General features: G+C 38.2%; 1 protein-coding gene and 1 long non-coding RNA gene across 2 annotated transcripts; one reads left to right on the forward strand and one right to left on the reverse strand.

Moving 5' to 3' along the window:
* The first annotated feature begins 132,420 nt into the window (after positions 1 to 132,420).
* DKK2 (dickkopf WNT signaling pathway inhibitor 2) lies at positions 132,421 to 261,546 on the forward strand. The gene is made up of 4 exons (XM_069593566.1): positions 132,421 to 133,579; positions 254,893 to 255,043; positions 256,305 to 256,460; positions 259,158 to 261,546. The coding sequence occupies exons 1-4, from the start codon at positions 133,358 to 133,360 to the stop codon at positions 259,406 to 259,408; spliced, it is 780 nt and encodes a 259-aa protein (XP_069449667.1). The 5' UTR covers positions 132,421 to 133,357; the 3' UTR covers positions 259,409 to 261,546.
* Positions 261,547 to 266,637: 5,091 nt separating this feature from the next.
* On the reverse strand, positions 266,638 to 465,756 carry LOC138442344 (uncharacterized). Its single transcript, XR_011257652.1, has 3 exons — positions 465,671 to 465,756; positions 459,602 to 459,695; positions 266,638 to 266,780 (listed from the first exon to the last, which is right to left on the reverse strand). It is a non-coding gene; the product is annotated as an uncharacterized lncRNA (long non-coding RNA).
* Between the last annotated feature and the right edge of the window lie 110,960 nt (positions 465,757 to 576,716).

Consider the following 576,716-nt stretch of genomic DNA (forward strand, 5'->3'; position numbering starts at 1 on the left):
GAGCTTCCCATCTGCAGCTTTACCTCAGCCCTCCAGATCTCACACACAGTTCTCTCTTGGCCATATCTAAACCAGAAACACACAGTCAAGGGATTCTGGGCAATGTGATTCTAACTGTTTTGTTGACATTAGTACAGACCTCCGTAAAGTTCTGTGCCGTGTGCTCAGTGGTGTCTGACTCTTTGAGACCCGTGGACTGTAGCCCACCAGGCTCCTCTGTCTGTGGGATTCTCTGGCCAAGAATACTGGAGTGGGTTGCCGTTTCCTTATCCAGGGGATCTTCCTGACCCAGGGATAGAACCCAGGTCCCCCTGTGTCTCCTGCACTGGCAGACAGATTCTTTACCACTAGCGCCCCTTGGGAAGTCCCCCATAAAGTTCTTCCATCCTCCAATAATACAAAACACTTCCTATGCTTGCCTGTGTGAATATCTGCATTTCACAGCTGGGGTGGATTTTTGAGACATAAATGGATTTTGGCAAGGAAATAAAAAAAGCCTTCTGTGGAGATATTATTAATACATAGTTACCTAGGAGAGTCTGTTTATTATTTGGATACTTACTGATCTTTGATTATTTCTTTTTTTTTTTCTTTTACAGCAACTGGTATGACACATTTCTGCATAAAGTGCCTCTTCAGGTAACTGATCTCTTTCTGCTTTAATGTAAGTTTAGATGAAAGATATTTTTAAAGAACATTGCCATGGTGAGAGCTATACTGATTGTGTTCTGGCTTAGAATGTTTCCTTCTCCCAGGGAATAAGAAAAGTGAATGGCAAAAATGAAATTTTAAAGTCATGTGGAGAATTGTAATGATGGTGACACTGAAATTCTAGGCACGATTCAATACTTTTTTAGTCTTTAAAACATTTCCAAACTTCTAATGTAAAAAATAATTAGAGAATATATGTCAAATGGATATATGTAACATAAATGTTACCACGGGTGAAAGTCATCCTTTCCAAATGCAATTTAATCATCCTTCCTAATGGCCATTAAAGTTATTTCCCTTTTGTGTGATTTTAAGAGTATTTGAATTATCCTTTATACATCAGATTCTTTATTCTTCAGCCTGAAATCTTTAAAAGATTAAAACTTAGGAAGATTATTTTAATCAGCATATAGCCGATACAGTGCATTTTCTAAGCATCTTTGAACTATGAATAAACCCAATTCAAGAATATCTTTATGGATATTGTGGGTAGGGAACGCTGTTGGTTAAAGTTTGGCAAGGTTAATACAGGGAAGGAAAGTGAGGTTCTTCAGTTAGTTATTTCCTGTCTCTCCATCTTTATATTTAATGATTTAATTAAAACTCAGTCCAAAATAGAAAAAAAATCCATACTAACATAAAATGTCTCTTGGCTTTTGATATGACATAGTGATACGTGGATAATTGCTTAGAAATAGCAAAATAATTTTCAGCTCTTTGAGGTAGGCTCCTCCATAATCAAAACACCCAATTCTTCGCTCACTTGAGTAGATCCCTCCTTAACCAGAAAAGTTTCTGTCATATTCAAAACCAAAATGGAAAGTATGAGAGGATGATCAAATATTCATTTCTATCTGGCAGACACTTAAAATTGACCCTCTTCTAGGCCTTAATCATTTTTTCCATTCCACATGTTAGTCTTTGGCGTCTCAACCCTCTGCTCTCTAAAAGCAAGGCACAGTCCTCCCTTTCCCAGAGTACCAGAATGCTTTGCTACAGAAATAAAAAGCAAGTAAGTACTTTCAAAGGCTTAGATCCTCTTCCCTGCACTTGTCAAAACCTTGAGCTGGGATGCCAGTTTGACTCCAGGCCACAAGAGAAGTTGGGCCAGGTACTGCCCGGGGAAGTAGCTTAGCATGCATTGTCAGGAAGGGCGTGTGTGGCCTGATGCTGACACAGGTGGGCCCCAGATGGCCTCTTTCTCCACCACTGGAGCTGCATCTTAACTCTTCCCACCCAATGTAAAGTCCAGCTGGGGCCTTGGGCTTATTCTGCCTGCCTGTAAAAATGTATTATTTATCTTGAAACTATGTAGGTTCTTTTTAGGTTGAAAATTGTTTTTGGCTACTGGTTGCAGACTTTCTTTTTTTCAGTGTTGCAACTAAATTTTTGCATCCAATTCTAAAAGAATAAGACTATGGCTTTATAAAATGGGGGTTCTCTTTGAAAAGGTGTAAGCTCAACATGGAAATGCCACTGGTTTTGCTCCTTATAGTCTAGTTTAACTCCAGAACTTAGTTGAAGTTCCAGAAGTTAAAATAGGTATGAATTAGCCGCAGAACATGTGGCATCAGACTTCACTTTGATACTAACTGAGTTAGTGAATGATAATGTTTAGAAGTGATTTGAGCAGCCTTGTTGATCATGAAGTATCTATTTGCGTGTTTCTCACAAGGAAAGTAGGAGTTGGAGTGATTCTAACCATCACAAAATAAGTGAAGTTAAAGTGTTAGTGGCTCAGTTGTGTCCAACTCTTTGCGACCCCATGGACTGTAGCCCACCAGATTCTTCTGTCCATGGGATTTTCCAGGCAAGAATACTGGAATGGGTTGCCATATCCTTCTCCAGGGGATCTTCCTGACACAGGGGTCAAACCCAGGTCTCCCACATTACAGGCAAATTCTTTACCATCTGAGCTACCAGGGAAGCCCACCACAAAATAACTAGGGTGATATTTGAAATAGAGTTTAAGATCCAATAGTATAAAATGATACTTGGGTATTAAGCAGATTATATCATCTCCAAAAAAGGGGCCATAATTTAGCAGAATGGGTAGTAACCCAAGGAAGTCAGAGTGAAATAAACTTATCTCGATGGCTAAAATAAAGGTGAAGTTCACTAACCAGTGGTGCAAACAGGATAGTTTCTGAATGCTCACCTGCTGATCTTTGGTCCTTATGGGCCTCTGATACCAGTACTGGCTCACATTTCTCTGTGTGTGTGTAGGTACATGCACTTCTTTTGGGTAGTCCCAAGAAGAAAACCAAAGCAAGGATAGATTTGGCATTAGGTAAATCAGTCCTGAATATTCATTGGAAGGACTGATCCTGAAGCTGAAACTCCAATACTTTGGCCACCTGATGTGAAGAAAGAACAGACTCATTAGAAAAGACCCTGAGGCTGGGAAAGATTGAAGGTGGGAGGAGAAGGGGACGACAGAGGATGAGTTGGTTGGATGGCATCACCAACTCAATGGACATGAGTTTGAGTAAACTCCGGGAGTTGGTGATAGACAGGGAGGCCTAGCATGCTGCAGTCCATGGGGTCACAAAGAGTTGGACTCGACTGAGTGAACTGAACTGAGTGGCTTCGTGGTAAAGGGTCTGCATGCTAATGCAGGAGACATGGGTTTGATTCCTGGGCCATGAAGACCCACTGTTGGCTTTTTGTGTTAAAGTTTGCTATGGACAGAGGAGCCTTGTGGGCCACAGCCCGTGGGGTTGCAAACAGTCAGACATGACTGAGAGACTCACACTTTCACTTTTTGCTATGTGTATGTCAGTGAGGGAGTTGGTAACTGGAAATGGATCTTCCAAGCAGGGGAGGAAAGAAGTGGTCCATAAAGACTTACAGGAGGAAATGATTCTTGAGTTAAATCTTGAAATATTGTGAGGGTTAGATTTGGTTAATATGGAAAGGAAGAATATTTTAGGTTGAGGAAATGGCTTGTAAATGAATAAACACATAAAATGTGTAGAAAGGTGAGTGAGAGTGACCATTTGGGCAACAGCAAATAGGTAGGGAAAGGGTTTGATGTAATGGAATATGAAGCAGACAGAAGTCAGATGATGAACACCCATGAGTGGTGTGCTTCAGCAATTTGAATTTCATCCTGAAACAAATGGGGACCCATTTAAGCAGAAGATAAGTCATAATAGTTTATGTAGGAAATTTATAAAGGAACAATATTCTCCTAAACTACTGCAAAAAATTCTTATAAAAATTTCAGTAAATACTGGAATAGTTAATTTTGGGGGTTTTATATCAAAACAATGTTTTGGTTTCCAATAATAGTAAATACTATCTATATTCTAATTAATTTTCATGTGTGTTAGAAATGTCCTAATAGTTATGAATTAATATTTCTCTTCTAATTAAAAATGTGTTTCAAGCAATGTCTAAATGTAAATGTATTTCTAAATGCAATGGGAGCTTTCACAAACATTTTGACAACCAATAGAAGAAGAAAAGTGCAAAATCATGGAATGCCTGGACAGTACATAACATTAGTCACTATCTGCTTGGCTCACGTATATATTACTTCTTATCTTGTGAAACCACCATTATGTGCAACACCAGCATATGTTTACCATATGCTTTTTTATTGTTGAGTTTGTTTCCTGAATAATACATATAGTCCTTAACACAGAATGTATTTAAAATATGGTAGATGGGTCATCACCATAGCAATTACAAACAAATTCTGCTAAAGAACCACAAAATTTAATGTTAAGAGATATAGAATAAAGATTCTTTCACCAAATGAGAACCCCATTTCCCTTAAATTTTTCTTCCTATCTATTTTGTGATATTTTCGACTGGTTTTGAAGATGGAGATTTCAGCTTAGCATTTTCCCGAAGAATTGTAGGAGACTATAAAAGACTCCAAATAGAAAATGTTTGCTTTGCTACATACTTTTTCTGATCTATTAAAAGCACACAGGCATACCAGGGAAAAGCAGGCCTCTGTGGATCTTTTTTTTTTTTTTTTTTAAACATAAAACCAGTCTTTAAGTGGGGCTGTATCAAAATCACATGGTTCCAGTCATCATGGAAATACTTTTGTAATTGCTTCCTGGAGGAGCTGTAGAGACATTGGTAGACACACACACACACACACACGCGCGTCAAGGTTTTCCGAATTTGGCCTCTTTTGGAACACCAAAGGCCAAATGCATTAACCATGGGTAAAACAAAAATTTCTAAACAGTAAAAGAGTTCTGAAACTTAGCTAGTGGCTTCCTAATTTTAAACTATAGCAAAGTTCAAATTTGTCTAAAATTTAACTCATTTTTAGGTAAACAGTTTTTAAAAAATCTTATAAAAAGACTATCTTTGTGGAAGAAAGGGATGAAATAACAGAGAAAGCAGGCAAAAATAGGAGGGGCTAGAGAGTAAGTAAAGAGAGGAGGTGAGGCTGCTCTCCAGCGAAGGTCCTAAGTTCCAAAGCAGAGTTTCTCTAACCCTGGTTGAAGGATCCAGAAAAGGGAGATTTCAAACCAGAGGTGACTTGTTGGTAGAAGGAAGCCGCCAAAATGTTCTATCCGGCAGAATTTGATATTCTCAATGAAAGAATTGCCCTTTAAACTCTTCCTTGGTCTCTTTTGTCATTTGGTAAACATTTCTCCACCTGTGTCTACACATTAAAACACAAATAGCTGAGCCACACGATGGCATCTTGCCAATATATTTTAAGAATTTCTTTGCACTTATTTTGATTTGTGAACCCACTATTTTATGTTTTAAGGTTTTAAAAATGTTAATATGTTTCAGGTTCCCAATTTCTTTTAAAACTGAGGTTTGTGTCATAATGTCACCAGTGCTTCCTTGTATGTGAATTTAAAATCTTATAAATGGCATATCCTTAACTTAGTATGAGATACAGATTTTGGGAAATTATGGGTTAGTCTCCTCAAGGCAGGTACTTTCCTTTATAGTTTTTCTTCCAGGCCTTTTTCTTGATTTGAAAACTTTATTATATGTAAATATCCAGAGGAGACTATGTCCTAGTAGATGCCTCTATACTCTGCAAAGCTGCATAAAATTGTTTTGTAGTTAAGGGAATACTTTTACTAACTTACAGAAATGAGGTAACGATGATGGTTTGTTCCTTCTGCACATCACTAATCTGACGGCACTTATTCTAATACATGCTTTGGAGACTTTTAACAGTCTTATCTCATTAGGTTTACTGAGGCGAAGAAATCAGTGTCTCCTGCATTGCAGGCAGATTCTTTACCATCTGAGCCACGAGGGAAGCCCCTAGGTGCTTAAGCAATCACTTTGTTAATACAGACCCAAAGAGCCTCTCAGAGAGAGAGCCCACCCAAGCCATCTGGAGCCCACTGAAGTTTCCTTCCCACTCTGGGGGATTTTCCTATGCAGTAAATTAGATTCGAGATCAGTACATCTCTTTCCTTCAGTTCTCTATTTGGCCTTTCCTCACTCTTGCAAATAAATTCTTTGAGATACATGTGAAGACCTTCACAGTTCTTTGGCAGCTGAGACAACTCAGCTCAGTCATGTCCAACTCTTTGTGACTCCCAGTTCTCCAGGCCAAAATACTAGAGTGGGTAGCCTTTCCCTTCTCCAGGGGATCTTCCCAACCCAGGGATTGAACCCAGGTCTCCCGCATTGCAGGCAGATTCTTTACCAGCTGAGCCACAAGGGAAGCCCAAGACTAATGTTAATTCAGTGATTTCCTAGGTTTTATAGCTAGTAAGTGGCACACTTGTACTTAGACCTCTGGTCAAGGAGAATTCTTTCCTGTTGAAATTGCTAGAAGCCCATTTACCTTTCCTTTAGCCTTGAATGTCCATTTTGATGGCCACCAACTTTCAAATCTGCAAGACTAATACAAAGTTAGTCTTTCTTTCTTCTCTGTCCATATCATTTTACATAATGTGACTCAAATATTTCTTTACAGGCTTCCCACTTCTTTTTGCAGCCTATTCATAAAAATGAGTATGTAGGAAAATGATAAGACTTTGGGCATAATTTTGTCTATTTATATTCATGGGGTTGCAAAGAGTCGGATACAACTCAGCTACTGAACTGAACTGAACATAGTGTATCTATTGTGTGATAACTGAATTGCTTGTTTAAAATATGATGCTTATAGGGACCCCTCCTTGGTGTTCCTTTCTCTGAGAAAAATATTCTTGTGATTCACGTATCAGTGATGGCCATGTGACTAGTTTTAAAGCATAAAATCTGAGCAGAATGGACACGGCCCATATTTGAGCAGAGGTTTCAGAGCCACTGCGTGGCACTGACATTGTTCTTTTCCTGTTGAAGTGTATTTTACAAATCAGAGCCACTCTTTCTGCCTGGATATGGGAATAAATACTTGGGGCCACAGATTCCTCATGCCCAACATGCTGCATGTGTGAGAAACCTCTGCTGTAAACCACTGAGGTTTGGAGGTCGGTAATCAGAACATAGTGTAGCAAATTCTGACAGCACGCATGGCATGTCAGTAGGACTTTTGGTTGCACGCACAATGGACGTGACATATTTCCTGTGGGTAATTTTGATACACATATATTTCTAAATTAATTGGGATTTGTTAGACCAGGTATTGTACCAACAGCTAAAGCTATTCTTTTAATTGTTATTTGCTAACTGGAACGAATAAGGGACCATGAGCTGCTATTTTAATAACAATGTTATATGTTGACTATCATAAAAGTTGATAAAGCACTTTCATATATAACACTATCTCATATTCACAACAATTCTGCATAATAGATATCTCCATTTTCTAGAGGGATCATTGCTCAGATTTAGAGACATGTAGCAGATAGTCTCAAAATCCTGCATTAGTAAATGTGGAAAAGGAATTTAAAAAATGTCTCCAATTCAGTGCTTCCCCCTTGCTCACGGTTTCACAGTTGTCATTGTGTGTAACTTTCTTGTATAATTCGTTTTCTCTGTGATATTTTCTACAATTATTTAAGTGTGCAGGTAGAATTTTATAAACTCTATAGTTAAAACCGCTTTATATTGACATAAATGGGAAATTTCTGAGATTAAATTCTTTTTTTCCTGCATGAAAGCAGACTGTAATGGGGTCATAGAACAGGAGTGAATTATATTCCTTAGAAGTTGTCTATAATACAATTATTACACTACCCTGGACACTTAGAAATTTGGAAGTATTAATATTTTGCCTTAGTTATGGGGACTGAAGTCACAATAGTGAAACTGAGCAGGACTGAAACATGTAACCTGGGTGAGTCACTAAAGTTGATGTTTGTTGCTTCATAGGACATGGCAGTGCTGGTCATAAATCATGATATTAAGACTGTTGTTGGTAAATCAGAATGAATACTACTCTGCGATTCTATAGCCAGTTTATTTTTGCTTCTGCTGCTGCTGCTGCTAAGTCGCTTCAGTCGTGTCCGACTCTGTGCGACCCCATAGATGGCAGCCCATCAGGCTCCCCCGTCCCTGGGATTCTCCAGGCAAGAACACTGGAGTGGGTTGCCATTTCCTTCTCCAATGCATTCATGCATGTCAAGTCGCTTCAGTCGTGTCTGACTCTGTGCGACTCCATGGACAGCAGCCCACCAGGCTCCTCTGTCAACAGGATTCTCCAAGCTGTATAGGCCCTTGTATAACAAACTTGAGTGAAAATTTCAGTTTTTTCTCTCTATTTCACTCTTTCTCTCTGTATGCATGACTGTTGATGGGTGGAGATGCTTAAGGTATTAATTCAGCCATAGAGTTGATATAATCTTTACAATCTTTCTTTTCTAAAAATAAGTTGTGTGACCTACAACTCGACATGCATAATAAATGTTCATGCTTTTTGAAACATGCATCTTTCTCCATCCTACATAAAGATCTCTGTATGTGTGCATGTTATGATTCTAAAATTGGCCTTATATTGCTTTAAATTTGCCTTGGCTGTGTTGTTGCTATATGTAGATTTTATATACAAATATTGTATGTAAGACTTGTAAAATTTTGATGATCTCAAGGAAACATGATATTAGTGAAACTGTTCTAAATGTGGTAAAAAGATTTCTTAACCACATTAAAAAGTAACTAAAGGTATTTCACCCATTTATTTGTTATCATAGAACTTCCTCAGGCTCAGTATTCATAACAGGGCAGAATAATCACAATGGCAACATGAGGTACATAATGGAAAACTTCATTTGTTAAACCATGTCATTCAAACCTGTACTTGATCGTATGTCCTATAGTCAGTTCTGTGGACAAAAACTGATTTGTCGGAAAATGACAGGTTGCATAATATTAGCATATATTATTATGTTATATCCACACATCCTGTTATTAAGCATTTCTTTTGAGTGAGTAAATGCTTGCTCTAATAAATACTCGAGTATAAAACTAGCAGTTTATAAGGAAGGCACAAAATAAGAGTTTTGATATGTTGCCCCTGAGGGGATGGGGAATCAGTTGTTTAGGTAAACGCCGCTGTATTTTATGCTGAGATAGCAAAAACCCATCAGCTATGAATCTTCTGAATTATTGCTTCCTTTGTGAACGAGAGCATCAGTGCACTGCAGCTTTTGGCTTTGGAACCATTCATTTTAGTTCTAGGAACGTGTTTCATCTACCAGGAAGTGCTTTTATCTTCCACTAAAGGAAAACATCCCATGAACAGTGATGGCACAGCATGGGCAGTGGAAGGAATGACACATGACAGGCAGATGCTTGAGGCTCGTGCAGGGCAGGGATGGGGAATGTGCCTGAAACTGGGAGGATGGATACAAGCAAAATCAAACTGGGAAATTGATTTTCCATTTGTTAATTCTAAGATTTTTGGTCTTGCAGAGATTAGGAAATCCAAGTCATACCTTTCTTAGTTGTGCTTTCAGATTCCTCCTAACAAATACTTGTGTGATTGTGTGGAACATCGTCTCTTTCAACTTCAAATCATATATGTTGATGTTCCTTGTTCACAGTGTTACAGAGTGCAGTCTCAAGTCAATCTGATTTATTTTGCTGCCTGATTGATTTTAAATATGTAGTTCATATGTCCGGATGTTTAGAGATTTTTATTAAGGCTTCATGATTATTATTGTACGTTAATGTATATTCATGCAGTTAGACAACAATAAAAAATTTTTGGTCTACCTTCCATTTCATGTACTAGGCTGTAAGAAGTATAGAGATATTGATCTCCCTGTAGTGATATTAACAGTGGAAAGATAAGAAGGAGTAAGCATGAAAATCTCGGTGTGCCCGCTGTGAGACTAGTATGGTCCTCCTCCTGACATTGTGTCTCCCATGCTGATTCAGCAAGAGACAAAGGAGTAACAGCAAACTTCACTTAGCTGGCCTCTATGAACAAGTATCATGGGAAACTGAAAGAAATCTATGAGCAAGGCTGTTCATTTTTTCCTGATAAATAATATTACGATAATTCTGAAATGTAAGAAAGATATCTTACAAGGGAAGAGAGTCCTTATTTTCTGAGACCCTCTTCTTTCACTGTCCAAAAAATAAAAATAATGACACATTGAAGTTCTGTGACATCATCCACAATCTGTACTAGAACTAGGGGGAGGCGGAACTGCGTAGTTGTCAAACTTACGAGAGGGAATGGTCCAATAAAGTCTTTTCCTTTTCGCATTTTCCTGATTTGAGCCCTTTCACTCTTTTTCTTGGTGAGTCTGGCTGAAAGTTTATCCATTGTGTTTGTCTTTTAGAAGGGCCAGCTTTTAGTTTCATTGATCTTTTATATTGTTTTCTCTGTCTCCATTTATCTCTGCTCTGCATGATTTCTTGTCTTCTACTAACTTTGGATTTTGTTTGTTCTTCTTTCTTTAGATGCTTAGATATAAGGTTAGGTTGTTTATTGGAGACTTTTCTTGTTTCCTTGCATTGCTATAAACTTCCCTTTTAGAACTACTTTTGCTGTATTGTGCTTTCATTTTCATTGTCTCTAGGGATTTTTTTATTTCCTCTTTGATTTCTTCAGTGAGCCATTGGTTGTTTAGTAGCATAGTATTTCGTCTCCATGTGTTTGTGATCTGTACAGTTTTTTTCTTGTTGTTGATTTCTAATCTCAGTGTTGTGGTTAGAAAAGGTGCTTGATATGATTTAGATTTTCTTGAATTTGCCAAGGCTTGCTCTGTGGCACAGCATGTGATCAGTTCTGGAAAATGTTCCATGTGCACTTCATAAGACTGTGTATTCTGCTGCTTTTGGATGAAATGCTCTATAAATATCAATTAAAACCATCTGGCTTAATGTATCATTTAAGGGTTGTATTTCCTTATTGATTTTCTGTCTGTATGATCTCTACATTGATAAAAGTGGGGTGTGAAAGCCCCCACTATTATTGTGTTACTATCAATTTATCCCTTAAGGCTATTAGTATTTGCCTTAAATGTTGAGGTGCTTCTCTATTGGGTGCATTTATGTTTATAAGTGTTATATTTTCTTCTTGGATTGATCCCCAGATCATTACAGAGTGTCTTTCTTAGTCTCTTATAACTGCTTAAAAATCTATTTTATGTGATATGATTATTGCAATTCAGGTTTTCTTTTTGCATGATTATTGCTGTTCAAATTTCTATTTGCACGGAATATTTTTCCATCTTATTTTCAGTCTATGTATGTCCCTAGATCTGAGATGGGTCTCTTGTAGACAGCATATATAGGGGTTTGTTTTTGTATCCATTCAGCTAGTCTATGTCTTTTGGTTGGAGCATCTAATCTATTTTTGTCTTTTTGTTGCTAAGTCATGTCTAACTCTTTTGTGACCCAATGGACTGTAGCCCACCAGCCTCCTCTGTCCATGGGATTTCCCAAGCAAGAAGGGAATCTTCCTGACCCAGGGATCAAACTCATGTCTCCTGCATTGGCAGGTGGTGCCCTTAATCACCAGGGGTGCCCTTAATCTATTTATATTTAAGTGTTTATGGATATTTACGTTCCTATTGGGCTTCCCATGTGGCTCAGCAGTAAAAGAATCCTCCTGCAATACAGGAGATGTGGGTTTGATCCCTGGGTTAGAAAGATCACCTTGAGGAGGAAATGGCTACCCACTCCAATATCCTTGCCTGGAAAATCCCATGAAGAGAGGAGGCTGGTGGCTACAGTCCATGGGGTGGCAAAGAGTAGGACGTTTTGTGACTGAGCAACTGACCACGCATGCACATGTTCCTATTACAGTTTTCTTAATTGTTTTGGGTTTGTTTTTAGTGGGTCTTTTTCTTCTCTTGTGTTTCCCACCTTGAGAAGTTCCTTTAGCATTTGTTGTAAAGCTGGTTTGGTGATACTGAACTCTGTTAGCTTTTGCTCTTGTTTGTAAAGTTTTTGATCTGTTTGTTGAACCCGAATGAGAATCTTGGTGGATAGAGTATTTTTGTGACACTCCCTTCTGGCCTACACAGTTTCTGCTGTAAAATCAGGTGATAAACTTAAGGGAATTCCCTTGTATGTCACTTTTCCTTTGTTGCTTTTAGTGTGGGTTTTTTTTTTCCCTTCATTTTTTTGTCTTTGATTATTTTTGTCAATTTGATTGCTATGTGTCTCAGTGTTTTCCTCCTTGGGTTTATCCTGTCTGAAATTCTCTTCACTTCCTAGACTTGGGTGACTATTTCCTTTCCCATGTTAAGGAAGTTTTAAGTTATTATCTCTTCAAATATTTTCTTAAGTCCTTTCTTTCTCCTCCTTCTGCGACTGCTATGAAGTGTATGTTGGTGTGTTCAATGTTGTCCAAGAGGTCTCTTACAGTGTTTTCATTTCTTTTCATTCTTTCTTCTGTTTTGGGGCAGTGCTTTCCACCATTCTGTTTTCCAGGACTCTTATCTCTCCTTCTGCCTCAGTTTTTCTGTTACTGATTTCTTCTAATTTATTTTTCATTTCAGTATTGTTCATTTCTGTTCTTAAGTTCTTCTAAAAACACAAATCATGATTTGTCTTAAAAAATTTGTAAATAATTAGCCTCCAATTAAAATAAATAAATTTAAAAAATAATTAAAATTAAAAGAAGAAAAAAATAGATGAATTATCTTCAAGAAAGATAAAATGAGAAACTCTACTATGTGTCTAAAGGGAGTCCTAGAAAGAGAGACTGGAACAAATAGAAGAGACAAAAAAGTCCTGATGTGATGGTTCCAAGTTTTTAAGAATTGCAAAAATATTATGAGTTCTTTGATTGTATAAACAGCCCTCGTTCACTGTTAGTGGGAATGTAAACTGGTGCAGCCACTATGGAAAACAGTATGGAATTTCCTCAAAAAAATAAAAATAAAACTACCATATGACCCAGCAGTTCCATTTCTGGCGATTTATCCAAAGGAAGCTCTTTGCAGCATATTTACAATAGCCAACACATGGAGACAGCCTAAGTGTTCATCAGTGGATGTATGTGAGTGTGTGTGTGCGTGCACACACACGCTTAATTTCTCAGTTGTGTCCAACTCTTTTCGACCCCATGGACTGTAGCCTGCTAGGCTCCTCCATCCATGGGAATTCTCCAGGCAAGAATACTGGAGTGGGTTGCCATGACTTCCTCCAGGGGATCTTCCGAACCCAGGGATTGAACCCAGGTCTCCCGCCTTGCAGGTGGATTCTTTATCATCTAAGCCACCAGGGAAGTGGGTAAAGAAAATTGTGTATATTTGCAGAAGACATAAGACCCATACTGGGTCAGGAAGATTCCCTGGAGGAGGGCAGGACAACCCACTCCAGTATTCTTGCCTGGAGAGTCCCTGGAATGAGGAGCTTGGCAGGCTATAGTTCATGGGATCACAAAGAGTTAGACACGACTGAAGTGACTTAGCACAGCACAGTACACACACAGGAATATTATTCAGCCATGTAAAAGAAAATAATCCTGTAATTTCTGACATCAGGAAGGGAACTTAAGAGCATTATGCTAAGTGAACAAAGTCAGACAAAGGCAAATACTGTATATGATTTCATATGTGAAATCTAAAATGTCCAAACTCATAGATACCAAGAACAAACTGGTGGTTGCCAGAGGTAGGAGATGGGAGATTGGCAAAGTGAGTGAAGGCAGTCAAAAGGTACAAACTTCCAGTTGTAAATAATTTCTGAGGATGTAATTTACAGCATGGTGACTAGTTAACAGTACTCTATCGTATATTTGAAAGTTGCGAAGAGAGTAAATCTTAAAAGTTTTCATCATAATAAAAAGAAAATTGTAACTGCATGCTGATACTTGTTAACTTATTTTGGCAATAATTTGCAATATATGCATATATCAAATCAGTATGTTGTATATCTAAAACTAATGCAAAATATATGTAAATATAAAAAGATTTAAATCAGTTTTAAAAGATTGCACATGTAGAAAAATCACACACACACAAAGAAAACTTCATATCTTTCACCATTTTTTTACCCTTTTAACATCTAATGGTTAGGAAGATGTGTAATAATTTAAAAGTGACTATACATACAGTAACATGACTGAATTGGTATCATATTAAACATAGCTGTACCTAAATACATTTGAAAGGTGATGATGTATAATAATATGATCGATAAAAATATATGTGTAATGTATAACATGTAATATGTTAAACATACTAAAGTACATTTCATAGTCTGTTCGTGGCCGAAGTTGAGTGCTTGAACGTAATCACGGACAATTTGCCACAATTATTCATTCATCCACAATATTTTTAAAACCTGTAATTTGATAGCCTCTCATGGCTCTATTTTGAAGTTTGTTTTTTACAGTCCTAGAAGTGTTCTACTGAGTTTCAGCCATATTGGTCAACATAATTGCAAATTATATTATTTTCCAGCCTTTGCACATTCTAACACATATCCCTGGTCCCCAGTTGCTGCGATTTGCTCTGATGGAGACTCAGGCTGTTTTAAGACCTGGTGCAGCTCTGGAATGTAGGACTGACTTTGGATCTCAGGGCAGCCTACACGCAGTTGGCTAAGGATCAGAGTTTTGGCTGCATGGATAGATCTGTGTCCCCTGAGAGCAATTCTAAGTTCAGGTATCTTAGATGTTGGAGGATATTGCCAAAATAGTTTTTATTTCTTAAAAACATTCAGACCCCCCGACAACCACTTTTTCAATCTAATAAATCCCAAAGGAACCTTAAAAATAAAATATATTTTCAAAACAAAATGTTTTCTCTCAATCATAGGAGAAACAGCAGTTTATCACCGGGTCATTCAATTAGGATATATCCATGAAATATGCATATGTTTCATGTGTTGAGAGGGCACAAGTGGTAGATGTGTTATACTTTTAACCACACCTTTGTTCGCTCTGGGATTAAAGAAAATAGTGAGATTTCCTTAGTCATCTACAAGCTCAGAAAAAAACCTGTGTGATTACAAATCATTGCCCAACCATCAGCTTTTTCTCATCTGTTGGGAATGCAGTTTTCTGAAGAACAAGTTTCAGAAACATATGCTATTCTTTTATGTCTTGGTTTCTTATCTTTGAATCTCCACGTAGTTTTTGGAAATAGTTTTTAGAAGTCCAAGGCATGTCGGCTCTTTTCAGCACATTAATTCAACAATTTCAGTTGATCTCTATATCTGGCACTGTGATGGTTGGTGGGGATTCCCTGATGACCATCAGAGAAACATTAAGTCCTCGGTGCCCTTGATACCAGATTCTTGGCTTCAATGGGAAAATTTACTTCTTTTTAAAAAATATCAGAGGTCTCTCCCCTTTTATTTTTTGAGCCAGAATAGTAGTCACCCCCAACCCCCAATCCTAGCTCTGCCTGATCTTTCTGAAGGACTTTCTATTGCTGTACTTGATATATACAGCTGGTGGCAGAATAGTTCCCAATATCTGCAGCGGCTCAGCGGTAAAGAATTCACCTGCAGTGCCGGAGCCGCAGGTTCGATCTGTGGGTCTGTAAGATCCCCTGGAGAAGGAAAAGGCAACCTACTAAAGTATTCTTGCCTGGAGAATCCCATGGACAGAGGAACCTCGTGAGCTACAGTACATAGGATTTCAAAGAGTCAGACACAACTGAAACAACTTAGCACACATGCATAATACTTCTAAAACATGAATCCTGGAGCATCATTTTTCTGAACAGACTAGTTAATGATTCCTCTAAGCACACACAGCATTACGTACACACTCTGGTTGGTCTGTTTGGTTAAAGTGGTAGATAGGCATTTTTCAGTACAGTTTAGTGGCAAGAACTTGGACACTAGACTGTTTTCTAAATCTTTCCTAGAGCTATGTAAATTTGGACAGGGTCCTCTTTTGTTTTTTGTTTCTTCATTTGTCAAATGAGAATAATATTGCCTGGCTTATGTGGTTGAGTATTTATTCAGAAATGACACAGTGCAGCAATAGTGGATGGTAACTCATAAATAAATATGTACATTTTATCTTATAAGGTGACCTATGGAATCAGTACTGATGAACATAGTATTGGGCACAACTCTGTTTGCTATTAGCCTTCCCGGGTGGCCCTAGTGGTAAAGAACCTGCCTGCCAGTGCAGAAGGAGAAATGTGGGTTTGATCCCCAGGTCGGGAAGATCCCTTGAAGGAGGGCCCGGCAACCTATCCCAGTATTCTTGCCTGAAGAATCTCATAGACAAAGAAGCCTGACAGGGTACAGGCCACGGAGTCGCAGAGAGTCAGACACGACTGACGTAACTTATTTGCCACGGATCTGCTCTTGTTTCTCTACCAAATAACAATTTGTCCAGCAATCTTTCTAAACTGTGGTGTGTTTGTGTGTGTGTATAAAATACATTTGTATATAGCTTTTTAAATGTAAACTAGGAAAAATAAAGTAACCCAGGGTGTTCAGAAGCACAACTTCAGAAGACAGACCTTCAGAGTCTTAAAGGAACTTCCCTGAATATGTAATTTACTACCTGAAAGTGAAAAGGGGGTGGCAATTTAACAAAAGAGGGAGCTTTATCATTGTGTTTGACTTTCATTCAACCTTTTTTCCTTTTACATGAAGTTGGGATTATTTTACTCCTGTTAGTCTCTGATCTGCTCCACTAACAAAATATGGTGCTAGTTCCGTGCTCTGCCATGCAAATAAATACAGAATACCCACAGTATTTAGCATAAACTGTTTTCCTAGTACTTGATATGCAAATCATTATACTTACAGCTATCAAGCTTTAGCTTTCCTTTTTCCTAACATGGAGAATTTAAGAAACCCACTTCAGACCTGAAAGACACCTCAGTTTTTGTATCTCTTACTGGCTTTTATCCAAATGTCATGTAAGGAATTTATTAACGTTACTATAATACTTCAGAGGGCTGTGGAATGTACATTCTAGGCAAATTTCTTTTCGGCTCTGTGGGGGTGGGGGGGCGGGGAGGGAAAGAGCAGAGATGATGGTGGGATAGAATTCTCTCCTCTGCAGGAGGGAGGAAGAGAACTTGCTTTGTGCTACTCTTTCATGCTGAGTCTCCAGCACTGTGCCAGCGGCATCCTAAAATAATATTAAATCATTGGTTCCTACATGGGCTACTCATGTCTTTCTGGCGACTCAGACGGAATTTAATAAGAATTCTAAAAATGCATTGGTGACGGTGAGAAAAGTAGAGACTGGTATATTTTATAAGTATATGTCTTAGACAAGCCAGTACTATTTTGGTAAAATAAAAATGTTTCACACTTCATTGTTAATACTTTCACTTAAAATATACCATCATTTTTGTTCCTGTTGCAGATATTTTGGAATATGTATTTTGCACTACAGATATAATACAAGTTTTACTTAATATTTTTAAATTTCTTAAAGTAATGGAAAAACTGACAGGTTAATCAAAAACATTGAGACTGGTCACTGTTTTTTATGAGAATTTTCTCCAACACTAAGCTCTTAAAAAACATTTCATTTAGCGTAATCACTAAATGCAAAGTTCTTTGCCTAGTCCATTTTCTTTGACATATTTTCAACTTTTTTTAGCATTTTCCTCCTCTTTCTTATTAAACCCTTATTGTTCCTTAGGCATCTGTAACATGTTCCTCTCTAGATGTGTTGATTATCTATTGTCTCTCAATTCAAGATACCCTTTTCTACTCTGTTCTACAGGGCTATGCGGGAGAAGGCAATGGCACCCCACTCCAGTACTCTTGCCTGGGAAATCTCATGGACGCTGGAGCCTGGTAGGCTACAGTCCATGGGGTCGCGAAGAGTCGGACAGACTGAACGACTTCACTTTCACTTTTCACTTTCATGCACTGGAGAAGGAAATGGCAACCCACTCCAGTACTTTTGCCTGGAGAATCCCAGGGACGGGAGCCTGGTGGGCCGCCGTCTGTGGGGTCGCACAGAGTCGGACACAACTGATGCGACTTAGCAGCAGCAGCATAGGGCTATGCGATGGGTGGATGGCATCACTGACTCAACAGACATGGGTTTGAGTAAACTCCGGGAGTTGGTGATGGAAAGGGAGGCCTGGCATGCTGCAGTCCATGGGGTCGCAGAGTCAGACACAACTGAGCGACTGAACTGATAGGGCCGGGTGTGGAACTCTATAAATAACTTTTCCCAGTTTGCTTTATCAGCTGGCTTCTGTTATGCCCTGCCAGTAGGGGGCCCTAGAGAGGCGGATGGGAAAGTGAGGGCCTCCTTTCTGTTTCCCAGTGAGTAGCAGCATTGTTCCAGTACAGTAGACAGCTGGCTGTAGCCTCCAGTTTCTTGTGCCACTATCAATACTTGTTCGCACCAAGAACATATTTCCTTTAAAGGCTGGAGTGTGAGCTGCTCTTGTACTCCCTCACACACTGGGGCACACTCTTCTGGGCACCTGTTGAACTGTGTCCCCTATGCAGAGTTTATGGACCTGCCAGACTGGACTTCTGAGAACGAGCTTCAAGGCGCTTTTTCCAAAGGACCAAACACCAGCTTTACTGAGTCCCTCATCCAAATTCAAGGTTCTGAAATTACCACCTCTTCTCTGTTTTCCCAGTCCAAGGGACAGTAGCTGCTTCCTACAGTTATTAATCTCTGTGCAAACTCAGCAGTCCCTTTTCTGTTTTTCCAACCACCTAACCACTCAAAATCACAGTAATCCAAGTCTGTGCCCCAACCAGTAACGCTGAAGAAGCTGAAGTTGAACAGTTCTATGAAGACCTACAAGACCTTTTAGAACTAACACCCAAAAAAGATGTCCTTTTCATTATAGGGAACTGGAATGCAAAAGTAGGAAGTCTAGAAACACCTGGAGTAACAGGCAAATTTGGCCTTGGAATGCGGAATGAAGCAGGGCAAAGACTAATAGAGTTTTGCCAAGAAAATGCACTGGTCATAGCAAACACCCTCTTCCAACAACACAGGAGAAGACTCTACACATGGACATCACTAGATGGTCAACACTGAAATCAGATTGATTATATTCTCTGCAGCAAAAGATGGAGAAGCTCTATACAGTCAACAAAAACAAGACCAGGAGCTGACTGTGGCTCAGACCGTGAACTCCATATTACCAAATTCAAACTGAAATTGAAGAAAACAGGGAAAACCGCTAGACCATTCAGGTATGACCTCAATCAAATCCCTTATGATTATACAGTGGAAGTGAGAAATAGATTTAAGGGCCTAGATCTGATAGATAGAGTGCCTGATGAACTATGGAATGAGGTTCATGACATTGTACAGGAGACAGGGATCAAGACCATCCCCCTGGAAAAGAAATTCAAAAAAGCCAAATGGCTATCTGGGGAAGCCTTACAAATAGCTCTGAAAAGAAGAGAAGCGAAAAGCCAAGGAGAATAGGAAAGATATAAGCATCTGAATGCAGAGTTTCAAAGAATAGCAAGAAGAGATAAGAAAGCCTTCTTCAATGAACAGTGGAAAGAAATAGAGGAAAACAACAGAATGGGAAAGACTAGAGATCTCTTCAAGAAAATTAGAGATACCAAGGGAACATTTCATGCAAAGATGGGCTCGATAAAGGACAGAAATGGTATGGACCTAACAGAACCAGAAGATATTAAGAAGAGATGGCAAGAATATACAGAAGAACTGTACAAAAAGGATCTTCATGACCTGGATAATCACAATGATGTGATCACTCATCTAGAGCCTGACATCCTGGAATGTGAAGTCAAGTGGGCCTTAGAAAGCATCAATATGAACAAAGCTAGTGGAGGTGATGGAATTCCAGTTGAGCTATTTCAAATCCTTAAAGATGATGCTGTGAAAGTGCTGCACTCCATATGCCAGCAAATTTGGAAAACTCAGCAGTGGCCACAGGACTGGAAAAGGTCCATTTTCATTCCAATCCCAAAGAAAGGCAATGCCAAAGAATGCTCAAACTACCACACAATTGCACTCATCTCACACGCTAGTAAAGTAATGCTCAAAATTCTCGAAGCCAGGCTTCAGCAATACGTGAACTGTGAACTTCCTGATGTTCAAGCTGGTTTTAGAAAAGCCAGAGGAACCAGAGATCAAATTGCCAACATCTGCTGGATCATGGAAAAAGCAATAGTTCCAGAAAAACATCTATTTCTGCTTTCTTGACTATGCCAAAGCCTTTGACTGTGTGGATCACAATAAACTATGGAAAATTGTGAAAGAAATGGGAATACCAGACCACCTAACCTGCCTCTTGAGAAACCTGTACGCAGGTCAGGAAGCAACAGTTCAAACTGGACATGGAACAACAGATTGGTTCCAAATAGGAAAAGGAGTACGTCAAGGCTGTATATTGTCACCCTGCTTATTTAACTTCTATGCAGAGAACATCATGAGAAATGCTGGACTGGAAGAAACACAAGCTGGAATCAAGACTGTGGGGAGAAATATCAATCACCTCAGATATGCAGATGACACCACCCTTATGGCAGAAAGTGAAGAAGAACTAAAAAGCCTCTTGATGAAAGTGAAAGAAGAGAGTGAACAAGTTGGCTTAAAGCTCAACATTCAGAAAATGAAGATCATGGCATCCGGTCCCATCACTCCATGGAAAATCGATGGGGAAACAGTGGAAACAGTGTCAGACTTTATTTTTGGGGGCTCCAAAATCACTGCAGATGGTGACTGCAGCCATGAAATTAAAAGACACTTACTCCTTGGAAGAAAATTTATGAGCAACCTAGATAGCATATTCAAAAGCAGAGATATTACTTTGCTGACTAAGGTCTGTCTAGACAAGGCTATGGTTTTTCCAGTAGTCATTATGGATGTGAGAGTTGGACTGTGAAGAAGGCTGAGCGCTGAAGAATTGATGCTTTTGAACTGTGGTGTTGGAGAAGACTCTTGAGAGTCCCTTGGACTGCAAGGAGATCCAACCAGTCCATTCTAAAGGAGATCAACAGTGCGGAGATTCCTTAAAAAATTGCAAATAGAACTGCCTTATGACCCAGCAATCCCACTGTTGGGCATACACACTGAGGTAACCAGAATTGAAAGAGACACATGTACCCCAATGTTCATTGCAGCACTGTTTATAATAGCCAGGACATGGAAACAACCTAGATGTCCATCAGCAGATGAATGGATAAGAAAACTGTGGTACATATACACAATGGAGTATTACTCAGCCATTAAAAAGAATACTTGAATCAGTTCTAATGAGATGATGAAACTGGAGCCAATTATACAGAGTGAAGTAAGCCAGAAAGAACACCACCAATATAGTATACTAACGCATATATATGGAATTTAGAAAGATGGTAAGGATAACCCTGTATGCGAGATAGCAAAAGAGACAGAGATGTATAGAATGAACTTTTGGACTCTGAGGGGGATGGAGAGGGTGGGATGATTTGGGAGAATGGCATTGAAACATGTATACTATCATGTAAGAAACGAATCACCAGTCTATGTTCCATACAGGATACGGGATGCTTGGGGCTGTTGCACGAGGATGATCCAGAGAGATGATATGGGGTGGGAGGTGGGAGTGGGGTTCAGGATTGGGAACTCATGTACACCCGTGGTGGATTCATGTCAATGTATGGCAAAACCAATACAGTATTGTAAAGTAAAATAAAGTAAAAATAAAAATTAAAAAAAAAAAAAGAAAGGAGATCAACCCAGGGATTTCTTTGGAAGGAATGATAAAAGCTGAAACTCCAGTACTTTGGCCACCTTATGCGAAGAGTTGACTCATTGGAAAAGACTTTGATGCTGGGAGGGATTGGGGGCAGGAGGAGAAGGGGACGACCGAGGATGAGATGGCTGGATGGCATCACTGACTTGATGGACACGACTCTGACTGATCTCTGGGAGTTGGTGATGGACAGGGAGGCCTGGCATGCTGCGTTTCAAGGGGTTGCAAAGAGTCAGACACATCTGAGTGAGTGAACTGAATATCTATTAACTGATTTACTATATAAATTCCATTTTAGAGAAACCTAGTGTGCTTCCTATTTTCCTGACAGGATTCACATACAAAACAATTAGCCTCTCAGTCATGTCCGACTCTTTGTGACCCCATGGACTGTAGCCTGCCAGGCACCTCTATCCATGGGATTCCAGGCCAGAATACTGGAGTGGACCCATTCTCTTCTCCATGGGATCTTCCTGACCCAGGGATCGAACCTGGGTCTTCTACCTTGTAGGAAGTTTCTTTACTGTCTGAGCCACCAGGGAAGCCCCCAAGAGTCACAGTTCTCTCTTTTTTACCCTGCTTCCTTTACTATATCCCTTTTGCCTAGGCCCATTTAGGCCTTCATAAACACTCTATATATAAAAATTTGTATATCAAAGAGTTGATCCATTTCCTTAGCTTCAAATATCACATCTCTACCAGTTCACATCATCAACTGTTCACACTTCACTCAGTATTTTTATTAGAATTTCCTATTATCTCAGTTTGCTGTGACTCAGATCAAACTCTTCTTTTACATACCATTTCCATATTTCACTGCTTCAAACTTGTTTCAAAAAAGGGTACCTCAACCGTCTCAGTCAGGAATACTCATACTTTAGAACTTTAAAATTCTTTCCTCTTGTTAGACTCTCATGTTTTCACTAATAATATCACCTGGATTATTTTCTTATACTATGTTTTGCATTTACCCTTTTCTTACCCAGTTCAGTTCAGTTCAGTCGCTCAGTCGTGTCCAACTCTTTGCGACCCCATGAATCACAGTACGCCAAGCCTCCCTGTCCATCAACATCTCCCAGAGTTCACTCAGACTCACGTCCATCGAGTCAGTGATGCCATCCAGCCATCTCATCCTCGGTCGTCCCCTTCTCCTCCTGCCCCCAATCCCTCCCAGCATCAAAGTCTTTTCCAATGAGTCAACTCTTCACATGAGGTGGCCAAAGTACTGGAGTTTCAGCTTTAGCATCATTCCTTCCAAAGAAATCCCAGGGTTGATTTCCTTCAGAATGGACTGGTTGGATCTCCTTGCAGTCGAAGGGACTCTCAAGAGTGTTCTCCAACACCACAGTTCCAAAGCATCAATTCTTCGGCGCTCAGCCTTTTCACAGTCCAACTCTCACATCCATACATGACCACAGTAAAAACCATAGCCTTGACCAGACAGACCTTAGTCGGCAAAGTAATGTCTCTGCTTTTGAATATGCTATCTAGTTGGTCATAACCTTCTTTCCAAGGAGTAAGCGTCTTTTAATTTCATGGCTGCAGTCACCATCTGCAGTGATTTTGGAGCCCAAAAAAATAAAGTCTGACACGCCAGGCCTCCCTGTCCATCACCAACTCCCAGAGTTCTCGTACCATTACCCCCAGTTAAATCTCTTCTATAGGAAAATTGATTTTCTCAATGACTTCCCACTTCTCTAACCTTATCGCTCTGTAGAATGTACCCTGTTCAGCAAAGCTCTTCTTTGCATCTCCTTCTATGAACATCTCAGACAGAACTAACCTCTCCTTGTGAGGGATTTTGCCTGGAAACTACTTCTATGTATTAACTATCAGGCAGTAGTCATGAGTTGCGTGCAATGTTATAGCAAGAGATGAAGGAAGTGTATGTTTAACACATAATAAGTGTAGTGCATGGTTGGTCCTGTGTAAGCGAACTCAGGATGTATCTATTCAGAGCTTTTATCCAATAATTTTTAAATGTCTTAGATGTTTTTTTTTAATTAGAAGTCACTAAATTAATCAGATATATTGCTTTAATTTTTTGTAGAGGTAGAATTTATTAATCTCAATATTCCTCATTTTATGAGAGTAGGTGCTCTGTCATTCATAGTTCTAAAATTTTCATCTTGTATCAAGATATCTGGAAGAAATAAGAAAATGTAACATATGTCAATATATATAAAATATAGTATATCATTATGTTTCAGTACTTCTTAAAGACACAACATATCTTGGGGACGTTTTGAGAAAAAATTTCCTGCCATATTCCCTTCTTTCCTACATTCTTTCCTCCCTCCTACCCTTCTTTCCTTCCTTTCATCCCCCAAAGTAGGTTGTAGTAACTCTTACTCCTGAAAGCCAGGATTCTAACAGTGTCAGATTTCATGATTAAATCTGATGACAAATCTCATTATTAAATTTGACCCCTCAGATAAATGCCAACTTTTGTAATGTGTAGAAATTCTGAATGCTTCAAAGGAAAAATATCTACAGAGAACAAAGTATTTATACAAAGGATAACAACAAAACAATGTGTAACTGCTTTGTCTATACTTTCTTAAATGGCTTTCTATATAGTCCATCCCTTGGCAGTGTGCTGACAAGTTGAGAGAGTAGTTGTCTTTGCTGCTGCTGCTACTGATGCTAAGTCACTTCAGTCGTGTCCGACTGTGTGCGACCCCATAGACAGCAGCCCACCAGGCTCCCCCATCCCTGGGATTCTCCAGGCAGGAACACTGGAGTGGGTTGCCATTTCCTTCTCCAGTGGAAGACCTCCAAATAACTAAAAAAATTATCTTGAACTATATATATTAGGAAGGAATCTGGGAAGAGCATCTTAGTCTTTTTGCTTTCGAGTACTTTATAACTGCATAATTTTGGTACGGTACCCACAAACAATTCAATCTTCTAGTGTGTTTCAGTACAGTTAGTTAGGAGCAGAGGCAATGAGTCCTCAAGAATGGCAACTCGACACCTCCCACAGTATCTATTTTTGCAATTAATATTTTGAAATTCAAGATGATCTAATCTGTAACTAATAACTGGACCATGAAAATTTAAATTTGTATGATGACATGTTTAATTAGATAATGAGTCCAGTGGTAGTAAAGTCCTCAGTAAACATGTAAATACACACACAAAATCTGCCCTGCTTTTATTCTTAATTGGTCTTCCATGGATACGGAGAGTAAATGATAAATATTTTTCTCATTAGAATCCCTCATATAGTTGAAGTCAGCCAAGAAGTTTTCAGTGAATAGAATGAGCTTATTCCTGGTTTGCCCGAAATGGTCCCCGCATGGGTCAGTTGTCTTGGCAAAGTCTATAATAACTACTCCCTCCTTTTGCTCTGAAAATTTTCCCAGATTTAAAATATGGGAACTGTGTGGTCAATCTGCTCATTCATCTTCCCTCATTTAGACCAAGTAATCCAATATTTAAGCCCCTCTTTTTAAGATTATCTTCATTGTTTTCCTGTAAATCATCTCTCCTTATAAGGAAGCAGGTGGTAATTTCCTCCTCTTAACAGCATGGAGACATTGCAATACTTAAGGTACCTACTTTCAGAAAAGATAGCACCAGACCCAGTTACTGAAAGACCAAAATTAAGGAGTAATCAAGGGAGTGAAAGTATATTTAAGAGTGATAGAAAAGAGGAGGGTAACAGAAGGTGTGCCACTGAAAAGTTTATGATAAGCAGATGAATTCCAGTACTAGAAATCAAATACCACGTATTTCAATTCCCACCAGAGCTTCAGTTAGAAATAGAATCCTTCTTTGCTTCCTGCCCTACGCCGGCGTGTTGTTACAGGGCATGCACTGTTTTAACAGCTGCAGAGTCTTACCTCAGGGGTGACGGAATTGCACTGGTGATGTTGATCCCTGTATGGAGCTAAAGCTAAGAGGAAACTTGATCATTTGCAGAATGATTTAGGAATTGAAGGTGAGTTATGCTCTCTGTATGAGGATAATGAGTTACGAAAGCTGAAAGAATGTGAAGTCTTAGTACCAGTTTTGCTTAGTAAACCTAAGTATAGGGCTTTCTCTTTTCAGACCAAGAATGAACAGCAGAGACAAAAATGTGCAAATGGTACATTTGAAACATTTAAAATATGAACATTCAAATATATATCTGGGCATCTGGAACAATCAAATGGCAAGATGTCATTTGCTTATTTTCTTTTTCTGTAGTTTTCTGTCCTCCTCTTCTAGTTCAGCCTCTATTATTATTTTTGCCTCACAGTTAATAGCTAAGTGAGGAGACATCTGCTCCTTATATCCATGTATTCCTGTAGTCCACTAAAAGTTTTGTCTCGTATCAAGAGATCTGCCCAAACTTGCTCATGCATTGTGAACACCAAGAAGGTCTAATGTAACACAGATGGCTAGAGGCCCCCTCCTAGAATTTCTGATTGAGTAAGTCTAGGGTAGAGCTCCAGAATTTACATTTGTGAGGTATTCCTGGATGACACTCTTGCTGCTGGTCAAAGGACCACGCTTGACAAGCACTGCTGTCATTTAAGGCCTTGCTGAAAGGCTTGGCAAAATCCCACCACCTAGAGGGGAAAGGGTAATGCACATTCACTGTTTGGGAAAAACATGGGCAAGGGAAACACTGGCTCCCTTGGTCTGAGCTGTGAAAGGTTCATCACCATTCTTGTCTCTGTAGTCTCCTCCACTACCCCAGCTTCATTCTTCCGAATCTGGTGCTAGAGGTTACTCTCCAAAGCATTCCAAGAGAGAAGCTGTGTTTACTGAATTTGAATTCATTGATTAAGTGTATTCATGGCTTTGAGAATATTAATAAAGAATAACTTTTTAACACCTGAATTTTAAATGTTTGGTGACATTTTGAGAAATGTAAATACAGCGTTCATTAAATATATATAATGAACCTAGGTGCATGATGGCATGAAAGATGGTGACCTGGTCTCATTTTCATTTATTCACAATATTGCATGGTTAAAGCACAAGGGCAGAGGGCATTGTTTCGTTGGCATGTTACTTGAATTCTGCTGTGTGTCAAACTATTCAGTTTTTTTCTTCTCCTGCCTGCAGACTTTGCCTTTTAGTTAATATTTCTTTTTGTATACTTACCACATTTAATCGGTATTTATTTTTTTCTTTTAGCCAGAGTCTCCTTCAATCTCCTCATATCCTTTACTTCTAATTTCACATATTACTACCTTTACTTTGCTCATTTTTAGTGCTCTAGTAGTTTTTTCTGTTACCACTTCAACTATTTTTTGCTTCCACTCACACCTTTTTCAGTATCTTTTAAAATATAGTGGGATATGTGATTATTTCTCTTTGGCTAGAACCATTTTGTTTTACAAAACATTTTGGAATATCTTTCAGTGATATACACAAAACCCAGAAATACATGCATACAATAAAAAGCCGAGGCCATGAAAAATATAGAAGAAAAAAGCAAACTCAGAAAATTTTTAATTAAGAAATGTATACTATAAAGACCTTAGTAATAACATAACTCTAATTAATACATTTAACTCTGAGCTTCTTGGCAGCTGAAGCAAAAAGAGATGTGATTAGTTTAGAGGAATCATACTATCACTTAAGGAGAAGACATGTTAGTTGTTTGTAAGGTCAGGCTCAAAGGCCCACGTCTTGAGTGGGTCTTTGTATGGAGGATTCTGGTTTATATAGTGGATGACATTTTAATAGCGTTATTGAGTAACTGTAGTAGCCCATTTCATAAAGCATTTTCAGGGCACCCATTAATGTAAGCCAGGGGGATAATGTCAAAGTACAACAAAGAAAGTATCTTGTCAGAGGTTAAGTAAATATCACAGCATGATTCAGGGGTTAAAAATTAGGATGTCTAGAGAGAGGCATACACTTCATTTTTTTTCAAAACAATCTCTAGAAATGAAATTCCTTTCAAATGACTTCTGATAGAAGTCAGCTAGCAAACAATTTGGAAGTATGTTCTCTGGTAATAAATAATTCTTTGTTACTTCTTAAGGACAGACTCAGTATTTTAAAAATTAACCAACTGAACAGGAGGGTTGACAACTTTTTGTGGAAACCAGATCAAAACTTAACACTACTTCTTGAATAGATGACCATCCAATTTCCACTTTGAAGTGGGCCAACGGAATAAACAGGTCTAAGAGTTTAACTTTAAGAAACAGTTTCTGAGTCTTTTTCAGCATATGAACAAATTAATTATTAAGTCTCCAAGTTCTTCACTATATAATGTGACTGAGATGATTTAGATTGAAACATTTTCAAAGCAAAAGTTACCAGCCACCCGCTAAGGCTATAGAAAAAAAAAAATCTCGGCAAATGCACTGATGGAACATCTGGTTATAAGAAACTAATTTCCTTGGTGAATGTGGCAGGGTGAATTAGTTATGAATGTACATGTAACTAAATTAATTATCTTGTTATATGGTGTTGATAGGATCAGTTACATTTTGAAAAATAACTGACCCAAATAATTTTGGTTTTAAAGTAAATGTTTTTAAGCAATCTTTTTTGATAATAGTTGATAAGCTGAACCAATTTCTGCTTAAGAATTCTGATAATCATAGTCATAGCATAAACATATAGAAGGATCATTCTGCTTTCAATATCAGACATATTTGTACTGATCAAACAAATAAAATGTGTAAAAAGAAAATAGGTGGAATCAGAACGTAGAAAGATTTTATGTTCTTTAAAATTACTTGATTAGTCACTAGGCCATTCCTCCCAATCTTTATTCTCCCAAAAGAGCTATGGGAGATCTTCCCAGCAGATCTGTATAGAGCACCAGTACCAGGAAGTCATTTAGCCCATATTGACCGTTAGGTTTTGCCCAGAATAAAAGATTGAGTAAAACTCAATGAAAGTATGCCATTCTGGATGCTGCTGTCACTAAGTCATGTCCAACTCTTTGTAACCCCATCGACAATAGTCTGCCAGGCCCCTCTGTCCATGAGATTTCCCACACAAGAGTACTTGAGTGGGTTGCCATTTCCTTCTCCAGGGATCTTCCATCCCAGGGATTGAACCCGCATCTCCTATATTGGCAGGTGGATTCCTTACCGTTGAGCCACCTGGAAAGCCTGTCATTCAGGATAGACTTAATCAAAAGGACAAGATTGAACCATTTGTAACATTGGGACTTTGTAAAAATAATCTTAACCCAAATCTATTATTTCTTATATAAAATATTGAGTCAAGAAATACCTGTGTGTAGTTTGTAAAGGAAAAAATTGGCATGGAATTTGAGATAGAAATGCATAATTAATGATATCTTATTTCAGAAATGCTGTGGCTTTGCAACTCTTTTGCTAAAGATATATATATATATATATAGATATATATTTCAAGCCTAGGAACCCTGTTGTTCTATTAATGGAGAAAATAATTCTTGGTTTTAAAGAAGTTAAAGACTTCTGAGTGACTGCATAAGAGCTAGAATGTTTCTCCTTTCTTATGTTCCATTCACTATAGTCAGGAGGAGCCTGGCAGTCTATAGTCCATAGGGTTACACAGAGTCAGACACGACTGAAGCGACTTAGCAGGCAGCACACACAAATGTCACTGAAGCTTGGGATACATGTGAAATGTACCAAAATAATTTTTGTACCAAAATAGTTTTTTATAGAAGGAAATCAATTTTAGCACCTTTTTGGGATATGACACAAGAAAAACCCTGCAAATAACTGTGACTAGGACTGAAGCAAGCTAACTTATTTTCAAATCCATAAGTAAGGAAAAGCTGACTGACAGTTTCATGCTTGTACGCTCTATAGAAAAACAATGAAAGATACAAAATCTATTATGTTATTTGACTCCAAAAGTATCCTCTTGTATTCCTTATATGCTATATACATACATTTATTCCTTAGTGTAATAATTTATGCAAAACATGCTTTTTCTTATGAATAATTATAAATATCCCTGTTTCCCCATGAGATTGTTTGAGTAGTTAGGTTCTATTAAGACTAAGTGATACTTACTTGGTAAAAATGAGCTTTTTTTTTTTTTTTCTATTAGAAATCTGCCTCGTTAGAGCCAAAAGACAATATTAACGGTATGTACATAAATTGGACTCTAAAAATGATAAAAAATGCATCTGTGTTTTCTAGATTCTGTTTTTACTAGATCTAGAGTGAGCTACACATGTTCTGGAGACCTCAGTAGATTTGGAAAGTTAGTAGACTTACACACTGAGAATTTCTCTTCCAAGTTACTTCATTGTCTCTTCCTGAGCTTCTCGGTAAATCTTGTATTTGTAGAAAAAAATTTGTGTCATGGTCTTCTGGAAATTTGGAAAGACTCAGAAATCACCCCTTTCTCAGAAGTTGTTTCTTGAGATGTATTTCTTTTTCTATTGTCTCTGAAATGTAAAGTTCCCACACAATCTTACATACCATATCATTCTTCCTTCCTTGAATTGAAACTTTAGCATGTTCTAACAAAACAAAAATTTCATTTGCATGTAGCCCATATATTGGTGTTCCAAATGATATTTCTTCTATAACTTGTTGGCTTCTATGATTAACCATTCTTTACATATCAGAGCATATCATTCACATTGTATCACATTTATCTGAGGAAATTCAAAGGTAAATGGGCCAATCATCCATATATACTACAGCAGCACATTCTATGCTTTTTACAGAAATAAATTGGAATGCTTTGGGTTCAATATGGTTATTTCATTGATCTGATGACAAATAAAGCTCAGCATAAAAGCCAGAAATTCTTAGTAACATAAATCACTGTAGAATTTTGTTGTTATTTAGTTGCTAGGTTGTGTCTGACTCTTTGGCAATCCCCATGGACTGTAGTCTACCAGGATCCTGTGTCCTTGGGATTTCCCAGGCAAGAATACTGGAGTGGATTACCATTTCCTTCTCTGGGAGATCTTCCTGACCCAGGGATCGAACCTGCATCTCCTGCATTGAAAGGTAGATTCTTTACCACTGAACCACCAGGGAAGAAAGATCAATTAATTCTATCAATTATCTCATGTATGTCTTAAAGGTTACATTAGCCCATTTATTTATTTTTTTAACTACATACCACATACAATACTTGCATGCAGATCAGAATTACTTTAGAACAAATTTACATAAGAAAGTAATTTAGGTATCAACTAGTTTTGCAAAAGTTGGACTGTGAAGAAAGCTGAGCACTGAAGAATTGATGCTTTTGAACTGTGGTGTTGGAGAAGACTCTTGAGTGTCCCTTGGACTGCAAGGAGATCCAACCAGTCTATCCTAAAGGAGATCAGTCCTGGGTGTTCATTGGAAGAACTGATGCTGAAGCTGAAACTCCAATACTTTGGCCACCTCATGCAAATAGTTCACTCATTGGAAAAGACTCTGATGCTGGGAGGGATTGAGGGCAGGAGGAGAAGGGGATGACAGAGGATGAGATTGCTGGATGGCATCACTGACTCGATGGACATGAGTTTGGGTAAAGCCCAGGAGTTGGTGATGGACAGGGATGCCTGGCATGCTGCGATTCATGGGGTCACAAAGAGTCGGACATGACTGAGCGACTGAACTGAACTGATTCATCATTGAAAATTCGTTTTAAAGAGGGAGTCAGGATATAGTTACAACCACTCTCAAGACATGAAATCACCTATTCCTCTTTGCTGGAATGAGTAAAATTTAGTCGTCTGGCTATGGAGAGTCATTTAGAGATTTAAAGTTGTTTGATTTGTAGTTTTGTGCTCTTAGAAGCATCTCAGTGCCTCAGAGCAATTATAATAAAAATGGCTAGTGCTGCCTTTCTGAATTCATCAGTAAGAGGCACATATTTAAATCACAGCATCTCTATTAATAACCAACATTATTTGAAACAGATAACCTCAGTATAAGTGCTAAAACTGGGGAAATATTTCACTTACTACAAATGGAGAATTAATTTAGAAAGAATGATGTTAGCCTCAGAAGAATATATAATTTCTTAATAGGTAATATGGAATATTACCCATTAATAAGATTAATTATATACTATTATAGTATGTATAGTATATTTTATACATGATATATTAATATATAATAATAATTATAGTATAATTACTACTAAGAACAAGGCCTCTATATGAATCAGGTTTCAACATAGTTACTGCATTGGATGAAGAAATGCATTATTATTTACTTGTCTTCCCTTCCCTTCTATTTATAAACAAATCCAAGTTAAGACTTATTTTCTTTGTAAACCATCAATACTCACACTTTGTAGTACAGAGATGTAGACCTACTACTGATTTTAAAAATCTCAATGTCAAAGAAACAGTGGCTCTGTAAGTATCTATATCTAATTTATTTCAATTTAATAAATACCCCATTGAGTTTCCAGGCAGAACTCTGGGCACATTAAGTTATACATATGAATAAGCCATGATACCTGACTTTCAGTGAAAGAAACAAATTGTTATGGGAACACAGAGGAAGAAATATGTTTTCTGAGATAAAATATTCAAAAGTTGATTCTCAAAGTTCAAAATGTATGAATTTTATCTTGATATGAATTGGAATTTTCTTTTGTCAGATGAACAAGAGTAAAAACATTTCCAGTAGGAGAAACAAAGAAAAGAAAGAAGTATATCATATTGTGCAAGTGATATTAAGTATCTTAGTATGATTAGAGTGTTGGGAACGTGGTAGCGAGAGTTATTTATTGAATAAATGATGAATGGAGAGTGGCATAAATTGAAGAATGCTACTGAGAGGATCCATTAGTTAATTCAGTGCAGACCATGTGGATCCACTAAAGATTTTAATTAAGATAATGAAGCAGATTGTGTTTTGGAAACCCTGATAGTCTGGAGGCTGGATTAGAGAAGGAAGCTATAGGGGAAATGGAAATTCAAGGAAACAGTTTGTTTCTGCCAACATTATCAAAGTACATAAGAAAATAAGTAGTTTTATATAAATTAGGAACACGGTGGCTGCATTCATTCTGTTAGATTTATATGGTGCCTTAAAAAAAAAAAAAAAAAAAAACAGAAGCCTGGTTTGGAGTGACTTCTCTTTTTCAGATTTTATGCCCATGAGGTAAGGAGAATGGTATTTTCCCCTTATCTCTCTCCTGTCTATGGAATGGCTTATGCTATGTTATTTATCAGAGGCTTTGAAGTCTTTGAAAGAGAATGCCATTAAAACCATAGAGTGTTACTGTCTTTTGAACAGAGACTCACCATATTTGCCTTAATTATGCTATCTTTGAATAAGGACCAATAAGATACCAGCTGTTGGCCCATATTTTATGCATAAGTTTTTCTTCCTGAATGAATTAGATTACCATTTCCTGTGACACAGTCCAGCAGAAAATATTGCCCATCAGCAAAATTTCTTGGATGGCAATAAGAATACCATTTCCTATAATGACACATCTATTGGAAAATTCCTGGCTCCTGATGGTTTTGCTATGAACATGCAAGTTATTCTCTTAAAGTGGAAAATACCTACCTGGAAAAAGTATTTTGGCTTTAGCAAATATTTATATTCCTTTCTATAATGCTTGTTAGTAAACTTTCTTAAATACCTCCATAATTCATAGCTTTCAAATAATATACTATCCTGCTGCTGCTCCTGCTAAGTTGCCTCAATCGTGTCCGACTCTGTGCGACCCCATAGACGGCAGCCCACCAGGCTCCCCAATCCCTGGGATTCTCCAGGCAAGAACACTGGAGTGGGTTGCCATTTCCTTCTCCAATGCAGGAAAGTGAAAAGTGAAAGTGAAATCGCTCAGTTGTGACCCCATGGACTGCAGCCCACCAGGCTTCTCTGTCCATGGGAACTGCTAATGATGAAGATGCATTTGTGGTTCTTCCTAAATATTCTGCTTCTTAAATGAAACAGATTTCAAGGAGATTAGATCTCTTAAAGTAAGTAACACATCTTTGATTTGCATGAAGAAAAGACTAGAGAAAATCTAAGACTTGGGTCTGTTTTAATGTGATAACACTTTGGCTAGAGTTCCTCCTTTCTATTTTTCTGACTCTAATAAAGCATATCTTTCTCTTCAATACCCAAAATTTGAAGAAATCTTACTAGCCATTTTTGCTCTGCAGCAGCCCCCAAACTGTTTGGGTTTTGCTATGTTCCAGACTATTTAAAAGTTAGAGAAATGAAGATATAAAATTTTAGTTTGTCTTGGTATATGTCATTCACATGTGCAGTGTTTCCCCAAACATAACAAATTCAGTTCTATAAATTAGCATGTACAGGTAAAGATTAAGAATTTGACTTCAAACAATTTGCTTTTATATTATAATTAAATATAGCTAAACAAATATTAGCTCTTTAGAACTAAGTTGGCAAAGGAATCTTTTTACATATATTCAATATCTTCCTTGGATATGTTTGTGTATATATATGTGTGTGTATGTGTGTGTGATATTTATGGTAACTTTCTAAGTATGTAATCAATAACCATGATATACACTTTCCCACACTCTAAGCTCAAAATAATCTGAAGTAAGGAGTCAACATATATAGTATTAGTACTCCGTTTTAGCTACTATTTATTCACGTCTTTATTTCGTAAACACTTTTGAGTCCCTACTTCCTCCCAGCCACTATACTGCATTTTAAAACAGTGAAATGTTAAGTTGATAGTGAGAATTAACCCTTGAAAAAATTCATTAAACTGTTCTTCTTGTCTACATCAGTTCAGTTCAGTTCAGTTCAGTCGCTCAGTCGTGTCTTACTCTTTGCGACTTGTCTACATAGTTAGTGGTAAATCAAAACACACAATATTCAAGTTACTTTGTGCTTTGAATTGTAAACCAGTAGAAACTGGGTAGCTATGTAAGCATTTGTTTTGGGGGTAATGATTCAACAGTAGATATTCAATGCGATTTTCATGGCAAGGTGATTATAATATTTTGAGTTTATAAATTTAAAAATTATTTATGCCCAGGAATCTAATATTCTGATTATATTGTCCAACTCTTATTGTGTCCAACTGTTTGTGACCCCATGGACTCTTTGTGACCCCATGGACTGTAGCCTACCAGGCTCCTCCATCTGTGGGATTTTCCAGGCAAGAGTACTAGAGTGGGTTGCCATTTCCTTCTCCAGGGGATCTTCCCAACCCAGGGATTGAACCAAGGTTTCCCGCATTGTGGGCAGATACTTTACTATCTGAGCTACCAGGGAAGTCCTATTATATTGATAGTTATTTATTATAACCAAGTTTCTACTATATTTGCATTATTTTTTATAAAAATCTAAAAACATAGACAAAAGGATGCAGGACAATAAAATGAACCCATTATACCCATAGCTGTTGCAGCATTGTTTCAACATCATTTTTTTCTCCCAAATGCACATGTCTGCGTATGGGCATTGAGGGGGTGATAGTGGTAACAGTTGGGAAATCTGTCTCTGTACATAATATAATATTTCATTTGAGGTTCTTGGGAGGTTCAGAGATTCAGCAGCATGAGATCATTGGTTCAAAACATCTGAAAAAATGTTTTTAAATTTAGGTTACAAATGCAACTGTCCAGTGGGGATTAATCCCCCTGGTAGATAATGACCTTCAACACTTATATCACCACCAACGTTTGAACAGTCAAAGCTAAGCAGGAGGAGGAGTATGATTAGTCCAGGATTAGTGTGATGAAAGGAAACCTGTTCTGCTTGTTTTGTTCATCTGGCTGTTTGTAAATGCACAAGGGAGGTGAAAATAGCTCCGGTCAAGAACAACAAAAGTACATTTATCCACCATTCCACCCTCTCCCAGATTTTCACTGAGACTGTCTTAACTGTGTGTTATTTGTAGATGAAGAGAATGCCCCAGTTCTGTGCTGAGCTTTACTGCTGCTGCTGCTGCTAAGTTGCTTCAGTCGTGTCCGACTCTGTGCGACCCCATAGATGGCAGCCCACCAGGCTCCCCCATCCCTGGGATTCTCCAGGCAAGAACACTGGAGTGGGTTGCCATTTCCCACAGGACAGAGTGGGAGTTGGAGTTGCTTAGCTGCCCAGCTCTCACCTGAGCATCTAGTCACCAAGAACAAGAATGTGAATGACAGCTGGGCATAGTGGAGGATACAGCCCCATTGTAAAAATCACAACTTGCTGATCTCCTATCAGAACCCGGTCTGCTAATCTTTTAGTGTGAGGTCTGAACAAAGAACAAAGTCCTAGAACACTTTAAGCTTACATTAAAAAAAAAAAGGATACAGCATATAAATCTGGATTTTCCACTTTTCTTAAAAAGCTAGAATGTCTGGTATCACTGCACCAACAATGGCCAAAAGGCATCTATCTCTTTGAACTGGCACCTTCTCCTAATATACTGCAGTTCCCACCCAGCCAGGGTTAATTCATCTATGTTACACGCTATGGGAAAAGAACTTGAGTTTGCTAACCCTCCTGTAAAGCCATTAGCAAATGCTGCTCCCTCCATGTAAATGGACTGAACCAAACGAGCTGGCTTCCAAGGACAGAAGCCCTGTTTGTGACTTTGAAATTGGATGTAAGAATTTATATTTTGACCAAAGTATCAAGGTAGAATAGATGTGAATTTCTCACAGATAGCTCAGTTGGTAAAGAATCTGCCTGCAATGCAGGAGACCCAAGTTTGATTCCTGGGTCGGGAAGATCCACTGGAGAAGAGATAGGCTACCCACTCCAGTATTCTTGGGCTTCCCTTTTGGCTCAGCTGGTAAAGAATCTGCCTGCAATGCAGGAGACCTGGGTTCAATCCCTGGGTTGGGAAGATTCCCTGGAGAAGGGAACAGCTACCCACGCTAGTATTCTGGCCTGGAAAATTCCATGGACTGTATAGTCCATGGGGTCACAAAGAGTCAGCCATGACCGAGTGACTTGCACTTTCACTAGAATAATTCACTAGAATATATTTAGATAATATAAAAACACTTGAGGGATTTAAAAAAAGGATGAGACGGGAAGATTAATCTTTACAGAGTGTGTCGCTGATTGTCAGTCCCCATTTACCCCAGAGAGAGAGAGCAGTCAATGTGTGACCTCCTTCACCACAAGCCTAGTGATAGATGGTTTCCCTGGAATCATTCAAAAGCTTGAAATATGTTCCCTAGGGTTAGAAGATATTATTAGAAGATGCCTAATTCATCTAGACCCAATCGACATTTACTTGAGCAAACTCCAGGAGATAGTGAAGGACAGGGAAGCCTGGCATGCTGCAGTCCATAGAGCTGCAAAGAGTCAGACACAACTTGGTGACTGAACAACAGCAATTCATTCAGAGAGAGGGGAACATACTCTCTTTGGATTGCAGCCCACTTTTATTGAGTGTGGAGCAAAAAATATGTTTTCAGTGATGTGGACTACCCATGGAAGAGAGGACCTATTTGGAATCTTCTTAAGAAGAGGAGAGACACGAACAGTAAGAGCTGTGAGGAATGGACAGTCTGAGGAGACATGGAGTGGGTGCAGATGATAAGGGAGAAGAGGGAAGCAAACAAACATCTGACCACTCAGCCTTTGTTGACACCACGGAAAACAGAGCAGGAAAAGAGAGTTATTTACTACTACATGGAGTTTAGAACTATATTGCATAAGGTTTGGCATTTTACTTACCAAGTTTAACCCATGTTTGCAACTGTTATTGGGGCTTCCCTGGTGACTCAGATGGTAAAGAATCTGCCTGCAATGTAGGAGACCCAGGTTCGATCCCTGGGTTGGAAAAAGCCCCTAGGGAATGGAATGGTAATGGAATACCACTCCAAAGCAAGAGAGTTCCAGAAAAACATCTATTTCTGCTTTATTGACTATGCCAAAGCCTTTGACTGTGCAGATCACAATAAACTGTGGAAAATTCTGAAAGAGATGGGAGTACCAGACCACCTGACCTGCCTCTTGAAAAATATGTATGCAGGTCAGGAAGCAACAGTTCGAACTGGACATGGAACAACAGACTGGTTCCAAATAGGAAAAGGAGTACATCAAGGCTGTATATTGTCACCCTGCTTATTTAACTTCTATGCAGAGTACATCATGAGAAACGCTGGGTTGGAAGAAACACAAGCTGGAATCAAGATTGCAGAGAGAAATATCAATAACCTCAGATATACAGATGACACCACCCTTATGGCGGAAAGTGAAGAGGAGCTAAAAAGCCTCTTGATGAAAGTGAAAGAGGAGAGTGAAAAAGTTGTCTTAAAGCTCAACATTCAGAAAACAAAGATCATGGCATCTGGTCCCATCACTTCATGGGAAATAGATGGGGAAACAGTAGAAATAGTGTCAGACTTTATTTGGGGGGGCTCCAAAATCACTGCAGATGGTGACTGCAGCCATGACATTAAAAGACGCTTACTGCTTGGAAGGAAAGTTATGACCAATCTAGATAGTATATTCAAAAGCAGAGACATTACTTTGCCAACTAAGGTCTGTCTAGTCAAGGCTATGGTTTTTCCAGTAGTCATGTATGGATGTGAGAGTTGGACTGTGAAGAAGGCTGAGCGCCGAAGAATTGATGCTTTTGAACTGTGGTGTTGGAGAAGACTCTTGAGAGTCCCTTGGACTGCAAGGAGATCCAACCAGTCCATTCTGAAGGAGATCAGCCCTGGGATTTCTTTGGAAGGAATGATGCTAAAGCTGAAACTCCAGTACTTTGGACACCTCATGCAAAGAGTTGACTCATTGGAAAAGACTCTGATGCTAGGAGGGATTGAGGGCAGGAGAAGAAGGGGACAACAGAGGATGAGATGGCTGGATGGCATCACTGACTCGATGGACGTGAGTCTGAGTGAACTCCGGGAGATGGTGATGGATAGGGAGGCCTGCCGTGCTGCGATTTATGGGGTCGCAAAGAGTCGGACATGACTGAGCAACTGAACTGAACTGATTCTTGCCTAGAGAATTCCATGGACAGAGGAGCCTGGTGGGCTACAATCCATGGAGTCGCAAAGTCGGACAGAACTGAGCGACTAACTCTTTCAGTTTCACTTAGACGGTTATTACCTGAACGTGAAAATCATCATTAAAGGCCTGTGATTCCTTGAGGTTTCTTCAGGGTCAGGAGATTGCCACCACTGAATACATTTTAAAGGATCAATGGGACACAAAAACAAAATTGTGCTTTCCTTACATCAGAAATTGTGCCTGTTCACTGTGCTGGATATAAAATACTAGCACAGCAATGTAAGCAGTCAGGTTCTGTGGGGAGGCTGGCATATTGTCTTCAGGCTCTTAGACCTTGTGGGTTTCATACACAGCTCTAGAAATGTGATGATAGTCAGGTCACCAGTATATTACCTAGTGCATCTTTTCTATTATTTTCTAATCCCATTCAAGCTATGCTAACATCAGTTTTCTTCAGCTGTTTCTTACTTCCCTGTAGTCTTCCTTAAAATCTTAAATTCTATCAACCTGTTATTTTCATCAAAATTTACCTTAGTTTTTGCATTCTCAGCCATGTCGCCTTGTTGCACAGAGGTACCTCCAGAGTAGGTATAAAGTAGAACATCTTTACTTAGTCACTTACAGACTCTGGAAAGCTTTCAATGCCTTCTTCCCATGGTCAGTGATTTCCTGACTGGGGATTTTATGACCTGCTGTAGTGTCTCATTTTTTTTTTTTTCAAAAATGAAAGGAAACAAACGTTTTGATTTTTTTTCCCTAGGAATTTAGAGTTTGAGAAAGACAAAAAAGTGAAAATGGAAAGTGTTCAAATTGATAAGGTTACAGCTGAACCACAGTAATTATGAAGAAGCAAGAGAGAACCAAATTTATTAGCATGTTATAGATAGACAACATGTGAAGTGCATCCTAAGCAATTTCCTATAGGGAAAAACTCCAATAGAAAAATGTAAGAATAATGTAGGTTGTCACCTATGTCAGAAGCAACTGATACTTAATAGTCATAAAATTAACTAATTGGACATATTGGTAGGAAAGAGAACAAAAGTAAATCAATTTATAATTGCCTGGGTACATTATATAGATTTAAAAATATAAAGATTGACATTAAAAAGAGGATGAGAGGAAAGGGACTCTGGAAGAAAGGACCTTTGGGAATCCACGAAACATTATCTCAGCACATGTACTTGAATATTTGTGTGTTTGAGAGTGAGAATGTGAGAATAAAAAATTTAAAATTTTACTGATGTTCTAAGATTTGCTAGTATATTCACTTCTTCAATCCACAAGGAAGTTTTTCAACGATATATTAATTTCTCAAAAGTTACAAAATCATATATTATTTAAGCAGTCAGGATTTATTTATCAAAACCTCCATTAGCAGGTAGGAAGTAAAGCAGCATTGATTTAAAAATATATCCTTAAATAATTATGGGAAAGAGAGAGACTATAAAAAGAAAAATATGCAAGTGTTTGTTCATTAGATTTGTGAGTTCTTTGGGAAAGCTATAACTCTGAGTATAAATAGACTGGCACTCAAAAACAAAATGGTGGATGAATGAGAAACCCAATGCCTAACCTCAGAACTTTTCAAAAACATGCTTATAAATATGATTTCACTCTTTCCTCCAAGGTTGTTTCTTCATGAGATGATTGATTAATTGGTTAATGGACTGTTTAACGTAGATTAGAAGGATCTCAAATTTAGTCTAACACTTGTTTTTGTATGGGAGAGACCTGAGGTTAAGAGAGGTTAAGGTAACAAAACAGAATCAGGCCTAGGACCCAGGTTTTCTAATTTTTTTTGACCCATGTTCTCAACGGAGCATTCATCTGACAAATTCTGTACATTAAAGTTGTAGATTCAAAATGAAGTTTTCAAATTTAAATAGCAAGGACTATTGAGAAATGGTTTAGAAACGTCTTCCATGATGTTGGGAATTAAAGAGAATGTATTTAAATCTGATTCAAGTGCAGGGAGTGATCCTGATCTCAAAGTTTCTCTTTTTGGGTAACAGTGTGTTGTCAAAGTCAGGAAGGTCAAGTGTGTTATCCCGAGGTCTGAAGAATTCTTACAGTTAGGAATGAGGGAAATTTAGGCACCTAGTTCTAAAGAAAATTACTCAAATACAAGCAATGTTATTAAACATTCTCTTTTGAATCATCTCTTCAGAATCCTAAAAATATGGAAAGTTTTAAGTGAAACTGGATTAACCCATAGTTTATAATATGAGGGCTTCCCTGGTGGCTCAGATGGTAAAGATGCTACCTGTAATGCAGGAGACCTGGGTTTGATCCCTGGGTTGGGAAGATGCCCTGGAGAAGGAAACGGCAACCCACTCTGGTATTCCTGCCTTGAGAATCCCATGGACAGTGGAGCCTGGTAGGCTACAGTCACAAAGAGTCGGACACGACTGAGCCATTTACACTGTAATATGAGTCAATGCACTTTCATTCAAAGTATATGCTTTATTCAGAAATGTTTAAAAAGTACCCTCATTTCTCATCATCTCAGTGAATATTATTTGGAAACTTTAGGTATTGGTATCACACAAGACTGATTCTGAAAACTGGGACTCCAGCTTGTTCAATTAAGTAATTCTCCTAATGGCAAAAGAAAGTACAAGGCAAATATTATAGTCTCCTCATAAACAATGACTAACAATTGCAGGATATAAATGGAAAAATTGCCATTGATGATAATGTAGTCGGTTTTAAACACTTGGGAGGGAGTCCAAGTATAGTATCTCCAGCTACCTTCTGCCTTTCAGTATAACCCCGCCACCTATGAATGGGAACATGTATCACTTCCTCCCAAACAATTCCATTCAGTTCAGTCATGAAGAAAACCTCTGTTATGCAGATCCCCCACTTCCTTCCCTCTGATGTCCAGATCTTTCAAGCTCCTAAGTCGCACAGCGTTTCTGTGCATTGTTACCTCCTCCTCAATGAGGCTGTTGGGAAACACTTCAAACAGTCTGTCCCGGAGGGGGACAAAAACTTTCTAAGAGGGAGGGGAGGGAAGGGAAATCAAGTCAGTGCTTGCCAAAGCAATGAAAAGAAAAATGTGGAAGCTAGTGGTGGTGGTGGTGGTGGTGGTTGTGGAGGGGGATGATCTTTACTGAGCCAAATGAAATGACACCTGAGAGAAAGGTTTAATTCATTCAAAAGAGAAAAGTTAGGAGTTAGGTAATCACTTTCCATCTGTGAAAATGAATAATAGGAAAGTGGGATTAAGAAACTAATTTGGGGTATGAAAGGGAGGCCTGAAAGGATGTGGAGATGCTTTGACTTCCCCAAGCTTTTTCACAGCCTCTGAATTTTCATTTTAACCCACTGAGACACTAGGCACTTAGCACTGATTCAGGAGACTGAGTTTGGACTCTTAATGTGGCTACATTCATTCTGATCTAAAATCCTTTGTACACGATTTCTCTCAGTGACATGTTCCTTGAAATAAAAACATAACCACACTAGATATGTATAGCATAAAAGCAGATTGTTTTTAAACAGGGGGCTTTTCAAGGTTTACTGCAAGGCATCAGCTACCCTTTAAGTTAAAATAATGTTTGACAGGTTAGTAATGAGACATAAAAGATTTTTTTAAGAAACTGACAATTTTGTGCAACTAAAGGGGCAAAAACAGAAACATCAAAGCTCAGGAACTGTATACATTGCACAAAGCATTAGGAGTTTCTGTTCTCTTTAACATTTTGACATATGTTGTATAGTGTGGTTAGAGCTATTATGGGAATGCAAAGTTCTTTCCAAGCACTTTTACCACTCACATCGTTCCATGGTCACTTGAAGGGCACTTTGAAGTTTCCCAGGAATAAGGGCAAGGTACTGCTGTGTTTTGTTGGATAGGATATGTATGAACAGAGAATGCTATGTAATGTAATACAGTAATCTTCAATTAAGTAGTATTTGCTTTTGATTTAAAGGCATTTTGATTTTTAATACAAGGATTCCAAGAGAAATTTCCTGTCTTTTGCAGTTACTCCAGCTCTATTAGAACTGAGACCTCTCTTAGGATTGAGGAGACTTGGAAGTTAGCCTTGGCAGGTTGACTGTCCAGTTAAAAGAGTTTGGAGTACCTCCCAACTGGTAGATGTGAAGCTTCGCATAGATTTGGAAGGAATTTTTCATAACTTTAACATTTTTTCTGCTTGACCATTTGTTATTTGATTGGATAGTTTTTATTTAGCTTTAGCAAAATATTAAAAGCATTTCTTGGATGGAAAAAGACAGGTGTGATCATTTCTGAAACTGAATTTGAAAGGCTTTTGTACAGGAATGCTTTTTAGAGCATGTTATAACTTCAGAGACAGAGAGACCCTTCAGTTTTCTCATAACTATTTTCCTGAGCTTGAATTCTGGAGCTATAATTTCCCTTTGAATAGTCAACAGCATGAAAGAAGCATGGACTTTAGAACCAGGTGGCTGTGGATGTATATGTAGCCTCTACCCGTCTCAGCTGAGGAACCTTGAGAAGGTCTTAATTTCTCTGTGCTTTGGCTTTCTTATCTGCGAAGGTGGGATAATGATACCAATTTTTGCAGGTTTATTGTAGGAATTCAAGTGTAATTTTTGTAAAGTTTTAGCATCTAACATCCTAATATCTTATATCTTCTAGTCTGCCTTCAACAGGAGGGGGACTTGTTGCAAAGGCTTCCCTTTAGGAGTCAGAAAGATTATAAGAGGGAAAATTGTGCTTTCTCTTTATACTAATGTTTATTTTTGTAGTTTCAAAACCTATCATCTCAAAAGCTTGAATGCTGGAATCAGAACAGATGAACGAGGGGATTATGTGGACTCATTTCTCCCTGCTCATTCTCATTATTCCTAACCCTCACCCCCACCATAGCTTTAAAAGTGAGCTATTTGGGGATCAGCATGAGCCCATCAAAGGTGAACACAGATTCCTCAAACAAAGCTTGTCCAGTGCTGACCTTAGGATCTTTTTCTGCCATCACCCAATCTAAAAAGCCAGGCTTTCTCTTACCATCATCTCTGATACTCTCTACATGCAACCCACCTCCAAGACTTTCTGTTGCTTTTTAATGTGCATCAGCTCAGTTCCTTTCTGCCCTTTCTCCTTTAACTCCATCTAAATGTTGGTACTCTTCAGCTTTCTTTGGTTTTAATTGGTATCTTTTCTTCTAGTCTTAATCTCTTCCAAATACAAAGCTCATTATGTAAGAACCATTAAATGTTTATTGTAATCATTAAGTGTTTATTGTTTAATTAAAAGATTAAAGTCTGAATTTCTTGGCAGAGTGAGTCAGGCCCTTTAGGATGTAGTTCCAGCCTGTGTATTTGGCCCTGTATCCTACATTGTGTCTCCTTGCTTCCTAAGCTCCATCCACATAGTACAACTTGAGGTTCCCAGCTGCTGCTAAACTCTACACCTTTGTACTGGATTGGCCAAAAAATTCATTCAGATTTTTCTGTACGGTATTATGGAAAAACCTGATGAACTTTCTGGCCAAATCAATACGTACTATTCCCTCTACCTGGATCTCCTGCTTCCCACAGGGAAATTTCCCAATTCAGATATTCCCTTCTCTGAAACACTCCCTGACCTTCAAAGCCAGGGAGAACCAATCCTCCCCTTCTCTATACTCCCTGAATCTTATATAGACTCTAGGATTGCACTCACCATATTGGATTAGACGCAGTGTTTCCAGCCCCTGGACTATGAACAGGTAACCTAGCTTTTCATCTTTATGATCTGTCTGTTACTCTTTAAGATACTAATAATACTCAAGGCTGCTTGAACAACTGAATTGAGGAGACAGGATTACATGGATGTGCAGCACAGGAGAGAGGGTTGTGATGAGACCATCACATTTGCCACATAGGAAGCAAAATAAAAGGACAAGCTTTATGTTATTTATGATAATTTTGGCCCAGAAATTTTATACAATGAAAATTATACCAGTAGTATAGAAAGAATGGGCTTCAAATAGTGAAAGAAAATGTAGTGGCAAATGATGTATTTGTTTTAAAATGCTGGTAACTTGACACTTAAACTTTTAGAGTCATTGTGTCAATTAGAGTATGGTCCAACCTGTTGTAAGAAGAAATAGACTCCAGACTACAGTGGATTAAATAAAACAGAAGACAGGAGGAGAAGAGGATGATAGAGGACGAGATGGTTGGATGGCATCACCAAGTCAATGGACATGAATTTGAGCAAGCTCTGGAAGAGGGTGAAGGACAGGGAAGCCTGGCGTGCTGTAGTCCATGGGGTCACAAAGAGTCAGACACGACTGAATGACTGAATAAATTAAAACAGTAGTGTATTGATGTACTCATGACTTCATGATAAAAGTAGTGTACTGATAATTTCGTGATAAAAGTGTTTGTAAAATATCAGGAGATAGAGAAGGAATTGGAGTTCCCAGGTGGTGCAGTGGTAAAGAGTCTTTCTGCCACTGTAGGAGACACAAGAAATGCAGGTTTGATCCCTGGGTCAAGAAGATCCCCTGGAGGAGGAAATGGAAACCCACTTCAGTATTCTCGCTGGGAAATCCCATGGACAGAGGAGCCTGGTGGGTTGCAATCTGGAGGGGGGCCCAAAGAGTTAGACATGACTGAGCACAAAGGAGCAGTCACTTTGAGAGTGGTATTGAGGAAGTGGTTATTGGATTGAAACTTAAAGGACGCTTAAGACTTTAACAGGTAAAAAAGAGAGAATAGCATAAGAAACACACGCAGAGTCCAGGGGAATACAAAGAAACTGGTAGGTGAAGTGAGAATGTAGTGAGAGACGAGGCTCCTTGGGTGGGTCGCAACCACGCTGTGACAGCCTTAAATGGTAAGCTGGGTAGTGAGGTTTATGGGAAGTCTACATGCAATGTCCCGAGTGGGAAGACACGTAAGGCTTTGATCCAAGTGGTGATATGACCCCGACTGGAAGAGGAGCCTTCAGAAGGCAGTTGGTAGGGAAGAATGCTCCACTACTATATGGTTATATGGCACCCTGGTCTTTCCTGTGGTGCATAGTCTGGAAAAGGAGTTAACCATGGGTAAAGACAGATCAATAACCTCAGATATGCAGATGACACCACCCTTATGGCAGAAAGTGAAGAGGAGCTAAAAAGCCTCTTGATGAAAGTGAAAGTGGAGAGTGAAAAAGTTGGCTTAAAGCTCAACATTCAGAAAACGAAGATCATGGCATCTGGTCCCATCACTTCATGGGAAATAGATGGGGAAACAGTAGAAACAGTGTCAGACTTTATTTTGGGGGGCTCCAAAATCACTGCAGATGGTGATTGCAGCCATGAAATTAAAAGATGCTTACTCCTTGGAAGAAAAGTTATGACCAACCCTCGATACATATTCAAAAGCAGAGACATTACTTTGCCAACTAAGGTCCGTCTAGTCAAGGCTATGGTTTTTCCAGTAGTCATGTATGGATGTGAGAGTTGGACTGTGAAGGCTGAGTGCCAAAGAATTGATGCTTTTGAACTGTGGTGTTGGAGAAGACTCTTGAGAGTCCCTTGGACTGCAAGGAGATCCAACCAGTCCATTCTGAAGGAGATCAGCCCTGGGATTTCTTTGGAAGGAATGATGCTAAAGCTGAAACTCCAGTAGTTTGGGCACCTCATGTGAAGAGTTGACTCATTGGAAAAGACTCTGATGCTGGGAGGAATTGGGGGCAGGAGGAGAAGGGGACGACAGAGGATGAGATGGCTGGATGGCATCATCGACTCGATGGACGTGAGTCTGAGTGAACTCCAGGAGTTGGTGATGGAGAGGGAGGCCTGGTGTGCTGCGATTCATGGGGTCCCAAAAGTCGGACACGACTGAGCGACTGAACTGAACTGAAAGACAGATCTTTCTAAATCATTATAGAGAGGGGTTGTTTTGTTTGAGATAGCATAAAATCTGGAATGACTGCATTAGCATTCTCATCCCTACTCAAACATCAGAATACCTGGGGGAGGAGAAGGTCAGAAGGTAAAATATCTCCTTCTAGGCCTGGTGGGAAGAGCAGGATATAATTATCTTTATAAAAGGAGACACACCAGGAGTTGAATGGCTCACTTAAAATCTAAGCAAACTTAAAAATATATGACCCTAAACTGCATGCCCCCCAGTCTATCCACAAAAAAAGATTTGGCTGTGTACTATTTCCTTGGGGGTGGGGAAAAGAATAGAGTATACATTTCTTCACACATCTAAAGATTCCTTTGAACTCACTCTTCTTATATCCCTACACACTTTTATTTGAAGGCTGCAGTGCCCACAAATCCAGCAGATAATTTACATTTTGATGTAAGCAATTTCAAACAATTTTTCCTCTCTATTTTTGAGCAAAATTTTTGGTCAAAGTGAGTCATAGACTCATTAAAAAAAAAGAGACATTTGGATCACCAGTGATGTTACTACAATGCTGAGCCTGTAACAGTGTTTGGATTTTAGCTGCTTATTTTTTAACATCCAAACTACTATTACATTATACAAGGCTAAAGAAATTTAGTGGAAATCACTCCCAGCTTTTAAGTTCTATCCATTGGAACATTATTTCCCAAAGTAGGGGTGAAGCCCCTTAGTTCATAAGAATGTCTCTAAATGACTGTTGAGACATCACTGTGAATTTTATAAAACCACACCTAAAGGAAGTTTAGAATTTAGACATGAGGAAGAAATGTAAAGACACTGTTGGTGGGATAAACAGGGTATATAAGAAAAAGCACAGTTTCGTTCATTTATAGATGTTTATTAAGTGGTCACATGTGATGAATGGAACTGGATTCTTAGCCGATCTTGAAGAGCCATGAAAGATAAACTAAGAACAGTAAGTGAGAAGTAGAATGTGAAGGGCCTCACGTAGCTAGCACAGGCATTTATCATTTCTCTTGGAGGCAATAATGAATTAGAAGAAAATCATGTTTGAAATATTAATCCTGGAGCATGGTCAGTTGATCAGGAAAGGGAAGAGAACAAAGGCAGGAGAACAGGTCCAGGATAGGGGTGGGGGCTCTTGACATAGTCTAAGCATGAGGGAACAATGGCCCCAGTAGGTGGATGACTGAGGGATGGAAAAGAACAGAAGATTGAGAGATACTAGGCCAAGAAAGAGCAGAGGAGGTCGTTAACTCGAAACGCTATAATGGAGCGGGGAGAAAGGCACTTTAGAGGAGGCATTTTTGCATAAATGCTATTTATTTTAGTATCTGAAATTGAAAGTGTTGGTCGCTCAGTCCTCTCTGACTCTTTGCAACTCTGTGGACCATAGCCTGCCAGGCTCCTCTGTCCATGGAATTCTCCAGGCAAGAATCCTGGGGTGGGTAGCCATTCGCTCCTCCAGGGGATCTTTCGACACAGGGATCAATCCTGTTTCTCCTGCATTGGCAGGCTGATTCTTTACCATTGAGCCACCTGCTGCTGCTGCTGCTGCTAAGTCACTTCAGTCGTGTCCGACTCTGTGCGACCCCATAGACGGCAGCCCACCAGGCTCCCCCGTCCCTGGGATTCTCTAGGCAAGAACACTGGAGTGGGTTGCCATTTCCTTCTCCAATGCGTGAAAGTGAAAGTGAAGTCACTCAGTCATGTCCAGCTCTTCGCAACCCCATGGACTGCAGCCCACCAGGCTCCTCTGCCCATGGGATTTTCCAGTCGAGAGTACTGGAGTGAGTTGCCATTGCCTTCTCTGGCATATACCCTAAGGAAACCAAAACTGAAAAATACACATGTCCTCCAATGTTCACCTGGGAAGCCTCAAATATTGGGTTAGAAATTATTTTTTTAAAACTGCTAGATGATGCATGAATATATTCTATGCTTGAGACTTGACTGCACAAAATATTTAAGAAAGATTTCTATGCCAATTTGTTTAAATAAGGACAAAGTTAATGGCAGTAAGCTAGATATATGGGAAAAGATTTTCCTGTTAGATCAAGAAGTTCATGCGTTTCTGCTGAGCTATCATTATAAATGGCATACCTAAATTTAAGCATTGTTTAGGATTAAAAGTATGAACACCAAGGCTTGGTTTCTCAAACAATAATGACCATAAAGGATATGTCACTATTCTCATTTGACAAACTCGGAGCTCCTGGTCTTGGAAAAAGCAAATGGGAAGAGAGAGAGGAAATTGGTAGGGGCATTCAGGAGCTATACCCTATGATTCGGGGCATAGCCAGGTTAGGAGTAGGGAAGAGTAGGCATAAAAACAAGCCCAGTTTCACTGGTGGCTCAGACAGTAAAGAGTCTGCCTGCAGTTTAGGAGACCTGGGCTCAGTCTCTGAAGTCAGGAAGATCCCCTGGAGTAGGAAATGGCAACCCACTTCAAAATTCTTGCCTGAGAAATTCCATAGACAGAGGAGCCCGGCAGGCTACAGCCCATGGGGTCACAAAGAGTCGGACACGACAGAGTAATTAACACTGAAAGCTTACATGTATACGTGGGGTCTTAAATAGCTGAGTGTGCCCACTGATGGTGGTTCAGCCTTTGTCTGAACCCGGTTCGCAAACTTTCCAACATAGTACCACCTTCACTCCCAAATGAATTACGTTCTCTCGTAGTTCCTCACATTGATTTTTCCTTTATAGTGTTTCTCATAGTTAGTCAGTATACCTTTTGGGATTATGTGATAAATATCTGTCTTATCCATTGAGTTCTAAGCTTAGTAATGCAGTAATTCAAGGGACCAGGGCTGCTTTGCCCACAATAAGTGTTCCCAGCAACAATCAGAGTGCCTGGCACGTACTTTATTCCCAGTCAATATCTATAGAGACGATTAATGTCTTAACACTCTTATTCCTCCAATTATTGTTTAAACTTCTATGTCTAATTGCAAACTAGTTGCAAATAATCGGAAATAAATAGTATATATTGATAATTTTGAAGACTCTCTGTTCAGATGTTGGAAGCAGAATGAAAAATTTAAAGTGGCAAGTACCAAAAATTTAAGGCCTCAATGATAATCGATTTAGCATCCATCTTTGAAAAGAGGTCCAGAAGGAACTGTGAAAATATACATTAATCTATTTAACTTTCATGAAAATGATGAAGTTATGAAGGTGGTCAAATTAGTGAAAATTAACAGTAACATTGGAATCACTGGATATTTAAACTATAGTAGGGAAGGCAATATCTTTTCTGTGAGAGGAAAGTGTAGTTGATCACACCATACATTCCCTTGAAAGAATATATATATATATATCACTGTCAATAAAGGATAAACTGAAAATTTAATGTATTTTCACTTTCAAACACCTTTAACCAAGTTCTTCACCAAAAGATATTGGGAAAAAAATTCTCTCACTGTAAAACTGGGTGAAATGTATTGTCAGAAACAGGAAATTGGCTCATAAATAGGAAATAAAGGATAGTGATAAATGGACATTTTCTTCTTGGAAAAGGTAAACAGTGAGGTTCTCAGAGACCAGTGGTGATACAACTTTTGTTCAACATTTTCATAATCTATAAAAGGAAAAAGGCCTCTGGACTTTTCATATCTTAAAATTATATAACTCTTTTAGGTAAGGAAATGTGAAATGTCAGATCAACAGGCTGCAGACTGTGTGGGCAAAAACTTAAAGGGCTTTTTAAATTTCTTGTTATTATAAAAGAGATCACATAACATGGTAAATAATACAAACAGCACAAAGGGATAAAAAATAGAGTGGAGCTTTCAACGCTGACTACCCTTTAACTCCCTCACCTTGGTTCTATTGCTGGTTCTATTCCATAGAGAGTGCCACCTTATTTGGTTTTTTGACTGTCCTTCCTGAAATATGTGCATATATACACTTATATACCTATGCCTTTATAGAATATATTTACACATAAATGAGAGCTTACTATACATACACTATTCTAAACTTTGGTTATTTTTATTTAAGAATACATATTGATTCATGTTTGGGAACGCATGTACACCTGTGGTGAATTCATGTCAATGTATGGCAAAACCAATACAGTATTGTAAAGTAAAATAAAGTAAAAATTAAAAATTAAAAAAAAAAGAATACATATTGGAAATGTGTTTTCTATTACCAGAAACCATTGCATCCTTTTTAATGACTGCTTATGTGCTATTATGTGGATTTTCTATATCTAATTTACTTAGTCCCCTGATGATAGACATTTAAGTTGTTTCCTGTTTTTGTTATTATTAAAATTGCTATTGTTGGTATTTTTGTTATTACTGTTACTACCACAAGGACATTCTTGAATGCACATTTCTTCACATCTTGGGAAGTATACCTCTAAGATAAATTCCCAGAAATGGGATTGCTGAGTCAAAAATTAGATGCAGTTATTGTTTGCTTCACTCCCTATTGCCTTCCAAAATGTTGTATTGATATGTATTCTTACAAACAGGAAATGAGCATCTGGTTCCTCATACCATAGCGAATAGTGAGTATTATAAAAACTTTTTAGTTCTTACAAAGTATAATCTAAGTACTAAAAATATGTTTTTATTTTAAATTTTCCATTAAATTTTTATTAAAAAAATACAAATTCCTCCCCATTCCCCCACCCCCCACATACTTGAAATAGTCACTCTTTGCAGCATGGCAGAAATGGAGCCAGCTGTAGACTGACGGTTAAGAGGGGAGGGGAGGCAGTGAGAACAGATCATCCTTTAGAGAGCCTTGAGAAGAAGAGAGCGAAGGAGCAGGCAGGAAGTGGGGTCAAGGCTCAAGGCAGAAAAAGCATTTTGTTTGTTAAAGAATTTGAGTTATTTAGAATTGGAGTAATCTTTCTCCCCAGGAAGTGGATTCCTTGTCACTAGAAATGGACAAGCCATGGCTGAGATAACCTCTGGCCAAGACACTGCGAAAATAATTCATGCTCTGGAAAGAAGGCTCTAAAATCACCTTATCTCAGACTCGTCAGATAGGAAAATAACTAACATCTAATTGGATCTTCTCAACAACATATATACTTTGTGAAACTGCAGATTCTTCTTGAATATTATTAATTACTCACTGAAGTCAATGGGGCATTACAGAGTAGAAAGAGATTATGTATAAAATTCCTTCCACTTGAAGGAGTTTTGAAGTTTGATTTGAAGTTTTTATGATGGATACATTAAGAAATATTTTTATTTAATATACAAGTGGAGGAAATAATATGACTGACCAAATCCCTAAGTAATTATTAGTTCTAGAGGCTTAGATTTTGCAGGAGAAATGAGAATAGATAAGATTTAGTTGATCCCAAATCAATATTTCTTCAGAAAATCTTGCAAGACTAAGAAATATTTTGAAGCAAAAAAGTTTCAGCTGATAAAGCATTCATAGCTTACTATACATACTTGATTTTTATATCTTCCTGATCTGTTCACACTCAGTAAGTCCCCCATTTCATCAAATACATTCCATGTATCCAATTTTATTTACAACCTGGCCCATTTCATGTGTCTCTCACATGTACATACTCATTTCTTCATCTGGGATTTATACAAGTTAGTAAAATGCCTGATACAAAGACTAAACAATATTAAAAAACAACAGAAAAACAGACTTCCAAAATAGAGAAGTCGAAGCCTTTTTTTCCTTGCAATTTTCTTAGGATTTCATCAAAAGCTTGGGCTGGTATGTCATAATAATTCAGTTTAGAAGATAACTATCAAGGGTGTATCAAAATGTTTTTACCAATTTGTATTGAATTGTTTGGTCTCAATATGGGCAGTCTTTCAAATGCCTGATTAAATTCGTTGGAAGTTTTGTTTGCTAAAGCATTTCACATCCTGGGAAAAATAAAACCAAATATGTTGTTTTTCTTTGTTCTCCACTGAGCCATGCAAAAGTTAAAAAGAGCTTAAAAAAAATAAAAAAAATTTTTTTGAATAAACCCCCTTCAAATCAAATTGACCTTCTCTAGGCAATTTTTTTCTGCATCTTGGCAGGGACTGAATCTATATCCTTCTCTTTTCCAGGCTCACTCTGTGTGGCCCACTTCCTATGGCTATTCCATTCTCTGAAATGACAGCATTTTCAGACTACAGTAGCTTAAAAAGTATTAATTCCCAGTCACTGGAAATAACCTACATGTCACTCAAGGCAAAGAAATTGTTCTTGCTTTTTGACACTTGAGCTTTATTGCTTCTGAGCTCAGACAACCCCAACATGGGGAGGTGAGAATAACTTTCTCCTGGAACCGTTTTCTTTATGCTGTGCTTCGCCACTTGGCTTTCCCTGGCCCCCCAGCCAGGTTGTCAGCACATTCCCTGCTCAGGGTGGTGTGGGGAAAAAGCCCAAGTACGGAAGGAGAGTTTATTTTCAGTAAATTTAATCAAGCAGTGAGCTTCTATTTTTGCTGTTTATATTTTGGGAAAAAAGACCTCACTTTAGAATAGATAGCACCCTGGAACTAAGTTTTAGAGATTTTCGTTTTGGCTGATGATGAAACAGTTGCAAACCTCTCTGCTTTTTCCCTTTGCAACTTGTTTCCCCTTTTTGACAGAAAGAACTAGTTTTACAGTGCAGTCAAAATAATCCCCAGTTTTCTTTAGTCTATGATATTTGGGAATGGTGGGCTGCTTGAAAGAGAGGAAAACTTCCTGATTAAAAGCAAGGGAGACAAACACCTTTTGCAGACCTCATCCAAAAATGGACTGGGAGCAATGTCTGTAATGCAAACGGCTCTAATGAGGAAAGTCATTCCAGCTTCCTTTTTCCCCCCAGATTTGAAAAAGTCAGATTAACACATCATCTTGAGTATGAGTCAGTTCAGTTCAGTTGCTCAGTCGTGTCCGACTCTTTGCGACCTCATGGACTGCAGCACACCAGGCCTCCCTGTCCATCACCAACTCCTGGAGTTTACTCAAACTCATGTTCATTGAGTTGGTGATGCCATCCAACCATCTCATCCTCTGTCGTCCCCTTCTCCTCCTGCCTTCAATCTTTCCCAGCATCAGGGTCTTTTCAAATGAGTCAGCTATTCGCATCAGGCGGCCAAAGTACTTGAGTTTCAGCTTCAGCATCAATCCTTCCAATGAATATTCAGGACTGATTTCCTTTAGGATAGACTGGTTGGATCTCCTTGCAGTCCAAGGGACTCCCAAGAGTCTTCTCCAACACCATAGTTAAAAAGAATCAGTTCTTCGGCCCTCAACTTTCTTTATAGTCCAACTCTCACATCCATACATGACTACTGGAAAAAGCATAGCCTTGCCTAGATGGACCTTATTTGGCAAAGTTATGTCTCTGCTTTTTAATATGCTGTCTAGGTTGGTCATAACTTTTCTCCCAAGGAGCAAGCATCTTTTAATTTCATGGCTGCAATCACCATTTGCAGTGATTTTGGAGCCCCCCAAAATAAAGTCTGACACTGTTTTGCCATCTATTTGCCATGAAGTGATGGGACCGGATGCCATGATCTTCGTTTTCTGTATGTTGAGCTTTAAGCCAACTTTTTCACTCTCCTCTTTCACTTTCATCAAGAGGCTTTTTAGTTCGTCTTCACTTTCTGCCATAAGGGTGGTGTCATCTGCATGTCTGAGGTTATTGATATTTCTCCCAGCAATCTTGATTCCAGCTTGTGCTTCTTCCAGCTCAGCATTTCTCATGATGTACTCTGCATACAAGTTAAATTAGCAGGGTGACAATATACAGCCTTGACGTACTCCTTTCCCTATTTGGAACCAGTCTGTTGTTCCATGTCCAGTTCTGACTGTTGCTTCCTGACCTGCATACAGGTTTCTCAAGAGGCAGGTCAGGTGGTCTGGTATTCCCATCTCTTTCAGAATTTTCCACAGTTTATTGTGAGTATGAGTATATGAACCCAAAAGGAAGTACATCATTAATTACAATAAACCCAATTCTCTATAGTTTATGAGTGTGCAAATTCAAAACTCATATATATCTATAAGCTGACACAAACACAAATCATCCCCCAAGGGTTCTGATAGAAAGTTGGCCCTATTGAAATTTACCTTGAGTGGATACCCCGCTAAATAGAAGATAACTGACTTTATTTTATATCTTGCTTACCATTGCTGTCTGTACAGTAGATCATCAAAACAGTCAATATTATTGGGTACTAGAATTTGATCATTTGTTATAGCGAGGGTAGTTTATCCATTCTCACTTTTAAACCACCTAAATATCCTATGGGTTAGTTATCCCTACTTACCAGTGGAACAAACTGACTCACAGAGTAAATTAGAGTACAGATATATATATATATTATTATATATCTTAAGTTATGTTGTATATAATGTATATGTCATATAATTACTACTAATAACTTTTTAACTAAAGTTACTCCTCATAAGTATAAAACAGGAACTTTACAGAAAGAGAGGGGCTTCCCTTTCAGTTAGTAAACAATCCACCTGCCTGTAGGAGGTGCAGCTTCGATCCCTGGGTTGGGAAGGTCCCCTGGAGAAGGAAATAGACCCACTCCAGTATTCTTGCCTTGCAAATCCCATGGACAGAGGAGCCTAGCGGGCTGCCGTGGGGCAGCAAGTGTCAGACACGACTTAGTGGCTGTATTGCTAGTACTACAGTAATAGAGACTTAAACTCAAATGTTAGCCTTCCTTGAACAAGTTACTCAGTCTAACGGGACTCAATTTAAAAAGTCAGTTGTCTCAAAGTTATGTTCCCCAGAGGCAGAACCTAAACCAGAGATTTCTGTACATGTGCTTTACAAGGGATGCACTGTTTGGGGGGGAAAAAAACCAGGAAGGGACTGGACCTGGGAAGCAGAAAGAGTGGACATGGGATGTGGTGTCAGGGCAAGTTTAGTCTTGGCCTGATCCACCAGATATTGAAATATCTGTTTTATGGAAGCGTCCAGTGTTCTTGCCTGGAGAATCCCAGGGATGGGGGAGCCCGGTGGGCTGCCGTCTATGGGGTTGCACAGAGTCGGACACGACTGAAGCGACTTAGCATGCCTGACTTAGGGAAGGGACAGAGTTTTATCCCCTCTTACCAGTCTGTCATTGGCTGACCCCAGCAACAGTTTGACATGACCTTCATCCCACTCAGCTTCTGGAAAGTTGGCTCCTATCTGATGATGCCAGTTCTCCTGAGAAGGTTGAAGGTGTCAGGGTGTCAGTTATTAGGCCATATTATTCTCAGCGGCTAGAGCTGAGTGTCATAGCAAGTTAGGCTAAGCAGGGCAGGGCGTTTACGACATCTACTATATCGATTTCTGTTACATGTCTGCCAGATGCCATTGATGGTATCTCTTTTTACCTTAAAAGAACTCAAAATCTAATGGGAGGAAAAATATGTTGATAGGGTTCAAATTAGAAGTATTTTTGTAGTATCACCATCTGTTTTGTACTCCTGGGGTGGGGATGGGAGCATAGAGAAGGAGAAGGGAGAGGAGGAAAGGACTGATGAAGGGCTGCTGCTGCTGCTGCTAAGTCACTTCAGTCGTGTTTGACTCTGTGTGACCCCACAGACAGCAGCCCACCAGGCTTCCCCGCCCCTGGGATTCTCCAGGCAAGAGTACTGGAGTGGGTTGCTGTTTCCTTCTCCAGATGAAGGGCTAAGAAAAACTAAATGCTACCAGAAGGAACTTACACTTGGGCTGCCTCTCGGAGACTCTTAGAAGTTAGCGGGTAAGATTGCAAAGGACATATCCGACAGCAGAAATGGCATAAATAAAGGGAACTTGGCTAACCTTGGCAACTTTGGGGGGCAGCATTAGCTCTCTATATCTAGGATGATTAAACCTTGTAAGGGCATGGTGGGAGAAGAGATTGGAAAGATGAGTAACGGTCTTTTGGTTTATACCTGAGAGTAGAATTTATTACTGACTCAATAGGAGAGTTGAAAAAAAATTGCTACAGTGTGACAGTCTCAGGTCTTTGCTATACTAATGACAGTGATTACTTACATACATTCCTCACCATGTTGCCATGTTGGTTTATATTTTTTCTCCTACCTCTAGTTCTTCTGGGAATATCTGAAATGTGGACTGGGTAGTTTTTCACACTAATATAGTTGATTAAAATACACCATGGAGAATTCTAAGGTTGGTGTCAAAAAGGAGCCCATTGCCTTATTCCACGTGCCAGCAAATACATAGTTTGAGCACAGGGACATAAACTTGCAGAGAAGTTGGTTGTGGGCATTTTCCTCCAGACTTCTCTAAGCCTATGCTCACCCTACACTTACTCTCTAATCTCTGAGGTTCTTCCACATCCCATTCTTTGAGCTCTATAAGTCACATGGCTGTTAAGACTCCTAACTTGCTAATTTACTTTGCTTTTCCTCAAACCAGTGGCTCACACCATTGAACAACTGTAGACTTCTTCAGGGTGGAGATCGACTTACTTATTTGAGCTACAGTCACCATTGTTTTCTCTCCATTTTGATACTTTGTTGCTTTTCCTGTCCTAGGGTTATATTGCTTTTCCATATGGCCTCTCTGTGAAGCAGGCCCTCCGTGTGTTCTGCGGAACTCCCCTGAATTCCAGCCAAGCTGCAGGCTTTAGAAATACACTTTGGAAAGTAGTGCAGAACATGGGCTGGAGTGTACAGTGGTGGGAAATAGAGCTGCAGAGTCTAGTGTTCGATATGGGATATACACACAGAAGAGTTACTGCTTATGATAGCAAAACCTGGAAACAACCCAGATGCTTTTATTTTGCAGAAGGTGGGGGACATGAATAATGATGGCATAGTCACACAATAGAATATTATATAGCTGTCACGTGAATAAGTTACAGTCCCACCCAGTAGTATAGATAAACATAACAATATAGTAAGAGGTATTAAAAACTCAGTTATCCACACATACATCTAGCATAATACCATTTTTATAATTTTAAAAACAATACAACAAAAGTAAACATTTAAAGACTATAACTATAGATAATATCATATCATAAAGGAAAAAATGGGACTGATAGAACAGAATTTGAGATAGGTGGTTACCTTACATGGGAGGAAGCAAAGGAATGGAATGGGGAAGGTAATTAGGTTTATGTCAAGTTTCTGGCTTTTATTTTGAGTGGTGGTTTCATGTGTGCTGACTATATAATGAAACGTAACCCCAAATTGTAAAACCAATTACATAGAAGAGGGTCATTATGGACCAATGACAACCGTGTATCATGATCTAAGAGTTATGATTAAATCTGTGTACCTTAGATCTAAAAGGGAAATCATAAATAACTCTTGTAGTCAGTCAGGAGAGAAAAGGGCATAGCAATACTTATGGCATGAGCTGTTTTGAGAATTAAGTGAGAAAAGCTGTGAGCTTCCTAGGTTCTTAGCTGATTTGGGAATGGGGAGGGGGTGAATGGCAAGACTGAGGACCGTGGTCCCAAAAGTTTGATGTTGGTGGTTAGACAGCATCACTGTATCTCTTTGAGGCCTTATCACCTGGATCAGGTCCTTGTTAAGAGCCAGATAACCTGTCCTCTTTCCACTCTTTCTTTGTCCATAGAGTCCCCTGACCTGTGGAATATCCAGTACATTCTCTTAATTAAGTTAAAATTTTTCCAAATGATAGGAAAACATTGACTTTAAACAGCCTATTGATGTGTTGTGGCCTGTAAACCTACCTAATGCAAGAAACTACTCCAGGGAAATGAGACATAAAAAATGTAAGGAGGAGAAACACAAATATTTTAGTAAAATTTCCTGCCTGTACGTCAAGCACTGGTCAAGTGGTTGTAGGTATTGAGTCAGTATTTTGACCTTCCACTGCCCCCAAGTTACAAACAAGAAGGATGGACTTTTGTTTCCCCGTTTGGCTCAGGAAATCTACCTGAAAACATGAATGGGATTGCAGGTAGGCACTGTGGAGAAATCTATGCCTGAGTTTGCTTTTTCTAACTCTGCTTTTCTTTCTACGGAACAAAAATGATAACCTGTGTGTCCTGGTGCCAGAATAGTGTGACATATAGGGGGTGTTCAGTACAAATTTCCCAACTGACAACTCCAAAGTAGAAGATGTAAAAGTATCATTTTTTTTTCCCCCTGAAAAAAAGGAAACTTTGGATGAAGGCAGAATTCAGTGTGTTCTAAAAGTGGCTCGTGTCTTCCTGTGGTTGTCAGACTTCATCCCATTTCCTATTTGCAAAGACTGGATGTTCTCCAGTCCAGGGGATAGGAAGTGTGCTTCCTTGGAGTGGGACTTTGAGCATCTATCCAGCTTGGAGGCAGCCCACCCAACCGGAAACCCTCCCACCACACAGCACAACATGGGAACTGAGATCTGTTTTTCTTTACTTTCCACAGATTCATGAAAGCAAACAGAACAATGCAGTCTTCTCCCTTAAAAGAGAAGCAGTTTTTAATCTGAGAAAAATCACTCTAAATCACAAACTGGTGATTCGAGAAAATGTTCCTTTGCCTCCTAGCAGTTCCATAGAGGTAACCTATTCATTACAGGCATCTCCTGGGTAATTGGCAGACCCCAGGCAATCTGTCCAGATGGCCCCGTCCCAGTACTGTGTGTTGCAATAACATTTAAAAAAAAATGCTTTGTGTTGGCTGATTTGAAAATGGATCTCTGTTGTGGAGATAAATATAGAAAACTTATCAGGTTACTAATCTGCCATTGAACATAGGCCTCAAAGGAAAGTCATAATCATGCCTTTCATATCTGTCTTCAAAGGCTGTCACAAATATAGCTAATGAAATACTAAAAGCACCTGCCTCCACCTTTATCAGTGTCCCTTCATTTACTTTGCTTTGTCTTTTGAAAATGTCAACTGACTTCATCATAATTAGATAATGGTACTGAACAAAATGATGACTTCTAATCTGCTTTAGCATCACCAAGTAACCATGTTTCTGTTGTTAAATTCAGCTAGAAATTTAGGGCTATTGGAAATCCATGTATTTTATACAGTTGATGATAAATGTTTTTGAATGAATAAACAACTACATGCATTCAGTTATCTCAAGGATCTTAGAGGTGTGTAAACCTGTCTTCCTGGTAATCTAACCTAAGAAGTCTCTAAAATTTCACTCAGGGTTCCATTTCAATTCATTTTTTAAAATCTATTTTTTTTCTTTGTTTAGAGATCAAAGTAAGGGCTTACTATCTGTGGCATAAAATTAGTTAACATCACTTAAAATTATTTTTAAACCACTTTTCAGGCTTACAGCTGACTGTATCCTTGACTTTAACTTTTTCCTTGATCTTGCTTTTTCAAACCTAGATCTCTTCTAAACAAGTCCTCAAGTGCACTTTGTTGCTTAAAATTGTTGAAGGAGATCTCATATCTCTAGTACTTATTAACATTACCAGATCTGAGCATAACAGAAAGAAAAACTCACTGTTCCTATAAACTCCACAGAGTTTAAGGATTATTCATATTTAAAAGTATATTTGATATTAACATTTAAAAACTCATTTCTGGGTTATAAGCAAATAAGGTATTTTGAATAAAACAATTATCTTAAAATATAAGTGTAGGTAGTTTATTGTCAAAAATATTTGGGCAATATAGTTTTGGTATTACATATTCTTGCTAATGACAGTTCCTACAATTGTGATGTGCTTATTTAGTGGAAAGTCTTGGTTCATTTACCCTTTTGCCAATCACAGGATCTCTAATTACTCTTTTTAAAATAAAATTTATTTTGCAGAACAGTTTTAGATTCATAAATAAATCACAAAAATAATATACAGTTTTCCTAAAACCCTCCAGCCAGTATCTCTTCTTATGATGTCTTATGGTATATTTGTTATAATCAATGAACCCAATATAGATATAATTAAAGTCCATTCTTTATTCAGATTCCCTTAGTTTTTACCTCAGATCCTATTTCAGTTCCAGAATTCCATCCAGGATATGATTTTACATTTAATCATGTCTCCTTAGGCTCCTCTTGCTTGGGACAGTTTCTTAAGTTTTGCTTGTTTTGATAACCTTAGCCGTTTTGAGGAATACTGGTCAGTTATTTTGTAAGCTGTCCTTCAACTGGAATTTGTCTGATGCTTTTCTGAGGATTAGAGTGGGATTGTGGGTTTTGAGGCGGGTGGCCACAGAGGAAAGATGCTATTTTAACTACATCATGGGAAGAGTCTATTATCAATTTAGCTTATTACTACTGATTCTGACCTTTGTCATTTGGTTAAGGCAGTGTTTGCCAGATTTATGCACCATAAAGTTAGACTTCTTTCAAACCTCTTCCCTACTTTCCGCTCTGTAATGATGTCATATGAATGGCCCACACTTAAGGAGCTGGGCTCCTACGTAAATTATTTGGAATTCTTTTGCATGGGGAATTTTCTTCCAACCTCATTTATTTCATTATTTGATCACTCATTTATATCATGTACTCACTGATATTTATTTTATACTTCATATTTTAACCTAGCACAACTCTATTTTATTGTTTACATTTTTCCAGCTTTGACCTTTGCAGTCTCTTTTAACTAACTTCACTGCCCTCTGACATACTTCCATCCTTGCAGGATTCATTTTTTAAAAAAAGAAATCATCTTTAGCTCCTTCTTTCTTTTTGGTGTTCTGAGATGTTCCATGCTTATGTTGTATATTTTATGTCCTAGTGCTGAAATCAACCATTTCTCCAAGGAGTCCTGGTTCATTTTATTGGTGTTAGAATAGACAGTCTGGGTGCTATATGTATTTGCTACCTAGATGTTATTGCTTCTAGGCCCTTTCAATCGGCTTAACAAAGAAATACGTGTATATTTTAATATATATATATATACACACAAATCTATAAATATTTCTTTATGTAACTATCTGTACCTATATTAAGTTAAACTTAAGTTCATACTGATGTCTCCAACTCTAATCCATTACCACATGGATCATTTTAGCTTTCTCCCCATATTCACCTCTGAACTCTCACTACAACAGCGAGATACCTGGCTTCCACCAACTACCATCCACTCACCTAATTAATTATTCAGTTCCAGCATACATGGATCATAGTATCTGAATGCTTTACCCATACTTCCGTGGGAAACATCTAGATCAACTAAAATCCAGTGATTATGCATGATTTCTTTTGCCTTAAATCATAGACTCCACTCATTTCTATAGTTACTTGGATCTATCTGTACCTTGATCCCTATCACCCTTCAGTGAGATTGCTTCAACTATTTGTAATACTGTTAGATTGTTATGACATAGTCTACATTCCCTTCTGGGATCTCCTGACCTCCTAAATATATATATATATATATTTTTTTTTTTACTTTATATACATTAAAATTCACTCTTTGCCTTTTTAACATTCAGTGGCCTGCCTGCATGCATGCTCAGTTGTGTCCAACTCTTTGTGACCCCATGACTGTAGCCTACCAGTCTCCTCTGTTCATGAGGTTTTTCAGGCAAGAATGCTGGAGTGTGTTGCCACTTCCTCCTCTAGGGGAATCTTCTGGTCCAGGGATCAAAGCCATGTCTCCTGCAAGTCTCCTAGATTGCAGAGGGTTCTTTACTGCTGAGCCACCAGGGAAGCCCCTGTGTTTTCGCAAATAAATGCAGTGCATCATGTGTTCAGAATTATATTGTCATACAGAATAGTTTCACTGTCCTAAGGTCTACCTGTAACCCACCTAGTCAGTCTTCCTTCTTCACTCAGCTCCCTTGTGAACACTGATCTAGTTACTGTTCCTATGGTTGTTCTTTTCCTAGACTGTCATCTAGTTGAAATCTTACAGAATATAGTATTTTAAAGTTGATTTAAAGCAATGAAAGGACTTAGCATGTGCATTTAAGATTCATTTAAGCATTTCATGTCTTGAGGGTTCATTTCTTTTTATCACCGAGTAACACACCATTGCATGAGTGTATCACAGTTTGTTTATGCATTTACCAATGAAAGACATCTGGCTGCTTCCAAGTTTTGACAATTATAAAGCTGCTATAAACATCTCCATGCAAATTTTTGTGTTGACATAACTTTTCACATCAGTTGGGCAAATACCTAAGGAAATGATTGCTAGATTAAGTGGGAAGACTATATTTAGCTTTGTAAGAAACTGCCAAACTGTCTTCCATAGTGGCTGTACCATTTTGACATTCCCACCAGAAATGAATGAGAGCCTGCATCTTCACCAGAAATTGCTGTGACCAATTACACAATTTTTTTTCCATTCTAGCAGATTATACCATTGTTTTAATTGCATAATGGCAAATGATATTGAGGTTTTATTTGCTATTTGTCCATGTTCTTCGGTGAGGTGTCCAGATAGTTTACTCATTTTTTAACTGGGTTATTTGTTTCTTTGTTGAGTTTGAAGTATTCTTTGTATGGTTTGGATAAAAGTCCTTATGTGTTTTGCAAAGGTTTTCCCCTCAATCTGTGGCTTGTTTTTTCACTTTTTAAATAGTATCTTCACAGAGAGAAGTTTTTAATTTTAATAAAGCCACTTATCAGTTTTTTCTTTCACATATTATACTTTTGGTGTTGTATGTATAAATTCTTCACCAAACTCAAGCTCACCTAGGTATTTTCCTGTGTTTTCTTCTAGAAGGTTCATCGTTTTGCATTTTATGTATAGGTGTATGATCCATTCTGAATTAATTTTCATGAAAAGTGGGTTAAATTTTTTGCATATGGACATCCAAGTTTTCCAGCATCATTTGAGATATAATTGACATTCAGCACTATATAAATTTAAGATACATAGCATAATAATTTACATATATATCGACAATGAAATACTATAATAAGTTTAGAGAGATAATCCTTTGTCCATTGACTTGCCTTTGCTGTTTTATCAAAGATCAGTTGACTGTATTTGTGTGTGTGTGTGGGTGGGGGGGGATCTATTTCTGTGCTCACTGTTTTGTTCTATTAATCTGCATGTCTATTCTCTTGCCAGTACTACACTTCCTTGACTTCTGTAGTTTTTATAGTAAGTCTTGAAGTCAGGTACTGTCAGCTCTCCAATTATCTTGTTCTTCAGTATTGTGCTGAATGTTTTGGATGTTATATCTTTCCATACAGACCCTCCAATCAATTGTCAATGTATGTAAAACAGCTTGCTGGGATTTTGTTTGGGATCATGTTTAATCTATAGATAAGATTGGAAGGAACTGACATCTTAATAATATTGGTTTTTCTAACCCATGATCACAGAATATCTATTTACTTAGAATTTTTGATTAGATTTTTGCAGTTTTCTATACATAGATCCTTTACATATATAGATCCTATATATAGATCATTTACGTACATATAATTGTCAACACATAGGCATATGTGTTTCATTTTTCTTAGTGCTATTATAAATGGTATAAATTAAAAAAACTCAAATTCTTAGGTGCTGGAAGATAAGAAATCAACTGACTTTTAAATCCTAAAACATTGCTATACTTACTCAGTTACAGAAGGAGTTTTTGTTTTTGTGATGTCCATTCTTGAGGGTTTTTAACATAAATAATCACATCATCTGTGTACAAAGATAGTTTTATTTTCCCCTTCCCATCTGATGGTGAATAAAGTACAGCATTCACAAATCTATAAAGTCAAGCAAATGCTCTGTCCACAAATTCAAAATATTAATTGTATACAACTAGGTTTTATGAAGCCTATTAAATCTTGGGTTTCTGGAGTGAAGTTATAACTTTTGGGAGGGGGCAGTGCATGGCGTGTAGCCTGTTGGAGCTTAGTTCCCCAATCAGGGTTTGAACCTGTGCTCCCTGCAATAGAAGCACAAAATCCTATCCACTGAGCACCAGGGTACTCCCAAAGTTATGACTTTATTTAATACCTGTTAGTTGTATGAAAGTAACAGAGCTGCTAGAGCCAGTTAAGATGAAAAAAAATTTGAAATGGTTTATCTCTCTCAGTAGAGTGAGCTTTTAAAATTTCTTGAGTTGTGTTGCTATTTAGAGAGATACAGGGGTCCTTTTGTCAACCTGATAAATAGGTTTAGAAATTTTATCAGTCCTTGGAAACATGTATAGTATCAGGCAGCAACACTTTTTATCAAGAGTGTCATAGTGATGAAATATCTGATAGCTATGAGTATTAAGCATGGAGTATATTGAGACAGATTTCAGTTTGATGAATATTCTTATATCTGTTATATTTTAAAACTTTCCTTAAAACCTAGTGCTAATCATAAGCCTTGGGTAGAAGGGAAGTCTGACTCTTTCCAAAAGATACTGTATTATGTGAAAAAAGGTCTGTTTTGGATCATTTGTGTTGTTAAGTATAACATTTCTTAATCCTATTTTGATAAGCCACAGTGAATAAGCAGTCTTTTATTCCATGCAAAGATAACTATAGATTTTACATACCATCTCTCAGTTCAGTTCAGTTCAGTCGCTCAGTCGTGTCTGACTCTTTGTGACCCCATGAATCGCAGCACGCCAGGCCTCCCTGTCCATCACCATCTCCCGGAGTTCATTCAGATTCACGTCCATCGAGTCCGTGATGCCATCCAGCCATCTCACCCTGGGTCATCCCCTTCTCCTTCTGCCCGCAATCCCTCCCAGCATCAGAGTCTTTTCCAATGAGTCAACTCTTCACATGAGCTGGCCAAAGTACTGGAGTGTCAGCGTTAGCATCATTCCTTCCAAAGAAATCCCAGGGTTGATCTCCTTCAGAATGGACTGGTTGGATCTCCTTGCAGTCCAAGGGACTCTCAAGAGTCTTCTCCAACACCACAGTTCAAAGGCATCAATTCTTCAGCACTCAGCCATCTTCACAGTCTAACACTCACATCCATACATGACCACTGGAAAAACCATAGCCTTGTCTAGACGGACCTTAGTCGGCAAAGTAATGCCTCTGCTTTTGAATATACTGTCTAGGTTGGTCATAACTTTTCTTCCAAGGAGTAAGCGTCTTTTAATTTCATGGCTGCAATCACCATCTGCAGTGATTTTGGAGCCCCCAAAAATAGTCTGACACTGTTTCTACTGTTTCCCCATCTATTTCCCATGAAGTGATGGGACCAGATGCCATGGTCTTCGTTTTCTGAATGTTGAGCTTTAAGCCAACTTTTTCACTCTCTTCTTTCACTTTCATCAAGGGGCTTTTTAGCTCCTCTTCACTTTCTGCCATAAGGGTGGTGTCATCTGCATATCTGAGGTTATTGATATTTCTCCCGGCAATCTTGATTCCAGCTTGTGTTTCTTCCAGTCCAGCATTTCTCATGATGTACTCTGCATATAACTTAAATAAGCAGGGTGACAATATATAGCCTTGACGTACTCCTTTTCCTATTTGGAACCAGTCTGTTGTTCCATGTCCAGTTCTAACTGTTGCTTCCTGACCTGCATACAGATTTCTCAAGAGGCAGGTCAGGTGGTCTGGTATTCCCATGTCTTTCAGAAATTTCCACAATTTATTGTAATCCACACAGTCAAAGGCTTTGGCATAGTCAATAAAGCAGAAATAGATGTTTTTCTGGAACTCTCTTGCTTTTTCCATGATCCAGCGGATGTTGGCAATTTGATCTCTGGTTCCTTTGCCTTTTCTAAAACCAGCTTGAACATCAGGGAGTTCACGGTTCACGTATTGCTGAAGTCTGGCTTGGAGAATTTTGAGCATTACTTTACTAGCATGTGAGATGTGTGCAATTGTGCGGTAGTTTGAGCATTTTTTGGCATTGCCTTTCTTTGGAATTGGAATGAAAACTGACCTTTTCCAGTCCTGTGGCCACTGCTGAGTTTTCCAAACTTGCTGGCATATTGAGTGCAGCACTTTCAAAGCATCATCTTTCAGGATTTGAAATAGCTCAACTGGAATTCCGTCACTTCCACTAGCTTTGTTCGTAGTGATGCTTTCTAAGGCCCACTTGACTTCACATTCCAAGATGTCTGGCTCTAGATTAGTGATCATATATTCATGATTATCTGGGTCATGAAGATCTTTTTTGTACAGTTCTTCCGTGTATTCTTGCCACCTCTTCTTAATATTCTCTGCTTCTGTTAGGTCCATACCATTTCTGTCCTTTATCGAGCCCATCTTTGTATGAAATGTTCCCTTGGTATCTCTAATTTTCTTGAAGAGATCTCTAGTCTTTCCCATTCTGTTGTTTTCCTCTATTTCTTTGCATTGATCACTGAAGAAGGCTTTCTTATCTCTTCTTGCTATTCTTTGGAACTCTGCATTCCTTCTTTTCACAGCTATTTGTAAGGCCTCCCCAGACAGCCATTTTCCTTTTTTGCATTTCTTTTCCATGGGGATGGTCTTGATCCCTGTCTCCTGTACAATGTCACGAATCTCATTCCATAGTTCACCAGGCACTCTATCTATCAGATCTAGACCCTTAAATCTATTTCTCACTTCCACTGTATAATCATAAGGGATTTGATTTAGGTCATATCTGAATGGTCTAGTGGTTTTCCCTACCTTCTTCAATTTAAGTCTGAATTTGCCAATAAGGAGTTCATGATGTGAGCCACAGTCAGCTCCCGGTCTTGTTTTTGTTGACTGTATAGAGCTTCTCCATCTTTGGCTGCAAAGAATATAATAAATCTGATTTTGGTGTTGACCGTCTGGTGATGTCCATGTGTAGAGTCTTCTCTTGTAGATCTCAAGACACAGTGTGTGCTTCATCTGGCTATTCATTTTTATCCTTTATCATAGCCTTTAATAAGCTGGTAAATTTAATTAAAAAAAAAAAACAGTACATGAAAAGTTCTACCTTAAATGAGGCTGTTACTTTTATATTACTCTTCTGACGTGCTTGTCCTGCATTCAGCTTTGTTTCCAGAACTTTAGCTAATCGAGTATTTTCTACAAACACTTATTTCTCACACTAATGGCCAAATTATAAACCTTTCACTTCCTATCTTTTAAGACACTTTTTTAATTCCTATTCTACCCAAGGGAAAAAATTCTATAATTTCCACTCATGACAATACAACCTTGTTTACCTCCTTTGTTACTATGGAATTCAGAATTTTTTCCTTATGTCATATTAGATATTTTCATTTTCTTGGGATGAAACGGTGAGCCAGTGTGATGGGAGAGAGATAAAATTTTGAGAAATAAAATTCAGGACTTTTGACTTTCTGATCACTAACACCTTGTTCAGTGAAATTAACAAACAAAGCTAAATTTTTACTTTGCCTTAGTATGCACAATAAATCTCACTATAATTCTGTGTATTTCATTTGCATGTTATCACCATAATGAAGATTAGGTGATTAGAACATAACGCTTACTACTCCTTTTACTACTAAAGTTCTGAGACTACACTGACCATCCTGTGAGTCCCAAATTTCAACACGATGCTCAGTATTGAATTTATCTTTGCACATACAGGCAACTAAAATTTTTTTCTGTCGGGTGAATAAAAAATCAAAAAAATCAAAGAATGAGATGAACCAACTGGTGTTTTGTCTGACCTCTAACATTAGAGTTAAAATCAACATGGTATTTTGTATCCAAGGCACCCTTACGAGTTTTTACGTGATTGGAAATAAAATTAGCCCTCTGTTTAGAAAAAATCAATCTGAATTTAGATATATGTCACTTGATCTTTGCTCAACCTCTTCCTTCTGTAACAATGTATTTGAGCTGTTTTAAGTATCTGACAAAGGTCCTCTGTCTTCAGGATAGAGCAGAGAATCATTTTTCTTGTTGCCAGATTGGGCATAGGTACTCCACCATATTCTTTTGAATAACCATTCTTAGTATGCCGTAATCCAAAGGAACCATCATGGGTCTTCCTTACAAACAGAATTAGTTTTCTTGTCTTAGTTGTTTTTAAAGGGCATCGTGAAAAATATCAAATGACTTCCAGCTCCTGCACTCAAGGAAAAGCTAGAAACCTCTGGAGGAAAATATGCCTGTGCTTACTTGCAGAAAAGAATTTAGCCTTTTTGTGAATAAAGACCTTAAGGTGAAGAAAAGATGGAAATGAATATGTTATCATGTATCAGTTATCTGGCAACTGTCTAGACAAACAATATGTAATAAATGAAATTGGAGAATACTTTGTGATATTTTGGATTCAAGATCTGGAACCAATTTCGAGCTTTTTCCTATTTAGCTTCATTTGCGCTTGTCAAGGGGCTTCCCTGGAGGCTCAGCAATAAGAACTTGCCTGCCAATACAGGAGATTCAGGTTCGATCCCTGGGTCGGGAAGATCTCCTGGAGGAGGAAATGGCGGCCCACTCCAGTATTATTACCTGGAGAATCCCCCGGACAGAAGAGCCTGGTAGACTACAGTCCATGGGTTGCAACGAGTCGGACACACACGGTAGCTAAACCACCACCACCAGCTCTTGTCAAACAGTTATTTCCCGTTCTTCAGAATGCTTCTTTGAGATATTTAACTGGAGTATTGAAAAGCTTCTTAGTCATTAAATGCCTCTGACAATTTACAGTTATAACATTTCAGAGGAACACAATTAGATGAGTGAATTGGAAACCAAATGAATCTCAAATGACAGATCTGATTCCACATTTATCTACCTTTTGACTCTTCAACATGCTCATGGAAAATGGCCCATGACCATAAGACCAAGACACAGTGATGGCTGACTTGATGTGAGGAGGCTCTTAGAGGAGCTGTTTATTTGCAGAGAGGTCTGGAGACTAATTTGAATCCCCAAACGTGTTTCTCTATGTAGAACATGAACTTGCTACTGAAAAGGAAAGATAAAACCATCTGTAAGAAGAGTATTCAGGAGAGAAGGCTTTATGAGTTTAGATAGCAAGGAGCAAATAGAGAGAATGGTAAGTCCAGCAAAGGCCAGTCCTTAGGAAAAAATAGAATTAATATGCAGAATTGGAACTAAGTCCACAAATAGTGAAAAGTGAAAGTCTCTCAGTTGTGTCCAACTCTTTGGAACCCCATGGACTATACAGTCTGTGGAATTCTCCAGGCCAGAATACTGGAGTGGGTAGCCATTCCCTTTTCCAGGGGATCTTCCCAACCCAGGGATCGAACCCAGGTCCCCCACATTGCAGGTGGATTCTTTACCAGCTGAGCCACCAGGGAAGCCCTACCCACAAATAAGTAGTATGCAAATAGTCCTTTTATACCCAGTCCAGCATGTGATCCTGGGGAAGATGTAGACATTTCATGACATTATTTTAATACCAATCGGGGCAGTTTGTGAAAGAACACAGGGAGTTATGAAGATCTTCATATTCTGGGCATACATCCCTTCTTCTGTGTACAAGGAACTCACACTTGTAACCATCAAGTGGATAAAACTTACTTGTGGAGCAGAGAGAGATTTAGAATCATCATCTCCTGTTCAAGGTACATTATCTTGAATATCTCCTACTAAAACATGACCAGCTGTTTGGAAAGATGTCAAAGAGAGATTGATAAATGAAAGATTAGAAGCCTTGCCTTGTTCTTACCAAGCCTCTAAGAGAGTGAGGACAATTCCTGAGGAGAAGGCATTCTTTAATGATGTCTTAAGATAGTCTATGCTTTGAGACTTGTTATATTTTTTATTTGGGTCTCAGTTATAAGGTGGATCCTTTTCCCAGTCAAAAAGTGTATTTGTTTGTTGTTTCTCCTCATGTGTTTTCATATGTAAGAAAATATACTTCACTGTTAAAGTTTCTTACTTATGATCTCCAATGTCTGCTGCTGCTGCTAAGTCGCTTCACTTGTGTCTGACTCTGTGCAACCCCATAGACGGCAGCCCACCAGGCTCCTCTGTCCTTGGGATTCTCTAGGCAAGAATGCTGGAGTGGGTTGCCATTTCCTTCTCCCCTCCAGTGTCTGGAGAACATCTGTTGTTTCAACTGTTCAGTTCTGTTCTGTTAGAAAACTTTTGCTGTCTCATCCGCTGTGATTCGATTGGGACTACCAATCATATAACACTCCTTGTGATCACACACATAGTATCACACTCCTGGTCACAGGACTGAGTGTGTGATCTGGAACATACTTTTCTGCTCTTTTGTAGAATCTACTGTAATGTTGATTGATTCAAATATAGGCATGTGAGCCAAGATAGGTCAATCAATTCATTTTTCTAGGAGTCTTCATTTTGTGGAGCTCTTAGCTCCACAAAGGTTCTTTTCTGGATGGTAATCAGGGTATGGTATTCATTAGGTTATAATCCAGGTAATGTTAAATACAAAGACCTCAAGTTAGCATTAGCTTGAACACGATAGAAATTGACCAATTTACCATGTAAAAGTCTGATCTGTATGGTAGCTGTCCTCTGCCAAGTCATTAGGGGCCCACACTCTTTAGATATAGTTACCCTGCAGTGCTAAACGTACAAGTTTTGTCTCACAGTCAAAGAGGACTGCTGCAGCTTCTACCCTATGTCTCCATCACAGCTAGTGGGAAGGGAACCACCAAGAGATGGCAAACCTCATGCCTTCAAAGGCGTAACTAGAAGACGTGCAAATCACTACTGCTCAGATCCTATCAGCTGTAACTTTCACGGCCACACCTGTCTTTAAGGCAAGCTGGAAACAGTCACCATTATATGAGTAACCACATGACTAGTCAAAAACTCTATTGTCATAGGAAAAGTGGAGAATGGAAATTTAAGGAAGCATGTCTGTTTTTATCAAATGTAGGCATCTGGGTTTCCTGGAAGCTTCCTTTTCTACTCTACAAAGTCTTCCTGTAGTCGATAAAAGTTAAAGATTTTAAAATGTTTGAATATGGTTGTGCTCCTTCCTGACTTTCTAATTAAGTAGACAAATTTGTGTGTGTGTGTGATTTGCTGAATAAATTTAAGTCAAGCTGTTACAGCTTATGGTCCAAATAGTCTTGACTAATACTATGCTGCAACGGGTAAGGGAAAACTAATTCTAGTCTAAGAATGAACGCAAAGGAGAGAGCGCCCACTGCTTCTTTTATGGCATATTATATGCATAAATGTTTCCTGAAAACCATGGTCATTATATATGGAAAAGTCCTGAGGAGTATTTGGGTCAAGAAAGATTTAAGATGAGCAAAGAATTTAAACTCTCAGAGATGGTCAGGGTTTGATGAAGGCTGAAGATAAACAGTACAGGAATTAATAATAAAAGCATTTCTTATATGATCAGAGTTTCCATGGCATTTTCTGAGTCTTTCATTTTATGAATGTTCAATAAAATTGTGTGACTTCTGAAACAAAAAAAGACATTTCTTAAATACCTACTCTGTGCTTAAGAATTAACTATTTGAATAATTTAATTTAATTTTAACTTCAACTTTATAGTGATGTGTATTACTCCCGTTTTATAAATATTCAGAAAGTTTAAATATTCAGAAACGTCCCCAAGATGATAATTTGTGGCTAAACTAGGATTGCGTCTTAATCTGACTTGCAAGCCAGCCTTAGTCTTTCCTGGCATCGTCGTTACCACCATTGGTTTCATCAGGGTCATCATGATTCACTGTCCTTGTACACTGGCACCCCCATTTACAATCACTGTTACTTTTACACCAGAACCACTAACTATCGCCGCTATCAGCACTACTACATCAGAAGCAGTCTCAGCACTGCTGCCCTGCGCACCACCATCTAAGTAACAACCCCAGAATAATAACTCTTGAGGAAAATATTAGACAAGTGTTTTATTGCATGCAAATAATACCTTTTAACATAAAATGACCAGTATGATTAAGGTAGCAAACCAAACATTCACTCCATATTGTAAGTTAATCATTAATTTTTCTTCTTGTGTTGCAGGATGCATTATATATATTGTCCAATTAAGTAGTATATTGATTTTATTAGGACAAAGACATTGATTTGCTCTTTTATTTTAAATATATAAATTTTAAATGCATTTTTGCTGTCATTCATTTGTTATAGAAAATAGTCTCTTTAGTGTCAGACTCTAAACAACTTGAGACTGCAATGGCGGTGAAGGCAATGAAACAACATACAACGGAGCAAGGATTCGTAACGACGTGTGTTAAGTGTAAGGAGAGGGAAAGTAAAGGAAGAAACTGGAAGACAAGGCAGAGACACCACACAGGTTTGGGATGGGATGGAAAGGCACATTAAAGGAAGTGATGTTTACACTGAGACTTATAGGATGAGGCAGATACAGCAAGAAAAAGAGGGGACCAGAGTGTTCAAGAGCAAACAGCATAGACAAAGGCCCAGACACAAAAACGGTAACTTTTTCTAGAAGTTAATATTCAAAAAAAAAAAATAAAGAAGAAGTTAATATTCATTGTGTGATATGGACATGAGAGGGAAGGGCTACAACTTGTAGGGGAAGTAAGTGCTGAGTCACATAAACCATGCTGAGTAAAGGGGCCTTTATCCTAAGGGCAGTGGGAATGAGTTAAAATACTTCAAGGCAATCAGAGTTGTGCTTTAGAACTTTGCTTTAAACTGCTGCTTGCAGTTTGGAGAAGGAATTGTGGGAGTCAAAACTGAAGTCAGAGATTAGGACCGTTACTAACTTGCAGTAGTCCAAATGAAATGATCATCCTCAAGAGTTATCTTACTTGAGATGGGAATAGTTTGCTTTTCATCTTGGTAAAGGCAGTGAGAGGAAAAGTGGTGCACAAATTTAAGAAATAGTTACGAAGTAGAATCATCATGATTTGCGGTTGATTAAACAGAGACATGAAAGAGAAGGAGGATTTAAAGATTACACCACTGTTTCTGTGTGGGCCATCAGTATCTGGTGATGTAATGCTTTTAAATATGGAGGAAAGAAAGTTTTGGAGAGAAGAGAATGAATTAAAGGTTTTTGGTTATTAAGAAAAAACCTTTTTACTTGGAAATAGTTTCATGCTTAATGAAAAGTTGAAAAAATGATAAAAGATCCTCTTAGACACTTCTCTCTCCCTCTGTACGTACACACACACACACACACACACACACACACGCGTAGGTATATAGTTAGATTTAGCATACCTGAACTATTTAAGAATAAATTGTTCATCTCATAAATTTTTGTCTCTATCTTCATTGCATGTGTTTTAAAGAACAAGGACATTCCTTTACGTAAGAATACTGCAATTTTCCATTTTAGGAACTTTACATTGATACAACATTTTAATGTGCCATCCATATTCTGATTTTGTTAACTGATCAAATTATATCCTTTATAAATTTTTTTTTCCTCTCCAGAACTGGATCCATTCCAGGATCATGTATTGCATTTCATTCTGTGTCTCTTTAATATCCTTTCATCTGAAATAGTTCCTCAGTAGTTTCACTGTCTTCCTTTTTTTTATGATAGAACAGAATAAGTTATAATATAATGAAACATTTTCCATTTGGAATTGTTTGATACTTTATCCTGATTAGATTCAAGTTGTGCTCCTCAGGTCACGACATTACATAAGAGATGTTGTACCCCTCTCAAGGTATTACATTCAGAGGCATATGTTTTCTATCCATCTCTTAACAGATGATTTGATTTAGATCATCTTATCAAGGTATTGCCTATTTTTCTACAGGATAATTACTGTTTCCCCCTTGCATCTTATAAACACTTTATGAAGAGACATTCCAGGACATACAAATAAACATATGCTCTTCATTAAAATCTCTCTCCCCCTCACCTCTCTGATTTATCATCCATTGATGATTCTTTCATGAGCCAATCTTTACTATGCTCGTTACAAAATAATTTTCCAACTCCACCACTCTCTCCACAATTACCAGTTGGCATTGTGCTCTAGAACCTTCTTTTCTCCCCCATGCATGGATTCCTATTTTTTTTTAGTTTTTAATTTGCTACCATCTTTTTTTATTGATGCACAAAATGCCCCATATTGGACCAAATTTCAGTATATGCTTTCAGATATTAGATGTGAATTTTGCTGCAGTGAGGAATTATTTGAATTCAGAACATTTTAACATGGGATTCTTTGTTAACCTGGCTCATGTTGATGAATTCAGTTTTGTGCATGTTGAGTTTTTATTGTCTACAGGACATAAAAGTAGAGATGTCCAAGAGATTGTTGGATACAGAAGTCCGGATGTCAGGAGAGTAATTCACTAGCTTGAACCATTGTCTTGAGAATCCTCAACTATAATGATGGTAATTGAAGCTTTGAAGATAGACAAGATTGCTTAGTATCTCAGTGAGCAGCTGTCTAGATCATAAATCTAAGATAATGGATATTAACAAAAACAATTACAATAACAAGTACTGAGCTTATTTGAAACCTTAAAAGTAGTAGCTATTTATTGCAGACGTTAAAAAGGTCAAACAGGCAATTCCTTAGTGGTCTAGTGGTTAGGATTCCATATTAGCACTGCAGGGGGCATGGGCCTGATTCCTGGTTGGAGGACTAAGATTCTCCAACCAAAAAAAAAAAAAAAAAAAACCAAAAAAAAAAACAAAAACAGAGAAACAAACAACAAAAACCCAAACCACCTACCTCCCATAAAACTAGAAGCATTTAAGAGACTTCTTTTTATAGTAAGTGATGGACATGGTCAAAATTAGAATTCTGTGTTAATAATTCTTTCTTCTGCTTATTCTATATTTCTCACTGAATGTTATCCTTTAAAATATGCCTGGAAGGAGCCTGCCTGTAAATTTGGGTTGCCTCAAACTGAGCTGAAAGTTGCCTCCTAACAAAGGATTCCAAGTTCAAACGTTCAGGATTCAAACAAAACACCGACAGCAGCAGAACTCAGATCTCAGAGCTGAAAGTGAATACTCCCTCCTCTGTGTGCTGAAATGTTACCTTTTATTGCTCCTTGTGGAATGGCAGAACTCAGGTGCTCTATGAGGCAGCATTTAACCGTATCCTAGAAGCACTAGGAATGAGAGGCTATGTGTTGAAAGGAAACTTCCACTAAAGTAGTCACCCCACACACAAAATTAACCATGCTGATTATAAATTTTGTGCCTGTATTTATTTTCTCATGGGGAAAGGGAGCGATGTGAACATATTATGCCATGTGGGATGGAGAAACAAGAAGTTAGGAGAAAGGAAGCTCAGGGTACATGCACAGTAAAATATTTTCCTATATGAAATGAACTGGCCATCAGGGTGAAAAAAGAACCCCCAGAACATGTGTTTTCAGTCATATGACTAAAAACCCACAAAGCTTTGGAGAGAGAGACAGAGTATATTCCTTAAAGGATTTCACAGAATTCTTGGGCTGGCCATCAGTCTTGGATGGGCTGATGGATTGATGTGGCAGAGATAATGTTAGATCAGATGATTCGTGCTTCATTGAGCAGTTTTGCATTCTGCTCAATGCATAGAAACTGTCAATTCTCAGAGAGTGCTACTATTTATACACAGTGTAAATGTGTGAGAAAGCCAATGGTAATTATCTCCATATTAATAAAATTGACCTCATTTTCCCTGTGGTTTAAAAATGTCATTTAACATGACTTTAAGATATGTCATATTATTTCATGCTATAAATTTGATAGTTAAAATGTAATTAATTGAATAAAAAATGACAATAATTTAAAATTTATTGCAAACATTATTTTAAAAAGTCTCTTTTGGAGAGCCCCTTAATTACGTATGTAAAGTATAATATTTAAATTGTTCTTCAATATCTACATAGTTTATAAAATATATATTATTCTTAATTTCATTTATAGAACTGATAATAACATTCCTTTGTGGGCTTTTTCATAATGATTCTTGGAGACCATTTGTTGCTACGCATAATACAATGAATCACTAAAACATCTGTTGCTACTTTTTAAAAAGTTGCTCATATACCTAAATTGCCTGTCAACCATAGCCTGGGCTCCATCTATTGCACAGTGTTTGCCACTGGGAAATGGACTTTTTCCACGAATTAGTTTTTAAAGCTTTCAAACATAAGGGACCCCTTTGTATACATTGAATGTGATTTTGAATATAACATATCCACTAGTACTTTTGCATTCTTTATGAACTATACATTATAAGCAATAAAACTTCATTATCAGACAGGACGGTTTCATCTATTGTAATCAAAATTTGTTTGACTTAGCTAATTTTATACATCTTTCTCAATGTTGATTTTTCTTCATAAAGAATCATGGCTTTTGGAACAAAGAAATCACTTTTTTTTTTTTTTCATTTTCTACTTGCAACTCTCACATGCTGATACTAATTTTACTTTAGTCTTATGAGGCCCATCACATTTTGTAATCATTTGTACTTCTCTGTAGGAAACAACTTATTAAAGAGTTCTAAAAAAAAATTCAATGCTGATTTTATGATTTTCAGTGCTTTTCTCTGAATCTTAGTAATTTGATACACATTTGCCAATTTTATCTTCTGTATCTTTCCTGTCAGCACTTTTAATCTTCTTTTTACCTTCCTTTCTCCCTCCAACCTTGCTTCCTTTTTTTTTTAAGTGTGTATAGGTGACCATAATTTATTGAACACATTCCCCAACAGTAGAATTTAAATTTACCCTAGTTTTTGCTGCAAGAAGTTAACATTGTCTTACATATGTCTTTGCAAACTTTCTTCAAATATATATATATATATATAAAGGTTCCTATAAATAGAATTTTTGGAAAAGGGGCATGGTAGAGAAACTGGAATAGGCTCTCAGTTAGTGGTTGATTTCTAAATTCTCAGATTTTCCTGAAATCTTTCACATTTGAGGTAGTTAAAATGCTATTTGCATTGTTTAAATTATACAAATGATGCATGAATTTATATCTGATGAAAAATTATCTAGAGAAAAAAATTTCAATTTCATTTCCTTTTTAATCTCTGCCAAACCCTTTGGTAAAGGAGGGGCTTGCATCCATACACACAGATACAGATTTTTTTTCCTTTTTATAAAAATAGTGTAGAGTATGTGAAACATACTGTAAATATATTAGATCATCACATCAAATCTTTTTTGTTTTCCTTTTTAAATCAACTTTACTGAGATGTAATTTACATGCAATAAAATGCATCCATTTAAAATGTACAATTTGATGAATTTTAACAAATACTTACACTTATGTAAACACCACCATAATTAAGATATGAAACACTTCCATCAAACTGTAAAGTTCCCTTGTATTCGTATGTAGTTAACCCCTTCCCCAGTCCTGGCCCTGTGCAACCACTGATCTGATTTCTAGATTAATCATTCTAGATTAGTTTTGCCAGATTTAGAAATTCATGTAAATGGAATCATACAGAAAGTGGTCTCCTGTGTTTGGTATCTTTTTTGATACCAGGCATTCATCACTTTTTGAGAGTTATTAATGTTATTACATGTGCCGATAGTTCTTTGTTACTGAGTATACTTATATAGTTTATGTTTATACATTTACCACCACTGGACATTACAGTGCTTCTAGTTTGTGACTATTATGAACAAAGCTTCTCTGTACATTTGTATGCATGTATTTTGAGGGGGGCACATATGATATTAATTTGTTTTGGTAAATGTGCTGGTGTATATAGGAAATGTATGTTTCATTTTATACAGAACTGACAAACAACTGCCCAACATGGTTGTACCATTTTATATTTCCTCCAGCATTTCATATTCTTATTGTTCTTCAAAAGCTGAAGGTGTTAATTTTGGTACAGGTCGGTTTATCAGCATTTTTTCTGAAGGTCTGTGAAATTTTTTTTTTTTTTTTTTTTGCAAAGGAATCTTTATCTAACATAAATGGTGAAGATTTTCTCTTATGGTTTCTTCTATAAGTTCTATAGTTTTAGCTTTAACTTTTAGATTTAAGATCATTTTAAGTTAATTTCAGTATCTGTTGACAGATAAGTATAGCGTTTCACTTTTTCCATGAAAATATCTAATATTTAATCCTTTTTGATATGTACCACATTTTCATTTTTAACTTTTTATAATTGAGGTATAGTTGATTTACAGTGTTACATTAGGTTCAAGTGTACAAAGTAGTGCTTCAGAACTTTTACAGACTATACTCTATGTATAGCTATTATAAAATAGTAGCTATATTTCCTGTGCTATAACAATATATTCTTTTATCTTATTTGTTTTATACATAATAATTTGTACCTCTTAATCCTCTAATCCCATCTTCCCTTCCACCCTTACCTCCCTTGAGGGTAACCACTAGTTTGTCCTCTAAATCTGTGAGTCTGCTTCTTTATTGTTATATTGACTAGCTTGTTTTATTTTTTAGACTCCACATATAAGTGATAGCATATAGTATTTGTCTTTCTCTGATTATTTCACTAAGCATAATACCCTCGAGGTTCATCCTTGTTGTTGAAAATGCAAACTTTCATTCTTTTTTATGGCGAGCGGTATCCTTTGTATATATTTACCGTAGCTCTGTTGATGGACACTTTTGTTGCTTCTATATCTTGGCTATTGTAAATAATGCTGCTGTGAACTTTGGGGTGCATGTGTCTTTTCAAAGTAGTGTCTTCGTTGTCTCCAGATAAATACCCAAGAGTGGAATTATAGGGTCATATGGTAGTTCTATTTTTAGTTTTTTGAGGAACCATCATACTGTTTTGCACAGTGGCTGCACAAATTTACTTTCCCACTAAAAGAGTACTAGGGTTCCCTTTTCTCCACATCCTCACCAATATTTGTTATTTGTGTTCTTTTTGATGATAGCCATTCTGACATGAGTGAGGTGCTATATCACTTTGGTTCTGATTTGCTTGTCTCTGATGATTAGAAATGTTGAGCACCTTTTCATGTGTCTGTTGGCCATCAATATGTCTTCTTTGGAAAAATATCTGTTGAAGTCTTCTGCCCATCTTTTAATTAGGGTTTTTTCATGTTGAGCTGTATGAGCTGTTTAGATATTTTGGATATCAATCCTTTGTTGGTAATGCGAATTGCAAATATTTTCTCCCTCTCAGTAAGTTTTCTTTTCATTTTGTCAATGGTTTCCTTTGCTGTGCAAAAGCTTTTAAGTTTAATTAGGTTCATCTCAAAATATTTGCTTTTGTTTCCTTTGCTTTACAAGACAGTCCAAAAAATATTTCTACTAATTATGTCAAAGATTGTTTTGCCTGTGTTTTCTTTCAGGAGTTTCATGGTTTCTGGTCTTACATTTAGGTCTTTAACCCATTGTGAGTTTATTTTTATAAATGGTATGAGAAAATGTTCTAATCTCATTCTTTGACATGTAGCTATCCAGTTTCCCCAGTACCATTTACTGGGGAGTCTTTCTTTTCTCCATTGTATATTCTTGCCTCCTTTGTTGTTGATTAATTGATCATAGGTGCATGGGTTTATTTCTGAGCTCTCTGTTAAGTTCCAGTTATCTATGTTTGTGTTTTAGTGCCAATACCATACTGTTTTGATTATGTCACTTTGGGCATGGTGCTCGGTCTGGCTAATCAGTTTGAACATCTCTCAGCCTTGTGCATCCGGAGTCTGTGCTCAGATTCTCTGGAGTTTCACTCTTTTCACAAGCAGCTTTATACTCAGCCAAACACTTGAGACCATTAGCCATATTTCGGAATCTCTTTAACTAGATAACTTTCTCCTTTCCAATGCTCTGCATCACAAATTCCAACTACCTCAGCCTCCCCAGATTCTGATCTCTCCCTTTCACTCAAAATACCATCATGTTCTTCCTGCACTAAGATGCAGGAAAGTACCTCCAGGCTCAAAGTCCAGTGTTCATACTGATCACTTCCTCTGTTTCCTTTTCCTCGAGGATCACAGTCCTGTCCATTGTGTGAAAATACTTGTTTCGTGTACTTTGTACAGTTTCTATTTGTTTTACAAGAAGGGCCAGTCTGGTATCAGTTACTCCGTCTTTGCTAGAAGTAGAATGACAGAAACATTTTATTTTGCTAAATGTTGCCAAATCTCCCTTCAAAGAGATTGTACCAGTTATTGTTTCTACCAGCTCTGTATGATAGGGTACTTATTTTTCTATCCATTATCAAAAGTGAGTTTCATTCACTGTTTTACTATTTGTCCATTTGAGAGGTATTTTTATTTATAATTCTTTGAATACGTTAGGTTTAGTCACTTTTACACGTTATCAGCCTTGTGTATTTCTTTTTCTTTGCCTATTTATGGGCCTTAGTCATTTTCCCATTTATGCTTTTCCTTTTTAATTTATTTCTTAGTATCCTTTCTGTCTTCATTCATTTATTCATTCATTCAATCATTCAGCAATGTTTATTGTATACCAGCCACATTCCAGGCCCTGCTCTAAGTGCTGGGAATATGCTTAATTCTGCTTTGATGAAGTTTATATTCTAGTGAGTAATGAGGATAGAGAGAATGAATACAGCATAAACACATTCAATATATCAAGTGTGGAGAAGAATAAAGCATGGTATGGGAAATTCAGTACAATGGAAATATATTTTTGGATTGAGGAATTTCTGTTTTCTATAAAATCTTTAGAAAAAGATTCTTTGATAGGTATATTTAAGTGAAAACTTGAATGAACAAAGTAAGTTATATGGATGTCTGGAGAAAGAAGATTCAAAACATCATGAACAAAGGCCTAATGGTGGTTGTTGCTCAGCATGCTGGCAATATTAGAAGGAGGCCCCTGTGGCAGGAAGGTAAAGAGAGTAGAGGTGTGGGAGCATTTGTGGTCAACTGGGGAGAGTCTCTAGATTAGTTAGAAGTTGGCAGGAAATTTTAAATCCATTGCTAATTCATCTGAGTGAGATGGGAAGCCATGGAGGATAACATACAGATGGACATAACTGATGTTAATTTATAAGGGATTCTTTTAGTAGCTTCATGGAGAAGATCATACAGGGAAGCAAAAGGAAAACAGAGCAGCATCCGTGTGTCTCGACATATAACTGAATATATAGTGTTAATTGTGTTGAGTGGTAGTGTTACCTTGATCATGTACTGTATTCTCAGATGCATTTAGCTCTTTCAAGTCTCCTCTAACTTGTTGTCCATTGTTAATGTTAAGCTCTATCTTGTTACCGGGTAGGGCTATAATGAGATAGATCATTCTGGCCAGTTAATCAAAACAGTCCCAGTTTATACCTGTGGTAAATCAGTTAATACCTGTTAACTACTTTTAATATGACTTTTCCTATCAAGCGGCCTGGTTTGGATGATAAACTACATGGTCACTCTATAAAACTCAGTATTCTTCCTCAGTTTCCCAGGTGTTCTTTCATATTTAGCTTTTGGAATTATGGTTTTGTTTTCTTTCGGAGAAGGCGATGGCATCCCACTCCAGTACTCTTGCCTGGAAAATCCCATGGACGGAAAAGCCTGGTAGGCTACAGTCCATGGGGTCGCGAAGAGTCGGATACGACTGAGCGACCTCACTTTGTTTTCTATAACGTTTCAGTAAAAATTCAAGTTGATATTTTAAGGGGAATAAAACTGTATTTTTAAAATATTTTAAATTAATAGTAAAGTAAATACTAATTTTTGGCAATATTTATCTTCCCCTAACCACAAAAAGATTTACATTTTAAAATAGTGAAGTCCTCAATATCTTTGTGTATATTTTATGACTTGGTTTTTACACAATATTTATATACTTTTATAGGATTTTATAGTATAACATTTACAATACAAAATATTTTACAATATTTTGTACAGTATTTTTATACAATTTTAATGTTTATATCTTGTCATTTAATGCAATGTTTTCTTATGGAATTTTTCAAACATGAAGAAGTAAAGTGTAACAGCCTCATGTAATCATCACCCAGGTTCAACTATCATAAACATTTTTCCTAATTTTCTAGTTATTTTAACTTTTATTTGCTATACTACTGAAAATGTTTTTCTTGCTGTATTTTTTAGAAAAAATATTATTCATATACTATTGTAAGTTGTCACATTTCTATACTATGTTATTGTTTCAAAAATGTTTTACCTTTTAGGACTGTCAAGTATAAAATGTTGTCAACTGCAAGTGATCATTTTGATCTCTTTCTCACTTTATTTACATTGACTTATTTGGTATTCTTATATTAACTAATCTCTTAGCTGGCATAGATTAGAAATAGCATTGTAACAAATATAACATCATTTCTGTTTTAAAGAAATACGCTGTTAGAAACTTTCATGCTTTCCATTTCTAATTTCTGTTTAGTAGTTATTTTTTTTTATGGACTTACGTATTCTTAATACATTAACATTTGAATCCAAGTTTTATATTCTTTATGAGCTAGGCAGTTTTCCACATTTTAGGAGCTCTTTGTAAACACCATTTGCAACGAATGTATAATATTCCTTTGGCCCTGTATCACTCTGCGGCAGGCGATAAGCTTCCAGGCTGTGCTTACATCCCCATGGGAATGACTTGACTCAGTTGCAATGTGTGCAGTGGGCCGTGAAGCAAAATCACACCAAACCACAAACCACTTGAGTAGAGTCTACTCTACTTGCCTAAACTTCTCTAGATCACATTCTATATCATCGCCTACAGTTAAACTGCCCACTAGTCTCCTACTTTTGAGCTATAAGCAGTCTCATTTGTTTTTCCTACTATAAAAACCCTGTGTTGAATATTTGTGACCTGGGACCAATAATGGATTATCTTTCTGTAAATGATCTGTCCGTTTATTAGTATCCATGGTGCTTCCCTGCTTGTCTCCAGGCTGGACACAGTAGACTTTTCTGAAGAACCCTCTGCGGTGAGCACATCCTCTCCCAGTTTGGAAGAGGACAGCCCAGAGCCTGAACTGCCCAAGAACTACAAAGGCTCTATATTCACGATTTTCTTCTAACTATAGCACTGAGATCAGAAGGTGATGTTATGTTAATTATGTTATGATATGACCTTTTATTTTGGGAAATAATGTAATCTATTCCCTGGAATGCCTATTTTTCTCATTCCTGAAATACTCAGTATTAGGGCTAGGGTTTCACAGAGAGGAATTTTTGCTTCATCTTTTATGTGAAGAGAACACTAGAACAATTTTGTACATTAATCTTTGTGCACAAGTCTAATTATTTTCATAGGATGAGTTTTTAGAACTCAAAGTACTAAAGCCAAACATATATTTAATTTTATTATTACATATATTGCAATGTTGGCTTCTAGATATACTTTATCCATTTACATATTTTTATCAACAGTGTTTGAGAATTCCTATTTATTCACTTCCCAGCTTACATGGATATCATCAACCTTTTAAATTCTGTGTCTCTGATGGGCAGCATATGATATCTTATTGTTGTTTAATCACTAAGTCATGTCCGGCTCTTGAGACCTCATAGACAGTAGCCTCTGTCCATGGGATTTCCCAGGGAAGAATACTGGAAAGTAGGTTGCCATTTCCTTCTCTAGGGGATCTTCCCGACACAGGGATTGAATTCATGTCTCATGCATGGGCAGGCAGAGTCTATACCACTGACCCACAGGTATCTTGGTGTCATATCTCTTTGCCTTTTTATACTGCTCATGGGGTTTTCAAAGAAAGCATACTGAAGTGGTTTGCCGTTCCCTTCTCCAGTGAACCATGTTTTGTCGGAACTCTCCACCATGACCCGTCTGTCTTGGGTGGCCCTACGTGCTTGACTCATAGTTTCATTGAGTTAGACAAGGCTGTGGTCCATGTGCTCAGTTTGGTTAGTTTCCTGTGATTGTGATTTTCATTCTATCTGCCCTCTGATGGATAAAGATAAGAGGCTTATGGAAGTTTCCTGATGGGAGAGACTGATGAGGGGGAAACTGGGTCTTGTTCTGTTGGGTGGCGCCATGCTCAGTAAACCTTTCATCCAATTTTCTGTTGGGTGGAGCTGTGTTTTCTCCCTGTCTTTTGACCTGAGGCCAAACTATAGTGGAGATAATGAAGATAATGGCAAACTCTTTCAAAAGGTTCAGTACACATACTGCTGCACTCCTTTTCCGGGACCCTGAAGAAAGCCAAGGCAGACCCACGCCTCTGCCAGAGACTCCTGGACTCTCACAGGCAAGTCTGGGTTAGTCTCTTGTAGGATCACTGCTCCTTTCTTCTGGGTTTGTTTGTGGCCTGCAGGAGTCTGTTTCCCCAGTCCTGTGTAAGTACTGGTGGCTCTCTGGTAGGATTGATGGCTGACTCCTCCAACAGGGCTTAAGCCATTCCCAGGTCTGCTGCATTCAGGGCCCCTGCATCAGGCCACTGCTGTACCATGCCTTCACAGGAGGCACTCACACACAGTTCTGGTTCAGTCTCTGGGGGGGGGGGTCTCTGGGTCCTGGTGCACACAAGGTTTGTTGACCCCTCCAAGCATCTCTGGGTTTGATTCTAAACGTGATTTCGCCCCTTCAACCATCTTGCTGGGGCTTCTCCTTTGCCCTTGGATGTTGTTATCTTTCTTTGGTGGGATCTAACATTCCCCTATCGACAGTTGTTCAGCAGCGAGTTGTAATTTTGGAGTTCTTGCAGGAGAAGATGAGCCCATGTCCTTCTACTCTCCCATCTTGTATGAAAAGGCAAGAAGATATGACACTGAAAGATAAACTCCCCAGGTTGGTAGGTGCCCAGTATGCTACTGGATATCAGTGGAGAAATAACTCCTGAAAGATGAAGAGACAGAACCGAAGCAAACACAACACTCAGTTGTGGATGGGACTGGTGATGGAAGTAAAGTCCGATGCTGTAAAGAGCAATATTGCATAGGAACCTGGAATGTTAGGTCCATGAATCAAGACAAATTGGAAGTGGTCAAACAGGAGATGAACATTGACATTTTAGGAATTAGTGAACTAAAATGGACTGGAATGGGTGAATTTAACTCAGATGACCGTTATATCTACTACTGTGGGCAAGAATCCCACCGAAGAAATGGAGTAGCCCTCATAGTCAACAAAAGAGTCCAAAATGCAGTACTTGAATGCAATCTCAAAAACGACAGAATGATCTTTGTTCATTTCCAAGGCAAACCATTCAGTATCACAGTAGTCCAAGCCTATGCCCCAACCAGTAATGCTGAAGAAGCTGAAGTTGAACAGTTCTATGAGGACCTTCAAGACCTTGAAGAACTAACACCCAAAAATGATGTCCTTTTCATTATAAGGGACTGGAAGGCAAAAGTAGGAAGTGAAGAGATACTTGGAGTAACAGCAAATTTGGCCTTCAAGTACAAAATGAGCTATTTCAAAGATGATGCTGTACAAGTGCTGCACTCAATACGACAGCAAATATGGAAACCTCAGCAGTGGCCACAGGAGTGGAAAAGGTCAGTTTTTATTTCAGTCCCAAAGAATGTTCAAACTACCACTTAGTTGCACTCATCTCACACACTAGCAAAGTAATGATCAAAATTCTCCAAGCCAGGCTCAACAGTACATGAACTACGAACTTCCAGATGTTCAAGCTGGATTTAGAAAAGGCAGAGGACCATCTGCCTGATTGCCAACATCCACTCGATCATCCAAAAGCAAGAGAGTTCCAGAAAAACATCTACTTCTGCTTTATTGACTATCCCAAAGCCTTTGACTGTGTGGATCAAAACGAACTGTGGAAAATTCTTAAAGAGATGGGAATACTAGACCACCTGACTTGCTTCCTGAGAAATCTGTATGCAGGTCAAGAAGCAACAGTTAGAACTGGACATGGAACAGACTAGTTCCAAATTGGAAAAGGTGTATGTCAAGGTTGTATATTGTCACTTTGCTTATTTAAGTTATATGCAGAATACATCATGCAGAATCCTTTGCTGGATGAAACACAAGCTAGAATCAAGATTGCTGGGAGAAATATCAATAACTTCAGATATGCAGATGACACTGCCCTTATGGCAGAAAGCAAAGAACAAAAGAGCCTCTTGATGAAAGTGAAAGAGGAGAGTGAAAAAGCTGGCTTAAAGTCAACATTCAAAAAACTAAGATCATGGCATCTATTCTCATTACTTCATGGCAAATAGATGGGGAAACAATGGAAACAGTGAGTGACTTTATTTTTGGGGGTTCCCAAATCACTGCAGATGGAAACTGCAGCCGTGAAATTAGAAGACACTAGCTCCTTGGAAGAAAAGCTGTGACCAACCTAGACAGCATATTACTAAGGAGAGACATTACTTTGCCTACAGAGGTCTGTCTAGTCAAAGCTATGGTTTTTCCAGTAGTCATGTATGGATGTGAGAGTTGGACTATAAAGAAAGCTGAACACCAAAGAATTAATGTTTTTGAACTGTGGTGTTGGAGAAGACTCTTGGGAGTCCCTTGGACTGCAAGAAGATCCAACTAGCTCATTCTAAAGAAAATCAGTCCTGAATATTCATTGGAAGGCCCAATGTTGAGGCTGAAACTCCAATATTTTGGCCACCTGATACGAAGCACTGACTCTCTAGAAAAGACCCTGATGCTGGGAAAGACTGAAAGTAGGTGGATAAGGGGACGACAGAGGATGAGATGGTCTGATGGCATCATTGACTCAATGGACATGAATCTGAGTAAGCTCTGGGAATTTGGGACGGGAAAGCCTGGTGTGCTGCAGTCCATGGGGTCACAAAGCATCAGACACGACTGAGCGACTGAACTGAATTAACCAGGGATCTCATTACCACTTAAATATCTGTTGTTTTGATCAGACATATTTTATTATTTTGTAACCGTTTTTTTTTTTTTTTTCCCCTGCAGTATTGATTGTTTCCCCCTATTCTCTTTGGGTTGTTTATTTATAAGAGTATGGTTTTGAATGAGGGTTATCCATCATTTTATCTTATTGTATTTTATCTCTCTAGTTTGTCTTGTTTTAATGTTTAGAAATTATAATAATAAATAAGTTGATAAATATTTTCCTGGTAGTAAAAAATTTCTGTAAAGGTTTTTAAAGGTTTTTCATTTGTTCTTCACTAAAGAGGCAGGAGTGGCAGGCTAGTGCCAGATATTTGGAATCCAAATTTTGGCATTGTTTCATAGGTACTTCATGCCCTAAGGGGGTTTCTGTAACCCCAGAGGTCCCCACTAGTGGATCCAGCACTCACCTCTCACCTCTTTCCTCCTCACTCTGTGCTCTGATTCCCTACTCTATGCTAGGTTTTCACTGGCCTTGAGGCTTTTTTTCATTATACAATTTCTTTCCTTGACTTTTCCGCTTAAGATTCTTTAGATCTTCAAGTAAACGTGCTTTCTGATCTGACAATAAAGGGTAGATGTTTGTGGCAAGTACTATAAGTTGGCTGTCTCCAAAACCATCTCCAAACACCTCCACATTTGCCTTCCTTTCGAAGAGGCATTATTAAAGTGAAGAAGCCTTTCCTAAAGATTTGTTAGAAATGGAAATTCTTAGACCCCTCTGGAAATGTCCCTAATCAGCTCTGAGGGTCGGGGGTGGGGCAGTGAGTAATACTTAATTAAGTGCTCCCAGTGATTTTTTTTTAAATTGAGATTCTGATACAAAGAAAACTTTTTTTTTTTTAATTGAGATTCTGATGCAAAGAAAGATTGAAGGAAGGAGAAGGGGATGACAGAGGATGAGATGGTTGGATGGCATCACCAACTCAATGGACATGAGTTTGAGCAAGCATCAGGGGTTGGTGATGGACAGGGAAGCTTGGTGTGCTGCAGTCCATGGGGTTGCAAAGAGTCAGACACAACTGAGCAACTGAACTGACTGATGCAAATTATGGTTCCAGAACCTTAAATACTGTGCAAAGTGGGATACTGGTGCCATCCTCCGTCCCCTGCCCCGTGTAAAGGGCTTCACATCTGCAAAGGTAGATAATAAGGGGAATTTGACCATTATAGCTCAGGCTCCATAAAGAAAAAAAACTACTTTCTCTTAATAGGGCTCACCTATGATTCTTCTACAAATGGGCTAGGTATTTAAATTTCCTCTACAATCTTAAAATTAACATTAATAAACCACCTCACCCCAGCCTCCCTTGATGCTTAAAGTGGCCATGTAAATAAGTTCAGAATAAAGAGAATTAGTAAACTCAGCTACAGAGGAATCTGAGAAATTTTTTTGTAGCTCGGGTGGCCCTTTGCTCTTCTCCCTTCTTGCTGTCTAGAATATTTATGAAATACATCGAGGTGCAGCAACCACTTTGCAGCCAAGAGGTGATACACCTAAGAATGGAAAGCCAGCACACTAAGAATGGCAAGATGCGCAGAAGGAATCTGGGGTACTTGATAAATTCAAGTAGCTGCACTAGTTAGAAGAAATAAACTAATTTGCTTTTTGTTTTTTAATTTGCTACAATGAAATATAAATACCTGCATAATTTTTAATTTTAAAAAGTTTTTAAAGGTGGCACAGTGGTAAAGAATCTGCCTACCAATGCAGGAGACACAAGAGACACAAGTTCGATCCCTGGGTTAGGAAGATCTTCTGGAGTAGGAAATGGCAACTCACTCTCCTATTCTTGCCTGGAAAATTCCATGGATGGAGGAGCCTGGCTGGCTACAGTCCATGGGATTGCAAAGAGCTGTATATGATGGAGCACACAAAATAGAAATGCAAGTCTGTTTACAATCAGATTCTCTAGTAATTTCTCTGAAAAAGCGTTTATCTTCAATAGACTTGGACTTGCTCAATAAGGTACAAAATGCCTTTTAAAAATGTTGGTTATAAAAGCAAAATGAGAACTGTAGCTAGAGAGGTAAGTGGGAGTGGAGGCTGTAGCTTTCAGGAATGAGGGTTGGAGACAAGCTGCTAGCTTGCCAGCCAGGGGCTGAGGTTTTAACAGCTATTCAGGGAATGTGGATAAGGCCTACCTACATACCTGGGGATTCAAACTGAGATGCCAGTGTTAAGTTGGGTAAGGGTGACACAGAAAAACTTCAAACCTGCAAGGGTAAATAACAAGGAAACTTAATCATCATAGCTTAGGCTCTGTAAAGAAAAAGCGTCTCTCTCATAGTTCTCATCTATGTTGTTTTTTGTTGTTCAGTTGCTCAGTCTTGTCCAACCCTTTGAGACCCCATGGATTGCAGCATGCCAGGCTTTCCTGTCCTTCACTATCCTGGAGTTTGCTCAAACTCCTGTCCTTTGACTTGGTGATGCCATCCAAACATCTCATCCTCTCTTGCCCCCTTCTCCTCCTGCCTTCAATCTTTCCCAGCATCAGGGTCTTTTCCAATGAGTCAGCTCTTTGCATCAGGTGACCAAAGTATTAGAGTTTCAGATTCAGCATCAGGCCTTCCAATGAATATTCAGAGTTGATTTCCTTTAGGATTGACTAGTTTGATCTCCTTGCAGTCAAAGGGACTCTCAAGAGTCTTCAGCACTACAGTTCGAAAGCACCAGTTTTTCAGCGCTCAGCCTTCTTTATAGTCCAACTCTCACATCCATACAGGACTACTCGAAAAACCATAGCTTTGATGTTTCTGCTTTTTAATACACACTCTAGGTTTCTCATTTCTCTGCTTTTTAATACACTGCCTAAGTTTCTCATAGCCTTTCTTCCAAGAGCAAGTATCTTTTAGTTTCATGGCTGCAGTCACTGTCCACAGTGATTTTGGAGCCCAAGAAAATAATCTTTCTCATCTATGACTCTTCCACAAATGGGTTAGGTTTTTAATTTCCTGTACAATCTTAACATTAACGTAGAAAAACCTATGTTGTTTATACCTTTAAAGCACCTGGCTAAGCACAACCAACACTTCCTTGGGTGGATACACTTTCAAGTAGGCCAGGTAGTTCCTCCAAAGATGAACTCCCACAGACGATAAGGTCACAATGTATGCGAGACAGCAAAAGAGACACAGATGTATAGAACAGACTTTTGGACTCTGTGGGAGAAGGCGAGGGTGGGATGGTTTGGGAGAATGGCATTGAAACATGTATATTATCATATAAGAAATGAATCACCAGTCCAGGTTCGATGCATGATACAGGATGCTCAGGCCTGGTGCACTGGGATGACCTAGAGGGATGGGATGGGGAGGAAGGTGGGAGGGGGTTTCAAGATGGGGAACACATGTATACCCATGACGGATTCATGTCAATGTACAGTAAAATGAATACAATATTGTAAAGTAATTAGCCTCCAATCAAAATATATCATATTATATTAAAAAATAATATAACACTAAAAAAATAAAAAAGGCATGCTATTCAAAAAATAAAAATAAAATAAATTACAGTGAACACAAGAGCACAAATCGGGACAAGAGAGCAGAAAACACAAAGTAAAGAAATAGACCACTCGGGATTTAAAATTAAATCCTTAGAATTAAAAGATAGAGGATATGAGATAACACACTTACATGATTAAAGATTAAAAGAAAATCTGTGATTTGGATTTACTGGTAGCAATGAAAGAGGTGAGAAATTGTTGATTTCTGGTTGTATTTTGAAAATGGAATTGGCAGGATTTGTTAGTGACAGGATTTGTTAGAAACTATGGTTGCTGCGACGGCGTACAAGCGCAACTGAGAGGAGCTACCTCACGTCCGAGGTCAGGGGCAGAAGCCGGGAGGACCCCATGCCCGAGAGGCGGCGGCCGAGAGGAGTTACCCCAGGCCCGAGGTCAGGGGCGGCGGCCGAGAGGAGCTATCCCGCGTCCGAGGTCAGGGGTGGGGGCTGGAAGGAGGTACCCCCTGCCCCAGGCCAGGGGCGGTGGCCTGGAGGAGCTACCCCACGTCCAAGGAGCGGTGGCTGCACGGGCTCAGGAGGGCTTAGAGGAGCTACTCGACGTTCAAGGTCAGGAGGGGTGGCGGTGAGGAGATACCCCTCGTCCAAGGTAAGGAGCAGTGGCTGCGCTTTGCTGTAGCAGCCATGAAGAGATACCCCACGTTAAGAGACCCAAGTAAGATGGTGGGTGTTGCAATAGGGCATCAGGGGGCAGACACACTGAAACCATAATCACAGAAAACTAGCCAATCTAATCACACGGACCACAGCCTTGTCTAACTCAATGAAACTAAGCCATGCCCCGTGGGGCCACCCAAGGTGGCAGGGTCATGGTGAAGAGGTCTGACAGAATGTGGTCCACTGGGGAAGGGAATGGCAAACCACATCAGTATTTTTGCCTTGAGAACCCCATGAACAGTATGAAAAGGCAAAATGATAGGATACTGAAAGAGGAACTCCCCAGGTCAGTAGGTGCCCAATATGCTACTGGAGATCAGTGGAGAAATAACTCCAGAAAGAATGAAGGGATGGAGCCAAAGCAAAAACAATACCCAGTTGTGGACGTGACTAGTGATAGAAGCAAGGTCTGATGCTGTAAAGAGCAATATTGCATAGGAACCTGGAATGTCAAGTCCATGAATCAAGGCAAATTGGAAGTGGTCAAACAAGAAATGGCAAGGGTGAACGTCGACCTTCTAGGAATCAGCGAACTAAAATGGACTGAAATGGGTGAATTTAACTCAGATGACCATTATATCTACTAATGCGGGCAGGAATCCCTAGAAGAAATGGAGTAGCCATGGTCAACAAAAGAGTCTGAAATGCAGTACTTGGATGCAGTCTCAAAAATGACAGAATGATTTCTGTTCGTTTCCAAGGCAAACCATTCAATATCACAGTTATCCCAGTCTATGCCCCAACCAGTAACACTGAAGAAGCTGAAGCTGAATGGTTCTATGAAGACCTACAAGACCTTTTAAAACTAACACCCAAAGAAGATGTCCTTTTCATTATAGGGGACTGGAATGCAAAAGTAGGAAGTCAAGAAACACCTGGAGTAACCAGCAAATTTGGCCTTGGAATACGGAATGAAGCAGGGCAAAGGCTAATAGAGTTTTGCCAAGAGAATGCACTGGTCGTAGCAAATACCCTCTTCCAACAACACAAGAGAAGACTCTACACATGGACATCACCAGATGGTCAACACCGCAATCAGATTGATTATATTTCTTTGCAGCCAAAGATGGAGAAGCTCTATACAGTCAACAAAAACAACACCAGGAGCTGACTGTGGCTCACATCCTGAGCTCCTTATTGTCAAATTCAGACTTAAATTGAAGAAAGTAGGGAAAACCACTAGACCATTCAGGTATGACCTAAATCAGATCCCTTATAATAATACAGTGGAAGTGAGAAATAGATTTAAGGAACTAGATCTAATAGATAGAGTGCCTGATGAACTATGGAATGAGGTTCATGACATTGTACAGGAGACAGGGATCAAGACCATCCCCATGGAAAAGAAATGCAAAAAAGCAAAATGGCTGTCTGGGGAGGCCTTACAAGTAGCTATGAAAAGAAGAGAAGTGAAAAGCAAAGAAGAAAAGGAAAGATATAAGCATCTGAATGCAGAGTTCCAAAGAATAGCAAGAAGAGATAAGAAAGCCTTCTTCAGTGATCAGTGCAAAGAAATAGAGGAAAACAACAGAATGTGAAAGACTAGAGATCTCTTCAAGAAAATTAGAGATACCAAGGGAACATTTCATACAAAGATGGGCTCGATAAAGGACAGAAATGGTCTGGGCCTAACAGAAGCAGAGGATATTAAGAAGAAGTGGCAAGAATACACAGAAGAACTGTACAAAAAAGATCTTCACGAACAAGAAAATCATGATGGTATGATCACTCGCCTAGAGCCAGACATCCTAGAATGTGAGGTCAAGTGGGCCTTAGAAAGCATCACTACGAACAAAGCTAGTGGAGGTGATGGCATTCCAGTGGAGTTGTTTCAAATCCTGAAAGATGATGCTGTGCAAGTGCTGCACTCAATATGACAGCAAATTTGGAAAACTCAGCAGTGGCCACAGGACTGGAAAAGGTCCGTTTTCATTCCAATCCCAAAGAAAGGCAATGCCAAAAAATGCTCAAACTACCACACAATTGCACTCATCTCACACGCTAGTAAAGTAATGCTCAAATTTCTCCAACCCAGGCTTCAGCAATATGTGAGATGTGAAATTCCTGATGTTCAAGCTGGTTTTAGAAAAGGCAGAGGAACCAGAGATCAAATTGCCAACATCCGCTGGATCATGGAAAAAGCAAGAGAGTTCCAGAAAAACATCTATTTCTGCTTTATTGACTATGCCAAAGCCTTTGACTGTTTGGATCACAATCAGCTGTGAAAAATTCTGAAAGAGATGGGAATACCAGACCACCTGACCTGCCTCGTGAGAAACCTGTATGCAGGTCAGGAAGCAACAGTTAGAACTGGACATGGAACAACAGACTGGTTCCAAATAGGAAAAGGAGTACGTCAAGGCTATATATTGTCACCCAGCTTATTTAAGTTATATGCAGAGTACATCATGAGAAATGCTGAGCTGGAATAAGCACAAGCTGGAATCAAGATTGCTGGGAGAAATCTCAATAACCTCAGATATGCAGATGACACCACCCTTATGGCAGAAAGTGAAGACGAACTAAAAAGCCTCTTGATGAAAGTGAAAGTGGAGAGTGAAAAAGTTGGCTTAAAGCTCAACATTCAGAAAACGAAGATCATGGCATCTGGTCCCATCACTTCATGGGAAATAGATGGGGAAACAGTGGAAACAGTGGCTGACTTTATTTTTCTGAGCTCCAAAATCACTGCAGATGGTGATTGCAGCCTTGAAATTAAAAAAACGCTTACTCCTTGGAAGAAAAGTTATAACCAACCTAGATAGCATATTCAAAAGCAGAGACATTACATTGCCTACAAAGGTCCATCTAGTCAAGGCTATGGTTTTTCCTGTGGTCATGTATGGATGTGAGAGTTGGACTGTGAAGAAGGCTGAGCACCGAAGAACTGATGCTTTTGAACTGTGGTGTTGGAGAAGACTCTGAGAGTCCCTTGGACTGCAAGGAGATCCAACCAGTCCATTCTAAAGGAGATCAGTCCTGGGTGTTCTTTGGAAGGAGTGACGCTGAAGCTGAAGCTCCAGTACTTTGGCCACCTCATGCGAAGAGTTGACTCATTGGAAAAGACTTTGATGCTGGGAGGGATTGGGGGCAGGAGGAGAAGGGGACGACAGAGGATGAGATGGCTGGATGGCATCACCAACTCGATGGACGTGAGTTTGAGTGATCTCTGGGAGATGGTGTTGGACAGGGAGGCCTGGTGTGCTGCGATTCATGGGGTCACAAAGAGTCAGACATGACTGAGTGACTCAACTGAACTGTTAGCGACTTGGGTTTTAGATGTGAGAGAAAGGAGACTAGATTTTGGGTGTAGCTTTTGGTCTGAGTGAATGGAATAACAGATATTAAGACAAAAATATATACTAGAGGTAAAGAGGATAAAATTATTTCTTCATTAAGGTATAAGGAATCTTAAGTTAAATATTCATAAGAACCTTTCAATTTATGAAGAAATTGACCAAATTACAAGGAATTATTGACAAACTCACCATCAGAGTAGGAAAATTTTAACAAACCTCCCGCAATAATGGAGAGATCAAAGACAAAGAAGTCACAATATAATCAATTTCAATAATACATTAAAATTTTCATTTAATAGACATATATTAAATTCCTATGCTCAATAATTAGTGAATACACATTTTGTACACCCATATGGTATTTGAAAAAATTGAACTCAAAGCGTGCAACAGCATCACCAAATATAAAAAGATCAATATCATCAAGCTTATATTTCTCACCACAATTCAGTATACTTTAGGTATTAACAACAAAACATATTAATATTTATGCTCTCCTCCATTTGTTTAGACATTCTCACATATTTTCTAAATGATATGTGGATCAAAAATTAATAAAAATGAGAACAGATTCATGAGTTATCATAACATTTTATTTATACAGATTTGTGAGCTGCAATTAGATTAGTATTTGAGAATTTGTAACATCATAAGCTAATATTGTAAAATGCAAATTTTATTGTCATCACATTTGTTGACCCCATGAGAATTATTACTGGGAATGCTGTATAGGACATGAACTAGTGCTGAGAACTTCCATGTTAATATAGGTAGTAATGCTTTATTTTATACATAGGTGACCCTTGAACATCACAGGGGTTAGGGTCACTGACCCTCATATCGTCAAAATCTGAGCATAAATAACTTTACCATGGGTCCTCCATATCCTGAGCTCTGTATCTGTAAATTCAACCAACCAGATTGTGTAGTACTGGAGTATATATTTAGTGAGAAAAATCTGTATATAAGTGGGCAAGCACAGTTCCAAACCTGTGTTATTCAAGGGTCAGATGGTGGCTCAATGATAAAGAACCTGCCTGCCAATGCAGGAGACATGTTCGATCCCTGGGTTGGGAAGATCCCCTGGAGAAGGAAATGGCAACCCACTCTAGTATTCTTGCCTGGAAAATCCCATATATATAGAGAGAGAATCCTGGTGGACTACAGTCCAAGGTATCGCAAAAGAGTCAGACACAATTTAGCGACCACACAACAACATGGGCCCATTGATGTGTGTTATAAAAAGAACCCTTTTATATATGAGGATCATGCCAATTTCCAAGCTTTCCATCAATATTCACACTGCCACCAGGCTAAGTTTTCTAACCATACTGCTCCCTCTGTCTGAACTACCTTGCTCCCTTGATCCTCCTGGAAAACTTCCACATGTTCTGACCTCCTGTCATAGTGATCTTCCTCTGATTGTGATCTTTGGCTTCTCTCTCCACCCATCATACTCCCTGTCTATAAACTGTCTGTATATTGTACGTATATCCACTATTTTACATTGACAGTTGTACTGTAGTGATTTGTATCTCTCTCTTTCTTCTGTTGGCCTAAACATTTTGAGAGTAAATACTATACCTTATTCAGCATTAGCATAGTGCCTGCCCTGTAGGATGTGCTGAATGAATAGGTTTAGAATCCAGCAAAGGGAGCTCATAAATCCCTCTAAATTATTTCTTCATTCATAAAGTAAAATGGATGATCTCTTAAGTTATCTACTGTGATGTTGTATTAATTGTAAATCTGTATCACCACACCAATAATTTACTTCTTTCAAGCATAATCACAAAAAAGATTTAAGGAAATTTAGGGAAAGACACACACAGTTGGGGGTAGGGGACAGGGAGGGAGGGAGGGAAAGAGAGAGAGCAAGAGAGAAAAATCCATGTATTTGTAGTTTGATATTTAAGTGCAAGTAATATTAACAGAAGTTCAGAAAGGGAGGACCAGAGAGATGTGGGACATTTATATTTAGAAAGTGTGAGAAAGAAGATCAATTCAGGGAAGATTTGGGTAAGAATCTGTGTTGAGAGGAGGGGCAGAGGACTGACAGAGAAGCCAAGGGAAGGAGTGGATCTCACCAAGAGGAGGGACAGCAGTGTCACTGAAGCAGAGCAGTTAAGATGAGAATAGAGAGGAGAGCAAATGCTTGGCTACATGTTAAATAAGAGCTACAATTTGTACTGGGCAGAGTGAAATCGTAGATCTACATGGTTAAATGTATTAGAACTGTTACAGTGACTTAAGATGATTTAAAAGGCAGCATAAGCTTTTGAAGACTTTTAAGAATTTATTTCTAAAGCATTTTCAAAATCTTTATTCAAAGTGAAAAGGTCTTTAAATGTAAAATTTTCATACATTTTTGTCATAATTACTAAGTATCTATATAACTTCATATATTCTCCCTTTGTTTATTCAGGATAAATCTCCATTCTCTTTGGAAAGCATGAATTTAATAAATGTTATATTACTTCAAAAGTATCAAATATACTTTCAGGATATACTCACTAATTTTATATGCTTCACTCCAAACACTAAATTCTGATAGTTGATGGTTTCATTGTATCAGAGTGAAAGTCAGGGTGGGCTTAAGAAAAAAAAAAAAAGTGAAACTTTCAGAATGAACATTTGCTGTTGATTATAAGAATGTGTCAGATATGTGTGTGGGGAAGGGGGAGGGTGTATGGTGGTGGGTAGTTGCATGATCTATTAATAAGAAACAGTTTAGTGCAGGAGATCACTAAAGCATGGCTAATTCTGAAGCCAAAACCCACACATTCTTAACTTTCCCTCCAGCTTTAGAACCACTTTCCACACACTCAGTACAGGAACTGGAACATTATTCTTTGAAAGCAAAGCCAGTGTTTAGAAAATCTGAAATTGAGCTAACAGCACAGCATATAGAAGTCACACAGGATGTTATTTTAAGCTGTAATGCAGAAATGTCAGTTCATTTGATATCTTTATTTGTTACATGTGGGCTTGAAGAAAGCATGTTATATACATTTTTGCTTTACAGATACTCTGTTACAGGGTATATTCAACTGTCAGGAAATTTTGAGATCCATCAAAGAGACAGAATCTTTATGGAACAGCTTTGGAGAAAGGAACATACAGTGATTTATCTCATCCCTTCCGCTAGAAGAATGTATATTTAAAAATATCACTCAGGAGTCGTTCAGGAAGGATGTCCAGCTGGGTGAATCGCATAAATGTAATGGTTATGCAGTCTAAGCAGCTAGCTCGTGTTCTATCAACATGCTCCCTCTCCATTGCACATAAGTCAAAGACTTACATACACAGCTGGATCCAAAGACAGGGTTGTGCAATATCCAGAGGTAACGAACACGATGTTTAATTGGATGCACTTGACTAATGCTTGTGCTATTTTACAGACACTTCAGTCCAAATATCTCACCACCTCCTATATTTACGTTTTCTCTTTTTGCTTCATTACCAGCTTTATGTGATTACTTCAGAATATTAAATCAGATGGTCAGTTGGTGACCTTCTACTACTTGATTAGCTGCTGTAAGAGGGAAAAATGAAATGTAAATTTTAGAATCAAGGACACATGCTTTGATGTCCTAACAGCCTGAAGATTATACATCTCTGTTTTGTATAAAATGTACAAATAGGACAGGGTTGAAATTTTCTGTGTCTCTGTATTATAGATAAGCAGAAAATTATTTTGGATGTAACAGTAAAATAAAGCAATCTTTGTCAATTTTTGTTGAATTGCTTCTAAAGGAAAAATAGGAAAGTTATTTCTCTTTAACAAGGATATAAGAAGAGAAAAACATGGAGTGAGAAAGGACCTTACTTGTATTGGTAGAAAAAAATAGAAATGAATTTCTGTAAGCTAGAGCTGTATCTATATACATTCAGTTCAGTTCAGTTCAGTTCAGTTGCTCAGTTGTGTCCGACTCTTTGCAACCCCATTACATAGATATATAGCTGTAGGGATGGAGAAACTACAGTTTGGTGAAGGCTCTACCAGTGGGTGATAGTGGTTTTGCATCTTGTCAAAGGTCTGTGTGTGAGTTGCCAGAGCACATTGGAGATAATGTACTACAATGTCTGTCTACTGCAGTTTCACTGAAAGAATACACCTATAAGTATAGATAATTAAAAAATATGTGATAGGCTATTTTACATATTGTGTGATTATTTAAAACTTTATTACCTTTCACAAAACATATTTTAAAAATTTTGTTTACTTTTGGCTGTACTAGTTCTTTGTTGCTGCACATGGGCCATCTCTAGTTGCAGCAAGTAGGAGCTACATTTTTTTGCAGTACAAGGGCTTCTCATTGGGGTGGCTTCTCTTATTGTGGACCACAGACTGTTCATGAGCTTCAGCAGTTGTGGCACACGGACTTAGTTGCTACATGGCATGTGGGATCTTCCCAGACCAGGGATCAAACCCATGTCCCCTGCATTGACAGGCAGATTCTGAATCACTGGACCACCAGAGGTAGCCCCAACAAAATATTTTGATAGGACCACATCTCTTTCTTATAAGAGTGAAAACAAGCAGAAACAATATTTAATGTGGAAAGATTTTATAACTATGTATGTTCAAAAAAGTAAAGCAAGCCTGCTTTTAAAATGATTGTATTTGTTTAAAATATGTAAAACTAAAGATACTGAATAAATTTTATTTAAAAATGTGTTTAAAGCTGCTTATGTAGGAGAGGCGGGTATTGTATATGCCCACACGTACATGTTGCAAAAAAGAAAAAAAAAAGAGAGAGTAATTAGGTACCAATCAAGAACAATTTTGCTGAAAACTATTAAATTCCCTACAGGTTTTCATTGTTTTACAATTCTATGTTTTTACTTATATCCAATTATCATTTGTGGTGAGATAGGTGGTGTTTTATAATGATTTAAATAATGATAGGCTGTACAAATCACTGTCAAAAATGTCAAAAAGTATTTTTGACAATGAATACATATTTTATCAAAGAATCTGAATAGCTCTTGTCTTTAAAATGATTGTATTTATTCATTCATATAATCATCCAAAAAATGTGTGTTTTATGATCTTTATCTACTAAGCACTGTTTGGGCATAAAGGTTAGAGTATTCACTAGTTCATATACAATTGACGCTTGAATGCTGACCCGGTACACAGTGGAAAATCCACTTGCAACCTCACAGTTGACCGTCCGTGTCTGTAGTTCCACACCCTCGGATTCAACCGAGGCTCATGTAGTACTATGGTACTTGATGAAAAAAATCTGCACAGAAGTGAACCCTCGAAGTTCAAAGCTGTGTTGTTCAAGAGTCAGATTAATTTCTGTCAGTCATTTTCCTGGGATTCATGTTCTGATAGGGGTGATAGGGCTGTTTTGAAGAGAATGAAAAGGAGTCTTCTAGGGACGTGGTATCCCTCCTTCTGTGGACCAAGTCATTATTATCTTTAAGTACATCTTATCTTTTTTGGTTTTTTATTTTTTTTTGGTTCATTTTACTCTATTTTCTCTACTTCAATCTGTTATGGCTCTCTTGCACTATTCTAATTTCCAAACTAGTTTCCTTGATTTCTTCCAAGCCATTGCTGCACAATATGGGCAGACTGGACTTTTCAAGATATGGTGGTTCACGTTGTTCCTCTGTGTAAATCTTTTCAGTGGTGTCTCTGTTTTTAGAATAAAGTGCTAACTCCGTAGCATAGCCTGCGTGATGTGGCTTCTGCCGGCATGTTCTTCTCACCTCCCATCACGCTTCGCCTCTCACCTTGCGCCTCCATCTACCTTGCTCTTCTCTAGGTCAAGCTAGCAGAACAAGCTCATTCCTGCTCCTCTCATGCGGTCCCCGTTGCTCGGAATGCCTTTCCACCACTCCAGCACTTTTCTTTAACCTGATTTGATGCTATCCATCTTATCCTAACTTCAGTATTACTTTTCAAGGAGAACTTCTCCAACATTCCAAGTTTGTTTATCCTTACTTTCTCTCTAAGTGTCCTGAAGTTTCTCTTCACACCTTAAGGTATCCTGAAGCTTCCCATGATAGTTATCTAAATTGCAGATTTATTGTTTGCTTGTTCAAGTCTTTAATAATGCAGCTGAAACTTTAGCTAAGTCTAAGACTGTGTCTTCTTGCTTATTTTTGCATTTTCTGGCACAAGGTGACTGATAACTTATTTCTGAATAAATAAATGAATGAGTACTGCTGCCTTCACTAGGAATTTGGATGTTAGAAAAAGTCCCTTACCCTCCTCTTCAGGTTATCACAATTCACCATTTACTACATGAGTTTGGACATTAGCCTCAGCTTTAAACTCTGTAGCTAGCAGAGAAACTGACTGAGAAATTTAATTATTTCAAACCAAAATATGACAAAATATTCATTCATTTAATCATCAAAAATATGTGTTTTATGACCTTTATCTACTAAGCACTGTTTAGGCATAGGGGTTAGAGTATTCACTATTTCTCTTATGGTAAAATAATGTGATTATATGATTTTATAATTGAAATGTACCATCAGTTACTTTGGGTACATTATTTATGGCCATCTATAATTTTGTGTTCAATAGTGGAAGGCTGGGCATGTTAGTTAATCTCTCTTTGACTTGATTTTCTCATTTTTAAGTTTGACTATATGCTTGATCATCTACCTAAACTCTTTAAAGACATTCTTGGACTATAGTACAAACTCAATAAATTACAGACGTTCTTTAAGATCTTTTTATTAATATTTAAGCCAGATATAGCAGCTATACCTGAGAGCTGCATATATATAGCAGCTGCATGTAAAAGCTGCACATATATATTGAAAAGTCTGTAAATAAGAGCATCCATTGCCAGCATGCTCGCTATAGCTAACCTAAGAGCAAACTATGCCATATGAAGGGACCCAGAACAGAATTTGGTATATAGCGGGTATGAAATACATGTTTGTTGAGTGAATTAATAATAGCATGATAATAAATAATTAATAATAGTAATACTATTCTAACTATTAATAATAGTATTACTATCATTATTATAATACTACAGATCTTCCATTTCTTGGATATATAGGAAAAATGGAAGTAGTTCCAAAACTAAAGGGTTAATTTAGCAAAGTTAGGGTATTTTAAAATCTTACATCTCCTTTGTTGATTGTTTGGTCATTGAGTCACGACTGATTCTTTGTGACACCACAGACTGCAGCATGTCCTTCACCATTTCCCTGAGTCTGCTCAAACTCGTGTCCATTGAATCATTGATGCCATCCAACCATCTCATCCTCTGTTGTCCCCTTCTCCTCCTGCCTTCAATCTTTCCTACCATCAGGGTCTTTTCCAGTGAGTCGGCTCTTTGCATCAGGGGGCCAAAGCATTGGAGTTTCAGCTTCAGCATCAGGCCTTCCAATGAATATCCAGGGTTGACTTCCTTTAGGATTGACTGGTTTGATCTCTTGCAGTCCAAGGGACTCTCAAGAGTCTTCTCCAACACCACAGTTCAAAAGCATCGATTCTTTGGCACTCAACCTTCATGGTTTAACTCTCATATCTGCACTTGACTACTGGAAAAACCATAGCTTTGACTAGACAGACCTTTGTCAGCAAAATGATGTCATAGCTTTTCTTCCTAGGATCAAGAGGTTTTTAATTCCTTGGCTGCAGTCACTGTCTGCAGTGATTCTAGAACCCAAGAAAATAAAATTTGTCACTGTTTCCAATTCTTCCCCATCTATTTTCCATGAAATGATGGATGCCATGATCTTAGTTTCTGAATGTTGAGTTTTAAGCCATCTTTTTCACTCTTCTCTTTCATGCTTAACAGGCTCTTCAGTTCCTCTTTGCTTTCTGCCATTAGAGTTGTGTCATCTGCATATCTGAGGTTGTTGATATTTCTCACAGCAATCTTGATTCTAGCTTGTGAGTCATCCAGCCCGGCAGAGAACCCCAGGAACAGTACAACTCCATATTGGTTGATAAATTTATTTCTTTATATTATTTTGGATTTTAAGTGTAATATCTGTATTATTAAACATTTAAATTAAAATTGATAAAGAAGTCTTGATATGAAGCAATATGAATTATTTTCATATGGAGTTAATTTTTAAAAATCTCTTTAATGCTTCCTAGTTGTGATGGAATCCCTCTCACAAGGTTTTAATTCCTATGTTACTATTTCTGACCATGGACCTTGTTTCTAATTGTCTTATGTTGGAGATTTAAAAAAGAGTATAGCTATCATCTATGTCAAATGTCCCAGAAATAGTAATAAACATAAATATTTAAGGTTTACTTGAGTTAGTTGGCATTCTAGGTGTATCTCATGAAGAAGCAACTCTGTTTCTGACTTCTCTTGGAGCAGATTCAACTAAGTATTGATTACTATTGCCTTCCTTAATAAAGTTGTTGAACTCATGATACAGCTTCTGCGTCCCTGAATTGATCTTAGAAGTATGAAGCAGATGAAAGGTAAGCCTCTGCTTCTACTATATTCAAGTCATGAAGTGGACTGCTAAGAACATATTTTCTTCTGATGAATTAGTTGGATGGTCATGTTGAATGGAAGCTCTGTGGAGTGTCTGAGCTCTGGTCAAAAACAAGGGAAGCCACAAGTGACATTCTAGACCTGTACGGTTAAGGACAATGCAAGAGGCAACCCGACTTTCCCATTTACCTTTGTGTGGAAGCAAAGAGGATTCATGTAACCAAACATAGCTAAATAGAGGCATTAACATCACACAAGTCAAAAGTGACAATTATTCCTAAGAGGTATAGCAGGAACTGATCCTGGGATAGAGCCTTGAGATAGAAAGGGAAGACTGGGAGTACGTATTACTGGTGCCACTATTCACTGCATGCCCTCCACCTCCAGAAAATAAAACTTTATGGTCTATTTTTAAGTGCTATGAGCTGAATATTTGTATCTCCAAAATTCTTTTGTTGAGAGCATAATTCCCAGTGTGATGGTATTTGAAAGTGGGGGCCTTTGGAAACTAATTAGTGTTCTTATAAAAGAGGAGGTGACATGAAATCTCTATGTCTTCACATGCACACCAAGGTAAGGCTGGATGAGGATAAAACCAAGAAGGATGCTCTTGAACTTGACCAAGCTATCAGTCTGATCTCTGACTTCTAGCCTGCCAAATCTTGAGAAATAAATGTTTGTTGTTTTAACAGCCTACGATAATTTTTTAATAGCAGCCCAAACTGACTAAAACAGTAAGTTTCTAGAACTGATAGCCCAGTTCATGCAAACTGTCAAGATCATTTTGGGGGTAATTGTCTTTCAGATCAAGTAACTTTCTTGAGACCCTTTCTGAAAAATGCCTTGGTTGAAATAATGAAAATGTTAGATTGGAAGCATGTAAACCTAAAGAACGTTGCAGAGGTCTTAAGTGTATACTGAGGTGCAGAGTTAGAGGTGGTGCAAATCAGATTTCTTACTCCTACACAAGCTCTACAGTGGAATTCTAAGTGCCATAGCTACACAGCACAGTCACCAGCTGGAGCTTACCAGACAGGAAATAAAACTGTTACAAAAAAGCAGAGGATTTGGAATCAGACCTGCCAACCTTCTTTACCACTAACAATTTTATGTTGATTTAAGACAATCTGAGTCAAAGGTCAAAGAGCAAATCATGGACATTGGTGGAAACAAGCATATTTTATAAGATAATTTATCACTTTGTAAAATGTTTAACCGGAGGATCGTTGGTAAAGAGGACATAAACATATACAATTAAAAATAGTTAACCTCTTGGTAATGAATTCACTGTCCATTGTGAGATTGTTACTCTTGTGCAAAAATATCCATCTGTCTGTAAAATTAAGAACATAGTAACTCCAGACCAACAAATTTCAAATTCTTTTCCATGAAATTCTGGAGTTTAAGCGATAATTTAAAGAGGTTTGTTGAAATACAATGTGGCCAAGGAAGGCATGCTTTAACACCACCACTTTGGGGACTTGATGCTGACAATGAAAGTACATGGGGGACAGCAAATAAAACTGTCTGTTCTGGTTTGGGGGATTTGGATCTGTGTTAGGGAAACAGTGACTGATTTATGATAGGTATTTGGAGAAGAGATAGTCTGTCAAAATAAACATATCTCCCTTTTTTCTTGAGAGGAAGCAAGCTGTTTTATGGATTTCCTTGGAATTCTTAAAAATAGTAGGGAGAGAAATGTTTCCATTATTAGCAGCACGCTTCAGTTTTGCAGACTGAGCAGGCGAAAAGCATTTGTACTTGTATAGGTAGAGCTGGAAAGTTCCACACCATGTTGGATATTGAGCTCTTTAAGGATGAATCACATCAACAGCTTACATCCCCCACATCCAAGATGTCTGGGCTTCCTCATTCAAAGGGCTTTGGCATGACTTAAGCCACACATGGACTCTGAAATTTAGGAAAGTCAGACACAGTAGCGAGGAGGACACAGCACAGGGTGGCCCCGCTCTTGGTGGATGCAAGTGCTTGCTGTCCTCCTGGGTATAAAAGAGGCAGAATCAATGCTTCAGATGCTTTGGTCACCTTGCTTCAGACTGGTTAATCTACCTGAAAAGTCCTCCGTATTTTCTTTTCTCCCATCCTCAAATTTAGCCTTATAGTTTTGTGAAGCTTCTGAAGACTGGTAATTCTGGAGTTCAAACCCTCGTGTCAATTGGGTATTATTTACTTGCAAGGAAGCGATAAAGACCAGATGGAAAAATGTATATGCAGCCCTCAGTGAAGAGCCTGGCATGCAATAGGTACTCCATCAATGATTTTTGTTGTTCAGTTGCTAAGTCATGTCTGACTCCTTGTAACCTCATCAATGATAGCTTTACTAAAAAATACTAGCACTTGCATCTATATTCTTTGAACCAGTGACATAACAATATTATCCCCAAATGATTTTTCCTTTATTGTATCCTCGGAGGCTACTTTCAGTGCACAGTAGGAGAGCATGCATTAGGTCTTTGATTCTGAAAACGAATTCTGAATATTTAAAGACATATAGGTCATGCCCTGACCATCTCTGGAGTAGGACAGCTATACAAAAACAACCTTCACTCTACTAGAAACAAATGTGCAGGATAAATTTATGGATGGTATTTGGCAGATTAAGATCCTTTTGGAAGATATGGAGGAAAATAATGCTTCATAATTATTGTAAATTCAATTTAAAATTGATTTAAAAGGCTTTCTCTTTGATTATTATGATTGTTTAAGTTCTGGCCCTTCTCCTCTAATTGCCATGATTTCTGGCCCCTTGTACTCCTTTATTTCTTGCCAAAAAATAAAATCAAACCCTGCTGTGATGATCCTTCTTCATTTTTCCAAACAAGCATTGTCTTTTCAGGAATACAGAGAGTGAAGTAGAGGAAAGTGAGCTTCTGGTTGAACTATTTAGCTCAGAATTCCCCTCCTCTGGGAAATTTTCTTCTATACTTTCCTTCCCTCGAATCTCTATAGAAGTAATTAGTCATAATTATTAATTTTTCTCTGCTACCTCTGCAGTTTGCTCAGACTCTTAAGCTTTCACTTCACTGTACTGTAACTTATTTCTTTGCATATCTGCCTCCCTTCTGAGACTGGGGGCCGTTTGAGAGTAGAGACTATACTGTAAACATCTTTGTATCCTGACTTGCTGCTTGACTATACATGTGGCAAGTATTTACTGAACTGAATTATTGAGTTCTTGAGTCGTTAAGTGAACACATAGTGAAAACATTCATTTTCAAAACAATGATGACTATGTGAATAAGTCATGGTTTTGAAAAAGTTCTCTTTGTAACACGTTTATATTTTCTACTTGTCAAAGTTAGGGTTGTTGTTATGCTTTTTATTTCTAAACTCTTGGCAGTGAATTACTGCTGCTTCACATTGCGGTTTTAAACTCTTGGTGAAAATTTTCCTGCCTGTTCTGCTGTTTGTGATGAATGTTTTCCTATTGTGTGTGTGTAAGTTATTTACTTTTCCTGTAATGACAAATTTTGTTCAACTATATAGTGCCTCTCTACCTACATTGTTATATAAATATCTTAGATTTAATTGTCCCTAAGGAACTACCTGAATTTAAAAGATTCATTTTGTCTCTGTTGTTCCTCTGATAAATAAATTCATCAGATATAGGAAGACTGTTCTTTGGAATATTGTTCACAATGTTTTTGTTTAACTACTTCAATTTTTTTGAAAAGATAAAGGTGAGAATATATAAATTAATAACTGAATTCTGTTTCTCTCTCTTCCTTATTTTCAACATTTACTCTTTAAAATTTTACTTTATAAACTTCCAAAAGTAACTGCATCAGAGTATTAATACTGTTTTTCTTATACTCAGGAGAGAGAAAATCAATATATATATATATGTGTGTGTGTAAATATATATATTTACACACATAAATTTATATGATTAATGGTATGACCGTATATTGACAACAGTAAAATAATTTTCTGCATATAGTTTGGGAAAAAGGGAAGAAATTCAATCATTACACAAAACTATTGTCTGCATAATAGCAAACAAGTGAGATAAATGTTATTTTTAGAGTATTTAAAATTATACTTAAAATGACCTCTGCATCCTGTTATATTATGGGACTTAAAGGGACAGTTGTGCTAGTTAGCTTAATGATGAAATTAAGTTACCTGTCCAGGGTCACACACCTAGTTCATAGCAGTGTTTGCCTGACTTGCAGACCAAGCTCTTATTATTTTTAGGCAGGCAAATCAGAAAGAGATATGAGACCATGTATTGTCAATCCATTTCAGGTATTTCATTATTAACCATGACAGTTACATAACAGGCTATGCTTTAGTGCCCAGTTTTTATTAATTTTCATTGCAAGGCCTTCTAGAAATAAGCAGAAAGTTACTGCTTAGCATTTGTTTCTTCTTTCATTAAACATTTATTAAGCACCAGCGGTGTGCTGCATGGGGCTAGGCACTGAGGATACCGAGTGGCAGAAAGTAGCTCTCCCTAAGCAGGTATGGCTGCAGAAGAGCCACCCCTGTGAGCACATATTTTGAATGTTAAAAATCCTTTTTAATATTTGATGAAGAGTGTGTTTGAGCAAGGACAGGTGATATTCCTGGAGTTGTCCAGGTTTAAGGAGATAAAACTTTCAGGGGAACATAACTGGACAAACCTGAAACTGTGAAATAAACCGAGGGTGTGGCACTCTCGTCCTTGCCTGAGACACTGGTTTCCCGGAACTGCTGCTTTACAGGCTCCTCGCATTTGTCTCCAGTCCAGCCTGAGCTCTGCCCACTCAGGCTTGCAGCTCAGTGTCTTTTTTGTTCCTCTGGCCTCTGTCACCGTCCTCTGGTTCACTATTTCCTGTTCATTCCTTAAATCTCAGGTCAGATATCATTTCTGCTTGGAAGCATTTTTTTGGACCCCCCCTTCAAAAGCTGAGCTTATTACTCAGTTATCTGAAATGCCATATCTAGTTGAAGAGGCCACTCTTATAAAATACTCATATATCTACTTAGTTTTCTTGTGATTTTGTACTTTGTTAATTAAATACTAACACTTTTCTAATACAACAAATAACATGTGACTCTCATTAGGACAAATTTGTCTTCTTCCTCAGAAATTAGATTGTAATAATTTAAACCATTCTTGTTTTGTTTCTAATAGTGATTATTTAAATAATCAGTCCTTCCAATGAACACCCAGGACTTATTTCCTTTAGGATTGATGGGTTGTATCTCCTTGCAGTCTAAGGGACTCTCAAGAATCTTCTCCAACACCACAGTTCAAAAGCATCAATTCTTCTGCGCTCAGCTTTCTTTGTAGTCCAACTCTCACATCCATACGTGACCACTGGAAAAACCATAGCCGTGACTAGATGGACCTTTGTTGACAAAGTAATGTCTCTGCTTTTTGATATGCTGTGTATGTTGGTCATAACTTTCCTTCCAAAGAGTAAGCGTCTTTTAATTTCATGGCTGCAGTCACCATCTGCCATGATTTTGGAGACCCACAAAATAAAGTCTGCCACTGTTTCCACTGTTTCTCCATCTATTTGCCATGAAGTGATGGAACCAGATGCCATGATCTTAGTTTTCTGAATTTTGAGCTTTAAGCCAACTTGTTCACTCTCCTCTTTCATCAAGAGGCTCTTTAATTCTTCTTCACTTTCTGCCATAAGGGTGGTGTCATCTGCATATCTGAGGTTATTGATATTTCTCCCAGCAGTTCCTTTAATCAGTCTCTTTCTTAAATTTTTTCTGTATTTAAACATAAGCATAATTTCATGTCCAAAGATTGCTTCATTAGTGAAAAATCATCAAATCACCTTTATAAGCTTGAAATACTAAGCAGTTCAGTTCAGTTCAATTCAGTTGCTCAGTTGTGTCTGACTCTAAGCCTAATTTCATGTCCAGATTGCTTCATTAATGAAAAATCATCAAATCACCTTTATAAGCTTGAAATATCAAGCAGTAGAGAAACCCTAAACAGTTACAGCAAGTATTGTATATTTTCTATTTTATATTATTGATTGTTAATATGTCATTTGCTTCTTTCATCTTGTGAACTAATATCGTTTGCTCAATTGCCTCATCAGTACTCCTTTTAGTAGAGATTATTTCAATATGTCATATTTCAGAAAAAATATCAGATCTCTGAGAGCTTAAATTTTTTACTTTAGTTTCCTCCAAAATTGCTTTGCATATTAGGTCATAAAGATCCCCTAAAACTAAATCAGATGCATTTGATTTTGTATGGTTATAATTTCTTTGCTTTAGATAAATATTATCTATAGCTATATGAATATGTTTTAAATTATTTTATGATGTCTTGAGAAATTAGGTTGGTTGTAACATCAGAAACAATTTTGAATTTTTCAATTGATTTTGTAGGTTAGTCGTTGATTTTTTTTTTTTCATTTCCTTTGTCCCTCCTCAACTTTCCAGTGAAACCAACATCTCTAAACAATTATCAGAGGTAATGTAATGTCTGGGTTGTTTCTACAATCTTTCTTTTGTTCAGAAATATACCACACATTAATGAATGCTATAGAGGTAATACTGTTGATTTTCAACTTTGTAAAACATAATGGACAGAATAATTTTGAACATGTCTAAAGAATCTTCTAACTTATGTATATTTTAATTTACTCTTAATAGAAACCAAAGTGCTCTGTATGGAACACAAACCATGCAATAGTACCCTGAAAGTATGACTTAATGATTCAAATCATTATTATTTATTTTGTAAGGCTATCTCCTATAATTTTAATATGTTCCCCTAGTGAGAATGAATGTAAATATTTTTGTGGTAATCAAGATTATTTATATATTACTCTCTGCAGTAGAAAAATTAATCCCTGCCTCCCTCCTCACATGCTTTCTGAAAAGTACCTGTCCCCATCGGACGCTTCCACTATGGGAAATGGTGAACCCAGGTAGATTCTTTGTACCAGATGACCCTGCCCCCAAAGGGAACCAAACAGATTCTCTTAACCAGGAATTTGGAATTTAGAAAAATCAAACTGAGTGATTCATCCTGCTAAGAAAAACTGAGTCGCAAGATAACAAAGAAATATTACTGGAAGTTGGCTCTCCAAAAAAAAAAAAAAAGCCAAATCCAGTTATAAAGAGAAGACTACAACAAGTCAGCAAAGAAGTGTGGTTTTCAGAAAAAAAAAAAAAAGCAGAATTAAGCAGTAGCACAAAGGTAGGCAAGAACAAGAAGCAGAGAGTCTGATGAAAACCAGAGGGTTCTCAGTTCTCAGGCCTAGGCCAGTGTGATCAAGCTGAATTGTGCTTCTCTGTCTTATTCTCAGGTGCCAACACATTTCTTCTCTCACATGCTTCAAACTTTCTGTGCAGACTTGGGTAAATTTTTGTTTATTGCAACCTAATGATCCTGAAAGTGAAAGGTTAGTTGCTCAGTCATGTCTGACTCTATGCGACCCCATGGACTGTAGCCTGCCAGGCTCCTCTGTCCATGGAATTCTCCAGGCAAGAATACTGGAGTGGGTAGCCATTCCCTTCTCCAGGGTATCTTCCCAACCCAGGGATCAAAACCTGGGTCTTCTGTGTTGCAGGCAGATTCTTTACCATCTGAGCTACCAGGGAAACCCTTAATAATCCTGAGAGGTATTTAAAAATCAAAAAGTATTTATAAATTGAATAATACATAATACTCATTAAAAATCAAAAGAGTTTAAGAGATTCTCCTTGCAATTCCATTTCATATCAAATTGCCAGATCCAAAGTATGTGAATAATAAAATACATTTGAATCTGAAAAAGAACTTTTTAATCTTAAGGTATATTTCCATATTAGAAAATCATAAGCAATTTTGGTATCTATCACATAGGATGATAGTTCTCTAGTAAATTCTCAAACATCTTCTTGGCCCTAGTTAAACCTGAACTCTAGTTTCTGCTAAGCTTAAACTTAATGAAAGTATACTTATTTGCTGAAGTAACAAATGTTGTCTATTTGTTTCTAGACTGGAAAATTTTAACTGTTTATTCCAAATTCAGTGTATTTTTTATGACCTCTTTTGACCTGCGTGGCAAAATCCTCTACCTTGAAATAACTTAGACAAGAAGGAAAGTTTATCGGTTCTCATGACAGGTCCTCTTATATTAGACTTCGGATTTGGCTCAAACCCTAACTAGTAACTTTTCTCTTTCTCTTGACTCGGTTTTCTCCTTGAAGAGCCGCCTTTCTTGAGTAGGTGCTTTCCTATCTTAGGTAGGTAAGTAGGTTTAGTTGCTTAGTCATGTCCAACTCCTGCAACCCTATGGCCTGTAGCCCGCCAGTCTCCTCTGTCCATGGGATTTCCCACTCAAGAATACTAGAGTGGGTTACCATTTCCTTCTCCTGGGGATCGGATCAAACCCAGGTTTCCTGTATCGCAGGCAGACGCTTTACTAACTGAGCCACCAGGGAAGCCCTCCCCTATCTTACCTCTTGCAAATTCAGAAATCTTGGCAGGAGAACTTCTCATTCCACTGTTTCCAGCAAATGCCTGACCCTGCCACTAAGAATCAGCTTCTGCGGCCAAGGATAGAATGCTCTGAGTTTCAAGGTCTGGGTCCTGTGTCCACTCTGAAGTCACATGAACTAAGAGTAGGACAATGGGGAGTGGGTAATTTCACCAAGAAAAACAAAGATGCTTTTATTATGAGAAGGATAGGTGGTGCTGGGAGGCATAAGCAAAGATATCCTCTATATCTACCCACTATATTTTGCATTTTTGTAGTTATTCTGACTGCGTGCCCACCACAGTTATTACAGCTTTGTTCTTATCAGTTGTGGTCTGTTAACCTACACATTCTTATGTACTGTGTGTGTTAGTAGCTCAGTCATGTCTGATTCTTTGCGACCCATGGACTGTAGCCAGCCAGCCGCCTCTGTCCATGGAATTCTCCAGGCAAGAATACTGGAGTGGGTTTCCATTCCCTTCTCCAGGGATTTTCATGACCCAGGGCTCAAACCCAGGCCTCCTGCATTGCAGGCAGATTCTTTACCGTCTGAGCCACCACTGATAGTGCATTATCTTCCACATTAAGTGAAAGTTACTCAGTCGTGTCCAGCTGCAACACCATGGCCTATACAGTTCATGGAATTCTCCAGGGCAGAATCCGGGAGTGGGTAGCTTTTCCTTTTTCCAGAGGATCTTCTACCAATTGAAAAATCACTCATCCAGTGACAGTCTTAGGAGCTGAGACCTTTTATGCAATATGATTCAAAGAGAGCCTGGATATTGCCTCTTTTTCCCAAATATTCCCTCCTACTACCTAACATGGAGATGTACTGTTTTGTATCCTTGGGGTCTCAGAGTTTTCCAGTTTAATTTAAACACAGATATCTCCTTAGAGCTGCAGTTATCTTAAGGCACTCAGAGTTGGTGCTCTAGCTGGGATAGCTTATGGCTAGTGATAAAACAGTTTTCTGAGGGACAGTGTCTAAGAGAGATGGAATAGTAGATGATTTTTGTTGGCACAGCATCAAAGATTTACTTGGTCTAACTTCACAGTTTTCTTATGGTTATTCCATCTCTAAGTCATCTTTTGTATTTCTTCAACTCCAATGGAAAAATGCAGATAAATTATATTGTATAAAAGAGAAGAAAGTTACAGAAAGATTTATTATTCATAGATGCTTTAAAAAGAAAGGGGACTTCAAGTGCCAAACCACAAGGAAGACATGACATGATGGCTATCCATCAGTGCTTGTGGAATAAAACTCTATGTCAAAATAATGTTGTTATCTTTGCAAGGTTTTCTGGTAAGAAAAACTCATTGAATAACAGATGTTGAGATCATGAAAAATATTATTAAATTCAAGTACAAAGCAATAATGTTTTATTGAATTAAACTGCAGAGGATTTAATTAAGTCTTTTAACATTTAGTACCTTTTCCCTGCCAGGCATTAATCTAGGTGTTTGGGCTACAGTGATATGAAAACAGATTGACATCCTTACTCTCATAGAGCTTATATGTTAGTAAAGGACATAGACATCATGTACTGATTATTATCAACAAAACAAATAAGTAAACTATGTAGAATAGAATAATAGAATTTATACATAATAGAATTTATGTGTAATAGAATTTATACATAAATGCATGGAAAAATAAAACATAGAATAAGTTAAAGAAATAAGATAGGATATGTGGCATGGTATGTGTGTGCTCAGTTGCTTAGTCGTGTCAGAGTCTTTGCGACCCCATGAACTGTAGCCCACCAGGCTCCTCTGTCCATGGGATTTCCTAGGGAGGGTAGATTTGACTGGGGAGATGACATCTGGGCAAAGACTTGAACCTCTGAGGGAATGAGCTGTAGGATGTTGGCAGGAAGAAATTGTGGGCAGAGGGATCAGCCAGTGAGAAGTTCCTGGTGAGAATGTGTCTGTAGGACTCAGGACTAGCAATGAGGCTGGAGTGCTGGGATTGAGTGACCGAGGAGAGTGGGAGGGAATGAGAACACAGAAGGTTTTATTATATTGTAACTATTGTTCAGTTGCTCAGTCATGTCCCACTCTTTGCCACCCCAAGAACTGCAACATGCCAGGCTTCCCTATCCTTTACCATCTCTTGGAGTTTGCTCAGACTGATGTCCACTGAATTTATGATGCCATCCAACCTGCTTTAGTACAAATTAGTTGTATCCTCTGAGGTTCCAAACGTTCAGCTATTACATTTTTAATGTATTTTTCTTTGTAATTATGATTAAATCAACGAGTTCTGTATGGACTCCTTTGGTTTGATGTTAGCCTTACCCGTTTTAAGCTTCCTCAATTTGTAATCTCATTTTTTGAATAAATATGAGCTAAAAACCACCATCACCACATATGTTAGAAGAACACTCATAAAAATGTGTGGTTTTGATAGGGCCAAAGGATTGGAAGCTGCCATATGTGACTATTCACAGCAGCAGACTGGATGGTGATGAGAAGGACATAGCCTTGCTGCAAAATCCACCTAAAAGTGGATGACTGCAAACAATCTCCCTCTAGTGTCCAAGAAAGAAAATGTGCAGACCTTGTTCCACTGGAATTTGTTGGAAATGCAGCTTAAGTGAAGTCGAGATAAAGTTTAGTTTAGACATGACCACTGAGGCGCTGGTCAACTATGGGCCAAGTATTTAAGACCAGAATCTTAAATACATGAAAAGGTCTGATGAGACTATTGTGAAGTAACTTAGTAGCTGATTAAATTTATCTGAGATTAGTTTGGCAATTGGCAATTATAATTCATATGTGATCATTTCATAAATATTTGTTAATATGAAACCCAGTGGATGAAGCTAAAGAATTTGGGGAAAAAATACAAAACCAGAAAATCAGAGTCCCTACTCTTGATAACTATGATATATTTTGAATTTTCTGTCCTGAGTATGTATTCCCAGCCCTGCCTTTGCTGCTAAATGACACAATTTATGGCTTCTTTCTTCCAGGGAATGTGAATGCTTAGAGAATAGCAATTTATTTAGTGTTAGCCTAAGTAAACACAAGAGAGCAGGTCTGTGAAAGGAAATAAAATATTACATCCCCAAAATGGGTCTTATGCTTTTACTTGTTTCTTTTAAGAGTTAAGAATTGATAATTTTTTTAATTGGTAAAATTTTAAATGTTTTACTAATTGTTTTGAAGTCAAAAATTTTCCCCTTTAGGTCTTGGGTTCTTGCTCAGTATTTCCTGGATATTGACAGTTATAAAATTTGTTTTTCTATCCACTTAAATATTCTGTGAATATAAGTATATCTTAACATTTGCATAAGCAAAACAAAAATGCAAGTTGATCTAGAAAAATTAAATAATATTGGAATATATATATAAATAATAATAAAAAGCACCCTTCAGCAGCCTATTTCCCATCAGTACTACATTCTTTTCCATGGTGAAACCAACCTATTAGGAGTATGAGTTTTATTTAAATGTTCAGTTTTTGTGTACATACACATAAATAAAATGTTTTACTTCATTTTGCATTTCTCATCTGCATAACTTGGACATATCTGTGTGTAATAATTATTCAGTTATCTCTACCATTTTATCTCTATATCTATTTACCTACTTATCCATCCATCCATTTAACTATTTGATCTCTCATTTTCAACATCATCACATAAGCTTATCAGTCATCTCCACCTCTTTCATCAATCATCTCCATTTCTTTCTGCTCACCTGCATCAATCTCTCTCCCCAAAGACTGACTCACTTTCCTTCTTGGTCGCAAGACAGAAAATATCACCAGCTGATTCTGAGTTTGCATCTTATATCAAGAACACACATAGAATCAGACTATTATTTTTAATGCTGATTCCCAGTTTCACAGGGAAGGAAGGGGCTCACTGGCCTTATTAGTTCAGATGTGACACCAAATGGAGATACCATGTGGCCAGAGGCAGATGGTGTTGTGGCAACATGACTGCCAGAAATCCTGTTCTCCAGCTGAATGACAAACGTTACTTCTAAGTGGGATCTACAAAATAATACAAGTGAATCTAGATACAAAACAGAAACAGACTCACAGGCATGGAAAACAAACTTTCGGTTACCAACGGGGAGAAGGACAGGGGAAGGACCAACTGGGAGCATGAGATTAACAGATACAAACTACTGCACATAACATAGATTAGGAATAAAGATTTACTCTGTAGCACAGGGAACTATATTTCAGTTCAGTTCAGTCACCCAGTCGTGTCCGACTCTTTGGGACCCCATGAATTGCAGCATGCCAGGCCTCCCTGTCCATCACCAACTCCCAGAGTTCACCCAAACTCATGAGCTTCGAGTTGGTGATGCCATCTAGCCATCTCATCCTCTGTCATCCCCTTCTCCTCCGGCCCTCAATCCCTCCCAGCATCAGAGTCTTTTCCAATGAGTCAACTCTTCGCATGAGGTGGCCAAAGTATTGGAGTTTGAGCTTTAGCATTGGTCCTTCCAAAGAACACCCAGGACTGATCTCCTTTAGAACGGACTGGTTGGATCTCCTTGCAGTCCAAGGGACTCTCAAGAGTCTTCTCCAACACCACGGTTAAAAAGCATCAATTGTTCGGCGTTCAGCCTTCTTCACAGTCCAACTCTCACATCCATACATGACCACAGGAAAAACCATAGCCTTGACTAGATGGACCTTTGTTGGCAAAGTAATGTCTCTGCTTTTGAATATGCTGTCTAGGTTGGTTATAACTTTCCTTCCAAGGAGTAAGCGTCTTTTAATTTCATGGCTGCAATATCTTGTAATAACCTATAATGGAAAAGAATCTGAAAAAAAATATTTAATGAATCATTTTACTGTATACCTGAAACTAACACAATATTGTAAATCAACTATAATTTAATAATAAAAATTCACATATCATGTAATACCAAAAAGGAACTGCAGATGAGAGTCTGTTTTCAGTGAAAATGGTTCCCTGAGAAAGAGATGGGGGTCTAGGCATACAGTTCACTCAGGGTCCACTTATAGGTTGTTGTGTTGTGCTTAGTCGTGTCTGACTCTTTGTGATCCCATGGAGCCTACCATGGAATTTTTTCAGGCAAGCATGCTGGAGCAATGGCCTATTACTTAGCCATAAAAAGGAACACATTTGAGTCAGTTCTAGTGAGGTGGATGAACCTAGAGCTTATTATACAGATTGAAGTTAGTCAGAAAGAGAGAAACAAATATCATATATTAACACATATATATGAAATCTAGAAAAATGGTACTGATGATCCTGTTTGTAGGGCAGCAGGAGAGATCCAGGCATACAGAACAGACTTGTGGACATGGTCAGGGAACTAGAGAGAGGGATGAATTACAAGAGTAGCTTTGAAACATATATATTACCCTAGGTAAAATAGACAGCCAGTAGGAGTTTGTCCTATGACCCAAGGAGCTCAACTTGCTGCTCTGTCACAATCTAGGGGGATGGAACGGAGTGGGGGGTGGGAGGGAGTTTCCCGAAGGAGGGGGCATGTGTATACCTGTGGCTGATTCCTGTTGATGTATGGCAGAAACAAACACCACATTGTAAAGCAATTATCCTCCAATTAAAAGTAAACAAATTAAACAAAAAAGAACACTGGAGTGGGTTGCCAACCCAGGAATTGATCCCCTGTCTCTTACACCTCTTGCATTGGCAGGTGGATTCTTCACCACTGTGCCACCTAGGAAGCCCCCACCACTTTTAGGTTATGTCCTCTTAAAAAAAATTTAATTCAGTTGTAAAACTTACCTCTCAAAGGTAAACTCTAGTATCAATAGGATTATTTTGCGTATTTGTACAGGAATTATCTTCTACAACTATTTCTAGGGTAGTCTTCTATTCTTCTCTAGCTTCTAAACCTGCATTACAATTATGCATTCTATGCTACAAAATGCAATGCTTTGGGATCTGAGTACACTCTTCCTCCACCTGCCCCCAAACTAAATCAGAAAACATAGTCTGAGATGTTATTACTGAAACAAAAACTATCACTGAAATTGGATGTCACGTAAAAAAAAGAAAGTCAAAACGTGCTTGTTTTTGATATGTCTCCTGGTAAGAAATGTAAATGGATAGTGGCAGTGAAGCCAACTGGTCATGGCAGAAGGATTTACAAGAGATTAATTCCTCATGAAAACTTTAAGTTACAGCCCTAATATTTCAGTGTTTCCAGTTCTCTTGAAGAGTTTAGAAGAATATGAAATGATATAATCAATATTCATGAAGATACTTTGCTCCAAAGGCCACCTGTTTGTATAATTGGAGTTTTTGCCTTTAATATCTTATTGTTATTGCTATTGTTACTTTTGTTTATGGAAATTTTCATAACTATAAAAATAGAAGAGTATACTTACAATGAATTCTTATATATATGATATGTACACATCACTAAGCTTCAACAATTACCAACTCATGATCAAACAGGTTTCACTTAATCCCAAAATCCCTCCCTGAGATTGTTTTCAAGCAAACTCCTGACATAAAGCCATCTCATCTTGTAAATATTCTAGTATGTGTATATCTTTAAAAGATAAAAATTTTCTGCAAAAGAAAATTCATTCACAGAAACTATGATCACATCTTAAAAATTAATAATAGCTTCTAAATTTATCAAGTATCCATCATATAATTATTCATTTAACTTAGATCCATATATAATCCACGCATTACAACCGTTTAATGTGACTCAGTTATCTTTTAATTTATGAGTTTCTTCCTTTGTCATATTGTTTCCTTGAATTTTTTGTCATTTTTTCTGCTGTTCATAAAAATTGAGTCATTTGTTATACAGTTACACATGTAGTCAGGGTTTACTGATTTCATCCCCATGGTGCTATTTAATTAGTTCCTCCATTTCCTATATCTCTGGAAATTCATACTTCAATATAGAGGCTTGGTCAGATTCAATATTTTGGCAAGACACCTTGATAGGTTGTACATAGGTTGTACCCTTGAACAACTCAGAGGTTAGGGACACCAACCCTCCACACAGTAAAAAATCAACATATAACTTCACAGTCAGCCCTCCAAATCCTCGGTTCCACATTTGCCGATTCAACCAACGTTAGATTATTTAGTATCATAGTGTGTATTTATTGAAAAAACTTTGTGTATAAGTGACCTGTGCAGTTCAAACCCATGGGTGTACTGCCATCAAGTAGTATTTAATAGTTGGCAGTCTCAATATTTGTAATATAATCAAACATTGATGATAATTGCCTAGATTCCATAGTTCCTTAAGGATTACAAAATGATAATGTTTTAATTCTATCATCTATTCTTCATATTTTAACCCCTATACCTGGAAAACCCTATATGAAAAGCACATCTTGATAATTTATTTGGTTACCCTGAAGTATTGTGAGACTAGAAAAAGCATAATAAATGCTTGTTTTTTCTTTTTCTTTTATCATTTTCAAAATAATTAGCTTGGTCTTTTATAATTTTCTTGCTGTCTGATTTGTCAAGATAATAAGGCTGATTTTGTATATTTCCTACTTTAGCCTTTTCTATAAAGAGCCCTTAGTCCTTTTAGTAAAAAAGTTAAAAATGATACTGAAAATTCAAATTCCAGTGAAGTGAAGGAGTACATCAAGGCTGTATATTGTTACCCTGCTTATTTAACTTATATGCAGAGTACATCATGAGAAATGCTGGGCTGGAGAAAGCACAAGCTAGAATCAAGATTTTTGGGAGAAATATCAATAACCTCAGATATGCAGATGATACCACCCTTATGGCAGAAAGTGAAGAAGAACTAAATAGCCTCTTGATGAAAGTGAAAGAGGAGAGTGAAAAAGTTGGCTTAAAGCTCAAGATTCATAAAACTAAGATCATGGGATCTGGTCCCATCACTTTATGGGAAATAGATAGGGAAACAGTAGAATCAGTGGCTGACTTTATTTTTTTGGGCTCCAAAATTACTGCAGATGGTGACTGCAGCCATGAAATTAAAAGACTCTTACTCATTGGAAGGAAAGTTATGACCAACCTAGTTCAGTTCAGTTCAGTTCAGTCACTCAGTCATGTCCGACTCTTTGCGAGCCCATGAATCACAGCACGCCAGGCCTCCCTGTCCATCACCAACTCCTGGAGTTCACTCAGACTCACATCCATCAAGTCAGTGATGCCATCCAACCATCTCATCCTCTGTCGTCCCCTTCTCCTCCTGCCCCCAGTCTCTCCCAGCATCAGAGTCTTTTCCAGTGAGTCAACTCTTCACATGAGGTGGCCAAAGTACTGGAGTTTCAACTTCAGCATCATTCCCTCCAAAGAAATCCCAGGGCTGGTCTCCTTCAGAATGGACTGGTTGGATCTCCTTGCAGTCCAAGGGACTCTCAAGAGTCTTCTCCAACACCACAGTTCAAAAGCATCAATTCTTCAGCACTCAGCTTTCGTCACAGTCCAACTCTCACATCCATACACGACCACTGGAAAAACCATAGCCTTGACTAGATGGACCTTTGTTGACAAAGTAATGTCTCTGCTTTTGAATATGCTGTCTAGGTTGGTCATAACTTTTCTTCCAAGGAATAAGCATCTTTTAATTTCATGGCTGCAGTCACCATCTGCAGTGATTTAAAGTGCTGTACTCAATATGCCAGCAAACTTGGAAAACTCAGCAGTGGCCACAGGACTGGAAAAGGTCAGTTTTCATTCCAATCCCAAAGAAAGGCAATGCCAAACAATGCTCAAACTACCGCACAATTGCACCCATCTCACACGCTAGTAAAGTAATGCTCAAAATTCTCGAAGCCAGGCTTCAGCAATACATGAACTGTGAACTTCCAGATGTTCAAGCTGGTTTTAGAAAAGGCAGAGGAACCAGAGATCAAATTGCCAACATCTGCTGGATCATGGAAAAAGCAAGAGAGTTCCAGAAAAACATCTATTTCTGCTTTATTGACTATGCCAAAGCCTTTGACTGTGTGGGTCACAATAAACTGTGAAAAATTCTGAAAGAGATGGGAATACCAGACCACCTGACCTGCCTCTTGAGAAACCTGTATGCAGGTCAGGAAGCAACAGTTAGAACTGGACATGGAACAACAGACTGGTTCCAAATAGGAAAAGGAGTATGTCAAGGCTGTATATTGTCACCCTGCTTATTTAAGTTATATGCAGAGTACATCATGAGAAATGCTGAGCTGGAAGAAGCACAAGCTGGAATCAAGACTGCTGGGAGAAATATCAATAACCTCAGATATGCAGATGATGCCACCCGTATGGGAGAAAGTGAAGAGGAACTATAAAACCTCTTGATGAAAGTGAAAGAAGAGAGTGAAAAAGTTGGCTTAAAGCTCAACATTAAGAAAATGAAGATCATAGCATCTGGTCCCATCATTTCATGGGAAATAGATGGGGAAGCAGTGGAAACCATGTCAGACTTTATCTATTTTGGGGGGCTCCAAAATCACTGCAGACCAACCTAGACAGCATATTAAAAAGCAGAGACATTACTTTGCCAACAAAGGTCCGTCTAGTCCAGGCTATGGTTTTTCCAGTGGTCATGTATGGATGTGAGAGCTGGACAGTGAAGAAAGCTGAGCACCAAAGAATTGATGCTTTTGAACTGTGGTGTTGGAGAAGACTCTTGAGAGTCCCTTGGACTGCATGGAGATTCAACCAGTCAATCCTAAAGGAGATCAGGTCTGGGTGTTCATTGGGAGGACTGATGTTAATGCTGAAGCTCCAGTACTTTGGCTACCTGATGCAAAAAGTTGACTCATTTGAAAAGACCCTGATGTTGGGAAAGATTGAGGGCAGGAGGAGAAGGGGACAACAGAGAATAAGATGGTTGGATGGCATCACCAACTCAATGGATATGGGTTTGGGTGGACTCCAGGAGTTGGTGATGGACAGGGAGGCCTGGCATGTTGCCGTTCATGGGGTCGCAAGGAGTCAGACACAACTGAGCAACTGAACTGTACTGAAGAAGTGAAAGTCACTCATTCATGTCTGACTCTTTGCGACCCCATGGACTATAGAGTCCATGGAATTCTCCAGGCCAGAATCTGGAGTGGGTAACTGTTCCCTCCTCCTAGGAATCTTCCAAACCCAGGGATTGAACCCAGGTCTCCCACATTGCAGGCAGATTCTTTACCAGCTGAGCACCAGGAAAGCTTACACTTAGCCTCATAGATCTTACATCTGTTTCTTCTGTCTCTAGTATCTCCAATATCAAAAGTCCTGGCCCTCACCACACAAATTACAATTAAAACCCCATAGAAACCACAGGAAAGTCTCAAGATAATGATACTACCCCTACCACTAAGAATCTGATGATTGAAATAGTTCAGTAATGAATAATTGGGCTTCCCTGATTGCTCAGTCAGTAAAGGATCCACCTGCAATGCGGGAGACCTGAGTTCGATCCCTGTGTTGGGCAGATCCCCTGGAGGAGGGCATGGCAACCCACTCCAGTATTCTTGCCTGGAGAATCCCATGGACAGAGGTGCCTGGTGGGCTTCAGTCCATGGGGTCACAAAGAGTTGGATGCAACTGAGCAACGAAGCACATGAATAATTATTTTATAGTTATGTAAAGTACTTCTACAGTGACAATGCCAATTAGTGGAAATGAGACTAATTTATATTCATGGTGCCCTCCACTCTGTTTCTGTCCTCCATTTTAATTTTTGTGGTGGCTTATCTTTAATAGTTTTTAAACTGTAAGCAAAGACAAGTAGATAGAATTACCGTTGTAGATACATATTTGTAACTATCCTTTCCTAGTTGAGTGATAGTGCACAATTTCCCATCTTGCCTTTTTCAGTTAATGATGCATCTTGGAGATCACTCTGTTAAGTATATTAAACATTTTACTTACTCATTTTTAAAGACACATAGAAATTCATTATGGATTTGTGGATATGTTCTGATGGCTCAGACAGTAAAGAATCTCCCTGGAGCTCAGGAGACCTGGGTTCAATCCCTGGGTCAGAAAGATTCCCTGGAGAAGGAAATGGCAACACACTCCAATATTCTTGCCTGGAGAATTCCATGGACAGAGGAGCCTGGTGGGCTACAGTCCATGGGAGTCACAGAATTGGACAGAACTGAGTGACTTTCACTTTTTTCTGAGTTTATTCAACCAGTGCTTTGCTTATAAACATTTACATTCTTTTCAAAGCCTGTTGTTACAGACAGGGCTATAGTAAACACTGTTCTGTTAGTATATGATCTTTCTTTTAGTATCTTTGGAATAGAGTCCTAAAAGTGGGATTACTCACTAAGTCACAGGTAAATGCATGTGTCGTTTTACTAGTTTGACAAAACCCTCCATGTGGGATACCATCACTTTGTATTCCCATCAACAAAGCTGCTTGTTTTCTAACAGGCTTGTATAGAGATATTGTCAAACATTAAGATTTTTTCAGTCTTATAGATAAGAAGTCATATATTGTGTAGTTTTAGTTTATATTTCTCTTATATGCAAGTGCTTTTCCACATTTTCAAAGCCAATTGCTTTCTTTCTCTAAATGCGGTTCATATCACTAGGCTATATTTAATTAGAGCTATTGGATTTTTCTATTTTTTAGAAGCTCTTTACACATTAAAGGATAGTCATCATTTATCTCTGACAAAAGATCCAATTACTTTTCTTGTTTGTCATTAATATTTTATCTTTGTTTATAGTGATTTTTTACCATGAAAAATCATCTTTATGATATCAAAATTTACAATCTTTCCCTTGGTTACTTCTGGATTTTAAATTAGGTGACTGTTAAATTTCAAATTGTTATTATTGTTAAATATTACATTTAAAAACTGATTCTTTGGTGAATTCCATTTCCCTGGTTAAGGAGGAATTCAGTTTATGGAGGAACTAGTCCATGTTTTCTTTTTACCTCTTGGATTATTTGGGGTTTTTTACACTTAGAATTTATCTGTTAGGGTGTGAAGAATAGATTCATTTCACTTTATTCCCCCCATATGATTATCTAGTTAAACTAATCATCTTTTAGCCCACTCATTTGGGATGGTACTTTTATCATATACTCAATGTCCATATGCAGTTGGGTAAATTCCTGAGTTTTCTGTTGTTTTATGTTGGTCTCTAAGTCTTTTTATGTGCCAGTAACAAACCATTTTTATGTGTCAGTAACAAACTAATGCCTTTTTTAGAGGTTTTAATTTCTGGTGAGTTTATCTCCATCTTTCCAATTACTATTCTTTTTTAGAGTTTTCCTGACCTTTTTTGTTTACACTCCTGAAAGATTTTTAATCCAATGAATTTTAGAAACAACTTTGTCAGTTTTGGGGGAAAAGAAACATGATGTATTTTTTATTGAGATTACATTAAATTTGTTAATCAATTCAGGAATAACTGACATCTTTATAATGTTTGGTTTTCTGCTCCAGGAATAGTGTATTACTTTCCATTTGCTTAAGTCTGCTTATTTTTTTTTTTTTTTTATGTTTCAGGAGTATTGGAAAGATTAAAAGATTAAATATTTTAAAAAATACTTTGTACATTTTAGGTTATGTTTATACCTAAAAATTGTATTATTAGTTTTTGGCAATTGACATGAGATTCTTCACTTCCATGATAACATCTAAACACTTTTTTTCTTATATATGAAAACTAGAGATTTTTAAATATTAAATTTAAAAGCAGATTCCTTGGTGAATTCCATTTTTTTTAGTTTTCCAAATATATACTTACATTATCTTCAAATACTAGTTTCATTTTAATCTTTCAAATTCTTACAGCTATATTTGATTTCTGTTGCTCAGCTGATGGCTGCTACCAGTAACACAGTGCCCATAAGTTGTGGAGATTGTGATCATCCTTATCTCATTTCTGACTTTCTCATTTAAGCATCAAGCAATTCTATAAAGTAGATTCCAAATTTTGTAATGATTTCTCTGTCCCTATTAACTTGATCTTGTCTAAGTCCATCGCTATGTCTCTATCTCTTTACCTATACCTATATGTATACCGATACCTATACAGTTGGCCCTTGAACAATGTGAAAGGATTAGGGACACCAACCCTCTGTGAAGTAAAAACATCTGAGTATAGTATGTAGTCAGCACCCTGTATACACAGTTCCTTTATATTCAAGGATATAACCAACCAAGCTTCTGTGGTACTGTGGGAGTCATTACTGAAAAAAAAAAAAATCTACATAAAAGTTGACCTGGGCAGTTCAAACCTGTGTAGTTCAAGGGTCAACTGAATATAGTTCCATAAATCCCCATTTTATTGAGGTGATTTTTAACATGAATGGATTTGACTTAGTATTGCCAAATGCTTTTTCTGCAACTATGCTACTGCTGCTGCTAAATCACTTCAGTTGTGTCCGACTCTGTGCCACTCCCCCCCTGCACTTAGCTCTATTATACTGATGAAGCATATTAATGGATTTTCTAAGTACATTACATTTCTGAATAAACCCCATTTAGTCATGGTGTATTGTTCGAAAGATTTTACTAGAATTTTGTCTACTACAACTTTATAGAAGACTTCTCCATGTTCATATACATAAGTGCGTGCGCTCACTCTCCTGTTATTTGTTATCGTAGACAGACTTTATATAATACTACATCCCTCTCTGGAGACCATCCTGTAGTCTTAGCTCTACAGGTAAATTGTGTTTTCAGTACCTTGCTTCATTTCAGTGTCTCCCAAATCTTTGTGGTGGCCAAATCTTATTTTCTGGCAAATTTCTAAGGAAGGGGTTATGTGATAATGTTCTCTGACTCTTTGGATTCACAAACCATTTCTCTGAAACTTTTGTCCATAAAGATCAGTTTTAGCTGTATTTAAAACCCTTGGTTCATATTTTTTTTCTTTGAATATCTTAAATATGTTACTTAATTGTCTCCTAGTATAAAACATGGTTGATGCAAGCGACACAACTTTTTTGCCTACTTGCCAAATTGTATTATTTATTTTTCAAGTTCAGTAGTTTAACTAGAATATGTTATGGGGTTGTTCATTCTAGGCTTTCTCCTGTGTAAAATTATCATATGTAATTTTAGATCTTTTTGCTTTTGTTCATGTTATTTTAGAACACTTTCTTATTTGGGGTTTGTTTTGTTCCATTGCTTGGTTTTCTTATTTGGGGAAAACTATTTTAAGTATGTTGAATCAGCTTTTCCTATCTCTGCATTTATTTTTCTTGAACTCTTTTCTTTCCTTCTTTCTTAATATATCAACATTCTTCCTTTTTATCTGGTATTTTTCCTAAAGATTTTCTTTAGGAGATTCATTCAGTCTTAATTTGTGAAATGATTTTGCTTATTACATCTCTTTTTATATCTTACTTTTCTTGAAACATGTTATTAAAGTTTTCTAATCCTGACATGTGTTGTTTCATAGTTACAAATTTTTCTTAATTTTCTTTATCATGTTTTGGAATATTAGGTTACTGTTTGAAATATTAGATTACTGTTTTTATGTGTTTACTGGGCATTGTATTTTTTGTGTTTCTTTTCTTTTTTCTTTTTTTTCTTGCAGGTAGTGTTGCTATTCTAGTCTGTATTTTTTTTTTGCATATTAAATTTATATAGGATTGGACCATAACCCTCTTTTGTTGCCCATTGTTAATTCAGATAAGCATTTCTTTATATTAGAGTTTTGGGACAAAATAACTTTTCTAGCTACATATCTCTAGCATTCTCTCTTCTCTCGTGTTTACGAAGTGATTTAAAAACTGGTCTCATATTTTTGAGATCTACTTTCTCCCTTTGTTCGTTTTTACCTAGACTTTTTCTTTTGTCTTGATTGCTCTTGCAAATTCTATTTCCAAAAGTTACTCTTCATTGAGGGGCATATAATACATTTTGATACCTAAAAGGCAAACTGATCAAAGATTTAAGAATGTCATTCTCTTGTTAATTAAAATATACAATACTGGTATTCAAGAGCAAAGGTAACCCAATTTTAGAATATGGAAACAGTTATTGTGTTCTATGAGATGTTGTTTTATCTTCGTCACATACAAATCTGCACATACATCCTTGACAGCAATAATCAAATGGCATTTTATGGGTTTTAGACTAGATTGGGTGTGTTCAGGGTGGTACTGATGTAGATAAGGTTTATGGATCTCAGGAGAAACAACAACAGTAACAACTAAAACAAATGAAGTTTGAGCTTATTCTAACTCAGATTTCTTAATAACTTAAAAACCAAGTGGTCAAAGTGCACATATATTACAAAATGATTTCATGAACAGTTTCAGTGAAATTAGACAGTCCCTCTGCTTCAACATATTTAACGCTGCCTTGAATTAATTAAAGGTACTGTGATTCCAAGTGACTATTAATTTACTGAGTAAACTGAACAAGTTAAATTAAATAAATGGACAAATTAAGTTATTAACAGAACAATGTGCTGATTGCTAGATCACTCTATTTTTGATGGCGGCTTCCTTTTTCCTTGACCTATAATAACTTCATTTTTGTATCATTCACTCCTGTATTTTATTGTTTCCATCTTTCATTAACAAAGTGCTGTTTTTAAATGTAGAAATGATCTTATCTTCTTGGCAAATAGCTTGTATTTTTTGTTGTCTTTCTCAGGGCCCCTGTGGAATCTCGACGTTCACATTTAGACTCAGCTGCGTTCATATTTGGCCATAATTCACACAGAAGAAAGGTGAAGAAGTTAATATCATTAACACAGGTAAGAGGTAAAATGAATGCAGGAAAATTTTAAATAACACTTTCAATTAAACCTATATGCCACTGCTCCCACATTATGTTTAGGAACTCTGGTAGAGTTCCAGAAATGTTACCCTTTCCTCAAATGTCTTATATTTCCGGTGTCTATAAATCCATCTGTTTGGGGCTGAACTGCATGCCCCCTCCCCAAATTTATATGCTGCCACCCTAACCCCCAGTACCTCCATAACTCCTTTAATGCCTTTGGAGATAAGGCATAATTGCATAACTGCCTTTGGAGATAAAGTTTTTCAAAAGGTAATTAAGTTGAAATGCAGTCTTTAGGATAGACCCTAATCCAAATATGGCATGTATTCTTTTAAAAAGAGGAAATTTGGACAAAGATGGAAGGAAGGCACAGTGAGAAGAGGGCTGCTGCAAGCTAGGGGAAATGCCCCCAGAGGAAACCAAACCTGCTAACACCTTGATCTTGTGCTTCCAGACTGCAGAACTGTAAGTAAAGACATTTCTGTTGTTTAAACAGTCCAGTCTGTAGTGTTTCACTGCAGCCTGAGCAGATGAAGACACCATCTTTATAACAGAGAGTCTTTGTAATATCATTGTTTCCGAGAGGCTTTTACTCTATTGGTCGAAGCTGCGATATACATACTCATCCACTTGTATTGTTGGTGTTATTTTTGGCCCTTTATCAAAGGATTAATCTTGGCTCTTTTGGAGGAATCAGTGTTTAAGTCCTCCTTCAGTGATGCAAAGGTGTCTCCATTTTCTTCAGATGAATTCTCCTTTTCTTAGGTGCATTCCATGTTGTTGCCACGATTGCACCTCTGTAAGTACAACTGAGGGCCTGAGGTGCTGCAAGTTATTAACGTTGGACATGTCTTTAAAGACATGAACTGTGGGATACAAATAAGAGATAATACATGTAATACATGTAATGTACCTAACAAGCCTGGCCCATAGGAAGCATTTTGTATATTTTGGTTATTATTATATTTTGTTATTCCTGTATCTTCCAAGCCAGTTACCTGTAAAATCCCTTAAACTGATTGAAAGTTTAGTACCTTGATTTTTTTCATACCTCAAGCTGATTTTGAGTATTGGAGCCTATTTGCAGGATATCAGAGGGTAAGATCTGCTACAGAATGATCATTTTGAAGATGAACAACACAGCAATTCCTGTTACTAAGCCTGGTTAGGCTTCAAACACAGATTTTAAATTGCCACTTAGAAACTTTTTCCCCTAGTTTTTTGCAAATAGTTTTCCTATTATTTTCAAGTCTGTGCCACAATTTATTTTATAGTTGAAGCTTTTCTGTTTTTATATTCATAGATTTAGATAACTGACCAAGAACAAACACATTTTACCATGACTCGGTTAGCTACTCTGCCCTTCCATTGTTTAGTATTCTTTACTTCAAATGATCATATCTGACTGGAAAAACTGCCAGATTTTCAATAGTTTCTTCCTTTGAGTAATGTTTGTTTTGGAAAACATCTGCAACAGTAACAGGATAGCAATCACTCCATGTAGTTGGCAGGTTAAGGGCTCATACAGAACTTTGCCCAACTCATTGTTGCATCCATATCTATGCAGTTGATTAAAAACAACCAAGCAACTAACACAGCCCTCCTCCAAATAAAAACAGTAACAAGACAGGCATTTACAAATCCATGTTGTTGGAGCCATTTCCCATGAGATCCTGTCAAAAATAAGAGCAGGTCTAACTTCCTTGTCAGACTTCTGCAGAACTCTGGAGATCCAAGGAACAGAGTTTGGAAACCACTGGCCTCTGTCAAGAATTAAGTAGAATTCCCTTTTGCCACCAAGTCTAGTACTCTTTCCAAAGATGAATCTTGAAACAGCCTGCCAGAGCTCAGCAGTAGAGGTGTAGAACCAGCAGAAATTGTGACAGGTTTGGTGTTAAACATTTGATGATATCTAATTTCAGTTCTATAAGGTCACTCGTATGCACAAGAATCAATAGAAGTTTCTCTACCTGAGTTTCTGACTATATTATTTGCATGCTTTTTATAGTTGGATTCAGTCTCTTGGGGAGGGACTACTTTAATAAATTTCTTTCATTTTGGTGGCAGATTAAGTATTGAGAAGACTGATGTGTTAGGATCAAAAAACAAGACATTGGCTAAGAAATCATGTTTCTGATTGATTTACTCCAAAATAAACTTGAACCATTTCACCTGTGGTTGTTTACATCAAGTACAGCTAGTGCCTGAAATGTGAGTGACATGGTCTTTTCTAATGAGCTGGTTCTGTTGTTTAGGAGATCAAGTCAGAAGAGAGTGAACAGCTGAACTATTGCAAGGATAGTGTGTACAGGAGATGCAATTTTTCATATCTGGTAATGTGTACAGTACTAGTGCTATTTATTATGCATTATTTAAAATGTAATTGGTGCTGACACATGGTACTGTTTTTCCTTAGGCAAAGTGAGAAACATAAAATTGTCATTGGTAAGATCCAAAGTCTTGCTAGAATAGAGGACCAGTTAGGCTGATTCATTGATTTATTATGGAGAGAGGAAACCTACAATAATATAAATTCCAAATCCTTTAACACCAGCAGGATGAAGACGTTTCATGTCTATCTCATGTGAACAAAATGATTGTGGACCTATGGTTCCTACTGAAAATTAGTGTCCCTTTCCAAGTTTACTGTAGTACCCTACTTCTATTCTTATTTAGTGTCATTTATCTGCATTTAATCACAAATATAGGGATACTGTCTCCCTGTATGCTATTAAAATGCAATTCATGAGAAAAGACATGACTCTGGAGGGACACTCCTAATACTTTTATTTACATAGTCATGTGAAAATTCAGTCTAGCTTGGAAGATCCAAATACCCTCTTAGAGACTGAGGCTGGCAGAATTCAGTGGCAGATGAGAACAGAGGAAGGTCATGGCAGCAACTCCTGAGATGGGTGGAGGCAGATTTCAGTAAGTCAAGGCCTTCACAGTGGAATGTGAGCCCCTCTAATGCCAAGGCCCTTACTTGCTCACTTTTATATACTCCAGGCCCTATGTTTAATAAATTTACAGTGAATAAATGAGCAGCTGATAAATAGATTATTGTTGAAAGTAGTTGCTAATGTAGGGAGAGGTAATAGGCTGAAAAACAAGAATCAGGCAATGAGATGCACACTGAGCTCACATTGGTCCTAAGTATTCAGAAGGAAATCAAGACCTGGTAGGAACTGCTGAGTCAGTTGTGATTTTTCTGTGGAACCAAAGTGACCCTACGGTGAGGAGCAAAAAGAGGGAGATTATGGCCAAAGGAGAAAGAGGCACTTTCACAGAGGCATTTTCACAGAGGCACTTTCCTCTGGTCAAGAGGACCCTATACTTCTGTATAGTGTTGCTTTTATACATTTGCTTCCTAATGATGTTATTGCAAAAGGTATAAAAGTCTGTTTTTGTAGAATATGAAATTTGTGTCTTCATACTTACAAAAACACATAAGAAAACACGTGTGGGATCATGACAGTAATCCAAAGGATTATGTTTATTTGCAGTTAGTTGATTGTGTGTATGCGTATCTACTTGTCTGCATGTGGGTTTTGTGTGTCTGTTTCTGTCTTCTATACAGTGTTACAGAGAGCATCTGGATCATAAATGAAGTTAGTTTTTTACCTCCTTTTTAGCCTCAGGTGTAGTTGTGTATGTTTTAGCAGTTGATTTTGTTTTATATAAAAGGGACAGTGTTTGTGAAAGTGACTTTCATGTGAACTTTGATTTTTAACTGTATTTGCAAAGTTTGCTTTTGGAATTTGTAGGATCCTGTGTAAACCTCTGAGATAATCTCTTTATCCTGATATCCAGAGCCTAGGGGTTTCTCAAGAGTACGTACGCTGAGCTTTACACTTATTTCTTTGTAGAACATGCCAGGAGTTAGGTTCTGACTATGTAGCATCTTACTTTGATTGGTGGTAAAGAAAGAGGGAATCAACAGAAACAGGCAAAGTATCTTCAGATTTTCTTTTGACTCATTTGAGGTGGTTCTTCAGCAGATTGTATCCACACTCTTCAAGTGGAGGTTAAGCAATTTATTGCTTACATATTTAACTCTCTTTTCCTCGTGCTTTAAAATACTCTTGAAAAATATACAAACCTTTAGGCTCCTAACTTAATTTTCTCTATTTCTCTGATTGGCAAATCCCCATGAAGACAAAAGATACCCCCTTGTGTAAAGTCTATGCGTTGAATCCCAAGTACTGATCTATAGAGTGTAAGTCAGTTTTCTTGCCCTCCAGTAGTGCCTGGAATGTTTCACTTGTCGTTACAAACCCATTTCTTGGCACATTTTTAAAAAATGAAAAAAAATTTTTTTTGAAGGTAAATCTCTTATATTCTGAGGAAGCACATGGCAATCTGAAGAAAACATACCTGAGGGCTCCTCAAATTTTAATCTTTTGCTTGTGTATTCAAAAAGAAAAAAAAAATCGTTCTGAAAATGAATTCCACACACAGATTCACACAACAGGGCAGAGAAACATGCAAGGCTGGTGCAGCCTGGGGGACCCAGCTGTAAATTTACACTTTAGACCTCAGCCCTTTTGCGGGAAAAGAAAGGAATGGCTAGCGTTCTCAGTACCTCCTTGACTGTGTGCCCCTGTCCGTGCCCTTGTGTGCCAGGATCCGGTGTGAAAGCTGAGGAACTCAGGTCTGAAAATTCGACAACGTGTTCCCAAAGAACAGCTTCCTGAATGGTGGTGCCGCACAGCCTCGGCTTCTCTGTGCACAGATGGTAGCACACCAGAGAAGGAGAAATGCAACAATTTCCTGAGCCCTCTGGTTGTTTTGGAAGCCTGGGCGCTCTATTGCCTCTGATCATCTCCAAACCGGGAGATTGCCTGGGACAGTTCTCATCTCTAGCTTACTTCCTCGCCTCGCCAGCTGCCACTGGCGCCCCCAAGCGCCGCGCTCCAGCCCTTCTCTGAACCTCTTTCCCGCCGAAGCAAAGACCAGGCGAGCCTCCGGGTCTCCCAGGAAAGGCACTGAATATGATTGCCAGAGGCGAAGAGGCAGAAAGCAGAACCTCAGAGACTCCCTCGCCCGCAGTTCATTCCTGTCTTGGATTTCCTCTTTGCAAAGGAGGAGTTGCCTAGGATGGTAAAGATGCCCGGTAGAAGTGTGAGGTTCAGAGCTCAGGTCCCCTGCCCCCATGCCTGCCGCTCCTCAGAGACAGACAAACAGCTCCTGGTGTGGTGGGGAGGGGGTCTGTAGGGTGAAGAAGGAGGAGACGAGAAAGTGCCAAACGCCTCTTGGTAGCATGGTGGGACTTTCTTTCCCCTTCTCTGATGCTCTTCTTCCCAAAGCCCCATCTGGATCGGTTATACACTCCCTAGCGCACCAATACAGTGCCAGCCTCACACATCCTCTGGGAGGCACAGGCTAAAACCCAACTGTACACAGACCATTAACGCCCAGATGCTCATTTTCCTTAACCTTCTATCGGGCTTTTCTAGGGCTCCTCTCGGAGTCAGGGACTGGAGGTGGGTTGGGGAACCCATGGAAGGGTGCTGGCAGTCCTGAACCGCGGTGGCGGTTCGCCCCTGCTCACTTCCACATTTGCCCTCCGTTTGTTGGCAAAGGCTCTTCCACCCTCTGGAGTGGTTGGTTGTCAGGAATTAGGAGTCCGCCTGTTACTCTAGGGGTGAATCCCATCTTCTCAGTTGCTGTTCGGTGGAAGGGGAGGGGGAGGGGGCGAGGAGAAGCAGAAGGGGAAGCCTCAGAAGGAAAAGCCGCAGGAAAAAGAAAAGGGGGGCGGGCGGGGACGTGGGGGTGATAGAAACGGTTTTACTCTTTGTCACTCTTGAATTGGGGGCGGAGGGAACCCCCCCCCCAACCACCCCGCTGTGAGAAGCTATAAAAAGCAAAGGGGGCGGCGATGAGAGAGCAGATGCAGCGAGGGAGACGCGAGACCGCGCGGAGCGCAGGGAGCGCAGGGCAGCTCCGGGGGCGACGCAGCATCCCCGGCAGCGTTTGGCTGCGGGCTGGTTGAACACCGCTTCGGGCGACTTTGCATGCGCGTGGGAAACCTTAGCTGGCTTCTGATCTCCAGGGTCCGGTCTGGGGGCGGTTCCTGATCTCCCATATTAGTGCCCGCTAACTTTGAAAAGGAGGACTTGAGTCCCACAGAGGTTGAGACGTAAGAGGTAGAGAAGGACGAGAGGAGAGAAAACGCAACTGAGGCCGAAAGAGAACGAACTCATGTGGACCTCCTGAGCAGTTAAGAGGAGGACTGGACCTCTGAGAGCCGAGGCAGGACCTCGGAGGAGGTGTGGGCAAGGAGCAACGGAAGCGGTGCGGTCCGTGGGGCTGGGTCTGCCTGCACCTCGGGTCACGCCTCCTTGGCGAGAAGGCGCCTCGCCTTTGATTGCTTCCAGTTACTGCAGAACTTCCTGCCCTGGCGGAGAAGCGGGTCTTGCTTGGGTCGTGCTTCCTCCGGGTCTGAGGCTTGAGACTGAGTTCACACGGTGCTGGGCCCCCAAAGCCAAGTGGGGTTGGGGGAACAGAGTCTGCGAGTCCCGGCGCCCCGAGTGCAGGGCCCCGTGTTGGGGTCCTCCTTCCCATTTGTATCCGTATCCTTGCGGGCTTTGCGCCTCCCCGGGGGACCCCTCGCCGGGAGATGGCCGCACTGATGCGGGGCAAGGACTCCTCCCGCTGCCTGCTCCTACTGGCCGCGGTGCTGATGGTGGAGAGCTCACAGTTCGGCAGCTCGCGGGCCAAACTCAACTCCATCAAGTCCTCTCTGGGCGGGGAGACGCCTGCCCAGGCCGCCAATCGATCTGCGGGCACTTACCAAGGACTGGCTTTCGGCGGCAGTAAGAAGGGCAAAAACCTGGGGCAGGTAGGAAAATACCCCCAATACACTCTTCAACCAGAAGAGGTAGGGACCCGGGCTCTTGGGCACTTCATTTGACTTAGCCCACAAGGAGTGCGCCCCCAGGTGTGGCGCGCAGGATAGCTGGGGAGGGGTTCCCAGATGCACGATTGCGCTGGCGGAGATGGCTGTGTGGGTGTGGGTGCTGGAGGATGTGGGGCGGGCGGGATGGATAGGGGATAGGGTACTTTCTCATCTCTGTTTTGGGATATGGGCATGTATGGAGCGCTAGTGAGTACCGATGGGGAAAATGGCCAGAACGGTCCTTCTCCGCATTTAACACAGCGGATGTCGAGGATGCTGTTACTAGCTAACACAGAGCAACTATTGGGTGTCAGGTATTGTTCTATGAGGTTTCCATATATTTAATCTTCACCACCCTATGAGCTTGGCGCTGTTACCATGCCTTCCCTGCAAATGAAGAAACTTAGGCAAGGAGTAGAAGCTATTTGCCCAAAGCATACACTTCGTGTAGGTGGCAGAGCGGATTCCAATTCGGACAGTCTGAGTCGTTTCTGGGCTCTTATCCCATGCACTTTACAATCCGAAGGGAAAATTGACCGTTTTTCAGGTTCTCCTTCCTTCTCAGTTCCGGGAAGTAAGGTCACATACAGAAAACCTCAGCACATGTGCACTTCTCACGTCTGGATATAAATCATCCCAGAGGAAACAAAATGATGAGCTGACAGAGGTAGTATCAGGTGCGGAGGACCAGGGTACCTGGGACATGGCCAGGAGAACTCCCGAGGTATGTTTTCCAGTGAAAACTTGCCTGAGCACCTTTGTCTGTCACCCAGGCAGACAGGGAGATTGACAGTCATGCCAGTAGTCACACAAACAGGCACACACAGAGAGAGACAAGAGCTCGCATGCTCCACGCGGCGCCCGCTGTGGCCAGCATACAGCGGCCAGGAAAGGGGGCCCTGTGGGCACTGGGAACCACTACAGCTCCCCCTTCCGCTCCTTTTGTGGGAAGCCAAGACTGAGAGCCAGTTTGCCCAGCAGCACCGGCATCTCACACAGCCCAACTGTCAATTCATAAAGGCAGCTCATTGCCCCACAGATCGTGGGTTTCCTTGTTTTACGAGAGGAGCCTGCTGCAGCTGCTGTGCGCGCTCTCAGCAGCGTCTTCCACTGCCCATGCCCGCGGCGCAGGCATCAGGGTGAAGATTGACAGCCAAGCCCGGTGCTGGAGGGACCGCAGGGAAGAGTCTGCTCCACTTGGCCCCCTACTGCCCTCTCACGGGAGAGTTTTGCTAGTTCTGCAGTTCCAGAATGCTTCCTGGGTTCTGAAGTGTCAAACATTTCAGCTCTCCTCTGAAAGGATAACAAAGTCTGCAAACACAGGATTCTTTTTAATGACTCAGGGGAAATAAACTATACATCTGCATACACACTACAGGCATACATGTCCGGTGCATATTCTCACACATGTGCACACACCTCCATCCACACTTGCAAGACCACTCTCGTTGCCTTTTTCTCCTCGTTAGGAAATGCTCTGCCATTTTCAATAGGAACTGACAACATTCTCTTAGAAACCCATCACACAATGGGTCAAAGCTTACAGAGAAAGGGTGCGCTCAGTCCAAATCATCTGACTTTTCCCCCTAATGTTACTGACTTCAAATGCCACCTTATCAGTTGTTGAAAAGAGCCGTGTTGAGTTCAGCCAAGAACAGAGGGATGGACCCAGTAATCTTTGAGGTTCCTTTTGATTCTAACCTATGTACATTCTGTGAATTTCTGTAAAGAAGTTTAAAAGTCTCTGTTTCTGACACCGTGGGCCCTAACACCTAATGTTGCTCAGTCAAATTATCAGTTGTCAGTACTGCCACTAGCCATAGAGTTATATGGGCTAGACTGTGGGATCCATCTAAAAACCTGGCTTATCACTTATGTGTTGATATTACATCCATATACAAATATGTTTGCTTATTTTTCTCTCTCTGCAAATTTCTGCTCCTTAAAAAGTATGTGAGTTATGTTGCATGTCTTCAAATTGAAGATTTCTTTTATACATCAGTTGAAGTTCCTTCTTTTTTTAGTTGAATATCTTTTATGCTCTCCATATCTTAGTGGTTCAATGGAATATATTTCATTATATTCACTTAATTGTAATACAGGATCCTTAAAAATTGACATCATATTTGTGAGAAAATTGTAACATATTAGAGACAGTGGGAACATGGAATGAAACATTGAGTTGAATCATAGGAAGATAGCTGGAAAATAAAATTATTATCTTTTATATATTCTGGCTTTGCACTTGTTTATCGGGTGGTCTAAAATGTGTACTGCTGTGAAGGAACAAATAGAAAAAAAATCTTTTACTTGTAGAGGTAGAGGAATTCTTTGTATACTTATGGATCTCTTTATCTTCTTTCTTCCACTTCTTATGTGGTTACCAAAAATTTTAGCACTCTTATTTTCAACAATGGAATGGAAATTAGAAAGACTGTTCCAAACGGAAGATGCCACATCCTTTTATGGAGAAAAACTACAAATAAAAATCAGTTGAGCTGAATTTTTATCCATCACAAAATAATTGATTGAGGAAATTTGTAAGTAAAATGCCAACTGTTAAAACTAATTATATCGTGTCATCTTGAGGCCTAATAAGTCTGTCTCCCATCCCCAATCTTTGATTGATGATGGCCTGTCAATCAGTCACTGTCTTAGTCACTCAGTCATTTCTGACTCTTTGCGACCCTGTGGACTGTAGCCCGCCAGGTTCCTCCGTCCGTGGGATTTTCCAGGCAAGAATACTGGTGTGGGTTGCCATGCCCTCCTCCAAGGGGTCTTCCCAACCTAGGGATTGAATCCAGGTCTCCTTCATTGCAGGTGGATTCTTTACTGTCTGAGCCGCCAGGGAAGCCCTGAACAGTAATACAGATACAGGGACCAGAGACTGTAAGATATAACCTCAAGGATGAATGTCAGAAACTTAGTCTTTAGTCTTCTTTTCCTTAAGTGAAAGTTGAATGATTGTCTACTTTTCCTGATTTATTTTCATAATGGAGAATAAAAATAAAAATGTTATTGCTATTGCAGAAGAAATTATTGAAAAAATTCAATAATTCATTAATCTACCAATGTGAAAATGAGACTAAATGGGCTCCAAGGTTTTCTTGATCCACCGTAGTCTGATCTCATATGAAGAAAATATTCTTATTTATAGGAATTCTACTTGTCTTGTCAGCAAGGTGGATTATTTGTAAATCACTTCTGGAAAAGTTGTCTTTGAATTTCAGGAAAGATTTAGAGGGCACCCAGAGAAAATGCACTGTTCTCCAAGGGTGTTAAAATTCTCATCCTTAGGTTTGTTTTCGAAGACAATAGTTATGAGTTTTGATTCAAACTGCCATAGAAAGTTGAAATGTCTTAGTCTTCATTCAGGTGGTGGAAACAGAAGTAGCAAAAATTATTTTGGTGAATTATTCACATTGTTTTAATTTGACTTTCCACTTGCATCTATTATTACTGATGGGTTTTAAAAGGTAGTATGCGTTTGTATATGTTTATTGGATAAATTAGATCGTAGGACTGTAACTAGCATGTATATGAATAATGTATACATCTCAATTTATGAAGAGACTTGCAAACTTTCTAAATCAAAAGCATTATTAGACAAAATTTTCAATATCATGTGAACAAATATATTCTGATTAAGTACACTTTTGCTCAACATCACCTCAGTTGTATGAGGTACCGATTTTTAAAGGCCACTTTAAAGGCAGATTTTTTTTTCAAAAAGCAATTTATAAAATCAGTTTATGCTTGAAATGAACAGTGATTTTTTATATGTGAATGAAAAATCTTTTGAATGTGTTTGTAATTGCTTCTTTTAGCCTTTATTCCTTGTTTTGTCTTTTTGAGACCAGCAGATTTAATTTGAACACAACGCTGTATGAATTTGAAGTATTTGTAAAACTTATGATGAGAACTGTGAAAAATAATTATATTTTAAAGGTAGAAAAGCTTCTTGGTATATGTCCCTAAAAAGAAGGTGAAATTGGTTTCATGTAAATTCAGATTCCATTATTTTCTAATATAATTTGGACATTTGAGGGACAGTGGTTTGATGAAATTATGTTGTAAGAAAAGAACGCTTGAAATACACTGAAATGGAAGTTTGAGGAAGTTGGTAAGAGAACACTAATTTTTTTTTAAATTTCCTTTAATAAAAATGCCATATCTTTTTGCATCACTCATGAAAATGCTCATTGAAAAAAACTATATATCCTATTTTCTGTAGGTGATCGCTTAACTTTCTAAAATTAGCCATGACCTGTTTTTTGAAAACCCCAGCCCAACTTTCCCCTCTTAGAGGTTAAATATTTGCTATCTCCTCTGTACTTCAGTTGACACTAAACATAATCAGGAAAACAAGTCATCTCTAAAATTCTTTCAAAACAAAAAAAATATTTGAAATAATCTACACTACACTACTTCTTTTTCTTTCTCTATCGATAGTAGAAAGTTGATGGTTGATACAAGTGATGGTTACCTAGTGAATAGCAAGAAAAGCATTTTAATGATAATCTAAGTGGGGACATCCATCATTTTATTTCTGTGTTAGAGAAGAGAAAGCAAAGGACAAGGTTACTTAAACTCACTCCAGCTGTGACTCTGACCTTACCATAGTCTTCTTGAGTACTCCTCTCCGATACAAACTCCTTCCCAGGATGTTTCAAATCGTATAATTTTTAAAGTAGAGAGAGCAGTGTAATAGAAGGGTACCTAGGAGACTATCATGCGCTCTTCTTTTCCCTGCACAGTTACATGAAGTGTACAGTACAATGACCTGCTAAATTACAGAGGCCTTTATCATGGTCAGCATATTTAGGATTTTAGACTCAGGCTCTTCTGGCTGTTCATTCTTTGGTATTGATGTAGCACTGAAAAGAGTTACAGTCTTATTTCTGTGATTTCCTGATGGCCCTTTTAAGTCATTTTGCTTCATTATACCTCTAGTCACTTGTATTCATCTATAAAAAGGTGATAAAGCTACTCCTAGTTAATTATTGAATTATTGAAAAGATTTATGCAATATTTATATTCCTCTTACAGTCATTGTTTAAAAATCTGAAGCAACCTCCCCAAAAAACAAAATTAATAATAATAGATAGGTTTTTGTGTCATGTAGCATTGCTTTAAGATTACATAGAAATATGTTAATATGGAACGTAAAACAAAAATTTAGTATTACTGTTTAAGGAAAGCAGAAGTTAATTTTTTTTCTTCCTCTGTCCCCACTTTACTTTCCAGGAATTAGAGAACGATACATTTTTCTCTAATAGCTGTTTTTTTGTTTGTTTGTTTGTTTTTTAATTTTTCAGAATAAATTCTCCCACACACAGAGGTCAACTGATATTAAAATATGGGTAATTTTTTTTTTTTTGATAGGAACATCTGTCCACAGGAGGAAAGTCAACATCCAAATATTTTAAATAGTGGCTTCCCAATGAGTCTCTCATGTTAACAATTTTGGGTCACTGCTCACTTCTTTGGGTTCAAAACAAGAAAGGAAAACCATGAGTAACACTAACGTCTAATCAGAGTCCTTAGGGACAGTTCATCCTGTAAATCCTTGTCTTTGTAATGGTAAATTAAATCAGAAACCACTAAGGCAGAAGAGATTTCAATATCAGATGTAAACTGCCGTATTTTAACTCAGTTTATGCCGCACTAAAAACAGAATTAGTATTTTAACTTTTATCCACAACCAGTGAACCTGATTAGGATAATACATTTGTGGGATTTTAATAGTAGCTTAGATTTATCTATGTGCTTCAATGTAGGAATAAAATCAGCAAAACAGAAAAGTAGTAAATATTTTAATAAGTTACTTATCTTTTCTACAGTCAGATGAAAGGGACAGATGTGCATCAGATATCTTTTGAAATATATTACAGGGTCTAATTTAATTGGTTGATTCTACTTAAGTATAATTTTGGCACATACAATAGGTTAAATTTAAATATTTCATTATCATACATTTTAACTATCCCACCCTGTCTAAAGCAAGAAAATAAATCAAAGCAGGGAATGAATATGAACATTAATTAGAAAAACAAAGCATTACAATTAGGGAGAGAGACTTTTTGAAGTGTTAGATTTATCCAAATATCTCCTAAAAATTTTACTCTCTATGTTATGCTTTACCATGTAGAATAATAATGTTCTTCCCAGGACTGGAAGACAAGAGTGGCTTTCAGATATCATTTTCTTAAATTGGCTTGCAAGTAGGTATAGGACACATAAAATTATAGTAAGAGGTTCCATTTGTTACTTATTTACTCTGCCAGGCATTGCTTCAAATACTTCATTTGAATTAATTTTTTCATTCTCTCAGTAGCCCTTTGAAGTGATTAAGTCCTAATATCACCCTTATTTTTATAACTGATAAAGCAATAATTCTCCTGGGACACAGAGAGGTTTTGCAATTTGTACAAGTCACACAGCAGTAGGTGCAGAAAGCCACAACATGAACCTAAGTGATGTAGTGTTAGAGCCTGAATATTTACCTACCAGGCTGCACTGCCACAGAATCCAGCCAAATGAAACATGGGTACACTATCTGTACAGTATGGAGTTAAGAGGAAACATGGGCCTTTATTTTATTCTTCCCTATTCTATTTCCAACTCACACAGGTATGACTCTAGGTTCATTAAAAATCATAGCAAAACCCAAATCCTCTGCTGATGCCAACTGCTACTCTGAGTAGCCAGAGTATGAGAATAGTTTATGGACTTAAAAGCAGGCACAGAATAATACATGAGTGTCATCTCTGCCTTTACTTGCCTCCCTGCCAGAGACAATTCACTATCAACAAGGCACACGCATGTGCGCGCACACAGACCCCCCCCCCCACACACACACCCTCTTTCTTTCTCCTACTCTGCTTCATTAAATTATTGCATTGCCACAAGTAGAAAGGAACGCTACTGCATAAATCCTATTTTGCTCTTGGTAACCACCACATAGCACCCATCCCCCTGCCTCTGAGTGACACCATGTGCCCACTGACATCAGCAAAGTGGGGGCCTTCCCAGCGGCCTCTCTGCAGTGACTTTCCGTTGGTCTGGCTGGCATCCATCACACTCTGATCAGAGAGGGAGAAGCCATTTCGAACCTGCTATTGGCTTTGTTTTTCCTTTACTTTTGACCTCCTCCTAACTGCCTTTCAGATAATCGGTTGATTTGTAGCAGCACTAGAGTTTCATAACAATTCCTAGGAGAGTTTTTCTCAATTGCATCTGGCTAGCTTAATGGCTTTGGAAAAGCCACTTAATCTCTGGTCCTTTTTAAAAAATCTGTAAAATAGGATAATAATAACAATAGCAGCCATAATAATAATAACAGTCAACTTACTGGGCAACAGGGAGGAAGAGGAAAGTGCACTCAGTCATTTAACTGATGTTATTATTTCTGTTACCATTACAGAAATATGGAAGGTCAAGTGCTCCTGTGAAAAATAGAAAGTGGCTACTTAATTTTCCCCACCAAGATGGGCAGGAGTGACTAAATGAATGCGTATGATATACATGAAGGAAACAAATGAACTCAATTACACCAATGCCAAGAATTGTAAATCAGGAGAAAACAAGGCCAAAAAACATACATGTACACATATACATATGCCGTCATGTTTCCTGTACTGCATGTCAGCATTAAAAGTGATAATAGGTCAGTGTTGTGAAAGAAAGCAAAATAGTGCATAATTGAATAATTTGTGAGATTACACAGAAGCAAGAGTGTACCAGACATTAAAAATACAACCATGTTAGGAGGGGGTCCTAACAATGATGGCAATATTAGTTATTTAAACATAGGAACCAAACCCAGTTGAATAACATGTTAGAGTCAGCTGCCAACAGCATTAATTTGATATTCTCCAAAGTAAGACAGGCTGTGTAGAGGCAAACTTCTTGACACTTTATGCAGAGTGCTTGGACCCTGAAGAGCTTGCTAAGAATTTGGAAGACTTAAAACCCTCTTTGAGTGTCAGCCTGTTATATACAAAGCAGACTCAGAGATTTAGAGCTCATTATTCCCATTTCATCCCCTTGTTTGTTTTGAGTTCTTTTTTTCAAGATTCAGGTAACCTGGAAATATTTTGATAATGTTAAATTGAGAGTGAAAGACAACTCCTTGGAGTATGTAATATACTTCTTTCAATGTACTAGATATAAACTGCCAGTAAGAGTTTCTATCTGGTAATGAACTAAAAAACTTCATTCCGATGGGGAAACTGTCATTCAAAATCAACTGAGATGACAGCTCACAATCAAATAACAGTGCTCACTTCTCATTCTCATTTCATCTCAGCCTTTTGAAATTTGGCTCAACGAGCACTGTGTTAATTTGTCACTTGAAATCCAAAGTCTGTTTTCTAGTAACCATCCTGTATACTCTGTAGCCTGTTATATCTCTCTTACACCTGATATATTTCCCTACTTCTGTAATATTACACATTTCTCTCTTCCTCTCTGGTTCGTTCCTCTTTCTAGTTTTCGCTGATTCCTCCACGACGTTGTGCCTATAAATGTGGGCATTCCTTCACCTTCTCTCCCCAGTCCTCTTTTCTTTCTGTTCCATGTTCTTTTCTTTCCTTGTGTGCTGGTGTGCTGTGCTTAGTCGCTCAGTTGTGTCTGACTCTTCGAGACCCTTTGGACTGCAGCCTGCCAAGCTCCTCTGTCCATGGGATTTTTTCAGGCAAGAATACTGGAGCGGATTGCCATTTCCTTCTCCAGGGAATCTTCCACTCAGGGATTGAACCCGGGTCTCTTATGTCTCCTGCATTGCAGGCAGATTCTATACTATCTGAGCCATTAGGGAAACCCATTATTTCCTTATTTGAAATCGTTTGTCACTTATGGAGGTATGCTTGTTTAAATTACGAAGCCTCCTTGCCTGCTCAACTGGTTCTGGAAGTCCTTCCAGAAACAAACAAATCTCCATATCAAAATTTAACCTTTTATGGGTAACATCAAATTGTCAGGAATAAGGCAACCAGGTCTTTTTGATTTCTAACTGTTAAAAAACAGTCTGCTAGAAAGTTCCCGGGGTCAGACTAATGCAGGTCCCAAGAATCAAGTCTGATTACCCCAGCTTCTTATGCTCTGGTCTGTTTCATCACTCGCTGCTGATGAAAGAAAGCTGTGTACATTCCCATCAATGCTTTTGTTTCTTTACCTCTGTGTATTTGAATCCTTGGGATTTAAATGGCCTCCAATTTTTTCTCTATGATGAACTTGTTACATTAATATCTGATGAGAAGAGGCAAGTATCTATTATTTATGCTCAGGAAATGTTACATATTATAATATGCACACAAATATTTTAAGCAATATGTAATGTTCATTTTTATAGCTTGAACTACTCACTAAAGAGTCATTTTTTGCTACTTCCAATCTTATAAATAACTATTAATTTTTAGAGTGAGAAACCTCAACGTTTACATAACATTTACCTCAACATTTACTCAACATTTATCTGATGCACTCTTAAAAGTGCTTGATATTTAATAACTGAATAAGAAGATTCTTAAAGTGTGCTTAATCACTATTAATCAAGATGGAGAGTGTTAAAGAACCAAGAAAAATTTTTATCACCTGCAAGTTTCAAGAACTTGTATAACAGACTAAAGTGGGCATGCTTAGAGCTGAGATATATATTAGAAATCACCTAGTTTAACACAGCTTATTTTACATATGAGGGAAGCAATTTAGGAGATTGTTGTGATCTGCTCTAATACTACAAATAATACTTTGCCTGTGACAAAGAAACTTCTGCTGAAACTTGTATCTTCTGACATTTAACAAGGGCCTTTCAAATAATAACAAAGCTCTGTAGACGAATTAATTTCAGTTGATTAAAAAAACTAATGGGAGATAAATTATATGTAGAACCCCCTTTCAGCTCTCAATTTATGTGTGTCAAAATGTAATAGCAAAGAATACAATACCATGATGACAACTGTGTCAGTAGGATTTAAAGAAAATTAATGAAAGGACAGGGCTTTGGCTAAATTTTCCTTGCCTGCTCTTTTAGTCATGATACTTTAATAATGCATTTAGCAGGAAGCCTGGCTGAAGAGTCTCTACCAAAGAAAAATATTTCCCCTTGTAATCAAGAACATGCATGCACGCATGCACACAACCCTGATAGAAGTTTCAACAATTAATACTCTTAAGATGCAGTTGTGTTCAGTCGCTCAGTCGTGTCTGACTCTTTGTGACCCCATGGACTGCAGCAGGCCAGGCAAAAAGAAAATTTCTTTAGTCCTTTCCTTCTATTCCATGCTGTGGTACTCTCTTGCTCTGTTCTCTTTGCTCTTTATCTTTGAATACTGGTCATCACTATAGAATAGATTGACCAAAACCTGTTTTTTGAAAAACCACTGAGCTGTCTGCTATTGCCCTTGCCTTGCAGCAAACTCAGGGCATGATGGTTGAAGATCGGTAGTACCTGAGGAGTCAGCCCCAGTGACGGAAGGTAGACGGCAGAGGCAGGCAGGTTTTCATGGAATGAAGCATCCATCATCTCAGACTGCTCCCACCTTCCCTTCTCAGCTGCCTGTCAGCCTCTGGTCTCGATGGAGGGGAGCTCTCCACCTGGGATGGACCGAACCTCTGCCTCTCTCTCTATTTCAGGAGTAATTGACTTAAAACAATGCTGTGTTTGGTACTTGGATGTTTTAGACATCTTAGTGTTAGTCTGTTACCCCACATTGGTATTGTTCTTTCTGGGTGTGTGCCCAGAATGTGTATCATCATACTTTATTTCTAAGAGTATACAGCTGAGCATACAGCTTCTACACAGGATAGCAGGGGAACGTGACAAGGCCTGGGATATAGATTGAGAAGACCTGGTTAGCCTATTGTCTAACATGCCGGACATGAAGAAATCGTGACACCTTCAAGCCTTAGTTTTCTCATCAGAAAAGTAGGGCCTGTAATGATGGTGTTTTATCTTATCTGTTTGCAAAATATAAAGCATTGCTTATTTACATGATATCTTTAGAGGCTGTTTTAATGAAAAAACTAAGACCTTTCCACTCTGAATTTATGAACGATAAACCTGAATTAGTGTTAAACCAAGAATAAGCTATTCTAGATGGATTTTATGATTCTGGAATTATAAATTCAGTTTCTGTTTTGATAGACTGCCTCTTTTTTTTTTTTTCTTTAAGAAAGACCGAGTGTGGAAGGTGTTTCTTTGCTTTTGTTTTCTTTCTTTGCCTTTGTTTTCTTTCTTTGCCTGTTTGTCTTGATTCTCTTGGGTTTCTTGGGAAAAAATAAGTGCCAGTGGTAATACTTCCACATTTCTGACTAGAACTTGGTGATGTTATAATGACAATTATTATTTTTATTCCTGCAGGCTACAGACAGCCTGCTATTAGAATATCCTGCCTATGACTTCAAGAAGAGCCCTATACATTTTTATTCTATCATGTATAAGATATGTTACTGTTTATATATTTTTAAAATGTCTTGGAAAGGCATAATAAGGGTCTCAATAATAGAAGTAAGTGTATTTTAAAGTTCTGGAACTAAACTTGAGCATCATATTTTGGGCACGTTATATGTTATAGGGTTCACAAAGCATACATTTCAGGGAAACAGCCAATTGTAAAGTCAAGTTGTATGGCTGTGAGATCACATGAACTGTGACAGACAAAATATATTTTTGCCACAAACCCTTCAAACAGGAAAGTGGGTATTTTTCAAAGCTGGTGAAAACATACTATTGTGTTGCTAAGTTGGCATTTCCTAGTGAACAGTGTAGTAGCTCTGATCTTTCATGTTACATGTGCACGAATCTCACCCAAACATTTGTTCAGGCTGTAAATAGTGCAGGAGTCCTGCTTGCCGTTCCTGCTCCTAAGTAATTATCCTCTGATTTAGAGGATTCTTCTTCTTGTTCAATAATGATTGCTTTTGTTATTTTATTGTCATCCCAAGTGTCATGGCCTTGATTCAGACCATTATCATTTCCCAGGGTAACATTACACTATTGTGGTAGTTTTTTGCTTCTCCAAACCATCCTCCACACTATTTCAGAAGTGAGCTTTCTAAAGTCGAAACTCTGTTAAAGCTGTTCTAGAGATGCTCACTTCTAGGGCATGAAGTCTCCACTTCTCCACTTGGCACACAACATCGTCAGTTACCTTATTTCTCATACTTTGGCCCTGAGACCACCCAGCTGATGAGTGGCAGAGCTAGGGTTTAAAGCCAAGCAGTTTTACTTGAGTCTACTTAGTCGTGCTATGCTGCAGCCTCATATAAATTGGAGGCCAGAGAATCCAGCTAAAGACTTTTTACTGGTATGTTTGAGAATTCAGATGTGATGAAATGCTTCTGGTAAGCCAGTCAGCTTGCTAATTGCTTACTTCTTAGAGGTATTAGATGCTACGGTCACAGTCAACAAACATTTATTAGACACATATATTCTACGGGGTCCTTGGTATAAGTAGCCATAAAAACAAATATAGTGTATCTGAGGAAGCCGGTTGGAATTTTAAGGTTGAATGAGACCCCTAGATATTGTCCAGTTCAAGCCTCAATTTTCAGTACAGGATGAGAGCTGAACAGTTTGACGAGCTTTCCTTTTTAATGAAGATTTTTAAGAGGAACACTTGTATCTCAGTTATCTGGTTACCCTGACTTTAATTCTGGTAAGAACAGGAACCTTCTCTGTGCTGCTGTAAGTGAAACTTGAATAAAATGAAGCTGGATATCGATCTCTGTGTAAAAACACTTCCTCGCTAACAGAAAAAGTATCTACTTATTTTAGCCATTTGTCACAGAATATACTCTGGTTCCTTTGACAGAGAGCCAGGTTGTCCTTGAAGAGTTATACTGTATTCATCAACCCGTTAAGAAAAGGTCTGACATGCTGGACATTATGGTGCTCATGTTAAGAGGTAGTGCCTGCCTGCCTCTTTGGTTCCAAATATTTTGGAAAGAATTAAATTCTTATTATTTTTTTCCTGTTAGTCAGTGCCTCACTGCTCCTGGAGGAAGCCAGATCTTAATTTTATCATTTACGAAAGCACTTTGGAAACATAAGTGGGAAGAGGCAGTTGTTGTTTAGTAGCTCAGTCATGTTTTGATTCTTTTGCAACCCCCATGGGCTGTAGCCCGCCAGGCTCCTCTGTCTATGGGATTTCCCAGGTGAGAATTCTGGAGTGAGTTGCCGTTTCCTCCTCCAGGGATCTTCCTGGCCCAGAAAAAGGCAGGCTCACAAGGAATTAGAAGCACGGTAAGAACCAACAAAATAGTACTAGTAGAAGGTAAGAGTCTGGAGACTTCAGAACGGATGGTAGAAAGGTTGTATTAATTAAAGTGGACAAGTTCTTACAAACTGGGTGGAGGAACAGGTGGACTGAAATGTATCAAAGAAAGAATGTGGTAAAGTGCAAGTTTAAAATGATGTCATATGTTTTTTTAAACGAGCACACTCAAGCATTTATTCTTCCAAATTAGTCACTGCAGAAAACTTATTCCTTTGATATTGTCATGTAGACCTTTCTTTTGAAATCAACTTCAGAAATAATTGACATGTTTATTAAAGGCCATAACTTTATGACCATAAACAAGTGGTCATATATACTGGTGGTTATATATACTGATTAACATACCATATTCAAAATCCTTGATACTGAGTTGCCTTTGTGTTGTTTCCATAAACAGAATATCCCACGGAAGGTGAGGACATCGAAGAAATGTGGTACACTGGGTGAAACCAATTCCAAAAAGCTCCAAAAGGCATTCGGAGTCACAGAATCAGTATTGTAGTTATAATTGTAAACAGTTCAATGTTGATTGCTTTAAGGTGGTATACCCCAGTTTGGTTGATAGCCTTAAACAAATCTGTCATGTCACTTTGTAATCAAGTCCACTCTAGGAGAAAGAACCTGGCTGGAATTTATGTAATATGGTTACCATTTCTCAGGGAAGCGGGAACTTCAGGAAGCAATTAATGAGTGCAAGCCACGAGTATGTTCCCCACCCAACTCTTTCTGTGAAAGAGGAAGCAAAAGCAAATCACACCAGTGCATTTCCCTAGAGTCCAGTCTGATGACACTCATTACTTCATGTGCCGCTTTTTAGTTAAAATATATGCACTGAGGTCGGGGGGGGGGAAAATATGGTCTGTCAAAAGTTATTTTTTTAATGCAAAAACATCCTATTAAAGTTTCACAGAAAAGACTAAACAGCCTAACTCAGTAAAAATGTTTTTCAATTGTTCAAAATTAATCCAATGCTTCCAAAATGCTCTTTGGAAATCCTTGTAAATTTCCTTGCCTATGTGCCCTCCTGCTATCTTCCCAACACTCTTTAGAAGGAAATTGTTTTTTAACAGAAAAAATCTTCTTGAAGTCACATTTCCAATAGGGTCCTGGCCACACCAGCTGCAACGCATTGTGACTAAACCATTGTCTATTTTGGTTCTCATTGTTAAAAGGACAAGTGACCAACACTCAGGTCTTGTGCCATAGCTACCCCAGTGATTGATTACAAATTGGATTTGAATGTGTGCTGTGAATTTTATTGTTAAAAAAATACAAGCTTTCAACACAAAAGAACAACTCTATTTGATAGCCTGTCACTTAAAAAGTAAGACCAAAGTACAATTCTGGTTCTTAGTAGACAGCAATAAAAAAATGTAGCCCAACCTCACCAGTAATTCTGTTTTATAAAAAGTCCATTTCTGGGAGAGTCAGAGACTAGCTGAAGAAAATGCTCTAATTGTGGGAGTAAGATATTCCTAATTTTTAAGAACTCTTTAAAATATCTCAGGGAATCAAGGCAGAGTGGCCAGAGCCTTGGACAAATAATTGATTTCAAATCCCTGATGGCAGATTAAAGAATGGCATGTTCAATGAAGAGCTAGTATCAATCATCATAATAAGATTTAATATGAGAAATTGAAGGAGTGATATTCTGAAGCTAAGATGCATGGAAAGGAGAGGAAGATCATAAATGATAGCTATTTGTATCTTAAACACAAAATTAAGCAGGATAAACAGGCCAACCTCCAAACTTTAGTCGCCCCATGGATAATGTAGCCTGATATTAACCATGTTGTGACTATACCTCTCTAGCATATTTCTACCAATATCTTACAAACAGCATCAGTGTGGTTGGTACTGTAGTTGGATTCTAAGCAATACACAAGACCTTGTTTCTAGAAGATAGTGCAACCAGCATTTGTTGAGAACCTACTTTATGTCAAGAAATTTCTGTTAATTTCACTGTATTAATAACATTAGTTCATTGTCTCAATACCCTATAGCACCTGTTATGTGCAGAGCCCTCAGTAAATACTTGAGGGAGGCAGTCAGGCAGGAAAGAAAATGCTAAAAAAGTGACCATATGCATTGTAAGTGAGCTCAGTATTTGGTATCTGTGGTCCCATGATGGATCAGCTTCAAACTCAGAGTTATTTGAGTATAGTTTTAATACAGAAAAGTTTTGTCTTGATGAGTGCAGTGGAAAGAACACACTTTTTTTTTTTTTTTAAAGTGAATGAGACTTTTCCATATTGGGTTTTATTTATTTTTTTCAGGAATTTAACAGCTTTATAGAACTGTGCATATAAGCTCTAGAAACTATACTGAACTTTGTTTTCTCATCTCTGAAGAAGAAATCATAGTTGCCACAAGCTTCAAGTGGAGTAGAGTATATATATCCATTAAAAGAAATACAAACCTTTTAAATATATAATAATTACTAATGGTCACTTAAAGATAACAACAGATTGCTAGGTAAGCACCTAAAGATAGACTATAGGACATTCAGATCCCAAGCTGCAAATAGTTTATACTATTCTAGATGTCAGTTTTAGTGGGGAAGAAAAAACAATTAATACTAATTAATTGTTCAGTTGCTCTGGATGGTCCGCCATGTTTTCTCTGACCAGAATTTCATTAAAGGTTAGTCAGTCAAGGTAGGGGCCAAATGGCTCTTTACAGCTTAAGGGAACTAGGGAAGAGAGAGAATTCCTTGCTGGTCTGATTGTTGCAAACCCGGTGACAAGAACACAGAGTATTTTTGGAATTTGCACATGCTTAACACCTGGAATATTCTGAGAGTTATAGTCATACTTCATCAGTCACCAGAATGAAAAGCCAAATGCTGATCTGAAGGAGAACTTCTGAGGCAATTCTTCTGGAGCTCACTATATACTCTACTTGTCATCTTTCAGACATAAGCCTTTAATCCCCTCTTCCTAAAATTGTTTATTTTAAAATGTGAGAAAGGCTAAGGATGTCACAGCCGAGTGGTGAGCTTTCCCTTTAAAGAATCCCATCCTTCAAACCCATCTTTAGCAAAGAAACTGGCATTTCATGTGCTGAGCAGATGACGTCCCGCGGCCCCGGCCAGCCCGCCTGTGCAGCTGCGCCTGTCTGGCACACAGGTGTCCTGATTTGGACCTTCTTGAAATTCTGACACCACGTTTTCCTCCACTGGGAAGTATGACTTGGCTATGCTGTTTTCCAGTGACAACAGATATAGCGGGCTAACAATAACAGCCCCAAGTAAGGTGATAACATAACCCTCTAACTCATGCTTAGCTGGGACCCAGGGTACAGGGTTTGTTCTAGGAGTCTGGGCCAACTTTTTGGTTTTGATTTCCTCTTTTATATTGTGTTTTGTCGTTCGTGTTCCCTCCTCTCACCTCTTAGGATTTGGGAGGCATCTCAGAAGGATGGGAAAGTTTCTTAGAGAAGGAAAATACTGCTGTAATACATAAACAAAGCTAAAAATTGTACATACATAGTATGATAGTCTTCCAATCATTAGTATATATTGAGCAACCACATTCCAATGTTAAATAGTCTTCAAGGGTTTAAAAATAAGCAAAACTAGACAGTTTCCTAAATACTTTTCATAGTATTTTACAAAAACAACTGTGAAAGTAAAAGATATTTTTCAAATGCAGGCAACAAGGAAGAAATTTAGTTGTTCTTTTCTGCATAATCTTTTACATAGTCATTTCGGTTTCACCAAAAATATTTCTCAGTGCAGAGCCCAGATGTTCTAAAGTTTTTTTTTTTTAAAGACAGCAATATTTAAGAACTTTCTCATTCCTTTCCATCTTAGTAACAGCTGCTTCTAACAACCACTTATAATGAATGTGTCTAAGTAGGAAAAACATAAGTGGGAATAATGAGGGAAGTAGATGGTAACATATTTAGTGCCATAGATTGTGTTCCTGCCCTGACTCTGATTCTCTCTCACAAAAGATAATTCTGAAAATGATGTCTTCTTTGCCAAAAGCTATTCATCTTTACGCAAATATGTCCTACAAATCTGATCGGCTTTGCCTTTAGATAAGTAGACATAATTACTCGCTCAGCTCAAGAAAGAAAAGTTTATTACTCAGAAGTGATTTTATCCCACTGCTTTAAGATAATTCAGCTATTACCTTTGACCTAAAAGGAATGATATAATATGGAAGAGATATCCTAATTTTCAAAAAGTGATGGTTTATTCCATAGAACGATGAGTTTGATACTGATTGTGGCCTACATTGCAAAGCAGATTGTAAAATTAAGTACTTATGGAAATAGATTTACCAAAGGAAAGACACAGGTTTACTTAGATTAAATCATGACAAGCTAACTTTATAATTTCTTGAACATGGGAATCAGTCTGATGACACTATGATGCCATTTATAGCCATTTTCTTTGAGAGGAAATTTGTCTTTAAATACCACTATATGCCAGTGACTCTCATATTTGTATTTCTTAGCAATACGTCTCTCTTGAACTTCAGAATAATAAATGTCAACCTAACATTTCCACTAATATATATTTTACACTGACCATATCAAAATAATCTTTTCCCTTTTCCAAAGCTGTAGCACCCATGGATTTCCTCAACCCATTTGATGGTAAATCTGTTTTTCTAATTGCTCAACCAAAAAGGCTTGGATTCATCTGTAACTTCTTTTTTTCCCATACATTCATGTTCAGTCCCTCAGGAAAGCCCCTTAGCTCTATCTTAAAAACATATCCATAGATCAAAACAGGCATTTCAGCTTGTGAATTAATAGTAGTTCATAGAAAATTGACTTAGGAATTTAACTTAGGACAAGATCAACCCTGAATATTCATTGGAAGGACCAGTGCTGAAGCGGAAACTCCAATACTTTGGCCAACTGATGTGAAGAGCCGACTCATTGGTAAAGACCCTGATGCTGGGAAAGATTGAAGGCAAAAGAAGGGGTGGCAAGGATAAGATGGTTAGATAGACTCACCGACTCAATGGGCATGAATTTGAGTAAACTGTGGGAGATAGCAGACAGGGAAGTCTGGTGTTCTGCAGCCCAGGGGGTTGCAAGGAGTTGGACAGGACTTAGCAACTGAAAAACACCATCACCACACAGGGCAGAGCAGAACTTCCCGAGAAAATACCTTAATACAAACATGAGAAACACGTTTATATTATAGTCTAGAAAGTGTTATATCTGTATACATTTAGAGTATTAAAAAATCTGGTACCCTAAAAACCAGTGCTATCATCAAGTCTGCATTGCCAGGGCAGGAAAAATTACTCAAGTAGCATTTACTGACCATAGCCTATAAAAACAAAAACATTTTGAAAATCCTGTTCTTTGTTATACTGTATTCCTCAGTCATTTTTTTAGTGACCAGACAGAATCAAAACCCATGTCTTAGTTGTGTTTTCTTGACAGTTCTCTTTGGCTTTTGGGGGTCTTCTTCTTTTGGGTTTTTATAGCTAGCAGACAAAGAAGAATGATTTCTTAGATTGGCCATTGGGTTCTCTAACAGTCTTATAGGGACTTCCCTTGTGGCTCAGATGGTATTGAGATGTGACTTAGTTCTCCAAACTCAGACTTTTAAATAACTTTTGCTCTTGTTTGATTATTTGAAAGAGCAGGCCTAATTTATTGTTTAGAAATAGGGGAAATGATACCACACAAGAAATGTTATGATGTTATTATGCCATTTATCCTGGTCTCAGTTTTTATCATAATTATTCAATTTCTCTTTTTTAGTGTTCACTTATATTGGAGAAGGAAATGGCAACCCACTCCAGTACTCTTGCCTGGAGAATCTCATGGACAAAGGAGCCTGGTGGGCTACAGTCCATGGGGTTGCAAAGAGTTGGATACGACTTAGTGACTAAACCAGCACCACATTACCAATAAATGATTTATCTGTCATAGATACCTGAGGAAAATTGTATTTCATTTTAACACCAAAAAATATTTTATTTTGCCAAATTTTCAGGTTATTCTGTAATCCCATTTACAGGAATTAGTGTTTGTGTCTTGAGATATGAAAAATATCAGACTGTGTTAGTTGATCTTGTGATATTGACAGATTAACCAATGAAACAGATTAGAGAGTCAAGGAAAAGATTGAGACACGGATCATTAAGAGAAAGAGGAACTATTTAAAAACTGATCCTGAAAAAAAAAGAAATAAAATAAAAATAAAAACTGATCCTGGAAAATTGAGTATCTATATGGAAAAATCTGATATTGTAACATTATCATACTAAATACAAAGATTAAATGAATTAGTATTTTTCATGCAAAAACAATAAAATGAAAATATTTAGAAGAAAATATAATAAATATTTTTTGAATCTTAAAAAGGAGGATTTTAGAAAGCAAGGCACCAACCAGAAAATAGATGATAAATTTGGCTATGTTAAAAGTAACAATGCTGACCTACCCAATGATACCATAAAGGAAAAGTATATCACTAACTGGGCAGTACATGGAACTGGATAATTGGAAGTAGCACATGTAGCCAACCCAAATCTTGTATGACTAAGGATTAGTATCTAGAATATTCAACAGATTTCTGTGAGTTAACAAGAAATTAAAACTAGGTTAAACATTCCATAAAAATGAAAAAAAAAAAAACATGAATAGGCACTTAACAGAAGAGTAATAAAATGGCCAATGAAAATTTGAATAAAGTATCGATATTAATTAGTAATAAAGAGAATGCAAATTAAGATACTGACTTTCCTTTTAATATACACTGGATGATGAAAAATTAAAAACTTGATAATACCAAGTGTGTAAGAGAATATCTGGAATTTCAGTATATTGTTCATGAGTGTGTAATCACTGTATGCACATAAGCCCCTGGCTACGTGCTTGTGTGCAAAGTCACTTCAATTTTGTCCGACTCTTTGTGACTCTGTGGATTGCTACCAGTCTCCTCGGTCCGTGGAATTACCCAGGCAAGAATACTGGAGTGGGTTGACATTTCCTTCTGCAGGGGCTCTTCCCGACCCAGGGATCAAATCACAAACTTTGACAGGCAGGTTCTTTAACACTAGTGCCACCTATAATCAGTTGACAATGCCTTGTAATTATGAATGTTCCTATAATCTCTGATCTAGTAGTTCTACTTCCAAGACTCCTGAGGATATAACCCAGATAAATGTTTATTTATGTGCAGCAAAAGATATGTATAAAAAGGGCTATAGCACCATGGTGTGTAGTATAAAAAAACAGGAAACCAGCAAGCTCATAGACAAAAGAATGTACATATAAATTATGGTATATTAATGCTATAGAGTGTTATGGAACAGTGAAGATACATAAATGAACTATAGCTAGAACCAAGCACAAATGAAGCTTTGAAATATAATGGTTAGTGACAGGAAATAATATATAAATAATATGGAAGACAGTGTTAATTTTGGAGAGTCAGGAGGGTTGGGATATAGGAGATACACTACATTGAGATGAATTATTGATATTGTTCTAGTTCTTAGGTTGGATGGTGTGTTCATAGTTAAGCTTTGTAATGTATAGGTATTTAAATATATTTTGCATGTACCAAATATGTTTTAATATATTTTAAACATAAAAAAATAAAAGGTAATAAAAAAGAGAGATCTGAGAACCCTTGTATAACTTGGGGATGATCCACTAAGGTGAGATATTGGCAGATGAGAGTTGAGAGAGAGGTAATTATCTCTGCTGCTGCTGCTGCTGCTGCCAGGTCGCTTCAGTCGTGTCCGACTCTGTGCGACCCCATAGATGAACCAGGCTCCCCCGTCCGTGGGATTCTCCAGGCAAGAACATTAGAGTGGGTTGCCATTTCCTTTTCCAACACAGGAAAGTGAAAAGTGAAAGTCAAGTCGCTCAGTCGTGTCCGACTCTTAGCGACCTCATGGACTGCAGCGCACCAGGCTCCTCCGTCCATGGGATTTTCCAGGCAAGAGTACTGGAGTGGGGTGCCATTGCCTTCTCCAAATATCTCTGAGCATACCCTTTAAGAAATATTATCATTTTAAAAGTGATGTTTGGAGGTCATATGTTGACACTATGGTAAACAGATTAGGGAGAGTTGAATAAAAGTAGGACTCAGACCTTAGAGAATGTAGTTAAAGCCTTTATGAGTTTCCTACCCAACCAGGGATGAGCCTCTTTCCCTCTCACCTATCCCGCCTTTTGGCATATTCCCCTGATCTATGAGCCTAGATATCCCTCTGCTTACTCACCATCTCTGAAAGTATTATGATTTGGGGTATTTTCTCCCTAACCTCTTTCCTAATCCTTAGAAAAGGATTCATGGCTTCAGTAAGCAAGCCTTTCTACAAAACATGTCTCTATCCTATTACTGCAACTTCTTAGGCGATTCAATAGAGATTAAATTACTTATTAGAGATGAAGAGAATATTAATGCTAAGGCCTCAGTGCTGAAGCTGATATGAATCCTGGATGGATTTAATTACATGTAGAAAAACCTTTTGCTGAACTCTTCTATTGGGAATTTTATTAAATCTATTTGCTTCGTGGGTTCCTTGCTTGTAAAGTAGGTGATAATTCTTAAGCTGTAGTAAAGCAGATTGAAATATCTTTAAAACCTGTGTTAAACTTTTGCTTCAGCAAGATGGCTTGTATGGGATATGAGCTATGTCAGCAGTTCAGCTTTGGATGCATTTTGCCTGTTGCATTTGCTGAGTGTGATTAAAGTGATTTTTATTACATGAATGGTAGGTTATATCTGGTTAGCTACTTCCTGTTCTAAAGAGAATAGAGGTAGATACTGATTCTTTTCTTTAAGAGTAAAAATTACTTTTTCTAATTTATTAGCATGAAAATATTGCCTTACGTAAGTGGTTCTTAATGTTTGGTGCACAGACTCTTGGGTATATCCAGGACTTAAGATGTTATTTAATGTGTTATAAAAAAACACATTGCAAAAAAAATGGTGAGTAACTTGCTGGTGCCTTAGCATGAATCAATGTAATGGCACCAAATTGTGCCAATAGCCATTGTGTTCTTCACCAATATACTCATAATAAAGTTATACTTACATACATGCATACAAGCATATGTATTTTATCTTAAGAATGTCCTTGAAGAAGCGGTAAAATTTAATTGTGCATATGTTCAAACATTCTGTGTGATGAAATAGAAAATACGCATAAAGCACTTCTGTTGCACCTCATTATACAACTGCAGTACTTGAGTTGCACGTGGAACTTGCTGCTGTTTTTTAGTGACAGCAGTTTTTTTTTTTTTTTTTTACCTGAAAGAATTATTGAAAAACAAGCGGTAGTTATTCAGACTTAGCAAGTATTTAGCAAGTGTTTTCTCAGAAATGGACAAAATGAACCTGTTAATTCAAGGAAAACAGCTCATGATATTTGCTGCCATGATAAGATATGATTTTTCAAGGTCTGTATAAGTCTGTGAACCAACATTTCCTAAAAGATCAATGGATGATGTTGCAAAGGACAGCAAAGGATTTTAATGTAATACAGTATGAAAGACTCATTAATATGGCCTTGGGTTCTATATTGTAACTAACCTTTAAGAAACTACCGTCTATTGAGTTTTGGTATAGTAATCAAAGAAGAATATTCATAATTATATGAAAAGGCTATTAAGATACTCCTCCCCTTTTGAACTACATATCTAAGTGAAGCCAGATTTTATTTATCTGCTTCAACCAAAACAACATATCACAAGAGATTAAATGCAGAAGCAGATAAGAGAATCCAGCTGTCTTCTGCTAACTCAGACTTTAAAGAGATTTTGAAAAATGTAGAACAATTTCATGCTTCTCACTACAGTTTTCTCCTGTTTTAGAGAATATAGTTATTTTTCATAAGAAATAATGGGGTTAAGTTATTCTTTTGAAATGAACTATTAAATATTGTGCCTTAAAAAGCTTTTCTGTCTGATGTGGTCATTATTGATAGCTGTCAAAAACATAAAGAAAAGCTTTTGGGGGCCCTCAATAGTTTCAAGGATTCTAATAGGGTTCTTAGACTCAAAAGTTTGAGGATAATTCTCTTTTGCAAACTCTTGGTCTTTCTATTTCAGTGGTTTGGAGCAAAGTAAATAGAAAACTTTCAGGAGTTTTAGTACTTAACAGGAGAACTAGAAAGGCAACTTAATCCATTCTCTTTATTTATTTATTTATTTTTTAATTTTTATTTTTACTTTATTTTACTTTACAATACTGTATTGGTTTTGCCATACATTGACATGAATCCACCACGGGTGGTTCTGAGACTTGTCACCTCTTACTAAAATTGAACCCAACATTTATTCTCTTAACCACAAATTTTTGAGAACCTTTTATATGACAAGTATTGCCCTAGAACTGGGAACATAGAAAGGAAAAAAAAAAAAAAGACAGATGTCCCTGTCATCTCTTAGAAATGTTATTTAAATTAAATACTGGATTTAGCTTAAATTGATAGGAGTGAAAGATTGTGTGAAGGTACTTCATGTGTATTTTGTCAACCAAAAAATAAGACCATTGCTGTAAGGTGACAAAAGCATTTATTTGGGGCCTTAGGAATTATAATTCTGGAGACACAGAATCTGGCAGAAACCCAAATGTACTCTGAGGAGAGGTGAAAACCAAAAGGTTTTTAATGGAAAAAGGAAGAATCTAATATAAGTCGTATTGCAGAAATTATGATTGGGGCTGGCTGACTGGAACCATTTTTGTCTGTACTTGATTAGTTGCTAAGGTTGTTGTTATTCGAGAGTCTGCTGTGTAAGCCTTCTTTCAGGACACTGTGGCCCAGTTCAAAGTTCATGTTCCATCCAGGTGCAGTGTTCATAGATCTGCTTACCCAGAGGTCTCCTGGCTCCATTTTAGTGCTCTCTTGGCATTGTAGTTAGTTAGTTAGTGTTAGTGGCTCAGTTGTGTCCGACTTTGCAGCTCAATGGACTGTAGCCCTCCAGGCTCCCATGGCCATGGGGTTCTCCAGGCAAGAATAATGGAGCAGATCGCAACGCCCTCCTCCAGGGGATCTTCCTGACCCGGTGATCAAATCTGGGGTCTCCTGAATTGCAGGCAGATTCTTTACCATCTGAGCCACTTGAGAAGCTTTAGCATTGTAGACTCCATTTTATTCATTCCTTCACAGATGACTTCAATTTTAAACAAGGAATAGAAGTATTATCTATTTTTATTGCCTAACAGCTCTCATGTTTATGTATTTTAATACATTTGAATCCGTTCTAATGAGGTGGATGAAACTGGAGCCGATTATACAGAGTGAAGTAAGCCAGAAAGAAAAACACCAATACAGTATACTAATGCATATATATGGAATTTAGAAAGATGGTAATGATAACCCTGTATGCGAGACAGTAAAAGAGACACAGATGTATAGAACAGTCTTTTGGACTCTGTGGGAGAGGGAGAAGGTGGGATGATTTGGGAGAATGGCATTGAAACATGTATACTATCATGTAAGAAACAAATTGCCGGTCTAGGTTCGATACAGGATACAGGATGCTTGGGGCTGGTGCATTGGGATGGCCCTGAGAGATGATATGGGGAGAAAGGTGGGAGGGGGGTTCAGGATTGGGAACTCATGTACAACCGTGGTGGATTCATGTTAATGTATGGCAAAACCAATACAGTATTGTAAAGTAAAATAAATTTTAAAAAATGAAAAAAAAAAGTTAACCTATACTTTGAAAGGGAATCATGGAATAGTGTATAGTCTTTAGTTGATGAGGGTTTAATCAAGACTTGTGGCTGTCATCTAACTCAAAGCACACACACGAGTATAAATGTTATTATATCATTGTTGGCTTCCCATCAGTAAATAAAAGCTCTGATAAGCACTGCAATAAAAGGATCTGTTTAAGGTTAAAAAAAAACAAAAACAAAAACAAGACAGCCGACTTGATTTAAATGGGAGAAATAAAAAAGTATACTTTTTTTTTTTTTAGTGTAAAAACCAGCTCATTTAAACCGATAAAGTGATGGTACACTTCACAGATGGCAAAATGCTTTGGGATCCTTAGAGGAAAATAAATTCTTTTGAAGTACGAACTTGAACAATTGAGGAACAGTCAGTCACCTGGGGCCAAAATCTTATTCCTTGTAATTGAGAATAATTCCCACAGAATTACAGAGATTTAGAAAACTGGTTAGCAAGTACTCTTTAAAAGAAAAATCTCTGTTGTCCAAGGAGCCTAAAACTGTTTTTTGTTCGCATAAGAAAATGCCTTAGTCCACTTTGATACTGATTCAAGAACGTCCCTTCCAATGCTGTCAAAGTGAGGGTTTGCATATTTTATTAAAGTGACTTACTTGAAAAATATTGCTGTCCCTTTGCCCTCCCCCAGCTGCAAGTTCCCTTGTTGAAGCATGATTTCATAAATTTATTCTGAAATAAAATTTCTTTTTTCCTTTGCTCTACCCCTTCCAGCTGCAAACTCCTACCATGCTTTGTTCAATAATTAATACATATGTTGAAAATAAGAACTCATCTCCCCCCCTACCACCCTTCCAGCTGGAGATTTCTAGCCCTTTCATGGTTTTTTCCAGCTTCTTGTTTGTAGTAATATTTCATAAATACAGAACAAGTTCAGATTCTCTGGTTCCTCTTTCCAAACCCACACTGTTCTCTGGACTCTCAGTGGTTCTGATTGTTGCCAGTGGAGATTATCCCAGGCCCTTCCTCAGCTGCAACATTACTTTTGAATTCCACTATTTTTATTTTACTTTTGAATTCCTCAGTCCTAAAAACATTACTGAATGAGCATTAGCTAAGGAAGGGCATGTTATAATTTTCTAGTGTGAAAAGTGAGGAGAATTTTCTTTCTGTGCTTGAAGATGATAGACATGGACCTTTTGAACTGGTCCATTAGTAGGTAATCTAGAATTCCTTTTTATGAGTAATGTTAAGCGTATGAAAAGATTTCAGTTGTTGAGAACATTTATTTGGTTCTACTTTGATAATCTTTGATGTTCATGTTCATTTTCGTTTATCAGGTTGCAAACAGCATATTCTGTTATTTGGCATTTTATGAAAAGACATTACAAATAATGAAATATCCCTGATAGCAGAGTGGCAAACTGATACTTCTGTTATATAATCCAGTTTTGATTATATTTGTTCATCATCTTTCTAAATACTCTTGAAAACATCTGTCTAGTAAAATGTCAAGTCTAGGAAACCATTCTATGTTATTACTACTAGTAACAATTTTATTTGACTTTTAATTTTCTTAGAATATTAAATCCTAAAACTTGGAAACAAGTATAAGTCTTACTTGGCACTAAAATAACCTGAATTGTACAGAATGTTCAGTTTGTGTGTGTGTGTGTATGAGACACTAAAAGAGGTTTGGCCTCTTGCTTTGCTATTCAATTTTGTGGCTGGAATGAACTTTCTAAATTGCATATCTGATGGTGTCTCTCCCCTTTAAGATAAAGTCTAACTGCTTAACCATGACTTACAGGTCCGTGTTACAAGAGTGTTTATTTTCGCCTAACGTGTGGGCTGCTTCTTTTTCCCATTACACGTTTTACTTGGATAACTCTTGCTCATCCTACAGGCTTTCCTGAACTTCTCAAGAGAAAGTACGATTCCTAGGTGTTCTATCAGTTCAGTCGCTCAGTCGTGTCCAACTCTTTGCGACCCTATGAATTGCAGCATGCCAGGCCTCCCTGTCCATCACCATCTCCCGGAGTTCACTCAGACTCACATCCATCGAGTCAGTGATGCCATCCAGCCATCACATCCTTGGCCATCCCCTTCTCCTCCTGCCCCCAATCCCTCCCAGCATCAGAGTCTTTTCCAATGAGTCAACTCTTCACATGAGGTGGCCAAAGTACCGGAGTTTCAGCTTTAGCATCATTCCTTCCAAAGAAATCCCAGGGCTGATCTCCTTCAGAATGGACTGGTTGGATCTCCTTGCAGTCCAAGGGACTCTCAAGAGTCTTCTCCAACATCACAGTTCAAAAGCATCAATTCTTCGGCACCCAGCCTTCTTCACAGTCTAACTCTCACATCCATACGTGACCACTGGAAAAACCATAGCCTTGACTAGACGGACCTTAGTCGGCAAAGTAATGTCTCTGCTTTTGAATATACTATCTAGGTTGGTCATAACTTTTCTTCCAAGGAGTAAGCATCTTTTAATTTCATGGCTGCAGTCACCATCTGCAGTGATTTTGGAGCCCCCCAAAATAAAGTTTGACACTGTTTCCACTGTTTCCCCATCTATTTCCCATGAAGTGATGGGACCAGATGCCATGATCTTCGTTTTCTGAATGTTCAGCTTTAAGCCAAGTTTTTCACTCTCATCTTTCACTTTTTTCAAGAGGCTTTTTAGTTCCTCTTCGCTTTCTGCCATAAGGGTGGTGTCATCTGCATATCTGAGGTTATTGATATTTCTCCCGGCAATCATGATTCCAGCTTGTGTTTCTTATAGCATCCTGTATTTACCTTCACTATAATTGTTGCTGCTGTGAATATTTTTGGTCAGTATTACTGCTGAGCCCGCCTTCCCACTCAGACTGAAAATCTTATTTTCACTATTGTTTATCCATCCTTCATTTAGCACAGACACAGAGTGGACATGTAGTAAATATAACTTAAATGAGTGAATAAGTGTTGAATTGTAAATCTTTTAAAGTACCTCTTAAATATGGAATGTGATTCCATATTGCTTTTTTATGTTGTCTACTTAGTTTTTATTAGTGGTAATTAGAGAATACCTATTTTCTTTTATCCTATTTTATCAAAGGCTGAAACATTAAGTAGGGAGATTACTAGTAGAGAATATTGGAGTTGAATCAAGCAAGGTACAGCCTGGAAAGGAGTAAAAGTCAGGAGATGAGATGGGGGTCTAGTTTGGAAGTTTCTCATTCTGAAAGTAGGTATTTCCCAAGGAATCAGCAACCACGTTTAATGGCATGTACTCGCCTCCCACTGTTCACGACAAGTCTTTCCAATATCAAGTATGTCATTATCTATCTTTGCCCAAAGCATGACTTCATCCACTAGTATATCAGCTCCTAAACTTAGCTACGTACTAGAATCATCAGATTCCCCAGTTGCCCCTCAGAACAATGAAGTCTCCTGGTGTAAAATCCAGGCATGGTTAGTTTTTAAAGCTCTTAAGTGAGTGCAATATGCAGCCAATTTGAGATGTGATGTACTTGAAGATGACAACAGAGCTGCTGCCTTGGAATTACATGAAACTCCATGAGCATACTCAAGGAAGGGCATCTTTGGGTTAGAAAATCGTTTCGAGTTGTGAGCCATAGCACCACTTCAAGTCTTTGATTTCTTCTCAAAACATTTCTTATTTTGTAGTGGTATAATTTAAAACTGTATTTACTTGTACTAATGGAGTCACTATATTTTCAGGAATGCTGAAATAAATGTCTACTTTGTGAAGAAAAAACAAATACATATGAAAAAATAATCTATTTTCTTGCCTTTCTGAAACCTGTGCCACAAATTTTTCATGACCGTATAGATAAAACAGAGCCTCCATTACTCTTGAGTCCATTGACACAGAGGTCATATTAAAGTTTCATGCAGGAGTTTAAATTTAAGCACAAACTTAAAGAAAGAACAAATCTTCTGTGTGTTTTTTTTTTTAATGAATTCAGGATCATTCTATCATTAATTAACCTATAAAAGCAAAGTTACTATGATAGGTGCTCCTTCAGAATGCATGTGCTAACTGATTTTATCCATTATCTCTGAAAATGTAAAGTGAAGTTCTGTTTTAAAGAAAGTTTCTCTTTATAATATCTAAAATACTATCCTTTTGAAAGGTTTACAGTTTATCAATGTTTGACATATTTGTCATATTAACATTCCTTATTTCCCTTTACTTTCTCCTCCAAAATAGCTGCATTTTACTTACAACCAAGGAAGATTAAAATTTTCTTTTAATTTGCTCTCAAAATTCTGTCCTTTCCAATCAAAATTTGAGAACAATATTTTGCCAAAAGATTCTTACTTAACATCCTTAATTTTCACGTGATTTGCTTTGTCTAGTAACAGGACCTAAGCCAGAGATTGTCACCTGACTTTTTACTTCTTTCACTTAAGTCAGATTGGGAGGTGGGAAGTATATATGAGGGGAGGGGATGAGCAGAGCATAAAAAGAAAAGAAAACATCTGCACTCAATTCAGCCATCAAATGAATCACATAGAACTGAATACTTGACAAATAACTGTGCACTTAACATGATCTTAGAGTCACTAAAGGTTTCAACCGGACTCTAGAAATTTTATTCAAACAAACAAACCTTCTTGGTTACCCAAAGATTGTTTGCTGAAGGTATTCTTTTCCCCCAACAACCAGGTGCATCTAAGCATGGAGAGAGGAGCTAAGAAACCAGGGAGGACTCCCTCCTGGGGTTTAGTTAGGTATACAGAAAAGTGGACTGCTTTGAAATGTTGTTGAGATGTTGGAATTCTGAATCATGCTGTAACACTCTATCCACTTTATCAAAATTGTATATTTAACTTTATGATAATCATTAATAAAACAGAAAAAGCTGCTTTTTTTTTTCATTTTTTGAGTCATTTTAATGTGAGCCTCAAACCATTACCCTCCAGCCCTTCAATTTTTATTTCCAACATTTACCTTCCAGCTCATTAGTGACATTCTAGTTCTTTGATTACCTTCTCAGCTCTTTAGTTTTTATTTCCAACATTTTCGTAAATGAATTGTCTTTGAAGCCAGGACTGGGTTTTACATAGAAGGGTGTTATTTACTTTAAACCCCCATTACAATTCTAGTTTCTGTATAGTTGTGCTGTTTTAAAACAAGAGGAGACCATCATCTTCGTTGAGGAGCTTGTCCAGTGATTCTGGTAAGCCGCCAGATTTGGAAACGCATTGCTCTAGAAAACGAAGTATTTACTAAGTGAGATTTAAAAACTTCTGTTGACTAGTGTAGCGTAGTCAGTGAAACTACTGATAATTGTAAGATCATAATGTAATTTGTCTAACAGAGAGTATGTATGAGCCCATAGGATATTCAAAGAATAGAAACTTCAAATCTGTGCATTTTATCCTCCCACTTAAAAAAAAATACTGGAAAATAGCTTCTACCTCTTAAGGTGCAAGTTCGGAATAATAATGCAAGTAGACTACAAGAGATGCGGAGGTGAATTAAGAGAATCGTGCTCATCAGAGGCCATAGAAAACACCAAAAATGCCGTGGTGTTAGAACATCATCCAAGTATTTCTGTGTATTTTGGGGAGGCATCAAGAAGGAAGAAACAGATGTTCTAGGTCTCTCTGCTGTTTTGTTTCACATTAAAAATTTTTTCTATTTCTTGTTTTCTCTTGCTGCCATAACAAATTACCATAAACTTAGTGGGTGAAAGGAAGTTTCCGAGGAACTTCAACACCCTCTTTCTCGTGGAGATGATACTTCTCCCCTCTGTATGGCCTCAAACAGAAGGTGAAGAACTGGTATTGCCCTCTAGCACCCAATGGAAGATTCTTTTTTTTTTATTTTACTTTACAATACTGTATTGGTTTTGCCATACATTGACATGAATCCACCACGGCTGTACATGAGTTCCCAATCCTGAACCCCCCCTCCCACCTCCCTCCCCATATCATCTCTCTGGGTCATCCCAGTGCACCAGCCCCAAGCATCCTGTATCCTGTATCGAATATAGACTGGCACCAATGGAAGATTCTTAAAACTCTACATCAAACTTTCCGTTTGGTAACTGAAAATACTTATCAATTTGCTAAGAGTCTTTTCAAGAGAAAAGGATTAATAGAAACTATAAGCAGATTGTTAAAGGATGTGAAGTCTGTCAAAAGAATAATCCCCGTAACAACCAGTCAGCTCTCCCAAATTTACAGCTTACAGGAAGATATCCTGGAGGGGACTGGCAGATAGACTTCACTCACGCCAAAAGCAAAGAGACATCAGTGCCTACTGGTTTGGGTTGACTAGAGAAGGTAACAGCAACCCACTCCAGTATTTTGACCTGGAGAATTCCATGGACGATCTATGGGGGTCACAAAAGAGTTGGACACGACTGAGTGACTTTCACTTCACTAGTGGGTTAAATCAACCATTTAAATCAATCAATTATTTTATAGATTTATGTGTCAGAAATTCAACACTAGTCTCACTGGGACTAAAGTCATGGTGTCAGCAAGCCTGAGTTCCTTTCTACAGCCCTAGGGGAGAATCCATTACCTGGACTTTTCCACTTTCTAGAGGTTTCTCACATTCCTTGTCTCAATGGACCCCTTTCTTCCATGTTCAAAGCCAGAAACAGAGGTTGAATCATTTCACACTGCATCACTCTGGAATCTTTTCCAGTTTTAAAATCTGTGTACCCCAATATTCCAGACTAATCTCATCCCAAGGGATTTACTATCTGCAGAGTCTCTTTTGTCATGTGAAGTCACATGTTCACAAGTTCTAGGGACTAGAATACGGACATCATTGGGGGGACATTATTCTGCCTGCTGTATGTGTGATTTCTAGTCACACATTGTGTATACCGCATCTTCTTTAAGTTTATTATATCATTTTAATACAGTGAGATACATTTTAAAACTGTAAAACAATATTTTGGCAACTGCAGATGACTTGTGGTTCATGGTAGAACAGACGTTAATAAATTTTTAACTGGGGCTTTGGTCCAGACCACTCTCACAAATCTCTTAGGAAGTCATCATTATGGACCTCAGCATAGGCCTATCAATAATAACTAATACAATCCATTTTTCTTCATGATTGGAAAGGACCACTAGAATTATGATCTGTATGAACATCAGACACAGTAGTTAATAGGTTGAAAATGTATTTCTCCAAACATCTGAGTCACAGTGAAATGAAATACCGTGTCACAAAATATAAGAAGCATTTTGAATAATTCAGTAGCATATTCATACACCCAAACCTCATTCACTCTGATCACACAATTTGGAATGGTGGGCTTAATGTAAATTATTCTCTCTCTTGAATTCTGTTTTGTAGATTCTTGCTCTCTTTCAATCTACATAGAATTATTAATATGTTATGCTGAACCATTAGTTGCTTTATCACTTCTAATTTTGACCATCACTCATAAGAAAATAAATAAGTAAAACAAACAAGAGTATATGAATTCCATCCCTATGCGTTTCCCCCCCATCCTGTAGTTCAGTTTGGAATGCAAGACTTAACTTCTTAGAGCTGGCTTAGCAAATCATAATGAGCATACAGATTCCCTGGGAATTTGACTAGAATGCCGATTCTGCTTTAGTGGATCTGGGGTGGAGCCTAACATTTTGCATTATAAGAATGTCCCAGGTGATGGGCTTATGGTAGAGAATCCACCAGCCAATGCAGGAGATGCAGGAGACCTGGGTTTGATCTCTGGGTCAGGAAGATCCCTTGGAAGATGAAATGGCAATCTTACTCCAGTATTCTTGCCTGGAGATTCCGATGGACAGAGGAGCTTGGCAGGCCACAGTCCCTGGGGTCACAAAGAGTGGGCCACAACTGAGCATGTGCGTGCACACAGGTCACATGATGATGAACCCTGACCAGGACAGATTAGTTGTACCCTAATGATTTAGTTGTACCCTGATGATTTGTTGTTGCCATGGTAACACTGCCAGCAGGAAAGGAAGCTGCTAGTTGAGGCATTTGGTGCGTATTCTTGGCCAAGAAGCCAAAAGGGCCAAGCTACTATCATGGAAGTTTCTGAATGCCTCTAAGTCAGCACTCTGCCAAGGCCAGCTTCAGGGCAATGCCAGTAAGCCTGAGCCTCCTGTATGGCCTTTGGCTCAATGACAATGAAGGTTACTGGGCTGGGATCCTGAGGCCCCTCCAGTCAGCTAAGGGAATTCTGGAAACAGGAACACGTTTGTTAGGATTGGAGTGATGGTAAACTTGCAAGGGCTGAATGAAGCCTGAGGAGACTGTGGTGGAGATCCATAGGCATCCTGTGCTGATCCCTCTTCTGACTTTGGCTGTAGGAGAGGAAAACTGAGCCATCGAGTAGCTAGTTCCCTCTGAAGATTCCATCAGAGTAGCAGGCACACACGGAGAATGCCATGTGAAGAGGAAGGCAGAGATCTACAAGTCAAGGATGGCTAAAGACTGCCAACAGCCCCACTCAGCACCCCCAGAAGGAACCAACCCTCCCCTACCTGTTAAATAACAACGTTTTATGGACCTGAGCTATGGAAGAGCTCACTTTCAACCTCTCCATAATCCTGTAGGAGGTGCCCTGAATTATGTACTATTAACCATTTATGGAATGTGATAACATCTGATACTACGTGCATGTGCTCAGCTCAGTCTCTCAGTTGTGTCCGACTCTTTGTGACCCCATGGACTACAGCCCATCAGGCTCCTCTGTCCATTGGATGTCCCAGGCAATAACACTGGAGCGGGTTGCCATTTCTTCCTCAAGGGGATCTTCCCAACCCAGGGATCAAACCTACACTTCCTCCATTGGTAGATGGGTTGTTTAGCACTGCACCACCTGGGAAGCCCTATATGATACTACACTAAGCATTTTACTTATGTTATTTAATTTAATCCTCACAGTGGTACCAAGGGATGGGTATTATCCCCATTTTATAGAAAAGGAAGTGAAAGCTGAGGAAAGTCAAATGATTTGTTCAAGATTACATAGTTTGTAAGTGGCACAGTTGAATTCAAACACGTTATCTGTGTTATTCTAGAACCTGGGATTTTAATCACTGTGTTATGGTAAGTAATTCAACAGAGAGTATACTCTGAACCCCAGGTCCAGAAGTTAGAATATTAGAATGAAACTGATTTTTAATTTTTCATACCATTTTTAGGGCATGCCAAATTTGCTTTTGACTCAACATTTGTTCGATGACTAGTGGTTTTTCTATGCCTTTTCCTTCTTTTTTCCCTTCCTTTTCTTTTTGGCAGTGGAAATCATTCAGCCAGCAAAGCAGATGCATGTGAAGCCCTCCAGCAGATAAACATTTTCCATTCACATTTTGAAGAGAATAAAAAGCCAAATAAAACAACCCAAATGGCAAACACTGTAAAGCCACTCCTTCATAAAAATAAATTTTTGGTGAAGAGGTCTTTAATTTGGAAATGAGATCCAGCTTCTGATTATGGAAAAAGCAAGTAAAAGGCAGGGAGAAGACCAGTTGGTCTGCTAACTATAGAGCCACACAGTGATACCCTGAGTTCCAGAATACAAAAATGTAGACTTAAAAGATCTGAACAATTTGTTTGCATATCTTTGCACTGTGAAATCAGGCAATATGAAGAAACAGCATCCTGTAGCCAATTCAGTTCAGTTCAGTCACTCAGTCGTGTCCAACACTTTGCAACCCCATGAATGGCAGCACGCCAGGCCTCCCTGTCCATCACCATCTCCCGGAGTTCACTCAGACTCACGTCCATCGAGTCCGTGATGCCATCCAGCCATCTCATCCTTGGTCGGCCCCTTCTCCTCCTGCCCTCAATCTCTCCCAGCATCAGAGTTTTTTCCAATGAGTCAACTCTTCGCATGAGGTGGCCAAAGTACTGGCGTTTCAGCTTTAGCATCATTCCTTCCAAAGAAATCCCAGGACTGATCTCCTTCAGAATGGACTGGTTGGATCTCCTTGCAGTCCAAGGGACTCTCAAGAGTCTTCGCCAACACCACAGTTCAAAAGCATCAATTCTTCGGCACTCAGCCTTCTTCACAGTGCAACTCTCACATCCATACGTGACCACTGGAAAAACCATAGCCTTGACTAGACGGACCTTAGTCGGCAAAGTAATGTCTCTGCTTTTGAATATGCTATCTAGGTTGGTCATAACTTTTCTTCCAAGGAGTGTCTTTTAATTTCGTGGCTGCAGTCACTATCTGCAGTGATTTTGGAGCCCAAAAAAATGAAGTTTCACACCATTTCCATTGTTTCCCCATCTATTTCCAATGAACTGATGGGACCAGATGCCATATCTTCGTTTTCTGAATGTTGAGCTTTAAACCAACTTTTTCACTGTCCTCTTTCACTTTCATCAAGAGACTTTTTAGTTCCTCTTCACTTTCTGCCGAAAGGGTGATGTCACCTGTATATCTGAGGTTATTGAGATTTCTCCCAGCAATCTTGATTTCAGCTTGTGCTTATTCCAGCTCAGCATTTCTCATGATGTACTCTGCATATAAGTTAAATAAGCAGGGTGACAATATACAGCCTTGACGTACTCCTTTTCCTATTTGGAACCAGGCTGTTGTTCCATGCCCAGTTCTAACTGTTGCTTCCTGACCTGCATACAGGTTTCTCAAGAGGAAGGTCAGGTGGTCTGGTATTCCCATCTCTTTCAGAATTTTCCACAGTTTATTGTGATCCATGCAGTCAAAGGCTTTGGCATAGTCAATAAAGCAGAAATAGATGTTTTTCTGGAACTCTCTTGCTTTTTCCATGATCCAGCAGATGTTGGCAATTTGATCTCTGGTTCCTCTGCCTTTTCTAAAACCAGCTTGAACGTCAGGGAGTTCATGGTTCACGTATTGCAGAAGCCTGGCTTGAAGAATTTTGAGCCATACTTTACTAGCGTGTGAGATGAGTGCAATTGTGCGGTAGTTTGAGCATTCTTTGGCATTGCCTTTCTTTGGTATTGGAATGAAAACTTGCCTTTTCCAGTCCTGTGGCCACTGCTGAGTTTTCCAAATTTGCTGGCATATTGAGTCAGCACTTTCACTGCATCATCTTTCAGGATTTGAAACAGCTCAATTGGAATTCCATCACCTCCACTAGCTTTGTTCGTAGTGATGCTTTCTAAGGCCCACTTGACTTCACATTCCAAGATGTCTGGTTCTAGATTAGTGATCACATCATCATGACTATCTGGGTTGTGAAGATCTTTTTGTACAGTTCTTCCGTGTATTCTTGCCACCTCTTCTTAATATCTTCTGCTTCTGTTAGGTCCATACCATTTCTGTCCTTTATCGAGCCCATCTTTGCATGAAATGTTCCCTTGGTATCTCTAATTTTCTTGAAGAGATCTCTAGTCTTTCCCAATCTGTTGTTTTCCTCTATTTCTTTGCATTGATCGCTGAAGAAGGCTTTCTTATCTCTCTTTGCTATTCTTTGGAACTCTGCATTCAGATGCTTATATCTTTCCTTTTCTCCTTTGCTTTTCACCTCTCTTCTCTTCACAGCTATTTGTAAGGCCTCCCCAGACAGCCATTTTGCTTTTTTGCATTTCTTTTCCATAGGGATGGTCTTGATCCCTGTCTCCTGCACAATGTCACCAACCTCTGTCCATAGTTCATCAGGCACTCTTTCTATCAGAATTAGACCCTTAAATCTATTTCTCACTTCCACTGTATAATCATAAGGGATTTTATTTAGGTCATACCTGAATGGTCTAGCGGTTTTCCCTACTTTCTTCAATTTAATTCTGAATTTGGTAATAAGGAGTTCATGATCTGAGCCACAGTCAGCTCCTGGTCTTGTTTTTGTTGACTGTATAGAGCTTCTCCATCTTTGGCTGCATAGAATATAATCTATCTGATTTTGATGTTGACCATCTGGTGATGTCCATGTGTACAGTCTTCTCCTGTGTTGTTGGAAGAGGGTGTTTGCTATGACCAGTGCATTTTCTTGGCAAACTCTATTAGTCTTTGCCCTGCTTCATTCTGCATTCCAAGGCCAAATTTGCCTGTTACTCCAGGTGTTTCTTGACTTCCTACTTTTGCATTCCAGTTCCCTATAATGAAAAGGACATCTTTTTTGGGTGTTAGTTCTAAAAGGTCTTGTAGGTCTTCATAGAACCGTTCAACTTCAGCTTCTTCAGCGTTACTCGTTAGGGCATAGACTTGGATAACTGTGATATTGAATGGTTTGCCTTGGAGACAGAGATCATTCTGTCATTTTTGAGATTGCATCCAAGTACTGCATTTCGGACTCTTTTGTTGGCTACTCCATTTCTTCTGAGGGATTCCTGCCCGCAGTAATAGACAGAATGGTCATCTGAGTTAAATTCACCCATTCCAGTCCATTTTAGTTTGCTGATTCCTAGAAGGTCGACGTTCACCCTTGCCATATCTTGTTTGACCACTTCCAATTTGCCTTGATTCATGGACCTGACATTCCAGGTTCCTATGCAATATTGCTCTTTACAGCATCAGACCTTGCTTCTGTCACCAGTCACATCCACAACTGGGTATTGTTTTTGCTTTGGCTCCATCCCTTCGTTCTTTCTGTAGTTATTTCTCCTCTGATCTCCAGTAGCATATTGGGCACCTAATGACCTGGGGAGTTCCTCTTTTGGTATCCTATCATTTTGCCTTTTCCTACTGTTCATGGGGTTCTCAAGGCAAGAATACTGAGGTGGCTTGCCATTCCCTTCTCCGGTGGACCAGGTTCTGTCAGACCTCTCCACCATGACCCACCCGTCTTGGGTTGCCCAGCAGGCATGGCTTGGTTTCATTGAGTTAGATAAGGCTGTGGTCCTAGTGTGATTAGATTGACTAGTTTTCTGTGAGTATGGTTTCAGTGTGTCTGCCCTCTGAACCCTCTTGCAACACCTACCATCTTACTTGGGTTTCTCTTACCTTGGACGTGGGGGTATCTCTTCACAGATGCTCCAGCAAAGCACAGCTGCTGCTCCTTACCTTGGATGAGGGGTATCTCCTTACTGCCACCGTTCCTGACCTTCAACGTGGGATAGCTCCCCTAGGCTCTCCTGAGCCAGAATGATAAAATTCAGGACAGATTTTTTTTTCCCCTCCAACACATGGTTTTAAAATCAGAGATTTTTTGAAGGAAGATAGAAAAGTCATCATGTACCAAGTGCAAAAAATTACGTATAGAGTAAGTTTCATGGTATGTAACATTTCACTTCCTGCTTATTTTTGATTGGGTGAGTTATTTCTTGTCAGCAAAGACCATAGTGCTTTTCAGGGCTGAGGTCTGCAGTAGCCCACTGAAGGTAATGATGTAATGATAAGGCTTTCACATCCCAAAGGACAGTGATTTTTCTCTGTTGTGAATTAAAATGTTTATTTGTTCCTAATTGTTACAGAAGATTTCTTTAATACATTGTTATGTGCCTTTCCTTATGGAAAACAAATACCTTCTCATTCCTTTAGGTTAAAAAAAATAACAGTTTATTCTTTTGTAAACACAACATATCATACTTTATGAGCAAGACAATGCACCAAATGGTGTGAGAGGTGGCAAGCCATAATTCTCTGCCCTGCATGACCTTAAAACTTGCAGATAATCTGAGATACAAAGGAAGAAAAAGAATGTACTATTTCTTACTGAGTAAGAGATACCACCCAGGCTTGGGGCTAAGAGCTTTAAATTTTATTTAATCCTTACAGCAATCAGTGCCAGTTATTTTTAAACTCCAGTCATGCTACCTCAAAAAGCTATTTGTTAATCTAGTCTTGAAGGCATGAATTTCATCATATAAGGGTTAAGTTGTTTATTTAGAAAATTCTTAGAAATGCAAAGCCTTAGGATTACCAAGATCTCTATTAATTTCCCAGGGCTGCTGTAATAAAGTGAGTGGCTTGAAACAATAGAAATTTAAATATTTAAGCCAAATGAATTGGTTTTAAACAACAGAAGTTTATTCACTCTCAGGTCAGGATGGGAGAAGCCTGAAATAAAGGTGTTGGCAGCACCATTATCCCTCTGAAGGTTCTAGGGAAGGATTCATTCTTGCCTCTTCTGATATTATTGGCAATCCTTGACATTCAGTAGCTTTGTATGTTGTATAGATTGATGATGCTAAAAAGTGGTAAAGCTTGGCCTCACTGAGGCTATATATTTCTAAACAAAGGGTTGTTGTTGTTCAGTTGCTAAGTCATGTCCAGCTCTTTGGGACCCTGTGGACTGTAGCCCACCAGACTTCCCTGTCCTTCACTGTCTCCCAGAGCTTGCTCAAACTCATGTCTATTGAGTCAGTGATGCCATCCAACCATCTCATCCTCTGTCATCACCTTCTCTTGCCCTCAATCTTTGCTAGCAGCAGAGTCTTTTCTAGTGCTCATCAGGTGGCCAAAGTACTGGGGATTCAGTTTCAGTATCAGTTCTTCCAGTGAATATTCAGGACTGATTTCCTTTAGGATTGACTGGTTTGATCTTCTTGCAGTCTAAGGGACTCTGAAGAGTCTTCTTCAGCACCACAGTCCAAAAGCATCAGTTCTTCGGCGCTTACTTTTCTTTATGGTATAACTCTCATATCCATACCTGACTATTGGAAAAACCATAGCTTTGACCAGATGGTTCTTCGCCGCAAAGTGCTGTCTCTGCTTTTTAATATGCTGTCTAGTTTTGTCATAGCTTTTCTTCCAAGGAGCAAGTGACTTTTAATTTCACTGCTACAGTCACTGGACACAGTGATTTTGGAACCCAAGAAAATAAACCATTTTCACTTTTTCCCATCTATTTGCCACGAAGTAATGGGACTGGATTCCATAATCTTTGTTTTTTTAATGTTGAGTTTTAAGCCAGCTTTTTCACTCTCCTTTTCTCCTACATCAGGAGGCTCTTTAGTTCCTCTTTGTTTTCTGCCTTTAGGGTGGGATCATCTGCATATCTGCATATTTCTCCAGGCAATCTTGACTCCAGCTTGTGACTAATCCAGCCCAATATTTTGCACGATGTACTCTGTATATAAGTTAAATAAGCAGGGTGACAATATACATCCTTGATGTACTCCTTTCCTGATTTGAACCAGTCTGTTGTTCCATGTCCAGTTTTAACTGTTGCTTCTTAACATATAGTTTTCTCAGGGAGGCAAGTAAGGCAGCCTGGTATTCCTTTTCTTTAAGAATTTTCCACAGCTTGTTGTGATCCACACAGTCAAAGGTTTTAGTGTAGTCAATGAGGCAGAATTTATTTTTGGAATTCTCTTGCTTTTCCTATGATCCAGTGGGTATTGGCAATTTGATCTCTGGTTCCTCTGCCTTTTCTGAATCCAGTTTGTACATCTGGAAGCTCTTGGTTCATATACTTTTGAAGCTTAGCTTGAAAGATTTTGGGTATTACCTTGCCAGCATGTAAATTGAGTGCAATTGTGCAGTAGTTTGAACATTCCTTGGCATTGCTCATCTTTGGGATTGGAATGAAAACCGACCTTTTCCAGTTGTGTATCCACAGCTGAGTTTTCCAAATTTGCTGGCATATTGAGTGCAGCACGTTAACAGCATCATCTTTTAGGACTTTCAGTAGTTCAGCTGGAATTCCACCACCTCCACTAGCTTTGTTCATAGTAGTGCTTCCTAAGGCTCACCTGACTTCACACTGCAGGGTGTCTAGGTTTGCAACCACACCATCGTAGTTATCGATGTCATTAAGACCTGTTTTGTATGGCTCTTCCATGTATTCTTGCCATGTCTTCTTAATCTCTTCTGTTTCTGTTAGATCCTTACCATTTCTGTCCTTTATTGTGCCCATCTTGCATGGAACAGAGTGTAGGTTTTTTGTTTTGTTTTTTGTTTTTAGCAGAGAGAATTCTGTCCATATGATATGGAGAAAAGTTAAAAGAGGTTACTCCTTCAACCAGTCATACCTGGATTTTCCCTCTCAGGATGCTTCAAATCTATGATTTTAGAACCAGCTGCAGTTAGTATATTTCAGGTAGTTGTGAAACAGAAAATAACTATTTACCCCAACTCTCACAGATTTTCAAGGTGGTGAGATCTAAACTTCCTAGCTGTGTTGTCCATGGACAAGAGACTGAACTCAAATGTCAATTTCTTCATCTGTAAAGTGGAGATAATATTCATTGCAAGAGGATTCTATGAGACATTACATTTGAAGAGTTGGCATCATGTCTTGCATGTAATGGACCATCTGTTCTCTTTGTCCTTTGATATATGTGGGTGTACTGTATCTCAGAGGGGTCACAATTTAGGAAATCTGATACAAGCCTCCTCTATTAGCATATGAAATAGAAAAGAATAGGAAGATAAAATGATTAGCATCGAGAAAGTCACTGAATAGTTACCAAGTAACAAATTGAGGTATGCAGTATAATGCCCTTTTGCTCCTTGAATAGAAGCTTGCACTCTGAGTAAAAGCCTCTGGTACTAAAAGTTTAGTGTTCAGTGTTGAAAAATCCACAAGTTTTGCTTAGATTAAAAAATCCATAGTCATTTTGTCTAAATCTTATAAACAACATTGTTAATTCTAATTGAAATGAGTGTTATATTTTTGATGAATTAAACAGAAACACTGAAATTTAATCTCTAGCTATTAACATCACTTCAAAACTGTTAGACTGGTTTTTCACACTGTTAACAGTAAAAAATAAAAATCCATAGTAAAAGCAAATTCACCATTAATCAAGGATCATTCTTCTTAGAAGTAAGAATTTTAGATATCTAGCAAATTTTAAGTCTAATAAGTAAGTTTTAGTGGATTTTTATCTTTGATGATTTTTAAAACTATGCATTGTTTTTAAAATATTTTGGCCCGTTGACGTTTATATTTTCATTTTATCACCCTTTACACACTTTCCTTTTATGCAAATATATCTACTCTTATCACCTCTTTGTGTATTTCCTTCATATTACATGTTTCATTATCACATTTATTCTTTTTCATAGTGATAAGGTTTCAAAACATTCCCTTCCTTTCACAGGCACAGTTCTTTCTCCTAGAAATATCTGAGGAGTTGATCTCTTACCATTTTAAAATACTCCAGTTTATACTTAAAATTGACATTATGCATATGTCTATAAAATATTAAAGTAAAAAGAAAAATACAAAATTTGACTTAGATTTTTTAACAAGTTATTTGTTTTTCATGTAGCCGTATCCTTTCTAACTAAAGAAATAAAAGCTGAACTAGAAAAAGAAGCCCCCTTAAAAAAAGATATATACGTATATATGTATGTATAGACACACACACACACACACACAGATTTTCTTTATAAAGTAGGGTCGCTTCTAATGTATTCTTAAAACCCTAAAATATGCAGTGACCCAGGCCTTGTGCTAGGTGATTTACATACTTTAGTTGTGATTAGTACAGTAACTCTGGAAGGTAGGTTTAGGATTGTCACCAGGAAAATAAAATAGTTTTGCCTAAGGACACAAAAGTAAGAGGTCAGGATATTAACCCAGGTCTTTCTATCTCCAAAGTCTGTATACTCTCCTTGAAGCCAGCTCCTACCTGTTTTTTCCCCTAAGGTCTCTGTTGTTGTTCAGTTGTCCAGTTGTCTCTGACTCTTTGCAGCCCCATGGACTGCAGCACGCCAGGCCTCCTCGTCCCTCACCATCTCCCAGAGTTTGCCTAAGTTCATGTCCATTGCATCGGTGATGCCAACCAGCCATCTCATCCTCTGATGCCCTCTTCTCCTTCTGCCCTCAATCTTTCCCAGCATCAGGGACTTTTCCAATGAGCTAGTTGTTTGCACCAGATGACCAAAATACTGGATCTCCAGCTTCAGCATCAGTCCTTCCGACGAGTATTTAGGATTGATTTCCCTTAAGATTTATTGGTTTGATCTCCTTGCTGCCCAAGGGACTTTTCAAGGGTCTTCTCCAGCACCATAGTTCAAAGGCATTGACTCTTCGGTGCTCTGCCTTCTTTATGGTCCAGCTCTCCATAACTGTAAGTGGCCACCGGGAAGACCATAGCCATGACTACACAGATCTTTGTTGGCAGAATAATATCTCTGCTTTTAATACACTGTCTAGGTTTGTCAATGCTTTCCTGCCAAGAAACAATCGTCTTCTGATTTCTTGGCTGCAGTCACCATCCACTGTGATCTTAGAGCCCAAGCAAAGGAAATCCGTCACTACTTTCCCCTTTTCCACTTCTTTTTGCCATGATGAGTTACTTTTTGCCATAAGGAGTTACTATACTACCTCTCGGTTAAGTCAGAGACACTCAGTTTTAATGTTTCAGTTGTTGCTCTGCTTTTCACATATTATTCAGGAAGCTGTTTGTATCAGCTGCAGAATCACATACTTATAATCAATCTATGTGATTACCTGTGATTTAGTGTCTCAAATGTAGGCTTTCTAATATGGTCATCAATTTAAAGTACTATTTCATGTTTTCTGTAATCAGCACAAATAAATAAGATTGTTCTCTCAAAATAAGACTTAGGACTATTTTTCTGATTAGCTATAGCTATTTGTATATGGCTCATTTTAAGGAAATTTGACAATAAATTATTTGGACATACATTTATGAAAATATTATTATTTTGTAGAACTATTCCCTTTATATGAGAATATATTGAAGATTTTTTAAAAAAATTATATCAGTATTCTCTTTGACTAGTACTACTGTGTTAAATGAGATTTATTATAAATCCTTGGTGGCATTCATTTCAGAGAGTGCTTCTGTAGGGAAGACTGACTGGTTGCCCTTACTGGAGTAAAGGAACAGATGTAAATATACCTTTGTGGGCATGCTAACTTGCTTCAGTTGTGTCTGACTCTTTGCAACCCTATAGAATGTAGCCCACCAGGCTCCCCTGTCCATAGGATTCTCTAGGCAAGAATACTGGAGTGCGTTGCCATGCCCTCCTTCAGGGGATCTTTCCAACCCAGGGGTCAAACCCACATCTCTTATATCTCCTGAATTGGCAGATGGGTTCTTTACTACTAGTGCCACCTGGGAAGTCCAAATATACCTTTATGCTCCTGCAACACCAAAGAGGTTACAGTAATTTGAATCTAGAAAAATCTGGATACACTTATTTTACTCTTCTTCCAGAAGAAATTGAAGCAGAATAACTTGTTTGTGGCCAGATGAAGGCCTACAATACTGTGAGACTGAAATAGAATGGACAGAAAAACTCAGTGCATTGAAAATAGAATAGAAAATATGATTCATTTATTTTGTGAAAAAACAGGATATCTTGAAAGCTGAAAAGGAAAAAAAAAAGTCCTTTGCTTGAATATTTCAAGTTCTCTTTGCCAGTTGTTTCGCATTCTCCTGCCTCACCTGCTTAAATGTTCAGAAAATGGTGTTTCATATGCCGAACAATTTCCTGATCATCCCTGCTCTTAAACAGTCCTGGCAGCTTTAAGACTGTAATTCTGGAAACAGGAGCCTGATATGATGCATCTGCACATGCTCTCCCTTATTTCCTCCTGAAGAAAGCAATAGTTGGGTAAGGTTACACTCTAATGGACTCCATTTTCAGATGTAATTTGGTAGACTATAAAAGAGAGAAAAAAAGAAAATATTTAAATTGAGAAGGGCAAGTATAATGCCCATTAAAAAGTGGCTGAGTAGCTGATTACACATACATGCATAATTGCGGATCTGAATATTTGTTTCAATACACCTGAGTCTTGGAAATTGAAAAGGAATATCAGTATTTAAGTTACCATGTTTATCATGGATGTTTTGGTTTATGGACTTACTATTAATATGTTCCAGTCTTCCAATATCTTTTTTTAGATGAAATTACATGGAGTATTTTTCACTGGCATGATAAAGGAAGAATTAAGCACTAAGAGAATTAAAAATAAATCTCTTGAGTGCCTGGATAGCTGATTGGCCCCAGATAAACTTGTTGATAATCTTAGTAATTTCCTGTATTTCAGGAGAAATTGAATCTATTTGCATATTTATATTATAAGCATAAGTATAATCTAAATATTCTGACCAAAACATGTGGCACTTGGCTGATAAAAAATCTGAAAATCATTTCATAGGATGAACAAATAAAATAATTGAAGGTTTTAACCTGGAAAGAATATCTAGCAGTATTCTAAGTGCTGATATGGAGTAACTATCCATTCACTCAATTATTTATATAACAGACATCAAAAGTCCACTGCATGTTAGGACCTGTGCTAAATACAGAAAGAGTTAATGCACTATATAGCTAGTATGGTGGAAACAGTTTTTCTTTGTAACTGGAAGAAAGAACTGGCACTAATAGACATTATAGGTATTATAGAGATTACTTGAAATTTGATTAAGGTCAAATGCCAGGGTCCAGCCCCAGTGGATCCAGGGTGATTCGAAGGTGGGAGCATAAAACAGACTCTGATTTTGGGGTTAGATGCTCGGGAACAGGGGGTTTCCTGAGGCTTGATCACAGCGTGAGGAACTCCGCCCATGGCAAAGGTCATGAGGAAGGAGGCTTGGCATAGTCAAATTTTTTAAAAGCCAGAGATTTTATGAAAGTAAGTAGGTTGTTTTGTGTTATAGAACTCTCTAGGAATGTTCTAGAGATAAATGTGCCAATTTATAGGGAATATTTAATATATACCATTATATATATTAATATAGGACTTCCCCGGTGACTCAGAGGGTAAAGAATCTGCCTGCAATGTGGGAGACCCAGGTTCAATCCTTGGGTCAGGAAGATCCCCTGGAGAAGGGAATGGCAACCCACTCCAGTTTTCTTGCCTGGAGAATCCCATGGACAGAGGAGCCTGGTAGGCTGCAGTCCATGGGGTCACAGAGAGTCAGACACAACTGAGTGACTTTCACTGTTATATACATTAATATGGGAAACTTCCTATGCTTCCTCTCAACTCAATGATTTCTTTTCAAAATTACATGTAATTTATTATTAGCCAGGGTTAACTCAAAGTTAACCTTGGCCTACAGAAAAAGGATAAACTAGGTGTCAGGCACTTTTCAGAGAAGCAAGGAAGTCTACTAGCTGTATTCCTGTCACAGCTGCCTTAGAAAGCAGAGACCTAATCTTGGGCAGCTGTTTTTTTGTCACCTCACTGATTTTTAGACTAGTGAAACAGGCCACTAAAGGAACTATGAAAACCTGTCTGCATCCCCTGGCCCAGCCATTTTGTGTGAGATTAATCATCAGATCCTATCCTTTTTTTGATGTCTTGGAGGGTGAGGGTGGTTGTAGCCTCTGAGATCTGTCAGCTTCAACATCCATGTGACTTTATAGTTTACCATAGAACTTTGGGCTCAGAACTTCATTCAAAACCCTTTCTTGACATCATATTAAATTTATAATCATATAGTTTTGAAATAGGAGGGGTTCAGTTACCTTTCCTAGAAACAAAATAGGATCCTGATCAGAATACCTGAAATAAGAAATCTCTAAGTTTCTACTTTTTTCCTTAATAGTTGCATATTCTATGTTGTCCATAAATTGATTCACACTTAAAAAAAAATCTGATCTAGAAATTATTGCAGTTGGGGCCAGTTTTGTATCTGAGCACTTATCAATTAAAATACTCTGTGACTCGGAAGGTCTAAAATGACAACTATAATTTGTCTGTATGCATTCTGTTTGAATTTTCATTACAGTTGAAAGTTTTCCAAAGTCTGCTTTTTTGGTTTTTATTCTCCAGCACTTTTCTCCACCTTAAGGATTTCTCAATATCACAGAATTGAGTTTGGGACAGATGGCTAACCAAGTAAAAATATGGAAGTAAAATTTCTTTTGGATTTCTCTTGGTGAATGGGTACCTAAAAGTACATAAAGTCCTGTACCTTAGTGACCTTATGATTCACTTTCCCTTCTACATTATGTAGCATCTTGAAAATTCATATCGGTGAACTTATTTTTTAAAGATGTCTTCAATGAAAAGTGAATGAATGAACTACAAATGAGGAAATGAGTCCTACTATCTTCCTGGAGATGTTTGAGCAGTTAACAGCATGTGTCCACATGTTGGTCAAACAAGAGCCATTACTGAACTTTCTCTTATGTTGGGTGTGTAAGGCAGTGCTCAGAGGAGCATTGGGACTTCAGAGGAGAGTGGCTGGGCCCGAATGGGGCAAGTGGTAGCCGTGAAAGGGTTAGTTTGGTAAGTTCCTTAGCAAAGTTTCTTCTTCTTTCCTGGTGACTTTCCTGTTATTTACACACACACAAAAGCCATGGTGCTGAATTATAAGATAAAAAGAACTGGTCTCTAACCCTCAAATTATTTTTCTTTTGCAGTGTCTGGTTCACTTAGTATAACCTGGTTTTTGAGTTATTTAATTCAGAATTATTACCAACTCTAATTGAGAACTGGTTATGAGGATTCATCTGTGGGAGGGTGTGTGTGTGTGTGTGATTGTTTTGGAAGAGGGATAGATGCTCCTAAATCACAGACTAAAATCTGAAAATTTATCCTAAGTGAGTATAAGCAAATCTTCAGATCTGTTGTGGCCATACTAATCTTCCGAAGTAGTCTGTGGCATATGGGCATTGCATTGCAGATTCTGAAAGCTTGGCTTCTGTCCTCAAGAGGTCTTAGGCTGGTAAAAATCCAGAGATAAAGATAGTTAAAGGGCCCCACTTGGTGAGAGGAGAGGATGGTATGTGAAGTTAATAGTGGAGAGGCTGCTAAATACAGTGTCTGCTGGCTGTTTTCACAAACCACAAAATGCTCTTTAAGTTCTTCAAACCAAATTACTTCAACCACTAGATAAGGTTTCAATGCACGATATTATTATTCTGCAGGCTTTTTTCCCCCTTCCAAGTTAATGTCTTTGTTTGGATTTTGGCTGGGGAAGTTCCTTTGTTGGTCAGCCACAACATTTCCATTAACTCACATAAAATCCCTATCTCACAATGCTTGCCAGTTTTCTCCCTGCCCAAACAGGATAGATAACATTAGCAGTGTTGCATGAAATATCTAAAATTAAAAGTATGTTTCCCACAGCTTCTGACCACTGGATTGTGAATAGCTTTGATACTATTCACAACCTTCCTAATCAAACCAATGAACTTGGAAATACTTTTTATTTTGCCTAGGAACTAAATCTTTATGATATTAGAAATTGTTTATAGGTTTTTAAACATAAAGAGGTACCAGAGTTCCTTCAGAGATTATTTTTGATCTTGTGAAAAAACCAGTTTGGCTGTTTTAGTTGCCCAGGACACTGGTCACTGAGCCTGTATGGTATCCCCCTTCAATTCCTAATGGCAGGGAGTTACCCACTAGGCTTCAGGAGTCTAATCCAGCAATCCAATCAGTCAGCAATTCAAGAGGCCAAAATATTTACTAAATACCTAGCAGATGTGAAGCAAATAGGACTCCCCTGAGAGCTGAGTTGGTAAAGAATCCAACTGCAATGCAGGAGACCCTGATTCGATACCTGGGTTGGGAAGATCCCCTGGAGAAAGGAAAGGCTACCCACTGCAGTATTCTGGCCTGGAGAATCCCATGGACTGTATAGTCCATGGGGGCACAAGAGCTGGACTCGACTGAGCAACTTTCACCTTCACTTGTGAAGCAAATTGGTCCCCATAGATACTGTGGCAATGATTACATGGGCAACTGAACTACTATCTCACAGTGTAAATAAACTAGAGAAATTATTCTGTTAGTGAGATAATTAGGAACCTCCACTTACTGAGCATTTCAGCATGTATCACTCCGCTATTCTTGCCTGGGAAATGCCATGGACAGAGGAGCCTGATGCGAACAGTGCATGGAGTCGCAAAGCTTTGGGCAGACTTAGCAACTAAACAACAAATAAAGCCATCAGTCATGGGCTAAGTACTTCACAGGCATAATCTTTTAAATTACTAACAACAACCCAGAGAGATAAAAAGATTTTAAATAATTTTACAGATTTTTTGGCACCTTTAATCAATTTGTCCAAGGGTATATGGTCATTGGTGGAAGAGTCAAGATTTAAACCACTCTGGGCTTCCCTGGTGGCTCAAATGGTAAAGAATCTACCTGCAATGCACGAGACAGGTTCAAACCCCAGGTCGGGAAGATCCCCTGAAGTAGGCAATGGCAACCCCATCCAGTATTCTTTCCTGGAAAGTCCCAATGGACAGAGGAGCCTAGCAGGCTACAGTCTATGAGGTCACAGAGTTGGACACGACTGAACAACTAACGCAACACTGAAGGCTATACTCTAGACCATTATGCCATGCAATTTAATTGAACCCTGGTCACCCAGGCTTTGGGAAGAATGGAAAAGAATAAACTTCTTTGCACTTGAGCCATTTTCTGATTCAAAGGAACCCAAAGAGAGAGGCATACTTGTTCTATGCAGTATCTGTATGAGATCTTCATAACTCCTAAAAAGAACTCCATTCAATCCACATGCAGTTCTTTCTCAAGAGCACAGGAACACCAGTAAGGTCTAATTTAAACTGTGTCATGTGATAACAATGGCAATAATAAGCCCAAAGAGCACTTCTGTCAGGCACTGTTTTAAGTGCTTTCCATGCAGTAACTCATTTCTATCTTCACAACAACCCCATGAGGGAAATTCTCATTTTCTGGGGCCAGAGTTTAGGTGGGGGTCAGGAGGTGATTTTTTTCTACTCAAATATACATGTAAACGCTGCCTAGTATATCTCTTCTTAATGATTCACAGTTCACGTGAGCCTAGTAAAAGCTTTGAGAATCTCTGCAGCAAAGAAGCTTATCTTTCTTCTAGCCAGGGTATTCAAAATTTATTTTATTATTCACTCCTGTTGCCACTAACACCTATTAATGTGCTACAGAGTACAGGTCAAGGATTGCTGTTCCTGATTTCAGTAACAGCCTGAATTCAGAAGCAAACCCATGGACAAATCTTAATGGCTAGGAGGTGAGGAGTAGAGCAGCAGGGGGAGAGGGGTATTACTCCAGCAATTCTACAGACCATACCAGAGACACTGGGCTCTGGTGAGCAAAGCTACATTCCATGTGTCAATCAGAGAGTTGTTTGCCAGTGCAGAACTACATAGAGGGAAAGTTTGGCACTTAACTGTAGGTCAGCACTTAACCCAAACCTTTTACCATCTCTACTTATTTCCTCAGAGAAGGCAATGGCACCCCATTCTGGTACTCTTGCCTGGAAAATCCCATTCATGGAGGAACCTGGTGGGCTGCAGTCCATGAGGTCTCGAAGAGTCAGACACGACTGAGCGACTTCACTTTCATTTTTCACTTTCATGCGTTGGAGAAGGAAATGGCAACCCACTCCAGCATTCTTGCCTGGAGAGTCCCAGGGGCAGGGGAGCCTGGTGGGCTGTCGTCTATGGGGTTGCACAGAGTCAGACACAACTGAAGTGACTTAGCAGCAGCAGCAGCAGCTTATTCCCTAATGCAAATCTCTCATCTAATAATCCAGTGATTCCATGGCTTAAGGCAGATGATGAGCACCATGAATGTAACTGATGATAATATGATAAATCTGTTCAAGCAGAGATACTCTTGGTACATTTACATGTGACAATGGTTGGTATTTCACAACCTGCTGCTTAACTCAGGCCTCTGAGGGAAGGCTTTAGCAAGTGACCTAGATTCAAAATCTGGTCACATTTCTGGCTCCATGGGATCACTTAAGAATTTAGCATTAGGATGGAGACTGAAGGGAGCAGTGCAAGGTTGGCCATGGAAACAACTGGAGGTAGAAGATCCAAGTGGCAAATGAGAGAGGAAATGGACTCTTGCTGGAGCTCAGGGTTTGAAAATGAGGATGTAGGATGAATGGATTACCAGGCCTCAAAAGTTTGAGCCCCAGTGAGGAACCTCACTGATGGGTGGGATTTGGAAAAATTTAGAAGAAAAGCAGTATTCTGATGTGCACATATGTGTACATGCATCTGCATATGTGTGTATTGGAGGCCAGAAGAAAATGAGTTAGTGTGGGAAAAAGTACTGTTGTAAATTGAGCCTGTATTCTGAAGATTGCAATAACTTGATCTGGCTGCATGGAAATGCTCATAGGAGACTTTTGAAATGTAGGTTAAATTCAAGTGATGGAGTTCTTTGAAGGCCAGGCCAAGGGTTGGCCTTGTCTTGGTAGAGAAGAGAGAGCCCTGAAGGTTCTCGAACAGTGGGATGACGGAAGAAGTGGTGTCTTAAGAAGACGAACCCAGCAGTGCCAGGTGGGATAACAAAAATACTACACGTTTTTATTGCTGACTCATTTATTCTTAAAAACATCATCTTAGAAAATGACATTAGGACTGTACGAATCTCAATATTCGATTTTATGAAATTCTGGAAACAAAAAAGGAAACAAGTTGGATTATAGGAAATTAATCTTTTAGGTAACAGTTTTAGTTTACACAAGATTAGTACTGTTAATGGATTAGTACTGTTACAGATAATAATAGTATTAGCTATAACAAATGAAGCCAGGTTTTTAAATAAAAAAGTACCCAGTCCTGAGGAGTATTACATATTTTAATAGAATAAAAGCACAGTATACTTTTTGGTCCCTCTGTACTTGGCCGTCTAGGTTGTCTATGTACCTTAACCAAAGGTGTGTGGAGGACACTTTCTCCACATAGCAACGCTGTTCAGGTTTCTGCCACCACCACTTCCTCTTCAGGCTTAAGAGAGAGAATGGTTTCCTTTATTTCTCTAAACCTGTACCATTCGATATGGTAGCCACCAGATACAGGAGGCTATTGACCATTTGATGGTATGATTAACATAATGGTGTAACTGATGACTTGAATTTTTTATTTAGTTAAAATTAATTACATTTAAACTTAAAAGCCAGAAATAATGCTTCCCTGGTGATGCAGAGGTTAAAGCGTCTGCCTGCAATGCGGGAGACCTGGGTTCGATCCCTGGGTCGGGAAGACCCCCTGGAGAAGGAAATGGCAATCCACTCCAGTATTCTTGCCTGGAGAATCTCATGGACGGAGGAGCTTGGTGGGCTACAGTCCATGGGTCGCAAAGAGTTGGACACGACTGAGCCACTTCACTTCACTTCAAACACAGCTTTATTACTTTGGTAGGGCTATATTTTACTTGAGAATTTATTATTTAAACTGAGATGGACTGTAAATGTAAAATACCCATCAGATTTCAATGATTTAGTATGAAAAAAGAAAAATTTAAAATATTTATTACATTAAAATAACTGGGATAGGTTGGGTCAAACTAAGTATATTATTAAGATTAATTTTACCTGTTTCTTTACACTTTTTAAATGTTGTTACTAGAAAATTCTGAATTACTATGTGGCTACCACTAATGAACATTCCTGCTATAAATCTTGCCCATATCATTGTAAATAGCCCCTTTATACTCTTCAGATATACACAGTTTAAATAGGCTACCACTTTCTGACTGGTAGAACCCTAACTGACTCCACTGCAACCAAAAAAAAAAAACTATGACCAATTAATTTTATTTCTTGTGAACTAAATCACCACTCTGTTTTTAAAGAGAAAAAAAATATATAGACTTCTTTGGAGGAAGATACATATATATATATATATATATATATATATATATACACACATGCACATATATGTGTGTGTGTGAATATATATATATATATATTCAGTGGGTATTATATGAGTAGCTAGGCAATATGTGGCTTCTAAAGATGTTTCCTAAACAATGTTTACATTGTGGACTAGTAAAATAATCTTCAAAAACGTTTTCTGAATGGAAGTACTAGTATTAAGCAGCTATCATATGCCAGAGATTGTTTTGACAGACTATCCAGTCTATCCAGCTCCTAGACCACTTTCTACGTCTTCTGCAGCCTCATGGGTAGCCACTTTCAAACAAACCTCAAGTCAGTCGTCTCCCAGCAGTCCTTTGAGGTGGGAATGTTTTGAGTTGCCCTCATTGTAAGACCAGGAAAGTGAGGCATGGAGAGGTTACTTGTTTAAGGTCACACAGCAGGCAAGCATAGAGGCCAAATTAAGTCCAGATTTGCTTGACTTTATAGTCCAGGATCATTCTAGCACACCAAACAATAAAATATTCCTTACTCAAAGACATTTTAAACAAAATTTAAGGGGGAAATTTGTTGATTTTACCAAGTATTGATTTTAAAACTTTCCTTGCAATGTAGGTGGTCTTTGGTGCTGTATTTCTGTCCTACCCAATCTCTCAGACCACATTCCACCTCTTCAGCAGCCCCAAGGGTAACCACTTTCAAACAGACCTAGAAAAGACCATAGCTCACAAAACTTCCATGAAAAGGCGCTTCTAGGGAGGGCTTGTCAGGTCACTAGCCAGAAGGGAGAGACAGAAGTTTGGTAGAATAAATCAGGCCAGTCTGGGCAGGCTGCATTCTGTGAGCCCAGCCCCAGTCCCCGCCGCAGCCTCACCCTATCCTCAGTCAGAGTGCCATGTGCACCCTTAGATAGTCTTGCTTTCATTTAGTGACACTGGGGAAGGATGTAAACAGTATCCAAGTCACAAAAGGACAAAGGTCCTTGAGCCTGGGGTTGAAGACATCATAGTGCTGCCTCCCATTCTTGTTTTCAATCTATGCATAGTCTGATCCTCCTGCATTTGATTCTGACTGATGATGTAATTTCTTCATGGGAGTTTTAAAGTGATGTTTACATATGTTAGCACATGTTGCTTTGGACTTCACTATATCGTCCATAGCTAAATGGGTGTGAAATAAAAATGTGTTTTTAAATGCAGGTAGCAACTGTACTTGAACCCATGTTAATTCTGGAATTGTGTACAGCTGTGTCACAATAAACACTAAAAGGAATTACAGGAACCTCCAGATTCATTGCAAAATTGGTCATGGTTTTGTACTCTTTATTTAGTGCAAGGCATTCTTCAGGTGCACAGTGATTACTATTTAATACTTAAACATTTAATAGTTAAATATGATCTGATTAAATGTAACAAAGAAAGGGATATGTCCTCCTCTATTCATTTTATATTTTTGGTCTGACCTAATATTACTGTGTGACCTTCTAGATACTCTCTCATCTAAACTCTTCTGAAACTGAAAACAGAGGCAGTGTTATTCAGGGATTAAAAGAGAGCAATTTGCAGGCAAGGTTTAGCTGTGTTGTCTAAATGTTGTATGGGTGTGGTGGGGCTCCTTCACTTCTCTACGTCTCAGCTGCCTTGTCTGCAAGAAGGTAGCAGCATAGCAGGTAGAGTTCTTCAGGTGTAAGCAACAGAAATCAGCTCTTGACTACACAAAATTATTTTTAAAAAGGAATTTACTGTAAGGATATGAGAGAGCTGAAATAATCAAATGAAAGAATGAACTGAGCCTCAGAAGAGCTCCAGGGTTCTAGAAAACAAGATATTTGGGCATTGTAAGGGCACCTCAGCCAAAGTAAGATTTCTTATCTGATTTCATCCTTTGGCTCTTCTACTCAAGATGCAAACTCCCAGAAAGAGAGTCAGTGAACTGACTTCATTTCCTTGATGAAGGGAAGGCAGGAAAAGGCAATGTGGCCCGACTGACAAACTGTAGTAAATGAGGGAGGCTGAGTTCCTAAATAAAACATCAGGGTGGTGTTACCCAAGAAAGAGATATGGGCGTTGAGCAAGCAAAAGAAATGTATTTTACATGCTCTTTACCTTATAGAGTGATTATGCTATTCAGATCAGATCACTGACATAGGTCTACACAGTAACAGTACATATAAATTATCAATAATTTTAAAAAATTATCAGTAAAATAGAATTTATAATTTATTCTTCCCATTATGTTTTCAAAGAGCGTATTTCAAACACACACACACACAGAGCAGTCCCTCAGATTTTACTAATGGGGGTATTGTAACAATTTGCTATCTAACTAGATAGAGATATATGGAAAATAAAATAAGCAAGAATTATGTCCCAAATAGTTTGCATACAATTATTTAACTTAAAAGTATGCCTTTGGTTTTTCAAACATAAGCCAACAATAAATCCCACGCCATCTATTTTAGTTATGGTAAATCATAGTCGTATGTGGTCATGATTATGGCTAATTGTGGGATAAAGGATTTAATTTTAGAGTATGAATGAAATAAACTGTTTCTGACATTTATGCATGACATTCTGGGAACAATAGGGGAAGTGCTAACAGCTATGTGATATAAATCCCCCTACAAAGAGAATATTAAAGAACATTTTTAAATCAAGGATTCTGATTCTTAATGAAGGTACTGATGATTCTAGAAGCCTGGGCTTTCCATATTTAGAATGTACCAACTGCTTCAAATTAGAGAGGCTATAAACTCTTCTGACATGAGTTCACTGATGGGGTGTGTGTGTGTTGTGTGTGTGTGTATGAATAAGTCTTTTCAGCTAAGTTCAAACAGAAAGTCTAGAACACTTCCCTGAACTGTTAGTTTTTAGAGAAATACATTCTGTGGTGGGCTTCCCTGGTGGCTCTGTGGTAAAGAATCTGCCTGCCAATGAAGGAGACACAGGTTTGATCCCTGGGTCAGGAAGGTCCCCTGGAGTAGGAAGTAGCTACCTACTTCAGTGTTCTTGTCTAGGAAATTCCATGGACAGAGAAGCCTGGCAGGCTACAGTCCACGGGGTGGCAGAGTTGAACATGACTTAGTCACTAAACCACCACCAATGTTCTGTGGTAAACTGCTATCCCACACTAAGATCTCCAATCTACATTGAACTTTGTAACTGTATAAAGAACATTAAGATTAGAGAGGCTATTTACACTTGGCCTGAAACTGCTTATGAACTGAATGCCAACACCGGAAACTTAAAAGGAACCATCTCTATTTTTTGTCAACTTCTGCTTTCACGTGACAATGTCTTCCACTAATACTAAATGATTAGATCAGAGAACAAGATGGCAGAGGAGTAAGTGGATGTGGAGTGCACCTCTCTCCACGGATACATCAGGAATACACCTTCAGACACAGAAGTGCATGCAGACCACCAGCTGAGAGCGGACAGGAGTGCCTGACCAGCGGAAAAGAATATATAGAACCACGCACAGCTCAGTAGGATGAAGGAACTAGGGGGGAAAACAGGAGTGTTAGTAGGAAGGGACCTGCCCTCAGCAGGTGGGGGAACTGAAGCAAGGACCTGATCCCCACATCAGGGCAACTGTCTGAGTCAGAGAAACATTTAAGGCTTGGACACAGACAAGGCTTGGAGTGAAGCAGCTGATCTGTGGCAGCCTAAATGGAATGAGAATCTGACAGTCTTTGCCGCAGCCATACATACCCCAGATGACACAGTGGCTGGGAGCTGGAGTTTAGGGACTGTGGAGCAATCCCCGGGTGAGGGCTGCTGCTGACTGCAGAGAGGATTGAAAGGATGTGAGGGAGGCCATTGTGGTGGGAATGCCTGTGGAGGAAAGCCAGGCAGCCATGGAAGCAAGGCAGTACTGCTGAGTCACATGTAGGGGGTGGAGCCACCGCCACAGCCTCCCTCTCCCCACATGCCAGCATTGGCAGCTGAACAATAGAGAGGCTGGCCCATCAAACGCCTGACGCACTGAACTACAGAGTAGGACCCCCGCCTCCCCAGGGTGCTCCTTTAAGTGACTGATGCACCAAACAGAGAAGAACCCCAGGCAAGGAAGCCCTCTAAGTGATGTATGGGTGGACCTGTGGAGAAACACTGGCCAAAGAGGCCTTCTGATCGCCAGCTATAAGAGGCTGGAAAAAGACTGATAGGGCCATAACGCCTGTGGCAGTGGCAGTCCATGTCCCTGCACACTTGGTGCCGCCAGGGTCCCCGCAAGCCAAGCAGCTGTGCCACCTTCCTGCTCAACTCTCACTGGGGCAGAGCTGCCACAGGCAAAAAAGTCTTGCGCCTATGTGTGCAGGAGCAACCCTGTGGACTGTGGCCTGCCAAGCTTCTGTCAGGGAGGGGGTTCTCCAGGCAAGATTACTGGAGAGTACTGGCCAACACTGGCTGCCATACCCTTCTAGAGCACTGTATTTCCTGCTGCCCTAGCTGCCAACTCCCCTGCCAGAACCCCTGCAACCCAAGCAGCTGCACCACTTCCACACCTGGCCCTCACAGGGGAAATCCCAAGTCCTCCAGGGCAGCCTCAGGAGCAACCCCCAGTGGATGACCCACATGCAGAGGTGGAGATAAAACCACAGTTGAAACCCAGGGGTAGTGTAACTAAGGAAGAAGACCCCAAACCCTCCCACCAGCTGTACAAGCTGCAGATTAAATCCACAAGATCAACTAGGCAGACTCTGTGTCTATGGAATATATGAAAGGTCCTTGAGAGCTCCCACAAAAGAAAACGTACTAGTTCTGATACCTGTGTGTGTTGGAGGCAAGAACACAGAGGAGTAGGACCAGATCAGAATCTGAGCTGGCCCCAAAGCAGGTCCAGAGATCAGCACAGTGTTAGAGGGCGTCCTAGGGAAGTGAAGTGGACTGTGACTCCCAGTGAGGTAAAGAAGTCTTGGCAGCAGTGACTCAAGAAAAACATTTATTATTCTTATGTTTTGACTTGTTCTGTAGATTCTTTTGGATTTGTTTTTTTTTTTTCCCCCTTTTTCTCCCCACTCTTGTAGTTGTCGATTTTATTGGCACTTTTGAGCTTTTTTTTTTTTCTTTTTTTATCTGTCACATTTTTTATTGTTAAAACCTCTGCCTCTGTGTTGGGCTTTTGCAGTTCTAGGGAGTTGTGTTTTTTTTGTTTGTTTGTTTTTCTCTCTCTTTTTTAAATTTTAATTTCTAATTTTTTAAACTTATGATTATTTTTTCCAAATTTATTCCTTTGTTTGCTTTTCCTACTGTACTTTTCCCCTTGCAGTTTATCTTTAATATATATAAATCTTCTTTGTCTACCTCTGTTTAACTTTGCACATCTATTCTTTCTTTTCTTTCTTTCCTTTAGTCTCAACATATTAGTTAGTTTTATTTTCATTGCTTTATTCCCAAATTGGCACCTTGCATTAGTTTTATTTTCCAATTTGTGCTTTAGTGAGTTTTGTTCTGGTAGACATACTTTTTGGTTGCCTTTGTTCGCTGGGTCAATCTATTGTACTTTATTGGACTGTTTAGATTTCGCTTATGGGTGTATATGTATATATGTACATTCAGTCACACTTTTTACTGTTGCTATAAACCTCTGCCTCCATGTTGGGCCTTTGCAGTTCTGTGGAGTTTTCCTTTTTATCCTTTTTCTTTCTTCTTCCTTTTTTTTCTCTTTTTTATAATTTTAAGTTTTTAAACCTATTATATTTTTTCTACATGTATTCCTTTGTTTGCCTTTCCTACTGTTCTTTCCCCTTGCAGTTAATCTTAAATAAATCTTCATGCCTCCCTGTCCATCACCAACTCCCAGAGTTCACTCAGACTCCCATCCATTGAGTCAGTGATGCCATCCAGCCATCTCATTCTCTGTCATCCCCTTCTCCTCCTGCCCCCAATCCCTCCCAGCATCAAAGTCTTTTCCAGTGAGTCAACTCTTCGCATGAGGTGGCCAAAGTACTGGAGTTTCAGCTTTAGCATCATTCCTTCCAAAGAAATCCCAGGGTTGATCTCCTTCAGAATGGACTGGTTGGATCTCCTGGCAGTCCAAGGGACTCTCAAGAGTCTTCTCCAACACCACAGTTCAAAAGCATTAATTCTTCGGCACTCAGCCTTCTTCACAGTCCAACTCTCACATCCATATATGACTACTGGAAAAACTATAAAACTAACCCTGCTGCTGCTGCTGCTAAGTTGCTTCAGTCATGTCCGACTCTGTGTGACCCCAGAGACGGCAGCCCACCAGGCTGCCTCATCCCTGGGATTCTCCAGGCAAGAACACTGGAGTGGGTTGCCATTTCCTTCTCCAACAACTAACCCTAGGGGGTATCAAATAGTGAGAACTCACAGACAGGCAAGCGTTGGAATACAAGACCCAGCATCACTGAACCACCAATAGTACCCTGTACAGGACACCTCATCTAAACAACAAACTAAAAATAATACAAAGGGAATCACCAGCAGACAGGATTACCACCTCACTCAGCCTTGGCCAACAGAGGAAAAACAAGCAAACAAACAAAAACAGCACAAATCTCACCCTATAAGAAGGTTACACAAACCTCTGGACAAACCTTAGGAGGGCAGAAACCAAAAGGAAGAAATAATTCAACCTGGAAGCCTGGGAAAAGGAGACCTCAAACACAATAAATTAAGAAAAAAAAAAATGAAAAGGCAGAAAAGTACTACACAAATGAAGGAGCAAACTAGAAACATAGAAGTCCAAACAAATGAAGAGGAAATAGGCAAGCTACCTGAAAAAGAATTCAGAATAATGATAGTAAAGATGTTCAAAAACCTTGAAAACAAAATGGAGAAAATGCAAGAATCAATTAACAGACCTAGAAGAATTAAGGAATAAACATACAGAGACAAATGATACAATTAATGATATTTAAATACTCTAGAAGGAACCAATAGCAGAATTTCTGAAGCAGAAGAACGAATCAGTGAGCTGGAAGATAAAATGGTGGAAATAACTTCTGAAGAGCAGAATAAAATAAAAATAATGAAAAGAACTGAAGATAGTCCCAGAGATCTCTGGGATGATATCAAATGCACCAACATTCAAAATATAGGGATCCCAGAAGAAGAAGAGGAAAAAAAAGGGTATGAGAAAATTTTTGAACAGATTAGAGTTGAAAATTTCCCCAACATGGAAAAAGAAAGAGTCAGTCAAGTCCAAGAGGCACAAAGAGTCCCATACAGGATAAACCCATGAGAAACATGCCAAGACACATACTAATCAAATTAACAAAGACTAAACACAAATAAAGAATATTAAAAGCAGCAAGCGAGAAGCAACAAGTAGTATACAAGGGAAACTCCATAGACTTAACAGCTAATCTTTCAGCAGAAGCTCTGCAGGCAAGAAGGGAATGGCAGGAGATAAAGTACTGAAAGGGAAAAATCTACAACCAAGATTACTCTACCTGGCAAGGATCTCATTCAAAATTGATGGATAAATAAAAAGCTTTTCAGACAAAAAGCAAAAGTTAAGAGAATTCAGTACCACCAAACCAGCTTTACAACAAATGTTAAAGGGACTCATATAGTCAATAAATATAAGAGAAGAAAAAAGATCTACAAAATCAACCCCAAACAATTAAGAAAATGGCAATAGGAACATATATATCAATAATTACTTTAATTGTAAATGGATTAAAAAAAGACAGACTGGCTGAATGGACACAAAAACAAGACCCATATATATATGTGTACAAGAAACCCACTTCAGACCTCAAGACACATATAGACTGAAAGTGAGAGGATGGAAAAATATATTCCATGTGAATGGGAAGCAAAAGAGAGCTGATATAGTAATCCTCACATCAGACAAAAGAGACCTTAAAATGAAGAAGATTAAAATATATAAGGAATGACACTACATAATGATCAAGGGATCAATCCAAGAGGAAGACATAACAATTGTAAATATCTATGCACCCAATATAGGAACACTTCAATACATAAGACAAACACTAACAGACATAAAAGGAGAAATTGCCAGTAACCCAATAATAGTAGGAGACTTTAACATCCCATACATACCAATGGACAGATCATCAAAACAGAAAGTTAATAAGGAAGCATTAAGTCTTAAATGATACATTAGATGAGATGTATCTCATTGATATCTTCAGGACATTCCATCCAAATGCAGAAGAATACACCTTCTTCTCAAGTGCACATGGAACATTCTCCAGGATAAGGCACACCTTGGGTCACAAATCAAACCTCAGTAAATTTAAGAAGACTGAAATTGTATCAAGCATCTTCTCTGACCACAACGTTATGAGACTAAATATCAATTACAGGAAAAAAAAAAAAAACAACTAAAAAACACAAACATGTGAAGATTAAACAACATATTTCTAAATAACCAATAGGTTACTGAAGAAATCAAAAGGGAAACAAAAAAATTTCTAGAAACAAATGACAATGAAAACTCGACATGTTTTCATGGGATGAAACCTATGGGATGCAGCGAAAGCAGCAGTAAGAGGGAAGTTTATAGCAATACAGTCCTACCTCGAGAGACAAGAAAAACACTGAATAGACCACCTAACTTTATACCTAAAACAACTGGAAAAAGAACAACAACAAAAAAACCCCAAAATTAGTAGAAGGAAAAAAAACTCATAAAGATCTGAGCATAAATAAATGAAAAAAAAATGGAAAGAAACAATAGTAAAGATTAATAAAACTAAAAGCTGGTTCTTTGAGAAGATAAATAAAATTGACAAACCTTTAGCCAGACTCATCAAGGAAAGAAGAGAGAAGAATCAAATCAACAAATTTAGAAATGAAAAAGCAGAAGTTAGAACAGACAATGCAGGAATACAAAGGATTATGAGACACTATCATGAACAACTATATGGCAATAAAGTGAATAACGTGGACGAAATGGACAGGTTCTTAGAAAGGTTCAATCTTCCAAGACTGAACCAGGAAGAACTAGAAATTATGAACCACCCAATTACAGGCACTGAAATTGAGGCTGTGAGCAAAAATCTCCCAAAAAACAAAAGCCCAGGACCAGATAGCTTCACAGGGGAATTATATCAGCCATTTACAGAAGAGCTAATGCCTATGCTTCTAAAACTCTTTCAAAAAATTGCAGGGGAAGGAACACTTCCAAACTCATTCTGCGAGGCCACCATCACCCTGATACCAAAACTAGACAAAACAACACACTAAAAGAAAACTACAGGCCAATATCACTGATGAATACAGATGCAAAAATCCTCAACAAAATTTCAGCAAACAGAATTTGGCAACACATCAGAAAGCTCATACACCATGATCAAGTTGGGACTACTCCAGGAATGCAAGGATTCTTCAATATACACAGATCAATCAATGTGATACAGTATATTAACAAATTAAAAGATAAAAACAATATGATAATCTCAATAGATGCAGAAAAAATACAGCACCTAAAAATGGGCATAGAAGGAATCTACCTCAACATAGTAAAGGCCATATATGATAAGCCTACAGCAAACATTATTCTCGGTGGTGGAGAACTGAAAGCATTCCCCATAAGATCAGGAACAAGACAAGGGTGTCCACTTTCACCACTATTATTCAACATAATTCTGAAAGTCCTAGCTACAGCAATCAGAGAAGAAAAAGAAATAAACAGAATCCAGACTGGAAAAGAAGAAGTAAAGCTCTCACTGTTTGTAGATGACATGATACTGTACCCAGAAAATGCTAAAGATAGTATCAGAAAATTACTAGAGCTAATCAGTGAATTTAGCAAAGTTGCAAGATACAAAATCAATACACAGAAATCACTTGCATTTCTATATACTACCAATGAAAAATCAGAAAGAGAAATTAAGGAGTCAATCTCATTCACCATTGCAACAAAAAGAATTAAATGTCTAGGAATAAACTTACCTAAGGAGACAAAAGAACTGTACACAGAAAATTATAAGACATTGATGAAAGAAATCAAAGATGACATAAACAGATGGAAAGTTCTTCCATGTTCCTGGATAGGAAGAATCAATATTGTGAAAATGTCTGTACTACCAAATGCAATCTACAGATGCAGTGCGATCTCTATTAAATTACCAATGGCATTTTTCAGAGAACTGGAAAAAAAATTCTCACAGTTCATATAGAAACACAAAAGACCCTGAATAGCCAACGCAGTCTCGAGAAAGAACAGAGCTGGAGGAATCAACCTTTCTAACTTCAGATTATATTACAAAGCTATAGTCATCAAGTCAGTATGGCACTGGCACAAAAACAGAAATATAGACCAATGGAACAAGATAGAAAGCCCAGAAATAAACCCATGCACCTATGGGTCCCTTATTTTTGACAAAGGAGGCATAATATACAATGGGGAAGAGACAGCCTCTTCAATAAATGGTGCTGGGAAAACTGGACAGCTACATGTAAAAGAATTAAATTAGAACACTTCCTAATACCATACACAAAGATAAACTAAAAATGGATTAAAGACCTAAATGCAAGGCCAGAAACTATAAGACTCTTAGAGGAAAACATAGGCAGAACACTCCATGACATAAAGCAAGATCCTCTATGACCCACTTCCTAGAGTCATGAAAATAAAAACAAAAGTAAGCAAGTGGGACCTGATTAAACTTAAAATCTTTTGTACTGCAAAGGAAACTATAAGCAAGGTGAAAAGACAACCGTTAGAATGGGAGAAAATAATAGCAAATGAAACAACTGACAAAGGATTAATTTACAAAATATATAAGCAGCTCATACAACTCAATACCAGAAAAACAAACCACCCAATCAAAAAATGGGAAAAAGACCTAAACAGACATTTCTCCAAAGAAGACATGCAGATGGCTAACCAACATGAAAAGATGCTCAACATCGCTCATTATTAGAGAAATGCAAATCAAAACCACAATGAGATATCCAGTCAGAATGGCCATCATCAAAAGTCTACAAATAATAAATGCTGGAGAGGGTGTGGAGAAAGGGGAACATTCTTGCACTGTTGGTGGGAATATAAATTGATGCAGCCACTATGGAAGATGGTATGGAGAGTCCTTGAAAAACTAGGAATAAAACTGCTGTATGACTCAGCAATCCCACTCCTAGGCATATACCTTGAGGAAACCAAAATTGAAGCAGACATATGTATCCCATTGTTCACTGCAGTACTATTTCCAATAGCTAGAACATGAAAGCAACCTATATGTCCATCAACAGATGAATGGATAAAGAACTGTGTACAAATACACGATGTGATATTACTCAGCCATGAAAAGGAACACATTTGAGTCCGTTCTGATGAGGTGGATGAACCTAGAACCTATTACACAGATTGAAGTGAGTCAGAAAAAGAAAGATAAATATTGTATTCTAATGCACATATACAGAATCTAGAAAAATGGTACTGAGGAGTTTATTTACAGGGCAGCAATGGAGAAGCGTACACAGAAAATAGACTTATGGACATGGGGAGAGGGGAGGAGAGGGTGAGATGTATGGGAAGAGTAACATGGAAACTTACATTACCATATGTAAAATAGATAACCAACCAGGAATTTGCTGTATGACTCAGGAAACTCAAACAGGAGCTCTGTATCAACCTAGAGGGGTGGGATGGGGAGGGAGGTGGGAGGGAGGTTCCAAAGGGAGGGGATATATGTATACCTATGGCTGATTCATGTTGAAGTTTGACAGAAAACAACAAAATTCTATAAAGTAATTATCCTTCAATAAAAAACAAACAAACAAAAACTACATGATTAGCACCCTCCTGGCAAAGCCTGCAACAATTAACATAGACTCAAAGTTATTTCCCTCATTGGAAATTTTCAGTGATAAGCAAAATATTCATTCAGTATGAAGAGGAACCCGAGTATGCCCTCTGCTTCCATGAAACATCTCTAGTAAGAGAAACTCCTACTGAACTGAAGGTAGTAGCTACATAGTGTCAAGATATAATGCCTGTCAAAACTTTTTGAGGAATTCTCTAAATAAGCATGAGTTGAAGGAAATTTAAAATTGTGCCATTTTATAGTTGTACTTTGTGTAGTATACACTCTGGATATTTAATCACTCTTTGTATTCTGGAAATATCTTAGTATTCACACAGTATCTGAGCTACCATTAGTGGGCAATGTGGAAGAAGCTTGACTAGCTGGGAACCACTGATTGCTTTTAGTGTATTTTTTCATTTCAGTTATGGTATTTGTCATCTCTGGTTGTTCTCTATATTTTCTAATTCTTTGTTTAAAAATTCTAACTTCTGGCTCTATACCTCTATTCTCTCCCCAAATTCCCTGATCATCTTTATGATGATCACTCTGAACTCTTTCTCAGGTAGACTGCCCATCTCCACTTCACTTAGTTCCTCTTCTGGGGTTTTATTTTGTTCCTTCATCTGACCATATTCCTCTGCCACCTCATTTTGTCTAAGTTGCTATTGGCACTTTTATGTAGGTGGTAGGTTAGTTACATTTCTCAACCTTGGAGAAGTGGCGCTCTGTAGGAGGTGTCCTATGGGTCCCAGAAGTGCACCTCACTCTGGTCAACCAAGCTATAGGCTCTAGGGGTTTCCCCTGAACAGGCTGTGTGGGCCTTCCTTTAGTGGTAGGCTGGCTTTGTGGGCAGTCTGTTAGGCTTGGTTGGCTCCTACTCTGATTGGCTGCCAGGTCCTGTCTTGTGTGGATGCAGCTGACTGCTGTTTAGTGGGGTCTGGTCACGAGGTGGCTGGTTGAAGAACCCTAGGGGCCCTGGGGCTAGTGCCATATCACCAGTGGGCAGAGTCAGGGTCCCCAAAGACTTGGGGGCTGTTGCCCACTCACTGGCAGGTGAAGACAGAACCTGGGGTTAGTGCCAGTCTACTGGCATGCAGAGTTGATTCCTGAAGTCTGGTTATAGGACCCATGAGTCCCAGAGCTTTCTTCCGATTGTTGGGGTGAGGCATTCCTGACACAGCTGGCTGTGAGGTCTGGAATGTCCTGAAGGTTGTGCTGGCCCGTTAGTGGGCAAGGCCAGTGCCCAGCTAGTCACATGGGACAGTCTGGCCTGTGTTGGAGGATCACTGTTTTCTTGCTTCTGATGTCTGTCCCCTAGTGGGTGAAGCTGGTCTTGAGGCTTGTGCAGCTTCCTGGTGGAGGGGCTGGTGCCTGCCCACTGATGTGTGGAGCTGGGTCTTGGCCCTCTGGTGGGCTGGACCGCGTCTAGCGGCATGTCTGGGAGCAGCTGTGGGCTCTTTAGTCTTTAGGCAGCCAGTCTGTTGGTTAGCCAGTTCGTTGTTTGGTGTGGTGTCCCCTGCAGCACTGAAGCCTACAGGCTATCGGGTAGGGCCAGGTATGGGTACTAGTGAGCCAATATGTAGCTGCCAGGGTTCATTTTTTGCATTTGGATGTCCCCAGTATGTCTCCTACTGGTGTCTACATCCTGTGGGTGAGCTGCAGTCCCCACCCACTCCCAGTACAGACACATCTGTCTCCAGGAGACCGAGACCAGCAGGTATGAGTGGCACAGGTTCCTGTCAAGTTACTTGTTTTGCCCTGGGTGCTTGTGTGCATGAGATTTTGTGTGCTCCCATTAAGAGTGAAGTCTCTATTTTCCCCAGTCCTGTGGGGCTCCTGCCATTAGGCCCTGCAGGCTGGCATCTTCCTGGTGCCAGACCCCTGGGCTGGGGTGGGGGTGGGGGGCTGACATGTGGCTCAGAATTCTTACTCCTGTTGGAGAACCTCTGTAATACATTTATTCTCCAGTTTGTGGGTTGCTAACCTGAGGGTATGAGATTGGATATCACAGGTTTGCCTGTCTGTCTTGGACTGTGCTTCCTTACGTCTTTAATGCTCCTAGAAGATCTTTTCTAGGAGGTTCCAGTCTCTTTCATCAGTGGTTATTCTGCAGATGGTCGTAGGTTAGCTGCACTCATGACAGAAGGTGAGCAGTTTCTTTCTGCTCTGCTACCTTGGTTGCTCTGATCCAGCATCAGCTGGGATCTAAACTGAGTCGTGATCAAAGATGCAGGTTGATTTTGTATTGTATATTTGACTATCTGAGTGAAATTCCTTTCCTTCATTCCCTCCCACCTTCCTCCCTTTCTTCTCTCCTTTCTTCAGTCTAATATTTTGTGACAATTAGATTCACAAGCAGTAATAATAAACGAGAGATTTACTGTGTCCTTCACCCAGCTTCCTTCAGTGGTATCATAAAACTATGGCATAATATCACAACCAGGATATTCACATTGATATAGGTCAAGGTACAGAACATTTTCATTCCATGGGGATCTACTGTGTTGCCTTTATAGTCACGCTCGCTTCTCTCTTGCCCAAATTCTATCATTTCAGGAATGTTCCATAAAGGAATCTTTCAGTATATAATCTTTTGAGATTGGCTTTTCTCACTTAGCATACTTTTCTGGAACTTCATCAAGCTGTTATGCATATCAATAATTCATCTTTTTAATTGCTGAGTAGTATTCCATGGTATAGATATACCAGTTTGTTTAATTATTATTCACCAGTTGAAAGACAACTGGGTTTGTTTCCAGTTTTTGTTTATTTAGAATAAAGCTGCTACAGAAGCCTGTATATGAATATTCATAGCAGTATTAGTCACAGTAACCAAAAGGTAAAGACAACACAAATGTATATCAACAGATAAATGGATAAACAAAATGTGTATATATATATGTGTGTGTGTGTATATATATATATATGTATGCATGTATGTATATTAGCATGGAATATTGTTCAGCCTTAGAAAAGAAAGAAGTTCTGTATATGCTACAACACAGAGGAACCTTGCAAAGATTATGCTAAGTGAAATAAGTCAGACACAAAAGAACACACTGTACAATTTCCCGTACTAATATGAATTTCCAAGAATAGGCAAATTCATGAAGATAGAAAGTAGAATAGAGGTTAGCAGGGGCTGAAGAAGAGAAAGAAATGGGGAGTCATTATTTAATGAGGATGAAGTTTCTGTTTGGGATAATGAATACTATTGATGATTGCATGATGTTGTGAATGTACTTAATGCCAATGAATTGTACATGTCAAAACTCTAAATTTTCTGTATATTTTCCCATAATTAAAAAAAAAGAATATATAAGCATTTGTGTGTAGGTTTTCATATGAATAGAAGTCTTAATTTCTCTGGGATAAAAATCCAGAGGTGCAATTGCTAGTTTGTATGATAGTTACATCTGTGTTTTTCAAGAAAATGCCAGAGTACGGTACATTTTAAATTCCCATCACCAATGCATGAGTGGTCCAGTATCTCTGCATACTCACCAAAATTGGTGTTTTCACTAATTAAAAAAGTTAACCATTCTGATAGATGTGTACTGGTATCTATCTCACTGTAGTTTTAATTTGCATTTCCCTGTAAAGCTGAAACTCCAGTACTTTGGCCACCTCATGCGAAGAGTTGACTCATTGGAAAAGACTCTGATGCTGGGAGGGATTGGGGGCAGGAGGAGAAGGGGACGACAGAGGATGAGATGGCTGGATGGCATCACTGACTCGATGGACATGAGTCCAAGTGAACTCCAGGAGTTGGTGATGGACAGGGAGGCCTGGCGTGCTGCGATTCATGGGGTTGCAAAGAGTCGGACACGACTGAGCGACTGAACTGAACTGATAACCAGTGACGTTGAATGTCTTCTCAGATGCGTTTTGCCAATTTTATATCTTCCTAGTTGAAGTATCTCTTCATGTCTTTTGCCTACTTTCTAACTGTGCGGTTTGCTTTTTCACTATTGACTTTGGAGAGTTCTTTACATAGTCTACATACTAGACCTTTGGCGGAGGTATAGTTTGCAGACAATTTCAACGACTATTATCTGTCTCTCAATCCTTCTAATATCATCTTTCATACAACAAAATTTTTAAGTTTGATGAAGTCTGATTTATCATTTTTTCTTTTTGTGGATTATGATTTTCTGTGTCAGATCTAAGAACTCTTTGCTTAGTCCTAGATCCCACAGTTTCCTCCTACTTTTTTTCCCTAAATGTTTTATAATTTTACATTTACATTTAAATGCATGATTTAGTTTTGAGTAAATTTTTGTATAAGATGTACAATTTAGGTCAAGATGATTATTATTTCCCTTGCTGCTGCTAAGTCGCTTCAGTCGTGTTCGACTCTGTGTGACCCCATAAGACGGTAGCCCACCAGGCTCCCCTGTCCCTGGGATTCTCCAGGCAAGAACAGATTATCCCTTAGGGATAACCAATTTCTTGTACACCATTTGCTGAAAAGACAATCCTTTCTTCATTGAATTTTAAAAATTTCCCTAAGATAATGCTTTATCCTTTCTTCCTTCCCTCTTTCTCTTTTTGGCCACTGCTTTACATAATCTACACTGTCTTCATTGTGGCTATAAACAGAGATTGGCACCTTCATGCTATGAAGTTTGATGATTGTGTATATGGAAGGCGCACCTTTATATTTTCTAAATATTTGTAAAACACCTAAATCAGTATTATGCTGGTCCATTTTTGCACTTTCATAATCCTCATTTAATTAATGAGCGAAAGAGAGATGGAGACAGGTAAGACCTTTTAGTTCCCTCTTTCTTGTACAGTGTGCTCAGTGTCAGCAGCCTCAGTTCATCTGGGTTTATTTCTATCCTGGTGTACTGGGAGCACCAGGGACTTGGGAATGAGGCACAGGTGTCTGTAGCAAATGTGGTGATTTATGCAAACAGATCTTATACATTACTTCTTCCCTCCCTCCCTTTCTCCTTCCTTCTACAAATGATAAATAACTAGGAGTAATATGTTACACAAAGTAGACATTTTTTCTTTCATAGAGATTTTATTCTGGTGAAGAATAAAATTTTATTCTGGAAGAAGATAAGCAAATAAAGTGAAAACAGAATGAACTACACTCATTCTGATAGTAGTTGTGTTGATTATAATGTTAGAGTTACAAAATGTGTCATTAGAGTGATATGTTTTGATTCATTGACAATGTTTTACTGATTTCCCAATATTTATGGCATATACCAGTAATGTGCTAGTTGATGCAGTAATCTGAAAGAAAAAAACTGTATAAGTTTGATTTCCAAGAATTTATAATTTAGCTGAGGAGGTAAGAATATACATAAGCACAAATATTTTCAATTAGTGTCATATAAAGAGAATGATAAATAAACATAAAAACACTAAAATAGTCCAGTGAAGAGGAAAAGTCTCTTCCCTTGGGAATAATCATGGAAAAGCACCACTAAGTAACATCATAAAGCTGGGCTTTGCAGCCAACAATAACAGGCAGACTCGATGGACATGGGTTTGGGTGGATTCCGAGAGTTGGTAATGGACAGGGAGGCCTGGCGTGCTGTGGCTCATGGGGTCGCAAAGAGTCGGACCCGACTGAGCGACTGAACTGGACTGAACTGAACTTCCTGTTGTTGCTGTAATGATAAAATGAGATCATATATATGGATTTAAAAAGTGGTATACAGTGCCAATTTAATATTATTAGGTAAGAAACTTCCTGATGGCTTAGACTACTCCCATATAACTTTGCCTTCTCCATGCACCTGTACCCAGCACACAGAGTCTACCTACAATCAGCAGCATTATTAAAAGTAGCAATGATTCCACAGTACATTTATTTGCCTATACACATAGAATCTGTTTAATATGTCTGATAAATGAATGTTCTGTGAACTTGTTTACAAAGAATTTAGCATGTAATTACTCTGTTTAATCACAGTGAATCCCTCAGAAGAGAAAAGTCCTATTACTTGTGTCAAAAAAAAGAACACCCAAAGAATTATTACTTGTTACACTTCTGTGATGATATATCTAGTGTGATGCTGAATAAAAGTCAAATTATATATCTTCCACTGGCTTCACTTTATGTAAGCAGATTTATAGTCACAATATAGCATGCAAAAAAGTTTAAAAGGTTTGAGCCTAAATATTTAAACATAATTTTTAATAATATATGATTAGATATATACATATTAATATATGTGTATATATATAAACAGATATCTAGAAGTATATACCTATATATGTAAATATATAGATGTATAGCTATTATAAATATACAACCATATGGTCTAAATTGAAATTAATATTGCTAGTGTCTCAGAATGTGCTGAGTTTCAAGTCACATTCATAGGGAAACAAAATCAGAAATTGTGTTGTTAAAATTAAAACTTTATTCTAGAACTCTTACAGCATCCTATATGGGAGAAGCTGTCTGTAATAAAGATTGATGTAGCAGAAATTGTAACATATCCACCAAAATGAAATTTTACGTTCAGGTTTGTCGATGAAAAATGTAAGACCTGTGGTGGTAAAGTGACGAGTTTTATGTATTATCCCCTTATGAATCTTTTTGACCCTTTGGAAAAGTCTTATGGGGTTAAACATCCAGGTTCAACAAACAAACAAACACCTGGACACTGTGACGGATGAGGAAAGACAGAAACTGCCTCTGTGCACGAGTGCAGGGAGTCTGAGTAAGTCACTAGTAAGGACGGGAACAGCATGGTTTCTGCCGAGTGTGCTACACACTTAGCAGAGCAGATCCTGAACACGTGCAAGGCCTCATGGTTTGGGTCAGCAACAGTGTCTAACAATGATGTGGAGCTCCTTCTAGGATAAGTCACGAGTGTGTAATTTACCATGGAGTGGCCTATTTATGGTACACAGGGGGATACCTCGCTGGTTGCTTTTTCACACAGTTATTAAATCTTAGTGGCAGTTAAAATCCAGGATACTGTATGACTTTGCACAAGATGACAGGATGCTTCCTACATGCCTCTTGTCTTTGGGAAAATGATATTAAGTATAAGCTAATCAGAACTCAAGGAATGGGAAAAACGTGAGTTTTCGAGCCAGATGAACTTGTCTTCAAATCCTGGCTCTTTATTTAGCTTTTGTTGGCCCAAGTTTTATGGTTTTTTGTACAACAGACAGAACAATATGCACCTTGTATGATTATTCTGAGTATTAAATGAGATCAAAGTGAGTGAAAGTTGCTCAGTCAGGTCCAGGCTCTTTGTGACCCCATATAGCCCACCAAGCTCCGCTGTCCATGGGATTTTCCAGGCAAGAATACTGGAGTGGGTAGCCACTTCCTTCTTCAGGAATCTTCCCAATCCAGGGATTGAACCCAGGACTCCTACATTGCCGGCAGACTCTTTACTCTTTTCATCCATTAAATGAAATAATGGATGCAAATATTCAGTGTAATGCCCAGTATGCTTTAGATCTCACACTCCCTTGCCCTTGAACACCACCTCTCCTTTCCATTTCCATAGCTCAAGGGGAAATTAACAACAAATTTTAGAGTTCTATAAATTCTAAAAATAAAACTGTGAATGTTTTCCTACTGAAAACTAACACTAATTCATATGAAAAGAATGCAATACCTTCTCAGTTATTGGTACTTATAAGAAAAAAAAAGCAGCAACTGTCCTACCTATAAACTTTATATGCATTATTATTTTTTAAATAATTTTATTTATTTTTGGCTGTGCTGGATCTTCATTGCTGTGTGAGATTTTCCCTAGTTGTGTGTGCGAGGGCTACTCTCTAGTTGAAGTGTGCGGGAGCATGGGCTCTACACGTTCAGGTTTCAATAATTGTGGCTCGTGGGCTCCAGAGCACAGGCTTGGTAATTGTGGCACATGGACTTAGTTGTTCCATGGCATGTAAGTTCTTCCTGGATAGGGACAGAACCTGTGTCTCTGGCATTGGCAGGAGGATTCTTTATCACAGAGTCACTGGGGAGGCCTTATATATGTTATTGTTTTAATCCATACGTCAATAAATACCCCATCTGGTAGGTATTATTGTAAGTATTTTGCACATGCTTATCATAACAATTATGAAGAAAAAAGTACCAACTTACTTACACTGGCCTTATTACAAGAATAAGGGCTTCCTGGGTAGCTCACCTGGTAAAGAATCCACCTACAATGCAGGACACTGTGGTTCGATTCCTGGGTCAGGAAGTTCCAGGGATAAATAGGCTTCCTACTCCAGTATTCTTGGGCTTCCCTAGTGGTTCAGATGGTAAAGAATCCACTGCAATGCAGGAGACCTGGGTTTGATCCCTGGGTTGGGAAGATACCCTGGAGGAGGACATTGCAAGCCACTCCAGGATTCTTGCCTGGGGAATTCCACGGACAGAGAAGCCTGGTGCACTATAGTCCATGCGGTCGCAAAGAGTTGGACATGACTGAACGACTAAGTACATTACGATGCAAGCTCAGCAGAAGGAAAGCAAGTTTAACTGCCTTTTGTTTTAATGTTATTCTGTTCTGCACTTAATACGTAGTCAGGAAACATTAGCTGATTTCTTTCCCTTGAGAACTTTCATTGCTAAACCCAGAAAGATGACAGCATAGAGACTGTTTCACTGATCTAAGTACTAGTCAAGAAGCTCTAGGTACCTAGGTAGTACAAGAAAAGGTATGCTGTGTAATTTGTGAAGAACCTTGATAAAATCCAAACCTTGTGATTTGATCTGTTCCTTTACATAAAGATAGTGTGGAGGGGTGTGGGCAGAGAAAGAGAGAGGGAGGAAAGGAGAAGACACAGTTTCCTACATCCTCAGGTATGAGAATTACTAGCAAATTACTCTTGGAAATACTCAGATTGTATTTCAGGAGTTGCACTGAAAAAGGTATTTTAGCTAAAAATTTATTATAGCATTTCCAGTCTGAGACCCTTACTTCTTTGGATCTGTTAACTAGCATCACAAATAATGGATGCTCCTTACAACAGATTTAGAGTACCAAAGGGAACAGCGTCAGGTTGCTACATCTGGATACTTTTCAGGAGTGGAAAATGTAATAACGAGGATACCAACTGGGCCACCCACTGCAAACTGTGGGTGACCAAATAAGCCAATGGAACCTCTAATGAGTATTTACTCCAAAGGACTCTGCATGTAAACGACTTCCAGACTGATGTGGTGCCAAGCTTAGAGGATTAAGTCTTTCAATGGCTTTTGTTGGTTAGTAGCCAAGTCATCTAGGAACAAAGGAGGGGGTCTCCTTGTTAAACATATCAAGAATATTACTTTCAGACAAGAAGAATGCAAAGAATGGATCAAAGAATACCATAAAATAGATGGAAGACAGTAGAAATAAGTAATAACAGCATCATTCCTACTCTGAGTTTAGGGTGATTATGTTTAGTTAGGGCATTATTTTTCAGAGGACTTTAAAGCACTGCTTAGCATTTATGTGGTCTGGCCTACATTATAGGTAGTTGTGTACATGTCTTAGGTTTTGATGATCTTGAGGGCAAGAGTTTCCTCTGCTTTGTCTGATGAGTGTGCCATTAATCTTCCGTTTCTTTCTTCTAGCACTAAGCAGAGTATAGATATAGGTTGTTGAAGAATTATTTTTGAAACATGTTAAAATGAATTTGCAACCACTTTTGCTTTAATAACATAAAAGGTACCAGGAGGAACATATCATGGTTTTGTTTTTGCTTTTTTAAGGAGAAGTAAATCTGTAATACAAAGAAATTGCAAGTCCAGAGGGAACAACTCAATATCACTTAGAAAGTTAGTCGCTGAGTTTATCCTGACTCAGGGTTCTTGTATATCTCAGACTAATCAAATCCCCCAAAGCAATGCAAATGACAGAGTACATATGGAAAATCACATTCCCTGTATGTTTACCCGGAGAAAATACAAAGCAAGAAAATGTTTGCACACTATGACAAAAGTCAGTGCTAGAATAGATTCTAAGATGGCCACCCAAACAAATGTTTACTTCTGTAAAGCAAAGCAAAACAAAACAAAACCTAATTGGGTATTTTAAAAGTTTGAAACATAGCAACAAACTTATTTGATTCCTTTTTTCTGTTTCCAAATAGCTGTGTTAACATTGTGGAGCCTTTACCTTTCTGACTCTTCTCAAAGAAGTGGTTAATCATATTTTACAGCGAGATTTCCTGATAGACATTGTCAAATGTAAACTCTGGGCACCAATTTCTCCTTCTTTAGGCAAAAGGTAGCCATAGTTGGCCTGAAAGTTTGGAACTGCACTGTGTGGTCTAAAGACTTTCCCGATGATCAGCACCGCCAGTGTGGCCACAGTCCTAACAAAGATAGCCATTACTCTTTTCTTAGCTGGATAGCAGTTGCATGCCTGCAGTTACTCATGTATTCAGAACGCTTCCAAAATGTTTGTTTATTTATATCCTTAATTTAACAGGCTCATATAGTGCCAGAAAGTGTTCTCTGTGAAGCAGATAGAAACATTATCCCTGTTTCATAAATGTGAAATTGAGGTTAAATAAATTGTTGAAAGTCATGCATCTCAAAAGTGGTAGAACTGGGATGCAAACCCAAGCCACCTGGTTCAAGTGCACTAAAGTCTGACTCAAACTCAAAAACACATGTTTTAAGGAAAATCATGGCAATGGCTGGGTTTTCATACAGTCCTATCTAGCTTAATCTCTCTGAAACTGTGTGGTGTACATCTCCCTCCTGAAGTCCACATCCAGTTCCTCAATAGAAACAGGAAGTTCTCCAGCTCTTATCCCCCTGGGGGGAGGCGGGTCTTACATAGTAGATTTGAGAGGAACCTTAGACTCAGGAGAGTGAAGGAGGTGTCTGACTAGACATCTGGGGATGTGTCTGTGCTCATAAGGACTCCTTGTGTCCCTTTTTTGACAGCTCCTTTCCTTTGCTGCTACCAGTAAATTCCAAGTTGTTCTATTTCCCATTAGTTCAGAAAGTGGTAGAGTAAAAATCAAGTGCTATGGTACATAAAAATCATTTAAGGTTTCTATCGCTGGGGGGTGGTGCAGGCAGAAATAAACAGGTTGAAAGTACATCAGGAGCGAAAACATATTCCTCCTTTTTTTTGTTTTTAAACTATCCTTTTTCCCTCCCCACCCCATCCTCTGTTCCCCATTTAAACACTTACCACTGGTCCAAGTTACGCAACTGATTTTCAGAGTAAAGCTTTTTTGGTGTGCGGTTATGGAGTCAGCTTGGTGCTGGATTTCTGAGGGGAGGAGGGCTGGGACATGTGGAAACAGAAGACAAGGGAAGAAGGGGCCCTAGAGCTACCGAGAGAGTAGGTCCCTAGGGAAACAGTCCTGGTGAAGGAGAAGGGGCAGTACCGGGGATGGCTCCAGGCTGTGTGAGACAGGAGGGAAGAGGGGTCTCAAACTGGAGCTTAAAAGTCTGAGCAAAGGCAGAGTAAGGGAAGCCAGGTTTGAGTTCTCAGCAAAGATCATGAAACTGCCTCTTTGCAGCGCTTGACTCTTAAATTAAAAAATAAAAAGAAAGGAAAAAAAGAGCATGCACCAGCCTTATCCTCCAGGAACCTAGCACTCAACTTAATTCCAGAAAAGAACTGGGATTTGTTTGAGGTCAAATGCTAAAATTTCTTCTTGAGTACTTTTGTTTTGCTCTGGGAGTGTCTCTAAGTTGACCAGTCATGCTTCTGTGAAATCCAAATTGGCAACATGGGAAAGAGAGGAAGAATATGATCGCATATCTTGAGGGAGTGTCTTTTTATCTTCTCTTCAGTGGGGTAGTCAATAATATTTTTAACTCCTTTTCTCTTAACCTGAAGAACTACACCCAGAGCCAGCTCTTCAGTTTTCTGTAAATCCCATGTGTGACAAGCGTTCAGGAATCTTGCCAACACATTTAAAGCCAAACTGCCCAGAAAGCCATATGGAGAAGGGAGACTCAATGACTCATATGCAGACCATTTTATGCATTACGTGTTTCTGCTATCTGTTGGGCACACTGTGATTCACAACAACTTTAATTCAAAGTAAATGTAATATTTGCAATAATTTGAAGAATATGAAGCATGGCCCCATTATTTAGACTCTCTGAATCTTTGTTACTACCAAGACCCCCTCAGTGGAGAGAGGGAAAAAAAAAAGATTTATATGTATATGTGCATGCAGACACTCACTCTAACAAGCCAGAGAGAGGGCTGGTATGGCTGACTCACTTTCAGCAAGTTGCTGAGCTATTCTGGCTTTATTATCCCATCTATATAAAAATGGCAATAACAACCAAAATGAGATAAACTCTGGAAAAAGTTGAGGAGCCCCATAGTGGATGGGGGCTCTATTTGACTTGTGTGTGTGTTAGTCACTCAATTGTGTCCGACTCTTTGTAACCCCCTAGACTGTAGCCCACCATGCTCCTCTGTCCATAGAATTCCAGGCAAGAATACTGAAGAGAGTAGCTATTTTCCTTCTCCAGGGATCTTCCCAACCCAAGGATCACTGCAGGCAGATTCTTTACCTTCTGAGCCACCAGGGAAGCCCTCTATTCAACTTAGATATCTCTAAATCTTGCAATTCTACTGTTTCACTCTCTGAGGTTTCCTTTCTTCTTTTTCCTCCATCCATCCCTTTCTTCCTTTCTTTTTACATGTATTTATCAACTCTATTAAGTGCTAAGCACTGTGTTTAATGTAATTAACAAAACCCCCAGCAGAGAAGAAAGATCTGTATCTCAAGGTCAATGCATCCTTCTCCTTAAAATCCTTGTGTGACTTCCTATTTCTTTTACAATAAAGACCAATATCTGGGTCATGGCTGAGCAAGCCTCATCTCTCTTCACTGTCACCTTGTTCTCATACTTCTGGACACTTCCACCTTCTTTTTCACCACACAGCCTCCTGCCACAGGGATTTTTCACAAACCATTTCCAATTTCTGGAACTTTTCCTCAGCATGGCTCTCCCTTCAATTAGTTAACTCCTAGGTACCCTTTACTCTTAACTTTCATGCATTGGAGAAGGAAATGGCAACCCACTCCAGTGTTCTTGCCTGGAGAACCCCAGGGACGGGGGAGCCTGGTGGGCTGCCGTCTATGGGGTTGCACAGAGTCGGACACGACTGAAGCGACGCAGCAGCAGCAGCAGCAGCAGCAGGTACCCTTCAACTCTCAGCTCAAATATCACTTCCTCAAAAAAACTTTCTCCGACCCTTCATCTGGATGAGGTTCTTTGGCTGTGTGCTTCTACGTGCTGTGTCTCATTTACCTATCTGAGCTTATATGTATTTATTACTCTCTATTCCACCAAGCAGCAAGTTCCATAAGACCAAACTCTGTATTTGTTTACTTCCACCATTGTGAAGCCAGAGCTTCCCACAGGCCCTGATCAGTGATAAGTGCTCAATATTTGTTATCTGAATGAATCGATGAGTAAGTGAATCCACCAGGAAAATTCATTGTCCTCAATTCTTGTCCTATCAGTTGTTATGTAACTTTATAAAGCAATTCCTCCTTTTTTAAAAAAAAGTACACTGCTTTATTATACAAATGGACTATAATAATGAAGATAAATTTTTGAAGACAGTGCCTTATTGGGACCTTTCTTCTACTCGTAATCTATCAATATTATTAACCAGATTCCTGCAGCTGAAGAGCTTGGTAGTTCTGAGATAGCCTCCAGAGAATTAAGACTTCTAGGCTGTTCATTAAGATGCATATTGTTTAAAGAAAGAAGGAACCCGGGGGCTTACAGCATGCTCTTTCAAACATGACTATTTGAGAACAATGATCAAGACATTTAGTTTACTTCCTAACAGATGAGGTTTTAAAAAAAAAAAGTACTTACTTGGGAAAATTAAAATGACTGAAAATTTAGGAGAGATGGAGAGTTGGCTACTAAGGAGAAAAACCCCAGGAAATTGATCAGTTGGTATTCAATTACAGCTTTTGTGACTGTAGTTGAGAGTAATGCTACATACATTTTGTCCTGTAATGTATATACTGACATAAATTCCATAGTGTAAGAGGCATATAAAAAAAAAAAAGAATGAATTTCATGAGTCTGATATTACATCACAAAAGCCACTTTTTACTAGAGACAGCATTATTAGCTACTGTTTTTTTGGTGAATTATTATTTAAATTACTTGGTCATTATATCATAATTTCAATCATCTTAGAATATAAATTAATTATCCATGACTTACTACAAACATCTGAACCAAGTTCATTTGAAATTAAGTATGTAAAAGCCTTTACATTTTTCTAAATTATTTTTAGATCTTAAATTACTATATGTATCCCTGGATTTTTCACTAGACTTCAAATATAACCAAGAACTTCTCAGTGGTATTAAGATATTTTGGAAGAATACGGAAATAATTACATAAACAAAAACAAGTCAAGTGGGTTATATATATTAAATCTTGTAAACTGTTTGGAGCATCCCACCAAAAATAATCATTCCTTCTTTTAGTTTCTCACCCCTTAGTCATTTTGCTGAATATTGGTATAGTCATCTGAGAATGAGAGTAAATAAAGCTCCCTCCATCCATCCAGGTACTTTAATCAGTAGGTCAAGTACACAAGTCCCCTTTGGCAGTCTGGCGAAACTTAGGGACCTTCTCAGAATAACATTTAAATAAAATAATAAAACTAAAAGGAATGCTGTTTATATTTAAATATGATTAACCAAGTTTGTAATATGTCAATATATGTATTTATATGTTAAATAATAAGATATAGCTATAGATTTAATAAATACCATGATTTAAAAATAATGATGGGTAGGAACAGTATTTTGAGTTCCAGAAATGACTGTAATGTGATATGAAGATATCTGTGATTTCTGTTATTGACAAAGTCACAGATACTGCTCGTACCACTGTGATCCATTGTGTGTATTTACAATTGAAAGACATGGAGCTGGAGGTTAGTGAAAATACAGATGTTACGCTTTTGCAACCAAGTTCAGAGGCCTCTGGTTAAGAATCAGTCCACTGTTTGATAAGGAAAAAAAAAAAGATGGTTTAATCAACTGAGAGTTGGATATTATCCATGGATTTAATTTCTTAAGTTTGTGATGACAAGAACAGTAATAGCGGTAGCTAAACACTTAAAACAATTATTAATTGCCAGATATTGTTCTAAGTGCTTTAAATATGTCACGTCACGTCATTCTTGGAAAAACTCTATGAGGTAGGATTTTACAGGTATACAAAGAGCTGAAGTAACTTGTCTAAAAGCCAGACAGTTTTGTAAGTGATAGAGCCAGGTCCATCATGGTCTTTTAACTATTGTGCTATATAACTGGTTTCTTTGTATTTGCTTGAGTTTTGTGGTAAATGATGGAAGGCCAGAAATATATGAGACATTTTTTCCAGTAGAAAAGGTTATGAAACATATTTTAAATATCTGTAAATTTGCATAAAGGATTTACTATTGTCTATCTAATTTATATACTGTTGAAACTAAATGTCAGAAGCACAAGAAAGGGAAAATTCACACCAAGAGTCTGTGATTGTTAGTCATTACCAGATTTTATTTTTCTTCTTCTTCTTTTTTTTTTTTTTTTTAGTATAAGCTGTTAGTGGTTAAAATATTGAGTTTGAAATTTCTTTATAAGGTTAAAACATTTTAAAATTTATTGTCATATGTTTTTTTTTTGACTCTTTTGAAATTCTAGAACCACTTTGTTATGAAAATGTCAAGGTCTCAGAAGTTTTAATAAGATTAAAAATTTAGGAAAATTAACATGGCATTAAAACATGGCTGCTATAATATAATATTAAATATTTTTCAACTCCAAATTTTGCAAAAGAGAAAGCCCACAATATGTACTAACTTTTCAACAGGGTGAAAACACCATCTTTTTTTTCCTGAAAGATTTAATGAATTTAGGGTTACTATTTTAGAACACACAAAAATTGAGCCAACTCTTAACTTTCCAGAGAAGGGGAAGATGAGATGGCATGAGAATTCATATGTGGTGTCAAGCCAAACATAGTATTTAACGTAAAACTTCTATTTCATCAAAATATTAGTTAAGCTTCTAACAAATAGATGAATTAAGTGGAACTAACCTCTTTATTGGGGCTTCCCTGGTGGCTCAGAGGTTAAAGTGTCTGCCTGCAAGGCAAGAGACCCAGGTTCAATCCCTGGGTCGGGAAGATCCTCTGGAAAAGGAAATGGCAACCCACTCCAGTATTCTTGCCTGGAGAATCCCAAGGACGGAGGAGCCTGGTAGGTTACAGTCCATGGGGTTGCAAAGAGTCAGACACGACTGAGCGACTTCACTATCTGTCACTAACCTCTTTATGTATAAAGTTGTCAAAAGAAAAAAAAAAAACTTTGGGTAAAAAGAGAAAAAAGTCACATGCTTGGATTGCCCAAATATGCATAATTATACTGAATAGTAAACATCAGTGACCATATTATTAAGGCTTCTGAGGTGGCGCTAGTCATAAAGAACCCACCTGCCAGTGCAAGAAACATAAGAGATGCAGTTTCTCTCCCTGGGACAGGAAGATCCCCTGGAGGAGGGCATGGCAAACCATTCCAGTGTTCCTGTTTGGAGAATCCCATGGACAGAGGAGCCTGGTGGGCTACTCCATTCCATGGGGTCATAAAGAGCCAGACATGACTGAAGTGACTTAGCACATACACTATATTATTAAACTATTTTCCTCAGTAGAGCAGGCATATGACAACAGTACACCCGTGGTGGATTCATGTCAATGTATGGCAAAACCAATACAGTATTGTAAAATAAAGTAAAAAAAAAAAATTAAAAAAAAAAAACAAAAACCTAATGACAACCTAGGGAAAAAAAAAAAAGAATTAATAAAAGGAGGGAAGAAGAATATAGGGGGAAAAAACCCCATCCATTTCAATGTTCCTTTATAGTTTAATCACTATTGCTGACTCAATGGAAAAAGAATTAAGTTAGTTAGTTGTTAATTAATAGAAATTAACTAGTGCTAGCTATAAAGTATAACTAGTGTGAAGGAAAGTTTGCACATTTTATAACAATACAAATGTTAATATGAAACATCCTGAAACTTCAAGTGGTGTGTCTTAAGCCTAGTCAACCATTTATTTACTGAGAAATAAATCACTGTTAACAAAATAAATTTATGATAGATACCTTCCCCAGTGATTCGGCTGTTAAAGAATCTACCTGCAATGCAGGAACTCTGGTTCTGTCCCTGGAGAAGGGACAGGCTACCCACTCCAGTTCTCTTGGGCTTCCCTGTTGGCTCACTTGGTAAAGAATCCATCTGAAATGTGGGAGACCTGCATTTGATCCCTGGGTTGGGAAGATACCCTGGAGAAGGGAATGGCTACCCACTCCAGTATCCTGGCCTGGAGAATTCCATGGGGTCGCAAAGAGTTGGGCACGACTGAGCAACTTTCACTTTCATCTAAACATGCAAGTTCTTTCTAAGCACAATTAGTTTCATCATTTTTTTGTCTAAGTTTGTACCCCCTTACTTCAGTGTCCATGCCAGTGAGAAATTGTTTCATAAATTGAGGACATCTTGAGCAAACTTAGAAATCACATTTTAAAAATTACTTGAGCTTCATTGTATATGAACTTAATTGAATATCTGCAGTAAGAAGAGCAAATTGGCTTCACAAGGGTCAAAAAATATTTATTGAATGAATGAATGAGTAAAAGAGCACTTCAGTCAATGATAATTTTTTCAAAATGCTTCACTTTTGACAATATACTTACTGTTGTCATGGACTTGCTCATGTTCTGTGTTTATTCTTTATTAAGTATATTCAACAGTTAAACACAAAACTGAAATTCCCATTAAAATCTGACCATTATGTTCTAGGAACAAAGTAACTTATGGAAATTTTACAAATTATGGGTCTAGCTCCCACTTAAAACTGTATCCTCTTAAGAAACCTTTGAAAGAATAGGCAGAATCACTTAGACTTCCCAGATAACTTGAACAGATTTATATGACAAGGAAAGAGGTAATTTCCTTGCATTGAGTACAGTAAGCCAATCAACCACTGCTTAATGACATGGAAGACCATTCTAGAGTCACTGAGGAAAAAAAAAAAAAAGTGAGACCAGTCAAGAACATAAACTTATGAAAGGCAATCAGGCACTCATTAAAAAAGCTTCAGTTCAGTTCAGTCACTCAGTCATGTCTGACTCTTTGTGACCCCATGAAGCGCAGTACGCCAGGCCACCCTGTCCATCACCAACTCCTGGAGTCCACCCAAACCCATGTCCATCGAGTGAGTGATGCCATCCAGCCATCTCATCCTCTGTCGTCCCCTTCTCCTGCCCTCCATCTTTCCCAGCATCAGGGTCTTTTCCAATGAGTCAGCTCTTCACATCAGGTGGCCAAAGTATTGGAGTTTCAGCCTCAACATCAGTCCTTCCAGTGAACACCCAGGATGGATTTCCTTTAGGATAGACTGGTTGGATTTCCTTGTAGTCCAAGGGACTCTTAAGTCTTCTCCAACACCACAGTTCAAAAGCATCAATTCTTCAGTGCTCAGCTTTCTTTATAGTCCCAACCCTCACATCCATACATGACCACTGGAAAAACCAGAGCCTTGACTAGACAGACCTTTGCTGGCAAAGTGATATGCTGTCGAGGTTGGTCATAACTTTCCTTCCAAGGAGTAAGCATCTTTTAATTTCATGGCTGCAATCACCATCTGCAGTGATTTTGGAGCCCAGAAAAATAAAACACCACTGTTTCCAGTGTTTCCCCATCTATCTGCCATGAAGTGAGGGGACCAGATGCCATGATCTTCATTTTTTGAATGTTGAGCTTTAAGCCAACCTTTTCACTCTCCTCTTTCACTTTCATCAAGAGGCTCTTTAGTTCTTCTTCACTTTCTGCCATGAGGGTGGTATCATCTGCATATCTGAGGTTATTGATACTTCTCCTGGCAATCTTGATTCCAGCCTGTGCTTCCTCCAACCCAGCGTTTCTCATGATGTACTCTGCATATGGATCATCGAACAAGCAAAAGAGTTCCAGAAAAACATCTATTTCTGCTATATTGACTATGCCAAAGCCTTTGACTGTGTGGATCACAATAAACTGGAAAATTCTGAAAGAGATGGGCATACCAGACCACCTGACCTGCCTCTTGAGAAACCTGTATGCAGGTCAGGAAGCAACAGTTAGAACTGGACATGGAACAACAAACTGGTTCCAAATAGGAAAAGGAGTATGTCAAGGCTATATATTGTCACCCAGCTTATTTAAAAAAGTTTAATGTAATGAATTTTTGTGATGTGGATACTTGCAATATTTAATTTTTATCCACTAGGAAAATCCTTATATGTTTGGAATATGTTTCCCACACAGACAAAATCTTTTTTTAGACATCTTGTGAAAGTCAAGTACAATAATTAGGCACATTTTTTTGGTGTTCCAAAATGTGTGCTTGACATGATCAACTGTAAAGAAAACAAATGTAAACATGTGTCTCTATTTAAAGTCGTTTTTCATCTCTTAACTTTTTAATGATAATTTGCTGATTCATTATATTTGCGGAATTGGGAGAACATAAAGAAAAGTGACTCTATTAGGCAGGAGAGCAACTGGTTGAACTAGACACCAAAAATTAGAAACAGCTATGCTCAAGTACATAATTTTTTTACTCCTTGCTTAATTAAAAGTTTACCAAACTATATCCTTTAAAAATGATGCTAGCCATGTGACCATGAATTTAGATTTCCTTCACAGGGCCTATCATATATTCAGTGCAGTAGGACTCTTTTTTTAATATGTATGGTATAAATGATGATTAAGAGTGACAGTATCACCTTGTTTCTTGACTAACAGTACAGATTTTGTAAAGCTAAGTAATGTGTAATCCAAGCATATTCTCACAGATCTCATCTGTTTTTTTTGCATCTATTTTTGATTGATTCTTTTAAAAAGGATTGAGATTAGTATTGACACTTGAGCTTGGGATAATTAAAATTTTGTTAATAAAGCTCTCGACAAAGACAAAAATATCAACAGTCCATCCAAGGATCCTATAATATAATCTATATGTAATTTATATGATTCCCTGGAGAAGGCAATGACAACCCACTCCAGTATTCTTGTTTGGAGAATCCCATAGACAGAGGAGCTTGGTGGGCTACAGTCCATCCATAGCGTCATAAAGAGTCAAACATGACTGAGTGACTTAGCATGCACACCAGTGCAGGAGACATAAGTGATGCAGGTGCTATCCCTGGCTCAGAAAGACTGCCTGGAAGAGGGCATGGCAACCCACTCTAATATTCTTGCCTGGAGAATCCCCAGGGACAGAGGAGCCTGGCGGGCAACAGACCATGGGGTCACAAAGAGTTGGACATGGCTGATATAAATTAGCACACATCATATTATTGGTCATTTCTATTCTAGGTCAGAGAAATTGCAAAAATACAGTTTTGCAATGCAGACAATTCTGAATCAATTCTCAGTTCTTTTACTTCAGTAGAAGTGGTCAGCTAAATGTTTTGAAGAGTTCTTTTTCTTTTTTTAAATGCTAGTATATTACCATCTTAATATGGAGTGCATTCTACAATTTAGATGAAATTATCTCTGGAGTTCAGAATTTCTGTTTTCAATAATTATTCACTGACCCTTTTCTATATATCAGAAACTACTATGAACATGAATATAGAGATGAGTCTAACACCTTACCTGCACTAAGGAAATGTCTAAACAACTAGAATAGTTTGTGATAATTGCTGTAACAAAGGGAAATGAGTTCTGCTGGGAGAAAAAGTGGGACTTATGTTTCTAGGGTTCGGTTGCAGGTGAGGGAATGAAGGAAAGGGCTCCACCAGAGGGGTCACATTCACTTAACTCTTTCCTGGGCTATGTCATAGATTAAACCTAGGATTTCTCTTTCAATCAGTATTCTGTAGTTGATACCAATAGCCTACTACCAGGCAATGTTTTCATTTGCTCCCTCTGTATTTCTGACTATGGCAAAACCATTTAGCATATCTAGGGTTGGCTACAATTCACCGAAGTTTCTGTGGTACATCAGAAATTTGTTAACCTTTTTGGAAAAATGTAATAACTTGCTTTTCCTTTGTATTTTTAGGAGTGAAAAGATGAGTGATAGTGAGTTCATGTGTGGTATATTGAAACCTACTGGGTGTGACTGCATAGGTGACAAAGCAGCTATTCCACAGACACACTCTAGGGCGGTGGTGCTCTTGCCAACCCTCTGAAACGTTCCCTGGTGAAGAAAAGAAAGAGTGGAAGTTCTGTTTCTGGGGTTGGGGTGCAGATGGAGGGAATGGAGGAAAGGGCTCCACCAGAGGGGTCACATTCACTTAACTCTTTACCAGGCCGTGTCATAGTTTAAACCTAGGATTTCTCTTTTAATCAGTATGCTCAAGCATAGTGAATGGAGTCAACAAGAAGCCTGTTTTAAAAATGTATTCACCTTACACTTGCTTTCAAAGAGTTTCAGCTGTAGAGAAACTATGCCTTTCTGACTTTAGAAGGATGGGTTGGAAATATGGGTAAAAAAGAGAAGCATAAAAACTTGCTTGGCCTTCAGTTTGGAGAAGGGCATGAGTATATGATTAAAAGAGAAAATAAAACCTACTACATTTCCAGTAAGTTGTTAATTTAAGAGATAATTAACATTACAATCTAGCACACTGTCTTGTTCATTATTACTTGATTTGTGGATTAAAAAAAAAAATTCCATTGGGAAGTCCCATGGAGAAGCAAAGTTGCCTCACAGTGCAGTTTCCCAAAGCTCTCCAATTGAGACAAAGCAGTGCTATTAATTATGAACTTGTGGGATCATATTCCACAATGGGGAAATCTCTCCACACTGTCTGGAAGTGTTTCCATTCCAGTCTTACAGACACAGCCATCTAACACTGATGGTGGTTTCTGTACATATGAACTTTCAGATACCTGCTCTTCTCTGTCTCATAAAAATGAGCATTTCTCAGCTCTGAATTAGGCTGTCATTTGAAGTAATGGAGTGGTTTATTAAGGAATGCATTGTGCCTTAATTAGGATGCAATTACGGAACTCATACCTCTCTCCTCTCTAATTTTGCTATGATGAAAATATAAAAATTAAGTAGTCCAAATAGAAAATATAAAGCAGCGATGATGACATTAGGCAAAACAAAGCAACAAACAAAACAACTCAAAGCTTCAAAATTCACATGCACATCCTAGGACTTTTAGATCATCGCTAATCTTGTGTCTGTGAAATTTTAGCTGGTACAGTGGTGACCCTGGATATATATGGAAGAAGGGACAGATTTTCATCATGCAGTTTATCATCTATTTGGGGAATTTTATGTAAATTAATGAGAATAATAACACTTTTACAACATTTATAATGTACTTTATTTAACAGGTTATCTCATTTGACCACTCAACAGTCTAGTAAATAGTGATTATTATACTCATTGTGTATTTGTGGAAACTGAGACATTACTTTGCCAACAAAGGTCTGTCTAGTCAAAGCTATTGTTTGCCAGTAGTCATGTATGAATGTGAGAGTTGAGCCATAAAGAAAGCTGAGCACTGAAGAATTGATGCTTTTCAACTATGGTGTTGGAGAAGACTCTTGAGAGTCTTTTGGACTGCAAGGAGATCCAACCAGTCCATCCTAAAGGAGATCAGTCCTAAATATTCATTGGAAGGACTAATGCTGAAGCTGAACCTCCAATACGTCGGCCACCTGATGCGAAGAAGTAACTCACTGGAAAAGAGACCCTGATGCTGGGAAAGACTGAATGCGGGAGAAGAAGGGGATGACAGAGGATGAGATGTTTGGATGGCATCACTGACTTGATGGACAGGAGTTTGAGTAAACTCTGGGACGCCTGGAGTGCTGCAGTCCATGGGGTCGCAGAGTCAAACACAACTGAGTGACTGAACTAAACTGAGGCTTGGCTGATAATTTGCAAAAGATGGTGCTCAAACTCCATCTATAACTTGTATTTTCCTCACCATAATGCATAGTAGGACTTTCACACTGTACGAAAACTAGATGTCTAGAGCCTTATGATAAACTAACTGGAATTATAAAGTGAGTATATTTTTGAAGTCTAAAATATTTGATTTTATTACTTGAAAGTGATAGAATTTATTATAATGTAGTGCAACCCTATGTCCCATTGTTGTGTGATTCTGGAATGTGAGGAGGAGGATGAAATAGTCTCCTTTCTGCTGGAAACACTCTCAGTCTCCTGCTGCTCAACTCTTCACTGGGCTATGTAGCGACATAAATGTAGGGTTGCTGTTTTTATGTGAGGGACTACCTCCCATGAACACAGTGGGGAAAAAGTCTCAGTAACCTCTGAGCTTCTAAGGAAAGGGAAGGAAAGATGAGAAGTCTCAGCTTTCCCTTTTATCTACTGGATGAGGCAAATTATCTATAGCCTTCAAAATCATCAAAATGTAATTGATCTTCCAAGTGGTAATGGTTAAAGCCTTCATCTCATATTTTTCTGTATTAAACATTTGTTACTTTGTCCTCCTTCTGTAGAGCAAAACCAGTGGGACGGTATGAACAAAATTTACACCAGAAGGGAGTTCTAGCCACCTCTTTAGATTTGTGTTACAAGTGTGTTTTTGTCTGTTTTATTTCCATAGAGGAGAGTGAAGCGCAATCCCCACTTTGGAGCAGTGAATACAGTGATGGGATGGCCGGCACGCAGTGTTGGTTGTCCTGGTAACAGCATCTCAAATCTTACACTCACATCTGGTGTTCTTAAGCTTAACAGCTGGTTGTCTACAGAAAAAAATTGAACAAGGAGTTGAAACACAAATGGGAATAGCATAAAATAAAAGGAGTTACCTAGGAGGAATACCAAGAAATAACTAAGCTAAAGCAGGAAATGAGATGCAACTTGCAAAATGCAGAGAGAAATATATCAGGGATTAAAAAATGGATAAAAGATCATGTCACTTGGAAAATAATGAATATTGTGAGTTTTAAGTTTTGCATGATTTTTATAAGCAAATTGACCAACATGTTGGAAAGATGAACGATCAAAATTAAGTTTTGGAGAATATGAACCAACAGACTATATTTTGTACTCTGTAAATCCCAACACAAGTGGAAATCATGATTGCAAGTGTAGTCAAACCTTTTGAAAATTCTTGGTAAAGTGTTTGAAGATGAGAAAACACTTAGGATTTCTTGTAGAAGTAGTTGATCAATAGCTTTTAACTACTGATTTCTACTCATAGAATTACATGTTATTATAGTTGAAGGTTATTTTTATTTATAGTTGAGGTTATTTTTATTTTGAGGAGGTGTTTTTTTTTTAATGGACTCACTGAATACATACTGAAGTAGTACTCATTTTAAATCACAATGTCAATACAAATAAATAATGTTGGTACCAATATTACTCATTTTGAAGGGCACAGGATATTATTTACAAAAAGTTGTTAACAGAGATTCATAGTGATAATTCTCCACCTTCACCTCTAAACTTGGAAAGTTCATTAAATTATATACAATAGTATAAAAAAATTCCTGCTATATCTACTCTCATACTAGGTAATAAAATATATGATATAGAAATAGGTTCTTTCCCATAAAGAAACTGACTGAAAATAAGCAGAGGCTTTCTTGTGGTTTAAGATATAATCACAGAAAGTTAAATAAAGCCACTGGACTCATAAGAGTGTGAGACTTATTCTGAGTAGATTTAATAGGCAGAACCAGAAAATCTAGACAAGAATGGAAAGGGAATCCAACTTTTACTTGTCACAGAGAAGAGTAATTTAGGAATTTGTTTCCAAAAGGGAAGAGACAGCCCCTTGAGGCCATCATGTCCAGAGTTGCAGGGGACTAAATTTGAGAATGCTGTATATAGAAGGCAGTCAGGGCCATACATGGACAGAACTCTGGAGTGAAACATTCTACCAAAAAACTGGAAAATCTGAGAGCAGAGCTGTTTAGAATTATTGTGTTAGGAAGATGAAAGAATGAGGATGACCCATTTAAGATAAGGTGAAGAACCAGGAATGATGAGTGCTAGGCACTAAGAAAATTGGTGTCCATTAAGGACAATCATGTCCTTCAGAAAGAGACAGAATGAAATGAGTAGGGATAACTCTCTGTATTGAGCTCTTTGAAGGTTAAGTACAACCAGGGATAAATTATGAGTTTCTGCACATTGATAGCATCAGATCTCAGGTTACGTGATGAATTAAGGAATAGATTAGCAGCCACAAAGAGCCTGTGTAAACTACTCTCTCAAGAAATTTACTAACAAAAAGAGAATAAGCATAGAGATTTTGTTTTTAATAGAATTTTGCACAATTTGGTAGCAGAGGGGAAGAAATAAAAATACACACTCTTTCTAACTAAACTCTCACTAGTCAAATTCCAGAAAACAATATGTTCTGGTAGCAGGCCAAAGTTATACAAGAGAAAGGAAAAATCATTAGAGAAGTAAGAGTCTATGGAGCCTAAACGAGAGAGCAGTAGGGAGGAACCGTACCCTGTTAATGCTAGAAGTGCAAAACAATGTGCATATAGCAATTCATTCATCTGTTTTTAAGCATTTATGAGAGGCCAGGCACAGTTCCAGATGTTGTAGATACAGTCATATAAAAGAAAATAAAAACCCCTGCCCTCATGGTGCTTATACTTCAGTCAGGGGAGTGACGATAAATAAGTAAATGATTCAGATAATTAGCATGCCATATAGTGAGAAATGCTGTGGAGAAAAATAAAGTTGTAAAGGAGGTGAGGGAGCAATGGAGTGGGGTGTCAGGATGGCCTCAATAATACAGTGAAGGAAGGAGAGGGGCAACTGGGTCAGGTGGCTCTCTGGGGATGAGCCTTACAGCAGAGAAGGGCTGGCTGCTGGGTCTTTAAGTATGAAGAGGCCTGGTGTGTGGGAATCGTGAGGAGATCAGCATGGCTGCAGTGGGGTGAGCAGTGTAAAACAAGCACAGGGTCAGGTCCTTTCAAACAGAAGGGGTTCAGGCTTTTGTGCTGAATGAGATGCATAGCCAGTGGACAGTTTCTAGCGAGTAACTGACAGGAGAGATCTTCCATTTCAGCAGACCTACTAAGGCTGCTGTGTTGAGAATACAGTGGTGTGGGAGAATTCTGGGATGGAGGAGCAAAGATGGAAGGAGTGAAGCAGTGCAGATAGTGAGGAGAGGTTGGATTCCAAAAACACATTAAGGATAGAGCTCAGTGGATCTGGTCATAGATTTGAAGTTAGGAGTGAAAGGAATACAGCATGGTGTGAGGTTTTGGCCTGACAACTGCCAGTACAGACTTGCCATTCACTGAGATAGGGAAGACTTCTGTGAAAAAGAAATAGAATAGCATTTGTAATACTTTCCTGAAGGTCTCCAAAGGATCGTCCCCACCTATATGCATTTCCACAAAACATTCACTGGGATTTTTTAACATTCCAATTTGGAACTGAACTGAATTGAAGGTTTGCAATTCATGACATTTCACATTGTGCAGAAGCCTCACACACATGTTACTGCATGTAAAGCACTTAACACATAACACAGTCCATAGTAACCACAAAAAATAATTCCAATAAATGTTACCTATTATTAGAATTTCTGTAGTGTCAGGCTGTTGAGATGCTGGTGCTATTTTATATTTACCAAAAGTTTTGTCTAGATCTCTTTTTTGTTCTACTGGATGGAAACAAACAATAAAAGCAGGTTGTATCATATTATTTCTGTAATGCTAAAGAAAAGAAGGTTAATGACATATAGTCCCTGAAAAATGGGCAACTTTTATATTAGTTGCAACAAATAAGCTTTTATAAATAGAAACCAAAATGGAGCTTTTAAGAGGTGATTTCCCTCATTATGTAGACAAAAACCAAAAGCCCACAGATGTTAGTGATATGTGCAAAGTCTACATGCTGATAAGGGAGAATCAGGACCTGAATCCAGAATTCCATCTCCCAGTCCTCAGCTACTTGGACCACAATAACACCACCTCTTTTGTTTGAATCCAAAATTCATCTGTACAAAGATTTCTATGTGTTTTCAGGCAACTGCGTTTATGTTCATCAGAGCCAAAAAGGTACACCCCCATTGTTTGTGCCTTTCTGTGATGATTAGGTAGAAAATAAATAGAAGTCATTAAAATGTGACCAAAGCTGTCATCTTTTTACTTAAAGTAAAAAAGAGTCCAAACAGCCACCCACCCGCAGAGCAGAGCTCTAGAAATGTGTGAGTAATTCAAGTCACCTGGGTACTATGGACTCTGCAGGTGTTTGTAACACATACCCTTTACTGGTAAATGATTTCCTGGTGTTTCATTTAGTCCCAGTGTCAGTACATAAAGAAGGAAATCTCAGACATCAAAGGAAGAAAAAAGATTAAAGGATCCTAGCACTTCAGAAACAAGACATTGTCAAATCTACCGTTTTCTTCCCAGCAATGCTCCTCTATACTCAACCCAAGCAGAGTGACTGGGAGAGCATGCACAATCTGGTAGGCAGATGTTGGAATACAGGTTGGCTATATCGCCACTTGTCATCTATACACATGTACACACATGGGATAGGGCAAAGAAAGTGGTTTGGGGTGGATGCTAAGCTGGCATCACTCTTGCAGAGATGTAGGATAGGAGTTGATGCCCTAATTGGTACTTCTAAGACCTTTCAGTAAACATGGACTAGGACACAGGCAGAAAACTTTATGGGTAAGGATTGACCTGTGTCTTTATGTCAGATAGGTTGCTTACAGTTATATATATATATATATATATATATATATATATATATATATATGTATCTAGAAGCACCTCAAGTAATACTAAAATAAGCCCTCTTACCTTTGACTGTTAAGGAAAATAATTCATTTAACATTGATGACTATTCTGTGCCAGGCACTCTGTGTCAGACCCAAGATAGTAGATATTAGTTCTAGAATTTTGCAAGTACAAACTTACACAGTTTAGTAATTTCCTCATACATGCTAGAAGAGATAGTAAGCTTAACTAGTTAAGTAAAAGCACTGATCTTCAGCCAGGAATAAGACACTAATTTACACGATCATTTTAAAGCTGACATAGCGCTTTCAGCTACGTGTTTTCGTTTTGATGTTGACTCAGCCAGTACACCTGTGATGTAGAAAAAGTGGACACCTTCTGTAAGCCTGTTCTTGTTGTTTAGTCGCTCAGTCACGTCTGACTCCTTGCGACCCCGTGGACTGAAGCACACTAGTCTCCTTGGTCCTCCGCTGGTTCCCAGAGTTTGCTCAAATGCATGTCCATTGAGTTGGTGATGCTTGATCTAATGATCTCGTCCTCTGCAGCACCCTTCTCCTTTTGCCTTCAATCCTTCCCAGCATCAGGGTCTTTTCCAGTGAGTTGGCTCTTCACATCAGGTGGCCAAAAGATTGGAGCTTCAGGTTCAGCATGAGTCCTTCCAATGAAGATTTAGGGTTGATTTCCTTTAGGATTAAGGGGTTTGATCTCCTTACACTGCAACAAACTCTCACGAGTCTTCTCCAACACCACAGTTCAAAAGCATCAATTCTTTGGCATTCAGCCTTCTTTATGGTCCAAGTCTCACATCCATACATGACTACTGGAAAACCCATAGCTTTGACTATATGGACCTTTGTCAGCAAAGTGATGTCTCTGTTTTTTAATATGCTAAGTTTGTCTTAGCTTTCTTTCCAAGGAGCAAGCATCTTTTAATTTGATAGCTGCAGTCACCATTGGCAGTGGTTTTGGAACCCGCATCTCTAATTTGATAGCTGCAGTCACCATTGGCAGTGGTTTTGGAACCCAAGGGGAAAAAATATCTGTCATTGCTTCTTCCACTTGTCCTTCTGTTTGCCATGAAATGATGGGACCGGACGTCATAATCTTAGTTTTTGAATGTTGAATTTCAAGCCAGCTTTTTCACCTTTTCACACTCGTGAAGAGGCTCTTTAGTTCCTCTTCACTTTCTGCCATTAAAGAGGTATTATCTGCATATCTGAGGCTGTTGATATTTCTCCCAGCAATCTTCATTCAGGCTTGTGAGTCATCCATCCAGTCATCCATCATACATCCACATGGTGTACTGTGCGTATAAGTTAAATCAGCAGGGTGACAATATACACCTTGTTGTATCCCTTTATCAATTTTTGAACCAGTCAGTTGTTTATAAAGCTATTTTTTATTTGTTTAAAGAGACAATGTCCCTGATTGAATTAGCAAAACCTGTAACTAGGAAATATGCTAACAGGCAACTCAGTCTAGCATGATGGTTCATGTCTTATTATAAACAGTGCTGCAATGAACACTGGGGATGCATGTATCTTTTTGAATTATGGTTTTCTCTGGATATATCCCCAGGAATGGGATTGATGGCTCATATGGTAAATCTATTTTTAGTTTTTTAAGGAACCTTCCTACTGCTCTCCATAGGGATTGTACTAATTTACATTTTGACCAACAGTCTAGGGGAGGGTTCCCTTTCCTCCACATCCTCTACAGCATTTACTGTTTGTAGACTTTATGATGATGGCCATTCTGCCTGGTATAAGGTGATACCTCGCTGTATTTTTGATTTGCATTCTCCTAATCATTAGTGATACTGAGCATTTTTACATGTACTTTTTGACTATCTGCATTTCTTCTTTGGATGAATGTCTATTTAGATCTTCTGCCCATTTTTTTTTTGTTTGTTTGGGTTGTTTGTTTCTTTTATATAGAGCTGCATGAGCTTTTTGTAAATTTTAGAGATTAATCCCTTGTCAGCATCATTAACAAATATTTTCTTCCATTTGGTGGCTTATCTTTTCATTTTGTTTATAATTTCCTTTGTTGTGCAAAAGACTTTAAGTTCAATTAGGTCCCATTTCTTTATTTTTGTTTTTCATTTCGTTACTCTAGGAGGGAGATACAAAAAGATATTATGGCAATTTATGTCAAAGAGTGTTCTGCCTATGCCATCCTCTAAGAGTTTTATAGTATCTGGCCTTACATTTAAGTCTTCAGTCCATTCTAAGTTTTTGTGTCTGATATTAGAAAATCTTCTAATTTTATTCTTTTACATGTAGCTGTCCAGTTTTCAAAGCAACAGTTGTTGAAGAGACTGTCTTTACTGTATAGTCTTGCCTCCTTTGTCACAGGTTATTTGACCATAGGCGCGTGGGTTTATTTCTGGGCTTTCTATGCTGTTCCAATGATCTATTTATCTGTTTTTGTGCCAGCACAACACTGGTTTGATGACTGCAGCTTTGTCGTACAGTCTGAAATCAGGGAGCCTGATCTCTCCATCTTCTTTCTCAGGGCTGCTTTGGCTTGGGTCTTTTGTGGGTCTTTTGTGTTTCCATACAAATTAAAAAAATTTTTGTTCTAGTTTTGTGAAAGATGCCACTGGTAATTTGATAGGGATTGCACTGAATCTGTAGATTGCCATGGGTAATACAGTCATTTTGACAATATTCATTCTTCCAATATAAGAATATGGTACTATCTTTCCATCTGCTTGTGTCATCTTCGATTTCGTTCATCAGCATCTTACAGTTTTTGGAGTACAGGTCTTTTGCCTCCTTAGGTAGGTTTATTCCTAGGTATTTTATTCTTTTTGATGTGACAGTAAATGGGATCATTTCCTTAATTTCTTTCTTTTCCTTATTAGTGTATAGAAATGCACGGAATTTCTGTGCATTAATTTTGTATCCTGCAATTTTACTGAATTCATTGATGAGCTCTAGTGGTTTTCTGATAACATCTTTAGGTTTTTCTATGTAGAGTATCATGTCCTCTGCAAACAGTGACAGTTTTATTTTTTTCTTTTCCCATTTGGATTTTATTTCTTTTTCTTCTTTGATTAGCATGGCTAGGACTTCCAAAACTATTTTGGATACAAGTGGCAAGAGGGGACATCTTTTTCTTGTCCTGACATTAAAGGAAATGCTTTCTGCTTTTCACCATTGAGAATGATGTTAGCTGTGGGTTTGTCATATATGGCCTTTATTATGTTGAGGTATATTACCTCTTTGTCCACTTTCTTGAGCATTTGTGTCATAAATGGGTGTTGAATTTTGTTAAAAGCTTTTTCTTTATCTATTGAGATGATCATATGTTTTTAATTCTTCAGCTTGTTAGTGTGCTGTATCACATGGATTTGTGGATATTGAAGAATCCTTGAATTTCTAAGATAAATCCCTCTTGATCATGGTGTATGATCCTTTTAATGTATTGTTAGATTTGGTTTGCCAGTATTTTGTTGCGGAGTTGGTTTTTTAAAAGAAGAGGACTTTAGAAAAGTAACTGCAATACTATTATCAAGACTTTGAGTTCCTTAATATTAAGTATCCAATAAGTAGAATTCTTGAATGCTTACAATTTTGGAAGTCATCAAGGAAAAGTGATTACAGCTGAAATGCGTAAAGACAAGTGGTTGTTCTTTACTCCTCTGTGAGTAACATATCGAAAAGGTGCTTAGTCACACTGTGAAATCATTTTGTAAAAAGCACATCTGCAAAGTATTTGCAGTTTCCAGGAGCCTGTTATTTTCAGGGTCTCATGAAAATACATGCAGTTTGTAGAGAAGCTCCAGCATCTGTGGCAGCTATTAGCAGGAGGAGTCTTTTTGGCTAGTGACATGGTGAATTTAAGGATTTACATCTGGGCTGAGGTTATGGGGGAGAGTACTGAACTCATCCTCACCACACCCAGGTTATGCACCCAAATTCCCAGACAACTTTTGTATTATTTTCGGCAAAGACTGTTCTCAATGAGAACCATCCTGGTCTATTGCTAGAAGCAAATTTTTGCCAATGATCAGGGATTGGTTGAGGACTTGGCAGTGAGCCAGCCAGACAGCAGGACATGGGTGTGTATTCTTATCCCATTTCTGTACATCCAAACACATTTATCTAGCAATGGAAAGATCCCCCCCCCGCCCCGCCCCCCAGACGTTACAGGGACAGGACCTACGAATGTTAAATGAACTTCTCCCTAGGGCTCTCCAGACGCATGCTGGCAGTTGTGGCAGAGACAGTTAATTTGTTAATGCTTCAGAAAGCCACTGCTTTTGAAGACAAACAGCTGTATGCACAACTGATGTTAACTAGTGATTATTATTATTATAATCAGTAACTGGGTGATTACTCTTTGAACTGATTCATTCTATGAAACTGTGTTTTAAAGAATGATTAACTTCTTTTTGGAAGGTTCCCAAAAAGCAGGACTAGACTCTTCAGCAAATTTGTTCTTATTTATTAATGTCTATGTATAAGAAAGGCATTGTAATGTTTCTTGGAATCATCGTTCGCAAGTTGTAAACAGTTTTCAGTGTACCATTTATAAAAGTACAGCTCTTGTTACCATGGGATGAGCAGTATTATTTCAAGAGCATATTCTTGAAACAGGACTTTTCCAAAAAGTCCTGTTTAAAATTGCAGGTGGAATTTGGTCAGTGCATATTAGTCAGTGCGTGCTCAAGCAGGGGAGATGAAAAGCAGTGCATGACCAGACCCTTATGCTTTTGATCCACCCTCAGAAAAGAGTCTGGCAAGTACTGGGTTTTGTAATAAAAAATCACTTCATCCAATGTTAATGTGGAAACAACTTGATTTGTTTGTGTGACTAAAGTTCTGGTGATCTCATTTAAACACAGGAAATGTTATAGTTAGGCCATAATCCATCCTATCTGATACCTGCTGGGCCCAGGTGTGGCTGTCTTTCCTCTTCCTTCAACAGGGAATCCAATCACTCACCTCACTAGACCATATCCCAAAATTATACGGGAGTCTTAAAAAGAGACTTAACCTTTTCAAACACACAGTGACATCCTTGCCTGGACTCACAACATGTAACAAATATGTAACTTCTGTCAAAATTTCCTGAGGTAGAGTTATTTTTTGCCTTTTTGCCTAGGCAATAGGCTCTTCCTATAAATCTTTTTACAAATATGAAATATGATTCTAGTTTAGGCTGAGTAAAGTACTTTGCAAATTTCTCCAAGTTCATAAACTTGGGAGCAGGACCTGAAAAATGTATGGGTATCCTCAAAATTCTGATGCATGGGCATAACGAGGGGAGTTGATAGGTGTGTATAAGAATTATAGACATGATCTGAAGTAAATTTATTTCAAAACATAGACACACTGTCCATTTTGGGGTAAAAACTGGCATGCCCATGAGATTTAACAAAATTAACATGGTGGGAAACTTGCTTACTAACTCAATTTGTTTAGAATCATAAACAAGTTAGATTTTAACATAAATGATTTGGTGGTGGTATTCCATGGGGCAAGCATTTTGAAAAAGTAGTTGTTTCGTACTAGTTTCTATATTGTGGTGACGAAGGTGTATCAAGAAACTGAATCCCATTAGTAGTCCATCTACATATCTTTAGGATATTTAAAGGAAGCCATGACTAGCTGCTCACCTTTTTGTTTCCTTACAAAAATATAGTGGTGAAGGTTAACTAGGAATGCTATAAGATATGACCACCAATGAGAAAAATATTGATAGACAAAGGCAAAGAAAATTTAGGAAGAAGTATTTAGGATGGAAGGTCAGCAGCTTCATTTGATCCTTAGAAGTACCCAGTGTCATAGCTCCCACCACCAAGAGGCTTAACCAATTTCCTGAGAACAGTTAGGGAAGAAATGAAATAGGGAGTCATTGTCATGTAGGACATGATTATGTCATCTAGGACAGCATTATTGCCATGGCAGAGATGATCGATTCCACTTAGAGATGAAAGAGTTTATTTTTTCCTTTAGATAATTTATATGTGAAAAATATCAGCTATGGGAATGTAACATGTGAATTTAAAATTTTTTTAATTGGAGTATAGTTGCTATACAATGTTGTGTTAGTTTCTACATACAATAAAGTGGATCAGCTATACATATACATATATACCTTCTTTTATGGATTTCATTTCCATTTAGGTCCCACAGAGCACTGAGTAGAGCTCCCGGTGTAACGCCACAGGTTCTCATTAGTTACCTATTTTATGCATAGTATGTCAATCTCCCAGTTCATCACAGACTCCCTTTGCCCCTTGGTATCCATACAGTTGTTCTCCACATCTGTGTCTCTATTTCTGCTTTGCAAATAAGATCATCTATCCCAATTTTTTCAATTCCATATATATGTATTACCATACGGTATTTTTCTCTTTCTGACTTACCTCCCTCTGTATGACAGACTCTAGGTCCATCTACATCTCTACAAATGACCCAATTTCATTCCTTTTTATGGCTATTATTCAATTGTATATATGTGCCGCATTTCTTTATCCACTCCTCTGTTTATGGACATTTAGGTAGACCCTGATGCTGGGAGGGATTGAGGGCAGGAGGAGCAGGGGGCAACAGAGGGTGAGATGGCTGGATGGCATCACCAACTTGATGGACATGAGTCTGGGTGAACTCTGGGAGTTGGTGATGGACAGGGAGGCCTGGCATGCTGCGATTCATGGGGTTGCAAGGAGGTGGACACGACTGAGCGACTGAACTGAACTGAGGTAGTTTACGTGTGCAGCGAATGTAAATAGTGCCTCCTCAGTGAACGCTGGGGTGCATGTGTCTTTTTAAATTATAGTTTTATCTTAGTATGTGCCCAGTACTGGGACTACTGAGTCACATGGTAGTTCTATTTTTTGTATTTTTTATGGAATCTCAATATTGTTCTCCACAGTAGAGAACATTCCCACTAACAGTGCAAGAGGGGTCCATTTTCTTAAGACCCTCTCCAGCATTTATTAATTGCAGATTTTGTGATGATGGCCATTCTGACCAGTGTGAAGTAATATGCCATTGTAGTTTTGATTTGATTCATTTAATAATTAGTCACACTGTGCATCCTTTCATGTGTTTCTTGGCCATTTAGGGATGTAATGTAAAGGGCTGAGGACAGCACTTGAAAATGTGAATCTGAGGCTCAGCATGAAATATCTGCAGCCAAGTTGCTACCTGCAGAATTACTTTTCAATCAATTTTCTTTTTATAAACACATATGAGGTTCTTAATTTAAATGTTATAGGTTACAAATGATTTATGTAGGACTTAGCTGATTTTTTAAAAATCTTTCAAAATATATATAAAACCATCTCTTGATTTTTGAAATACTTAACATCTTCTTATGGGTACTTATGTGAGCACTCAGTGGTACAAATTTCAAACCACTATTGCAACAATATCTCATTCATTAATTCATTACCAGACAAAATGCAGAAAACTAACTTACTTAATTATGTGTCCATGGGGAAATATAAAGATGATTTCCATGATCAAAGATCATAAAAAAGGCAGAAGAATAATTTAACAGAACATGATGTATAATACAACACAGGACAAATAAGCATGAGGTGTTAGCAGAAGGCCGGTTAAACTGGATATCCAAATTAGCTGGGGTGTGAGGAGCCAGGCAAAAAATTTCCCCAAAAATGAACTTAAGTTCAGTCGCTCAGTCATGTCCTACTCTGTGCAACCCCATGAACCACAGCATGCCAGGCCTTACTGTCAATCACCAACTCCCGGAGTCCACCGAGACCCACATCCATTGAGTCGGTGATGCCATCCAACCATCTCATCCTCTGTCGTCCCCTTCTCCTCCTACCCTCAATCTTTCCCAGCATCAGGGTATTTTCCAATGAGTCAGCTCTTTGCATCAAGTGGCCAAAGTATTGGAGTTTCAGCTTCAACATCAGTCCTTCTAATGAACACCCAGACCTGATCTCCTTTACAATGGACTGGTTGGATCTCCTTGCAGTCCAAGGGACTCTCAAGAGTCTTCTCCAACACCACAGTTCAAAAGCATCAATTCTTCGGTGCTCAGCCTTCTTCACAGTCCAACTCTCACATCCATACAGGACCACTGGAAAAACCATAGCCTTGACTAGATGGACCTTTGTTGACAAAGTAATGCCTCTGCTTTTGAATATGCTGTCTAGGTTGGTCTTAACTTTCCTTCCAAGGAGTAAGCGTCTTTTGATTTCATGGCTGCAATCACCATCTGGAGTGATTTTGGAGCCCAGAAAAATAAAATCAGCCATTGTTTCCACTGTTTCCCCATCTATCTGCCATGAAGTGATGGGACCAGATGCCATGATCTCAGTTCTCCGAATGTTGAGCTTTAAGCCAACCTTTTCACTCTCCTCTTTCACTTTCATCAAGAGGCTCTTTAGTTCTTCTTCACTTTCTGACATAAGGGTGGTGTCATCTGCATATCTGAGGTTATTGATATTTCTCCCGGCAATCTTGATTCCAGCCTGTGCTTCTTCCAGCCCAGCGTTTCTCATGATGCACTCTGCATAGAAGTTAAATAAGCAGGGTGACAGTATACAGCCTTGACGTACTCCTTTTCCTATTTGGAACCAGTCTGTTGTTCCATGTCCAGTTCTAACTGTTGCTTCCTGACCTGCATATAGGTTTCTCAAGATGCAGGTCAGGTGGTCTGGTATTGCCATCTCTTTCAGAATTTTTCATAGTTTATTGTGATCCACACAGTCAAAGGCTTTGGCATAGTCAATAAAGCAGAAATAGATGTTTTTCTGGAACTCTCTTGCTTTTTCCATGATCCAGTGGATGTTGATAATTTGATCTCTGGTTCCTCTGCCTTTTCTAAAACCAGCTTGAACATCTGGAAATAAATGGTTCACATATTGCTGAAGCCTGGCTTGGAGAATTTTGAGCATTACTTTACTAGTGTATGAGATGAGTGCAATTGTGCGGTAGTTTGAGCATTCTTTGGATTGCCTTTCTTTGGGATTGGAATGAAAACTGACCTTTTCCAGTCCTGTGGCCACTGCTGCATTTTCCAAATTTGCTGGCATATTGAGTGCAGCACTTTCTGGATATCATCTTTGAATGAGTTGGAATTATTCTGATGATGAAGTGAATGGAGGAAAGGTATTCACATGGCAGAGGAAAAACATCTGCAAATGCATAGACATGAGGGTGTGTGGCTAAGGGATGGGCAAGCAGCCCCTTATTTCTGGCATATATAATGTAGTAGAGAGGGTAGATAGGGATCAGAATGCCATGCTAAGAAGATAAATATTTTCTGCTCATCTTTATTGCAACAAAATTGCCTGCTTTGGTTAAACCAAGCAAACCAAAGCAAATGGGATAGATTTCAGATAGCATCTCAAACATAGTCCCAGAACCACTTTACTGTTGGATATGAGGCGGGGGTGGGGGGGGGGTAATCTGAAAAAAAAAAAAAGGTGTAAGATTTCTGATTGCCTAGCAAAGTTGTATCAAAAACTCTATTAACCATTTGGCTAATTAATAATTTTGTTTTAATGTTTGTCTAGACTTCCTTCTGACCAAAACAGCAGTTGAGGAGTTGTGCTGAGGCAGTACGTTATCTACCCCAGTCTGTGGGGTGATCCTGCACTCCACTTCTCTTTCCCACTCTCTCTCCACCAGATCACATTTTAAAGCCCCATAGTTGCTGAAAATTCTGCTGGAATGTGATGCCAGGCACAGAAGTGTTAAAGAGTCCAATGCCAGCACATCTGGGGATCCTTAGTAATGAACAAGGGCCAAAAAAAGAAGCAGCAGAAATACATAGGAGCATACTCTTTCCACAGTTTGTACCGTTTGGAAAAACCAATAGGATGAAGGGGGAACTGACCTGAACCTGAGACGGGATTTCATTTCTGTCATTTAGGAACAAATCATCTGACCTCTCCTGCACTACTGAGAAGGTCCTGGTCACCACACCAAGTAGATGTATTGAGATGCATGTGGTTTGGGGGATTAATGTCTTCTACGTGTTTTCTTTGAGATTACTGACACACTGAATATGTCATCACTAGAAGAACCACATTTCTGAGGCTGAGATTTGAACACAAACATCACACAAACCAAAGTATCTGTCATCTGGCTCATAATTTCCTCCCTTTCCCATCTCAAGAAAAGCATTTAAATAGAATTTTTTGGCAGCAGATTATAAGCTAATGAGTGATGTTGTGCTCTATGCCATATTGTTCACTAGAAGTAGATTGTCTTTATGTGCTAACCTCCCTTTTCTTCTTCTACATAATAAGAGCTTAAATTTGATCATGAGGGTAGAAGGCTGAGAAGAACCACATGTGTATTAAAATACTGATTATTTTTTGAAGAATTTTAGTAAACATCATGTAGTCATATAATTGCTATTATCTGACACTAAAACTCTCCAGGTTGTGGCTTTTCAATCCAATCATCTTGTGAATGTCTGAAATAAATGAGTAGCCTTATATATTATAATTTCATCTTACAGAAACTCAGGTAATAATTTTCCTGGATGATTTAACCCTATGATTATGTTAGAATCTCTTAGACTAATTCAAACTCTAATTGAAACATTGTTTGGATCTTTGGAACCCAGAAATGATGACATGGGTGTACTTAGAGTGCTCTTTGCATGAAGAACTTCCATGTGAGATCTGCCTTATCAACTAAATATTCCAAATAAATAAAAATAAAACAGATATGTGGCATAGATCTTTACATAGTTTACAGGTTATGTATATATCAGGCATGTAAACTACCTAAAGAAAAAAACTAGAAACTGGAAAAGAATAAGTATGGTGAAATAACTGATGATATAACTCCTATTCCTTTCTCTTAGTAACATACAAATTTATCTCTCAGTAACTCATCCAAAGTGCAAGAGTTGAAGTCTTTCATCTCATTGCACCTATAGCTTGTATCTTAGTCCCTCCATAGACTCTTCATGCACTTATTGTTTTCTTCCAAATGGGAAAGGCAGAAATACACTGAGTTACTTAGGCAGAGTTCTGTATTAGCATTGTGAATCACCTCTTTATCTTACTCTTTTAATTAAAAGGTTTCTTAGGTTTCAGTCTAATCTCTGTGGTTATTGCTATTGAGTAAACCTCTTGTTCCAACATTCTGGATCATCTAGGGCCGCGCTTTATCTCAAGTGAGTGCTTCTCCCCATAGAATATCTAGAGGATAAAATGTTGCCTGCTTTCTGATTTATGACTCTAAATTTAAATAGTAACATTTTATATTTTCAAGAAATATTTATAAGGAGCTTCAAGCAGAATTTGAGTATTTTCATGACAAATGAATATTGAGTGTTATATTTTGCTATGCTTTTTCCATCTTCCCAAGTATTAAACAGCAATATTTTCAGTTTTATCAGCTTCCATCAACTGTTGCATCAAAGTCAGAATAGAATATGGCAAGTGGCTATTTGACTATTGGTCTAGCTTGATTCTTAGAAGAAATAAAGGAGAATCAAATGAGATTACAGAAGCATAAAGTTCGTACATTATATACTGAATTATATGAGTCAAGACAATAAACATTAGCTCAATTAAATAATTGTTGGGACAATGGATTGTTTATATGTGAGTACGTGTGTGTGTGTGTGTGTGTGTGTATAATTTGAATGTTGCATTGATGGTGTGATTCTGCTAATAAGATAAACACTTTATGAAACAAAAGAGAAAATTTTTAATCAAGAAACTTCAATCTGTATTCTTGATACTCTTGAATAAACCCTGGCTTTAAGAAATCCAAGTTCTTCCAAGCCTTCCTAATATGAAAAAACATGAGGCATAAATTAGCAAGGAGTACAAAATTCACTTTGAATCTCATAATATTACAGTTTTTCATCAGTATTCATAAGGAATTGGTTCCAGGGACCCTCATAGTTGCCAAAATTTGAGGATGCTCAAGAACCTTAAAAGAAATGGCTTAGTTATAGTCAAGCTTCTGCTTCGGTGTGTTCTATGGGGCCTATTAACTGTAGACCTTTAAAAAATTATGTTAATTTTAGTAGATGATACATGTACCCATCACATATTATAAAATGTTTAAAAGCATTTATATGGAAACTAAATGTTCTTCTGTTTTCTGTTCTCAGCAACCCTGTCCACATTCCCACTGGTAAATTTTGATATGTGTTTCTTGAGTATATCTTCCCAAGAGAAGGCAAGAAGGCAAGATATCTTATGTACATACACATACACACACACCTCCATAGGATTTTCATTTCTAAACCCATAATATTATAAGTGAAAAATGACTCCAACTCTTGAAACATTAAAAATTCACAATTGTTTACACTGGGGCACAGAAATATTTACCAACACTGACTTATTCTATCATCTTTAGCAATACATGAACTGTGAAATTCCAGATGTTCAAGCTCATTTTAGAAAAGGCAGAGGAACCACAGATCTAATTGCCAACATCAGCTGGATCATGGAAAAAGGAAGAGAGTTCCAGAAAAAACATCTATTTCTGCTTTATTGACTATACCAAAGCCTGTGACTGTGTGGACCACAATAAATTGTGGAAAATTCTGAAAGAAATGGGAATACCAGACCACCTGACCTGCGTCTTGAGAAACCTATATGCAGGTCAGGAAGCAACAGTTAGAAATAGACATGGAACAAAAGACTGGTTCCAAATAGAAAAAGGAGTACATCAAGGCTGTATATTGTCTCCCTGCTTATTTAACTTATATGCAGAGTACATCATGAGAAACACTGGGCTGGAAGAAGCACAAGCTGGAATCAAGATTGCTGGGAGAAACATCAATAACCTCAGATATGCAGATGACACCACCCTTATGGCAGAAAGTGAAGAGGAACTCAAAAGCCTCTTGATGAAAGTGCAAGAGGAGAGTGAAAAAGTTGGCTTAAAGCTCAACATTCAGAAAATGAAGATCATGGCATCCAGTCCCATCACTTCATGGGAAATAGATGGGGAAACAGTGTCAAACTTTATTTTTGGGGGCTCCAAAATCACTGCAGATGGTGACTGCAGCCATGAAATTAAAAGACGTTTACTCCTTGGAAGAAAAGTTATGACCAACCTAGACAGCATATTGAAAAGCAAAGACATTACTTTGCCAACAAAGGTCCATCTAGTCAAGGCTATGGTTTTTCCAGTGGTTATGTATGGATGTTAGAGTTGGACCGTGAAGAAAGCTGAGCACCGAAGAATTGATGCTTTTGAACTGTGGTGTTGGAGAAGACTCTTGAAAGTTCCTTGGACTGCAAGGAGATCCAACCAGTCCATTGTAAAGGAGATCAGCCCTGGGTGTTCTTTGGAAGGACTGATGCTAAAGCTGAAACTCCAATACTTTGGCCACCTCATGTGAAGAGTTGACTCATTGGAAAAGACTCTGATGCTGGGAGGGATTGGGGGCAGGAGGAAAAGGGGATGACAGAGGATGAGATTACTGGATGGCATCACCGACTCGATGGACATGAGTTTGAGTGAACTCCGGGAGATGGTGATGGACAGGGAGGCCTGGTATGCTGCGATTCATGGGGTCGCAAAGAGTCGGACACGACTGAGCGACTGAAATGAACTGAACTAAACTGAAAGACTGTTTCAAACAGCAGTTTGAAAGAATGTTTTCATATCTACTTGGACACCAATATTTGAATTTTCAATGTGCTTTTCATTAGAAAGGAAAATCTGATGCTATACAAAAAAAATAAAATAATAATAAAATCATACCTCATCTATTTTTCATACTTGGTATGGGGAGGAAGAGTACTTCTTTTGTAAAGACCAACAGGACACACGATGCAAAGAAAACTGCAAAGCTACGCATTGTCAACCAGAACCAGGTGGACACCACATGAGGATATGGAACAAGCCAGCCATAATGGCTGTGTTGACAGCTCTGAGTCTACACTGTGTTTCTCCCAAATGCACTGGTGTGTTATATGTTACTTTACTTTTTTATACAGTTTTAGAAATTCTTAAGCCACCCCAAAGCACAGTGGCTACGTACTAGCACTGAGGAAATAGTTGGAAATAGTTGTTGTTAGTGAGTCTCTTACTTAGATTCATGCTGACGTTAGGGAACCAATCTCTACCTTATATACATGTCTGTCTGGAACACTACTGAGTCCATATCTCATGTAGACCAGACATTGTCAGTATAATACATGCACAAAAGCGTCTGTAATTTTTGCAGCAATTCTATAAAGCAGTGTTTCCCTATCTTACCTTATCATATATTTACCAGGACAGTATTCATTAAAAATAAAGATTCCTGGACCACATCTAGTTCTACAGAATTAGCCTCTATGAGTAGTCTGTGAAGAATAAGTTGTTTTTAAAGAAACCCAATGCAATTTTTAAGATTAGGTAAGGAGGGGGAAGGGCTCCCTGGTGGCTCAGTGGTAAAGAATCCACCTGCCAATGCAGAAGATATGGGTTTGATCCCTGGGTCAGGAAGATCCCCAGGAGAAGAAATGGTAACCCACTCTAGTCTTCCTGAAAAATTCCATGAACAGAGGAGCCTGGTGGGCTATAGTCCATGGGGTCACAAGAGACTTAGACATAACTTGGCAACTGAACAAACAAAGAGGGGGAAATGCTGCTGAAGGTAAGGATTATTTCCATTTTATCATGGAGGAAACTGAGACTCAGTTAAATAACTTGTAACAACAAATTAATTGTGAATGCATAATTCAAACTTTAGTATAACTCCAAATTTCTTCCTACCATATTACTTTGCTACAGGTCATGAGGTCGGGTAAGTTTGAAAGGCTACAATGAAAATTATATATTACAGACCTTTGATCCTGGATTTAAAAGAAAATGCAAAACTGTGGAATTTCTTTTGCTGTTTTGGTTAGGACAGTTATACTGAATCAATGCAGAATTACCAAGGGCTTTATGATTACATATGGAATATAAAGGGCTCCAGCCACTGCTACAAAAGCACTCTGGAAATGCTTTTTGAACAGGGATAGAAATGTTCTGCCCTATATATTCCAAATGAGGGGGAAATGGCCTAAAACCAGCAAAATAAAAGCCAAGTTAACAAGATGGTTTAGATTTCTCAGGTCCTGAGACCATAAAGGAAGCATTCCTCTTTCCATTCGCCCCCTGATCAACAGCAGGGAAACAAACAATGCAGTTGAGAATGTGGTCTGTGTTCGAAGTGGGGAATTCCTTAGAACCTCTTTTCTACTTAATGACATACAGAGGACAGGGTGAAGAACTGAAGTGGGAGAGGACCCTGAATTTATTTCACAAAATTATTGTTTCTTAGGATTTAGGTGAGGCTTTCTGACCACTGAGGAGGTTAATGAACCCTGCCAGAAATCTAGCATTCCTAATTTATAATCCAGGAAGTATTAGTAGAAATTCTCTAAATTCTGAACTTTTATATAAAAAAATCAAATGTCTAACAAACTTAGTCTTAAAATGAGCATGTGTAAAAGGTATTCAAAGGTTTTCCACAGTGTGCACAGTATGAATTGTTTTAGGGAATCAATTTCCAGATCTTCACCTTCCATGGTTCTTTTCCTTAAAATTGTCTGGGAAAATGCCTGTGTTTACAATAAGTCTTTTGCTATTTTATGGGGAGAGAAAAGGAAAACAGTTGAATTCAGTTCAGTCCTTTAGTCCTATCTGACATTTTGCAATCTCATGCAGCACAGCAGGGTTCCCTGTCCATGACCAACTCGCAGAGCTTGCTCGAACTCATATCCATCAAGATGGTGATGCCAGCCAACCATCTCATCCTCTGTTGTGCCCTTCTCCCCCACCTTCTATCTTTCCCAGCATCAGGGTCTTTTCTAAGGAGTCAGTTATTCACATCAGGTAGCCAAAGTATTGGAGCTTCAGCCTTAGCATCAGTCCTTCCAATGAATATTCAAGATTGATTTCCTTTAGAATTGACTGGTTTGATCTCTTTGCAGTCCAAGGGACTCTCAAGAGTCTTCTCCAACACTACAGTTCAAAAGCATCAATTCTTCAGTGCTCAGTTTTCTTTAGGGTCCAACTGTCACAACCATACATGACTACTGGAAAAACCATAGCTTTGAATAGATAGACATTTGTCAGTAAAGTAACATCTTTGCTTTTTAATATGCTGTTTAGGTTAGTCAAAGCTTTTCTTGAAGGAGCAAGCGTCTTTTCATTTCATGGCTGCAATAAACATTCACAGTGATTTTGGAGCCCAAGAAAATAAAGTCTGTCACTGTTTCCATTGTTTCCCCATCATTTACCATGAAGTGATGGGACTGGATGCTATGACCTTAGTTTTTTGTATGTTGAGTTTTAGGCCAGCTTTTTCACTCTCTTCTTTCACTTTCATCAAGAGGCTCTTTAGTTTCTCTTCGCTTTCTGCCATAAGAGTTGTGTCATCTGGATATGATATTTCTCCTGGCAATCTTGATTCCAGCTTGTGCTTCATCCAGCCCAGCATTTCACATGATGTACTCTGCATAGAAGTTAAATAAGCAGAGTGACAATAAATGCCTTGATGTACTCCTTTCCCAATTTGGAAGCAATCTGTCGTTCCATGTTTGGATCTGTTGCTTCTTGACCTGCATACAGATTTCTCAGGAGGCAGGTAAGGTGGTCTGTTATTCCCATCTCTTGAAGAATTTTCCAGTTTGTTGTGATCCACACAGTCAAAGGCTTTAGTGTAGTCAGTGAAGCAGATGTTTTTCTAGAACTCTCTTGCTGTTTCTGTGATCCAATGGATGTTGGCAATTTGATCTCTGGTTCCTCTGCCTTTTCTAAATCCAGCTTGAACATCTACACATACACGGTTCATGTACTGTTGAAGCCTCACTTGGAGAATTTTGAGCATTACATTGCTAGTGTGTGAGATGAGTGCAATTGTTTGGTATTTTGAACATTCTTTGGCATTGCCCTTCTTTGGGATTGGAATGAACACTGACCTTTTCCAGTCTTGTGGCCACTGCTGAGTTTTCTAAATTTGTTGGCATATTGGATGCAACACTTTAAAAGCATCATCTTTTAGGATTTCAAATAGATCAGCTGCAATTCCATCACCTCCACTAGCTTTGTTCATAGTGATGCTTCCTAAGGCCCACTTGAATTCACTCACCAGGATGTCTGGCTCTGGGTGAGTGATCACACCATCATAGTTCTCTGGGTCATTAAGATCTGCTTTGTATAGTTCTTTTATGTATTCTTGCCATCTGTTCTTAATATCTTCTGCTTCTGTAAGGTCCATATTATTTCTATCCTTTATTGTGCCCATCTTAGAATGAAATGTCGACATTCACTCTTGCCATCTCTTGTTTGACCACTTCCAATTTGCCTTGATTCATGGACCTGACATTCCAGGTTCCTATGCAATACATCTATTTCTGTTTTATTGACTATGACAAAGCCTTTGACTGTGTGGATCACAATAAACTGTGGAAAATTCTTCAAGTGATGGGAATACCAGACCACCTGACCTGCCTCTTGAGAAATCTGTATGCAGGTCAGGAAGCAACAGTTAGAAATAGACATGGAACAAAAGACTGGTTCCAACAGGAAAAGGAGTACGTCAAGGCTGTATACTGCCACCCTGCTTATTTAACTTCTATGCAGAGTACATCATGAGAAACACTGGACTAGAAGAAACACAAGCTGGAATCAAGATTGCCGGGAGAAATATCAATAACCTCAGATATGCAGATGACACCACCGTTATGGCAGAAAGTGAAGAGGAACTCAAAAGCGTCTTGATGAAAGTGAAAGAGGAGAGTGAAAAAGTTGTCTTAAAGCTCAACATTCAGAAAACCAAGATCATGGCATCTGGTCCCATCACTTCATGGGAAATAGATGGGGAAAAGGTGGAAACAGTGTCAGACTTTATTTTTGGGGGCTCCAAAATAACTGCAGATGGTGACTGCAGCCATGAAATTAAAAGACGCTTACTCCTTGGAAGGAAAGTTATGACCAACCTAGATAGCATATTCAAAAGCAGAGACGTTACTTTGCCGACGAAGGTCCATCTAGGCAAGGCTATGGTTTTTCCTGTGGTCATGTATGGATGTGAGAGTTGGACTGTGAAGAAGGCTGAACGCCGAACAATTGATGCTTTTGAACTGTGGTGTTGGAGAAGACTCTTGAGAGTCCCTTGGACTGCAAGGAGATCAGCCCTGGGTTTTCTTTGGAAGGAATGATGCTAAAGCTGAAACTCCAGTACTTTGGCCACCTCATATGAAGAGTTGAATCATTGGAAAAGACTCTGATGCTGGGAGGGATTGGGGGCAGGAGGAGAAGAGGACAACAGAGGATGAGATGGGTGGATGGCATCACTGACTCGATGAACGTGAATCTGAGTGAACTCCGGGAGTTGGTGATGGACAGGGAGGCTTGGCGTGCTGTGATTCATGGGGTCGCAAAGAGTTGGACATGACTGAGCGACTGAACTGAACTGAACTGAACTAGTGTGAAATGTTCCCTTGGAATCTCTAATTTTCTTGAAGAGATCTCTAGTCTTTCCCATCCTATTGTTTTCCTCTGTTCCTCAGCACTGATCACTGAGGAAGGCTTTCTTATCTCTTTTTTCTATTCTTTGTAACTCTTCATTCAGACAAATGTATCTTTCTTTTTCTTCTTTCCCTTTTGCTTTTCTTCTTTTCTCAGCTATTTGTAAGGCCTCCTCAGACAACGATTTGCCTTTTTGAATTTTTTTTTTTGAGCATGGTTTTTATCACCACCTCCTATACAATGGTATGAACCTCCTCTGTCCATAGTTTTTCAGGCACTCTGTCTATCAGACCTAATCCCTTGAATCTATTTGTCCTTTCCACTGTATAATCAAAAGGGAATTGATTTAGGTCATACCTGAATGGTCTAGTGGTTTTCCCTACTTCCGTCAATTTAAGTCTGAATTTGGCGATAAGGTGTTCATGATCTGAGCCACAGTCAGCTCCTGGTCTTGGATTTACTGACTGTACAGAACTTCTCCATCTTTGGCTGCAAAAAATACAATCAATGATTTATGTATTGACCATCTGGTGATGTCCTTGTGTAGAGTCATCTCTTGCATTGTTGCAAGAGAGTGTTTTTTATGACCAGTGCATTCTCTTGGCAAAACTCTGTTGGCCTTTGCCCTGCTTCATTTTGTACTCCAAGGCCAAACTTGCCTGTTAGTCTATGTATCTCTTGACTTCCTACTTTTGCATCCTAGTCCCCTATAATGAAAAGGACATCTTTTTTGGTGTTAGTTCTAGAAAGTCTTGTAGGTCTTCATAGAACCATTCAGCTTCTTTGGCATTAGTGGTTCGGGGCATAGACTTGGATTACTGTGATATTGAATGGTTTGCCTTGGAAACGAAGAGCGATAATTCTGTAATTTTTAGGACTGTACCCAAGTACTGCATTTCGGACTCTTTGGTTGACTATGAGGACTACTTCATTTCTTCTAAGGGATTCTTGCCCACAGTAGTAGATATAATGGTCACCTGAACTAAAATCACCCATTTCAGTCCATTTTAGTTCGCTGATTCCTAAAATGTCAATGTTCACTCTTGCCATCTTCTGTTTGACCACTTCCAATTTACCTTAATGGCCCTAACATTCCAGGTTCCTATGCAATATTGCTCTTTACAGCATCGGACTTTACTTCCATCACCAGACACATCTGCAACTGGGCTCTGTTTTTGCTTTGGCTCCATCCTTTCATTCTTTCTGGAGTATTTCTCCACTCTTCTCCAGTATCATACGGGGCACTTATGGACCTGGGAGTTTATCTTTCAATGTAATATACCACCCATCAACAGAAAATTGGATTAAAGATTTACTGAGCATGGTCTAGCCCATCAGAGCAAGACCCAGATTCCCCCATAGCCAGTCCCTCCCATCAGGAAGCTTCCACAAGCCTCTTATCTGTTAGAGGGCAGACAGAATGAAAACCACAACTACAGAAAACTAACCAATGTTAACTAATTACAGAAAATTAATCTCATGGATCACAACCTTGTGTAATTCAATGAAACTATGAGCCATGCCATGTAGGGCCACCCAAGATGAATGGGTCATGGTGGAGAGTTCTGACAAAACATGTTCCACTGGCGAGGTGAATGGCAAACCACTTTAGTATTCTTTCATTTATAACCCCATGAACAGTATGAAAAGGCAAAACTATCACACATTCCAAATCTTGATATACTGCATTAGTCAGAGGTTAAAAACAACAACAACAAAAACACTTTTGGTGGCAAACTAAAATAGAATTCAGAATATTGGTTTAACAAAGATATCCTTAGTGATTGATCAGGATATTCTAAACACAGAAAGGCACTTTCTTTCCTTATCTTCTTGGATTAATCCCTTGATCATTATGTATTACATTATCCTTATCTTTTGTAACAGTCTTTACAGTCCATTTTGTCTGATATGAGGATTGCTACTCCATTTCTTTGGATTCCCATTTGCATGGAGGACCTTCTTCCATCCCCTCACTTTCAGTCTGTATGTGCCCCTGAGCCTGGGATAGATCTCTTGTAGGTAGCATATATACGAAACTAGTTTTCGTAACCAATCAGCCAGTCTATGTCTTTTGGTTAGAGCATTTAATCCATTTATATTTAAGGTAATTATCGACATATATGTTCTTATTGCCATTTTAAAAACTGTTTTGGATTTGTTATTGTAGGTTTTTGTTCTTCCCTTCTTTTTGTTCTTAGGGTTTGATGACAGTCTGATACTCTATTGAGTTGTGTTTGCACTGATTTTTCTTTTTTTGTGTATCTATCTATAGTAGTTTTTTGGTTTACCGTTCCCATGAGGTTTTGATATAGCAGTCTACACACACACACACACACACACACACACACACACACGGTTGTTTTAAGTTGCTGGTCTCTTAATTTCAAATGTGTTTCTCATTTCTTGCATTTGTGCTTTCCTATTCTAATGCTTGCTGATTTTGATATCATATTTGTGTACGGATGATTTCCCACTTTTACTGTACATTTGCCTTAACTGGTGAGCTTTTCCATTTGTGATTTTCATCTTTCTAGTTGTGGCCTCTTTTTTTTCCCTGCCTAGAGAAGTTCCTTTAGCTTTTGTTGTGAAGCTGATTTGGTGGTGCTGAATTCTCTTATCTGTAAAGCTATTGATTTCTTCTTGAATCTGAGTGAGACCCTGAATGAGAGCCTTACATGATACTCTTGGCTGTAGGTTTTTCTTTTTGATCAATTTATGTATCCTTCATCACTTTAAACATCCTTATCATTTTTTTTTAAGTGAGTCTTGGCTCTAGTCCGAAAGTTCTGAATATAAAACATTCAAAACAGTTGTGATGACTTGTGCATTTTAAAATTTAATTGAATGTTTTCTAAGATTATCTTTCTCAAGGAAGAATATCTACTGATAAATACATTGTGATTTACTTTAGGATCAGGCTGCACTGCACAGGATTTTATTGAATCATGACAAATTACTGTGAACTTCATCTTATAAAATGTTTAACATTATATATTAATAAACTACACTGAAACATTTTACATATCAAATGCATGTGATGGTGCATGTTTTTCAAAATTATTTTAGGGGTGATGATTTTCAGATCACAGAATATAGTTTTTAGTTTCTATATTATAGTTGGGAGTTCAATAAATAAAAGCCAAATAAGTAATTATTGAATACTAAAGGAATATCTAAGCAGCCGCCTTAAGAAACTATGGTGCACATCCAGAATATCATGAAATATCTGAAAATTTCCCCTCAAAGTTAAAACAGCTCAATTCTCCTGGCAATAGGTTCAGGAATCCTCAAAGATGCATCTAGTAAACCCCTGTCCCCTAGAGGTAATTGTGGACAAAGGGAAAGATCAAATTGCCTAGCCTTTGGCATGAAGTGTACAACTACACAGATTGAGTTATATTGCCCCGCACCTCCTGCAGTTACAATGTTAGGGTATGAGTCTGAAACGACCACGTTAAAGGGTAGCATAGTTTGCATGTTCATTCTGCTCTATCATGCAGAATGTCATGGCAAGGGAAATTAATCTTTTCTCTAGGGACTGAGAGGAAGTCAGTCTGATCTGGTTTCCCAAATGCAATTGCCAACCCTTTGCTGTGTTAAGACCTCAGACATGTTCTAGTCCCCAGCCCTTCTGGCCACCTCCCTCTATCCACTTGCTTCAAATGTTTTCCATTCCCACAGCTGGGTTGTCCCCCTGCAGGCTTTCTTCTGCCTGCCCAGCTGACGACGTTTTTCTGGCTCCAGAAAACTTCCAAGATTGTTACAAACAGTGCTTGCGGGGACAAAGGATTGTCCCGAGTAAAACAACAACAACAAAACTAGGACGCTCTTGCAAGAATCCGGATGGGTGGCTCCCCACATGAAAACTGTGTGATGTTTCTCTCTTCTTTTTCCCTCCTCTATTAAACAGGAACAATGTCACTGTTTCGAAAGCTTGGGAGTTAAACTAAGGTTTTACTTGTGGCAAAAGGTCTATAAAAAGTAGTCAGTGCTGCTGAGATACCTGAAGCACTTCCCATTTCATAATCGCTTCTCTGTTGCATTGGGGCAGGGAGAAGGTTCTAAGGGATGGGCGGTAATTGAAAAGTAAAAAAAAATACAGTCAGCCCTAAATCTAAGTCTTGATTTAATAAGCCTTTTCTCTCTGCAGTTTTAAGAATAATAGGGAAAAAAAGAGGCTCAATTAGTTTAAGAAGAGGCAGTAACATTTTATTTTATTCATTAGAATATTATTTGTCATTATTTGCATGTTGGGATTTTGCTTATAACTCTGGTTCCACTGAATTTAAACAGCCATAAAACGGTTGTCAAAAAGATGGAAAGAGAAAACGTTGTTTATAGTCTTGTCAGTGTTTTCTGCCAGTATTCTGTTTTTCCAACAGCTGCAGCAGGACATGCTGTTGGTATTTGGAGGCTTCTAGAAAGGGAAGTGGCCAAGTTTATTTTCCTAATCTCTAAATTCAGCACACTGGTCACCATTCAAATACCTTTTCTATGTGTGCATTAACAGTCATTAAAAGATCAGTCGTGACACCTTACAGTGAGGTCTACAACCCAGGGCAGGGCTCTGATCCCCAACTTTTCTGCTGCTGAGCACATAAGACTTATTTGCAGAAGTTACTTAACCTCTCTTCACTTCGTTGTTAAAACTGTAAAGAAAGGTTCCCGATTAGCACAGAGTAAATGGATGTCAAAAAATACCCTTTATACTAAACAAGAAATGCTCACTTCTGATGGACATTATTTTCAAGCTGTGCCCAATGTGTTCACTCTTATTTTAGTCCATGGCATCCTGCTAATGATAACTAGCACTTCTATTTATGGGAGCCACTGTATTTTTAGTCTGAAAGGGGGGGTTGGGCAAAACTTCTCTGTTTTTTGGCTTCATCAGGGACAGCTCTCATGCTTTCTTAATTTATGGCCTATCTTCTGCTATTATTAGGTCTCGCAAATGAATTCAGTCCCTAAGTGTGACTGAGGATAAGTCATGAATGATTTTGCATGAAGGCGTGTGCGTATTCCCGGATGCTCAGGGAATGATTTCTGATTCAGTTTTAGAAATATTAATATAGGATAGCCATGCATAAAGCCTCTAATTCTTTCATTTGATTTCTAGACATCCACACAGACTGTCACTGTTCCTTATACTGTTCACTTAAGTGAATGAAGAGCCAAAGAAATTCACTATTAATAATTTCCATATCAGGCAAAGAGAATCAGTCTTCTTACTCATTTATAAGAACCAGAGATGCATATTATTATTTTTGTTAAATGGAAACTTAGACTGAGGTGCTCAAATGTAAAAATCATCATTAAATGGGACCTTTGGAGGCCAAAGTAAAGGAAAGTACTTTCCCACGGGAAAGTTTCTTAATGACACTTTTATTAAAGTATATAAGTCCCTTTAGTGGGCTTGTTAATTGCCACAAGTCATCACTTCTTCAGGATTCTCCATAACTATGTTAACTATGTGCTTTTCTTCTCTGTCTCTCCCTTCCTCCCTCTCTTGCCTAATATGATACCATTTCCAGACATGTTAAAAGGGACTAATGTAGGATGGGGAAGACTGGTGTGCTGCAGTCCATGGGGTCGCAAAGAGTCGGACACGACTGAGCAGCTGAACTGAACTGAATGTTCAGGAAAAACTCCATAGCAAACTGCAGAACTCTCATACCTGAGTTTAAAACTCTTTCCTGAAAAATAATGCATTAGGCCAAAAACATGAGAATCCCTTTTAACCAGTCAGAGTGGTGTTTTCTCCTGTTCTGCATTTTTTTGCTAATGGTTACATCAAGTAAACTTTATTGCTGACTAGACCCATCCTGAGGGACACTGATTTTCAGAAGACAAAGCGTGTCCCCAAATATCAGTTCCTTTCCCTATAGCGTGTTTCAATCAATTTTTCTCATCTATTCTTGATTTTATTCATACATAAATGCTGTTTATCAGAGCCAGGAGTTCCATAAGCATGCTAGAAGCTATGTAATAGAACCTTGTATTTTAATTATTAAACACTTTTATTTTTGTCAAAGAACTTCCCTGAATATTATGTTCTGGGATTCCATTCCAAGGCCAAGTTCACATTAACAATAACCTTCCATTAAAAAAAAAAATCCTGCATACTTTTTCTGCCTATATCATTTCTAGTTCATTAAAAGATACACTGGAACATAATAACACTGCCTACTATTTTTGCTCTCTCCTCTGAAAAATTGGTGAGAATTTTACTGTGATCCCATTCACAAAGTACTGCTGTGCATACTGCTTTCTGTAACAGTGTCAAATATTTTCCACCAAGTATTTTCCATTTCCCAACAACTGAGAACAGGAAGATGATAATGTGCTTTCTCTAATTTTCTGCATAAATAAACTTCAACTTTTAGAAAACAAGTTGCTTTCTACCATACAGGCTGTTTTTTTAGGAATGGAATCAAGTATTTCTCTATATTCAAAATCCCTTGAAGAGTCATTGTTTGAGTTGAATTACACATGATGTTTTAGGTGGCAAGTGTTTACTTCCATTGAAAGAACATGTCCTATTTTTGAGGAAAGAAAAAAAAAAAACAAACCTTGTGATACATCAAATGTTTCTTGCAAAACAATTTGGTGAAACAAATGTAAATGAATCAGAAACATGTGAAGTGTATTTCAGTTAAACTTAATGGGTTTAAATATGAAGGCAGTAAAGTGCTCGGGGGGAAAGAGTGTAGCAAGTCCGGAAGTGACATTTGTTTTGTTTTCATCAGTCCTGGACTCTTGAAAAGTGGCCTGATACTCTGAATTCAAGCTCATTCAGATTCTTTCTTAAGCCTAATGATGAAGTTACAGAATGGGACAGTTATATCCAAATTAATTTTATAGTTTTATCGGGCTTCACTTATAAAGTGGGCATCAGATATTGCCAATGTGCAATGCTTCAAGAACACTTTTCAGTCCGAAGTTAGAGGTTTTTCTATTTTCTGTTCTCTTCTGAGGGTAAAAGTAAATTGTAATGATGTTAAAGGTTTATCTTTTATCACCAAATAACATGTAAAGTTTCCAGAGTCACACATCAACTTCACACTTATTTCCTCTTTCTTACATGATCAGATCTGAATGGAAAACACGGGGTCTGAACGCATGCAAACATACCCAGGAGGAGGGCCCAGGGAGAAAAGGCGAGGGAAGAAAGAGAGGGGTGGGGGTAAGGGAGAAGCAGTGCATGCAGGGTAAAGCCATCAACCTCATTTCAAAAGTAAAACGTTCAAACCACACTAATCATTTGAGAGTCACAAAAACTTTATCCTGTAGTTTTCTAGTCCTATCATTTATGCTTGCTTAAAAGCTATATTGCTTTTTAAGTTTTTTTATTTTGCAATTTATTTTATTTTTTGTGTGTGTGTGTGTTTTCTTTTTTTATTTTTTTTTAGTTTTTTATTTTCTAAATTTTAAAATCTTTAATTCTTACATGCATTCCCAAACATGACCCCCCCTCCCACCTCCCTCCCCATAACATCTTTCTGGGTCATCCCCATGCACCAGCCCCAAGCATGCTGCATCCTGCGTCAGACATAGACTGGCGATTCAATTCACATGATAGTATACATGTTAGAATGTCATTCTCCCAAATCATCCCACCCTCTCCCTCTCCCTCTGAGTCCAAAAGTCCGTTATACACATCTGTGTCTCTTTCCCTGTCTTGCATACAGGGTCGTCATTGCCATCTTCCTAAATTCCATATATATGTGTTAGTATACTGTATTGGTGTTTTTCTTTCTGGTTTACTTCACTCTGTATAATCGGCTCCAGTTTCATCCATCTCATCAGAACTGATTCAAATGAATTCTTTTTAACGGCTGAGTAATACTCCATTGTGTATATGTACCACAGCTTTCTTATCCATTCATCTGCTGATGGACATCTAGGTTGTTTCCATGTCCTGGCTATTATAAACAGTGCTGCGATGAACATTGGGGTACATGTGTCTCTTTCAATTCTGGTTTCCTCGGTGTGTATGCCCAGAAGTGGGATTGCTGGGTCATAAGGGAGTTCTATTTGCAATTTTTTAAGGAATCTCCACACTGTTCTCCATAGTGGCTGTACTAGTTTGCATTCCCACCAACAGTGTAGGAGGGTTCCCTTTTCTCCACACCCTCTCCAGCATTTATTGCTTGCAGATTTTTGGATCACAGCCATTCTGACTGGTGTGAAGTGGTACCTCATTGTGGTTTTGATTTGCATTTCTCTAATAATGAGTGATGTTGAGCATCTTTTCATGTGTTTGTTAGCCATCCGTATGTCTTTTTTGGAGAAATGTCTATTTAGTTCTTTGGCCCATTTTTTGATTGGGTCGTTTATTTTTCTGGAGTTGAGCTGCATAAGTTGCTTGTATATTTTTGAGATTAGTTGTTTGTCAGTTGCTTCATTTGCTATTATTTTCTCCCATTCAGAAGGCTGTCTTTTCACCTTGCTTATATTTTCCTTTGTTGTGCAGAAGCTTTTAATTTTAATTAGATCCCATTTGTTTATTTTTGCTTTTATTTCCAGAATTCTGGGAGGTGGATCATAGAGGATCCTGCTGTGATTTATGTCGGAGAGTGTTTTTCCTATGTTCTCCTCTAGGAGTTTTATAGTTTCTGATCTTACATTTAGATCTTTAATCCATTTTGAGTTTATTTTTGTGTGCGGTGTTAGAAAGTGATCTAGTTTCATTCTTTTACAAGTGGTTGACCAGTTTTCCCAGCACCACTTGTTAAAGAGATTGTCTTTTCCATTGTATATTCTTGCCTCCTTTGTCAAAGATAAGGTGTCCATATGTGTGTGGATTTATCTCTGGGCTTTCTATTTTGTTCCATTGATCTATATGTCTGTCTTTGTGCCAGTACCATACTGTCTTGATGACTGTGGCTTTGTAGTAGAGCCTGAAGTCAGGCAAGTTGATTCCTCCAGTTCCATTCTTCTTTCTCAAGATTGCTTTGGCTATTCGAGGTTTTTTGTATTTCCATACAAATCTTGAAATTATTTGTTCTAGTTCTGTGAAAAATGTGGCTGGTAGCTTGATTGGGATTGCATTGAATTTGTAAATTGCTTTGGGTAGTATACTCATTTTCACTATATTGATTCTTCCGATCCATGAACATGGTATATTTCTCCATCTATTAGTGTCCTCTTTGATTTCTTTCATCAGTGTTTTATAGTTTTCTATATATAGGTCTTTAGTTTCTTTAGGTAGATATATTCCTAAGTATTTTATTCTTTTCGTTGCAATGGTGAATGGAATTGTTTCCTTAATTTCTTTTTCTACTTTCTCATTATTCGTGTATAGGAATGCAAGGGATTTCTGTGTGTTGATTTTATATCCTGCAACTTTACTATATTCATTGATTAGCTCTAGTAATTTTCTGGTGGAGTCTTTAGGGTTTTCCATGTAGAGGATCATGTCATCTGCAAACAGTGAGAGTTTTACTTCTTCTTTTCCAATTTGGATTCCTTTTATTTCTTTTTCTGCTCTGATTGCTGTGGCCAAAACTTCCAGAACTATGTTGAATAGTAGCGGTGAAAGTGGACACCCTTGTCTTGTTCCTGACTTTAGGGGAAATTCACCATTGAGGATAATGTTTGCTGTGGGTTTGTCATAGATAGCTTTTATTATGTTGAGGTATGTTCCTTCTATTCCTGCTTTCTGGAGAGTTTTTATCATAAATGGATGTTGAATTTTGTCAAAGGCCTTCTCTGCATCTATTGAGATAATCATATGGTTTTTATTTTTCAATTTGTTAATGTGGTGAATTACATTGATTGATTTGCGGATATTGAAGAATCCTTGCATCCCTGGGATAAAGCCCACTTGGTCATGGTGTATGATCTTTTTAATGTGTTGTTGGATTCTGATTGCTAGAATTTTGTTGAGGATTTTTGCATCTATGTTCATCAGAGATATTGGCCTGTAGTTTTCTTTTTTTGTGACATCTTTGTCAGGTTTTGGTATTAGGGTGATGGTGGCCTCAATTTAAAAAAATTCATTATTGTGAAAAGTAGGAAAAACAACAAACTACACCACAGCAATAAAAAAGACTTCCAAATAAGTCTCCCTGTCAACATGCCTCAAAATGTGAGTTAATTTGATGTGTGGTGTGATAGTTCTGTTTCTCCATTCTCAGTCTCTGAAAACAGGGACATTTTAAGCATTCCGGTAACTTCCTAGATACAAGGAATATATAATTGGAGGGTGTATATAAATGCATTTTTTGAGATAATATATGACATTGCTTAAGTAGCCTTCTGAATCAACAACTTGGTAGAGAAGCGTAGGAACAGAAGTCCTCCCTGTGTAAGTAGCCTGTAGGGCTATTTTGTATGTCCCAAGTCTGCTTTTTTGTTTCCTGACACCATAATGATATAACTGGAGTTTACCATGCTCCGACCACTCAGAATTCTACTGCTGCTCATCACTGAATTTGGAGTGAAGATACTGCTCCTTGAATTCTTTGTTCCCAAAGTTTCATTGCTTCAAAGTCTCTGGAAGCATCTCTGTCTGTGTGTTCCTCACAGGCAGGAACTGAGAAATCACTCTTAGAATATCTGTTCCATAAATGGGCAGGAAATGTATTTTAGCTGCTAGCACAGCCCATTGTTGCTTTTTGTAACCTTCTCCTTATGCTAGTTCAGTGGGTTAAAAAAAAAAGAGTGACTAGGCTGTTTCATTTACACCTTAAATCAGTGGCAGTATAACAATTACAGCTATTTTTTGAGCCTCCAGAGTCACACGTTAGGGCTCTACTAATCAAAATAAAATCTAAATCCTAACCCCAACGTCGTGTCATTGAAAATACATGAACACTGTCAACTTTATCTTTGTCATCACCATCAGCAATCAATGTTTATAAAGCCCTTAATTAAGTAATTGTTACTACATAGTACCTCTGCTCAGAACATTTTTAAATAGTTCCTTTGAGAGGGAAATATTCTGACTTTCCATCACGATTTGGGGCAATAGCTTTTTGCTTACAAGAGCTAATCTTTGCTTTTGGTGTTCTTGTTCTGCTTCATGACAGGCCTACCCTTGTAGCAGCGATAAGGAATGTGAAGCTGGGAGGTACTGCCACAGTCCTCACCAGGGACCGTCGGCCTGCGTGGTGTGTCGAAGGAAAAAGAAGCGCTGCCATAGAGATGGCATGTGTTGTCCTGGTACCCGCTGCAATAATGGTAAAGGGCTCATTCAGTGCTGATGGGCCTCTTTCCTTTCATGTAGGAAACCTGGAGACTTCTCCTTAGTCATACTTCTAAAATATAAGGAGACTTCCAAACTGGCAGGAGTGGGATCAGGGTTTAGAAATGTGTAAGATTACCTGGTGTGTGTGTATTAGTCGCTCAGCTGTGTCTGACTTTTTGCGACCCCATAGACTAGAGCCTGCCAGGCTAATCTGTCCATGGTATTTCCCAGACAAGAATACTGGAGTGGGTAGTCATTCCCTTCTCCAGGGCGTCTTCCTGACCCAGGGATCAAACCTGTGTGTCCTGCATCGCAGGTGAGTGCTTTACTGTCCCTCTCAGATCTTAGTTTTCCTGGGCTCTGATCACCTGCTGTAATTTAGAATCTATGCTGACCCAGGATTTGCCATGTTGAAATGTTGCATATAAATAGCTAGACGTTATATTCCACTGAACACTTCAGTGAATATGTGCAAAGGAACCAAAGACAGAAACCTGTGATCCATCAATACACTTGTGAGTTTGTTTTCATTCTCATACCAATTGTATAGCTTGATTCTCACACTCAAGGTGCCCTTTTTTGAAAGCCCCACACTGTGGCACACACAAATGCTGATAGAGTGATTGTTTCCTCCAAACAGAAACATAGTCTATTACATGGCCTTCACCCAATCTCAGTGACCTTATGGGCAGACAGTTCAGCACTGATGATGAAATGAAGAACCTCCAACACGTGGTAAACCATTAAATACTTGCAGAACATGATCAGGAACACAATTAGTCCTGCAAAACATCATAATCAGGCTCATATTCCTACACTTGTTCCTGACCTGTGGGCCTGGTCCTACTGAGAGTATCCTGGACAAGAAGCAAAGGGAAGGAGACCTCATCCCATTAGAGATGTTTACAGTGTGGATGGGGATTTTCTTTTTGATTAAAAAAGGAACCTTGATCCTGAACACAGATGTCTGATCAGACAATTTTAAGCTACTAAGATTTGATAATACTTCACTCTGTCACTCTTCTAAACTCTTCGTATGTATTCACAGTAACTTTATGAAAGGAATTCTGTTTTTATCCTTATTTTTGCCCAAGGTCACTTGGTCATGAGACTGGCAAGACTGAAATCAAGAAAGCCTGGCTTAGGTCCAAACTATTGAGTTCTCAAATCTAGGTAGATGATAGATACATGGCCTCATACTTCACATCGGGAGACTACTTAAACAAGTCTAACTAATTATCTGACCATCTCCAGGCATCTGCATCCCAGTCACCGAGAGCATCTTAACCCCTCATATCCCAGCTCTGGACAGCACTCGGCACAGAGATCGGAACCACGGCCATCACTCAAACCACGACCTGGGATGGCAGAACCTGGGAAGACCTCACACTAAGCTGTCACATATAAAAGGTGGGGATAGTTGTAGCTCCAGAGAAATGTAGATAATTAATTCCATTGCTTCTGAGTGCAATTTGAAAAAAAATAATGGGAAGTTACTGAAATAGTAAGATTTTAACTGAATTTCTTCTCAATTTTGAGGATTCTAGAGGTTTCTTGGAGATCTTAAATTGTGAGAAATACATATGACAAGAATTGTGGTACTCCAGTTAACCATGCCATTTTCTAAATAGTTCAGCCTTTTTACAAGATATTTAGAATAAATCTTTTACACAAGCATTTCTCTTCCATAATCAAGAATAAAGCATTGCAAAACATAAATGGGAAAATGTTTGCTGCCATAAGATTAAATTACTAAGATTTAGAGTCCTTTTCTCACCTTTGCAGATTCAGAAATTTTATTTCACTAAACAACCAGGTAATATACTATGCATAAACCAATTTTCCAAAATTAATTGGTTTCTAGAGGGATTATGTATGCCCATAAAAATTCCCTTCCTTGTGTCACAATATTTGGTAAACCTAATCACTAATAGTACATTTTTGAAAAGTAGAAATACCTATATTTTTAAAGGAGGCTTTTGCAAGTGTATTCTGTGGAGCACTGTTCTTTCAAGATATTATATGACTAAAAGAGCCTGTGTGTTCGAGTTTTATAATAGTGTATCTGCCCATTTTTGGAACTTTAAAATAAACATTGATATATTGAAGGCTCTGACAAGTTCAGCAATGAGGAAAACAGGTTAACTTTTTTAGATACTGTATTTCCCTAGTTTACTTAACCATAAAACCATTTCCCCATACTTTTACCTTCTGTGGATCCAGTATCCTACAAAATACCTGACTTGTTAGTCCAACCTAAAACACTAATGATTCTATCAATAGGGTTAAAGTGACTGACAGTTCCTCTTCAACCAGCCCTCGTCTATGCTTCCTGAAGGCCTTATCTCCTATCTCCTATTTCTATCCCACTGAAATCACATGCATTTGTTAGTACATGCATGCTTAGTCACTCAGTCGTGTCCTACTCTGTGACCCCATGGACTTGTAGCCCCCCAGGCTCCTCTTGCCATGGGATTTCCAAGGCGAGAATACTGGAGTGGGTGGCCATTTCTTTCTCCAGGGGCTCTTTCTGACCCAGGGATCAAACGCGCATCTCCTCTGTCTCCTGCGTTGCCAGCAGAGTCTTTACCTGCTGAGCTGTCTGAGAAGTTGTCAGTACGTGAGTGTCCATCTTTATTCTGACAGATCTCTATGTTACAGTACAGTTTCTAATTTATTAATCACTATTAGTTAATTATATGTGTAATTTCCTGATGGCAGCTAGCAAGGAATGTTGATGGCTAGTGAGTTGTGCCCACATTCACACAGTGGGACTGGCGACATCCAGGATGGCAGCTAACCTTTTAGATCAGGCTTGGCGCACTACGGCCCATGAGCCAAGTCTGTCCTGCTGCCAGTTTTTTTATTTTGTTTTGTTTTAATTTTTATTTTTACTTTACTTTACAATACTGTATTGGTTTTGCCATACATTGACATGAATCTACCATGGGTGTACATGAGTTCCCAATCCTGAACGCCCCTCCCACCCCATATCATCTCTCTGGATCATCGTAACACAGGCCTGCCCATTCACTTAGGCATCATCTGTGGCTGCTTTTGTGATACAAGAGCAGAATGAAGAGCTGTCACACAGATCACATGGCCTAAAAAGTCAGAACTATTTACAATCTGGGAGATGACAAAGAAGCTTGCGGGCTACACATCAACCCCACTGCGACATGTGGGTGCTCTCTGCTGATGTCATCCTTTTACTGAACTGAATCTCCAGATCTGTGCTCCTGTGATTTTTTTTTTTTTTTGGATGGGTTCTTGGTTCACCCTGGGGCTGTTTGCTCTTGCTCTGCTCCACTCTGCATCATAGCCTTTCACAGACTTCATTGCCTAGACTCCCTGTCAGGTGGCTTCCAGCAGCATGGGTTTGGCTGTGCTGAGAGATTGAGAGGCAGAGGAGGGGAAAGGCCAACGGATTCTCTCTGCCTCTGAGAGTGTTTCTGGCAGAGCTGCGCCTCCTCGGGGCCTCAGCTCCTGCCGGGATTCCAGTCCCCTGCCCTTGCCCCATGCTGACGTCACCAGCTTCTCTGGATCCTCCAGCCTAAATGTGGTGGTGGCTTTCTGCGGTGCTGCTCTACATTCTCTGGTGCTTTTTAGCCTCGCAACTCGCTGCCTGTGTGACCCGTTCTCTGCATTAAATATCTTCTCTTTTCAATACTCAGCTTCTGTTTTCCTGGCTAGATTTTAACTGGTACCTGGCCTTAGGAGGTACAGACAACTTCAGCCTTCTTAACTCAGTTTGTTTACTTTTTCCAAGAAGGTATCAAATTAAATAGAAGGCATTTCTTTTTACCGTCATTCACCTAAGTAAACAACAACACAAAACAGAAATATCTAAGATCACACCATACCAAAGTGAAGAGAAGATGCAACCCCCTCCTAGCTATTCATTAAACTTAATATTCAGACAGCAAACAATGGAAAGAGATGATACTTGGTTCACATGATTAGAGGGAAAGTCAATTGTTACGACTCTAAGACATCACGGAAGATAGGAAGATAGTTTAAGTACAAATATTTTAGGTGCTTCTGATTGCAGAGTAGATTTTTCTCCTACACTGTCATGGTAAAATCTTTCGGTCATCATTTCTTTAGGGCATGAAGGAGATCCCTGTCTACGTTCATTAGACTGCACTGAAGGGTTTTGCTGTGCTCGTCACTTCTGGACCAAAATCTGCAAACCAGTGCTCCATCAGGGGGAAGTCTGTACCAAGCAGCGCAAGAAGGGCTCACATGGGCTGGAAATCTTCCAGCGGTGTGACTGCGCAAAAGGCCTGTCTTGTAAAGTATGGAAAGATGCCACCTACTCCTCCAAAGCCAGACTCCACGTCTGTCAGAAAATATGACCACCTCTGAGGACAAGCATCAGGAGCAGACTGTGAATCCATGTATTTAATGCATTATAGCATGGTGGAGAGTAGGATTTGGATTTCAGAAGAAGGGGTAAAATGAGGAATATGATAAGAACATAGATCAAAGAAAAAGGAAATGGAAGATCAAAAAGGGTGACAAGTGTGGTCAGTGTGTTTTCCATCATGCAACTTGTTTATGTAAATAATGTACACATTTGTGAAGATGCCATGACTCAAAATAAATAAATAAATAAATAAATAAAAGGCACACAGAGGGATTACTGATGAATACCATGTGACTTTCCAGGAGTTTAGGTTGTGCTGGAGGATCAATTTCTTTCACAGTGGTGACTGCCTATAAAAAATAACTATAAAGCCTTATTTCTATTTAAACAAAGTACTCCCCATATACCCTGGCATACAACAGGCTCTAAAACATGAAAAGAGGAATTGTTTATGGGAAATACAAGCATGGAGCACAGAGAATCTGCAACACAGAATCACCTTTTAATTTGGAACGCTACATCTTACTGTTCAATTAAAGACCTTGGTAGGAAAAAAAGCAGTCAATATATTCCAAATAATTTCAAAATAATCACAGGTCTTTAAGTCCTTCAGGAAAAAAAAAAGAAAACAACTTTGTTTTTCCTTAAGCTGCTTGTTTATATTTTTGAAAAGTTTAATTTCAGCTACAATTAATAAGAACCAGTAGAATAAGACCAAAGTAATCCATTCAGGTTTCTAGATATAAATTGCATCTCTTGATTTTGCGTTATCCCTACTCATTTTATTCTCCAAATTATACCCATCGTGAATAACAGAGCAGAATTTTCAGGTTGTAAAAATTTTAAGATGCCCAAATTAAAAGTTACTAGATCATATTATTCAAAGCTTTGGCATTCCCTATGTTAGATAGAACTAGACATTTACTCTTCACATACTCTGCAGTATAGTAAAAATGATAAAAGAAATGAGATATATCTGTTCTGCACTGAAGCACAGCAAGGAAATTTTGTCAGCTGTCCAGTTTTGGCAACACATGGATCATATGTTTGAAGCACAAACTGACTTTTCATATGTGAAGCCCAAGGCTGCACAGCCTACATGGAAGTTGTCCATGGGATTTGCTATCATAATATTTACTACGCAGATGAGTTCAGTGTGAGGTAACTACTTGACCACAAAATATTTCTTTTATATTTCTGAGGTCATAAAATCATCTTATTTTGAGGAGGTCTCATTAAATGGACTCCAAGGCAGTTAGGATAGTAAGGTTCCATTGCTCTTGGTAAGCTGCTTTCTAACTGGCTGATGGCACCATCTGACTTTTTTCAGTATCAACTCTTTCTGCAACAGCTGTGTTTTTTTGGTTGTTGGTTTTTTTTTTTTTTTTTTTTTTTTTTTGCCAAAGATTCAGTTTCTGTCTTCTACAGTCACTGAGATTAAAAATTATAAATGGAATATCTTGTAAAATCTACATTGTGCTAATCTATAGAAACCACAGGTTCTAAATTTTTTACATCCATTTTATTACTTTTTATTTTATTCAGTTCTATTCAGTTCTAAATATTATGCCTAGAGATTAAAGCCAAAAAGTCATCTTATACTTTTTACTTTGGACCTTTTCTTTTATAGACTATAAATCACTCCATAGTTTTCATTTACTTAAAGCTCATTTGCAGTCTCAAATTCAAGTTCTCCCAGTAGAAACTGAACCTGAGCCTGCATGTCTATTAAGAATTTCACCTTTCCACATAGGTTCACTAATATGATTAAGATTTGCATTTTTTCCCCACATGTCTGTTAAAACAAAAATTAAGAACCAAAGTCTGTACAAACAGGTTTCTATAAGCTTAGCAACGTGAAAATGGAACATTTCAGGGAAACATTTCCTATACAATAATTACATTTAAAATCTGGTTTCTGCATTATTTCCCTTATGTACATCCCTTCAAAAATTATTATTTGAAGTAATTTATTTACAGGAAATGTTAATGAGATGTATTTTCTTATAGAGATATTTCTTACAGAAAGCTTTGTAGCAGAATATATTTGCAGCTATTGACATTGTAATTTAGGGGAAATGTATAATAAGATAAAATATATTAAATTTTTTGCCTTCAAAAATGGAATTCAAATTTCCTTGTGTTTTTGCTTATGGGAAAAACTTTTAAGAAGCACAGATTCTCAGAGTTCAACTGAACAGATGGGTCTGATTTTGCAGTCTTAGCAGATATCCTTTGGATGACATCACTGTGAGATGATCCCAGGCAGTTTATGGTTAGGTGCTTATTTCATGGTGGGACAGCTGTAATTGTCTAGAGATCTCTTCAAGAGATTAGAGATACCAAGGGAATATTTCATGCAAAGATGGGCTCAATAAAGGACAGAAACTGTATGGACCTAACGGAAGCAGAAAACATTAAGAAGAGGTGGCAAGAATACACAGAAGAACTGTACACAAAAGAGAGTCATTAAGAAATGGCTCAGAAAACCACGATGGTGTGATCACCCACCCAGAGCCAGGCATCCTGGAGTGTGAAGTCAAGTGGGCCTCAGGAAGCCTCACTATGAACAAAGCTAGCGGAGGTGATGGAATTCTAGCTAAGCTATTTCAAATCCTATAAGATGATGCTGTGAAAGTGCTGCACTCAATATACAAGCAAATTTAGAAAACTCAGCAGTGGCCACAGGCCTGGAAAAGGTCAATTTTTATTCCAGTCCCCAAAAAAGGCAATGCCAAAGCATGTTCAAACCACTGCACATTGCACTCATTTGCTCACACACTAGCTAAGTAATGCTCAAAATTCTCCAAGCTAAGTTTCAACAATATATGAACCGTGTATGTGTAGATGTTCTAGCTGGACTTAGAAAAGGCAGAGGAACCAAAGATCAAATTGCCAGCATCTGTTGGATCATAGAAAAAGCAAGAGAGTTTCAGAAAAACATCTGCTTCATTGACTACACTAAAGCCTTTGACTGTATGGATCACAATAATCTGTGGAAAATTCTGAAAGAGATGGGAATACCAAGCCACCTTATCTGCCTCCTGAGAAATATGTATGCAGGTCAAGAAGCAACAGTTAGAACCAGACATGGAACAATGGACTGGTTCCAAGTTGGGAAAGGAGTACATCAAGGCTGTATATTGTCATCCTGCTTATTTAACTTCTATGCAGAGTACATCATGTGAAATGCCAGACTGGATGAAGCACAAGCTGGAATCAAGATTGCCGGGAGAAATATCAATAACCTCAGATATGCAGATGACACCACCCTTGTGGTAGAAAGTGAAGAGAGACTAAAGATCCTCTTGATGAAACTGAAAGGAGAGAGTGAAAAATCTGACTTAAAAGTCAATATGCAAAAAACTAAGATCATGGCATCTGGTCCCATCACTTCATGGCAAATAGAAGGGGAAGCAATGGAAACAATGACAGACTTTACTTTCTTGGGCTCCAAAATCACTGCAGATGGTGACTTCAGTCATGAAATTAAAAGACACTTGCTCCTTGGAAGCAAAGCTATGACCAACCTAGACTGCATATTAAAAAGCAGAGATGATACTTTGCCCACAAAGGTCCATCTAGTCAAAGCTATGATTTTTCCAGTAGTCATGTATGGATATGAGAGTTGAACCAAAAAAAAGCTAAGTACCAAAGAATTAATGCTTTTCAGCTGTGGTGCTGGGAAAGGCTCTTGAGAGTCCTTTGGACTGAAAGGAGATCATACCAGTCAATCCTAAAGGAAATCAGTCCTGAATATTCATTGGAAGGACTGATGCTGAGGCTGAAGCTCCAATACTTTGGCCACCTGATGGGAAGAACTGACTCATTTGAAAAGACCTTGATGCTAGGAAAGATTGAGGGCAGGAGGAGAAGGGGATAACAGTGGATGAGATGCTTGGTTGGCATCACTGACTTGATGGACTTGAGTTTGAGCAAGCTCTGGGAGTTGGTGTCAGACAGGGAAGTCTGGCAGAGCTGCAGTCCATGGGGTCATAAAATGTTGGACATGACTGAGAGACTGGAATGAACTGATTTTTTTCTTTATTAAATCTATAGTGTTGTAACTTGTTCTTTCTACTCAATTATCCTTTTCTTCCCCCCTTCTGAAACATCTTAGAACACAAATATTCCACAAACCTCTTTAAAACACTTGAAGTCACCTACTGTATTTCTTATAATCTTCACTTTAGGTTGAAATTTCTCCAAATAGAAATGCTAATATGCTTAAGGTATTGGTTCATTCCTGTATGGCACAAATAAATTACAAAATATGTTTACCCCTGTGACTACAGAGGGCCCCCATGAACTAAAATCTAGTTCTCTGGAAGGTTTTTCCCCTTCTTCCCGAACACAAAGATGTCAGGAGTGTTTGACAAACGTTACTCATCAATTATGAGACTGGGGGTGGTTGCAAGAGCACATGTTGTATTAGATGCTAATGGGATGGAAATGTGGGAAATAAACATTCTGTGACATAGTGGAATGAATTAAGTACAGCCATGGCAGCTGAATGAAGCTAAAACAGTCTGATGGAGGTCAGGATCGAAGACATCTCAAGCATGTCTGAAATAATTCCCCACATTATTCTAATTAGTCACTCAGTGTTTTCACAAATAGTTATCTATTTCTTCAAATTGAGAACATTCAGATTTCTAAGCTACAGTGTATTTTTAGATTATAACAATCATACGGTTGGTATTTTTCTTTTCCACTGAGCTGAGTGAGATGCTCTGAGAAGTGAATTGCCCTGACTTTCTTTTTAGCCAAGAAAAAACAATACCCTATTGAAGTCTTAGAATTTAAGGGGAAACAATCAATTACACTCTTCTCCTCCCTCAAATTGAGACCATTTCAGGAAAAGGTTAAGAAAGGCAGATGACAGATAACCCTGTGGCTGATAAAGTTAATAATGAAGAGTGTGGCATGTATCCTTGGGCAAGGAGATAGAATCCGTGCCCACTGTCAGGCAACAGCAGACAATATCAATTCTACCTGTTGGAGCTGCCCCTGTAAAATTTACAATATACATGGGCAGAATTGAATGAGACACTTTCTTCTGGAAGTTACTGCCAAAGAAGAAGGGTGAAGAGAAGATGAAACAATGAATTTATCATTCAGTTCAGTTCAGTTCTGTCCAGTCGCTCAGTCGTGTCCGACTCTTTGTGACCCCATGAATCACAGCACTCCAGGCCTCCCTGTCCATCACCAACTCCCGGAGTTCACTCAGACTCACATCCATCAAGTCAGTGATGCCATCCAGCCATCTCATCCTCGGTCATCCCCTTCTCCTCCTGCCTCCAACCCTCCCAGCATCAGAGTCTTTTCCAATGAGTCAACTCTTCGCATGGGGTAGCCAAAGTACTGGAGTTTCAGCTTTAGCATCATTCCTTCCAAAGAAATCCCAGGACTGATCTCCTTCAGAATGGACTGGTTGGATCTCCTTGCAGTCCAAGGGACTCTGAAGAGTCTTCTCCAACACCACAGTTCAAAAGCATCAATTCTTTGGCGCTCAGCTTTCTTCACAGTCCAACTCTCACATCCATACATGACTACTGGAAAAACCATAGCCTTGACTAGATGGGCCTTTGTTGGCAAAGTAATCTCTGCTTTTTAATTTATCATTCAAGCATCTGTTATTTGAAATTCTCAGCTGCTGCTAAGTCGCTTCAGTCGTGTCCGACTCTGTGAGACCCCATAGACGGCAGCCCACCAGGCTCCCCCGTCCCTGGGACTCTCCAGGCAAGAACACTGGAGTGGGTTGCCATTTCCTTCTCCAATGCAGGAAAGTGAAAAGTGAAAGTGAAGTCGCTCAGTCGTGTCTGACTCTTAGTGACCCCATGGACTGCAGCCCACCGGGCTCCTCTGCCCATGGGATTTTCCAGGCAAGAGCACTGGAGTGGGGTGCCATTTTGGGTTCATGTCAATGTATGGCAAAACCAATACAGTATTGTAAAGTAAAATAAAGTAAACATAAAAATTTAAAAACAAACAAAAAATGAAGTGGGTAATTCATACCACATGAAAGGAGTGAGGGAGGGATGAAGTGAGACAAAGATTATTATACATTTCACATAAAACTAAATTAAGGATTAGAAAAGAAGACCTTCTCTCCATTTTATTCCCCAGATCTTTATATTAATCGAGTGTACATTAGCATTGACTATGGTGAAGATAAGGGTTGTAACCAAAATCTGAGAAGCTATCTAATAGTTGAGGTCATTTCCCCAATTCCAATTACTCCCTCTTCATGGATCGTCTAGGCAATTTAGGTTTTATCTGCAGAAAATTGTAAAATGAATGAAAATAGTTCACTAATTCAACCAACTCTAAAATCACACTATCATCAGGACCGAAAAAAAAATCCAATAGCTGCATCCTTCTTTTTATAATCCAAATTATGTCCATCACATTACTAATATAGTTGATTAGAGGTTCTGTAGTGGGATTAAATAACATATGTATCTGGTAATAAAATGTATAAAAACACTTCAGTCATAAATTCTGAGAAAACTGATACCCTAGTTTTTAATATAAATCCTCTTCCATTAAAAAATTCCTGTTATGAATTCAAGTACAAAATTTATATCTTGTTGCATGTTAAAACCAAAATAAGTTGAAGTCCAGAGAAATCAGTCTATATTTGCTATCTTCAATGGACAACACAGAAGAAATGGACAAATTCTTAGAAAAATACGACCTTGCAAGACTAAATCAGGAAGAAACAGAAAATATGAACAGACCTTTCACAAGTACTGAAAATGAAATAGTGATGGCTTCACAGGCGAATGCTATCAAACAGAGAAGAGCTAACACCTATCCTTGAAACCCTTCCAAAAAATTTCAGAGGAAGACTCCCAAGCTCATTCTATGAGGCCACCATCACCCTGATACCAAAACCAGACAAAAGTATCACACAAAAAAACAAAATCACAGGCCAATATCACTGATGAACATAGACATGAAAGTGCTCAGCTCAACAAAATAGCAAACCGAATCCAATACAAAGGATCATTTACCATGATCATGTAGGATGTACCCCAGGGATACAAGGATTCTTCAGTATCCACAAATCAGCCATTGTGAAACACCACAGCAACAAATTGAAGAATAAAAACCATATAATCATCTCAATAGAGGCAGGAAAAACTTTCGATAAAATTTAACACCCATTTAAGATAAAAGCTCTTATCTCTCTTGCGGTAAGTGGGAACTTACCTCAACATAATAAAGGCCATATATGACAAATTCATAGCGGACATCATTCCCAATGGTGGAAAGCTGATAGCATCTGTCTAAGATCAGGAACAAGGCAAGGAGGTCCATTATCACCATTTTGATTCAACACGGTTTTGGAAGTCCTAGAAAAGAAAAATAAACAGAGTCCAAATTGGAAAAGAAGTAAAACTGTGACTGTTTGCCGATGACATAATACTGTAGGTTTGCTATCTTCCTCTACAGAATAGAGTCAAAGGAAATCAAAATTCAAAATCCTCAAGTTCACAGCTACAGTATTTCTCCCTCATTCCATTTTCTGCTCTGACTCAGCCAGAGGAGTTATTTTTTGTTTGTTTACTGTAAAATAATTCACTTTTTAATTTTGTTGTAGTAGGTCCTTACTGGTTTTCTTTTTTAAATACAGTAGTGTGTACATGTCAGTGGGCTTTCCTGGTGGCTCAGACAGTAAAGAATCCACCTGTAATGTGGGAGACCTGAAGATCCCCTAGAGGAAGACATGGCAACCCACTCCAGTATTCCTGCCTGTTGAATCCCCATGGACAGAGGCGCCTGGTGGGCTATGGTCCATGGGGGTCACAGAGTCAGACACAACTGAGCAAATAATCACAGCACACAGTACATTGTCAGTGCCAGACCTTTGATCTATCCCTCCCCCTAGCACCTCCCCCCGGTGACTGTAAATTCCTTCTCTCCGTCTGGGAGTTCTCAGAACAGTTCTGGATGCCTGGATGAAGTGGGATTCCAACAGCTATGGAATGGGCTGTGTCTTACTGGAATGAGAGACTTTAACTTTTAATAAAGTCCAATAAATTTTTAGGATGCACAAGATTAAGTAAAAACTGTCACCACATTGAGAAAAGAAGCCCCTCTCTACCTCACAGAACAGGTATCTCAGAGAACGTGCTATTAACAAATCTAGGACTTGGTGTTGTCAAAAACCACAGTAGAGATGCTTGGAATCTGAATGAAGAAAGATGGATGGAGAAAATCTTTGATTTGCTTTGCTAAAGTCAACCAATCCCAACTAGCTGTCTGGAACCCACGGCCTATATACCTAAACTTATGTGCGAAAAATGTCCCACCAAGATAATAGCTACAGAACTATATTTTACCATAAATTGGGGTGGAGAGAAGGGAGAATCCCAGCTATGTTCTTCACCCACTTTTAGAGACTGTTAGTTGCAGTATTGCTGCCTTCGTGTAAAACTGGTCAAGTTAGAAGTCTGCCGTGGTGAAGGCCTCTTTGAGGCTTCTTTTGGTCTCAGCATATTCCAGGTATTACCAGTGCTTATCTGAGGACAGGTTTAGTTAGGGGATGTGGCCTTCACAGTCCCTGCAAGCTGACCTTTTCAGGATTGTACCGCAGTGGCTGCTTCTACGGCTTCATTCTGTGGAATTCCTTACTCCCTCTACCCCACATATGTTCTAATTGTAGAAGCTCACCAACACACATTCCTGAAATTAAACTGCTACGGATATTTCTGAAAATTATTTTAGCAAAGAGCGCACGGGGCATAGACGACAATCCCAATTTAACATTCCTTCACTCAACACGTACTTACGAAGAGCGATGTCTATTGTGCTAGGCAACTTTGCAGGCACAGTGGGCAGAAACAGAACAGCAAACCAGTAAAGTTTATTCATCCATTGGGTTTACCCTCCAGCTATTTTTCAGGGAAATGGCTAGGAGGCAGAAAATAACTAAGGAACAATTGTATAAATACCACAGGAGAGGAGATATGAGCCCTATGAAGAAAACGAGAGCAGCGTAAAGGAACAGAGGGAGCTGAGGAGTGTTATTTTAGCTTTTGCAGTCAGGGACGATCTCTCAGAGGAAGCAGACCTGAGTAGAAACCTGAATGAAATGAGGGGTGGTCTGGAGAAAGTGTCACGGGAAGAGCAGAAGTAAACATTTGACCATGGGAAGAAGTTGAGAGGCAGACTGGAGTCGAATGGATAAGGGAAGAGAGAAAGAGGATGAGGTCAGACAAAGAGTTGAGTCAGATTGTGTAGACCCTTTCTGCCCATCATAAATACATATATTTTGAAAGAGATACGAAGGTGGCAAGAGCTTTTGAGTAGGAGAGTAGCATGAGCTGAGACCCTTTGAAAGGACCACCTAAGCTGCATGTAGCAAAGAGACTAGTGCATCCAGGCAAGGACTGTTAGTGACTTAAATGGTGAGATAAGGTGGACGTACTGACAGATCACTGGACTTAGGATATGCTGGAGATGGAGGCAACCGGATGTGCTGTTGATCTGGATGAGGGTTGCGAGAGAAAGTAAAACCTCTTTAGCCTCATATAAGGATCAAGAACCTGGAGAAAGTATTGATGAGAAAAGAAAGATTAAAATAATACCTCTTCCCTGAACCATGCTATCATAGTTAATAGATAAAGAATTGCCCTCAGTAGAATACTGACAATTCTTTAGAAAATTTCCCTTAGTAAGTTTCTCACCAGACATCTTGAGAACATAATGAAAAGTTATATGAAGGAGGGATTGCATCAATAAAAAGAGAGAACTTGTTGGATGCAGTAAGGGAAGCAGTTGCAGACAAATGAAAGGATGAGGGGCATTGGGAAGATACAGAAAAGGGAATAAACAGGTGCCAGAGCCTAGAGACTGAGGAGGGAGAGCATGAGATGCATGGAAAGACATGGTAGAAATACTAAAAGGTGGTAATCAGGAGCTTCAATCCGAGGCAGATGTCAAAGAGTGTCGAGGAAAGCTTCCAGGAAGAGAACAGTTGACTCTCAGCAGTAGGTTTAGAAAACTATTTTAGCAAAGGTTGTAGCTCAGGCAACACTCCCATTGACACGGGGCCAGTGCACTGCATTAAAGGGCAATTTGTCAAAGCAAGTCATAGTTATCTTTTGAGTCTTAAGTAACTGTAGAGTGTAGGACCTGGGGATTCTAAAGAAATAACAATATGCAAGTAACTGAAGTACTTTCATGAGAAATACACTGGCTATCATACCTCTCACACATACGTCATGAATACCACAGTGCACGACCTTTGAAAATTTCCTGGGGGTCAGCATTTCTTACAGATGCCGTGGACTTGTTTGATTTGTTCCACACCTTCCCACTTCACTGCACCTGCTACACCAGTCATCATTCTCTGTTTAATGGCCAGTCAGCCTCCAGGGCCCAGTAACAGATGGAGAACATCAGATCAGCTAGTGCACGTAAAATATTTTAAGTCCGTCTTAAGCTTCTCAGGCAGGCTTTGAAATTGAGATCATTTTAGCAACCATTTATTTCTCTATCTTGGCTATTGCTCCTGGCAGCGGTGTTTTTTGCCTGTTTCAATAGCTATTTATTCTGTGCCCAATTGTATGCCATTACTTCAAGCTTATTTAGATAACAGGAAGACTAAGCAATGTCTACAGGAATTGCACAGCATCATTCAAGCTATTTAACATACTGGTCTTATAACTTTCTAAGATCAAAATATAGTGATGCCACCTTTTAATAATGCCTCAAAGGAAGATACAGCAAAATTCATTTTTACATTTTAAGGGACCTTGAGTTCTCTATGGGGAGTAAATTCCCCAATATACCATGGACTCCAGTTTGGGACTGTTAAAAATGAATATTACCTAAGGAAAAGTTGGGGGTGCTGTGCTAACTTCTCTTGAAATAAAAGTGGTTTAAGAAAAACCCTTGAAAACAGGATTTATTTTGTAAATGAGTGTGAAGTCACTCAAAACACTATTTTAAGGTTATAGAGGAGAGTGGGTATCTGTTATTTAACAGGGAAAACCCACCTTGGGTGGAGGAGAAACTACTCAGTGTTAAGAGGGAGACAGGCTGAAGAGAGTGACCCTGTGGAAGGAAGAAAAGCAGGGGCAATTTGGGAAAATGTTAAAGAATCAGGACTGTTACGTGAGCTCTCCTTGAAAAAATCTTTGTTTTGGTAGCTTTGAAAAAAGTCAAATGCAGCATGGGAAAAGGAGGACTGACTGGGTGAAAACTGGTTGTTATGGGTGGGGGCTTCACAAAAAAAAAAAACACAGTGATTTAGAGACTATCCGAAAAGAACCCTGCACTAGTCCAACATTCCTTTCTGATGCTTCAAGTATCTTACTGAGAATCCAGCTCTTATCTCATCGTCAATTGGCAAAGAGGAATGTTCATAAGGACTTTCCCATAGGAAACATACACAAGAGTGATGATGATAATCATTACTATCTACACAGCACTTCTTATTTGCTTCAGAAATGCCAAGTGTCTTACTATGCGTTATTCCTTATAATATGATTGCAACTCCTGTCTCTTTTGAAGGTTGACTGTGGACCAGGTGCTGGCTTACTGATGTCTCCCCATCATCTCTGGTCACTTTTCACAGCAACTACTCTGTAGCAGAGTGTGGTGAAGCCAAGATTTGAGATTGACTCTCTGAAGCCAGACTCTGCACTCATCAATTAGTCCATGCTGCCCCCATTTGGAAATGATGACCCTTTTCAGCACTGTAGGGGATTCTGTGGCCTGCCTACTACCACAGAGCTCATTAGTATCAGACGTGAGGCTAAAGTACATCTTTTATAACCATTTCTTCACTCCCAAGATTTACTGAGTACTTCCTAAAGCACTTTCCTTATTTCCCATGAAATCATAGTAGTTAGTGCTAGCATGTGGGCTAATTGGAAAAACATCATTTTCTCCCCAGCAGATATTACTCCCCACCTACTTCTTTCCAGGGGACAAATCTGTCTAATTAGCATTTTGGACAATGTTACCAAGAATAAGTTTATAAAGTTTACAAATAAATGATCACTTGACAGGTGCACAACTGGAAGGTAATTTAAAAATTCAAAATTTCACAACAAGAATGGAAAGCAGGAATGGGATGTTTCAAAGCAGGATTTGGAGAATATATGATTGGAATTTGCTCTGGTATGATTAACATGCTAAAATAGTGATTGAAACTCCATCCCACCACACCTCACATCCTGCTGTGAACATAGTTCATATCAGAAAATTAATCATTAGTTCTTTGAACATCTTCAGTTCAGTTTAGTTTAGTTCAGTCGTTAAGTCATGTCTGACTCTTTGCAACCCCGTGAATTGCAGAACACCAGGCCTCCTTGTCCATCACCAACCCCCAGAGTTCACTCAGACTCACGTCCATAGAGTCAGTGATGCCATCCAGCCATCTCATCCTCTGTCGTCCCCTTCTTCTCCTTCCTGCAATGAGTCAACTCTTTGCATGAGGTGGCCAAAGTACTGGAGTTTCAGCTTTAGCATCATTCCCTCCAAAGAAATCCCAGGGCTGATCTCCTTCAGGATGGACTGGTTGGATCTCCTTGCAGTCCAAGGGACTCTCAAGAGTCTTCAACAACACAGTTCAAAAGCATCAATTCCTTGGCACAGCTTTCTTCACAGTCCAACTCTCACATCCATACATGACCACAAGAAAAACCATAGCCTTGACTAGACGGACCTCAGTCGGCAAAGTAATGTCTCTGCTTTTCAATATGCTGTCTAGGTTGGTCATAACTTTCCTTCCAAGGAGTAAGCGTCTTTTAATTTCATGGCTGCACTCACCATCTGGAGTGATTTTGGAGCCCAGAAAAATAAAGTCTGACACTGTTTCCACTACTTCCCCATCTATTTGCCATGAAGTGATGGGACCAGATGCCATGATCTTCGTTTTCTGAATGTTGAGCTTTAAGACAACTTTTTCACTCTCCACTTTCACTTTCATCAAGAGGCTTTTTAGTTCCTTTTCACTTTCTGTCATAAGGGTGGTGTAATGTACATATCTGAGGTTATTGATATTCCTCCCGGCAATCTTGATTCCAGCTTGTGCTTCTTCCAGTCCAGAGTTTCTCATGATGTACTCTGCATAGAAGTGAAATAAGCAGGGTGACAATATACAGCCTTGACGTATTCCTTTTCCTATTTGGAAGCAGTCTGTTGTTCCATGTCCAATTCTAACTGTTTCTTCCTGACCTGCATATAGATTTCTCAAGAGGCAGGTCAGGTAGTCTGGTATTCCCATCTCTTTCAGAATTTTCCACAGTTTATTGTGATCCAACCAGTCAAAGGCTTTGGCATAGTCAATAAAGCAGAAATAGATGTTTTTCTGGAACTCTCTTGCTTTTTCCATGATCCAGCGGATGATGGCAATTTGATCTCTGGTTCCTCTGCGTTTTCTAAAACTAGGTTGAACATCTGCATGTTCACAGTTCACGTATTGCTGAAGCCCGAACATCTTGTTATCTTGTAGAAAATCAGTTTAAGGTTCCACTGAGTTTACACTATGTTCTATGCTACTTATACCAAAATATTATACCTATTTAGATAATACACAATATTACTACACATGATACAAATGTGTTAATCACTCTTTGACTGCATACATTCAAAGCGGGTCCAGTCATCTGTCAGGGAAACAGAAATACTAACTGAACAAAACGACTCACCAGTGTCACTGGAGTGGGGGCCAGAGGAAGTGAAGGCAGGGATTTGCCCAAACCATGTCCAATATGCTTTGATTTGACACTTGTGCTTTGCTTGTAGGCCAGTTCTTTTATATATTTTTTAAAATATTACTATACATATATTTTTCTTCTTTGCCTAGTGTGGCCTAGAGAACTGAACAGCTCCTGGAAGAACGGTGATTCTTATAAACAGTGCTTCGCAGATACCCTCCTTTGTTCCCTCCATTCATTCACTACATCCGAGTCCTTAATAGGAACGTGAGGCCGACTGTGAGTTCAGATTGTGTTTTCTCAAAAACCCTGGGTTGGATGAATAATTTTCACCAGAATACGAAAAGTACTCTTGAGAAGCATGTCTTTCGTTTAAGGAAAACAAAAACCTGAAGAATCAGAGTCAGGTAAGAAAAGGCTTTGCATAATCGCCACAACTTGCTAGTTAAAAAAAAAAAAAACGCTACAAGTTTCAGTTTACAACTTGTTTTCATAAAAATATCTTAAATTGGAAAGGTTTTTAATGCTTCCTGGATGGATATTAAAGGTTATAAAGTACTTTAAATCACTTTTTAAAAGAGTTGCCTGACTGTGTGCCAGGTGGCCTACCTTGGTCCTCCTGTGTCCCACGAGACTGACCAATACCAACTGCGGTCAGGGGGCTCTCTAAACCTCTAGCTCCTTTCTGGGTTTGGCCATTGGAAGACACCCGAGGAAGGTCTGGGAATAAGAACAGATGGCTCGGAGTGTATCTACATTTGGCTCCTGCCCTGCTGTGGCAGCGTCTGGCAGTGGCTGTATTCTTCTACCAAAGGCCACAGGCAGGGATGAACATATTTCTTCTAAGTCCTCTCCAGGTTTCAGGAATGATTCCTTCAGTCATACCAACATTACTTCATGCTAATCCTAGCCCTGAAGACGTGAATATTCCTCGTTGCCTTTTCCTAACCCTGCCCACACCATTTTAAATGGTACTTCATCAGTCTCTCCTCAGTGGCCTGTCTCTGTCTGCCACCTGCTTCCTGCCAGGAGCCTGCCTGATACCTGACCAAGTCCAGAGGTTAATGTGCTTTTCCTCTTCACTGTTCTCACTCACCGTCTATGCAAGCCAAGATGCAGCATCATCAAGGCCAGGGCTTCATCTGGCTTCCCACTTTGTTCAGTGTTGTCTACTAACCACTTGAATTTACAAGCACTGAGTTGTATGCCGATTTTAGAAAAGTGTGGATTAATTCTAGCATTTCAAAAATAGGAAGTGTTTTTTACAAAAAAATCTGACTTTTAGTATATTATATGTAAGATTAATTTCTAAAAAACATATTTTCCATCTACATGTGATATAGCTTGACTTTTTGATTAAACGTGCTTCAATTTTTTTTTATATGAGAGTATAGTTGACTAACAATGTTGTGCTTGTTTCAGGCGTACAGCAAAGTGATTTAGTTACATATATACATGTATCTATCCTTTTTCAAGTTATTTTCCCATTTGGGTTATTACAAAATATTGAGCAGAGTTCCTGTACTATACAGTAGGTCCTTGTTGATTAGGGTTGCTTCCTTTCTCTTTTATTCTGTTCCTCCTTGTGTTTCCAAGACAACCCACTGAATCTCTAATGTTTTAGGAAGATGAGTCACCACTTATCCTAATCTGCCTAGCATCCCACAGTCTGTTACCTGTGCCCTTGTTGATATGCCAGCTAGCCTATCTGAAAACCTAACTGCTAATGCTGTGTAAAGGCAGTTATTCATTACTCATATGCTCATAAAAGGATAGCGCTATGACTTTACAAGTAATTTTTTGCATAAAAATATTAAAGCAATAAAATAAAAGCTATATTATCTTCACATATAGCCCCCCATAAAAAATTTGAATTTCTAGATCCTCCTGAAAAAGAAAACATACTACCCTGAACTATAGGAAAACGCTGGATCTGTATTTCTGCCCAACAGCAATTGATTAGGGCCTTGGGGAGCTGGAGTCTCTTCCTTTCTTCAGTTGCCATGACTCTTGCATTTGATTACCAATTGCTATTTTTTTCAATTGAATGTGGGATCTTTTCTTGTTGTATATTTGGTAACAAAATGAAATATCACAGATTTCTCTGCTACAAAAACTCCAGTCACTCATTACCCTCAGAATAGCCTCTAAATTCAATGTGGTCTGGCCTCTGCCTATCTTTTAGAGCTCCTCTCCCATCTCTCTCCCTTTCTCTCACCCCACTCCAGTCAAGCTTTTTTTTTTTTTTTCCTGTTCTTTGAATTCACCAAGGTTGTTCTCATCAAACTCACCCTGCCTTCAGTCCTTTTGCCTAGTGTAGCTTCCATACACACATTCCCACCTGATGTTCACATGGCTTGCCTTCTTAATTCATAAAGATTCATGAAATGCTATTTCTTGAGAAAGTCTCTCTAGAATCTGGAGTATCCATTCTGAAAGCAGAAGCTAGCATGTAGGACTTCGCTGGTGGCGCAATAGATAAGAGCCCACCTGCCAATGCAGGGGACACAGGTTTGATCTCTGTCCCGGGGGGAGGATTCCGCATGCTGCGGAGCACCTGAGCTGGTGTGCCACAACAACTGGGCCCATGTGCTGCAACTACTGAAGCCCGCCCGCCTGGAAAGTGTGCTCTGCAACAAGAAGCCACCGCAACGAGCAGCCCTCTACCACAACTGAGCAGCCCCAACTGACCGCACCTAGAGAAAGCCTGCACAGCAACGAAGACCCAGCACAGCCAAAAGTAAATAATTAAAAAAGAAGCTAGCATGTATGCGTACAACTCTAATATCTTTCTTCTGGATCCTCGACCTACTTTTTATACAATCTCCAGCACCCCTATCTCTCAGGATCCTCCACCAACAAATCCATAAATTGTAGCAGCAAGCAAGCTAACACCACATGACCTCTGCATGGTCCAGATTGAATGTTGCTTCAGCCCTGGGATTAAGAGGAGGAAGAGTTATTATGCAGTATTAAAACCAGATGGTGTTATTTTAATTAGTGGGGGTTCTTTATTTAAGGGGGTTCTTAATCAGGAAAAGTGTGCTAATAAAGCCAGGATATATCATGATCATTAAAAAAATCAGGAAAGACATTACTTTAGGATATCCTTGAAATTTTTCTACAGACATATATTTCCATTAACATGTACTTGTGAGCCTTCTCTAAAATTCCTTCCATATTTTTAAATTCACTAAGTGAAGAGACAAAAAGCATAAGTGTCTTCAAAGGTACAGAGTTTTGGTGCTTCATTTTTGGGGTGTGGGTATGCATGTGTGTGTATTTTCTGTGTGCAAAAGGTGTGTTTCCTCCAAAATAAATAAAACAAAAGATAAGTCCTCCCTTTGGAACCATTAACCACAAAAGATTCCTACGAGGAAAGTGAAATTTAATTTGGGAAGAATGAATGGAACAATCTGGTCCCATAAGTAGTGCAATATACTTAGTTCTATTCCAATCATTTTATAATAACTCACACCCACTCTTTATCCTTTTCATTTGCCTGTGTTTTAGCACTTCTATGCATATCTCTAGAGACCTAAGCATTCTTTCCATGTTTTTGACACTTGTGCTTATACGTATGGGGGCTGATCCTCTCTCCTCCATTAGATTTTAAATTTATGGTGCACCATGAAGTTTATAACTCCCCACTCCACTTAGTAGCCCCACAGCTGAAGCCTTACCTCTTTCATGAACTCTCCCTTAGACCTTTCTGACCCCTGGTGATCCTTTCCTTCTCCAAATTCATATTGCGTTTTTCATTGCATCACATCCCACAGCACTTTCTGTAATAACATTTAGTGAGCACTTGTATGACACACACTCCTCTGTACTTTACATGAATCACAAAATTTAATTCTCACAATAACCCTATGTATCAACCCTATTGGCTCTTTATGCCAACTCAATAGACCAGATTAAAATATTTGCTCAAGTCATACAGTCAGTAAATGTTATCACCTACCAATATTTCTGAATTTAGAAACATTCTTTTCAACCATTCTGTTTGATTATGTTACAGTATCTCCCACATAAAAAAATCTACTCATACATGAATTATGTCTTATATATTCATTGAGTCTCAGCCAAATGTCATACTGTACTCAAATAGTCCCTATAGTGCCCAGGTCTGTATTACGGGAGTCATTCAATAAATACATCTTAGAAATTCAGAAGCTGTAGTTAGAACTAAACATTCCTCATGAGAGTCTCCACAGTCCTATATCAGCTCACCTAGCTGCACGTGGAGAAGGCAATGGCAACCCACTCCAGTGTTCTTGCCTGGAGAATCCCAGGGACAGGGGAGCCTCGTGGGCTGCTGTCTATGGGGTCGCACAGAGTTGGACACGACTGAAGCAACTTAGGAGCAGCAGCAGCAGCTGCATGTAGCCAAGTATTTTAAATCTATGAGACTTCAGCATTTTTATTTTTGAGATCATTAGAATATTCCAAAGAAATAGATTTATGCTATGTAACTGCGGTTACTATTTTTAGGATCTAAGGAAGGAAAGCTGAGCTTGCAAAACCTTCCATTCACCAACATGATCAGAAATAATATTTCTTTCTGAAATAGAATGAGTTACGACATAACTAGAAACACTTTATACTCTGGGGAGAAATAGAGATGACAAAAGAGAGAAGATAAAAAGAAATCACTATTCATTAAGCCTCTCTGTATCTTATTACCCAAATTTACATTAAAACTGTATTATAAAGCAATTTAAAGACATCAATTATAAGAAACCAGGATTTCTTGGTTTTCTTGTGCAGTTCTTAGAACTCTATGGTGTCAACGGACAGACTTTGGGGTGTTAAAAAACATTATGAAATTCTCTGTAATATCTGTGTGTCCATTGTTGTGTTTAGTTAAGAGGCTTCATGGTTTTCATCAGTTCCTCAAAGGAGCTTTGACCAATACCCTCAAAATAAGAGTTCAATAAGAGCCACTGCTTTCCTGATGATTATAGTACATCATAAATAACCTAAAAGTTACTCATCTGCTCATGAGCAGATAGAATAATATCTATTAAGTTTCTATGAATGACAATTTATAGGCCTTAATGTAAGGAAACTGGCAACCGAAAAACTTGTTCCTATTTTAGAACAGAACTGTTTCATACTCTTAACAACTGAATTTAAAGCGCTTTTGTTTATGTGGAATGTACCATGTGAGGAGCTGAAACAAATACAAACACATACAGGCACATAAGGCTGATTCCATAGCCTTCAGCGTAACTCCACCATCAGAGTGACGGTCATGTGATCTTTGGAAAATTCCATTGTGTGATCAAGAGACAGTAAAGAGAGAGAAGGCCAATAATGTTTTTGTTTTATCATGAAAATAATTTCACTTTGTAACCTCCAAAGTGTCTGCTGCTGCTGCAAAGTCGCTTCAGTCGTGTCTGACTCTCTGCGACCCCACAGACGGCAGCCCACCAGGCTCCTCCATCCCTGGGATTCTCCAGGCAAGAACACTGGAGTGGGTTGCCATTGCCTTCTCCCCCAAAGCATCTAAGGGGAACTAAGGTGTACTCAGATGACATTTTGAGAATTACTGCTTTAATTGGCACTATTTCACCATTTCATTAGGGTTCTCATCTCTGGGAAATGGAGTGAACTATATGAAAGAGTTAATACTATCCTCACTATAATTACACCCCTTAGTTTTTTTTTTTTTTTTTTTTGCCTCACTTTGATCACGTATTTATTTCATCTTACTATACTGTGAACATATTTACAGATCCCTTTAAGTCTCTTTGGGGACTAGATAGTATTTAAAGAGATAAACAAAGACAGCACTAAATGATCATAAAATACTAAGAGGCAGGCAGCAGTTTCTTTTTTAAAGTAATTGTTCTGAAATTACTAAGTGCAGTGTCATGATATTATTAGAATATCTGAAATTTTTAGCAAGTTAAAAAAAAAACATTTTAAACCTAGAAGTTTTGATGTTTTACTTGTTAATCTTTTTACAGAGGAGAAAACTGAAACAAAGTTTTCTTTTAGCTTCCTCAACTATGGAATATAAAGATTCCTTTAATATTTGAAAATAGAAATTCCCTCGATAGAAAGTACTTTATCGTATTTTTTATTGTTAATGGTAATGAACATTTGATGGTTCTCTTACATAAATGAGCTGTGATGCCCCCAGTCTACTATGTGCTCAATCTATAATGGCTGATGTCAAATCTATCAAAGGAATGGGGACTGCGAGTGGGAGCAGGGTCACCAGAAGCAACCAGGGTCTGTGCCAGAGCATTGCTCATCATCGACACCAGGATACCACACTTTTCATGTGCAACTGGTGGCCTTCCCTTCCTGCCAGTAGCCTACTGTTAAAGATAAATGTTTGAAAACAGGAAATTTTTCCCATGAAACCATAAATCTGTGTTTGTGGTATTGTCTAATCTCTGTTGTGGGAATGGATCTGACATCACCACGTGAAAATTATGACTGCTTTCAACTCAAAACCAGGATGCAAACAATGAAGAAAAATTTCCTCTGCATATTCAGGCAAATGTTACAATTGTGTATAATTCTATTACCCATGTTAGAAGCAAATGGACTTAGGGTTTACTATCCTTTAATTAGAATTATCTTCCAGGAGAGGTCATGGTTTATGTGCTCACTAAAGCAATAGAACTGAGCCCTTCCTTCCTCTCTAGCTAACCCTGAGCTGCAGAATGCAAATGTCATCACGGTGATATTACAAGTCATGGAAACAACCCAGAAAAGAGGATTTTCATCGAAAGGTTCAAATCAACTCCATATTTCCAGGTCCCCAATCACTTCCCCATGTTCTTTCATCAAACATTTCCAGCGTACATCACACCTTGCTGGAAATATCTTTTAAATTCCACTTGTCAGAGTGACATGATGCAAAAGTTGTGCTTTATGGTAGGAAAACAATCTCCCACCTACTTATCTGTGCATCCCTCCTACAATCCCTGAAACACCCTCCAAGAAAAGAGGCTTGCTTTCCTTATCCTACCTTCTGTTTTCTTTTTTTTAAAACATCTGAGCATACGTTGGAAGCAATGACATCATGCAGGAACCTTCCTTCCTCAGAGCACGCAACACCTTTCAGGCAAGATGCTCACAGTGAACACTGACCACGCATGCTAACTCTTCCCTGCACAAGGCAACCAACTCCACATCACACAGACATTCACTTGCAGAAGGTCACTCTGATCTGATGGTGCAGCTGGGAATAGACGCCAGAAGCTCCAGCGCTCTATGAAGGGTTCCAACTCGAAAACTCTAGGCCTGCTTCTTGGAGGGAAGGAAGCCCACTCTGGGAGCAGGCTGATGATCTGGCTAAAGGGAAGACAGTTGTCACTTCCTCATCCCCCCGTGTGCACCCTTTCAGAAACCTGCACAGGGGTTTTAAGCAGGTGTGACCCTTACAGAGCAACTATTTCTATCAGCACAAAGACTATCCTATTCCATCTTTGAGAGTAATATGAAGGCAGTTTTATTTCAAAACAGAATTAAAGACTGGAGAAGCACCAGTCTGGAAAATTCCAATCACATCCCTTGACTTACAGAACAAATCAAAACAGAACAACAACAAAAAAAACCCCACTGTGAACCTTTATGAACATCAGGGGAATATATATGCCTTTTTTGGGAAGGAATTAATTAATTTTTGTTGCTATGAGCTGAATTAGGTATTTGGAATAGCTGCTTTAGGTGGTACTATTAAAGCTTGAATATTCTTAACTTATTCAGACCTTAGAATCTGACAGTTTCAGTACCTTCCTCACTATGTCCACTCTCTGCCCTTCAACCTACCAGCAAGGCCTAGATCAGCATTATGGAGGCCATATATTGAACTGAATGTGTCCTTCAATTTACTTTTCCATCCTGCATAGCTCTCTCCATTGACATGACTGATTAGCCAAGGTAATGAAGCCACTGTGTTCATTTAAGTTTTATTTTTTCAAAAAGGCAAGACCCAAAGGAGGAGTCAGAATCTTTTCCTTATAGAAATGCAGCCTGAGAGCTAATTTTTACTTTTCATTCTTATTTGTAAAATTTCCCTATGAACTATCCCTTCTTAAGTAAGGCTTAATGTTTTCAACTTAAATAATTATAACCATATAAAGACAGACATTTGTCAACCAGTAGCCTGGAAACCAGTATATGGTGACACACAACTTGTATAAAGAAGCGATAGACGTTAAGTTAATTACTGAGACAATGGGGAGGGGTCAGAAAGAGACATTACAAAAAAAAAAAAAAATCCAAAGACACAAAGTAATTTTAAAGTTAGTAACCTTTTAACCTGACTCACATTGGTTGGAATCCAATATTGACCAGAGGGACTGGAATTCATTCTGATGATGTGATGGTAAAAAGTTGTGAGCTCAATGAGTCTGGTGGTCTTGGCACTATTCCCAGAGAAATCGAGTTCCCAGCACATAACTAAAGGACCTCAACTTTGGTCCAACTAGCCATCTTTACTCTGTCAAAAAAAAGACTCAGGGTGGAAATGGGCCATGGGGACATATTTTTTCCTTCCTACTGACAGGTTTCGTCTCTGAATGAGTGGAAGGAACTCTGGTGGTCACCTCTGGAGAAGTAGTGGCCGAGACCTCAGTCTCAATCTGACCTGTGACTGCAGTAGATTTGGGTTTCGAAGGAGTCCTTCTCAAAGCCTAATGCTATCTTTGGGGAACATAAAGGAACAGAAAATTTATCACTTGGAAAGATAGAATAATTTCATCTGCAGCCTTCATCTCAGAGTCCTTATGGAGAAATGATGAATAAGCTGAGAAATTTTATCCAGCAGAACTATTCCCTTGGGTGGGAGGAAGAGTGAGCCACGGTCATCTTTATTAGAAATTATGCACCTGAAGGCTCCCAGACAGAGGGAGAGAACATGCACAACCCACTGTAAGACACTTTTAAAAAATCTTTGGAAAGCACAGTGCACTAATACACAAGGGGTTTGCTCTGATTGCCTGATATAGAAATCCCAGCTGCTCATCTTTAACAGTTAACACTTTCCATTATAAAGTGGTTTTTGCACTGTTTTCCTCTTTCTTTTAATTTGTGGTATTCATCAATAGAGTCCTTATATGGTCCCTATGGTTTATAAAATTACTAAAGGAAGAAACTCTTCCCAAAGTCATTGTTAAGTGACTGAGGTGAGTGATTCTCGTTCGTGGATCAGGCTCCAAAAATACATGAAAAAAAAGTTCAAGCTAGGTTACAGTGAAGTGATTCTAGTGTCTGTAATTACATTATTTCACTGGTGTTCCAAACCAAATGGATTATCGAAAAGAAAATGATGCAAAATCCATTAGTTTCTTGGAAGGGTTCAATCCCAGTGTGAACAGGATGTGGGCAATTAGAAGATACATTACAAAATTAATTTTATAAAAGAGAGAAGGAACCCTGAAAGAATATTCACAAAGGGGGAAAACAATAACACACTAAGTAAGAAGGTGCAAGATGAAAATTTAGTCAGATCTTCCAACTTAAATTTTATCAAAAGGTCAAATAAAATACAACATTGTTTTTCATGCCCTCTGGCTTCAAATATTCTGTTCTCTTGATTCTGTAACACTGATTTTCTATCCGGTCTCCTGTTCTGATATCTTTTTGCCTGGAAAACGTGATGCTTTTTTCAGGGACCTGGATCCTCTCTTCACAGACTGCAGACTCTCCTAGGGATAGTCTGTCTTATTGTTTGACTTTAGATTTCATCTACTTGATGACATTGCAGATGTAGTGACATCTTATATTTCTTATCATAGTAAATGGCACAACCATCTTTCCATTTGCCCAAGGAAGAGAGCTGGGAGTTATCGTTCATTTCTACTTGCCCTTACATTCAATGAATCATAAAGTCCTGTACATTCTCTATTCTGAATATCTCTTCCTTTGGGGCCACCATCCACAGGATTATACCTGCAGCTCCCTGACTAATGGCTTTATTCTTAAACCAACCATTATTCTAATTAATTTTTCATACTGCAGACAGTGATGTTTGTCCAAGAAAATACAATTCTATGGTTTCTTTGCCTAATGTCCTCTAATCAGTCCTTGTTAGAATAATGCAGCTTCAAAGGTCCCTGCTTACCTCTCCAGTTTCCTGCTCAGTTACTATTTACCATTCAGGCAATGTTCTCAGCATACTAAACACATTCAGTTCCTCGAAGGAACTCAGGACTTCCCTCTTATCTTGGGCTATTGAATATTTGGTTTCTTTTCCCTGGAATATATGTATTTCAAGATAGACCTCATTTCTTTTAGGAAATATTTTCAACTCGCCCTTCCACTGTTCTCGGTTGCTACTCTTCTTCAACTTCACTATAGTTACACTATAGTTACACACTTTACATGGTGTTTTATTGACTATTTAATTGCCAGTAACCAATCACTATATTTTAAATTTCATGAGAGTAATGATTATGTCTTTTCTCTCTCAGTAATTGGTTCATACTAGTCAGTCAAAGTATCCTATGTATCAATGAATAAACTCTGACCTTAAACTTTTTGTAAGGAAAATATTAATCATCACATAGCAGACATGAACTTCATTTAAAGTTTTGCTGTTGTTCTTTTAGTATTATGGAATTCATCCTCAGAAAAGTTTGTATCAGAGGCAGGACAAAGACTAATCTAAAAAATCAAAGAAAGAGAAAGGAGTATAGGAAAAGATTTATGATGGTGAGAGTCAATTTTTCAAAAAATCAAAATGGGAAAATTCCTATTTTATTGCTTAGGGTTCATCAGTGGAGGCAGAAGAGATGCAATGATTGCTATGGAAAATTTATTATGGTTATTATATTTTAGGCAATTGTGGGAGGCGTTGAGAAATGAACACCTGGAATACAGAGACGGAAGCTAAAGGAGAGATGCCAACCAGCCAGGCTCCTCTGACCACAGAATTCTTCAGGGAAGGATACTGGAGTGGGTTGCGATTTCCTTCTCCAGGGGGTCTTACCAACCCAGGGATCGAAGCCGTGTCTTTCATGCCTACTTTCATTGGTAGGCGGGTTCTTTACTACTAGTGCCCCCTGGGAAGCCCAGAAACCAAGTCTGTCCAGTTGCTAAAGTGAGTCTCCTCAGTGGGAACCTGTGGCTACATCTAGAGAAAACTGCTACAGCTACCAGCCCTGTGGGGTGATGGTCAAGGGCACCTGCTAACTGTCCTGAAGCCACTTTGGTCAATAGGACCTGAAGTGGGAAAGATCTGAACATAGAACAGAGGACAGAAATGATAAGCTGGGCCTGATGCTAATTGCTAAACAATGTTCTTGAAGACATCTGACTGCAAAGAGCTCTGCCTCATGTCTCTTTTCTAGATCTCACTCAAACTTCTAACATGGATCCACATAGGCAAGGAGTTTCTAGGAAACATTTTTCCCAGCTTCACAAATTTAACCAGCATCAGCTGATGGATACTAAAGGCTTTCTTCAGGTGCTAAAGACACATGTGGCTTTACTTACCCATCCAACCTGAACCTGGAAGAAAAGCAGACATTTATTAGATATTCTTTTGCCCTCCACAGCACGGTGACCTTAACTCAGACTTCATTCTGAGTGTCTGTAGTGTAAAGAAAAGGATGGAAATGCCAAAAAGTCTACGTAATAATCTAAATAATCCTGAAGATCAAATAAATTCATTGCATATGGAAGAAAGAATGAGATCTAGTCTTATTTATATGGGTTTTTAAAATAGAAAACATTCTGCCAAGAAATAAAGAACAAAAATGTTTAGAGTGAGCTTCAATTATAGTTCAGTTCAGTTGCTCAGTCATGTCCAGCTCTTTGCAACCCCATGGACTGCAGCATGCCAGGCATCCCTGTCCATCACCAACACCCAGAGTTTACCCAAACTCATGTCCACTGAGTCAGTGATGCCATCCAACCAGCGCATCCTCTTTCATCCCCTTCTCCTCCTGCCTTCAATCTTTCCCATCATCAGGGTATTTTCCAATGAGTCAGTTCTTCACATCAGGTGGCCAAAATATTGAAGTTTCAGCTTCAACATCAGTCCTTCCAATGAACACCCAGGACTGATTTCCTTTAGGATGGACTGGTTGGATCTCCTTGCAGTCCAAGGGACTCTCAAGAGTCTTCTCCAGCACCACAGTTCAAAAGCATCAATTCTTTGGTGCTCAGCTTTCTTTGTAATCCAAATTTCACATCCATATATGACCACTGGAAAAACCATAGCCTTGACTAGATGGATCTTTGTTGACAAAGTAATGTCTCTGCTTTTGAATATGCTGTCTAGGTTGGTCATAACTTTCCTTCCAAGGAGTAAGCGTCTTTTAATTTCATGGCTGCACTCACCATCTGGAGTGATTCTGGAGTCCAAAAAATAAAGTCTGTCACTGTTTCCACTGTTTCCCCATCCATTTGCCATGAAGTGATGGGACCAGATGCCATGATCTTAGTTTTCTGAATGCTGAGCTTTTAGCCTACTTTTTCACTCTCCTCTTTCACTTTCAGCAAGAGGCTCTTTAGTTCTTCGTCACTTTCTGCCATAAGGGTGGTGTCATCTGCATATCTGAGGTTACAGATATTTCTCCTGGCAATCTTGATTCCAGCTTGTGCTTCATCCAGCCCAGCGTTTCTCATGATGTACTCTGCATATAAGTTAAATAAGCAGGGTGACAATATACAGCCTTGACATACTCCTTTTCCTATTTGGAACCAGTCTGTTGTTCCATATCCAGTTCTAACTGTTGCTTCCTGACCTGCGTATAGGTTTCTCAAGATGCAGGTCAGGTGGTCTGGTATTCCCATCTCTTTCAGAATTTTCCATGGTTTGTTGTGATCCACACAAAGGCTTTGGCATAGTCAATAAAGCAGAAATAAATGTTTTTCTGGAACTCTCAAGCTTCTTCAATAATCCACTGGATGTTGGCAATTTGATCTCTGGTTCCTCTGCCTTTTCTTTTTTTTTTTTTCTTTTTGTTTTTTTTTTTACAAACTCAAATTTATTTTATTTTTTTTATGTTAAAAAAATAAAATTGTATTATTATTATTTTTTTAATCAGTTAGAACATATCCATCTTATAAAATTTATTTCAGATTTCAAATGTATTTCTAATAGCTTTTAGGTTACATTCAGTTTAAATTGTTGTCCCTAAATACACATCATCCAAATTTAACACTTATGAAATTGTTAACATATCATAATTTTGTTGAAAAGATGATAGTCAGTTTTGCTTTATAATTATTAATACAAAACATTTTCATTTTCAGATTTATAAATCCTAGTTAGAATGGTTAATATTTTTGTTGTGTTATCTTTTTTTTTTAGTTTTTTATTTTTTTAATTTTAAAATCTTTAATTCTTACATGCGTTCCCAAACATGAACCCCCCTCCCACCTCCCTCCCCATAACATCTCTCTGGGTCATCCCCATGCACCAGCCCCAAGCATGCTGTATCCTGCGTCAGACATAGACTGGCGATTCAATTCTTACATGATAGTATACATGCTTCTAAATCCAGCTTGAACATCTCGAAGTTCCTGGTTCAACTATCACTGAAGCATGGCTTGGAGAATTTTGAGCATTACTTTACTAGCGTGTGAGATGAGTGCAATTGTGCGGTAGTTTGAGCATTCTTTGGCATTGCCTTTCTTTGGGATTGGAATGAAAACTGACCTTTTCCAGTCCTGTGGCCACTGCTGACTTTTCCAAATTTGCTGGCATACTGAGTGCAGCACTTTCACAGCATCATCTTTCAATATTTGAAATAGCTCAACTGGAATTCCATCACCTCCACTAGTTTTGTTCATAGTGATGCTTCCTAAGGCCCACTTGACTTCACATTCCAGGATGTCTTGCCTTAGGTGAGAGATCACACCATCGTGATGATCTGGGTCATGAAGATCTTTTTTGTACAGTTTTTCTGTGTATTTTTGCCACCTCTTCATAATATCTTCTGCTTCTGTTTGGTCCATACCATTTCTGTCCTTTATTGAGCCCATCTTTGCATGAAATGTTCCCTTGGTATCTCTGATTTTCTTGAAGAAATCTCTAGTCTTTTCCATTCTATTGTTTTCCTCTATTTCTCTGCACTGATCACTGAGGAAGGCTTTCTTATCTCTCCTTGCCCTTTTTTTTTTTAACTCTGCATTCAAATGGGTATATCTTTCCTTTTCTCCTTTGCCTTTCAGTTCTTTCCTTTTATCAGATACTTGTAAGGCCTCCTCAGATAATAATTTTTGTCTCTCTGCATTTCTTTTTCATGGGGATGGTCTTGATCACTGCCTCCTGTACAATGTCACGAACCTCTGTCCACAGTTCATCAGGCACTCTATCAGATCTAGTCCCTTATATCTATTTCCCACTTCCACTGTATAATTGTAAGAGATTTGATTTAGGTCACACCTGAATGGTCTAGTGGTTTTCCCTACTTTCTTCCATTTAAGTCTGAATTTGGCAACACACAGTTCATGTCTGAGCCACAGTTAGCTCCCAGTCTTGTTTTTTGCTGAGTGTACAGACCTTCTCCATCATTGGTTGCAAAGAATATAATCAATTATAGTTAGAAAATGTAAAACAATGACTTAGAAATGTTATATTTATTTTATGGACTTGGGATGAAAATTAAATGTCCAATAGGAGGTGTCACATGAGCTAGTAACTTTCAATATGAAGTATCTCTGCTGCTGATGTTCAGGATATACTCTCTAACACTGATTCCTCTGAGGCTATCTATCTCTTTGAGCCCTTTGCCCAATTTCTAATAAGATCTTGGTTTCTTCTCTGACAAACTCTTTCCCATAGCTTCAGAGCTTTTTGCCAGAGGAAACTGGGAAAATACCGAACTTCACAATACTCTCTCTGCAAAGAGGATGCCTTCATCCATGACACAGCCTTTTAAAATCATTAAGTACAACAACATGCCAACCTGAAGCATTCGCATTTGGATGGTTTCCTGACTGTCCTCTTCCAAAACACATGCAATATCAACTCAATGGCAAAGAAGCTCATCAAACCAACAACAAAAAGATCATAACAAACACAACTACTGTCCTCTTCCTTAAAGTTACACAAAACCAATTTCTGACACTTTTTTCGTTGTCATTTTGTCCTGGCGGTCAGCCAATAAAGCTTCAGTTATATTGAGGTACCGTGTCAGAACACTCTAATGGATAAATTACAAACTTTAAATGTTATTCCCATAATGAAATTAAATATGGATTTTCCAAAAATCACCTCCCTTTCACTAGGTGGAACTTCGTCTAAACTACCTTGAAGAGATATCTATCAAGTAGATTCAAGCTGCATCTTCATCACTTGTTTTCAAAACCAGTGCAGGAAGTTTAGTGTTTCATTCAGTTCATTCCCACAACCATCTCCCCTGCATCTCACCCCGGGAGAGGTGCCTTCTTTTTTTATACTGTACTGTTTCAAATTAATGTGCTTTAATTCTGCCTTTTAATTCCCTTTCAAGGCCCTTCCTACAATTTTGCCTTTGTCTTATTTGTTAAGTTGTCTTAGTTGTCTTCTTTCTGGGCACACAAGAGTCAGAACAAAAGATTCTGTGGACAGACCTTCCTTACTACAGTTCATTGCTCATCTTCTGACTCAACAGGCCTGGAGGCTTCGAATCTCTCTTTTAGTTACAATTCATTTTTAATAGAAGTGAAACAACTGTGTTGAGAACTGTGACATTTTCGTTGACTGTGGGGGAGGGGTGCTTGCCTTTAACACAGAGCAGACACTAGAGAAGGTCATGACACACAGTTCTTAAAATTAAGTTTAAAGATACAGTACAACAGCTTGTTTAAATAAATTAACAAGCTAACAAGCAACTTTAATTCTATACTTTCAAATTAACCATTTTTAGGAAGTTAAATATTAAAAGTTACTTCCAGACTTAACATATTCTTGAGTGTTAGTCAAAAAAACAAATTAGAAACTTCAATGTCAAAAAACTAAGAAAAAAAAATTAAATCTTATGAGTCTCATGTTGTTATATTTTTAAAAAATTTATCTTTAAAATAGTCTATTAACTTTTATGTTATCAGCGTGATTATTTTAACAGAGAATTTGGCTGTCTTCACTGAATAGCTGACACTAACCAAGAGAAAATTTAAGACTGAAGTAGCTGTAAAGAGTGATGAAGACATCATTCCCTGGTATTCACCTTTTCCCAGGAAACCGACTGCCATATTTGGACAAGTCTTGAAGTTAGAAACTGACTTAAGTAGAGGATAAAGGGCATGAAGCTTTAACATATTAAGGCATATGAGATGGGACAAATTCAGATTTCAGAGTTGGAATTAATACAGATATAATTATTTTTGGAAAGAACAATCTCAAATTTTTCTACTAAAAAAGGAAAAAAAGTCACTATCCCACCCAAGTCATCAAAGTGAAACTATTTATACATATGCAACTGAAACAGAAAGAAACTAGACTAACGTTCTAAATATATTCCAGTGAAGTATTTTAACATTTTTCTGAACTAAAACAAAGGAATAAAAGATGTCACTATGTAATTCAGCAACCAAATTCTATTTAGGGGCTTTATTAAGCAATACTGATACTATTTCATGAGTTAATCACAACACATGAAGTTTAAATTTAGAGCTCCAGAAAAATCCGACCCTACTTTTAATAGACACTACACTTCATCCAGTAGAGGGCAATGGTGCATACTTACAGCTCAGCTCTAACCAGGGAAAGGGGGAGAATCCACGGGAAGGGAAGTGTGGAGCAGCCAACAGGCAAGGTACAATGCGGTTAGAACTCATTATAAATATCCCCAAAGTTTGTTACCAATGGGAGATAAGGCATTTCAGATCTACGAGGTGTACTGAGATATTGGTAGGAAGAGCCAAGAAATGGGGGAATTTCGCTTCTGAAATGCTTTATCTCAAATTACAGAGTCAGCCAATTTAACAGTGGTAGGAATTATGCAGCTTTCTCGTTCTCTCTCTCTCAGCCCTTTAAAGCCTGTTTCTTACTTTTTTCACTTAATACTACTAAAACTCATCTTGTCATATTCTTACATGCAAGAATAAAAATTCTGGTAGCTAGTATTTATTGGGTATTTATAATTTATAATATTGTTCTGTCAAAGTCTTTACATATGCTTCAAGATATGAACTGAACATATATGTTCCTCCAAAATTCATATGTTGAAGTCATACTCTCTAATTTGATGATTTTAGGAAGTGGAGCTTTTGGGAGGTAATTAAGATTAGATGAGGTCAGGGGGACGGTGCCCTCATGATGGGACCAGTGACCTTCTAAGTACCTTGAGAGAACTGCTTTCCTCTCTCTGCTCTCCACCATGTGAAGACACAAGGAGAACTCTTGATAGCTATCCATCAGAAGGCCCTCAACAGAACCTGTCCATGCTAGCAATCTGATCTCAGACTTCATGCTACTAGAACTGTGAGAAATAGATTTGTTTTTAAGCCACCCAGTCTACAGTCCTGTGCTACATCAGCCCAAAGGGACCAAGGTGCTATATCAACTCATTAATTTTTTCAGTAACTCCATTGTATATGTATTTTTATTATTTCTACTTAAAGGTTAATAAACTAAGATTAAGTAACTTTTGCAGTGTAGCTTATTGCTCCTCACTGGTGAATCATATTTTAGCGTTTTCTCTCTAACACATCTTATATATTAGGTTCCGCAAAGACACAGATTGCCTCCAACTTCCCTTTATGGCCAATCTTAAGGTGTAGAAAAAAGGGAACCCTCTTACACTGTTGGTGGGAATGTAAATTGATACAGCCACTATGGAGAACAACATAGTGGTTCATTAAAAAATTAAAAATAGAACTACCATATGATTCAGCAATTCCACTACTGGACATATACAGAGAAAACCATAGTTCCAAAAGACACACATGCCACAGTTTTCATTGTAACTCTATTCACAATAGCCTGTGCATGGAAGCAATCTAAACGTCCATCAACAGAATGGATAAGGAAGATGTGATACATAGGTACAATGGAATATTACCTAGCCATAAAAAGGAACAAAACTGGGTCATATGTAGAGATGTGGATGGACCTACAGACTGTCATCAGGATGAAGTAAGTTAGGAAGAGAAAAAGAAATATTGTGCAGTAACACATATTTGTGTAATCTAGAAAAATGGCATGAAAGTGCAAGTGCTAGTCATGTCCAACTCTTTGCGACCCTGTGAACTGCAGCCCCCCAGGCTCCTCTGTCCATGGAATTCTCAAGGCAAGATACTGAGTGGGTTGCCATTTCATCCTCCAGGGGGTCTTCCCGACCCAGGGATCAAACCCAGGTCTCTTGCACTGCATGCAGATTGTTTACTGAGTCACCACTAGGAACTAACACAACATTATAAAGCAACTATACTCCAACAAAAATTAAAATAAAATATATCATATAGCGAAAGGGCATGCATAGTTTACTTGTATAGAAATAAATCCTGCTAAAGCAATATCCCATGATTTTAAAAAAAGAATTACCTGTCTATTTCAAAATAATAAAGATCTTTTTTCTCGCATAAATTTTCTTCTCAAAGTGTTTTAAGTTTGGGTTTTACAATGAGAAATACAATCTATTTTAACATAACTTTTATAAATCAGATTGACTATATTCTTTGCAGCCAAAGATGGAGAAGCTCTATACAGTCAACAAAAACAAGACTAGGAGATGACTGTAGCTCAGATCATGAACTCCTTATTGCCAAATTCAGACTTACATTGAAGAAAGTAGGGAAAATCACTAGACCATTCAGGTATGACCTCAATCAAATCCCTTATGATTATACAGTGGAAGTGAGAAATAGATTTAAGGGACTAGATCTGATAGATAGAGTGCCTGATGAACTATGGAATGAGGTTCATGACATTGTACAGGAGACAGGGATAAGGCCATCCCCATGGAAAAGAAATGGAAAAAGCAAAATGGCTGTCTGAGGAGGCCTGACAAATAGCTGTGAAAAGAGGAGAAGCAAAAAGCAAAGGAGAAAAGGAAAGATAAAAGCATCTGAATGCATAGATCCAAAGAATAGCAAGAAGAGATAAGAAAGCCTTCCTCAGCAATCAATGCAAAGAAATAGAGAAAAATAACAGAATAGGAAAGACTAGAGATCTCTTCAAGACAATTAGAGATAAATTTCATGCAAAGATGGGCTTGATAAAGGACAGAAATGGTATGGACCTAACAGAAGCAGAAGATATTAAGAAGAGGTGGCAAGAATACACAGAAGAACTGTACAAAAAACATCTTCACGACCAAGATAATCACAATGGTGTGATCCCTCACCTAGAGCCAGACATCTTGGAATGTGAAGTCAAGTGGGCCTAAGGATGCATCATTACGAACAAAGCTAGTGGAGGTGATGGAATTCCCGTTGAGCTATTTCAAATCCTGAAAGATGATGCTGTGAAAGTGCTGCATTTGGTATGCCAGCAAATTTGGAAAAGTCAGCAGTGGCCACAGGACTGGAAAAGGTCAGTTTTCATTCCAGTCCCAAAGAAAGGCAATGCCAAAGAATGCTCAAACTACCGCACAATTGCACTCATCTCACACGCTAGTAAAGTAATGCTCAAAATTCTCCAAGCCAGGCTTCAGCAATACATGAACTGTGAACTTTGAGATGTTCAAGCTGGATTTAGAAAAGGCAAAAGAACCAAATGAAAAAGGAAGAGAGTTCCAGAAAAACACCTACTGCTGCCTTATTGACTATACCAAAGCCTTTGACTGTGTGGACCACAATAAACTATGGAAAATTCTGAAAGAGATGGGAATACCAGACCACCTGACCTGTGTCTTGAGAAACCTATATGCAGGTCAGGAAGCAACAGTTAGAACTGGACATGGAACAACAGACTGGTTCCAGATAGGAAAAGGAGTATGTCAAGGTTGTATATTGTCTCCCTGCTTATTTAACTTATATGCCGAGTACATCATGAGAAATGCTGAGCTGGAATAAGCACAAGAAGGACAAACTAGAATCAAGATTGCCAGGAGAAATGTCAATAACCTCAGATATGGAGATGATACCATCCTTATGGCAGAAAGTGAAGAGGAACTAAATAGCCTCTTGATGAAAGTGAAAGAGGAGAGTAAAAAAGTTGGCTTAAAGCTCAACATTCAGAAAATGAAGATCATGGCATCTGGTCCCATCACTTCATGGGAAATAGATGGGGACACAGTGGAAACAGTGTCAGACTTTATATTTTTGAGCTCCAAAATCACTGCAGATGGTGATTGCAGCCATGAAGTTAAAAGACGCTTACTCCTTGGAAGGAAAGTTATGACCAACCTTGATAGTATATTCAAAAGCAGAGACATTACTTTGCCAACTAAGGTCCGTCTAGTCAAGGCTATGGTTTTTCCATTGGTCATTTATGGATGTGAAAGTTGCATTGTGAAGAAAGCTGAGCACCGAAGAAATGATGCTTTTGAACTGTGGTGCTGGAGAAGACTCTTGAGAGTCCCTTGGACTGCAAGGAGATCCAACCAGTCCATTCTAAAGGAGATCAGTCCTGGGGTTTCTTTGGAAGAAATGATGCTAATACTGATACTCCAGTACTTTGGCCACCTCATGAGAAGAGTTGACTCATTGGAAAAGACTCTGATGCTGGGAGGGATTGGGGGCAGGAGAAGAAGGGGACGACCAAGGATGAGATGGCTGGATGGCATCACCGACTCGATGGACATGAGTTTGGGTGAACTCCGGGAATTGGTGATGGACAGAGAGGCCTGGCGTGCTGCGATTCATGGGGTCTCAAAGATTCAGGCATGACTGAGCGACTGAACTGAATTGAATGACTAATTATGATGAGCATCTTTTCATTTTTACTCCTTTAATAATTTGTCTCATGTTTTTCTCCGAGGAGCTTTATGTGCTGTTTGTTATTTTTACTTGTATTAATTTGCAACATAAGTTATATATTTTACACATCTCTTGTAAATCCAATCCCATTTAAAATTATTTTTATTTGCTTGATGCTAGTAAAGAATTGTATCATTGATTTTCTTTTTTTTTTTTAATTTTTACTTTATTTTACTTTACAATACTGTATTGGTTTTGCCATACATTGACATGAATCCACTACGGGTGTATACAAGCTCCCAATCCTGAATCCCCCTCCCACCTCCCACCCCATATCAACTCTCTGGATCATCCCCATGCACCAGCCCCAAGCATCCTGTATCCTGTATCGAACATAGACTGGCGATTCGTTTCTTACATGATAGGATACATGTTCCAATGCCATTCTCCCAAATCATCCCACCCTCTCCCTCTCCCTCAGAGTCCAAAAGTCTGTTCTATACATCTGTGTCTCTTTTCCTGTCTCGCATACAGGGTCATCATTACCATCTTTCTAAATTCCATACATATGTGTCAGCATACTGTATTGGTGTTTTTCTCTCTGGCTTACTTCACTCTGTTTTCTAAGTAGAACTTTCATTCAGGTGAACTGTCACTATTGTTTAAAAATTGTTTACTACTGAAGTATCTATAACAGATTTTTTTCCTTCCCTTATAATCCTAAACACTCTTCCTGCCTGCTTGTCAAATGTTGGCTGTCTTAGTCCACTTGGGCTGCTCTAAGAAAACACCACAGGCTGTGTGCCTCATAAACAGGAGAGATGTATTGCTTACAGTTTGAAGGCTGGAAGTCTGAGAAGAGCATAGTCAGATAAAGGCCTTCATCTGGGACACAGACTTCTTAATCATATTCCCACAGGACAGAAAACAAGGATACTCTCTGGGATCTTGTTCATAAGGACACTAATTTCGTTCATGTGGATGATCTAATCACCACCCAAAGATCCCTACCTACTAATACCTTCACCTCGGGCATTTGGGTTTCAACACATAAATTCAACAGGAAGAGTAGGGGGTGCACACACAAACATTCAATTCACAGCCACTGGCAATGATCTTCAATATTATGCTAAAAAGTAGCTGTGATGAACTCTGTATCATACCCCTGATATTATGCATGTAAATTCATCTAAATTTCTTGCAGTAAGAATGCTTTCTTTCTGTGGGTTTAAGGTATACAGATGTTTATTGTTAGGAAAGTTCAATCTAGTCCTTGTTTTATGAATTTTAAAAACCAAATATAAGTAATTAGTTTTATGAAATGCTTTATCTGCTTGTTGTAATACTCAATTATGTGGTAAAATGAAGGTAGTTTAAACAAATAGTAGTTTATAATGATGAACCATTCTCAGTTTCCTAGTGTATTTTGGACTTAGATAAAATTTACTTAAGATATTTATTTCTATATTTAAAATAAAAATTATCTATCACATATTTTTCTTATACTGTTCTTAGATGATTTTACAGTAGTGTTGTGCTAGCCTCATAAAATTTATTCGTGAACTTGTCCTTTTTTCCTATGTCCTGAAACAAAATACATATGGTAGATATTTCTGTCAATATAAAGTTCAGCAAAATTCAGAAATAAAGCAATACAGACCAGGGCTTTTTGTGGAAGAGCAAGGGTAGAAAAAGAGGAAAATGGTGTATCTTTCTTTAATCGTTTCACTTTGTTTTCAATATTTTAGTTTTCTATCCTGGGCTCTAGACACTATATCACATCCCCGGCCACTGTGACAATTATAAAGACCCACAGGTTTCCAAATGCCAGCTAGGAACTGATATTGTCTCTGATTGAAAACAAATTATCATATTTATATTTTATAAAGTATTCATATATTGCTTTTTAAACATCTGTTACATCTGAGATTACTTCCCCCTTTCCTAGAATATTTTTGCTAGCATCTTCCTTTTTAATCCATACATAAATCTTGCCAAAATTTTGACTTCTCTCATTATTTGTTTAAATGATTTCTGCTTTATGTTTGTTGTTTTCTTGTCTCATTGGCATTATTCTGTTGCTCTTTTTCAAAAGGAAATTAGTATGACTTCAACATTTCCTGCTTTGTGACTAATTCTATACAAGGCTATAACTTCTTTCCAAACTCTGTTTTAGTGTACACAATAAATTTTAACTGTAATGTTTTCATTTTTGTTCCGTTTTTACCATTTTATAATTTCCCTAAAGATTTGCTGTTTAATTCAAGGGTTTTTTTCTAGTACATTATTTTGGTTTTTTCCAGACATTCAGGATTTTTTTAAGTTTCTTTAATTATTAATTTTGAATATTATTGCTCTGTGGATCAGAGAACACATTCAGTATATTTGCTTGTTAAAAATATAACGATGCCTTGAGAAAATTTTAATTTTTGACTGCTTCTTGTTTAGTCATGTAACAATATTTAATGAATATCCAGTTTCTGTGTTTCTGATACACTTTTAAGCACTTGGGGAAGTTAGTGAATAAAAAAGATAAAATCTCTTTCCTCGAGGAGCTTATATTCCACCAGAAATAAAAAAGATAATTAATACTAGTTAGTAGATAAATGGAAAGCTAGAAATAAACAAACATTATGGGAAGAAAAATGGAGAGAAGGGTAAAGCAGATTGGCAATGTCAAGTGAGACAGGATTTCAATTTTATAAAACAAAATGATCAAGGTTGGCTTTCTTGAAAAGGTGGCATTAAAACAGATAGTGAAAGGAGATGAGAGCTTGAATTAATAATATATCTGGAAAAATATAATTCCAAGGAGAAGGACCAGCCCCTTCAGTGTCCTGAGGTAGCCAAATCCTTCAAGGAATGTGTGGTTATGGAGGCCAAATGATGGAGGGTCTCACAGGGCACTGTAAAAAACTCGCTTTTTTATTCAGACAGAGAAGCTTTCAGAAGTTTTAAAACAAAGGATTAATATGATTCTCACATTTTAAACACTGGCTATTGAGTGACTTATTGGCTATGGGGTCAAGGATGGAAAAGAGAAGAATTAAGAGACAACAGCAGATCCCTTGGAGGAGGAAATGGCAACTCATTCCAGTATTATTGCTTGGAGAACCCCAAGGACAGAAAAACTCATGGGCTACAGTCTATGGGGTCACAAAGAATTGGACATGACTGAGTGACTTAGCATGCATGCACCATGCTGAATCACATCATGGATGTTGCATTGGAAACTGAAATATGGCTGGATTATATTTTTCAGTCCAGTTTAGTTGCTCAGTCGTGTCTGACTCTATGCGACCCCACGAACTGCAGCACACCAGGCCTCTGTGTCCATCACCAACTCCCAGACTTTAGCCAAACTCATGTCCATTGAGTCGGTGATGCCATCCAACCATCTCATCCTCTGTTGTCCTTTTCTCCTCCTGCCCTCAATTTTTCCCAGCATCAGGGTCTTGTCAAATGAGTCTGCTGTTCGCTACTAAAGCATCAATGGGTAACTGAAGAAATCAAAGAATAAATTAAGCAATACTTAGAGAAAAAATGAAAAAGAAATCACAATGAGCCCAAACCTATGAGATGCAGCAAAAGCTGTTCTAAGATCGAAGTTTATAACAATACAAGCCTACATCAGGAAACAAGAAAAATTTCAAATTAACAGTTTAAATTTATACCTAAAGCAACTAGAAAAAAGATGAACAAAGTCCAAAGTTAGTAGGAGGAAAGAAATCATAAAGAAGAGGGAAGAAATAAATGAAATAGAAAAATATAAAACAAAACAAAAAAGAGGTCAATGAAATTAAGATCCGCTTTTAAAAAGATAAAGAAAACTAATAAACTTTTGTGGGTTTCCCTAGTGGCTCAGTGGTAAACAATCTGCCCACCAATGCAGGAGATATGAGTTTGATCCCTGGGTCAGGAAGATCCCCTGGAGGAGGAAATGGCAACCCACTCCAGTATTCATGCCTGGGAAATCCTGCGGACAGAGTAGCTTGGTGGGCTACAGTCCATGAGGTTGCAGGAGAGTCAGTCACAACATAATGACTAAACAATAGCAACAATACATACAATAACAATAACAGCAAACAACAACAATAAATCTTTGCCTAGCCTCATCAAGAGGGCAAATCAAATAAAATCAATAAAATCAGAAATGAAAAAAGAGAAGCTAAAAATAACACTGTGCTATGCTGTGCTTATTTGCTCAGTCCTGTCTGACTCTTTGCAACCTGATAGACTGTAGTCCGCCAGGCTCCTCTGTCTGTGGGGTTTCTCCAGGCAAGAATACTGGAGTGGGTACAAAAATATGAGATAAGACATTATTGCAAACAAATATATGTCAGTAAAATGCACAACCTAGAAGCAATGGACATATTTCTAGAAGAATATAATCTGCCATGATTTCACCAGGAAGAAATATAACATATGAAGAGACCAATTACCAGTAATGAAAGAAACTCCTGACAAACAGAAGTCCAGGACAAGAAAAATTTGCAGGTGAATTCTACCAAATATTTAGGTTTAACTTCTCAAACTTTCCTAAAAATTGCAGAGAAAGGAATGCTCCACAACTCATTTTCAGATCAGGATCATCCTGATATCAAAACTAGACAATGATATGACAAAAGAGAAAATCACAGGCCAGTATTACTGATGTACACAAATACAAAAATCCTCAATAAAATGTTAGTAAAACAAATCCAAAAATACATTAAAAGGATCATACAACATTATCAAATGGGATTTATTGTAGGGATGCAAGAATGATTCAATATCTGCATATTAATCAATGTGATTAATATGTGTCCGACACTTGTGACCCCATGGACTGTAGCCTGCCAGGTTCTTCTGTCCACAGGGATTCTCCAGGCAAGAATATTGGAGTGAGTTGCCATTTCCTTCTGCAGGGGATCTTCCTGACCCAGGAATCAAACCCAGATCTCCTGCACTGGAGATTCTTTACCCTCTGAGCTACAAAGGAAGCCCAATCAACGTGATATATCATATTAACAGATTTAAGAATAAAAGTCATATGTTCAACTCAATAGATACAGAAGAAGCTTGACAAAATTCAATACCAATTAAAGATTAAAAAAACACCCCTCCATAAAGTGGGTATATAGAGAACATAATATAATAGAATCCATATATGAAAAGCCCACAGGTAACATCATACTTAATGATAAAAAGTTGATAGCATTTTATCTAAAATCACGAAAAAGAAAAGGATGCTCACACTCATCACTTTTATGAAATATAGTTTTAGAAGTCCTAGCCACAGTAATCAGACAAAAAAAAAAAAAAAAGACTCCAAACTGGAAAAGAAGCAGAATCATCATGTTTGCTAATGACATGACATGACACAGAAAATTCTGAAGACACCACTAAAATACTACTAGAGCTCTTTAATGAATTTGGTAAAATTATAGGATGTAAAAGTAATATACAGACATCTGTTGCATTTCTACACACTAACAATAAACTATCAGAAAGAGAAATTAAGGAAACAACCCCCCTTACAATGCAATAAAAAAAAACTAGGAATAAATCCATCTAAGGAGGAAAAAGACATGCATTGAAAAACTATAAGACACTGGGAAAGAAATCAAAGAAGACACATATAGATGGAAAGATATACCATGTTCATGGCTTAGAAAAGTTAATATTGTTAAACAATCATATTACCCAAGGTAGTCCCTACCAAAATACCAGTGATATTTTTCATAGAAACAGAACAATTTTAAAATGTTTCAGTTTAGTTCAGTCACTGAGTCATCTCCGACTCTTTATGACCTCATGGACTGCAGTAGTCAGGCTTCCCTGTCCATCACCAACTCCTGGAGTTTACTCAAATTCATGTCCATTGAGGCAGTGATGCCATCCAACCATCTCATCCTCTGTTTTTCCCTTCTCTTCCCACTTTCAATTTTTCCCAGCATCAGGGTATTTTCAAATGAGTCAGTTCTTCGCATCAGGTGGCCAAAGTATCGGAGTTTCAGCTTCAGCATCAATCCTTCCAATGAATATTCAGGACTGATTTCCTTTAGGATGGACTGATTGGATCTCCTTGCAGTCCAAGGGATTCTCAAGAGTCTCCTTCAACATCATTTTTTGGAACCAAAAAGACCTCAAATAACCAAAACAATCTTAAGAACGAAGAATAGGGCTGGAACAGTGAAGTATCACACTCCCTGACTTTTGACTATGGTTTAAAACTACAGTAGTTAAAACAGTATGGTACTGGATCAAAAACAGACACATTAAAAACAGAAAGACCCATAGATTATTGGAACGGGACAGATAGTCCATAAATAAACCTACCCACTTATGGTCAGTTAAACTATGACAAAAGAGACAAGAAGATACAATGTAGAAAAAAGAAGTCTCTTCAATAAGCAGTGTTGCAGGGAACCCATTCTGGTGCGCTGTGATGCCCTAGAAGGGTGGGACTAAGGCTGGTGGTGGAAGAGAGGCTCAAAAGGAAGTAGATTTATGTATACTTACAGCTGATTCATGCTGTTGTACAGCAGAAATTAACACAAATTGTAAAGCAATTATCCTCTAATTAAAAAATAATTTTAAAAAAGTGTCAGGAAAACAGGACAGCTACATGCAAAACAACTAAAACACCTAACAACATATACAAAAATAAACTCACATGAATTAATCATTTAAATATAAAACCAAAACCCACAAAACTCCTAGAAGAAAGACAGATTTGACATAAATCATAGCAATATGTTTTTGATTTCTTAAGGAAAGCAAACAAATCAGATCTAATTAAACTTAAAAGCTTTTGCACAGCAAAGGAAACCACTGAAAAAATAAAACAACAACCTACCGAATAGGAGGAAACATTTGGAAATGATATGACTAATAAGGGGTTAGCGTCCAGTCCCATCATTTCATGGCAAATAGATGGGGAAAAAATGAAAACAGCAACAGACTCTATTTTCCTGGGCTCCAAAATCACTGCAGATGGTGACTGCAGCCATGAAATTAAAAGACACTTGCTCCTTGGAAGAAAAGCTATCACAAATCTAGATAGCATATTAAAAAGCAGACACATCACTTTTCCAACAAAGGTCCATCTAGTCACAGCTATGGTTTTCCAGTAGTCATGTATGGATGTGAGAGTTGGACTGTGAAGAAAGCTGAGTGCCGAAGAATTGATGCTTTTGAACTGTGGTGTTGGAAAAGACTCTTGGGAGTCCCTTGGACTGCAAGGAGATCCAACCAGTCCATCCTAAAGGAGATCAGTCCTGGGTGTTCATTGGAAGGACTGATGTTGAAGCTGAAACTCCAGTACTTTGGCCACCTGATGTGAAGAGCTGACTCATTTGAAAATACCCTGTTGCCTGGAAAGTTTGAGGGCAGGAGGAGAAGGGGACAACAGAGGATAAGATGATTGGATGGCATCACTACCTCAATGGACATGAGTTTGGCTGAAATCCGGGAGTTGGTGATGGACAGGGAGGCCTGGAATGCTGCTGTTCATGGGATCGCAAAGAGTTGGACACAACTGAGCAACTGAACACAGCCAATATTTTATAATAAATTTAAATGGGGTATAATACTATAATAAATAGTCTATATAAAATTTATATCACTACATTGTATATCTGAAACTAATGCATTATAAATCAATAATACTTCAATAAAATATTCTAATTTAAAAAACTAAAAATTAAATTATATATACAATATACACTATAGTTTTACTGACACTGCTGATACAGATGATTATAGGTCAGATTTCTAACTATATTTTTTAAAATTCATATTTCTAACCTGACTTTACTTAGTATGTTAAGAAGTAACAGGGATGGAATATAGCTAGTGGTGGTGGGTAGATATAGAGTATAGGATCAGTAATATTTTAATTCCCAACTTTGAGAATAATTTTGCTTCAAAATATGTGCCAGAAAATCAGTCATCAGTGTCATATACCATCATTTCACTAACACAGGGGAAAAGCAACCTAAAAGCTATAAAGGTAATGTAGAAGACAGAAGTCATTTAAAGAATGTTTCCTGAAACTTCAAACTAAAAATGGTACTTTATGGAAGAGAAATGGAAGTAAGTCAGTGAAAAAGTCTTTGCTTCTGGATGTTCTCCAGCCTTGCAGTATCTTGAGAATTTCACCCAACATAACCATGGTCTTAAAGGACATCAACCCTGAATACTCATTGGAAGGACTGATACTAAAGCTGAAGCTCCGATACTTTGGTCACCTGGTGTGAAGAGCCGACTCACTGGAAAAGACCCTGATGCTTAGAAATATTGAAGACAGAAGGAGAAGAGGGTGACAGAGGACGAGATGGCAGGATGGCATCACTGATTCTATGGACATGAACTTGGGCAAACTCTGGGAGATAGTGAGGGACAGGGAAGCCTGGCTTGCTGCAGCCCGTGGGGTCGCAAAAAGTTGGACACGACTTGGCAAGTGAACAACAACTACCATGGTCTAAGCTAGCTGTAGCTAAAACCCCACCCCAGGCAGTGATCCGGCCTCACCAGCACTGTTGGACTCTGCAGTAAGTGAACCAAGGAGCACATGGAGAAGTTGCTTTCATGGGATCTGCAGGGGGAACTGGGACCATGGACCAAGGCACTTATTTCTAAAACCTTCAAGCAATTTTCTTATTATTACAGAAGTCCTTAATTGCACGTATTTCCTTCTCTCTGCACATAACCACAGTTATGGAGACTAAAAACAAAATCAGTTATTTTTTTTCCTATGCCAGTATAGTAGCTGATCATGGGCCTAGAATAAACTTGGATTTTAATTGGCTTGACCACTTCCTAACTCTGTAACCATGGATTTGTTACTTCTCTAAAGCTTATCTTCCTCTGGCAAAATGTGGAGGACACAATGGCATTTATGGCCAAAGGCTGTTGAAAGAATAAAGAAAATAATTCAAGTCCAAGGCATTTACTGAATAAATGACAAACATTATTTTTTAATATAACCAAGGAGATAATTCTAGTATTATCCCCAAATAACTATCTTACTTTTCATAAAAGTTAAATTAATGCACACAAAAATTTTTAAATATTAAAATCAACCCAAAGCTTAAAATATAAAATGTACATTTTCATAAAAAATTAGAGGTGTTTTAAATTGTCTACAAATAAAAACTGATTTTCAAAATGAAGTATTTTCAGGAAGCAGTTATCCTTACTGAAAAGTTCCATAGGCTACATTTCAGCAAGGATGTCATACTAAAGGTATCCATCAATTATACTATATGTTACAAAGATCTTAGAAGAGCACAAAATAAAAGTGGTAATAAATTGACCATGTCCTAAGATACATAGTTTTATCATTGATTGCCTCATCTCTTGTGGCTTGACCACCCAGATACAATTTACAGGTAGTACCATTCATGCCAGTAAAAACTTCATTATGCCCCAGCCCTTGCACAATTTGTTTATTTCCTCCTTATTGTTCTTTTTTATTACTTTATTCTTACCATACTTTTACTTCTAGGAAACAGATATTATTGAACACAGTCTTCTCTGAACATACAAATTTGAGTTAATTTGAAACCACTTACTGAAGAGAGAGAAAGTCCATATTCCGTATTTCAACAAACATGTCACACTTGTGGATAAAAATGGCATATTTTAATTGACCTTGACATTAAGTTGAGCAAACTCTTCAAGGGAATTTGCTAACTCTATTAAAAAGAATAAATCAAATATATTTCAATATGCATTGTTTTAACAATTAACAACATATGCTATGACATAGGTATTATAAAATATTCATATATACAACCACTACTTTATCAGTATAAAGCAAAGATAATCACTCTCTCCTCATTTTTGTTATTTAAAATTCAACTGTTTTCAACTTTTTTCCCATCTGCTAAATAAATGACCAGTCTGTATGTCACTGTTTTTTCCCTGCAAACATTACTTGTTTTGTCAATTAGGTATTAAATATTTTATTGAAAAGACTGAAAATTCAGTTGTCTATTCTCTCTCTCCTATGAGTTGACTATCACATGAACTTGTCTTCTGATAGTGACCACTTAACAACTACAAGAAATTTGCACTGATTTTAGAATATGGGCGAAGGAGTTTGTGTAACTCAGTGAAACTATGAGCCATGCCCTGCAGGGCCACCAAAGATGGACGGGTCATGGTGGAGAGTTCTGACAAACTGTGGTCCACTAGAGGAGGGAATGGCAAATCACTTCAGTATTCTTGCCGAGAGAACCCCATGAACACTATAAAAAAGCAAAAAGATATGACACAAAAGATGATCCCCCCAGGTCAGAAGGTGTCCAATATGCTACTGGGGAATAGCAGAGGACAATTACTAATAGCTTCAGAAAGAATGAAGTGGCTGGGGCAAAGCAAGAATGACATTCAGTTGTGGATGTGTCTGGTGATGAGAGTAAAATCCAGTGCTGTAAAGAACAGTACTGTATTAGGAACTTGGAATGTTAGGTTCATGAATCAAGGCAAATTGGAAGTGGTCAAGCAGGAGATGACAAGAGTTAAACACTGACATTTTAGGACTCAGAAGTTCTACACAGTCAGCAAAAATAAGACCTAGATCTACTGTGGCTCAGTACATTAGCCCCTTACTGCAAAATTCAGGTTTAAACTAAAGAAAATGGGGAAAACCATTATGCCAATCAAGTACCACCTAAATCAAATTCCTTATGACTCTATAGTGGAAGTGATGAATAGATTCAAGGGATTAGATCTGGTAAACAGAGTGCCTGAAGAACTATGGACAGAGGTTTATAATACTGTATAGGAGGCCCTGACCAAAACCATTCCAAAGAAAAAGAAATGTAGGAAGGCAAAGTGGTTGTCTGAGGAGGCTTTAAAAATGGCTGAGAAAAGAAAAACAAAAAGCAAGAGAGAAAGGGAAAGGTATAGCCAACTGAATGCAGAGTTCCGGAAGATAGCAAGGAGAGTCAAGAATGCCTTCATCGACCAACAATGCAGAGAAACAGGAAAACCACAGAAGAGGGAAAGACTGGAGAGCTTTCAAGAAAACTGGAACTATCAAAGCAGCATTTCATTCAGAGATGAGCACAATAAACGAAAGAAACGGTAAAGACCTAATAGAAGCAAAGAGATCGAGATGACAAGAATACAAAGGAGAACTGTACCAAAAAAAAAAAAAAAATCTTACTGACTTGGATAACCTTGATGCTGTGGTCACTCATCTAGAGCCAGACATCCTGGAGTGGTAAGTCTAGTGGGCCTTAGGAAGCACTGCCAATAAAGATGCTGGAGGTGCTGGAATTCCACCTGAGCTATTTAAAATCCTAAGAGATGATGCTGTTAAAGTATTGCACTCATTGTGTCAGCAAATTTGAAAAACCCAGGAGTGGCCACAGGACTGAAAAAGGTCAATCTTCATCCCAATTCCCAAGAAAGGCAATACTAAAGAATATTCAAACTACTGGAAAATTGCACTCACTGCCCATGCTAGTAAGGTTATGCTCAAAATTCATCAAGCTAGGTTTCAGCAGTACTTGAATCAAGAACTTCCAGATGTACAAACTGGGTTTAGAAAAGGCAGAGGAACCAGAGATCAAACTGACAACATTTTCTGCCTCATACAGAAAGCAAGGGAATTCCAGATAAACATCTACCTCTTTTTCACTGACTATGCTAAAGCCTTTGACTGTGTGGATCATAACAAACTGGAAAACTCTTAAAGAGATAGGAATACCAGACCATCTTACCTGTCTCCTGAGAAAACTGCATGTGGGTCAAGAAACAACAGTTAGAACCTTATATGGAAAAATTTACTGGTTCAAAATTCAGAAAGGAGTATGACAAGGCTATATATTGTCATCTAGTTAATTTAACTTATATGCAGAACACCTCATGTGAAACACCAGGCTGCATGAGTTACATGCTGGAATCAAGATTGCTGGAAGAAATATCAAGAACCTCAGATATGCAGACAGAGAAGGCAATGGCACCCTACTCCACTACTCTTGCCTGGCAAATCCCATGGATGGAGGAGGCTGGTGGGCTGCCACCCATGGGGTTGCGAAGAGTCGGACACGACTGAGTGACTTCACTTTCACTTTTCACTTTCATGCATTGGAGAAGGAAATGGCAACCCACTCCAGTGTTCTTGCTTGGAGAATCCCAGGGATGGTGGAGCCTGGTGGGCTGCTGTCTATGGGGTCACACAGAGTTGGACATGAGTGAAGTGACTTAGCAGTAGCAGCAGCAGATGTGCAGATGATACCACCCTAATGGCAGAAATCAAAGAGGAACTAAAGAGCCTCTTGATGAGGGTGAAAGAGGAGACTGAAAAAGCTAGCTCAAAATTCAATATTTAACAATCTAAGATCATGGTACCTGGTCCCATCACTTCATGGCAAAGAGAAAGGGAAAAAGTGGAAGCAGTGACGGAGTTCCTCTTATTGGGCCCTAAAATCACTGTGAAATTGTGACTGCATCAACAAAATTAGGGGAGAATTCCTTCTTGGAAGCAAAGCTATGAAAAACCTAGACAGTTTTTTAAAAAGCAAAAACATCACTTTGCCGACAAAGGTCCATATAGTCAAGACTATGGTGTTTTCAGTATTCATGTATGGATGTGAGCTGGACCATAAAAAAGGCAGAACACTGAAGAATTTATGCTTTTGAGCTGTGTTGCTGGAGAAGAATCTTGAGAGTCCCTTGGACAGCAAGAAGATCAAACCAGTCAATCCTAAAGGAAATCAACCCTGAATACTCATTGGAAGGACTGATGCTGAAGCTGAAGCTCCAATCCTTGGCCACCTGATGCAAAGAGCTGATTCACTGGAAAGGACTCTGATGCTGGGAAAGACTGAGGCAGGAGAAGAGGGCAACAGAGGATGAGATGACATCACTCATTCAATGGACATGAACTTGGACAAACTCCAGGAGACAGTGAGAGACAGGGAGGCCTAGTGTGCTGTAGTCCATGGGATCACAAAGAGTTGGACATGATTTGGTGACTGAACAAGAACAATATTTGAAAATGGAGTGGAAAAATTCAAGAAGACTAAACACTTTCTCATGTTGTGGAGGAAATAAAAATTTGTCATTTTGGATATATTTTATATGTTTGCAGAGGAAGGTATAACACTGAATTGAGACATCATTAAAATTATTTTCTGGCTTACCTTTCAATTTAGTTGTATTTTGATAGATAAAGGACATATACTGCTTACATATAAGTCACATAAAATAAATAGATGGTGGTAAATACTTTATGAGAAAAATCAATATCAAATTCATTAAGTTTCTTTAAAAAAGAAACAGAAATTAACTTTTTGAGTACCTTATAGGTGCCTAGCACAGTTGATGTGAAAGGGAAAGTTTCTACTGTGATTAAATTCCATAATAAACTAAACTTTTATAAACTTTATGTTAATAAACATATTTGAGCAACCTTATAAGACCCGGAATATAAAGCACCATTATACATTTTGACCTATGAAATTTATTCTGATATTTAATTTGTGTGTGTGTTAGTTGCTCAGTCATGTCCAACTCTTTGTGGGTCCATGGCTGGGCCCACCAGGCTCCTCTGTCCACGGGATTCTCCAGGCAAGAATTCTGGAGTGGGTTGCCATGCCCTTGTCCAGGGGATCTTCCTGACCTAGGGATTTAACCCAGGTCTCTCACATTGCAGGCAGATTCTTTATGGCTTGAGCTACTGGTATATTTAATTTAGATAGGATTATATATATATATGTATAAACATATATGTATGTATGTATGTATGTATGTATGTCTCTTCCTCTTTCTTTTCTCATTCCCCTTTCAATTCTCCTTCTCCACCTTTAATTTGCCTTTCCTTTCTTCATTCCTCTCTCTGAATAATTAAGTTCAAAGACATTTGGTGAGGCTGAAAACCAGGTAGGTACCTGTACTGGGGAGATGGAATGAGTCATGGTGGTCTAGATGGAGGAAGAGCTGCCTTCTATGCAAGGAAGGCTTCTGCATAGAAGGACTTCCAGGCCTCAGTGTTGAAACTTAAGAAGGCTAAAAGGAATATCCGTGCATTAGAAAATCTACTGTAGGCTGTCAGAATTCAAGCAGGGTGAGTAGGGCATCCTTGCAGAGGGTTGACCAAATGAGGTTTCAGAGACTAAATGTGGATGGGAGGAATGACCAGAACTGGGTGTCAAAGCCCGAAGTGTGTGGGAAATCATCCACTCAAGGGACAGTCTCACTTAAGAACCTGAAGATAGGGAAGAGAGGATTCAATAAGAAGGCCTGGCATGGATTATCAGAGCTTGAGGGAGATGAGGAGGTGTCCATGCATAACAACTGCCTGGCATAGCACGCCAGCAATTCAGCACTTGAAAAGAGCGTTTACATGGAAGGATGAGCTGACAGGGACTGTCTTGAGTTCAACTAGGACAAAGCAGACATCAACTCAAGGATAGGACATAGGCAGCCTGGCTTGAGGATCACATTTCAAGCAGAGTAAAGAGAACGTCCATGGTGGCAGGGGATGGAAGCATGGGGAAGGAGCAGTAAAATTTGGGGCAGTATATGAGAACCTCACGGTGACTGGGAGGGTGTCTGCAAAGAGGAAGAAGCATTGTGACAGAAAGCAGGAGATAATCAAAGAATGATGGCCTCATGTCAAAGGACACAGAAACCCTACAGCAGGGGTTCACACTGGTAAAATCTGGGACAATAAGAGCATTGAAATAAATGATGGTAAAGAATTAGAAACCATAGGTCAATATTTATAAAAATAAGTGAGTAAATTGCCAGTTTGATTAATATATGAGTTTTCTGCTGCTACATCACAAATTACTCCAGGCTTTGTGGCTTTAAACAATACACATTTGTTCTTACACAGTTTCAGCAGGTCACAAGTCTGGGCACTGCTTAGCCCAGACTGCTCTGTTCTCATTCAGGGCCTTGCCAGGCTGCAATCCAATGGTCTCATCAGAGGCTCAGCTAGGGAAAGATCTGCTTCCAAACCTCCTCAGATTGTTTGCAGAATTAAGTTCCTTGCAGCTGCAGGCATGAGGGTTTTGACTTTTTTGTTGAAAATCACCCTTGGCTCATAGAGGCTACCTCCAGTCCCTTACAATGTGATCTTTTTCACACTGCCCCTAATTTCATGGCAGCTGGCTTCTTGAAAACCAGCAACAGAAGCTCTAGTCTACTGGAAAGACAGAGCCTTACACAAAGTAAAGTAACAATTATGGGAGTGACATTCTATCACCCTTGCCATATTGAGAAAGAAGCAAGTCATAGGACCCAGCCCTAGTCCAGGTGAGAGATTATACAGGGTATGAATTCAAGAATAAACGGATATTGGAGTCTCACTGGGATTTTCTAACCACCACTTCTTAGCCCTCTGCCTTCCTATGCTTCACTCCCTTCCATATGCAAATGGATATTTTCATATATCATTAGGGGAATTATAACTCATTAAAAATTTTCTGGAGTGAAATTTGGCTGAGACCCATTTTGTATTATTTCTCTTCAGGGAAACGTATATTAGAGCAACAATTAGAGATAAGTGCAAAATTTAGCTACAAGGAATGTTCTTTGTTTTCAGTTCAGTTCAGTTCAGTCACTCAGTCATGTCTGACTCTTTGCGACCCCATGAATTGCAGCACGCCAGGCCTCCCTGTCCATCACCAACTCCCGGAGTTCACTCAGATTCACATCCATTGAGGCAGTGATGCCATCCAGCCATCTCATCCTCTGTCGTCCCCTTCTCCTCCTGCCCCCAATCCCTCCCAGCATCAGAATCTTTTCCAATGAGTCAACTCTTCGCATGAGGTGGCCAAAGTCCTGGAGTTTCAGCTTCAGCATCATTCCTTCCAAAGAAATCCCAGGGCTGATCTCCTTCAGAATGGACTGGTTGGATCTCCTGGCAGTCCAAGGGACTCTCAAGAGTCTTCTCCAACACCACAGTTCAAAAGCATCAATTCTTCGGTGCTCAGTCTTCTTAATAGTCCAACTCTCACATCCATACGTGACCACAGGAAAAACCATAGCCTTGACTAGACAGACCTTAGTCAGCAAGGTAATGTCCCTGCTTTTGAATATACTATCTAGGTTGGTCATAACTTTTCTTCCAAGCAGTAAGCATCTTTTAATTTCATGGCTACAATCACCATCTGCAGTGATTTTGGAGCCCAAAAAAATAAAGTCTGACACTGTTTCCACTATTTCCCCATCTATTTCCCATGAAGTGATGGGATCAGATGCCATGATCTTCGTTTTCTGAATGTTGAGCTTTAGGCCAACTTTTTCGCTCTCCACTTTCACTTTCATCAAGAGGCTTTTTAGTTCCTCTTCAATTTCTGACATAAGGGTGGTGTCATCTGCATATCTGAGGTTATTGATATTTCTCCCAGCAATCTTGATTCCAGCTTGTGTTTCTTCCAGTCCAGCATTTCTCATGATAGACTCTGCATAGAAGTTAAATAAGCAGGGTGACAATATACAACCTTGACATACTCCTTTTCCTATTTGGAACCAGTCTGTTGTTCCATGTCCAGTTCTAACTGTTGCTTCCTGAACTGCATATAGGTTTCTCAAGAGGCAGGTCAGGTAGTCTGGTATTCCCTTCTCTTTCAGAATTTTCCACAGTTTATTGTGATCAACACAGTCAAAAGCTTTGGCATAGTCAATCAAGCAGAAATAGATGTTTTTCTGGAACTCTCTTGCTTTTTCCAGGATCCAGCAGATGATGGCAATTTGATCTCTGGTTCCTCTGCCTTTTCTAAAACCAGCTTGAACATCAGGAAGTTCACAGTTCATGTATTGCTGAAGCCTGGCTTGGGAGAATTTTGAGCATTACTTTACTAGCATGTGAGATGAGTGCAATTGTGTGGTAGTTTGAGCATTTTTTGGCATTGCCTTTGTTTGGAATTGGAATGAAAACTGACCTTTTCCAGTCTTGTGGCCACTGCTGAGTTTTCCAAATTTCCTGGCATATTGCATGCAGCACTTTGTTTTAGATAATAGCAAAAAATAGTAATACTAAACTTTTACACAGGTTGGAAGAAATGTTTACTCATTGTATGGAATGCCACAAAGCTTCTGAAAAGAGGCATTTATATTTTCAAAGCCAAATGTGCAAAATACATTAAGTGAAAAAAGTAGGTTGTCATATAATATTTAGAGTATAATCTGATTTTTATAAAATCTATATTATATCCATATGCATAGACAGCAAATTGAGAAATAAATATTTCAGTTTTAAAAATAATTTTTGTTCTGTTTCTTTTTCTTATATATAGTTTCTTGTGTTAAAAAAAATATATATATAGTTTAATTTTGAGTGTTTAAAATTTTAAGAATACTATAGATACAAACTGATTCATTAATTCAGCCTCTATAATATAAAAATGATAAATTCACTGAAGGACAACAAATTATAGATGATGAAAATTATAATATGTAAGTAACAAGAAAATAATGGTAACATAACAACATGAATAAAATTTCTAATCAATTACAGTGTACTTTATCTCAGTGTAAATGTTCAGGAAAAGGGATATTCCCCAAACATTTATCCAATTTGAGACAGCATGGTTTTGTTTTTAATGGGAGTGACGTTCTATCACCAAAAAAAAAAATTTTTTTTTCACGAAATATTTCCATATCACATTTTCCTATGGATTTTAGCATAAATCTCTTATTTTCCCTACCTGGCATGGTCAATTGCTCTTTTTCCTCTCACCTAATTACACACCTCTTTTTTTTTTTTTTTTCCAGTTTACCTAAATTATCTTAATGGAGCAAGGAATCCAGAACCTAAAACTTCTTTATGAAGTAAAATAACTTTCCCTTTAAAACTTCTATATCTGAAAGCCTCTTCTAAATTATTTCAAATTTTCTTTTTTCTTTTCCCATATAACCGAGACTCCTCTTCCTTTTTATTTCTGTATATTTTTAGCCTTTATTCTCTTCTTCCCAAGCCATTTCTGCTCACTCTTCCTCTGCAATCTTCACTTTTCCTGTTAGAGCGCTTGCGTCAGGCCTGCCTATTATCCTCCGTTGACTCTGATTTAAACTTAGCCTGAATGCAGTCCTTTTGGGGATCAGGAACCAATATCAATGTGAAGCTGAGGATGACTGTAATCACACAGGTAATGGGCAACATGTTTGCCCAAATTATATTGTCATTGTTAATATGTAATATGTCATAGCTTGGCTCTGGGTTGAGAGCCAGGGACTCTTAAACCAGCTTTATTGAAGCTATCTCTTTAAGGTTCCATTTGCCCCAGATAGTACAATATTTAATTGTAGTTTTACTTAGAGCTCAGAAGAGGGACCAAAAAAAAAAAAGGATCAAGGAGTGACACAGCTAAAGATAAAAGTGCCCTTTCTTCAAGTCATGCTTGAATGAACAAGGAATTCAAGGAGCTATTTCAGGGGAATGATATTCAGGACAAAAAGCCAGAAGAAAACTGGAGCATCACTTATTTCTGAGGATACAGGAAGAATCCAATTTAACATGGCAATGACGACCCTGTATGCAAGACAGCAAAAAAGACACAGATGTGTATAACGGACTTTTGGACTCAGAGGGAGAGGGAGAGGGTGGGATGATTTGGGAGAATGGCATTCTAACATGTATACTACCATGTAAGAATCGAATCGCCAGTCTATGTCTGATGCAGGATACAGCATGCTTGAGGCTGGTGCATGGGGATGACCCAGAGAGATGTTATGGGGAGGGAGGTGGGACGGGGGTTCATGTTTGGGAACGCATGTAAGAATTAAAGATTTTAAAATTTTTAAAAAAATAAATAAATAAATACGCCAGTAGTGACAGACCTATTGCTGATCTCGAACTGTGGTGCTGGAGAAGACTCTTGAGAGTCCCTTGGACTGCAAGGTGATCAACTCAGTCAATCCGAAAGGAAACAAATCCTGTATATTCACTGGAAGGACTGATGCTGAAGCTGAAGCCGCAATACTTTGGTTACCTGATGTAAAGAGCCAACTCGATGGATAAGACCCTGATGCTGGGAAAGCTTGAGGGTGGGAGGAGGAGGGGACAGAGAGGATGAGATGGTTGGATGGCATTATTGACTCAGTGGATGTGAGTCTGAAAAAAATCTGCAAGCTGGTGAAGGACAGGGAAGGCTGGCATGCTCCTGTTCACGGAGTTGGATAGACTTGGACATGACTGAGCGACTGAACAACTACAACAAATGGCTAACTTTGTTGGTTTTTACTGGATCCTGTGGTTCCTGGATTTATTTCCTTATCTGGATTCTGGTGAGCAGACACTTAATGACTTTCAATACTGTTGATATTAAAGCTTTTTTTTTTTTGAGAAAAAAATCATTTCAAACAGGCCCCCAAGCACCATTTTATTTCATTAATTCTATCTCAATTTGATCCTCAGTTAAAGTTTGTGTGTGTGTGTGTGTGTGTGTGTGTGTGTGCGTGTGTTTCCCCTCCAAAAGCAACAAGATCACATATTCAATAGGCCCATGAGTATACGACTTGGATTTGAATTCTGGTTTATAAGTTTACAAACTATGACTCTGGACAAGTTACTTAATTTCTTTGTGCTTTGGTTTTCTCTCTATAAACTATGAATAATGGTAGTATCTATTTCAAAAACTGAATTAATATATGTGAAGTAAATAATACATATGGGGCAAGCAATAAACATTCCAATGAATGTTATTTTATCTAATATTTATATTAAATGTATACCTATTAATGTATAAAACACAATAAGTTTTACTTAATATTAAGTTTAGATATTAGAGCTAGCTCTAATTTTTATGACCTAACCTTTCCAAATTACCTCTTTGTAATGTAATAGCATAAATGGTGAGGCATTAGGAGGAAGCAATACATTCTGATATTTTCCTTGATGACTTTTTAGATATTAAAGTTAAAAAAACAACAACAACAACAAAAAAAAGTGCTTTGGGAAAATAAACTACAAATAATTATCATAGAGACCACTCAGGAAATGTTAAAAAACAAGACAAAATCCCCAGAGGGTGACCTTAGTTTACACTGCAAACAGAATGCTAATTAGATGATAACATATTGATTACCTTTTCAATTAACTGAGTATTTTTAAAGTTGACCCCCAATAAGCTATTATCCTGACCTCACTGATGTTATACCCTCTTATTTCTCACTATCATTCCCTCATCAGCATTTAGACAAGATAATCACGAACATACATATAGCTCTAATTATGCCCCTAGTTCTTTATAGTTTCTGAGACATTAACATGAGAGGCCCTCCTTACGTTTATGCAACTTGAACTCACACAACTCCATCACTTCTCTGTCAATCCTTGCTTCTTAGACTTTGGCCTTGACCCTCATTAGGATTCAGTCTCTCCATTAGCGCCTACAATAGGCCGAGACCCACTGGGTTTTATATTCTTGGCCTGCCTTCAACATTCAGAGTTTTTCTCACTGCTGGCCCACTGCTGGCTGATCAAGGGCTCCCTAGTGGAAATGGATCTAGATGCCTGTTTAACTTCTGTCTTCAGCATTTCAAAATTATTAGTCAGGATCTGGACTGGAGCCAGGAGAATATGAATATTTTTAGATGCACAGTTGCTCCCATACTTTCCTGGCCCCTTGCATCTGGAAGACAGATAATGACTCCTCCAGAGTCTTGCTTATCCATACCCCATATTAATTTTAGTTATGATCCTAAGCTAATAGCTTACTCCTGGCTGTTAAGTTTAGGATGTGGACATTTCTGGCATTCTGCGACCACAAAGTAGGTTTGGACACAACGAGAGACTAGTGGAATTGAAGACTTGGGCCATGGAGTACTTAAAGCACACCCTGAGCCCTCCCTGGTATCAGTTGATTCTGCCATTTTCATTCCAACAGGATGGGTTCATGACAGTCTGAATTAACTGTAAGCCAACTTGTTGTCAGTGTGATCCATGGCTGAAACCCACTCAGTTCCCAAGCCTTTGTGCCTCCAGCTGTACCACGATAAATACAAGGTCCTTCTTTCAGAGGAGCCCAACTGTGAAACTCATCTGCAGGCATGCAGTGCTGATGGAAGACCAGTCTCTAGGCAGCCCTTTTCTCTTTAACTTCTCTGGTCTCAAGTCTTTTCTCTCTGGGGAAAGATAATCCTGATCTTGCTAACTCCTAATTTCTAGGGATATCAAAAAACAAGCTGAATCTGTAAATGGAATACGGGTAGCCAATGATAGTTCTTCAGCCAAATTTGGATGGTGAGGCTCCTGACTTCTAATCCTGCTTCTGCATTCTCCACCACTCCACAGTATGTGTCTTTTCCCCATTTCTTGATCATTCCTTTGATCACTTGACTGCTCGCTTTCTCTCATCTGTCTTAACTTTTTTTATTATCATCAAATTCTACTCTTACTGTTTTCCTTCTTGATATCCATTTTTTCCCTTTCTTTACAACACTTGCCCAGAAGACTACTCCTATTTTGTATAAGCATATGGCTTTGCTGACCTAAAAAATAGACTGTCAATCATTTCTCAAGAAAAAAATAGGCTTATTCACAATCAATAAAGAATTGCAATTCAGGGTGTACAACCATGGCAAACAAGTGAAACGCAAGGCCCCCCAGATGGGGGAAAGAACTCTTCTAGAGAGGAAAAGTGGGGAGGGCTGTAGTGAACAGCCCAGGGCATTTCATTGGCTATGTCCTTGCTGCAAGGTCGAGTTTTCCTTTGTGTTGGGCTCCGCTGGCATCACAGGGTGTGAGAGTCCCCTCTTTTGTTCACCTGACACTGCTGCTGCTGCTGCTAAGTCACTTCAGTCGTGTCCGACTCTGTGAGACCCCATAGACGGCAGCCCACAAGGCTACCCTGTCCCTGGGATTCTCCAGGCAAGAACACTGGAGTGGGTTGCCATTTCCTTCTCCAATGCATGAAAGTGAAAAGTGAAAGTGAAGTCACTCAGTCATGTCCAACTTTTTGCGACCCCATGGACTGCAGCCCACCAGGCTCCTCGGTCCATGGGATTTGCCAGGCAAGAGTACTGGAGTGGGGTGCCATTGCCTTCTCCTCACCTGACACTAATTGAGGCTAAATTTTCACAGTTTCATACATGAAAGGTTTTCCTCTCCTTTTGACTTACACTTCAATAATATTCTATAAACTCAAAAAATTAAAGGCTAATTTGTATTTTATTAAGGCTAAATGTTTATCTTAACAAAATGTTTTCCACATTACAGAAAAATTTGTCACACGATTATTGTATCTTAGGTACACAATGCAAGTCAATGAAGTACGTCTCTATATATTCCCCATATTTCCAGAAGAATCAAAAATTTAAACAAAGCAAGAAATGAGAAACTGTGGACCAGATGGGTTCACTAGGGAATTCTCCCAAACATACAAAGAAAAACTTAAAAGGATTCCTCTCAAACTCATCTAAAAGACTGGAGGAAGGAATACTTCCAAAGACATTCTGTGAAGCAACCATCACCCTAATACCAAAACCAGACAAAGACACTACCAAAAAATACCATAGGCCAATATTTTTAATGAACATAGATGCAAACATTCATAATAAGATATTAGCAAAATTAATCCAACAGTGGACAAAAGAAGGGCATACAACACAACCAAGCTGGATTCATCCCTGGGTCACAAAGATGGTTCAACATAAAGAAATCAACAAATATGATACACTACATCAACAAAAAAGGATCAAAACCACATGATTAGCTCAATAAATGCATGACATGTATTTGATAAAATTCAACATCTATTTATGATAAAACTAAAACAACTTTATGAAAGTTTGTATAGAGGGAACATACCTCAACATAATGAAAACTATCTACGACAAACCCACAGCCAATATAATACTCAGTGGTGAAAAACTGATAGACTTCCCACTAAAATTTGGAATGAGACTAAGATGCCCCTCTCACCACTTCTATGCAAGTAGTATTGGAAGTCCTAGCCATGGAAATCAGACAAGAAAAAGAAGCAAAATTGGTAGAGAAGAGGTAAAATTGTCATTATACACAGATGACATGATACTGTATATAGAAAAGCCTAAAGACTCCACACAAAAACTACTAAAACTGGTTAACAAATTCATCAAGGTAGCAGGACAAAAATTAACATATAGAAATCAGTTGCATTTCTTTATACTAATAATGAAATATCAGAAATGGATGTAAACAATCTTTTTAAAATCACATCAAAAATTTTAGTAATAAATCTCACCAAGGAGGTGAAAGATATATACTGAGAACTATAAAACATTTTTAACAAGGAAAACCAAAAATGATTCAAAGAATGGAAATGTATCCATGTCCTTGGATTGGAAGAAATAAAATGGCCATATAACCCAAAGCAATCTCCAGATTTAATGTGATCCCTATCAAATTACTCATGACATTTTCCACAGAACTTGAACAAATAATCCTAAAATTTATATGGAAAAATACAAGACCCAGAAATGCCAAAGCAATCCCAAGGTGGGAAAAAAAAACCAGGAGGCATAACCCTCCCAGACCTCAGACAATACTATAAGGCTATAGTAATTAAAACAACATGGTTCTGGCACAAAAAACAGACATATGGATCAATGGAATGGAATAGAGTACAAAAATAAATCCTACACCTATGGACAATTAATCTTTGACAAAGAAGGCAAGAATATACAATAGGGAAAAGACAACCTCTTCAAAAGTGGTATTGGAAAAGCTGGACAGCCACATGTAAATCAATGAAGTCAGAACAGACCCTCACAACATAGGTAAAAACAAATTCAAAATAGCTCAAATACTAAATATACAACAAGACACCAAAAATCTCAAAGAGAACATAGGCAAAATATTCTCTGACATAAATTATACTTATGTCTTCTTAGGTAGTCTCTTAAGGCAATATAAATAAAAGCAAAAATAAACAAATGGGACCTAATCAAATTTATAGGCTCTTGAACAGCAAAGGAAACCATAAACAAAATGAAAAGACAACCTATGGACTGGGAGGAAATATTTGCAAATGACGCAGGCAACAAGGGCTTAATTTACAAACTATACAAATGGCTCATACAACTCAACAACAAAAAATTCACACACCTCAATAAAAAAAATAGGCAGAAGACTTAAAACAGACATTTCTCCAACAAAGACATACAGATGGCCGACAGACACATAAAAAGATGTGCATCATCATAAAATTATTATAGAAATGCAAATCAAAACTACAATGAGGTACCACCTCACACGGATTGGAATGGCCATCACTAAACAGGCTACAAGCAATAAAGGCTAGGGAGGTGTGGAGAAAAGGGAACTCTACTACATAGCTGGCGGGAATATAAATTGGTGCAGAAAAATATCATGGAGGTTCCTCAAAACACTAAAAATAGAATTGCAATATGATCCAAGAATCCCACTCCTAGGCATACACTCAGACAAAACTATAACTTGAAAAGATATGCATCACCACTTACATCAGTCAAGACAAAACAATAGCCTAAATGTTTATTGACAGATGAACAGATAAAGAAGGTGTGGTACATATTCACAGTGGAATACTACTCAGCCATAAAAGAGAATGAAAGAATGCCATTTGCAGCAACATGGATGGACCTGGAAATTATCATACTAAGCAAAGTAAGTGAGAAAGAAACACAAATGCCATACGATATTACTTATATGTGGAATCTAAAATATGTCACAAATGAACTTATCTACAAAACAGAAACAGACTCATGGAGATAAACAACAGATTTGCAGTTTCCAGGGGTGGGAGGAAATTGGGAGTTTTGGGTTAGCAGGGGCAAACTATTACATATAGGCTGAATAAACAAGAAGGTTTTATTGTACAGCACAGGATACTATATTCAATATCCTGTGATAAATCATAATGGAAAAGAACATTAAAAAGAATACACACATACATATATATATATATATGTAATCAGTGAATCACTTTGCTGTATAGCAGAAATGAACACATTGCAAATAAATTACATTTGAATAAAATTTGTAAAAATTTTTGTAACAAATTAAAGCAGTCATTGCCCATAAATACACAGAGTGATCTTTAAATATTATATTTAGGCTAGCAGAATATTTGCATGAGGTACAGAAAATATCCAATCCAAGTATAATCCTGGCTGAAGTGAAATAAAATATTTCTTCTCACAATCTGTCATGACAGAAATGGAATCTTTTACAAACTACATATAAATTATTATTCAAGTATAAATGAAAATTGGATATGAAATTATTGACTTGTATAAACAAATAATAAAAGCTGATTCTGTTTATTGTAGTTAGAAGAAGAAATGTGGGCTGACAAGTTGAAATTGTCTTTTAAGTCCATATTGTTAATTACGCTGCATATATAAGATACAATTCATCATAAAAATTTAATCAAAAATGGTACTAGTACAAGATGGTAGAGTTTAAGAACATGGGCTCATCTTCTCCTGTGAGAACACCAAAATTACAACTAGATGCTGAACAAACCATTGACAGGAGAATGTTGGATCCCACCAAAAAAAGATACCCCATGTCCAAGGGCAGAGGAGAAGCCCCAGCAAGATGGTAGGAGGGGCACAATTGCATTTAAAACAAAATCTCAGACCTGCCAGAGATGCTCAGAGGTGACCGAAGGCAAGGAGCAGTGACCCTCACAAAAGACTGAGCTAGACCTACCTTTGAGTGTTTGAGTGTCTCTTGCAGAGGTACAAGTCAGCAGTGACCTGCTGCAGGGACAGGGGCTCTGGTTGCAGCAGACCTGAGAGGTGCAGCATATGGTGTAAGTCCTCTTGGAGGAGGTTGCTATTAGTACCACTATAGAGCCACTGAGCAGGCAACTGGTAAACTGGAGAAAAATTACACCAAATAAGTTCTGGCACTGCAGCAAAACTTCGAGGGCCCACAACAGATTTCCCAACCTGGGGATCCGGCAAAAGGAATCAGAAGCCCCCCAGGGAAACAGACTCTAAGAGGGCACAAACAAAACCTTATGTGCACCATGGCCCAGGAGAAAGGAGCAGGGACCCCAAAAGATACTGAGCCAGACTTGGGGCCAATATCTGGCCAGCCAGACTGAGCCATTGAGCATGGCCTTGCCCATGAGAGCAAGACCCAGTTTAACCTGCAGCCAGTCCCTCCATTAGGAAGCTTCACAAGCCTCTTATCCTCATCCAGACAGAATGAAAGCCACAATCACAGAAAACTAATCAGATTGATCACATGGATCACAGTCTTGTCTAACTCAGTGAGTTGACAATGAGCCACACTAAGTAGGGCCACCCAAGATGGACATGTAATGATGGAGAGGTCTGACAAAATGTGGTCCAATGGAAATGGAGTGGCAAACCATTTCAGCATTCTTGCCTTGAGAACCCCATGAACAGTATGAAAAGACAAAAAAGATATGACACTGGAAGATGAACTCCCCAGGTCAGTAGGTGCCTAATACGTTACTAGAGAAGAGCAGAGAAATAGCTCCAGAAGGAATGAAGATGCTGAATCAAAGAGGAAACAACAGCCAGCTGTGGATGTCTCTGGTGGTGAAAGTGAAGTCCATTTTTGTAAAGAATAATACGTCATAGGAACCTGGAATGTTAGGTCCATGAATCAAGTTAAACTGGAATTATTCAAACAAGAGATGGCAAGAGTAAATGTCGACATTTTAGGAATCAGTGAACTAAAATGGACCAGACTGGGCAAATTTAATTCAGATGACCATTATTTCTACTACAGTGGGCAAGAATCCCTTAGAAGAATTGGAGTAGTCCTCATAGTGAACAAAAGAGTCTGAAATGCAATACTTGGGTACAATCTCAAAAACAACAGAATGATCTGTTCATTTCCAAGGCAAACCATCCAATATGACAGTAATCCAAGTCTATACCCCAAACACGAAAGCCAAAGAAGCTGCAGTTGAATGGTTCTATGAAGACATACAAGACTTCATAAAACTAAAGCTCCCCCAAAATGTCCTTCTCATATAGGAGATTGGAATACAAAAATAGGAAGTCAAAAGATACCTGGAGTAATAGGAAAGTTTGACCTTAGGACAACAGAGTTTTAACAAGAGAACACATAGGTCATAGCAAACGCCCTCTTCCATCAACACGAGAGACTAATCTGCACATGGACATCACCAAATGGTCAGTACTGAAATTAGATTGATTATATTCTTGCAGCCAAAGATGGAGAACCTCTATACAATCAGAACAAACAAGACCAGGAGCTGTGTGTGGCTCAGATCATGAACACCTCATTGAAAAATTCAGACTTAAATTGAAGAAAATAGGGAAAACCACTAGACCATTCAGGTATGACCTACATCAAATCCCTTACAATTTTACAGTGGAAGTGACAAATAGATTCAAGGGAATAGATCTGATAGACAGAGTGCCTGATGAACTATGGACAGATGTTTGTGACATTGTATGGGAGGCAGTGATCAAAACCAGCACCAAGAAAAAGAAATCAAAAAGGCAAAATGGTTGGCTGAGGAGCTAGGGGAGGTGATGGAATTCCAGCTGAGCTATTTTGAATACTAAAAGATGATGCTGTGAAAATGCAACACTCAATATACCAGCAAAATTGGAAAACTCAGCAGTGATCACAGGACTGGAAAAGATCAGTTATCATTCCAATCCCAAAGAAAAGAAATGCAAAATAATGTCCAAACTACCACACAATTGCACACTAGCAAAGTAATGCTCAAAATTCTCCCACAAAAACAATAAAATACTTAGGAATATATCTACCTAAAGAAGCAAAAGACCTATATATAGAAAACTATAAAACACTGATGAAAGAAATCAAAGAGAACACAAATAGATGGAGAAATATACCATGTTCATGGATCAGAAGAATCAATATAGTGAAAATGAGTATACTACCCAAAGTAATCTATATCAAGCTACCAACAGTATTTTTCACAGAACTAGAAAAATAACTTCACAATTTGTATGGAAATACAAAAATCTCGAATAGCCAAAGCAATCTTGAGAAAGAAGAATGGAACTGGAGGCATCAACCTGCCTGTTTTCAGGCTATACTACAAAGCTACAGTCATCAAGACAGTATGGTACTGGCACAAAGACAGACATATAGATCAATGGAACAAAACAGAAAGCCCAGAGATAAATCCATGCACCTATGGATACCTTATCTTTGACAAAGGAGGCAAGAATATACAATGGAGAAAAGACAATCTCTTTAACAAGTGGTGCTGGGAAAACTGGTCAACCACTTGTAAAAGAATGAAACTAGATCACTTTCTAACACTATACACAAAAATAAACTCAAAATGGATTAAAGATCTAAATGTAAGACCAGAAACTATAAAACTCCTAGAGGAGAACATAGGCAAAACACTCTCTGACATAAATCACAGCAGGATCCTCTATGACCCATCTCCCAGAGTAATGGAAATAAAAGCAAAAATAAACAAATGGGACCTGTTTAAACTTAAAAGCTTTTGCACAACAAAGGAAACTATAAGCAAGGTGAAAAGACAGCCTTCTGAATGGGAGAAAATAATAGCAAGCAAAGCAACTGACAAAGAATTAACCTCAAAAATATACAAGCAACTCCTGCAGCTCAATTCCAGAAAAATAAACGACCCAATCAAAAAATGGCCAAAGAACTAAACAGACATTTCTCCAAAGAAGACATATAGATGGCTAACAAACACATGAAAAGATGCTCAACATCACTCATTATCAGAGAAATGCAAATCAAAACCACAATGAGGTGCCATCTCACGCCCGTCTGAATGGCTGCTATCCAAAAATCTACAAACAATAAATGCTGGAGAGGGTGTGGAGAAAAGGGAATCCTCTTACCCTGTTGGTGGGAATGCAAACTAGTACAGTCACTATGGAGAACAGTGTGGAGATTACTTTAAAAATTGGAAATAGAACTGCCATACGACCCAGCAATCCCACTGCTGGGCATACACACCGAGAAAACCAGAATTGAAAGAGACACGTGTACCCCAAAGTTCATCACAGTAGCCAGGACATGGAAGCAACCTAGATGTCTATCAGCAGACGAGTGGATAAGAAAGCTGTGGTATATATACACAATGGAATATTACTAAGCCATTAAAAAGAACACATTTGAATCAGTTCTAATGAGGTGGATGAAACTGGGGCCTATTATACAGAATGAAGTAAGTTAGAAAGAAAAACACCAATACAATATACTAACATATATATATATGGAATTTAGAAAGATGGTACTGATAATCCTATATGTGAGACAGCAAAAGAGACACAGATGTATAGAACAGTCTTTTGGACTCTGTGGGAGAAGGCGAGGGTGGAATGATTGAGAGAATAGCATTGAAATGTGTATATTATCATACGTAAAATAGATCACCAGTCCAGGTTAGATGTATGAGACAGAGTGCTCAGGACTGTTGCACTGGGATGACCCAGAGGGATGGGATGGGGAGGGAGGTGGGAGGGGGTTCAGGATGCAGAATACATGTACACCCATGGCTGATTCCTGTCAATGTATGGCAAAAACCACTACAATATTATAAAGTAATTAGCTCCCCATTAAAACAAATAAATTAAAAAAAAATTCTCCAAGCAAGGTTTCAACAGTTCATGAACAGAGAACTTCCAGATATTCAAGTTGGATTTAGAAAAGGCAGAGGAACCAGAGATCAAATTGCCAACATCCACTGGATCATAGAAAAAGCACGAGAATTCCAGAAAAACATCTACTTCTACTTCACTGACTTCCCAGGTGGCGCTAGTGGTAATGAACCTGCCTGCCAGTGCAAGAGACCCAAGAGGCACTAGTTCCATCCTCAGATTGGGAGGATCTCCTGGAGGAAGGCATGGCAACCCACTCCAGTATTCTTGCCTAGAGAATCCCATGGACAGAAGAGCCTGGTGGGCTACAGTCTATATAGGATTGCAAAGAGTTGGACATGACTGATGTGATATAACACACAAAGCCTTTGACTGTGTGGATCACAACAAACAGTGGAAAATTCTTAAAGAGATGGGAATACTAGACCACTTTACCTGCTTACTGGAAAACTTGTATGCAAGGTCAAGAAAGAACAGTTACAACCAGACATGGAACAACAAAGTGGTTCCAAACTAGGAAAGGAGTACATCAAGGCTATATACTGTCACCCTACTTATTTAAATTCTATGCAAAGTGCATTATGTGAAATGCCAGGCTGGATGAAGCACAAGCTGGAATCAAGATTGCTGGGAGAAATATCAATAACCTCAGATATGCAGATAAAACTACCCTTATGCATAGGGTGAAGAGGAACTAAAAAGCCTCTTGATGAATGAGAAAGAAGATAGTGAAAAAGCTGGCTTAAATCTCAACATTCAAAAAACGAAGATCATGGCATCCAGTCCCATCATTTCATGTCAAATAGAGGAGGAAACAATGGAAACAGTGACAGACTTTATTTTCTTGGGCTCCAAAATCACTGCATGTGGTGACTGCAGCCATGAAATTAAAAGATGCTTACTCTTTTGGAAGCAAAGCTATAACAAACCTAGACAGCACATTAAAAGGCACAGACATTACTTTGCCAACAAAGGTCCATCTAGTAAAAGCTAAGGTTTTTCTGGTGAGAGGCAGACCATAAAGAAAGCTGAATGCCAAAGAACTGATGATTTTGAACTGTGGTGTTGGAAAAGATTCTTGTGAGTCCCTTGGACTGCAAGGAGATCAAACCAGTCAATCCTAAAGGAAATAAGTCCTGCATATTCATGGAAGGACTGATGATGAAGCTGAAGCTCCAATACTTTGGCCATCTGATGTGAAGAGCTGACTCTGTAGAAAAGACCCTGATTCTGGGGAAGATTGCAGGCAGAAGGAAGAGGGGACGAAAGAGGATGAGATGATTGGATGGCATCACTGACTCAATGGACATGAGTTTGAGCAAGCTTAGGGAGATGGTGAAGGACAGAGAAACTCAGCATGCTGCAGTTCATGGGTTGTAAAGAATCAGACATGACTGAGTAGCTGAACAACAACAACAATAAATGTTTAGAATAAACACATCGTAAATATTGTGTTCTATTATTATTGTTGTTTAGTTGCTAAGCCATGTTCGACTCTTTGGGACACCATGGATTACAGACCACCAGGCTCTTCTGTCCATGAGATTTTCCAAGTAAGAATACTGGAGTGAGTTGCCATTTCCTCCTCAAGGGGATCTTCTCCACCCATGGACCAAACTTGCATCTCCCACATTGCTTGCAGATTGTTTACCACTGAGCCACCAGAGAAGCTATCATTACATTTTATTAATATGTATTTTGCCAAAAAAGAGGTGCTTTTAAAGCTCATGTATCATTAAATAAACAGAATGAATGAACACTGGGAATTAAAGATTACACTAGAATAAATTTTATTTACATACCTATAGGTTATGAAGCACTATTCTGACAGTATCAAAATAAAAAACCTCGACTGTTACAGAACTCACTATATACAATAAAGAACACATCAAATATATAATCACATGCATATACATAGTAGAAAAAGTGTTAACTTTTTAAATTCCTTATTTGAATTATTTGAGTTTACCAAGATACTTTGTTGAATTTATTTCCTTAAAGCAAATACGAGTTTTTAAAGATGAAAAAGAATGATAGTCATTCTCACTTTAGATGCTTTTTTATGGTATAGGCCCTATAGAAATCCTCTAGAAAAATATTTTGGTAAGGTGGTAAGAAGGTAAGTCAGCAGCTTATCAGATACAAATAAAAAACAAATAATATGAAGATTCTAGTAAACAGAATTAGGCTTCTGAGCTCTCACCAAATAAAGCAAAGACACAGGATGAAATATCACATTAAAATTTAGGAAGCTGAAAAGAAAGATTAGGGCCACCAGATGAAACCCACACTGTTGAGTGAATAAATAAGACATGGGTGTTCTTTGGAAGAAATGATGCTAAAGCTGAAACTCCAGTACTTTGGCCACCTCATGTGAAGAGTTGACTTATTGGAAAAGACGCTGATGCTGGGAAGGATTAGGGGCAGGAGGAGAAGAGGATGACAGAGAATGAGATGGCTGAGTGGCATCACCAACTCGGTGGACGTGAGTTTGAGTGAACTCTGGGAGTCGGTGATGGACACGGAGGCCTGGCGTGCTGCAATTCATGGGGTCGCAAAGAGTCAGACATGACTGAGCGACTGAACTGAGCTGAGCTGAACTGAAGGTACAAAAAAAAAAAAAAAGCAAAACAATAAAAAGCAAAGGGAAGCAAAAAGAAAAAACAAGAGCTGATTGCTGCTCAGATCATGAACTCCTTGTTGCCAAATTCAGACTTAAGTTGAAGAAAGTAGGGAAAACCACTAGACCATTGAGGAATGACCTAAATCAAATCCCTTATGATTATACAGTGGAAGTGACAAACAGATTCAAGAGATTAGAGCTGATCTACAGAGTGCCTGAAGAACTATAGATGGAGGTTCATGACATTGTATAGGAGGGCAGTGATCAAGACTATCCCCAAGAAAAAGAAATGCAAAAAGGCAAAATGGTTGTCTAAGGAGGCCTTACAAATGGCTGAGAAAAGAAGAGAAGCAAAAGACAAAGGAGAAAAGGAAAGATACACTCATCTGAATGCAGAGTTACAAAGAATAGCAAGGAGATGTAAGAAAGCCTTCCTCAATAATCAATGCTAAGAAATAGAGGAAAACAACAGACTGGGAAAGACTAGAGATCTCTTCAAGAAGATTAGCGATACCAAGGGGACATTTCATGCAAAGATTGGCTCAATAAAGGACAGAAATGGTATGGACCTAACAGAAGCAGAAGATACTAAAAAGTAGCAAGAATACACAGAAGAACTGTACAAAACAGATGTTAACGACCCAGATAACCACGATGGTGGGATCACTCTCCCAGAGTCAGACATCCTGGAATGTGAAGTCAGGTGGGCCTTAGGAGGCATCACTACGAACAAACTAGTGGAGGTGACGGAATTGTAATTGAGCTATTTCAAATCCTAAGAAATAATACTGTGAAAGTACTGCACACAATATGCCAGCAAATTTGGAAAACTCGAAAGTGGCCACAGGACTGGAAAAGGTCAGTTTTCATTCTGATACCAAAGAAAGGCAATGCCAGAGAAGATTCAAACTACCACACAACTGCATTCATCTCACACACTAGGAAAGTAATGCTCAAAATTCTCCACGTGAGAATTCCTGATGTTAAGCTGGATTTAGAAAAGGCAGAGGAATCAGTGATCAAATTGCCAGCATCAGTTGGATCATAGAAAAAGAGTTCCAGAAAGATATCTACTTCTGCTTTATTGACTCTTCCAAACCCTTTGACTGTATGGATCACAACAAACTGTGGAAAATTCTTAAAGAGATATGAATACCAGACCACCTGACCTGCCTCCTGAGAAATCTGTATGCCGGTCAAGAAGCAACAGTTAGAACTGGGCATGAAACAATGGACTGGTTCCAAATTGGGAAAGGAGTACATCAAGGCTGTATATTGTCACCCTACTTGTTTAACTTCTATGCAGAGTACATCATGTGAAATGCCGGGCTGGACGAAGCACAAGCTGGAATCACCAGTGCTGGGAGAAATATCAATAACCACAAAAATCCAGATGAAACCACCCTTATGGCAGAAAGCAAAAAGGAACTGAATTGTCTCTTGATGAAAGTGAAAGAGGAGAGTGAAAAAGCTGGCTTAAAACTCAACATTCAAAAAATGAAGATCATAGCATCCAGTCCCATCACTTCATGGCAAACAGATGGGGAAACAGTGGAAACCGTTAAAGGTTTTATTTTCTCGGACTCCAAAATCACTGCAGATGGTGACTGTAGCCATGAAATTAGATGCTTGTTCCTTGGAGGAAAAGCTATGACCAACCTAGACAGCATATTAAAAAGCTGAGACATTACTTTGCTTACAAGGTCTATCTAGTCAAAGCTATGATTTTTCCAGTAGTCATGTATGGATGTGAGAGTTGGATGACAAAGAAAGCTGAGTGCTGAAGAGTTGGTGCTTTTCAACTGTGGTGTTGGAGGGGCCTCTTGAGAGTCCCTTGGACTGCAGGGATATCAAATCAGTCAATCCTAAAGGAAATCAATCCCGAATATTCATTGCAAGGACTGATGATGAAGCTGAAGCTCTAATACTTTGGCCACCTGATGCGAAGAACTGACTCACTGGCAAAGACCCTAACTCTGGGAAAGACTGAAGGCAAGAGAAGGGGATGGCGGATGACGAGCTGGTGAGATGGCATCACCAACTCGATGGACATGAGTTTGAGCAAGCTTTGGGAGTTGGTGATGGACATGGTGGCCTGGTGTGCTACAGTCTATGGGGTTGCAAAGAGTTGTAAATGAATGAGCGACTAAACTGAACTGATGGTATGAAAAACATTAAATTATAGAAAAACAATATTAAAATGTTTCAAAATTTTCTAGCAATACATAAGTTTTAATTTCACTCTGAAAAAATTTTTTGGCTATATAGGACTTCTAAATGATACTGAAAATTGGAAAACAAAACAAGATTATATCTAAATGTTAAAAACATTTTTTACTCAGTCTGTAAGATCATGATTAAGTAAAGACTCTAAGGTTTGTTTAGCATTGATTTTATAATAAAGAAGCAGGTACCTCCTGTAAGTAACTTCTTAAAAAAAAAACATTTTTATGACCATCAGATGATCTCTTTGGCTTCTATTGTGATATATCTTTGAGAACAAATAATCTGTCATTATCAGAGAAGATTTTTAGTCTTCCAAGACTTGGTGTATGATATTCAGTTATTATTTGGGGTAAGTCCAATGCCATATTGCCATATTCTTCTGAGGAAACCAGATAGTCATTGTAGCACATTTAGTTATTTAAGTCATGAGAGAAAATGTCTCTCTGTCCCCTGCTGACTGACACCAAAACTCAAATCAGGAGAATTAACTGTCATTGCATTTTTCCTTAAAGGCTAATGACCGGAATTTACATGGAAATATTTCATCACTTTCAAAAGAACTCTTTCATATATGAAATCACAGCAGATCAATTTAACCATGGCAAAAGAATAATGATATGATTTTGTGTTTTAGTGTCAGCAGAATAATTTATAATGGTAACAATTAGCATTTGGATAGGATTTTAAGTCCTTTTAAGTCTTGCTCAAATACTGGATTTATTGTGGTTTTTTTTTTCATTTTACTTATTCAGAAAATATTTACTAAGCATCCATTGGTACTTTGTGACAGGCAACTGATGAGGCTCTAGAGATAGAATTGCAAGGGCACCAGGCCCTATCCTCAAACACAGTTGTCATAAAAACCCATGAGGTAAAGCATAATGCCTACTCAACAGATTAAAAAACGACCTCAGAGAGACTGAAGGCCAGCATGTATGCAGGTATGTGTGTGTGTATGTGTGTGTGATATATATACATATATATTAGAGATGTGGGTTCAATTCCTAGATAAGGAAGATCCCTTGCAGTAGGAAACAGCAACCCAATCCAGTATTCTTGCCTACAAAATCCCATGGACAGAGGAACCTGGCAGGCTATATAGTCCATGGGGTCACAAAGTCAGACATGACTCAGAGACTGAGTAAACACCAAAAAACAAAACAAAACAAAACAAAAACCTGCATATATCTGCATATGTGTGGTGTGTGTGTATCTAATTTTTTTTAACTCAAGAAACTTTTTGGGAATAGCTGTAGGAAAATATGTAGTACTTTTTGTAGAGAGCTTCCAAATTATGCTCCTTATCCCTCAGGATAAGGAAGGGACTTCAGGACTCTCTGGCTACCTTACAGGAATGAAAAAGTTGAGCAAGTCCAAATCTGTAGCTACTTGAGGGGCTGTTCTTGCTCCCAACACTCATAGGTAGACCCCTGTTGCTTTTAGGTCACTAAGGAACTCAAGCAGACCATGATTGTAGGATCCACATTGTTCTGTTCCCTAGCTGCTTCTTGAGTTTTATTTCCCCCTGTATCTTTTTCTATCATGATTCATTAAAAGGGAGACAGGATATGTTTAGTGTCACTTTCTGAAACACCATTGGAGTCATCTTTTTTTTTTTTTTTTAGTTTTCATTCTCCTCTAGTTTTTTGATCGAATTTCCTTAGATGTAAATTACTTTTGAGGTACATTCTCTGAATTAAATTTTCTTTTTAACCTGAAGTATAGCTTGGAGGAATTCCCTTCACATATGCTTTGTGACTAGATTTTAAGACCTGAAAATTGAATAAATACTGAGGTAGCTTGAAAGTCATTTGGCAAGTCAGCATTCTCTGTAAGTTAAGCTTCATACCAAGACTTAGAAACATTGAGATGATTACTTTAAACACGACAGCATTTTTAGCTTTTAAAATATCAAGTTCCAGAGTTAAAATGAAAACCGTTTAAGTCTTTTAAGCTGGCCTCTTGTTCCTGGTAATAGATCACAATACCATAGTGAAGTAGAAATTCAGATCTGGACAGAAGGGCTGAAAAATCCTATGCCATAGTTCTGAAAATTAAGGAATGTTATGTCATATTTCTTCCAGAGAGGGGCGTATAGCATTTCACTCAACTGCTGTACTCTTGGATAAAGGCAGGAGAGGAAAAGACAGGAAGGAATCTTAAGAATCTGAGTATCAAAGAACTTCCTAACAACATCTCAGAAATGACCCTATGAAAGTTCTCTCTTGGAACAACACGGCACAGAAGTGTATAAAGTCAGTAAATAAATCTTCTATTTGTTAAAATGATAATAATGATAACTTAGATTCATCATTTCTTAATCAGCAACATTAGGAAAGTCCTGAAAAAACTTTTGGAAACTAAAGTGAGAACCACAGTATTTCCCAAAATGCTAAATATTTTTCTTCATTTTGTAATCCCTGTCCCTGTCAACACTACCCCTCTGCCTCTGCCAAAAAATTTCTGATTGTCTCAAGAGTAATGGTAAAAGTCTTCAAATGAAATGGATTTTAACTTAATTTCTGATAGAATATGTGTTACAGAGAACATCTGTAGGTATGCAAGGGTAGTATTCTTTTATTTATGTTTGCTACTCTACTACAAAGCATGGTGACTGCTATAGTATAGGCAACCAATAGGAAAAAACTGAATCAATTGTTAAGTACTTGAAAAAGACAGGTTTTTAAAACAATCAAAAGGTCAAGTATGCTTGCTTTACCTTTAGAACTGAAATACATTTCTCTTAGTTTAGCTAACTGCGGGTTTCCTGGGGAAGGCAATGGCAACCCACTCCAGTACTCTTGCCTGGAAAATCCCATGGACGGAGGAGCCTGGTAGGCTGCAGTCCATGGGGTCGCTAAGAGTCGGACATGACTGAGCGACTTTACTTTCACTTTTCACTTTCATGCATTGGAGAAGGAAATGGCAACCCACTCCAGTGTTCTTGCCTGGAGAATCCCAGGGACGGGGGAGCCTGGTGGGCTGCCGCCTATGGGGTCGCACAGAGTCGGACACGACTGAAGCAACTTAACAGCAGCAGCAGCAGGTTTCTTAGGAAAAATGACCTCCCCTAGTAAGATAAGGTTCACAAAGCTGTAATGCAGGAAGAAAATTAACCCTTTAAATATAGGTGCTATTTTGAAGTACCTGCCCTATGCTTAGTGTTAGTCACTCAGCCATGTCCAACTCTTTGTGACCTTATGGACTGTAGCCTGCTAGTCTCCTCTTTCCATGGGATTCACCAGCAAGACTATTGGAGTGGGTAGCCATTCTCTTCTCCAGGTCATCTTTCCAACCCAGGGATCAAACCCGGATCTCCTATAGTCCAGGCAGATTCTTTGTCTTCTGAGCCACCTGGTAAACCCATGGAACTATTTTAAATGTATTTCTCATAGTTTACACCATTTAGTGGTTATAACGACACTAATATATATTAGTTTTGTCCCCATCCTAGTAACCATAAAACAGGTTAGGATGATTAAGTGACTTGTCTAAAATAATACAAAATCTAAAATGGAAAGGCAAGTGCTTAAACCCAAAGCCTGTGTACCTCCAGGGTGCATACTCTTAATCACTACACTAATAGCTGTTCACGTAAAGTAGGATGTATACTAAACAAACAGGTTATTTTCTTACTGACAGTAACTTCAATTTTCCAATATGTACAGTACTTTCTTCTATGCAATCAGTTAAGCCTTCTGCAAATTGAGATCCTACTAACATAGTTTGGAATCACTTTGGCATGTGGTAGCTATCCTTTCAGTTCAGTTCAGTCGCTCAGTCGTGTCCGACTCTTTGCGACCCCATGAATCGCAGCACGCCAGGCCTTAGCAAAAAGACTAAATGGCTTCCCTTTGAAATCAGCCAAAGGTTTTTGAGCTAGATGCTGAATGCCTGACAGTCAGTCACTTGGAGCCACTTTGATAATACTTTAGTCCTTTTAGAGCTAGGAATTTCTATTTCCTTTAATTCATTTATATGTAGTCAAACATCATCAATATACTCAGAAGCTCTTTATTAATATCAAAAAGCTAAATGAGAATGTAAATTCTAAAGCCATTTTAAACGACAATTAGAAACCATATTTATCTTTATTTAAGTATCCATCTGTCAAGAAGCAAGCATCTCAGTTTCTCAAAGTTTAAACAAAGAGAGAAAGTTTTACCTACTTTATCTATCTGTGTGTGCTCAGTAACTTCAGTTGTGTCCGACTCTCTGTGACCCTATGGACTATAGCCTGCCAAGCTCCTCTATCCATAGGATTCTCCAGGCAAGAACACTGGAGTGGGTTGCTGCGCCTTCCTCCAGGGGATCTTCCTGATCCTAGGATGGAACCCGGGTCTCCTGTGTCTCCTGCACTGAAGGTAGATTGTTTACTGCTGAGCCACTGGGCAAGGCCCTATCTATCTGGAATCTTTGGATCTGTTACAATTTGGATATGAGATAATCAGCTCTTTCCCAGATAATACCATAAAGACCAAAAGCCCTGTGTTATGGAAAGATTATAGAATCTTTCCATGCTGTAATGTTCCCAGTTGTTAAATAAGAATAATGGCCAGCAACTACTAAGGAATATTGCAATGAGAAGACTCTGAGATGATACATTGGAAGTCCTTACCACTATGCCTGGCATAATACAAAAATGTCCACTGTTTTACTGTTACTGTTATTTTTTGCTATGATTGACAGAATACCACAACCATTGGGGTTCCATATAAAAATAGTGTCTTGATTTTTCAATTCAGTAATGTCAACTAACTTGAGATGAAAAATCAGCATCTCTTGGTGAGTAAGTAGCTGTGAGTTTGGAAAAGATTAATTTTTAAATGTGAAAGAATGAAAAGTAAAGCCACAGATTGGGAGAAAATATTTGCAAAACACATATGCAATGAAGAGATTGAATCCAAAATATACAAAGAATTAGTAAAACTCAACAAAAAGAAAGTGAATAGCCCATTTAAAAATGGGCAAAATACCTGAACAGACACCTCAAAGAAGATATACTACATAAATGGCAAGTAGGATATGAAAAGATGCTCAATATCATATGTGATCAGGGAGTTACAAATTAAAACAACAAGATACCATCTTTTAGAAAGGTCAAACTCAGGAACAGTGACAACATCAAATGCATGTAAACAGTGGGAACTTTCATTTATTGCTGATGGGAATGCAAAATAAAACAGCCACTCTGGAAGACAGTTTGGTGGTTTCTCACAAAACTTAATATACACTTTTCATATGACCCAGTAGCCAGGATTCTTAGTGTATACTCCAAGGAGTGAGAAACTTAAATCCACATGAGAACATATACATGGATGTTTATAGAAGCTCTACTCATAACTGTCAAAACCTGGGACAGATGAATGAACATATTCATACAACAGAATATTATCCAGTGCTAAAAAAGAAATTTGGACTGCAAGAAGATCAAACGAGTCCATCCTAAAGGAAATCAGTCCTGAATGTTCATGGAAGGACTGACGCTAAAGCTGAAACTCCAATACTTTGGCCACCTGATGCGAAGAACTGACTTATTTGAAAAGACCCCGATGCTGGAAAGATTGAAGGTGGGAGGATGCCAGGAGCCAGCGTGAGGAACTCCACCCATGGCAAAGGTCATGAGGAAGGAGGCTTTGGCATACACAAAGGTGGGATTGAGCCTCAGGAAACCCCCTATTCCCAAGCATCTACCCCCAAAACCAGAGTCCTACTTTACTGTTTTATGCTCTCACCTATACCTCTGACTTTACAGGGGGCTGACCTACCACCACCTCTCTCGGAGAAGGAGTTAACCTACAGTTCCAGTTAATAAAAATTCCTGGGCGTGACAAGAGTGTTTCAACTTATGAACTCCTCTGAAGGTTATCTAGCCTGCTTGTACAGGTTCGTCCAGCCACATGTGATTGTTTACAGCCTTCCACCCATGAGAGGCATGAGATGTTTTAGACTTACTAAAGGCAGATTCTTTTAGGAAGTTAGAAATTATTAGTATAGTGGGTTGATTAGGAATTATATTGGTGAAGGGTTTTTTTTCATTTATTGGGCCAATGTTTGCTGCTAAATCCACTGCCCTCATACATGTTAATGAATATATAACTAGCATATAGGAGAAATAAGTATTAACCTTTAGATTAATCATGTTAACCTTAGGCTAAGTAAATTCCTTTCTTAGTTGTAACCCACTACACCCTCACCCTATAGGAATGCAACTTTATCTGGTACCTTTGGAGGGTGTGCCTGGTTTAAGAAAAATAACCCCTGGAAAGTAAGTTTTTTGGTTATCAGAAAGAAAGGATCATAAAATGTCAGCAGGCCTCATGGCCATAAGATGATGTAAAACTCCTAAGACCTTTGTATAATTTTATATGAAGCACCTGATTTTGACATGGGTCAGGTCTGCTGACCCCGCATGACTCTGTATTCATCCCTATGTATAACAGAAAGTATATAAGCAAACTTGAAAATAAAGAAAATGGATCAGTTTCTGGAAAGACTGATTCCCCCGTGTAGTTTCTTTCTTGTTCTCCGTTTTTCTGGCTGAATTCCCATCTGGAGGGTGGGTACTCACCAAGCCTGCTAATTTTGCCTGGGCTTCTAAGATTGGACCGGGGAGGCCTCAGTGCCTCCTCTCCTTTGGGAGAATGGAAAGATGCCTGTGGCCTGTGTAGGTGGTGCAAGCTTCTTGTCTTGAAGCTTTATTGGTATCCCACGTAAACCAAGTTATTCAGCCTCTTTTTCTCCACTAATTTTCCTACTACACTATTCCTTTCTAATCTCTCTTTATACTTTTAATTAAATAGCTTTTTCCTAGGACGCTGATTCCGTCTCCCCTTCGAATTACCCTGGATCCACCAGGGCTGGACATGAGTCTGAGCAAACTCTGGGAGTTGGTGATGGATAGGGAGGCCTGGCGTGCTGCAGTCCATGGGGTTGCAGTTGGACATGACTGAGAAACTGAAATGAACTGCAAAAGAAATGAGCCATCAAGCTATAAAACGACATGGGAACTTCCCTGGTGGCCCAGTGACTCCAGGGTCCCAATGCAGGGGGCCAGGTTCAATAGGTGATCAGGGAATTACATACCACATGCCAGCAACTAAGAGTTTGTGTGCCGCAACTAAAGAATTTGCACATGGAAATGAAGATCAAAGATTCCATGTGCTACAACTAAGACCAGGCACAGACTCCCCCCACGCCCCACCCGACAAAAAGACAGTTGGAAAAGAATGTAAATTTAAAAAAAAAAAAAAAAAGACGTGACAGGACCTAAAATGCATATTGTTGAGTGAAAAAGCCAGCCTGGAAAGGCTCTCAGTTCAGTCACTCAGTCGTGTCCAACTCTTTGCAACCCCATGGATTGCAGCTCACCAGGCTTCCCTGTCCATCACCAACTCCCAGAGCTTGCTCAAACTCATGTCCATTGAGTCAGTGATACCATCCAGCCATCTCATCCTCTGTCGTTCCCTTCTCCTGTCTTCAATCCTTCCCAGCATCAGAGTCTTTTCCAGTGAGTTAGTTCCTCACATCAGGTGGCCAAAGTATTAGAGTTTCAGCGTCAGTTCTTCCAATGAATATTCAGGACCGATTTCCATTAGGATGGACTGGTTGGATCTCCTTGCAGTACAAGGGATTCTCAAGAGTCTTTTCCAACACCACAGTTCAAAAGCATCAATTCTTTGGTGTTCAGCTTTCTTTATAGTCCAACTCTCATAACCATAATGACTACTGGAAAAACCATAGCTTTGACTAGATGGACCATTGTCAGGAAAGTAATGTCTCTGCTTTCTAGTATGCTGTCTAGGTTGGTCATAGCTTTTCTTCAAAGGAGCAAACATCTTTTAATTTCATGGCTGCAATCACCATATTCAGTGACTTTGGAACCCAGGAAAACAAAGTCTCTCATTGTTTCCATTGTTGCCCCATCCATAGGCTAAGGCTATCCATGATTCAAACTACACAATGTTTTAGAAAGGGCAAAACTGGGGGCAGTCCTAAGATGGCAGAGGAATAGGATGGGGAGACCATTTTATCCCTCACAAATTCATCAAAAGAACATTTCAATGCTGAGTAAATTCCACAAAACAACTTCTGAATGCTGGCAGAGGACATCAGGCACCCAGAAAAGCAGATCATTGTCTTCAAAAATAGGTAGGAAAAAATATAAAAGATGAAAAAAGAGACAAAAGAGATAGGGAGGGAGCTCTGTCCCGGGAAGGGAGTCCCATCCCGGGAAGGGAATCTTAAGAAGAGAGGTTTCCAAACACCAGGAAACACTCTCACTGCTGAGTCTGTGGCGAGCCTTGGAAGCACAGAGGGCAACATAATAGGAAGGAAAAATAAATAAATAATTAAACCAACGGATTACAAGCCCAACAGTAACTCCCCCAGTGGAGAAGCAGCGCAGATGCCAGCATCCGCCACTAGCAAGTGGGGCTGGGCAGGGAGGCATGGGCTGCAGTGCTTTTTAAGAACTGGGCAGGAACGCCCCGTGCGTAACCAGAACAAACTAACTTGGGCTAGCAAACCCGACTGTGGGATAGCTACCACGTGAAAAGGTCGAATATAGGACACCACTGGGACCGCACACAGAACAAAGGATGGAACAGAAATAGCCTGCCTCAGACCATCCCCCTCCGGTGACAGGCAGCCAGAGCCGTAGGGCTGGAAAGGGGCAATTGCAGCCCAAGAGAGACATTACCTACCAAAATGCAAGCAGGCTTCTTTGCTAACTAAGACTTCTGGGGATTCTGGACAGTCATCATCCGCCTGAGAAGGGATGCCAGCGGTACTCCCAGAAAACTGAGCAGCAGAGATGGGAAAGGCGATAAGTCACAGCGACCACACTCGCCAAACACCTGAGCTACTCGGACCTGGGAAGGGCACAAAACGCAGGCCCAACCGAATCTGCACCTCTGAGGGCTACCTGAGCACCAAGCCTGAGCGGCTTAGACTGGGGAGGTGCATGTAGCCTAGGGCTGGCCTCAGATGGTTCCGAGTGGAGCAACATAGAGCCTGAGCAGTGTGTACCGCGAGCAGGGGCAGGCCCAGTGGGGCTGAGACACTGCGAGCACATGCCAGTGTTATTTGTTTGCAGCATCCCTCCCTCCCACAGCGCGACTGAACAAGTGAGCCTAAAAAAAAAAAAAGTGTCCACCACCCGCCCCTGCATCAGGGCGGAAATCAGACACTGAAGAGACCAGCAAACAGAAGTTAAACAGAGGGAACTGCCTTGGAAGTGACCCCACACTGCCCACAACACCAGAGAAAGGGCCAGATATATCTTTATTATTTCTACGATCATTCTTTTTTTTTTGGTTGATGTTGTTGTGTGGTTGTTTTCTCTTCTTTTACTTTTTAACATTTTTGAAATTTTAAGTCCTCTATTTCTCCTCTAATTTTCATTTTTATGACCTACTATTACTTCTCAAAAAAAAAGACCCTATTTTTAAAGCAAACACCGTATATAGTCTTTTTGTGGTTGTTCTTGCTTTTTAATAATTCTTGTGGCTCTTCTTCTTCTTCTTCTTCTTCTTCCCCTTCCCCTTCCCCGTCCCCGTCCCCGTCTTCGTCGTCTTCGTCGTCTTCGTCGTCGTCTTCGTCTTCTACGTCTTCGTCTTCTTCTTCGTCGTCTTCTTCGTCGTCTTCTTCGTCGTCTTCGTCTTTGTCGTCTTCATCTTCGTCTTCGTCTTCTTCCTCTTCTTCTTCATCTTCTTCGTCTTCTTCTTCGTCTTCTTCTTCGTCTTCTTTGTCTTCGTCTTCTTCTTCGTCTTCTTCGTCGTCTTCTTCGTCTTCTTCGTCTTTGTCTTCATCTTCGTCTTTGTCTTCTTCGTCTTCTTCTTCGTCTTCTTCTTCTTCTTCATCTTCTTCTTCTTTTCTTTAATATTGTATTTTTGAAAATCCAACATCTACTCTAGATTTTTAATCTTTGCTTTTTGGTATTTGTTGTCAATTTTGTACATTTAAAAACCCAATCTTCAGTACTCAGTTTTACCTGAGAGCAAGATTACTGGCTTACCATTCTCTCCTCCTTTGGACTCTCCTTTTTCTCCACCAGGGGGCCTCTGTCTCTTCTCTCCCCCTTCTCTTCTCTACCCAACTCTGTGAATCTGTGTATTCCAGACGGTGGAAAACACTTAGGGAACTGGTTACTGGCTGGATCTGTCTCTCTCCTTTTCATTTCCCTCTTTTATCCTACTGGCCACTTCTGTCTGCTTCCTCCCTCTCCTCTTCCCTGTATAATTCCGTGAACACCTCTGAGTGGTCCAGACTGTGGAGCGCACTTAAGGAAGTGATTACTGGCTAGCTTGCTCTCTCCTCTTTTGATCCCCCCTCATCTCATTCCAGTCACCTCTAACTACCCCCTCCCTCTTCTCTTCTCCATGTAACTCAGTGAACCTCTCTGGGTGTCCCTCAATGTGGAGAAACTTTTCATCTTTAACCTAGATGTTTTATCATCAGTGCTGTATAGATGGAGAAGTCTTGAGGCTACTGTAAAAATAAAACTGAAAACCAGAAGCAGGAGGCTTAAGTCCAAATCCTGAGAACATCAGAGAACTCCTGACTCCAGGGAACATTAATCAATAGGAGCTCATCAAATGCCTACATACCTACACTGAAACCAAGCACCACCCAAGGGCCAACAAGTTCCAGAGCAAGACATACCACGCAAATTCTCCAGCAACACAGGAACACAGCCCTGACCTACAATATACAGGCAGCTCAAAGTTACTCCAAAACCACTGACGTCTCATAACCCATTACTGGTCATTTCATTGCACTCCAGAGAGAAGAAAGCCAGCTCCACCCACCAGAACTCCAACGCAAGCCTCACTAAACAAGAAACCTTGACAAGCCACTGATACAACCCCACCCACAGTGAGGAAACTTCATAATAAAGAGAACTCCCACAAATTCCCAGAATAATAAAAGGCCACCCCAAATGCAGCAATATAACCAAGATGAAGAGACAGAGGTATACTCGGCAGGTAAAGGAATAGGAGAAATGCCCACCAAACCAAACAAAAGAGGAAGAGATAGGGAACCTACCTGAGAAAGAATTCCGAATATTGATAGTGAAAATGATCCAAAATCTTGAAATCAAAATGGAATCACAGATAAATAGCCTGGAGACAAGGATTGAGATGATGCAAGAAAGGTTTAACAAGGACCTAGAAGAAATAAAAAAGAGTCAATATATAATGAATAATGCAATAAATGAGATCAGAAACACTCTGGAGGCAACAAATAGTAGAATAACGGAGGCAGAAGATAGGATTAGTGAAATAGAAGATAGAATGGTAGAAATAAATAAATCAGAGAGGAAAAAGAGAAAAACGAATTAAAAGAAATGAGGACAATCTCAGAGACCTCCAGGATAATATGAAACGCTCCAAAATTCAAATTATATGAATCCCAGAAGAAGAAGACAGAAAGAAAGACCATGAGAAAATCCTTGAGGAGATAATAGTTGAAAAATTCCCTAAATTGGGGAAGGAAATAATCACCCAAGTCTAAGAAACACAGAGAGTTCCAAATAGGATAAACCCAAGGCGAAACACTCCAAGACACATATTAATCAAATTAACAAAGATCAAACACAAAGAACAAATATTAAAAGCAGCAAGGGAAAAACAACAAATAACACACAAGGGGATTCCCATAAGGATAACAGCTGATCTGTCAATAGAAACTCTTCAGGCCAGGAGGGAATGGCAAGACATACATAAAGTGATGAAAGACAATAACCTACAGCCCAGATTACTGTACCCAGCAACGATCTCATTCAAATATGAAGGAGAAATCAAAAGCTTTACAGACAAGCAAAAGCTGAGAGAATTCAGCACCACCAAACCAGCTCTCCAACAAATGCTAAAGGATATTCTCTAGACAGGAAACACGAAACGGGTGTATAAACCCGAACCCAAAACAATAAAGTAAATGGTAATGGGATCATACTTATCAATAATTACCTTAAACGTAAATGGGTTGAATGCCCCAACCAAAAGGCAAAGACTGGCTGAATGGATACAAAAACAAGATCCGTATATATGCTGCCTACAAGAGACCCACCTCAAAACCAGGGACACATACAGACTGAAAGTGAAGGGCTGGAAAAAGATATTCCACGCAAATAGAGACCAAAAGAAAGCAGGAGTGGCAATACTCATATCCGATAAAATAGACTTTAAAACAAAGGCTGTGAAAAGAGACAAAGAAGGACACTACATAATGATCAAAGGATCAATCCAAGAAGAAGATATAACAATTATAAATATATATGCACCCAACATAGGAGCACCACAATATGTAAGACAAATGCTAACAAGTATGAAAGGGGAAATCAACAATAACACAATAATAGTGGGAGACTTTAATACCCCACTCACACCTATGGACAGATCAACTAAACAGAAAATTAACAAGGAAACACAAACTTTACGTGATACAATAGACCAGTTAGACCTAATTGATATCTATAGGACATTTCACCCCAAAACCATGAATTTCACCTTTTTCTCAAGTGCTCATAGAACCTTCTCCAGGATAGATCACATCCTGGGCCATAAATCTAACCTTGATAAATTTTAAAAAATCGAAATCATTCCAAGCATCTTTTCTGACCATAATGCATTAAGATTAGATCTCAATTACAGGAGAAAAACTATCAAAAATTCCAACATATGGAGGCTGAAAAAGACTCTGCTGAATAATAAATAACAGAAGAAATCAAAATATGCATAGAAAACAAATGAAAATGAAAACACAACAACCTAAAACCTGTGGGACACTATAAAAGCAGTGCTAAGAGGAAAGTTCATAGCAATACAGGCATACCTCAAGAAACAAGAAAAAAGTCAAATAAATAACCTAAGTCTACACCTAAAGCAACCAGAAAAGGAAGAACTGGAGAACCCCAGAGTTAGTGGAAGGAAAGAAATCTTAAAAATTAGGGCAGAAATAAATGCAAAAGAAACAAAAGAGACCATAGCAAAAATCAACAAAGCCAAAAGCTGGTTTTTTGAAAGGATAAATAAAACTGACAAACCATTAGCCAGACTCATCAAGAAACAAAGAGAGAAAAATCAAATCAATAAAATTAGAAATGAAAATGGAGAGATCACAAAAGACAACACAGAAATACAAAGGATCATAAGAGACTACTATCAGCAGTTGTATGCCAATAAAATGGACACCGTGGAAAAAAATGGACAAATTCTTAGAAAAATACAACTTTCCAAAACTGAACCAGGAAGAAATAGAAAATCTTAACAGTCCCATCACAAGCATGGAAATTGAAACTGTAATCAGAAATCTTCCAGCAAACAAAAGCCCAGGTCCAGAAGGCTTCACAGCTGAATTCTACCAAAAATTTTGAGAGGAGCTAACACTTATCCTCCTCAAACTCTTCCAGAAAATTGCAGAGGAAGGTAAACTTCCAAACTCATTCTGTGAGGCCACCATAACCCTAATACCAAAACCTGATGTCACAAAAGATGTCACAAAAAAAGAAAACTACAGGCCAATATCACTGATGAACATAGATGCAAAAATCCTCAACAAAATTCTAGCAAACAGAATCCAACAACACATTAAAATGATCATACATCATGACCAAGTGGGCTTTATCCCAGGGATGCAAGGATTCTTCAATATCCGCAAATAAATCAATGTAATTCACCACATTAACAAATTGAAAAATAAAAGCCATATGATTATCTCAATAGATGCAGAGAAGGCCTTTGACAAAATCAACATCCAATTATGATAAAAACTCTCCAGAAAGCAGGAATAGAAGGAACATGCCTCAACATAATAAAAGCTATATATGACAAACCCACAGCAAACATTATCCTCAATGGTGAAAAATGGAAAGCATTTCCCCTAAAGTCAGAAACAAGCAAGGGTGCCCACTTTCACTGCTACTATTCAACATAGTTCTGGAAGTTTTGGCCACAGCAATCAGAGCAGAAAAAGGAATTAAAGGAATCCAAATTGGAAAAGAAGAAGTAAAACTCTCAGTGTTTCCAGATGACATGATCCTCTACATAGAAAACCCTAAAGACTCCACCAGAAAATTACTAGAGCTAATCAATGAATATAGTAAAGTTGCAGGATATAAAATCAACACACAGAAATCCCTTGCATTCCTACATACTAATAAGGAGAAGGTAGGAAAAGATACCCATTCACCATTGCAACGAAAAGAATAAAATACGTAGGAATATGTCTACCTAAAGAAACTAAAGACCTATATATAGAAAACTATAAAACAGTGATGAAAGAAATCAAAGAGGACATTAATAGATGGAGAAATATACCATGTTCATGGATTGGAAGAATCAATATAGTGAAAATGAGTACACTACCCAAAGCAATCAACAGATTCAATGCAATCCCTATCAAGCTACCAGCCACATTTTTCACAGAGCTAGAACAAATCATTTCAAGATTTGTATGGAAATACAAAAAAACCTTGAATAGCCAAACCAATCTTGAGAAAGAAGAATGGAACTGAAGGAATCAACTTGCCTGACTTCAGTCTCTACTACAAAGCCACAGTCATCAAGAGAGTATGGTACTGGCACAAAGACAGACATATAGATCAATGGAACAAAATAGAAAGCCCAGAGATAAATCCACACACATATGGACACCTTATCTTTGACAAAGGAGGCAAAAATATACAATGGAGTAAAGACAATCTCTTTAACAAGTGGTGCTGGGAAAACTGGTCAACCACTTGTAAAAGAATGAAACTAGATTACTTTCTAACACCACATACAAAAATAAACTCAAAATGGATTAAAGATCTAAATGTAAGACCAGAAACTATAAAACTCCTAGAGGAGAACATAGGCAAAACACTCTCCGACATAAATCACATCAGGATCCTCTATGAGCCACTTTTCAGAATACTGGAAATAAAAGCAAAAATAAGCAAATGGGATCTAATTAAAATTAAAAGCTTCTGCACAACAAAGGAAAATATAAGCAAGGTGAAAAGACAGCCTTCTGAATGGGAAAAAACAATAGCAAATAAGCAACTGACAAACAATTAATCTCAAAAATATACAAGCAACTCCTGCAGCTCAATTCCAGAAAAATAAATGACCCAATCAAAAACTGGGCCACAGAACTAAATAGACATTTCTCCAAAGAAGACATACGGATGGCTAACAAACACATGAAAAGATGCTCAACATCACTCATTATTAGAGAAATGCAAATCAAAACCACAATGAGGTACCATTTCACACCAGACAGAATGGCTGCGATCCAAAAATCTGCAAGCAATAAATGCTGGAGAGCGTGTGGAGAAAAGGGAACCGTCTTAGACTGTTGATGGGAATGTAAACTAGTACAGCCACTGTGGAGAACAGTGTGGAGATTCCTAAAAAATTGCAAATAGATCTGCCTTATGACCCAGCAATCCCACTGCTGGGCATACACACCGAGGAAACCAGAATTGAAAGAGACACATGTACCCCAGTGTTCATCGCAGCACTGTTTATAATAGCCAGGACATGGAAACAACCTAGATGTCCATCAGCAGATGAATGGATAAGAAAGCTATGGTACATATACACAATGGAGTATTACTCAGCCATTAAAAAGAATTCATTTGAATCAGTTCTGATGAGATGGATGAAACTGGAGCCAATTATACAGAGTGAAGTAAGCCAGAAAGAAAAACACCAATACAGTATACTAACACATATATATGGAATTTAGAAAGATGGTAATTATGACCCTGTATGTGAGACAGCAAAAGAGACACAGATGTGTAGAACGGACATTTGGACTCCAGGGAGAGGGAAAGGGTGGGATGATTTGGAAGAATGGCATTGAAACATGTATACGATCATGTAAGAAATGAAACGCCAGTCTACGTTCGATACAGGACACAGGATGTTTGGGGCTGGTGCACGAGGATGATCCAGAGAGATGATATGGGGTGCGAGGTGGGAGCGGGGTTCATGATTGGGAACTCTTGCACACCCGTGGCCGATTCATGTCAATGTATAGCAGAACCAATACAGTGTTGTAAAGGAAAATAAAGTAAAAAAAAAAAAAAAAAAAGAGGGTGTGTACAGGAATAGTGTCAGGTAGGCTGTGATGTGTGTTTGCCCTACTCCTTGCCATGTGGGGTCATTGTCATCCAAGGCCCAGCACCTACTTGCTGACAAATGTAGAATATAATTGCTTGGTAATAAATACCATAAGAGTACAAATGATACTTTTTTGCCTGCATTTTCAGAGTCTTTCTCGGTTACCTCTTGGTAAAATGCATGATGTTATTTATTTATAAAATCTGAGGGATGAGCTAGTTAGAAAGCAAATTTCCTTTAATAAATCTCAATAACCTTGGCAGTGGTTTCTAGTTTGAAATTGTGGGGCTCTCTTCCTCAGTGGCTGTGGCCAATCCGGAACCGATATCACTTTTTGGTTTTTACATCCCAAGTCTAGAAAACTTTAAGCATGGTCCTAGGTGTTTATTTCAAATATTCAACTTTCTCTCTGCTCAGCAGTACTTGAGCTATGTTATTACATGGCTGTCTTTGTGACTCATGTTTTATATTCTCACTGACTAGCAGAAGATAGAAATATAGCATAAATGTTACTATTTGGTGATTTTTTTTTTCTGCTTCCATTTACAGTATCCCTGAACTAGTTGGTAATTATAGAATGAGTTTCATAACTGCGTTTTAAATGAGTTTCAAATAGCACTATGAGACCAGAAAGTCATCAGGCTTAATAGGAAGGTGACAATCTGACAGGGCATAAATTAAGAAATATTATAGAGGTGTCGTCATTATAATATAGACATATACTTGAAATAAGATAAAAAACTGAAGGCACTGGAACACCAGCATTGAGAGAAAACTAGGGAAGACTACATATATAGATATAGATATATAGCTATAAATAGAGATATGGACTCAGAAACCTGATATATAATCAACTTTGTTTACAAACAGCTTTGTTTGTCGGCGGGTATATAGGTGCTGGGCTTTGGATGGCAGTAGCCTTGCATGATAGGGAGTGGGGCAAGCATGTATCACAGTTTGCCTGATACTATTTCTGAAAAAAAAAAAAAGAAAGGGCAAAACCTCTCAGACAGTGAAAGGATCAATGATTGTCAGATATTGGTGGGGGCTGAGGGAATGAATAGGGGCAGCAGAGAGGATTTTTAGTGCAGTGAAATTATTCTGTATGATACAGTAATTGTTGATTAGGCATGCATCAAAACTCATATAACTGTAAGGGCTTCCCACGTGGCGCTTATAGTAAAGAACCTTCCTGTCGATGCAGAAAATGTAAGAGACACAGATTCAGTCCCTGAGTTGAAAAGATCCTCTGAAGTAGGAAATGGCAACCCACTCCAGTATTCTTAGCTGAAAACTTTCATGGACAGAGGAGCCTGGCGGGCTATAGTCTATTGGGTTGCAAAGAGTCAGACATGACTGAGCACATACATACACAAAGACACACAAACAACTGTGTAAAAAAAAAAAAGCAAACCCTATTGAAAACTATGAGCTTTAGTTAATAGTAATATATCAATATTCATTAATTATAGTAAATATACCACATCAATTCAAGATATTCATAACAGGGGAAACTATGTGTAAGTGACATGAAGGAAGCTTGCCTTTTTTCTACTTAATTTTTCTGTAAACTTGAAACTGTTCTAAAACATAAATCTAATAATTTTTTAAGAGTAACCAACTATAGTGATGGTGGGGATATAAATTCATATAACAGGTATGGAATAGTATGGAGGTTCCTTTAAAAACTAAGAATAGAGGTACCATATTACCCAGCAACCCCATTCCTGGGTATATGTCTAGAGAAAACCATGGTTCAAAAGGATACATACACCCTGATGTTCACTGCAGTGCTGTTTACAACACTGGAGATGAGGAAGCAATCTAAATGTCCATTGACAGAGGAATGGATAAAGAAGACGTGGTACATATATATAATGGACTATTACTTAAATATTACAAAGAATGAAATAATGCTACTTGCAGCAACACAGACGGACCTGGAGATTATCATACTAAGTGAAGTAAGTCAGACACAGACAAATATCACATGATATCACTTATGCATGAAAACTAAAAAATAAAAGAATCCAAATGAACTTGTTTATAAAACAGAAACACTCACATACTTAGAAAAAGGATTTATGATTACCAAGGGGAAAGGGTTGGTATTGGGGGATAGATTGGGAGTTTGGAATTGACCTGTACACACCACTATATTTAATATAGATAACCAACAAAGACCTACTGTATAATACAGGGAACGTGGCTCAATATTCTACAATAACCTAAATGGGAAAAGAATTTGAAAAAGAATGAATACTTGTATGGGTATAATTGAATTACTTTGCTGTATATCTGGAACAAACACATCATTGTTAATGAACCATAATATAAAATAAAAATTGAAAGTTAAACAAAATAAAAGTAACCGACTATAGAGGTGATGAATCTAATTAAAAATCATAGGAGTCTTATTTGTGCTATGTTAAAAAATACTTTGGTGTATTTGTATTTTTAAATATTTTCATACTTAATGTTTTATATTTAAGAAAGCTGACATATTTGTTCTGTGATTTTGAGCTGAAATATACACAGAACTTTGTTTGCCTTTGTTATCCTGTAAAGGAATAATTAAAAGTGGTTTTACTCATTTATATATAACTTGCAATGCTTCAGTTTTTAAATTGTGGCAAATTAGAATTGTAAATTTATTTTGTCAAATATACATAGAACACAAAACTTTTTAATATATTACATTTCTGAAATGCAGCTTAATATGGCGAAGGGTGTTAATTAGGTCTATAATTGGATCTGATAATTTAGGAGTTTACTGTGTTCAATCTGATACAATAGAACACAAAATTTTCCTTAAATGATATGTGTGCTCAGTCACTTCAGTCACGTCCAACTCTTTGTGATGCTATGGACAGTAACCCACCAGGCTCCTCTGCCTATGGGATTCCTCAGGAAAGAAATACTGGAGTGGGTTGCCATGCTTTCCTCCAGGGGATCTTTCTGACCCAGGGATTGAACCCGCATCTCCTGCATTGCAGGCAGATTCTTTATAGCTGAGCCACTGGGGAAGTCCTTTCTTAAATGGTGATTGTTCTTATTTTATGGGATCTATAAACAACATAGCAAGTTGAACTTAATTATCCAAGAAAAATAAAGTTTATGAATTTTAATTGGTATAAATTAAACATTATTTTAAAGCATAATTAAAGAAGCTCTTCATGCAAAAATATCTCTCTTAGACAATCTTAGATTGTCAGCTAAGTTAGTAAGATTTAAACAGATTTTTTTACTCAAAACTTATTAGAGCCTTTAATTTTCTAATGTGAAATTAGAATTTCTAAAAAGTTATTGCAGTATTCAGTGTTTACATATATATTTGTCCAAGGAAAACATTTTAAATTAGCATTACTATTAATATTATAATTTATTTTAAAATGCTATTTATAAACATGGAATTTTTAGAAATAAATCTAAATGGTAAAATATCCCTTCTTAAGAGAGAAAAGCTGAAACTCCAGTACTTTGGCCACCTCATGCAAAGAATTAATTCATTGGAAAAGACTTTGATGCTGGGAGGAATTGGGGGCAGGATGAGAAGGGGATGACAGAGGATGAGATGGCTGGATGGCATCACTGACTCGATGGATGCGAGTCTGAGTGAACTCCAGGAGTTGGTGATGGACAGGGAGGCCTGGCATGCTGTGATTCATGGGGTCGCAAAGAGTCGGACACGACTGAGTGACTGAACTGAACTGAAGAGAGAAAAATAGGTAAGAACAATTAAGGGTGTTTTCAAACAGGTACATTTAAAATAAAGTAACCTAAATAGTTAACACTGAAATAAATATATTAAGTAAACAGATATAAAAGGTAAAGCAGAGTGTACAGTTTTAATACCAAATTAATCTGGCATTGAAAACACTAATATTATATGGTAACCAATATACCACAGTGAAAGTGAAAAAGCTGGCTTAAAACTACACATTCAGAAAACGAAGATCATGGCATTCGGTCCCATCACTTCATGGCAAATAGATGGGGAAACAATGGTAACAGTGACAGACTTTATTTTATTGACCAACCTAGACAGCACATTAAAAAGAAGATAGCATTACTTTGCTGACAAAAGTCGATATAGTCAAAGCCATGGTTTTTCCAGTAGTCATGTATGGATGTGAGAGTTGGACCATAAAGAAAAGCTGAGTGCCAAAGAATTAGTGCTTTTGAACTGTGGTGTTGAAGACTCCTGAGAGTCCCTGGGACTGGGAAAGAGATCAAACCAGCTGATTCTAAAGGAAATCAGCCCTGAATATTCATCGGAAGGACTGATGGTGAAGCTGAAGCTCCAATACTTTGGTCATTTGATGCAAAGAACTGACTTATTGGCAAAGACCCTGATGTTGGGAAATATTGAAAGCAGGAGGAGAAAGGGACAACAGATGATGAGATGGTTGAATCGCATCATCAGCTTGATGGACATGAATCTCAGTAAGCTCCAGGAGTTGGTGATGGACAGGGAAGCCTGGTGAGCTGCAGTCCATGGGGGTGCAAAGAGTCAGACACGACTGAGTGACAAAACTAAACTGAACAATATACACTTGATTGTATCAAATCATATTAAAGAATATTACAAGTACATAATAGAGTTGTTCAAAACCTGATATATATATATATATATATTTAAAAATTGAACATTACTTTATTGGGAGATTTTATATATATATATTTCATACATATATACATATACATTTTATACATATTTTATACATATATAAAATCTCCCAATAAAATAATGTTCAATTTTTTAATATGTATGTCCAGAGTACTTTTTTGATCAGCATCAATAAGATTTGGAATGATACTAGAAATCAAAGAGCAGAAAATTAGAAACTAATTTTGCTCAGCTATAACCTGGGCTATCCATTATACAGGATGCACATAAAAGTAATGATGTAATAAATAATAATGATTTAATTGTTTCATATAATTTAACTCCAATAAAGAACACTTCTTATACTCCCATGGAAACCTTAAAATTGATTATATATTAGGCCAGAAAGAATATATTTAAAATTTCCAGACATAGAATTTATACAAATTACATTCTCCACCCACAGTGAAATAAATTAGGAAGTAGTAGGAAGGGTTAAAGGAAAAAGAAACATCCAGAATATCTATCCATTTGGAAACTTAACAGCACTTTCTCAAATAAGTCCTGTATCATTAAGAAAATAAAAATTGCAACTGCTTTCTAGTTAAATATTATATTTGCACTACAAGTTGTGGAATACAGTGGTGGAATACAGTTGTGGAATACAAGAGGAAAAAATAAACAGGTTTTAGCTTTAAATGAAAACACATTCAATATTCAGCTCTTCAAACTAGTGAAAGCACTCTACCCTACAAAACCCAAGCTTAAAGAAACCCATGAGGAAATTAAAAAAAAAAAAATTCCAGCAGAAGCAAAACACAAGAAAACAGAAATGCAGCAAAATTCCTAATTGTATTTAAAACCTAGTTCTTTGAAAAGATCCATGACATAAATAAGTCTCTGGACTAACTTGCAGATGAAAGGACAAAAGACAGGCATAAATAACATCAGGAATGAGAAAAGGTATATGACCACAAATAGGAAGTCATACTGTTTTAAAACATTAAAATAAATAACCAAGTTGTAAACTTTGAAATTTCGATTGCCTTTATGCTTCTTTAGAATATAAAAATAGTCAACAATGGACAAGAAACAGGTTGCCCAAACTATAAAAGCAATGGAAAATAATGTCAAGGAACTACCATCATCTGGTCTTGGGTCTAGAGGCCATATAATTCTGGGAATGAGTTTCTCCAAACCAATAAAAAAATGATAATTCCTCTTGTTTTTGTTGTTGTTCAGTCACTCAGTTATGTCTGACTGTGACCCCATGGACTGCAGCACACCAGGCTTCCCTGTCCTTCACCATCCCCTGCTGCTTGCTCAAATTCACATACATTGAGTCGGTGTGGCTATCTGACATCCCTTCTTCCCTGCCTTCAATCCAGCTTGTGATTCATCCAGCCCAGTATTTCGCATGATACTCTGTATAGAGGGGATGATATCTGTCATCCCCTTCTCCTCCTGCCTTCAATCTTTCCCAGCATCAGGGTCTTCTCTAATGAGTCTTTTCACATCAGGTGGCCAAACTATTGGAGCTTCAGCTTCAGCATCAGTTCTTCCAATGAATATTCAGGACTGATTTCCTTTAGGATTGACTCGTTGGATCTCCCTGCAGTTGAAGGGACTTTCAGGCGTCTTCTCCAATGCCACAGTTCAAAAGCTTCAATTCTTGGGTGTTCAGCCTTCTTTAAAGGTCCAACTCTATCATCCATACATTACTACTGGAAAAACCACAGCTTTGACTATATGGACTTTATTGGGAAAGTAACATCTCTGCTTTTTAACAAGTTGTCTAGGTTTGCCATAACTTTTCTTCTAAGGAGCAAACATCTTTTAATTTCATGGCTGCAGTCCTGTTCTGAAGTGATTTTGGAGCCCAAGGAAATGAAGTCTGTGACTGTTTCCATTGTTTCTTCATCTATTTGCCATGAAGTGATGGGACTGGATGCCATGATCTTCATTTTTTGAACGCTGAGTTTTAAGTCAGCTTTTTCACTCTCCACTTTCACCTTCCTCAAGAGGCTGTTTAGTTCCTCTTCACTTTCTTCCATAAGGGTGGTTTTATCTGCATATCTGAGGTTATTGATATTTCTCCCCACAATCTTGACTCCAGCTTGTGATTCATCCAGCCTGGTATTTCGCATGATATACTCTGCATATAAGTTAAATAAGCAGGGTGACAGTATACAGCCTTGATGTACTCCTTTCCCAATTTTGACCAGTCTGTTGTTCCACATCTGGTTCTAACTCTTGCTTCTGGACCTGCATATGTGTTTCTCAGGAGGCAGGTCAGGTGATCTGGTATTCCCATCTCTTGAAGAATTTTCCAGTGTGTTGTGATCCACACAGTCAAAGGCTTTAATGTAGTCAATGAAGCAGAAGGAGATGATTTTCTGGAATTCTCTTACTTTTTCTATGATCCAACAGATGTTGGCAATTTGATCTCTGGTTCTTCTGTCTTTTCTAAATCCAGCCTGAACATCTGGAATTTCTTGGTTCACCTGTAGTTGAAGCCTGGGTTGGAGAATTTTGAGCATTACCTTGCTAGCATGTGAGATGAGTGCAATTGTGTGGTAGTCTGAATATTCTTTGGCATTGCCTTTCTTTGGGACTGTAATGAAAGCTGACCTTTTCCAGCCCTGTGGCCACTGCTGAGTTTTCCAAATTTGGTGGCATATTAAGTGCAGCACTTTAGCAACACCATCATTTAGGATTTGAAATAGCTCATCAGGAGTTTCATCACCTCCACTAGCTTTGTTCATAGTGATGCTTCCTAAGGCCCACTTGACTTTGCACTCCAGGACATCTCGCTCTAGGTGAGTGATCATACCATTATGCTTACCTGAGTCATTAAGATCTTTTTTGCATAGTTCTGTGTATTCTTGCTACCACTTCTTAATATCATCTGCTTCTGTTAGGGCATACCATTTCTGTCCTGTATCGCGCCCATCTCTGCATGAAATATTCCCTTGGTATCCCTAATTTTCTGAAAGGGATCTCTAGTCTTTTGCACTTAAGAATCTAAGATAAATATATTTTATTCTCTGTGGAACATGGAGAGCTCTTTTAGTATTTCATCAGGTTTTTTCCCCCCATATCATAAAACAGTCTCTACTATGTATTATTGATTACTGCTTCTTTTTTGTTTGGCCTAATATTTTCTCAAGGAGTATTAATTTTCAGCTTAAGTCTTTGGCATATCCATGTAAGTTGTTTCTATTTGTTACTCATTAAGTTGTATAGAGTATCAGCATATAGTAGTATCTTGTGGATTTTTAATCTGATACTGAATTAGATATTCTCAAGGTTCTTTTTAATCTCCTACCATTATTTTCAACCCAGCCTATTGTCTTTTTTCATCTCTTAGTGCTTTCAGGTTTTCTTTTCTCTTCTAAGACAATGTTTAAAGATTCCATACAATTTTTTAACATTTTCTTCTGGATTTCATAAGAGATAATTCTCAGAGGGGGTTATTCCTTTGGTCCATTAGGATATTTCTTTTCTCGTGTCAGGTCATTTTTCTCATTGATTCTAATAATGCTTTATTTCATTACAAATTCTGAAGTGATGGATCGTTGAGTTAGGTCTGGTGCAGAGCCAACCTGGGTCCCTATCTCTTTCTGTATTGCAAAATGATTCAAAGTCAGACATTGCATCCATATTGCCTGGTTTCAAATCCAAATTTCACTGCTAACTAGTTTTGTGAATTTTACATTTCTATACTTCAGTTTCACATCTGTAAATCTTGGGTAATACAATGATAATATCTCCCTCATATGGTGTCTAGTAAAATTAAACAAGTTGATTTACACAACATTTTTAGAATAATATCTCATGTATACTAAGTGCTGTAGAAAGTGGTAGCAGTTTTGCCTTAGATGAAGGGTGATCTTTTCAGACCAACAAAAGAGCTGGTTAATGATCATAGTTCTATATTCAATTTTAAATTTTTGTCAGGGAGGTCAATCATATAGGCATATTATTTTATTCTTCTCCCCACACCTGGTTCTGTGGTACTCTGAATTTTTGAAAAAAAGTGAGAAAATAACATTCCCAGTAATCTGGCAAACAACATTCTTCTTATCTCCTTACCATGAGACAATCAAGTTTACATAATACCAAGTCATTTTCTTTCCTTTATGTCCAGTTGTTTGCTTGGAGTTGCTATTTCTGTATGAATGTGAAAACAAATAGACGTATCTGGAGATAGGGATTATACACAAGAAGAAACTGGAATCTGGGCCTCAACAAGTTAAATAAATAAATAACTTTAAAAAGTAGCACCTCGTTGGTAATGGGGAGGATCCTTTAGGTATTTTATTCAGCTGGGAGCATGCTGTGTTGGGGAGATACCATCTTCCCAACATCCATGGAACTCTACTGCACATGCAAATATCCAGATATGCCATGAGATCAGGGTGCATGTTCTTATCCTGGTTCACTCTCTCTGATAGTGAATGTGCTAAACAGGCCCTGGTACTTTCATGTTGATTATTATTATTGTTCTTGTTATTTTTGTGGCATAAATACTTGAGATCTACTCTCCTAGCAAATTTTTGGTATATAATGTTAACTAACATGCTATAAATTAGGTCTCAAGAATTTATGCATCCTATATAACTGAAACTTTGTACTTTTGACTAATATCTCCCCATTTCCCCCACCTCCTCACTCTTGGTAAGCACCATTCTACTCTACTTCTATGGATTCAACTTTTTTAGATTCTCCATATAAATAAGATCATACAGATTTTTCTTTCAAGTTTAAATTATTTCATTTAGCAAATGTATAACTTTTTGTGATTTTATCAGTATTTTAAGCAAATTTGAAGGGCAATATATTGGGGGTTACAAAGTGGATAAAATTTTAAACTTTATATATTGTTAATATAAGAAGATATTACATACAAGTTTCCTAGGTTCATGCCTCATCCTTCCATTGCCCTGCCCACCACCAGCTTTTTGAAACATAGAATAATTATTTATCTATGATGTATTCATTTGACTGAGGGGGAAAATGTCATTTTTATGCTTATTCCTCAAAATGTAACAGTAATAAATAACTCTAGCTGAAGAATACAGGTATGCTATATGTAACTTCATACAATATGAAGTACATGAAGAAACCACAAACTAATATAGTCATGTCTCCCATGTTTAAGACTAGTTACTACTCTTTTTCCAGGAAAACCTCCTTCATAAATATGCAATCTTTTGCAATAAGTTATTCATGTTTTTTTTTAATTATTTATCTTCAGTTTAGTTCAGTTCAGTCACTCAGTCATGTCCAACTCTTTGCGACCCCATGAATCACAGCACACCAGGCCTCCCTGTCCATCGCCAACTCCCAGAGTTCACTCAGACTCACGTCCATCGAGTCAGTGATGCCATCCAGCCATCTCATCCTCTGTCGTCCCCTTCTCCTCCTGCCCCCAATCCCTCCCAGCATCAGAGTCTTTTCCAATGAGTCAACTCTTCACATGAGATGGGCAAAGTACTGAAGTTTCAGCTTTAGTATCATTCCTTCCAAAGAAATCCCAGGGCTGATCTCCTTCAGAATGGACTGGTTGGATCTCCTTGCAGTCCAAGGGACTCTCAAGAGTCTTCTCCAACACCACAGTTCAAAAGCATCAATTCTTCAGCGCTCAGCCTTCTTCACAGTCCAACTCTCACATCCATTATTTATCTTACAGCCTATTTAAATGAGAACTTTCCACTCTACCACATTCCAGTGTTATTTAGTATAATTTATCTCTTTCTCACATGTGGTTTTCACTTGATTTCAGAATATTTGGCAGTTTTTCTCTTGGGCAAATTAAATTAATTAATTGAAGTCAATTGAAACAAATGTTACAACTTTTGAAAAGGTATGACATCTGCTATCCCTTTTGGTCAAAAGTTCTCTTTAACCATTCTCTTTTTAGCATCTATTTTCTTACTAAGTAAAGAGAGGCTAGGAAACAAATGCAATTTCTTGGCTACTTTGGTTAATTCATTTAAATTTAAACTAAAACCATGTGTAAGGAGAATATCAATATTAAAGCAGGTGTAAAACAAAGAAAAATCAAGAGGGAATGTGGTCATTTATGCAATTACTGAATCCCTTTCTCTTTCTTATTGAACTTTGAATAATCTTATACTTGGACCTACCAAGTATTTTTCCAACTCCAGTAGTTGGCTCACTTGCTAATTAAAAAATAATGTCTCTGTGGTTGACTGGTATTTCAATCATGTAGCAGATGACTATTGTGCACAAACAAGTCAGGAGTTCCATGATATAACAAATTTCATAGCTTTTGTCTCTCCTTTACTTAATACCACAATCTGATTTTTTCTTTAAAGAAAAACACTAACGATAACTGGTTTTGATAGCCCCTCATGCTGACAAAAATGGTCTTGGTTGCATATGCTGTACAAGTAGTTGCAAAGACCATTTATAAAGATCACTGCACATATGGTCAACAACTGGAACTCATACAGAGGTTTCATCAGTGTAAACAATTATCCAAATAATGAAATTGTCTATTTTGGTCCTCTGGGTTGCTTTGTGAATTGGGATAAGTAATTAATCATTTCTACCCTTCTCATTAAGAAAAATATATCAAAAATTTGAACTAAGTTATATACATTGTTCCATTAGTCCTCAGCAAAGATATTTATAATGCAAACACTAGCATTTTAAAATTAGATTTAAATTTTGTTGTTGTTCAGTCACTAAGTCATGTCTGACTCTTTGAGACCCCATGCAGCACACCAGGCTTCCTTGGCCATTCACTGTCTCCTGGAGTTTGCTCAGATTCATGTCCATTGAGGTAGTGATGCTACGTAATCATCTCATCCTCTGCTACCCTCCCATGAACAGATTTAAATTAGAACCCCATGAACAGATTTAAATTAGATAGCATTTAAAATATAGATTAAAATCTCTTATACACAGGCAGTCTTCTATGCTAAGATTGCCTAGTATAATGAATAGATTATTGATGACAGTACATTTTCATGACAGTAGTAGTTTTCCATGATATTGCATTTATACTTATGACCTAATTACCACTCTAATAAACTCAACTGGACAGCTTCATTGTCATATCAAAATTCAGGAATAATAAGAGAGAAATGAAAATTTGAGACATGCAGCAAGAATATGGCTTCATAAAATACTTTCTTATTCTCCTGAAATCCATAAAAAGTCAACTAGAAAATATAAGAAAACCTGAAAGTTACATTTTCAACAAATCTAAGTGTACATGTATGTATGTATGTATGTATATGCATATATACACATACACTCCAAAGTTTGTAGAAAGGCTTGTAAAATACCTGATATCTCGGCAAAAATACATAACAGGAAGTACAGAGAAGAATCTGAGAGAGACTCAGTATACCCCTAAATGCACCAATAGATGAGAGGCATGTCCCAGGAAAATGTTGCTATGAAGAATATGAAAATCCTACATTTTCTGACTCAAAATTAAAATGACACAATTGCCTTTAAAAAGAAAGCAAAATTGGAATAACTCAGGGGATATCAAGTCAATAGGATTAGTCAAAATATAGGTAGGTAAACAGTCAGAACTCAAAAAAAGTAGAAGAAAACACATGGTAGAAATAATGGATATGTCCTGTAAGATATAAAAGAACATCTTTTGGATAAAAGTAAAAGCTCAGTACCTCCAAAATTCTATTGTTCTCTTGAGAAGTACCTCAATATCTTATAAATTATCTCCATGATGGTGCAATATATGATCCAGGAGGAATGAAATAGGAAGGGACAGTGATCAATGAACTGATAGGATTCTCTGCACCCATTGACATTTTGACCATATTACATGGGATCATTTCTGTTTTGTATGTAGGAGTTCCCATAAACGTTCTTTTTTTTATATATAAAATATTTTTCCCTAAACTACTTTGCTCTCTTTTTTTCCTGTTCTTTCTACCCATCTTTTTTTTTTTTCTTAAATAATGTTTTCAAGAACATAAAATGATATTCTACACTTGTGCTTTAGGATTCAACTTTTTTTTTAAGTTTTTTATTTTTTTTTAATTTTAAAATCTTTAATTCGTACATGCATTCCCAAACATGAACCCCCCTCCCACCTCCCTCCCCATAACATCTCTCTGGGTCATCCCCATGCAACAGCCCCAAGCATGCTGTATCCTGTGTCAGACATAGACTGGCGATTCAATTCTTACATGATAGTATACATGTTAGAATGCCATTCTCCCAAATCATCCCACCCTCTCCCTCTCCCTCTGAGTCCAAAAGTCCGTTATACACAGCTGTGTCTTTTTTCCTGTCTTGCATACAGGGTCGTCATTGCCATCTTCCTAAATTCCAAATATATGTGTTAGTATACTGTATTGGTGTTTTTCTTTCTGGTTTACTTCACTCTGTATAATCGGCTCCAGTTTCATCCATCTCATCAGAACTGATTCAAATGAATTCTTTTTAACGGCTGAGTAATACTCCATTGTGCATATGTACCACAGCTTTCTTATCCATTCATCTGCTGATGGACATCTAGGTTGTTTCCATGTCCTGGCTATTATAAACAGTGCTGCGATGAACATTGGGGTACATGTGTCTCTTTCAATTCTGGTTTCCTCAGTGTGTATGCCCAGCAGTGGGATTGCTGGGTCACAAGGTAGTTCTATTTGCAAATTTTTAAGGAATCTCCACACTGTTCTCCATAGTGGCTGTACTAGTTTGCATTCCCACCAACAGTGTAGGAGGGTTCCCTTTTCTCCACACCCTCTCCAGCATTTATTGCTTGCAGATTTTTGGATCGCAGCCATTCTGACTGGTGTGAAGTGGTACCTCATTGTGGTTTTGATTTGCATTTCTCTAATAATGAGTGATGTTGAGCATCTTTTCATGTGTTCGTTAGCCATCCGTATGTCTTCTTTGGAGAAATGTCTATTTAGTTCTTTGGCCCATTTTTTGATTGGGTCGTTTATTTTTCTGGAATTGAGCTGCATAAGTTGCTTGTATATTTTTGAGATTAATTGTTTGTCAGTTGCTTCATTTGCCATTATTTTCTCCCATTCAGAAGGCTGTCATTTCACCTTGCTTATATTTTCCTTTGTTGTGCAGAAGCTTTTAATTTTAATTAGATCCCATTTGTTTATTTTTGCTTTTATTTCCAGAATTCTGGGAGGTGGATCATAGAGGATCCTGCTGTGATTTATGTCTGAGAGTGTTTTGCCTATGTTCTCCTCTAGGAGTTTTATAGTTTCTGGTCTTACATTTAGATCTTTAATGCATTTTGAGTTTATTTTTGCGTGCGGTGTTAGAAGGTGATCTAGTTTCATTCTTTTACAAGTGTTGACCAGTTTTCCCAGCACCACTTGTTAAAGAGATTGTCTTTACTCCATTGTATATTCTTGCCTCCTTTGTCAAAGATAAGGTGTCCATATGTGTGTGGATTTATCTCTGGGCTTTCTATTTTGTTCCATTGATCTATATGTCTGTCTTTGTGCCAGTACCATACTGTCTTGATGACTGTGGCTTTGTAGTAGAGCCTGAAGTCAGGCAAGTTGATTCCTCCAGTTCCATTCTTCTTTCTCAAGATTGCTTTGGCTATTCGAGGTTTTTTGTATTTCCATACAAATCTTGAAATTATTTGTTCTAGTTCTGTGAAAAATGTGGCTGGTAGCTTGATAGGGATTGCATTGAATTTGTAAATTGCTTTGGGTAGTATACTCATTTTCACTATATTGATTCTTCCGATCCATGAACATGGTATATTTCTCCATCTATTAGTGTCCTCTTTGATTTCTTTCATCAGTGTTTTATAGTTTTCTATATATAGGTCTTTGGTTTCTTTAGGTAGATATATTCCTAAGTATTTTATTCTTTTCGTTGCAATGGTGAATGGAATTGTTTCCTTAATTTCTTTTTCTACTTTCTCATTATTTGTGTATAGGAATGCAAGGGATTTCTGTGTGTTGATTTTATATCCTGCAACTTTACTATATTCATTGATGAGCTCTAGTAATTTTCTGGTGGAGTCTTTAGGGTTTTCCATGTAGAGGATCATGTCATCTACAAATAGTGAGAGTTTTACTTCTTCTTTTCCAATTTGGATTCCTTTTATTTCTTTTTCTGCTCTGATTGCTGTGGCCAAAACTTCCAGAACTATGTTGAATAGTAGCGGTGAAAGTGGACACCCTTGTCTTGTTCCTGACTTTAGGGGAAATGCTTTCAATTTTTCACCGTTGAGGATAATGTTTGCTGTGGGTTTGTCATATATAGCTTTTATTATGTTGAGGTATGTTCCTTCTATTCCTGCTTTCTGGAGAGTTTTTATCATAAATGGATGTTGAATTTTGTCAAAGGCCTTCTCTGCATCTATTGAGATAATCATATGGTTTTTATTTTTCAATTTGTTAATGTGGTGAATTACATTGATTGATTTGCGGATATTGAAGAATCCTTGCATCCCTGGGATAAAGCCCACTTGGTCATGGTGTATGATTTTTTTAATGTGTTGTTGGATTCTGATTGCTAGAATTTTGTTGAGGATTTTTGCATCTATGTTCATCAGTGATATTGGCCTGTAGTTTTCTTTTTTTGTGGCATCTTTGTCAGGTTTTGGTATTAGGGTGATGGTGGCCTCACAGAATGAGTTTGGAAGTTTTACCTTCCTCTGCAATTTTCTGGAAGAGTTTGAGGAGGATAGGTGTTAGCTCTTCTCGAAATTTTTGGTAGAATTCAGCTGTGAAGCCTTCTGGACCTGGGCTTTTGTTTGCTGGAAGATTTCTGATTACAGTTTCAATTTCCGTTCTTGTGATGGGTCTGTTAAGATTTTCTATTTCTTGCTGGTTCAGTTTTGGAAAATTGTACTTTTCTAAGAATTTGTCCATTTCTTCCACATTGTCCATTTTATTGGCATACAACTGCTGATAGTAGTCTCTTATGATCCTTTGTATTTCTGTGCTGTCTGTTGTGATCTCTCCATTTTCATTTCTAATTTTATTGATTTGATTTTTCTCTCTTTGCTTCTTGATGAGTCTGGCTAATGGTTTGTCAATTTTATTTATCCTTTCAAAGAACCAGCTTTTGGCTTTGTTGATTTTTGCTATGGTCTCTTTTGTTTCTTTTGCATTTATTTCTGCCCTAATTTTTAAGATTTCTTTCCTTCTACTAACTCTGGGGTTCTCCAATTCTTCATTTTCTAGTTGCTTTAGGTGTAGAGTTAGGTTATTTATTTGACTTTTTTCTTGTTTCTTGAGGTATGCCTGTATTGCTATGAACTTTCCTCTTAGCACTGCTTTTATAGTGTCCCACAGGTTTTGGGTTGTTGTGTTTTCATTTTCATTAGTTTCTATGCATATTTTGATTTCTTTTTTGATTTCTTCTGTGATTTGTTGGTTATTCAGAAGTGCGTTGTTCAACCTCCATATGTTGGAATTTTTAATATTTTTTCTCCTGTAATTGAGATCTAATCTTAATGCATTATGGTCAGAAAAGATGCTTGGAATGATTTCGATTTTTTTGAATTTATCAAGTTTAGATTTATGGCCTAGGATGTGATCTATCCTGGAGAAGGTTCCATGAGCACTTGAAAAGAAGGTGAAATTCATTGTTTTGGGATGAAATGTCCTATAGATATCAATTAGGTCTAACTGATCTAATGTATCATTTAAAGTTTGCGTTTGTTTGTTAGTTTTCTGTTTAGCTGATCTGTCCATAGGTGTGAGTGGGGTATTAAAGTCTCCCACTATTATTGTGTTATTGTTGATTTCCCCTTTCATACTTGTTAGCATTTGTCTTACATATTGTGGTGCTCCTATGTTGGGTGCATATATATTTATAATTGTTATATCTTCTTTTTGGATTGATTCTTTGATCATTATGTAGTGGCCTTCTTTGTCTCTTTTCACAGCCTTTGTTTTAAAGTCTATTTTATCGGATATGAGTATTGCCACTCCTGCTTTCTTTTGGTCTCTATTTGCATGGTATATCTTTTTCTAGCCCTTCACTTTCAGTCTGTATGTGTCCCTTGTTTTGAGGTGGGTCTCTTGTAACCAGCATATAGAGGGGTCTTGTTTTTGTATCCATTCGGCCACTCTTTGCCTTTTGGTTGGGGCGTTCAACCCATTTACGTTTAAGGTAATTATTGATAAGTATGATCCCATTACCATTTACTTTATTGTTTTGGGTTCGGGTTTATACACCCGTTTCGTGTTTCCTGTCTAGAGAATATCCTTTAGCATTTGTTGGAGAGCTGGTTTGGTGGTGCTGAATTCTCTCAGCTTTTGCTTGTCTGTAAAGCTTTTGATTTCTCCTTCGTATTTGAATGAGATTCTTGCTGGGTACAGTAATCTGGGCTGTAGGTTATTGTCTTTCATCACTTTAAGTATGTCTTGCCATTCCCTCCTGGCCTGAAGAGTTTCTATTGAAAGATCGGCTGTTATCCTTATGGGAATCCCCTTGTGTGTTATTTGTTGTTTTTCCCTTGCTGCTTTTAATATTTGTTCTTTGTGTTTGATCTTTGTTAATTTGATTAATATGTGTCTTGGGGTGTTTCACCTTGGGTTTATCCTATTTGGAACTCTCTGTGTTTCTTAGACTTGGGTGATTATTTCCTTCCCCAATTTAGGGAATTTTTCAACTATTATCTCCTCAAGGATTTTCTCATGATCTTTCTTTCTGTCTTCTTCTTCTGGGACTCCTATAATTTGAATGTTGGAGCATTTCATATTGTCCTGGAGGTCTCTGAGATTGTCCTTGTTTCTTTTAATTCGTTTTTCTTGTTTCCTCTCTGATTCATTTATTTCTACCATTCTATCTTCTATTTCACTAATCCTATCTTCTGCCTCCGTTATTCTACTATTTGTTGCCTCCAGAGTGTTTCTGATCTCATTTATTGTGTTATTTATTATATTTTGACTCTTTTTTATTTCTTTTAGGTCCTTGTTAAACCTTTCTTGCATCTTCTCAATCCTTGTCTCTAGGCTATTTATCTGTGATTCCATTTTGATTTCAAGATTTTGGATCATTTTCACTATCAATATTCAGAATTCCTTTCAGGTAGATTCCCTACTTCTTCCTCTTTTGTTTGGTTTGGTGGGCAACTCTCCTGTTCCTTTCCCTCTGAGTATTCCTCTGTCTCTTCATCTTGGTTATATTGCTGCGTTTGGGGTGGCCTTTTTATATTCTGGTAATTTGTGGCGTTCTCTTTATTATGGAGCTTCCTCACTGTGGGTGGGGTTCTATCAGTGGCTTGTCAAGGTTTCCTGGTTAGGGAGGCTTGTGTTGGAGTTCTGGTGGGTGGAGCTGGGTTTCTTCTCTCTGGAGTGCAGTGGAGTGACCAGTAATGGGTTATTAGACATCAAAGGTTTTGGAATAATTTTGAGCTGCCTGTATATTGAAGCTCAGGGGAGTGTTCCTGTGTTGCTGGAGAATTTGAGTGGTATGTCTTGTTTTGGAACTTGTTGGCCCTTGGGTGGAGCTTGGTTTCAGTGTAGGTATGAAGGCATTTGATGAGCTCCTATTGCTTAACGTTCCCTTAATTCAAGAGTTCTCTAAGGTTTTCAGGCTTTGGATTTAAGCCTCTTGCTTCTGGTTTTCAGTTTTATTTTTACAGTAGCCTCTAGACTTCTCCATCTATACAGCACCGATGATAAAACATCTAGGTTAAAGATGAAAAGTTTCTTCCCATTGAGGGATACTCAGAGAGGTTCACTGAGTTACAAGGAGAAGAGAAGATGGAGGGGGTAGTCAGAGGTAACTGGAATGAGATGCGGTGAGATCAAGAGAGGAGAGAGCAAGCTAGCCAGTGGTCACTTCCTTATGTGCACTCTATAGTCTGGACCGCTCAGAGGTATTTACGGAGTTATATGGGGAAGAGGAGAGGGAGGAAGTAGACAGAGGTGACCAGGAGGATATGAGAGAGGAATGAGAAGGAGAGAGACAAATCCTGCCAGTAACCAGTTCCTTAGGTGTTCTCCACCGTCTGGAACACACAGCGATTCACAGAGTTGGATAGAGAAGAGATGGGGGAGAAAAGAGACAGAGGCCACCTGGTGGAGAAAAAGGAGAGTCCAAAGGAGGAGAGAGTGGTCAAGCCAGTAATCTCGCTCTCAGGTAAACTTGGGTAGTGAAGTTTGGGTTTTTAAATGTACAAAATTGACAACAAAAACCTAAGAGAAAAGGTTAAAAATCTAGAGTAGATGTTGGATTTTCAAAAATACAATATTAAAGAAAAGAAGCAGAAGGAAAAAGGAAGAAAGAAAAAAATAACAAGAATTATTAAACAACAACAACAAAACAACAACAACAACAACAACAACAACAACAAAAAACCACCAACAACCATCCAAAGACTATATATGGTGTTTGCCTTAAAAAAAAAAAAAAGTCTTTTTTTTTAAATAGTAATAGTAGGTTATAGAAATAAAAATTAGAGGAGAAATAGAAGACTTAACAATTAAAAAAAAAGTTAGAAAAAAAAGAAAAACAAAACAAAACAAAAAAAAAGGAATGATTTTAAAAATAGTAAAAATGTATCTAGCCCTTCTCTGATGTTGTGGGCTGTGTGGGATCACTTCCAAGGTGGTTCCCTCTGTTTAACTTCTTTTGTTTGCTGGTTTTTTAGGCTCACTAGTTCAGTCTCCCTGTGGGGAGGGGGGATGCTGCAAACAAATAGCACTGTCGTGTGCACACCGTGTCTCAGCCCCGCTTGACCTGTCCTTTCTCGCGGCGCACAAACCGCTCCGGCTCTACAATGCTCAGCCAGGAACCATCTGGGGCCGGCCCTAGGCTGCGTGCACTTCCCCGGTCCAAGCCGCTCAGGTTCGGCGCTCAGGCAGCCCTCAGAGGCACAGATTCGGCTGGGACTGCGCTTTGTGCCCTTCCCAGGTCCGAGTAGCTCAGGAGTTTGGCGAGCGCGGTCGCCGCGGCTTGTCACCTTTTCTGCCGCTGCTGCTCAGCTTTCTGGGTGGACCGCTGGCACCCCTGTGAGGCAGATGGTGATTGTCCAGCACCCCCAGAAGTCTTAGCAAAGAAGCCTGCTTGCAGTTAGGTAAATAAAGTCTCTCCGGGTCTGCAATTGCCCCTTTCCAGTCCTTACGGCTCTGGCTGCCTGTTCCCAGCGGGGGATGGTCTGCAGCCGGCTTTTTCCGTTCCGTCCTTTGTTCTGTGCTCGGTCCTGGTGGTGTCTTATGTTCGAGCTTTTCACGTGGTAGCTATCCCACAGTCTGGTTTGCTAGCCCAAGTTAGATCGTTCTGGTTGCGCGTGGGGCGTTCCTACCTGATTCTTACAAAGCTCTGCAGCCCGCGCCTCCCGCGCGTCCCTGCCCTGCCCCCACTTCCCAATGGCGGATGCAGGCGTTTGTGCTGCTTTTCCGCTGGGGGAGTTACTGGTGGGCTTGTAATCTCTTGGTTATAATTATTTCTTTATTTTTCCTTCCTGTTATGTTGCCCTCTGTGTTTCCAAGGCTCGCCACAGACTCGGCAGGGAGAGTGTTTCCTGGTGTTTGGAAACCTCTCTTCTTCAAATTCCCTTCCCGGGATGGGCTTCCCTTCCCAGGACGGAGCTCCCTCCCCACCTCCTTTGTCTCCTTTTTTGTCTTTTATATTTTTTCCTACCTGTTTTTGAAGACAATGGTCTGCTTTTCTGGTTGCCTGATGTCCTTGGCCAGCCTACAGAAGTTGTTTTGTGGAGTTTGCTCAGTGTTGAAATGTTCTTTTGAGGAATTTGTGAGGGAGAAAGTGGTCTTCCCGTCCTATTCCTCCGCCATCTTTTTCTGAATTCCCCATAAACTTTCATTTCATTTAAAAAGTGTTTTTACTTTGAAAATCATGGAATTAGACAATTAAGTCCAGGAAATAAAACTAACCTCTGTGGTAAATATAATATGCTCTGGACATCATGTTATTAATATATGTACATTTTTCCACTTTTCCTGTCCAGTTAGGTAGAAGTCTTCAGGTGTTAAGTATTTTGTCTAGAATTATATGGCTCATAGTTGAATCTGAATCTTAAGTATGACTCCTAAACGTTTGTGTTTTCAATGTTTATGGGTGCTAACACAGCCTCTATGAAGTGGTTTGAGGTGTGATCTATTTTCCATACCTTTTGCCTATCAAGCAACAATCTTGTGATCTATGCTATTTCACTAAAATAAGTGAGGTCTAGTTTGAAGGCACAAATAGATGAAACATAAATGAAATATGTCTAAGGTAAGTTAATGTAGAAGAAGTCAAAACAGTAAAACAATTTTGTTATGGAGAGATAAAAAAGAAAGAAAAAAAGATATATCACTAAGGAACATACAAGAATGCTTTCCTATAATCTAAAATGGCTAAAACGATTAGGAAAAGCATATGATGGAGCTTGGATTTTTGTATGAACAACTTGTCAATATAAAATAGGATTTTTCCTGTCACTATAAAAGTGTAGACACACTGATACGAATTTTAATTTAATTCTATATTAAATACATTCATCTCAAATATTTCTAAGGGTGGGATCAAGATGACAGAGTAGAACCCTGAGCACATGTCCCTTCATGAATATATCAATACTCCAACTACACGTAGAACAGCTCTCACTGAGAATGATCTGAAGACTAGCAGAATGCTTCTTCCGCAATCCAGGCTGTACAGAAAGAGCGACACAAAGTCTGGTAGGAAGGGAAGAGAAGCCAACTAGTCAGCACCTGCACCTCTTGTGGGGACCTGTAGGAGCACAGTAATATGTCAACAAACTGGACAACCCCGAAAAAAAAAAAAGTATGAATTCCTAGAAATATACAGTCTCCCAAGAGTTAGGAAGAAACAGATAACCTAAAGATACAGATTACTAGTATAGAAATTGAATCAGGAATAATATTAATAAAGAAAAACTCCCAACAAGCAAAAGTCCAGGACTGAACTACTTCACAGGAGAATTCCAAACATATAAAGAAGAGATAATACCTATCCTTTTCGAAATATTCCTGAAAACTGAAGAGCAGGAACACTCCCATTTTCATTTTATCAGGCCAGCATTACCCTGATATCAAAATCAGAACAAGAAACCAAAGGGAAAAAAAAGAAAAAAGAAAATAGGCCAATATCTCTGATGAATATATATGCCAAAATCCTCAAGAAAATATTAACAAGTTGAACTCAATAATACATTAAAAGGGTCATATACCATGATCAAGTGGAATTTATCCTGGGGATGTAAGAATGGTTCAATATCCACAAATCAATATGATATACCCTATTAACAAAATGAAGAATCACATGATCATCTCAATTGATGCAGAAAAACATCTAACAAAATTCAACATCTATTCATGATAAACACTTTCAAAAAAGTTGGTATAAAGAGAACACATCTCAACTGAATAAAGGCCATTTATGACAAATTCACAGCTAACATACTCAACAGTGAAAAGCTGAAAGTGTTTCCTCTAAGGTTAGGAACAAAACAGGATGCCCACCATAAACATTTCTATTCAAAGTAGTATTGACAGTTCCAGCCATGGCAATCAGATAAGAAAAACTACTAGAATGTTAACTCAGTACATTTGGAGGATACAAGTTTAATATACAGAAATCCATTGCTTTTCTATACCCTAATGAACAACCAGAAAGATAAAACAAGAAGATAATCGCACTTAAAATTGCATGAAAGAGAATAAAATACCTAGGCTTCCCAGGTGGTGCTAGTGGTAAAGAACCTGCCTGCCCATGCTGCAGAAGTAAGAAACATGGGTTTGATCCCTGGGTCGGGAAGATTCCCTGGAGGAGGAAATGGCAATCCAGTCCAGTATTCTTGCCTGGAGAATCCCATGAACAGAGAAGCCCAGTGGGTTACAGTCTATAGGATCGCAAAGAGTCATATATGACTGAATTACTAAGCAAATTTAATCTATGAGGTGAAATACCCATACTCTGAAAACTGTAAAATACTGATGAAGTAGATTAAAGATAATACAAAGAAATGTAAAGATAACCCATCCTCTGTGAAAGTGAAAGTCACTTAGTCGTGTCCAGCTCTTTGCGATCCCATGGGCTATATACTTCATGGAATTTTCCAGGCCAGAATCAAACCCAGATCAAACCCAGGTCCCCTGCATTGCAGGTGGATTCTTTACCAGCTGAGCCACAAGGGAAGCCCCCATGTTCAAGGACAAGAAAAATTAATATTGCTAAAATGTCCATACTAACCAAAGTAATTTTCAGGTTTAGAAGTGAAGTCGCTCAGTCATGTCCGACTCTTTGAGACCCTGTGGACGGTAGCCTACCAAGCTTCTCCATCCAAGGGATTCTCCAGGCAAGAATACTGGATTGGGTTACCATTTCCTTCTCCAGGGGATTTTCCTGGCCCAGGGATCGAAGCTGGGTCTCCCACATTGGAGGCAGACGCTTTAACCTCTGAGCCACCAGGGAAGCCCAATTTTCAGGTTTAATGCAGTTCATATCAAAATCCCCATATTTCTCATAGAACTAGAATAAACAATCCAAAAATCTGTATGGAGCCACAAAAGATCCTTAATTACCAAAGCAATTGATTAAAAAAAAAATGTTAACATGTTGCTTGACTTCACTCTATACTACACAGTACTGGCACAAAAACAGGCGCAGAGATCAATAGAAGAGAACAGAATACGGAGCCTGGGAATAAACACACACACATATGGTCGATTATCTATGAAAAATGAGGCAAGAATATACGATGGGGAAAAGACAGTAAGTGGTGGGAAAACTGGACAGCTACATCAAAAACAATGAAATCAGAACATTTCTTCACACCATATATGAAAATAAACTCAAAATGGATTAAAGACCCAAATGTAAGACTGGAAACCATAAAACTCCTAGAAGAAAGCATAGGCAACACACTCTTTGACATCTATCTTAGTGGTATCTTTTTAAATCTGTCTTCTCAAGCAAGGGAAACAAAAGCCAAAATAAATGAAACCTAGTCAAACTTAAAAGCTTTTGCACAGTAAAGGAAACCATTAGCAAAACTAAGGCTAACGGCAGCCTACTGAATAAAAGATACTTGTAAATGACATATCTGATAAGGCATTAATACCCAAACTGCACATCCCTCATGGCTCAGTGGTAAAGAATCCGCCTGCCAGTGCAGGAGATGTGGGTTTGATTCCTGAGTCAGCAATCCCCTCGAGAAGGAAATGGAAACCCACTCCAGGATTCTTGCTGGGAAATCCCATGGACAGAAGAGCCTGGCAGGCTACAGTCTAGGGGTCACAAAAGAGTTGGCTACAACTCAGCAACTAAGCAACAACATCTAAATACATAAAAAGAACTCATATAACTCAACAGAAAAAAATGATTTTAAAATGGGCAGAAGACCTGAATAGGCATTTTTCCAAAGAAGACATACAGGTGGCCAACAGACACATGAAAAGATGTTCAGTATTAGTAATCATCAGAAAAATGATAATCAAATAAAAACCACAATGAGATACCATCTCACTCCTATTTAGTTATCCTCAAAAAGACAGTAAATAATAAGTGTTGGTGAGGATGTAAGGAAAGGGAACCCCAATACACTGTTCATCAGAATGTAAATTGGTACAGCTACTATGGAAAACAGTATGGAGGTACTCGCCAAAGATTTTAAAATAGAACTACCATATGATCCAAAATTTCATTTCTGGGTATACATGTGAACAAAATGAAAACACTGATTTGAAAAGTCATATGCACCCTGATGTTCACAGCAGCATTCTTTGAATTAGCAAAGATATGCAAGCAACCTAAGTGTCCATCTACAGATGAATGGATAAAAAAGTAGGGGTATATACACAGTGAAATATTGATCAACCATAAAAAAAAGAATTAAATGCTGCCATTTGCAACAACACAGGTTGACCTGGAGGATATTATGCTTAGATGAAGAAGACAGAGAAGGAAAAAAACTGCACGTTTTTCCTCATATGTGGAAACTAAAACAAATTTTAGATGAATGACTATAACAAAACAGAAACAGACCAACAGATACAGATAAAAAAGTAGTGGTTACCAATGGGGAGGAGGGGTGTAAGAAATACAAACTACTAGGTATAAAATAAGATACACACATATAATGGACAATACAGATAATACTTTATAATAATTTTTAAAAGAGTATAATCTGTAAAAAATATTGAACCACTATGTTGTACACCTGAAATTAACTACTAGAAAGGGTGAGTCGCTTAGTCATGTCTGATCCTTTGCAACCCCATGGACTGTATCCCACCAAATTCCTTTATCTACGGAGTTCTCCAAGCAAGCATACTTGAGTGGGTAGCCAATCCCTTCTACAGAGGATCTTCCTGACCAAGGGGTTGAACCCAGGTCTCCTGCATCACAAGCGGATTCTTTACCATCTGAGCCACCTTGTCCTAACTATTCAAAAGGTGATGTTAAGCTACATCTCCAATTCTTACTATAAATTCCTACAACTATCCCACAGATGCTGCTCTTTAGGGACATCTTAATCATTCCCCTTACACATTATTTAGAGAAATTCACATGTAAAGATCTCAGTATCATAGCATGATGTCTCCTGAGAAATCATACAATAGAAGTCGAGTATGAAAACATTGTTTTTGGACTTAATAAATATTTGAAATCTTCCTTTCCATTCATATCAAGTTCCTTATACAGATGAGAGAAAATATATGAATAAAGCCATCTATTTTAGGTTTAGAAGACAATTATGGAATCCTCTACTATCAGATCAGTGGGATATATTTATAAATGGTAATATAATCTGCAATTTTTTTCTGAACAATTTAAGTGGTCAGATAAGCCATCTTTGGATCACAAGTGAAAACAGAGTGAAGAGGGAAATGCAATTGACAGAAGATTTGGGAAATTATCTTTATTTTATTACAAATCATATTAAAACATACCTATGTATATGGCTTCCATAAATATCTTAAGGAGGGAAAATACCCTGCAATGACAGAGCCCAGACTCTTGTACTAGGTAGGCATCCTAGTCCAAATATAAGCACGGCAAGTTCAGAACTGTAGCTCTGAGCACTTTATCTGTATTTAGTCAGTTATCTTTTATAATAGCACCAGTATGTAGGAAACAGTACCATCTCCAATTTACAGGTGAAGGAATTTAGGCTCAAAGAGTTAAAAAGTTGTTTACATATAAAGTTATATATGATTTGTTTTTTTCCACTGAATATGAATGGAAGTGACCTGTGCTACTTCTAAACAAAATCTATAAAAGCCATGGTCTTATCCAACTTTCTCTCTTACTTGTCTGCTGTGAGATCAGCCTTCCCCAGAAATGGGTCAGGCCTACCAAGTTGGGTCCTGGAGTGAAGAATAAATGCAGTTAACCCAAAATGGATATATAACATGACAAGAAATAATTTTTTGACAGATCACCAAGATAATGGATCATTGGTTATCACAGCATAACTTAGCTATACTGATTGACATGGAAATTGGTACCAGAATTGGGGTTCAAATGAAAAAAATAGTAAATGTCATTGACTTTGGTGGTGGGTAATAGGTACCAAGGACATTTATCTAGGAATCTGGAAAGATGACAACCAATATTATCCTGTACAAAACATTATGTAATCGTGTCACTTGCGATAACTTTAGTTTCTGGTTTTAGATAGAGATTAGAAAGCAATATTATTAGTGTGCCACAGCTGCACACAAAGTGAAAGATATGAGTCAAGAGATAAGCTGGCCAGTTTTCAGGAATAAAAGAAAACCAGGTATTCCAAATAGTCCCACATTTTCTGGGATAGAAAATGTCATATTTCTCATTTTTGACAAATGAAATGGAATTAAGAAGGCCTTAAGCAATACAGGCCAACTGAAACTCACACTGGGGTAAAAAACCACATCAACAGTACACTGTTCACACTTGCAATGGACTGAAGGTTTGTGACCACCCCCCACCCAAATTCATATGCTGAAATATAATCTATAGCCAGATAATATTTGGAGGCAGGGCCTTTGGGGAGGAAATTAGGTGATGAAGGTGGAGCCCACATCAGTAGGATTAGTGCCCTTATAAGGAGTCAGAGAGACATCAAATATTTTTCTACCATGGGAAGATACAGTGAAAATTCAGCCATCCACAGCCTGTAAGAGGGCTCTCAGAAGAATACTGTCATGCTGGCACAAGGATCTCAGGCTGCCAGAACCATGAGAAATAAATTTCTGTTGTTGATAAACCACCAAGTTTATGATATTTCAGTATAGCAATCAGAGCTAAGACAACACATTTTATTAAAAATCTGTGAATCATTAAGTGGCACCAAGTATCCTTTCAGCTGGATGGAAAGACACAAAGTAAAGAAAGAGTAAGTTTCTCTAAAGTAAGACTGATAATCTTAAAGGTAATTAAGTAAAGACATTCTTAATTATCTCAGAAAAAATTTTGTTGGCGTGCCTATTGGTACTAGACAGAGCAGGAATCAAATAGATCAAAAGCAACTAAGACTACAGATGACCCAAGTTCTGGATGACAGACCCCATGATGGTAAAATTTATTATAGATATGAAATAGCTTGATTATTCATAACTGTCAGTTCAGGTAAAAATATCACATAATGATATTTTTATGGCTAAGCAGATAGATAAAAACATCTGTCATGACTGTTACATTCCTCCTTGTCAGGAGCTTCTTGGTGTGTATGAATGTCCTTTTTTAAAAAGAAATGTATCAAGTTACATATTGGAATTGATTTTCTAAGATACTAATATGATTATCACCCAACTATATTTCAACTCTGTATCACTTCACAATGGATGAAGTCCTATTTGAAAAGTTTCCGTTTCAAACAGTAATGAGGTTAAATGCTGGGGTTCTCAGTGCATGTAGATTTTTCTGACATAACATCTGAATTACGCTGTATGCCTATTCCAGGGATGCCTGTTCCTTTATAGATACTTTTCATTTTTATATACAAAGAAAAAGGAAAAAACTAACAAGCTATCCAAATAAATGTGGGAGGAAAACTCTTAGCCAATCATTGAAAAAACATCATTTCCCCCAGGCAACCACAAATTATAGTGAAAAACAGGATTAATGAAGTGGAAAAAGATGTATACTACATATCTCAGGATTTTTATAGGAATCACATTTCAAAATTAAAAGGAGATATTGTGAAATTAGAAGGAAAGGACAAGATCGTAATTTTAAACCATAGATTGCTTAATTTCAGTATAATCTTAAAAAATCTTTGAAAGGTGTGATGGTTAATTTTACACGTCAATTAGGGGCATATTCTTGAATGATATTAACATTTAACTCTGTAAGAAGGCTGCCATCAATCAGTTGAAGGCCTGAATAGAAGAAAAAGATTGGCATTCCTGAAGTTTTTCTATCTACGTTAGACTGCTTCCAGACTTCATCTGCACCCTTGGCTCTCCTGAGTCTTCAGCCTGTCCATCCACGCTGAAGATTTTGGATTCTACATTGGATTTCCAAATGTAGTCATGTGAGGCAATTCTTTGTAACAAATGTCCTTTTCTCTTATTTGTCTTAGTCTGCTAGGACTGCCATAGTGCAATACAACAAAGTAGATGGGTTAAACAATAGAAATTTATATTCTCACAATTCTAGAGCCTCAAAATACAGGAGCAAGATGCCCAGAGGGTTTGTTTCTGGTGGGATTCTTCTTCCTGGTTTGCAGATGGCCCTCTTCTCACTGTTTCCTTACTTGGACTGTTTTCTATATCTGTGCAGAGAGAGAGCTGTCTAGTATCTCTTGCTCTTATTATAAGGATATTAGTCCTATTGGATTAGAGTTCCACCCTTATGACTTCATGTAACCATAATTAACTTCTTAAACCATAAAATCATACTGAGGATTAGGCTCCAATCTATGAATTTTAGGAGGATGTAATTTGCTCCATAAGAAAAGACATCTGGAAAGAAGTCATATTTTACTATTTTCTGAGACAGTGACAGAGGAGATTTGATCCTAAGAGGAAACATACAAATTTGGGAAACAAATATCGATATTTCATGACCCAATGAGAGATTTGCTTTTCCAGAAACACTCTTTCCAAATTTTAAAAATTCAAACTCCAGAAACTATGATCTATTCTACTCAGAAAATAACTGAAAAAAAATGCAGCATCATTTTATTAGGAGATAATTTGCATTTCCTGGGATATGATGAATAGGTATGTCAGAAGTTTGATATTGTACACTGTGAGATTATGATGTTCATCTTACGTTGCTTAAAAACCCAGTTCCTTTTATCTGGAAAGGTCGAAAAATGACACTATAGTAATAATGAGAGAAGATTATGAAGAAAATGGACATAGCATCTGTGAAGGGAAATTTGACATTTAGAAAAACTTTTCTGAGTTAATATCTTGACTGGTTGTAAATTAAATGCCTAATTTAAATATTATTTTTAAAGTTAAAGAATTGTGTTTTTTTTTCATCCAAAGAAAATGTCATGGCCTTTCATAAAAACTGTTTTAATTGTAGGTATTTGTAGAGGTTAGTTAGCTTGAACATTACAATGAACTATAAACCAATCAGCTCAAACCATAAAATTCACTCACCTCAAATTATTCTGGAAGAGCTACAACAATGCTTATACTATTTCTAAGAGTAAATTCATTTTAAATGAGTAAATATATTTTTAATTTCATCTTTATAATGGTAAACACAAGTTACCTATCTTATCTGCTACATTTTCCTAAGACAGAAGCTTTACTATTTTATTGTGTGACTGTCTCTAGTCAGAGTAATTAGGAAAGGAAAATAAACAGCATCCAAATTGGAAAGGAGGAAGTAAAAACTGTCCCCATTTGCAAACTACGTGATCTTATATACAGAAAATCCTAAAGATCCACAAAAAAATATTTGAATTAGAAAAGAAAATCAGTGAAGGTGCAAGATACCAAATCAATATACGAAAATCAGTTGCACAAACAAAAAACTGTATAAAAAGAAAATTAGAGTCTGTGGGAAAAGGCGAGGGTGGCATGATTTGAGAGAATAGCATTGAAACGTGTATATGCAGTTCAGTTCAGTTCAGTTGCTCAGTCGTACCCGACTCTTTCCGACCCCATGAATCGCAGCACGCCAGGCCTCCCTGTCCATCACCAACTCCCAGAGTTCTCTCAGACTCACGTCCATCGAGTCAGTGATACCATCCAGCCATCTCATCCTCGGTCGTCCCCTTCTCCTCCTGTCCTCAATCCCTCCCAGCATCAGAGTCTTTTCCAATGAGTCAACTCTTCGCATGAGCTGGCCAAAGTACTGGAGTTTCAGCTTTAGCATCATTCCTTCCAAAGAAATCCCAGGGCTGATCTCCTTCAGAATGGACTGGTTGGATCTCCTTGCAGTCCAAGGGACTCTCAAGAGTCTTGTCCAACACTACAGTGCAAACCATCAATTCTTCGCCGCTCAGCCTTCTTCACAGTCCAACCCTCACATCCATACATGACCACTGGAAAAACCGTAGCCTTGACTAGACAGACCTTAGTCGGCAAAGTAATGTCTCTGCTTTTGAATATGTTATCTAGGTTGGTCATAACTTTTCTTCCAAGGAGTAAGCGTCTTTTAACTTCATGGCTGCAGTCACCATCTGCAGTGATTTTGGAGCCCCCAAAAATAAAGTCTGACACTGTTTCTACTGTTTCCCCATCTATTTCCCAAGAAGTGATGGGACCAGATGCCATGATCTTCGTTTTCTGAATGTTGAACTTTAAGCCAACTTTTTCACTCTGTTCTTTCACTTTCATCAAGAGGCTTTTTAGTTCTTCTTCACTTTCTGCCATAAGGGTGGTGTCATCTGCATATCTGAGGTTATTGATATTTCTCCCGGCAATCTTGATTCCAGTTTGTGTTTCTTCCAGCCCAGTGTTTTTCATGACGTACTTCGCATATAAGTTAAATAAGCAGGGTGACAATATACTATATGTTAAATAGATCGCCAGTCCAGGTTTGGTGCATGAGACAGGGCACTCAGGGCTAGTGCACTGGGATGACCCTGAGGGATGGGCTGGGGAGAGAGGTGGGAGGGGGGTTCAGGATGGGGAACATATGTACACCCATGCCTGATTCATGTGAATGTATGGCAAAACCCACTACAATACTGTAAAGTAATTAGCCTTCAATTAAAATAAATAAATTTTTTTAAAAAAAAGGAGATTAGGAAAGCACTATCATTTACAATAGTATCAAAAAGAACAAAATACTTAGGAATAAGCCTAACTAAGTCAATGAAGCACTGTACACTGAAAGCTATAAAACACTGCTGAAAGAAATTAAAGAAGACACAAATGGAAAAACATCTCTTGTTCATGAACTGAAAGGCTTAACATTGTTAAAATGTCCACACTGCTCAAAGTGATCTACAGACTCAATGCATACCTATCAAGAGTCCAGTGGAAATTTTTATTGAAATAGAAAAAAAAAAAATCTTAAAGTTCACACTGAAGCACAAAAGACCCTAAGCAGCAAGACCAATCTTAAAAAAGAACAGAGCTGGAGTCGTTAATGTAGGAACTATGTCTCAAGAATTAGGTTCCTTCAAGTAACTGTTTTACTACCTGAATGAAATAGATACGGAGAGGGCAGTTATTTTATTTTTATAAGTTACAGCCTATTTCTCTTACATATACTAGTGGGGATTTGGCTTGCTTTGCCACCCTACTTTGGATTCAATCAGTATCTCTATTACAAGAAACAGTTTGGTTTTCCTGAAAAATGTCAGAGGGCATCCTACAACTTCTCCATCATCTATAGTAACATGCAACTGAAATTAAGTTGTTGAAAAGTAATTAGACTCCAAGGATACATAGATAATCTAGAGCCAATGTAATCACTTTTTGACTTTGTTTTACTATTGATTCACGGTTCAATGTCTGCTGATATTCTGTGATGTTGAAACTGTATGGCATAGTGAGAGGCAGAGAAATTTCTGTGCTTTTTTTGCCCTTGGTTGTTCCTCATGCTTGTATCCAGCACTATCTTATTTGTATCTATTCCCTCTTCTGAAAGTTACCTTGCCTGTCCCATCCTCAAGACAACTCCACAGAGACTGTCCATATTTTATTTCCTCCTTGTCTCCCTAACTATAGACTCAAGCACTGAACCACAAGAACCACTACTGTTGCCTTGTACCTAGGCATCATGTTTCTATTTTTATAATTGTAACTTCATCTTGGTGTATAGGAGTTTACGTTGTATGTGCAAATTTCCCCCCCTGTCATGCTAGGACTACATAGATAGGAACAGGAATTTATATAGATTGGAAGAAGATAGGGTCAAACTAATTCTCACATTTAACTTCATAAAATGATTTAAAAAGAGGATCTTTAGCCTTGTGTAAATATTGCCTGGATTAAGAAATAATTATAAAATTATTATGTACTCTGCAGTTGCTAAGAGTCATAACATTTGATAAAACTACAATTGAATTAAATAAGCACTTTTTCTCTGATTATGCAGGGCTATTTGAAATTTATTGCTTCTAGAATAGTAAAATTAATATTAAACTCCAGAATTATATACTACTCTTACATAATGATTTAAAAACATTTATGCATTAAATTATGCACAAAAGAAACCAACCAGAGTTAAAAAACAAATTCAGCAAAGTTGCAGGGACATGACACATAACACATCCAATATATATAGATATATATAAACAATTCCATTTACAACAGCATCCAAAGGAATAAACAAGCTAGAAATAAATTTAATACGACAGGTGAAAGAGTTGTACATTGAAGACTGTAAAACATTGCTAAAACTATGAAAAAATTAAGGAAGGTCTCAATAAATGAAAAGATAGCCTATGCTTTAGATTGGAAGAATTAGTATTATTAAGATGTGGCAATACTACCAAAAACTATCTACTGATTCTATCAAAATCCTAATGGCTTTATTTCCCAAAATGGAAAAGCTATTTCTCAAATTTATGTGAAATACAGAGGGTCATGAACTGGCAAAACAATCCTGAAAAAGAACAAAGTCATAATGCTCACACTTTCCAATTTTGAAACTTACTGCAAAGCTATAGTAATCAAAACAGTGTGGTATTGACATAAGGATAATGGAATATAATTGAGAATCCAAAATTAGCCGATGTATCTAAGCCCAATTGTTTTTTGACAAGAATGCCAAGACCATTCAATGGTAGAGAATAGCCTATTCAACAAATGGTTCTGGAACAACTCTATAGCCACATGTAAAATAATAAAGTTAGAACTCTACCTAACACCACAAAAATAAACTCACAATGAAGCAAAGATTAAATACAAGAGTTAAAACAATAAAATTCTTAGAAGAAAACATTAGGGTATTAATAAATCTTCAGGAACTTTAGTTTGGCAATGGACTCTTAGATATAACATCAAAAACATAAGCAACAAAATAAAAACTAGACAAATTAGACTTCTTCAAAATTAAAAACTTTTGTACATCAAACTACATTATCAAGGAACTGAAAAGACAGCCTACAGAATGGGAGAAAATTTTGACAAATCATATATTTGGTACCCAGAATATATAAAGACTTTTACAACTCAACAACAAAAGGCAAACAACCAAAGTACTTAAATAAACATTTCTCCAAAGATATACAAATGGTGAATAAGCACATGAAAAAATGCTCAGTATCATTATCCGTCAGAGAAATGTAAGTCAAAACCCCGGTGAAATATAACTTAACACCCACAAAGACAGATAATATATAATAAATAGTAGTCAGGGTGTGGCAAAATTGGAACCCTCGTACACTGCTGGTAGGAATGGGGCTGCTGTGTAAAAAGTTTGGTAGTTCCTCAAAAAGTTAATCATAGAACTGCCATAAGAATCAGCAATTCCCCTCCTATGCATATGCCCCAGAGAATTGAAAAAAAAAAAACAACAGGTACTCAAAACAAATACTCATAAATCATAAGAACCAAAAGGTACAAACAATCCAAATGTCCATCAATAGATGAATGGATATAAAAATTAATATATACGTAAAATGGAATATTTTTCAGCCATAAAGACAATGTAACGATGATGCATGAAGTCAGACACAGGTTACATGTTGTATAATTCTATTTATACGAAATATTCAGACTAAGTAAATCCATAGGGAAAAAAAGCAGATTGGAGGTTGCCAGGGACTGAGGAAAGTAGGATAGAGGAGTAACTGCTTAATGGATATAGGTTTTAATTTGTGGATAATAAAAATATTTTGGAAGTAGATAGAGGTGGTGGCACACATCGCTTTGAATGAACTGAATGCCATTAAATTGTTCACTTCAAAATGCTTAATTTTATGACCTGAGAATTTAAAATTAATTAGGAAAAAATGAAAAGATAATACACCTGTCCATGGCATATTGCATAATTTGCATTTCAAAACTCCTAATTTTATCACTTTTCTGGGTTGTAATTTAATGAATCTATTTCATAACTCAATGTGAAAGGATGAGAAAATGGGTTTGTTTATTCTTGTCTGTTTTGTGAGTTTTCCTATGGATTTTAATTGATTTTATTTTAGTAGGAGAGTTACTTAGAATCAGACATTTTCTTTGGAAAATAATGTACTTAAATTATACTTTAGGAGTTGAAATAACTTCTAAAGTTCATCTTAATTTTAGTTACTGATCAGTTTATAACTATAATGTTTCTGTAATTTTTAGAAAATTCTATCAGGAAAATACTATATATGATACTTGGAAATTACTGTCCACCAGAGGGCTCTCATTTTTCTTCTACTCTGCTTTTCAAAAAAAAAAAGTCATATTTTAATAATTATAGCTTATACACCTGTGAGTAAATCAAGTAAATATCCTAAGTGTCTGTAGAAGATCGCTAAACAGTAAACTTAAACTTATTATGATGGACATGCAAACAAAGCATGCTTTACAAACACATGCTCATGTTTTCTACATTTCTCCATCAAAATTTCTGTGAAAGGGAATTAATACAATGAACTATTATGAGTTGAACAAGAGGGAATGAAACAAATGCTCCTTTAAAATTCACAGAGCACAACCTCCAGAATAACTAAGTGTATTGTTAATTCTAGATACTAATCTACACCAAGATGGATGAAAATTACTTCAACTTTATTTGCAAACAGTGTCTTAATGTGAAAACTGATAAACTGAGTTTATATTTTAAAATAATTTTATTGCACCTATATTATGTATGGTGGATGTGCCGGTGACTAAGATATAGTTGCTTTTCTTGAGATGCTCAGTCGATAATGGGAAACAAGCCTCTCAATAAATAACAACCATATACTCGAACTTCTATGAAGTGGTGTGCCAATCAAATGACTATCTTTAATTCTCAGGGAGAAGTGAAGGCTGGGAATGTTATATACGTTGAGGAAGTCCCTCAAGAAATTCTTAACTCTTCCCTCATTCCACGTTGACAACCACTATGGCAAGTGAAACTGTCGAAAGAGAACTTGCCTACCCAGGACAATCAGGGAAATTTCCTAAACCAGAAATTGAAGATATGAGTTTAATCTGAGAAGCTCTCAAAGTAGAGGGAGGTGAGCTAAAAAGCAGGAGGGGCAATCCAAATAGAGGGAAGTGAGTGATCAAAGTTCTGGGGTTAAAAAATTAACAAAATACACAAAAAAGCATATGACATCATCAGAGATCAGGGACATTGATCTGGGTGCTTGGGGAATGGAATAGGCTGCAGTGAATGATACGAGTTAAGAGTGAGTTTGGAAATCACATTTTGAAAAGCCTTGAATAAAGAGTTTTGAAAAGTCTTGAATAAAGCTTTCATCTTTTAGGAAATTTGGAAGCAGAGATTGTTTTTAAGCAGGATAATGACTTGAACAGATTGTGAATTTAGTTGTTGAATTTTATAGGTCAGGGGAGCAAATTAAGGGTATAGAAGAGCAGAAACTGGAGAAGGCAATGGCACCCCACTCCTGTACTCTTGCCTGGAAAATCCCATGGACACAGAAGCCTGGTAGGCTGCAGTCCATGGGGTCGCGAAGAGCCAGACACAACTGAGCAACTTCACTTTCACTTTTCACTTTCATGCATTGGAGAAGGAAATGGCAACCCACTCCAGTGTTCTTGCCTGGAGAATCCCAGGGACGGGGGAGCCTGGTGGGCTGCCGTCCATGGGGTTGCACAGAGTCAGACACAACGGAAGTGACGCAGCAGCAGCAGCAGCAGCAAGAACAGAAACAGCAAAATGTGAGAAAGTCTAATTAAGGGATAATTATTTAGGCACTGAGTAGATTAGGGCCTTAATCAAGGTTGGACCAGTGTGGATGGTGAAAAGGTGATTCAATAAAATATTAACATCACTAAGGAAACATTTCAACATGCTTCAAGCCAACCATGTAAGTCTATCTCTGTATGACCTTGAGCTTGGCTAGAGCTTTATCAAATGCTTGCCAGAACTTTTTGAAAACTGTGACATAGATTTGTGAGGTAAAGAGAGAAATGACCAATCCCCAATGATATGTTACTATTCTCTCTTCAACCAACCAAGTGATACCCTGTTTTATTGGAGGAACATTTCTTCTCCTTTGGAAATGATGAGGTGGGACTTGTAAAAGAGCAGGAAAGTATCCCTTTAGGATGGAGAGCTCATAGCATACTTACGAGCAGAAGAGAGGAGCTAGCAGAAAGTGGTTGATGGTGACGGACCAAAAAACAGATCTCATTCATAGAGTCTCTTCCTGTAACTATAGTAACATCTAAACTTGTTAGCTAATAGTACTGAGAACTCACTATATTTCATGCACTATTCTAAACTAGGTACTTTACATTGACTAACTTATTAAATTCCACAGTAATTTAATTTGTGTTAAATTTCATTATCATTATGTCCATTGTGCAGATCAAAAGAAAAAATGAAGAAAATGAGGCAATGACTGACAACGTAACTTGGCAAGCATATGCAGCCAATGAGAGCAAGTTCAGTTCAGTCGCTCAGTCTTGTCCGACTCTTTGCGACCCCATGAATCGCAGCACGCCAGGCCTCCCTGTCCATCGCCATCTCCCAGAGTTCACTCAGACTCACGTCCATTGAGTCGGTGATGCCATCCAGCCATCTCATCCTCGGCCGTCCCCTTCTCCTCCTGCCCCCAATCCCTCCCAGCATCAGAGTCTTTTCCAATGAGTCAACTCTTTGCATGAGGTGGCCAAAGTACTGGAGCTTCAGCTTTAGCATCATTCCTTCCAAAGAAATCCTAGGGTTGATCTTCAGAATGGACTGGTTGGATCTCCTTGCAGTCCAAGGGACTCTCAAGAGTCTTCTCCAACACCACAGTTCAAAAACATCAATTATTCGGTGCTCAGCCTTCTTCACAGTCCAACCCTCACATCCATACATGACCACTGGAAAAACCATAGCCTTGACTAGATGGACCTTAGTCAGCAAAGTAATGTCTCTGCTTTTGAATATACTATCTAGATTGGTCATAGCTTTTCTGCCAAGGAGTAAGCGTCTTTTAATTTCATGGCTGCAGTCACCATCTGCAGTGATTTTGGAGCCCAAAAAAATAAAAGTCTGACACTGTTTCTACTGTTTCCCCATCTATTTCCCATGAAGTGATGGGACCAGATGCCATGATCTTCATGTTCTGAATGTTGAGCTTTAAGCCAACTTTTTCATTTAATTCAGGCAAGGTGGATGTTGAGGCCATCCTCCAAAATACTACTCTATCCTGTCTCACCTTCTGGCAGGAAGTTCTGTAGGATGGGAAAGGAGGAAATCCTGACCTCTACTCACCAACTTTTTGGTTTAAAACTAAAAAGAAAAGGTAGAATCTGTAGAGTTTATACCTAAAAGCTGATTTGAGCAGGATATGCCTATCTATACTAATTACTATTAATAATCTGGAATTTATGCAACTATGGGATATAGCTGACCAGAGAATGGAAATTAAAGCTGTAATATCTTTGACCCTGAATGACTAAGCACATATAAAAGCTAAGCAGCTCTAAACCTAAGCAACTGAGCTGACACGCACACCACACATTGTTAGTGCTTGTTTGCTACTCCCAGTGTGGGAAAAGGGACAATTAGGAAGCTTTGAAGGCTCAGGCCCCTCAGGAAAGGAATACTACATGTGTGCATGCTTCTGGCTTGTATCTTTTGAATCATTAGTAGTTCGGTGTTGGGTAAGGCCTATGATTCATGTGAGTCTGTTTTGACAATTCTATCTTTTATGGCAACTTGCTATGGAAAGTAAAGAGGACGGTGGTGGGTGTCTTGGCTTTGAACATTGCTATTATTTAATCTATTAGAGTACAGAATTTAGTGTACTACCAACTTATGTACTCCCATAGAGATAATCAAGCATGTCAACAATTCCCAGATTTATATCTATGAGTCAGATCTTTATAGTTTGGTAGAATGCAGAATACAAAACTGGGGCCAGTGGAAACTGTCAGTATTAATCAAAATAAAAACAGCTAATGTTATTGGGCAATAACTTTTTGCTTATTACCTTCACTGGTAACTTGTTTACTTCCCGTAACAAAATTATGAGGTCAGTACCATTTTTATTGTTGTTTATCAACGAAGAAACATAATAAGTGTGGCTCAATCACTGTACTCCGTCTGACACAATGTGTCCTTCCCACAGAGGAATGAGGAGTATGGAGAGAAGCACTCACCTCTTCCCTTAGAAGTAACACAGGAATCTGCCTTGGTTCTATTCTTTTTGGTCAAACCCTATGACTGGACTGGTCTGCTAAGTCTGACATCACACCATAACACAGACTGGATGGCTTAAAGAGAAGAAATTTATTTATCATCATTCTGGAAGCTAGAAGTCCACAATTAAGGTGCTCTCACATGATTGATTTTGGGTGAAGTTCTTTTCCTGGCTTCTAGACCTCTTGCTAGGTCTTCATGTGGCCTCTGTTTTTTCAGAGAGAGAGAAGGATCTCTGGTATCTCTTCCTCTTTTTATAAAGTCACCAATCCTATCACATCAGGACTCACTCTAATGGCCTCATGCGTTGTCAGTCACTCAGTTGCAGCTGACTCATTGTGACACTATGGACTGTAGCCCACCAGGTTCCTCTGTCCATGAGATTAACCCAGAAAGAATACTGGAGTGGGTTGCCATTTCCTACTACAAGGGATCTTCCCAGCCCAGGACTGGACCTGCATCTCCTGCATCGACAGGCAGATTCTTTACCACTAGTGCCAGAATTAACCTTAATTATGTCCTTAAAGGCCCCATCTCCAAATACACTCACACTGGGGCTCAATGCCTGAATTTAGAAGGATGTAGTTCAGACCATGACAGTGATTCCTGTAGCTTTCTGTTGATCCATGGTTATTTTTCCAATACTGTCTCTGCCCACTAAACTCTCACCTTCTAATCCTTTAGGAAAAAACTTCCCTCTTGTCTTGACTTCAACTTTATAGGACTCATAGAAGTGAAATTACATTTCTCCCTTTCCCTGCTGAGACTGAGGTAATCAGAGACTTGCTTCTAACTGTACTCCCTTCTAGCCTTCAGTCTCTGCCTCTCCAATAAATTTCTCACATGATCATCAGAATGATCCTCTTAAAACTTAATCGTTCTCTCAATTAAATGGGCAACAAAATACAAATTCTTAAGCATGAATTTACAGTCTTGCCCAATCTACTTTCCTTGCTTTACCATTCTGTGTTTCAGCCAGTATCTAAATGCCACTCTCAGTACTTTGGGCTTCCCTGGTGGCTCAGATGGTAAAGCGTCTGCCTGCAATGCAGGAGACCTGGGTTCAATCCCTGGGTCAGGAAGAACTCCTGGAGAAGGAAGTGGCACCCCATTCCAGTACTCTTGCCTGGAAAATCCCATGGACGGAGGAGCCTGGTAGACTACAGTCCATGGGGTTGCAAAGAGTTGGACACGACTGAGTGACTTCACTTCACTTCACTTCATTTAATACTTTCCATGTGCCTCTGCTATAAGACTTCATGCCTTTCACGCTGTATAAATGCCAGTTGTTTATACCACTCTTATAAAATGAGAAACCTCATTAGGGCAAAGACAACATTCATTTATCTCTGTATACTTATACTGACAAGTACAATAGGTCCTCCAGGTCCTTAATTTATATGATGATTCACTTAAATATTTATTCAATTTCTACTCTATAGTAGGCCCTCTACCTTCAAGATGAAAGCTAAAAAATGTTTTTACTACACTTTCTGTTTTCAGTAGAAAATGATTTTTTTAGTTTAGGTGACAGGTCACGTGGTATAAACAAATATTTTAAAACTCTGCAATCTTTAGCCAAATGTTCAAAAGTTCTATGGGTTATCTTTTATATTAATTAGAATTACCCACTAGTTGAATGTAACAAGTGGATAACTGAATGACATGGTTCAAATAAAGTGCCTTTCTCACAAAAAACCCAGATGAAGTCATGGCAAGAACTGGGACGCAGGGCCTCTGAGGTTGTCAAGGACCCTTGTGCTTCCATCTTTATTCCCTACAGCCCTCTGTCCTGCCCTGCTGCCATGGGACTCCAGCTACCACATTGTTTTTCTTGATGGCAAATTGAAAAAACTTCGAGAAGTCCAATAAAACAATTCTGTTTATATCTAACTGCCAGTGCATAATCATATGACTGATCCAAGCGTCAAGAAGGGTGAGAAATATAATCTTTTATCTGGGCACATTGCCACATTGAATAAATCAGATATTCCTATTAAAGGGAGAGCATGGATAATTGGGTGTTGCTAGAAGTACACAGACCTTTCCCCAAAAAAAGAAATGCAAAAAGGCAAAATGGTTGTCTGAGGAGGCCCTACAAGTAGCTGAGAAAAGAAGAGAGGTGGACCATAAAGAAAGCTGAGTGCTGAAGAATTCATGCTTTTGAACTGTGCTGTTGGAGAAGACTCTTGAGAGTCCTTTGGACTACAGGGAGATCAAAACAGTCAATCCTAAAGGACATCAGTCCTGACTATTCACTGGAAGGACTGATGATAAAGCTGAAACTCCAATACCTTGGCCACCTGATGTGAAGAGCTGGGAAATATTGAAAACAGGAGGAGAAGGGGACGACAGAGGATGAGATGGTTGGATGGCATCACCGACTTGATGGACATGAGTTTGAGTAAACTCCAGGAGGTGGTGATGGGCAAGGAAGCCTGGTGTGCTGCAGTCTATAGGGTCGCAAAGAGTTGGACACAACTGAGTGACAGAACTGAACTGAAAGGCTAAAGAGAAAAGGAAAAATATACTCATCTGAATGCAGAGTTCTAGAGAACAGCAAGGAGATATAAGAAAGCCTTCCTGAGTGACCAATGCAAAGAAACAGAAGAAAACAACAGAATGGGAAAGACTAGAGATCTCTTCAAGAAAATTAGAGATTCCAAGGGAATATTTCATGCAAACATGGGCACAATAAATGAGAGAAACAGTATGGACCTAACAGAAGCAGAAGATATTAACAAGAGGTGGTAAGAATACACAGAGGAACTGTACAAAAAAGAGCTTAATGACCCAGATAACCATGATGGTATGATCACTCACCTAGAGCCAGACATCGTGGTATGCAAAGTCAAGTGAGTCTTAGGAAGCATCACTACAAACAAAGCTAGTGGGAGTGATAGAATTCCAGCTAAGTTATTTCAAATCCTAAAAGATGATGCTGTGAAAGTATTGCACTCAATATGCCAGCAATTTTGGAAAACAGCAGTGGCCATAGGACTGGAAAGGTTAATTATCATTCCAATCCCAAAGAAATGCCAAAGAATGTTCAAACTACCACACAATTGCACTCAATTCACATGCTATCTAAGTAATGCTCAAAATTCTCCAAGCTAGACTTGAGCAGTATGTGAACCGAGAACTTCCAGATGTTCAAGCTGGATTTAGAAAGGAAAGAGGAACCAGAGATCAAATTGCCAACATCTGCTGGATCATCAAAAAAGCAACAGAGTTCCAGAAAAACATCTACTGCTGCCTTATTGACTATACCAAAGCCTTTGACTGTGTGGATCACAACAAACTGGAAAATTCTTAAAGAGATGGGAATTGATCACTTGACCTGCCTCTTGAGAAATCTGTATGCATGTCAGGAAGCAACAGTTAGAACTGGACATGGAACAACAGACTGGTTCCAAATCAGGAAAGGAGTACATTAAGGCTGTATATTATCACCCTGCTTATTTAACTTATATGCAGAGTACATCATGCTGGATGAAGCACAAGCTGGAATCAAGATTGCCAGGAGAAATATCAATAACCTCAGATATGCAGATGACACCACCATTATGGCAGAAACTGAAGAGGAACTAAAGAGCCCCTTGATGAAAGTGAAAGAGGAGACTGAAAAAGCTGGCTTAAAATTCAACATTCAGAAAATGAAGATCATGGCATCTGGTCCCATCACTTCACGGCAAATAGATGAGGCAACAATGGAAACAGTGAGAGACTTTATTTTCTTGGGCTCCAAAATCACTGAAGATGGTGACTGCAGCCATGAAATTGAAAGACGCCTGCTCCTTGGAAGAAAAGCTATGGCAAATCTAGACAGCATATTAAGGAGCAGAGACATTACTTTGCCAATAAATGCCAACTAGCATTACTTTGCTAGTCAAAGCTATGGTTTTTCCAGTAGTCACATATGGATGTGAGAGTTGGACCATAAAGAAGCTGAGTGCTGAAGAATTGATGATTTTGAACTGCGGTGTTGGAGAGGATTGTTTAGAGTCCCTCGGTCTGCATGGAGATCCAACCAGTCAATCCTAAAGGAAATCAGTCCTGATTATTCACTGGAAGGACTGATTTGAAGCCGAAGCTCCAATACTTTGGCCACCTGACATGACACAATGAACTGACCCACTGGCAAAGACACAGATGCTGGGAAAGACTGAAGGCAGGAGAAGGAGATGACAGAAGCCTAGATGGCTGGATGGCATCACCGACTCAATGAACATAAATTTGAGCAAGCTCCAGGAGTTGGTGATGGACAGGGAAGCCTGATATGCTGCAGTCCATAGGTCTCAAAGAGTTGGACATGACTGAGTGACTGAACTAAACTGAGAAGTACATATATACTTCTTTAACCAAAATAAATTTTAAAAAATCTGTTTATCTGAAATGAAAATGGATTGCAAAGTGACCTTTCAGGTATAACTGATCTGAAGTTGAACTGTTTGTATTCAATTAAATTATAACTTAAATAATCACATATTCAAATAAAAAAAAACACTGTTGAATACAAATCAAAGTTTACTTAGCCAATGACATAAATACCTGTCTCTCTCTACTGCACCTATTGACTCTGTCACTTCCAGACAAGCTATCCAGCCACATTCCCATCCATTTACTTTATGTCCTAGGACTATTTTCCTGAGAACTCTCCTCCACAACACTTTTTCTTGGCCTATATTGCCTTTCCACTCTTGAAATGCTTACATGTATATTTAAAGCAGCTTGCCCAGACAGATTTGGGGTGATTAAAATTCATATTTGATGAACAGCAATGGAACTAATTACTCATGTCTTTGGGGAAGGGCCTGAAATAAACCTCCTAGAATACATCAAAGTAGAGGTTGTAGGGATGGTGAAAATAAAATAATAGGAGCAGAGCCTTGGCAAATGACTATAAACTCTTGGACTGGTAAGAATGCTGTCTTGAGAGGGAAGGACAAGAGAAGAGTTCCAAGTGTGAAAATAGTAACTACAATGTGTTTCAGTTTCATTCTGAGTTCCTTCAAAAACACTAGTGTTTTTCTTCCTACATATGAGTCTGGATAAATCTGATGAACAAATATGTATGGTTGCAATATAAATCAATGTGAATGCTTTCTAAGAAAAATAGGTAACAAGTAGATTGCCTTTTTAAAAAGTTAAACTCTCTGTAATTATTCCAGGTATATTTGGGTGATGATTATCCAAGATTCTCTATCCTCATTATCTCTTAATATCTCCACTAAACATTTTCAAATCAAAAATTAAAGTATCTTTTCCCTCTTATCAATAACTTTGAACTATAACCAACTGGTTAAATTTTCTTAATACCAGCTATAGTACTAAAACTTCTTTTTAAAGAGAGAAAAGTTTAAACTAATATTTGAGACTCTTTTCTAATCACAGCAGATTAAACATGAGTTTTTCTCCAATAACTTCAAAAACTACATTAAAATTACAGCAAATAAAATTTTTAAAGCATAAATCCATGAGAGCATGGATGATGAGAGGAAATTCCAGATAAAAATCACTAAATTTTGGAAGCTGCAAAGGGGCCTCATGAATGGTAACTGACTTGGCAGAGTGTGGAAAGTTCAGTCACTCAGTCATGTCCTACTCTTTGCAACCCCATGGACTGCAGCACACCAGGCTTCCCTGTCCGTCACCAATTCTGGGGCTTACTCAAACTCAATGAAGAGGCAGAGCCAAAGCAAAAACAACACCCAGTTATGGATGTGACTGGTGATGGAAATAAAGTCCAACGCTGTAAAAAGCAATATTGCATAGGCCCCTGGAATGTTAAGTCCATGAATCAAGGCAAGTTGGAAATTATCAAACAGGAGATGGCAAGACTGAATATTGACATTTTAGGAATCAGTGAACTAAAATGGACTGGAATAGTTGAATTTAACTCAGATGACCATTATATCTACTACTGTGGGCAAGAATCCCTTAGAAGAAATGGGGTAGCCATCACATTCAACAAGAGAATTGAAAATGCAGTATTTGGATGCAATCTCAAAAACAACAGAATGATCTCTGTTCATTTCCAAGGCAAACCATTCAATATCACAGAAATCCAAGTCTATGCCGCGACCAGTAATGCTGAAGAAGCTGAACGGTTCTATGAAGACCTACAAGACCTATGAACACCCAAAAAAGATGTCCTTTTGATTATAGGGGACTGGAATGAAAAAGTAGGAAGCCAAGAGATACCTGGAGTACAGGCAAATTTGGCCTTAGAGTACAGAATGAAGCAGGGCAAAGGCTAACAGAGTTTTACCAAGAGAACACACTGGTCATAGCAAACACCCTCTTCCAAAAACACAAGAAAAGACTCTACACATGGATATCACCAGATGGTCAATACCGATCAGACTGATTTTATTCTTTGCAGCCAAAGATGGAGAAGCTCTATACAGTTGGCAAAAACAAGACCAGGAGCTGACTGTGGCTCAGATCATGAACTCCACATTGCCAAATTCAGATTTAAATTAAAGAAAGTAGGGAAAACCACTAGATCATTCAAGTATGACCTAAGTCAAATCCCTTACAATTATACAGTGGAAGTGACAAATAGATTAAGGGATTAGATCTGATAGAGTGCCTGATGAACTATGGACAGAGGTTTGTGACATTGTACAAGCTGCAGTGGTCAAGACTGGGATTCCCCAAGAAAAAGAAATGCAAAAAAGCAAAATGGTTATCTGAGGAGGCCTTACAAATAGCTGAGAAAAGAAGAGAAGCTAAACACAAAGAAGAAAAGGAAATATATACCCATATGAATGCAGAGTTCCAAAGAATAACAGAGATAAGTAAGCCTTCCTCAGTGATCAATGCAAAGATATAGAGGAAAACAATAGAATGGGAAAGACTAGAAATCTCTTCAAGAAGATTAGAGATACCAAGGGAACATTTCATACAAAGATGGGCTCGATAAAGGACAGAAATGGTATGGACCTAAGAGAAACAGAAGATATTAAGAAGAGGTGGCAAGAGTACACAGAAGAACTGTACAAAAAAGATCTTCACGACTCAGATAATCATGATGGTGTGATCACTCACCTAGAGCCAGACATCCTGGAATGCAAAGTCAAGTGGGCCTTAGGAAGCATCACTACGAACAAAGCTAGTGGAGGTGATGGAATTCCAGTTGAGCTATTTCATGATGCTATCAAAGTGCTGCACTCAATATGCCAGCAAATTTGGAACACTCAGCAGTGGCCACAGGACTGGAAAAGGTCAGTTTTCATTCCAGTCCCAAAGAAAGGCAGTGCCAAAGAGTGTGGAAAGGTGATGCCCACAGGAAGAAATAGTAATAGAAAAGTTTCAAGCCTGGAGGGACCTGGTGTCCCCAAGGGTAACAGGAAAGACACAGAAGTCACAGCATCTTGGGTTACACAGAGAAGTTAGACCCCAGAAACCTTTTCACAACATGCACCTCTATAACCCTCTCTGACTGCAGCAGAAAACTGAGATTTGCTCCTTGGAGGAAGTCCACAAAAGAGCTTCTGTGTACAAAGAGGTGAACAACAGCACTAACATTCAGGCCCACTGGGCCCAGAAACAGGGGAAATACTGCAGATCCGTATGAGAAAGTCAACACAGAACTCCCTTCTCCATTTTGGTCCCAAGTTCAGGAGCAGGCCTCATAGGAGAAGTTAATCACAGGAGGCACTGACTTGCTAAGAGACAGATCTGATCTTTTTGGAACTGCTCACACCTAGCTCTACTGCCTTCCATGAGGCAAAACAGTTGACAAAAGCCCTTCCCTTACCAACAGTTTCAAATCAAATTTTTAAAAGCCTGCTTCTTAAACACTAAAGGGAAGTCAAGATCTCCAGACCCATTAGGAAATCCTTCCCATGAAAATAAAAGAATGGGTCAACCTAACAGGAAAATGTGGTAAGAATACAGAAGGAGAAACAAAGGAAAATAAAACCAAAAAACAATATATTCATACAAAAGGGAAAAAAGGAAATATTAGTTCCCTGAAAAGGAAAAAGTAATTTAAGAAAATAAAAAAAGAATAAATAAAGAATTCTTAGTAATATGTGGCAGATTATAGATGTCTACAAATTCTTTGCCATTTCCTTCATTGACAGGGGAAGGGGTTGGCCTTATTGGGCCAATGAAATGTAGTGGGAATGATATTTGGACTTTTGCAGTTAAGTCATAAAGGTGGATTCCTACAGATTATCACTGAAGTTCCTGGCACAAGCTTCAGGTACCCACAGTCACCATGTAGGATATCCCACTACGCTTAAAGCACCATGTTCAAGAGGCTACAAGCAGACACACTAGTGGACATTTGACTTCCTCCTGATGCTCCAGGCATGTGAGTAAAACTATTTTAGACCATTCAGACCAGCACATCTAACTGCTTAATACAAGTAACCTCCATCAATATCACTTGGAACAACTAAGTGCTGCCTAAATTCTTGGCCCATAAAATTACAAGATATACCAGGCATACTTCATTATATTGCACTTCACTTTTTTGCACTTTACAGATACTGCATTTTTTCACACATTGAAGATTTGCAGCAACCATATGTTAAGCAAGTCTACTGGCAGCCTTTTCTCAATAGCATTTATTCACTCTGTGTCTCTGTGGAAGCGACTGCTTTATTGTCCTTATGGACAAAGTTATAGTGGTCTGGATCAAATCAGCCACAACATTCCCTAAAGCCAAAGCCTAATCCAGAGCAAGGACCTAGATAACTCTTTCCAATTCTGTAACAGAAATTTGAAGCTAGCAACAATGATTCTTTTAAGGAAAGAAGCCATCTCCAGAACGTAAAAAAGTGAAGTGGAACAGCAAGTGCAGATGTAAAAGCTGCAACAAGTTATTGAGATCTAGCTAAAATAATTAATGAAGGTGATTACACTTAAACAGATTCTCAGTGTAGATGAATCTGTCTTCTACTGGAAGAAGATGCCATCCAGGATTTTCATAGCTACAGAGGAAAAGTCAATGCCTGGCTTGAAAGGACAGGCTGACTCTCCTTTTAGAAGCTGATGCAACTGGTGTTTTAAGATGAAGGCAATGCTCATTTACTATTTTACAAATCCTATGGACCTTAATGATGATGCTAAATTCACTCTGTCCGAGCTCTATAAATGGAACAAAAAACCCTAAGTGACAGCACATCTGCTTACAACATGGTTTACTGAATATTCCAAGCCTACTGTTGAGAACTTGTGTTCAAAAAAAGATTCTCATCAAAATGTTACTGCTCACGGACAATGCACTTAATCACCAAGAGTTCTGATGGGGATGTACTCTGAGATTGAGGTTGTTTTCATGCCTGCTAGCACAATACCCATTCTTCAACCTGTGTATCAAAGGGTAAATTTGACTTTCAAGTTTTATTATCTATAAAATACATTTCACAAGGCTATCGTTGCCATGCCCTGTGATTCTTCTGGTAGATCTGGGCAACGTAGATATGGGCAAACTAGTCTCATATAGTTTAAAATTAAAGTCCATAAACAGAAAAGGAATATTTAAAATAGTGGGCAAGAAAAGTCACCACAGGTAATCATTTAGATTCAGTCATGATTTAGTTTTCAAATGGAATTGATTCAGTTCTTCAAATAGAATTGACTCAAGTGGCAGTTTTGCTTCTAGAATAATGTGGCCTTGAGAAAGTCACTTCACTTTTACATGGATTTATCTGTTATCTCCTATAAATTCTATGCCATATTCATACATTTGGAGTGTGATAAGTTGCCTCAGTTGTATCTGATTCTCTGTGACCCCATGGACTGTAGCATGCCCGGCTCCTCTGTCCATGGGATTCTCCAGGCAAGAATACTGGAGTGGTTTGCCATGGCCTCCTCCAGGGGATCTTCCAACCCAGGGATAAACCTGCATCTCTTACATCTCTTGCACTGGCAGGTGAGTTCTTTACCACTAATACCACCTGTGAAGCCCTCATACTTCTTATCTCATCTTTATTATTTCACTGGAAACAATGGCAGTTTAGGTATATATCTTAGCATCCAAAATTCTTTGGACTAAAAGGTCCTAAATAAGAACAGTCATCCAAAAAAAAAAAAAATCATGTAAAGTTGCCCAGAGCCTCAAAAGTCAATGAAGAGTTTCTGAGGGACCCTAATGCAGAAGTAATATTTGATTCTTTAAACACAAGTGTAATAATACAAATTGTCAGTAATTAATATGTTGCATCCTCTAATTTTTTCTATTTTTATATTTCAAAACAAAATCCTTTGCTTAGCTTGTATGCATACTAATTACATAATTTTCAGATATTGTTCTTTTTTAGAACACAACTAATTAACAACTAACCCTGTTAATAGGCTAAAACAAGGGCAATATTTTCCTAATACATAATTGTATTTGGGTAGAGATATTTTCAGATATCTGCTGCTGCTGCTAAGTTGCTTCAATCGTGTCCAACTCTGTGCAACCCCATAAATGGCAGCCCACCAGACTCCTCTGTCCACGGGATTCTCTAGGCAAGAATACTGGAGTGGGTTGCCATTTCCTTCTCAATTTCAGATATCTGGTCATATATTAAATAAAAAATTTTGTGCTTAGAAAAGAAGCATAAATAAATGGCCACAGTTACCCAACCTTCAGTAATCACTGCCATAATGAGTCAGCAGCCATCAACATCAAAGCAGGATAGTTGGCCAGCAAAAACATTAACATTTCTTAAAAGTCCAGATAATGATTAGCTTTTTTTAGAAAGAAAATATTTTAAAATTAAGAAATATGCATTGATTTTTAGACATACCACTATGGCACACTTAATAAAGTAGGACATAATGTAAAAATGACTGTTATATGCACTTTGAAACTGAAAACTTCATGTGACTTATTTTATTGCAATATCCACTTTACTGTAGTGGTTTGAAGTCAAAGCTGCAATATCTCCAAGACGCATGCATGCTAAGTCACTTCATTCCTGTCCAACTCTTTGGACTGCATGGAGTGCAGTCTTCTAGGCTCCTTTGTCCGTGGGATTCTCCAGGAAAGAATAGTGAAGTGGCTTGCCATTCGCTTTCTCCAGGAGATATTCCCAACCCAGGAATCGAACCCACATCTCTTACATTTTCTGAAGGTGGGCAGGTTCTTTACCACTAGAGCTAATAAGACAATTATTATAAGGTGCTATGTTTGGGGTAGTTTATTATAACATTGAAGTGAAGTGAAGTGAAATGAAGTCACTCAGTCATGTCTGACTCTTTGCGACCCCGTGGACTGTAGCCCATCAAGCTCCTCCATGGGATTCTCCAGGCAAGAATACTGGAGTGGGTTGCCATTTCCTTCTCCAGGGGACCTTCCCAACCCAGGGATCGAACCTAGATCTCCCACATTGCAGGCAGACGCTTTTCAACCTCTGAGCCACCAGGGAAGCCCCATTATAACATTAGATGACTGCAACAAGATTGGATGATAAAGAAATTTCCTGGAAATAAGATAAAAAGATCAACAGAAAAAAATATTACTAATCCAGAGGTCCAATATCCAACAGGGGCTCTTTACGGAAAAAAATAAGAGCAAGTGGAAGGAGGTAGATTATCATAAAAAACAAACAAGGACTTTTGGACTCAGAGGGAGAGGGAGAGGGTGGGATGATTTGGGAGAATGGGAATTCTAACATGTATACTATCATGTAAGAATTGAATCGCCAGTCCATGTCTGACGTAGGGTGCAGCATGCTTGGGGCTGGTGCGTGGGGATGACCCAGAGAGATGTTGTGGGGAAGGAGGTGGGAGAGGGGGTCATGTTTGGGAACGCATGTAAGAATTAAAGATTTTAAAATTTAAAAAATAAATAAATAAATAAAATATAAAAAAATAAAATAAAACAAAATAAAAAAATTACACATGGAAGTCTTCCTTGAACTGGAGAAAACAAGTTTCCAGACTGAATGGACTGTAATAAAAACTTGAATAAACAGGGGCAAAAGAAAACTCTGAAAGTTTCTATAAAGAAGAAAAAAAAAGTTGACCTATGAAAGACTGATGTCATCAAATGGCATAAGATGTCTCCAAGGAGATATTAGAGCCAAACAGCAAATGCCTTCAGAGTTCTCAGAAAAACCAGTTTACAGTCTAGAATTTTATACTTCCTCAAAGGACAAGTAAATTGGATGACAAAAAACATAGTTTCACCTCCACAGAATTTGAGAACATTTATATCTCAGGGACCTTTCCTCAAGAAGCTAGCAGATACGGCCTATCACAAAATATGTGCATGCTCTCATGTCCAGATACTTTCAGCCCCATGAACTGTAACCCACTAGACTCCTCTGTCCATGGGGTTTTCCAGGCAAGAACATTACGGGGGACTGCCATTACCTCCTCCAAGGGATCTTCCTGACCCAGGAATCAAACCTGCATCTCCTGCATTGGCAGGCAGATTCTTTACCAAAATGATAAATTCAGAAACAGTAATATATGGAATCCAGAAATCACAGAAGCAAGTCAAAGACAACCTATTTTGGAAGTCTGTTTTCTTTTTCTTCCTCAGTCTTCTTAAAGGGTTAAAAATTATATTGATACCTGGTTTTCTATAATGTTTGTCCATTCCTAATTGACTGATTTCTGATACTATTTTTATTATTTCCTTTCTTTTATCTTACACTGGTTTTTAATTTATTCTTTTTTAGCTTCTTAAATTAGAGGTTTAGATCACTGATATCAAATCCTTTTCTTCTAATAAAAGTGGACTTCCCTGGTGACTCAGATGGAGGGAGACCCAGGTTTGATCCCTGGGTCAGGAAGATCCCCAGCAGAAGAGAATGACAACCCACTCCAGTATTCATGCCTGGAGAATTCCATGGAGAGAGGATGGGATACAATCCATGGGGTTGCAAAGAGTCGAACACAAATGAATAACTAACACCTTCATTGTCAAAGGTGTACATTTTTCTCTAAGCACTGATTTAGCTAGTATTTCACATATTTTGAAATGTTTGATATATTATACTTTCATTTTCACCAAGTTTGAGATAAAATTTCCTCTTTTTTAGTTCAGTTCCGTCACTTAGTCATGTCTGACTCTTTGTGACCCCATGGACTGCAGCACTCCAGGCCTCCCTGTCCATCACCAACCCCCGGAGTTTACTCAAACTCATGTCCATCGAGTCGGTGATGCCATCCAGCCATCTTATCCTCTGTTGTCCCCTTCTCCTCCTGCCTTCAATCTCTCCCAGCATCAGGGTCTTTTCCAAGGAGTCAGTTCTTCGCATCAGGTGGCCAAAGTTTTGGAGTTTCAGCTTCAGCAACAGTCCTTCCATTGAGTATTCAGGACTGATTTCCTTTAGGATTGATTGGCTGGATCTCCTTGCAGTCCAAGGGACTCACAAGAGCCTTCTCCAACACCACAGTTGAAAGGCATCAATTCTTTGGCACTCAGTTTTCTTTACAGTCCAACTTTCACATCCATATATGACCACTGGAAAAACCATAGTCTTGACTAGACAGACTTTTGTGGGCAAAGTAATGTCTCTGCTTTTTAATATGCTGTCTAGGTTGGCCATAACTTTTCTTCCAAGGAGCATGTGTCTTTTAATTTCATGGCTGCAGTCACCATCCTCAGTGATTTTGGAGCCCTCAAGAATAAAATCTGTCACTGTTTCCACTGTTTCCCCATCTATTTGCCATACAGTGATGGGACCAGATGCTATGATCTTCCTTTTCTGAACACTGAGTTTTAAGACAACTTTTTCACCCTCCTCTTTCACTTTTATCAAGAGGTTCTTTAGTTCTTCTTCACTTTCTGCTTTAAGGGCAGTGTCATCAGCATATCTGAGGTTATTGATATTTCTCCCGGCAATCTTGATTCCAGCTTGTGTTTCATCCAGCCCAGCATTTTGCATGATGTACTCTGCATATAAGTTAACTAAGCAGGGTGACAATATACAGCCTTGACGTACTCCTTTCCCTATTTGGAACCAGTCTGTTGTTCCACGTCCAGTCCTAACTGTTGCTTCCTGACCTGCATAAGGATTTCTCAGGAGGCAGGTCAGGTGATCTGGTATTCCCATCTCCTAATTTTCCACAGTTTCTTGTGATCCACATAGTCAAAGGCTTTGGTATAGTCAATAAAGCAGAAGTAGATGTTTTTCTGAAACTCTCGCTTTTTCAATGATCCAGCAGATGTTGGCAATTTGATCTCTGGTTCCTCTGTCTTTTCTAAAACCAGCTTGAACATCTGGAAGTTCACAGTTCAAGTAGCATTGAAGCCTGGCTTGGAGAATTTTGAATGTCACTTTGCTAGCGTGTGAGATGAGTGCAATTGTGTGGTAGTTTGAGCATTCTTTGGGATTAGAATGAAAATGGACCTTTTCCAGTCCTGTGGCCACTGCTGAGTTTTCCAAATTTGCTGGCGTATTGAGCGCAGCACTTTGATAGCATCATCTTTTAGGATTTGAAATAGCTCAACTGGAATTCCATCACCTCCACTAGCTTTTGTCATAGTGATGCTTCCTAAGGCCCACTTGACTTCACATACCAGGATGTCTGGCTCTAGATGAGTGATCACACCACCATAATTATCTGGGTCATAGAGATCTTTTTTGCATAGTTCTTCCGTGTATTCTTGCCACCTCTTCTTAATATCTTCTGCTTCTGTTAATCCATGGATTATTTAGCAAAATATCATTTAATTTCTTAATATATAGTAACTTGCAGTTATCTTTCTATCACTCATTTTTAACTTAATTCTAGTCAGAGAACATACTCTGTATATTTAAATGGTTTTCAGCTGATTGCAACTTTTCTGTGTCCTAGCTGATAGTATATCTGGTGCTCCCACTCCATCCCACCTGGAAGGTCACCCCAGGTGGTATCAGTGCCCCTCCAAAAGTGGTTCCAGGTCCAGAGGACTAGCCTTTCCAAGCAGTCCTCCTAGAGCATTTTCTGTATCTCAACCACAACAGAACAGCCCAAGTTGCACGTGGCTCTGCTAACCAGGAGAAATTGTGCTAGTGAGCCCCCAGAAGATCCTCTACATAAGGCCACTCTGTCCAAACTGAGAGACATAGCTGATGGAACTACTGCCTAGAAACAAACACAGAGAAACAGGCAAAACGAAGAGACAAACACATATCCTCCATGCAAGAAACAAGATAAAACCCTAGAAAAAGAAGTAAATGAAATTAAAATAGGCAGTGTACCAGATAAAGCGTTAAAGAGTCATAAAAATTCTCACCAAACTCAGGAGAATAATGGATGGACACAGTGAGAATTTCAAGAAAGCAAATATAAAAAAGGACCAATCAGAACTGAAGAATAAAGGAAGTGAAAAATATACTAGAGGAAATCAAAAGCAAATTTGACAATGCAGAAGAATGAATCAGAAAGCTGAAAGGCAGGGTAATTGAAATCACTCAATCAGAACATTAAGAAACAAAAAGAATTTTAAAAAATGAGGATAGTTTAAGGGACCTTTGATGCATTAAGTGCACTCATATTCACATTATAGGGATCTCTAAGGGGAACAGATGGAGTAAGGGACACAAAAACCCACTTAAAGACGTACTAGCTGAAAACGTCCCTAAGGAAACAGACATTCAAGTCCAAGAAGCAGAGTCTCAAACTAAAACTACATGAACCAAAAGAGACCCACACCAAGACTCATTACAGTTCAAGTATCAAAAGTTAGAGATCTTAAAAGCAGAAGAGGGAAACAACTAGTTATGTACAAAGGAACCCCATTAGACCATCAGCTGGTCATTCAGAAGAAAATTCACAGGCCACAAGTGAATGGCACAATAAATTTTGGGTGCTGAGAGGAAAAAAAATTATAATCAAGAATACTCTACCCGATAACGTTACCACTCAGAATTGACGGGGAGATTGTTTCCCAGACAAGTGAAAGCTAAAATCATTCATCAATATTGCATGGTCACACTTACATGAGGTACTTAACAGTAGTCAAAATACTAGAGATGGAAGCAGAATGGCGGTTACCAGGCGCTGGGGGAAATGGGGAATAAGGAGTTATTGTTTAATGGAAATAGAATCTTGGTTTTGCAATACAAAAAGAATTACAGAGATGGATGGTGATGGGTTGTACAATATTATGAATGTATTTAATATCACTGCAGAGTATACTTAACATGGTTAAAATGGTAAATTTTAAATGTATTTTATCATAATAGAATAACTGAAAAAAGTTTTTAAAAGTTTATTTCCACTAAGCCAACCTTACAAAAAATGTTAAAGGGACTTCTTTAAATAGAAAAGACAAGGCTATATAACTAGAAATAAGAAAATTTATGAAAGAAAAATTGCACTGGTATATGTGTGTGTATATATATACACACACAGAGACACATATACAGAAATAGAGTTCATATATAACAATATAGACTGACAAATAGACAGTTTGAATGCATTCTAAAAGCACTACAATTTTTTACTCTGGGGCAACATTTTATGTTTTGATGCCATATTTTACACTAAAGAAAACCATCAAATTACAAGGGAAGAAAGTGAGAGAAGGAGAAAGGGACAAAGAACAACTCAAGGGAGAAAAAAAGAAAAACAGAAAACAATTTAAAGATGGTGAGTTGGTGATGGACAGGGAGGCCTGGCATGCTGCGATTCACGGGATCGCAAAGAGTCGGACACAACTGAGCGACTGAACTGAACTGACCGACATAGCATATTGAAAAGCAGAGACATTACTTTGCCAACAAAGGTCCGTCTAGTCAAGGCTATGGTTTTTCCTGTGGTCATGTATGGGTGTGAGAGTTGAACTGTGAAGAAGGCTGAGCACTGAAGAATTGATGCTTTTGAACTGTGGTGTTGGAGAAAACTCTTGAGAGTCCCTTGGACTGCAAGGAGATCCAACCAGTCCATTCTGAAGGAGATCAGCCCTGGGATTTCTTTGGAAGGAATAATGCTAAAGCTGAAACTCCAGTACTTTGGCCACCTCATGTGAAGAGCTGACTCATTGGAAAAGACTCTGATGCTGGGAGGGATCAGGGGCAGGAGGAGAAGGGGATGACAGAAGATAAGATGGCTGAATGGCATCATGGACTCGATGGACGTGAGTTTGAGTGAACTTCAGGAGATGGTGACGGATAGGGAGGCCTGGCGTGCTGCAATTCATGGGGTCGCAAAGAGTCGGACACGACTGAGTGACTGAAATGCACTGAACTGAATAAGTACATACCGATTAACAATTACTTTAAATTTAAATGGACTAACTGCTCCAGTTAAAAGACATAGGATGGCTGCATGGATGGGGGAAAAAAACTATCTATATTCAGCCTACACAAAATAAATTTAAAAAGACATAAATGATATCAAATACCTTTTCAACCACAACAATATGAAACTAGAAATCAATTACAGCCATCCTTTGGTATCCACAGAGAATGTGTTTCAGGACTCCCCAAGGATACTGAAATGCGTAAATTTTCAAGTCAATTACAGTCAGCCCTCCATATCCACAGACTCTATATCCATGGATATGGAGGGCCAAACATATACTCATTTAAAAAAAAAAAAAACTGTGTAAAAATGAATCCATGCAGTTCAAACCTATGTTGCTCAAAGATCAAAAAACTAGAAAAACAGCACAGGCATGTGAAAGCTAGTCCACACGCTACTAAACAACCAATAGGTCGATGAAGAAATCAATGAAGAAAATAAAAAATACATTAACACAAAAAAATGGAAACAACCTTCTAAAATTGATAGGACACAGCAAAAGCTGATTTAAGAGGAAAGTTTACAGTGACAAAAGACTATCCCAGGAGATAAGAAAGATCTAAAACTCACAAATAATCTCATCTTAAAACAAAACACACTAGAAAAAGAATATCAAACAAAGCCCAAAGTTTGTGGAAGAAAATAATAAGGAAAGTGAAAGTCGCTCAGTCGTGTCTGACTCTCTGCGACCCCATGGACCATACAGTCCATGGAATTCTCCAGGCCAGAACACTGGAGTAGGTAGCCTTTCCCTTCTCCAGGGAATCTTCCCAACCCAGGGATTGAACCAAGGTCTCCTGCATTGCACATGGATTCTTTACCAACCGAGCCACAAGGGAAGCCCAAGAATACTAGAGTGGGTAGCCTATCCCTTCTCCAGAGGATCTTCCCAACCCAGGAATTGAGCTGGAGTCTTCTGCATTGCAGGCAGATTCTTTACCAATGGAGCTGTCAGGGAAGCCCAAATAATAAAGATCAGAGTGTAAGTAAGAGAATTGTGAAATACAAACTTTTTAAAAAATAGAAAAGATCAGTGAAACTGAGAGCTGGTTCTTTGGAAAGATAAAATTGATAAACCTTTACCCAGTTTGCTCAAAAAAAAAAAAAAGACTCAAATAAGTGAAATCAGAAATAAAAGTAGAAAATTTACAACTGACACCACAGAAGTACAGAGGACTGTAACAGATTACTGTAAGCAACTATACACCAGAAAATTTGGACAACCTAGAAGAAATAAATTATTAGAAACATACAATTATCCAACACTGAATCAGGAAGAAATAGAAAATCTGAACAGACTTATCTCTCAGTTCAGTCAGTTCAGTCGCTCAGTCATGTCTGACTTATCTCTAGTAATGAAATTAAATCATAATAATAATCATAATTTAGAAACTCCCAATAAACAAAAGTCCAGGTCTACATGGCTTCAAAGGGGAATTCAATCAAACATTTAAAAAAGAATTTAATAACTAGTCTTCTCAAACTATTCCAAAAAATTGAAAAGAAAGAAATGCCTCCAAACTTACTCTACAAGTCCAGCATTACCCTGATACTAAAACCAGACACTACAAAGAAAGAAAATTACAGGCCAGTATCCCTGATGAACACAAATGCAAATACCTTGGACAACAATACAGGATACAGGATGCTTGGGGCTGGTGCACGGGGATGATCCAGAGAGATGATATGGGGTGGGAGGTGGGAGGGGGGTTCAGGATTGGTAACTCATGTACACCTGTGGCTGATTCATGTCAATGTATGGCAAAACCAATACAGTGTTGTAAAGCAAAATAAAATAAAAATTAAAATTAAAAAACACACACACACACACAAATATCCTGAACAAACTATTAGCAAACTGGATTCAAGAATACATTAAAAGGATCATACACAATTATCAACTAGAATTTGTTCCAGGACCACAAGGAAGATTCAAAATCCACAAATCAATGCGATCCACCACATTAACAAAGCAAAGGATGAAAATCAAAGGACCATCTCAGCAGATGCAGAAAAAGAATTTGATAAAATTCAATATCCATTATTGATCAAAAACTCTTAATTTTTAAGAGTGGTGGTACAGTGGATGAGAGTCCATCTGTCAATGCAGAGGACACAGTTTCAATCCCTGATCTAGGAAGGGATGCCACAGAGCAACTGAGCCCATGTAGCTCAGCTGGTAAAGAATCCATCTGCAATGGAGGAGACCCCAGTTTGATTCCTGGGTCAGGAACATCTACTGGAGAAGGGATAGGCTACCCACTCCAGTATTCTTGGGCTTCTCTGGTGCCTCAGATGGTAAAGAATAGACCTGCAATGTGGGAGACCTGAGTTCTATCCCTGGGTTGGGAAGATCCCCTGGAGGAGGGCATGGCAAACCACTGCAGTATTCTGGCCTAGAGAATTCCATGGACAGAGGAGACTGGCAGGCTACAGACCCTGGGGATGCAAAGAGTTGGACAAGACTGAGCGATTCATTTTCACTTTCCACAACTACTGAGCCCATGAGCCCCAGGGCCTGTGCTCCACAGCAAGAGATGCTACTTCCATGAGAAGCCTCTGCACTGAAGAGTAGCCCCTGCTCGCTGCCACTAGAGAAAGCCCACATGCTGCAACAGAGACCCAATGAGAGCAGAAATAAGTATTTTTTTAACCCTTAAAAAGCTGGTATAGAGATAACATATTTCAGAATAATAAAAGCCATATATAACAAACCCAAAGCCAACATCATACTCGATGGTGAAAAGTTGAAAGCATTTCTTCCAATAACAGCAACAAGTCAAGGATGTCCATTCTTCCACTTACTCAACAGAAAATTTTATCTAAGTCACAGCAATGAAACAAGGAAAGGAAAAAAAAAAGACAAAGAATTAAAAAGGAAGAAGTAAAGATATTATTATTTGTAGATGACATGATGCTCTATATAGAAAACCCTAGACTCCACCAAAAAAATTAGAATAAATGAATTTAGTAAAGTGGCAGGACACAAAATCAATATATAGAAAATCTGTTGCATTTCTATACATTAACACAAACTATCAGAAAGAGAATTTAAGGAAACAATCCCAATTATATTGCATCCAAAATAATAATATAAAGTAATAAATTTAACCATGGAAGTAAAAGACCTGCATTCTGAAAATAATACACTGATGAAAGACATTAAAGACAACACAAATAAATGGAAAGAAACACTAAAGTCACAGAATGAAAAAATTAGCCTGGTTAAAATATCTTTATTATTGAAAGCCATCTACAGATTCAAAACAATACCTATCAAAATGCCATTGGCATTTAAATTTTTTTTTTTTACAGAATTGGTACTAAACATTCTCAACTTTTTATGGCATGACAAAAGACTCCAAATAGAACAAGTCTGGAGGTGTCATGCTGCTTGATTTCAAGATATACTACAAAGTTATAGTAATCAAAATTGTAAGGTACTAGCACAGAAACAGACACATAAATCAATGACACAGAATAGACGGCCCAGAAATAAACCCATGCTTATATAGTCAATTAATTCATGAGAAAGAAGCTTACAATATACAATGGGGAAAACACATTATCTTCAATAAATGATGTTGGGAAAACTGGACAGGTATATTCAAACGAATCAAACTAGACCACTTTCTTACATCATATACTAAAAGTAGATTCAAAACACATTAAAGACTTAAGTGTAAAATCTGAAACCATAAAACGCTTAAAAGAAAACAGGCAGTCTACTTTTTGACACCAATCTAAGCAATATTTTTTAGATTCATCTCCTCAGGCATGGGAAACAAAAGCAGAACTACACAAATGAGACTGCCTCAAACTAAAAAGGTTTGTACAGTGAAGAAAATGGTCAAAAAAATGAAAAGCCAACTACAGAATGGTGCAAGTTATTTGCAAGTGGTATGTATGATAAAGGATTAATGTCCAAAATATGTAAAGAACTTTCACATGAAACTGAAAGTGTCAGTTGCTCAGTCCTGTCCGACTCTTTGTGACTCCATGGACTATAGCCCACCAGACTCCTCTGTCCATGGAATTCTCCAGGCAAGAACACTAGAGTGGGGTGCCATTCCCTCCTCCAGGGCACCTTCCCAACCCAGAGATTGAACCCTGGGTCTTCCACATTGTAGGCAGATTCTTTGCCATCTGAGCCACCAAGGAAGCCCAAAGAATTCACATAACTCAGTCTAAAATAAAAAAAAATTAAATTAAAACATGGGTAGAAACTCTGAAGAAACATTTTTCCAAAGAAAACATGAGCCACATGAAAATATGCTCAACATCACTAACCACCAGGGAGTTGCAAATCAAAATCATGGTAAGAGATCACCTTACACCTGTCAGAATGGCAATGATCCAAAAGACAGGAAATAACAAGTGTTGACAAATATGTGAAGAAAACAAACCTTCCTGGGAATGAAACTGGTGCAGGTTCTATAAAAAATCACATGGAAGTTCCTCAAAAAATTAAAACTACAACTGCCATATAGTCCAGTAATTCTAGTTCTGGGTATTTATCCAAAGAAAATGAAAACACTAACTTGAAAAGATATGTGCATCCCTATGTTCACTGAAGCATGATTTACAAAATAGACAAAACATGGAAGCAACATAAGTACACATAAATAGTTTAACAGGTATAGAAGATGTGGTATATATACATACGATGAAACATACTACTCAGCTACAAAAAAGAATGAAGCGTTGCTACTTGTGACATGGATGTACATAGAGGATATTAGGCTAATTGAAATAAACCAGAGAGGGAAAAATACTGTATGTTTTTACTTATATGTGGAATCGAACAAAACAAGAACAAAACAGAAACAGACTTGTAGATACAGAGAAAAAAAAACAGTGGTTTCCAGAGGGGAGACAGGTGGCATGCTGGGTGAAACAGGTGAAAGGGATGAAGAGGTGCAAATTTTGGTTACAAAATAAATCATCAAAGATAAACAATACAGTATAGGGAATATAGTCAATAATATTGAAATGACTTTGCAAGGTGACAGATGGTTACTAGACTTACCATGGTGATCAATTACTAATGTATATAAATGTCAAACTGTTAAAAATGAAGGTGGGAAAGTCGCCCAGTCATGTCCAACTCTTTGGGACCCCATGGACTCTAGCGTGGCAGGCTCCTTGGCCCATGGAATTCTCCAGGCCAGAATACTAGTAGCCTTTCCCTTCTCCAGGGGATCTTCCCAACCCAAGGATCAAACCCAGGTCTCCTGCATTGCAAGTAGATTCTATACCATCTGAGCCAATCTAATAATGTATGACAATTATAATTCAATAAAAATATAAAAAGGAAACAAAGGCTGAGAATATCTTCCAGATTAAGAGTGACTAAATAGACATGAAAACAAAATAGAATTTATAATCCTAGGTTGGATCCTAGACTGGGGAAAAAAAATAGCTATAAAAGGATATAACTGGAACAACTAACCAAGTTTGAAAATAGACTCTGGACTGGATAACAGTATCATATTAATGTTAAATTTCCTATTTGCTAAACAGAGGTTATGTAAAGGAATGACCACATTTTAGGACACATGGACTGAAACATTTAGAATAAAACAGCAAAGTCTCTCTCTTTTTTTTTTTTTTTTACTATTATTTATGTTTTAATTGAAAGATAATTGCTTTACAGAATTTTGTTGTTTTCTGCCAAACTTCAACATGAATCAGCTGTTCACTTCAGTTCAGTCACTCAGTCCTGTCCAACTCTTTGAGAGCCCATGGGATGCGGCATGCTAGGCTTCCCTGTCCATCACCAACTCCTGGGGCTTACTCAAACTCATGCCCATCGAGTAGGTGATGCCACCCAGCCATCTCATCTGTCATCCTCTTCTCCTGCCTTCAATCTTTCCCAGAATCAGGGTCTTTTCAGTGAGTCAGTTCTTTGCAAATGGTGGCCAAAGTATTGCACTTTCAACTTCAGCAGGAGTCCTTCCAATGAGTATTCAGGACTGATTTCCTTTAGGATTGGCTGGCTGGATCTCCTTGCAGTCCAGGGGACTCTCAAGAGTCTTCCCCAACACCACAGTTCAAAAGCATCAATTCTTCGGCACTCAGCTTCTTTATCGGACAAGGCAATGGCACCCTACTCCAGTACTCTTGCCTGGAAAATCCCATGGACGGAGGAGCCTGGTGGGGTCTCGAAGAGTCGGACACGACTGGGCGACTTCACTTTCACTTTTCTCTCTCCACTCTCACGCATTGGAGAAGGAAATGGCAACCCACTCCAGTGTTCTTGTCTGGAGAATCCCAGGGACAGAGGAGCCTGGTGGGCTGCCATCTCCGGGGTCACACAGAGTCGGACATGACTGAAGCAACGTAGCAGCAGCAGCAGCAGAAGCAACTTCTTTATAGTACAACTCTCACATGAATTAGCCAGTATACATATATCCCCTCCCTTTTGAACCTCCTTCTGATCTCCCTCCAACTTACTTTTAAACATTTTTATACACACAGAAAATGTATGTGTGTTTAGAGAGAGACAGCAAGAACATATGAGGTAGAAAAGGTACAAACAACTATGTATAAGATAAATAAGCTACAATAAATATGTTGTACAAACCAGCAAAACAGGGAACAAGTCCAACATTTTACAACACAGTTCAGTTCAGTCACTCAGTCATCTCTGACTCTTTCCAGCCCCATGGACTGCAGCATGCCAGGCCTCCCTGTCCATCATCAACTCCCAGAGTTTACTCAAACTCATGTCCGTTGAGTCAGTGATACCATCCAACCATCTCATCCTCTGTTCTCCCCTTCTCCCTCCTTCAATCTTTCCCAGCATCAGGGTATTTTCAAATGAATCAGTTCTTCGCATCAGGTGGCCAAAGTTTTGGAGTTTCAACATCAGTTCTTCCAATGAATATTCAGTACTGATTTCCTTTAGGAGGGAATGGTTGGATCTCCTTGAAGTCCAAGGCACTTTCAAGAGTCTTTACCAACACCAAAGTTCAAAAGCATCAATTCTTCAGCACTCAGCTATCTTTATAGTCCAACTCTCACATCCATACATGACTACTAGAAAAACCACAGCTTTCACTAGATGGAATTTATCAACAAAGTAATGTCTCTGATTTTTAATATTCTGTCTAGGTTGGTCATACCTTTTCTTCCAAGGAGCAAGCATCTTTTAATTTCATGGCTGCAGTCACCATCAGTAATAATTTTGGAGCTCCCCAAAATAAAGTCTCTCACTGTTTCCATTGTTTCCTCAACTAAATGCCATGAAGTGATGGGACCAGATGCCACGATCTTAGTTTTCTGAATGCTGAGTTTTAAGACAACTTTTTCACTTTCCTTTTTCACTTTCATCAAGAGGCTGTTTAGTTCTTCTTCCTAGTTTTCTGCCATAAGATGGTGTCATCTGCATTTCTGAGGCTATTGATATTTCTCCCGGCAATCTTGATTTCAGCTTATGCTTCATCAAGCCCAGCATTTTGCATGACGTACTCTGCATAGAAGTTAAATAAACAGGGTGACAATTTACAGCCTTGATGTACTCATTTCCCAATTTGGAACCAGTGTGTTGTTCCATGTCCAGTTCTAACTGCTGCTTCCTGACCAGCATATAGATTTCTCAGGAGGCAGGTCAAGTGATCTGGTATTCCCATATATTTAAAAATTTTCCACAGTTTGTCATGATCCACACAGTCAAAGGCTTTGGTATAGTCAATAAAGCAGAAACAGATGTTTTCCTGGAATTCCCCCACTTTTTCAATGATCCAGCGGATGTTGGCAATTTGATCTCTGCTTCCTCTGCCTTTTCTAAATCCAGCTTGAACATCTGGAAGTTCATGGTTCATGTATTATTGAAGCCTGGCTTGGAGAATTTAGAGCATTACTTTACTTGCATGTGAGATGAGTGCAATTGTGTGGTAGTTTGAGCATTCTTTGGCATTGCCTTTCTTTGGGATTGGAATGAAAACTGACCTTTTCCAGCTCTGTGGCCACTGCTGAGTTTTCCAAATTTGCTGGCATATTGAGTGCAGCACTTTCACAGCATCATCTTCCAGGATTTGAAATAGCTCAACTGGAATTCCATCACCTCTACTAGTTTTGTTTGTAGTGATGCTTCCTAAGACCCACTTGACTTCGCATTCCAGGATGTCTGGCTCTAGGTGAGTGATCACACCATCGTGATTATCTGGGTAGTGAAGATATTTTTGTATAGTTCTTCCGTGTATTCTTGCCACCTCTTCTTAATATCTACTGCTTCTCTCAGGTTCATATTGTTTCCCTCATTTATTGAGCCCATTTTTGCATGAAATGTTCCCTTGGTATCTCTAATCTTCTTGAAGAGATCTCTAGTCTTTCCCATTCTATTGTTTTCCTCTATTTCTTTGCACTGATCATGGAGGAAGGCTTTCTTATCTCTCCTTGCTATTCTTCAGAACTCTGCATTCAAATGGGTATATATTTCCTCTTCTCCTTTGCTTTTCACTTCTCTTCTTTTCACAGCTATTTGTAAGGCCTCCTCAGACAACCATTTTGCTTTCTTGCATTTCTTTTTCTCGGGGATGATCTTGATCCCTGTCTCCTGAACAATGACACTGAACCTCTCTCCATAGTTCTTCTCGCACTTTGCCTATCAGATCTAATCCCCTGAATCTATTTGTCACTTCCGCTGTATAATTGTAAGGGATTTGATTTAGGTCATACCTGAACAGTCTAGTGGTTTTCACTACTTTCTTCAATTTAAGTCTGAATTCTGCAATAAGGAGTTCGTGATCTGAGCTATAGTCAGCTCCTCTTCATGTTTCTGCTGACTGTATAGAGCTTCTCCATCTTTGGCTATAAAGAATATAATCAATCTGATTTTGGTATTGACCATCTGGTGATGTCCATGTGTAGAGTCTTCTCTTGTGTTGTTGGAAGAGGGTATTTGAGATGGCCAGTTTGTTCTCTCGGCAAAAGTCTATTAGCCTTGGCCCTGCTTCATTCTGTACTCCAAGGCCAAATTTGCCTGTTCCTCCAGGTTTTTCTTGACTTCCTACTTTTTCATTCCAGTCTCCTGTAATCAAAAGGACATCTTTTGGGGTGTTAGTTCTAGAAGGTCTTGTAGGTCTTCATAGGACCATTCAACTTCAGCTTCTTCAGCATTACTGGCCGGGGCATAGACTTGGATTACTGTGATATTGAATGGTTTGTCTTGGAAATGAACAGAGATCATTCTGTCATTTTTGAGATTTCATCCAAGTATTGCATTTTGGACTCTTTTGTTGACTATGATGGCTATTCCATTTCCTCTAAGGGATTCTTGCCCACAGTAGTAGACATTATGGTCATATGAGTTAAATTCACCCATTCCAGTCCATTTTAGTTCACTGATTCCTAAAATGTCAACGTTAACTCTTGCCATCTCCTGTTTGACCACTTCCAATTTGCCTTGATTCACGGACCTAACATTCCAGGTTTCTCTTGCAATATTGCTCTTTATAGCATCAGACTTTGCTTCTATCACCAGTCATATCCACAACTGGGTGTTGTTTTTGCTTACAACTTCACAACTATAAATGGAATATAATCTTTAAAAATTGTGAATCACTATGCTGTACACATTAAGCATATATACCTGAAACTTATATGATATTGTACATCAACTATAACTCAATAAAAAATGTTAATGGAGTATAAATGTAAATAATTGGTAAATGTATACAAAAGCCTTCTTTGAGTAATTTTTCTGTAAATAGGAAAAACAGTAAAATAAAATCTAACAAAGTTACCATGAAAACTTCTTAAAGAGTTGTATTTTTTAGGATATATAAAGTAGAAGTTGAGAAGAGGCACAGATCCATGCTTCTTTTAAAGTATTCCATGAATTAAAAGAGAATAAATGGCACTAAGTCAACACTCAACTTATGATAGAAACAAATAGGCATTATTCATTAAGATCTTATTTTGTGCAGGCACTGTACTAGGCATTTTACATACATTGTGTTTAGTCCTACAACACTGGACTATAATAGCACACATTTTACAGTGAAATTGAAGTGACGAAGTTAAGCAAGCTTTTTAAAATCACATAGTGAATGGAAATGTCAGGATTTGAACCTGAGTCTGTATCACTTTAAAATGCGTGCTGTTAAATGTATCATACTGATTTCCAAACATGGTGCGCCTGGTTGGAAATTCAGTCCATTAATTCCTTCAAGTCAGTGAGTTGGAGTTTTGGGGTTTTATTTGCCAAGAGCAAGACATATAGTATGCTTGTTTTTCTCTTTAGCAGAGGATCTGCTCAAGCTTGTCTAAAACACTGTGGTGTTTGGCTCACACCATCTTAATAAAACCCAGGTGTATTTAGCCAGATTATATGACACATGTTCAGGTTCTTGTTTGATTTCAAATTAAGTATCTAGATGATTTATGGCAAAGAATTTACCTCTCTCTTTCCCATGTGGATTCTAATTCTAATCTTCAATCTGCTCTTCCAACACTTCTAGAATAAGAGTTTTCCCATTAAACCCCTTCATTGTTCTTGTTTATAATCACTAGAGAATTTTACCTAGCACAGCACCTGTTGTTATTTCCTTGATTTTTTCTTTCAGAGAAGAAATGAACTTATAACGTGACCTCACTGTATTTTACCAAATTCCTCAGAGGAAAAAATGTTATCTTTGGTCCCCTAGAAGTATTTGATTATACCAGTATATAACTTTATAATAGGGATCATTTAAGCAGTTTAAAATTTTAAGCAAGTTTAATTTTGATACATATATCTATATGAAATTTACTCTCTATACTCACATTTTAGAGAAAAGGCATAAAGATGAACACAGTTACACTTTAGAAACAGATAATTTATTTTTTTAAATTTTTTAATTAATTTGAATTGGAGGCTAATTACTTTGCAATATTGTAGTGGTTTGTGCTATACATTCACATGAATCAGCCATGGGTGTACGTGTGTTCCCCATCCTGAAACCCCTCCCATCTCCCTCCCCATCCCATCCCTCTGGGTCATCCCAGTGCATTGGCCCTGAGCACCGTCTCCTGCATCAAATCTGGACTGGCAATCTATTTCACATATGATAATATACATGAGAAACAGATAATTTAAATTCTAGTATGGTTGATAAATCAGGTTACATAAAATCTAAACATACTGGAACTTTCATCACCAAGATGAACGGAAACCCAAACCTACATGAAAGTTCAAAAACACTTCATGACTAACTTATTTTATTAATTCTAGTCTTTCTACAGTTCTTGATTAGCCTAACACCAGAGTCACTGTTTCCACAATTGTGCAAGACAAGCTTTTGAGCTGACTAAAATGAGGAAGCAGAGAAAAGTCTCCAGCCAAAGGCTGTTTTCCATTGCCTTTGTTTCACTGCCGTTTTATGTACTTGAAAAACCAACAAAGAAAAAATCCTCTTTCATGAGATTTCCAGATTTTTTTTTTCAGATAAAAGCCCAGTAAAATATGTAAACAATGGAATTGTTACCAAGCTGAGTTGTCAAGTATCATTTTGATTCATTATAAATGACCTATCAATTTCAGATAAAGAGACTGCCAACAGGTAAAACTGTCTCCACTGCATAATATGGTTGAGAACACAGGTTTTGCTGGGACATCTGCCAGTGTGCTATATGAGTGAAAGGACTTGGTCCATCTGTATTAAACTTATTTTTTTCCTTTCCTTAATGGGAAGAGGGTCATGTTTCAAAACCCTTTTGGAAGATAAGCTGACTGGCCATTAGTAGGACAGGCTTAGTCATTGGTACTTTTAGTTGAGCCAAAGCTATATTTTGCTCTAATTCTGGACCCAGATGGGAACTTAAAGATACATTAATCCATAATTTTGAATTTATATATAAAATGCTGAGATTCAGCTACATTAATGATCAGCAGACTTATATACTAGGATTTTGTAGTCAAGCTGGAACAAATTAGAATACCTATTCCCTGATTTAGGACTTATTTTGGCTTTTTGTTTGTGGACCCAACAAAAGCAACTGCTTTTACAACTCTAACTCATTCTCGCCCTGTGGAAATGTGAGATTCCTCTAGGAACTGCCAAGATCACACCTTCCATCTCTCGACAGGAACAGTCTTGAAGCATGCAGGTGGACGAGCACTACAGTAACAACGAAATATCCACACACTATGTGCTTAGTATGCTGAGGTGTTGATAATCAATTTGGCCTTCTCTCCAAGGAGCTCATTACTCTCACAGATAGGTACAATAAGGAGATGAGTTTAAGCAACTAGCCAGCTCAAGCATGCGGCAGTAACAAAGGGAGGCTGCATTTTCTCCATCTCGGTGTCCTCCATGCAGGCACGCTGATCATTGGTGCGAGAGGTCACCTAGATTTCAGTTAGAGGACTTGTAAATCATATCCATCTGAACAGAGACAGCAGATGAAGCACCCAACCCGCCTTTCTCCAGGTATGCATTCTAGTGCCTGGACTGAAGCACTCTTCTGCTCACAAAACTGCCCCTCACCTCTCCATACATTTTCTTTCAAGTGGAGATAACTTCCCTGTTAAGTGCTTTAAGAATTACCTCATTCAACTTTTACAAATTACTATGTTAAGAGGCAGGTATTATTCTTTCCATTTTACAGTGGGAAAAACTGAGTATAAAAGAAATTAAGCAACATTTCACAGTTCTCTTGCTTGTACACAGTAAAACCATCAGCTCAAAGCCCTAATTCCTGATCAGTGTACCTTATGTCTTCAAATGTAATTTTAAAGAAACAGGAATGGAAATACAATAATAACTGTAGGATAAATGCCCTTTTGGTAAGGATAATTTCCAGGTAAGATATTGACTCTGAAGTGTAACGAACATAGTGTTTTAAATCTTAATACCTAGAAACAAAACTGTGAAAGAAATGAATTAAAAGTTTCCCTAAAAAGATTAAACTAGTTGTTATCTTCTAATCTAATTAAAGAGTGTATTGATACCATAAAATAGCCAGATAGGTAGTAATTCAGCAAGGATTTCTATACAGTTAATAATATAATAGAGAAAGCTATTTATTTTTCCAATTCATTTTTATTTTATCCTGAACTGGATTGTATTGAGAAACCCTTTAGAACTCAAGTGGGCTATTGGTTTACCCTTATTAACTAAAATCCACTTAACAGAAAGGAAGTATGTGTGTGTGTTGGGGAGGACATAGAAATAATATACATTTTTAAGTGTACTGAAAAGTGCTTCTTACACAATCATAACCACAATATATATTCAAAAGGAGAGAGAGATCAAAAAAAATCTGGGAAAGGGTTGTTATGTATATTTCAGATCAAAATTGCTTTAAATACAAATAATAATATCAGGCTTCTTTTAGTATAAGAGCAACACAACATTCATTTAAAATCACAGAATAAATGCTTCACATTTTCTGTAAGAACATCATTATGTTAACTGCTACACTGTCCTGCTCTCACTCACATTAGTCGTTTTGTTTTTGACAAAACACAAGTGGGGAATGCAGAGTTGAAAGCTGCTAAATCCACTCCATCTCTTTAAATCTTTCTTTTGGCTGACAGAACTAGGCTATTTAAACAATAACGGCTATTTAAACAATAATACTTTACTGTTGAAGTCTTTACCAATTATTATTATTACCCTTTAAAAAGAGGAACTACAAATGATCAATTCAAAGAAACATCGACAACTTTTTATCTCTTCACTGAGAAATTTTTCATGCTTCAATTTTCTATCCATGAGGAGCTACATCTCATCTGGATAACTCACAAAATCTTGTTTTAATGAAACACATTTGAAATCTGACTTTAATGGAACACATTTTTACCTTTATGTCATGCTTTCTGAAATAAAATACAAGTTTGTAGCAGCACTACGTGCAGCTCATTGATAAACTGCAGGCAATCTTGGCTGTTATCAACCAGCTGCAAGCCTACCTCTCTCATCAACACTTTCATTTCCTTTGGCTTATTGTAAGTACTTCACATTTCCCAGGATGAAAAAAAGGGGAAAAGATTCCCTTACTTTAAGTTCAGGATTTAATCCTCTAATAATAGTGTTTTGTATTTATGCAGTACTCTCTTCTCAAATGTAACCTACATGTATAGTAATTAGATCATCTTCCTGTTCTGTCTTTCCCTGGTGGCTCAGAGGGTAAAGCATCTGGTAGCAATGTGGGAGAGCCACGTTCGATCACTGGGTCAGGAAGATCCCCTGGAGAAGGAAATGGCAACCTACTCCAGTGCCCCTTACTTGGAAAATCCCACAGACAGAGGAGCCTGGTAGGCTACAGGCCGTGGGGTCACAGAGTCGGACACAACTGAGCAACTTCACTTTCCTTTTCCTTTCCTGTGCCAGAATTATTTTTCTGGAACAATAAAAAAATGTTGAAAAATGTAGAAAAAAAATGTTGAAATGCCGGAGCATGTTGGAAAGCATGTTGCAAAGATCGTCACAGGGGAGCTTAATCTGAGGGAAGTGTTATAGGAGTATTTAAGAATCCGGAGAAAGAGTTCAATTTATACTTTAAGAAATTCATGAATGGTCCATAAATAGCAATAAAAAATAAAAATCTCTTGTGCTTTACACAAAGGAATTGCTTATCCTGAAACTTGTAACAAACAAGTAACATTCTCCTTACTGTGTCAATTCTTGATAAGTACATTATAGATTACAGTATTCATGTAAGTACTCTATATTTTTGCAGGCTGAGATTGAACAGATATGCTGTTTAAGATTTTCCTCCTTTCAATCTGAATTATAATATAGTGTGTCCCCTACATATGAACTTTCAAGTTGTGAACTTTCAAAGATGCATATGTGCATTTGCAAGTCCAGCTGGGTAAGTCAGTTCACCTGTAGGCATACATTGTCACAGGCTTCGTAGACAAGTGTCGTGCCTTTGTGTACTGTACAGTACTATATAGGGTACAGCAGTGCAGCATCTTCATTTCAAGCTCAGGATGTCCAGAAGCAAGTGTAAAAGCAGCAGTGATGTAGCTGGTACTACTGTATTTTTCAAGGTGCTGTACTGCACGATTAAAAATATCTTCTTTATTTATTGTGCTGTTTCTTATACATTATTTGTGTGAAAAGTATTATAAACCTATTACAGTATAGTACTATATAGGTGATTGTTTTAGTTGGCTACCTAGGCTAAAAGACCCAAAGATTATCTTTGGCATGACACTGCTACCTGGTGAGCAGATCCTGTAATTCACACGCAAGATATTTTACTTCACAATTTTTTGCAGCATTTTCATATTTTTGGCTAAATCAGAGAAAATCCAAAGCACATATAGAAATTAACACTGAAGATTGCTTTTTAAAAATGTACATATATCCTTAGGTTTTAAAATATTTTTCAGGCAAAGATAAAAGGCATCAACAATTTAAGGAACAAAAAAAAATCAGATTAACCATTTATACTATTCAACACTCTAACCTTAATGAAAGTGAAAGTGTTAGTCACTCAGTCATGTCCACCTCTTTGCTACCCCATGGACTGCAGCCCACCAGGCTCCTCTGTCAATGCAGTTCTTCAGGCAAGAATACTGGAGTGGGTTGCCATTTCCTTCTCCAGAGGATCTTCTTGACCCAGGAATCTAACTCAGGTCTCCCACATTGCAGTCAGATTCTTTACCCTTTACCATCTGAATCACCAGGGAAGCCCAGCTTAACACTATTCAGCATTCTAATATTAATATGGAAATGTGGATACACTTGAAGTTTATATTGGATGTCTACTAATACTTTCCTCTATCTAGTAGTGTTCATTCTTCAACTTACAGGGCAATACTTTTTACATTGTAAACCTTAATTCTAGTTGCTCCTTTTTCACTTTATGGATATGACATATAGTTGACTCTTGAAGAACTCAGGGTTAGGGTGCGGATGCAGTAGAAACTCCAAGTATAACTTTATAGCTGGACCCTTATATGCAGTTACACATTCTGGAATTCAACAAACCTTGGATCATTCAGTACTGCAGTACATATTTATTGAAAATAATCTGTTCATAAGTGGTTCAGTTCAAATCCATGCTGTTCAAAGGTCAACTGCAGTGATATAATCTTCAAAACTGAACAAGTTATGCTAACTTTCCACAGTGAAGACTACCAAAATGAGTAACACAAAACCAAATAATTTCTGAGCCTACTACGTCTTTTAAATTATTCATCTTTTAGGCAGACAGTAAATGGCAACCTATCAGCAGTACTCCAATTGTATCCTAGTCTTTTAAGTATCTCTTGATGCTTGAAAAAAATCATCTAGTGCCTTCCGCAAAGTGAAAAAAAAAAATAACCAACTCAAAATATTTGAATGCTTGCTGCTGAACATGCTAAATGAGCTAAATAATGGGAAACACATTTACAATATATTTTAATGGTAAGTCTATCCAATTTGTGATTTAAGAGGTCAAACTATTGGTTATTTTTGCATTCTTAGTAATTTAAGGAGAAGCAGACTGGGAAATACGCACTCACAGGCCTTATAAAACTGCCGCAGTTATTTTGACTAATAGACATTTACGGCCAATGTTCTGCTGGTAGAAAAACACCCTTGCAAGGTTATAAACTAGTAGGAGAGCTCACAGAACCTTGAAGCATTCATAGCCACAGCTGTGCAAAAAAGCAATCATTTGTGCCAGTGAGTTTACGCAACGTGGACAACCTACTAACAAATCAAGGCTGAATTGTGTGTGCGCGTGTGTGTGTGTTGGTTACTTAGGTAACCTTGGTCACTTAAGTCAATAGAAGAGATTCAATCAGTAGTCTTCTGTCTCCTGAATACTCCCTTTATTCTACCTTGCTCTTGATTAACAAAACTCCCTTTTCTCCCACTTGTATCCTGTGTTCCAATAGGGGAAAAGCCTATGATTAAAAAATGCAAAAAAACACTCTTTTTTTTGCTATACTAAGTGATTTTTTTTTTCAAATACTGTGAGTCAATAGAAGAAATTTGTGTTTTGGTAACATTCCCAGAGAAAATTACATGCTAGAAATTATAACTGAAAATAAACAGATTCTTAGGTACAGACACATTCATGTTTGCCCAAAGGCTTTCTTTTGAAGAGTGAGAGACAAGAAGCAGAATAACAACTTTTCAACAACTGACTAAAGTTCATCATTTTCACCCATATTCATATTCTTAGTTTTTGTGGGAGGAAAAGTGATTTGTTAAGACCATTATGAACATTTTCAATTTATGCAAATTAATTGTTTCCATTTCTTTCTTTATTAGAGTTTTTTGTGTATAATATACTATACTATTTTAAAATAAACAATATGTTCCAATATTTTTTACATCATATATTCAGTAAAATAATTTTAATGCCTGCCTACACTTCTGATCTAAGAATAACTGTGAAGAATGTTTGACAAAGAAAATTAACTGCAATCCTCTCTCTCTCTCCCAGGATTCACAAATTTTATTTTAATAAACAAAATTCTCTAGGCAACTGTGAAACTATGCTCTTGATATAAAAATCTCAGTTCATAATTTATTGGAGAATATAAGGAACCAAATATTTTAAAAAGAAGAATGAGGAAAATTGAAGATGAAAGACATTGTATAAATTTTGAAATATGCACACACTATACAAAATTTTTTATAGACAGTTAAACTCTGCATGATATTTTATCATCATGAAAAATACTAGTTAAAATGTGATGATTAGTTATCACATGCCCAGCTTTACAAGTATTCACACTTTATCTTTACAATAATTCTGTGTATAGGTAGCATTATTATTGTCTGTTGTAGAGGTGGAAACCGACGCACTAAGCGGTTAAAATAGGATTTGTAAGATCAGGAAGGGGACGCAGGTGAGTGGTGTATCTCCAAATCCCTCCCTCCTTCCGGACACTGCCTATAGAGATGTCCTTTCACCAATATTCTTAGACTCAGGACTTCCCTGGTGGTCCAGTGGCTAAGACTCCACTCTTAAAGCAGGGATCCCAGGGTTCAAACCCCAGGCCAGGGCCCAGGTCTCACATGTCACAATCAAAGATCCCACATGTGACAACTAAGATTTAAGATCCCACATGCTGCAACTAAGACCCAGAATAGCCAAATAAATATATAAATGAATAAGGACTTGACTCCTTAGACTCAAGCTTCAACATGCACTGATATTTTGAATTTTTTAAGCATAAAAACACATTGTTAATGAATATAAAGAATTTCCTGTCAGCACATTTTAACCAAGATGTTTGTAACTAAACTTTCCTATACTCAAATACATTTCATAGCTATATCTTATACTCTAAATTTTGGCTTTCTCCACTTCATCCGCTAACATTGTAATTTAATGGAAGAACATATTTTTTCAATAAGTCAGAGCTTTTGGTACATACCCAGAGTTGTTTGAATTATTTTCTCCTTTCTTTTGTTTGTAAGGGAGTCTGTTAATAAGATAAATGCCCATGTGATAGCCTCAAAGGCCTGGACTCTATAAAATACTATGCATTATTTGGCAATGATCATCTTATATTAACAAGGGATAGAACTGATTTCTTAATGAAAATTCAAATGAGTAAGTATAAATTCACACAAAATAATATTTCAAATAGTGACACTCAATACTGTAATGTAGCATTAATGTTTTAACATTGCTTTATAAAGGCAATTTTATCTTTTACTGTCATACAGCACTTTTGAAAAAATATAACTTTAAATTCTGAATTGCTAAGATGATTAATGATGACACTAACTGTAACACTTTTGATTAGACTAAAGGATAGAATGCCAAAGAAGTATTTTCCAAAATAATTTTCATGGTCTTCTAATATGTATAAAATTTGGGGGATTTATTTAAGGGGACTGTAGTACTTGAATTCTGGAAATAAAAAATAATAATGATTAAACAATAATAGTGTGCCTCAAGAGTTTTTAGCTGCAAGAAACAGAAACCTATTACATGGAAGGAAAGGGACTATTTGACAAAGAGTCAGGTATATCCTACAAACTATATAAAAAACAGAACATAAGGCTAAGCAAACAGGATAAATTCAAAAGAGCCTTTGAAACAAAAAGAACTAGTCAAGAAAGACTAAGGTGTCACCACTACTTAACAAAAACCACCACTGACCACAGACCTAATAGGCACAAATCAAATTTCACCTTTCATGTGTCTTTCTGACACTTCATTCAAAAGCCAAAGTCATTGAAAAGAGAAACTATCACTAGGATCTGGCTACCTCTTTGAGAGGGAAAAGAAGAGTTTCTCCTTTGCTGTTTTGAGGGAGAAAGGCCAAGAAAGGGGTGGTGAGGACAGAGCTATGCCTCCCACCACTCACACTTTGGAGAGTTCCACACACAGAAAAGACTGATGTAAGCCTGGTGCTTTATCAGTTCAGTTCAATCAATCAGTTGTGTCAGACTCTTTACGACCCCATGGACTGCAGCACGGCAGACCTCCCTGTCCATCACCAACTCCCGGAGTTTACTCAAACTAACCATCTCATCCTCTACTGTCCCCTTCTCCTCCTGCCTTCAATCTTTCCCAGCATCCAGGGTTTGTTCAAATGAGTCAGTTCTTCGCATCAGGTAGCCAAAGTATTGGAATTTCAGCTTCAAGCATCAGTCCTTCCAATGAATATTCAGGATTGATTTCCTTTAGGATGGACTGGTTGGATCTCCTTGAAGTCCAAGGGACTCTCAAGAGTCTTCTCCAACACCACAGTTCTAAAGCATCAATTCTTCAGCACTCAGCTTTCTTTATAGTCCAACTCTCACATCCATACATGACTACAGGAAAAACCATAGCTTTGACTCGATGGGCCTTTGTTGGCAAAGTAATGTCTGTACTTGTTAATATGCTGTCTAGATTGGTCATAGCTTTTCTACCAAAGGAGCAAGTATCTTTTAATTTCATGCCTGCAGTCACCATCTGCAGTGATTTTGGAACCTCCCCCCAAATAAAGTCTGTCACTGTTTCCCCATCTATTTGCCATGGCCCAGATGCCATGATCTTAGTTTTCCAAATGTTGAGCTTTAAGACAACTTTTTCACTCTCCTCTTTCACCTTCATCAAGGGGCTCTTTAGTTCTTCTTCACTTTCTGCCATAAGGGTGGTATCATCTGTATATCTGAGGTTATTGATATTTCTCCCAAAAATACTGATTTCAGCTTGTGCTTCATCCAGCCCAGCATTTCACATGATGTACTCTGCAGAGAAGTTAAATAAGCACTATGACAATATACAGCCTTGACATGATCCTTTCCCGATCTGGAACCAGTCTGTTGTTCCATGTCCAGTTCTAACTGTTGCTTCTTAACCTGCATACAGATTTCACAGGAAGCAGGTCAGGTGGTCTGGTAGTCCCATATCTTGAAGAATTTTCCACAGTTTGTTGTGATCCACACAGTCAAAGGCTTTAGTCTAGTCAATAAAGCAGATGTTTTTCTGGAACTCTCTTGCTTTTTCCATGATCCAGCAGATGTTGGCAACTTGATTTCTGGTTCCTCTACCTTTTCTAAATCCAGCTGAACATCTGGAAGTTCATGGTTCACATACTGTTGAAGACTAGCTTGGAGAATTTTGAGCATTACTTTGCTAGCGTGTGAGATGAGTGCAATTGTGTGGTAGTTTAATTGTGTAATATTTCAATTTCACCAAGATGGGAAACTAAAACCAAAAAGTGCTATAAATATAATTCATCTGGTGGTTATATTCCCATTTTCCCTTCTCTAGCAAACTGGGGATATACTGTCTGACCTCTCTCATTCAGAATTCTGTGGTTTGTGAGTTCAACCTAACGTCTAACTGAGAGTTATGAAGGTAGAGTTGCTGGACCAAATATAACTAATCAAACCTAGGCCCAGTGATTCTTGTAAGAATGAGCATGACTAAATGGACATGAGTTTGAGCAAACTCTGGGAGATAGTGAAGGACAGGGAAGCCTGGTGTGCTGTAGTCCATAAGGTCACAAAGAGTCGGACATGAGTTAGTGACTGAGAATCAACAAGGAGATCATCAAGCAGCAGCACATCGTCATCCTGACACTTCGTTTCCAGAGTTCCCGTGTTGGAGCCCTTCTTTCTTGAATTCCAAACCTTTTCTATGTTTCTTGTTTGCACCCTTTGTTCTGCGGAACACATTATCAAATGACTTCCTTAGAAAAGTAAATGGGAGGTGAGTTTTATGACCCCGGAAATACATTTATTTTCTGAAAATAATTTGTTCTGCTTATCACTCTATTGCTGCTGCTGCTGTTGCTAAGTCGCTTCAGTCGTGTCCAACTCTGTGCGACCCCATAGACGGCAGCCCATCAGGCTCCCCCGTCCCTGGGATTCTCCAGGCAAGAACACTGGAGTGGGCTGCCATTTCCTTCTCCAATGCAGGAAAGTGAAAAGTGAAAGTGAAGTCGCTCAGTCGTGTCCGACTCCTAGTGACCCCATAGACTGCAGCCCACTAGGCTCCTCCATCCATGGGATTTTCTGGTCAAGAGTACTGGAGTGGGGTGCCACTGCCTTCTCTTCCCTCTATTGCAAATAGCTGCTTATTCAATTTTTGGTTTAAAATGTTTCCTTAGAATTTTTAAGGAGTTGAAAACTTGTTACAAAGCAGTTATCTTTCTGAAAGGAATTAATTTGTATATTATCAGACTTTTTCCTTGAATCTTTCACCCATGGCACGAATTTATTTTCATGCTATTATTTTTATTTTGGCATAAAATACTTGTATCTCTCTACTCTGAGAAATGTCCATGTATTATCTCTTAATCCTTTTTCTGTTTTCCTTAAACTGCTATTACAAAATGAATCTATTGAATTTATCCTCTAAGTTTCTTATATTTCCTCTCCTGTTTATAAAAATATTTTCATCTTTTATATTATTTTCTGGGGATATCTTTAAATTTATATTCCAAAATGTATACTAAATTTCTCATTTAGCAATATTTTAACCTCTACATGTTCATTTTTTTTTGTATGATTGTTCCCTTTTAAATTCATTTTGCAGATGAAACATCTTGTCTCACCCCTTTGATAATATTACATGTACAGCATGGTTTATTTGAATGTACATGTTCTAACCATTTGTTTGTTGTTTTTCTCACTTTGTTTTTCCCTTTCTTGTAGAACTCTTTCCTCAACTATGAGTATTTCTTCACATTTAAGAAGGAGACATTAACAAGTTGGTCAGAAGCTTGGTATGAGAAGCTAGGGCCTGTCAACTTTTGGGATTTAGGGTAATCAGGTTGCAAGCTGACTATTTTCTTATGGGAGTCTTGTATTTTAGCTTTAGTGATTTTTCTATGTGGTTATTTAATTTCTCTTAGAGAGAACAAACTCCTGGTGGCATAAACTGGGCAGAAAGAATTATAGGAGGAACCTGGGAAAATGATTCAAAACCTACCATTTAATCAGCAATCTTTCACACAAATTCTATTTTAATTCCCATTTCTCAAAAGCACCCTCCACTTTGCCCTTTGACACCCAAGTCTACAGGCTCTTTTTTCGTATTTTGGCACCTCTGAGCATCTCAGTAGCCCATGGTGGGTAAGAAATTTGCAAATTAAAGATAGAAAAAACATAAACTTGATGTATTTTATATAATTTCAGGCTTAAATTAAGGAGTTTGCTATATCTTCTTATAAAGAAAGGAAATTCTTGTTCTCAGTACAATTATATCATCGAATTATTTTCAAATTTTATTTCTTACATGTCTTCTGGCTTACTTCAGGTCTCAAGGCAATAATTCAGATCATGCCCTTCCTTATATTTATTATTATCCAAGGAAATTATTTGTTTTGTTAAAATTTCTTACTCTAGAAAATATTGTGCTATAATTCTTTTAATCTCTAAGAGTAATTTTCCCTCTTTCATTCATAGTATTATCAGAGATTCCTATTTTTATTGGCTAGGTCAGAAAGGAGACTATTTACCTTATTATCTCCTAATTCCAGACAGAGATTAAAGTCAGTTCTCATCTTTAACTCTCTGCACACTGTTTTGGTATACAGAATATGTTTAGTCTACCAATGGTTATGAGATAATTTATGAGACCATGATGAGCAGAATAATGATTTCCCAAAGATTTCTACGCCCCAATTCCCACAAGCTATGAATATGCTGAGCCACATTGGAAAGGGGAATTACGGCTGCAAATGAAATTAAGGTTGCTAATCAGATGACCTGCTGGGGATATTAATCTGAAATATCAGTGGGCTGAATATGACCTCATGAGTCTTCATAAATGGAAAAGAAAAGCAGAAGACAGAAGCTAGAGAGATGTCCATGTGAGACATCTCATCCTGGCATCACTGGCTTTGAAGATGGAGGAAGGAGGGAATAAGCCAATAAAAATGGACAGCCTCATACCTATGGCTGATTCATGTTGAGGTTTGACAGAAAATAAAATGCTGTAAAGCAATTATCCTTCAATAAAAGAATAAAATTTTTAAAATGGACAGCCTCTAGAAACTAGAGAATAAAAGAAACAGTTTCTCTCATAGAGCCTCTAGATAGGGATCACCCTACCAACACGTTGATCTTAGCCCAGCAAGATCTGTTTTGGATTTCTGACCTCTAGAAGCATGAAATAATGAATTTTTGTTGTTGTAAGTTAAACTTTAATCTCTAAGAGAATTTGTTACAAGAACTAAGAAAACTAATACAGGTTTTGGTACTTGGAAATGGGGTGCTTCTATCTCAAACACGTTAAAAGGTAGGGATGGCTTTGGAGTTGGCTGGAAGAATTTTGGACTTCCTTGGTGACTCAGACAGTAACGAGTCTGCCTGCAATGTGGGAGACCAGGGTTCTATCCCTGGGTCAGGAAGATCCCCTGGAGAAAGAAATGGCAACCCATTCCAGTAGTCTTGCCTGGAAAAATCCCATGGACAGAGGACATGGCGGGCTACAGTCCACAGGGTCACAAACAGTTGGACACAACTGAGCAACTTCACTTTCTTTCACTTTCAGAAGAATTTTGAGGTGCATAATAGAAAAAAAAAACTTAAGATTCCCTTGAACAGAATCTTAATATTAATAGATACATGGATGTTAAAAACTGTGCAAGTGAGGGATCATCTAAAAGAAAGAAGCATCGTAAATAAAACATTTATTACCTGAAAGAATACGTAATTCATCACAAACACAGTTGGTAGAAATACGGATGTAAAAGATAATTCTAGCTAGGGAGGAGTCAGGAGTAAATGAAGAACACATTATTGGAAACTGGAGGAAACCCTTGTTACCCAGCATAGAAAGCTTCGCAAAATTCTACAGTTCTGTGACAAGTAGAATTTTAAATGATGAAATTATACTTTCAAATGAGAAGCTTACCTAGTAAAAAGTAGATATGGCCTGTTTCCTCTTGCTGCTTATAGTAAAATACAAAAGGGATAAAGGAACTCAGATTTGATGATTTAGAAAATACTTGGCGTGTTCAGATCATAAAGATTAAAATGAAGAGATTCCCACCATCAGAAAAGTGATTTCCAGAATATAAATTAAGAGTTGGCTAAGCAGTCTTTTGCTGAAATGGCAACCCATTCCAGTATTCTTGCCTGGAAAACCCCACGGACAGAGAGGCCTGGCAGGCTATGGTGCATAGGGTTGGAAAGAGTCAGAAACAACTGAAGTGACTTAGCCTGCACACAAAGAATGATCAGGAAGATCAAAAGGTCAATATATTTAGTCACACAACAGACTCTTTAAAATAATTAACATATGATTCAGATATTACCTCAATTATCTCATTAGTTAACTAGTCAATCTAATTAGTTGACATTTTGGGGAAATTTAGGGTGCGGTAAATCCCTGTTGGCTCATCAGTAAAAGAATATGCCTGCAATGCAGGAGATGCAGGTTGACTCTCTGGGTTGGGATGATCCCCTGGAAAAGGAAATGGCAAACTGCTTGAGTATTCTTGCCTGGGAAATTGCATAGAAAGAGGAGCCTGGCTGGGCTACAGACCATGAGGTCCCAAACCACCACCAAATGTATTTTATATGTGAATATTTGAGGAACAGGGACACACTGTGGTAGTATAAAGCCACTCCAAAAATGCACCTGTTCTAATCCTTGGAAACTAAGAATACATTAGTTTACATGACAAAGGGGGTTTATGGTTTCAAGTGAAATTAAGATGACCCCTGGATCTGAGATGAAGCTGTTAACATACATTATATGGGTGGACCCTCAAGAAAGAGGAAAGCAGAAGAGAAAAAATCAGGCAAGGAGCACAGCATGAGGACTCAGCCTAGTGGAACTAGCTTTGAAGATGAAGAAGAGGGAAATGAGCCAAAGAAAGTGGTTAGCTCATGTATACTATCATGTGAATTGAATCGCCAGTCTATGTCTGACGCAGGATGCAGCATGCTTGGGGCTGGTGCATGGGGATGACCCAGAAAGTTGTTATGGGGAGGGAGGTGGGAGGGGGGTTCATGTTTGGGAATGCATGTAAGAATTAAAGATTTTAAAATTTAAAAAATAAAAAACTAAAATTAAAAAAAAAAAGAAAAAAGAAAGTGGTTAGCTTTAGGAGGTGGAAAAGTCAAGGAAACAGATCCTTTTTGAAAGCATCCACAGTGGAATCTCCCTGCTAGGCGATGGTTGGTTATGAACTATAGAACTTTTAGACAATATGTTTTTGTTGTTTTGAGCCACTAAATCTGGGGTAACTTGTCATAGCAACAATAGAAAAATGACACAAAAGCATATATATATATATATGTTTTCAGTAAGAAAAATATATTAGAAATAATGACATCTGCCAAAAAATTACATTTATTGATCCCCTAGAGCTTTCTGGCAAATTCTTTTGGCATTTTAATGTTAATGTTCATGGTACATTGATAATATTAGTGTAAGTATTTCTTATTTCTACTTTGTAACTTTCTTTCAAAATTACAACTGGAAGATTTTGAATTTACCACAATTATTTAGATTCTACTTTATTAATCAAATTTTTATTGACTATCAGTTTATCATTCTTTTTCTTCAAGAGATGACCACCTGACCTGCCTCCTGAGAAATCTGTATGCAGGTCAAGAAGCAACAGTTAGAACTGGACATGGAACAACAAAATAGTTCCAAATAGGGAAAGGAGTAAGTCAAGGCTCTATATTGTCACCCTGCTTGTTTAACTTCTATGCAGAGTGCATCATGTGAAATGCTGGGCTGGATGAAGCACAAGCTGGAATCAAGATTGTTAGGAGAAGCATCAATAACCTCAGATATGCACCCTTATGGCAGAAAGCAAACAACTAAAGAGCCCCTTGATGAAAGTGAAAGAGAGTGAAAAAGTTGGCTTAAAATTCATCATTGAAAAAATGTAGATCATGGCATCTGGTCCCATCACTTCATGGCAAATAGATGGGGAAACAATGGAAACAGTGACAGACTTTATTTGGGGGGGGGGGCTCCAAAACCACTGCAGATGGCGAGTGTAGCCACTCAATTAAAAGATGTTTGCTTCTTGGAAGAAAAGCTATGACCAACCTAGACAGTATATTAAAAAGCAGAGACATTACTTTGTTGATAAACGCTATCTAGTCAAAGCTAAGATTTTTCCAGTAGTCATGTATGGATGTGAGAGTTGGACTATAAAGAAAGCTGACCATCAAAGAATTGATGCTTTTGAACTGCAGTGTTGGATAAGACTCCTGAGAGTCCCTTGGACAGCAAGGAGATCCAACCAGTCCATCCTAAAGGAAATCAGTCCTGATATTCATTGGAAGGACCGATGCTGAAGCTAAAATTCCAGTACTTTGGCCACCTAATGTGAAGAACTAACTCCTTAGAAAAGACCCTGATGCTCAGAAAGATTGAAGGCTGGAGGAGAAGGGGACAACAGAGGATGAGATGATTGGATGATATCCCCGGCTCGGTGGACATGAGTTTGAGTGATCTCCAGGAGCTGGTGATGGACAGGGAGGCCTGGTGTGCTGTAGTCCATGGAGTCACAAAGAGCTGGGCAGGACCAAGCGAGTGACCTGAAAAGAACTGATCATAATCTACAGTGAAATACAATCTGAAAAAATACATAATTAAATCACTTAGCTGTAAACCTGAAATCAACACAATACTATAAACTGACTTTAATTTTTAAAAAAATGTCAATGGGCTGTGCATAATGATTTCCTTTCCAAAGTATGATATGAAAAGGATGGGGGAACAATAACTTCTCAGAGGAACCTGACAAACACTAACTCAGTCAGGTGACCAAGATTAACATCACTAGTGATGCCATGTTGATGCATGTACCCAAGTTTAATGTGGTGAGAATGTCACTTCACTTCTAGTTTTCTGCTCCTGAACCCACAAAATCAGTCTCACTAACCTTGAGAAAAAATTCAGACAAACCCTACTTGTAAGATACTGGACCAGAACTCTGAAAAATTAGCACGTTCGCCAAAAAAGAAAGAGGAAAATTTATGAAACTCTCACAGAGCAGAGGAGACTAAGGATAATGATGACTACATGCCGTGTAGTATATAGATGAACTCCTGTAAGAGAAAAAAGACATTAGGGAAAAGCTCATGAAATTTTAAGAAAGTGTGAGGTTTAATTAATTTTAATGTATCAGTGTTGGTTATGGGCTTCCCAAGTGGCACAGCAGTAAATAAACCGTCTGCCAATGGAGAAGACAAAGAGACATGGATTCAATCCCTGGGTCAGCAAGATCCCCTGAAGTAGGAAATGGCAACCTGCTCCAGTATTCTTGCCTAGAGAATTCCATGGACATAGGAGCCTGGTGGGCTACCATGGGGTCTCAAAGAGTCAGACATGAATGAACACACACATCCCCCAATGTTGGTTACTTAATAGTCTCATATATACCATCATAATATAAAACGTTAACAAAGGGAGAAAATGGGGGTAGAGTGTAAAAAAAATGGCACAATACTATTTTCTGCAACTTTTCTATACATCTAGAACTATTCTTTAAACAGTTTTATTTACTCATATAATTTATTTTTAAAGTAATTTGAAAAATATAAAGCTTAAAATTTAGCTTACAGTGTCTTACTAACTGTGGAAGACACTGTAGCTTAGTTCAATCAGCATACACTTGGTATGAATTTCTCTTACATTCTCTACTAGCTGTTGACCTAGACTCTGTAGTACTCGCAGGTGGCCACATGTTAACATTCACTGTACAATGAGATCTACAACTGTACAATGAGATCTATCCTTTATCTTTTTTCCTGCCTGGAATTTGGAAACGATGACTGGTGCTACAACAGGCATTTGCTCACCAGGAGAAAAATGTCCTAATGTCGTTAAGCCCTCTTACCAATTAAAACTTAGTTTATAATGAATAAGGCTTCCCTGGTGGCTCAGATGGTAAAGAATCTGCCTGCGATGCGGGAGACCCAGGTTTGATCCCTGGGCAGGGAAGATCCCCTGGAGAAGTAAATGGCAACCCACCTCCAGTATTCCTGCCTGGAGAATTCCATGGACAGAGGAGTCTGGCAGGCTACAATTCACGGGGTCCCAAGCGACTAACACTATAATGAAGAAAATAATGGCAGCATATTTTAGCCACTGTTGTGAGGTCATCAGTTGCTTGCAGTAATGAATTCCTGAATCACTTCCATTGTTACTATCTCTTAGTTATTTCTATTACCTTTAATACTTTAGCCATGTTACCTTTCTATTTGTCCATATTCAAACTATTAAAGCCATGGTAAATAATATTTTCTCTAATCAAAGGCCTAGTTATAAATATCCTGAAAGCAGTAGGTAGTTGACAAATGTGAGAAGATAAATATTATGGACGCTTTAGCATGTTATTTACTGTAAACAGATAATAGATGTATTTTATTGTGTACTAACACTCAGCTAAGATTCTAGATTCTACTTAGACTATCAAGTTAACTTTGTTCAGCAGGATAGGGGGCCCAAACACAAAACTGTTTAATTCTCCTAAATAAACATTAGTTTTTTTTATGTATACTATGTTCTGATTTATTTCAGCTGTATTATGTCTAAAACTGTCATAAGAAATAGATCATAGTCATGGATATTTTTAACTACATCAACTTCTTACCAATCATGATCGGCTATGGTCTAGCTCCCCAAATCTTAATCAAAGAGTTTTAAAAGTGTATAATAACTGATGTTTACAAATTTTGTGATAACTTTTAAATGTTTTATGATTATATGACAGCAAACCCAATTTGTAAAGTACTGTATTATGGTTAAATAAATACATCAAAGTGTAAGACTTTCATTCAAAATAAAGTACTATCTATTTGATAATGTTGTATCTATGGGAACATCTGTATATTTTTATAGCCTACATAAAACTGTTTAATAGTAACAGTATATTGCTAAATATTAAATTATTATATTCATTTTAAAAGGTTGAAAAATAAAGACATTTAAAGAAAACAGATAAGATTTTTATGTGCATTTCTTGTGAATTGTATATGCATGTACACATTCGAAGCTGAATGTGTCCATTTTCTTGATAGCCAAAGGTGACTTAGTAAACATTTTCATATAAAACCCCCTATTCTATTTTTTTAAATTTTCTCCTTTTTCCCCTTTTCCAGATTTATTTTCCTTCTTCTAGTTTGAAAGTAGAAGTGAAAGAGTTAATCATCCAGTCATGTCCAGCTCTTTGCAACCCCATGCAATGAATTATGAAGAACTGATTTATAATCTTTGAAATAAAATCATTAAAGTATTTTATCTCTGAAAATCTATGAGTGAATTGTCTTCCTGGCACAAGGGGACTAAAATAAAACACTAAAAAGGGAACAAATAATTCTAAAATTACTAAGTACAATAATTACTTCATTATAACATAATAGAGTTTCAGATATTTGACAACTTCTTGGGGGAATTCTAGTAGCTAATAACTAACTGCAGAACTGTAAACACAGAGCACTTAGGCAATTTCTCTGATGCCCTTTGCTTGTTAAACCAAAATGGAACTTAATATTTTGAAGGAACTAGACTTTAATCTCAACCCTCTAACTCAACACAAAGATATTTTAATAGCCACAAAAAAGCACATGTTTAGGCAGGGGAAATGTTTTTGGTTTTTTTTTTTTTCCTATTTGATTTTATTGACTTCAGCTTGGCATCATAGGATATGCTTTTGAAATTTCTCAATGAAAAATAAGATTTGAAAGTCAAAACAATGAAGCATCTAGAAGAACATCTTCATAGGATTTTGGAGTTGTTAAAAAATTAATAGGACATAAAAATGGAATAACCATAAAAATTTTTCATAAATATGGGTATATTAAATTGAACCATTTTTATTTGCTTAAAAATACCATTAAGAGAGAAAACCAGCCACCCATAGATGCAGAGAATTTTATCTTCAATGTATATTACCAGCTAACATCTTGTATCAAAAATAGAAATACAGTCAAACAACTCAATAGAAAAGGAAACTAATCTTAAAAGGGCTTTTTACCAAAATAAACCAACTACAGAATGAGTTTAAAACATCTGAAAAGAAGCTCAGCTTCATTATCTGAGAAATGCATGTTAACTACTATGAAGTACAACCACACACACACCAGTGGTTAAAATTAGAAACAGATAAAATACTAACTTTTGATGTAGATATGGAACTACAGAATCTTATATACTTCTTGTGAGTGTAAATCAGTACAATCACTTTGAAAAATATTCTAGCATTATCCACTAAAATTTAGCCACAATTTACTCTATGACCAAATTCTATTCCTAAGTAGTAATATTGACTATGCCGAAGCCTTTGACTGTGTGGATCACAATAAACTGTGGAAAATTCTGAAGGAGATGGGAATACCAGACCACCTGACCTGCCTCTTGAGAAACCTGTATGCAGGTCAGGAAGCAACAGTTAGAACTGGACATGGAACAAAAGACTTGTTCCAAATAGGAAAAGGAGTACGTCAACGCTGTATATTGTCACCCTGGCTATTTAACTTCTATGCAGAGTACATCATGAGAAATGCTGGGCTGGATGAAGCACAAGCTGGAATCAAGATTGCCAGGAGAAATATCAATGACCTCAGAGATGCAGATGACACCACCCTTATGGCAGAAAGTGAAGAAGAACTAAAGAGCCTCTTGATGAAAGTGAAAGAGGAGAGTGAAAAAGTTGGCTTAAAGCTCAACATTCGGAAAATGAAGATCATGGCATCCAGTCCCATCACTTCATGGGAAATAGATGGGAAAACAATGGAAACAGTGGCTGACTTTATTTTCTGGGGCCCCAAAATCACTGCAGATGGTGATTGCAGCCATGAAATTAAAAGACACTTACTGCTTGGAAGGAAAGTTATGACCAACCTAGACAGTATATTCAAAAGCAGAGATATTACTTTGTCAACAAAAGTCTGTCTAGTCAAGGGTATGTTTTTTCCAGTAGTCATGTATGGATGTGAGAGTTGGACTATAAAGAAAGCTGAGCATCAAAGAATTGATGTTTTTGAACTGTTGGTATTGGCGAAGACTCTAGCAAGTCCCTTGGACTGCAAGGAGATCCAACCAGTCCATCCTAAAGGAGATCAGTCCTGGGTGTTCATTGGAAAGACTGATGTTGAAGCTGAAACTCCAATACTTTGACCACCTGATGTGAAGAGTTGATTCATTTGAAAAGACCCTGATGATGGGAAAGATTGAAGGCAGGAGGAGAAGAGGATGACAGAGAATGAGATAGCTGGATGGCATCACCGACTCAATGGACATGGGTCTGAGTAGATTCCAGCAGTTGGTGATGGACAGGGAGGCCTGGTGTGCTGAGGTTCATGGGGTCACAAAGAGCCAGACATAACTGAGTGACTGAACTGAAGTAGTAATATGGATAGCCTTTGATAGCAAGTATTTTTACCAATAATTTTACATTTTGAAATGATTTTTATGCTAGACCTTGTGTATACTGACCAACCTAATGACAAAAAAACATAGTTTTATATTTTTATTGTGTATCCAAAACTAAAGCCTACAATAAAATGTTAAAACAATAACTGAACCTTAACATCACAATAATACAAAACAACAGAAAGGCATGTATACACGCATCCAAATATATGAAATGTTCATAGTAGCAGTATTTATAATAGCCTATAGCTAAAAAGAACATAAATTTCCATCAAGAGCAGAATATGTATGAAAATGAATAAATTAATATCACACATAAATGCTACATGCATTAATATAAATAAATCTCATTAGCGAATGAAGCTAGATTCAAAAGATGATATAATATATGCCAATTTCAGTTTTATTAAGCTCCAAGTCAGGTAAAATGAATCATAGCTAACTTCAGGATGAAGGATGGAAGTAGTTACAGGCATAACTACCTCCTGGTAGCTTCCCTGGTAGCTCAGTTGGTCAAGAGTCTGTATGCAAAGCAGGAGATGCACGCTTGATCCCTTGGCAGGGAATATCTCCTGGAGAAGGGAATGGCTACCCACTCCAGTTTTCTTGCCTAAAAAACCCCATGGACAGAGGAGCCTGGCAGGCTACAGTTCTTGGGTAGCAAAGAGTCAGACATAACACACACATAACTATTTAACTATACTTTTCTGTATGTTATATTTCAATAAAAAATCAATTAAAAATAAAGTTACAATGCCTTAATTAGTTTTTCTTGAAGGGGGCTTTGTACTGTCTGATCATTTCAGTTTAGTTAAGTCCCTCAGTAGTGTCCAACTCTTTGCAACCCCATGGACCGCAGCACGCCAGGCCTCCCTGCCCATCAGCAACTCCAAGAGTTTACCCAAACTTATGTCCATTGAGTCAGTGATGCCATCCAACCATCTCATCCTTTGTTGTCCCCTCTCCTCCTGCCTGCAGATACTGTCTGATAATGCTCTATTTTTAATTTAAATTTAAGTGGTTATTCTGTCTTCTTTCACTTTTTGATAATTCTGTACTTATAAAACTGTACTTTTCTGTGCCATATTTCAATAAAAAATCAACTTAAAAAAAGTTGTAATGTCTTAATTAGTTTTTGCTTCAAAGCACTGACAAACATTTATTTTACCTAATACTTGAGGTAAGTATGCAAGTTATTTGCATGCTTTAAAAATTGAGACTGAGCTATTCTAGTTTACTTCTCATCCAGTGCTAAATAAAAATTTTTTAAAAAAGGAACAGATTTTTATATTTTTTGTGTGTGCATATATGAGAGAAATAAAGTGACAGAGATGCATAGAGAAAGACAAAGAGTTCTCTAATTGTGTAGAAATTTAAAATTATCAGATTTTTTTTCAAAGCAATTTAAAATTATCAGATTTTTTTCAAAGGCTTTGCCCCAGTTATCAAAGTTATATTAGTTTTCACAGATAAGTGACTCCATTTCAACAACTTTTGGAAAAACATGGAATTTAATGCCATTAGAGGAATTTGGGGCAGGGAGGGGATTTCCTTGTGGCTCAGACAGTAAAAAATCTGCCTGTAATGTGGGAGACCCTGGTTGGATCCTTGGGTCAAGAAGATCCCTTGGAGAAGGAAATGGCAATCCACTCCAGTATTCTTGCCTACAGAATTCCATGGACAGAGGAGCCTGGCAGGCTACAGTCCATGGGATCGCAGAGTCGGACAAGACTGAACAACTACACTTTCACTTTCATTGGAATTTTTCAGAATGAAATGTTGTGCAAAGATTAAATTTGACCACCAGTAACTCATTTTAAAATGATCAATATCAAATGTACACATTTTAAGGAAACAAAGGTACAACTTAAGTTGACTAAGTAGGAATTATTTTTAAAAAAAAAGGTATGTGAGTCATAGAACTCAGTTTCACTAAGTCCAAGCCTTTCACCACAGAAATTGAGGAAATAGACATAAGGCAGTATAGATTAATAACCAGTATTATCTTATTAATGGGAGATTAGGGGTTCCAATGCTCCTGACATCATTGGATGCTCCTGACACTGTTTGCTCCTGTTCCTCACTGGGCCTCTCAACAATCCTGTACTGTAATATACCTATGGTTAGAAAACCAAGAAAATTTCAATGAGCCTGTACTTGATACCACGTAGAGTTTCAACAACCTCACCTCCTGCTCCTGGCAAACACACACACACACAAATACATGCGCTGTGATACTCTGAACCTAACCCAAGATTATATTTCCCTATATGACAAACCACATTAGCTATAGATTGTGTTCAAAACAAATAAGTGAATTAATAAAGTGACAATTTACTTTAAAGGAAGATTCAAAAGCGTCTTGTCATCAGTTCAGTTCAGTCGCTCAGTCGTGTCCGACTCTTTGTGACCCCATGAATCACAGCACTCCAGGCCTCCCTGTTCATCACCATCTCCCGGAGTTCACTCAGACTCATGTCCATTGAGTCCGTGATGCCATCCAGCCATCTCATCCTCTGCTGTCCCCTTCTCCTCCTGCCCCCAATCCCTCCCAGCATCAGAGTCTTTTCCAATAAGTCAACTCTTCGCATCAGGTGGCCAAAGTACTGGAGTTTCAGCTTTAGCATCAGTCCTTCCAAAGAACACCCAGGGTTGATCTCCTTCAGAATGGACTGGTTGGATCTCCTTGCAGTCCAAGGGACTCTCAAGAGTCTTCTCCAACACCACAGTTCAAAAGCATCAATTCTTCAGCGCTTAGCCTTCTCCACAGTCCAACTCTCACATCCATACATGACCACAGGAAAAACCATAGCGTTGACTATATACTATCTAGGTTGGTCATAACTTTTCTTCCAAGGAGTAAGCATCTTTTAATTTCATGGCTGCAGTCACCATCTGCAGTGATTTTTGGAGCCCCCCAAAATAAAGTCTGACACTGTTTCCACTGTTTCCCCATCTCTTTCCCATGAGGTGATGGGACCAGATGCCATGATCTTTGTTTTCTGAATGTTGAGCTTTAAGCCAACTTTTTGCTCTCCTCTTTCACTTTCATCAAGTGATTGAGAAAAAGTGTTCCTGAAACCTGTCATGAGAACATCTATCCAATTTCCAAAATCAATAAGCACAGGTTATTTGTTTATAACTCTTTAACTTTTTTTTTTACAAGAAATGAATTTGATTTTTATTTATTTTTTTGTTGATTATACATTTTATTTTATTTTTTATCAGTATATACATTTTTATTTTTTTAATTAATTTATTTATTATTATTATTTTTTTATGAACCCCCCTCCCACCTCCCTCCCCATAACATCTCTCTGGCTCATCCCCATGCACCAGCCCCAAGCATGCTGTATCCTGCGTCAGACATTCAAAAGATATGAATTGCATTTATCAGAGATTATTGAACAATTTTCTCAAGTATAAAGTACACTTCCTCAGTTTTAATGACATGTCTATGGCAAAAAAAAAACTTTTATTGTAGGCTTAAATATAATTTCTATATAGTCATTATTACTTTCATGCCATGTAGATGGCTCACAGATATTTAAAACCCTTAGAATGATTTTTATTTTAGTGTTGAATTATTTCATTCAACAAATATTTTTGATGAACTATGATGTGGTTGTATCTTGTGGTGAAAGTAAAACCCAGTGTTATAAAGAAAATATTGCATAGGAACCTGGAATCTTAGGTCCATTTTCAGGGTAAATTGGACATGGTTAAACAGGAGATGGCAAGAGTGAACACTGACATTATAGAAATCAGTGAACTAAAATGGACAAGAATGGGCGAATTTAATTCAGATGACCAATACATTTACTACTGTGGGCAAGAATCCCTTAAAAGGAATGGAGTAGCCCTCATAGTCCACAAGAGTCCAAAATGCAGTACTTGGTTGCAATCTCAAAAATGACAGTATGATCCCTATTTGCTTCCAAACAAAACCATTTAACGTCACAGTAATTCGAGTCTATGCCCCAACCACTAATGCCAAAGAGGATGAAATTTAATGATTCTGTGAAGACCTACAAGACCTCCTAGAACTAACACCAAAAAAAGATGTACTTTTCATCATAGGGGCTGCTACTGCTAAGTCACTTCAGTCATGTCCGACTCTGTGCGACCCTATAGACGGCAGCCCACCAGGCTCCCCTGTCCCTGGGATTCTCCAGGCAAGAACACTGGAGTGGGTTGCCATTTCCTTCTCCAATGCATGAAAGTGAAAAGTGAAAGTGAAGTCGCTCAGTCGTATCCGACTCTTAGTGACCCCACGGACCGCAGCCTACCAAGGCTCTTCCATCCGTGGGATTTTCCAGGCAAGAGTACTGGAGTGGGGTGCCACTGCCTCCTCCTCATCATAGGGGACTAGAATGCAAAAGTAGGAAGTCAAGAGATACCTAAAGTAAAAGGCAAGTTACAAAATGAAGGAGGGCAAAAGCTAACAGGAGTTTTGCCAAGAGAACCCACTGGTCATAGCAAACACCCTCTTCCAACAACACAAGAGAAGACTCTACACATGGACATCACCAGATGGTCAATACTGAAATCAGATGATTATATTCTTTGTAACTGAAGATGGAGAAGCTCTACACAGTCAGTAAAAACAAGACCTGGAGCTGACTGTGGCTCAGATCATCAGCTCCTTATTTCAAAATTCAGGCTCAAATTGAAGAAAGTAGGGAAAACCACTAGGCCATTCAGGTATTACCTAAATAAAATCTGTCATGATTATACTGTGGAAGTGATGAACAGATTCAAGGGAGTAGATCTGGTAGAGTGCCTGAAGAACTATAGACAGAGGTTCATAACATTATCCAGGAGATGGAGACCAAGACCACTCCCAAGAAAAAGAAATGCAAAAAGGCAAAGAGCTTGTCTGAAGAGGCCTTACAAACACCTGAGAAAATAAGAGAAGCAAAAGGCAAAGGAGAAAGAAAGGGAAGGATATACCCAACTGAATGCAGAGTTCCAGAGAATACCAAGTAGAGATAAGAACAATTTTCTTAAGTGAAAAATGCAAAGAAAGAGAGGAAAACAACAGAATGGGAAAGACTAGAGATCTCTTTAAGAAAAGTGGAGATACCAAGGGAACATTTCATGTAAAGATTTCAATAAAGGACAAAAATGCCAAGGACCTAACAGAAGCAAAAGATATTAAGAAAAGGTGGCAAGAATACACAGAAGAAATGTACCAAAAAGTTCTTAATGACACAGATAACCATGATGGCGTGATCACTCACCTAGAGCCAGACATCCTGGAATGCAAAGTCAAGTGGGCCTTAGGAAGCATCACTATGAACAAAGCTAGCGGAGGTGATGGAATTCCAGTTGAGCTATTTCAAATCCTGGAAGATGATGCTGTTAAAGTGCTGCACTCAATATACAAGTTGGAAAACACAGTAGTGGCCTCAGGACTGAAAAAAGCTCCAAAATCACTGCAGACCATGACTGTAGCCATGAAACTAAAAGACACTTGCTCCTTGGAAGAAAAATTATGACAAACCTAGGCAGTATATTAAAAAGCAGAGACATCACTTTGTTGACACAGATCCATATAGTTAAATCTATGGCTTTTCCCGAAGTCATGTATGGCTTTAAGAGGTGGACCATAAAGAAGGCAGAGCGCTGAAGAATTGATGCTTTCGAACAATGGTGCTGAAGAAGACTCTTAAGAGTCCCTTGGACAGCAAGGAGATCAAACCAGTAAATCCTAAAGGAAATCAACCTGAATATTCATTGGAAGGACTGGTACTGAAACTGAAGCTCCAATATTTTGCCACCTGATGCAAAGAGCTGCTTCACTGGAAAAGACTCTGATGCTGGAAAGATTGAAGGCAAGAGGAAAAGGGGGTGACAGAGGATGAGACGGTTGGATGGTATTACCGACTTGATGGACATGAGTTTGAGCAAGATCTGGGAGTTGGTGATGGACAGTGAAGCCTGGCATGCTGCAGTTCATGATATCTCAATGAGTCAGACACACCTTAGCAACTGAACAATAACAACAACAGATCAGTATGCCATTTTTTAAATGTACACTTCATTTGCTCCTCTAAGATTTCTCAACCACTATTTGAGATTCATAATCCCTCTAGCCAGATATACATAAAGTCTGACAATAAGACTAGTCAGCGATTATCAAGTAACTAAGATTATTCCAAAAATTATGTCTATCTAAGTGATGGAATATTCTAATATTTTGGTTTATTCGCCTTTTTATAGCACTTCTCCAGACAGATAGCAATGGTATGTAAAATTCACCAGTCCTATCAAACAACTTCAAATTCAGTTTTATAAATTTTCATATCATATGACTATTGTGTTCAAGGTTCATATCCACATGGTAAGTAAATTTTTCTTATACGTTTTTATTCTGTTACTCAGAATACATGGGCCTTGAGAATATTTTGTATTTATGCTCCATGGTAAATTTTTTTTGAAATGTTGAGTGACATGCTTATCTTCCCTCCTTTTTTTTAACCTCGTAGAAATATTTAGAATGTGAAGTTAGTTTCTTTGAAGTATTTGAAACATATTTCTTTTCTTATAGCAGTAAGTTTTCATCTCCTGAAAGCATTCCCTTGATATTTTCTGTATGAAATGGACATACTGAACCCTGGGACTGCAAGGAGATCCAACCAGTCCATCCTAAAGGAGATCAGCCCTGGGTATTCATTGGTAGGACTGATGTTGAAGCTGAAACTCCAATATTTTGGCCACCTGATGTGAAGAGCTGACTCATTGGAAAAGACCCTGATGCTGGGAAAGATTGAGGGCAGGAGGAGAAGGGGACAACAGAGGATGAGATGGTTGGATGGCATCACTGACTCAATGGACATGGGTTTGGGTGGACTCTGGGAGTTGGTGATGGACAGGGAGGCCTGGCGTGCTGCAGTTCATGGGGTGGCAGTCAGACATGACTGAGTGGCTAAACTGAAGTGAACTCAAAATGCATTGAAAAAATAATACAGTTAAACTCATTATTGTTGTTATTCAGTCACTAAGTTGTGTGTGACTCTTTGTGACCCCGTGAACTGCAGTCTACCAGGCTCCTCTGTATATGGAACTTATTCTTGAATATCAGTCATATGCACTGCATCTACTTGGAAAGTTAAGAAAGGCCTGCAACATCTTTGATATTTTTTTCCTAATTTCATCATTTAATTATTCTAAATTATATGTCAAGGTACAGATTTACAAAATGCAGGCAATGGAAGATCATTTCTTAAATGGTCAAAAACTTTGTGTTGTGAGCATATAATTATCATAATTTATTTCTGTGAATATACACAAAGAGATGCATTAGCATCAAGATGCTGGTTTCCAGAGTACAGCAAGTTTTTCAACGTTGGTATTTATGTACATTTTTCCTAGATACAACAGTTACCCAAATTTGAAAATGTGACCCATTACTTAGTTGTCATTAACTAATGTGTTTTTGCTATTTGTGTTTCATAATAGATTTCAAACCACTGAAGAAAATACCAAATGAAGAGCTTTCTTTTATTGAAAATAGGTGCAGCAGATGCAAAGATTCATGAAAAGTTCTAGAAGACAGGCTAAAGACTAAAATGGTACAGAATTTACAGCATTACTATATCAGAGTTTTAGGATAATTATGCATTTTCAGATTTAAGTTTGATTTGCATGAAAATAATCCATAACAATAACTCTGGTCATTTTAATACATGCATTATGAAGCTGTTCAAAATGTATTTCAAAAAAAGGGTATTTCATACTTAAATCTATATTTTAACTAAAAGAATTATAAAAATAAAAAATAAAAATAATTGTGAATAATATGATACACTATAGAACAAGGGGATAAATTACACAAGTACTGTTAAAAAACAAAATTCAACTAAGGAAATTTGCAGATTTAATTGACTTTTTAAGGTAATTTATGAATCTGGTAGCACTTCATCTAGCAAATAGAGAGATACTGTAAGGACTGTACAAACCAAAGATTTTTATAAGTGGAAGTAAGCTGGAACAAGGAAATGATTATTAAAGAGAAAAGAACTGTCAGGCCAGGTCATCTTTTAGGGGGAAGGGAACTGCAATGGTTTTATTATGTAGATTATTTTATTAGTGCTACTCAGGAAACCGGCTGTTGGCTTAAAGGTCACATTCCTGGGAGAGGATAAACCTGGAATTAGGCCTTAGTTGGGTTTCTCCAGTGGCTCAGTGGTAAAGAATCCAACTGCCAAGACACGAGATGTGGGTTCGATCTCTGGGTGGGGAAGAACCCCTGGAGAAGGAAATGGCAACCCATTCTAGTATTTTTGCCTGGGAAATCCCATGGATAGAAGGAGCCTAGTAGGCTACAGTCCATGGGGCTGCGAAAGAATTGGACGTGGCCAACTTAGCAACTAAACAACAACAACAATTTGTTGTCCTGAGGATAAGTGACTTCATTTAGGGCCTTTTTAAAAAAATGAGATAGCAAAAGAGACACGGATGTATAGAACAGACTTTTGAACTCTGTGGGAGAGGGAGAGGGTGGGATGATTTGGGAGAATGGCATTGAAACATGTATACTATCATGTAAGAAACGAATCGCCAGTCTAGGTTCGATACAGGATACAGGATGCTTGGGGCTGGTGCACTGGGATGACCCAGAGAGATGATATGGGGATGGGAGGGGGGCTCAGGATTGGGAACTCATGTACACCCGTGGTGGGTTCATGTCAATGTATGGCAAAACCAATACCGTATTGTAAAGTAAAATAAAAAGTAAATTTTAAACAAACAAACAAACACATCCAAGTGAATAAAGATGTTGGAAAAATTTTTTTAAAAAATTAAAAAAACAAAAACAAAACAAACAATAAACAATTTGTTCCTCTCTAACTTAGAGACCTGATTAATAATAATAATAAGCCAGTAATGCCACTCTCAGCTACCACTCTGTAGTTCTTACACCTTTCCCTAATACTCCATGTGGTATACCCAGGTCACCACTTCTGGTTCACAAGTTTTAATTTCATCATTCTCTGTTCCTTCTGTGATACTCTAGTATTAGGGAGATCATTTGCTTGGTATTTTTAAAGCTTTTGAGAGAATATAACACACCAGGGAGATGTTAAGCAGGATAATTTCCAGTATTTGGAATGGAAGCCATAGTCCCCAAGACCCAAACCAATCTAAAAAGACACCATTGAAGGAATCACCTTTTAATAAAGCCAAGTGGCTTGCTCAATGATCTTATATAACTGAGTTTCAACTTCCCTAGAAGTGCCAATTCAGGTACAACAGATGGTGATGGCCACAGCTAAGACACCTCTTTGTTCTGCTAAAAGATAACCAAGGATCATTTTTTATAAAAAAAAAAAAAAAATCTTGACCAGAGAGTCTAAAAACAGTCTTTGTTAGGCAACTGTTGTCTTAACAACAAAATCTACAATGTCTTTAAGAATTAAGGAGAGGTTTCCTCTTGAAATAGGAGACAAAGGGCACAAATCTTCAAAAGAATGATAGAGCCTTTGAATAAGACATAAACTAGTTAGAATCAACTAAGTCTAAGACGGTGGGAGATTTGACTTCCAGTAGACCTTGAGACTTGTATGCTCATTATAATATATTAGCATATTCTAAACAACATACACATAGCTGTCATAACAATTCTGATGCTTACCATCAAAGGTCAAAAAGTGCTCAGTGTTTCAGGAAAAATTTGCTCCTTCTCCAAAATAGTTAGACTAATCCTCCCATTCATTCACCTATGAAATTATCCAGCCCATAGAAACTAACCATCCCTTATTTGGGGGTGTCTGACATTCTGAGATAACCCACACTCTGTGGAATATGTTTCTCTTCATGGCTACTCTCACCTTTTGAGATGGACTGCATTCTATCAAAAGAGTGTGTATCTCTCTGAATAAAGCTACTTCTTACCTATCACTTTGTCTCTCACTGAATTATTTCTGCACTTCAGTAAATAACTTGAGCTTCAATAAACCAGGCATGCAATTTCAACGAAAAGACAGTGGGCTGAAGTCCCAGTGTGGGTTTTGGCTCAGTTCCAGTCCCAGCCTGTGGATTCAAGTCCAAACCTGAGTTGTGCAGGTTCCACTATTACATCCTCTATGTACTTACTTCTAACCAGGGAATGGATCTATTCACAGTTATTGCTATGTTTACCCATTAATTCAGGTCATCTTCTTTTGGGGGAAAAGGAAAGGCAGAGGTCTTATTACACATATTACCTCACAAGTGCTGATCAGGAAAATTCAGACTGGCTGTTTTAAGGTCACATTTCTGGAAGAGGTTGAAACTGCAATTCTGCAAATAAGTCTCATTTACCTGGGGGAAAAAGACTCTATCTGAGCCCTTTGTTTCTTGTTCTTATTTTTTTTAAAGAACTAACAAATTAACAAAACTATTTAAGCTTCAGTTTACTGATTTATAAAATAAACAATACTAATATCTGCTGTGCTCTCCTCACAGGCTAATTACTCTGAAGATAAATGCATCCATTTACAATGGAAGCACTTGATAAATTATAAAGTGCATTAAGTCAAAGACTGGAAGACATCTGTCCAATTACATGAGAAAGCCTTTAGCCCATAAAGAAATAAATTACTAGTGTGACATCTTCCTTGGCAGTGAAATTTCTCCCCTAGGACTCTCTCTAATGGCTCAATTTCAGAAGACTGAACAGAACTCTATGGGAAAACACAGAACCAATTTGACCCGTTATAAGGATGATAGAGGCTGCAAGGCACAGCCTCCTTTTTTGTTGTTTTTTAGAAGAAAGCCTACATTGGTGCCCTGGAGAAAGCAGCTCTATGATCCACAGAAGGCCCCAGACTCCCACAAGCTCAGACAAACTGGGATTGCGGAAGAAATGGTCATGGCCAGATTAGCATTGTGTTACTGAAGAGAATACACATCTTACTTCTATAAGGCTGCTTTCTCTCCTAGGTTGTGCTTATTAGCACTAACGTTTTCTCTCCTCAGCTCTTCTCCCCGCCTCTTCCTCATTTACTCCAAATGCAGACAGCTTAGCAAAACTGCTGATATTAGCCAAAAAATTTACTTCATTTTGGACCCAGAGTTCGAGTTTTAAATTAATATTTACTTTGGCCCACACTTCACTTTTGTTTATACTTTTCTCTGACAATCGAAGTCTTATTTGAAAAGAGTCATGTTTGAGGCGGAATCTGAGCTGGCCTCCAAGAATAATGGGAATGAAATCTGACATCAGCAATAATCAGATATGCTGTGTGAAGGGTTCGAGGACAGCCCCTCAGAGTTAATTCTTAAGAACTTCCTTATTAAATGCATTGACATAGATGGATAGTGAAAGCTGAAGAGTTTTTCTTCCTATTTCTCTTTCTTTTTTAAACTTGATCTTTTTGATAGCTGGATCTACAAGGGGAACTTTATAAGAAATTTGGAAAGAGAGTTGGAATCTCAAAGATATTTACCTCCAGAGTGTTTTGCATGTGTGCTCAGATGTGTCCAACTCTTTGTTACCCAGTGACTGTAGGCTGCCAGGCTCCTCTGTCCATGGAATCTTCCTGGCAAAAATACTGGACTGGGTTGTCATTTCCTTCTCCAGGGGGATCTTCCCAACTCGGGGATCAAATCCATGTCTCTGTGTCACTTGCAGTGGCAGGCAGATTTTTTACTGCTGAACCACTAGGGAAGCCCTTTATGAATGAGATCACTAACAAAAAAAATATGAATTTATTATAAAGCATTTAGAAGAATATGACAGAGTTTGGGGAGTTTCAGAACAATAGTGTTTTGCATGGTACCCATTAAAGAGTGTTGCCTTTAGAGGTAAAAGAGCACATTTTGGAGATTCTTCATAAGATGCTCTAACTTTCAAAGAACTCTCAATCTGGCTATCAAGCAAACGTGTAAAACGGGAATTTAACCTTAATACATCCGTAGTATTAAAATTATTATTGATATGCTGCTTTTGCTTTGTCTATTATAGGGAAAAATATTTCTCTTGCTGCAATCACGACCAGTTGGATCTCCATTTGGTTAGAGAAACAGTTAAATTGGACCAGAGAGGTACAAAATTCACAAATTAAATGTTCTTAAGAATACTTGGTACTATCTTTGCAACTGTTCAGCAAGTGTAACATTATTTCAAATTAAAAAATTTTTAATGTACCAGATATTGCATTTAACAAATAACTACTATTTTCCCAAACTTCATATACCTTTTTCTACCAATTTGCTTACTCTTATATCATCTCTCTGTTATTTATTCTTTGCTTAGGAAATTCTTTTTTTTTAATCAGAAGATAACTGCTTTACAATATTGTGTTAGCTATTGCAATTATTTTAATAATTCATTCTAATCCTTAAGAATCAGTCAGTCAGTCAGTTCAGTTGCTCAGTTGTGTCTGACTCTTTGCAGCCTCATGGACTGCAGTACGTCAGGCTTCCCTATCTATCACCAGCTCCGGGACCTTGCTCAAACTCATGTCCATCGTTCTTAAGATAATTCTCAAGAATATCTCCCTTCAAAGACTCTATTTACACACATTTTTACTTATAGAACTTACCCCAACATACTGATACGAGTTATATATATATCAGGAAGGAAAACTACTTTTGTCTTTCCGCACTCTAATTTCTAGTTACCTTTCCTTAAAAAGAAACCTTTCTCATTCTACCAATGAGAGTTTATATTTCATTATGCTCTCCTTTTCTAAATATTTTTTCCCAATGCCAAGTTCTTTAATTGAAACTTCACACAGAATTTTATATTTCTTAGAACTTTTCCCTAGTCCCCCCACTGAGTTTAATAATCACGTATTCCCTAGCCTAGATCTGCACTATCTAATAAGGCAGGCATAGCTCCATATAACAATTAAACACTTGAAATGAGGCTAGTCCAACAGAGAGGTATTGTAAGGTATTCATATCAGTTTGGACATGATATGAAAAGCAATGTAAAATATCTTAATCTTTATATTGATTACATTTTGAAATAATAATATGGATACATTAGATTAAATAAAGTACGACCTTAAAGTTCTGTTTCCCTTTACATTTCTAATATGGCTATTAGAATATTTAAAATTACAAATATTGCTTGCATTATATCTTTGTGGGACAGTATTTCTCTAAGATACTTATTTTTCTCCTTCACTTCCTAAACATATTAGACAGGATTGACCATTTTCTTTCTGTCCTTATTGATCTTAGTGTGAATGCTCTGAAGACTCTTGGCCCCTTCTCTACCTTTCTTCTTATCCTTTGTCAGCCTCTGACTCTCTTCTCTCAACATCCAACAGTCAGGATCGACTCTCTTCAAGTTATATATCTGCTTCCTTAGAGAGGACATTTTTTCTAAGCTGTTTTGTTTTGCTTTGCTCTTGATTCTTCAACTATTTGTAGGTAAAGATACCCAAATCTCTGCTGGAATTTCAGCTTACATCTCATGGGATAGCTTCATTTCTCTGGGAATTTGCTTAGGTCGCTTCTACTAGTGAACTCTATATGGAAACCCAAAATTCAAGTACCTAATTCTGAATGCATTAACCTTCCTGACAAGTTCTGAAGTCATCACTTGCTCTCACCCAGGGATTCCTATGGGTTATTTTTCTAAATTTTTTCCTGCCTTCCAACAGAGTCTAGTCTTGAATTCCCAGCACCTGTCAGAGTCAACAGCTTATTGTACAGCCCATTCTTTTGAGAGGAGGATGTTCACTAAAATGTTTTTTAAGTGAATTGATCTGATCTAAATGGATGAAGGTTTTTCCTGGTGTTGGTGTTGGCTAAGGAAAAGATTTTCCTTTTCTGCTTTTCCTTACCTGATGAGGATATTTTTAATACTATCTTTCTAAATTCTTATGTATCTAGACTCTTTCTAATCTCATTATTTAACACATCAACAAAAGGTGAATTTACACACTTACTTTTCTGATCAGGCTATCTTCCTCTTCATGGTTGTCTACCAGTTATTTTGCATCCAAGACATGCTGCACAAAGAATTTGAGATTCTACCTATATTTCACATGTATCATTTAATTTTGTAATATTGATACTTCATCTTTATCCTGACTAGAGCTATAATCTGTTTCTGACATTATTCCTTCTTCTTTTTCCCTATTTGCTTCCCTATACTTTTAGTCACTAGATTGATATCAAGAATTATACAAGGTACAAGATTCTATCCTTTTGATTTCTGTTTCATGGACAATGGCAGAAAATGCTAGACTGCTACGTCAAAGATAAAAGATTTTTATTACTCAGAGCTTCATTTTCATTTATGCTCTTCTGCATGTCTCACAAGTCCCACAGACAAGGACAATGCTGATGGCCCTAAATGATGCAAATGTGCTCAATGGGTTGCATTATAGGAGAAGAAGGTCGGACTTGAGGACTGTTTTTATTGTGAGCAAAAGTAAGCCTGCTCTTTGTGCAGAGGAAGGTGTTACCTTATCCTTCAAGGCTGTTTGCTACAAAGACAATTCCAAGAGTTAACCCAGATAAATAACAGTCAGGGTCTTGCATTTCTGAGATACTCAGAACATTCAAGGATGCTCAAGGGACCATGGCTGGTGTTTCTCCCAACAAGCAACAACACATTACTGGACCTTTTTATAGGCCTACCATTATGTTAGCTACAGGTGATGAAAGCTATGTATGGGGCTTTTCTGGTGGCACTAGCAATGAGGAACCCACCTGCCGATGCAGGAGACATAAGAGACATGGGTTCGATCCCTGGGTTGGGAAGATTCTCTGGAGGAGGGAATGGCTACCCACTCCAGAATCCTTGCCTGGAGAATTTCATGGACAGAGGGGTCTGGCGGGCTACAGTCCATGGGTGGCAAAGAGTTAGACATGACTGAAGCAACTTAGCACACACACGATGCGAGCTATAAATTCAATACAGCCTGCTTTTAAAAACAAATAACTCTTTCAAGGAGATAAGATAAGCATTCATGATACAGTTCAAAAGAAGTAATCAATATTTAAGGTGTGAGGTAAAAATAATACTTCCATAAAATATTTAAGGGTAACAAATGGGATCTTAAAGCATTTATTTTCTTCCTATATTTGACATTTGAGTTGTTCAGAATCATCTCTGTATTTTCAAAAACTACATATTTTTACAAAATGAAATACATGCATGTAACTACCTTACAGATCAAGAATTGAACACAAAATATACCCCAGAAAACTCATGATACTTCCTGATGAGATCTGAGATCTTTATGCTATTGAATCTGCCAATCCATAAACCTGAAGTTTCTCTCAATTTATTCATTTCTCTCACTGACATTTTATAGGCTTCTAAATGCTACGAATGTTTGCATTCCTTTTTTGTTTTTACATTTTTTGAAGCTATGCCATCTGGTAAACTCAAATTTATAATTAATACCTTCTGGTGAACTGGCCTTCTATCACTAATAAATGTTACTCTTTCTTATGCCATATCCCTTTGAAGCAGAGCATGAAATAAGGCTTCTTGTGCAAGTGATCTATTGGGAGTACTTTCTAGAGAAACCTTCAAGGAAGAAAGACGCAGAATTGCAAAGGAAGAAGAGCCGAGCAAAGATTTAGGTTCAGCTGCAGCCTAACCTTAGCCAGATACCATAGTACTCTGGGGAACCAGGAATACCTAAACCTGTCTGCCTGAGGGAGTTTGAGATTTTATATCCACTGTGAATTATTAGCTGCATTTGTTAATAATTACAGATCTTATGTGTCTCTTCCACAATTAAAAAAAAAAATATATATATATATATATACACACACACACACATACTGGCTGTGGCTCCCCCACATCTCTGGGTGACATGGTTCTGGTATTTCTCCAGAAAAGGAGGTAGCTGTGGAGCTAGTAGCAGCCAATACCCACAGGAACAGTAGCCCTGCAATGGGATGTTTTGGGAACTGACAATACACAGGAAAAGCTTCCAGTCTTCTCTTCACTGTGTAACCTATGCCATTAAATCCATCCATTAAGCTCTTTTTGTCACTGCAGATATTTTTCAGTTCTAGCATTATAATTGTTTTCTTATGTCCTAGTTCTTTTGTGTAATTCCTCATCTTTTCTTCTACTTTCCTGAAAATAATAATCCATCATTATGTATCTGATAACCCTAGTGCCTTCACCACACCTTACTCCCCAGGGCAGGGAGTGGCAGCAGGAACCAGAAAGTATCTCTCTGCTGAGCTGGAGCCACATCCTCTGTCCTAGCTGCCAGGCTACGAGGTTGCCTGGGGGAAGAGGAGCAGATGAAGAACAGCATCCTATCTCCCAGGCCCTTTCTTTTGGCCCAATGAGAGGTCACTGGGAAAGGGAACGGGCCTGAGGCAACATCAAGAATCAGTGATGTCTACAAGATGGCAGAGTAGAGGGACGTGCACTCATCTTCTGTGAGAACTCCAAAATTACAGCTCTCTGCTGAACAGCTGTGCACAGGAGCACATCTAAACAAAGGTCCATCCATTCAAAGCTATAGTTTTTCCAATAGTCATGTATGGATGGGAGAGTTGGCCTATAAAGAAAGCTGACCACTGAAGAATTGATGCTTTTGAACTGTGGTGTTGGAGAAGACTCTTGAGAGTCCCTTGGACTGCAACGAGATCCAACCAGTCCATTCTGAAGGAGATCAGCCCTGGAATTTCTTTGGAGGGAATGATGCTGAAGCTGAAACTCCAATAATTTGGCCACCTGATGCGAAGAGCTGACTCACTGGAAAAGACCCGGATGCTAGGAGGGATTGGGGGAAGGAGGAAGGAGAAGGGGACAACAGAGGATGAGATGGTTGGATGGCATCACCGACTTGATGGACATGAGTCTGAGTGAACTCCGGGAGTTGGTGATGGACAGGGAGGCCTGGCGTGCTGTAGTCCACGGGGTCACAGAGTTGGACACGACTAAGTGACTGATCTGAACTGAACTAGTACCTTCTTTCACTGGAGGTGTCTTCCTATTGTCTCTTTTCCTCTTCATTGTATTTTGAGGTTTGTTGGTAATTTTTTTTATTGAAGATAAAACATTTTGCATAAGAACTAATAGGTGTACAGGGTGCTGTTATCTCCCCATGTAGTGAATTCACTCTCTGCACTGGAAGGCAGACAGAAAAGTGATACAGCACCCCAGTCTAACCAAATGCCAAGCTGACTGATGTTGGGCTTTATCTCAGCTAGCCCCAATCTACCTTTGTGGTACCTCCTAGGACACATTCTCTAGGTTTGCAAATAAGAGCCTTGAGAGCTCCTCTCCTTTGAATTATCCTAAATAAGAACTTCTGCCTTTCCAGGATAATAATACAGGAAAAAAAAAAAAAGACAAACTCAATTTTGCCTTTCAGCTACTTTCTGCTTGACTTTTAGCCTCCCTTTCTGTGGAGCTTAAAAATTAGCAAATGTCTTGGGGGAGAAACTAGTGTTGAGTGTTGGGCTCACTCCAGACTCCTAGTCCCTCAAGCCCTGTTGCCTTGGTAGCCTCATTCCGGTCCTGTCTCTCTAGGACTATAAAATTGCTGAAAACCCTTCTGGCTTTTCTGCTTCTAAGCAGCCATGTTCTGCCCCCTTTTTTGGTCTCTACTGCTTTTTGAGTTAACAAATGACCTGAAAGAGAAAATGTACTCAGAACCTCCAGAAAGATTTTAATTTTTGCATCTTAATTTTTGCTGCCTAAGCCATCTTCTGATGTCTCAAAACATGACACACATATTGTATCATCTATATGTACATATGACATTATATATACTATCTATCTAATCTATAGTTTTTCTACTAATTTTGGGTAGCATAGTTGGTCCACTACAAGCAACACAATCATACTTAAGGTAGTAGTCATCTTAACAAGTGTTTTCAGGCCAGGAAGCAACAGTTAGAACTGGACATGGAACAACAGACTGGCTCCAAATAGGAAAAGGAGCACGTCAAGGCTGTATATTGTCACCCTGCTTATTTAACTTCTATGCAGAGTACATCATGAGAAATGCTGGGCTGGAAGAAGCACCAGCTGGAATCAAGGTTGCTGGGAGAAATATCAATCACCTCAGATATGCAGATGATACCACCCTTATGGCAGAAAGTGAAGAGGAACTCAAAAGCCTCTTGATGAAAGTGAAAGAGGAGAGTGAAAAAGTTGGCTTAAAGCTCAACATTCAGAAAAGGAAGATCATGGCATCTGGTCCCATCATTCCATGGGAAATAGATGGAGAAACAGTGGAAATAGTGCCAGACTTTATTTGGGGGGCTCCAAAATCACTGCAGATGGCTATTGCAGCCATGAAATTAAAAGACGCTTACTCCTTGGAAGAAAAGTTATGACCAACCTAGATAGTACATATTCAAAAGCAGAGACATTACCTTGCCGACTAAGGTCTGTCTCGTCAAGGCTATGGTTTTTCCTGTGGTCATGTATGGATGTGAGTTGGCCTGTGAAGAAGGCTGAGCGCCAAAGAATTGATGTTTTTGAAGTGTGGTGTTGGAGAAGACTCTTGAGAGTCCCTTGGACTGCAAGGAGATCCAACCAGTCCATTCTGAAGGAGATCAGCCCTGGGATTTCTTTGGAAGGAATGATGCTAAAGCTGAAACTCCAGTACTTTGCCCACCTCATGCAAAGAGTTGACTCATTGGAGAAGACTTTGATGCTGGGAGGGATTGGGGGCAGGAGGAGAAGGGGACGACCGAGGATGAGATGGCTGGATGGCATCACTGACTCAATGGACGTGACTCTGAGTAAACTCCAGGAGTTGGTGATGGACAGGGAGGCCTGGCCTGGTGCGATTCATGGGGTCGCAAAGAGTAGGATATGACTGAGCGACTGAGCAGAACTGAATGGAAAAGGCAATGGCAACCCATTCCGGTACTCTTGCCTGGAAAATCCCATGGACGGAGGAGCCTGGTGGGCTGCCGTCTATGGGGTCGCAAGGAGTCAGACATGACTGAAGTGACTTAGCAGCAGCAGCAGTAGCCATTCACTAAGCAACTAGTTTTACTGATCATCTACCTTGTTGAAAATTCTGATCTAGGTGCTGGTAAAATAAGGAAATGAATAAGATAAAATCTATGCTTTAGTAGGATCTTTTCTGGGCTCATTTAAAAGCCTTAATATATAATTTTCCAATGAATTTTCATTATTTCCACCTTAGTAATAATACTCCTCCCACCCATCTCTCCATTTCGAAGTCATTCCAAGGCTATTCTATTCTATTGGTGGATGTAGGGAATGAAACTAACACCAATGGAATGTTAGATACTTTTTATGTTTATCGCTGTCAATCTTTTATGTTAAAATTTTTATTCCTGTGAAGTAACTAAGTAACTGAGCCTATTTTTTTCAATAGACAGTACATGAAAGATCACACAGATAACTTAATTGAAGAAATATGAAAACCTAAGTCCATCTGACTCCAAAGCCTCTGTCTTTCTGTGACTCAGCATTTTCTCTATATGGCATCTGCCTTGGACAAATTTGTCTATAATCTCTCAAAAAGCACAAAGCCCATTAGAAATAATGTGAACAAGAAAAGATTCCTTATTATTTAATTTTGATATTCACTTCTTCTGTACCTAATTTGGCCCTCTACTATTCTCTAGTTAAACCAGCCTTTACTTCAACTCTAGAATTTTAAAATATATATGTTTCATTAGTCAAAGCTCTGGTTTTTCCAATAGTCATGTATAGATGTGAGAGTTGGACTATAAAGAAGGCTGAGCACTGTAGAGTTGATGCTTTTGAACTGTGGTGTTGGAGAAGACTCTTGAGAGTCCATTGGACAGCAAGGAGATTGAACCACTTAACTCTAAAGGAACTCAGTCCTGAATATTCATTGGGAAGACTGACACTGAAGCTGAACTCCAATACTTTAGCTACCTCATGTGAAGAACCAACTCATGGGAAAAGACTCTGATGCTGAGAAAGAATGAGGGCAAGAGGAAAAGGGGGCAACAGAGGATGAGATGGTTGGATGGTATCATTGACTCAATGGACATGAATTTTAGAAAACTCAGGGAGATAGTGAAGGACAGGGAAGCCTGGCTTGCTGCAGCTCGTGGGGTTGCAAAGAGTTGGACATGACGTAGCAACTGAACAATAACAACAAGATGCTGCATTAATGAATAACTATAAAATATTTCCCTATTTTACCATGTCCATTGAACTATAAATGCCTTGAAAGTAGAGACTGACTTCACGTTACATCAAGCATAAGACCTGGGTCCAATAAGTCCTCAAAAAATAATCAGTGATATAGACTCATCAAATAATATTTGTCTTCCTCAATCGAAAATTTATACCTAGTATTATTCTTTTGCAATTAATCAAGAGTATGTGTGTGAAGACTTTGAGCAGCAGTTCTTCATGTTAACTCCTTTCTGGCATTGCTGGCTTGTGTGGTTGTTTCTAGAAGCAAACAGGTGGATACAATTATTTCTTCAGACTCTTTTCAGACTTTCTCAGGAATCTATGCTCTAATGTCTCTCACATTAGCACCTATAACAGAGTTCCTGGTTAACACAGAGTTAGCATACATCCCTCATACCTGGTTCCTGTCCAGTGTAAGAGCAATTACACGTCCAGAGCCAAAGATAACAACCAAAGTTGGACAGACTCAGTTCCTCCAACACTGACATATTTCTTTTCATCCATGATCATTCCTGATATTATCTCTATCTTCTTTTCACTGGAAATGTCAAAGCCACCAACAGAGTATTAGGAAATAAAATGGATGTACTGTCTGATTCTATAGCATATTTACAACATAAGGTTGTCAGTATTTTCAGAAATACTTAGAATTTTAGGGAAACAGTATTAGGTGGTCTGTTTAAAAATGAGACCCAAAGAGTCTCTTGTATGTTTTTCTACCAGGAGGGTGAATTATTTTGTGTGATATATAGATATAAGAAAGAGATAGTAAAAAGTTATATTTCCTATAGATGAAGAAATACCATTCTTAAGAAATTACTGTAAACATTTTGGGGTGTGATATTGGTAGTATTATGTTTGGGGAAAAAAGTCTGAATCTATCAGATACATGTAATGACGCATTTATACATGAAAAATATGATTCTAGTATTTGCTTTAAAATAATTGAGAACCAAAAAGAACACAAAAATGGCAGGCAGTTTATGATTGTTCAAGATAAGAGAGGGTAAGTGGCTGTCAATTGTGCTACTTTCTCTACTTTTGGGTATGTTTTAAACATTCCAAAATAAAAAGTGTAAAAAAGCAACCTAAAAGTCCATCAGCAGAAGAATGGATAAAGAAGATGTAGTATATATATCTGGGAGAAGGCAATGGCACCCCACTCCAGTACTCTTGACCGGAAAATCCCACAGACAGAGGAGCCTGGTAGGCTGCAGTCCATGGGGTTGCTAAGAGTCGGACACAACTGAGCGACTTCACTTTGACTTTTCACTTTCATGCATTGCAGAAGGCAATGGCAACCCACTCCAGTGTTGTTGCCTGGAGAATCCCAGGGACGGGGGAGCCTTGTGGGCTGCCATCTATGGGGTTGCACAGAGTCGGACATGACTGAAGTGACTTAGCAGCAGTATATATATCCAATGGAATACTACTCAGTCATAAAAAGGAATGAAATTATGTCATTTGTAAAGACATGGATGGACCTAGAGACTGTCATATAGGGTAAAGTCAAAAAGAGAAAAATAATGTATATGAACACATATATGCAGAATCCAGAAAAATGGTATAGATGCTCTTATTTTCAAAACAGAAATAGAGACGCAGATGTAGAGAACAAACACAGGAACATCAAGAAGGGAAGGAAGGGCAGGATGAATTAGGAGACTGGGGTTGACATTTATACACTATGGATACAATGTATAAAATAAATAACTAATGAGAACCTACGGTAGAGCTCAGGGAACTCTACTCAGTGCTCTGTAGCAACTTAAATGGGAAGGAAATTTAAAAAAGAGGGGATATATGTTTATACAAGGTTGATCCACTTTGCTGCAAAGTAGACACTCACACAACATTGTAAAGTAACTGTAATTCAATAATAATTTAAAAAAAAGAAAAAGTTTCTCCTCTCATGACAAAAAAAAATGGTTTAATAACTAAAAGAACTGAGATACATAAATTGAACAGTTTTCTAATTTTTTCCTAAATAGCAATAATTAGCTTACATATTTTTATTAACCTGATGAATTATTATATCAAATCATAAAACACAATCTTTGAGAATTCTTTACAGTCTTAAAGCTAGATAGAAAGGATGAAAGGAATGTAAAATAATATCTACCTAAAGAAACTAAAGACCTATATATCAAAAACTATAAAACACTGATGAAAGAAATCAAAGAGGACACTAATAGATGGAGAAATATACCATGTTCGTGGATCGGAAGAATCAATAAAGTGAACATGAGTATACTACCCAAAGCAATTTACAAATTCAATGCAATCCCTATCAAGCTGCAAGCGATATTTTTCACAGAACTAGAACAAATAATTTCAAAATTTGTATGGAAATACAAAAAACCTCGAATAGCCAAAGCAATCTTGAGAAAGAAGAATGGAACTGGAGGAATCAACTTGCCTGACTTCAGGCTCTACTACAAAGCCACAGTCATCAAGACAATATGGTACTGGCACAAAGACAGACATATAGACCAATGGAACAAAATAGAAAGCCCAGATAAATCCACACACCTATGGACACCTTATCTTTGACAAAGGAGGCAAGAATATACAATGGAGTAAAGACAATCTCTTTAACAAGTGGTGCTGGGAAAACTGGTCAACCACTTGTAAAAGAATGAAACTAGATCACTTTCTAACACCACACACAAAAATAAACTCAAAATGCATTAAAGATCTAAATGTAAGACCAGAAACTATAAAACTCCTAGAGGAGAACATAGGCAAAACACTCTCCGACATAAATCACAGCAGGATCCTCTATGATCCACCTCCCAGAATTCTGGAAATAAAAGCAAAAATAAACGAATGGGATCTAATTAAAATTAAAAGCTTCTGCACAACAAAGGAAAATATAAGCAAGGTGAGAAGACAGCCTTCTGAATGGGAGAAAATAATAGCAAATGAAACAACTGAAAAACAACTAATCTCAAAAATATACGAGCAACTTATGCAACTCAATTCCAGAAAAATAAACGACCCAATCAAAAAATGGGTCAAAGAACTAAATAGACATTTCTCCAGAGAAGACATACGGATGGCTAACAAACACATAAAAAGATGCTCAACATCACTCATTATTAGAGAAATGTAAATCAAAACCACAATGAGGTACCATTTCACACCAGTCAGAATGGCTGCGATCCAAAAATCTGCAAGCAATAAATGCTGGAGAGGGTGTGGAGAAAAGGGAACCTCTTACACTGTTGGTGGGAATGCAAACTAGTACAGCCACTATGGAGAACAGTGTGGAGATTCCTTAAAAAATTGGAAATAGAACTGCCTTATGACCCAGCAATCCCACAGCTGGGCATACACACTGAGGAAACCAGAATTGAAAGAGACACATGTACCCCAATGTTCATCGCAGCACTGTTTATAATAGCCAGGACATGGAAACAACCTAGATGTCCATCAGCAGATGAATGGATAAGAAAGCTGTGGTACATATACACAATGGAGTATTACTCAGCCATTAAAAAGAATACATTTGAATCAGTTCTGATGAGATGGATGAAACTGGAGCCGATTATACAGAGTGAAGTAAGCCAGGAAGAAAAACACCAATACAGTATACTAACAGATATATATGGAATTTAGAAAGATGGCAATGATGACCTGTATGCGAGGCAGCAAAAGAGACACAGATGTGTAGAGCGGACTTTTGGACTCAGAGGGAGAGGGAGAGGGTGGGATGATTTGGGAGAATGGCATTGAAACATGTATACTATCACGTAAGAATTGAATCACCAGTCTATGTCCGATGCAGGATACAGGATGCTTGGGGCTGGTGCACGGGGATGACCCAGAGGGATGTTGTGGGGAGGGAGGTGGGAGGGGGGTTCATGTTTGGGATCGCATGTACACCCGTGGTGGATTCATGTCAATGTATGGAGAAACCAATACAGTATTGTAAAGTAAAATAAAGTAAAAATAAAAAGTTAAAAAAAATTTAACTAGTTTCCTCTGCAAATTTTTATTGTATGAAAGGATCACTATTTCTTTCTGAAGGGTTTTTTCATCAGAGGTCTCCTCCAAACTACTGCTAGTTCCCATTGTCTGTTCCTCAGTCTAGGTCTTCTATCTTTGTTTGTTTGTCAAGTCAGGATCCATTTTAGCAACTGATCCATCTATAAATATAAACTCTTAGCATTGTTTATTTGAACCAGTAAACAAGAAGACATACAAAAGTGACTTGCTTCTCCTAAATAGATATCTTCTGCTACATAATATCTATCTACCACTTCCTATTGACCTCACTGCTTGATTGGCCTTTGGTTTCCTCTATTACGTTCCTTTCTGCTGCTGCTGCGGCTTTCTTCAGCCGCATCTGACTCTGCTAGCAACTGTCAATTGACTTCAGCCTTCTGCTTGGGCTTCAACTCTGGACAAACTGCATGGTTCAAAACTCCTTTCCGGCTTAGATTTCCAGTTTCCTGGCATTCAACTCTATAGCCCATTCTGGCACTTGTCCTTCAGCAAATGTTTCCAGTTTGGTACTCCTGGTCCTGACTCATCTCTGTGATTGCACAACTCTCCTGAGATTATATTTTCAAAAAGAGGTGATAGAGTTTCATGGAATGTAATTCATCATATTTTGTGTATAGCAGTCAGTTTGATGTGGGTTTTTCACATAAAAAGATCGCAAACATACACACCACATACATGCAAACACACACATAATTTTCTATTTTGTGCCATTTGAAAACAGTGAAGTTAGACCATACACTGACACCAAAGACACTTTCACAGTATGTGAAGTTCTCTGGGTGTCAAGTGTATATCACTACCAAGTCAACTGAGACAAATTCAGTTTTTCCAAATGAATCCAGAAATGACCCATTTCATATCAGCCTCCTCTAATACTATATAACCAGTAGGAAGGGAAAAGGTTCAAAAATAGAGTATTTCTTGTAAAAACAAAATAAATGTATTTAGTACAAAATTCCTTTAAAAAGTGTTTACATGTCAATAAATGATTTAAAGCATAATATACTACTGTAATGCCTGTTAAAAAATAAAGAATATTTACATGTTCCAAATAAACCCACTTTTGAGTTTCTATTTTACATAAACTTTTAAAAACTAAAAGATTTTCAATGAAAGAAGTATAAGGAATAGATATTAGAGGGCATAATACAAGACAACAAAAAGTAAAACAAAATATACTGAATTATGACACTATAAATTGATTAAGCATCATCTATTAAAATATTTCAAATGGATCAAAGCACAGAAACCAAGTATTACATCTATTTTTGAAAGTGATATTGGCTCACAAGTTTCCCACATGTAGGAGATTCTTGTCAGTTTTGGTTTCCCAGCATCCAACCCCATTTCAAAAAAAATGACAGCTTCCTTCCTCACTCCCCAGTAAACTTGTTCAGTTGGGTGCTATCTTGCAGGGTTTAAGTACTGAAATCATGACGCAAGGATAGGACAGAAACCTGCACCTCATTCAATTTGGTGGCAGAGCTCTGTTAGTGTTGCTATAGATCTCCTCCTGGAGTCTGTGCTTCTTGGCACTCAAGATTTCTTGGTTTCAACCCATTTTCCCACTCTATCTTGTGCGTTCCAACAATTCTATAAATTCCCTTGTGTTTTCAACAAGTTCATTTATTGCTAAAGTTAGTAAAAATCAGTTTCATTTGTTTACAAACAGTGGGGTGTAAGAGAAATAATATGATACAGGTACACATATACACATATTTGGATGTGAAAGTTGGACCCTAAAGAAGGCTGAGCACCAAAGAATGGATGCTTCAAACTGTGGTGCAAAGAGACAGTAGAAGACTTCAGAGTCCCTTGGACTGCAAGGAGATCATACTAGTCAATGCTAAAGGAAATCAACCATGAACATTAATTGGAAGGACTGATGCTGAAGTTCCAATACTTTGGCCACCTCATATAGAGAGTCGACTCATTGGAAAAGATCCTGACGCTGGGAAAGATTGAAGGCCAAAGGAGAAGAGGGTGGCAGAGAATGAGATGGTTAGACAGCATCACTGACTCAAAGGACAAAGGAGCCCAGCGTGCGGCAGTCCATGAGGCCACAAAGAGTCAGCCATGACTTAGCAACTGAACAAGAACAGCAATATATAAATATACACAAATAGAGACAGAGCTGCACACACACATGTATATATTGTATTCCAGGATTGAAACTTTGAAGGCCTATCAGAACTGGGAAAACTGGTCAACCACTTGTAAAAGAATGAAACTAGATCACTTTCTAACACCGCACACAAAAATAAACTCAAAATGGATTAAAGATCTAAATGTAAGATCAGAAACTATAAAACTCCTAGAGGAGAACATAGGCAAAACACTCTCAGACATAAATCACAGCAGGATCCTCTATGATCCACCTCCCAGAATTCTGGAAATAAAAGCAAAAATAAACAAATGGGATCTAATTAAAATTAAAAGCTTCTGCACAACAAAGGAAAATATAAGCAAGGTGAAAAGACAGCCTTCTGAATGGGAGAAAATAATAGCAAATGAAGCAACTGACAAACAACTAATCTCAAAAATATACAAGCAACTTATGCAGCTCAATTCCAGAAAAATAAACGACCCAATCAAAAAATGGGCCAAAGAATTAAATAGACATTTCTCTAAAGAAGACATACGGATGGCTAACAAACACATGAAAAGATGCTCAACATCACTCATTATTAGAGAAATGCAAATCAAAACCACAATGAGGTACCACTTCACACCAGTCAGAATGGCTGCGATCCAAAAATCTGCAAGCAATAAATGCTGGAGAGGGTGTGGAGAAAAGGGAACCCTCCTACACTGTTGGTGGGAATGCAAACTAGTACAGCCACTGTGGAGAACAGTGTGGAGATTCCTTAAAAAATTGCAAATAGAACTACCTTATGACCCAGCAATCCCACAGCTGGGCATACACACTAAGGAAACCAGAATTGAAAGAGACACATGTACCCCAATGTTCACTGCAGCACTGTCTAGAATAGCCAGGACATGGAAACAACCTAGATGTCCATCAGCAGATGAATGGATAAGAAAGCTGTGGTACATATACACAATGGAGTATTACTCAGCTGTTAAAAAGAATTCATTTGAATCAGTTCTGATGAGATGGATGAAACTGGAGCCAATTATACAGAGTGAAGTAAGCCAGAAAGAAAAACACCAATACAGTATACTAACACATATATATGGAATTTAGGACGATGGCAATGACGACCCTGTATGCAAGACAGGAAAAAAGACACAGATGTGTATAATGGACTTTTGGACTCAGAGGGAGAGGGAGAGGGTGGGATGATTTGGGAGAATGGGAATTCTAACATGTAGACTATCATGTAAGAATGGAATCACCAGTCTATGTCTGACGCAGGGTGCAGCATGCTTGGGGCTGGTGCATGGGGATGACCCAGAGAGATGTTGTGGGGAGGGAGGTGGGAGGGGGGTTCATGTTTGGGAACGCATGTAAGAATTAAAGATTTTAAAATTTAAAAAATAAAAAACTAAAAAAAATAAAAATAAAAAACTAAAAAAAAAAATAAAAAACTAAAAAAAAAAGAAACCACCAAATTAAAAAAAAAAAAGTAGCCAATTCAAAAAAAAAAAAAAAAGAAAATAGCCAATTCAAAATGTTCACTTAGTATCATCTAAAACAATGTCTCAGTGGCACCATAAAGTTTGAGAAGCATGAGGAATTAAAGTGCCCTATGGTAGGGTGGATGTTTCCATGACATTGGAAAATAATGCCAAACTTAAAATCCCCAATTATCACTACTGCCTTAAAGAATGAACTGAAAGCCATGAACTAGTAGAAATTCAACTGATTTTACAGTCCAGACACATAAAACTTATTTCTTTGCTTGCGATTGTAGGACAATAATCACTAAGAATGGACTTTGGCTACTTAAAAGAGGAAACTGAATGGAAGGAATGACTCACCCATCTGTCCACATCCTTTCCTATAAAGCACCCTCCACTGACTTCCATCGCCTACAGAAGTTCTTATTCCTTGGAAGTTGTCCTTCCTTCCTGGCTTAAAAAAAAAAAAAAAAAAGTCATTATTTCCTTGTCTGAAGAAGCTCCTTTATGAGAGGTAGTTCATAAATCCTCTCCTGCTGTTCAGTTCAGTCCAGTCACTCAGTCGTTTCCAACTCTTTGTGACCCCATGAATCAATCGCAGCACGCCAGGCCTCCCTGTCCATCACCAACTCCCAGAGTTCACTCAAACTCATGACCATCGAGTCGGTGATGCCATCCAGCCATCTCATCCTCTGTCGTCCCCTTCTCTTCCTGCCCCCAATCCCTCCCAGGATCAGAGTCTTTTCCAATGAATCAACTCTTCGCATGAGGTGGCCAAAGTATCGGAGTTTCAGCTTTAGCATCATTCCTTCCAAAGAACACCTAGGACTGATCTCCTTTAAAATGGACTGGATCTCCTTGCAGTCCAAGGGACTCTCAAGAGTCTTCTCCAACAACACAGTTCAAAGGCATTAATTCTTCGGCGCTCAGCTTTCTTCACAGTCCAACTCTCACATCCATACATAACTACTGGAAAAACCATGGCCTTGACTAGATGGATCTTTGTTGGCAAAGTAATCTCTCTGCTTTTTAATATGCTATCTATGTTGGTCATAACTTTCCTTCCAAGGAGTAAGTGTCTTTTAATGTCATGGCTGCAGTCACCATCTGCAGTGATTTTGGAGCCCCCCAAAATAAAATCTGACACTGTTTCCACTGTTTCCCCATCTATTTCCCATGAAGTGGTGGGACCAGATGCCATGATCTTTGTTTTCTGAATGTTGAGCTTTAAGCCAACTTGTTCACTCTCCTCTTTCACTTTCATCAAGAGGCTTTTGAGTTCCTCTTCACTTTCTGCCATAAGGGTGGTGTCTTCTGCATATCTGAGGTTATTGATATTTCTCCCAGCAATCTTGATTCCAGCTTGTGCTTCTTCCAGCCCAGCATTTTTCATGATGTTCTCTGCATATAAGTTAAATAAGCAGGGTGACAATATACAGCCTTGACATAATCCTTTTCCCATTTGGAAGGAGTCTGTTGTTCCATGTCCAGTTCTAATCATTGCTTCCTGATCTGTATATAGGTTTCTCAAGAGGCAGGTCAGGTGCTCTGGGATTCCCATCTCTCTCAGAATTTTCCATAGTTTATTGTGATCCACACAGTCAAAGGATTTGGCATAGTCAATAAAGCAGAAATAGATGTTTTTCTGGAACTCTCTTGCTTTTTCCATGATCCAGAGGATGCTGGCAATTTGATCTCTGGTTCCTCTGCCTTTTCTAAAACCAGCTTGAACATCTGGAAGTTCACGGTTCACATTTTGCTGAAGCCTGGCTTGGAGAATGTTGAGCATTACTTTACTAGCGTGTGACACGAGTGCAATTGTGCGGTAGTTTGACCATTCTTTGGCATTGCCTTTCTTTGGGATCAGAATGAAAACTGACCTTTTCCAGTCCTGTGGCCACTGCTGAGTATTCCAAATTTGCTGGCATATTTAGTGCAGCACTTTCACAGCATCATCTTCCAGGATTTGAAATAGCTCAAATGGAATATCATTACCTCCACTAGCTTTGTTCATAGTGAAGCTTTCTAAGGCCCACTTGACTTCACATTCCAGGATGTCTGGCTCTAGATGAGTGATCACACCATCATGATTATGTTGGTCGTGAAAATCTTTTTTGTACAGTTCTTCTGTGTATTCTTGCCACTTCTTCTTAACATCTTCTGCTTCTGTTAGGTCCATACCCTTTCTGTCCTTTATCAAGCCTATCTTTGCATGAAATGTTCCCTTTTATCTCTAATTTTCTTGAAGAGATCTCTAGTCTTTCCCATTCTGTTATTTTCCTCTATTTCTTTGCATTAATCACTGAGGAAGGCTTTCTTATCTCTTCTTGCTATTCTCTGGAACTCTGCATTCAGATGCTTATATCTTTCCTTTTCTCCTTTGCTTTTTGCTTCTCTTCTTTTCACAACAATTTGTAAGGCCTCCCCAGACAGCCATCTTGCTTTTTTGCATTTCTTTTCCATGGGGATGGTCTTGATCCCTGTCTCCCGTACAATGTCACGAACCTCTAGCCATAGTTCATCAGGCACTCTATCTATCAGATCTAGGCCCTTAAATCTATTTCTCACTTCTACTGTATAATCATAAGGGATTTGATTTAGGTCATACCTGAATGGTCTAGTGGTTTTCCCTACTTTCTTCAACTTAAGTCTGAATTTGGCAATAAGGAGTTCATGATCTGAGCTACAGTCATCTCCTGGTCTTGTTTTTGCTGACTGGGTAGAGCTTCTCCATCTTTGGCTGCAAAGAATATAATCAATCTGATTTCGGTGTTGACCATCTGGTGATGTACATGTGCAGAGTCTTCTCTTGTGTTGTTGGAAGAGGGTATTTCCTATGACTAGTGTGTTCTCTTGGAAAAATTCTATTAGCCTTTGCCCTGCTTCATTCCGTATTCCAAGGGCAAATTTGCCTGTTACTCCAGGTGTTTCTTGACTTCCTACTTTTGCCTTCCAGTCCCCTATAATGAAAAGGACATCTGACAGAATGTGGTCCCCTGGAGAACGGAATGGCAAACCACTTCAGTATTCTTGCCTTGAGAACCCCATGAACAATATGAAAAGGCAAAATGATAGGATACTGAAAGAGGAACTCCCCAGGTCAGTAGGTGCCCAATATGCTACTGGAGATCAGTGGAGAAATAACTCCAGAAAGAATGAAGGGACAGAGCCAAAGCAAAAACAATACCCACTTATGGATGTGACTGGTGATAGAAGCAAGGTCCGATGCTGTAAAGAGCAATGTTACATAGGAACCTGGAATGTTAGGTCCATGAATCAAGGCAAATTGGAAGCAGTCAAAAAGGAGATGTCAACAGTGAACATCGACATTGTAGGGATCAGTGAACTAAAATGGACTGGAATAGGTGAATTTAACTCAGAGGACCATTATATCTCATGCTGTAGCCCATTGTTATTAGACCAGTAACTAGAACAGACTGCAGAATGTCCCAGGGTATCATACATAGGATTGAACTTGTGTAGAAAAGATTAACAAACCAAAAAAAAAAAAAAAAAAGGCAAGAATTTGCTGATTAATACTGTTAAAAGCTTTTATTTTGAACTTTCATAGTACATGACCAAGGAAGGCAAAATTAAGTTTAGATTGGTCTGCATTTGTCAAAATCAATGTGCTTTCCAGAAAATATATTTCCAACATGCCACCTTAAACATCTAGCATGTTCCTAAATTTTATTAGTATATTTAATGACCCCAAACCCAACATTGACACTCTAAAGGGATCTGACATGCCAGATATCCTTGGGCATAATAAAGACAGAATTCAAAGGCTTTCAGAAATAGGAAAAATAAAACTGTGTTGCTACCATTCATGAATATGCCCTTGTTTCCTCTCTGACAAACAATGCTCAGAGACTATCTTTGCCAGTAACTTATTTAATGCAGGTTCACTGTGGGAATTATAATTTGTAATAATAATACTTCACAAGCCAACAACATTCAGAATAATATCTCTTATTAGGTCATTAAAGAAATAGCATACTTCAAACCAGTGAGAGATAAATTACACTATTGTTCCAGGCAGAGGGAAGGTGAAAGAAATAAAGTCCAAATTTAGCTGATGTGTACAATTCTACAAGCGGGTTTTTGAAAGGGTCAACTTAGCCAACCAAGAGCTGATGTCCACTTGCCAGTGCAAATCAAGTCTCTTGCTACCAGAGCATGATGTTAGCAGAACGAAGGTGCTGGCACTGGCAGGCGAGGTGGTCTGCTCTGAAGGTCATTACTCCAAGGACCATTACACAGCCTTGTTGCTACCTATGAGGAGCAGCCTTGCCAAGGCAGGAATAGATGCCCCTTGTTTTTCCTGAGTCTTCTGCACAGTTCCACACTGCTGCCTACTAAGAGTAGCCTGATTACAGGGGAGCAAGTCTCTCAAAATCTTCAAAGAGCTACTCAGATCAGCAAAGAGCAGCCTTGCTCAGACCAAACACTCTCAATAAAAGTTCTCACAAATTCTTGGTATTATCCATTACATCACAGTTGAGTCTCCACATGTTCACACTGACCAGCATAGTAATTTTACTGATATCATCCTGGCACAGCCTCCCCAACACAAGTTCTCCCTTAGATTAAAAAAAACTTAAGCGTGAACAAGTAGATCAAAACAATTTCACTTAGTAATGAAAAGTGGATATGAACTCATAATAAACCAATATACAACATTCGATTTTTCCCTTAACTTCATCCTTAAAGAGAGGTTTAAAAAGATAACAAGCAAAAACTCCCTTTATTAAAATACTGTGATCTATATCAGTATAGGAACCATCAGCGTCTATAAGTCACATTGACTGCTCTCCCAAGCTCAGAATTATTATGAAAGGCTGGTTAAAACAGGCTCCACAATCTCAATGAGAATTGGAAAAAAAAAAAAAGTGCTACAGAGGGGAGTCTAGGGCATTACACCAGAAGGAAAGTATCTGAGACGACTATAATCGCTAGCAGTAATTCGAATAGTTTGATCTGCATAAATTCCTGGTGATGGTTAATTAATTATGAAGTCCCAGAGAACAAATTACATATGTAAAATATGAAGGTTTCACCTGATTTGTATGACAAAAATACAGTTCAGAATTATTAATTTGGAAAAAAAAAAAGAGAGAAATTCAATCTGAGAACATAGGATTGATATTACAAAGAGGAAGGTAAAAACAACAAAAAATAAGTTGGCACTGATCTTTTTCTGGCCATAGGAAAATTTGTGAATATTGGCAACCAATGAAATTAGATTTTAATAATTATGAGACTATTTACAGAAGAGAAACTGAACGCTCAACAAATATGTGCCTAGATAATCAATCTCACTTGTAATTAGGAAAGCGCAAGGTAAAACAAAACTGAGACAGTCTGGTATATGTCAGAAAAGTCAGACAATACTAAAGCCTGCACTCTGTTCTATGCTGTAAATTTATAATGCTAAAGGTACATTTTGCCCTAGTACCTAGAAATCCTACTTGTAGGTACATAGAGAACTGTATGTTGCAAAAGACATATATAAGAATTTTCATTGTAACACACACAGAGTTTTATCTGCCTGGTTTACTTTGGAACTCTCAACTCTAGGACCATGACTAGCAGGTAGAAGCTGCTCAGAAATACTGCCAAACAGATGAATAGTTATTCAAGAACTGACAGATACCAATTAAATATTCCAATTCATGTGAAAATGTAAATTTGCAATGAGTAATGGAAGGCTTCTTGTATGATAATAAGACTCGCATATCTTGTATAATAATAATAGGTAGCATTATAGAGTACTTGCTATTTTCCAGACAGTTTTAAGTCTCATTTAACAGTCACTCACCCAAGAATCTCACATTATTTTTGTTTTCAGAAAGGTTAAGTACTTCAGCTTCTGAAGCACATTTGGCCTACAGAGATATTCTGGCAGTCTGCTCAATACAATTAAACAATTTTAAATGCACTGTTGAATGAATGCATTAAGGTGGAAAAAATGGCAGCAGTTCATCATACATTCAACCACCACCACTCAGCAAATTTCACTTGCCAGTTTGAGTGGGTTTTTTGTCACCTGCCTTGTCCCTGAAAGCCTTTAAATTAGTTACCCATGCCATAACAAGTAAATGTAATTATTACTTCTTTCTACTCACATGGTAATAATTTTCCAGCTTTCTGCAAGTTGGTGAGTGACTACATATAGTGTTCCCTAGTGGATTAGAAGCAGGGGAACTATCCAATTTTCTGTGTGTCCCTGGGGGAACCAATTAAGTAGTTTTCAATATGGGGGTAAGGGGTTCCAGAGGTCAACCTGAATTGGGTGTGATAAAATTTCAGACATTTGTAAGCATTTCATATATATCAGTGGAGTAGAACAGCTAAAGGTTTTGTTTGGAAGCTGGTGAATCTTATAGAAATAAGATATTCCTAAAGGAAGGTGAAGTAAATACTCACCAAACTGGTCTAAGAACCATAGCTTGTCATAAACACAGTGGGATGATTTTGAGTTTAGTAACTTTTCTCCAGCAAGCTCCTGGTGGCTGAGTGCAGAAAGGAAATTATAGCAGATGTTATATCACAGTCAAAGGCAAAAGATTTTTATTTTAGATTTTATTAATTCCTGATACATCCTATGCCATGGAAGCCAAGCAATGACCCATTCAACTATTTATTGAAAAGGAAAAGTGACAATTATATAATTTCTCAAGTGTCCATCAAATTCTTCCACCTTCTAGCAAAACCTAATAAACATACTCATAACATACCCAAACTCAGATTAGGGTGGTAGAAAGATGGGGGTAAAACAACTTATCTTGAAAAATAACATTTTGCTTTTCCCTGAAATCTCTCTTCTGGTTTTCTCCTGTGAGCTCATATTATCTTTAATTTTTGGCACACAGTAAAGGATTTAAGTTACTAGACCTCTTGGACTTAGGTTTCTGTACATGTTGAGCATGATCATATTAGTCAGCTAAAATCCAGGATAATCTACACCAGAGATCATCTTTAGAAGAGGTGAAATGGTCAGCAAGTTATTACGGGGTGACTCCATTAACTAGATAAAATCTAGTCTTGGGAGCCACGTATCACCCAACTCTGGAGTAGCTGAGATTCTGAACAACAGAATACTCCCTTAATAAAGGAGAATACTCCTTTAAAGGCATCCTAACGTGTCCATCTGCCTGAAAGTTCTAGGCACATTTCAAGTCACAAATCAAATGCACCTTTCTCAATAAGGCCTTCATAAATACAATTCATCACGATTTGTCTTCCGTCTTCTACTCCTTCAAGACTTCAACTTTACCCCTATTATAGCATTCACTGACAGCTTTGTTGTACTAATGTTTGTATCTGTCTCCTCAACCAGACTGTACCTTCTGGGTGAAAAATACAAGTACTGCATACATTTTCATACTGAATGAAACTGAATTCATAAAGCCATTAGGCTCTTGAGTTTGGACAAGTACAGCATTCCTTACTGTTTCATTCTGTTCTAGTAAAAAAGTCCTCCATTATAATCTGGGCCTAAACCAACTTCAGTGTTGGAAAATGATAGCTGGCCAATGAAGAAGAAGAAAATGATCTAAGTGTTCAGCCATTACTGCCTGTATCTGGAGGCAAGTCCCACTGTTATCATCACTTCCATTTAATAATGGAGGTGGTTAATAAAGTGCACTGAGATAAACTGTTCATATGGGAGAGGGTTTCAAACTGGGAAGCATAATCCTCAAATTAGGAAACAAGGGAAATTGCTTCACACAAAATATCATCACACTCAGGAAGTATATTTCATAGGAAGGAAGTTATTAAAGAACATAGGTGAGCTCAACTAACACCTACGTTTATATTTGGAACCAATCAAGAAAAGTAAACATAAATGAGAGTTCTCTTAAATTGGCAGGGTCCAATATTCTAACAATTAAGAAAAAGACACGAACTAAAGCCTCTGGAATCTTCTCATTCCTAAACAGATATTCAGTTTTCCCCTTGTTTATAAAATGTCAAAGTTGAAGCAGATTTACATAATGGATATATTTTCCAAAAGAACATTTTATGAGATAAATCCATTTCTTCTTTCTAAAGATGAAACTGTTTATTCAAAGGGAAGAATATCATGAATTCTAATGGCTATAAAACTATAAAAATGTTGTATGAAAAAATCATGATGCATAATTAACAAAATAGGGCTAATCCTGAAAATGATTAGCTTTTCCTTCTCTAACAAGAAATTCAGGTACCTAATACTTTAGACTCAGATATCTGACACAATTCAATTCATGATTATAATGCAGAAGAGGCAACCTGGATAATGAACGTGGTAATAAGCTTATTGTTGTTGAAAAATTATTTTTAATTACAAGATCTCTACATACTTAGTACTTCAAGTTAAGTCTCCCTGCCATACACTTATGGTTAGTAATAAAAAGAAACTAGATTTAAGATGTTTAAAGCCTTGAAAAATAAAGCAGAGTATTTCACTAAAGTCTTCCTCTGCCACTTCCTCCCCCCAAACAAAACCCCTCACTTTCAGAAATACACCTACTTATACCTGCTAGTTTAATTTTGCTACATCATTACTACTGAAATGTTAGCAAAAGTTAAATATAAGTACCCATCCCTTCCAAATCACAGAAGTGTCAACTCTCCTCTAAGTAAATCATACGACTATTTTATAGGTTTTAATGACCATGTGTACAGTGCTTCCTCAATCATCTGATAGCACAAGAAACATCTATTACTTTTTCCAGAGAAGAATTAATTGTTTTTCTCCTTTTCATTTTTTTTCTGAAGCTCATGGGAACCCAATCACATTAAGCAGCAGAAACCAAACAGAATCTATGTTTATTTAAATCAGTCAGCTAGAGGTCAATTATACAGCAGTAAAGCTGACCAAGACCCAGGAGCATAGGTTGAAATTCAGCTAATAAGTTCAACCTACATCATCACTGCCATTGTCCTGTGATCGTTTTTCTACTAAATTATAGATTCAAACGTATGCTGCTATGCAAAGCGGTCTCTTTTCAAAACCCAAAGACTCACAATTAGAGTTTTATTTTGCGTGCTACTTATTCTCATCCCCTCCATTCTTTTACTAAAAAATTTATTTTGGTAAGAATACATAGCATGAGATCTACTTGCAACAGATTTTTAAGCATATCATATTGATATTCATACATAACATTCTAAACACAGGATCTCCAGAATTCATACATTTTCCATAATGAAAACTTTATACTCATTGTTATCAGCTCCCCTTTTCTCCTTACTCCTTATTCCCCAGCAACCACAATTCTACTCTTTGCTTTCTTGAGTTTGCCTCTTTTAGATATCACATACACATAGATTCATGCAGAGTATTTACTGTTCTTCTGTGACTGGCTTATATCACTTAGTATCAGTTCAGTTCAGTCAGTTCAGTCACTCAGTCATGCCCAATTCTTTGCGAATCCATGCACTGCAAGCATGTCAGGCTTCCCTGTCCATCACCAACTCCCAGAGCTTACTCAAACTCATGTCCATCGAGTCAGTGATGCCATTAAACCATTTCATCCTCTATCGTCCCCTTCTCCTGCCTTCAATCTTTCCCAACATCAGGGTCTTTCAAATAAGTCAGTACTTTGTGTCAGGTGGCCAGAGTATTGGAGTGTCAGCTTCAGCATCAGTCCTTCCAATGAATATTCAGGACTAATTTCCTTTAGGATTGACTGGTTGGATCTCCTTGCAGTCCAAGGGACTCTGAAGAGTCTTCTCCAACACCACAGTTCAAAAGCATCCATTCTTCGGTGCTCAGCTTTCTTTATAGTCCAACTCTCACATCCATACATGACTACTGGAAAAGCCACAGCTTTCACTAGACAGACCTTTGTCAGTAAAGTAATGTCTCTGCTTTTTAATATACTATCTAGGTTGGGCATAGCTTTTCTTTCAAGGAGCAAGTGTCTTTGAATGTCATGGCTTCAGTCACCATCTGCAGTGATTTTGGAGCTCAAAAAAATAAAGTCTCTCACTGTTTCCACTGTTTCTCCATCTATCTGCCATGAAGTGATGGGACCAGATGCCATGATCTCAGTTTTAAGCCAGCTTTTTCACTCTCCTCTTTCACTTTCCTCAAGAGGCTCTTTAGTTCTTCTTTGCTTTCTGCCACAAGAGTGGTGTCATCTGCATATCTGAGGTTATTGATATTTCTCCCAGAAATCTTGATTCCAGCTTGTGCTTCATCCAGCCCAGCATTTCGCATGATGTACTCTGCATATAAGTTAAATAAGCAGGGTGACAATATACAGCTTTGACGTACTCCTTTCCCGACTTGGAACCAGTCTGTTGTTCCATGTCCAGTTCTAACTGTTGCTTCTTGACCTGCACAGTATAGTGTCTTCAAAGTGCATCCATGTGGTCACATATTGCAGCATTTTCTTCATTAAGGCTGAACAACATTCCATGGTATATATACTATATTTTTTAATTCATTAATCTGTCCATGGACATTTAAGACACTTCTACATTTTGGTTATTGTGAATAGTGCAGCAATGAACATGGGAGTGCTAATATCTTTCTGAGATACTGATTTCAATTATTTTGGATAATACCCATAAGTGGAATTGCTGGGTCATATGTGATTTCTCTCTTTAATTTTTTGAGGACCTTCCCACCAGCTTCCACAATAGTGCACCATTTTGCACTCCCAACAGTCAATAGTGTACAAGGGCCCTGATTTCCACAACCTTGTCAATATTTGTCTATACAAACACATACACACACACGCATATATATAATAATTACAATATCCATTCTAACTGGTGTGAAGTATATCTCACTGTGATCTTAATTTTTGATTCCCTAATGATCTGTGACATTGAGCATTTTTTTCATATAGCCATTGGCCATTTATATGTCATCTTTGGAGAAATGTCTATTCAAATTCTTAATTCATTTTTAAACAGGGTTATTGGTATTTTTGCTATTGAGTTGCAGCAATTCCTTACCTATTTTGGAAATTAACCCCTTAACAGATGCATGATTTGCAAATACTTTATCTCCTTCTACATGTTGCCTTTTCACCTGTTTTTACTGTTCCCTTTGCTGTGCAAAAGCTTCCTAGTTTCATAGAATCCCATTTTTCTTATCTCTTTCATTCTGAAAATAAAATAAGGATGCACTATAGCTTCTCATTCATCAGTTAGGTAAAGAGTATCAGCTAATCAATTAATTACCTCATTTCATTTGTTGTATATTTATTGAGCATCTACAGTGTGCCAGACACTGAGTATGACAGCAATGTAAAAGATAAACCTGTCTCTGTGGAGCTTACCTTCATGAGGGAAAGCAACAAGAAGGAAGTAAAAAAGGAAACACATACAGTAAAATGTCAGGCAGTAAGTGTTGTTGAAAAAATTAAACAGGTGAAGTAGAGAGAGACCATTTTGTTTTATGTTATTGTTTGCATCCTAAAACTAAATGAAAGCAGGAGAATCCAAAAAGCTTAATCAACACTAATGAAATACTTTAATACAATGTATTTTCAATTTAAATCTATCTCTGATATAAATTTAGCTTTGTTTCTAACCAGAGAACTAAAAGGTATTTACTATGAGCATTCATGTTTCCAGGGCAATAGTACTGTAGTTTAAGAACAGGGAATAACTCTGTATAGCCTTACTTATATAATAAACATCTAGATATTTCAAAAAGTTTTAAAACTATTTTCAATATATTATATATGCTCATTAAAATTATACTTAATAACATATTTTGTTTTAACCTAATAATTGTCTAACAGTTAAATATGAATTCAAAGCCTCTAAGAATATGGCCTGTATATAGAATTGAGGTAGATAAATAACATGAATAATGTTATCATGTAAATGTAAATAATATAAATAAATGCAACAAGAAATATCACTATTTTAATGTCTTGATTCCTTTATTAGATAAATCATAAAAACTAGAAAGACAACTGTTTAGATGAGGCATCTGTCAGCTTTGAGAGATAACCGTGGCCTGTGACACTTGGGGTCCTTGATGTCTCTTTCAGTGTTACATCATTTTAGACTATCCGCCATCATATAATGAAAATATCTGACTCCTCAGGCAGGTGAGTCATCTTTATATTAATAAAGATGAGTTTCAGTTAATTTAGGTTAATGCTGAAGTATTTCACTGTCCTTAGAGCATAAGCGCATCACAAGAGTCATTATTCAGGGACAGGCTTTGTCACGGTAACAGGGATTCTTTGACAGCTATCCTCATAAAGAGCCCCTTGGGCAGATCCCAGGCAAAGGAGACCATTAGGCCTAGTTCCCGTTTTTGTTCTTCTGCCTACTAATTTCAGTGTTCTATTTACAGAGAAAATCATGAATAAACTCAAAGGGATATTCAAAATGATTCTAACTACACATCTGGAAGAGAAAGGCACCAATACCCATTGGGCAATATATTCTAGAGGAATTATTTCATGGAACACTAATCTGAAGAAAATTTTCTAAGTCTTCAAAATATACCAATAGTTTACATTATCAGAAGATTTTACAGTATCATATAAATGCTAGGAGAGAAGAGTACTACTATAGCAGAATGCTGTTTAATTTTTTTTTCCCTTCTCTCTGCTAATAAACTACTTACAGATTTGTTCAAGGGAAAAGTAAAATTTGGCAATTAATGTATTTGCAGTATTTTTACCAAGGTACATGTTAATGTCACTCTTCAAGATCTGGAAAAATACTCCCCAAAGTATTGTACTGATTCTGTGCTATGTATTTTTTCTTAGTGTAGTTTCATTAAGTAAATATTTCTGACAATAATAATTATCATGTATTAATGAAAGATAACTCATATACATTATTTAATATTTATACGAAGTTACAGAGAGATACTATAAAACCAAGTTATAGGTGAGGAAATTGAGGTTTAGACAAGTTAAATGCTTGTCCAAAATCACATGACTAGTAAGGACTGGAATAAAGATTTAAACTAGATATCTGACTCCCATATCTTTCTATATGTTGCTCTAACTGTATTATAAAATATAATATTATATATTAATGATATATGACATACTATACTATCTAATAGTGTTAACATATGATATTATATAATATTGCTATATTCCCTCCAAAAAAGCAGCTGACATTGGTCTTAAGAAATAAAAGATACAGAGTTCATTACTTTCAATGTTCAGTAGTAGGTCTAGCATTTAAAACAATGATATTAATAATTATAAATTTTTGGATGGGGACATGGTATCTGGAGGCAAGTATACTGCAATGTTTTTTAGTATTTCAGTCAAGAATAATCAGTGAGGTTGGGAACTATCAAACAATTCATCCTAAAAACTAGAGAGGTTTAATATCTGTTGAAACCATTTCCTCCCGTAATTCTAACTATGTTTCTCTTTTGTATTGGATACCTTTCTAAGTACAGCTGATGCTCCTTTTCTCAGATAGCACTTTAAACCCTTGAAAGACACTGGTTTTCTGCCTCTATCATCACACCTTCAAATGCTGGATGTGCTCAGATATGACTGCAGGTCTTTTTGTAAATTTGTTGGGAACCAAAGGGACGATGAGTCTCTTAACAAATAAGCTTGGGCAAGTTTTCTGCTCCCCACCCTCTACTGCTTGTTAAATTTTCATTATCACTGAACACTGAAGTAAAAAAAAATCAAAACAAAATAAAATACTAGGATATTAAGAAGCAAAGTTAAAGATACTTACTTAAGAGTGGTAATTTACCACCTCAAGAAAGTATTAGTTCACCACAGTCAACTCTAGTACAGGGAAATATATTCTTAAGGCATGGATCAATTGAATAATGAGAATTTGAAAGATACAGCCTAGAGTTCCATCATAAAGTGAAGCTAGATAATTAAAGACAATGAGGCATATTTAGAATTATAATGTGAACTGGTAGGGAAATGTGATTCAGTTTGCTAGAGCCCTAGGGATGGAGAAGAGGAAGAGTACGTGCAGTGGGAAGTATTGATTTACCTTTATGCCATTAGAAGCAGGTATAAAAGGAGCAAGCCAGTGAAGTCCACCAAAAGGTAAACAGGATTTCTGACTAGAATTCACAATCTGACATAAACAAGCCATGAGGAAACCCATCTGGAAACTGGACAGAAGAAGTCTGCTTTTCATCAGGTTTCCCAGAACTAGCATAGCTGACTAGACTGATCAAGGGTTAACTTCACAACATCCTATTTTATTTAGCTCAAATTCTAGGCTGAGTTTAGAACTGCTCATCAGGCAATGGGTCTTTTATCATTTTGTTGTAGATAACTTTTCATGATACAAGATGTACCTTCTCTGTATAGCTGTTTTAATTATTTCGAGTATCTCTATCTTTTTTTATGATAACAGAACTGTACTATTCTGTTCATGCTCCATTTTGAATCCTTGACTAGCATTCAGAGAATTCTTAAATTACATTAGAATTCTATTTTTCAAGTTATTATTCTTTTATTAGTTATTAGTTCCTACATATTACTTTACATGACTTTGTTCCAGTGCTAAGAGTGTTTTAAAGTGCTCTTAGTAAAGATTCCAGAACTCTGACTTGACTTCCCCACTGAACTACAGACCCATATATTAAATGCCTTCTGGAGAGATCAACTTAGACATTCCACAGATACTTGAAATTCAAGATGTACAAACCAGCTTTTTTTTTTTTTTTGCTTCAACTCTGATCTTTCCTTCTGCTGGAAATTCAAGAGTCTTCAAATAAGAAACATGATGATCACCCTTACATTTTAGTTATCCTGAAATTCCTGTACCCAACTAGTTATCAAGTTTTGCCAATTATACCTCATAACCCTCAAACATAATTTTATCTCTATGCCTTTTGATAACACTGTAGTTTGCTTTCCCATGATTTCTCTTCCAAATATGAATTCAAAACACAACTTCCTCAAACTGTGACCCTGATTAATTTTAATCCATCTGAACCTCAATTTCCTTATCTCTTAAATAAGAGATATTAGATTCTGATTACTGTTTTGACTATGAAATGTAATAATGAATATGAGTTAAGCAAGCATACACTGCCTAGCTTATAATAAGTACTCATTAAAGCTGCATTTACAGTTATAAAATAAATAAGTTGCAGGGATGTAATGTAGGGAATACAGTCAATAATATTGCAATAAATTTTTATGATGACAGGTGGTTACTAAACTTAGCATGGTGATCAATTCATAACATATATACATGCTGAGTCACAATGTTGTACACCTGAAACTAATAAAATATTGTGTCAGCTGTAGTTAAATTTTAAAAATTTAAAAACAAAAAGAAACCAGAAAAGTAGGGGGGGGGAAAGCCATATTTGCAACAGATTTTACTGATTTATTTAAAAAAATAATACTTGAGAGTCTATGTTTGGAGGATTGGTGAAGATGACAGAGTAGAAAGACCCTGCACTCACCTCTTCTCATGAGTCTATCAAAATCACAACTATCTTCAGAACAATCACCTATGAAAAAGACTGAAACTGCCAGAAAAGATCTTCTACAACCAAAGTCATAAAGAAGGAAACCCAGTAACACAGGTAGGAGAGCATGGATTCACAAAACAATCAAGTATCTTACCCTTAGGTGGGAGAACCCGTAAACTGGGGAATAATACTGCAGAAGTTCTCCCACAGGAGTAAGAGTTCTGAGTCCCACATCAGGTCCCCTGGCCTGGGGGTCCTGCAGCAGGAACACAAGGTACCAGAGCATATGGCTTTGAAGGCAGGCAGGGCTTAACTTCAGAAGTCCCAACAGACTATGGGAAATGGACTTCACTCTTAAAGGGAGCACACAAAATCTCAGGAACACTGGGACCCTGGGCAATAGCAGCAATTTGACAGGAGTCTGGGCCAGATTAATGTTGACTCAGACTTACTGTTGGCCCCGGAAGGCCTCCCAGAGAGGTAAGGGGCAGCAGCGGCTCATCCTGTGGACACAGTCACTGGCAACAGTCACATTTGGGAGTTCATTTTTCCTGGATGAACACTGCTGCTAGAGGTTGCAATCTTTGCTCATTAGTGCCAAGACCTAGCCTCACCCAATATCCTATAGGCTCCAGTGCTGGGATCCCCCAGGTCAAACAACTAATTAGATGGAGACACAGCCGTGAAGCTAGTGGTATAGAACCCACCTGCCAATGCAGGAGACATAAGAGATGTGGGTATGATCTCTGGGTTGGGAAGATCCCCTGGAGAAGGAAATGGCAACCCACTTCAGTATTCTTGTCTGGAGAAGCCCATGGACAGAGGAGCCTGGCAGGCTACACAGTCCATGGGGTTGCAAAGAGTCGGACACAACTGAAGTGACTTAGCAAGCATGCAGCACAGCCCCATCCATCAGAAGACAGACTGCCTAAAAATATTCTGAGCCCGGGAGAAAGAAAAGATGGCGGAGGAATAGGATGGGAAGACCACTTTCTCCCTCACAAATTCCTCAAAAGAACATTTCAACGCTGAGCAAACTTCACAAAACAACTTCTGTAGGCTGGCAGAGGACATCAGGCAACCAGAAAAGCAGACCATTGTCTTCAAAAACAGATTTTTAATCTTTGCTCTTAGGTGTTTATTGCCAATTTTGTACATTTAAAAACCCAAACTTCACTACCCCAGTTTACCTGAGAGCGAGATTACTGGCTTGACCACTCTCTCCTCCTCTGGACTCTCCTTTTTCTCCACCAGGTGGCCTCTGTCACTCCCCCCCCCCCCCCCATCTCTCCTCTATCCAACTCTGTGAATCTCTGTGTGTTCCAGACGGTGGGGAACACCTAAGGAACAGGTTACTGGCAGGATTTGTCTCTCTCCTACTCATTCCTCTCTCTGATCCTCCTGGTTACCTCTGTCCACTTCCTCCCTCTCCTCTTCCCCGTATAACTCTGTAAATACCCCTGAGCGGTCCAGACTATAGAGCGCACATAAGGAAGTGACTACTGGCTAGTTTGCTCTCTTCTCTTTTGATCTCACCGCATCTCATTCCAGTTACCTCTAACTACCTCCTCCATCTTCTCTTCTCCTTATAACCCAGTGAACCTCTCTGAGTGTCCCTCAATGTGGAGAAACTTTTCATCTTTAACCTAGATGTTTTATCATCGGTGCTGTATAGATGGAGAAGTCTAGAGGCTACTGTAAAAATAAAACTGAAAACCAGAAGCAGGAGGCTTAAATCCAAAGCCTGAAAACCTTAGAGAACTCTTGAATTCAGGAAACATTAAGCAATAGGAGCCCATCTAATGCCTTCATACCTACACAGAAACCAAGCTCCACCCAAGGGCCAACAAGTTCCAAAACAAGACATACCACGCAAATTCTCCAGCAACACAGAAACAATCCCCTGAGCTTCAATATACAGGCAGCTCAAAATTATCCCAAAACCTTTGATGTCTTGTAACCCATTACGGGTTACTCCACTGCACTCCAGAGAGAAGAAACCCAGCTCCACCCACCAAAACTCCAACACAAGCCTCCCTAACCAGGAAACCTTGACAAGCCACTGATAGAACCCCACCCACAGTGAGGAAACTCCATAATAAAGAGAACTCCACAAATTACCAGAATATAAAAAGGCCACCCCAAACGCAGCAATATAACCAAGATGGAGAGACAGAGGAATACACAGCAGGTAAAGGAACAGGAGACAAAAGAGGAAGAAGTAGGGAATCTACCAGAGAAGGAATTCCGAATATTGATAGTGAAAATGATCCAAAATCTTGAAATCAAAATGGAATCACAGATAAATAGGCTAGAGACAAAGATTGAGAAGATGCAAGAAAGGTTTAACAAGGACCTAGAAGAAATAAAAAAGAGTCAAAATATAATGAATAACGCAATAAATGAGATCAGAAACACTCTGGAGGCAACAATTAGTAGAATAACGGAGGCAGAAGATAGGATTAGTGAAATAGAAGATAGAATGTTAGAAATAAATGAATCAGAGAGGAAACAAGAAAAACTAATTAAAAGAAATGAGGACAATCTCAGAGACCTCCAGGACAATATGAAACGCTCCAACATTCGAATTATAGGAGTCCCAGAAGAAGAAGACAGAAAGAAAGATCATGAGAAAATCCTTGAGGAGATAATAGTTGAAAACTTCCCTAAAATGGGGAAGGAAATAATCACCCAAGTCCAAGAAACACAGAGAGTTCCAAATAGGATAAACCCAAGGCGAAACACTTCAAGACACATATTAATCAAATTAACAAAGATCAAACACAAAGAACAAATATTAAAAGCAGCAAGGGAAAAACAACAAATAACACACAAGGGGATTCCCATAAGGATAACAGCTGATCTGTCAATAGAAACTCTTCAGGCCAGGAGGGAATGGCAAGACATACATAAAGTGATGAAAGACAATAACCTACAGCCCAGATTACTGTACCCAGCAACGATCTCATTCAAATATGAAGGAGAAATCAAAAGCTTTACAGACAAGCAAAAGCTGAGAGAATTCAGCACCACCAAACCAGCTCTCCAACAAATTCTAAAGGATATTCTCTAGAAAGGAAACACGAAAAGGGTGTATAAACCCGAACCCAAAACAATAAAGTAAATGGTAACGGGATCATACTTATCAATAATCACCTTAAACGTAAATGGGTTGAACGCCCCAACCAAAAGACAAAGACTGACCGAATGGATACAAAAACAAGACCCCTCTATATGCTGCTTACAAGAGACCCACCTCAAAACAAGGGACACATACAGACTGAAAGTGAAGGGCTGGAAAAAGATATACCACGCAAATAGAGACCAAAAGAAAGCAGGAGTGGCAATACTCATATCCGATAAAATAGACTTTAAAACAAAGGCTGTGAAAAGAGACAAAGAAGGCCACTACATAATGATCAAAGGAACACTCCAAGAAGAAGATATAACAATTATAAATATATATGCACCCAATTTAGGAGCACCGCAATATGTAAGACAAATGCTAACAAGTATGAAAGGGGAAATCAACAATAACACAATAATAGTGGGAGACTTTAATACCCCACTCACACCTATGGACAGATCAACTAAACAGAAAATTAACAAAGAAATGCAAACTTTAAATGACACATTAGATCAGTTAGACCTAATTGATATCTATAGGACATTTCACCCCAAAACAATGAATTTCACCTTTTTTTCAAGTGCTCATGGAACCTTCTCCAGGATAGATCACATCCTGGGCCATAAATCTAAACTTGATAAATTCAAAAAAATCGAAATCATTCCAAGCATCTTTTCTGACCATAATGCAGTAAGATTAGATCTCAATTACAGGAGAAAAACTATTAAAAATTCCAACATATGGAGGTTGAACAACACACTTCTGAATAACCAACGAATCACAGAAGAAATCAAAAAAGAAATCAAAATATGCATAGAAACTAATGAAAATGAAAACACAACAACCCAAAACCTGTGGGACACTATAAAAGCAGTGCTAAGGGGAAAGTTCATAGCAATACAGGCATACCTCAAGAAACAAGAAAAAAGTCAAATAAACAACCTAACTCTACAACTAAAGCAACTAGAAACAGAAGAGTTGGAGAACCCCAGAGTGAGTAGAAGGAAAGAAATCTTAAAAATTAGGGCAGAAATAAATGCAAAAGAAACAAAAGAGACCATAGCAAAAATCAACAAAACCAAAAGCTGGTTCTTTGAAAGGATAAATAAAATTGACAAACCATTAGCCAGACTCATCAAGGAGCAAAGAGAGAAAAATCAAATCAATAAAATTAGAAATGAAAATGGAGAGATCACAACAGACAGCACAGAAATACAAAGGATCATAAGAGACTACTATCAGCAGTTGTATGCCAATAAAATGGACAACGTGGAAGAAACTAACAAATTCTTAGAAAAGTACAATTTTCCAAAACTGAACCAGGAAGAAATAGAAAATCTTAACAGACCCATCACAAGCACGGAAATTGAAACGGTAATCAGAAATCTTCCAGCAAACAGAAGCCCAGGTCCAGACGGCTTCACAGCTGAATTCCACCAAAAATTTCAAGAAGAGCTAACACCTATCCTCCTCAAACTCTTCCAGAAAATTGCAGAGGAAGGTAAACTTCCAAACTCATTCTATGAGGCCACCATCACCCTAATACCAAAACCTGACAAAGATGTCACAAAAAAAGAAAACTACAGGCCAATATCACTGATGAACATAGATGCAAAAATCCTCAACAAAATTCTAGCAATCAGAATCCAACAACACATTAAAATGATCATACACCATGACCAAGTGGGCTTTATCCCAGGGATGCAAGGATTCTTCAATATCCGCAAATCAATCAATGTAATTCACCACATTAACAAATTGAAAAATAAAAACCATATGATTATCTCAATAGATGCAGAGAAGGCCTTTGACAAAATTCAACATCCATTTATGATAAAAACTCTCCAGAAAGCAGGAATAGAAGGAACATGCCTCAACATAATAAAAGCTATATATGACAAACCCACAGCAAACATTATCCTCAATGGTGAAAAATTGAAAGCATTTCCCCTAAAGTCAGGAACAAGACAAGGGTGTCCACTTTCACCGCTACTATTCAACATAGTTCTGGAAGTTTTGGCCATAGCAATCAGAGCAGAAAAAGAAATAAAAGGAATCCAAACTGGAAAAGAAGAAGTAAAACTCTCACTATTTGCAGATGACATGATCCTCTACATGGAAAACCCTAAAGACTCCACCAGAAAATTACTAGAGCTAATCAATGAATATAGTAAAGTTGCAGGATATAAAATCAACACACAGAAATCCCTTGCATTCCTATACATGAATAATGAGAAAGTAGAAAAAGAAATTAAGGAAACAATTCCATTTACCATTGCAACGAAAAGAATAAAATACTTAGGAATATATCTACCTAAAGAAACTAAAGACCTATATATAGAAAACTATAAAACACTGATGAAAGAAATCAAAGAGGACACTAATAGATGGAGAAATATACCATGTTCATGGATCGGAAGAATCAATATAGTGAAAATGAGTATACTACCCAAAGCAATTTACAAATTCAATGCAATCCCTATCAAGCTACCAGCCAAATTTTTCACAGAACTAGAACAAATAATTTCAAGATTTGTATGGAAATACAAAAAACCTCGAATAGCCAAAGCAATCTTGAGAAAGAAGAATGGAACTGGAGGAATCAACTTGCCTGACTTCAGGCTCTACTACAAAGCCACAGTCATCAAGACAGTATGGTACTGGCACAAAGACAGACATATAGATCAACGGAACAAAATAGAAAGCCCAGAGATAAATCCACACACATATGGACACCTTATCTTTGACAAAGGAGGCAAGAATATACAATGGAGTAAAGACAATCTCTTTAACAAGTGGTGCTGGGAAAACTGGTCAACCACTTGCAAAAGAATGAAACTAGATCACTTTCTAACACCGCACACAAAAATAAACTCAAAATGCATTAAAGATCTAAATGTAAGACCAGAAACTATAAAACTCCTAGAGGAGAATATAGGCAAAACACTCTCCGACATAAATCACAGCAGGATCCTCTATGATCCACCTCCCAGAATTCTGGAAATAAAAGCAAAAATAAACAAATGGGATCTAATTAAAATTAAAAGCTTCTGCACAACAAAGGAAAATATAAGCAAGGTGAAAAGACAGCCTTCTGAATGGGAGAAAATAATAGCAAATGAAGCAACTGACAAACAACTAATCTCAAAAATATACAAGCAACTTATGCAGCTCAATTCCAGAAAAATAAATGACCCAATCAAAAACTGGGCCAAAGAACTAAATAGACATTTCTCCAAAGAAGACATACGGATGGCTAACAAACACATGAAAAGATGCTCAACATCACTCATTATTAGAGAAATGCAAATCAAAACCACAATGAGGTACCACTTCACACCAGTCAGAATGGCTGCGATCCAAAAATCTGCAAGCAATAAATGCTGGAAAGGGTGTGGAGAAAAGGGAACCCTCCTACACTGTTGGTGGGAATGCAAACTAGTACAGCCACTATGGAGAACAGTGTGGAGATTCCTTAAAAAATTGCAAATAGAACTACCTTATGACCCAGCAATCCCACTGCTGGGGATACACACGGAGGAAACCAGAATTGAAAGAGACACATGTACCCCAATGTTCATCGCAGCACTGTTTATAATAGCCAGGACATGGAAACAACCTAGATGTCCATCAGCAGATGAATGGATAGGAAAGCTGTGGTACATATACACAATGGAGTATTACTCAGCCGTTAAAAAGAATTCATTTGAATCAGTTCTGATGAGATGGATGAAACTGGAGCCGATTATACAGAGTGAAGTAAGCCAGAAAGAGAAACACCAATACAGTATACTAACACATATATATGGAATTTAGAAAGATGGCAATGACGACCCTGTATGCAAGACAGGAAAAAAGACACAGATGTGTATAATGGACTTTTGGACTCAGAGGGAGAGGGAGAGGGTGGGATGATTTGGGAGAATGGGAATTCTAACATGTATACTATCATGTAAGAATTGAATCGCCAGTCTATGTCCGATGCAGGATACAGCATGCTTGGGGCTGGTGCATGGGGATGACCCAGAGAGATGTTGTGGGGAGGGAGGTGGGAGGGGGGGTCATGTTTGGGAACGCATGTAAGAATTAAAGATTTTAAAATTAAAAAAAAAAAAGAAAGAAAGAAATCCCAATCTGAAAAAAAAAAAAATACTGAGCCCACAGCCACCTCTAGACATGCCTCTACATACAGCCCTGCCCATCAGAGAGTCAAGACCTATCCCTGTCCTCCAGGAAGGCTTTACTAGCCTCTGGAAGAGACTCATCCACCAGGAAGGAGGTATTAGATGCAAGAAAATCATAGTCCCTCAGTCTGCAATCCAGTCTTCCTACAGCAGGACAGGCCCTTCCCTGAGACCAGCTTGGTCCCTATCCCTGCTCACCAACAGGCCAATACAAGCTTTGGAACAACATAGACACCATACTCAACTGGACCCAGTCCCCCATCAACGATCTGAAATAAGCTGTGTGATCCCTGGGCCCTGCACCCTGGCTCCCAGACTTGACTCTGCCAGTAAGTAAGTAGTCCAGCACTAAATCCAAGACCTGGCTTTACCCACCAATAGTCGGACAACAGCCCCAGAATCTTCTGGTCTTCATTGCTCTGACTCTACCAACCAATGAGCCAGCACCAAGGTAGAAATTAACCTAAAACTAACCTAAAACCTTTGTTCTGAATTCCTGGCATGTGTCCTGAATCTGATAAATTATCAGCACTCAGATCCAGGGAAGGGCAGTAATTAATGTCTATTCCATATACCTGAGAGAAAAACAACTGGTGATCATTAGTCCATACATCTGATCCATTGTTGGGATCATGAAAAAGGGTGGCAGCTTAATCTGAGGATCAAGAGAAGCCATAAAAATGATTGGTTAGAAATAATGTGATTTAAGAATAGGAGCCAACCAAAAATATACAGAATACTGCTAAAGATATAAAACCACTGTAACCTCTGCCTTATTGGGGGGTTCTTAACCCCCTCTCAAGGTCTTTGCTAAGAGCTTTGTACTTTCCTCCTCTCTTATGAATCCTATTCGCTTGCTACTGTGAGTGTTTGTGGATTTGTGGATTCCATTCTTCGGCTCCATGAATAAGAAGTCAGATTCCCGTTTCAGTGCTAGCCCCAGCTCCCCTGGGGCTTCTGCAGTCAGCAACCCCTGACCAGCTTCCACTGGTCAGCACAGCACCAGCCAGCACAAGGCAGGACCTGGCAACCAATCAGGCTAAGGGCCTAGCAAGCCTACTAGACCACCTACAAAGTCAGCCTGCCACAAAAGAAGGACCCACACAGTCCTCTGAGGGGAAATCCCTAGCTTGGATGAGGAGAGAGGAGTACACTGCAAGGATGCATAGGATTTCTCCTGCAGAGGACCACTTCTTCAAGGTTGAGTAACTAACCTACCATACACATAAAATACCAAAAGCAACTTAGACAAAATGAGGAATCAGAGTATCACTTTTGTTCAGATGAAAGTGAAAGTTGCTCAGTCATGTCTGACTCTCTGTGATGCTATAGACTATAGCCTGCCAGGCTCCTCCGTCCATGGAATTCTCCAGGCAAGAATACTGGAGTGGATAGTTGTTCCCTTCTCCACGGGATTTTCTTAACCTAGGGGTCAAACCTGGTCTCCCACATTGGAGGTGGAGTTTTTACTGAGTGAGACACCAGGGAAGCCTAGACAAAGGAACAACATAAAACCTCAGAAGAACTAAGTGAAGTGGAGAGAGGCAACCCAGCTGAGACAGAGTTCTGAATAACAACTGTAAAGAGGATGAAAGAACTCAGAAGAATGGATGCACAGAAGAGAAATAGGAATTTTTTAGTGAAGAGTTAGCAAATAGAAAGAATAATCAAACAGAGATGAATAATATAACTGAATTGAAAAGTACACTAGAAGTAATCAATAGGAGGCTAAATGATACAGAAGGACAGATCAGTGAACTAGAAGACAGAGTTAGTGGAAATCACTGCCACTGAAAGGAAAAGATAAAGAATGAAAAGAAATCAGAATAGTTTGAGAGACCTCTGAGACAAAATCACATGCACTAACATTCATATTATAGGGATCCTAGAAAGAAGAGACCGGAGAAGGCAACGGCACCCCACTCCAGTACTCTTGCCTGGAAAATCCCATGGGTGGAGGAGCCTGGTGGGCTGCAGTCCATGGGGTTGCTAAGAGTCAGACATGACTGAGCGACTTCACTTTCTCTTTTCACCTTCATGCACTGGAGAAGGAAATGGCAACCCACTCCAGTGTTCTTGCCTGTAGAATTCCAGGGACAGGGGAGCCCCATGGGCTGCCGTCTGTGGAGTCGCACAGCGTCGGACACGAATGAATTAACTTAGCAGCAGCAGAAAGAAGAGACAGTGAAAGGGGCTGAGAACATATTTGAAAACATAATAGATGAAAGCTGCCCTAAACTGGCAAAGGAAAGAGTCACCTAAGTCTAAGAAGCACAGAGAGAGCCATATAGGAACACACCAAGACTCTTTTTTTAATTAAAGAGACAAAAATTAAAATGAAGATGGAACATTAAAATCAAGGGGAAAACAACAAATAACATATAAGGGAATTACCATAGCCTATGAACTATTTCAGCAAAAACTTCACAGATCAGAAGGAAGTGGCATGATATATTCAAAGCAGTAAAAGGGAATCAAGAATACTCTACACAGCAAGACACTCTTTCAGATTTATTGGAAAGATCAAAAGCTTTGCTGACAAGAAAAGCCAAAAGATTTCCACACCACCAAACAAGCTGCACCACAAATGTTAAAGAAGCATCTCTAGGTCAAACAATATACGGCTGGAACTAGAAATAAGAAATATGAAGCTAGAAATAAGAAAATGAAAAAGCTCAATGTTAAAGTAAAAAATACAATAAAGGTAGGAAATCATCCACATACAAAGCTAGTAAGGAAGTTAAAAGACAAAAGCAGTTAAATCATCTACAAAAAGAGTATGCAGTCAAGGGATACTCAAAGTGATATCAAATATGACATAAAAAGTCATATCAAAACCAGTAATCATGAGGGGAGCAGAGTACAAATATAGGATTTTTAAAATGCATTTGAAACTGAGATGATTAACTTAAAACAGTCACACACACACACACACAAAAACTATACAAAAACATTACAAACCAAAAGTCTATACTAGAGATACATGCAAAAAAGAAAAGGGAATTCAATCATAACACTGAAGATAGTCATCAAATCACAAGAGAAGAAAAGAAAGCATTGCCGGGGGTGGGGTTGGCGGAACCCACAAAAATCCAAAACAATTAACAAAATGGCAATAAGAACATGTATATATCAATATAACTATAAATGGACTAAGTCCTCTAAGCAAAATGCATATTGACTGAAAGGATACAGAAACAAGATTGAGAAATATATGTATATATATACTGCCTACAAGACACTCATCTCAGAGAGGAATAAGATGGCAGAGGAGTAGGTGGATGTGGAGTACACCTCTCTCCACGCATACATCAGGAATACACCTTCAGACACAGAACTGCATGCAGAACACCATCTGAGAATGGACAGGAGTACCTGGCCAGCGGAAAAGAATATAAAGAACCATGCACAACTCAGTAGGATGAGGGAACTAGGGGGAGAAACAGGAGTGTTAGTAGGACTGGACCTGCCCTCAGCAGGTGGGGGAACTGAAGCAGGGATCTGATCCCCACATTGGGACAATGAGTCAGAGGAGAAACATTTAAGGCTGAGAGTGAAACAGCTGATAGGTGGCAACCTAAATGGATGGAGAATCAGACAGTCCTTGCCACAGCCATACATACCCTGGACAAGGAAGAGGGTCCCCTGGAAGGCACACCAGCTGGGAACTGGAGTTTAGGGATTGTGGAGCAATCCCAGGGTGAGCGGTGCTGTTGACTATGGAGAGAGGGATCTCGGGGATGTGAGGGAGGAGATTGTGGTGGGAAGCGCCTGTGGAGGAAAGCCCCGGGCAGCCATGGAAGCAAGGCGATACTGCTGAGTCACACCTAACGGGGAGAAGCCATCAGCATAGCCTTTCTCTCCCCACACGTGGACATCTGCAGCTGAACAATAGAGAGGCTGGCCCGTTAAGTGCCTGATACACTGAACTACAGAGTAGGACCCCACCCAAGGTGTCCCTTTAAGTGCCTGATGCACCCATCTAAAAAGTAGGACCCCAGCCAGGGGGCCCTTCTATGTGCCTGATGCATGGAGCAACAGAGAAGGACTCCAGGCAAGAGAGCCTTTTAAATGTATGAACGGGTGGAGCTACAGAGAAAGACTGGCCAAAGAGGCCTTCTGATCATCAGCTACAAGAGGCTCAAGAAAAGACCATAACTCCTGCAGAGAAGGCATTCTGTGACCCTGCACACTTGGCACCACCAGGGTCCCTGCAAGCCAAGCAGTTGCACCACTTTCATGCTCAACTCTCACTGGGGAAGAGTTGCCACAGGGGGGAAAAAAAAAAGTCTTGCATCTATGCGCACAGGGTTGCTTCTGTCGTGTCCAACTCTGTGCAACCCTGTAGACTGTGGCCTGCCAGGCTCCTCTGTCAGGGGGTTCTCCAGGCAAGAATATTGGAGCATACTGGCCCATACTGGTTGCCATATCCTTCTAGAGCACTAAATTTCCTGCTGCCCTAGCCGCCAACTCCCCTGAGTACCTGGTGCTGACCAAGCAGCTGCACCACCTCCACACCTGGCCCTCACAGGGCCAAGCACGAGTCCCCCAGGGCAGCCTCAGGAGCAAACCCCAGTGGATGACCCACGTGCAAATGTGGAAATAAAACCACAACTGAAACCCAAGGGCAGTGTGGCTAAGGAAGAAAACCCCAAACCCTCCCACCAGCTGTACAAGCTGTAGATTAAATCCAAACAATCAACTGGGCAGACTGTGTGTCTATGGAATATATAAAAGGACACTGAGAGCTCCCACAAAAGAAAACACACTAGTTCTGATAGCTGTGAGCATTGGAGGCAAGAATACAGGGGAGTGGGATCAGATTAGAATCTGAGCTGCCCCCACAGCAGGTCCAGAGATCAGCACAGTGTTGGAGGGCATCCTAGGGAGGTGAGCGGGACTGCAACTCCCAGCGAGGGAAAGGACATTGACAGCAGTGACTCAAGAAAAACATTTATTATTCTTATGGTTTGACTTGTTCTGTAGACCCTTTTAGATCTTTTTTTTTTTTCTTTTTCTTTCCCCCTCTATTGTAGTAGTTCATTTTATTGGCACGGTGAAATCTAATTATGCTTTTGAACTTTTGTTTTCCCTCAGTCACATTTTTTATTGTTCTTGTAAACCTCTGCCTCTGTAAACTTCTGTGGTCCTGTGGGATTTTCCTTTTTTTAATTTTAATTTTAAAATTTTTAAACCTATTATTATTTTTTCTAAATTTATTCCTTTGATTTTCCTACTGTTTTCCCCCCTGCAGTTAATCTTTAATGTATATAAATCTTCTTTATCTACCTCTATTTAATTTTCCATACCTATCCTTTCTTTTTTTCATTTCCTCTCAACATATTTGTTAGCTTTACTTTTATTGCTTTATTCCTCAATTGGTACCTTCCTTTAGGTCTTTTTGCCAGTTTGCGCTTTAGTTAGTTCTTAACTGGCAGATATCCTTTTTGGTTTCCTTTGTTCTCCAGGTCAATCTATTGTGCTTTATTTTTGTTGGACTGTTTAGATTTTACTTATGGGCGTATATGTATATGTGTATATTCAGTCACACTTTTTATTGTTATAAACCTCTGCCTCTACATTGGGCTTTTGCAGTTTTGTGGAGTTTTCCTCCCCACCCCACCCCTTTTTTATTTCTTTTTCCTTTTTTTTTTCTTTGCTCTTTTTATAATTTTAATTTTTAATTTTCTAAACCTACTATACTTTTTCTACATTTATTCCTCTGTTTGCCTTCTTTTACCCTTGAAGTTAATCATTAATGTACATAAATCTTCTTCATCTACCTCTATTTAACTTTGTATATCTTTTCTTTCTTTCTTTCCTTTCCTCTCAACATATGTGTTAGTTTTGTTTCCATTTTTTTATTCCCCACTTGGCACCTTGCTTTAGTTTTGTTGTCAAGTTTGTGCTTTAGTTACTTTTGTTCTTAAATGGTAAATATAATTTTTTATTTCCTTTTTCACTGGGTCAATCTACTGTATTTTTGTTGTACTGCTTTGACTTTGCTCATGGGTGTACATGTATATGTATATATTTAATTATTTTAATTATTATTTGTCTGATTTTATAACTGTCATTTGTTTGGGGTTCATCTTTGGTTTCTCATTTTTGGGTATTTGTTTACCTCTCAATACCATAATAAACCACTTCTGGAATCTTTGTTCCTGAACAAGAATCAAGCCCTGAGCCTTTGGAGTGGGAACACTGACTCTAAGACCCTAGACTACCAGAGAACTGACCCTCAGTTCAGTTCAGTTCAGTCCCTGTCATGTCCAACTCTTTACGACCCCATGAATTGCAGCACACCAGGCCTCCCTGTCCATCACGAACTCCCAGAGTTCACTCAGACTCACGTCCATTGAGGCAGTGATGCCATCCAGCCATCTCATCTTCTGTCGTCCTCTTCTCCTCCTGCCCCCAAACCCTCCCAGCATCAGAGTCTTCTCCAATGAGTCAACTCTTCGCATGAGGTGGCCAAAGTACTGGAGTTTCAGCTTTAGCATCATTCCTTCCAAAGAAATCCCAGGGCTGATCTCCTTCAGAATGGACTGGTTGGATCTCCTTGCAGTCCAAGGGACTCTCAAGAGTCTTCTCCAACACCACAGAACTGACCCTAGTGAGTATCAAATAGTGAGAACTCACACAAAGAAAACCATTTGAAAACAAGACCCGAAATCACCCAACCACCAGTAGCACCCTGTGCACGACACCTCATCTAAACAACAAACAAAGCAAAAATAAAAACCCAACCACCAGCAGGCAGGATTACCTTGTCACTCAGCCTTGCCCATCAGAGGAAAAACAAACAGAAAACTCAGCACAAATCTCACCCTATACAAGACTTACACAAACCAATGGACCAAACTTTTGAGGGCAGAAACCAAAAGGAAGAAAGAATTCAACCTTGAAGCCACTGAAAAGGAGACTTGAAATACAATAAGTTAAAAAAATATAATGAAAAGGCAGAGAAATACTACACAAATGAAGGAACAAACTAGAAACATAGAAGTCCAAATAAATGAAGAGGAAATAGGCAACCTACCTGAAAAAGAATTCAGAATAATGATAGTAAAGATAATCAAAAGCCTTGAAAACAAAATAGAGAAAATGCAAGAATCAATTAACAAAGGCCTAGAAGAATTAAAGAATAAACATAAAGAAAAACAACACAATTACTGAAATTAAAAATACTCTAGAAGGAATCAACAGCAGAATATCTGAAGCAGAAGAATGAATCAGTGAGCTGGAAGATAAAATGGTGGAAATTACTTCAGAAGGGCAGAATAAAGTAAAAAAGAAAAAGAACTGAGGATAGTCTCAGAGACCTCTGGGACAATATCAAATGCACCAACATTCAAATCATAGGGGTCCCAGAAGAAGTTTTTTTTTTAAAAAAGGGTATGAGAAATTTTTTGAAGAAATTAGAGTTGAAAATTTCCCCAATATGGAAAAGGAAATAGTCAATCAAGTCCAAGAGGCAGAAAGAGTCCCCCAAGACACATACTAATCAAACTAAAAAAACTAAACACAAAGAAAGAATATTAAAAGCAACAAAGGAGAAGCAACAAGTAACATACAAGGGAAATCCCATATGCTTAACAGCTGATTTTCCTGCAGAAACTCTGCAGGCAAGAAGGGAATGGCAGGATATATTTAAAGTACTGAAAGGGAAAAATCTACAACCAAGATTACTCTACCTGGCAAGGATCTCATTCAAAATTGATGGATAAATAAAAAGCTTCTCAGACAAGCAAAAGTTAAGAGAATTCAGTACCACCAAACCAGCTTTACAACAAATGTTAAAGGGACGCATATAGTCAAGAAATAGAAGAGAAGAAAAAAGATCTACAAAATCAACCCCAAACAATCAAGAAAATGGCAACAAGAATACATATATCAATAATTACTTTAAATGTAAATGGATTAAATGCTCCAACCAAAAGACACAGACTGGCTGAATGGATACAAAAACAAGACCCATATACATATGTCTACAAGAAACCCACTTCCAGACCATATAGACTGAAAGTGAGAGGATGGAAAAAAATATTCCATGCAAATGGGAAGCAAAAGAAAGCTGATGTAGCAATTCTCATATCAGATAAATAGACCTTAAAATAAAGACTACAAGAGATAAGGAAGGACACTACATAATGATCAAGGGATCAATCCAAGAGGAAAATATAACAATTGTAAATATCTATGCGCCCAACATAGGAGCACCTCAATACATAAGACAAACACTAACAGACATAAAAGAAGAAACCAACAGTAATACAATAATAGTAGGAGACTTTAACACCCCACTCACACCAATGGACAGATCATCAAAACAGAAAATTAATAAGGAAACAAACATTCCATCCAAACACAGAAGAATACATCTTCTCAAGTGCACATGGAACATTCTCCAGGATAGACTACATCTTGGGTCACAAACCAAACCTCAGTAAATTTAAGAAAATTAAAATCGTATCAAGCATCTTCTCCAACCACAATGCTATGAGACTAGATATCAATTACAAGAAAAAAACTCTAAGAAGCACAAATTCATGGAGATTAAACAACATGTGTCTAAATAACCAACAGGTACTGAAGAAATTAAAAGGGAAATCAAAAGATTTCTAGAAACAAATGACAATGCAAACATGACAACTCAAAACCCATGGGATGCAGCAAAAGCAGTTCTAAGAGGGAAGGTTATAGCAATACAGTCCTATCTCAAGAAGCAAAAACAAGTAGAGCACCTAACTTTACAGCTAAAACAACTGGATAAAGAAGAACAGAAATACCCCAAAATTAGTAGAAGGAAAGAAATCATGAAGATTTCTGAGCAGAAATAAATGAAAAAGAAGTGAAAGTAACAACAGTAAAATTAATAAAATTAATAAATTAAAAATTAATAAAATTAAAAGCTGGTTCTTTGAGAAGATAAACCAAACTGACAAACCTTTAGCCAGACTCATCAAGAAAAAAAAAAAGAGAGAAGAATCAAATCAACAAATATAGAAATGAAAAAGGAGAGGTTAGAACAGACAATGAAGAAATACAAATGATTATAAGACACTATTACGAACAGCTATATGGCAATAAAATGGATCACCTGGAAGAAATGGACAGATTCTTAGAAAAGTTCAATCTTCTAAGACTGAACCAGGAAGAAATAGGAATTATGAACAACTCAATTATAAGCACTGAAACTGAAGCTGTGATCAAAATCTCCCAAAAAACAAAAGCCCAGGACCAGAAGGCTTCACAGGAGAATTCGGTCAACCATTTAGAAAAGAACTAATGCCTATCCTTCTACAAACCTTTCAAAAAATTGCAGAGCAAGGAACACTTGAAAACTCATTCTATGAGGCCACCATCACCCTGATACCAAAACCAAAGACAGCACACAAAAAAGAAAACTACAGGCCAATATCACTGGTGAACATACAAGCAAAAATCTTCAACAAAATTTTAGCAAACAGAATTCAGCAACACATCAAAAAGCTCATACACCACGATCACGTTGGGTTTATTCCAGGAATGCAGGGATTCTGCAATATATGCAAATCAATCAGTGAGATACACCATATTAACAAATTGAGAGATAAAAACCATATGATACTCTCAATAGATGCATAAAAAGCCTTTGACAAAATTTAGCACCCATTTACAATTAAAACTCTTCAAAAAATGGGCACAGAATGAACCTACCTCAACATAGTAAAGGCGATATATGATAAACCTACAGCAAACACTGACTATGCCAAAGCCTTTGACTGTGTGGATCACAATAAACTGTGGAAAATTCTGAAAGAGATGGAAATACCAGACCACCTGACCTGCCTCTTGAGAAATCTGTATGCAGGCCAGGAAGCAACAGTTAGAACTGGACATGGAACAACAGACTGGTTCCAAATAGGAAAAGGAGTACATCAACACTGTATATTGTCACCCTGCTTTATTTAACGTATCTGCAGAGTACATCATGACAAATGCTGGACTGGAAGAAACACAAGCTGGAATCAAGATTGCTGGGAGAAATCTCAAACCTCACATATGCAGATGACACCACCCTTACGGCAAAAAGTGAAGAGGAACTAAAAAGCCTCTTGATGAAAGTAAAAGAGAAGAGTGAAAAAGTTGGCTTAAAGCTCAACATTCAGAAAACGAAGATCATGGCATCTGGTCCCATCACTTCATGGGAAATAAATGGGGAAACAGTGGAAACAGTGTCAGACTTTATTTTCTGGACTCCAAAATCACTGCAGATGGTGACTGCAGCCATGAAGTTAAAAGACGCTTACTCCTTGGAAGAAAAGTTATCACCAACCTAGATATCATATTTAAAAGCAGAGACATTACTTTGCCAACAAACGTCCGTTTAGTCAAGGCTATGGTTTTTCTAGTAGTTATGTATGGATGTGAGAGTTGGACTGTGAAGAAGGCTGAGCACCAAAGAACTGATGCTTTTGAACTGTGGTGTTGGAGAAGATTCTTGAGAGTCCCTTGGACTGCAAGGAGATCCAACCAGTCAATTCTGAAGGAGATCAATCCTGGGATTTCTTTGGAAGGAATGATGCTGAAGCTGCAACTCCAGTACTTTGGCCACCTCATGCGAAGAGTTGACTCATTGGAGAAGACTCTGATGCTGGGAGGGATTGGGGGCAGGAGAAGAAGGGGACGATAGAGGATGAGATGGCTGGATGGCATCACTGACTCGATGGATGCGAGTCTAAGTAAACACCGGGAGTTGGTGATGGACAGGGAGGCCTGGCGTGGTGCGATTCATGGGGTCACAAAGAGTCGGACACGACTGAGCGACTGAACTGAACTGACCTGAACACCAAACATTATTCCCAATACTGAAAAACTGAAAATGTTCCCATAAGATCAGGAACAAGACAAGGGTGTCTACTTTCACCACTATTATTCAACATAGTTCTGCAAATACTTGCTACGGCAATCAGAGAAGTAAAAGGAATCCAGATCAGAAAAGAAGTAAACCTCTCTCTGTTTGCAGATGACATGATACTGTACATAGAAAACCCTAAAGATAGTGTCAGAAAATTACTAGAGCTAATCAGTGAATTTGGCATAGTCAATAAAGCAGAAATACATGTTTTCTGGAACTCTATTTCTTTTTCCATGATCCAGCAGATGTTGGCAACTTGATCTCTGGTTCCTCTGCCTTTCCTAAAACCAGCTTGAACATCTGGAAGTTCACAGTTCACATATTGCTGAAGCCTGGCTTGCAGAATTTTGAGCATTACTTTACTAGCATGTGAGATGAGTACAATTGTACGGTAGTTTGAGCATTCTTCTGTATTGCCTTTCTTTGGGATTAGAATGAAAACTGACATTTTCCAGCTCTGTGGCCACTGCCGAGTATTCCAAATTTGCTGGCATATTGAGTGCAGCACTTTCACAGCATCATCTTTTAGGATTTGAAATAGCTCCACTGGAATTCCATCACCTCCACTAGCTTTGTCCATAGTGTTGCTTTCTAAGGCCCACTTGACTTCACATTCCAGGATGTCTGGCTCTAGGTGAGTGATCACACCATCATGATTATCTTGGTCATGAAGATCTTTTTCATACAGTTCTTCTGTGTATTCTTGCCACCTCTTCTTAATATCTTCTGCTTCTGTTAGGTCCATACCATGTCTGTCCTTTATCGAGCCCATCTTTGCATGAAATGTTCCCTTGGTATCTCTAATTTTCTTGAAGAGATCTCTAGTCTTTCCCATTCTGTTGTTTTCCTCTATATCTTTGCATTGATTGTGGAAGAAGGCTTTCTTATCTCTCCCTGCTTTATTGATTATTCCAAAGCCTTTGATTGTGTGGATCACAATAAACTGTGGAAAATGCTGACAGAGATAGAAATACAGACCACCTGACTTGCCTCTTGAGAAACCTATATGCAGGTCAGGAATCAACAGATAGAACTGGACTTGGAACAACAGACTGGTTCCAAATAGGAAAAGGAGTAGACCAACACTGTATATTGTCACCCAACTTACTTAACTTCTGTGCAGAGTACATCATGAGAAACGCTGGGCTGAAAGAAGCACCAGCTGGAATCAAGATTGCCGGGAAAAATATCAATAACCTCAGATATGCAGATGACACCACCCTTGTGGCAGAAAGTGAAGAGGAACTAAAAAGCCTCTTGATGAAAGTGAAAGAGGAGAGTGAGAAAGTTGGCTTAAAGCTCAACATTCAGAAAATGAAGATCATGGCATCTGGTCCCATCACTTCATGGGAAATAGATGGGGAAACAGTGTCAGACTTTATTTTTGGGGGCTCCAAAATCACTGCAGATGGTGACTGCAGCCATGAAATTAAAAGACGCTTGCTCCTTGGAAGGAAAGTTATATGCAACCTAGATATCATATTAAAAAGCAGAGACATTACTTTGCCAACAAAGGTCCGTCTAGTCAAGGCTATGGTTTTTCCTGTGGTCATGTATGGATGTGAAAGTTGGACTGTGAAGAAAGCTGAGCACCAAAGAATTGATGATTTTGAACTGTGTTGTTGGAGAAGACTCTTGAGAGTCCCTTGGACTGCAAGGAGATCCAACCAGTCCATTCTAAAGGAGATCAGTCCTGGATGTTCATTGGAAGAACTGATGCTGAGGCTGAAACTCCAATACTTTGGCCACCTCATGCAAAGAGTTGACTCACTGGAAAAGACTCTGATGCTGGGAGGGTTTGGGGTCAGTAGGTGAAGGGGATGACAGAGGATGAGATGGCTGGATGGCATCACCATCTGATGGACATGAGTTTGCGTGAACTCCAGGAGTTGGTGATGAACAGGGAGGCCTGGCATGCTGCGATTCATGGGGTCACAAAGAGCCGGACACAACTGTGTGACTGAACTGAACTGAATTGAGGAATAAACTTACCCAAGGAGACAAAAGTACTGTACATAGAAAATTATAAGTCACTAACAAAAGAAATCAAATATGACATAAACAGATGGAGAGATATTCCATGTTCTTGGGTGGGAAGAATCAGTATTTTGAAAATGACTATACTACCAAGTGCAATCTACAGATTCAATGTGATCCCTATCAAACTACCAACAACATTTTTCATTGAACTAGAATAAAAAATTTCACCAAAGACCCCAAATAGGCAAAGCAGTCTTGAGAAAGAAGAATGGAGTTAGAGGAATCAACCTTCCTGACTTCAGATTATACTACAAAGATACAGTCATCAAGACAGTATGGTACTGGCACTAAAACAGAAATATAGACCAATGGATCAAGATAGAATGCCCAGAAATAAACCCATGCACCTATGGGTCCCTTATTTTTGACAAAGGAGGCAAGAATATATAATGGGGCATAAACAGCCTCTTCAATAAATGGTGCTGGGAAAACTGGACAGCTACATGTAAAAGAATTAAATTAGAACACTTCCTAACACAATACCAGAGAAGGCAATGGCACCCCACTCCAGTACTCTTGCCTGGGAAATCCCATGGACAAAGGGGCCTGGTAGGCTTCAGTCCATGAGGTCACTAAGAGTCGGACACGACTGAGCGACTTCACTTTCACTTTTCACTTTCATGCATTGGAGAAGGAAATGGCAACCCACTCCAGTGTTCTTGCCTGGAGAATCCCAGGGACGGGGAAGCCTGGTGGGCTGCTGTCTATGGGGTCGCACAGAGTCGGACATGACTAAAGTGACTTAGCAGCAGCAGCAGCAACACCATACACAAAGATAAACTCAAAATGGATTAAAGACCTAAATGTAAGACCAGAAGCTATTAAACTCTTAAAAAAACAAAAAATAGGCAGAACACTCGATGACGTAAATCAAAGCAAGATTCTCTATGACCCACCTCCTACAGTAACAGAAATAAAAACGAAAGTAAACAAGTGGGACCTGATTAAACTTAAACGATTTTACACAGCAAAGAAAACTATAAGCAATGTGAAAAGACAACCCTCAGAATGGGAGAAAATAATAGCAAATGAAACAACTGACAAAGGATTAATTTCCAAAATATACAAGCAGCTCATACAACTCAATACCAAAAAAACAAACAGCCCAATCAAAAAGTGGGAAAAAGACCTTATCAGGCATTTCTCCAAAGAAGACATACAGATGGCTAACAAACACATGAAAAGATGCTCAACACTGCTTATTATTAGAAAAAGCAAATCAAAACTACAATGAGAGATCATGTCCCACTGGTCAGAATGGCCATTATCAAAGAGTCTACAAACAATAAATGCTGGAGAGGGTGTAGAGAAAAGGGAATGCTCTTGCACTGTCTGTGGGAATGTAAATGGATACAGCCACTATGGAAGATGGTATGGAGATTCCTTAAAAAACTAGGAATAAAACCACCATATGACCCAGCAATCACACTCCTAGGCATATATGCTGAGGAAACCAAAATTGAAAAAGACACATGTATCCCATTGTTCACTGTAGCACTATTTTCAGTAGCTAGAACCTGGAAGCAACCCAAATGTCCATGAACAGATGAATGGATAAAGAAGTTGTGGTAAATATACCCAAAAGAATATTACTCAGCCATAAAAAGGAACACATCTGAGTCAGTTCTAATGTGGAGGATGAACCTAGAACCTATTATACAGAGTGAAGTAAGTCAGAAAGAGAAAGATGAATATCATATTCTAATGCATATATATGGCATCTATAAAAATGGTACTGAGGAATTTACTTACAGTGCAGCAATGGAGAAACAGACATAGGGAATACAATTATGGACATGGGGAGAGGGGAGGAGAGGGTGAGATGTATGGAAAGAGTAACATGGAAACTTACATTACCATTTAAAATAGATAGCCAATGGGAATTTGCTGTATGACTCAGGAAACTCAAACAGGGGCTCTGTATTAACCTAGAGGGGTAGTTTGGAGAGGGACATGGGAAGGAGATTCAAAGGGAGGGGATATATGTATACCTATGGCTGAGTCATGTTGAGGTTTGACAGAAAACAACAAAATTCTGTAAAGCAATTATCCTTCAATAAAAAAATTAATTAATTGTTTTTAAAAGTTAAAAAAAAAAAAAGAAATACTATGAAGGAAAGATTCCGAAGACAAGTGCTTAAGTCTGGTGCACAAATAAAATCAGTTATTTGTGCATTATTGTCACAAAATCTACACACATTTTAATGTATTCAAATATTTTACATTTTGCAATAAAGTCTTTTTTAATTTTGTTTAAAAAAAAGAAGAGACACCTCAGATCTAGAGTTGCACAGAATGAAAGTGAAGGTACAGGAAAAGGTATCCACAGTAATCAAGAAAGTATGGTAATGGCACAAAAACAGAAACATAGACCAGTGATACAGAATGGAAAACCTAGAGAAAAACCCACATATCTATGGTCACCTAATCTACGACAAAGGAAGCAAGAATACAAAATAGAGAAAAAGACAGCCTCTTCAATAAGTGGTACTGAGAAATCTGGACAGCTGCATGTAAAAAATGAAATTAGAACACTAATACCATAGAACCTAACATCATATTAGAACCTAACTTACAGCTACGTGCAAAAAAAAAAAAAAAAAGAACCTAACACCATACACAAAAATAAATTCAAACTGGACTAAAAACCTAAACATTAGGATCAGACACTATAAAATCCTTAGAGGTAAACATAGAAAAAACACTGACCACAGCAAGCTCTTTTTTGGCCCACCTCCTAGGGTAATAAAAATAAAAACTTATGGTCAATTAATGTACAACAAAAGAAGCAACAATATACAATGGAGGAAAGACAGTCTCTTCAACAAGTGGTGCCAGAAAAACGACCGCTACATGTAAAAGAATGAAATTAGAACATTCCATAAAACTGTATATAAAAATAAACTCGAAAAGGATTAAAGACTTAAATGTAAGACCAGATACTAAAATCCTTAGAGGAAAACAAAGGCAGAATACTCTCTGATATAAATTGCAGCAACACTATTTTGGATTTCTCTCCTAAAGCAAAGAAAACAAAAGTAAAAATAAACAAATGGGACTCAGTTAAACTAATGAAAAGAAAACCTGCTGAATGGGAGAAGCTATTTGCAAATGATCTGACCAATCAGCAGTTAAAACCCATATTAAATCATTATAAGATTTTAATTTAAGATTTTAATTATTTAATCATATTAAGATTATAATCATTATAAGATTTTAATGTTGGATTATCTGTATTAGTCCTCAAATTTTCTTTCTTGTTTTCTATCCTAGTTATCTTTTTTCCTCTAATTTTCTGAGAGGTAACTCAATTTTGCCTTCCATCTCTTCTAATTAATTTCACAATCCTACTATTATATTTATAATTTCCATGACAATTTCATTGTATTATTCTATTTATTTTATATTATTCATTGTATTTCATTCTATTATTTTTAGCATCCTATTATTATTTAACATATGTAATACATTCATTTTCTACCTTCTACCTCCAACTTCTTCCAAGTTACTTTTGCTTTAGCCTTTGTTTCCTTAAACATGTGGCGACCTTTTATTTATTCATTTATGTATGGGACCTGAGAAAGCTATATGCATGAAAGTGACTCATCAACTGTTGGCTGTAAAATAACCAACTGGGTCATTTCAGTGAGAAAATTATGGCTTTGTTATATCTCAGATCTTTTCTATCGTGCTGTTCAGAATCGTAGAGGACGCACAGTAAATGTGCTTCCTAAAGGAAGAAGCCTGCTATCTAGCATTCTGTGAAAAACATACAGAAAGAAGGCTGGGGAATTTCAATATTTGTAACAAACTTTTCACTTAGCCCCTCTTTTATTTACAGTGCCCACTCCCAGCTGGGACTCTGTTCCCCAACAAAATTATAAACCTCTGGTTTTCTTTGGGAAAAAGCAGTTTTTCTGGTTTCTCTTTGTTGCACAAGCAGTCTCTTTGTTGAGATCAGAAGGTCCAACTCCTTAATCTAACTTTCTGTAATTTACCACACTTAGCTCCATGTTAAAGGTAACAGGTATTGTCACTCTGAGACTTTGGGGTTTTGCAGTGTAAGCTGGGATTCTTTGGGCTTTCTCCATAGCAATCTTAAAAACTAACTTGCTCAAGTCAGGCATCTGCCTTAACTTTAAAAACATTTTTTCTTAATTATTCTAATTTTTGAAATTTCTCAGCTCTTAATATTTTAGGGTCTCAAAAAGTAGTAGAATCAAATGAGACTTTAATGAGTGGTTCAACACACCATCTTAAACAAGGCTGACCTAATGCTGAACACTTGAAAGGCTGAATTCAGTATAAGATTAGTCATGTGGTTCAGGGCAAAATGAATCAACCAATGGAGGAAATTATTCAGATGCAAAGAGGAAAGGAGCGTCCCAGGTGGCTCAGTGGTAAAGAATCCACCCGTCAATGCAAGAGACACAGGCGACTTGGGTTCGATCTCTGGGTGGGGAATATCCCATGGTGAAGGAAATGGCAACCCACTCGAGTATTCTTGTCTGGTGAATCGCATGGACAGAGGAGTCTGGCAGGCTATGGTCCGTGGGGGTCACAAACAGCCGGACACGACTGAACAACTGAGCGCTTATGCACACACAAAGGGGGAAAGACAAGACAGAAACACAGAAAGCCTTCCTCCATGATATAACAATGAAGAGATTATGTTATTGTTAAATAGATGCCTAACTACACGCTGAAATCCTACTACCAGAGACAGAAAAGCCAAGAATCTATTAATTTACTATTCTTAGAGGCCAGGTTTACAAAACTGATCAACTGAACAAACTCCAGGAAATAGTGACGGACAGGGAAGCATGGTGTGCAGCAGTCCTCGGTGTGTCAAAGAGCTGAACACAACTTAGCGACTGAACAACATCAGTTAGATTCTTTATGGAAGATTAGAAGAATGGCCAAAAAATTACATTGTGTAACTATTCAAATACTAGATGATTATTAGGAAATGCTATAGATCAGTCCTTCTCAAAATTTACTGTGTATATAAATCACATGAGGACCTTGTTAAAATGCTAATTCTCATTCAGTATATCTGTGTAGGGACTTGAGAACATCTTTAAACAAGTTCTCAGGTTATTCTGTTACTAGTAGTTTACAGGCCACACTTTGAGATGCCAGATTTTTAAAAGCCTCTTAAATAATTCTAACATGCAAAAAAGTTGGAAATTCATTAGACTAATTCACTTCCTTCAAATTGGCAGTATTAACAAAGCCAGGTATAACTTTACGAAACTTACTTTGTTATAGGTAAGCTGAGTCAATTAAAAAGCAAAATTCCTCTACGACTAGTCTTCCACTTTGACTACCTCTCTTTTAAAAAAATCATTAACTCAGAGAGAAAACATTCATTGAGTACCCATTCAATGTTAGGTACTGTCCTCAGAAAAAAAAAAAAAACAAAGACCAACTGAAAAAGACAAGCAAGCAAATAAATTGCCCCAGAAGTCCCATGTTCAATAAAGTGCTACTATTTATGCATATCACTCTATTCATGGGGGAAAAAACATGAAGTTACCAAGAATCATGCTGAAACTCAAAGGGAAAATATTTCTATAAAAGTGTTTTCCTATAAGAAATTCAAGATTGTAGAAAATGCCCTGAACCATGCCAAAAAAACCAGTCTTCACTTGAAAAAGAATATACGTCTCTTCTGTGTATACACTATAGGGCATAGAATAGGAATAGAACTTTTAAATTTAGTATTAATCATATTATCTAGATATAGCATACCCTTTCTCCATTACACTCTGTTATCTTGTTATCAGATCAGATCAGTCACTCAGTTGTGTCCGACTCTGCGACCCCATGAATCGCAGCACACCAGGCCTCCCTGTCCATCACCAACTCCCGGAGTTCACTCAGACTCACATCCATCGAGGCAGTGATGCCATCCAGCCATCTCATCCTCTGTCGTCCCCTTCACCTACTGCCCCCAATCCCTCCCAGCATCAGGGTCTTTTTCAATGAATCAACTCTTCGCATGAGGTGGCCAAAGTATTGGAGTTTCAGCCTCAGCATCAGTCACCCAGGACTGGTCTCCTTTAGGATGGACTGGTTGGATTTCCTTGCGGTCCAAGGGACTCTCAAGAGTCTTCTCCAACACCACAGTTCAAAAGCATCAATTCTTCGGCACTCAGCTTTCTTCACAGTCCAACTCTCACATCCATACATGAATACTGGAAAAACCATAGCCTTGACTAGATGGACCTTTGTTGGCAAAGTAATGTCTCTGGTTTTCAATATGCTATCTAGGTTGGCCATAACTTTCCTTCCAAAGAGTAAGTGTCTTTTAATTTCATGGCTGCAGTCACCATCTACAGTGATTTTGGAGCCCCCCAAAATAAAATCTGACACTGTTTCCACTGTTTCCCCATCTATTTCCCATGAAGTGCTGGGACCAGATGCCATGATTTTCGTTTTCTGAATGTTGAGCTTTAAGCCAACTTTTTCACTCTCCTCTTTCACTTTCATCAAGAGCATTTTGTCTTAATTCCTCTTTGCTGTTTTCTATGTTTTCTTTCATATAACATGAAAACTATTACTTTTATTTTTTGCGTTTAGCGTAGGCAGCATTTTTGCAAATGTATTATTTTTTCTGATTTCTCTAACCATTTTTTATTGTGGTACAATATAGAACATAAAATTTATCATTTTAACCATTTTTATGTGTACATTCTGTGGCATTAAGTACATCCACATTTTGGGCAATCATCACTATCCAGAGCTTTTTCATCATCCCCAATTGAAATTCTGTACCCATTAAACATGAACTCCCAATTCTCCCCTCCCTCCAACCTTTGTAAACCATTATTTTACTTTCTATCTCTATGAATTTGACCACTCAAGGAACTTCATATAAATGGAATCATAGAGTATTTGTCTTTTTGCGGCTGGTTTATTTTATTTAGCATAATGTCCTCAGGGTTCATACATGTAACAACATGTGAGAACTTCCTTTCGTTTTAAGGCTATTTTTCATTGTATCTTTATACATCATGTTTATCCCTTCATCATGTTTATCATCATGTTTATCCCTTCATCTACTGACAGCACTTGGGTTACTTCTACCTACTGGATGTTGTAAATAATGCTGCTATGAACACACGTATACAAATATCTGAGTTTCTTCTTTCACTTCTTTAGGTATGTATCCAAAAACAGAATTTCTGGATATGGCAATTCCATATTTAAGTTTTTAAGAATGATCATACTGTTTTCAATTTATTATATATGCAATAATTTCAATATATATAATTATTTATGCACCTATTTTATATCAAGCCACATAAAATATCAGTAATTCTTTCACTCACTTCAGTCACTCAGTTATGTCAAATTTTTTGCAACTCCATCAACTGCAGCACGCCAGGCTTCTCTGTCCATCACCAACTCCCAGAGCTTGCTCAGATTCATACACATCTAGTCAGTGACCCATCCAACCATCTCATCCTCTGTCATCCCTTTCTCCTCCTGCCTTCAATCTTTCCCAGCATCAGGATCTTTTCTAAGGAGTCAGTTCTTCACATCGGTTGGCCAAAGTACTGAAGCTTCAGACACGGCATCAGTCCTTCCAATAAATATTCAGGACTGATTTCCTTTAGGATTTATCTCCTTGCAGTCCAAGGGACTCTTAAGAGTCTTCTATAGCACAGTTCAAAAATATCAATTCTTCAGCGCTCAGCTTTCTTTATGGGCCAGCTCTCACATCCATACATGACAATTGGAAAAACCATAGTTTTTGACTAGACAGATTTTGTCAGCAGAGTAATGTCTCTGCTTTTTAATATGCTGTCTTAAAAGTGGATTTAATATGCTGTCTATACAAAGTGGAAATTGTATAGGCTCAATCTGTAATGACAAACACCTTAGATTTTAAAATTAATAAGAAACTAAATTTTAAAATAATTAACCACTAGAACTTCCCTGATGGCTCAGTGGGTAAAGAATTCACCTGCAATGCAGGAGACCCAGGAAATGTGGGTTCAGTCCTTGGGTCAGGAAGATCATGGTGACCCACACCATTATTCTTGCCTGAAAATTTCCATGGACAGAGGAGTCTAGGGGACTATAGTCCAAAGGGTTGCAAAGAGTTGGACACGACTGAGTGGACTAAGCACAGGAAACCTTTAAAGATGCTTACATAACTCTTGCATTGATGAGAAAATGAAAAATAACAATATGGTCATTTTACAATATAAAACACAAAGAAATAGAAAAACCTAAGTAGAATTATAATCAGGACAGAAGCTTAAGTTTTTTTCAAAGACCTTTGTTCATGAAATGTCTCCAACTCTAAAGTTCTATAAATGAGTTCCCAAATTCTCAAAGAACAGATAAGTCTTGTGTAAAATGTTTGAAAAATAGCTATTATTATTATAATGCCAAACTTAGCAGATTTTTTATGAAATGAAGCAAGCCAATCTCACTGAATAGATGTTAAGTACTAAATTTTAAATAATAATTTAGCAAATCGAATCCAGCAGTCTCTCATAAAATAATACATGTCCAGTTTTATTTCAGAAATACAAAACGTACGGCATCGTTCATTCTCAGCAGTTGATCCTGCCTCTTACTTCACTTAGAAGACAGAGCTCATGCACTGGAAATATTACAGACATTTCTCTTTTAATATTTAGCATCTTTGCAATGCTAACCTTCCAGCTGGCCTTTCAATTCCATTAGTATTTTTTTCCCATCATTTTATTCCCACTTCAATTTCCCACGTCATCAATGAGCCCTCTCCATTGACTCATTCCTTTATTCCTGCATCACCAAGTTATAAGCAATAATTCTTCTCTTCACAGAATTAGTTTTCTACTCCACTCCCTTGCCATATACTTATTCTGTAACCATCTGCAACTTATATTCTGTCCCATCTTTGTCCCACTTCCCTCAACATGTCCATCTTCTTATTTATATAAACAAGTAGATTTTTCTCATATTTTGCAGTCACTGACTGATCTACAGAATTGATGCTGTTGACCACTCTTCTTTGCCTATAGTGATTCATTCTTTTTCCAGTCTCCTTCTACCTCTCAGAATGTTTTTCTCAGGCTTCGTTGCCAAGTTCCTCTTCTCCATTCATCCATACAAAGGTGTCTGTCATTGGTCCTCTTCTCACTCATTTCTCTCTTCCTAATGAACTGATACATTCTTTAACTTCAAAAAACACTACCATATTATGTTGCTATATTACTAAAAAACCTATGGAAAGAACCAAGAAAGGGGCCTGAGGACAAAACAATTTCCATGCATCTTTCTGCTCCATTCCTTCTACCCTTATACAATTCTTCCTCCTCTTTCTACATTAATTTTCAACTCCTTTTCTAATATTTTGACTCTGAGATCCAAAATTCAAAATATTATCCAAATTACTATTATCCAAAATAATAGTAAAATTTTCTTAACTAATTAGAGAAGATTCTTAGAAAAAGACGCTTAAGTAAGCCAACGGAGAAGGCAATGGCACCCCACTCCAGCACTCTTGCCTGGAAAATCCCATGGACGGAGGAGCCTGGGAGGCTGCAGTCCATGGGGTCACTAGGAGTTGGACAGTAAGCAAAGCTCTTGCTATATCTACACTAGTAGCTGCTAAAGAGCTAGTCCTTCACTACCTTCTCCTTGAACTTTTCAAATCAAGTCCTGCTAATCTATTGATATTTACTTCTGTGATATTACACAGTCTGCCAAGCCTGCCCCTTCTTGTGGAAAATTAAAGGGAAAATAAAGTACCAAATAATCCCTTACATTAAAATAAACAGTTAATCAGACAGTTCTAAAAACTAATGAGGTAGATTATGTGATTCTGAAAGAATCCACAGGTCATATTTTAGAATTTGGATAAAATATAACTATCACATAATCATATAAAATTATATGCAAAATCCCAAATAAGATTCTATTTGAAAATTATGAAAATTATGCTGGGTTTTCATAGAATCTCATATATTGGTAAGCAAACTTTATTATGTGGATCTTTTTTCTTTCTTACAAAAACAAAGCCCAATACTCTTTATTTATGAAAAATTGTACCCTTATTGGCCAACACATTATTTACTGAATATTTTGAAAAGCCTTAAAAGAATATGGGAAAAACAGTTTTTCTTCCCTTCAAGTTTATGACTGAGTTAATACTGGATAAAATTCAAAATGATCTGAGGAATATGAAGTAGAGTTATCAGGTTCCTTGAGTTGAGAACAGGGGAGAGGTATCTTTGAATCCATTTACCTAGAGGTAAAAATCTCAACTCTGACACCTGCCCCATTGCAGGCAGTTATTATGCAGTGTCTGCTCATGAAGTCTATTCATCTAGACTGCAAGCTGACATCTCACCCAAAACTTGGAAAACTTTAGGCCCAACAGATGTGTAATATGTTTTACCCACTAATCTGGCAGTCCTAGAAAAACTATTTCCCATAACACATTTTATATACTGTGGATATTTCAGTGCCAGAATTGGTGTTGGCTCATTAAAATCTGTGGAAAGTCTAAAAAGTATATATTAGCCCAGCAGGCATTTCCCTGGGATGAATAATTCAGAATAAGCACATAAATTTGGTTTGTGGTTGCTCAAATTCCTATTCTTATACCAAATACACTGTCTCCATAGAATCAGATAAAATAACTCCTGTAGAATTTATTAAAAATGGCTCTAACAAGTAGAGTGAGGTGCCATGACTACACAGAACATGAAACTTTTCTCCACATTGACAAATGTTATTAATAGCATTAGCATTAACATAAGAATGAAAACAGCTACTAACTAGTTTTGGCCCTAGGCATCACTGAGAGTCATTCCTACTTGCCCCCATCTATTTTAGAATTGATAAATGCTTGCCAACTGGAACTTTTAGAAAATATATATCCACTATATTAAGTAAGATACGCTAGAAATAGGAGCGATTACGAGAAAGCCCTTTTTCTAAACTCTCATATCTATTTGCCCAGTGTCAAAGACCTGCCAACTGTGTCCTCCACATGAGGAGTTTGTTTCCATTTTCTCTGCTTTCATTCTAAAGAAGACCATTACTAACTTGTTTACAAAATATTGCAATAATCCCATTTTTCCTCTTCATTCTTTCTTCCACCAGTCTCTGTCTCAAATCAATTCTGTCACTGCACTATGCATTTATTCAGTAACATTTCTTACTTGCAACATACTTTAGTGGCAATCTGCTGCCCAGGAATAAAGCTTCCATTCTTTAATCTTCAGTCCTCCAAAGTAAACCTCTAAAGTTTCATTATGTCTAGAACTTATTTACTCACTTTAAAAAATAGGCTTTCAGGTGACCAAATACATCCCCTTTTTTTTCCTCTTTTCATTAACTTAAAAACTTTTCCCTTTCTTTTATACCTAGGTAAGGTCTATATTTTAAGAATCAGCTTAAATCCATTTACCTAAATAAACTTCCTCTAGAGTATAGCAATTTTTCCCTCAGCTGAAATAGACCAATTATAGGTTGTATAATTTACTGGGAATTTTTCATGGGATCTTAACTCTATTTTTCTCTTGAAATGTTATTTAAATTTTGAATGAGTATTTCACTTTCAAGTTTGTGTGTGTGGTGACTTTCCCAGCTAGTTTAAAAGGAATTTGGGTGCAGGGTTTTATGCATTTTGTATCCCATCTAGCAATGATTACATATAAAATTTGTGCTCCCAACAACTACTGACATCATTGAAAATAAAATTTACCATCCCCATGGTTGGGGAGATTAGTTGAAAGTTAAAGACAGGTACATACACACTCTTCTAGAGACATACAAATCTAAAAGCATATGCATCAGAGATTGTTGTGTGAAATTTCAGGCATACACAAAAATATCGATGGGATAATGAATCCCCAATAACCTGTCCAGCTTCAACAATTATCAACGTATAGACATTCTTACATCTTTTTCCTTCCTTGTTTAATAACAAATCCCAAATATAATATTAATATCATAAATATTTTTCAAAGACATTATTGATATGTAGCAAGTACTAAGTGGGTTATTGGACTTACTTTTATCAGAGCCAAGTTAGAAAGGTTGCATGTAGGTAAAGTAAATCACAGTTTGATAAGCCAAATAGTGGTAGACATAGATGAATACACAAACTACTTTCTAGTTCTCAAAAAGCCAGACATTCCAGCTGTCTTCTCTATAGGATAAACATCTATATGGCCACTTCTGTGAATGAATGATCAGCTTCCTCTTGAATTACAGTTCATTGACTTACATGTGTCTTTGTCCCAGAAGTTAAAATTTTAAAAGATGATTACTTTAAAAACCATTCAACTTTCTTCATTCTCATTTCTCTGTTCTGCAAAATGCATTATGAAGGCTCTCTAAATAACAGTGTATTATACCAGTCATGCTGGTAGGCAGGAACGCAAGCTCATGAGCTGGTCAAATGCAATTAGCTTGAGAACGTCAGGCCTAAGATTTGCTAAAGTATTATATCAACAACAAAGAAAGCTGCAAAGAGACTTTTAGTAATGAAATCCACAGATTTTCACCATAACTACAAGAATAATCTGACCTAACTTACTGACATGATTGCATTTTTGTGGTGTTTAGAGCTGTCTGTACAAAGAAATGTATGCTATTAAGCATAAATTCAAGATACAAATCAGAATATATGGACTACAGATTTGAAAAGTGGTTTTAAAAAATAATTTTAGGACAAGATAATGAATTCTGAGATACTATGGGGGGAAAAATGGCTGAATAAAGAAGGAAAGAAAATATTAAGTTAAATGACAAAGCAGGTGACCATGCATTTTTGATGTTTAAATAATTTTTTTTAATTATTTTTGTCAAGTCTCAGAATATTCCCTATTTGCCATTAATATCTGTCACAAGCTTTTATGTGTATCTCTGCGTATAATTCTTTTACTATCAAAATAATACCACTTCAAGGAAAAAATATTTCAAGACCCAGTGGACTGTCCAAGTGATTTTTTAATTTGTTTAAATGTCATGGTGATAAGGAGTATACAGTGGAGTTTTATAAACTACATTCAAATTCCAGCTCTGCCACTAAATTGTGTGACCTTTGGAAAAGTCATTTAAACTTTCTGATTCTCATTTACCATTTCCATTAAAGGATCCTCAAACTTGTTTGGATTGCTGGGCCCTAGGAGGTGGTAGGACTCTTGCATATTATCAAGAATATATATACAGTATATTAATATTACACTTATTACCATTACATAAACTGAGAACAACTTTACTTCCAGTGGGCATGGGAAGGGGGGAGACTCTGCTATATAAATGCAGGTCTGACATCCTATAAAAATATAAAAAAACACTTTTTTAAGAAATTACAATTCTAAAATCTTCCTTTTCCATTTAGAATTTGGGCATTCATTTTGTTACAGCTCAAAAACAAGAGCACTAAGTGACATTTTCCTACAACTTAATGGTCTTCCCTGTATCACAAAGCTGGTAAATGGCAGAGTACGGATTCAAATCCAGACTGCGGGGCTCTAAGGAACATGTTCTTTACCATTTACTGGTTTTATTTTTAAGAGTCTCTGAACTAGATGGTCCCTTTTAGCATTAAAATTTCAAGACTGCATTTTTAGTTATTCCAAGAAACATTTACTGATAGTGTGCCAAGCATGGTACTAGGAGAGGTGGGAATACCAAGAGGAATCTGATGCCTTACCTACTCCCTGGGGAGGTGACAGTATGGGGAGGGGAAAGCAGTGTATCGAATGAGAGCAACAAGGAGCTATGCTGTTCCAGATGGATGACCAGCACTCCTATGGGGCACTGAGGAAGGCATGATTAATGAGGGGATGTCTGCTAGAAATGACAGCTAGAGAATGCAAGTGATCCCCAGCTGCTAGATTACAGTGGGATTTGAGAACAGAAACAGATTTTGCGGGGGAGCAGTCTGCGTGGGACAATAATGAGTTCAGTTTTGGAAATGTTGCTGGAGGAGACCAGAAGTGAAGTTACGGAACTGGGGATCAGGAACTCAAGCTATACTGAGATACAGATTAAGTGCTCAATATATTTTAGATGGCGGTTGAACTAAAGAGTGATCATTCATTCAGGTGTTGTGAACATGGGGAAAGGGAAGTGATCTAAGGTATAATCCTTTAAAGCCATTACTTAAGAAATGGGCTTAAGTAAATAAACCACAAGAAGACCAAGATAGAGAAGAGAGCAAAGGTGACCCAAGCAAGAGCCACCAGTGCCAAGAGAGAAGAGTTCATTACAAAACAAAAGGTAGTAACAAAGGCCACAAAAAGGTCAAATAAGTTGAGAGAGAAAAAAAGATCCATCTGGTTTTGTAATTAGAGGATCTGGGGTTTTGCTAGAGGACTTCTCACTCAGCTTCATCGATTATCAATACACAGTCGATCTCATTTCTCTTTTCCCTTCTCTGCTTTTATTATTTAGATGCAGATTTCAGATTTCAACATCAAAAGTGTTTTAGTATATATTATCAAGCAGATACTTACTTTGCTAATGTACATTCAGAGGTCCTGTGTGAGGCATTCCAATGGTAGGAGTTACAACCCAAGTGGGAAGCAAGGAACTGGATTCTAAGAAAGCAGATTTTCCTTACAAGGAAAGGCAGGAGGCAGGAGAGGGAGGGCAGAAAACAACAGGAGGATATGCAGTCAGAGCAACAGGAGACTGGGGTTTGTTTTGCCCTCTTGACAGTTTGTAACCTAGGAAATACAAGAGCTTGTTGATGAACCACTGGAAAAAGTCAGGGGGAAGAGGTGGAGGGAAAGGGAGAGACCAAAAACCAAGCAAACAACCAAAAGGTGCCCCTGCTAGTGTTTTTTTCTAGAATTTTAAAATTTGAGAAATTAAACATAAAGTCTAGATTTTCCTCTATTGTTATAAAAGTCCAGAGAGCGCTTGGTCTGTGTAATGAATGGGTTGAAAAAGAATTAGGACCAGCACACATTCCCTTGTTCACCACAAGCTTCACCACACCTTCCCGTGCCATATTAATTCACATGTTCGTTTGTCCTTCTGCTAAAGGAGAGTATCTATCAAAAGGATTATAAACCTAATGATAGGATTTTGCTGATACAATAAAATACACAGAAGTCCACAGGAAATAATCTTTAAATGAATTTTAGGCAATTTACTGATGAGCAGACGAAAGCAATTCTGTAGCTGAAAGCCCACTCTGAGCTCCTCCACTTATTAAATGAAACCTTATCCAATAGGTGAGTGCAAGGACATTATAAAGGTGTGAGCTGCAATGATGAGAGAAATCTCACCTGGACTATTGCAATAGAGCCTCAACCAAGTTCCTTGCTCAAACCCTCTTAAGATCTTTCCTCCACACAGCAATTTTAGTTACAAATATTTTCAGACCTGGAGAACACAGCACAGAGAAGCTGAATAACTTACCTAATGCTGTTGTATCTGGGACCAGAAGGGAGGCCTTCTTATTTCCTCCAGCATTCTTCATGTTCCATTTTGCTTTTTCAAATGCTGCTTAATTTCTGAAAACAGATAATGTGATGTGTTGCTATACTCGCTTATAAAATTAAATGCACCTTGCATTTCACTGTATAGGAGTTAAAGCTCTGCTGTTGTAGCCACTCTACCCAAACATATGCACACACCATCTCACTCTGCAGTGAATACACAATAATACTGTCCCTCCCGTGACACATACTGAACATGGATATGGGTGATTAGTCTTTAAAAAGATACTTACACTTCATGCACAGGAGAACTAAATTTAGCAGAAATTGAAAAATGTTTTAAAAACAGTCTTCCACCATTTCTTATGTCTTGTGGATACTACTGCAATAAGATTACTTAGAAAATCTGTATCTTATTTGGAAAAAGTGTTTAAGGGTACCATGTAAATTTGGCCAAAGCCAGTTCTAAAAACTTTTTATTCCTCTCATCTTCTGGAATCTAACACATTTCACAACGGTCCATAGATGTGTGCATTCTGATTTTAAAGGATAATGGAACTGGCAGGATGAGAGCGCTGTATTAAACAACTATTCATTAATAAAAGCTGCACTCTACCTCTGGATTACTGGGGAATGAATTGCATGATATTCCACTGTAAATAAACTGAGTGGCATTTATGAAAACATACAAATGTGATATTTAAAATAAATAAGTAATAGGATTGTAATTTAGACTGTATGATAAAAAAAAATCAGTGTAATTTCCTGAAAGTTTTGCTGGTAGCCACAGCAGTTTAAGATATAATAATCTAGAAAGCAGTAGATACAGTCACCTTTTGACTGTGACAATGGAGGGCAGGAGTGTGTTATTTACTTAAAAAATATACACTCAATTGTACCTACTCTGTCCCAGTGTTCAAAAAGCTTTATGAATATTCTATAATTGAATCCTCACAATGACCTGTGAAGTGCATGCACTTCTATTATCCTTATTTTACAGATGAAGAGACCAAGCGGTAGAGATTAAGTAACTTGCCCCATCATACATCTGACACATACCTCTCTCAGTTCAGCAAATAATATCATGTTTGACTCTGAACATGTTTATGTAACATAGGGGGGAAAGCAGTTTTTGAATAAGAAAATAGGGCAAAGAGAAAAGAAGCAGATTTGTAAATGAGACACTCAAATGAAAACAGTAGCAAAATAAAGGGCAATAAAAAAGAGATGAAGTGCTGAATAAAGACCCTATGCTGAAAGTGAACTTACAGTTAGTTCAGCCTCTCAGTTTTCAGATCAGGTATTGTGGCTAAGAAACAGTAAGTGTTACGTTCAAACTTCCACAACTGATTAACATCAGAGTTGGACCAGAACTCTGAGAGATACTCTCATTTGTACCATCTCTGAGCCAGGCCTGCACTGAGCACTAGGGTAAAATCTAAACTAAGGATCCTCATCTATTAGGAAGCCACCATTAACATGAAAAGACCAATTTTTGAATCTTGAAAAACTGATACACAAATAGTAACTACAGTGTGAGTACTAGCAGACCTCTGGACAAAAAGAAAGGATTAATAGTACTTGGAAAAGAGAGAGAATATTCTATGGGATAATTAATTGACTGTTAAGGAAAAATGTAAAGGACAAGAAAAAATTTGCCAACCAGAGAATAGAGAAGTCCATTAAAGGCAAGAAGTGTAAAGGACAAGAAACTTTTGCCAAACAAAAAAGAGACAAGGCCATTCAAGTCAAAAGACTTAGTCCATTAGACAGACTTGAGTTTTGAAGCAGCGTGGTATGCCCCATGAACGCCCTACACATTAAGCGTATTTCTTCAAATATGTTATACTCAACAAACATTTGTTGAGAGCCTACAACGTGCCAGGCAATGGCAACTCAAAGATGACTGATGAAAATTGTGTTTGTCAAGTCACTGGGAATTCACAGTCTAATCTGGGAATCCAATTAGACTGCAGTTCAGTTTAGTTCAGTCACTCAGTGGTGTCTGACTCTTTGTGACCCCATGAATCGCAGCATGCCAGGCCTCCCTGTCCATCACCATCTCCTGGAGTTCACTCAGACCAGACTCACACTCCATCGAGTCAGTGATGCCATCCAGCCATCTCATCCTGTCATCCCCTTCTCCTCCTGCCCTCAACCCCTCCCATCATCAGAGTTTTTTCCAATGAGTCAACTCTTTGCATGAGGTGGCCAAAGTACTGGAGTTTCAGCTTTAGCATCATTCCTTCCAAAGAAATCCCAGGGCTGATCTCCTTCAGAATGGACTGGTTGGATCTCCTTGTAGTCCGAGGGACTCTCAAGAGTCTTCTCCAACATCACAGTTTAAAAGCATCAGTTCTTCGGCGCTCAACTTTCTTCACAATCCGACTCTCACATCCATACATGAATACTGGAAAAACCATAGCCTTGACTAGACGGACCTTTGTTGGCAAACTAATGTCTCTGCTTTTCAATATGCTATCTAGGTTGGTCATAACTTTTCTTCCAAGGAGTAAGTGTCTTTTAATTTCATGGCTGCAGTCACCATCTGCAGTGATTCTGGAGCCCCCCAAAATAAAGTCTGACACCGTTTCCACTGTTTCCCCATCTATTTCCCATGAAGTAATGGAATGATGCTGAAGCTGAAACTCCAGTACTTTGGCCACCTCATGCGAAGAGCTGACTCATTGGAAAAGACTCAGAGCTGGAAGGGAGTGGGGGCAGGAGGAGAAGGGGATGACAGAGGATGAGATGGTTGGATGACATCACTGACTCGATGGACATGAGTCTGAGTGAACTCCAGGAGTTGGTGATGGACAGGGAGGCCTGGCGTGCTGCGATTCATGGGGTCGCGGAGTCAGACACGACTGAGCGACTGAACTGAACTGAACTGAATGGGACCAGACACCATGATCTTCGTTTTCTGAATGTTGAGCTTTAAGCCAACTTTTTCACTCTCCACTTTCACTTCCATCAAGAGGCTTTTTAGTTCCTCTTCACTTTCTGCCATAAGGGTGGTGTCATCTGCATATCTGAGGTGATTGATATTTCTCTTGGCAATCTTGATTCCAGCTTGCGCTTCTTCCAGCCCAGTGTTTCTCATGATGTACTCTGCATACAAGGTAAGTAAGCAGGGTGACAATATACAGCCTTGACGTACTCCTTTTCCTATTTGGAACCAGTCTGTTGTTCCATGTCCAGTTCTAACTGTTGCTTCCTGAACTGCATACAGATTTCTCAAGAGGCAGGTCGGGTGGTCTGGTATTCCTATCTCTCAGAATTTTCCAGTTTATTGTGATCCACACAGTTAAAGGCTTTGACATAGTCACTAAAGCAGAAATAGATGTTTTCCTGGAACTCTCTTGCTTTTTCAATGACCCAGCAGATGTTGGCAATTTGATCTCTGGTTCCTCTGCCTTTTCTAAAACCAGCTTGAACATCTGGAAGTTCACAGTTCACGTATTGCTGAAGCCTGGCTTGCAGAATTTTGAGCATTACTTTACTATCATGTGAGATGAGCGCAACTGTGCAGTAGTTTGAGCATTCTTTGGCATTGCCTTTCTTTGGGATTGGAATGAAAACTGACCTTTTCCAGTCCTGTGGCCACTGCTGCGTTTTCCAAATTTGCTGGCATATTGAGTGGAGCACTTTCACAGCATCATCTTCAGGATTTGAAATAGCTCAACTGGAATTCCATCACCTCCACTAGCTTAAGAGTAAGCAAATTAGACTAAATGCTAAATGAGAAATCTTAATCTATTCTGGGGCTTCACATCTAATGAAGTGTTTCTATCTGGAGAGGACATGTTGATAAGAAAAGGTTTGAGATGAAGCAACACTTGGTTTGAATCTTGAAAAATGGATAGGTTTTTAGCAAGAGGGAATGAAAATCTGACATTAATAATATCTTGCTGCTGGTGTCAGAGGCTAACTTGCTAAGAAGGCAGTGTTGGTCATTGCCTTGTAACTGGCCTCTTCGTGGCATCTGGATGCAAATCAAGTAGATGCTGAAGAGAAATACAAACCTCAAGCATAGCCTGTTGCCTCAAAAACAGTTTTATGTGACATCAGATCACATGAGGTTGCAAATTTCTTTTAAAGCACTTTCCAGTTGGATGAATCACAAAATAAAATGACCATGGCTCTGGAAAATAAATAGAAATCCCTTTCTATTCTATTCTTTTACATTACACTGTTGGAAAAGCTCAAACAAGCAGTATAGTTTCCTAAACCACATGGGTCTCACCACAGACCCAGGCATCTCGGTGCTGGTGTCCAAACACTTGGATCAAGGCTTTGCCTTCATCTCTTTGGGTGGCAACTGAGAAATGGTCCACGGAAAATAAGATGAACAGATGTGGAAAGAAACCAAACTGTGACCCTTAATTATGCAGGTTGAAGAAACCAGATTATGCCAGACCCTTGCTGCACGCACAGGAAAGAGGTTAATGGTGGGAGCACATAGGGACAGTGCTGTGGTTTGCATAGATTAATTGCTGGTTCAAAAGCAAACAGGTTGATGATTGGATCTGTAGTCAAGGATCAGTCAGCTTCTGATGAGAATTAATTGAATGCAGCAAAGGACACTCCTTAGCAATGTGCTAACCACCTGTTATTAGAACCTAACCAATCCTGGACATCGCCGAGGTTGCCTTAAAATCCCAAATGATTCGTCAAACACAATGCATGTCTGAACATAATGAGCCAGGCTACACCAATAAATGTCCTGGGATCACAAGAATTTTTGAACCAAACATCACAAGGCAAGGAACAGAATACCAACAATACATAAGCCATAAAAAATGAAAATGAACAGAAGGAATAAACATTTTGAAACTCACTTCATCAAACTAATCAACCAGTGCCTAAAACTAGCAATTCTTCTGAAGCCTCTTTAAGAAGCCCACAGAGCACCCCCGCTGACACAGCACAGCTGGCACTCCTCTGCTGGATGGGACCCTAAAGACCAGACATAAGTTGCTCAAAAAATTTCTTGAAAGGGGCAAGTCCAGTGGACAACAAACTAGACTCATCCTTGTGGAAGATTTCCATTCTAAAAGGAAAACAATGAGACTGATAAGGTCTCTGATGTTGCTGTTGCTCTGTTGTATTCGATTCTTTGCAACCACATGGACTGTAGCCTGCCAGGTTTCTCTGTCCACTCGATTCTCCAGGCAAGGATACTGCAGTGGGATGCCATGCCCTCCTCCAGGGGATCTTCCAACCCAAGGATCGAACCCAGTTCTCCTGCATTGCAGGCAGATTCTTTACCATCTGAGCCACCAGGGAAGCCCAAGAATACTGGAGTGGGTAGCCTATCCCTTTTCCAGGGGATCTTCCCAGCCCAGGAACTGAACCAGGGTCTCCTGCATTGCAAGTGGATTCTTTACCAGCTGAGCTACCAGAGAAGCCCAATAAGGTCTCATATAAATAAAACCATAGTCCTTTCATTGACCCCATGGGCTTTTCATAAGTGGTCTGTATTTTCAGTGCAGTGTAACATCACCAAAGTGACTGTCTGCTTTATTGATCTTTGTTAGATACAGTTACAGATAGTGAGTGATAGATCATGTATATAAGGTACGTAAGGTCAGATATATACAACAGCCCTTTATCCTAAAGTTAGGTGCAATATCTATGAACCATTATTAAATTTGCTTAAACTGAAATGATTAAGTCCTTGGGGATTTTTGCTTCAGATAGTTGTGGGTGTTTTGTTTGTTTTTTTTTTTTTTTTGGACAGTGGATTTAAAGTAATTAAAGATTTTTTTCAAAGCCCTGTAGCATAAATCTATTTGAAATATAACAGCTATGAGAAAGAGAAAGAAGAGGGGAGGGAGGGAGCAAGAAAATGGGTTTTGAAAGGAAAAAAAAAGTGCTAGTTTTAATTAACTGGGAATGGTTTCCATCAATCTATATATAACTCATTAGCTGTCTTGCATAACAGATGATTGGTTTTCATTTGCTCAGTGATAAAAGATTTCCAGTCCTCAGAGTAAAAACCCACATGAGATGTTATATCTTCCCATGTGAATAATTATTCAGTGGTCAAGAAAAGACAGAGGCTTCATCCACAAGTGGCTAGCAGATTGAACCAGAATCAAGAGTTCCAGTCAACTCTGGTTTAATTTCCAGCAGAACACATTTTTATCCTTCATTATTTCAAAAAAATATTTGAGTGATGAACATAACAGACAAAAATCCCTTTCCTTATATTCTGGAGGGTGGAGATAGTCAGCAAAATATACAGTGCCATATCATGTATGTTACACATTAATAAATGCTAAGGAGAATAATAAAGCAAGAGCTAGGTGTAGACAGGCTTCCTGGGTGGCTCAGGGGTAAAGAATCCACCTGCCAATGCAGGAGACTCAAGCGATGCAGGTTCAATCCCTGGGTCAGGAAGATCCCTGGGAGAAGGAGATGGCAACCCACTCCAGTATACTTGTCTGGGAAATCCCATGGACAGAGGAGCTGGGTGGACTACAGCCCCTAGGGTGGCAAAGAGTCAGACCCGACTTAGTGACTAAACAAGGAGTAGGAAACAAGGGAGAAGGTTGCAGTATTATATTGAAAGAGCAGGGAATGACTTATTTAGAGAGTGTCATTTGAGCTAAGATCTGAAAGAGGTAAGCAAGTGAGGAAGGTAGATAGCTAAGAAACAGAATTCCAGGAAAGGGAACACCAAGGGACAAAGTCTGTGGAGGTGGAGTATCGGGTGTGTTTAGTAACAGTAAGGAGGGCATGTGGATGGACTGGAGTGAGGAGAGGTGGGGCATGGGAGTAGAAATTAAAGGGTTCTCAGGGATCCAAGTTATGGGGCACCTATACATTAATAGGACCTTTCTTTTCACTTTGATTGAGGTAGGGATCCCTTGAAAGATTTTAAGCAAAATAGTAACATATATGACTTATGCGTTAAAAAAGGATCTTTTAAGAAGACTGTTAGCCATGACATGGATGGTTATGATGGTTACAATATTCAATTTCAAAAATGTCTGAATTTTTTAAATCTTCAAAGTTAATCTAAAATGAACTTGAAATTCCTCATTTTACAGTGATGATATTAATGTACAGAGATGATGGGTGACTTTTCCCAAGGGTATGCCAGTAGTAAGTGGTTGAGTCACATTTTTTTTTTTTTGATCTGGAGTAGACTAGAAATAGAAGTGATGAGTTCTGTTCTTTGAAACAAGAGAAATTTATTTGGGAAGAGCTCATATACAGAGGGCTAAATGACAAGATTTAATCACACTTTAGGTTTCTATTTGATCTGGCAATTTAATGTAATTATAGCCTAAATCTTCATTATTAGTTATCCTAGTGACAGTGTCATTTACTTTTGCATATTCTAGATGCTCTTATCAGTTTTATTTTATTTTTTAATTAAATTTTTATTTTTACTTTATTAAACTTTACAATACTGTATTGGTTTTGCCATACATTGACATGAATCCATCACGGGTGTACATGCATTCCCAAATATGAACCCCCCTCCCACCTCCCTCCCCATAACATCTCTTTGGGTCATCCCCATGCACCAGCCCCAAGCATCCTGTATCCTGCATCGGACATAGACTGGCACTTCGTTTCTTACATGACAGTATACATGTTTCAATGCCATTCTCCCAAATCATCCCACCCTCTCCCTCTCTCTCAGAGTCCAAGAGTCCGTTCTATACATCTGTGTCTCTTTTGCTGTCTCGCATACAGGGTCATCATTGCCATCTTTCTAAATTCCATATATATCTGTTAGTATACTGTATTGGTGTTTTTCTTTCTGGCTTACTTCACTCTGTATAATCAGCTCTAGTTTTATCCATCTCATTAGAACTGATTCAAATGTGTTCTTTTTAATGGCTGAGTAATACTCCATTGTGTATATGTACCATGGCTTTCTTATCCATTCATCTGCTGATGGATATCTAGGTTGTTTCCATGTCCTGGCTATTCTAGACAGTGCTGCAGTGAACTTTGGGGTACATGTGTCTCTTTCAATTCTGGTTTCCTCGGTGTGTATGCCCAGCTGTGGGATTGCTGGGTCATAAGGCAGTTCTATTTGCAATTTTTTAAGGAATCTCTACAGTGTTCTCCACAGTGGTTGTACTTTGCATTCCCATCAACAGTGTAGGAGTGTTCCCTTTTCTCCACACCCTCTCCAGCATTTATTGCTTGCTGACTTTTGGATCGCAGCCATTCTGACTGGTATGAAGTGGTACCTCATTGTAGTCTTGATTTGCATTTCTCTAATAATGAGTGATGTTGAGCATCTTTTCATGTGTTTGTTAGCCATTTGTATGTCTTCTTTGGAGAAATGTCTATTTAGTTCTTTGGCCCAGTTTTTGATTGGGTCATTTATTTTTCTGGAATTGAGTTGCATAAGTTGCTTGTATATTTTTGAGATTAGTTGTTTGTCAGTTGCTTCATTTGCTATTGTTTTCTCCCATTCAGAAGGCTGTCTTTTCACCTTGCTTATAGTTTCCTTTGTTGTGCAGAAGCTTTTAATTTTCATTAGATCCCATTTGTTTATTTTTGCTTTTATTTCCAGAATTCTGGGGGCTGGATCATAGAGGATTCTGCTGTGATTTATGTCGGAGAGTGTTTTGCCTATGTTCTCCTCTAGGAGTTTTATAGTTTCTGGTCTTACATTTAGATCTTTAATCCATTTTGAGTTTATTTTTGTGTGCGGTGTTAGAAAGTGATCTAGTTTCATTCTTTTTCATTCTTTTACAAGTGGTTGACCAGTTTTCCCAGCACCACTTGTTAAAGAGATTGTCTTTACTCCATTGTATATTCTTGCCTCCTTTGTCAAAGACAGGGTGTCCATATGTGTGTGGATTTATCTCTGGACTTTCTATTTTGTTCCATTGGTCTATATTTCCATCTTTGTGCCAGTACCATACTGTCTTGATGACTGTGGCTTTGTAGTAGAGCCTGAAGTCAGGCAAGTTGATTCCTCCAGTTCCATTCTTCTTTCTCAAGATTGCTTTGGCTATTCGAGGTTTTTTGTATTTCCATACAAATCTTGAAATTATTTGTTCTAGTTCTGTGAAAAATACCGCTGGTAGCTTGATAGGGATTACACTGAATTTGTAGATTGCTTTGGGTAGTATACTCATTTTCACTATATTGATTCTTCTGATCCATGAACATGGTATATTTCTCCATCTATTAGTGTCCTCTTTGATTTCTTTCATCAGTGTTTTATAGTCACTTTTAGAAAAACTTGGAACTGAGGAACAGTCTTACCATGGAGTTGAAAGGACTAACTTGTCTACAGATTGGATAAAGTAGACCTGACTCTAGGTTTGGTAAAAATCTTCCTGGCTACATAGACAAAGCTTCAGTAGGACTAAAAGCCTGCCTTATAGAGAGTGATTTCAATGAATAACCTTTGATCATATAGACCATGACCACCTTTAGGTTATTCAAATGGCTAGGTGCCTGAATAAAACCCCTTCTGGTTCTTCAAAAGTTAGATCTAAGGCAGATAGAGTTTCCTTATGGAACATAGTCTTCGTTAGCCCAAAGGATGGAGTTCCTTTGGAGCACTGTTTGGCTGAAGCTACATATTCTTCAAAGATGGCACCCTTCTCCTCATAGGTGGAGTTGTCATTCTCCTGCAGCCTGAGTACTAACAACAAAGATCAAAATTCAATTTGGATAAATTTCCATCTGAAGGGAATCTGAATACCTTTCATCATATGGAAGAAAAAAAAGTTTTAAAGCGTCAAACACTCAAGGAGCAAGTATCACTAAAAATAAGCCCAAGAAAAAGTTAAAAGCTCATACAAATTCTAAGTTAAGCAAGCACTGTCAAAACCCCAGGAATATGTCAGCCTTTTGAACACTGTCACCATAACCACATCAAGGCATGCAGTAAAGGACTTCAATGAATCAGATTGTGAAACAGACAATTAAGCATCCACACATTCTTTTGTCTTCCAGTTTGAAAATAAAAGAAAGAAAAGTGGCTAGCATTCTCACAGAGGTCTTATTAACGTGACTAAGTTATCAAAATAGAGCCTATCAGAAGTAGAAATGGGCCAAGTCAACTGGTAGAAAACATAATTAAGGATTGAAGGACAGGTTATAGAAAGGAAAGACAAAAGAAAGGAGGACCTCCACTAGGCTGTTGTAATCTAGATGTGAGGCTGTGAGGAAGGTGTGAAGGGACTGATTCCAAAGTCAACATTAACTACAAAGGAAAGATTGGCCTCTGAAGAGACTTCAAGTGAAAGACTGATAAAACCTGGAGATTAGCTAGATCAACAGAGAGATTTAAAAAAAAAAAAAAAACTCTGGAACTTCATATGTAGATGACCAAAAAGCACATGAAAAGATGTTCAATATCGTTACTTATTAAAGAAATGAAAATGAAAGCTACAATGAGGCATCACCCTCATACAGGTCAGAACGGCCATCATCAAAAAAATGTATAAACTAAATCTGGAAAGGGTGTAGAGAAAAAGGAATCCTTGTACACTGTTCATGGGAATGTAAACTGGTACAGTCGCTATGAAGAACTGCATGGAAGTTCTCCAAAAAAGTAAAAGTACACAGAGGTGGAAGGAGAAGATAGGATAAATTGAGAGAGTAGCACTGACATATATATACACTACCATGTCTAAAATAGACAGCTAGTGGGAAGCTATCATATAACACAGGGAGCTCCGCTCATTGCTCTGTGATGACCTAGTGGGGTGAGATGGGGCAGGGTTGGGAGGGACCTTCTAGAGGGAGGAGATATATGTACAAATACAGCTGAGTCACACTGTTAGACAGTAGAAACTAATATAACACTGTAAAGCAATTATACTGTAACTAAAAAATATTTTTTAAAAAAACTAAAAATAGAGTTACCATATGATCCAGCAATCCTACTCCTGGGTATACATCTGGAGAAAATCATAACTCTAAAAGATATATGAAAAAAATAAGTAAATCAAAGATACATGCACCCCAATGTTCACTGCAGAATTTACAACAGCCTGGACATGGAAACAATCTAAATGCCCATTGACAGAGGAATGGATAAAGAAAACATGGTACATAGATATAATGGAATGATACTTAGCCATAAAAAAGAACAAAATAATACCATCTGCAGCAACATGGACTGAGCCCTAGAGATTATCATATTAAGAGAAGAAATTTAGACAGAAAGATAAATATCATATGATACCACTCCTATGTGAAATCTAAAAAAAAAAAAAAAAAAAAAAAGATACAAATGAACTTATTTACCAAACAGAAACAGACTCACAGACTTGGAAAACAAGTATATGGTTACCAAAGGGGAAAGATGGGGGTTAGGAGAAGGCAATGGCACCCCACTCCAGTACTCCTGTGAGGAAAATCCCATGGACGGAGAAGCCTGGTAGGCTGCAGTCCATGGGGTTGCTAAGTGAGAGTCGGACACTACTGAGCGTCTTCACTTTCACTTTTCACTTTCTTGCATTGGAGAAGGAAATGGCAACCCACTCCAGTGTTCTTGCCTGGAGAATCCCAGGGACTGGGGAGCCTGGTGGGCTGCCATCTATGGGGTCGCACAGAGTCGGACACAACTGAAGTGACTTAGCAGCAGCAGCAGGATAAATTAGGATGTTGGGATTAACATAAACAAACTACTATATATAAAATGTTGGGGCAGCCAATACTGTATGGCACAGGGAACTCTACTCAATACTATGGGAAATGAATCTGAAAAAGAATATGCATAACTGAATCAGTTTGCTATAAACCTGAAACTAACACAACTTTGTAAATAAACTATACAAAAATATAATTAAAAGCAATTTTTTAATTAAAAAAAAAACAAACCTCTAGGACTTCAAATGTAGTAAAAAAAAAAAATCACTGACAGATGTAAGCAGTTAAAAAAGGAACTGGATTAAAGAGAAGAGAATAAAAATAAAAGCTGCCATTTACTAACAACTTCCCATGTTCCAAGCACAGTGCATTCATTATCTCATTTAATTTTCTCAATAACTCTATGAGATCTGGTCTATTCATGTACTTATTCATTAACAGCTGCAACTGCCTACTGTGGACCAGGCGCTGTCTTTTGTAAACATAATTATTTTTTTTAATACCTAAGGAAAGTGAAATTCAGACAGGTAAGATAATTTGTCCAAGGTACCCAGAGCCAGGGCTGGAATGTGAGCCAAGATTTGATGGGTTCCAGTATCCTGTTACGAGTGTTAGTTTTGGATTTGTTGAATTCAAAATATGACAACTGACAATAATTTTAAAAATAGGCCAGTAGTTAAGAAGATAAGGAGAAAAATAGGATGGGTGAGCCACAAAGCTAGTGGCAGTAACCAAGTATGGAAGGACCAGGTCAATCAGCATAGAGAGAGAGAAAGAGAGAGAGAGTTCGTGTCTGGCATAAAAGTGAGAAACAGTCTTATTACTCGAGCATCTTTTGAGGGCACTCACCATGGTTAATAATGTGGAGGGTCTAAGGTTATTAATTCTTCTGGTCTAGGGCAAGAACAGATGTTGTGGAAGTGAGATGACCCCCTATCATCTTTGACATTCAAAACAGATACAATATGGAAGATAGTAATAACATATTAAGTTATTCACTTCACACAGATTAGATAAGCCTATGTTAGTTATATTTTGAATCAATACCATTCAGGACTGTATTGTGTCTTTTCCAAAAGATATATTGATGTCCTCTACCTGCAGCACCTCTGATTGTGACCTTACTTGAAAATAAGGTCATTGCAGATGGAATTAGTTAAGATGAAGTCACACTGGAATGGAGTGGGCCCTTCTCTCTTAGAAGAAGAGACGCAGAGCCACACCAGATGTCACGTGATGAGAGAGGCAGAGACTGGCGATGCATCTGTGAACTAGGGAACTCTGATGCTGCCAGCAACCCTGAGAGCAAGAGCGAGGCAGGGAGCACATCGTCCCCAGAGCACCCAGGAGGAACTGACCTTACCAACAACCTGGTTCAGATTTCTAGCCTCCAGAATTGCGAGAGAGTAAATTTGTTGTTTTAACATACCCCCTTTTATGATACTTTGACAGTGGCCCTAAAAAATGAATACACGTGCTCGACAAACCAAACATTTAAATCATGCTTATGATGCCCAGGAACTGTTTCTAAATACGACACAAAATAAAATCAATTAATCACCACAACAACATAAAATGGTTAAGTACTATTATCTCCATTGTACTGATGAAGAAACTGAGACGGTGAGTTTAGATAACTTGCCAAAGGGAGACCAGAGATCGGAGCCCACACAATCAGGTGCCAGAGTATCTGCACCGAACCACCATACTCTTCCGCGCGCCATTCTCCAAGACTTCCTATTGCTCCTGCTTTTCAGGACGCCATGACTGGTACTTAGTCTCATTCCCAAAGCACTGGAAATCTTGGAATGACATAATCTCCAAATGATGGCAAGGCTCACTGTTGTATGGGTACAGCATTTCAGCAAACGTTTTACACAGGTAGTTTCATATTTAATCCTTGAAACACTCTGTGGCTGGCCTAATTACTGTTATTATTTTAAAGTGAAGAAACTTGGGCTTCAAGAGGTTAAGAGCTTGGCCCTACCTCCGCAACTGGACCTGGAAGTTTTGGGTATCAAACTGAGAGCTTGTGACTATAAAATATCCGCTCTTTCTTTTACACAGCCCTTCTTCTGTGAAACCGTCTGTTACTCTATCCTTACCCCCACTCTTACGCTCCCCCCCCCCAAACCTCCACTGAACTGATTGCTTCTCTACGTTCTCATCAGAGTCTGCAACGCCACATATTTATTTTTATTATTTTTTTTATTATTATTTTTTTTAATTTTAGTTTTTTATTTTTTAAATTTTAAAATCTTTAATTCTTACATGCATTCCCAAACATGAACCCCCCTCCCACCTCCCTCCCCATAACATCTTTCTGGGTCATCCCCATGCACCAGCCTCAAGCATGCTGCATCCACATATTTATATTGCCTTCCCTGCCACTTGGGAAAATGAGCAAGGAGACGAGTCTTATTAATTGTTTTGTACCTAATGCCTAGTGTAAAGAATAAGCATAAAATAGGCATTTGCTGAAGGAAGAAATGAATAAACGATGGCACTGAAATACAAAATATTATTTCATCTGTCAATAAAATAAAGTGTGTGAGAATGACTACCTGATGATAACTTTCTGCAATGCTTCCACAACAGACAATGTAGAAAGCTTTGAAATAAACATGCTCACCATATGTAGTTTAGAAAAATGCATTACTGTGGTTTCTACCAAAACAACAGGCATCAGTAGATCTTAAATTAAATCTTACATATTCAGTCTCTCCCTCTCACCCATCCAGTCCCATTCCCCAGGGGTCTAGGTCCTCGGAAGAACTCTGTGTATGCTAATCATAGAATCTTTTGTGTTGTGGAACTTGCTCATAAAGATGGGACACAGTGATTTGAATGACAATTACATAATGTTGGTAAATGTATTATATATATATCTACATGTATGTAGGTATGTATATACTTCAAAACAGTTTTGCAGGGTTAACAGAAGTTACACTAACCTTCTGACTCTGGTTAACCATTCACAACATTTACAAAATAACACAGAATAAACAAAACTGCAACGAAGACTGATGAGAGATTTTACAAAGCTGCCCAGGAGGTGGTATACGGATCAGTGGAGAACTGGAAAGCATCCCTGTTGGCCGCCAATTCTCTTCTGGAGTCATCTTTTTGCTTCATTATTAAGAAAGACAGGATACTCCCTTCCTCAGGGGGCCAAAAACCAGACCCACTCCACAATAAGCCAGGACCAATGTGCCTTCACTAGGAAGTTGAACTAGGTTTGCCTCAGGGCAGCACACTCCCGCAAGTCCCATAAACTTTCCAGGAATCCACCAGATTAGCCAAAAGAAACAATACTGTGAAGTTGAAGGAAAGGGAAGAAGAAAAAAAACAAAAAGAAAAGAATCCACATGCAACTAAACTATCTTTCCATGTAATCCCCAGCTGACTCAAATTGGCAGTTCTTTAACAGCAAGAGCTAAGAGCAAAAGAGCTATCAGAAACTTCTTTTCCTCATGTGGGAACCTTGCATGTGAAGGTCCAGGCCGAGTCATGGAACAGTATGGAAAACACATGTATGTGTCGTTCACTGCCTATGAGGATAGTCAACCTCTCGTCAGCTTTGTCAACAGCCTATGGGACAGATGTCTTGTCTGCTTTCTCACCTCCTTTGTCAACTTATTCCATATGCAGCACACAGGCAAGGAAGGAAATTTGAAGTCTACACTGTAGGGCAGCCATTCATTGCAGTAAATGAAACTATTTCCATTTCCTAAGAGCTACTAGGGAAAACCATTTAAAAATGCACACACACAAAGCACACTGGCCACACAGTGTGGAAATACAATGAGTCTAAATTGGTAGGAATTATTCTGGTGTTATTCAGCCACTCAGTGGTGTCCAATTCTTTGGACCCCATGGACTGCAGCATGCCAGGCTTCCCTGGCCTTCACTATCTCCCAGAGTTTGTTCAAACTCATGTTCATTGAAGCAGTGATGCCACCCAGCCATCTCCTCTGTTTCCCCCTTCTCCTGCCTTCAATCTTTCCCAGCATCAGGGTCTCTTCCAATGAGTCGCTTCTTTACATAACATGGCCAAAGTATTGGAGCTTCAGTAGCAGTCCTTGCAATGAACATTTAGGATTGATTTTCTTTAACATTGACTAGTTTGATCTCCTTGCAGTCCCAGGGACTCTCAAGAGTCTTCTCCAACCCCAAAGTTCAAAAGCATCAATTCTTCGGTGCTCAGCTTTCTTTATGGTCCAACTTTCACATCCGTACATGACTACTGGAAAAACCATAGCTTTCACTAGACGGACTTTTATTGGCACAGTGATGTCTCTGCTTTTTAAACCTCTTCTTCAAAAGAGCAAGCATCTTTTAATTTCATGGCTGCAGTCACCATCCACAGTGATTTTGGAAGAAAATAAAGAAAATAAAGTCTGTCACTGTTCCCATGTTTCTCCATCTATTTGCCATGAAGTGATGGGACCAGATGCCATGTTATTCATTTTTTTGAATGTTGAGTTATAAGCCAGCTTTTTCATTCTTCTCTTTCACCTTCATTAAGAGGCTCATTAGCTCCTCTTTGCTTTCTGTCTTTAGGGTGGTATCATCTGCATATCTAAGGTTTTTGGTATTTTTCCTGGCAATCTTGATTCCAACTTGAGCTTCATCCTGCCTGGCATTTCACATGATGTACTCTGCATAGAAGTTAAATAAGCAGGGTGACAATATACATCCTTGATGTACTCCTTTCCCAATTTGGAACCAGTCCGTTTTTCCATGTCCAGTTCTAACTGTTGCTTCTTGACCTGCATACAGGTTTCTTAGGAGGCAGGTAAGGTGGTCTGGTATTCCCATCTCTTTAAGAATGTTCCACAGTTTGTTGTGATCCACACAGTCAAAGCTTTAGTGTAGTCAATGATGCAGAAGTAGATGTTTTTCTGGAATTCTCTTACTTTTTCTATGATCCAACAGATGTTGGCAATATGATCTCTGGTTCCTCTGCCTTCTCCAAATTCAGCTTGTACATCTGGAAGTTCTTGGTTTATGTACTGTTTAAACCTATCTTGGAAGATTTTGAGAATTACCTTACTAGCACATAATAGATACATATTGACAAAGTTCATAATGGGATTACATTTATGCTGGATTATATTGTAATATAAATATTGAAATTAAAAATTACCTATTGTCAAGTTACATATAAAATCCCTTGGATTTCAAATCCTAAAAGATGATGCTTTTAAAGTGCTTCACACAATATGTGGGCAAATTTAGAAAACTCAGTAGTGGCTACAGGACTAGAAAAGTTCAGTTTTCATTCCAAAGAAAGCAATGCCAAATAATGTTCAAACTACCACACAATTGCACTCATTTCACATGCTAGCAAGGTAAGAACCTATCATTTTGGACTATCTATACTATTTTTCTCCTATATACATAAAACTGAAGACTAATTGCAATCAATAGTTAATAATTAAAATTTCTAGAAGTCAATAAAACTCATTACTTCCTCCTCCCATAACATGTAAACCATGAATGAAGTCACTTTTTAGATGAGACCATTATCAATGAAGACTATCTGACAAAAGACTGTAATGTCTATGTGCTAAAATATCTGACACTTAAATAATGATGTCACAAAGACCAACAGAAAACTGAGGAGGATGGAGCAGTGTATAATACAATAGGGAAACTGTTTTGAATTTAAGGGATGATGACAAAAAAGTGCTACCCACTGAATGCTGATGTATCTAAGAGCAGGAGCCCTTATATAACCATGGTAAAGTACTTAATTTTAGCTCTTTAAATGTTATAAGCCACATATATGTATATGAAAAAAAAAGTGTTAGTCACTCAGTCTTGTATGACTCTCTGCAACCCAATGGACTGTAGCCCACCAGGCTCCTCTGTCCATGGGATTCTCCAGGCAAGAACACTGGAGTGGACTGCCATTCTCTTCTCCAGGGGATCTTCCCAACCCAGGGATCAAACCTGGGTCTTCTGCATTGCAGGCAGATTCTTAACTGTCTGAGCCACCAGGGGAGCCCATAAATGTGTGTGTATGTGTGTGTAATTATATTTATATATACACACACACATATATATTTATACACACACAAATTTTAATTCTTTCACTCACTCTCCATCACAGGCAGGACAAATATTATCATAGATACCAAGAAATTAAATAAACCTGTACAAAGTAATACAGCTAGTTCATGAACTCATGTCTTCTTATTTCAAGTCTAGACCTTTTCCTATGAATGTGGTGGCTGCATTCCCTATAAGCTAACATAAAACAGTAAATACCATCTAAAGAGTTTTTGGAGAATCAGGAGTGAAGTCTAAGATAAATTAAGAGTAAATGTTTAAATAAAAGTGAAAAGTCACCTATAAAACTTTTGAGCTAAGAAAAAATAAAATAATTTATTTATTTAATAAAAACTTTGACTTATTACATGAATAACAGTTGGTACTGTATTTATCTACAGCACTTTACTGCTTTCATTTATATGTACATCCAGTCAGTCACTAAATACCATCAAGCATGTACCAGAAACTGGCTGGACACTAGGAAAGTGAAGAAGCAGTCAGATGGATCCCAGTCCTTGCCCAACAGGAGTGCATGATGCTCTAAACTGAATTAAAGGGAACATAAGTTTCAACGTCACAAGAAAAATGAGGACCTCTCTGCCAAATGAGGATAGTCAAGCAGATGGTAAAGTCAGAGTAAATGCCACAGTATGTAAACATATTGCCAGGAGATGGGGGGACAGAGGATTAGATGGTTGGAAGGCATCATCGACTCGATGGACATGAGTTTGAGCAAATTCCAGGAGCTGGTGATGGACAGGGAAGCCCGGCACTCTGCAGTCCATGGGGTTGCAAAGAGTTGTACACAACTCAGAGACTGATCAATAACATTGCCAGGATTTGTCCTTCCCAAGTTCAACTTGGAAAAACACAAGATAAGCAAATGATGGAAAACAGCAACCATCATCGATTAAAAATAAATATGGCTGTGGATACCTGATCCAGGCTAATACTTTGTTGTTCCTTCAGACTGACATACTTTAAATAGTTAACATTTATTTAGATAATATATAGAATACTGTATGAGAAAAGAACAGAAATGGGGCCCCCTTGTGGCTGTCTCCAGTTTCTTCTCTAAGGTCTGAAACAGTTTAATACTGGTCCCAACTTGACAACTTACTACAGGGAAAATAGAAGCGCTACGATTAATTGTCACCCTCCTTTTAGACTGACAGCTTAGGGACAATATTTTTTGTGCCTCAAATGGCTTATGAAAGTATGACTTTCAATCATGTTTTTACTAGAAATGATTAAGAAATGCAATCTGATATATCCTTTTACATATTCCATAATACTCTGGCAACCTAACAATGGTTTAGCCTCATTTATAGTTCAGGAACCACATAAGTAATCTAGCTAATGTACTTATCAATCCAATAATATGCTTATGCCTATTCCACACATGTGCAGAATAGAATAGATTTAAAAGCTCTTCAAGAGCATATTTTCAAATTGATATGCACAGTGTCTTCCATCAAAGGCAGATGGTCCCTTAACCCTGCTTTAACCTTGTCAGGAATTTGAAGAAAAACTGGTAATTCTCCTCTTTTGTTTATTTCAACCAGTAAACAATGGGTGTGTGAGCAGGCTTCAGAGGTTTTAACTTGGAATTATTTACTTGAGCATAAAGTTTATAGGCCAACTGCAAAGAAGACAATAAGAAAATAATCTTTGACATAACAGAACTAAACTCCAACATTTTCAGTAGATCATCAGTGCCTCCAAAGCAGAGGAATTTGGTGGAAATATGGTGGCTTGGGCTCCTGCAAAAATTATCTAGTGAAAGATGCATTTTGGCTTCCTAAGAACTACTACTCTTCTGCGCTCCTAACTCTATATACAGAAATTGCTCCCATCTTAGAAACATGAGTCTTATTTTTGTACACAAACTTATGAGTAAATCCACTACTTAAAATCTTCATTGTCAGTCCTTCTCCAGGTCAGTATGATGTGTGCCATGATGATTTTATCACAGCGTGGGACAGAAGGTAACTAACGAGCCTGTCATAGCAACAACAACCTCTGTTGGAGCGGAAGCACATATTTTATCTGATAAGAATAAGGCAACTAAGCTATTCAGCTCAGTATGCCTTTTCATCTGCTGCTGTCATCATAAAATTCCCAAGCGTTGGATTTCTAGTCTGAGACGTCTCCTTCAGATGAGGCAGGCTCCTTCAATTATCTGCTCTAGTAGAAGCCACTACCAATTGTGCACTCCTTCTTATTGAGCTCAGAGTCATTCTGAACACGAATCTCTGTCCTCCTCCTGAGTACAGGCTTGGTCCATGAAGAACATTATTCTAATATGATTTATTTCCATATTTGACTTATTTCCACATAAAATTTAATTATTTATTTGGGAAGAATTATTTCCCTCATGGCTCAGAGGTAAAGGATCCACCGGCAATGCAGGAGATGTGGATTCCATCCCAGAGTCAGAAAGATCCCCTGGAGGAGCAAAGGGCAACCCACTCCAGTATTCTTGCCTGGAAAATCCCATGAACAGAGGAGCCTGGAGAGCTCCAGTCCATATGACCACAAAGAGTCAGACACGAATAAGCACAGAGAGCATTTCCCAATTAAGATTTTGGAAAACCAATTTTAGACATCTAATTAGACTGGGCTGGCGAAAAATAAAATGCTGGAGATTATTACTTTAAATGTTTGCTTTCAAAATGAACAAACTCATTAAAAGAGATTGCATTATCCAGAAATTTTGTAAAACATATGGAAAGCAGAAATTAAGAAAATACACATATGTGTGAAAACAATTACTCAATTTGGCAATCAAAATCATACTTCCAGTAGAAAAGAGAAAAAGGAAAGTGTCAAAATAAAATTTCTGACCCCACTTTCTGTATATATCATAAATTGGATCAAATGTAAAGTGGAAAATACACAGAAAACTTAAAATCAATAATATAATGAAAGGAAGCATGCTGCCCAAACACATAGGAATTTAAAGCTGGAAAGAACTGCAGAAATAATCTAAGCATGCTGCTCATTTTTTCAAAAAGAAGTAGAAACCCAGTGCAATTAAAATTTTGCCTACCGTTTTACAACTAGTTAAGGACCAGTTAAGAACCAGGACTAGTTAAGAACCAAGCTGAGGTTCTCAAGCCTCTCAGTGTAGTACTTTCTTCCCACTCCCACTTAAAATAAATCCCAGTAGAACATAAGCCTTTAACTTTAAACAGAATAAGGATTGCAAGTGCCGAGGGACCAATTCTTGTCTGATATTCTCCACTGTGCTTCTATCCCAGCTCAGCTCAGCCAAACATGAGGAAGAAGAAACAGATTACAGAAGCAAAGGAGGGTTGCCTCCTTAGGCAGAACTGTGGCAGTAACCCCAAGGAAGAAGAGTAATAGCCGCCATCTTGGATGGCAGCAAGGACATGGGGGAATGGCGGAGCAACGGTACAAAACATATGTTGTCTTTCCTTGCAAACTATAGTAATTCAACCTAAATAATTGCATGTATTAATGCTTGGCAATTGTGGCATTACTCTATCTTTTAAAAAGAAGAGTAAAGAAAGACCTTATATATTAACAGAAGGAAAGTACCATAAGCAAACAAGGCATGACCATGACTCCTGTACTCTAGCAAACTGAAAATTATGCAGTAAAGCCAAACATGGTAATGGGCAGAGATAGCTATAAGAAGCCTATTTGCATATTTTGCAGGCTGCCTGCTCTATTTCAGGAGTTGTCACCTGGAATGGAAGGTAGCCAAGTTATGTCGAACAATCCCCCAAGGAGAGCGGTAATGGACTCTTCCTAGCTCAACAGCCTCCTTGAGCCCCACAGTGAGGTTATGTGAAGAAGCCCAGCTGCAGCTGAAAAAGGCCAATCAGAGGGCAGTACAGATGGCTCTCCCTGTGGAGCTATATTTTTCATACTATAATTTGTTACCGTCAGGCCATACTGAACACAAAAGAGAAGGAATAGGGAAGAGTGGTATCTATGCAGCCCATAGCGCCAACACTGTACTGGCCTATGTAAAGGAATGTATCTTCCAGCAGTGTGTTTTGTTATATCTTGCACCAAAAGGGTAAGAAAGACTATACTATTTATGATTAGCAAAACCATGGGATTCAAAGGAACCAGAGGCAGTATACTACTAAAAGCATTGTATTGTAGGCACAATAAAATCACAGCAAAAAAAAATTTAAATATTCAATCAACAGCTAAGACATTTTAAAAAAAATTTAAGATGCTGAAATTTATCTTGTGGCTCATGACACTGGCATCAACAAAAACACTATTACTTTTGTTGTTGTTTTTTTAATGTTAAAAGTGTGAATTTCCCCAAGATATTTTTGCCTCTCAGTATGCCTTGAAATTTCAACTACTGGCAAAATATCCAATAAGAATCACACTGCAATGTCAGTTTGTGCTCTGTTAAGACTGAGGGTCAGAGTGAAGTATTTTAGTTTTCTTTTTCCTGTCTAGAGTTCAAGAATCATGTGCTGTGCTTGGTCACTCAGTTGTGTCTGACTCTTTGCAACCCCTTGAACCCACTCCTGTGTCCATGGAATTCTCCAGGCAAGAATACTGGAGTGGGTTGCCATTCCGTTCTCCAGGGGAACCTTCCCAACCCTGGGATAGAACCCAGGTATCCCACATTGCAGGCAGATTCTTTGTTGTCTGAGCCACCAGCACAGCGGGTTCTTTTTGCTAACAGGAAGGAAAGTAGAGACACGGTTGGGGAGGGGTACGATGCATGCAAGTAACTTATTGTGGTGGAAGGAAATTCTCAATTACTCCAACTTTCTTAATAAAATAAGAAGCTATATAATCAGTTAAAAGAAAGGATAAAGGAAAGGATCTGGAGGTGTAAGGAGAGAGAATGAAGTATAATCCAGAAAAGAGATAATAAAAGGAATCCAAATTGGAAAAGAAGAAGTAAAACTTTCACTGTTTGCAGATGACATGATCCTCTACATAGAAAATTCTAAAGACTCCACCAGAAAATTACTAGAGCTAATCAATGAATATACTAAAGTTGCAGGATATAAAATCAACACTCAGAAATCCCTTGCATTCCTATACACTAATAATGAGAAAGTAGAAAAAGAAATTAAGGAAACAATTCCATTCACCATTGCAATGAAAAGAATAAAATACTTAGGAATATATCTACCTAAAGAAACTAAAGACCTATATATCAAAAACTATAAAACACTGATGAAAGAAATCAAAGAGGACACTAATAGATGGAGAAATATACCATGGAGTGGAAGAATCAGTATAGTGAAAATGAGTATACTACCCAAAGTAATCAACAGATTCAATGCAATCCCTATCAAGCTACCAGCCACATTTTTCACAGAACTAGAACAAATAATTTGAAGATTTGTATGGAAATACAAAAAACCTCGAATAGCCAAACCAATCTTGAGAAAGAAGAATGGAACTGGAGGAATCAACTTGCCTGACTTCAGGCTCTACTACAAAGCCACAGTCATCAAGACAGTATGGTACTGGCACGAAGACAGAAATATACATCAATGGAACAAAATAGAAAGCCCAGAGATAAATCCACACACATATGGACACCTTATCTTTGACAAAGGAGGCAAGAATATACAATGGAGTAAAGACAATCTCTTTAACAAGTGGTGCTGGGAAAACTGGTCAACCACTTGTAAAAGAATGAAACTAGATCACTTTCTAACACCACACACAAAAATAAACTCAAAATGCATTAAAGATCTAAATGTAAGACCAGAAACTATAAAACTCCTAGAGGAGAACATAGGCAAAACACTCTCAGACATAAATCACAGCAGGATCCTCTATGATCCAGCCCCCAGAATTCTGGAAATAAAAGCAAAAATAAACAAATGGGATCTAATGAAAATTAAAAGCTTCTGCACAACAAAGGAAACTATAAGCAAGGTGAGAAGACAGCCTTCTGAATGGGACAAAACAATAGCAAATGAAGCAACTGACAAACAACTAATCTCAAAAATACACAAGCAACTTATGCAGCTCAATCCCAGAAAAATAAACAACCCAATCAAAAACTGGGCCAAAGAACTAAATAGACATTTCTCCAAAGAAGACATACGGATGGCTAACAAACACATGAAAAGATGCTCAACATCACTCACTATCAGAGAAATGCAAATCAATGAGGTACCACTTCACACCAGTCAGAATGGCTGTGATCCAAAAGTCTACAAGCAATAAATGCTGGAGAGGGTGTGGAGAAAAGGGAACCCTCTTACACTGTTGGTGGGGATGCAAACTAGTACAGCCACTATGGAAAACAGTGTAGAGATTCCTTTAAAAATTGCAAATAGAACTGCCTCATGACCCAGCAATCCCACAGCTGGGCATACACACCGAGGAAACCAGAATTGAAAGAGACACGTGTACCCCAATGTTCACTGCAGCACTGTTTATAATAGCCAGGACATGGAAACAACCTAGATGTCCATCAGCAGACGAATGGATAAGAAAGCTGTGGTACATATACACAATGGAGTATTACTCAGCCATTAAACAGAATACATTTGAATCAGTTCTAATGAGATGGATGAAACTGGAGCTGATTATACAGAGTGAAGTAAGCCAGGAAGAAAAACACCAATACAGTCTACTAACACATATATATGGAATTTAGAAAGAGGGTAATGATGACCCTGTATGCGAGACAGCAAAAGAGACACAGATGTATAGAACGGACTCTTGGACTCTGAGAGAGAGGGAGAGGGTGGGATGATTTGGGAGAATGGCATTGAAACATGTATACTGTCATGTAAGAAATGAAGTGCCAGTTTATGTCCGATGCAGGATACAGGATGCTTGGGGATGGTGCATGGGGATGATCCAGAGAGATGTTATGGGGTGGGAGGTGGGAGGGTGATTCAGGATTGGGAGCTCGTATACACCCATGGTGGATTCATGTCAATGTATGGCAAAACCAATAAAGTATTGTAAAGTAAAATAAAGTAAAAATAAAGTTTAAAAAAAAAGGCGGGTGAGCCATGGGCAGATTAAAAAAAAAAAAAAGTCAAATACTGATACCTACAGAATGCAGTCAAACCACTGTGGATGAGCTAGGTGAAGAACCCATCTATTCTGCAAATACAATGAAAATAACATTAAGCTTCTTTCACAGAATCCTGAATTTTCTGTATTTTAGACAGTGCTGATCTTAGCATCTTTCTATTCCAAAAACCTGTGTTGTGATCTATTGCACAAGAACAAAATACTCCCAAGTCTAAACACCTCATCATTGAGAAAGTCTCTTCTACTTTCTGCAAAGACATCTTGATTCACAAATGTCAAGTTTACCCTAGCTAATGAATGTCTTGGTTATAATAACTGCCTGCTACTTGTCAACAAATTTCAGAGCTTGGCCAAAGTGAAAAAAAAAAAAAAAATGAATGACTTACACAATAGAGCAGGAGTGGCTGGTTAGTTCCACTTTCAAATAGTGGTCATGAATTTAAAGTGAGACCAATTAGTATACAGTTTCAAGCTTTTTTCCCAGTGGCATTCAGCAGAACAGGCATAGGCACACAAGATGGGAGACATATTTAACCAGAGCAAACACGAAAAAGGAGTAAGGGGCAAAAGAATTGAGGGTGTATGCAAGAACTAACTAAAATTTGAGTTTTGTACAAGGAATCTACAGAATTTGAGTTGTACAATGACATACAATAATGCAAGTGAAGATAAGACAAGTTAAGGGGTAATGAAAAGGTGAATTATTAATTGAATGAAAATTTCCATGTGATAGACGAGTTGTTAATTCAGTTTACTAGGAGGAAAGAGTTAGGAATATAGGAGGAAGCAGTCTGAAAGTGAGATAAATGAAATCAAGGTTATGAATCGAATTAAAGCTATTGATAACTACAAGGTGAAGAGGATGGCAATAAGATGGTGCCTGTGATAAGGTAGAAGACAAAAGCCACTGAAGAATTAAAGAAAGTGTGGGGAGTGGTCAAGAGGTCAGAATGTGATGCTGATATCACCGAGAATTCTGACAATGTTAATGCCCTCCAAAGTTCACACTTGTATTTGAACAAGTTAGGGTTCTCACTCATTGCATGAAGAGATAATATAAATCATGGGCAATCATGGACTATCTCAGTAAAAGGGTATGAACAGAAACAAATGATAGTATTTGGACTTCAGTTGAGGCATTGAGGAAGGATCTAAGAAAACCAGTGTCACTCTAAACTGGACAGTGTCAGAAAGTGGGAACAATTCTGTAACTGAGTACTTCAATAAATCTTTCTAGGGAGGGCAGACAAGCAAGGCTAAAGCTATAACTGGGGGAAAAATGCAGCAATTACTCATTTTAGCAGAGACAAAAGGTATTTGGTGTTTTAAATACAGTTACAAAGTAGCCTTATTTTCTCTCTCCTTTATCATAGTCTCAGAGTCTGAGGTTGATATTTTCTGAGATTGTTTATTATCCAATAAAAAAGTAACACAGCAGATGATAACTAGACTTATTGTGGTGATCACTGCATAATGCATAAAAATATTGAAACACTATGTTGTACATCTGAAACTAATAGAATATTGCATGTTAATTATAATTCAATAAAAAAGTAACAAACCAGCTTCCAGATGTCAGGGGATGTTCTCTGGTTTAAAGATTACTTTCTCAACAAGAATAATGTTAATAAGAGAGTGTTGGTAAAATCTTTAAGGAGTAAGAGGAAGGGATTCAGGAGGGTAAATGACTGAAAACAAGTATAGGGCAGGTAAAATCTGACAACGAGATACAAAGATGTATTTGTTTGTTTAAATAGGAGGTTGGGTGGATTGACTGGAAGCAGCAATAAGAAGTAAGGATGGTACTTCTTCCATCTCTAGGCCCAACAAAAAAAGAAAACCAGTCACGATGAAAGAGGGCTACAGAAGAAGCAATGTCTACAAGGGGACATTCGATTTTGGTAATAGCAGAAGATAAAGGGAATATTCACAGAAGAAAATGAAGATATGTGTATAATGGAAATGTTTCAAAAGATTGAGAACAGTAGAAGACAGGGATGCCCCATGAGGGATGATCTGGTCCTCTGGCAGATAACAGTCGTAATGCTGTGAGTGTTTATGGGAAGGAGGGAGGGGATGGAAAAATTCACCAGAAATTACTCAAAACTCTGGACTCTCACTTGAATCACGGCATCTGCATTGGAGCAATCTTCATCTTTGCACAAATACTATCAAAACTATCAAAACTGTTGCCACAAATACTATCAAAACTCTGACCCACAAAGGGTACTCTTACTCTTAAAATGTAGGCTTCCCTTCCCTTCAGACTATAAAGCGTTACTGTTGCTGTGTGTGCTGTGCTCAGTCATGTCCAATGCTTTGTGACCCCATGGACTGTAACCTGCTAGGCTCCTCTGTCCATGGGGACTCTCTAGGCAGGAATACTGAAGTGGGTTGCCAAGCCTTCCTTCCGGAGATCTTCCCACTCCAGGGATCAAACCCAGGTCTCCTGTACTGCAGGTGGATTCTTTACCATCTGAGCCACCAGGGAAGCCTCTACTTGCTAGTTCATTGAAATGTTTTCATTACTTGAATTTTTCCATTGATTCAAACAATCCAGAAGGTACTCAGTTAATCCAATGTATTATGTAGTAACCTGACATTACATTTATTTTTGGAAAAGTCTCCAGATGACTCTAAGAATTTTCTTCCTATTCTTTACTGAGTAATTAAATAATTAATTGTGGATCTCATTTACTCGTTCTTTTAGTACTTGCTTCAATTAGGCAGTCATTTAACTGTTCAGTCATTAAAATAGGCATTACTGGACCACCATAGGCAAAACACTATGCTAAGGACTGTTTATTCCATTTATTCAGTCATGAATTTTGATGTTTTACTAGGAAGTAGCATATCATTGTGTTTATGAACAGGGCCTCAGGGAGACTTCCCTAGTGGTCCAGTGGTTAAGATTCTGCCCTCCCACGTAGCAGGTATGGGTTCGATCCCTGGTCAAGGATCTAAGATCCCACATACCTTGTGGCCAAAAAACCAAAACATAAAACAGATGCAATATTGTAACAAATTCAATAAAGCCTTTAAAAATAGTCCACACACCGCCCCCCGCCCCCCGCAAAAAAAAATCTTAAAGAATCGGGGCCCAGGACCTAACTAGCTGGACCTGGACCCCAGATTCACTGCTGATGATTGAGTGACCTACCTTGTGTAAGCACTCTGTTTCAATCTCTGCATTTGTAAAACGGAGTTAATAATATTAACAGTACCTAGCTCATTTCACAACCTCTGAGCTAGGTACTGTTAATATTAAATATGCTAAGACATGGAAAATATTCAGCCCACTGACTTTTTGACTTCTAGATAACATATCCCACAGTATTACTTGCCATGGTTATTACAGTTACTGATTTCATCACCATTATTTTATCATAGTACAGTGAGAAAAGCCCTTTATCTATATTTGAATGTCAGCTGTGGAAACTATTTAATGTCTCTGAGATTTCCCTATCTGTAAAATGTATACCACAGTACTAATTTTAACAGGATCATGAGAGGATTAAATGCTATGGTAAATATGCAAATGGCTAATATAAAGTAGGCATATAGTAAGTATTAGTTTCCTGCCCTCTCATTTACCACTATTAACATGAAACCTAAATGTATTTCCAGAGACAACACTCTTCTTCACGTGTTGCTTAGCCTTCGGAGCATAATACAAGTACAGACAAGTACCCGATCAAGTTTGTACACATCTAAGAGGCGAGTATCACTAAGCAGAGAGGAATAGAGAGTCACTTCCTTTTGAAGTAAGAATTTCTATAAGCACCAATCTTCCTTTAGTATTAAAAATTTCACCTAGTACATGGAGGCAGAGAAATATGATCCAAGGTAGGTACTGGAGTTTTATATAAAGTAATCTGGTTTGCCCTCTTAGGGCAGAAGAGAATAAATATTTTTTTCAAGAGACAGAGTGCAAAATTTCTAAAGCATCATTGAATGACTTCCGCCTGAAACTACACAACTTTCCATCCCTTTAGTCTCTTACTTCAACCAGTTGGACAGCTTTCTTCCAATTTCAAACTAGCCCTGTGATAATGCCATCCCAGAAAGGCACTATCAGATTCAAGGAGGTATCATGATTCCCCGCATCATTCAAGTAAAATCAAAATGGAGGAGACACTTCTAAGTGCTCACATTCTAAGCCATGACACTGAAGAGAATAATCAAGTCTAAGAACACCGTGAATGACTAATGTGGAGGGGTAATGTGCTGGCTACTGAGCATCCAGCAATGAATAGGTTATAGGCAAAGGGTCAGTGATGGTAAAGGAGCTGAAGTAATCAAGACACAATTAGGAGCAAACACTGTATCAAATTGGAGATGACTTGTACCTGGGGATACTAAGGAGAATAAAGATTGTAGGATAATTTCTAGATTTCTGGCTTGGATGACAAGGTAAGTAGTGATATAATTCACCGACAGAAAACAAGATGGATAGATATTTGGTTTCTGTTCCTTTATTTCTTCAGAGGCAAAAATAGAGAATATATTTTGTGTTGGTATTACTAAATATACCACTTGAGAACTCAGGGGGGAAAGAATAGATCTATTAACTGCTGAGTTAAATCAACATATACACTGGAGATAAAGCAATGGGAATAGAAGAGAGCGGCCAACCCAGGAGACCATGTCCCTCCCTGCTTCTTCCTTGCCATTCACAGTTATGCAGAACAGTAACATTAAGATGGAGAGCCATCTTCAGACATTTCTACTGCACTCTCAGTAATGTAAACTATATGGTTGCCAAGAATAAAATGGTGCTTTGAGCACTCTCTTATCCCAGCTCTGTGCATTATTTCTCTCATTTTCTCTAGCTAATGAAGAGAAGAATCAATCCAACACTATATATACCATGTACTTGATAAGTAGTATTTTAAGGCCTAAACTAATTGACTCCTGATAAGGGAAGATATTTCCTCAACACTTCTAAAGATTCTATACCACGTCCAAAATTCCCAACAGTGGTAGATCTGTGGACCAGTCCAGCAGAAAGTCAAACTAAAGGAACTAGGTCAAAAGTTTAGTACTATTCCTACTGGGCAGCAGGAATTATGAGTTATATTTTCCCCCAGATTTTTTTCTACTTTTCTGTATTAAAAAATGCTCATAATAAATATGCATTGCCTTAATAATCAGGAAAAAAAATTTAATGAAGTCAGTCTGGCAAAATCTTCCAGATCAGCCAAAGATGCTGGCGGAGTTAACTGAAAAGGAGGTTTCATGAAAATCACCGGGGGATATGCTCAGCACAGAATTACTGGATAGCTGAAGAAGACTAAAGCAGGGAACGTCATCAACTAGCAAGTACTCTCAAGGTCCTGTTTTTGTTTTATGAAATATGGTCAAGACCTCCCAGAAGAGCCTGTAACAAACATAACCTTCAAAACAGGAATTATTCATCTAATGATTTCTACAGGCAGCAAAAATGAGTCCTTCCTCTGCAGAAGTAATTTTCTGCAAGGCAAGTTAAATTTATGGCATTATGTCAGTTTCATAAGCCAGGAACTTTGAATCTATCTAGAAGAGACAAACTAAGGACCACTTTGCATCCAGAAGAAACTGAAATGTAATGTCGATATCCATCCAATGGAAAGAATTCTTCAGTTTTGTTTTCAAGCACATATAGTCATCTTACATTATAGAAATGGAATGGTTCAATGATAGTTGTTTAGACTTGGCTTCATGAGTTAACCAATAGTGCAAGAAAAGCAAAAAGAGCTACTATTACTCAGAATTAAGAGAATAAAAATCACTGCTCCTTTGTTCAAGCTGTTTTCTTTCTTTTGAGACCTAGCACAACATCAATTTTAAGTTAAAATGAAGTGTTACACTTCAATAAAGTTGGAAACCAAATACTGAACTTATAGTACACAATGGAGTGAGCAGCCTACAAACGGAAGGAAAATAGTCAGGCTTTTTTGCCTATGTTAATTTGCCAAAATGAAAAGAAATTCAAAGCCATCAAGCACTTACATACCATGTCTAGCATTTAATACGATATTTTTACACTGCAACAGAAATAAAAACAGTTTGGTGTACCGCTAAGGAGTATGTAAAATAGCGCATTTCCATCCCCTCATTAGATGGCCTGATCCACCAGCAAAGGCCATCACATAAACCAGGATGAGGCTTTGACCACCACCAAATCCTAAATGAGAGTCTTCAGTTCCTAGGAAGATTTGGCTCAAATATCAGACATGGTTGGTGAAAACTAGAAAAGGGGGTTGACTCTTCTCTATGAAAAGAAACATCATAAATGCCAGAAAGTGTCTTGATTCTTTTCATCAATGGGAAATGAATTATAATTAAGGAAACTTTCCTTTCTCTGGACACATTTCTTTACACGTCTTAAGCTATATGAGAACAGTATGGCACTGTCCTCAGAAATCTCTGTGGACACACAGCGTCCAGTCTTACATTTCTGTCCCTTACTTGTTTGTTTAGCCACAAACTTATCCAGAAGCCTATGCATTACTTTGTTCTCTTTCCAAGATGCACTTACAAGCTTATTTGGAATCATTTCAAGCCCTGATAAGGGCAGTTAAATTTAACTGGAAAGGTTTGAGAAGCCTGAAAGAGGAAATCATGGAAGAAAATGATAAGCTGTTTTTAGAAAGCAGTTGCTTGAAAAAAGTTGAACACAGATACTCACATTGTAAATGTATCAAATGCCATGAACTGTGTTTTAATAGTTGAAGCAATAAATTTTCTGTTATGTGGATTTTACTACAACAACAAAAATAGCTCAAATAAAAGGAAAAAAATTTTCACCACAGACTGACAGCATCTCAGAATTATAAATAACTTTAAATGTTGTCTAGGCAAATGTTTTTTAAGTTGCTGGCAGCAACCATTGTGTAAGTCATGAAATCAGCTTACATAAGACCAACATATTTTCACAAAATAATAGAAGAGAGAACCTCTGAGTATGTCACATATAATAAGGGCAAGTATAGTTTAATGAAACTGTGCTTCAGTTGTATGTGTGTGCTTGTGCTTATGCACTGAGTTGTAATATAAAATGTATTTCTTACCATATGTTACAGTTTTAAAAGTTAGAGGTATCTAGACTGACCCAATTTTTCATCTTATGCAAATACAGCCTCCTCAAATTTCTGATGCTTACATTAAAGATGCAAAGTAGAAGATTCTAAGTTTACCAGTGGTTGAGTACAAAAATGACAATAGACCTAATTAATAAAATAAGATATAGACAAATACCAAGATCATGGGCATGTCCAATCTTGACATAAGTGTAAAACTGTAGGACTGATATTGACTAGTAGATAGCCTGTGTGATCTGTCATTTATAAACATGACTCAGGATGTGAACTTGAAAAATGTAGGACAAGTCATTTCCATGCCAAGGAACACAACAGGATAGAAATGAAGTCATAAGGCTTTTTAAGATTTAAAGAAATCAAAATATCTTCGGGGAAAAGCAACTGGAATTCTGCAGAAATTATTTCAATTAAACTGTGTGACAAATATTCTGGGGTTCAAGGAAATAAAAATGTAGTGGGACAATATAAAGCCACTAGAAGTGATTTTTCTTATTTATATGCAATCTTAACAAAAAATATATGGAATATTTCTGTCTCTGCAGTCCTGAAAAACAAAATTATATGCCCTAGGGAAACAATGAGAAAGAAAACAAGAATGGTATAAAATAGGCAATTCTTTGCACAGAGAATTATAGTGAATTTATTCTAAAAAAAGGTAAAATTTTAAAAGATAACAAGCAAGAAAGAAGGAGAAAGCAAAGTCACTAGTAATTTTCATATTTACACATGGAATTTAGCTCTTTCAGATAGTGAAATAGCCACTAAGTAGTTCATGTGGGTATAGACACACTTTGAGTAGCCACAGATGAAACTGATAGTGGGTAAGGTGGCAAATTTGGGGGAAAATGGCTAAATTATGGGGCTTCCCTGGTGGCTCAGATGATAAAGAATCTGCCTGCAATGCAGAAGTACCAGGTTCAATTCCTGGGTCGGGAATATCTCCTGAAGGAGGAATGGCAACCCACTCTAGTATTCTTGCCCAGAGAATCCCATGGACAGAGGAGCTTGGTGGGCTACATCCATGGCGTCGCATACACTTAAAACGATTACAGGATCTAACTTCTTAGCTATGTTCCTTGTGAAAACATACAGTAAATAATTTCATTTATTTCCCTGAAGGAAAAGTCTTACAGAGAAAACAATTTACAAATGGTTGGAAACCATCAGCTCACATACTGTAAAACTAATAAAAAGCAATCTACCTTCATGCAGAATCATGGTGAATACAAATCTAGACTAATGTATTGCAATTCTGGCCCCCAGGATCTAAGAAACATATAATGGAGTCTGAGAAAATCTATAGAGTTGGACATTTCTAAGCCAATTAAAATTTGATATAATCTTCAATATTTTCAAAAAATTGATCAAGTATAGTAAGTGTTATCTTTATCTTTGGTACCACTGAATATTGAGTGAGGGTAAACTATTCAATGAAAGTCAAAGTTATCTTAACCTTAAATTCTTCCTGGTCTGTCATAATAAACTAGAACATTTCAGTCAAGAATAGGGTTTTTTTTCTGCAGCATTCACCTTTTTATAAATAAGATGTTTCAACACATATGCCCCTTCTTCCTGATCTTCTGAGACCCACTAGGCACTCCTGGCACAGAAAACACGGACTTTACTTCTGGTCTAAGTCACTCATCAATGACAGTCAGATGCTTTCCTGAAACATATGACAAAGGAGAAAATGCAATACATCCTAAAATAATATTTACCCTATACACAGTAGGGTACCAACAAGAACTTCCTGAAAACCTAGAATTAAAATGTTCTACTTCCAGAAATGCTGAAAATAAAAACCCAAAAGCAAAGACCTTTATGCAAGATAACCTTTTCTGCTGTACTGAAAATAATTTCTTGGCAGCACTCAAACATTCCACAATTTCTCTTAGACAAAGGAGGTTTTACTGTGGCTTAAGAAGCTCTACAGCAAGGATATTCAAACAAACTGTACTTGAAAGCAGTTAAGAGAAGTCACCACTTAACCTACTCAGAAAAAAAAAATGGGGAAAAGGAAAACACTATCACCTTCTGAAAAGTAAAGTGATAAATTATTTCTAAATGACTAATATGGCTACCTAAAGAAGTAACCAAAGTGACATAAGTGAGTAATTGAGGAATCTAAAACATCAAAATTCTAATTCACATGATTTAGAGATACAAAGAGCTTCCCTGGCAACTCAAGGATAAAGAATCTGTCTGTCAGTGCAGGAGACACAAGAGACATGAGTTCGATTCCTGGGTCAGGAAGATCTCCTTTCCTATGAGGAAATGGCAACCCAGTCCAGTATTCTTGCCTGGAAAATCCCATGGACAGAGGAGCCTGGCGGGCTACAGTCTATGCAGTCACAAAAGAGTCAGACACGACTTAGTGACTAACAACAACAACAATTGAAATGTGATCATATATTGAAAAGGTGAAAACTATTTATACCCCCCTCCTAAAGAAGAAACCTAATGTCTAATTTATAATGATTCTTATGGAAAAATTAGGGATAACCAACATGGAGTCAATTTTAAAGGAAAAAAATTCAAAATATGTCAAATGTTTTTTTCTAGTAAAACTTAACCAGCAGGATACATGCATCTGGCTTTGATGGATAAACAGTCCCCTGGCTTACCCTCCAGCAGCTATAAAACTGAACAAAATATGTGAAAGAAAAAAAAAAAAAACCCATGAAAGAAAAACTTTGTTCTCATTAGAGGATAGCATTTGTTCTCATTAGAGGATAGTCTCATTATAGGACTGAAATACTGAAATGATCAAATTAATTTATAAATCATTAATTGCTTGCCTCTTCAAAGAAAGATTAAGATCAGGACACTTAATAATGTAACATTAATAATGTCGAGTGTCTAAAAATATGCCAAGAAACAGGCATATGTTACCCATAAGTGAGGAGAAATTTCAGTCAATAAAAATAGACCGAGAAATTACAGAACTTTTAAAACAAAGCTATTATAAATATGCTCTGCATGCTCAGGGATTAAAGAAAGCATAAAATAATGAGAAAAACAAAGCTATAAAAATAAAGTAGAAATTTTAGAGATGAAAAACACAATCTGAAATGACATTTTAACTGGATGAGTATAAAAGTGGATTAGACACTGCAGAAGAAAATTTCAGTGAATCTGAAGTCACAGCAACAAAAGCAATTAAAACAAAACCACAAGAAAAAGATAAAAAATTGAACAGAAACATAGTGACTGGTTGAACAAAAAAATATATATGGTCAAAATGTTTTAAATTTAATGAGAACTATAAACCTAGAGATTCCAAACACTCAAAGAACTGGAAAAAGGAAAAACATGAAGGAAATACAAATAAGATACATTATAATCATATCACTAGAAATTAGTTATAAGAAGAAATAATTAAATCAGGTAGGATAAAAAGATACAATTCATAGAGAGATAACAATGACCAATGAATTTTTGTCAGCCACTCTTCAAACTGCAATATAGTGAAACTGCATCTTTAAATGCACACCAATTGGAAAGGAAAAAGTGAAGCAGTGATTACTCTCAGACAACATGATTAAGTATGAAAAAAATTATAAGGAAGCTCTAAAATATTATTAGAACTAATAAATAAGTTTAGAAAGATAGCAAGATATGTGGTAAAAAGGTAAAAATCAGTTGTATTTCTGCTATTTTCAACAATTAAAAAAATAAAATTTTCTAAATTCCATTTTTCAGAAAATAAATACATTAAATGTAATAAAATAGGTGTAAGACCTGTAAATTGAAAACTACCTAGAATCAATAATAGAATTTAAGGATTTCTAAAAATATGGATCAAAAGACTTATTTTTAAGATGGAAAATCTTTTCTAATTGATCTATAGATTCAATGTAATTCCAATCAAAATCCTATCAGACTTTTCAGAGAAATTGATAAGCTGATTTAAAAATGTATATGGAAATTCAAAGCACAATTCTGAAAAAAAAAAAAGCTGCAGGAATACTACCAGTTTTTGAAAATTATGAGTGCACATTAATGAGACAATGTGATATTCATAGACATAGCAATGAAACAGACTAGAGAGTCCAGAAATAGACACATTCTTGGAAGGTCAATTGATTTTATACAAATGAGATGAGATAGCAAAGTCAGACACAACTGAACAACTACATAAGAAAAAGTCCCTTGAAACATATTATTTACCTAAAAAGGAAATCTAAAATTATAAAAACTTTTATAAGAAAACATAAGAGAAAATCTTCAAGGCAGGCAAAATTTCCAGAAATAGGTCAACATAAAGTACCATCAGAAAAACACAATGATAAATTGTAGTAACTGTGATTTTAAATTTCTGTTGGAGAAGACTCTTGAGAGTCCCTTGGACTACAAGGAGATCTAACCAGTCCATCCTAAAGGAGATCAGTCCTGGGTGTTCATTGGAAGGACTGATGTTGAAGCTAAAATTCCAATACTTTGGCCATCTGATGCAAAGACCTGACTCATTGGGAAAGACCCTGATGCTGGGAAAGATTGAGGGCAGGAGGAGAAAGGGGTAACAGAGGATGAGATGGTTGGTTGGCATCACCAACTCAATGGACATGGGTTTGGATAGACTCCGGCAGTTGGTGATGGACAGGGAGGCCTGGCGTGCTGCAGTTCATGGGGTAGCAAAGAGTCGGATACGACTGAGCAACTGAACTGAACTTCCAAAGAAACAAAGAATTGCAAATGAAGCAACTGACAAAGGATTAACCTCCAAAATACACAAGCAGTTCATGCAGCTCAATATCAGAAAAAAAAACCCAATGAAAAAATGAGTGGACGACCCAAACACATATTTTTTCCAAAGAAGACATGCAGATGGCCAACAAACACATGAAAAAATGCTCAAAATTTCTCATTATTAGGGAAATGCAAATCAAAACTAGAATGAGAGGCATCACTTCACCCCAGTCAGATTGGCCATCATCTAAAAGTCTATAAACAATAAATGCTGGAAAGTGTGTTGAGAAAACAGAACCCTCCAACAGTGTTGGTGGGAATGTAAACTGATACAACCACTAGGGAGAATGGCATGAAGGTTCCTTAAAAAACTAAAAATACAGCTACCATGTGAGCCAGCAATCCTACTTTTGGGCATACATCCAGAGAAAAACCACAATTCAAAAAGACACATGTAACTCAATGTTCACTGCAGCGCTATCTACAATAGCTCAAACACAGAAGCAACCTAGATGTCCATCAACAGAAAAAAGCATAAAAAGTTGTGATACATATATACAATGGAATATTACTCAGTCATAAAAAGGAACAAATTGGAGTCAGTCGAACTGAGGTAGACAAACCTACAGCTTGTTGTACAGCATGAAGTAAGTCAGAAAGAGAAAACCAAATATTGTATATTAGAGCATATCCATGGAATCAATAAAGATGATACTGATGAACATATCTGCAGGGCAAGACTACAGACGCAGACAGAGAGAATGGACTTGTAGACACAGTGAGGGAAGGAGAGGGTGGAACAAACTGAAAGAGTAGCATTGAATATATACATTACCATGTGTGAAACAGCTAGTGGGAAGCTGCTATAAAACACAGGGAGCTCTACCTGGTGCTCTGTGATAAGCTGGAGGGGTGGGATGGAATGATGCGGAGGCAAGGAGGCTCCAGAGGGAGGGGATATATATACTGATGCTGATTCACACTGTTGTATGCCATAAACCAACAAAACATTTTACAGCAATTATCTCCCAATTAAAAACCAATAAAAATAAATTTTAAAAAATAATGAAAAAACAAGTAAAAATTAAAATAAAGTCACAGAGCAAGAAAAAATATTTGTAACTCATATATATCTGATATAGAACTTCTATCCAGAATAAACAACGTGTAAAATTCAGGAAGAAATTAAGGAATAAATTAAATACGGGCAAAAAGTTTGAATAGAAACTTCACAAATGATATACAAATGACAAAAAGGTGTATAAATAGATGCAATCATCATTGTTCATAGGGTAATGTCAATTAAAAACAACAGTAAGACTAAAATTCAGATTTATAACAGCAAATGTTGATGAGGATGTGGAGCAAGCACAACTTTCATAAATTGCTCGCAGGATTGTAAAAGGATACAGATTCTTTAGAAAACAGCTTTGCAATGTCTTAAACAGTAAAGCATGCATTTACATTCCAATCCACCATTAGCATTCTTAAATATCTCCCAAAGAGAAATGGAAACATATAGCCACACAAAGACATTACACACAAAGGTTCAGTTGCGTTTGTGACAAAAGCTAGACATAATATTTACAAGTGTCTATGAACTTGTGAATGGTGAATGCATTTACAAAGTGTGGAAAATCCATACAAACGCAGGCCCGTGAGGGTGCCCGTGGCAGCCAGGGACAGCTCTGTACCCACTTGAACTGTTCTGTTTCATTCAAAAATCCTTTCAAATTCTTTTAGTTTTACCTACCAAAAAAAAAAAAAAAAATGACAAGATGCTAGATTCTTGTTATATCAATCTCTTGGTCTTGTCAGATCCCGCATATAAAAAAGCTAGTAAACAGCAATGAGAAGGAACCATCTACTGATATGTACAACACTGCAGACAGTGACTGCAGCCACGAAATTAAAAGATGCTGCTCCTTAGAAAGAAAGCTATGACAAACTTAGTGTATTAAGAAGCAGAGTCATCACTCTGCTGATAAAGTTCCATACAGTCACTATGGTTTTTCTAGCACTCATATATAGATGTGAGAGTTGGGCCATAAAGAAGGCTGAGCGCCAAAGAACTGATGCTTTCAGATTGTGTTACTGGAGAAGACTCTTGAGAGTCCCTTGGACAGCAAGGAGATCAAGTAGGTCAATCCTAAAGGAAATCAACCCTGAATATTCATTGGAAGTACTGATGCTATGAAGTGATAGTGAATGACAGAGAAGCCTGGTGTACTATAGTCCACGGGGTCACAAAGAGTTGGACATGACTTGGTGACTGAACAAGAGCATGCACAATATGAATGACACTCAAAATCATTATACTAAGTGAAAGTAGCTAGAACGCGAAAGAGTGTATACTCAATCATTCCATTTGTATAAAAGTCTAGAAAAGGCAATAGGGAGTTCATGATCTGAGCCACAGTCAGCTCCCAGCCTTGTTTTCGCTGACTATATAGAGCTTCTCCACGTTTGGCTACAAAGCATGTAATCAATCTGATTTCGGTGTTGACCATCTGGTAACGTCCATGTGTAGAGTCTTCTCTTATGTTGTTGGAAGAGGGTGTTTGCTATAACCAGTGCATTCTCTTGGCAAAACTATTAGCCTGTGCCCTGCTTCATTCTGTACACCAAAGCCAAATTTCCCTGTTACTCCAGGTGTTTCTTGGCTTCCTACTTTTGCATTCCAGTCCCCTATAATGATAAGGGCATCTTTTGGGGGTGTTGGTTCTACAAGGTCTTGTAGGTCTTTATAGAACCTCTCAATTTCAGCTTCTTCAGCATTACTGCTCAGGGTATAGACTTGGATTACCTTGATATTGAATGGTTTGCCTTGGAAACGAACAGAGACCACTTTGTCGTTTTTGAGATTGCATCTAAGTACTGCATTTTGGACTCTCCTGTTGACCACGACAGCTACTCTATTTCTTCTAAGGGATTCTTGCCCACAGTAGTAGATATAACGGTGATCTGAGTTAAATTCATGCATTCCAGTCCATGTTAGTTTGCTGATTCCTAAAATGCTGACGTTCACTCATGCCATCTCCTGTTTCACCGCTTCCAATTTGCCTTGATTAATGGAACATTCCAGGTTCCTATGCAATATTGTTCTTTGCAGCATCGGACCTTGCTTCCATCACCAGTTACATCCACAACTGGGTGTTGCTTTTGCTTTGGCTGTCTCTTCATTTATTCTGGAGCTATTTTTCCACTGATCTCCAGTAGCATATTGGGCACCTACCGACCTGAGGAGTTCATCTTTCAGTGTCCTATCTTTTTGCCTTTTCATACTGTTCATGGGGTTCTCAAGGCAAGAAAACTATAGTGGTTTGCCATTCCCTTCTCCAGTGGAACACATTTTGTCAGACCTCTCCACCATGACCCGTGCATCTTGGGTGGCCCTACATGGCATGGCTCATAGCTTCATTGAGTTGGACTAAGCTGTGGTCCATGTGATTAGATTGGCTAGTTTTCTGTGATTGTGGTTTTCAGTCTGTCTGCCCTCTGATGGTGAAAGATTAGAGGCTTATGGAAGCTTCCTGATGGGAGAGACTGATTGAGGGGGAAACTGGGTCTTGTTTAGATCATGCTCAGTAAATCGTTAATCCAATTTTTTGTTGATGGGTAGAGCTGTGTTCCCTCCCTGCTATTTACCTGGGGCCAACTATGGTGGAGGTAATGAAGATAATGGTGACCTCCTTCAAAAGGTCCCATGAATGCACTGCTGCACTCTGTGCCCCAACCCTGCAGCAGGCCACCACTGACGCATGCCGCCCCGGAGACTCCTGGACACTCATAGGCAAGTCTGGGTTGGTCTCCTATGGGGTCACTGCTCCTTTCTCCTGGATTCTGGTGCACACAAGGCTCTGTTTGTGCCCTCCAAGAGTCTGTTTCCCAGTCGTGTGTAAGTTCTGGCAGCTCTATGGTGGGGTTAATGGCGACATCCTCCAAGAGGGCTTATGCCATACCCAAGTCTGCTGCACCCAGAACCCCTGCCCCTGCGGCAGGCCACTGCTGACCCGTACTTCCACAGGAGATGCTCAAACACAGTTCTCTCTCAGCCTCTGTGGGGTCCTGGGTCCTGGTGCACACAAGGTTTATTTGAGCCCTCTGAGTTTCTCTGGCAGTGAAGGGGTTTGATTTTAAATGCCAATTTGGCCCTCCTACCGTCTTGCTTGGGCTTCTCCTTTGCCCTTGGGCATGGGGTATCCTCTCACAGCTGCTTCAGTGCCTACCGTCTTACTGGGGTTTCTCTGAACTTGGACGTGCAGTATCTCCTCACTGCCACTCCGGTGAAGCACAGCCGTGGCTCCTCACCTTGGACATAGTGTATCTCATGGCGGTGCACTCCAGCGCCACACAGCAGCTGCTTGCTCTAGTGCCCTAAATCAAATCTCTTACAATTATACAGTGAAAGTAAGAAACATATTTAAGGGACTAGATCTGATAAACAGAGTGCCTGAAGAACTATGGGTGGACGTTCACGACACTGTATAGGAGACAGGGATCAAGATCATCCCCAAGGGAAAAAAATGCAAAAAAGCAAAATGGCTGTCTGAGGAGGCCTTACAAATAGCTTTGAAAAGAAGAGAAGCAAAAAGCAAAGGAGAAAAGGAAATATATACCCACTTGAATGCAGATTTGCAAAGAATAGCAAGGAGAGATAAGAAAGCCTTCATCACTGATCAGTGCAAAGAAATAGAGGAAAACAATAGAATGGAAAAGACTATGCAGCAGTGGCCATAGGACTGGAAAAGGTCAGTTTTCATTCCAATTCCAAAGAAAGGCAATGCCAAAGAATGTCCAAACTCCCACATAATTTCTCTTCAAGAAAATTAGAGATACCAAGGGAACACTTTATGCAAAGACTGGCTCAATAAAGGACAGAAATGGTATGGACCTAACAGAATCAAAAGATATACAGAAGAGGTGGCAAGAATACAAAAAAGATCTTCACGACCTGGATAATCACAATGGTATGATCACTCATCTAGAGCCAGACATCCTCGAATGTGAAGTCAAGTGGGCCTTAGAAAGCATCAATATGAACAAAGCTAGTGGAGGTGATGGAATTCCAGTTGAGCTATTCCAAATCCTAAAAGATGATGCTGTCAAAGTGCTGCATTCAATATGCCAACAAATTTGGAATATTAAGCAGTGGCCACAGGACTGGAAAAGGTCAGTTTTCATTCCCATTCCAAAGAAAGGCAATGCCAAAGAATGCTCAAACTACCACACAATTGCACTTATCTCACAAGCTGGTAAAGTAATGCTCAAAATTCTCCAAGCCAGGCTTCAATAATACATGAACTGTGAACTTCCAGATGTTCAAGCTGGTTTTAGAAAAGGCAGAGGAACCAGAGATCAAATTGCCAACATCTGCTGGATCATCAAAAAAGCAAAAGAGTTCCAGAAAAAACATCTATTTCTGCTTTATTGACTATGCCAAAGCCTTGACTGTGTGAACAACAACAAACTGTGGAAAATTCTTCAAGAGATGGGAATACCAGACACCCTGATCTGCCTCTTGAGAAATGTGTATGCAGGTCAGGAAGCAATAGTTCGAACTGTACATGGAACAACAGACTGGTTCCAAATAGGAAAAGGAGTACGTCAAGGCTGTATATTGTCACCTTGCTTATTTAACTTATATGCAGAGTACATCATGAGAAATGCTGGGCTGGAAGAAGCACAAGCTGGAATCAAGATTGCCAGGAAAAATGTCAATAATCTCAGATATGCAGATGATACCACCCTTATGGCAGAAAGTGAAGAAGAACTAGAAAGCCTCTTGATGAAAGTGAAAGAGGAGAGTGAAAAAGTTGGCCTAAAGCTCAACATTCAGAAAACTAAGATCATGGTACCTGGTCCCATCATGTCATGGCAAATAGATGGGGAAACAGTGGAAACAGTGGCAGACTATTATTTCTTTGGGCTCCAAAATCACTGCAAATGGTGATTGCAGCCATGAAATTAAAAGATACTCACTCCTTGGAAGGAAAGTTATGACCAACCTAGACAGCATATTAAAAAGCGGAGACATTACTTTGCCAACAAAGGTCCGTCTAGTCAAGGTTATGGTTTTTCCAGTGGTCATGTATGGATGTGAGTGTTGGACTATAAAGAAAGCTGAATGCCAAAGAATTGATGCTTTTGAACTGTGGTGTTGGAGAAGACTCTTGAGAGTCCCTTGGACTGCAAGGAGATCCAACAAGTCCATCCTAAATGAGATCAGTCCTGAGTATGCATTGGAAAGATTGATGATGAAGATGAAACTCCAATACTTTGGCCACCTGATGCAAAGAACTGACTCATCTGAAAAGACCCTGAAGCTGGGAAGATTGAGGGCAAGAGGAGAAGGGGACGACAGAGGATGAGATGGTTGGATGGCATCACAGACTCGATGGACATGAGTTTGAGTAAACTCCGGGAGTTGGTGATGGACAGGTAGGCCTGGTGTGCTGCAGTCCATGGGATCGCAAAGAGTGTGACTCGACTGAATCACTCAACTGGACTTGAAAAGGCAAATCTAATCTACAGCTATGTGAAGAAAACACATCAGTGGTTATCTAGGTCAAGAAGAAATTGGAGCATTACCAATGTAGAAGCCCAAAGAAACTTCCTAAAATGATGGAAGTTTTCTGTATCTTGATTACTGTACACAGAATAATTTCAAATTGTAGCGCTGGAGAAGACTCTTGAGAATCTCTTGGACTGCAAGGAGATCAAACTAGTCAATCCTAAAGGAAATCAACCATGAATATTCATTGGAAGGATTAATGTTGAAGTTCTAATACTTTTACCATCTGATACAAAGTGCCAACTCATGGGAAAAGACTGCAATGATGGGAAATAGTGAAGACAAAGGAAGGGAGCAGTAGAGGATGAGATGGTTAGAAAGCATCACTGACTCAATGAAGATAAGTGAAAGTCACTCACTTGTGTCCAACTCTTTCTGACCCCATGGATGATAGAGTCCATGGAATTCTCCAGGCCAAAATACTGAAGTGGGTAGCTGTTCTCTTCTCCAGGGGATCTTCCCAACCCAGGGATAGTACCCAGATCTCCCACATTGCAGGCAGATTCATTACCAGCTGAGCCACAAGGGAAGCCTCCAATGAAGATATGTTGAGCAAACTTTGGGAGACAGTAAAGGACAGGGAAGTCTGGCATGCTGCAGTCCATAGGGTTACAAAGAGTTGGACATGACTTAGCAACTGAACAACAACAATATGAAAACTGTGAAAGTGTTAGTCGTTCAGTCATGTCTGATTCTTTGTGGTAGCCCAATAGGCTCCTCTGTCCATGGAATTCGCCAGCCAAGAATACTGGAGTGGGTAACAACAATATACATGTCAAATGTATCTAATTGTACACTTAAATATATTTTATTGAATATAAACCATACCCCAATAAAACTGATTTGAAATATGTATTAAGAGACAAGTTCTGTATACTGAATGAATGCTTATCTAAAACATCTTGAGAATAGGAAGCAGATAACTAAATATTCAATGAGGCGCTGTTATATGTATCATCCCTATTTCTTTATATCCAATGAATTAGAAGGCTACATATGATAAATTTTACACTGTAGCTGTGTTAACTGAAAGTGTTTCTATAATTGAAAAACTGTTTTTCAATATTGTTGTACCCTGGGATCATTTTATGAAAAAGGATTATTAATATTGTATTATAGAAAATTAAAGCATAGATAATTGGGTTAAAACCAATCTGAAAGTAAATATAAGCTCAAATAAAGCTATAAAGTAGCTATGTAATAAAATATTACGTTTGTCCCTACATATAAATATGCTATTTATGAAGCTCACACTACAAATAAATTAGAAATTTGGAATTTATTGACTCTACAATTAATATGAAATTATTAAATAATTTTTAAAAGCTGAATTATGAGTTATTATTTTATTTAGTCACCCAGTTTTCAGATCAAGCAATATGCTTTTTGTGAGAATACCTGATTGACACATGACTTCTCAAAGAAAACAAATTATGAAATTTAACATCTTAACAGGCTAAAGAAAATTAAAAAAAAAAACACAGCACCTTCTCATGTAGAGCACATCTTTGTCTTGTCCACTCTTTGGTTTTATTTTCTATCTTGTAATTTTTGTTTAATAATTATCTCTTGTAGTCACTCTAGCAGATAAATTACAAAAGGATATCATGTAGAGGAATCTTTCAAACTGCTGAATTAATTTCTTACCTTTCAACCAAATCTACAGTTTAAAGCAGAATTAACCTAACATGAAGGTTAAAAGAAGTTTTTCTTTTTATTACCTACTCTGAAGTTTGATATTCCCACCTCTTAAGAATTTTCCACAGTCTGTTGGGATCCACACAGTCAAAGACTTTGACATGGTCAATAAAGCAGAAATAGATGTTTTTCTGGAACTCTCTTGCTTTTTCAATGATCCAATGATTGTTGGCAAGTTGACCTCTGGTTCTTTTGCCTTTTCTAAATCCAGCTTGTACATCTGGAAGTTCATGGTTCACAGACTGTCGAAGCCTGGCTTGGAGAATTCTGAGCATTACTTTGCTAGAGTGTGAGATGAGTACAATTGTGTGGCAGTTTGAACATTCTTTGGCATTGGAATGAAAACTGACTTTTTCCAGTCCTATGGCCACTGCTGAGTTTTCCAAATTTGCTGACATACTGAGTGCAGCACTTTCACAGCATCATCATTTAGGATTTGAAATAGCTCAACTGGAATTCATCACCTCCACTAGCTTTCATATTGATGCTCCTAAGGCCCACTTGACTTTGCATTCCAGGATGTCTGACTCTAAGTGAGTGATCCCACCATGGTGGTTTTCTGGGTCATAACGATCTTTTTTGTATAGTTTCTGTGTATTCTTGCCACCTCTTCTTATCTTCTGCCTCTATTATGTCCATACCATTTCTGTTACTGTGCCCATCTTTGCATGAAATGTTCACTTTGTATCTCTAATTTTTCTTGAAGAGCTCTCTAGTCTTTCCAATTCTGTTGTTTTCCTCTATCTTTTTGCATTGATCACTGAGGAATGCTTATCTCTTATCTCTCCTTGCTATTCTTTGGAACTCTGCATTCAAATGGGTGTATCTTTCCTTTTCTCCTTTGCCTTCAAGTTCAGTTCAGTTCAGTTGCTCAGTCCTGTCCAATTCTTTGCGACCCCATGAATTGCAGCACGCCAGGCCTCCCTGTCCATCACCAACTCCTGGAGTTCACTCAAACTCACGTCCATCGAGTCCGTGATGCCATCCAGCCATCTCATCCTGGGTCGTCCCCTTCTCCTCCTGCCCCCAATCCCTCCCAGCATCAGAGTCTTTTCCAATGAGTCAACTTTTCGCATGAGGTGGCCAAAGTACTGGAGTTTCAGCTTTAGCATCATTCCTTCCAAAGAAATCCCAGGGTTGATCTCCTTCAGAATGGACTGGTTGGATCTCCTTGCAGTCCAAGGGACTCTCAAGAGTCTTCTCCAACTCCACAGTTCAAACACATCAATTCTTCAGTGCTCAGCCCTCTTCACAGTCCAACTCTCATATCCATACATGACCACAGGAAAAACCATAGCCTTGACTAGACGGACCTTAGTCAACAAAGTAGTCTCTGCTTTTGAATATGCTATCTAGGTTGGTCATAACTTTTCTTCCAAGGAGTAAGCGTCTTTTAATTTCATGGCTGCAATCACCATCTGCAGTGATTTTGGAGCCCCCCAAAATAAAGTCTGACACTATTTCCACTCTTTCCCCATCTATTTCCCATGAAGTGATGGGACCGGATGCCATGATCTTTGTTTTCTGAATGTTGAGCTTTAAGCCAACTTTTTCACTCTCCTCTTTTACTTTCATCAAGAGGCTTTTTAGTTCTTCTTCACTTTCTGCCATAAGGGTGGTGTCATCTGCATATCTGAGGTTATTGATATTTCTCCCCGCAATCTTGATTCCAGCTTGTGTTTCTTCCAGTCCAGCGTTTCTCATGATGTACTCTACACAGAAGTTAAATAAGCAGGGTGACAATAGACAGCCTTGACGTACTTCTTTTCCTATTTGGAACCATGTCCAGTTCTAACTGTTGCTTCCTGATCTGCATACAGATTTCTCAAGAGGCAAGACAGGTAGTCTGGTATTCCCATCTCTCTCAGAATTTTCCAAAGTTTACTGTGATCCACACAGTCAAAGGCTTTGACATGGTCAATAAAGCAGAAATAGATGTTTTTCTGGAACTCTCTTGCTTTTTCAATGATCCAACGATTGTTGGCAAGTTGATCTCTGGTTCTTTTGCCTTTTCTAAAACCAGCTTGTACATCAGGAAGTTCACGGTTCACATATTGTTGAAGCCTGGCTTGGAGAATTTTGAGCATTACTTTACTACTAGACCACCTTTGCCTTTAAGGAAGATGAGAATACCAGACCAACTTACCTGCCTCCTGAGAAATCTGTATGTCAAGAAGCAACAGTTAGAACTGGACATGGAAAAACAGACTGGTTCCAAATTGGGAAAGGAGTATGTCATGGCTGTATATTGTCACCCTGCTTATTTAACTTATATGCAGAGTACATCATGTGAAATGATGGACTGGATGAAGTACAAGGTGGAATCAAGATTGCCAGGAGAAATATCAATAACCTCAGATGTGCACATGACACCACCTTTATGGCAGAAAGCGAAGAAGAAATAAAGAGCCTCTTGAGAAAGAGAAAGAAGAGAGTGAGAAAACTGACTTAAAACTCAACATTCATAAAACGAAGATCATGGCATCCAGTCCCATCACTTCATGGCAAGTAGATGGGGAAACAATGGAAACAGTGAGAGACTTTTTCTGGGGCGGCTCCAAAATCACTGCAGATAGTGACTGCAGTCATAAAATTAAAAGACACTTGCTCCTTGAAAGAAAAGCTATGATCAACCTAGACAGCATATTAAAAAGCAGAGACATTATTTTGCTGACAAAGGTCCATCTAGTCAAAGCTATGGGTTTTTCAGCAGTCATGTATAGATGTGAGAATTGGACTATAAGGAAAGCTGAGTAACAAAAATTGATGCTTTTGAACTGTGGTGTTGAAGAAGACTCTTGAGAGTCCCTTGGACTGCAAGGAGATCCAACCAGTCCATCCTAAAGGAGATCAGTCCTGGGTGTTCATTGGAAGGACTGATGCTGAAGCTGAAGCTCCAATACTCTGGTCACCTGTTGCAAAGAACTGACTCATTGGAAAAGACCCTGATGCTGGGAAAGATAGAAGGCAGGAAGAGAAGGGGATGACAGAGGATGAGATGGTTAGATGGCATCACCAACTCGATGGATATGAGTTTGAGCAACCTCCAGGAGTCGGTGATAGAGCTGGCGTGCTGCAGTCCATGGGGTCACAAAGAGTCGTACGTGCCTGAGAAACTGAACTGAACTCTGAAACTACATTTATTATATCATTAACTCTTTTACTTTACATACACTAAGAATATACAGTGTGGCAAACACTGATAGAGATATAAAGATAAGGCAAGATTCACAATTACAGAATCTACAGAAGACACATATTTAAGGGGAAAAGATTCTGCCTGTATTCTTTGGAATCCTACCTCCAAATATTTTACTACTGACAATAAACTACTTAAAGAGTTTACAATAACTCAAGTGTATGTCCTTTCCTTTGAGATGTCAATCAAATCCAACAGAAAAGAACTAAAATTATCCATGGAAATGGTACAAATTACTTCATAATAAATGAAAAACAGGAAGATTTTGTTTTAAATCACTTTCTGGAGCAACTCATCCATGAGTATAGGTATCTTGTTTTATGGATTTTGTTAAAGATTTAGTTTATATGACCACTCCATAACGCTTTTCTACCTGCCACGAGCAGGAATATATTAGATGAATTAGATCTCTGCTTCCTTTGATGCACATTGTCTCATAGTTCTGTATTAACTACCTTTGATTAATCTTTTAACAATAAAAAACATCAAAATAATAGTAATAAAGCAAAAGCAACACAATAGTTCATTTTAGCAGTCAAGAAAAATATCTAAAACAGAAAAATTACTCTCTATACACATGTAAGGATTGCTAAAATCAAATTCAGACATTAATAACTGATCCAAGATGTCTCAGAACTTCATAACCCATGGCTGTCAAAAATCACTGATATAATAAAAGAATACCAGAAATTGAGGTTGTGTTAATGTGGTATGGGTAGGGATGAATATCCAAGGTAATCTGACAAATATATCAAAGGACTGAAAACCTAGAACTGAAGAATCCAAATAAAAACTAAGTCAAAACATGCCAATTTTATTTTCAAGACAGTTAAACCAATTGCTCCTCTTTTTTTTTTTTTTTTGGAATAAGAAGGAATCATTGATAATTGAAGCAGCATAAGATGCTCATAATTTTTTGATGGAATTATGCCAGAAAGAAAGAAATCTTCAAAAGTTTTCAAATGCAAAGTGGTCAGGAGGTACTTTTGGAAGGTCAGCTGATTAATCGTGAGGGTTCTTCTCTCTTTTTCCAAATGTCACATATCACAGAGCCAGCCTTAGAATTCTCACAGAATGATGTTTTTTGGTAGTTCAGATGAGATTCCCCAGTGTCTCAAATGGTAAAGAATCTGCCTGCAGTTGGGCCCTAGGCTCAATTCTTGGGTCCAGAGGATCCCATGGAGAAGGGAATGGATACCCACTCCAGTATTGCCTGGAGAATCCCCTGAACAGAGGAGCCTGGAGGGCTACAGTCCATAGGGTCACAAAGAGTTGGACATGACTGGGCAACAAAGCATGACAAAGTGCACTCCAGAGTTGGTGTACTTGATCAACATTCTTTTAACAATAAGGAAGCCAGAAAGTATGAGTTATTATAAGAAAATGGACCATCTCATTCACATAATATTTGTGTCATTCAGGATTCTCCAGAGAAACACCACCAACAGGATACAGACAGATAGGTAGACAGACAGATGAGATAAGAGATGGGCTTCCCAGGTGGCTCAGTGGGTAAAGAACCTGACTTCAATGCAGGAGATGCCAGAAATGCTGGTTCGATTCCTGGGTCAGGAAGATCCCCTGGAGGAGGGCATGGCAACCCACTTCAGTATTCTTGCCTAGAGAATCCCATGGACAGAGGAGCCTGGCAGCTGCAGTCCATAAGTCGAAAGAGAATCAGACACTACTGAAGCAACTGAGCATAGCACAGAGAGAGAGATGTACGTAAAGATTTATTATAGGAATTGGCTCATGCCATTATGGAGGCTGAGATGTCTCTCATCTGCTGAGCTCATAATGTAAGTCCCAGGCCAAGTGTGAAGGTCTGAGAAGCAGGAGCTCCAATATTCCAGGATAGGAGAGGATGGATATCTCATCTCAAGAAGAGAGAAAATTTGTCTTCCTCTGCTTTTTCTGTTCCACTGAGGCCACTGAGTGAACTGGAAGATGTGCAGTTCTGTTGGCGAGGGCAGGTATTCTTTAGTCAGCCTCCCAGTTCACATGTTAATCTCTTCCCAAAATACCCTCACAGACACACTGAGAAATAATGTTTTATGAGCTATGTAGATATAGCTCAGGCCAGTAAAGCTGACACATAAAATTAATTATCACAGTATCCTAATTGAATTACTTTTGTTTATCATGCTTTGGCAAGGAGCAGAAACCCATCCAAACCACCTCATGTTAAAAGAGTTAATTCCAGGCTACAACATGGTATCTCAGAGACAAAACACAGAAGTGTAGCGTGAACTGACCTCGAAAAACTATTAGAAACCAAAGATTCTTTGACTTCCAGGACTCCTCTGGTCAGTCCATTGGTAACTCCTTACTGTATATGGAGTTCATGCTTGTAAATGTGCAAGGAAGACCTTCTTCAATCTGGCTCAACCCACTTACCAACCTGATCACCTAGCACACCTGTCCCATTCCCATCACTACATTACTCACTGCTGTTGCTGCTGCTGCTGCTAAGTCACTTCAGTCGTGTCCGACTCTGTGCGACCCCAGAGACAGCAGCCCACCAGGCTCTCCCGTTGCTGGGATTCTCTAGGCAAGAACACTGGAGTGGGTTGCCATTTCCTTCTCCAATAAGTGAAAGTGAAAGTGAAGTGGCTCAGTCGTGTCCAACTCTTCGCGACCCCATGGACTGCAGCCCACCAGGCTCCTCCGTCCATGGGGTTTTCCAGGCAAGAGTTCTGGGTGTGGTGCCATTGCCTTCTCCTATTCCTCACTATTCCTTAGCACATCCCACTCTCTCCTCTATCCATGACTTCCCTCGCACCCAGTCTTAGTTTCCTTTCAGCTCTGTTGAAAAATTACCCACACTAAGAAATCCACAAAAACAAACCAACCACTCCCTTTTCCAAAAAGTTTATCCCAATCTCCCCAATTAGGGTTAATCTTCTCTTCCTTATCCTGTTATGTTACAGTCTTTCTCTTCATAAAGATGATCTCCCAGGGGTGCGGGGTGGACAACAAATATACAATAGAAGGCTTTTTGAAAAGGACTCTAAAGCTCCAGTAAAGGACCACACCCTCAAACTCTGAACACAGAGTAAAGTCCCCAACACAAACTGATAACCCTCCTTGTTAGAAAAACCAGGTACGTGCTCTCCTCATATAGCGTTCAATAGTTTACCGTCATTTCAGCTAAAACAATAATGCACAATTATCTAACTAGAAGTATTCATTTAGTCAAAACAAGGAGAAACAGACAGCACAAGTTGGTGAACATTCATAAAATTGAATTACATTCCCGGGATTCTGTGGGTTATCTTACAGAGTTAAAACAGGAAGATAAAGAACAGTGATACCTACATCTCAGATCCCAACCTATCACCTCCATTAGGGCATGGCCTTATGCCAGTTGCCTTAATGGCAGTCAAGTTAAAGCAAACTTTCCTTTAGGAAACCCCAAAATACCATGAGGGAGCTAGAATAGAAAAAAAGATAGGCTGTGAGGGCATATTTTCATTTTTAAGCATATAGGTAGAAATGTTAGCAGATCCCAAAACAATGGTGATTTTCCAGGAATCTTCAAAAGACACTAAATTTTTAAGACTCGGTGATAAACAAAATTAAGCTAAGAATCAGCAGATAATTCATGTGCTACTATTTTTTTAAATCTATTTGCTTATTCAGCAGATATTTACAGATTATCTACCATACACCAAGTTCTGGCCCTGGTCTTCAAGGAGCAAGTGTGTTCAGTCATGTCTGACTCTTTGTGATTGCATGGACTGTAGCCAGCCAGGCTCTCCTGTCCATGGAATTTTCCAGGCAAGAATACTGGAGTGGGTTGCCATTTCCTTCTCCAGGGAATCTTCCTAACACAGGGATCGAACCCATGTCTCTTGCATTTACTGCATTGACAGGCAGATTCTTTACCAACTGAGCTACTAGGGAAGCCCTGGTTTTTAAGGAGACACAAATTTTTTCCAGGAGACAGAGACTTAACCAAAAAGGATGCACAACTTGCTTTAATGTAATATGAACACTACAATATCACATTTTTTTTTGTCTATTGGATTTCTTTTTGGAGTATCTGCTATGCAGAATTTGAATTTATGATTCTTTTCCTTTTATGGTATGCTATTTTGTGTATTTAGAGAGGATTACAAAACTACTCATTATCAAGGATTCTTGAACTATATGTTCTGGAAAACTGTCTAAAAACCTCAATGACACACTAATAATAAATAGCATAACAATATTTTACCATCTTCTATTTACCTAATATAATATATCTCATATCTATGAAGAGATGACATCCCCATTTTATACAGAAAATGAAATTGAGGCGCAGAGAAATTATTTTGCAAAGTCACAAGCTCTAAAGTACAAATTCCAAATTCAGTGTGCATCATGAACACCCTGTTAAAATACCTACATTGTTGGGTCCCATCCCCACCGCTTCTGATTCAGGAGGTCTTAAATGAGGTCTAACAACTTGGATTTATTTCTAGCAGTTTCCCAGGTGAAAATACTAATAGTAACAAAATATTCTGAGAACACAAAAAAAGGAGAGTCCTTCTCAAAACTAGGAAAGGAGAAACACTATTTACAGAAAAGATGATATTGGAACTGGACCCCTAAAAGATGTCTAGTTCACCAAGCAGGAGATGTATGAGGCAGGCCCACAGGAGCAGATTCAGAGGTATAAGAACTCAATATATACTTTTTGGCAACTCAGTAGGAGGGGACATGAGGTCACTTTCTCAGGTGATGGTATCATTCTATAAATTTCCCTCCTTATAATGGGAGGGTAGAAGAAAATGATAAAGATACAAATAAAGAAAGAGAAGGATGCTGAGGTAATTTACATTTGATAAAATCAAAGCCATCAACGTGACTAGTCAAGTTTAAGAAAGATGTTTTAGGACTATTGTAAGCATGGATGTGAGAACTGGACTATAAGGAAAGCTGAGTGCCAAAGAATTGATGCTTTTGAACTGTGGTGATGGAGAAGACTCTTGAGAGTCCCTTGGACTGCAAAGAGATCCAACCAGTCCATTCTAAAGGAGATCAGTCCTGAGTGTTCACTGGAAGGATTGATGCTGAAGCTGAAATTCCAATATTTTGGCCACCTGATATGAAGAGCTCACTCATTGGAAAAGACCCTGATGCTGGGAGGGATTGAAGGTGGGAGGAGAAGGGGATGACAGAGGATGAGATGGTTGGATGGTATCACCGACTCAATGGGCATGAGTTTGAGTAAACTCCGGGAGTTGGTGGTGGACAGGGAGGCCTGGCATGCTGCAGTCCGTGGTGTTGCAAAGAGTCGGACACGACTGAGTGACTGAATTGAAGTATCTCCTTATTTCTGGATTTCTCTGAACATCGTTACCTGGTTGGAACTTCTACTTTTACGCTGGTTTCCACTGTTTTTTTACGATATCAACTGCAACAGTCCTACTTTTCCTAAGAGTCATCTTACTTTTCACTCACTCACTTTACAGAATGAGTCTTAGGAACATGGCTTGCTTGGTGGCTGGATTATATATGTACATTTATACACACACACTCTTAAGCTTACACTGGTCTATAACACATACACTAATGTTCACACTTGTTTAATACAAGCACATTAAAAAAACACTTGGTTGTTAAAAATTGATGTTTATTAGTAGAGACAGTTAAATTTCAAGAGCTGTCACAATCTAATGCTGTGGGTTTTGTGGTTGCTTTGGAGTGCAGTATAAGCATATTGCACAATGCAAAACCCAGCTGCTTGTCTTCCCTGTGCAATGAAGTATAATTCTTTGGGAAGCCGGATATCTGGTTATTAGTATATATCCATTCTCTAGTTCCACTCTCTCAAATGAAGTTTTGTTTGACAGATGTTGTGCAATCTTCACCAGATCAAAACCACATCTGGCAAACAAAGAACAACACTGTCAATATTCCAATGGAGCCATGATATTTGCCCCCAATATTCTCTCATATCACTTCAGTCCTACTTGAGACAAAAGTTGAAACATTTCTCACTCCAGAAAATATTTCCAGGGTACTATTTCTCCAGTGAAAGGATAACAGAATCAGTTGAGTTTCTAGTAGTTATACGTCCATTGTTTACTTGAATAAATAAATACCAGTATGACTTTGAGTAACTTATTCAACCTCTGTTCCTTAGTTTCTCTGCCTATAAGATGAGAATAGAAGTAGTATGCACATCATATGGTTGTTAGGAATATTAAATCAATTATTATGACTATGAGTTAATATAAGCTAACCTAATCAGTTAATATAAGGTCTCACTTTATTGACATCTCCATTTCTCTTCCATTTATTGAAATCTACTGTTATGGGGGGAAAAAAAGCTGCAGTTAGATATATTTAGTCCACTGTTTTCTAAATTTAGAAAAACTGTATTTGTATTGCACCATGTTGTGTATGTTTTTATAAGATTAAGAAATAACTTGAACTTGTACAGGATGTACATTTTTTTCATTTTGATTTGCTGGCCTTCTGGGCATGGTGGATATGAGGGCAGTGGGAAAAAAATGGTCCCTGGAGTTCAAATTTGCCAGGAAAAATGAAGTTTCACGCGAAGAGTTGGGAACACAATTTTTGAAGTGAAAATTATTTATTTTGTGAATTCAGACCAGTAATGTTAAGGTAATTGTATTATGGATGTGTACGGGAGCTCTGCATGATTTTTAAAAATATTCCTAAGATTTCTTTCTTCTAGACTCATAGAACCTTAAACGAAGTACATAAATAAAGTTATAGAATGATTTCATGTGACCAAAAATAAGATGATGTTATTAAAATGTGCTTATTGGTGGTGGTAAAACTATTTTGTATGATACTATTGATGGCTTACAGTGAACGATGTGGGATTTGTGGTCTCTAAAGAAGAAGATTTAGCTTCAGGACCAGGGACCAGGCTTGATCACCTAAGAGCTTTTATGTAGCAGAGTTTTATTAAAGTAAGAAAAGGGACAGAGAACACTTCTGGCATAGACATAGAAGGGGGATGATAGTGCCCTCCTTGCTGGTGTTCGCAAGGGAGTTATATACTTTTTTAAATTGGTTATTACAATTAATCAAAAGAATATCTCAAGGTTGTAAAAATTTTACCAGACACACTCCCACAATTTACATTTTAGGATAATAGGATTAGAACTTAGCAATAGCAAGATCCTACCAGACCCACTCCCATAATATACATTCTAAAATATCAGGATTAGCCAGAAGGTTTTCAGGAAGGAGAAACTGTCCTGAAGCAGGATAGCTGTTGTTATATAATCCCTAGTACAGAGTTCAAACTGAGTTGTTTGTTGTGTAATCATGAGTTTGAGACTTCAGTTTTATGTGACTGACTAAGGAATGCAGAGGGGAAAAAAATTGTCTTTTCCTCCTCCTTGAGAATTCCAGACCCCTATCTCTTCCTTGAGAGCCCCAGACCCCTTTCTCCTCCTCGGGGAACCTGTACTTCTTATCAACCTGCCTAGGAATTGACTCTCTCACACTATCATTAATACATGACATGATGCATTTGTCAAATTGAAAAGAACTTTACAGCACTAAAAGTGACCTTAATGTCGGCAAATAAAAGTAATTTAGGAAATCATGAAATCCCAAACAGGAATGATGACTATCAAAGGAGGATCTATTTATTATAAACATATGAGGAACTCACTTAAAGGGTTGGGGGACTTGTAAGTAACCGGAAACGCATGGAATCTGTTAAACTTATGACAAAATGAAATGCACATAAGTGCTGTATCTAGTTATTAAGTTGTTTCCTATGGCTGATATTAATAGTTTCCAAGTCTGCTACTATTGTACAAGTATACTAGAATTGAACATTTAAGTAAAGAATAGTGGATGGTAACTGTCAGATTTCTCACTGATGTAGTAAGGATTTATAGATGAGCATGGCGAAGAGCCTTGAATGACCCATGTGTAATGCACTGGAATTGAAGACATCAATAGGAAACCATGTTCAGGGTAATGCAGGTGCAGATGATTACATACAAAAATATCTGTAAGTCTGTGTATAGAAAGCAGTTAATATAGACATATATTTAATGAAATGATTTCTCATAGGCAAAGAGAATGCATAGATCTAGATCTTAGATTCTAATACTATTCTCCAATAAAAGAACCATGGATAGACAGCTGATTCTAGGACAGGGGCAGGAAATAAACAATATGGGCCTGGAAAAAAAAAAGACAGAAAGAGAAAGACAGAAAGTTGGAGGAAGGGAAGGAGAAACTCACATTGATGAGGACATTTCAAAGACGCATAGGTACCAAAAGAAAGAGATCCCAGAAGCTAAGGCTGGAATGCTTTGAGTAATATAAAGTAGTGTTGAATAATTACCCCAAATATAAAATAAATATTCATAACTCTATACTGACATAAATGAATGAATAAAGAAATGTATGAAGAGTAAGATAAATTAATTGATGCAGAAAAATACTAAAGTATTTAGGTAGATACTCCTCCCTTAACAAAGGGAAATATAATTTCCCATTCCTTAAGTACAGGCTATACACAGTAACTTCTTTCCAATGAATACAGTTACATAAAGGGAGAGGAAAAATAAGAACTTTACAAAGGAGAAGCATGACCCACACATCAGCAAGGTGATGAAAGTCATTATTAGTGATGACAAATCAGGTCAACAGCTTCATATGAACCTGAATATGAAGTGATGAGAATCTGCATTTTATCCCTGTAGTCTTTCTCCCATGAATACAAAAATATTGTTTAGTCATGAGAAAAAACACCAGAAAAATTCCAACAAAGAGGCATCCTACAAAATACCTGATCAGTATTCTTCAAAGCTGTGAGGATCAAAAACAAAGAAAGTTTTTTAAGGAATCTCCACACTGTTCTCCATAGTGGCTGTACTAGTTTGCATTCCCACCAACAGTGTAGGAGGGTTCCCTTTTCTCCACACCCTCTCCAGCATTTATTGCTTGCAGATTTTTGGATCACAGCCATTCTGACTGGTGTGAAGTGGTACCTCAGTGTGGTTTTGATTTGCATTTCTCTAATAATGAGTGATGTTGAGCATCTTTTCATGTGTTTGTTAGCCATCCGTATGTCTTCTTTGGAGAAATGTCTATTTAGTTCTTTGGCCCAGTTTTTGATTGGGTTGTTTATTTTTCTGGAATTGAGCTGCATAAGTTGCTTGTATATTTTTGAGATTAGTTGTTTGTCAGTTGCTTCATTTGCTATTATTTTCTCCCATTCAGAAGGCTGTCTTTTCACCTTGCTTATAGTTTCCTTTGTTGTGCAGAAGCTTTTAATTTTCATTAGATCCCATTTGTTTATTTTTGCTTTTATTTCCAGAATTCTGGGAGGTGGATCATAGAGGATCCTGCTGTGATTTATGTCAGAGAGTGTTTTGCCTATGTTCTCCTCTAGGAGTTTTATAGTTTCTGATCTTACATTTAGATCTTTAATCCATTTTGAGTTTATTTTTGTGTGCGGTGTTAGGAAGTGATCTAGTTTCATTCTTTTACAAGTGGTTGACCAGTTTTCCCAGCACCACTTGTTAAAGAGATTGTCTTTACTCCATTGTATATTCTTGCCTCCTTTGTCAAAGATAAGGTGTCCATAAGTGTGTGGATTTATCTCTGGGCTTTCTATTTTGTTCCATTGATCTATATGTCTGTCTTTGTGCCAGTACCATACTGTCTTGATAACTGTGGCTTTGTAGTAGAGCCTGAAGTCAGGCAAGTTGATTCCTCCAGTTCCATTCTTCTTTCTCAAGATTGCTTTGGCTATTCGAGGTTTTTTGTATTTCCATACAAATCTTGAAATTATTTGTTCTAGTTCTGTGAAAAATGTGGCTGGTAGCTTGATAGGGATTGCATTGAATTTGTAAATTGCTTTGGGTAGTATACTCATTTTCACTATATTGATTCTTCCGATCCATGAACATGGTATATTTCTCCATCTATTAGTGTCCTCTTTGATTTCTTTCATCAGTGTTTTATAGTTTTCTATATATAGGTCTTTAGTTTCTTTAGGTAGATATATTCCTAAGTATTTTATTCTTTTCGTTGCACTGGTGAATGGAATTGTTTCCTTAATTTCTTTTTCTACTTTCTCATTATTCGTGTATAGGAATGCAAGGGATTTCTGTGTGTTGATTTTATATCCTGCAACTTTACTATATTCATTGATTAGCTCTAGTAATTTTCAGGTGGAGTCTTCAGGGTTTTCCATGTAGAGGATCATGTCATCTGCGAACAGTGAGAGTTTTACTTTGCAAATAGAACTACCTTATGACCCAGCAATCCCACTGCTGGGCATACACACTGAGGAAACCAGAATTGAAAGAGACACATGTACCCCAATGTTCATCGCAGCACTGTTTATAATAGCCAGGACATGGAAACAACCTAGATGTCCATCAGCAGATGAATGGATAAGAAAGCTGTGGTACATATACACAATGGAGTATTACTCAGCCGTTAAAAAGAATTCATTTGAATCAGTTCTGAAGAGATGGATGAAACTGGAGCCGATTATACAGAGTGAAGTAAGCCAGAAAGAAAAACACCAATACAGTATACTAACACATATATATGGAATTTAGGAAGATGGCAATGACGACCCTGTATGCAAGACAGGAAAAAAGACACAGATGTGTATAACGGACTTTTGGACTCAGAGGGAGAGGGAGAGGGTGGGATGATTTGGGAGAATGGCATTCTAACATGTATACTATCATGTAAGAATTGAATTGCCGGTCTATGCCTGACGCAGGATACAGCATGCTTGGGGCTGCTGCATGGGGATGACCCAGAGAGATGTTATGGGGAGGGAGGTGGGAGGGGGGTTCATGTTTGGGAACGCATGTAAGAATTAAAGATTTTAAAATTTAAAAAAAATTTTAAAAATAAAAAATAAAAAAAATATTGATAACAGCTAAAACAAACAAACAAAACAAAAAAAAAAAAACAAAGAAAGAAAGAAAGAAAGAATCTATCACAGCCAAGAGGAGCCTAGTGAAAAAATGCAAGTGAATGTAATGTGCTATCCTGGCTAGAATCCTGGAATTGAAAAAAGGGCATTATGCAGAGAAATCTGAATAAAGTATGGATTTGGCTAGTAATGTGTTAGTATTGTTTCATTTCCAAATCTGCTGACATACTGAGTGCAGCACTTTAAGGGCATCATCTTTTAGGATTTTAAATAGCTCAGCTGGAATTCCATTACCTCCACTAGCTTTGTTTCATAGTAATGCTTTCTAAGGGCCATTTGACTTCACATTCCAGGATAAAAAAGGAGAGTGAAAAAGCTGGCTTAAAACTTAACATTCAAAAAATGAAGATCATGGCATCTGGTCCCATCACTCCATGGCAAATAGAAGGGGGGAAAGTGGGAGCAGTGACAGATTTTACATCCCTGGGCTCCGAAAATCACTGTGGACAGTGACTGCAGCCATGAAATTAAGACATTTGCTCATTGGAGGGAAACCTATGACAAACCTAGACAGCACATTAAAAAGCAAAGACATCACTTTGCCAACAAAGGCCCACATAGTCAAAGCTATGGTTTTTCCAGTGGTCATGTATGGATGTGACAGCGGACTATAAAGAAGGCTGAGCACTAAAGAACTGATGCTTTTGTACTGTGGTGCTGGAGAAGATTCAAGAGTCCCTTGGACTGCAAGGAGATCCAACCACTCAATCCTAAAGGAAATCAACCCTGAATGTTCATTGGAAGGACTGATGCTGAAGCTGAAGTTCTAATTCTTTGGTCACCTGATGCGAAGAGCCGACTCAATGGAAAGGACCCTAATGCTGGGAAAGACTGAAGGCAAGAGGAGAAGAGGACAGGAGAGGATGAGATATTTAGATAGCATCATTTACTCAATGGACATGAATTGGAGCAACTCCAGGACAGAGGAAAGACAGGAAGCTTGGCATAATGCTGCAGTCCATGGGGTTGCAAAGAGTCGGCACAACTTTGCAACTGGACAACAACAACAATTGTTTCAACAAATGTACCAGACCAAAATAAATAATACTAATGTGAATATTAACAATTAGAAGAATTTGGCCCACGGTGTTCTAAAAAATAAAGTCTATTTTCAAAGATACGCTCATCAGGAGAAGCAAATGTGATGAGATGTGGAGCTCATTTATGTCCAGGATATTTCCTGTATTAGGTTAGGCTCTAAACGTATCTTAGAACAGTGGGTTATACCAGCTTTGCAGTGACTGACCCAATTGACATGACTTCAGGAAGATCACAGGATAGTACCGAAACTTTCTGGTTACGTTACACATTTGTGGGAAATAGAGACATGTAATATGACCTTAAAATGGTGTTATCTGCAATGCTGTGGCAGGTGTAGATTCTGGGAGCAGCAAGTAGCATTCCCTATCATTGATACTGTATAGGAATTAAAAGTCAGAATTTCTTAAAGGACAATGAGTTAATTTTTATGCTAGCTATTAACTAGAATTCCTATTCATTGATGCCATTTTTGTTGTCTAAACTCAGCTGTCTTCATACCATGCTGGCTCTAAGTCAAGTCTGGGGGGAGTATTGAAATGAAAACAAGAAATGGTCAAAACGAGCAATGATCTTTACCACTTAAATTCTAGCATGTACATATTTACCATGATGATAATGAATATTAAGTTTTAGGCTTCCTCATTGGCATTAATTCTTATGAAGATTGTGTGCTTGTTTTATATTCTTAATTTTATGTTTATTTTCTTTAAAAAGAGCCTCTGAAATTATCTGAATTCTAGGCCATGACACCCAAAGACACAACTGCTCATCATATAATTGAAAGAAGGACTATCACAGACATTTAAACCCACAAATAATTTTAAGTACCAGTTCAACCAAATAATTTCAGCATTTAACAGTAAAGTAGATACTTGCAGTAGAACTGGTAACCACTGGAAAACGAAGTCACTGTTTTACTCCCTATATGTTCCCCTAGGGAAAGAACTAAGGGGAACTGAGAAAATCAAATATAAGAAATCCAGAATGGTTTGTGTATGTGTGTGAAGCTGATTATCAGCTACTATGCATTAACCTATTACTTATTTAACAATATCACATTAAACATGATATTTAAGTACTAACAAATGATAATATTGTAAGAGAATTCTTTATGATTTTTGTCTGATTCTCTACTATAAGTTAAACTATGACAATCTCATTAAATCCTTGAATGGTTTAAAGCTGTTTTTCTCTTTTTTTTTTTTTAAGAAGTGATGAAAAAATGTTTATTCTCTAATCCATTCCAGGGTACATCATCCTGTTTTGCTAATACAACATAGAAAGGGGAAAGACTGCTTTCATTAACGTCCTCCCCCATCTACGAGACCCACTTCATGAAGTGCTTACTGTGTCAGACACTGGACTAGATGCCACAGAACAAACTGATCAAAGAATCTCTAGCCTAGAACACCTCCCAAACTGGTGGGTGATGAAAACATGACAGGCAACTATTACACACGATAGTAAAACAATGCAGAAATGGCATATTCTCATGAAATGAGAGTTATCCCTTAGCTGACTGGCAGCAGCCACATAACACTTACTAGAGCTGGTGACCACTGAGAAGAACAGAAGAGTTTTGAGTAAGTCATACTGCAAACAGTCTGGTGTTGTTGAGCAAAAATTTTGGTATAATGGTTGTTAAAATTTAAGGCTAGAGAGTTAAACGATGACAACATCATGAAGGAACTTAACATAGGATATGAAAGAACAGAACTTTAGCCTGCAGACGACACATCACTGAGAAATTTCAAAAAAGGGAAATACATGGTCATAACCAGATCAGTCTGATGGCTGTGTGCCACCGTGAATCAAAGAGCCAAAAGTTAGGAGCAAGAAGGTCAATGAGGAGACTGTTGTAATCAAAAAGACCCTGGTAGTTAGACTGGTAAGAAGTGATTCAAATGTTAGAAGCAGTTCTAGATCAACACAACAGAGCAGAAAGATCCTGCAAGTATCATCTCCAACAGACACACCAAAACTATAATGATACAATGATAGAATGAATGTCTCTGAGAAGGACCTGAACATTAGCAGAATAGCTTTTCTACCAGTAAGGATATAAAGAAAAGGCAATTATCAAGATGGGCAGGAGGGGTAGGGATACAGTCTAATCAGAATTCATATCCCAAGTGCACAACCCTATCAAGAGGGATATCACAGCCACCGAGGTCACTTCTGAGGAGCACAGTGTCCAAGACCCACATCGGGCTCCACAGCCCAATGGATGTGAACCAGGAAGGTGAGCCTCCATAATATCTGGCTTTGAAAACCAGCATGGCTTATATCCAGGAGAGCTGGAGGGCTTTGAGAAACAAAGACACTACCCTTGAAGGCCTCATGAAACTCACTGTAAATAGTAGCACAAAGGCAGCAGCTTAAAAATCACATGAATAACATAAGAAAGAGTATGACTAATTTTAGGGCATATGTGGGGGTGCTATGTAGGGACCTGGTGGCACTTTCTCAAGGACAGAGTGCTAGCAGGTATAGTTTATTTTTATTTTCCTTCCACCCAGTTGGCCCAGCACTGAAAGTCACCATTTCTGTCCTCTCTATTAATCTAGCTAACAACAAGTGCCCTGCCCTGATTAATGTTGCCCTAAGAAAAGGCAATGCCAAAGAATGATCAAACTACCACACAATTGCACTCATATTACATGCTAGGAAAGGAATACTCAAAATTCTCCAAGCCAGGCTTCAACAATACATGAACCATGAACTTACAGATGTTCAAGCTGGTTTTAGAAAAGGCAGAGGACCCAGAGATCAAATTGCCAACATCCGCTGGATCATGGAAAAAGCAACAGAGTTCCAGAAAAACATCTGTTTCTGCTTTATTGACTATGCCAAAGCCTTTGACTGTGTGGATCACAATAAACTGTGGAAAATTCTGAAAGAGACAGGAATACCAGACCATCTGACCTGCCTCTTCCAGAAACCTATATGCAGGTCAGGAAGCAACAGTTAGAACTGGACATGGAACAACAGACTGGTTCCAAATAGGAAAAGGAGTATGTCAAGGCTGTATATTGTCACCCTGCTTATTTAACTTCTATGCAGAGTACATCATGAGAAATGCTGGGCTGGAAGAAGCACAAGCTGGAATCAAGATGGCCAGGAGAAATATCAACAACCTCAGATATGCAGATGACACCACCCTTATGGCAGAAAGTAAAGAGGAGCTAAAAAGCCTCTTGATGAAAGTGAAAGAGGAGAGTGAACAAGTTGGCTTAAAGCTCAGCATTCAGAAAACTAAGATCATGGCATCTGGTCCCATCACTTCATGGGAAATAGATGGGGAAACAGTGGAAACAATGTCAGACTTTATTTTTGGGGGCTCCAAAATCATTGCAGATGGTGATTGCAGCCATGAAATTAAAATATGCTTACTCCTTGGAAGCAAAGTTATGACCAACCTAGATAGCATATTCAAAAGCAGAGACATTACTTTGCCAACAAAGGTCCATCTAGTCAAGGCTATGGTTTTTCCAGTGGTCATGTATGGATGTGAAAGTTGGACTGTGAAGAAGGCTGAGCACCAAAGAATTGATGCTTTTGAACTGTGGTGTTAGAGAAGACTCTTGAGAGTCCCTTGGACTGCAAGGAGATCCAACCAGTCCACCCTAAAGGAAATCAGTCCTGGGTGTTCTTTGGAAGGACTGATGCTAAAGCTGAAGTTCCAGTACTTTGGCCATCTCATGTGAAGAGTTGACTCATTGGAAAAGACTCTGATGCTGGGAGGGATTGGGGGCAGGAGGAGAAGGGGACGACAGAGGATGAGATGGCTGGATGGCATCACCGACTCATGAGTTTGGGTGAACTCCGGGAGTTGGTGATGGACAGGGAGGCCTGGGGTACTGCAATCCATGGGGTTGCAAAGAGTCAGACATGACTGAGCAACTAAACTGAAGGGCCTGCCCTGCCCAGCATGCCCACTCTAACTGGCTCCTGCCAAACAGCTCCCATCCCATCCCACATGGTGAGCATCTCTGGCTGGCACCAATATACCTTCAAAGTGGCTCCCATTCTAAAACCCCAAGCCCACACACCAGTGTACCCACAACAGTCATGGCGGGGCCTTGCAGCTAGTCACTCAAAGAGCCAGCCCCAACCTCCAGTATACCCACAGCAGTCACAACAAGGCCTTGTACACAGCCAGCCAGGGACCAGACACTCCCACCAGGGCATCCATAGCAGCAGTTCAGGCCAGGTATTACAATGGCTGGCCTGGGTACCAACCCAGCCAACCAGCAAACCCACAACAATTATGGCCTGACCATAACAGGAGGGTCCACACAGCCCATGCAAGGGATACCCCTAGAACACTTAGATTTGGTAATTAGGGGGTATTGCACCCCAGAGTCCCACAGGACATTTTCTACATAAGGCAACCTTTTCAAGACCAGGATATATAGCTGATATGCCTAATGCATAGAATTAAACACAGAGAGTTAGGCAAAACAAAGTAATGAAGGAAGACCTTCCAAACAAAAGAACACAGACAAAACTACAGGAGAAAAAAAAATGAAATGGAGAAAAGCAATTTATCAGGTAAAGAGTTAAAAATAACAGTTATAAAAGTTGACAAACCACTGTCCAGTTTCACCAAAAAGAGAGAAGACCCAAATTAACAAGATAAGGAATGAAAGAGGAGAAATCACAACTGATACTTCAGGAATGCAAAAAAAAAAAAAAAAAAAACCGGTATAAGAATACTATCAACAATTATATGACAACTGAGAAGAAATAGACAAGTTTCTAGAAACATGAAGCCCACTAAAACTGAATAAAGAAGAAATAAATAACTTGAATAGACCAATTACTAGAAATGAAATAGAATCTGTAATTTTAAAAAATTTCCTACAAATAAAAGTCCAGGACCAGATAGCTTCACAGGCAAAATCTACCAAAGAACTTATACCAATCTTTCTCAAACTCTTCCAAAAGAGTGAAAAGGAAAACACACTCCCAAAGACATTCTATGAAGCCACCATCACCATAATACCAAAATCAGACAAACACTACCAAAAAAGAAAATTACAGGCCAATATCTTTGATGAATTCAGATTCAAAAATTCTTAACAAAATATTAGCAAACCAAAACCAACAACACATAAAAAAACATGACAAAGTTGGATTCATCCCAGGGTCACAAGGATGGTTCAACATACGCAAAATCAATATGATACACCACATTAACAAAAGAAAAGACAAAAACCACTGCTCATCTCAAGAAAGGTAGAAAAAGCATTTGATAAAATTCAACATCCATTCATAATACAAACCCCTAAGAAAGAGGGTATAGATGAAACATATCTCAGCATAACAAAAACTATTTTTGAGAAACACGCTGCTAATAATATACTCAACAGTGAAAAGCTGAAAGCCTTCCCACCAAAATCGGGAACAAGACTAGGATGCTCTCACCACTTCTATTCTACACAGTACTGAAAGTTCTAGCTGTAAAAATGAGATAAGAAAAAGAAATGAAAGGTATTCAGATTGGTAGGAAGAGGTAAAGCTGTCATTATATGCAGATGACACAACATCATATATAAAAACCCTGCAGCCCACGGGGTCACAGAGAGTGGGACACGACTGATCAACTGAGCAACAACAAAGACTCTAGACAAAGACTACTAGAAATGACAAATGAATTCAGCAAGGTCTCGGGACACAAGATTGATATACCGAAATTTGCTGCATTTCTTTACACTAAATGAAATATCAGAAAGGGAACAGAAACAAACAATTCCTTTTAAAATAACATCCAAAAAATGCTTACAATTAAACCTCACCAAGGAGGTAAAAGAATTATATGCTGAGAACTAAACAAAACATTAATGAAGGAAATTAAAGATGGTTCAAAGAAATGGAAAGATACTATGCTTGGATTAGAAGCTTTAATATTCTTAAAATGACCAAAAATTTAGTCCAATCCTTATCAAACTACCCATGACATTTTTCATAGAACTAGAACAAATAATTCTAAAATTTATATGAAACCATAAAAGACCCAGAAGCGCCAAAGCAATCCTGAGTAAAAAGAACAAACCAGAAGACATAACCCTCCCAGACTTCAGACAATACTACTACAAGGCTACTGTAATCATATCATAGTCTTGGCCCAAACCAGACATACCAATCAAGGTAACAGAGAACTCAGGACCATTAATCTTCAACAAAGGAGGAAAGAATACACAATAGGGAAACGACAGTCTCTTCAGCTAGTAGTACTGGGAAAGTTGAGGCAACCACATGCCAATCAAGGAAGTTAGAACACACCATCACACCATACCCAAAAACAAACTCAAAATGGATTAGACCTAAATATAAGATAGCCAAAAACTCCTTCAAGAGAAGATAGGCAAAACTGACATAAACTGTACCAATGTTTTCCTATGTCAGTCTCCCAAGCAACAGAAATAAAAGCAAAAATAAACAAATGGGACATAATCAAACTTGTAAGCTTTCACACAGCAAAGGAAAC

The sequence above is a fragment of the Ovis canadensis genome, chromosome 6 (assembly GCF_042477335.2).
Source record: "Ovis canadensis isolate MfBH-ARS-UI-01 breed Bighorn chromosome 6, ARS-UI_OviCan_v2, whole genome shotgun sequence".
NCBI classification, from domain to species: Eukaryota; Metazoa; Chordata; class Mammalia; order Artiodactyla; family Bovidae; genus Ovis; species Ovis canadensis.

Bases quoted from the DNA above. Each gene is read 5' to 3' on its own strand.
- DKK2 (XM_069593566.1), top strand. From the start codon at position 133,358: ATGGCCGCACTGATGCGGGGCAAGGACTCCTCCCGCTGCCTGCTCCTA. The intron at 133,580-254,892 runs GTAGGAAAATAC...GCTTCATGACAG, and splicing joins AGGGCAAAAACCTGGGGCAG to GCCTACCCTTGTAGCAGCGA. The intron at 256,461-259,157 runs GTGGGGATAGTT...TCATTTCTTTAG, and splicing joins TAAGCTGTCACATATAAAAG to GGCATGAAGGAGATCCCTGT.